Below are 502,348 nucleotides of genomic sequence, written 5' to 3' on the forward strand. Positions count from 1 at the left end.
GGTGGGGGGCTGGGAGCCACAGGGAGAACCCCCCGGGCCGAGGGGGAGACAGACAGCCTGTGTGGTTTTCGTTTGTGCAGAACCAAGGCTTTCTGAGCTGTTTTTGTTCCCACAGCCGTAGGCCGTGGCCCTGAGGCGCTGCGGATCGGGGAACGCAGCGGGACCGCCCGGAAGGCCCGGCACTACAGAAGCCCTGGGTCCTCCGCCGCACCACCTTGGGCCTCCCTTCTCTGCCCCCGCGGCCTCTGAGCGAGGAACCACAGTTCCGACCCCTACAGGCCGCGGGGTCCAGCCCGCGGCAGCCCCTGCACGGTGCGTGGGAATGGACGCGTGACGTCACCCAGGGCGTGCTCAGCCGCACGAGCCAGCAGCTCCATGCGTGTCAGCTCTATACGGGGCCTCGTGCAGCCTGCAGCACGGGCTGGTGCCCTGCCGGCTCCCTTCTCAGCACTGCCCCTTCCAGCCTCCCCCGTGGGGACAGCAGCACCGCCCCTCTGCCCCGCCACTGCTGGCCTCAGCTCTGACCCACTCGGGCAAAGGAAGAAGCTGCCAATTTCGTCCCTCCATCTAATTTCTTTAAAAAAAAAATCATTTGAAAAGCAGAGCGACAGAGAAGCAGACACAGAGAGACAAAGAGAGGTGGGGGGGGGGGGTCTTCCATCTACTGGTTCACTCCCCAGATGGCCGCAATGGCCGGAGCTGCACTGATCCAAAGCCAGGAGCCAGGAGCCTCCACCAGGTCTCCCACACGGGTGCAGGGGCCCAAGGACCTAGGCCATCTTCTACTGCTTCCCCAGGCCATAGCAGAAAGCTGGATGGGAAGTGGAGCAGCCGGGACTAGAACCAGCGCCCATATGGGATGCCGGCACCGCAGGCGTCAGCTCCACCGGCTACACCACAGAGCCGGCCCCTCCACCTAATTCAAGCAAGCAGGACCAACAGAGCAGAAACTGCACCCTGAAAAGAACCTTGGGGTGGATGTGGGGACATGACGGTGTGGATGTCGCGCCTCTAAGGCTGCATCTCCAGCCAGCCCCCAGGGAAAGGACAGGAGAACCCGCACTGGCCCAGGAGGCGCCACAGGCATCCAGCGCCTCCCCACAGCAGTCACTGCCTGACTGCTGCCCTCTCTCTTGGCATCTCCTCCAGGCCCTGAGCCGGCCCAGGCTTAGCACAAGAGCCCCTCCCCCAGGCGGCCCTCCAGGATTCCACCCACCCACAGCCAGCAGCACAGGCAACTCTGCACCCAGCATGGGCTGGACTGCTCTTGGCCTGGCCTTTTGCCAGCTCTGGGTCCCAGGGAAGCCACCTGTCTCTCTTGACCACTGCCTCCAGGGGCTGTCGGAGGAGCCGGGCAGACAACACTTAGGGGGTTGCCCAGTTCAGGGTCTGGCTGGCAGTGAGGGATGACGGTGAGAGACAGCTGGGGACAAGGAGCCTGGATCATCCCAACCACGCCTCCCTGCCCTGATCCTCTGCTTCAACACCAGCCATCCTCTCTGCCCTAGTGAGCACGCAGGAACTCCAAGTCCAAAGGCAGATGGGGGAAGGCTGCCCCTGGCCAAGGCCATGCGTCCCAACCCAGGAGACAAAGGCAGGAGCAGTGCCTGCATACACGGGGATCACTTGGGCCCACAGGACGGAGATGGGTTACCGCCTGCAAGCGGCACAGGGCACTGTCGCCAGACGGACGCCAGACGGCAAAGCTGCCAGAGCACTCATGCCCACGATGGCCTGTGAGTCACCGGGAGCTGGTGACTCAAAGGCTCAGAGCCATGAGCTAATTGCAAAAGTGACTGCAGGCCATCGGCACCCAGGGTCCCCCAAGGCAGGCCACGCAGCGCCTGGACATCAGCCAAGGGGGCCTCTGGGCACAGCCCCTCCCTGCACCACAGCAAGCCAGGGGCTGCGCACGGGAGAGCGGTTGCCGCCCCGGAGGTGAGAGCAGGCTTAGCTGTGAAAGAGACACAGTGCACCCCAAGAGCAAGACAGCTTGCAGGCCGCCCTGGACCTGGTGAGCGCCCCTGTTTCTTTCTTTCTTTTTACGATTTATTTTTATTTGAAAAACAGTACAGAGACAGGAGAAGAGACGCGGCGAGAGAGATTTTCCATGCGCTGGTTCACTCCTCAGATGGCTCAATGACCAGGGCTGGGCCAGGTTGATGCCAGGAGCCTGGAGTTTCTTCTGGGTCTCCCACATGGGTGCAGGGGCCCAAGGGCTTGGCCATCTTTCACTGCTTTCCCAGATGCACTAGCAGGAAGCTGGAGTGCAAGTGGAGCAGCTGAGTTCTGAACTGGCCCATACGGGATTCTGGCATCGCAGGCAGAGGCTTAGCCTGCTGCACCACAGCACTTGCCCCGAAGTTTCCCATTTCAAGTGGCAGGAAAGGCACCAAGCAAAGGATAGGTGCTCTGGTGCTGAGCTTCCGTGTACCACAACAGAGAGTGCACCGGTGCACGGGGGCAAAGGCCCTACTGTCCAAAGTGCGCTCCGGGAGTCCAGCTGCAGCCACGCTGCCCTGGTCTCCCTGGTACCCAGGCTCACCCCAGAACTCCCAGAATTCCAGAGTCTGCATTTCCACCAGACCCCAGGAGAGCCCTGCCCTCAGTGACGTGAGCATCCCTGGGCTAAGGCACGCAGTCACTCGCCTGTCACTCACCATGAAAATCATCACCGAAGAGCACTCAGCTGTCACCGTCTGTCACTGTTCACTAAGGGCCTCGGTCAGAACAGCCTGTGGAGCCCCAGGGACGCAGCTGGGAACAGGAGGACAGACCCCAACTCTCAGAGAACAGACAGGGCTGCGGGCTGCGGCTAGTGGGTGGGACACGGGCAGGACGGCGTGCCAGAGGGCAGAAGCGCTCCGACAAAGCTTCAGTCTTGGATATCACAAAGAATCCAGCTGTGCCAAGATGTGCAGGGAAGGCTGGGGGCGGTGAGTGCAAAGGCCCTGGGGCAGGCACACGCGAGGCAGGTCTGAGGAACAGAAAACCATCGTGTGGCCTGAGCAGGGGACACAAAAAGAGGGTGGTGGGTTCTAGTGCCGGTCAGGGCTCCAGATTCTGTCCCGGCTGCTCCTCTTCCAGTCCAGCTCTCTGCTGTGGCCCAGGAAGGCAGTGGAGGATGGCCCAAGTGCTTGGGCCCTGCACCCACATGGGAGACCAGGAGGAAGCACCTGGCTCCTAGCTTTGGATCGGTGCAGCGCACTGGCCATAGAGGCCATTTGGGGGTGAACCAACGGAAGGAAGACCTTTCTCTCTGTCTCTCTCTCTCACTAACTCTGCCTGTCAAAAAAAAAAAAAAGAGGTGGACTACAGAAGGCCCCTCACCTGGATTTCATTCCCGGCACACAGGAAGTCACTCACGTGGGACAGTGGACAGAGAGGAGGTTGCCCATCTTTCTCAGAGGCCGGTCGTGACTTGGGAGCCTGGGTCCCAGGGGACAGTGTGCTTCTGCTACACAGACTGCCCGGCAGGGACCTACCCCGATGCAGGAGCCAGGCTGGCCTCACTCGCAGGTCTGGGCCTGACCAGCGGTGGGGGAGCGGGACAGCTCGGCCCCCTGTGTGTGCCTCACTGTCACACCCAGGCTGCTCCCAGGGCAGCGGGCTTCCAAATGTCCCTGGCGGCTGGCAGGAAGGGACAGGCCCCGGGGAGGAGGTCCTGAGCCAGCAGTGGCAGTGACCTGACGGGAGAAGTGGAGGCAGGATCGAGGTCCATGTTGGTCCAGCACAACCCTGGGGTGCTTGGTGCACAGCAGGACAGAGAGAAAACAGGGAAGATTTCCACGGCTCCAGCCTGATGGGGACGGTGAGGGTCAGCGCCACAGTGAGCAAGAGGTCTGACTCGGGGCGTGGAGGCAGGACAACGGGCGTCTGCAGAGGCCCGTTAGACACCCAAGGGGAGACAGGTCCTGCAGCCAGCCAGGGGCAACCATCGGGTGCAGGCTAAGACGGTCTGAGCAGAGAGGCGGGCTGAGCCCTGAGCCCCGCCCCCAGGGTCCAGGTGCAGCAGCGAGGTGGGCAGGAAACCAGCAGGGCCCAGCACACACAGCCCAGGAGGGGAGCAGCCAGGGAGGGGCTCCTGTGGGCCCTCAGCAAGGTTCCAGGCACGGATGAATACACGTGGCTTGCTTTTCATTACTTTCCAGGATACCCAAGAGGGTGCCCCTATGGAGGAAAAGGCTTGTTTTGGCTCATGCTTTGCAGGTTCCGTCTGAGACCCCTCCTGGTCAGGCATCCGGTGAGGCTGGAGGATGCTGGGACGATCGCACGGCCAGCCGGGAAGCAGACACACACAGAGCGTCTGGGCTCACAGGCCCTGCCCTGCGTGAGAAGCGACCCTGCGTGTGCGTGCTCCCAGTGCGTCCACAGCCAGATCCGGCCCCCACCACGATCCCTCAACCATGGCTGTTAGTCCAAGATGCTGGCATTTAAACCTCTGCCTGAATGTGGAGAGCCAAACCCCGCTCAAACCATCGCCCAAGGGAGACTGCGAGAGGAGAGCTGGGGAGGAGGGGGCAAGCGCTCCGCTCAGGTGAGCCAGCCCGACAGCAGCAGGGATGGGTGGGCAGGTGCAGGGGGATCCAGGTCAGAAACTGGGCAGTTCCTGCCTGTTTGGCTCCATCTTCTCAATGAAATCTGAGTAAGGCCACCTGCTGACCCCTGGCCAGCATGGAGGAGGCTGCGTCAGGGAGGTCCGAGGGACACTAACAGGAGCAGGGTATGACACAGCGCTCCCCGGGGACGGCGAATCCAGGCGAGCCGCGCGTTCGTGTGCCCCTTCTCTTCTCTTTGAGTAACGAATCCCAGCAAACAGAAGTGCTGGACTGGGCCTGGGCCTGGCAATCCCTCATTTGCATGCAAATTCAGAGGATGAGGACACAGCTGGAGGGTGGCCGGAGCCGGCACATGCAGCAGGGGCTGGCACACGGGGCCAAGCCGACTGTGCCGTCTCTCTGGAACTGCCCACCCTGGGGTCACCTCCTCAGGGCCACGGCCACCCCCAGGGTCAGGCCTTCCCTGGCCCCTGGAGCTGGCCCACTTCCTCCTGGCCCACCGCGGCCCCTGGGGCTCCGCATATCACAGGCAGAGTCCTCCTCTCCACTCCAGCCCTGCCTGAGCCTCTGTCAGCTGCGAGAGTGGGAAATTCAGGGTCACGGCCAAGGCCCCGGATCTAGCGCTCACGTGTGAGACGTGTGATCCTGGGCGAGCTCTTGACCCTCTTCACCTCCATTTCCTCAGCTTTAGACCAGGAGAGGCAGTGGGAACCACGGCAGCAGCGCACAGGAGTTTGTGAAGATGAAATAAATGATCCAATTGTTCAGCACAGCTTGGCCACTAAAACTGTCAGATTTTTTAAAAAGATTTTATTTTATTCATTTGAAAGACAGAGTTACACAGAGAGGGAGAGGGAGAGGGAAGAGGGAGAGAGAGAGAGAGAGAGAGAGAGAGAGAGAGAGAGAGAGAGAGAGGTCTTCGATGCACTGGTTCATTCCCCAGATGGCCGCAACGGCCGGAGCTGTGCAGACCTGAAGCCAGGAGCCAGGAGCTTCTTCCAGGTCTCCCACATGGGTGGAGGGGCCCAAGGACTTGGACCATCTTCCACTGCTTTCCCAGGCCATAGCAGAGAGCTGGATGGGAAGTGGAGCAGCCGGGACTTGAACTGGTGCCCATATGGAATGCCGGCGCTTCAGGCCAGGCCGTTAACCTGCTGTGCCACAGTGCCTGCCCCTAAAATTGTCGAATTTTTAAAATTAAATTTTTAATCAGTTTTTTAAAAAAGGAACTGCATTTGGAAAAGTGGCATCAGTCACTACCACACGAGACCCCCACATCCCCATATGAGTGCCTGATTCGAGTCATGACGACTCTGCTTCCAATCCCGCTTTCAGCCAGTCTGCAGCCCCGGAGGCAGCAGGTGGGGGCTCAGCACGTGCGTCCCTGCCGCCCGCACGAGAGGCCTGGATGCAGCTCTGGCTCCTGGCTTCAGCCCAGTCCACCCCAACTGGTACAGATATCTGGGGAGTGAACCAGCTGATGAGAGATCTCTTTCTACCTGTGTTTACCTGCCTTTCAAATAAATAAAGCAAACTTTTATTAAATGATTTTAAATACATTACTTAAATAAAAAAATAAGTAAGAAAAAGTGCAGGTTTCCCAACACGTGGTTCACAAAGAAGAGACGCAATTAAAATGCCCAACTTGGGGCTGGTGCTGTGGCACTATGGAGTAAGCCACAGCCTGCAGTGCCGGTTTCCCATATGGGCGCTGGTTCAAGTCCCATCTGTTCCACTTCTGATCCAGCTCCCTGCTAATGCACCTGGGAAAGCAGCAGAGGATGGCCCAAGTGCTTGGGCACCTTTCTGGGTAGGAGACCTAGGAGAATCTCCTAGCTCCTGTCTTCAGTCTGGTCCAGCCCCAACCCTTGCAGCCATTTGGGGAGCAAACCAGCAGATGGAAGACATTTCTCTCTCTCTCTCTCTCTCTCTCTCTCTGTGTGTGTGTGTTTGTGTGTGTGTGTGTGTGTGAGAGAGAGAGAGAGAGAGGGAGGGAGTGAAGGAGGGAGAGGGAGCAAGAGGGAGAGAGAGAAAGATTCTGCTTTTCAAATAAATATATAACTTTTTTAAAAAATGCAAAACTCAGGAGGGTGTGGCAGAGGTTCGGCCTCTGACCATAAAAGAAATGTAAAACAGAAACCACTAGCGACCAAAGACGTGACATCCGAAGTCAGGGTCTGTGGCAGGGCCACATAACGTGGCATATACACCAGGAAGGAGATTCAACACACACCTATGACAGCCTTAAAAATATCAGCACTTTTGGGCCAGGAGACACGCAGATGGCAGAACAGGGAGGGAGCTCACTGCTCTAGCACTGGAGAAGACAGTCAACAAAACAAAACAAGCAAAACCATGGAGACAGTGCAGTCTCAGGGACGACTTAGAGCTAAAGCAGCAGAGCAAACTCCATGCAAGTTAGGGGAACACTGTGGACGACGTGGCGAGTGTGGACACGCACAGCTCAGGACCCCAGCAGCCGAGGGCCTCAGCACCAGCTTTGGAGAGGGAGGCGAGACCAGACTGCAGCAGCCCAGGCCACTGGCGATGAAGCTGCTGGAGGAGCCTGCCCGAGTCCAGCTTGGAGCCCTGCAGGGGACAGTGCACTTGCCAACCTAGAGGGGGAAATAGGGGCGCAGTACTCTCTCCCCGACCACCCGGCCCCAGCATCCTATAACTAGCCCAGAGAGGGTGGGCACCATTTTGGACATGCCTAACAGGTGCACCAGCTCATGTCTGCCTGCCCAGCAACCAGTCAAAATGAGAAGCCCGAATCTGGCTGGGAGAACTGACAGGAGCTGGGTGCTCATGACTGTGGGAGCCTTGTGTGCTGAGACTACGAAAACACTGTGGCTGTGTGGGAGGGCACAGGGTGTGGCTGGGGCTCTGGGCAGTCACCACACGCTCGGGGTTCCCTGATTCCCTGCTGAGGGTCACTGCCGCGGGATCCGTGCTCACACGGAGGACTGCGTGGATCCTGCGTGTGGTTCTTGTGCCAGTGCAGACATATATTATACCCACTGGGGCTAGGACCCGGCACTGGCCTCCTTGGAGGAGGTGAGCGTGAGACTGTGCCACCAGAGCAGATTAAACCTCCCCTCTGATTAAAAAAAGAAAGAGAGATTTACCACACCCAACTTGGGTGCCACCTTACACACACCCCTCACCCTAGAGCACTGAACAGGGCTCCCAGGCCACACCCAGCACATGCCCCAGGGTGTCCCTTGAAAGAGCAGACACCCCGCCAATCTGCAAAGTCCAAAGATAAAAGCCATCAGAGGGGGAAAAAAACCAACAAATATCTCCACAATGCCCAAAAATAAACGCAGCAACTCAAGAAACAACAAGAACAAGGAAGACAACATGACGTCTCCAATGGAACACAACACCCAGATACTAGAATGTGAAAATGAAGAGATCAAAGAAATTCCAGAAACGGAATTCAAAAAACTGACTGTGGGATTACTTAGAAGCAAATTCATGAATTAAAGAAATCCATACATGACACAGATGAACATTTTTCCCATAAAATTGAGATTTTAAAAAGAAATCAAAATGAAACATTGGAAATGAAGACTTCAATAGATCAAATAAAATGTGGTGTAAAGTCTTAACAGACTCAACAAGGCAGGAGAAAGAATATCTGAGTTCGGAGACAAATCTCTGGAAATTTTACAGTCAGACAAAATAAAAGAAATTAGAACACTAAAAAACAGTGCTGGAGATTTATGGGGTACTATCAAGCACCCCACCATACGGGTCTTAGGCGTTCCTGAAGGCATGGAAGGAAGAATGGATTAGAGGGCCTTTTTCGTGAAACAGTACCAGAAGCTCTCCCTAACCTGGAGAAAGGAAGGGACATCCGAGTACGGGAAGCGCACAGAACTCCTGACAGACACGACCAGAGAAGATCCTCACCGCGATGCACTGTGGTCAAACTCCACAGTAAAACACAAAGCAAAGATTCTAGAATGTGCACGAGAGAAACATCAGATTACTTTCGGAGCATCTCCAATTAGTCTCGCAGAGGATTTCTCATGAGAAACCCTACAGGCTAGGAGAGAATGGCGAGGCACAGTCCAAGACTTAAGAGAAAAAAACCGTAAACCCAGAATACTGTACCCTGCACAGCTCTCATTTATAATGAAAGTGAAATAAAGACCTTCCACAACAATCAGAAATTGAGAGAACGTGTCAGCACCCGTCCAGCCTTACGAAAGATGCCCGAGGATGTGCTACACACAGAAACGGGGTCATCACTACCAAAGAAGGTGAAGGCAGAACCCCCCAGTGAACGCACACAGGAAATCCAAAGCGAACGACAGGAACATTTACGGGGAAGCGGTAGGGAAACGGAGCTGACTCTGGTTTTTCCTCTGTGGTTTCTCAAATTTCAGAATATCCTGTTACTGGGAATCTAGCCACATATTAAGGCAATCTGTTTTTGAATCTTTTTAAAAAGAAGATATTGATTATATTGAACTCTTTTTTCTCCTCTCAATACATACCATGTGTGTGATTACGGTGTCAAGTGTCAGTTCTTACGTCACTGGGCAGAGCGCGCAGCATTCGTTTTACATGAATTTTCCTGTCTTTGACGCTCGATCCGTGTGTGTGTTGCTGCCACAAAATAAAATACTTGGCTTTGCATTACTTGAATACTTGAAACTCAAAATGACAAGATACATAATGTAATGAATTGGGTTTTTAGCTCTGGGTAAAATCAGACATGACATCAAGATTTGAACTACTTCAAGGAGGAAAATAATGACAGTGCCGGGCAGGATGAAAATAGCAACTACTTAAAGGATGAAAATAATGGTAAGCACTGTGCCCTTCTGAGGCATCCAAAATCCAAGTGTTTCAGGGATTTTTCTCCTGAATGCTGCTCTTCCATTCTGTGATTCGTGTGTTTACTCTGATTACCGACGCTCAAAGACAGCAGGGTGAAAGTGTCATTGTATCTCCTCATTACGAATCCCACGGCGCTTCTAGTTAGGGGAAAATAGTCTCAGAAATACTGTGTCTTTTTCTGGTTAATGTCTTACTCACTAATGGTATTTTAGATACCTTTAATCATTTTAATAAGGTGTCTATAAAAATTTAAAACATTACATGTTGTATTTGAACTAGTGAAGAGTAAGAAAAAAACTAGCTTACTGAGACTGTAGACATGCCATTAGTTAAATTCCAAATTTCCAATAAAGGAACTTTCAGAGAGAGGTTAAGACCCGACGGTATCCATTAAACCAGCCCTTGTGATGTGGAATGGAACACTGGGAAGCCGGCATTTACTCGCCATGGTGTGGCTGTGCTGGCTCCTACTCAAATACTGGTAGGGACACCCTGCCATTTCTGTTGCCCAGCAATCCAGAGTAGTGTCCTGCGTTTATCTATACTAAACTAACTGTAAATTAGTGCAATCTACAAAGAAGAAACTTTTTACATGGACTGTATTTGTGAGGCTTTATACAGCTGCGTAAAGTTTCCATGATACAAAGTATTTGGATTTTAAAATTTACTTTTTTTTTTTTTTTTGACAGGCAGAGTGGACAGTGAGAGAGAGAGACAGAGAGAAAGGTCTTCCTTTTTCCATTGGTTCACCCCCAAATGGCTGCTATGGCCAGTGCGCTGTGCCAATCCAAAGCCAGGAGCCAGGTGCTTCCTCCTGGTCTCTCATGCGGGTGCAGGGGCCCAAGCACTTGGGCCATCCTCCACTGCTTTCCTGGGCCACAGCAGAGAGCTGGTCTGGAAGAGGGGCAACTGGGACAGAATCCGGCACCCCAACCAGGACTAGAACCCGGGGTGCCAGTGCTGCAGGCAGAGGATTAGCCTAGTGAGCCACGGCGCCGGGCAAAATTTACTCTTATAAGCAAGAAGACATAACATTATTCATTGTGCTTAAACGAGAACGTGCTTACTGAGTTGCAGAAGAAAAATATGAAAAGAGCGACTGTCACAGCGCTAGCTACAATGTTATATTAGCAAGTTGCAGCACAAAGCTTGAACCTGTGTTTCTCAGATGTGAACCAAGGTTGTCTAACGCTGCTGTGCACACACAGTGAGTGCTACAGCCCCAGCACTGAGCACGGGCTGAAACCCCTCGAATGAACGCGGCCTTTGATGAAGGTGTTCTGGCACGCCTAGGACGTAGCAGTGTCTGCGAATGTGTCGATCTGTTTGGTAGTGAAGATACTTCCTGCTCTTTTGTTGCTGATGCTCCATACTTTCATGTTTAAATTTCAATGTTTACATTTTTACCATTGTTATTTGAGAAGTTTGTTCAATGGTTAAAACAGGGTTGTCAGTGAACAAACTTAACAGCCTGCTTCATGTAACTGCTTAACTGAAAACGACATTTTGTGTTCTATGTTCATGGACTTTTAATGATCTGTATTTCTGTTTAAACATATGATGATTTTTTTTAAAAAATGAAGCAAATAAAAAATGAAAAAAATTGGCAAAAAAAAATCACTGTAGCCCCAGCAATCCTATTTCTTTGTGGCAACAGCTGGCGAGGCAGATTTGATAATAATGATAGGGCACTGATTTAATGATAACGCAGGGTGCTAGCGCACGGGAGGGCAAGGATGCGGGTGTTTCCTGCAGCATCGTCTACAGCAGGCTAAGGCTGGAAGCAGCCCGCAAACCCCCGAGGAAGGAGGTTACGGCAGCGATGGCTCACCAAGCTCAGGTAACGTCATAAAGCCACGAAAGCCACTGTGAGGGCTTTGACAGGCCGCCGGGGAGGGCCGATTCCACGGGACTGCACCAAACACAGCCGCTCGGGGGCCAAGCACGTGAGGACGAGACCTGGGACGGAAGCGTGCCACTAGAACCCCAGACACAAGCTCCTCTAAACGGCTCTCACGGCTGCCGCACACTTGCAGGCGTCACATGACTTCTTGGCGTTTGCTTTGACTCCTACACTTGTCTTTCAAGGAGTTAAATTAAGAATTTCATGTTCGGGGCCTGCACAGTGGCTCAGCTGGTTAAGCCACCACCTGGAGCACCAGCATCCCATATGGGCACTGGTTCAAGTCCCAGCTGCTCCTCTTCCCATCCAGCTCCCTGCTGATGGCCTCAGAAAGCAGTAGAAGATGGCCCAGTCCCTAGGCCCCTCCACCCACGTGGGAGACCCGGAAGAAGCTCCTGGCTCCCGGCATTGGCCTCACACAGCCCTGGCCATTGCGGCCATTTGGGCAGTGAACCAGTGCATGGAAGACCTTTATCTCTGTCTCTCCTCTCTCTCTCTCTCTCTCTGCAACTCTGCCTTTCAAACAAACAAACAAAATTTCCCATGTTCAAGTTCTCTCACTGCGAGGCTGTCCGCAGCCTCTGGTCAGCTTCTTGGGTTTCAGGCCGGCCTCACCCTCTCAGGAGCACACCAGAAACCCTCCTCTCTGGACAAAAATAGTGCTCTGGGGGCCTCTCCCTGGCAGGTGTCTCCTCTGTGACCCCTGCCTGGTGAGGTGACCGCTCTGCCGCCGGAACCGGGAGCTGCGCTGCCCTCTCTGACCCTGTCTTCCACGCCAGGTGGGGAGCCCAGCCCGGGGCGGGGGTGGGCTCTGGCAGTGTCTTCACGCAGCTGCCCAACTGCGTGCAGGTGTCAGGATGAGGAGGCAGGGCAGAGCAAGGTCGCCCCAGGAATGACAGCAGCGGAGCAGCCAGTAACTGAGCAAGCAGAAGTGGGACCCATGCAGGGAGGGAAGCTCACAGAGACACAGGGAGGAGAAAAGATGTGCGGACAAGTGAGGGGACCAGGAGAAGGAAGACAGACGGTGAGGAAGGAGGAGACAGCAGGGGGGGGGGGGCATCTAGTGGACACAGAGGGAGAGGGGGAAGGAAGGAGGGGGAAGGAAGGGGAGACGGGGCGGGCAGCCACTTCCCAAGGGTCTGCCTCTCTGCAGGGCAGGGCAAGCAAAAGAGGCGGGGCAGGTGCGGGCGCCCCCACACCTGTCAGACTTTTTCCCCCACCCAGAGCTCTGTCCTAGCAACCACTCTGAGAAGCCTCAGGTTGCTCACAGGTTTGGAAACTAGTGCCTTCCTGTAAAAACCCTAAGTGCTGTAGCCTACGGAAGAGACCATGAATTTGTTCAGCACCTTGGGTTCGAGCCTCCTGCTGTGCTACCTGTAGCCTGGGGGACACTGGGGAGTCCTCGATCCTTGCTGGGAGGGGCTTTCTCATCTGTAAGAGGGGACAGAAGCCATTCCTGGGCTCTGATGAGGACCGCCTGGGGAAATGGACAAATACTATTAGGAGCATTTGACTTCTGAAATGATCAAAAACCATCCAAGACCTCGAGACTGCGGCTGGTGAATCACCAGGCCGAGCTGCAGGCGTGGGAACCATGGGAAAACCAGAGACCCGGAGCCAACAACCCCGGCAGGTGCACCACAGCTGGGAAGCCAGCTTCCTGCTTCTCTGATAAGCAGATGGAGGGTCCGTGGGATACATGCACAGTCACCAAGGGGACCCCTTTTTCCTGAAGAACTTTCATCCTACATATTCTAGGAATATAATCATGATTCCGTTTTTCTTGTTTGTATCAGTGAGGCTTGGTATCTTCAAGGATGCAGAAAAGGGTCTTATTCTCAACTGTGTCACCAGTGTCCTCAGTTAGTGACAGTCATGATTCAAACAAAACCCGCGCATGAGATCGGCTGATCTGCGCTTTTCCATCTCTCTTAATCCACGTTCCTCCGTCTTCCATGCTTAGCAATCAGGCCTGCAAGCTGAGACCCCCAAACCCAGCCCAGCCCCTGGCCTGGACGCAGCCACGCCCACTCGTCTGCCTCTCCTCGGTGACCACGTCCTCCTGACCTCACGGAGCACGCACAGCCCCGAGAGCCCAACATGGACCTGAGGCCTGATCAGGCCCAGCAGCGGCTCCTTTCCCCGTGGTGACTGGCGTCTCTTCTCCAACAGCAGCAGCTGCTACCACTCAGGCGGATCCAGTAAGCCACTGGGGCTGCCAGTGTGATTCTCATCGTAACCAACCGTCTACACCAACCAGCCGACCGTCTACACCGACGTGAAGAGCAGCTTTTCCTCACCTGCTGGGTTACCCAGAGCCAGAGCTCTAACAGTAAATATAAAAATTCTTCCCTTCTAGCCAGTGCCGTGGCTCACTAGGCTAACCCTCCACCTGTGGTGCTGGCACACTGGGTTCTGGTCCTGGTTGTGGCGCCGGATTCTGTCCCGGCTGCTCCTCTTCTAGTCCAGCACTCTGCTGTGGCCCGGGAGTGCAGTGGAGGATGGCCCAGGTCCCTGGGCCCTGCACCCACTTGGGGAGACCAGGAGAAGCACCTGGCTCCTGGCTTCGGATGGGCGCAATGCGCCAGCCGTAGTAGCCACTCGGTGGGGTGAACCAACAGAAGGAAGATCTTTCTCTCCGTCTCTAACTATGCCTGTCAAAAAAAAAAAAAAAAATTCTTCCTTCCTTCTACCTCAACACTTGACCCTTTCCTTCTACTTCTGAGTTTTCCAAACAGCGAGTGCCCCAGCATCCACCCTGGGGGATCAGGTCTTTCCTCTGCTTCCTTACGAACGTGTGCTTTTTAACGCGTTTTTTGACTTCTCACCTGCCGCTGCTGTCACTGCGGCTCACGTGGAGCCAACGGGAAGCCCCTCGGCACGGCCTGGGCCCTCTCGGCACCGTCCCTGACAGTTCTGCCGGCCTCCTAGGTCACTGGGATCAGATGCATTGCAGAGCAGCCTTCGCCGGCCTCTAGAGCTGGGTCCTGATTTAGAGCTCCTTGGAGTATTTTGTTTTTGTTTTTCAGCCTCTGACTGGACACTGACTGGAGAGCCTGCAGGCCTCGCCGACACCACTCTCGCCCAGTTGGCTGCCACCCAGGATGACTAACCAGGCTCGGCTTCCTCAGGCACGCTCTGCATTTCGGGTCCCGTGGGTCAGCAGTGGCTGTGCACATCAAAAGCAGCCCTGTGTTTCTTCACAGGCCGCCACATTCGTCTGGGTGCCCCGGTGCCCCATGGGTGTTCCCACAAAGCTCAGTAGTCATGGGTAGATGGCCTCCCTGGGCTCTGTCCCCTGCCATGTGAACAGAGTGCCCTGGGCTACAGCTACGTGCCTCACGCGTTGCAGCTGGTCAGCAGGTGTGCAGGCCCTCTCTGCTCCGCCTGGTGCGTGCTGTCCACCCCTGGGATCCCACCTGAGGGACAATGCCACTTTCTAGCCATTCTTAGCAAGCCTGGACCCTTCTCCCAGGAAGCACTCCTCATGCCATGGGGGGTCCAAGCCACGTGTGCCTGCACATTGGGAAGGGGACAGTCTGCTGCAGTTCGTTTTATCCACCAACGTGACTGCACGACCCAGTGCCCAGGTATTTGGTCGAATACAACTCTGGGTGATTTTGTAGATTCACATTTAAACTGGAGGACTTGGGGAAGCAGATCTCAACTCCTGACAGCAGGTGGGCCTCACCTAGCCAGGTGAAAGCCTGGACAGGACAAAAAGGCCGGCCTCCGCCAGACAGAGAGAGACTTGCTCCTGCCTGCCCAACACCTTCAGACTTGCAACACTGGCTTTAAGACTCAAATCAAAACACTGGCTCCCCTGGGTCTCTGCCCGCCGGCCTGCACTGGGGGTAAGCTATGGTCTGTCTTGAGTGTGAGGCCCTCAGACGTGGGCTAGAACTACAACACAGGCTCTCCCTGGGCCTCAGCCCCCCAGCCTGCACCGGGGACTATGCCACAGTCTGTCTTGAGACCTGGGCTAGAACTACAACACAGGCGCTCTCTGGCCTCCAAAGAGCCAACTCCCCCTGCAGACCTGGGACTTGGTCATCTACAGTCATGAGAGCTGATTTTTTTATAGCCAGTATTGTGTGTGTGTATCTTGGCATCTCAGGAGACGCCGACTAAGTCACCTTCCAGGGGACAGGCCCGGCTGACCTCCTAGCTCCTGCCATGGGAGATGGCAGCCTCAGCCAGTGGAGCCTCCAGGGGATCATCAGACGCAGCAGCCACCGAGGACGGATGAACCACCCGGCTGAGCCTGGTCGCCCCACAGAACTGTGGGAGACGTTGGACAGATGCTGCTGTTCTAAGTCCCTGGGCCTTGGGTGGGGTGTGACACAGCAGGTGAGGAAACATGGGTGCTGCAGGAAAGCAGGCCAGGATGAGCGGGCGGAGAGCGCGAGGGGAGGCAGACGGGGCGACAGAGGGGCTGGAGGAGCCTGCGGGCGCCCGAGCTCTACTCTAGGACGGCAAAGTTGTATTTGCCTCTGTTCTGCTCTTTCTGTTCCTACTTGTCTGTCCTTCGGTATTTATCTTCAGGTTTTTGGGGATGGACCGTTTGGAATCAGCAGCCAGAGTTCACCGGCATCAACATGCAGATAGACATTCTGCATAACGCAAACGCGGATGTCACCATTACCTCTGCAGAAATGGGGTCTTTAATCCTAAGAGCCCGTGAAACTCAGGTGTTTCATAAAACTCCACACTTGTTTCCCAAAAACTCAAAAAGGTCCTAAACCATCATTTCCAGGTGAGAGTGTCTACACCATTTTGGGATCCAAGCGCAGGCTCCTTCCAGATAAGGGCTGTGTTAATGTGGGGTCTCTGCTCCCTCTTGTCCCTGGGGCTGTGCCAAGCTTGGGCCCTGGAGGGGATGCAGTCCTGCCCTCAGTTCTTTCCCTGCTTGAGGTGCTGCTCAGCCCCAGAGGGCTGGGAAGGGGGCTCGACTGTCCAGAGCCCCCAGCACCACTGTCCAAGCTCCTACGGTCAGCTGGCTCTACCCTCCACGGCCTCTCAGAGCTCTGCCATCTTGTCTCCTTCCCCCACACCAAACCATCATCAAGGTCTCTGAGGCCACCTCTGACCACCTCCCCCAGCCACTCCACCCTCAGGCATGAGCTGGCCTGGAAGCTACTCCAGGCACTGCGCCAGCTCTGGGAGAAGCCAGGCACTGGGTCCCTCTGCTGCGAACACTCCCTGGCTCCCTCTCTCAGGCTGCCTCTCAGGGTTTCTGTCGTCCAGTGCCATCCTGGGGCTCACTTGCCTAAGGGCACTCGGAACCTCAAAGTACCCAACTCTTAATCACCTGCCCCTGGTACTTCCTTTCTGGCCAAGCTCTGATTTCGTTCAGGAAACATTACACATTTAAACTCTCCTCTGTCCTCTGAGCCTGCCAGTCCTTGATACTTAAAAGCCAAACTTATGGAACTCAAAGAAAAACAATCCATCCCCTCTCTTTTTCCCAAAAGTCTGGTTGGACCACTGAGAAGTCACAGCCTCCGAGACTCTTCTCTGTGGTCTGGGCTAGCAGGAATGTGGCCCCACTCACCCTGTGCACGCAGAGGCGGGTGTGGAGCCCTGGCTGCTGCTTGGACGGATGAAGAGTGGAGTCACAGCTCAGCACCGCCATCCTGCTGCATTCCTCTCTCCGACTGGTGCGAAGGCCAGGAAGAGCCCAGAGTGGACAGCGCAGTCCACCTCACGCCTGCTGCCCCCTCAGAGCCGCTCTGAGAAGGCCACGCCCAGAGAAGTCCAGGCTGGGTTCGATCCCCTTCTCCCAGCGGCAAGCCATGATCGTCACACGAAGCCCAGGCTGGGTTCGATCCCCTTCTCCCAGCGGCAAGCCATGATCGTCACACGAAGCCCCCTCAGATCGTTTCACCCCAACGTCTTCCTACTCAGCGCATCCTGCTCTGAACGAAGTATGGGCTGACCCCTCTAGAAGCCACCTGACTGTGAGCAGGACCTGAACCTTCTGCTTCCCTCGGAGCAGACCCAAGTGCCCAAATCAAGGGGGAAAAATCTTCAAGGTTAAAACCAGGCTGGCAAATACATTTAACCTTGTGGACCAAATCTAACTGAGCACGTGGTGCATCACGTAGAGAAACTGCGGGCAGACTCCCTGGTCTCAACAAGAACGAACCCCCGTGGACTGACAAAGCTTCCGTGTGACGTACGTGCGTGTGCGCATGCGTGTTAGAGGATGGGGTGTGACGTACAAGCATGCGCGCATGCGTGTTACAGGGTGGGGTGTGATGTACGTGCGCGTGCGCATGTGTGTTAGAGGATGGGGTGTGTGACGTACGTGCATGTGCGCATGCGTGTTAGAGGATGGGTGTGTGACGTACGTGCATGTGCGCATGCGTGTTAGAGGATGGGTGTGTGACGTACGTGCATGTGCACATGCGTGTTAGAGGATGGGGTGTGTGACGTACGTGCGTGTGCGCATGTGTGTTAGAGGATGGGGTGTGTGACGTACGTGTGTGTGCGCATGCGTGTTAGAGGATGGGTGTGTGACATACGTGCGTGTGCGCATGCGTGTTACAGGGTGGAGTGTGTGACGTACGTGCGTGTGCGCATGTGTGTTAGAGGATGGGGTGTGTGACGTACGTGCATGTGCGCATGCGTGTTACAGGGTGGGGAGAACGCCTGCTGAGATGAAGTGCGTGATGTGCAGGGAGAACCACGGCAGGGCCGGGGGCTGGGAACGACCCATCGGACAGCAGTGAGGATGAAATGCAGGTTCCCCCACAGAGAAAACCTTAGCGGCTCCTAGCTGGTTCCGTGAGACACTGAATGAGGCAGGTTCAGAAAGCGAAGGCGCAAGATCACAGCTACTACCCCTCCCCCAACACAGTGCCCATCCCCTGAACTGCCGCTGGGTTTATCTTTAAATGTTTGGTTATCGCGCCTTCTTTGGAAGGCAGAGAGACAGGAGGAAAGAGATGAGGACAGTAAGAATGGGGGAGGGGGAGGGGGGAAGGGGGAGAGGGGTGAGGGAGGGAGAGGGAGGATATCATCAATGTGCTGGTTCACTCCTGAAACTCCTCCAACAGCCACGGCGGCCCCCGGCTGCAGTCAGGAGCCTAGGACCAGTCTGGGTCTCCCACGTGGGTGGCAGGGGCTCAGGTACTTAAGCCGTCACCTGCTGCCCCCCAGGGTGCACAGACCTAAGAAGCTGGAATTGAGGGTGGAGCCCGGACTTGAACCCAGGCACTCCGATACAGGCATCCCAGGCAGTGCTCTAACTGCTAAACCAAATGCCTTCCCCAAAACACCATCATTTAAAAAAAAAAAAAAAAGCTCATGAGACAGCGTAGACACAAAGAAATTAAAGAAACTGAGCCTCTCTAACAGGAGAGAATAAACCCAGAGCTGCTCTGTAGCTGGTGAACTACCGGACAAAGAGTAACCCCGGGAACGGGTAAGCAGAGACCACAGAGCTAAACCTTCACAAACCTGCACGGTGAGGTTGGGACTGGCGCGCCGGGAAGAGCCCACCCCAGAGAGAGTCCCCACTCACTCCACCACCCCTTACCCTGTGAGTCTTCACCAAGCAAGGGGGAAGGCACACCCACAGAAGGGGGTGGGCCAGAGGAGGGCAGAGGGACCCCTGAGAAGTACATGGGGCCGGGACCTTTCTCCAAGCCAAATCCTTCTCAGCAGGCCAAGGACAGGCAGAAGAGCAAGGGCACAGTGTGGAGGATAGATCTGGTCTCTGACCCCGGTTTCACAGCCCCCAAACTCTGGGATTTCCCAAGTGACAGGAGAGCAGCAGCGGTGCCTCCGGTGTGGGTGGCGGCCACCGACCAGAGGGAGGCTGAGCCCCTGGCCCTGGCCCTCTGGACGTCTGCGGGGACCAAAGGGGCTGTGAACCTTTCTTTCTCTTTTAAATTAATTGCTTAAATTTTTTTATTAAAAAAAAAAAAAGCCACAAATGGGGAAAGACATTCAGTGTACCCAGTTGACAAAAGACTTGTATCTATAAAATCTAAATAAATACATAATAAACAATCCAAATTTTAAAATGATCTGAACCAGTTCTTCACAATGAAGAAAAGGCTAACAGGTACGTAAAAGGACTCACAGTCATTGACAAGGAATAAAACCACAATGAGAAACCACTTCACGCTCACCGGAACGCAGAATTTTTTTTTAAAGTAAGAAAAAAAAAAAAAAACAGGCAGCATAAATGTTGGTGAGGACGAGGGACAGCTGGAAGTCTCACCCGCCCTGGAGGGAGCCAGAACCACAGTGGGGAGCTCCCAGGTTTGCCCCATGATCCTGCGATTCCGCTAAGTGTTTGCACAGGAGAAACAAACCCCTGCGTACACCACTCCCGTAAGAAGGCCTGCAGCACGGCCTTGTTCATACACAGTCACTGAGGCAGCCCCTCATGGGTACGGGGCCGGGGGTGGGGCCGCGGAGCAGCAGGCTAAGCCGCTACGCGCCACGCCGGAACCCGTACCCGAGGGCCCGCTGCTGTCCCGGCTGCTCTGCTTCAGATTCAGATTCCTGCCAGTGCACCTGGGACGACGGCAAAATATGGTCCATGAGCCTGGGCCCCTGCCACCCACGTGCGAGACCAGGAGGGGGCTTCTGGTTCCTGGCTTGGGCCTGGCTGGACCCAACTCACACCTGGTTGTTGCAGCCAATTGAGGGGTGAACGAGAACACACAAAGTCTCTCTTTGCCTTTCATGTAAATAAATCTTTAAAAAAAAAAAATAGGCACATAGCGGCGATAAGGCAGAGATCCTTATCCAGGACAGCCCAAAGGAGCAAAGGCGCAAACAACGATCGGCAGACGAACACAAGATGTGATTCAGGCGTCTGACGGAGCTCTGCTCAGCCTGAACACACAGCACGGCACGGAGGCAGCCGAGGGCAGTGGGACAGCCACAAGGAGCCATACCGTACACCAGCCCTCACGTGAAGTCGCTAGCACAAACCATGGAGGCAGGCAGGCGGGCAGAGGTTCCCGGCGCTGGGGGAGGTGATCTCCTGACCCTCGGGGAGGGCACTGGTCCCTCCTAAGGGCCCCACTGAGTTCCACCTGGGCGCCGGTCCGGACACAGCACACCCCCAGCAGAGCGACCCCTTCCCATCCCATCTGAGCAGCTCAGAGGGTTTTGCTTTTCAGAGTACAGAAGCAAAGAAGCTGTTTGTGAACTGGCTACGGGGAGGCAGAAGCCACTCCCTTGGGGAGCAAGGTCCCACGGGGCCACTGGGCGCCCAGGCTGGCCCGTAGCGTTGGCACGGAGACCACAGCAGCACGGGCTTTCCAAGTGACGCACCTGCCACGGTCAACGCCAAGTGCGTCTGAAATATAAGGACAGTCTCGACAGTTTCGTTTGCCCCCTCTCATGAGCACAGCTGCTGGGCGAGGGCCAGTTCCACGGGCTACTGAGGCAGGAGGAAGGGGAGACTCTGGGCAAAGCCGGCCAGGAGGATGCTGGGAAGTTTCAGGAACCGCCTGGAGCCACCCTAACGTCACCACATCGGCTCCCAGGTGCCCTGGGGAGGGCATCAGGTGCTGCTCAGGCTGCAGGGAAGCAAAGACGGGGAGGGGGGAGGTGCGAGGCAGGAGGACAGAGGCTGCACGAGCCCCCCACTGGCTGAGACCCCGCCCCCGCCCCCCCGGGCTCCAGCACTGTGGGTCCTCGGGTGTGGGAATGCACCAGCGGTGACAGGAACAAAGCAGCCTCAGGGCACAGGACTGCCCGGGGGAGCTGGCCGCCACCCCGTGGTGCGCCATGTCCCTCTCTTTGTCAACGAGCCACGCTGGACTGCCCGGCTGGCTTCGCTCAGTGCCCAGCCCTGAGCCTATGGCACTCGTGAGGACGAATGCTTGTCCCGGCTGCTGGGAGAGTGGCGTGGCCTCCGGGAGGTGCGACCCCGCGCGTCCACAGCAAGAGGATGTAAAGGTTCAGGCAGGCCGGTGCGTCATCCGAGCCGTGAGGACATCCGTCTCCCTGAGACGCCCTCGCTGGCAGCCTTCAGGGAGAATGAGTGCCCTGACGTCATGGGCCAGCGCCCAGAGATCACCTGGATGTCAGGGCTGACTCACGGACAGGTGATGGAGGGGAGGAAGGAGATCCAGGGTGACACACAGCAGAGACCTGCGGGGAGGCCGACGACCCTGGGCCCCTCCTCCGAGGCCTGGGGGCGGGGGCTCCTGGCATTCGCAGCATGAGGTCTTCCTGGGGCCCAAGCCACCCCGCTGCGCCGGGCCGCAGGAAGCAGAGGTGGGGCACTGCCTCCCCTCAGGTCCTGTCTCGGCCCCACAGCTCGCACAAACAGCTGAACCGTGAAGTCTCGGTTTTCTTATTGTCAAGGTGGTGACGACAATGAAACCCAACTCCGGAGCTGGGATCTAGGGTAGCCGTGAAGACACCCCCATCCCACCTCGGAGATCCAGCTCCCGACTCCAGCTTCCTGCTAAGGCACACCCTAGCAGGCAGCAGGCGTCAGCTCCAGTCCTGGGGTCCCGACACCTGTGTGGGACACCTGGATTCAGTTGACAGCTCCTGCCTTCAGCCCCAGCCCAGCCCTGGTTGTTGCAAACATCTAGGGAGTGAAGCAGTAGACGGAAGAGGTCTTTCTATGCCTCCCAAGTAAATAAACCGGTAACACAAGGCTCGGCAGGTGGCAGAGCCCCAGAGGAGCGAGCTGTCTACACACAAGGCTTCGGGGAGATAAAGGTGGCGAATCCAGGGACGTTTCCAGAACTTTGAGAAACATTACCGGGGTCCTTGAAGAAATTTGTGGAAAATGAAAGGCTAAGTGTACTTTGGTGCAAAAACCAATGTGAACTCCTCGACAGTTTTTTCACAGTAGGCATTTTTCCATGATCGCTTTAAACATCCCTCTGTCACTGACTCCAAACGCAAGACGCACGTCTGAGAGACGTGGGCGTCACCTCCTTGTACCTTCACACTGTCAGCGTCCCAGAGCATCATGGGAGGGAGCCCCAGGAGGAACCTTCCAGAAAAGCTTGCCCGGCTCACTCAGAGGCGAGCTGCCATCAGGGAGAGGAAGGAGGTTACACAGTCATTGGGTGTTCGACGGGAGCCCTTTCTTTATCAGGTGTCAGGACACCTATAGCTGATGAACCACCACTGAGTTTTGTGAACGAGCCCAGGGCCTGACCTAGCAAGAGAAGGGGCTCGGACTGCGATTCCGTCTCCTTTGACCCCCGGAGAATCGGCCTGCTGCCCTGGATCAAGGTAACCCAGCCGCATCTCGACTCCACCCCGGAGGTGTGGGATCTCGGGCACAAGACCTGTTCGTCTTTCTCCTGGAGAAGTGGGCATCGTGGCTTCCCCAACGGAAAGTGCAACTGCGAGAAATACAATTAGAGAGCGAGCGAGGAGGAGAATCTTCCGTTCTCATTTACTCCCCCAAATGGCTGCTACAGCTAGAGCTGGGCCAGACCCAAGCCAGGAGCCAGGAGCTTCATCCGGGTCTCCCACAGAGGTGCAGGGACCCAATCACCAGGTCCATTTCCCACTGCTTTCCCAGTCACATTAGCAGAGAGCTGGATCCTAAGTGGAGCAGCCGGGACTCGAACCAGCACCCATATGAGATACCGGCACTGCAGGCGGTGGCTTTTACGGACTACACCACAGCATGGGCCCCGTGAGCTGACTTCTAAGTTTGCCGCTACCTCCACCTTGCTGTGGGCAGTGTCCTGGCTGATATCTCTAATGCCTCTCCCAAGGCAGCCCCAGGCTGCCCAGGGTCATGGCCGCCTCCCCGGGGCGATCCACACTACATGGCTAAGAGTGCAGAGCAGGGGAGTCCAAAAATCTCCAGCTGCAGCCCGAGCCTCCGCTGAGAAGTGCCGGTACCAACGCCTTCTGCCCAGGTCCACGTGCCCTGCAAGAGTCGCTGACGCCAAAAGGCAGGGCGCGGACAGTGATACGAGACCATGGAGCTCACAGGGACACTGCCACACGTGGGAAAGGGGGCCCTTTGTGGTTCGCTTGACAAGACAGTCGGCTTACACCTATACCGCCCTTGTCACAGGCGGCCCTGGCGCTGTGTCCCAACAGCAAGCGACACCTGCCCCTCTCCCAGGCTCCATCTGCAGCTCCCCAACACCACCCCGGCTGCTCAGCTTGGTCAGATTTAACTGCCCCCAATACTTCTGCCCAGGGAGATCGCCCTCCCGACACGTCTCTGTACACCTCTGAGCAGCTGTGGGCAGTGTGACAAAGTGATGGCCACACTTAGCCCGGTAGCCTCAAAAAGAAGCCGTAAGCCTTCATGTGTAGGGGAAGCTCTGGTGATGCCAGCACCGGCTCCCTGCCCCCACAGTTCTGGGACTCAAGGATGGAGGTGAGGGTGGGGTCGGCGCTGTGCCGTAGCAGGTGAAGTCACCCCTACAGCACTGGCAGCCCACACAGGTGCCGGTTCATGTCCCAGCTGCTCCTCTTCCGATCCAGCTCCCTGCTAAACGTGCCTGGGAAAGCAGCAGAAGATGGCCCATGTGCTTAGGTCTCTGCCACCCACATGGGAGACCCAGAAGAAACTCCTGGCTCCTGGCTTCGGCCTGGCCAGCCCCCACCATTGTGTCCACTTAGAGAGTTAACCAGCAGATGGAAGTGCTGGCTGCCCCCCTCTGGAACTCCGTCTTTCAAATCAATCAGGGTGGGTAATAAAGGAGCCAGGCTGATGTCAGAACTTTGGAAGGGGCTGCTCAGGCCCGGGGGAGCTCAGAGACTCAGGCACAGGTGATAGGGCGGGCCTCAGGGCCATGGTGACGTCCGTCGTACGCATGAGCCAGCTGACAGCCTAGCAGCTTATTTCTTAGAGTCAGGAAACGTCCTTGGCTGTATCAGAGTGTCAAGCTCCATCAGATGTCCAGAGTCAGTGCACAGCCACGCTGCGAGCCAGGGGCCTCGTGCCCCGTTCCCCAGCTGTTCTCAGTGGCCATGGCATGAGGCTGGGGCACAGGACTGGGAGTCCACGGGGACCCAGCTCCAGTCCTAGGTCTTCCGGTCCGGTGCTCTTCGCCTCCCCGCATGGCTCTGTTGTGGGGCTGCAGGCCCAGCACCCACTCCATGTGGACGGCTCGTGGAGACCCTGGCCCAAGCCTGATTGTGACGCTGACCCCTGGCTGTCACAGCTCTTCACACCTAACAGGTGGAATCAGCAGTGAATGTGGAGAGAACCTCAGGGAATGTCAACTGCTCCGCTGTGGACTGCGCTGAGTGGGCTCGGAGGGGGCTCGTGGCTGCCGCGTCACCCGTTCAGGTCCGCCTCCACCCTCTGTGTGCCGGCTCCCTCGCCCAGGCACAGGCACAGGCGTCCTCACACTTTCCCCGGGGAGGAGGAGAAGGGCAGATGTCAGAGGCGACCCTGCGGCGGGGGGGGTGGGGGGGGCAGTGTCTCAGTGCAGCCCCACAGGATGCCGAGACGGCACAGGTGCCGGCTGCCCGTCTGTCCCCAGGGTTTCCACCGCAGCTCCACTGTGGACACAAACTTTTTTTAGAACTAGCGACAGACACTCCCCCAGGGCGTCTCCCACCCAGAAACCTGGGGTCCTGCTTCCACTGCCCCACCACTCTGCCCTGGAGCCTCCAAGGGGAACTCAGAGCCCGGGGAACTGGGCTCAGACTCGGCCCTCCTGGCAAACCAGAACCAATTCCTGTTCTTTTAGGAAGCCAGAACAGCAGCAACGGACGGCAGCACCCCCATGAAATGGACCCACCAGGTTAGCGCCCCCATGTATCACTCCGCCCCTTACCATGCAAAGCCGAGGTCGCCCACCTGTGCACCTGCCTCCCCAGCACAGTCCCAAGACCCTAGGGCTTGTCAAGCACAGCGCTCGAACGAACCTGACCGGAGAAGCCATGGACGAGTACCTTTACCCAGCAGCGCCCAGCAGAGCTTGGATTCCTTATCACCCTCCTGGGACCCACTCCCCTGCCCTGGACCCCAAACGCCAACCATCTGCTGACTTATGGGGAGACCTCCGCACCCTGCACTGGCCTCCAGGGGACATTTCTAGGGTTCCCCTCTGCAGCTGAACCACAGGGCACGCGGCAGTCACGGGGAAAGCTTGCCACCTGGCGCCAAGGTTCTGATGGGAAACCGCTCCCGGCCACGCGGCTCTTGGCAGAGCGACAGAGGTGTGAGCTCGGAGCCTGGTCAGTCCAAGAGCCGGAGCTGCCTTTGCGGATCTCAACCCCAGGCCCAACTCCCCACGCCCTTCTACTCCGTGGGCCGGGGCTGTGGAGAACTAACTAACCCTAACCCTAACCTCTCATCTGAACCTCAGTGCCGGCCGCTGACCGCCCCAGAGCCACGTCATGAGCGAGTCCACCTGCAGGTCCATGTGCAGGGCCTTGGGCGGTGTCTGAGGCACTGTGGACCCTCAGAGGCCACCGCTTTACTCCACCCACATGGATGCCCGGATCTGTGAGCTCTCCGCTCCCCTGGCACCACTCCGGAAGCTGCGTGGGCCCCCATCAATGCGCACACCTCGGGTTCCCGTTCTGTGTCTGGCCGGCGTGTTTCCAGGAACAGTCTCAGGGGGAGTTCCAAGAAAGATGCTTCTCTCTGCAGGCTCTTCCTGAGAGCAAAATCAGCCTCGGACGGCACTGACATCGGAGAGCAGAGCCACCGGCAGGGCACAACAGGCAGGGGCTGGAGGACACTTTCCCCATGCGGGGACGGTGAGCCCCAAACCTGCCTGCCCCCCAGTTCCTGCAACATCCTCACGTCTGTTCACCTGGGCCGAGGCAGCCACATCCCGGAGTCCAGTGGCCACGGCACACCCATGGTGTGGCCTGAGACAAGACAGGGAGCTGAACCTCACAGAGTTGCTTCAACCACGCGCCCTGGGGTGCAAGCACACCTGTAGCAGACTGGGACACACCTGTGGCGCAAGCACACCTGTAGCTCCTTCCTGCCTCCCACTGCCCAGGCCACGATGCCCATGCGATCCCCTCGGGTCAAGTCCAAGAGAGCACGGAGCAGCAGGAGGCCCTGCCTTTTGGGGGGGAAGGGACATCTAGGGAAGTGACCCACGCCAGAAGGCGGAGCTGTCACCCACTTCAGGGCAGCTCTGGGAAGAACTAGGCTTCAACTTTCCTCTGTGACGTTGGGGAGTGGAGAGGACACTTGAGTGTCACCAGTATGACCTGAGCGGTGGCCGAGCAACACTGTCCCCAGCAGGTCTGGCTGGGTTACCCCGAAGGGTCACCGCAGGGCAGCGGCTCCTGTGCAGGGGGAGCTGACACACACTAGGCACGAGATAAACAATGCTCCCTGCTGCTACCTGTCCCTGCTCTCAGAGAAAGCCTGCTTCCAAAGCCCAGAACACGGCAAGCACGTGCGTGCGCGTGCGCACACACAGAAGCTCCTGCTCGAACCCAGAGCGAGCAGTAACTTTATGGAACAGCACCCAGGCTAGCTTGCCCCCGGCACCGCGGTGGGCCAGCCGTCCGGACTATGGCTACAAAGATGGCCCGGAGCCGGCGCGCAGGGAAGTGAGGCAGGGAGCCTGCACAGCTGGGTAGAGCAGGCGGCACAGCGGCAAACTGGGGCTGTATAACAACCCCCACGCAAGGGGCTGGCCACTCCATGAAGCCTGGGGGTCACACAGGCCCAGCCCCGCAGTTCAGACTCCAGACCTAGGGGCCCAGAGCGGGCCGGGAACTCAGAGAGCCGCACGTGGAGCTGGAGGCACCGCCAGCCGCAGAGCCGAGGGCCCCGGCGCCCCAGCCCGTCGCCCCGGTCCTGCAGGGAATGATGACTAATTGCGCTGAGCCCGCCGCGACAGGTCATATTTCCCCAGATTTATTTGTTTATTCCAACTAAAGCATCTGTTCTGCCATCAGCAAGCAAACTCGTAGGGCAGCCGGCTCGGCCTCGGCCTCCCCGCCCCGTGCGCTTCTCACGTTGCCCCACACCAGGGCTCCCGGCCGCCAGCATCTCGGCCCTGTTTGCCACCGCGTGCATCGCAGTCTGTGGTCCCTTTCTGGCTGTTCACTCACTGTCCGTCTGTCTGCTTCCCCTTGACCCTGAGCTCCCTAATGATGGCGACTTTGCCCAGGACCTCGTCTGGAGCAACAGCGGGCACACAGCAGGTGTTCAGAAAGTGCTGCCCAGCAAGCAGCCCACTCACTCACCCACGCGGAGGGGAGCGTCCGTGTCCCCGGCTGCGGTGCGCAGGGGTGGCCTGGGAGGAAGGAAGCGACATGTGAGCAGAGACTGGGTCCCGTGGGAAAAGCCCTCTCGCTTTCTGGCTTCTGGTCCTAGCCTGTGGGCCCTTCTCTGGCAGCCCTCACTCTCTCCTCCCAGGCAGCTCCCTGGCTGGTTCACGGCAGGCTTCTCCCTGCGCAGGGCGGCCCCTGCTCTCCCGTGAATGTTCCCCCTCCAACTCCTGCTGCGCACCTCCGTGGGGGCAGGACCTCGGCACAGTGACTGGGACACCTGTCCCTGTAACCAAAGTACAGCAGCCTCAAACGGGGATCTGGAAGAGCGGAAGCAGGCGCCCGTGGCTCGGCGCGGCCTCGGGCGATTGGTAGAAGAATGCATCGTCCAGCCGCCATCACCCCTGGCCACCTACCTGAAGGCTGCGACTGCGTGGTCACCAACAATGTGACCAGTTACGTGATGTTAACTGGGTTTTAATATTCTCGATCTGGGGGGAAAACATTTTCTCACCTCCCACGACAGCTGCCCTGGATGCTCTATCTTTATGTACAAAACACCACTGCAAGTTCACAGCCCACAGATGGGAACCCTCGCTCCTGTGTGGCTCATCAGGTTCAAACCGTCCCTGACCTCCCATGGAAACTTATGCACCACTGAAACGGGCGATGTCCCTGTAGCCAACACCAAACCACACCCTTCACTGTGGCAGGTGTGGAGGCCACGTCCGAGGGCTAGGAACATCCAGGAAGGGACGTGGCGAGAAAGGGGCCCTTTGCTCCCCGCCCCCAGAACCTGACCTGGCTAATGCATACTGTAAAGTGAGCGGCCACTGGGTGTGGGGTGTGGGGTGTGCGTGTGTGTGAGTACATGCGAGTTCCCCAAACCAGAATGGCACACACGCGGCAACCTCAAACCTCTCCTTGTTCTGAAGCCACCACAGGGCTCTGGCTACGACAGGAAGCCGGGCAGCATCTCCATTGTCAGAACTTGGAAAGCCCACAGCTTTGCTTTGTAAGGTTGGAACAGCGGCACCATCCACGAAACAAACCAAAAATCTCACTGTGACAAAAATAAATGAGCAAAATATGTCCTGGCTTCACGTGAACGAACCCAAGTGAGCCGACGGGCTGACGGACGTGTGAGACCCTAGGCACCCTCACGTCTCCCGTCGTGAGAGAGCTGCTCCCACGCTGGCTGTGTGTCTCAGGCTTATTCTTGCCTCGTTCTTTCTCGCCCGTGAGTTCTACTGGCTCTGGGTGAAGCTTCGCTCGGCAGGGAGCAGCTGGCCAGCAGGCGTGGTTGGGAGGGTGTGGGACAAAGGGATGGAGGCCACGGTCTCAGTGCTGGCAGCCACCTGGTCTACCTTCTTCTCTTCCCCGTGAAGACACAGAGACCCAGACGGGGCACTCCCTGGCCCAGACGCACGGAGCAAGCTGGCGGCAGGCCAGTGTCTTGAGTCTAGGCCTCCTCACCTCCAGCTGATCCCACCACCCTCGGACGGGGTCCCCAGGATTCCGGCCTCTCTCTGCGGGGTGTATAGGCTCCTGAGCCTTAGACGCCAGCCTCACGTGGACCCCCACCTCCTCACCCGGCCGCTTCCTCGGCTCCCAGTCGGCCTCATCTCTCCCCTGGAGAAAGCTTCCTAACTGCTAATGCTGCTCAGAATGCCACCCCCACCCAGTCAGTCCCGCCCAGCCTCCGAGGCTCAGCTACAGCTCCTCTTCATCTGTCTTCCCCAATCCAGCGTCTCCTCCTAGCCGTTCTCTCCATGCTGACCATCTAGAACTTTCTAACACATAAATCCCCCCCCCCCCCAATGGTTGAACCTGCGGAGACAGCTCCCAGACCTCTTCACTGGGAGTTAAGGACCCTGAGTCTGGTACCCGCCTCCCCTCTGGCCTGCCCCTACCTCCTGTCTCATCCTCCACCCATCCCCACTGCCAGTTAGCCTGCCCCTGAAGTCCCCAAGACTTGGCACGCTTCTTCTACGAACTGGTGATGACCTTCTACACCAAATTCCCGCTCTCTCTTAATCCATTCATTATTGCCAGGACACTCTTGGTATCACTTAGCTTCCCCTGCATTTGAAAACGCACCTTGACTGCCACGTGCCGCCGTCCCAGGGCTGCTCGCGTGACCAGCTGCTGCCACCAGGAGCTGCCCAGGACAGCGAGGGCATCAATGCTCCATCCCTGATTCCACCCCACCCCCACCCCACACCGCTGCCGGTGCCTAGCACCCCCCCCCCCAAGGCGGCGGCTCCCAGACCCAAGTGGATGAATGTGTGGGACAACAGATGCACGAATGAGTAACTAGATGGCCGTGTGTGGCCGCTGCACTCATCCAACGTGAATTTTCAACTCTCAAAGTGAGAAATAGCACCTCAGGGGTCAGGGGTCAGACTAGCCTACCTCCCTTTCTTCCATGATGCCGGGCACAGAGAACGGGCCTGCTGGCACGGTCACCGCCGGCTGACTCCCTGGCATGGGGCCCTGCCCTGCCCCAGCGCTGTTTCTATCAGACGGAAGGAATGCTGTTTACCGCCACCTTCTCCATCCTTGGCTGCTCACGCCCGGACTATTGCTAAATCACAGAAAAATTCACCTCGAAGGAGAGAGCAGATTCCTTGGACTTGGCTGCGAGGCCTGGCCCTGCCTGGCTCCCAGAGGGGCAGCAGTGCAGAGCTCTCCATGTGGGGGGGCCCTGCGGGAGACCGGCAGTTCCCGGAAGTCCAGGTGGACAGTTCCCACGACAGAGCCTGCCCAGGACAGCAGGTAAACCGGGTCCTGGCTTTGGATCAGCGCGATGCGCCGGCCGCAGCGGCCATTGGAGAGTGAACCAACGGCAAAGGAAGACCTTTCTCTCTGTCTGTCTCTCTCTCTCTCACTGTCCACTCTGCCTGTCCCCGGGTGGGGACAAGGAGAACAATCAGACATGGACCTTGCCCTGGGACGCTTCCAGTCCAGAAGGGGTACAGCCCCACTGTGCCGGGCCACAGCCACGACCCGGAGCGGAGCCAGCAGTGTCATGCTGTGTGCCAGCGTGCTGGGCAGTGGGGACCGGAAGGGAAGGATACGGTCTCTGTTCCCTGAGAGACCCATCGCCCAGCAGGGTGGGGGGATTCCTTCTGAGAGGCAGTCGGGAACACTCAGAGAATCTGGGGGAGCCGTGGAAAATGAGCACAATTTAGCAATCAGAAAGGGGCTGGAAGAAAACCCGAGACCTGTTCAACCAGTGTTTTTGTGTTAAAAACGAAGCACTTCAGTGGCACAGAGCAGAAGGAAACTCCCTGAACCTGGTACCAACATGAACATTTATAGCTTAAAACATGATAAAACATCCCTGACAAAGGGGAAAAAGATGGGCGATGAAATCTGCCAGACACCAGTCTCCACTGCTGAGCCCCGGAGTCAGACATGGCGAGACAGGTGCAAGGGCACGTGAGGACACAGGACAGCGAGACCCAGGTACCCGATGCACCCTGGGAGACAAACGGCATCGGGCCCGCTGGCGTCACCTCGCCCCTGCCTCCCAGTGTACACCAAGCTCAACCCACGCGGATCCCCGGCAAAGACAACACGGCCAATGTCGCAGCTGCACCATCTATTCACTGGGCACCGGGCACGTGTCACTCCCAACTTGGAATGAATTCAAACTGAATGAAATGTAACATCTAGCGTCTCAGGCGCGCTCATCACACACGTCAAGTGCACAGTAGCCACATGCAGCCGTGGCAGCCAGAACGGACACGGATTCACTGCCGCACAGTGTTCCTGAGCGGCACCACCCACAAGCAGCAAGGCATGACCCACGGGCCAAACCTGGCCTCATGCGTGTTTTTGTAAATAAAGCTTTATCAGAACACAGACACGGCCACTCGGTTATATACTGTCAACTGCTACCCGCACACCTGGTGTTCACATCTTGTCTCTGGCTACTCTGACATTGCAACAGCTGAGCTATGTTGGGACAAGATCGTGCGACCCACAAAGTCTACAATACTTACGAACCGACCCTCTTCCAAAGAAGCTTGCGAGAAGCCGGCACTGTGGCGCAGCAGGTTAACACCCTGGCCTGCAGCGCCGGAATCCCATATGGGCGCCGGTTCATGACCCAGCTGCTCCACCTCCGATCCAGCTCTGTGCTATGGCCTGGGACAGCAGTAGAAGATGGTCCAAGTCCTTGGGCCCCTGCACCCACGTGGGAGACCTGGAAGAAGCTCCTGGCTGTGGATTGGCGCAGCTCCGGCAGTTGCAGCCAACTATGGAGTGAACCAGTGGACGGAACACCTCTCTCTCTCTCTGTGTAATTCTTTTAAATAAATAAATAAATACATTTTTTAAAAAAAACAAACCTACTCTAACCTCTCTCCTTTCCCCGCCATCTTGGTGAGTGTGCCTGGCTGTCCCTCACCATGTCTCCTCATAAGATTTTCAGAACCAAGAGATTCCTCACCAAAAACAAAAACAAAACCAACACATTCCCCAATGGATTTAAATGAAAACTGGTAATAAAATCAGGCATGGTAGCACAGTGGGCTAAACCTCCACCTGCAGCACTGGCATCCCACATGGACACCAGGTTTGAGCCCTGCCTGCTCCACTTCTCATACAGCTCCCTGCTAATTCACCTGGGAAATCTGCCAAAGATGGCCCAAGAGCCTGGGCCCCTGCACCCACATGGAAGACCCAGCAGGGACTCCTGGCTCCTGGCTTTTGCCCAGCCCAGTGCCGGCCAATGCAGCCATTTGGGGAGTGAACAGGCGGATGGAAGATCTTTCTGTCTCTCCCTCTAACTCTGCTTTCAAATAAACAAAATAAATCTTTAAAAAAAAATACATCAATGCAACTTAATAGGGAGCCCTAAAACAGGATCTCCACAGTGAAGTCAACCCATCTTTGACAAAGAAGCAAAGTGGGAAAAAGATCATTTTTCAACAAAAGCTGCTGGAACGACCGGTCATCCACAGGCAAACAAAAATTAAGTCTATCACAGCTTGAACACCTTTCAAAAAAATGTAACTCAAAATGCATCACAGGGCTGGCGCCGCGGCTCAATAGGCTAATCCTCCATCTTGCGGCACCGGCACACCGGGTTCTAGTCCCGGTCAGGGCGCCGGATTCTGTCCCAGTTGCCCCTCTTCCAGGCCAGCTCTCTGCTGTGGCCCGGGAGTGCAGTGGAGGATGGCCCAAGTGCTTGGGCCCTACACCCGCATGGGAGACCAGGAGAAGCACCTGGCTCCTGGCTTTGGATCAGCGCGATGCGCCGGCCGCAGCGGCCATTGGAGAGTGAACCAACGGCAAAGGAAGACCTTTCTCTCTGTCTCTGTCTCTGTCTCTGTCTCTCTCTCTCTCTCTCTCTCTCTCACTGTCTACTCTGCCTGTCAAAAAAAATGCATCACAGACCTAAATGGAAAATGCAAAACTGTAAAACGTGGAAGGGAGAGAGGATCCTCATATTCCTCGAACTGTATCTACAAACTATATTGGATCTCTTACAAACTAACTAAATTTTTTTTAATTTTTATTTATTTATTTTTTACTACTTTTTGGCAGGCAGAGTGGACAGTGAGAGAGAGAGACAGAAAGGTCTTCCTTTGCCGTTGGTTCACCCTCCAATGGCCGCCACGGCTGGCGCGCTGCGGCCAGCACACCGCGCTGTTCTGAAGGCAGGAGCCAGGTGCTTCTCCTGGTCTCCCATGGGGTGCAGGGCCCAAGCACTTGGGCCATCCTCCACTGCACTCCCTGGCCACAGCAGAGAGCTGGCCTGGAAGAGGGGCAACCGGGACAGAATCCGGCGCCCCGACCGAGACTAGAACCCGGTGTGCCGGTGCCGCAAGGTGGAGGATTAGCCTGTTGAGCCACGGCGCCTGCCAAACTAACTAAATTTTTAAAAATATTTATTTATTTATTCGAAAGGCAGAGTTACAGAGGCAGAGAGAGAAATCTCCATCCACTGGTCCACTCCCCAAATGGCCGCAATGGCCAGATCTGGGTCAGGCTGAAGCCAGGAGCCAGGAGCTTCTTCCAGGTCTCCCACACAGGTGCAGGGGCCCAAGGACTTGGACCATCTTCTGGTGTTTTCCCAGGTGCATTAGCAGGGAGCTGGATGGGAAGTGGAGCAGCAGGGACTCGAATTGGCGCCCATATGGGATGCCAGTACTGCAGGCGGTAGCTTAACCAGCTATGTCACAGCACTGGCCCCTAATTAAAATTTTTAAAAAATTTTAAAAAACACTGTAAAACTTCCGTTTGGTAACAAGAGAGAAAACTTAGGCTTGGGATGGGTTTTTAGACACAACATGCAAAGAATTCACCAACTATGAAGGAAAGAAGCTTGCTAACGTTAAAGCACCTGTTCTCTAAGAGACGCTGCTAGGAGAATGAAGAGGCAAGCCGCAGATGGAAGAAACCGTTTGCAAACGTCGACAGCATCCCAAACCACAAAGACCTGCTCAGCTCAACAGGAAGACAAGCACCGAGTTCTCAACTGGGCAGAGAGCTGAACAAACGGCCCATCAGTGAGGACGTGCGGACGGCAAGCAAGCGTCTGAAGGGGGTCCCCACTGTGTGCGGCACCGGAGAGCCACAGGTTACAGTGCTGAGATCCACTGAAGCCCAGCGCGAGGACACCCAGTGCTAGCGAGGCCCGGGCCCTGCAGGGGCCGCGTTCACTGATCCACTGCTGATGGGAATGCAGTTCGCTACCCGCTACAGGCGCTTTCCAAATATACGACCCGCGTGCTCTCTTAGCATGGGATCCAGCAATCCTGCTCCGCAGGGTTTGCACAAAGGAGAACTTACCGTCCACACGGAGACCTGCAGCGAATGTTTGCCACAGCGCTTGCCAGAGCTGCCAAAATGCCAGAAGGTCAATGGGTAAACAAGCTCTGGACCAAGGATCCGAACACCGGGTCCGTGCTAGGAAGAAAGGCGCCATCAGGTCACAGAGACAGGGAGGAAGTCTGAGCAGACGTCAGCAGGTGGAACCGGACCAAGGCGTCCACTGGCCGTAGGAGGCTCGGGCCACTGCCGACCGCTCCGGCTGCCCGATGCTCCGGCACGGATTACTTCTCCTGGGACCAGCGTCTTTGTGAGAACCCTCGAGATTCGAAGTTCAAGGTGAGGCGATCCGGTTGGCCCAGCATAGGCCACAAAACACACCCAGAGGACCAACGGCCGAGCACAGGGCTCATCTGGCCCCACTGCACACCGAAGAGGGAGAAAGAACCGTTCCATCCACAACAAGGATTCCCCCCCAAAAATCAGCGTTCTGGAAGCCTCGGGTGCTTACTACTTGCTTTTACGATCCGCTGGGTCATCAAACTTGCCAATACAGTCAGAGGACCGTATTTGGCACCCAAGAGCACCCCCGGGGAGCGGCGTGCTAACCCCTGGTTATAATCCTGACCCAAGGTCAGCAACTAGATTCTCTCTCCCAGGATCTAGAACTTGGACCCCAACAGCCAAGATCCAGGGCCTGAGTTCACACTGCAAGCATCACGTGTTTCACACAAAAACTGTGGGCGGCACGGAGCCAGGCCCCCACCAGCCGCAATCTCACAGAATTCCGCTGCACAGTAAAATGCCTGGGGCTTTCTCAACTTGACATGCACACAGTCTGCACGCAGATGTCACAGGGGACAAAGCCACTCTGTACCGCCCCGTGTGTGGACAGGACTCACTGCTCCAGGATAAAGCTCACGCAAAGGAACTCACGGCACGGAAGCCACAGCCCAAAGACACGCAGAGCACAGCTGACGGCAGAGTTTTCCAAGATGGAACTCAAGTCTTCCCATCCCCGTGTGCATCGTCCCCCGAGGCCCCTCGGGCGAGTCCACAGCTCTCCTGTCTCTGCAGCTGGGCGAAGCCACGTGGCACGCGCTGCCCGTCCCAGCTGCTGCTAATGATGAGAACCGCGGCTGGAAACCGGTGTGAGACTCAGGTCGCAGAGGAGGGGGCCCCGCGGGCAAGCGCTGGGCCGGGTCGGCAGGCAGAGGGAGGGGAAAGTGTGGCCGAGAGCCCTTCGTGTCGTTTCCCTGGGGAGCAGCGGGTGCAGCCGGGCAGGCAGGTGCCGCACTGGCCAGCTGAGGTCATTTCACCAGGCTCTGGGCCCTAAGGGCCGTCTTCAGCTGCCTGGATCCGGCCTTGGGTGATGGGCAGGGAAATGCAGGCCTGGCTCTCTCTCTAGGAGCAGCCCTCCAAGGTCGGCCACACCTGGGAGGGCAGAGCTCAGGATCACCGGCAAAGACCGGCGAGGGTAAGGCGCGCTCCCAGTGGGCCTGCTCCAACCACCGCGCCCCTGCCTGACCGGCCTCGCACCCCCGACAAATACCGACTTGCCGGCGGTGGAACCACTCTGCTGGGGAGTTCTTGGGACCCAGAGAACGCCAACAGAGGCAGAGGATCCCCCCGAGCGGCCTCCAAGGAGCCCCGGGCTCACTCCACACGCCCCCTGGGTAAGGCCGACGGCATGGTCTCACCGTCCCAGGCCTGTCCTGCCAGGTGCAGGTGGTGAGCAGGGTCTTGGAGCTCCCCCACGCCAGCCTACCTTTCCGTGGCTGCTCAAGGCCAGGCAGCGGGGTCACGCGGGGGCAGAGTCCCTGAGCCGCAGACCTCGGCCTGCGGGCTGCAAGGTGTCTGAGACACGGCTGTGCAGGAGAACCACAAAGCCGGGGGCCCCAGGGGCGTCGGCTCAGGAGACACCGTGGGCGCAGGCGGCTTCCCGCCTGACCGGCAGGACCCAGGAGCTGGGGGCGGCACAACACGCACCAGGCCCCAGGGGGGCTCCAGCACAATGGAGGCGCTCACAGGCGCGTGTGAGAGCGCATGCGCAGGGTGGAGGCGGCACACCTGGGTTTGGCATCGCAGCTGCACCTGCGGGAGGAACCCGAGGCACCTCCGCCCTAACCTCGCCGAGCCTTGGTGTGCACGGGCGCCCAGTGGCGATGGGAACTCCTCGTCTCAGCCCACGGGGCTGCTGCTTCCACGCGGACGACGGATCCGGGACTCGGCTTGCGGGCAGCTCGCTCGCACAGGGGGCGTCTGAGGGATCCTCACAGCAGTCCAACAGAGCAGTTTCTTATTCTTCCCGTCTTGGAACAGTTCAGGGACTTCCCCAAATCACACAGCTGCTGGGGGTGCGGGATACGTGGTAGGAGCCCACCTGCCTGGTTGCAGACAGAGCTTGAGGTGGGAGGGGCTAGCCCCGCCCAGCACTAGCAGTGAGTAAGGGGCTGCAGGGGTCCCAGCGGCCAGCAAAGCCGGGGAACCCTGGGGAAGGCTGGCCCTGCAGCATCCTGGCTGTTTCCCTAGTGGCTGGTGACACCCAGCATCTTCTCACGTGCGTGTTGGCCACTGGATCTCTTGAGAACTGTTGAGCGTCTTTGCCCATTTCTTAACTAGACTGGCTTGTGTTGTGTTCTGAGCTCCTTATACATTCTGTATAACAATCCTTTGCCAGATGCAGAGCTTTGGGAATCTCTTCTCCCATTCTGTGGGTGTCTCCTCGCTCTGTGGATCATCTCCTTCGCAGTGGAGAAGCTGAGGCTGCTAGGATCCGGTCTGTCCAGGTTTGCTTGTTGCCTGTGCTCCTAGGTCTTATTCAATCATCGCCTCTACTCATGTCTCAAAGTGGTTCTCCTGGGTTTTCTAGGTAGTTTCATAATTTCAGGTCCTGCACTTGGGTCTTTGACCCATTTTGAGTTAATCTGAAATAGAGCTAGGCTCACCAGGGACACCAGGGGCTTCCAAATATTGTGAATTCACAGCGACCCCAACATCTCCAGAGCTTTTCACAGTGCCCACAAGTCAGAAGGAATACCTATTACTTCCATTTATTTAGTTATATACTACCAACTTTTTTAAAAGATTTATTTATTTGAAAGAGTTACAGAGAGAGAGAGAGAGAGATCCTCCATCTGCTGGTTCACTCCTCAAATGGCTGCAACAAGAGCTGTGCTGATCTGAAGCCAGGAGCCAGGAGCTTCTTCCATGCCTCCCACATGGGTGCAGGAGCCCAAGCCCTGGGGCCATCTTCTACTGCTTTCCCAGGCACAGTAGCAGGGAGCTGGATCAGAAGTGGAGCAACCAGGATGCAAACTGGCCCCCACATGGGTTGCTGGCAAAACAGGCAGTAGCTTTACCTGCTATGCCACAGTGCCAACCCCTGTGCTAATAACTTAACAAGTATGTCCTACTAAGAGAACACCATAAAACATAAATTAAAAGACAAAGTGTTCTTTCTATCTCGAAGAACCACATTTACTTCCTAATGAGATGTGCAGCCCTGTTGGCCACTGCGTCACTCCTCGAACCTTGCAGTCGGGTGGCACGCTCCCCTCCACGCTGATGCCCACGCAGGAAGTCCTGGCTGACGTCACCTGCAAGGATGACCCGCTCACAGCCCCCACACGGCCTGCACAGACGTCGAACACTGCTTTGCTCCCCGCCCCCGGCTCAGAGTCACCTTCTGGGCTCCTGCGCGTCCACAGCAGCACTATTGGCAGCTCGGAGCCGTGTGGGGGCTGCAGAGCTGCCCTGGGGCAGGCGCAGGTGGGAAGCTGAGCAGAAGGGGAGATTGTGGGGAAACAGGGGGACAGAAGGAGTGATGTGTCTAGGAGGCTGCAAGAGGCTACGGGCTACTTAACTTCTGTCGGATCCTCGTTCCCCTCCATCGCAGCTGTCCTGCCTACCCACAGACCACCCTGAGCGGAAATGAACAGGCGAGGTTGGAAACGCCCCCTTCATGACAGCCAGGTCTGGTCGCAGCCACCGTGCTTTCTCCTCCCCGGGCAGCAGCAGGAGCCCCTCCTCATGGCGGCTCCACTCCAGCACCCCGCCCACCAGCGGCAGGTGGCAGATTGCAAATGGCGCTCCAACTGCCTTCCTTGGGTAACTCCCTGCTGCTTACGATGGTCTCGTGAGGACTCTCCCAGGCGCGTCTGCTGTCTCCAGGCCACGGGAGGGCAGAGGGCAGTGCCCGGCCCAGTCACCGAGCACGGGCCGGCTCCACAGTCCGGGGCTTCCCGCTCCACCGCCCAGGCTGCCCATCAAAAATGAATGAGCAGGAGGCGCAGCAGATTAATCACGGGGGACGGGAGCTGCCCGAGCCGCTCGCACTGGTAATTGCTTTTGGTCAAGTTTTGCTGAAGGCAATTTCACCTCTGTCCAGGGCTGGAATGAACGTTCCTCCTTTGGTATTTATACGTGCGCACAAAATAGAGTTACACTGGCCACAGGCAGTCAATGTTCTGAAAAGCACTGTTTCTGAAGTCTAATTAGCAGGCTTTTTTTTTTTTGCCTAGTGGAACTCAGGAGAGACGGGGCTCCTTTAAGAGAACAACTCCCCCAACCCCCCTTCCTCTCCACAGGTGACTGCTCAGAGCTGTGAGATCAGCAGAATTTCACGAAAGGCAAATGTGCTACTATTCTATAGTCCCTATTATGAAAAACAAAACAAAACAAAAAAACTATGCATGGGTTTAAAAAGAGTTTGCACCAGAGTATATTTTTTTAAAGATTTATTTGCTTAAAAGGCAAAGACACAGAGAAAAAGAGATTCTTCCATCCACGGGTTCTCTCCCCAAATGGCTTCAAGAGCCAGAGCTGGGCCAATCCAAAGGCAGGAGCGTCTTCCAGGTTGCCCAGGTGGGTGCAGGGGCCCAAGCACTTGGGCCTCCTCCGCTGTTTCTGCGGGCACATTAGCCGAGAGTGGGTCTGAAGTGGGACAGCCGCGCACCCATCTAGGATGCTGGCGCTGCAGGTGGAGGCTTAACCTACCCCACAGCGTTGGACCCCTAACCCCACCTTTTAGTTCCATTCTCCATGGACTTTCTGCACCCTCTTGTTTAATTCTATGTGACGTGAGAAGCCAGGGTCCCAGAAGAGGGAGGGGAGCAGCAGAGGTGGGGTGCATGGAAGCACATGAGCCCAGGATCTCAGGGCATAGAATGGGGGTCCACGCACAGACCCCGGGGGCCACTTCTCAGATCTGAGCAGAGAGCAGAGCTGGGTGCTCCCGGCCCCACAGCTGCTCACTGTGGGGTCTGGGTCCCGAGCTGGGTGCTCCCGGCCCCACAGCTGCTCACTGTGGGGTCTGGGTCCCGAGCTGGGTGCTCCCGGCCCCACAGCTGCTCACTGGGGTGTCTGGGTCCCGAGCTGGGTGCTCCCGGCCCCACGGCTGCTCACTGTGGGGTCTGGGTCCCAAGCTGGGTGCTCCTGGCTCCACAGCTGCTCCCCCTGGAGTCGGGCACCCTGGGGGTCTGAGTCCCGCGTGAGCATGGACGCCTCGCTCCCTGTCTCTGGGCCTGCTCCCTCATCTGTAAAGTGAGGGCAAGGACACCTTGGGGCGTTGAGCTCCAGTGCAGGGCTGGAGGAAGCAGGGCTTCCCCAGAGCAAGGCCCACAAGAGAGCCTCTTCCCTTCTGGCTTGGGCCTCCCTGCCCCGACTCCACTGTGCAGGAGAGAGGGGTGTGGCTTGAATGCCTCACCAGGTCCCCAAGGTGAGCCTGACACCGGGCACAGACAGACAACATCTTGTAAACGCACTCAACAGTGAAGTGGCTTTGGGTGAGGGAAAGGCGCGCCCGCATGCGTCACACAAGTCAGTCCGCGCGTCTTCAGCTCGGCCTCACGCTGGACTCACCTGTGAGCGAGAGCTGAGACCAGCGCCTGCCGGAGCAGGTGCACTGGGCAGCGGACGGCAGCCCACGGCCACGTCTCAGTGAGGTGCTGGGGCCTCTCCGTGCCCCTCCCTCCTCTTCCCTTCCTCTCCGCCCCAGGAGGCCCCTGACTCACCACCCCCTGACCTCAAGGACCCCCAGAGGACAGCACACGGACCAGTGGGCTCTGGCGTGTGGCAGGCAGGCCCTGCCACGTTGTCTGACTCGGGCAGTGCAGGTGCCCCAGCAGCGCATCCTCTGCCCGGCTTCCTCCTCCCAGCGCAGTGCAGGCTCTCACAAGGTGAGGCTGATCCAGTGGTCTGGGTCCTCTATGAGAAGGGCGGCCACTCCCGTCCCAGCAGGTAAGGCAGAGACCCCAAGGCCAGGAGGCCAGGGAGCAGGACGGAGGCCAGGAGTCTGCAGAAGCCAGAGAAGGGGAGGGGAGCGGAGGGGCTCTCCCCAAGCCGGCAGAAGCAGCACAGCCTGGTCTGTGCTGTTCCGAGCCACGGAGCTGGTGGTCACCAGTCACAGAAGAAACAAAAACCAAGACAGCAACCCGTATGCAGCTCGTTAGCTTCCCCCACCCAGGACCAAGCAGGCGGGGACGAGAACAGTGAGGCAGGCACCTGACAGTTGAACAAGGAGCCTTTACGTGAGAGGGAACGCTGCCTCTGGCTGGCAGACCAAGCCGGGACCCTCAGGGCTGGCCCACCTTCCCCAGCAGGGGCCCCCTCAGCTTCCACAGGCCCCTGGGGTGCAGGGAGGCCCTGAGCGCCTCCCACACTAAGCCTGGTGGCTTCTGTCCCCTGACTCTAGTGACGCGTTCGTAACCACCTCAAGCGCCTGCCTCACCCAAGGCTGTGAAGGCGAGGACCAGGCCCAGCGTGTGTGGCTCCTCCATGGACTCCCCATGTGCCAAGAACCCACCTGCAGCCTCCACACACGGCAGTCACCGCCGGACCCCCAGCTCCTCCCAGACAAGGGGGCAGTGTGACAGCCGGGCCAGCCACAGCCTCCCAAACCATGAGACCAGAGCCTCCAGGGAGTCTCCCAGCCCCGGAGTTCTGAGCACCAAGGTGGACAGCCCTTCCAGGGTGCACTCGTTCACCCAGCATGCACTGCGGTTACACCAACTTCACTGACACACAGGGGCCTTTGGATGGGTTTTGTCTCGGCACTCCGAGCGACTGTTAGATGCTGTTCGGGTTCCCTCCTCCCCAAAGTGTGCTTAAAAGACTCAGACTCTCACAGTCTGGGGGGCTGGCTCTCTTGGAGCCCCCTCCTGGCTGCTGCGGCAGCTGTCTGACCTCAATCGAGCTGGCTTTGCTCTCCGTCTTGTCCACGTGTAGATTTCCAAGTGAGACCATCGCCGCTGCTGCTTCACCCACGGGAAACCGATACAGTCAGACAGACGGACGGAACGTTCACGTGCAGGGTACAGATCCTCTCTACAGAAGGGGACTGTGCACCTCCTGTCTGCGAGCCCCTAGGAAGGTCCCCTCCATGCCGGGATGAACCAGCTGCCTCCTGGGACAGCAAACGAGCGGTGGGAAGCCGTCTCGCCTTAAATACATAACGGTCTGAAATGTCAATCAATCAATTACAGGTGTTGTGAGGGCCAGCACCACCCCATGGACACTGGACACCTAACGAGACCCATCTGCTGTAACTGTAACACTCCCCGGGACTTCTCCCCGGAAGTCAGACGGGCAGGAACTGGGCCCGCCCTACAGGGAAGAAACGTCAGCAGACATGAGTGGAGCAGGTTCTTGTCTTCCAGCAAGAAGGAATCCAGATGTGAAACAGAGAGGCGTGGTCAGCAAGGTTTAATGGGGGCAGAAGGGCCGGATGCCTGGGGCCGTCCATTCACAGAGGGAAGCCACGGCAGCCTGGTTTCACCCAGAGAACACACCTGGCAGGCCAGGCAGGCAGCCAGGGAGGAACTGAGAGCTGGGGCGCAGTCTGGATTCGGACTGGGGCTCGGAGAATGGGGTCCAGCCCTCCCCGCCGTCTCTCCTGCCCTTCGTCCTCCTCCAGGACAAAGGGTCTGTGGTGCATGAGTCAGGTCACATGGCCACCTGCTGCCCGGGCACCTTCTGGAGGAGCCTGGCTGTGCAGGTTCTGTTGCCTTTATGATCAGGCTGGGTAACCCATCCGGGCCGAGCAGAGAGGATTCTCGCGGGGGCTTTCCTTGGGGAAGGCTCAGAGCACCTGCAAAGTTCTCAGGGTCTGGGCAGGACGGGGCTGCGTCTCGGTTTTCCCCAGGTCTCCACACACAGAGGCTAATTTCTCACTTCCCACGGAACACAGATGCAACGTCGGCTTCTCTGGCCTTCTGCACCGGAGAGCCACTTCTCCCTGAGTTCCCAGCCCTAAGATGAAGGCGCTGGGCCCGGGAGCTTTCACGTTCATTTCCAGCTTGAATGAGATCAAGGGAGGCAAAACAAGGACCACAGTTCGCCCTAATCCCTCAGACAGCCCCGGGCTGTCCCCTGATGGGAGAGAATCAATACCTCCCAGAGCAAGCTCCCAGCATTTCAATATGGATAAGGATAATCTGCTAAAGGCATTAACAAAGCCCTTGAAGGCACAGGGAAGACACAGGGGGCACTCAGCACTGGGACACCTCCAGACACCCAGACACCTCCAGAGGAGGATGTTTGGGTCTGATATGTGTGCTGACACCAAGGTTCAGGGCAACATTAAGTTCAAGTTCAAAGATCGAAGACTTCAGGTAAAGTATGAAACAAAAACCGAGAAAGCTTTCCACAGCCTGGCCCCTGCTGATGCTCCTCCTAACATCTGCTGGCTGGGGATGGATGCGAGCAGGAGGGGACACATCCGGTTCCCAGAGACAGAAGAGCACGCAGCGCTGTGACCGGTGAGTCTGCAGGTCACCACGCACCTGAGCGAGTGACTGTCACCCGGGCCTCGTGAGCTCACGCCGGGGATGGCAGTCGACCCACGCGTTTCGGGGTCAGCTGAAACGCAGACAGAAATTGAGCAAAGGAGGAAACTGCCCTGAGAACAAGCTGCCCCGAGACAGCCTGCAAAGCACGGAGCAAAAACAGCTCCCCCACCAGGTCGGCCCGACTCTGGGGAGGCGCAGAGGGGCTGGGCCAGCCCTGAGCAGCCCTGAGCTGCGACGGCACACGGCCTCGCTGTTCCCAGAAAGGGCCTCCTTAAAATTCACCCACGGCCTTCTTCACGGCAGACGCATCTCTGAAGCTGTCTGCAGCCAGTCACGCTCCAAACACAGCAGCCAACGCGTGCTCACTGGGTCACGACGGATGACGATTTACCGCCGTGGAACAGTAAGTCCGACTAGAGCTGGACCACTCTGGAACCCTTCCAAGACTCATTAAAAGTCCCTGGGCTTCTGTCTCCCTGGTCCTCTACAATTCTATTAACCTCTTCCCAGAGCCCGTTTATTTCTGTCAGTGGCTCCAGGGCACCCCTGACCTGAGATCTCTGCCTGCTCAGCAGGATTCCATCCACGCACTGAGGGTGCACAGCAGTGGGGACACGGAAGGCAGTGCCACCACTCTGTGAACACCACGGAGGTGTTAGTAAATGGCACGGTCCTGTCTGTGGCGTGACTTATGTCCCAGACACCATCCTAGGATCTAGCCCCCGCCGCCATTGCTATTAACCAGGTGACCAGATGGCCTAACACAGGTGTCAGCTCCACCCCCACTTTAATGGAATTCGCTGTTCCTACTTCCCTGCCCCCACCCCGCCCCCCAGCAAAGGTATCACAGGACCGGCTTCCCACACAGGTGCGCTCTCTGGACCTCTCTCCCTCTCTCCCGATCCCTCTCGCTCGACTCCCCCCCCACTCTCTTTCCTTCTGCCCCAGGCCCATCGGGCTTCCCCCACCCGACAGTAAACCTTTCCTCCAACCCCGCGTCTGGTGTTTTGTGGCGGCCTTACAGAGGGTGCAGCCAGAAGTCTTGGCCATGGGGAGGACGCTATGCTGGGGAGAGACAAGCGATCAAAGAGTCTGAAAGAGCAACCAAACAGCCCAACTTAAAAGCGGGCAAAAGACTCCCTGAGGCATTTCTCCAAGGAACGTATGCAAAATCCCAAAACCTGACACTCTGAGCACAGACCCCATGCCACGAGAGAACGGTTCCACGCTGTCCAATGTCATGCAAACTCATTGTCAGGCTGTGGTACGGGCACAGGTTAAACATGAATGAAGTCTGTGTTTAGGCGTAGGTCCCCCACCCACTTCACTGTCCATATGCCAGTATTACAAAATCTGAAAAAGTCTGCAATCTCAAATACACGTGGCCCTGACCGTCTCAGGCAGGAGATGCTCAAGCCGCAGCACTGGGCAGGACAGAGATGCCCCGGGCCCTGCCTGCTCTCCCCTCTCCCCTCTCCCCGGACGAGCAGGGCAGTGAGGGCAGTCCCCGGGGACGGCACCCTTCTCCATGCCCACTGTGGGAAGCAGACAGCAGCAGCCCCGCCGGGGTAGAGAAAATACCTAACTATAAGCCAAGTTCAAGTGCACAGATGTTTTAACTTTGAATAACATCATTGTTTTTTCTTACTGCACAGTGTTTGCAGGTCACAGAACCACAAAGAATTTTCATCCATGGGTAGGAGACCCACTGAATACATTTTGAAGAGATATGAGATAAAACAGTTACTAATTAAGACCTAAATGTTTACTCAACACATGACTTGGGTTTGGGGCCTCAGCTACCCTGTGAATGAGTGAACCAGGCTGTAATGGGGTGCAGTCAGTGCGAGAGATTGGGGGGAAGCAGGCTTGGGGGGGGGCAGACGACGACACATTAAGTGTGGGACGCCTCCTAGCCACGCGGACAGGTCAGCCGCCGCTCTGAACTCAGGGAAGAACGTGAGAGCACGGGACTCAAAGCCCAGGGAGCAGACCCCGTGAGAGAAGGAGAGCCAGGGCCGGAGGGCTCCAGGCGCTCCACATCCCGGGACAGAAGAGAGCGGAGAATGGGCGGTGACAGAGGGAGGAGGAAGCCAGAACCCGGTCAGTGCAGTGGACAGGAGAGGCGAGGGGACAGTTGGCACTGGCCATGGGATCTAGACAGGACCAGAGAGGAGACAGCACACAGTGGCCAACGAGGGGCAGTGCAAAGTGTGGCATCACAGAAATGAGGATTGGGGGCGGTGCAGGGCGGGAACCCTGGGAGAGAGCGGGGGGCGTGGGGCAGGAGGGCAGAGCTGGATGGGGAGGAACCAGGACAGCAACAGGCGGCCTGGGAGGCAGATGTGGTCTGAACCATGTCAGGGTGCACAGGTGGATAAGGGCTGGGGACCCCATCCTCTCAGTGTCACCGGGGGGCTCAAGGAGTTCAAAGCTGCCTTTGCCCTTAACAACCCCACGCCTGGACCTTAGGGCCACAAATGAGAAAGGAGAGGAGCCACTCGGCCTTAGGTGACCTCACTGCTGGGTCCCCGGCGGCAGCCAGCAGCTCAGTGGGGCGCTGGATTTGCCAGGGGTTACACTCCTGGTGGCATTCAGGCTTCCCTCCTGCGCCCAGGGCAGGGGGAGCAGTCACCAGTGCAGGGCAGGTGAGCAGACTGAGGGCGGCACCCAGCATCTCAGAGCTCACTGCATCTGTTTTCCCACCCACTGAAAGGATGAACACAGTGATGGCTGCAGTTCCCCACCGACATGGCAGGTTCTGGTTCTGGTTCCAGCGCGGTACTGACAGGGCAGCCCCAGGGCAGCCCCAGCCCAGCGCCAGCCTGGCCACCGACGCCCCCGGAGGCTTCTGAACCGAGCTTCAGGACCCTTTAGTGCCCGAACGCCGATGGAGATGGGGGGAATGGCACCAGCGGGGAGGGGCTCTGGGCAACTCAAGGGCGGCCCTTGGCGCACTGCACAAGGGGAGCAAAGAAAGGCAGGAGAAGCAGCAGGGGCCCAAGCCCACTCCTGCCCAGCTGCCCTCGCCCCAGGAAGGAGCGGCCGCGGGGCCACTGTTCCTCCATGGCAGCCGCACGCCCACAAGGTTGCTACACTCAATGAGAGCTTTTCCCAGCCCCCTCCCCCGCTTACTAGGTTGTTCGGCCATCCTGCAGGTGTATGGCTGGCAGGCTTCACTTTTGCCCTACTCTCCTTATCTGTGAAACACAGGGCCCTGTGATCAGTCTGTGGGTCAACACTGACAAGCCCAGAGCCCAGCATGTGCGACACCCTAAATAAATGTTAGCTATGGCTAGGAGCTGAGAGTTATCACCTCCCTGATCCATCTGGGCTTGGCTTATCGGGTACTTTCTATTCTTTCATGCTTTTCATGAGCTGATTTGCTAACCTCTTCTGCCCTACAGTGGCCTCATCAGGTCTCCTTCAATCCCTTTCTCTGGCTTGGGAAATCCTGTCCTGTGTGTGTTCGTTAGCAGTTACCCCTCAAACTGCAGAGTGAACCCCTCACTCCGAGCGTCAGGTAGGTCAGTACCACCAACCCGACACAAGGGCTTCTGAACGTCTTCACTCCACACTGCCTCTCCCACAACCCCTATCACTGTCCAATGTCTCGTTTCCACCTCGTCTTCACCCCCCCCCCCCGCCCCAGCCCCCAGTCTGCAATGTCTCATTTCCACCTGGTCTCCACCTCCCACCCCAGCCCCCAGTCTGCAATGTCTCATTTCCACCTCGTCTCCACCCCCCGCCCCAGCCCCAGTCTGCATTTACCTAAACCTGCCGGCAGTAATGAACTCAACACCACCCTCTGGGCTCACGGATGGCTGCTGTATCTCACTACTTTCTTCGGTGCTTCTGAACAGGCTGCCAGAAGGCCTGGGTCTCTCAACACCCTCTCCTGCGCAGGGAAGCGGAAGAGACCAGCTTAAACCCACCCAACCCGCAGGTCATCAGCACGCTCTCCCTTCACTCTGCTAGACAGACAAAAACAGGAAATGCTCCTGGACAGGATGCAATTTTCAGGAATGTTCCTATGCTGCTGCGACAAGCAAGGTAGGAAGCCTCTAGTCAGATCACAGTCGGCCTTGGGTTCCGCCAGCACAGCTTCAGGCGAAGCCCCACTGCTTTCTGTAAGTTTTCAACCTAAGTAACCCAGTGCCACGTGTTGAAAACAGAAGACAAGTGCCTTCGGTAGATGCCAAGCTTTGGGAAACTTAACATTCATGCTGCCGAAGCAAAAATGTTCTCGGCCGATGTCCTGTAGAATCCGAAGGCCTCCCTCGAGGCTGCCTGGAGGACCGTGGGTAGTTAGGGCTGCGTAGAAGTCAGGCTGCTCGTAGAAGTCAGACCCGCCGGCCGTAAGCACTGCCACGCGGGGTCCCGGGGTCTCAGCTCCGAGTTTACGGAGTCCCAAGGCTGTCACACGGGGATCAAAGATACGCCCAGCCTGCTGCCACCTGGCTCCCACTCAAGTCCAGGCGCTCACACCAGCGTCAGCCTTGCGGCCTACTCGTCAGGCATCCAAGCAGCTGGGCTTCCCGGGGCAGCTCTGGGACCTGGCCCACAAAGCCTGGGCATCAAGCACCAGGAAGTGGGCTCGAGTCACTCCTGCACGGATCTTTGTCTGCTTACAGCTCTGTAGAACAGCCTCTACTTCGTCCCCTTCCACTCTGGGCCCTGCGCTCCGACAGCTAACCCAAGTCCTGTGGGGGCTTTGCATGTGCTGGGAAATACCCACGGTTGAGCTCCAACAAATTCTGTAACGTCTGTAGTTTTGTGGTTTTTTAGAGTTTTTACTTATTTGGGAGGCAGAGAATCAGAGACAAGGCAGGCTCGCGTCTTGTGGGTCGCACCCTAGAAGCGTGTGATGGCAGAGACCGACACCAAGAGCCAGGAACCCACCCAGGTCTCACAGGTGGGCGGCAGGAACCCAGCCACTCGAGCCATCGCTGCTGCCGCCCAGGGCCTGCGCACCGGCAGGCAGGTGCCGTCAGGAGCAGCCAGTGCTGTGCTGAACAGTGTACTCCCCCCTGGGACGCGGCCTCTGAAACCCGAGGCTAGACCACTAGGCCAAATGCCAGCCCCTCGTTCATTACTGCAAACTTACAGACACTCAGTACTTTAGAGTTTAACACTTAAGACTCTACTGTTTCTAAAACCTGGCCATATATTTTATTAAAGGTTAATGTCCCAGTCATTCCGTTTCTGGAATCTAACCTAAGGAAGCGATCATGTATATGGAAAAAACTCTGCGTACCACAATGCTACTTCAAAGTGATTTATAACAGGGAAAGGATTCAACGTCCAAGAGAAAACCATGTCCAACGCGGCACCTGACCCAAGGAGCGCTGACATCGAATGTGCTGTGAAAGGAGTGTAGGCGTGTGCACGTGTGTGCGCAGGGGGGTCCTGAACAAGGCGCAGCAGCGCTGCCTCGTGCTGTCTCACCGACTGCAGTTGCAAAGCTGCAGACACACAGGCCCCGGCTCCCACGAGCCGGCTCCCACGAGTTTTCGAATGCTTGTATTCTGGAACCTACGCTTCGGCAGAACACCAAGGTGGGCATTTAGCCTAGCAGCTGCGACCTGGGTTAAGACACCAGGGTCCCAGTCCCGCCTGGCTCAGTCTCGGGTGGGCATTTGGGAAGTAACTCTGTCTCTCTAACATAAAATGTACAACTCGAAAACAAACAAAACGCCACATACTGGGTAATTTATCAGCAAAACGAACTTCTTTCCCATGGTTCTGGAGGCTCGGTGTCCAAGGTCACACGTGTCACAGCAGGAATTCACCTCATTTTCCAACTGATGTTAGTCTCCCCTTCGGAGGAGGGGCAGGGTCCCCTTTCGTGCACTTCTTGAGACGCCGCCGTTGTAACGTGCAGGCCTCTGTCTTTTAACTAAACTTGTTTCTAACCACCATGATTAACCAGAGGTCAGGAGAAGGGCGGCCTCTCTCCTGGGAATGAACTTGGCTGCCCTCTGCCCGCCTAGGGATGCTGCAGGCACAGCCGGTCTGCTCACAATGTAACCGCTGCAGGTCCCGCCTCCTAGGACAGAGCATCAGTGACGGCAGCCGTGGCAGGACAGGTGAGGCCGAGCATGGTGGAGCAGACATCAGGAACCATGTACACAGGTGCGGTGCTGTAGCAGTCCCTGTGGCCGCCATGAACATCAGAATAGCCCATCAGGAAGTGCATGTACCCACGTAAGGCAGACAAGGAGGCTAAGACCACAGACAAGGAAACACCCCTCCGTTCTGGGCTCCGGCTTTTGGACAACAAATCCCACCTGGGCCTTATGCCGGCATAAATAATAGACTATTTGTCTCTTGTCTCTGCACACGAATCCTGCTACAGTAACGGCTGAGGAAGGAAGGGGAGGCAGGGAGGGAGAAATGGGGAGAGGAGACAGGAAGAGAGAAGAGGCGCGAGGAAGCCTGGGGTCCAGGTGACTCCACACTACCAACCTCCCTCCCGTTCCCGCGTGGAACTCACAAGGACCAGAGATGGACGTGCAGAGGGAGGCGGGGCTGCAGCAGGGTCGGCATCCCGGGCAGGGTTGGCCGGGGCCACAGGACAGGGAGGGGTTGGGGGAGGCCGTGAGGAGCACAGCAAAGCATCCAGGCACAGAACGGCCTGAGGCCCACTGAGAGCTGGCAGCACCTGGGGTAACCCATGAGGTCTAAGTGTAGGAGGCGAAGACAGCAACGTGGGTGCTAACACCGCCTGTGCGTGTCGTCCGCACGGCAAAAGCCGAAGGAAGCAACCGAGCCGCCCCTTCCCGCGGGCGGACGCCGAGCGGGTGCGGTCCAGCTCTCTGCCTTCTCCCAGGCTCTGGGGCAGCGTGGAGACCACTGGGACGGTGTCAGTGCGCTGACCCCTCCTGGACTTCACTCTCCATCCTGCAGGGCTGAGGCCACGCAAGTCTTCCCTGGGTGATCTGCCCCACGTGGCTCCCAGCGTCTCACCTGCACCAGTGGTTCTCAAAGCGGGGTGCAAAGAACAAGGGGGCAGAGACGAGAGTAGAGGGGCCCCTTTCCCACGCCACACAGGGCTCACGGGCACCCCCGCCCGCCACAGCCACAGGAGTGAGCTGACTGCCCTGAGGGGTGGGGAAGGGGTGGAGGCGTGGGGAGAACAGGCAGGAACAGCCACGAGCCAAGGGAGGATTATACGGCCAGCGACAGGGGAATTTCAGAATCCAAAGTTCAACAGGTTCAGCTCGGTTCTGGGTCAGTGTACCTGAAGGAGATGAAGGCCCTTTCCTTCGGCGTGTGTCAAGTGGAGGCTCAGACCAAGGCTCAAGGCCCCCAGGCCGCAGTCCCAGGAGCACTGCCATTTCAGACTGGACGATTCTTTACGGTGTTCAGAGGCTAAATTGTCTCTTGCCCTTTAAAAGAAGGCATGGTGGGAGCCAGCGCCCTGTGTCTCAGGATGTGGCTGCGTTTGGGGGCAGGGTTTGCAGAGGTACTGAGAGCAAAAGGAGCTCAGACGGCCGAGGCTGAGCAGCAGGGCTGGTCCGAGACGGCGCGGCCAGGGCACGGACGCAATGCAGAGTCCTCTTTGGAAAGACGCAGTGGGGAGGGAGAGAGGCCTCGGGCTTCCGGCCCCGGAACTCGGACAAAGGGAACTTCCGCTGTCTGCAAACTAGGACGGGGGGTGGGGGTGGGGGGTGTTTATCGGCATCCTGGCCTGGTGGCAGCGCCGCGCCCCCACCCCCACTTATGACAGCCACACCCTAGCACAGGGCCCCAAGAGGCAACATCTTCCTGCCTGCCTCCAAGAGCCACCTTTAGGTGCCCTTGGGTCACCTGTGCGCGTCCAGGCCAGTGACCGGCAGATAATTAAGTAGACAATAAAATATTTACTGAATGAAGTCATGCGCTTGGGTCCCAGTGCTGGGCCTCCTCCAGCTCTCTGTGCTGCAGCGAACGCTGACGACTTCCGGTTTGATTGATCACGGGCTGCACAAGCTGAATGTCACAAGCAGTCTTCAGTTTGGCGTGACTTCGGGCAGAGTGGCGATAAGAATGTCGCATACTGTTCACTCTGTTCTGTCTGGCCTCGCCAGGGGCCTCAGGTCAGATCTGCCCGGCAGCTCAGACTCCAGGAGCGTCTCCTTAGGGCACAGCTCAGGAGTCTAGCGGGTGACATGATGAAGACGAACTCTCCTACACCCACCTGGCAGCTGGGGAGGGCCGAGCTGTCGCGGTCGCGGTCACCTGCACGGTGGGAAGACGAGGTGGCAGGATTCGCACCCCCAGCACGGTCCTGGATGAGCAGCTGTAGGATCTTTGCATGAGCTCAACCCTTCCCTCCTGGCTCATTCCTCAGCGGGCAAACCAGAGGGGAGGGGGCGGGCCCAGGCCCCTGCGTCCTGCATAGAGCCCGGCTTCCCACACGCAGGAAGGGAAGGGGAGGAACATCACGCTTTCACCAACCCTGCCTCTCCCTACTTCCTGTGACACGCTGTCTCCCATCGCCTGTCCTAGGCTCACGCAGGAAGATGGAACCCCTGACTACCCCAGGGATGGGGAAGGGGGCACCTACCTCACGTGGCTGCTAACAAGGCCTCGCTTCTCACGGACTTCTTGCCTCAGAGGCCGCCTTGGGCGGGGAGGTGGTCTCTGGTGGGCCTATTTCCCACATCGGGAGACCCGTAAAGAAAACAGAAGGAAAACGCTGACCTTCAGCGGCACCGAGACTGCACACATGACCAGAAACCCCACGTACCGGAAAGCCAGTGCCGGCGGAGACGTCCCTGAGAGGGAAGGCTGAAGGCTGCCCCGGAAGCCCGGATCTGCTGTGCTCACGCTGTGCGAGCACCGCCCCAGCTGCCGGCAGCTAAGCTCACGTGTCAGGGCTGTGCAGGCGCGAGGGGACACGGGCTCCGAAACGCCAGACACACACATGACTGACCTGTGCCAGCCGTCTGTAGCGTGGACGTGGCCACTCACAGGACACTGTTTGAAGGACTCTGTCCTCAATGTTAGGTATGTGTGCGTGCGTGTATGTGTGTATGTATGGAGCACAGAAACAGAAAGAGCTCCTCCACGTACCTGCAACAGCCCCCAGCCAGGACCAGGGCACGCGGTCCAGGTCTCGCGCGTGCGTGGCAGGGAGTCAGTTGAGCCATGACTGCCGCCTCCCCGGGCGGCTGGAGTCAGGCCCCACCAGGGACCGAGCTCTGGCGCTGCGATGCGGGCATCTTGTCCCCTGGGTCTACGTCTGCTGCCAGGCACATTACTTCACACTGATAGGAGACCGTGCACTTACGAATTCCATTTATTGTACGCTCTCATTTAGTAGCTGGTAGTCAATACCCGGGGTCTGAAGGACTCGACTGAGCCCAGGGGGAAGGTACCGACAGCAGCCATTAAGTGCCAGAGGACAGACCCAGCATTTCAAAGTTATTGTGACTTTACCACTACTGGGACTTAAACTGTGACAGTAAGTTCCTACTCTGAGCAATGCTGAAGACAAGTGCCTAACGGCGACATCCAACTCGGGCAACGGCCGTCCCGCAAGGGCTGTGACGGGCAGGCTGACCGGCGGCGTGGCCAGCGGCGGGAACGAGCACCTCCTGCCCGACCCCCACGGGCGCTCCCCTCTCCCCGACCGCATCTGTCAAAGAGGGCAGAGTGGCGTAAGAACATCCTCAGAACTGGAAACCAAACCCAGCCCCCAGCACGGTGCCGGCCCTGCACGGCGGCCGGGCCAGGGCTGCCAGTGAGTGCAGGCGAGGCGTCGGGGCAGCAGGCGCCTGGCCCTGTGCAGCCGGTTTGTGGCTTTTGTAGCCAGTTTTCCAGAGAAGCAGAAAAGAATGCACATCAGTCACCTGCAGTATTCAGAACAACATCTCCCCTCGGGCTTTTATAGACACGGGACCTGCTACGGCACCAGCGCCAGCGAGGCCGGGAGGGAGGCCTAATTCCTGTTGCGCTTATTTCTCGGCTCGACCTCTGCGCTGCTGGCTGCTCTTGCGCGGCGACTCTGTCTGGGGCTGATGTCCACGTCCTGAGGATCGTTTCTGAAAACAGAAGAAATGACATCTCAGAGAGTACGCCCCATCCTGCAGCAGTGTCCACCGGTAAGCGCGCCAAGCACGCATGCGCTCACGGAAGCTCTCGCAGCCCCAGTCGCTGGTGGGGTGGTGCTCAGCAGCATCCCCAGGGGACCCCGAGCAAACAGCACAGTCATTCTCCGAGAAGGCTTGCAGAAACCTGGGGCAAGGCAGGGGCGGGGGGCTCCTCCGCGTTAACAAGAAGGAAAAGGCAGAGTCTACCGGAACCATAACCTTGCCGACCCCACCAGAGCTGAGGCTGTCAGGTAACCAGAAAACAAAACCCAGGAGAAACAGGCCTCCAGGGAAACAGGCCACAGGATTCTCCACGTCCGGCACAGCCTTGGGGACACGGTGGCTGTGGCACAACGGGGAAGACCTAACCTCCCAGACAGCCTGAAGCTAGGGCCCGCCCGGAGGACCCTGACACCAGGAGGGGCCGCCGGCACTTGCGAGCTCTTCCCCAAGAGCCTCCACCAGCTGCCCAGGCAGGGCTTGGGCCAGAGGCAGGGGAGTGCCCACTGCTGCGACCACGACCACGGGGCAGGCAGACGGCCACACATGCTTGCCTGCACGCTCCTTCCCCTGGAAGCAAAAGCTTGAAATCTCTGGGGGACGAACAGGAAACTCCCTGGCCCAGGGGGCTCAGCAAAGACCCACAGCTCCAGGAAGCGGAGGTAACACGGGTCTGGCTAAGAGGGGAAGGGGGCACAGGTGAAGACTCAGCCCAAGAAAAGCAGAGGAGAAGTGCTGCCTGGAGAAGGGGCAGATGACCCCACCCCCACACCAGGCGGGGCTCTGGCAGGGGACCCTGAGTGTGTGGGATCATCGGGTCGGGAGAGGAGGAAGAAGGGGATGGAGGGAGGCAGAGCCAGCCCCATCTCTAAGATCTAGGTGCACAGGGTCTCTTCCGACTGCAGCTAGACTGACAATGGAGGAATGCAGCTGCGCACCATGGGCCTTAGACTAGCAATGACTATTTTACTATGCGAAGTCCTCTCCTGGCAAAGCTGGACAACACGACCAAGAGATGGGGAATTCAGCAGACACAGAAATCTGGGGTCAAGTGAAAATGCCGGGAAAATGCACGGTATCAGAGTTGGCAAACGCCTGCAATGGTTTCACCACTACAGCACGCAGAGCTGATGCAAACTGCTGAACACCAAAGACAGGGAGCCTTGGGGGACACGGAGAAGGAGACCGCACTCAGGACGACAGACACAGCAGGCTGCTCATCAGAAACCGCACTAGGTGTGAGTACTGAGGGAATCGCACGCCTCGCAACAATGCCTCTCCAAGGTGAGAACTAGACAGACTTCTCCAACAGACGCTAGCATGGAGGGGGTCTTCAAGAAGTTCATGGAAAGATGCACACTATGCAAAAACCGCACACGGCCAGGCATCTGACCCCACACAATACCGCCCCTTGTTTCTATCCCACACTGGTTTCCAGGAAGCAGAGGTAAATGGTCTGGCTAAGGGAAGGCACAGGGAAAGACTCGGCCCAGGGAAAGCTGGAATTCCCCCAGGTGCACCGCATTCCACTGGCCAGTCTGATTAAATGGCAGACATCCAAGTTTGAAATTAGTACTTGTTTTTGGAGGGAGTGCCTGAGGGCAGCCATGGTACCGTCTCTCCTTTGTCCACACCTGTCCATTGGGGACAGGAAAGGCATCTGGCGGGGATGGCACGTCTTTCCACAGGAGGTTCCTCGGCAAGGGGAAGGGGCAGAGGTCTGATCATGGTCAAAGCCATGTGGCAGAGAGCAGTGGACCCAACCACCCGTAGGCAAACTGGAAGGCACCTGTAACAGGCTGGGAGCGTGCGGTCAGGGCGTTTTCCCTCCCGCAGGCACTGCTCTCATGCCTTTCCATGCCCCCACAACCTACGCGCTTCCCTCCACAGGGTCGGTGTTGCTCTTCCTTCTCCTCCCCTAAGGTCAGCCCCTTTCCACCAGCTGCAGCTTTTTTCAACCAATCCCTGCTCTCATCCTGCCCCTTACTCAGAATGTCAGCTACGGGTCACAGGAGCGTCTCTTCACCAGGCAGCGCTGAAACCACTAGCAAGCCACACCACAGACCTGGATGCAAAAATCTACAACTTCCAGAACTACAGAGAAAACCCTGGTGATACTGAATAAGGCAAAGGACACAAAAAATACAAAACATAAAAAAAAAAAAACTAATATATTACACTTCACCTGAATTATAAATTGCTCTTTGAAATACACTATCAAGAAATGAAAAGGCAAATAAGGCTTTCGTCAGAAAGATCGGAGGGCAGACTGTGGGGAGCTCTGCCCTGAGCACTCGCTGAAGACGGCTCTTCAGGACCGTCAGAAAGCCAGGGACCTTCCCACGTTCTGTCTCCAGGAATCACGCAGCCACCCCCCAGCCCTGCAAGGCCAGGAGAGCAGAGGCGAGTAGGACCACGGTCCACCAAGCCCGCAGGCCCATTCTGCTTGAACCTGCCTGGCTCTCCTTCCGCAAAGATGAACACCATGAGTTCACACCCACGCACCACAACTTTTTTTAAGAGTTATGTATTTATTTGAAAGGCAGAGTTAGAGAGAGAGAGAGAGAGAGAGAGAGAGAGAGAGAGAGAGAGACCACGACTTGGTGGGCTGTGGCTCCCTGCTGCTCCTATGTGCTTTTGCTTCTCATCTTTAATTTTTAAATTGTTTTTCATTATATTTTTGCTTCGTGTGTTGGAGGGCTCTTGTCAGATTTATACATGCTTCAAAGGATTACATCTTCTTGACAGATCAACCTTGTTAGGCATTATAAAGTGTCACTGTCTTCATTAACCATTTATGTCTTAAAGCTGACTTTGATATTGGCATAGCCATGCCACCAGCTCTTCCAGTTACTGTTGGAATGAGATCTCTTTATCCTTATTTGCATCTTTCAGTCTAACTGTGTCTCCTGTTGGCAGAACACAGTCATTCTTTAAGGGAAAAGCCCTGCCCATTTGTGCCTTTTAATGGGATTGTCTAAATGCACTTATCCATGCCGCGGTTCCTGCCAAGGCTCACTATTGTTGTGCCACTTACTGCGGGGTGTCTATGTCGGGCCTTTTTGTTGTAGCTGCTCCTCTCTTCTGCATCACTGAAATGCTGCCTTACAGCCCGGGAGTTCCCTGAGCTTTTTTTTAGTCTATTTTTTTTACTCTGTTTTAAAGTTTCTTAGTGGTTGCCTTGGGGATGACAATTATATCAATCAGTAACAAAATCGAGTAGAAAGCCCATCAACACAGGTTTGCAATGATTGCCTGACTGTCTTTTATGCAGAGAGAAGAAAAAGGGTTACAAACACACACACCAGTCCTGTCTCACATATATTCACCCAGGGAGTCACTTGGTTGTTTCCTGAAGATCCGCTCGCCGTCCAGCGTCCCTCACTTCAGCCTCAGCACTGCCTACAGGACGGCGTCCTGGGGAGCAGTTCTCCCAGTTTTTGTTTCTCTGGAAAGAACTTTTCCTTCATTTCTGAAGGCCAGATCTATGGGATGCAGAATCTGACAGTCTTTCTCTTCAAGCACTTGGAACGAGCCACTTCCTGCCTCTGGCCTCCATCTTGTACTGAGAAACCAGCAGACTTCTTGCAGTAAACCACTTTCCCCTCTAAGACTTGCTCCGGTTCCCTCCTGAAAGCTTGGGCGTGATGTGCCTAGACACAGGCGGCTTCGCATTCAGACCGCGCGGAGCCTGCAGATTCCTGAACGTGCAGCTTAGTCCTTTTCACTAAACAGGAAGCTTTCACTCCCTATGTGTCTACAGCGGCTTTCTGCCCCTTCCCCCACTCCTCTCCGTCCGGATCCCATCCCGTGTATATTGGTGCTCAGGGTGTCCCAGGGGTCCCTGGGCTGTTCTTTATTCTTCATTCTTTCTTCTCTCCGTCTCAGACTGGAGAAGTTCAGCTGACCTAGCCTCGATTCATGGTTCTTTCTTCAGCCGGCTCAGAACTGCTGTCGAGACCCTTAGTGAACTTCTACTTCCAGTTATTTTACCTTTCAAATCCAGGAGTTTTTAAAAAATCACTTCTAATCTTCATTGGTCTTCTGTATTTGGGAAGCTACTGTACTCACACATTCTGTAGTTCTCTGAATGTACACGAAACGGCTGACCTCAGGACCCACCCTGCCCTGGTAGGACCACAGAAAGGACATCCTGATGTGTGGCTCCACTGCCTCACGGTGACCACACAAAGGACGGGGAGAGCAAGGGCCACCGTAGATAGGGCCAAGTTTTCCCATTGTTCTTTCTTCCTTTGTTTTCTTTTCTTTTCTTTTTTTTTTTTTTTTAAGATTTATTTATTTGAAAGGCAGTTACAGAGAGGCAGAGGCAGAGACATAGAGCAAGGTCTTCCATCCGCTAGGTCACTCCCCAGATGGCTGCAATGGCCGGAGCTGGGCCAATCTGAAGCCAGGAGCTTCTCCTGGGTCTCCCACGTGGGTGCAGGGGCCCAAGCCCTTGGACCATTTTCTGCTTTCCAAGGCCACAGCTGAGAGCTGGATTAGAAGTGGGGCAGCCATATGGGATGCTGGCACTGTAGGTGGCAGCTTTACTTGCTACCACAAAAAAACAAGACAAAACACAGCACCCAGGATTAGCCCCCCTACTAGGAGTACTTGAATTATTTATGCCCTGTATGGGGCAAAGGCCCCACCCACAACACCAAAGCATAATCAGTGACAAGCACAGGGCATGAAAGGGAAGCCACAGGCCAATGCTCAGCGCAGTAACAAAAACATCTTCAGCCAAGTATCAGCAGCCAAGCCCGAAACACACGAAGAGATCTAACACCAGGCCAAGTCAGGTTTATCTCGAGAACCCAATCTTGGTTTAACATTTGAAAAATCAATTAACGTAATTTATATTAGCCAAAGGGCATCTCAAATCTTAAAAGCCTTTGATAAAATTCAACACCTATTCATGTTAAAAATTCGGAATTGAAGGTCAAATATTGAATGCCTTCCTGTCAAGACTGGATACAAGAAAGATACAAGAAAGAAAAGGACACCCTTACAAAACACTTCTCAGTAACGTTGAAGTAATGGTCCTTACCAGCAAAGTCAGCAAGACAGGAGATACAGATGCATTTACAGATGCGACATGGCTATACACATAGAAAAGAACATTAAAACTATCAGAATTACCAAGTAAATTTATAAAATGTCTTGAACATAGCTAGGGCAACAAACTAATTTCATTAGTATTATATACAAGCAATAATCAATAAGAAAACACAAAACAAATATAAATTTAAGCATTAAAAAGTCACAAATATACAGAAATAAATATAACACAAGAGCTACATAACCTCTACACAAATACACCAAACATTAATAAGAAACAAACTTCGAGACCCTAAGCAAATGGATTAAAACACCCCATTCAGAGATGAGCAGTATCATTACAAGAGCTTCTTGAAACAACAGTGGAGCACGTCTTCATGACCAAGGAAGACAAACTTCTTATACCAGACGCAAAACACACCAACCACAAAGAAAGCTGAACTGGACATCATAATTAAGAATTTCTGCTCAAAACGGATCATGAAGAGAGTGAAAAACTGGCCATGGAAAGATGTTGCTGCAACAGAGACTCTCTACAGAGGACTCCCCATCCACTCCCACAGGGGGCTCCCCAACCACTCCCACAGGGGGCTCCCCAACCACTCCCACAGACAACAAGAGGTGAGAAAAGACAACGCGATTCATCAGAAGACGGTTCCAAGGTCTGAATAAAACGCTGCCCGAAATGTGAGTAGCCATATGAAAGTGCACTCCCTATAGTCACAAAACAGAGTGCAAATGTAAAGCAAGAGGAGACACCGCTGGATGGCCACTAGACCAAGTGCTAAGAATGTCCCACAGCTGAGACTCCCGCTGTGGACAGAACCTCAGTGCTGGCAGTCACTACGAAGACTGGATGGATGCACAGACTTTACTCAAAAATGCCACTCCTGGGACATACTCAACAGAAACAAATACACACGCATCAAAGGACACTGACAACCCCGTTCCCATCAGCCTTACTCATCCAGGCCCCAACTCAGAGCCACCATGTGTGCATCTATCAAGAGCGGCCTCGGGAAAACAGTGACATACTCACACAACGGAACAGCACAGACCAGGAGCTCTCACACTTTAGCAGGCAACAGCACCCCTGGGGCTTGTCAAAACACTCGGACCACACCTGCAGCAGGTCTGGGGGGTCTCGATGATCTGTCTTTCTGACAGTCTCAGCTGACTCAGAAGCTGCTGACCTGGGGACCGGACTCCGAGAGAAGCTATGAAAGTAACAAACTGCTGTCACACGCAGCGGTGGGAAGTTCTCACCCAGAAAATGTTGCCCAAAGAAGGGTGTCGAAGGACACCTCCCGATTCCAGTTATGGGAGCTCACAACCAGGCAAGATCACCCCCTGGGGATACAGAGTCGAGCTTAAGTCGTGTGCGTTTTCACTGGCCATGCTCCACGTCTAGATGCAGGTGGCTGCTACACAGGTGTCAGAGTCCAGCACACTGGTGGCCCCCAGGGAACCGTAATCCCGTCCTAGAATCTGGGGCTGATCCTGTAACTCACTCTCAGAGAGGCAGCAGCGGTTTCAGAAGTCTGAGAAAAGGGGCCCGACAGCTCTCACATCTGCACTCGGGGGAGCTGACTCAGCCTAGGTCCAATCTGCCTGACAATCCAGGCAGCTTTATATTAGGACTTGCCATCTACGGCAGGGACAGAAGTCACATGGACTGACCGGTAAGAAGGAACGGGAGCCCTATAGAATCAGAGCGAGCAGAGCCATGGTCTGCAGGGGTCAGAGGACGTGCACAAGGAAGCTCCTCCCGCTCCCGCTGTGGCAGAGGATGGCACAGCTGTGGGCGGCAGAGAACAGAGAACTGCCCTGCAGGCCGCAGGACACCGGGCACCAGCGATGCTGTGAGCGCTGCAGGGGCCTGGCAGGTGAGCACATGAGTGCCCTCTACTGATCATACTTAGCTGGACGAGGAAAACTATTTCAAGGGCCCAGTTCAGTGTTCACAGGGTAGGCAAACAGGGGCTGAATTTGGAGCTGAGAGGCAGTCAGCTGATCCCGGGCACAGGAGCCCCGAGCCTCTGCTCAGGAACTGCAGCTGTCCTGCTAAGACCACACGGACCATGCAGCAAGACACACGGAGAAGAACAAGTGAAGACTACAAGGGCAGAGAAGAGGAAGGAGTCCCCACCACCGCTGAGCAAGGCCAGGCCAAGAAGGGCTGTGGGTGAAGCTCCCAAAGGTGCAGGGTGGTCTGGTAAGTAGTAATTAAAAGCCATCCAGGGAGCTGGCATTTAGCACAGCAACCAGGACGCCACTTGGGAGGCCTGCATCCACACTGGTGTCTGAGGTCAGGTCCTAGCTGGTTTCCTGTTCTGGCTTCTTGTTAATGCGCAGGAGATCTGGCTGAGTACTGCACACCTGGCGTCAGCCGGCCCAGCCCCAGCTGTTACGGACATTCGGAGAGTGAATTAGTGGATGAGAGATCTCTGTCAATTAAATAAATAATATTAAAAAAAAAAAAAAAAACCTAGTGGCCGGTGCCGCGGCTCAATAGGCTAATCCTCTGCCTGCGGCGCCGGCACACCAGGTTCTAGTCCCGGTCGGGGCGCCAGATTCTATCCCTGTTGCCCCTCTTCCAGGCCAGCTCTCTGCTGTGGCCCGGGAGCGCAGTGGAGGATGGCCCAGGTGCTTGGGAGACCAGGAGGAAGCACCTGGCTCCTGGCTTTGAATTAGCGCGGTGCGCCGGCCACAGCGGCCATTGGAGGGTGAACCAATGGTAAAGGAAGACCTTTTTCTCTGTCTGTCTCTCTCTCACTGTCCACTCTGCCTGTCAAAAAACAAACAAACACCTAGAAATTGTTTCTTTGTAGTATCTGTTTCAGTTATATCTATTGCTCAAACATTCTCAAAAGGCATAAATTAACACGACCATGTAAGAGACCTGGGGAGGGCTCTGGGCCTAGAGGATCCACTCCTGGGTTGGCCTACTCCACGGCTGGCATTTGGCGCTAGCTGTCAGCAGGGGGCTCATCTGGAGCACTGGCTGGGTCCTCGGCTCCCCTCCAGTGGCCCTCTCTCTGCCCAGGGCTAGGCTGGGCTTCTCAAAGCACAGCCACTGAGCTCCAACAGGAAGCATCCCAAGACTGTGTGCTCTGAGGACGGGCCCTTCTGTGCAACGGCTCATCAAGCTGCTTCTCCCAGCACAAGGCCTACCCGGGATGAATGCAGGCTCAAAGGTGTGAATGCTGGGTGGCATGGCTGATAGGAGCCATCAGAATAACCCCAATAGCAGGTATATTCAGTCACAGAAATGCATCCAGCCCATTACCTAAGATCTGTCCACTTTAATGCATCTATGTTAAACTTCAGTTAACATCAGTTAGCATCTCTGCCAAAAGCAAAAATATTCCTGGATCTCCATTAGAAAATCTGACAGCCTGCAAATGCATGAACGACTTCTCACGGGGCTGAGATGAAATGCAGATATCCAACAGGGAACAGCATTCTCCCTTGTCCAAATCTGTAAGAATACTAAGAGCTATTTTCAGGGCAGGTGCTGAGGCACACCGAGTAAAGCCAATGCCTGCAGTGCCAGCATCCCATATGGGCGCCGGTTCAAGTCCTGTCTGCCCCACTTCCGATCCAGCTCTCTGCTATGACCTGGAACAGCAGTAGAAGATGGCCCAAGTGCTTGGGCCCCTGCACCTGCATGGGAGACCCAGAAGAAGCTGCTGTCTCCTGGCTCCAGATCAGCACAGCTCCTGCCATTGTGGCCATTTGGGGAGTGAACCAGAGGATGGAAGACCTCTCTCTCTGCCTCTGTCTCTCTGTAATTCTGCCTTTACAATAAATAAATAAGTCTTAAAGAAAAAAAAAAGCATGAGAGAAAGCTACTTTCTGCGTAAGATCCTACGAGATAAAGCCTTAGAAAGACTCTCAAGGGCAACCTTTCCCCAGGAGCCCTGTCCCTGATGCACCTGCAGAGCCACACACACGCATCCACTCACACACGGACTGCGTGCCCGCTAGGCGCACCCAGGCACTGTGCTAGGCGCTAGGGATTCAAAGCCTTGCTCTCCAGAGGGGTCGGTGTTCTCCAAGCACAGCTGGGAGAGCTTGCTCCTCGTGGGGTGGGGGGACGCTGGCCAATCCACAAAGGCCCAGCTGGGAATGCCCTCCCATAGGCCCACTAGCCAGGCCAGAGCCATACCTCCTCTGTGTGGGCCTATACCCAGGAGGCCGTGTGAGTCTTACTCATCCCAAGGCCAGCGACCGGAAACCAGGGGTCATCCCTGTAACCTACAGCTGCTGTCCTTGCTCAGGAGAGTCAGTCCGTAAACGGCTCACCCCGTCCTGTCCTGCAATTCCCACTAAAACCCCAAAGGCTCCGGCCTAATGCCTTCCCCTCACTCCTGACCTCTGCCTCCTGGGCATGCGGGTGTCATTCTTCCATGGTCCCGGGAGGGCGTGCCATGCCTGTCTCTACAACAGAAACATCAACTCTGTCTCCTTCACAGCCACAGAGAACGGCCGCCTCACGAGAGAACACAAGCTGTAGCACAGAACACGTAGATGGACCCCCATCCCCCATTTACAGAAGAACCCAAGGCTAGTCTGTGAAACATACATTTTCCTGCCACTTAGGAAAAGACTGCTTTATATGGAGCCACATGTTGCTAATAAAGCTCTAACTCATTCATGGCCTCAGGAGAGTGTGCTGGAACGAAGCAGTAGTTGCTAGGACTTGCATCTCGAACACGCGACTTTGGGTGCCATCAAGCCACCTAATGAGCTTCACGCGGGAATCTGCAGGCGTGCCGGCTCTGCTGAGTAAGGCACGGGCGCTTCCCGATTCGGCCTTGTCCAGAACAGGGATGTGGTTGTCCACAGTGCTCCGCACTCAGCTGAGCCCAGCAGCCAGGACTCTGACCCTGGCAAGTGCCACTGATGCAGTGGACCTGCACCTGTCAGCCTTCCTCTCGGAAGGCCAGCTTCCTTCTCCGTAAGTTCCAGCACCGAGGATCTGCGAGCACTGAGGGAGCGTTTGTCTTCGGAGTGCTGACAGTCAGGTTTTTAACAGGCCGCCGTGGTCAGGAATGCGTGTGGGCTCAGGAATTCTGGGCTTCAGCTCACCACAGACAGAGGTGTCAGGGTTTAGTTCAGCACGAACAGGTACAAGAGGAACTAGTTAGCCAAGGAATGGCCTCCTTTTCCAGAACCCAAAGTTCAACACCTAGGTGAAAAAATAATGCGGCCAAACTGGCAAACTTTCATAAAATGCTACTGCAGGAAACTCCAAGTCTCTCCACAGTAACTCACAGCGCATCCCCTGAAGACACCGCTCCTCCCGCCCCTGGGCAGCCAGCAGCAGGCCGCAGGGTCAAGCACCCAGCAAACAGCTCCTCTTCAGAGACAGGAGAGCTGACCGGCTGCAGCGCCGCCTCGCACACCTCGGGTAGAACCTCGGCTCCACCCATTTCACGGATTACTACGCAGTCTTGGTATGCAGAGCTACCCTTTTTCAGCCCGTCTCCTCACCACAAAACTGGGGTAATAACAGTCCTTCATGGTGTGAAGAAATTTAAGTGTGATTACATATGCAAAGCACTGCTAAGGGTTAGACATGTGTTGACCCTGGGGTTGCAACACTCCACTGAGAGGCCAGGAGACAGGCGGCTCTGTAAGGGCCGACACTTAAGGACGCGCTCTGGTGCAAACAGCTGGGGAAGGCTCCTGAGCCGGGTTCGGAGAGGGCGCAGGTGCACACCAGTGAAGCAGGAGGAGAGCAGCAGGACTGGCGCAGGGGCAGCCTGGTCAGAGGCCGAGCGGGGAGGAAGCTTGGTGCTTAAGAAGGTCTGTGAGATCTGAGAATACAGCGGGAAGGGTGGCCAGGTGGAGCTGAGAGGTGAGGCTGGAGAAGATCTGCCCGTGCAGGCCTTTCAGCACGTTCAACAGTCCCTTCCTATTTCTGGGAGGAACAACAAGCCATAGAAGTTTTTAAATAAAGTTTATTTATTTTGAAAGTCAGAGTTACAGAGAGAGAGAGGGAAGGAGAGAGAGTGACCTTCCACCCACTGGTTCACTCCCCAGGTGGCCGTAGCAGCCAGAGTTGTGCCAGGCTGAAGCCAGGAGCCAGTAGCTTCATCTGGGTCTCCCACGCGGAAGGCGGGGGCTAAAGCACTTGGGCCAGCCTCTGCTGCCCTGCCCAGGCCCTGAGAAGGGAGGTCGATCAGGAGTGGACTGCCATCACATGACCCAGCACTGCAGTGGGCAGCTTCACCTGCCCGCCACGGACAATCAGAACGCGAGGGATGAGGAACACTGACCAGAGGCGCACGCTGAGAAAACCCTCCTAGCGGCAGTGTGGCCATCACCGGGCAAACCCGTGGAAACGAGGACACGGGATTATGAGGCTCTGCCCATGGAGACGTGATGCTGTGGCCCCAGAGGGAACGAGGAGATACACAGACGGATTCCAGAGGTAATTAAGGCAACATCCACCAGCCTGATGAGAGCATACAGGCAACAGAGAAGATTCCAAGAATGATACCTCGTTTTTTTGGTCTTAAGAAACTGTCTGAAAAGGAACACTGAAAAAGAATCATGTTTTTATTTTTCTTTAAAAACTTTTAAGGGTCCAGCAAGTAAAGCCATCACCTGTGACAATGGCATCCCATCCGGGCGCCAACTATGGGGTCCACTTCCCATCCAGCTTCCTGCTAACGGCCTGGGATAAGCAGCAGCGGAGGATCCCCCAAGTGCTTGGGTCCCTGCAACCCATGTGGGAGACCTGGATGAAGCACCTGGCTTCAGCCTGGCCCAGCCCTGGCTACTGCAGCCACCTGGGGAGTGAACCAGCAGATGGAAGACCTCTCTCTGTCTCTTCCTCTTTCTCTGCAACTCTTTCAAATAAATAAATCTTAGGAAAAAAAAAAAAAAAAAACCTTTTGAGGGGTGGTGGGACCAAGTGTTCAAATTTGCACACACTTAGTCTGAGGGGTCTTAAAACATCTAAGAGAAGACATTGAGTTCACAGTGGACACAGGTGTCAGGCCCAGGAGAGGCACGGGCAGCAGCCACAAAATTATTAGGAGAAAAATTTAATCTTGACCAGCACCAACAATTAACGGCCTGGTGGAGGACAAACCAGAAAATCAAACGAAAAAGAAAGAGCTGGAGAATCAAGAGGGAAGTCTGGGCACTGTGCCCTGGAGGCGAAGAGGGCGGCCCCGCAGGCACGGCAGGGACCCTGCACCCGACACTGCTCAGGGGCCAAGGGGGAGATCCTGAGATTCCCACGCGGATTCCGCGAACGAGAGATCTTTGGTGACGTCAGCGACAGTGCGCCGTGAAGAACAGGGGCTGGCTGAGCAGCCAGGGGATCAGACCCACGGGAGACACCATGGGGGGAGAAGGGGCGACACGGTGGGAGCTGCAGACAGATAAGAAACTGAGTAAGACGTTTTCATGTGTCCTATGATGGCAAAGCTCCAAGCACATCCACAGCAAAAGGGAGAGGGATAGCTTCTGAGACGAGGGGGGAGCGAGCAGGAGGAGGGACTGGCCTCAGTCGAAGGAGGGCCGTCCCACGACCGTGAAGAGGGCATGAGGACGAGACGGCCCCAGCGCAGGCAGACGCAGTGTCTGACACGGGAGGTCGAGGGCGCCCATCTCCGTTTGAGGCAGGGAGGTCGAGGGCGCCCATCTCCGTCTCCGTTCTTTACAAAGGAGGGCACTACAAGCGTTCTAAAGACCGTGAACCAGTGCTTCACGCTAACCTAGTCCAGGCCACAGAAACAATCTGCCCTTAGGAATCAGAACAGCCACAACAGGATTCCATTCCTAAGCAGAAATACACAGAGACCAGCGGTGAGTCAGAAATCTTTGCCCTGTATGTGGATGCAGTGTTTGTCATTCTGTCAGAGAGCCCATTCTCTTAATGGAAACCGCCGCCCAGACCACCGTGCCCCGGCTCGGAGCGCGAGAACTCACCTGTGCGCCGCCTCCCAGGCTTCCTCTTCCTCCAGCAGGTCTCTGATGATGTCTGAGCTGGAACTGAAAGCACAGGACGTGAGTATCGCCACCGCAACACAGCACCTTTCTACTCACGTAAACGCGCAGGCAGTGCTGGGCGTCTGTCCGGACACAGGACGGACCGGAGGGCTGGGCTGCTTGCTGGCAGGGGGCAGCAGGGGTACGACAGGAAGGGCCACCTCGGGGCCCAGCACAGCACAGGGCGAGGGACCTGCTCACCAGGACTGGGACATGGTTTCTCAGCTGTGCACACTCATCAGAACTCAGCTGTCAAACAGGCTTAATAAACCAGCAAAGCAATCCTGCAACAGTGCCCGACCCAAACAGTCTTGAGACCTCAATTTCCTGTACCAGTCAAACATCAAATCGTGTTTTACAAACTCTGTTCCACTAATAAGATTCACAGGACATGACAAGCTCCTAGGAGCCTTTATACCCACAGTGAAGTAAATTCAATTTCTTTCAATTGTGCTAATGATGGAATTTGTTGTCATGTAACCCAGACATAATACCAGACATGCATTATTAGTTAAACAGTGTTATGCTTTTAATATCTTGTTCTTACTCAAAGATGTAAATATTTTAGAAAAGACAGGTGGGGGATGGTGTTGTGAAGCAGCAGGTTAAGCCTCTGCCTTTGGTGCTGGTTCATGTCCCAGCTGCTCCATTTCCAATCCAGCTCCCTGCTAATGCACCTGGGAAAGCAGCAGAAGACGGCCCAAGTGCTTGGGCCCCTGCACTCACGTGGGAGATCTGGAAGAATCTCCTGGCTCTTGGCTTCGGCCTGGCCCAGCCCCAGCCACTGTGGCCATCTGGGGAGTGAACCTGTGGCTAGAGGCTCTCTCTCTGTCTCTCCTCCTTCTGTAACACTGCCTTTCAAATAAATCCATCTTTTTTTTTTTTTTTAAAGGACATGTATAGAGCAATATGAAAAGAAGCATGTCCTTATGTGACAGACACAGAACACCACGGGCACTGCTGGACAGCTCGGAAACAGGGGTCACCACCACAGGTGCACCATCATCCCCCTCCAAATGAGAAGGAACAGGCCCAGAAATGTTACTCCAATCACACTTCGACGGAAACTCTGTGAATAAAAGTTTAAAATTCATGAAAATTGTAAGTGCCAATGACTCATTCTCAAGTCACTCTGAAGCAACGCTTGCCTGTGATCGTTAAACACAACTCTCTACCAGATACTCTGGCCAGGGGTTCCCCGGAGACTCCGGTTCTCTGGGGGTGGGGAGGGGGGATACAAGCAGGAATCACTCTGGCTCACACGTGGGCTGGCCTGGTGGGGTGCAGGCTCACTGACAGCGCCCTGCCCACTAACGTGCCCTGCTAGCCGTTTCCAGAGCACGTCACAACAGGAGCCCGCTGCTCCCACTAGATACGTTTAGTGTTTGCCACTTGAGAAAAATACATAGTTACTATAGATGAGAAAAATACAAAGTTACTATAGATGCAAGAGCACTTTCAGTTACTCCAGAGGCACGTGAACTGGGAGACACTTTTTTCCACCTACGGATGCACTGGGATGGCTCCTTCAGGCCCTGGGCTGGAGCCCTTGGTCTACCTGTCAGAGGGGCTAACCCCTGGCCCCTGCTCCTTCGTACACTGGGAGTAGCCCCTGCTCAAACGCAAATGGCCCTGAGAAGAGTAACACACGAATTTAACATCAGTCATTCTCACTTTAAGCTGGCTTCCTCCTGAAGCCGCTTAAATGTCGATTTTAGTAGGAGAGAAGAAGCTAAGGTCCTAAAGGGCACTAGAGTGGATCTCAGCAGACTGGACTGACCCAGGAGACCCCCACTGCCAGCCCGTTCCCACCAACACAGCTCTGACCATCCCATTCACAAGACCCCTCCGCCGGCATTCCCTCCTGTGGAGGTATTCCCCATGTGTGACGACAACAGAAGCAGTTTATCTGAACCTTTGAACCTGTTGCCCTCTAGCCCAAAGCCATCCACTCCTCTCCACCTGGACAGCACCAAGGCAGGCTCTCCACTCGGCTCATTCTCTCCCCTAATCACCTGCATGAACCTGAGCAGCACAGTGTCCACTTACTGCTGTGGAAGCAGCAGCCCCTTCCTCTCCTCCCCACAGGGCTACCATTCTGTTAGGAACCCATGAGCTAGGGGTGTGGAGCTGGGGTGATGTCACTCTGGGTCCAGGTGGGCATCACAGGTGACACAGAGGAAGACCAACTTCTGGCCAACACTGCCCCCAACACACACACACACACACACTTTTTAAAGTTTTCAAACAGGAAGGATACAGAGTGTCCATACTATTCCTGCAAAGTGAGCACAATAGGTCGGCCGATCCTGTCAAGCAACCCAGGAGAGCCTGTGATCAACAGGGGCTTTCACATCCCCGGCACAAATCAAGGGTTTGTTAAAGGAAAATATTTGTGGTGCATTAACGCCACAAACCTGTGCTGTGCTGCCTGAGGAAAACAGATGGCAGAGGAGGTGACCAAAGACACACATCCCAGCCCCTCCCCTGCTCCCTCAGGCACTCGCCAGAATGATAACCACATCACCAAATGGACCGAGGCAGCAAATAGGAGGTTAGCGCTCACTCACAACGAGGTTTCAGAAAACCAGCTACAGCCTTTGCTGCAACCCAGTCACCACTGAAATACTCAGAGCTGGTGCCAACATAAGTAAAATAGCAGACAGGGCTGCTAACTCCCTTTCACAATAATGCACTTATTATGTTCTACTCCAGATCGCATTCCTACAACTAAACATGCAATTTCACATACGGTATTTGCAGAGAGACTATCAGGCACAACAATCGAGAGTTATTAAAATTATCACTCTTAGATCTCTTCCTTGAGGATTTAAGCAATTCATATTTTTGAAGTCTTAGTCATCTAATATGCCTTGAAGATCAGAAATTCCTTTAATAGACTTCTAAGGCATTAAAATAAAATCTTCCAAAGGAGAAAAGTAATTACTCACTGGTGTAACTGGGGTAAGGGCACACACGAGCCAACGCAACTCCACTTCTGATGCCTACAACAAGGCAACTGTTCCGAGTAAAGCTCCAGCTTTCCCACTACCGGGGCTGGAGCACCCTGGAGGACCACGGTGCAGACGCTGGAGGGCATGAGGTGCAGTGCGTGAAGGCTACGCTCCTGGAGGACAGCACTCACTGACTGTGATGTCACCACCCAGGCTGGAGTGAGCGCTACAACGGATTACACAACTGTCTCACCAGCAAGGAACACAAACCTTGAATTCTGTAGAATTCCCCACCTCTGGTCCAGAAGATTCCAGGCTTGTTAAAATGCCACACTGAATTTTTCATACCATTTAAATCTTATTTTCAGCTCTAAGTTTCAGAACTTAGTAATTCAGAAAGTTAATCTAGTGAAAGTGTAGACACAATGTGTTCTGGCCTTCCTGGTTTTCCTATATTGTATGCTTGTCATTCTTGGTCTAAAAGCAACACAGCTTCTCGCCAGGCCAAAGAAAACGTTACCCTGGCATCCTGCTCTGTGGCACAGAATTTCATTGAACCGACAGCGATTTTAAACCTGATCTGAGAAGCAAAGTGGCAAACACAAGAGGATGTCTGGCAGCACCTACAGGGAACACGCTGATCTGAGCTTCAGAAAGCCAAGGCACACTCCCGCTTCTGTCACTTAACCTGGGGCAAGTGAGTGACTTCACCCACCCAAGTCTGGACACCCTCACCTAGCAGTCAGAGAACTCATGTGCTTCTAAACAGCTCTTTCTCAGAGGAACGTATACAGTTGGCCAACAGGCACGTGAAAACATGCGCAGCATCACTAATTACCAGGGAAATGCAAATGAAGGGCACAAGGAGATACCACCTTACTCCAACAAGACTGGCAGAGGACAAAGGCAGCCAGGTACTGGCGAGGACGTGGAGACGGCACCCCATACACGCTACTGGAGCATCAACTAGTGTGGCCACGCTGGCAAGCAGGATGGGCACTGCTCTAGACACTGAACGCAGACGAGCCGGCACTGTGGCACAACCCTGTGGTTAACGCCCTGGCCTGAAGCACTGGCATCCCATATGGGTGCCAGTTCAAGACCAGCTGCTCCTCTTCCGATCCAGCTCTCTGCTGTGGCCTAGGAAAGCAGTGGGAGATGGTCCAAGTCCTTGCACCCCTGCGCCCATGTGGGAGACCCAGAAGAAGCTCCTGGCTCGTGGCTTCACATCAGCGCAGCTCCAGCTGTTGTCGCCAATTGGGGAGTGAACCATCAGATGGAAGACCCTCCCCCCACCCCGTAACTCTTTCAAATAAATAAATAAATCTTTTTTTTTTTTTTTTTTTGACAGGCAGAGTGGATAGTGAGAGAGAGAGACAGAGAGAAAGGTCTTCCTTTGCCGTTGGTTCACCCTCCAATGGCCGCTGCGGCCGGCGTATCGCGCTGATCCGAAGCCAGGAGCCAGGTGCTTCTCCTGGTCTCCCATGGGGTGCAGGGCCCAAGCACTTGGGCCATAGCAGAGAGCTGGACTGGAAGAGGAGCAACCGGGACAGAATCCGGCGCCCCAACCGGGACTAGAACCCAGTGTGCCGGTGCCGCAAGGCAGAGGATTAGCCTGTTAAGCCACAGCGCCGGCCAAATAAATAAATCTTAAAACAAAACAAAACAAAAAAAAACAAATGCTGAATGCAGAACCACCACAGGGCCCGCCGTCCCACCCTGGGTGTGCGTGTGGAGGAGACAATCCACCTGCTGACGAGACGTCCGCCTGCCCTTGTCTACTGCAGCACTGCACACAGCAGCCAGGAAGTGGGAACAGCCCACGCGCCCGGCAGGTGGTGAGCGGACAGCTAGCGCGTCACATGTGTCTCGGCCCAGGAAGGACGGACGCTCGCACTGGTGGCGGTGCGATGGAGCTGAGGTCGCAATGTGAGGTGGAAAGCCAAGCACCACTCGAGCTCACCCACGGGTGCAATCTACAGCAAGAGGTGACCTCACAGAAGCTAAACGCACAATGGTGGAGAGACGGGGGTGGGGAAGGATGGACAGGGCCTTGGTTATAAGCGAGGTGGGAGTATCACACAGTAGGGGAAGATAATGTTCAGCTACTGTTTGTTTTCTATAAAAAATAAAAAGAGAAAAGGGATCTTAGACTAACAACAGCACGTGTGAAATGTCTAGCGTGCGGCCTGACACACTGTAAGCCTTCAGTTAATGCCCATCCCATCGTCATAAACAGACCTGGGTTGGAATCACCCGAACAATTACATCAGCACTATGACTCACTCCTAGGAAACCAATCACACACGCTCTGTCTTAGTCTTTGATTCCTGCTGTCTCCAGGACACCATGGTACAAATCCATCAGAACTCGTGATTTATCCAGCATGGCAGGTACAGTGGGGGCTGTGGGTGGAGAAAATGCAAACATCTGCGATAAAAATCCTGGGGATTAAAGATTCCTTGCTGGGGAAATTTTTCTGTCATCTGGTAGCCATCCGCCCTGTTACCCTCTCTCCTCTCTTGACTGTGCCATCTTTAGCGCATCTGCACTGACGGTGGGCAGGGCCTTGGTGACAGCAGGGGACCTGAATAGACCCGAATGAATCCAGCGACCACAGGTCCCTCCTCACACCCTGACCTGGAGCAGTGCTGAGCAGGAGAACAACAGCTCACACGCCAGGCAAGTCAGCAGGGGCTGACAATGACATTAGAAAAGTAAACACCCCAGGTCCAAAACAACCATCACTGACGACAGTGACACATAGTACCATTCTTCTGAGCTACTACCTCTATCCACCATGGTGATAATCACTTTATACACACTGCCTTTAATTTAGAGATGTGCCCAAGGTTGTCTCCCCATTTGTCAGATAGACAAAGGCACAAAGAAATCAAACAACAGATACAGCAAGGCAAAGCTTGTCGTCTTCCTCATCATTGCTGTAGAAGAATCTAACGCTATTAAATTAAATGCTGCTCATCTACAAGAGGTAAGGTCACTGCCTCCTACCTATTTCTCAAGGAGGGTTTTACCAGATAACCACCAAGGAGGCTGAGAGAAAGCAATGTGAAGACCTTCACTGGTCTCAACTGGATCCAGAAAAAGGTTAAAAAAAAAACCCGGACAAGAAAAAAAGATTAAAAAACGATTTGTCAAGTAATACAAAGCAAAATCCTTAATATGAAATGAAATCAAGCAACAATAACTCAAGTTTATGTTCAACTCACAAAGCAGTCACAACGTATGATCACCTCACTGCTCTGGAAGATCATTCAGGGAGGTGAGCAAAGCTCAGGGAGACAAACAAAAATCCTTTCCTGCAGGCAACTTTCTAGAGGCAGGCGCCAGGCACGCGCAGCTCACAGGGTCCCAGCAGTTTCAAGGAGAGGCTCTCACAGAATCTCGACCAAAGATGCATTCTCCCAAACCAAATGTCCTGTGCATCAAAACCCACCACACACTCTCATCAATTCCTTCAAAAATGCAAAAGATACTAAAGAACTATCCCATGTTTCCATATTCCTCTCTCTCTTTCTCTTTTAAATACTTATTTGAAAGGCAAAGTTACAGAGGCAGAGAGAGAAACAGAGAGAGAGAGAGATCTTCCAGCCACTGGTTTATTCCTCAAATGGCTGCAACCCGGGACGGGGCTGATTTGAAGCCAGGAGCTTCTTCTGAGTCTCCCAGGAAGGTTCAAGAGCCCAAGTACCTGGGCCACCTTCCACTGCCTTCCCAGGACACAGCAGAAAGCTGGATCAGAAGTGGAGCAGCCAGGATGTGAACCGCTGCCCCTATGGGATGCTGGCACTGCAGGAGGCAGCTTCACCAGTTATGCCACAGCGCTGGCCCCTCAACATTTTTTCTAGCAACTTTCAACACAGTTCAAAGATACTTTCAGAAAAAAGAGGACAATGAAACATAAAACAGTAACATATATTAGCAGAAAAGATTTTGTGACACAGACTCACAGAATGACAAATGCCATAAATAGCACTCTGGCCTCAGAATCAGCCCTTAAGGAATTCGAATCTGACTAAAAAGCCCACGAGAGCATTTTCAGGCATGGAAAGACAAGACACTGTGGCAAAAATGACCTAAATGAAAGATCTCTGTGAGTGAGATCCCAGTGGAAAGAAGGGGCCATCAAAGAAGGAGGTACCTTTCTCTGTAGGGAGAAGAGAACTTCCACTTTGATTATGGCCCTGTCTAAATAAGGTTGGAGTCTGTGGACTCAAGAGGCTTCCATAGCCTTGGTAGCTCATGACAAGAGCCTCAGGTGATCACTGATGTCATACATAAGAGTGTCAATTGTTAAATCAACAACAAGAGTCACTGTGCACTCACTCCCCACGTAGGACCTCTGTCCTTAATGTGTTGTACTATGAGAATTAACAGTGAAACTAGTCTTCAAACAGAACTTTATACTCTGTGTGTCTGTGTGGGTGCAAACTATTGAATTCTTCACTTAGTATAGAGTTGATCTTCTGTATATAAAGATAATTAAAAATAAATCTTAATGAAGAATAGGATGAGAGAGGGAGTAGGAGGTGGGACAGTTTGGGGGTGGGAGGACAGGTATGGCGGGGAGAACTGCTATAATCCAAAAGTTGTACTATGAAATTAATATATTTTTTTTAAAACATACTATCAAATCTTCCAATTATGAACGTTTTTGGGTAGGCCCTTGGCCTAGCAATTAAGATGCCCATGTCCCATATATGTTACTGTTTTATGTTTCACTGCGCTCTCTGAGCTGACTGTCCATGTCAGTGGCTCAAGGCTATGTTGGCACAGCACACTGAAGCAAGCTACCATGGGCTGGTGAGACTCTGGGCGCGCAGGGTGGCTCAAGGCCACTGCAGCATTTCTGGGCTCCCCCTTCACCTCCTATTCTAGCATGCACTGAAATACCATCATTCTCTATGTGCACAAGAAAACGCCTAGAAACAACAAATTAAAAAGCATTACTCTGGGCCCAATCACTTCAAATTCTTACAGAAGTGCTGTGTTTTATTTATAAGGAACAGAAATAAAGAACATTAGGTTAGTTACCAAATGCTGGAGTTCTCTTGGCTCTCCACAAAAATTCAAGTTTGAAATCAAATTAAATATTTGTGCTGATGTTAAAGTTACACAGTTAAGAAACAAAAAGAGGGCACCTCTGTGAGGCTAATGAAGGGAACAGATTTTTTTTTTTTTTAAGATTTATTTATTTATTTGAAAGTCAGATTTACACAGAGAGAGGAGAGGGAGAGGGAGAGGGAGGGAGAGAGAGAGAGGTCTTCCATCTGCTGGATCACTCCCCAACTGTCTGCATTGGCCGGATGCTGCGCCGATCCGAACCCAGGGGCCTGGAACTTACTCTGGGTCTCCCAAGCAGGTGCAGGGGCCCAAGGACTTGGGCCATCTTCTACTGCTTTCCCAGGCCATAGCAGGGAGCTGGGTCAGAAGAGGAGCAGCTGGGACTAGAACCGGCACCCATATGGGATGCCAGCACTGCAGGCGGCGGCTTTACGGGCTACGCCACAGAGCTGACCCCAGGGAAGTTTAAAGCTAAGAAAATATTCACTGCTCTAACCAGACACTGGTGCAGACTCTCAAGTTTAATGGGCAGGAACAAAATCATGGGGCTTCGTTTTGTTTTTACTCTGCCACCTATTGGTGGTGCAGATGACTGACAGAAACAGAACCCAAACCCTGAAAGATAGGAGATCGCAGCCACCAGTTACACGACAGCCCCAGGGACACAGGCGAAGGCAAGCGGCAAACCAAAGACGAAGCTTCCTTCTGATACTTCGGAGGACTGGACGTGACTTCCAGTTCCTGGGCTCACAGGAACCCGAGGGTTGAGAATGAAGATGGGGTGAGACCGGCACGTCTCCTGCACAGCAAGGCAGACCTCTGGTCACCTACTCAGCTGCTCACTCGGACAATGCACAGGCAGCTGCCCCCGCGGGATCGGCCAACGCCAACCACCCAATGCAACATCAAAGTTCACGCCGCAAGCTCCCAGTCTGAGGGTCTGCTGAAGGAGGAAGACCATTCCAGACACACCTGGAGTGCTGCACTGCGGGCACGGAACACTCAGCCTCCCTGAGACTCAGCTCTCACACCAGCGTTAGGCTCAGTGATCAAAAGTATATGAGGGGCCGGCACTGTGGCGTAGCAGGTAAAAGCCACAGCCTGTGGTACCAGCATCACATATGGGCACCGGTTCAAGTCCTGGTTGCTCCACTCCGACCCAACTCTCTGCTGTGTCCTGGGAAAGCAGCAGAAGGTGGCCCAAGTCCTTGGGCCCCTACACCCGCATGGGAGACTGGGAGGAAGCTCCAGACTCCTGGGTTCAGATCGACGCAGCTCAGGTTGTTGCTGTCACTGGGGAGTGAACCAGAGGAAGGAAGACTCCTCTCTCTCTCTCTCTGCCTCTGCCTCTCTGTAACTCTGACTTTCAAATAAATAAATAAATCTTTTTTTTTTTAAGAATATGAGAAGAAACATACCTCCAAAACTGTATGCATCTCAAACTTTAAAAACACTTTATCTGAAAGCCAGCGAGGTGGCAGAGAGATAGAAAGAGGGCAGGGGAGACAGGGACAGGGAAGAGGAGATCTGTCGGTTCACTCTCCAAACACCCAACAACTAGGGTTGGGCCTGGCTGAAGCCAGGAGCCAGAACCTCCATCTGGGTCTCCCATGTGGGTGACAGGGACCAAAGCCCTTGAGCCATCATGTGCTGCCTCCCAAGGACTGTGCTGGAGTCAGGACACAAACACAGGCTCCCAGATATGGGACAGTGTCGGCACCAAATGCGCAATCCCACCACAAGCTTCCAACAGTACACGTTTTTAATTTATTTGAGCTTATCCATACCCCAGTAACAGGTTATAAACGGCTCTAATGTGCTTCCTAGTACAAGAGCAGTATACTAAGGCCACGCGACAACGAAATCTTAAAGGCTTTGACACTCGGACTTTGCAGAATTACCTAAAAACAAATTTTAAACAGAAGCCTGTGCCACCAAAGCCTATCACTTCTGAACGCCTGAGTTCCTCTGAGCTACAGGAACAATACGCACCACTTAGTGGCAAAATCAATAAGAGCAGGCCAGATCAGCGATTTAATATGTACCCATGTTCCAGAATGTATTTGTGTGGGAGCAGAGCACCGCGTCCCAGCGCGGCAGAGTGTGCTCTCAATCATGTCATGACGCCCGGAGGACAGGAAGTGGAAACAGCTTACCCCAGGAAGTCAGCGCACACGATCATCCCACGGCTAATTACACTCTGCCTTTGCCTGCATTCCACGCTGAGGCACCTTTCCCCCAGATTCTGTAGGTCTCCTAGGAGACCTTGCAACTTCTGTTCCTCCGACGGAAAAATAAAGGCAGAATCAAACAAAAAGGGAGGGAAAAAAACAACTTTCAATCTTGAACAACTGGCAAAAACACAAAGCTCCAAGAGCACGATGCTCTGAATTACGCTCTACCGCATCAAACTTCAGTCATCAGAACAAGGTCATTCACATGCTGATTCTGATTTTTTTTTCCAACTAGAGAAAGCTCTTAGCTGGCCACCTACGTCTAGGAGTCTGGGAATAACGGACGTAAAATAAGTATTAATGGTGTGTGTAACACTTAGAAGGAAGTGTAGTTCCTACAGGCCTCACGTTTAGTCTTCTCTAAGCGGTGGCACAGGGGCTAAAGCCATGACCTGCAGTGCTGGCTTCCCTTATGAGTGCGGGCGCGAGTTCCGGCTGCTCTGCTTTCAGTCCAGGTACCTTCTAACGTGCATGGGAAAGCAGCGGAGGATGGCCCAAGTGCCTGGGCCCCTGCAATCAAGTGGGGGACCCAGAGGAGTCTCCTGGCTCCTGGCTTCAGCTGGGCCTAGTTCCAGTCACTATGGTCATTTGGGGAATGAACCAGCAGAGAGATTATTTCTGTCTCTCCTTCTCTCTCTCTCTGTAACCCTGTCTTTCAAATAAATCAATCAATAAATTTTAAAAAAAAGTGTACCCTTGACTGTTTCTTTTTCTTATTTTTCTTTTTAAATGAAGAACTGAATTCTGAATTTTGCAGAAGAGTCCATATTCTACCTCAGTTTTAGCATCAAGCCATATATAAGCAAGAAGCACATGGGACAAGGATTCCTATAAAGTTTACATAATATCTGAAAAATAAAAATAAACAGAAACACAATTTTAAAAAGTCAACCCTGGGGCCTGTGGCATAGTGGGTAAAGTTGCCGCCCGCAGTGCCAGCATCCCATATGGGCACCAATTTGAGTCCTGGCTGCTCCACTTCCCATCCAGCTCTCTGTTATGGCCTGGGAAACCAGTGGAACATGGCCCAAGTCCTTGGGCCCCTGCACCTGTGTGGGAGACCTTGAAAGAAGCTACTGGCTCCCACCTTTGGATCGACACATCTATGGCCATTGTGCCCACTGGGAAATGAACCAGTGGATGGAAGACCTCTCTCTCTCTCTCTCTCTCTCTTTCTTTCCCTCTCTGCATCTGCCTCTCTGTAATTCTACATTTCAAATAAATAAATAAATCTTTTTTTTTTTTTTTTAAGTCAACCTCAGGGCTGCCGTTGTAGTGTAGCAGGTAAAGCCATCACCTACAGTGCCAGCATCCCATGTGGGTGCCAGTTTGTGTCCTGGCTGCTCTGCTTCCGATCCAGCTTCCTGCTAGTGCCCTGGGGAAGCAACAGAAGATGGCACAAGTGCTTGGGGTTCCTGCCACCCATGTGGGAGACCCGTAGGAAGCTCCTGGCTCTGGCTTGGCCCAGCTTCAGCTGTTGCAGTCATCTGGGGAATGAACGAGCAAATGGAAGATCGATCTCTCTCTCTCTCTCTCTCTCTCTCTTTCCCCACCTCTGTAATTCTTTCAAATAAATAAATAAATCTTAAAAAGAAAATCAACCTTATGCTAGTATTAACACATCATGTCAGCCAAAACTCTCAACACCATGTTATCACATGTGAGCGACAACCTGGCATTACTACCTGGTAACACACCAAAAGCACCATTTGTTAAGTGTGGAACCAGGAAAGAACTGCCGATTTCTATGAACACTTGAAGATTTATTTATTTATTTGAAAGTCGAAGTTACAGAGAGAGAGATTATCACATCTGCTGGTTCACTCCCCAGATGGCTGCAATGGCCAGGGCTGGGCTGGGCTGAAGCCAGCAGCCAGGAGCCTCATGTGGGTCTTTCACATGGGCAGCAGGGGCCAGAACACTCGGGCCATCTTCTGCTGTTTTTCTCAGGCCATAAGCAGGGAGGTGGATTGGAAGTAGAGCAGCTGGGACAATACAGGATGTCGATGCCACAGGTGGTGGCTTTATCTGCTACACAACGCCAGCCCCTTTTATGAACACTTGAGGTGCACAAGCTACAATGAACTGTGACACCTCAAAACTCTCTCCTGATGGGTTGTTATATCATGGCAGTTTGAGAAATGTGTTAAAAACAAAAAGAACTGCTACCTAGGATGGACTCAGAATGCTGACAAATTAAGAATTATAAAACAGTAACAACAAAAGCTATTATAAAGAAGCCCATCAGATTACCCAATGAAAATGTTAATTAAAAAAAAAAAAACACAAAAGTGCCAGCATGAACTGCCTGAGAACAACAAAAAAAATCTTATTATTTAACCACAACTGTCCTTCAGCAATGAGTCCTTAAGAAAAATATTCTCCCCTGCTCCTGAAGAACCACTGTCCAATTCACTCTCACCACACAGATTCAGCAACAAACACCTGGTAACAGAGGAGAATGAGGGACCGGCGCTGTGGCTCCGTGGGTTAAGTCGCCGCCTGTAGCACCAGCATCCTGTATGGGCACCAGTTTGGGTCCTGGTTGCTGACTTCCAATCCAGCTCTGTGCTAACGTGCCTGGGATAGCAGCAGAGGACGGCCCAGTGCTTGGGCCCATTCAACCACATGGGAGACCAGGAAGAAGCTTCTGGTTCCTGGCCTCAGCCTGCCACGGCCCTGGCCACTTCAGCTATTTGGGGAATGAACCAGCAGATGAAGAGAGATCTCTCTCCCACTCTCCCTCCCTCTCTCCTTCCCTCCCTCCCTCTGCCTCTGCCTCTGCCTCACCCTCTCTGTAACTCTACCTTTCAAAATAAATACACCTTTTTTTTTTCTTTAAATGCAGAGTTATACACAGAAAGGAGAGGCAGACAGAGAGGTGTTCCATCAGCTAGTTCCCTCCCCAACTGGCCACAACGGCCAGAGCTGCGCCCATCCGAAGCCAGGAGCTTCCTCCAGGTCTCCCACATGGGTGCAGGGGCCCAAGGACTTGGGCCATCTTCCACTGCTTTCCCAGGCCATAGCAGAGAGCTGGATTAGAAGTGGAGCAGCCGGGACTCAAACCGGCACCCCTATGGAATACTGGCACTGCAGGCAGCGGCTTTACCCACTATGCCACAGCACAGGCCCAAATAAATACATCTTAAAAAAAAAAAAAGAGGAAGAAGAAGAAGAGGGTGAGAGGGCTTGTCTTCTTCAAGGGCAGGGCCATATCCCCTGGGAGGATACTGTAAAAAGTAAAAAGAGTAGCACAAGAAAAAAGACACATAACAAATGAGGAGGAACATAATAGTTCTTCCCCATGCTGCATTTACATGTTAACTTTTAAAGGCATAACTAAATGCACTTTAGCACACCCACTTTTAGTGTGCCCTATAATGAATTTATGTAACTAAATGTAATGTGTAATATTACATGAAAAGAAGAAAGAATAGTTTTTTAAAAAGAATAGCTTAATAATTAAACTTACTATAATCCAGCAGCTCCCAATTTTCTACTTAAAAACAGTTTTGATGACTTTGGTTTTTACAATATTCAATACATTCTTTGGATATTTTCATACCAATATTCCTCTTTCCCTGTTGTATCTTTTTTATTTTAGAAAAAAATTAATATTTGACTTATATATTTATATATTTGTATTTGAAAAGCAGTGAGAGACAGACACAGACAGAGTGACAGAGATGTCCCAACTGTGGCTCCCTCCCCAGATGCCCACAAGAGCCAGGGTGGGGCCAGCGGAAGCCAGGAGCTGGGGACTCAGGGCAGGTCTCCCAGGTGGGGGCAGGGACTCAAGTACTGGAGCCCAGGGCGTGCACCAGCAGGAGGCTACAATGGACAGCACAGCCAGGACTCCAACGCACGCCCTCTGACATGGGGCGCAATGTCCCCAGCAATGTTTCAACCACAACATGGACGCCCACCCCAAAACTTGTAGTTTAAATCAAGTTTACTTTCACAGAAAAGTTGCAAAGGTAGTGTGAGGAAGTCCAGGTTGGAATGGGGAAGGGGGAAGTCTCTTTCAGAGGGTTCAAAACGCATGTCTCCCCCAGAAGCTGCCTTCAGCAAGATCCCAGCGCCAACAGTACTCAAGCTGCCAGTTTCATCAGAAGAGCAGAGGAGCGCTGACTCCACCCTCTGAGTTCTTCGCTGGTCCCGAGAACAGAAAGGAGAAGCGACCAGCACATCTTCTGGTGGCACCCCTGTTCAGTCGCGAGCAAGCGAGGCAGAACCAGGGTTCCGGCCTTTCAGAGGCTTTATCCCCACCCTCTGATTATTAGCTGCTCTTCTGTTTTTTCTCCCAAAATTGTGCTTAAGACTCAACCTACACAGTTTCTTGGGTCTGCCTCTCTTGGAGCTCACCTCCTGGCTGCCGGGGCAGGAGGTTTCTGACGGACATACATTTTGCTTTGCCCACTGCCCTATCCACAAAAACTGTTCTGTGTGAAATAAGAACTAAGGCCATCGGGGCTGGCACTGTGGTGTAGTGAGCTAAGTGTCCGCCTGTGGCACAGATATCCCATACAGGCGCTGGTTCTGGTCCCAGTTGCTCCTCTTCTGGTCTAGCTCTCTGTTAAGGCCTGGGAAAGCAGAAGATGGCTGGGCCCCTGTACCCACGTGGGAGACCCAGAGGAAGCTTCTGGGTCCTGGCTTTGGATTGGCCCAGCTCTGGCCATTGCGGCCATATGGGAGGTGAACCAGTAGATGAAAGAACTTTCTCTATGGCTTTCTCTCTGTGTGTCTATGACTCTATCTCTCAAATAAATAAATAAAATCTTAAAAAAAAAAAAAGAACTAGGGCCACTTTTTTTCTTTTTTTTTTTTTAAAGATTTATTTGAAAAGCGGAATTATAGAGGGGCAGAAGCAGAGAGAAGTCTTCCACTTGCTGGTTCACTCCCCAAATGGACACAATGGCCAGAGCTGGGCCGATCCAAAGCCAGGAGCCAGGAGCTGCATCAGGGTCTCCTGTGTGGATGCAGAGACCCATAAGTGATGCCAGCACTGCAGGCGGTGGCTTTCCCAGCTAGGCCACACTGCACCCCTCCCCCCGCCCCCGCGCTTTTCTTTATCACCATTTTCCCTGTAACAACTGTAGACAAGGTTGTGGTTTATTCTACACTGGACTTCCTCTATGGTTAACATCCCATGTCACTATGATAGATTAATCACAGCGAATGGAGCAACATAAATACATCACTAATGCAGAGTCCACACCTGGCCCTACGTCGTTCCCTCCCAGCTTCCCACCCAGGGCGCCCGACCACGAGGTCACCAGTTTCCTAGGTTCTCAGAGCTCTCCTTCTCTGAGGAGCGCTGGTTGATGTGTGTGACACAAAGACCCTCAACGGGAGGCTGTCTGATGTGTTCTTCATAATAGGACTGAGAACACGAGCTTTGAGGAGGGAGACCACAGAGGAGCAGGCTCACTCTCGTAACCCTTGTCTAGGGCACACACAATCAGTGTGATGCCGACCCCGGTCACCAGCTGAGGAGCTGTCCAGCTTCTTGGGACGAAGCCATGACAAGCAGGGGATTTACATCTATCCCCTTGAAGGAAAAGAATCAACATCAATTAGTTGCAATTTCTATGTCCAGAAGAATTACCTTTTTTTTTTTTTTTTTTTTTTGGAGACTGAGAGAGAAAGAGAGAAAGAGAGAAAGAGAGAGAGAGAGAGAGAGAGAGATCTTCCATCTACTGGTTCACTTCAAATAGCGACAATGGCCAGGGCTGAGCCTGACCAAAGCCAGGAACCAGGAGCCTCTTCTGGGTTTCCCAGGCACTTGGGCCATCTTCCATTGCTTTCCCAGGAGCATTAGCATAAAGCTGGGGCTTGAACTGGTGCCCGTATGTGCAGCTGGCGCCATCAGTGTAGCAGGAGGAGCTTTTTCGGCAGTGCTACAGTGCCGGCCCCAGAACTGTCTATTCTTCCTCATTACGTTTTTATTAGTACAAACTCATGGAAGTTTTTTTTTACTTTAAGTTAGTCCAATCCAACTTTATTTATGTTACTGCTTAAATTACTCCAGCATTGGGCACGGGAACTCTTTCAGCTGGCTCCTGTGTCCCTCTGATGAGTCCCAGTTAAAGGGGCATCCAGGTAAAGACCCTGTGGCATAGAAAGATAAGCCACAACCTGCAGCTCTGACATCCCACATGGGTGCCAGCTGCAGTCCCCCTGCCCCACTTCCGATCCAGCTCCCTGCTAAATGCCTGGGAAAGCAGCGGAAGATGGCCCAAGTCTTTAGGTACCTGCATCCACGTGGGAAATCTAGAAGCTCCTGGTTCCTGGTTTCGGCCTGGCCCAAATGCCATTGCAGCCATTTGTGGAGTAAACCAACAGATAGAAGATTCTCTCTGCCTCTCTCTCCCTCTCTGCATCTCTGCCTTTCAAATAAATAAATAAACCTTTAAAAAATTAAATCCCAATTATTTCATATATGTGCCCCTTTATTTTTCTCCCTTCCTATTCTCCTTTCCCCCGGACTTCCTTGCTTCCTGGTCCTACAACTTGTTCCCAGACGCCTCGTGTCCTCCAGCCCCAGCTCCAGAACTAAACATTTTCCAACAGGCGTGTTCACACGGCTGTGCGAGCATCCTTGGTGCTCAGGCTAACCGAGCAAGGAAACAGGCACGCACGCTCACTCGCAAAACGCCCAAAGCTATACCTGTTTCTCTGGGTTCCACCCTGCCAAGCCCTATCAAGCAAAAAAGAAGTTCATATTAACATCTCCAATTCAAATGCATTTTCAGCCCTGCTGGTCTGTAACACCCTCCCCAGCCCAGAGAAACCTGGCTCCCAATAATGCCTTCCATTTAGAGACACAGACATTAACAGCAGGAAAAACTTTCACTGAGCTACAAAATGACAAGTGAAGGAAAAAATAAGCATTAGACAAATGTTTAAGGTCCATAAATCCATGCAAATTAAATAGTACATATTTATATCTATACATATATTGCGTATACTTCAAAATATCACATCCACATTGTTAAGCAACGTAATTCTATGTAAAAAATACATATTCAAAATTACCATAAAATCTGCCAAACAGAAGGGTGGCTTTCAAAAAACAATTCTGCCTAAATATCCACAAAGGACTCAAGTCACACAATGCTGTCGCCTGTCTCGGTGTTTACAGAGAAGTGAACAGCAGGGTTTGCAGCCACACTCCACAGAGCCGCTCAGAAGCGGAGCTGCGGACAGCACGCTCTCCGTCAGGCAGAAAGAAAGCAGGAGACGTGGGAAGGTCCCCAGACAGCCTGGAGCTCCTGCTTCTGCACCGGTGATTGTCTGCCCAAGGCCAGATTTCTATTCAGTATGTCAGGGAACTTCGGTTTGGTGACAGATTATTTTGTACTTAAATTCATTATCACATAGGATGAAAACGTAAATCGTTTCTCAGAGCAATCACAATTTCTCCCTTCAGTTTGGGGACCCAACTGGCTGGGAGGGTTTGAGATCACCTACGCCTCTCTCCTCCGACATCTGCTGGTCTCTTCTCTTCCTCTCCTGGCAGCAAAGGGTGTTCCCCCTTCACCCTGGGCCACAGGGACAAGCTGAAGCCCAGAGTGACCCGAGTGCATTCACAAAGCACACGGAAAACCAATCTGCACTTGAAACCATGCCTTGCTCGGGCCCTACCCCAGCCCCCACTCCAGCCCCCACCTCCTATCTATCCCCCAAGTACCTGGCCTGACTTCCAACCTCGGCCGTGGCCTGAGGGGGACAGCCTGCTCTGCCTTCAGCAGGAAGGCGCAGTCCCAGGGGATGACTGACAGAAGCGCCCCGGTCTCCTGCCTGGGGACCCTGCTGAGTGTCACAATGAGCTCCCAGGCTCCGGGGAGGACCACACTTCGGCTGCGCACACAGGCCCTGGCTCGAAAACCTGCCCCTTAATGCAGTCTTCCCTTCATCTTCCAAAAACACCACCTCCATTCCAATGCCTGTCTTGGGGGCGGCTTCTCAGGAACCTAACCGTTTCAAAAAACTGCCCATTTCTCCTCTCACAGCGGTGGAAAGCCTGGCTGCTTGGCCACAGCAGCCTAGCAGTGAGGAGGACACAGGCTCGAGTTCTGCCAGCCTGGGTTCAAATCTTGGTCTTGCCACATACAACCTGATCAGCCCTACGCTAGTCTTCTGACTCCTCCGGCCTTCCGTTGCTGGATCTCCACACTGGGTTTGCCATGGACCGAAGGGTGCCACGCTGCAAGCATTCAGACAGCCCATGGAGAAGCCACACGGCTCATGGCCCCCGTGAGAAGACGCCAGTGCTCCCGTGTGTCTATCGGTACAAAGTGTGCTGCTCCAGGAGCCGCAGGCCCAGGAAGATACAAGCTAGACAACAAATGTCCCGAACGACCCAGAAGCTTCTCGGCACAAAGCATCAAGGAGCTTGGAGACTCACCTCAGAGCCCTCCTCCTGCTGTATTCACCAATCATAAACTGCGGCGGACCCAATCCTGAGCAGACTGCACATTCTTACCCCTACCCTGACTGCGCTCCCAGCCACGAGAGGCTGCTCTGATGACAGGGCCGGCGGCTGCCTGTCCCCTCCCTCTGTGAGGCGGCAGGCTCAGCCCGGTCCATCCACACGTGGACGGTGCCAGTGCTCCAGAGTCCTTCCAGAACGGCACAGCCACTTCCCCTTAGGGTCACCTCCACCACTCGGCAATTTACTCAGGACTTCAGGAAGGCTGGGATCTAGCTATTTATCTTTTCTTAAAAAAACCAGTAATCAAGATTTCTTCAGGGAACGGACATTTGGACTAGAGGTTACACGTCCACATCCCACATCAGAGTTTCTGTGTTCAATTCCTGGCTCCTACTCCTGCCTCCAGCTTCCTATAATGAAGACCCTGGGGGTCGGTGGAGTCAGCTCAAGTACTGAGCTCGGGCTACCACCACACAACAGCCCCAGACTGCACCGGTTCCCGGCTCTGACCCCAGCCAGATCCAGCTGTTGTGGGCACATGGATGGTTAGCCAGCAGACGGGCGCTTGTGCTCTCTCTCTGCCTCCCAAATCAACCTAAAATATTAAAAACAAGAAAGGATCTCTTCACAGGCTTTGTCCTTGCTTCTCTCTCCAAACCTTAGTAATTTTGAGTAGGGCTTTCAAAAATGACAGAAGGTGAAAGAAAGGTGTAGCAAAATCTATCAGACACATGGCCAACGGTTAGCCTGTTTGTCAAATTGCTGGGTGCTCTGTGCCTCACGTCTGTGTGGGATTTCCTCCAGAGAGGTGGCTACTCATTTAGTATCTGAGAAGCAATGACTGCTTTCTCCAGGACTCAGGAGAAGTTACAACGTGCTCCTTCACACCTGAGCGGATCCAGGTGCATTTGTAACCAGTCCTCGTCTATGGGAAAGCCCTCCAGCTAGGACTACAAATCCAGTCACAAAGCACTGACATCAGCGGATTTCACGAGTACAGAAATCACGGTGCCCACGTGTTAGCTCATTTCTCATACCAGGGCTAACCAGAAAGCCATGTTCAGTTGTGAATGAACGGCAACCCCATTCACCATTCACCATGCCATGGAGATCTTCGGTTACTGCTTTTATTTTTTGTCAATAAATGGCAAGTATAAATCTTTCCTTTTAGAAACTCTCTTAATATGCAGGAAGCCAGCTATTCTCTTTCTTACAATACATGCCAACAACTTTCATTATGAATAGCCTTTTCAGAAATTTTTAAAATTTCAACTTCAAAACTACAAAAACAACCAAATGGCCCCATCCCCCAGATTTTGCAACATTTGCAACACCCAGATTTTGCCAACATTCCACGGCATTTGCTTTCTCCTGTCCTCTGTGTGTGTCATAACCTGTATATGAAACACGTCACTTCTTTAACCACCAAGAGGAAGGGGCAGCCATCACATCCCTCTCACCCTCAGCCACAGCCTCTCACATCACCAGGATACGACTCTGAAAACCAGGAAACTGAGCATGTCTCAATATCATCTCATCTAGACAGCATTTTCGTATTCCAGTTGTGCCCAAAGACCCTGCCTCTCTCCAGCGTCCTTTGCCGAGACACAGCGTGCCCGACCTGGAGGCTGTGCCCAGGACCAGCGTGGCCACATCCTTCCCTGCGTGAGGGCAGAGCTTCCCCTCCAGGGCCACAACCGGCAGCACCGTCTCTTCCCACGCAGCCCTCAACAAAAATGCAGCGTCTCCTGCGTGCCAAGACACGGGGAACAAAAGCCCTCTCTGCTTGACTAGAAAGAACAATAAGTTAATTTACAGAAACTTGGCCAAGTCTCTTGAATTCCCGGAAGTCATCCAGCAAGAAGCTGCACAGAAATCCAAAATTCTTATCAACGTGTTTATCATCTGTCTTCAGGCTAGCTTAGATCGATATAAAACTAATACTTCAAATTCTAAAGGGAGTATTAATTAGGAATTAAGTAAGCAACAGAATTCTTCACCAAAATATCTGGATTGGGTAGATCTACTGCATCTCAAGACAAGATTATTCTTAGCGCCTAGTCTGCCATATCATGTAAGTTTGAATACTGTTTTGAGACCCAAAAACAAAAAGCCTTTATCCAATAGCATAATACTAAGATATATATTCTGCATTATGGCATAACTATATGATTTAGAAACAATTCACAATATATATGCACTTACATTAGACCTCAAATACCATGTCTCTTCTCTTACAAAGAGAAGCATTCCGGAGCTGGTATTGTGGCACTGCCTGCGATGCCAGCATCCCAAATGGCTCGAATCGCAGTTGCTCTACTTCTCAACCAGCTCCCTGCTAATGAGCTGGGACAATCACTAGAAACGGCCCATGTACTTGGGTCCCCCTGTCACCCACACGGAAGATCCGGATGAAGCTCCTGGCTCCTGGCTTCAGCCTGGCCCAGCCCTGGCTGTTGTGGCTATGTAGGAAGCAAACCAACAGATGGAAGATTTCTCTGTTTCTCCCTCTGTCTCTCTAACTCTGACTTTCAACTAAATAAATATTTTTTAAAAAGAAAAAAAGAGAAGAAAAGCATTTTATTGTTTTTAAAATGATCTTACTTTTATTTATTTGAAAGGTAGAGTTATAGAGAAGTAGATAGAAAGAGATCTTCCATCCACTGGCCCACTCTCCAAATGGCAGCAACAGCTGGGGCTGGGCCAGGCCAGAGCCAGGAGCTTCCTCTGGGTCTCCCACTTGGGTGCAGGGGCTTGAGCCATCCTCTGCTGCTTCCCAAGGCACATCAGCAGGGAACTGGGTCATAAGTGGAATGGCTGGGACACGAACTGGTACCCATACAGGACGCCAGCATTGAAGACGGCAGCTTTACCTTCTACACCACAGCGCTTGCCCCAGAAAAGTATTTTAAAAATGACAAAAACTGTATGATCAAACTGCTTAAAAGGTGTTCATCTTAATTATCCACACATCCGTCTTTGGAAAGATATATTTATTAAAGTGTTAACACTAAGATACTTTTGGCTGATAAAACTATAGAATTTTATTTTTTTAACCTAAATTTTTTATTTTTCACAAAAAACTGTGCCAGTGTTGTGCAAGAGTTGATTAAGCCTGTGCCTGTGACACTAGCATCTCACATGACTGTCATTTCAAGTCCTGGCAGCTCTACTTCCAATCCAGCTCCCTGCTAATGCTCCTGGGAAAGCAACATACATCTTTAGGCCCCTGCACTCATGTGGGAGATCTGGATGGAATTCCAGGCTTTGGCCTGGCCCAGTCCTGGCCACTTAAACCATTTAGTGAGTGAACCAGCAGACAGAAGTGCTCTCTCTAATTCTGCCTTTCAAATAAACCCCTTTCAAAAACAAAACGAAGGGCCTGTGCTGTGGTATAGCAGGTAAAACTGCCTGCAGTGCCAGCATCCCATGTGGGCCTTGCTTCAGGTCTCGGCTGCTCCACTTCGGACCCAGCTCTCTGCTGTGGCCTGGAAGGGCAGTGGAAGATGGCCCAGGTCCTTGTGCCCCTGCACCCATGTGGGAGACTCAGAGGAGGTTCCTGGCTCCTGGCTCCTGGCTTTGGATTGGTGCAGCTCGGCCACTGTGGCCAATTGGGGAGTGAACCAGCAGATGGAAGACACTCTATCTCTCTCTTTTTTATTTATTTTTCTCTCTCCCTCTTGAGTGACTCATGCTGCCTGACTGTTCCGGAATTCCTTCCCCTGAGTCTGAGACATCTGGCTGCTTCCCCTGCCTTCAGCAGTCACGTAGCAAACGGGCAATCATCGCCCATGGCTCATTACACGGTGCAGCGTCTCTCCATACACTTGTGGAGGTCTTTCTTTCCTGCCTTGGACCGCACCCGGTTGTTTTTCAAGAGAATACAGAGCTGTGGTCACTCATGTCCTGGTGAACATTGCCTTTCTTTCTTTTTAAGATTTATTATTTGAAAGGCAGAGTTAGAGAGAGAGGCAGAGACAGAGAGAAATCTTCCATCCGATGATTTACTCCCCAAATGGCTCCAACAGCTGGAGCTGGGCCGGTCCAAAGTCAGGAGCCAGGAGCTTTATCTGGGTCTCCTTTTTCGGTGCAGGGGCCCAAGGACTTGGGCCATCACCCACTACTTTCCCAGGCCATTAGCAGGAAGCTAGATCGGAAATGGAGCAGCCAGGACCCAAACCAGTGTATATTTGGGATGCCGGTGCAGCAGGCGGTGGCTTTACCCACCATGCCACAGCACCGGCCCCAATACTGCCTTTCTGACAAGTCTGAGCCCTGCTGCTCTGTTTCTGGGTTTTTCTTCACAGAACATGGCTGCTTTGCTTCATTATTTTGTGAACAATAAGTTAAATGACCAACTAACGAAGCACTAATACAAAGGGTCTTGAAAAAGTTCATGAAAAATGCGTATTATGAAAACACAATGCACGAATTTAGAAACTTTCTGCATTAAATAAATTTACATTTTAATTGTTTTCCATAAATTTTTCCCAAGTACCCTTGTACATGCAACACCACTGATGATGGCACCGCAGAGAGCCATGGCGAAGCCCACTGGCAGCACCGGCACAGCCGCAGCTGACCGCAGCAGACGTCACAAGCTCAGGCTCCGCATCGCTTGGATGAGGGCCGAGAAGCCATTACTGCAGAGCTCAGCCAGGAAGTCCACATTTTCCAGAATTACTGAGGAAAATCCAATTGAGCTGCCTTTATGAAAGTAGTAACAAAAATCACATATTTATCAAAACTCTCACATCTATTATCCCATTTAATCTTCCCAGCAGAGCTGAGATGTAATATATTTTTATGTGCTTTTCAAAGATACATGAAAATAGTCTTCAGAAGACTGAATCCAAAACTCATCCAGGAGAACTTATCGGGAAGCCGCTCAACTCAAAGCCCATTAGCCTGCAGCCACCCATGGCTGATCCCGCTGCACACGCACACCTGACAGTCCGTTCCCCGGAAGCTGCAGGCCTGAGCTCACCCCACGCCAAGCCCACAGATCAGTGCTCACCCCCTCCCCACGGCCCTACACCCTCAGTTTCCAGGCATTACCTAACACAAGGAAGAGTCTACCTTTTAAACTGAAAGATTTTAGATTGACAAGGTAACAGAACGTATGAAAAGGGAGCATAAAAAAGAACTCCAGGGGTTGATGTTGTAGCACAGTGGGTTAAGCTGCCACCTACATACTAGCATCCCAGGTGAACTCTGGTTCAAGTCCCAGCTGCTCCACTTCTGATCCAGCTCTGTGGTAATGCGCCTGGGAAAGCAGTGGAAGATGGCCCAACTAGGGGCTGGTGCTGTGGTATAGTGGGTAAAGCCGCCACCTGCAATGCCGGTATCTCCTACAGGTGCCAGTTCAAGTCCCAACTGTTCCACTTCCCATCCAGCTCCCTGTTAATGAATCTGGGAAAGCATTAGAGGATGGCCCACGTGCTTGGGACCCTGCATCCACCTGAGAGACCCAGAAGAAACTCCTGGCTCCGCTGTTGCGGCCATTTAGGAAGTGAACCAGCAACCTCCTCCCTACCCCCGCCTCTGTAACTCTGCCTTTCAAATAAATTAATTAATCTTTAAAAAAAAAAAAGATGGCTCAACTACTTGGGCCCTTATCACCCACGTGGGAGGCCCAGATGGAGTTCCAGGCTCCTGGCTTTGGCCCATCCCTGCCTTTTGTGGCCTTTTGGGAGTGAACCAGCAGATGAAGATTTCTCTCTCCTTCTCTCTGTACCTCTGACTTTCAAGTAAATAAATAAGTCTTTAAAAAATTCCAAAAAAACAAAAAGCCTTAAGATTGCTGTACCGAATATTTACAATGTGTTTAACACTTCCTCCTCACACTTGATACGTTGAGAGTGAGTACTGAGTACCCAAGGAGACACCACTGCCAGCCCCTCCAGGCAAGCCCGGTAAATCCTTACACACCATCACTGTGTAAGCACGGAGGAGCTTCGGAGCAGCCTGCGAGCAAGCGGCAGCAGGAGCAGCACGGGGCTGGGAGTCGGGTGAAAGCACAGTGCGGCCTCGGGGGAGTGACAGGCGGGAACAACCCTTCGCTGAACTGCGCTCGACCCAGGAGCGGTCCCAGGAGCGGTCAGTCCACACGGCCCTCTGCGGTGTCTCCTCTCCCGCTTCTGAAGCCGGAGACCGCACACGATTCATCCCCCTAGTTCCTGGGCCACAGGCGACCTCAAGGCTGCGGCATTTCCCTCATGGAGCCTCCTCGCACGGTCTGCAGCCAGTACACCCTGGTGAGGCCAAGACTCCAAGCAGCTCACCCTGTGTCCTACGCCTTTGTCCCCAGATACACCTGACTGCCACGGTCCCTGACTCCGTGTCCTCCACTCCCACTCTCAGTTCAACACCTCTATGTGTTGCCTGTCTCCCAGTTCAAAAAGCGTCGAGGGTCACCCAATCACCCCACGTGCTCAGGTACCCAGGGACCATGGCTGACCACAGTTCTCCATGCCTCAGCTTCCTCTCCCCTTCTACCCTATACCCTGGGAGATCTGGGTTGAAGAACAAACACTGCCCACTAGCCTCACAGGCTGGCCTCATTTGGAACAACCACTTGGTGACCTGTCAGCTGGAGACAATGTTCTGACCTTGCAAATCTCTGGGTGGGGGTGGACAGACTCCCCTTCCAACACCTGGTTCTCACAAACGGGAACCCGCCTCCCAGGACTCCCAGGACTCCAAGGGCCTCCAGGCAAACTCCACTTGTAAAAGGCTTCTTTCTGATCTAATGACTCAGATTAGAAATAATTTATCATTTGGGAGCACTGCTAGTATTTTTAAGCGAACTACCAGTGAAGACGATATAATTACACTCACGTGCTAGTCTGAGCAGCACTGTAAACCGGCAATGGCACCGACAGATAAGGAGGAGTTCAGGAGAAGCAAAGGAAGAGCTTCCTCCCAGGAGGAAGGAGCCAGGAGGGCATCGGAGCAGGCAGAGGTTAGCAACTCTGGAGGTCTGGTCAACCATGGGGGAACAGACAACAGCGCCACACGGCTGACAGCAGCGGCTGCAGCCTGAGCAGCACCGGTGCAGTAGGAGTGTTTGCGTGTCTGAACAGTTGCATGGACTTCGCTAGTTGAGCAACTCTAACGCAAAAACCCCTTAGACTCCCCAAAGTGTGCCATTTGGAGCATTGGATTAGGCATGCTCAACCTTGGAATATAAAATGAAATGTCAGAAGATAAAATAGCTGTATAAAGTGAATTAGCTCTTTAACATCTTACAAACCATCACTTAAAAAATCTTCTCAAAACAGTTCATCAATAAAACTCCAAACTCCAATTTTTAGATTCCCCAACCCGATCTATTTACTCAGTTACGTTTCTCCACCTTGTTTTACTTTTCTATATACCATCTTTCTGATGACCTCCTTCACCCACCGTCTTGACAGAAGTCCCACTGCCTTTCCCACTTTGCTTTCCGACACTAGGAAAACAGAGACAGAGGCTACAGAGCTGAGCAGCCAGCCCCTGGACCAGCGCTCTGCCTGCTCCCGCCCAGCTGGCTCCTGCCGTGAGGAGGACAGGCCGTGGGGGAGGCTGGAACGAAGACGGACATCGGCGCCAGGCACAGCTTTCCTGATACTGCTGTGTGTCTGTCTAGGCGTACACAGCAAACAGAAATTTTAAAAGAACTGACGGCTGCAGGCGTCTTACCTATTGCAGGACCCAGATTCTGACGAAAGGACAGTCGCTTCCTGAACATCAGAATAACGAGAAGAACCAGCTGGTCTCGCGGGCGCCAGCCTCCCTGGGGAGCCCAGCTTTGCGTGAGTGAGGTGGTTTGTTACCGAGGTCGTCGCTGAGAACTTCATTCCATCGTTTTCCCCGTCTAAAAAGGAAAAAAAAGTCTCTTCAAGTCTCCAGCCTCCATATGCCCACTGTTCCTGCGATCTTTCCATACTGCTGTTTCTACTCAGTAAAATAAAAGTGTGTGCAACACTGATTCCAAAACTCGATGACCGAGAAAAAGATCAGCACTGCCCTGGCGTCATTATGCTGCTCACCCTGTGTTTCCAAGATTATCTCAAAAATAAAGCTCACTTTAAACACAGAAGAGGGAAAAACCCTGTAACTCTAATGAGGCTTTCATTTACAGAATACTAAGGAATTTCATTGGTCAGAGAACACCAACAAACAAGAATTATGACCAAAGGACCAAAGAGTCAACTAAGAGAATCCCATTATTTGTCATTATTACATGAGAGTGAACCTAGCTGAACATTTTTTGAAAGATTTATTTATTTATTTATTTATTTGAAAGGCAGATTGACAGAGAGGTAGAGACACAAAGAGAGAGAGGGAGTCTTCCATCTGCTGCTTTACTCTCCAAATGGCCATAAGAGCAGTGCCTGGGTCAGGCCAAAACCAGAGCCAGGAACGCAATCCTGGTCTCCCACATGGGTGGCAGGGTCCCAAACATTTGGGTCATCCTCCATTGCCTTCCCAGGGGCATCAGTGGGAGGCTAAATTGGAAGTGGAACAGCTGGGACTCGAACTGGCACTCTGATATTGGACGCCAGCATCACATATAAACTTCCATGCCACAATGCAAGCCCCTGAACATCCTTTATCTAAACTACTGAGTAGAACGTAGCCATTTACTACGGAACAGGAAAACTAATTGGACACAACAAATGCTTCCACTGGATCCAACACCTCCATGTGTTGCCTGTCTTACTGTGCTTCTGAGGTAACAAAGGTCCAAGGGAGCTAGAGCAATGCAGTCAGAGTGTTCAGAGAAGTGAGACGCACTCATGGCCAAGGCTTCGCTGGGTTCTCATCTGTGCTGTCTCAGGTCAGGAGCTAAGCAAGTGCTGTGCATGCAGGCTGCACGTACACATTTTCATTTGTTTCCTTGGAGAGAAACAGAGATCACACACCACGCCTATCAGGGCACGGGCCTTTCAAAGAGGACGCCATAAACAATCAGCAAGGTCTTGTTACAGAGAAAATTTATGGAAGAGTGAGACGGCTTCTTCAGAAAGCCTATCCAAGTTCAGACAGTCAAGATTTTTCCAAAAATAGTTCTCCATTTTTTTACAACACGAGAAGAGCCTCCATCACAGTGGTATAATTTCTGGAATAAGTGCATAATGTTGTCTGGTTAGCAACAAGCCATGATTACCAAAACAAAACCCCCTGTCCAATGCACTGCTCTTACGGCCATTTGGAGAGCAAAGCAGCAGACGGAAGACTCCCTCTCTCTGTGTCTCTACCTCTCTGTCAGTCTGCCTTTCAAATAAATAAATAAATAAGTCTTTCAAAAAATGTTCAGCTAGGTTCATTCTCATGTAGTAATGACCAACACACCAGAACCTGTGTGTCTCCTGTGCAGACACCCCATCATGTTTAAGAACCTCTCACCCTGGATCTCAGGGCACCCAGGCCATGATCGCTCTCAACGGGCCAGGAGAAGGCGATGCAGCGGTGCAGCCATCTCTCATTTCTGCACGCTATCCGTATCCCTCTCTCACTGCTTCCTCTCCTTCACATGCTTCTGGAACATAAATCTGCTCTCTGGGACAAACATCTTTCAAGAATTTCAGGCACTGAAAGTAAATTCTTCGTTATGCCTGCCCTTAGATCTCAACCTCAGCCAGCGGGCCTCAAACGCAGCCCCAAATGGGAGACTGAGACACGCAACACAACAGGGCAGGTTTCAGCTGAGAGAACCCAACACCTCACTGTTCATTCTAAGAAGCAGTAGTTCCACTGGCCCATGGTTCTCCACACAACCCACCTTTGCAGTTAGTCTCTGCGTGTCTGTCTGCTTGTCTCGCTCTCTCCTCCCCTGCCACACAAGTACATTCGTGCACAGCAATCTCACAGCAGCAATCAACTTCACCACGCAGACAGGACAACACTCAGTGTCCATACACACAAAATACAGAATCCCTAGGCACAAGCACTCAATTACAGCCAGCAGAGACTCAGCTAATACACACAAACATTTTTGTGATTGGAGATGTTAAACCAAATTTTCTCAAGAGCTAGACACATTTCTAAGAATACTCTTCAATAATTACATGAAAAAAATTCAACTTGTTCAAAAATCATGAGGTATACACCATGGCACCAAACTACCAAAAGGCACCAACAGAATTGAGAATGAAAATAAGGGATGCAACAGCACCTAAAAGAACAAAAGACTTAGCAATGAATCTAAACAATGAGGACAAAGACTTACATACTAAAAACACTGAGATTTATAAAACTGTGGGGCTGGCATTATGCCAGTTCAAGACCCAGGCGCACCACTTTCAATCCAGCTCCCTGCTAATGCACCTGGGAAAGCAGCGGAGGATGCCAGAAGTGCTTGGGCCCTTGTGTCCACTTAGGAGACCCGGAACAATCTCTGGACTCCTGCCTTCAGTCTGGCCCAGCCCTGGCCATTGTGGCTATTTAGGGAGTGAATCAATGGATGGAAGCTCTCTCTCTGTCTTTGCCTCTCTATCTGTAACTCTGACTTCTAAATAAATAAATAAATCTTTCTTAACAATTTATAAAATTGCTAAGAAAAATAAAGACATGATTAAATAGACATACATCCCATGTTCATGGATTGGAAGATATTAAACTACCAATATTATCCAAAGGAACCTACAGATTCGGTATAATACTTAACAAAATCCCAATAATGATTTCGGCAGGAACAGAAAAGTACATCCTAAAATTTATATGGAATCTCAAAGGTCCCCAAATAGCCAAATAATATTAGAAAAGAAAAACAAAGTTGGAGGATGTACATTCCCCAATTACAAAATTTATCACAAAGCTATAGTAATTAAAGCAGTACGGCAAGGCACTGCCATATACACAGACTTATGAGCCAACAGACTAGAGAGTACAGAAATAAATATTCACACATATGGTCAATGTATTCTCAACAAGACTACTGGGCACATTCAATATAGACAGAACAGGCTTCAACAAAGAGTGAAGAAAAACTGGCCATCTATGCGCAAAACCATCAGGTCTGATACTCAGCTGATACAGAATACAAAAATTACCTCAAAATGGACCAAAGACCTAAACAGAAGAACTCAAACTATACTATTCTTAGAAGAAAACACGAAGGAAAAATCTTTCTGGTACTGGATTCGGGAATGGTTTTACAGATAGGCACCAAAAGTACAGGCAACAAAGAAACAACGGACTGGACTTCATCAAAGGAAGCGTTTCTGGGCATGAAAGGACACCAAGAAGCAAAAAGAAACATAAAAAATGCTTGTAATTGTAAACTGTAAGAAGGATCTTCAAAAACTTCATGGAAAATGAGCATGTGCACATGGATTTCAAAAAAGTTTTATACTAAAATAAATTTATCTGCTTTAGGTTACTATTATTTGAGAGAGAGACAGACAGACAGACACAGAGCCCCCATCTGCTGGTTCATGCTCCAAAATCCAGGAAAGTTGTGCTGAAGAACTGAAGCCAGGAGCTGGGAACGCAACCCAGACCTCCCACGTGGGCGCCGGGAGCCCGGTTCCTTGCCCCTCCTGCTGCCTGCCAGGGTCTGCATCAGCCGGAATCTGGCATGAAACCCGACGTCCCAGGGGGAGATGTGAGCGTCTGCAGCGCCACATCCACACTAAGATGTTCTTATTAATTATCTTTCCCCGTGAGCATCCTGAAGCGCCCTCTCAACACGGTGAGGGGCTAATAGCTACAATACACAAAGAATTTTTAAAAACTTTTTTTTTTATTTGAGAGGCATAGAGCCAGAGAGTTCTTATCTGCTGGTTCGCTCCTCAGATGGCCGTAATATCAGGGGCTTAACCCAGGAGTCAGAAACCCAACTGCTGTCTCCCACACGGGTGGCAGGGACCCAAACACTTGAGCCACCGCCTGCCGCCTCCAGGGGTCTACATTAGGAGGAAGCTGGAATCAGGAGTAGCGCTAGAGCTCCATGCAGGCACTCCAACACAGGACATGAGCACCACAACCACCACCTTAATACTGGACTAAACACCACCCAGCAGCAACAACTACAACATAAACAACCCAACCACAAAGCAGGTGGATGATCTGCATATTTATTTCTCCAAAGAAGAAAGACAAGTTGTTTACAACCACATGAAACGATGCTCAGCATCATTAGTCACTAACAAATTGCAAATCATAAACCACAAGTAGGGGCCGGTGCTGTGGCACAGTCTTTTAAAGCCCTGGCCTGCAGCCCCAGCATCCCACATGGGCACCGGTTCAAGTCCTGGCTGCTTCACTTCCGATCCAGCTCTCTGCTATGGCCTGGGAAAGCAGTAGAGGATGGCCCAGGTCCTTGAGCCCCTGCACCCACATGGGAGACCAGGAAGAAGCTCCTGGTTCCTGGCTGCAGTCTTGCCCACCCCTGGCCATTGCAGTCATTTGGGGAGTGAAACTGCAGATGGAAGACCTCTCTCTCTCTCTCTCTCTGTAACTCTTTTCAAATAAATAAAATAAATCTTAAAAAAAAACAAGCCCAAAACAAACAACCAAACAAAACCCCACAAACATCTGTACCTCTGTCTACGATAACAAACGGATAGTAACAATTATGGACGATGACATGGAGAAACCGGAACACTCACACATCGTTTGTGCGAGTGTAAAATACCACAGTCACCACGGAGGACGGTGTGGCGATTTCTCAAAGACCAGACCAAGAATTAGCACGTGAACGGGAACTCTGCTCCTAAGCACAAATCCTCCAGAACGGAAAGCAGGGAACAGAGGGGTGACCCCACGGCTCACAGCAGTGTTACTCACAATAACTAGGGTGGAAATAAACAAGGAGACAACAAAATGTGGTACACGCACACAATGGAATATTACCCAGCCACACAAAGGAAGGAATGTGTGTGCAACACGGCCAGGCCCTGAGAACACTACACCTAAAGGAATACAGCGACAGGAAAGGACAGATGCTCCACGTGGGGGACCCACCACAGGGAAGCAGACTAGAGGATCCCAGGCCGGCCGGGGACACAGGGAAAGGAGGACCACTGTTCTCTAATTACAGAGCCCATGGGGGGAATAAAATACACATCTCTGGGTGTGGATAATGGTGATGGCTACACAATATTGTGAATTTAACGCCAATGAACTGAACACTTAAGAATGGTTAAAAGAATGATGCTGTGCTATATACATTTTACCACAACAAAGAGAAAACCAACTTTCCTGTGAATTTCCCGCTAAAGGATTCTGCCCTGTTCACGCCCCAAGGCCCAGCATTAGGAACATAACACTGGGTGACTAACATTCACAGCACCCTAATAAATGTGCTCTGAAGAGCTGGAAGAGTGGAGCCAGAGGGCTCCAAACATAATGCGATGGGAGGAGATGCAAAAGGGAATGATCGTGCCTAGATCAATACACAGTGTTCAACGTGCCACAAAATATAGACCACGGCCACACATTTTGGGTTTTTTTTTTTAAGATTTATTTATTTATTTATTTGAAAGTAAGAGTCACACAGAGAGAGAAGGAGAGGCAGAGAGAGAGAGAGAAAGAGGTCTTCTATCTGCTGGTTCACTCCCCAGATGGCCGCATCGGCCGGAGCTGCACCGATCTGAAGCCAGGAGCTTCTTCCGGGTCTCCCACATGGGTGCAGGGGCCCAAGGGCTTGGGCCATGTTCCACTGCTTTCCCAGGCCATAGCAGAGAGCTGGATTGGGAGTGAAGCAGACGGGACTGAAACCAACACCCATATGGGATGCTGGCACTGCAGGCGGCCGCTTTACCCGCTAGAGCACAGTGCTAGGCCCTGACCACATGTTAATAAAAAAACCATATGGGGTGGGTGTCTGACACAGTGGGTAGGACACCTCTTGGGATATCTGCATCTCCTATCACAGGGGCTCCGCGTCCCGTTCCAGCTGCCCTCTACTGTAGAGCCTGGGAAGCAGCAGGTCCATGTAAGCCACATGGGAGGCCCAGACAGAACGCCAAGCTCCTGGAGGTGGCAGAGATTTGGGGAGTAAACCAGCAGATGGAAGACCTCTTTCTGTCTGCTTTTCAAATAAATAAAAACAAACAAAAAAGTCCTTCTAAAAAACTTTTAAAATGTATAGAACTCTTGTAGAATATTGTATATATCAGACATATGTGTGTGTTGAGAGAGAGAAACATCAAGCTCCATGTAACAAGCATCAAGATTAAAGCGATGTGCCGTGGACTGGCAACCCGAGTGCAGCTTTTGTTTCTGTCAGAACATTTCTCCCACAGCAAACATCACCATTCTGTAACAACAATAATTCATTCTCTCTGTAGGATATCTTAGGCTCTCCAGCAGCAAACCCAACACTTAGAAAATATCCTCAAGCTTAAGAAACCAAGAAATGCATAACTAATCACTCGCTGAAAGGAACAGGCTTCAGAGACCGCGGCTTCAGGCCGCTCCGGAGTAACAAACTGAATTTACATTCCACAACCTACTTGCTCCCACAGCAAAGACCTCAGAACGCCAAAGTCAATTACTGTGGCTTGTCCTTTTTGTATTAAAAATAATGAAATTCACAGTGTTTCTGGTTTTCTTCCTCTTACCCATGCACACAGACAATGGAATTCCTGTAGCCTCCTCTTCTCTTCTGCTCTCTTGGTTTTTTGCCATTCCAGCAGCTTTCTTGTATCCTTTTTTGGCCTGATCCACCAGAAGCTGAAATTCATTGTGATGTTTCTTACCTGAAATTCAAAAGGCCTTCTCAGTAGAGCCAGCACGAGGACACTTAGAGCGGTGAAGCGGGCAGAGGGGTGCGCGAGCCTGCACAGACAGGTGCCTCAGGTGCACAGGAACACCGGCGGGGGTGTGGAGGGGCTGGGGGTCACGGCAGTTCTGGGGAGCTTTCTCCCTTCCCCCATACAAACACAGAGATGTGATACTCTGGGTTTCCTTGCAAACCCCACAGAGCACGGAGGTGCTTTCCTAAACACAGACACTGCCACTCTAATTTGCAAGGTGCAAGGGCCCTAAGACAGAAAGTAGCACAGTAAGTGAACGCAGCCGCAGAGCCTCGGGAAGGCGGGGTTCTAACAGGGGTGCCCCGGATGCCCACTATAGTCCTCCTGCACTCCGCGTTTCTTGCCGGTTTCCCACAGAACACCCTTGGCCCTCTACGGCCCTCCTTTAGCCCCAGGTCTTTCACTCCTTTACCATCTCTGAACATGTCACCAACACTGACCTCAGGGTGGCTTCAGTTCTGCGACACTAATTAAGAGTATCCATACCCATTAATCAAGAAGACCCAGCCACCGTGTGACTGTGTACTTCAGGAAATGTACCTGTGATTCTGTGTCATGGTTCAGACAGTTTCTTTTTCTTTTTCTTTTTTTTTTTTTTTTAAGATTTATTTATTTGAAAGGCAGAGTTACAGAGAGGCAGAGGCAGAGAGAAGTCTTCCATCCACGATTCGCTCCCCAGATGGCCACAACGGCCAGAGCTGAGCCAATCCAAACCAGGAGCCAGGAGCTCCCTCTGGGTCTCCCACACAGATGCAGGGGCCCAAGGAACTGGGCCAACTTCTACTGCTTTCCCAGGCCATTAGCAGAGAGCTGGCTAGGAAGTGGAACAGCCAGGACTGCACCCATATGGGATGCCAGCACCGTAGGCAATGGCTTTACCCACCATGCCACAGTGCTGGCCCCTCAGTCAGTTTCTGCCATTCTTAGGCCATAGTTCAAAGTAGTATCACAAATCCTGTAAACATTTTTTATAAAGAGTCATATTGGAAACAGCTTTTAAAAAGCTTGAGAATTTTTCTTTCAATAATCAATACTCTTTTTATCAGTTGATTTCTTCCATTTTCCTGGTAGTAAAGTACTAAGGTGTAAGGACTACATTGGATGTAGAGAGAAATCTGTGATGCCTCTGAGCCAAGGCACAGCTCTGTCAAGGTGTGGATAACAAAATGACTGGAACAGAATGGCTTGAAGGTTCCAAACAGACGGACACAGTAACACCTGAGGGGACAGAGATGGTGATCCCTTTGTACATCACACATGGGTACACATTAACATACTGCACCCCATAAACAAGCACAATTCCAAGTCAATTAAAAACTAAAAAAAACAGTGTAGATAAGTGATAGTAATGAAAAATAATTGTCTCTATAAGGATACTTACAAAAATTCACAGAAACCGAGAGAAAAAAAGTTTGTTTTTATGCCAAAAAAAAAAAACAACCCTAAAATTGATGCATTCGTGGGGACTCCAAAACGTTCATGGAAAATTGCATATTATGGAAAAACTACACATGGATTTCAAAAAGATTTTGCAGCAAAATACACTTATCTTTTAAGTTCACCTTCCCATGGATCCCATGGGTTCTGTCGAGGTGCCCTCATGGACGGGTGAGTCTGTGGGATGGAGCTCCCTGACCCCCCCCCCCCCCGACTGCAGGGAGCCAGCTCTGCCCCCATGTGCACACTCGGGTCAACACTGCTGATCTGTAACTGTGGCCGTTCTCAAGTCTTTCGTTCTCCTTTGAACTATCAGACTGATCTTACCAGTCCCCTCCCTAAAAATGGGTTTTTCAAAGCCTTTAATAAAAACACATGCTGGTTTTCTAGCCCTGTGACTGCAATGATTCTGTTTTTGAAAATGATTCACTGTGGAAGCAAGCACTAAATTATGAAGCACCACAGCAGAGAGAGAAAGCGGCTTCCTATTTAGGGATAGGCACAGGCACAGCACAGACTCGGGGAGACCGCTCGTGTGCTCGCTGATCATGCAAACTGCCAAGAAACAAATGGGCTGGGCTGCAAGACGGCTGGTAAATTTTAAATACAAGACTAGCTGAAATTTCAGTTAAAGAAATAGAAGCTGGCCATAAGTATTACTGAAAAACGCAGCTCTGCAGAGCCGGGTGAGAGGAGTCTAGAACACGAGCCAGCTGACCTGTCCCAGCACTGCGTGACTACGCATTTGACGACAACTTCCTGTACTTCCTCCATCCCTGGGACCAGGGGCTCCCACCGCCACCATCACTGGGTGATTTCTGTCAGGCAAGGGAAACACAGCACTACGCGATCTACGTAACTCAGACCACGCCTAAGACGTCCTCCTAGCAAGGCCTCAGGAAATACCTGCTGGCCTGTGGACTCACGACGAGGGAACAGACCTGCAAAAGCCATCACACTAACAGTCAAGGAGGCTTAATAACTTTATTTTCTGAAGCAATAAAATCCCAGATTTGAGAGGGATTTTCCTTTCCTGCTTTTAGTCTAATGGTCCCACAGCCAGCCTGGAAACCGAAAGTACATGGCTGTACTGCTCTGGCTCTGACCCAAGAAGTCCAATGATGCTGCTCAGAAAATGAAGGATGCCAACAGAATCCACCAATGAAATAGTTCCCACTTCCCCACGCACCCTGTTTCAGGTCTGCCATCTGGCAAGGAGCACCCTCGCATCGAAAATATCGGTTCTGTGTCCTGAGTTTACCTCCTGTGAGAGTGGCCCTGCCAGCTGCAGGCTGAGGGAGCTGACGACCAACTCCATAGTCAACCAACTCATATTCCTCAAGATGCTTAACTCCTGCGTCCTACCACCCTTTCTGCCGAAGCTCAAATAGAATCATCTCTAGTCCCAAGCCCTTCACTCCCTGGTCACTTTAACCACTCTTCTCTGAACCAGCACTTAACAGTGTCTCTGAGGCTCTCTGAGGCTTTCTCTGACCCAGCAATGCACAAGACCAAAACCAACGTCTCCCAAGAAGGAGACAAAGTCATACCACCATCTGTGTGGTGCCTGATGAATCTCAAGTGAGCATTCAACACACTACTGCTCAACTTTCCACAGTTCCCTAAGAGTCTGCTTTCCTATTCCCTCAAGTGGCTACGTCACCTGTTCTCCACCACCACACCTTGCCTGTGCACACATGACCTGTCTTCCTTGTCACCACCAGCCTCAGAGACACCATGAAGTGCTGGTTCCGAGAAGAGTGGCGCTTCTGAAATCCAGAGTGTGGTTTGTGAAAACAAGTTCGTAGCCGCAGATCAGACCTTTGTTCTTAATGAAATAAAGAGTAGCACAGAGGCCGGCATTCCATATAGGTGGCCAGTCCACTTCCAATCCAGTTTCTTGTTAATGTGCCTAGGAAAGCAGAGAATGGCCCAGATCCTTCGGCCCCTGTACCCAACGTGACAGACCCAGAAAAAGTTCCTGGCTCCTGGCTTTGATCTGGCCCAGCCCTGACCATTGAGGCCATCTGGGGAGTAAACCAGTGGAAGGAAAATCTCAATCAATCTCTCTCTCTCTCTCTCCCTCTCTCTCTCTATTTCTCTCTCTCTCCCTCTCTCTCTTTGTAACTCTGCTTTTCAAATAAACAAAATAAATCCTTAAAGAGTATCCAAAAAAGAATAGCATAGCAAGTACCAGAGTGCATTAAAGATGTAAAAGGTAAAAGTCATTTTGAGAAATTTTGGCTTCCGTAATCCTTGTGTATATAGTTAGTGGTGATATAACTTGCACTTCTCAGTACAGGTCAAAAGCTCTGAAAGCCAGTGAACTAAGTATCTCCCAATTCGAAAAATTGGGAAAAAAATCTTCTCTCAACACAACATTCAACAAACAACTGTCTGTCTTAACTGTTCTCACCTCTCATTTGGTGCCAATGAACTCCAACTGCTTCTGATGCCACCCCTCTGATAAAACCAAGGTTTGTGGCCTTTGAACTGTGAAAGCTTTTATTTAATAAACATAAATTTCATAGTACAACTTTTGGATTATAGTGGTTCTTCCCCCCATAACTACCCTCCCACCCACAAACCATCCCATCTCCTACTCCCTCTCCCATCCCATTCTTCATTAAGATTCATTTTAAATTATCATTAGATACAGAAGATCAACTCTATACTAAGTAAAGATTTCAACAGTTTGCATCCATAAAGACGCACAAAGTATAAAGTACTGTTTGAGTACTAGTTATTCCATTAATTCACATAGTACAACACATTAAGGACAGAGGTCCTACATGGGAAGCAAGTGTACCGTGATTCCTATTGTTGATTTAACAACTGATACTTTTATGTATGACGTCAGTGATCACCTGAGGCTCTTGTCATGAGCTGCCAAGGCTATGGAAGCCTCTTGAGTCCACAGACTCCAACCTTATTTAGACAGGGCCATAATCAAAGTGGAAGTTCTCTTCTCCCTACAGAGAAAGGTACCTCCTTCTTTGATGGCCCCTTCTTTCCACTGGGATCTCACTCACAGAGATCTTTCATTTAGGTCATTTTTTTGCCACAGTGTCTTGTCTTTCCATGCCTGAGATACTCTCATGGGTTTTTTTAGCCAGATCCAAATGCCTTAAGGGCTGATTCTGAGGCCAGAGTGCTATTTAGGGCATCTGCCATTCTATGAGTCTGCTGTGTATCCTGCTTCCCATGTTGGATCGTTATCTCCTTTTTAATTCTATCAATTATTATTAGCAGACACTAGTCTTGTTTATGTGATCCCTTTGACACTTAATCCTATCTTTATGATCAATTACGAACTTAAACTGATCACTTTAACTAGTAAGGTGGCGTTGGTACCTGCCAATTTTAATGGGATTTGGAGTTCCATGGCAAGTTTTTAGCTTTACCCTTAGGGGTATGTCCAAGGGAGCAAGTGCTGAACTGTACATCTCCTCCCTCTCTTATTCCCACTCTTACTTTTAACAGGGATCAATTTTCAGTTGGATTTAAACACCTAAGAATAATTCTGTGTTAATTAAAGAGCTCAACCAATGGTATTAAGTAAAACAAGAAAATACTAAAAAGAATAAAATAGTAAGTTGTTCCTCGACAATCAGGACAAGGGTTGATCAAGTCATTGCTTTTCATAGTGTCCATTTCACTTCTACAGGTTTCCTTTTAGGTGTTCGGTTAGTTGTCACAGATCAGGGAGAATATATGATATTTGTCCCTTTGGGACTGGCTTATTTCACTCAGCATGATGTTTTCCAGATTCCTCCATTTTGACAACCTATTCTCAATCAATGGAAAATACTCTATTTTCTGAATAAATATGATAGTTCTGTATTTGTATGAGGTTAGCTTTATCAAATTAGGAAAATTCTAGTATTCATATAGTTTTTACAGGTGTTCAATTTTGTCCAATGCTTACTCTCTACTCAGAAGATCATAAGCTGGTCCCTAAACTGATCCAGGAACTATCCTTATGCTGCACTGTATTTTGTCCTGGAGCATACCAAGTGTACTGGAATCTAGTAAATCATTTCAAAGATTGCTGTCAAACTTTATTAAGACAGATTATCAAGACAAAGATAACACAAGCCAAAAGCTGGAAGAAAATATCAACAGTCATAGCTGCTTTAGAAAAGATTATCATCTAAGGTATACAAAAAAATTTTAAACTCAGCAATATGAAAATGATTTAAAAATGAGCCAAAGACCTAGACACCTCATCACGGACGATACAGAGATGACAAGTATATACAAGGACTCTCAGCATTATGTCAGTAGGGAACTGAAGTCAAAGCAGTGAGATACTAGCGCACGCCTACAAAGGTGCTTCACAAAGTTCACAGAAAATGGAACTGCAAGTCTACTTTGGTGCAAGGAATGCTTAAAAACCATGCACACAAGGGGTCTTCAGAAAGTTCATGAAAAAAATGCATGGTATGAAAAAAGTAGGCATGGATTTCAAAATTTTTTGCAAAAAGACAAACTTGTATTTTAGTTCTATTTTCCATGTGTGAGAATGGTGAAAATTCCAACACCAACAGCACCAAATGCTGAGGATGTGGAGCATCAGGAATTCTTGCCTACTGCTGCTAGGAGCGCAAAATGGTGCAGCCACGCTGGAAGATAGTTTAGCAGAAGCTCACAAAAACTAAATACAGCCGGCGCCACAGCTCAATAGGCTAATCCTCCGCCTTGCGGCGCTGGCACACCAGGTTCTAGTCCTGGTCGGGGCACCGGATTCTGTCCCGGTTGCCCCTCTTCCAGGCCAGCTCTCTGCTGTGGCCCGGGAAGGCAGTGGAGGATGGCCCAAGTGCTTGGGCCCTGCACTCCATGGGAGACCAGGAGAGGCACCTGGCTCCTGCCTTCGGATCAGCATGGTGCGCCGACCGTGGCGGCCATTGGAGGGTGAACCAACGGGAAAGGAAGACCTTTCTCTCTGTCTCTCTCTCTCACTGTCCCCTCTGCCTGTCCAAAAAAAAAAAAAAAAACAAAAAGAAAGAAAGAAAGAAAAACTAAATACACTGCTCTTTTTTTTTTTTTAAGATTTATTTCTTTACTTGAAAGCCAGAGCTACACACAGAGAAAGAAGGAGCAGCAGAGAGAGAGGTCTTCCATCTGCTGGTCCACTCCCCAGCTGGCCACCATGGCCGCTGATGCTCACAGATGACAGTACACGGACTGCTCAGGTGCAGAAGACTGAGAGGACCCAAGCTGTCCACGTGTAGGGACAAGGAGAGCACAGGAACCCTGTACTTTGCACTCAATTTTGCTGTGAAGCTAAAATTGCCCTAAAAAAATTAAACACATGAAGTCTACTACATTTTTTAAAAAACTACAGAAGATTAGACAGAGCATCCTATGGTCTGAGCAGAGGTCAGCAAATAATCCATGGAACAAATCCAACCCATGACCTATTCACATGGTTTTTCAGCTTAGAATGGCTTTGGCATTTAAAAATTATTGTTAAAACAAATTAGCAGACAAGATGTGGCCGACAGCCTGCGTGGCCTGCAAACCTAACCCGTGTATCATCAAAGGCGAGTTAGCCCCATTGTTCAGGCAGTGCCCCTCTGAAGACGCAGCCCAAGGCCCCACGTGTCCATTATCAGAGCTTCCTACTTCGGCTGGGGCAATTCGAGCCATGCCTTTCCCTGTGCACACTCCAGACACCGTCCTGCCTGCCCCTGCGCCTCATCCCACCCTTCCCTGCCCTCACGTGCAGACTGCAAGGTAGGCAAAGGCTCGCCCGGGCTCCAGTAAGAGGTCTCCTCTCCCTACGGCCTCCCTGTCGTGCAGCTCCAACATACCCTGGCCTCCAAAACACTCTGATTTCTGTCTCCTCAGCTCAGGGGTTCTGGAATGTTCCACCATATACCTGAACACTACGGCTGGACTGCCCGGCTGACTCCTTGTGCCACCTCGAGCATCACCGAGCTCCAGCCAAGAGGGAGGAAGTGATCCAAAGAGACTTAGGGACGGCTGGAGACGGCCATGTGGCAGGTACTCCAGCACTGGCTTCCAGGAGAGCCCAACAAAGCTCTGGTACTCAGGCTGCACGGCGAAAATCCAGAAGCCCAGAAAACTTACTAGATGGATAAAACACTCGATTTTGACTTACATGGTAAGTTCTAGCATAAACTTAGAGGTTACACAGTAACTCTAGTTTTAACTAGAGTTGCTGGCTTTACCAGCAACCCAGGCCCATAACCCACCGGCTACACAGTGAAAACACAGAAGCCCAAGGATGGCAGAAACACCTGCCACAGCTTCTCTAAGTCAGGCGACGCAGTAAGCACTGGTTAAACACTGGTTAAATCTGAAACCCGGAAGTCAGGTGACGCAGTAAGCACTGGTTAAACACTGGTTAAATCTGAAACCCGGAAGTCAGGCTAAGCAACCAGAGAGGCCCGACTCATTGCCTCACTTCTCCTCTTTTCTCTTCCAGAAGGAAGTTACTACTCTTCCACAGGACTCTCCACTGTGATGTATGGTTTGAACCCCAGACCTTATAAAAGGGGTGACTGACCTTTTTCTGTAATAATGCCTGGCCATAATACAGAGGACAGAATAGCAAAGCTAAAAAATGAGACATTAAACTTTGGAAAAATTTTACAGCTAGATTTGTTTTTCTGCGTGCATGGTAAGTGGGCAGAACTCCCCTCTTAAACCTGAGGGGGAGATAGGAAGTTGTACTGATGACCTCAAAATATACATAGACAGGTCACATTTGATCATACTTGAAAAGTCACAGTTTTCATGGGCACTGTCTTAACTCACAGGAAAAAACTAAGTGAGCTTTCTAGCTCACCCTGATGACATGAAAAGGAATCTCCAAAAATTAGGGACGGGACAGAGCACCCCCCTGACTACATCACAGAGGCTGCCTCTGTGGTCTGCTTTATTAGAGACCAGGGGAAAGAGGAGAGAGCTGAGGAGGAGGAGCAGTCTAAGGACAGTGGCAGGCCATCAATGGCTGCTTTACACGACGATCTGCCATCAAGAGACCCGACAAGGCCAGTGCACCCCAAATGACACCTGAGGAGCCAGGGCACTGGGCAAGCAGCTGTCGTGACAGAAGCCAGCTTCCATCACCCCTGCCAAGAGCAAGGTTACTGAAACAGAACTGCCCTGGGGGCCAGGACTTCTAGGTCAGAACCACAGACCCTGTTGGCCTCAAGCTAAAAAGCCCCTAGCTCTGCCCAGCTTCCAACTCTAACCACTGCTACTGAGGAGATGGCCTAGGGTCAGTGAAAACGTAAACTGCCACTTAGAGACACTTCCTGTTCTGTTCAGACCAGCTCTCCTCCCAGTCCAGCCACATCATGGGAGTCAACAGGGTGCCTTCCTTAAGGAAGTTCACATCTCCCTAGTCTGGGCATCACACATACCTGGCCAGGCCTTAAAGCTTATCCAGATATTATTAAGCCTAAAAAGCCCCTCCTGTGAGTTCCTATTTGCCATTAAATGAGTTAAAGAACAGGACTTAGAGTAATGCTAACTTGGATAGTCCTGCACATATCTGGACCCTCACAGAGGACTTAAAGGACCTATCTCTGGAGGGGCACAGTAAATAATCCGGAATGTAGATGGCAGATCAGTCTGTTTCCCTCCCCAACCTGAGACTCTGGTCTTGTGCATTAACTAACACCCTTAACTTCCTAGCAGAATGTAGCTACCGGGCATCCAGGGGAAAAGCGTAGCTCATCCTCCAGAAAGTTAACTATTTCACCCTTCTCCTAACCCTTGCGGAGGGAAGACCAGCCCCAGAGAAGATACAGACCGTGCAGCAAGTTCCTACCTCTGCAACCTTAGGCAGTCCCTGCATTTCCCTCACAGATCACAAATTCCTAGACACAGGGATGGGGTCAAGTTCAAAATCCGGCTCTCTACAGGGATCAAAGCACAGCCTCCTCCCAGGGAAAACAAACAAGCAGCCTCTGTCCGCTGAAGGCTGCCACGACTAGGGCTCTCCCAACAGGACTGCTAAACCCAGTCCTTCAACACAGGCAGGCTCTGGACCTGCTAACTGCTGCCCACGAAAGCGTCTGCTCCAAAAATGTTTTCACATTTTTAGTGTCTTAAACAAGGCCAGATAACTGCAGAACCAGGTCAGACAAGGCTGAACTATCTGGCCTAGCATCTGGTCCTGAAAATGCTGGTCACTGCCTCTCCTTGGCAACACGGCATCCACATTGTTTCTGCCTCTCTGCAGACTCCTGTCTGACAGACAAGCCGTCCACCCCCAGGTGCTTCTGAGACGGCTTCCAGCCCACCCCACCAGACAGGATGACCAGTCCTCGGGACCAAGCAGGACAGTATTCCCCAAGGCCACCCTCCAACACCGGGGGCAGATACCAACAGAAGAACACCCCATCCAGCTCTCTGCCATGGCAGCTCTGAAGAAACCACAGAAGCTGGGTCGTCACGCATCTTATCCCCAGGGGTTATGGGTGTTCTCTCCATGGGGCAATGCTAGCCAGGAAGCCAGAGATCAGCCTGCGTGGTGCGAGAGGGCCGAGAGGAACGCAGCAGGCACTGCGGGCGCTCGCTGGGAGCAGCCCAGCATCTGTGCTGCAAAGGCCTGCCAGACCCTGACAACTCCCCAGGTGCTCTCAGCCCCACCCCAAGGGAAGCTCCCCAGGACAATCTTCTGTCCTCAGCACCAAATGGGATACCATGGAGCCATAAAACCTTCACAGCCTTCCTCCAAGGCGGGTACCCTAGGGGAAGCAGCTCTGCCCCAGCACCAGGTGGGCCTCCCAGCCTGACAGCACTGAGTGTAACCCTGGGGAGGATTTTTCCTAATTTACACTCAGCAAAGCCTCTATCCTGGAGGAGGAGGAAGAGGAGGAGAAGCAGAAACCTGGACCCCCTTTCCCTTAAAAATCTCAGTCTGGACAAAGACCCTGAGCTCAGCACTCAGCTCTCTGCGCCGATCCGAAGCCAGGAGCCAGGCGCCTCCTCCTGGTCTCCCATGTGGGTGCACGGGTCCAAGCACTTGGGCCATCCTCCACTGCCTTCCAGGGCCACAGCAGAGAGCTGGACTGGAAGAGGAGCAACTGGGACTAGAAACCGGCACCCATATGGAATGCCGGCGCCACAGGCGGAGGATTAACCGAGTGAGCCACAGCGCCAGCTCCGAAAATGAACATTCTTTTTAAGAAGATGTGTTGAGCTCTCACTAAGCACAAGACTTTGCTCGCACCCGGAAGCTGCCTTATCAAGCTGCTAGCGTGACGGAAACACTTCCTCCTCTACGGAAGTTTCAGTTTCACAAGGGAAGAGGATCCTGCTGTGCACTCAGAGGGGATGGCTTTGGTGTCCCCAGAATGTGCAAGGTGCTGTCTTAAGCCCCAGCACCTCGGGCCTCTGCGGTGGCCTCCAGGTGAAACGCTGTCATTAGCGAGCTCTCATGCAATGCGACTGATGGTTCACATCAAGGGAAGCAGGGACACAGAGACACGGAAGACGTCACCTGCAAGCCAGAGAGAGGGTGGGCCGATCCTCGGAAGGAACCAACCTGCTGATGCTGGGGGCGGAGCTTCCGGGCTCAGGTGTGAGAGAGCAGCCGCAGCGATGTCAGCAGCTGGTCCCAGCACACGAGCAGCAGCTGACGTGTAACTAGAAACAAGAGCTCAGCTGCGCACGTGACCACAAGCAGTGCCACGTTATCAAAAGTGCCAGCTTGCTTTACCCTCCCTTGCCTTCTCACCTAGCACTTTCTGATCACCAGGGGGATTTCAGGAGAGTGGGTTTTGTGTGTGTCCGGTCTATCCTGCGTCCCCAGCACCTAACACGGTGTCTGGCCCTTAACTAAGCACTCAAAACCATTGCTCTAAGGGACCAAATGCAACAGTGCACCAAGAAGTACAAGACGTTGACGCAGCCCCCTCTGCAGCTGCTCGTTCCACGTCCGTGGATTCGGCCCAAACACAGAGGGAAATGCTCAGGGGAAACGCTGCACCTGCACTGACCAGGGTGAGCTTCCTCTCCTCAGTGTCCCCACAACGGGCACCAAGCTAGGAGGCAGCACGCCCACCAGATCTCTGCTGCAGGAACCGAGACGACGCACAGGCTACAGAGAACGTGCGCAGGTTCTGCGCACACATCACACCACTGCATCTCACAGACTCGGGTGTCCACAGAGGTCCTGAACGCTGGCAACCCCTGGGGCCCCGAGGAGGGAAACGCAGCCTCGCCGGGAGCTCCCAGGGGAGCCCCAGTGACGCTGATGAAGAGCTGGCAGCAGGTGGGGCCCGGAGGCAGGGCTCTTCCAGACAAAGGACAGGGCGGGAGGGAGCAGCAGAGGGGCTGCCATGCAGGGAGGAAGAGGAGAAGGCCAGCCGGAGAGCCCCGGAAGGGGACTGAGAGCTTCTGATAGGCAGGAAGGCAGGAAGGCGGAGAGGCCTGGGGGACACTGAGCCTGTGCATCTGAGGGTTAGAGGCGAGCGTGACTGGGTCAGACACGGAGAAGCAGCAGCGATGCCTGGCATCAGGAGCTGCCAAGAAGGCAGAGACTCACAGACACTAACGAGGAACTGAACGCAGGGCGCAGGAAAGCAGCAAGGCCAGCACACGAACGGCGGCCACTTAGCACCAACAGTGCGGGAAGGCAGAGCAGCTTCAGAAACACTGCGACCAGCCAAGTATGCCCAGGTACCTACGCAGGGGCCCAAAGCGTGCCCCGTCCTCCTCCCTCCCGGGGGGTCCTGGGAAATGCGGTCCCCCAGCAAGGCAAGGGAAGAAGCAGACTAGGTCTTGGAGAGAAGGAAGCAGGCCGACGGGCAGTGGCGTGGAGGGCCCAGGCACATGTGTCTGGGTACCCAGAGTGCTGCGGGGTTGGGGCAGGGACTGACCCTGCTGGTGGGCACTGCAGACACAGCAGCACCAGGGAAGAGAAAACCACACAGATGAAGGGAGCTTTCCTTCCAAGAGACACAAGCCCTGTCCCTGTCAGGCGCTGTCACCGCGGTGTGTGTTCTGCCTGCCTCGGCTACAGGCAGTAGATGTGAGCGTTGATGGACAGACATGACACAGAGAGGTGACCGGAGGCAGGACGCTCAGGGCGGCTCGATCGCACGTCTCCGCCCAGCAGCACAGCGGTCACTCCAGAAAGCTACAAACGCAGAAAGGAAGCTCGCTTTATAGAGAGAAACTCAGCTACTCGGAAAAGGGCCCAAAGCCTGGCGGCTGTCCCCTGCAGGCAATGGGCTGGTGGGGAGGCAGAATGATGCTGCATCACAAGCCTCGCAGACACACACGCAACACATGAATGAAAATGTTACCGCGGTGTCACACCAAACCTAAACCAAAGACTACAGCTAAGCCGGGAGGCTAACCATCCACACCTCAGAAGCACCTGAAAGGGTTTTCTCCCAGAGGGACACACTGATACTTTAGGGCTCAACAAATAAACTGATCCTGACCCATTCAGTAAGGCCAAACTTTCAGCTATCCAAACGGTGCACAACGGATACTCATATGTTTTCTTTCCTGCATCCAGTCCAAATTTTTTTTCTCACTATGGCATGATTGTTAGATACCATCCTACTAGTTATTTAAATTACTTTTCATCAATGAAAATTCTCTAGTTTCTTTATTTTACAGGCCTCATTTTTGCCAATCCACTGATCATCTGATATTCTCTTTTCTAGCCTGTCCTTACAGGAGTCTGGCATAGCAGCTAAGATGCCACTCACTACAGTAGCATGCCATACTGGAGTGCTGGGGTTTGAGTCCCAGATCCTCTACTTTTTTTTTTTTTTAAGATTTATCTATTTATCTGAAAGTCAGAGTTACAGAGAGAAAGGGAAAGACAGAGAAAGAGATCCCCACCCACTGGTTCATTCCCCAAATGGCCGCAATGGCCAGTGCTGGGCCAGGCAGAAGCCAGGAGCCAGGAGCTCCATCTGGAAGCAGGGGCCCAAACACATGGGCCATCCTCTGCTGCTTTCCCAGGCCATTAGCAGAGAACTGGATAGGAAGTGGAGCAGCCAGGACACACCCCAGTGCCTGTATGGGACGCAGGTGTTGCCGACGGCAGCTCAACCTGCTGCACCACGATGCCAGCTCGCTGAGATCCTCCACTTCTGACCCAGCTTCGGAGCAGCAGAAGACGGCTCTGCTACCTGGATCCCTGCCTGTGGGCGGGAGACCCAGACTGAGTTCCCAGCTCCTGGCTTCAGCCTGCAGACATTTAGGGCGTGAACCAGCAGATGGAAGGTCTAGTCCACGTCTCTCTCTCTACCTGCTTTTCAAATAAAAAATGAAAAAAAGTAATAAAAAAATCTAAGCAAGAAAAGAAAAATCACTCTGGCCTCCCAACAGCTCACCCTCAGCCTTATCTTCCCAGTGACAGTGGCTCGGTCCACAGCCCCGGAATGCACCTGGCTCGTGTCCCTGCCCAGCAAGGCACAGGCCACCGCACCTGCAGCTCATGCACGTGCACTTCACTCCCTCCCCAAAACACACCACCACCAAGCCCACCCTTCAAATATAAACACAGGAAAAAGAAGGCATTCTCTTAGCACAATAAGAACATATCATGAGCGTGAATAGTCACTCAACAACCAGTCTGTCATCCACTTAAATTTAAATTTAAACTACAACCAACCAACCAACCAGGCAAACAAAAAAGGAACAGCTACCTAAGTGACAAAACAGCCCTAAGTTAGCCCTGTGGAAGATGTAGAGGCAGACCATTTAAGGAAAAAGAAACCATCAAGTGGGGAGGTTGGCAACAATTTACAAAGTAGGAACCATTTTTGGCAGAAATTTGCAAGCTCTAGAGGCGCTCAAAGCCCCAGCAGAAGTCCTGTTCCTGAGTGGCCTGAGGAGGGGCAGACGCAGAAATGTTTCCATTTTTACCTTCTCCGCACTGAGAGGCTTTAAGAGCAACTAATTAATATTTGCAAAGTGCTCAGGGATAAGCTCAAAGCAGAGTGTCGGTCATACATCAAAACAGACACATAAAGCAGAAAAAAGTCGCTGAGTAAACACTCAACTAAAACTCAGTCTACTGATAATATTAAAAAATTCAGTATCATATTAATATGAAATATTATTTTTTAAAAATAGCAACTCAAGTTCTTTGCAAAAAATGAAAATATTATATAACTTACGATATTTACTGTGAATTTCATCTATTTCCTCTTGCGTCTGGTCCTTTGTAAAAACCATTACCTAAAGTAATAAAGAAAAATTTTACTAAGAATTTCCCCCAAAATAAACAAAATGGAAATTTATACTACAAGCCTCAAAATCTCAAATGTGGGCATTTATAACAGAGAAAAAGCATTTCTTAACTGTGCTACACAAAGACCTAAAAGGGAACTGCTGCACAATTTACATAATTATCACAAACAGCAGGCATTTTTCTCAACATTCCTTTTTTAGATTTATTTTATTTATCTGTAAGAGAGTTACAGAGAGAGAGAGAGAGAGAGAGAAAATCTTCCATCCACTAGTTCATTCCCTAATCCAAACAACTGGGTTGGTCCAGACTGAAGCCAGGAGGGTGGAACTCGATCCAGGTCTCCCACCTGGGTGGCAGGGGAACAAGGACTTGGGTCATCTTTCACTGTTTTCCCAAGCACAATACAGGGAGCTGGATCAGAAGTGGAACAGTCAGGACTGTTTGGACCAGTGCTACAACGCCGGCCCCACTTCTCTCTTATCAGTAGAAAAGGCCAACACTGACTCTGTAACAACAGATGAACCATTAATAAAAGGACCTGTTAACTCTCCTACTCTCAGGACTCAAAGGGCACAGTGGACATGAGGGGGATGACGACCCCGAGCAGGTCTTCATCGCTCAGGCAGGCCCTGCTTGCCGTCTCTCCTGCCCACGCAGACTTCGCCAGATCACTCTGGAAAAGACACGCAGAGAACATACACTAATACGAGACTAGCTGTACTGAACTAGTCCCACTGCACCTCACACTTCAAAGATCAGAAATGAGCCGGCGCCGCGGCTCACTAGGCTAATCCTCCGCCTTGCGGCGCCGGCACACCGGGTTCTAGTCCCGGTCGGGGCACCGATCCTGTCCCGGTTGCCCCTCTTCCAGGCCAGTTCTCTGCTGTGGCCAGGGAGTGCAGTGGAGGATGGCCCAGGTCCTTGGGCCCTGCACCCCATTGGAGACCAGGATAAGTACCTGGCTCCTGCCATCGGATCAGCACGGTGTGCCGGCCGCAGCTCGCCTACCGCGGCGGCCATTGGAGGGTGAACCAACGGCAAAAGGAAGACCTTTCTCTCTGTCTCTCTCTCACTGTCCACTCTGCCTGTCAAAAATTTAAAAAAAAAAAAAAAAGATCAGAAATGAGCGCTGGCATTGAGCCGCCACTCAGATGCCAGAATCCTGTACTGCTGGGCCAGTTTTGTCCTGGCCCTGGCCCAGCCCCAGCTGTGGCAGCCATTTGGGGAAGGAACCAGTAGATAGAAGATATCTCTGGGCCGGCGCCGCGGCTCAATAGGTTAATCCTCCGCCTGCGGCACTGGCACACCGGGTTCTAGTCCCGGTCGGGGCACCGGATTCTGTCCCAGTTGCCCCTCTTCCAGGCCAGCTCTCTGCTGTGGCCCGGGAGTGCAGTGGAGGATGGCCCAAGTGCTTGGGCCCTGCATCCGCATTGGAGGCCAGGAGAAGCACCTGGCTCCTGCCATCGGATCAGTGCAGTGTGCCGGCCGCGGCGGCCATTGGAGGGTGAACCAACGACAAAGGAAGACCTTTCTCTCTCTCTCTCCCTCTCACTGTCCACTCTGCCTGTCAAAAAAAAAAAAAAGATATCTCTGTCTCTGTCACTCTCTCCATCTGCTTCTTCCTCTCTCTCTGCCATTCATTCAAAAAAATAAATCTTTTTTGGTGGGTTTGTTTGTTTATTTGAAAGTCAGAGTAACAGAGAGGCAGAGGGACAGGGAGAGAGAGAGACAGAGAGAAAGGTTTTCCATCTGCTGGTTCACTCCCCCAAATAGCCACAATGGCCAGAGCTGGGCTGATCGGAAGCCAGGAGCCAGGAGCTTCTTCTGGGTCTCCCACACAGGTACAGGGGCCCAAGGACTTGGGCCATTTTCTACTGATTTCCCAGGCCATAGCAGAGAGCTGGATCGGAAGTGGAGCAGCCAGGACTCAAACCGGCGCCCATATGGGACGCCAGAACTGCAGGCAGTGGCTTAATTTGGTATGCCACAGCGCCAGCCTCATTATATATCTATTTATTTTTTTAACAAACCTTAAAGAAAAAAATACATAATCAAAGGATTCATTACAGTTCCCTTCCAAGGACAATAGTAAAGTCAATGTAAATTTCATTTCTTACTGCTACCTGGTTATAAACTTACTTCCCTAAGATACTGCCTTCCTCACAAACACCAATGGTCTAGGACAAAACAAGTCTAGTTGGGAGAGTCCCAGACACCTCCCCCAGCGCCATGGGACACCATGACGACCCTCGGCTTTGGTATCCTTTCCTAAAGTACTGAGCCATCAAGTTAAAGCAAGCCAACAGTGAAACAGTTTAAGTCTCTGATTCCTTCCAAAGCTCAACGGAATACTCAGTCCTCATAAACTCTTCCAAATATCTCTGTGAATACAACCATGGAAAAGCAGAATGCCAGGGCTAAAGACGATGTCACAGAGCTCAGTCCCTGAGTCTGACAAACGAGCCCTAGGCCACAGAGGTCACTGAGCAGCTTATCAAACGCAGCACCAGGACCCCTCGCAGAACCAGCTGACACACGGCACAGGCGTCTTCTACAGGCCCCTAGCTCGGGAGCAAAGGCCACCATGGGCTGCATTTTGTGCTAGCACACTGCTAAACATGATCAAATGTTGTGCTAAAGATGAGCTGCAAGCAAATCACAATAAACTAAGTGAAAAGGTGTTCCAGTACATTTCCCAGGGAACAGACGTAGTAACAGTTGCTTGCTTTAATTTTACTAGGGTATTCAATTTTTTCCCTTTCATTTCTACCCAGATACTGAAAAAACAGCCACCAACATACACTTTCGTTGAGTTTACTAGCTTCAAAACGCATCCTGGTCTTCTCCACATTTTCAAGTTCTTGAACTATTTCAGCAGCTGTTGAAATAAGAACACAAAATCTGTTAATTGCATGGTTTTGATCACTGTACTATAACCATGTAAGTGTTCACATTAGCAGAAGATGAGTGGTGGTGTATCTGAACTCCCTGTCCTACTGCTTCAGGTTTTCTGAAAATCTAGTATCATTTCAAGATACAAGATTCAAAACAAAACAAAACAAAACAAAAGAACATGCAGTTACAACACTGAGCTCTCACTCGTACATACAGTTCAAAATACAGCCATGGGCTGGCGCTGTGGCACAGTAGGCTAATCATCTGCCTGTGGCACCTGCAACCCTTATGGGCATCGGTTCTCATCCTGGCTGCTCCTCTTCTGATCCAGCTCTCTGCTGTGGCCTGGGAAGGCAGTGGAGGATGGCCCAGGCCCTTGGGCCCCTGCACCCACGTGGGAGACCCAGAAGAAGCTCCTGGCTCCTGGCTTCAGATCAGCCCAGCTTTGATCACTGCAGCTAACTGGAGAGTGAACCAGCGGATGCAAGACCTTTCTCTCTGTCTCTCCCTCTGTCTGCAACTCTACCTCTCAAATAAATAAAAGAAAAAAACCTTAAAAAATACAACCAGAAAAGTCAGATACTTTTGCCTTCTCCTTTGGAGATCTAGGTACAAACAGCCATCTCAACGGAATGTGAAAATTGATTTGCTTCTTTGAGTTCAGCTCTTTGGGATGTCTGCTCAAACTCCAATAAACTCAGTGCAGGACATCCAGCTGTTCCTCAGGGATGGAGTGAGGTCTACAAATACAGAGGCAACACCTCGCCTTCAGAACCTCCATCTGCAGGTACAGGAACCAAGCAACGTCAGGGATTTCTGGAATGTACTGTGTCACGTATTAACTGCCTTCGAATGCAGACACCATGAAGCCTACAGTACATATGGTTAGATACGAATCCATAATCCCTCACACGCATTTGCACACGAGAAGATACTAAGTGTGCAGCGTACTTCGAAATACTCATGGGAGAAGAGGTCTAAGTGGTGAAACAGCATGAGGATGGTTGGAGAGCCAGCACACAGGAGAAATCAGTATATACCCTTTTTACTACTTCTATATATGTCTTAAATGATCCCCATTCTTTTAAAATATCCACAGACCTTAAGAATGCAAATGTCTCAATTTCAAGTTGATGTTTTGCAAGCACAGAGAGCAGCGTCTGCCTCCCGAATACTGTAAAACTAGTGAGGCAGGGCCGACAGTGCGCTGTGAGCATGAACAGCCAGCAGCTCCCGCCCCTCCACACTGACTCAGCCACCCAACAGCAGGAAAGGGACCGCTGGGAGCCTGTGAGAGCCCTAACACGAGCATCATCCGAGGCCATCAGTACCTCTTCTACGGTGTTAAGAACGCCTGGTAAGAGCCCTGGACACAGCATAGGAGCTTCAATCTTCTTCAAGGAGACTTGGTTCTGTTCAGGGAACAGAGAACTGGAAATGCTGTCACTTGGCCTTCACAACAGAAAAACCAAAGCTGGAGAATCTATAAAAACCACAATTTTTCTTGAATCTCTGAGCTAAAAGTGAAAGGGCAACCAACTCACATGAAGCCCAAGGACAGACAAGTGCCTAAGAGTAGAGTGGGGTCAAGAGCATGGGCAGAGCGAAGACCACTAAACTTCTGACGGACAGGGAAAGGCCAAGAGTAAGCTACCAGGGGTATGACGGGCCTGCAGCTTGGAAAGAAGGAGCCTCCCACAACTGGCAGGCTGTTCCCTACAACGTCAAGGGTACTCACAAAAGTCCCCCCTCCCTCTGTGTCTCAGGGGAAGGCAAGAAATCAGGACCATATCACAGCCTGGGCAAGAACAGCCCCCACACCACGAGAGATGTAGGCTCAGGCAGTCTCTAGCCCTGGAGACACAGAAGCACAAGTTTGCTGGGAACCGCCAACAAACTGTTGTCCCCAGGTACAGGTGAGGTGCACAGGGGGGCCAGCAACCCTGCCAGTCAGGGAGGGGTGGGCTCGCCGAGAGCCTCAGCCCAAAGGCCCAGGGTGAGGCTGAGGCGCACTTGGAACTAAACATGGTCCCAACCATAGAGCAAGATGATTGAAGTGACAAGGGACAGCAGGCTACTGCTGGGAAAGAAATGAACCTGACGGAGACTCTGTCCACACAGCTCACAGAAAAACCTTCCGTTATGAGTGACAGGTTCAGCCACCAACCCAAGCACAGAGGGATGCTCTGGACAGTGGCAAGGACAGCGACAACACCAGACCAGGCCTGGAGAGACTCAACCCCAACAAAGACCTCACACGCACACTGCTTAGCTTGGGACCGGATGCCTGTCTGTGGCTTGAGGCCACGACTTGCACTGAAGGAGCGAGGAGACAACAGCAGGATCACGGAGATCCTGGCATCAGGACCAGGGGGTGTGGAGTTGGAAGGAACTCCCCGCAGGATGCTAAGGCGCCTCGTGGGAAAGGAAACGGCTGCGTGGACAGGCATTGCAGCAGGAGAAGCTCCTCCAGAAACAATCAAATACAAATGCTAGGTATTCAAAACCACAGTGACATGGAGCAGGCTTTGGGGCACAGCAGGGTAAGTGGCCACTTGAGATACATCCCACCCTGGAGCCGAGCCTGCTCCCTGCTAATGTGTCTGTCAGGCAGCACGTGAAGACCCAGACTGGGAGAGTTCCGGACTGCAGACTGCAGCCTGGCCTGCCCCGGGACGTTGCTGCACATTCGGGGAATGAATTAGCAGATTCTCCTTCTCTATCACTCTGTCTTTCAAAAAAATAATTTTTTTAAAGCAGTAACAGAGATAACTTGTCTCAGCTACGGAAAGAACTGAAGAGCCTGCAATGGAACTGAAACACAGGAGACCAGGGGCAGTGAGGGAGGGCCATTTCAGAGCTACGAGATAGAATCAAAAGGTACAACAAATGAAGAAATATGCAGGTGAAGAAACAGTGGAAGTTAGTGGCCAGAATTTCTCAAATATAATAAAAAATATTGGGCCGGCACTGTGGCTCAGCGGGTTAACGCCCTGGCCTGAAGCGCTGGCATCCCATATGGGCGCTGGTTAAAGTCCCGGCTGCTCCACTTCCCATCCAGCTCTCTGCTATGGCCTGGGAAAGCAGTAAAAGATGGCCCAAGTGCTTGGGCCCCTGCACCCATGTGGGAGACCCAGGAGAAGCTCCTGGCCCCTGGCTCTGGATAGGCACAGCTCCAGCCATTGTGGCCATTTGGGGAGTTAACCAGTGGATGGAAGACCTCTCTTTCTCTCTCTACCTCTTTCTGTAACTTTGTCTTTCAAATAAATAAATCTTTTAAAAAAAAATCAGTGCTTTAACAGTCACTCTGTTGTCTTCTGGCTGTAGTAGTGTCTGCCTAGAAGTGTGGTATAGTTCTTGATGTTTCTGTACATAATACACCTTTTTTCTCTGTTCAGCTTGATGATGTTGTCTTGTTTGTAGCAGGTTTTTTATTTTTTATATTTTAATTTCTTGTATTGTAGTTTTTAAAGTTTTGTTTATTTATTTGACAGGTAAAGTTATAGACAGAGAGAGCATTTGGACCATCTTCCACTGCTTTCCCAGGCCACGGTAGAGAGCTGGATCAGAAGAGGAGTAGGGCCGGCACCATGGCTCACTAGGCTAATCCTCCGCCTGCGGCGCCGGCACACCAGGTTCTAGTCCCAGTTGGGGCACCAAATTCAGTCCCGGTTGCTCCTCTTCCAGTCCAGCTCTCTGCTGTGGCCCGGGAAGGCAGTGGAGGATGGCCCAAGTGCTTGGTCCCTGCACCCCATGGGAGACCAGGAGGAAGCACCTGGCTCCTGGTTTTGGATCGACGCAACACGCTGGCCACAATGCACCAGCCATAGCAACCACTTGGGGGGGGTGAACCATCGGAAAAAGGAAGACCTTTCTCTGTCTCTCTCTCTAACTCTGCCTGTAAAAAAAAAAGAGGAGCAGCTAGGACACAAACTGGCACCCACATGGGATGCTAGAGCCACAGGTGGAGGCTTAGCCTACTACACCACAGCACGAGGGCCATCCTCTGCTGCTTTCCCAGGCGCAGTGCAGGGAGCTGGATTGGAAGCAGAGCAGCAGGGAGTTGAACCAGCGCCACATGTGATGCTGATGATGCAAGCCGGGACTTTAACCTGCTGTGCCACAGTGCAATCCAGACTTCTACTCCAAAGAAAGTAAACTTTGAAAAGCAGAAGAGAAACACTTGGAGAGACATGAGAACGGCAATCTGAGAGAAGGCCTTATTAGCAGACCTCCACCGAAACACTGACAAGAAGCTCTTCAAGCAGAAACAAACCCCACCGCCAAGAGAAGCAGAGGAGAGACATCCTTTCTTGTTAACACCCCTGGAAGGCAACTCTGATGGGAACAACCACAACCCAGCGTGCCAACAACTAACGTAAATCTGAATTCAGGACAAAGTTTTTTACACTGCAACTGAAATTACAATGTTGCTGAAGGCAGACTTTAACTAAAGGTGCACACTGCAAATCCCAGGGCAACCAATAAAAATTTTTGGAAAAGAAATAAAATACTAAATGAACTGTAGAAATAAATGTAACAATAGAGACACGGGGGCTGGCACTACAGCACAGCAGGCTGTAACATTCCTTGCAACGCTGGATCCCATCCTGGAGTGCTGGTTCAAGTTCCAACTGCTCCACTTCTAATCCAGCTCCTCACTGCTGTGCCTGGGAAAGCAGTGTATGATAGCCCAAGTACTTAGACCTCTGCCATCCACATGGGAGACCCAGCTGAAGTTCTGGACTCCTGGCTTCAGCCTGGACCAGCCCCAGCCATTGCCGTCATTTGGGGAGTGAACCAGTAGATGAATGACCAACTGATCTCTCTCTCTGCCACTGTGCCTTTCAAAAAAAATTTTTTTTAAATGCTCAACTGATCCAAAAGACAGTAATAGGGGCCAGCGCCGTGGCTCACTTGGTTAATCCTCCGCCTGCGGCATTGGCATCCCATATGGGCGCCGGGTTCTAGTCCCGGTTGCTCCTCTTCCAGTCCAGCTCTCTGCTGTGGCCCGGGAAGGCAGTGGAGGATGGCCCAAGTGCTTGGTCCCTGCACCACATGGGAGACCAGGAGGAAGCACCTGGCTTCAGATTGGCGCAGCTCTGGCCATGGCGGCCATTTGGTGGTGGGGTGAACCAATGGAAGGAAGACCTTTCTCTCTGTCTCTCTCTCTCACTAACTGTCAAAAAAAAAATTAGGTATACTCTAGAAAGAAAAGAAAACAAAACTGCTACTATGTGTAGCATGTAAATCACAGCAGTTGTTCCACTATAAAAACGTCTTTTCAGTAGTTCAAATGTTACAGGAGCCTAGTAATTGTTTATAATTACAGAGTAGAAGTAAACAGAAAGAACAAGAACTGGAAACAAAGTAAAACAAGTAAACCCAACTGTATCAACAAGTAACACAGCCCCCTGCAGACAGACACTCAGAACATAGTAGCAGCCTTCACACTGCAGTCCAAGGCACAGGTGAGCGACAGCCAGAGGCTGGGCAGAGAGAAGTGAGACACATCCTGAACTCCTCGGGTCTGCTGTGCAGTGACCCAGCAGTGTGGACGGAACAATCGGAACTCTTCCCGTCAGATTCTAGGATGGAGCAAATCATCACCGCGTTGGTCCTGTCTGGAGGCAGGATTCTTACCATAGGGGAAAGGAAACGCACACAGCAGAGAGACAGGCAAAGAACCCCGGGGTTGGACTGAAAGTAGAGATACTGGTATGTCCTCAGAACCTCTAACCTGCTCAGTGGGAGCAGTCCACATGTGCTCAGAGTATACGTGCAGGCACGCACACGCATACCTGTATCTATGTGCCCACGTATCATGCATACCACATGGCCCCAAGTTCCACCTGCCAAAGCAGTCCAGACACAAAGACATCCAGCAGCCACGAGCATGGTTGGCAGCTCTATCTTGGCTTCACCATCAAAAAGAACGGGAGCTCCTCAGACAAATGGCCGCCTGCCAGGCTGGGACACAGGAGGCCAGGATGAGCCTGCAGTCCTCTGTTAAGCCAGAGAGAAATGGCAGAAACAACGGGGCATGTCACGAGGGCCAGGCACCACACACACAGCCATGAGACGCTCCCACTGGCCAGTCTTCAAAGTACACACACTGTGGTAACGTGTCATAAATCTGTGAACCCACACCACCAACAAACAGACAGGAAAGACGGCACAAAGGGGGCCATCCTTTCAGGATCAAGCCAAGCAGCACCCAGTAAACGAGCCCTGGAGTCCGAAAACCACACTGCACGGGACGGCAGGAAAGATGATTCAGGTAAAACCACCAAACGATGCTCACTAAACAAGTGAGACTCTTTTTTTTTTTTTTTTAAGATTTATTTTATTTATTTGAAAGGCAGAGCTACAGAGAGAGGCAGAGACAGAGAGAGAGGTCTTCCATCCGCTGGTTCACTCCCCAGATGGCCCCAACAGCTAGAGCTGCGCCGATCCAAAGCCAGGAGCTTCTTCCCAGTCTCCCATGTGAGCACAGGGGCCCAAGGACTTGGGCCATCTTCTGCTTTTCCAGGCCATAGCAGAGAGCTGGATCAGAAATGGAGCAGCTTGGACTTGAACCGGCATCCATATGGGATGCTGGCGCTTCAGGCCAGGGCTTTAAACTACTGCGCCACAGGGCCAGCCCCACGGATGAGATTTTAATGGGGGTACAGACTAGCTACAGAGTACTAAAAGGGTCAATCCACAGACCCCTGCACCCACATGGGAGGCCTGCAAGAAGCTCCTGGCTTCTCCTGGCTCAGCCCCAGCCATTGCAGCTATCTGGGGAGTGAACCAGTAGATGGAAGATCTCTCTCTCTCTCTCCCTCTCTGTTACTCTGCCTCTCAGAAAAATAAGTAAGTCTTAAAAAAAAAAAAAGACAGAAAGAAAGAAAAAAAAGAAAGGGGTACACAGAGGCCAACTGCCTGCACGGGGTGCTCTGAGGACAAAATGGCACTGACACTCACACAGCCCTGTCAGAAGGCACCACTGAGCACAGTCAGGAGGAAGCACCATGAGAGGCAGAGTGAGAAACAGTCTACTGGGACCCACACGGACCACACATGCACACTACACACACATGCACACAGACACACATGCACTGACACACACCACACACACACTCCACACACATGCAGAGACGCACATCACACATGCACTGACACACACAACACACACCACACACACACACTCCACACACATGCACACAGAGACACACATCACACATGCACTGACACACACCACAAACACCACACACACACTGCAGAGACACACATCACACATGCACATCACACACAACACATACCACAAACACCACACACACGCACACAGAGCCGCACATCACACATGAACTGACACACACCACACACGCACACTCCACACACATGCACACAGAGACATCACACATGCACTGACATACACTACACGCACACTCCACACACATGCACACAGAGACGCACATCACACCTGCACTGACACACACCACAAACACACACCACACACACTCGTACCTGCAAAGAGAAACACACATCACACATGCACTGATACATAACACAAACACACCACACACATTCACACCTACACATATGCACACACATAAACACATGCATATCACACAGGCACTGATACATACCACAAACACACACCACACACATTCACACCTAAATATATGCACCCACAGAGAAACACACAAACACATATCACATATGCATTGATACATACGGTACACCACAAACGTTCGTACCTACATACATGCACACACAGAGAAACATTGAGACACATATCACACATGCACTGACATACACAAACCACAAAGACACACAAACGCATACATGCAGACACATACATACACCACACACACATACACACACAGATTATGTTTTTTTTTTAAAGATTTATTTATCTATTTGAAAGAGTTACAGAGAGGCAGAGGCACAGAGAAAGAAAGAGAGAGAGGTCTTTCATTTGCTGGTTCACTCCCCAGATGGCCACAAAGGCCGGAGTTGCACCAATCTGAAGCCAGGAGACAGGGAGCTTCAGCCAGCTCTTTCACACAGGTGCAGGGGCCCAAGCAGTTAGGCCATCTTCTACCACTTTCCCAGGCCACAGCAGAGAGCTGGATCGGAAGTGGAGCAGCTGGGACTTGAACCAGCACCCATATGGGAGGCCGGCACCACAGATGGCGGCTTTACCTGCTATGCCACAACACCAGCCCCAAAATATTTTCTTTTTTCTTTTCTTTTTTTTTGTATTTAGTAAATATAAATTTCCAAAGTACAGTTTAGGGATTACAATGCCCCCCCCCCCATAATTTCCCTCCCACTCGTGCCCTTCCCATCTCCTGCTCCCTCTCCCATTCCATTCACATCAAGATTCATTTTCAATTATCTTTATATACAGAAGATCAATTTAGTATATATTAAGTAAAGATTGCATAAGTTTGCACCCACACAGAAACACAAAGTGTAAAATACTGTTTCAGTACTAGTTATAGCATTACTTCACATTGGACAACACATTTAAAAAGTCCAATGTCATAAGACAAAGAAAGGCTGAGGAGTTGTTCCAGATTGAAAAGATCATATAACTAAGCTGCACTGTGATCCAAAACTGGACCATGTACTAAAAGGGAAAAAAAATCCAGAGAGGTCATTACCGGGTACCCTGACAAAACTGGCAGATGACGAAGTACGTGAAAGTGTTCCAACAACGCTGAACGTACAGGAGTGGCCACCTGCCCTGCGCTGACAGAGGTAAGTGATGAGGCCATCACTGTTGTCACACAGCTTCAAAGCTGCATGTGCGTCTGTGGACACAAACCCACTCAGACAAAGAGATGGGGAAAGCAACTCACAAGGCCAAGGGGCAAAAGGCTAGGACACGAACCTGTGGGAAGGGTGCATTTTGCACTCCTTGGGATAGCTCTGCAGCCTTCTTGTAAGCATGAAATTGTTTCCAAACAAATCTTTTAAAAAGAATGCAGAATGAAGACTTTCTAGATAAATAATTTCTCAGCAGCACATCTATCCCACCAGAAATACTGCGTGAAGATTTGCAGGCACAGGAAGGCGGCACGGGAGAGAAAACAGCACCCATACAGAGAAACGAGTACTGGAAACGGACGGTCGCTACAGGGGTCCACAGTGACTTTCCTTCCAATGTTTGATTTTCTTAAAAAGAGAACTGACAGTTTATAGCAGAAACATTACATAAAATTACCTGAGACTACGTGCACAACATATGTATGAAACATAAATTTTGTGTTCAGACTCGGATCCCATGTCTAAGATACCATATAATGTACATGCAAATATTCCTAAATGTGAAAAAAATTCAAAATACAAAACACTTCTGGTCTGAAGCATTTCAGACAAGCGAAACCTAAATAATTTTATGCAGCCCATAAGAAACAAAGAAAGAAACTAAACAAACAAACAAAAAAAATCATTGTTTATGGATGTAGGTAAAACGGTACTTGGGGGAAAATTCATAGTTTTGAATATTTATATTAGGAAAAGAATCTAAAATTAACTATCTCAAATTCCTCCATAAGTTAGAAAAAGAAGACCAAATTAAATCTAGAATAAATAGGAAGAAGAAAACAATAGAAGACTGGAATTCAATAAAACAAAAAATACTTCATCAGTTGTAAAAAAAATTAAAACTATCATGAGATATCACGTCACCCCCCAGAAGAGCTAAAATTACAAAAGACTGAAAATACCAGTGCTGGCAAAAATGTGGGGCAAGTGGACTCTCACACAATACAAACAGAACCATTCTTTGAAAATCAGTTTTACAGTTTCTTAAGAGTTTGAAGCACGTACTTACCTGGGACCTAGCAACCCCACTCCCAGGCATTTCTCTAAGAAAAATGGAAAGTTACAGCTACAGAAAGACCTTTGAATTCATTCCCAAAGTGAATGTGCTGGACCCTGAACCCCCAGCGTAACAGTGTTGGAGGGGGAGGTCTAAGAAGTCACGAGGCCACAAGGGTGTGCCTTCATGGGTCACTGCCACTTTGGCAGGACGGGGTCAATGACCCAGAGTGGCTCTGCTCCGGGAGCTGACTGAGGCCCTCTGTTGCTCGTCAGCCTACTGCGACACGCGGCACAGCACAAAGGCCACGGCCAGCTCCAACACCGTGACCTTGGACTGCCCAGCCTCCAGCATCGTGAGCCAAATACACCTGACTATAAATCACCCAGTCCATGGACTGATGCAGCAACATAAAGCACACTAAGTCACCCACAACAGCTTTAACTACTACAGCCAAAACGAGGCAGAGTGCGGCTGTCCGTCAGCAGGTGAGTGGGGGGCAGAGGAAAAGGGCAGCTGAGTAAGACATTGCGACACCAACGGAACAACTGTCCACACACCAGCCGCCTTCACAGAGCTAAGACGGTCGGTGGCAGACCACGGAGCCTGGCTCCAGCACTCTAAGAACAGACGGGCTGAGGCAGGCAGGCAGGCTGGCTGGTCCCCCCTTCCATGCTGAGCACAGCTCCTAGACCTCCGCCTCAGGGAAGGACAGGGAGAGGAAGCTCAGGCACCTCACATGCACTCCATCCTGGCTTCCTCTCAAACATGTGATGAAGCAGGCAGCACTGTAACTCCCTGGCTGAGAAGAGAGGCACGGATACCAGCACCTTGCCCACAGTCACCGTCCGTAACGGTAACAGCCGGATGTCACCCAGGCTCTCGAGATCCATGCCCACAACCACGCTGTCTCTACAACAATCCCTCAGAAAGTGGTAAGAGCAGTGCCTCTGAGAGGGGAACATGGGTACTGGGAGACAGGCTGAGGAAGGCTGGCTTATAACAAACCCTCCAGGTACCTCGAGAAGGAACACACTGGCATGTCCCACTACCATCAAATTGTGTTAGAACTGCTTTAGTAAGGTTCTATAATCTCTGAGGACACAAAACTGCCTCAGCCAGAGGATAAGCAAAACTCACTGTTCCAGGATTTTACCTGATTTAGGGTGCAAAGCATCACACTGGGCATTGTACATGTGTACAAACTCTTGGTGTCTTTTAATAAGCTGTTGTTTGCTTCCTTGAGTAGACAATCCATGCTGTTTCAGCTTCTTCTTCAAATCACGATCGGAGAGCAGGTTGTACACAGTTTTAGGCAGTGGCTTCCTTTTGTGAACAGAACTGAAAAGGGGAAAAGGACATCTTTGAGTATCACTGAGCAGTATCGAGTGTTTTCATGAACAGTGATCTGCCTTCTGCCTCAACACCTGGTGACTGGAGGAGAAGCCCTGCAAAGAGGAGGGAAGAAGGAGTGTGTATGCAGACGAAGTGGACACGTCTGACGCGACACACGAGAGGCTGGCAGCCGTCCAGACAGAGGGTCCCAGTGCCTGAGCCTGCAGTGTCCAGGCCTAACAATGCGGAAGGGGACAGCTCACGTGGAAGGCCTGCGGCTCAAGGCTAGAGCTCCAGCTAGCAGCACACTACGCAGTCCTACCTCTTCACCTGATTAGAGCCCGCTGTTCCTTCAAGTTGCCTTGGTTCTCAGGCAAAATCCCTGGACGAACCCATCCACTTCCCACAACAGATCACAAACGCTACTGAAAGTGAAGCTATGGATTTAAAGATAGCTCACCTCACAGAGCCTGTGCAGAAAAAGTTCTACCCCACAGGCAGAAACGGCCCCTCAAATTCAAGGTGATACGAAAGCAAAAGCAGGAAGTCAGTGAAGATAAGACTTTTTAGGACGCTCGTGTCATCCAACCCGTCACCAGCAACGAAAAGGATATCAGCGAGGTGACGAGCAGAGAACGGTGGCATCATCTTCAAAGGACACAACCGAAATCAACAGCAAAAAATACAACAGAGTTTTGTTGACTTCAACTGCAATTATTTACAGTGGTAAATGTTTAAGACAGTTCAAGAAGTATATTAGCAAAATCACCACCTGGCTTTCCATTTTATTTACATACTCAATACACAGATAAGCACCAAACTATAATTTTAAACAAAAAGCTGTTATCAAATTTCTTCCATCTATTCTCTCTCTCAAAAAAAAAAAAAATCTTAATAAATACTGTCCTCACAATGGCCTAGAATACAGGCCATCTAAAAGCTTCAGTGCCTTGAGAAAAGTTCATAAAGAGGAGCTCCAGCAGAACTTTGCCGTTTCCTGTGATTACAGCAGGGTGCCCTTGGTGCACACCCTGGCTCCCCTCTGTGGCAATGAGGCACTCGAGAAATAAATATTCACATTGGTCATTACCAGTGCAATAGCTTCAAAACGAGAACATCAAAGTTGCAGGTGAAAATTAACAGAAACTTGGAAGCAACAGGTCTGTCTCAAAATCAAGACTTTACAAAGGATTTGGACAGCACCAGTTCACAGAGGGCTGGGCTTCCCAAACCTTCCCACGCCTCAGGGCCATCCGGAGAATGTGTTTAAAACACAATGTCCAGGCCCTTCTCCATGGCTATCTACCAACTGTGAATCAGGTCCCAAGCAGAGACCGGAAATCAATATTTTCCACAGGGTTCTCAGGGTTAACCTGAGGCCACCGGTCCAAAGGTCCCACCTAGACAAAGACCACAGCTGATCACCAACCGCCCGCCTCTTAACCAGCAGTGCCATTCCCAGACTAACATAGTTCCTTTAACCTAAGAAAGTCTAAAAGCCAGCAACAACTGCTTAACTGTAAAAAGGCCTGTAAAACCTCAACAGATTCTATTTTTCTGAAAATTGTTCTTCTTATAATGAGAGCCCATTGAACTCTACAAGACTAATAAAATCACAAAATAAAATCACAGTAGGCAGCACTGGCTGAATAGCTTGGCAGGTGTTTACATAGCATATGGAAGGACAATTCATTAGTTCTGTATCTGACTCATTTATTTTTACAAAGGACACAAGATTAAACTTACCACCGTGAAATTCTACAGAAGCGAACTATTTCCTGGCATTTACAATGGAAAGCTCCACAGAGCTGAAACATTTCTATCAAGAATTTGAAGATCTGAAGCCTTACAAATGCTTCCCCAGACAGAAAAACGACCGGTCTTCCTTCCACAGTTTGGTCAAACTGTGAAATGCATGCCAGGGGCCTGAGAATCCGAAGGCATCAAAGGGACAGTGCGCCCTCGGCGTCAACCCTGGAAGGGTTTATACAGAATGAAGGCTGTCACCCAGATCTAGGAGACAGCCTGGCAGGGTGTCGTGGCAAAAGGAACACCTGGCAGGTGCTCCTCATGTGAGGGAACCCCAGAACTAGCACATGACCAATGTTCCCTACCGTGCCTCTGAACACTGTTGCTACAAGATTACAGCTAGACATACAAAAAGGTTTCAGGATCGAGTAAATCTAGGGATGCTGGCATTAAACAAACCCAGTGGTTACTTTTATTTTTTTGTTGTTGCTTTTTTTTTTTTTTTTTTTTTTTTTTTTTGACAGGCAGAGTAGACAGTAGAGAGAGACAGAGAGAAAGGTCTTCCTTTTGCCGTTGGTTCACCCTCCAATGGCCGCCGCGGTAGGCGCGCTGCGGCCGGCGCACCGCGCTGTTCCGATGGCAGGAGCCAGGTGCTTCTCCTGGTCTCCCATGGGGTGCAGGGCCCAAGGGCTTGGGCCATCCTCCACTGCACTCCCTGGCCACAGCAGAGAGCTGGCCTGGAAGATGGGCAACTGGGACAGGATCGGTGCCCGGACCAGGACTAGAACCCAGTGTGCCGGCGCCACAAGGCGGAGGATTAGCCTACTGAGCCGCGGTGCCGGCCCCAGTGGTTACTTTTCAAGCAGGACTTCTCTGAGCCTCCTGTGCACTAACAGGGCGATCGGCAGGCTGTGTGTCCAAGTCACACTCAGGAGCAACCGGCAGGGCTGCACTGTTCTTTTTATTTATTATTTCTTTATTTTAATTATTTATTTGAGAGGTAGAGTTACAGACAGTGAGAGGCAGAGACAGAGAGAAAGCTCTTCCAACCGCTGGTTCACTCCCCAAATGGCCACAATGGCCTGCGCTAGGCCAATCCAAAGCCAGGAGCCAGGGGCTACCTCCAGGTCCCCCACACAGGTTCAGTCCACTGCTTCCCCAGGCCATAGCATAGAGCTGGATCAGAAGAGGAGCAGCCAGGACTGGAACCAGTGCCCATATGGGACACTGCCACTGCAGGCAGAGACTTTAGCCCACTACACCACAGCGCCAGCCCCTGGACTAGTGTTCACTCTTGGAAACTGACAAATCATGGACAAGGCTGTCTTTGAGCTGAACATATCTGCAGAAATATGACAGATGTATCCAGAAAAAGCAATTCTTTATTCTTGAGAAAGAAAATACTCAAGCTTCTATACTCCCAACTCATTCTATAGGAACCAACACCCTCAAAGAGAAAGGCAGGCTGGCAGACTTCCTACGATGTATGGGAAATAATCTGTGGGACCATCCAGCTTAACTTATCTCAAGTCTCTCCTAAGCCATCTAAAAACCTTTATTCTCTTCTACACACTGTCCACTAGGTGGGAGCATTGTGCGTACGCAGCTGCCCAGGGTCCATTCTCAAGTATGTCCCCCCCCCAGGAACTAACACAGTAAGCTGTGCTGTAGGTTACCTTCTGGATCACGTGACACCATGTGTTCTTCAGAGCCTGGACTGCCTTAAAACTTACTCAAAAATCAAGCAGCATCTATCTCTAATCACAAAAAGCAGTAGACGTTCATGCCATCTTTACGAGGTACTACTGCTTCATGGCTTTTGGAAATAAGTCTGCTATGTCCTTCAAGACAGACGAAACTAAGGAGCCGATCACTCTAGTCACGCCCACCTCCCGATCCCCATTGACTTCTTCGGCTTCCATCTTCTTTTCAAATCTTCTTTTCCTGGACGCTTAAACCTCACATTCCGCAGCAAGCCCCACTGATCGATGCTCCTGCCCTGGGGATGGGGAAAGCAGAAAACAGCTCTGCTCCACAACACCTGATTTGACAAAGACGAGCCTGGAAAGAACTGAACTGCGATCTCCGACGTTTACAGTTTTATTAGCAGTTCCCACACCCGGCACAGCTAAGTATTCTGACCGAGTGGGAGCTGAGGAAGGAGCAAGCGGGCAGGACCGGGAGCCGTCACAGCTAAAGGAGAAGGGGCTGGAGGGGCTGGGGCAGACAGCAGAGTGAACGCTGCCTTCTTCTCAAGTTCGTAAAGCCTAAGAAACACTACAGAAAGCCGCCGAGTCGAGCTGCGGTGCCAGCGTCGTCATGCCGCAGGTAACGGCACCCCCTGAGCACCGGCATCCCATGTGGGTGACTGTGTGAGTCCTGGCCACTCCACTTCCAGTCCAGCTCCTGGCTAATGCGCCTGGGAAAAGCAGCAGAGGATGGCCCTCGTGTTTGGGTCCCTGCACCCACGGGGGAGACCCAGATGGAGTTCCAGGCTCCTGGCTTTGGCCTGGCCCAGCCCCAGCTTTTTGTGGTTATTGGAGAGTAAACCAACAGATAGAAGATCTCTTTCTGTTTCTCCATCTCTCTGTAACTTTGTCTTTCAAATAAATAAATAAATCTTAGAAGAAATAAAGAGCCGCGCTCAGCTATCTTACCTTCTGAGGCTTTCCTTCTTCTCTTCACGGGACAAACAGCTGTCCAGGTGCTTGTTAATATGACTCTCTGGAATGTTAACCCCACAAACAGGACAATCCACTGTATTTTTTAAAAAGAGAAAAGGGCTTTATTATTTGCAGAAAGATAAAAAATTACATAAGCCAGTACCTTTCAGCAATTAAGATAAAAAACGGAATCCCAACTTAACATGTACTTAGGAAACAGAAGAGAAAAACAATAACCCATCAAGGCAACAGGACTGGGTAATGCTATAAGCGGGGAGTCACACAATTAGAATCTTGGGCCCAGAGGAAAAGAATGCAAATGAGCCTGCAAGTTAATTTATTGGAGAATGCTCTGGTTGACCTTTTCCACCAAGGTACCACCAAACTCTAAAGCTAGTCCTAGGCTTCCCCAAGCATCGCTGCCATCCACATTTAGCACAGATGCAATCACAAGAAGCTGGGGAAGACAGCCCTGGTCTGCAGGCAGGGCAGGGGCAGGAGCAGCTTCACCAATGCATTTACTGGGCTGGCCCAACTACTGCTCACATTTCCAATGGGCACAAATTGATTCATTTCGATGTTATTGGTAATTCCCCATGTAATGTTAAGATTAGTTCGTCACTCCCAAACAGCTTCGTGGAGTTGCAGGGATCTGGGGTGGTCTCTCAGGCCTCCATGGGTAAGAGGCCAGGAGACGACCACTGAGTACGCAATGTCACGTGCGAAAATAACTTCCTACCTTTAGCAACCTGTTTCAAAGTGGATGTAGAGGGGGTCTCGGGACCGCTGGCCTCCACGGAGCCAGGAGTCACCTTTGCTGGGAAACACGTCTCCTTGGGCTCTGCAGAAGGGCCCGCCTCTGTCTGGGGGCTCAATTTGCTTTCCTTTTCGTTTATCAACAACTCTGATGTGGAACTTGCAACTTCCTTGATCAAGAAATTGTCTATCAGTCTGCGCCCATGCTTTGAAGACTGTCTGGCGGCAGCAGGAGTGAGGGCTCTGATGGTGAGCTTCTTCGCAGAGGAGGACACGGGAGAAATGGGAGGCGACTCCAAGGCAGACTGCAACAGACGACTCCTTAAAGCACAGGAACACATCAGGCTTTCCCATCAGTCAAAAATGCAAACGTAAAACACTCAACAGATCACCAGAACACGAAGTTATGCTCAGGGGAATAACACAAACTGTCTTCCCAATTAACACTTTTTTCTCTCAGATACAGAAGTTAGGCCATAATGACAACCAAACCAAAGCGTTGCTGCTGGAATAAAACAAAAGCAATAAACCTGACTCCAAAGATAGTTCATTGGTGTGTATAAGCAAGTGGGAGACTTCTGGCTCTGGTCATGGAACAGCTGATATGAGGCTTCTTCTCTCTCTCTTTTTCTAAAGATTATTTATTTGAGAGTCAGAGTTACACAGAGAGAGAAGGAGAGGCAGAGAGAGAGAGAGAGAGAGAGTGAGAGAGTGGTCTTCCATCTGCTGGTTCACTCCCCAATTGACCACAACAGCTGGAGCTGCACCAATCTGAAGCCAGGAGCTTCTTCTGGGTCTCCCACATGGGTGCAGGGGCCCAAGGACTTGGGCCATCTTCCATTGCTTCCCCAGGCCATAGCAGAGAGCTGGATCAGAAGAGGAGCAGTTGGGACTTGAACTGGCGCCCACACGGGATTCCTGCACTGCAGGCGGCTGCTTTACCTGCTACGCTACAGCGCCAACCCCAAGGCTTATTCTGTAACCAAAAACAACTCAAGTTTCTTCTAACATAAAACAACTGGGCTATAATCAATACAAGGGAGAACAGACACAGGGAGTGATCTAAAACCCTCATGAGGGTCACCCCAGGAGAATTTTCTGCAAGTTGTGCATCCAACTCAATCCAAACAGGGAACAGTGACCTTGCTGGGTGAAGGTAACAGAGATCGGAGTCCTGGGCAAAGGTGGCCAGCACGGGCAGCCAGGGTGTTGACCTGTGGTAGCCACAGAAAGAGAACGCCATCCGTTCATGATCACTCCCAGCATTCCCAGCAAGCACAGCAGACTGAGAGGAAGCAGGAGCTAGGTTGCCGAGAGTTCAGAGGTCAGTACTGGAGCCTTGTTGGTGTCTGGGCCCAGTCAAGGCTGAGACCCTGATGAAGAAGACGACACTGAGGTGAGAAGCCACAGACTGAGCCTCAGGGAGAAAGACCACACTGCAGAAACTGAGCAAATCCGAAATCAACCTAACCTCACCAGAACGGAGCTGAAGAGCTGCTCATTCGACTGCCATCACAACAAAGTTCAACATCTTCCAAATGAGAACAATTCACAGCTTACGTATTTCACCCACAATACTCAGCATGTATTTTTAAGTTACCAGGCATGCAAAGAAGCAAGGAAAAACACAGGCACTAACCAAGAGAAAAAACAGTCAACAGAAGCAAACCCAGAGGTAATCCAAAAGGAGGCATTAGCAGGCATGACTTGCAAAGAACTGTGATAAGCAAGTTACAGAAAAAAGATGACAAATGGATAAAAAAGATGATGCACTTCAAGAGAGGATTAAAATCCTTCAGAAATCATCAAATGAACATTCTACAGCTGCAAAGCTGGATGGGGGTAACAGGAGACAGCAGAGAACGGTCTTAGTAAACATCAAGACAGGACAACAGGAAATATGCAAACCCCAGTAGAGAGAGAAGAAAGAAGAGAAAAGACAATAAAAGAAAAGTACGATATAGAAGGGTAAATCAAAAATTATTTTGCTGAAAAAAGTGAAACCCACCATACGTTTTTCATAACAGACATTTCTGTGAACTTTTGAAGACTTCCTGTAGAGAAAATAACTGGTATCCCAAAAAAGCAGGAAGAGAATGGGAAATATCAGAAAAATCAAGGGTTATGAACTTAAAAATTATAAAAAATCAAAATCTGCCACTCTGGAATTCAGACTAAACTAACAGAAAAATAATTAGCAAATATCCCAATGTTACATAAGCATCACAATTCTAAATAACTATACAGGACAAATCACAATGGAAATGTAAAGATATTCTGAGGTAAATGATAGCATGAGAGTTTAACAAAGTAGTCCCTAAAGGAAAAATTGGATTAATAAGAAACAAACAATATTCCAAGCTTAGAAACATCAAACTAAAATCAGAGATAGAAGCAAATAATAACAGAGAACAAAGAACAGAAAAGAGACACATCCTGTGGCACAGAACCACAATTTGCAACAACGGCCCCACATCCAAGTGCTGGTTCAAGTCCCAGCTGCTCTGCTTCCAATCTAGCTTCCTGCCAATGCCCCTGGGAAGGCAGAAAATGATGACCCCAAGTCCTTGGGCTGGTGCTACCTACATGGGAGACCAGGATAAGCTCCTGGCTCCTGGCCTCAGCCTGGCCCAGTGCTGGCCGTTGTGACCATCTGGGGACTGAATCAGTGAAATCAATCAATCTCTCCCTCTCTCTCTCTCTCTGTAACTTAGACTTTCAAAATAAATAAATCTTGAAAAGGTACAATGATTGCATTTGGAGAGAAACACACAAAAAAGTATTTTTTTATTTGCAGGTGAAATGATTATGCACACAGAAAATCAAATTCAATCTATAAGAAACTGGAATAAGTGAATTTTTACAAGGTCCTGGTTCGCTGTCAATAAACAAGAATTAATGTGTCTCTATATATTAGCAAGCAGAAAATAACATCTTTAAATACCACTTACATAACACCAAAAATATTAAACATCTAGGAATACATCTTTTAATGTGGAAAACCTATATCTTGAAAACATTTTTAAGAGAAATACAAGAAGGCTTAAATAAACAGATATTCCATGTCCTAGTCATCGCCTAGATGACTCAACCGTGTTAAAATGCCTATTTTCTCCAGAATGACTCACAAAGTAAATGCAATCCCAATCAATTGATAAGCCACCGTTTTAGGAGAGGAAATAATAAATCATTCTGAAACTTCCACAGAAATGCAAAGGCCCTAGAATGCTTGCGTCCTGAAGAAGAGCAACGTCTGAGAGAAGGAACTAACAGTGTTCATGGATTTCAGCAAGCCAGCTACCGTGCTGGAGACAGCATCGGCTCGCAGAGACAAACAGAATATGGAGCACACTACGTCCAGAGATAGATCCTCTGATTTACAGCAAGGAGCACTGCAATCTAGTGGGTCTCTTCTCGTAAACAGTGCAGGAGCAACTGATTATCTGTTGAAAAACAAGTGAATCCTGACCCTTACCTACATCATGGCCTAAAATTAACTTGAATGGGCTCTTAGACCTAAATGCAAAAGCCAAAATGGCATTTATAGAAGGAAACATAGCAAAAAATCTTGATAGGAGAAGATTTATTAGGCAAGATTTGAAAAAAGCACGAATCATTAACAAGAGAGAGGCCAGCAAATATTTGTAGTTCCACCTTTTTCCCCCTGTCTACAGCATGCCTTTTTATTTTAAAGGTGTCTTTGATAAGCAGATGTCCTCAAAACTAAAGCATAATATATGAAAACCCCTAAAAATCAGTAAGACAAAACAGTACATTTTTTTTTTTTGAACAGGCAGAGTGGACAGTGAGAGAGAGAGAGAAGGGTTTTCCTTTACCATTGGTTCACCTTCCAAATGGCCACTGCAGCCAGCGCGCTGCGGCCAGAGCACCGCACTGATCTGAAGCCAGGAGCCAGGTGCTTCTCCTGGTCTCCCATGGGGTGCAGGGCCCAAGCACTTGGGCCATCCTCCACTGCACTCCCGGGCCACAGCAGAGAGCTGGACTGGAAGGGGGCAACCGGGACAGAATCTGGCGCCCTCACCGGGACTAGAACCTGGGGTGCCGGCGCCGCAGGTGGAGGATTAGCCTATTGAGCTGTGGCGCCGGCCAAAAACAGTACAATTTTTAAAAACTGAGCAGAAAACTAGAAGACACTTCAAAGGTACAAGAATCGTCAATAAGCACATGCGAAGGTACATCAGGCGGCAGGAAATGCACACACAACCACGATGACCTATCATCTCTCATCTGAGAGAAGGCTTAAAACTGAAAGGACTGGGGCCAGCACTATGGAGCTGTAGCACAGTGAGTAAAGCCACTGCCTGCAGCACTGGCATCCCATTTGGGCGCTGGTTCGAGACCCGGCTGCTCCACTTCCAAAATAGCTCTCTGCTATGGCCTAGGAAAGCAGCAGGAGATGGCCCAATTCCTTGGGCCCCAGCACCCATATGGGAGACCCGAAAGAAGCTCCTGGCTCCTGGCTTCAGATCAGCACAGCTCCAGCCATTGTGGCCAATTGAGGAGTGAACCAGCAGATGGAAGACCTCTCTCTCTCTTTCTGTCTCTCCTCTCTGTGTAACTCTGACTTTCAAATAAATAAATAAATCTTCAGAGGAAAAAAAAAAAACCGGTCTTCAGCTACTCCAGCACATAAATGAATGCCGATCCTATGGCCTGGCAATCACACCTGTAGAAACATGCCAAAAGACATGAATGGGAATGTTCACAGCAGCTCTATTCACAATAGACAAAAACCAGAAAGCATCCACATGTGTATCAACAAGGAAACAGAGACAGAATTACCCATTATCATCATCTGAAATTGAAAGACTCACTGACAAAAATCAAAGGATTGCCACAGAAATGCAGGAAGTGGCTCTCAAAAGTTCATGGAGAATACAATGAAAACTACGCATGAACTTCAAAATGTTGTGCACCAAAGGAAACTTCTCTCTCCTTTTTTAAGATGTATTTATTTATTTGGAAGGCAAAGTTACAGAAGGAAGGAGGGAGACAGGGAGGGAGAGAGGGAGGGAGGAGGGGAGTGAGGGAAGGAGGGGGACAGAGAGAAAGACATCTTCCATTCATCAGCTCACTCCCCAAGTGGCCCTAACAGCAGGCTTTAAAGCCAGGAGCCGGGAACTTCATTCAGGTCTCCCACATGGATGGCAGGGGCCCAAGCACTTGGGCCGTCTTCTGATGCCTTCCTAGGTGTATTAGCAGGGAGCCGGCTCAGAAGTGGAGCAGCTGGGACTCAAACAGGTGGCCATATGAGATGTAGGCATTGCAGGCAGCAGCTTAACCCACTATTCCACAACACCAGCCTCAAAACTTCTCTTTTAATTCCATTTTCCCACGAACATTTTAATGTGCCTTTGTATTAGCTGATCAGATTTCTCCTTCACTATTAGTCTGAAGTCAATAAAATGACTAATAACTCAGACCACCTGGGAGTTAGCTGAGCCACAGGACAGGAAATGGTATAAAAAGAGACAAAGCAGCAATTATTTCGTTCTGCCTAACAGTTTAATAGAAATTCATAAAAATTTTATTTACAATCAAAATGTCCTGTTTCACATCATGTTTAACTGCCAGGCACAATCCAAATGCTGTCAATGATGTCCTGAGACTAACAGGCCCATCTGACATTTTAAAATTAACAATGAGGACCGAGGGAAGGTGAGGAGATGTCAGCAAGGATGACAGTCAAGGATGCCTACAAGGGGCCAGTGTAGTACAGCAGGTTAAGCCTCTGCCTGCAATACCAGCAATACCGGCATCCTGTAAGAGTGCTGGTTCAAGTCCTGGCTGCTCCACTTCCGATCCAGCTCCCTGCTAATGTGCCTGGGACAGCTGTGGAAGATGGCCCAAGTGCTGGGGTCCCTCATACACATGGGAGATCCAGATGGAGTTCCAGTCTCCTGGCTTTGGCCTGTCTCAGCCCCAGATGTTGCTGCCATTTGGGGAGTGAACAAGAGGATGGAAGATATATCTATCTATCTCATCCCTCCCATAACTCTCACTTTGAAATTAAAAAAAAAAAAAAAATTAAGATCGACCATGAGCTGACAAATGCTGGCAGGCATGTGGTGAGGGCAAGGAGCTTGTGTCATTATTTTATTTTCTACACATTTGTCTAAATTTGGATTTTTCCAGAATGGAAAATTTGGAAATAAATAAATAAATAAAAGCTTGGCTGGCGCCGCGGCTCACTAGGCTAATCCTCTGCCTGCTGCGCTGGCACCCCAGGTTCTAGTCCTGGTTAGGGCACTGGATTCTGTCCCAGTTGCTCCTCTTCCAGTCCAGCTCTCTGCTGTGGCCCGGGAGTGCAGTGGAAGATGACCCAGGTCCTTGGGCCCTGCACCTGCATGGGAGACCAGGAAGAAGCACCTGGCTCCTGGCTTCAAATCGGCGCAGCACACCAGCCGCAACGCGCCAGCCCTAGCAGCCACTTGAGGGGTGAACCAACGGAAAAAGGAAGACCTTTCTCTCTGCTCTCTCTCTCTCTCTGTCTAACTCTGCCTGTCAAAAAAATAAATAAATAAAAGCTAGAGGGGAAGAAAGATTAAAGGAAACAAAAACTTAAAAATCTTGGTCTTTGAGATAAAGAAAATACAAACAGGAGCACAATCACGGACGGTGTGTTTCGCTCCAGGACCCAGCTTTGTAGAAAGGTTCTAAACAAAGTGTCCGTCCCATCATCACGATCAAGTAAAGCAGACAGCACACAGTGGAGACCACACCCCCACTAGGGATGATGCCCGCCTCTCTGGCCAGACGTCCACTCAGCCACACCTTGGCTTTTATCCACACTTCAGATAAATTTCCTTTTATTGATTTGCTCTCTTACTTCAACTCAGGCAACAAAGACCATGGCAGATGGAAACTCCATTACCATGATAAAACTATTCTCCACGCTAAAATTAAAATTCTTAAGTTATTCAAGTGTCAGCTATTCTTGGCCGAGAAATCTAACGTAAGCAAAGAGACGCCTCTGTCCTCATGAAGCCGACACTACGGACAGACGCACACGGTGCATGCGAAAGGTGCTAGGAAACAAGGAAACCACCGCGTGGAGCAGACGCCGGATCCTCTCCGCAGCACATCACCAAGACGCCCCAGGAGAACCAGTCCCGAGTCAGGGCTGAGCCAGGGCTGAACAGGGAAACAGGCGTCCCCTGTGAAGTGGCAGCAGGTTCAGAAGTCTTCAGGGTCAGCGTGAGGTCAGCAGACAGAACGGCAGGGAGGCCAGAGGGACTGGAACTGAGTAAACCGGAGCGGCGAGGTGTGGCGTAAGGTCCCAGAGGGAGCAAGACTGCAGGGAACAGGGGCTGCCACGGAGGTGCGGGCTTCTCTCCAAATGACACGGGAAGCGCCCCACCCCGGACTGCAGGGAACAGGGGCTGCCACCGAGACGCGGGCTTCTCTCCAAATGACACGGGAAGCGCCCCACCCCGGAATGCAGGGAACAGGGGCTGCCACCAAGAGGCATGGGCTTCTCTCCAAATGACACGGGAAGCACCTGGCACAGTCTTAAGCGCGATCTGACTTTCTCTTACAGGAATCGCTCTGGTTGCTGTCCTCAGGAAGAACTCTGAGACAGCAAAAGCAGAGTTAAGACCATGAGGAAGTGCTGGCGGAGTGCGGGCTGACGCTGGCCTGGGCAGGGGCAGTACTGGAAGGAGACGAGAGCAGTGAGACCCTGCCAGCATTCTGAAGACACAGCCAACAGGATCCACTAACAGATGATGTAGTGTAACCGAGAGGGCCTCAGGAGGACTCCAGGGCTTGGCGCCCGGTAAGCGAGAGGGCAGTGCTGCCGCGGACTGGGCTGGAGAGCACAGAGCGAGCGGCAAGGCCAGCATTACAGGCAGCACAGGGAACCGGTACCATTTGGTACACATTATTCAAGAGCAAGGTCCAAGCAGAAATGTGAGATGCATGAGTGTGAAGTTCTGGACAAGACCTAGCTGAAGACACAAGTCTGGATGTCACGAGTATAAAAATGGAAGTTAAAGCCACGAGACCACTTACGAACAATAATGACCTGCGTGAGAATATTAAATCCAAAGTTGATGCTTACAGTTAAAATGAGCCAATAATTTTCTCTTAATTCCCATCACACCTAATGTCTTTACATTAAAATGCATCAATGCGGATGGCATTGTAGTGCAGCAGGTTCAGCCACCACCTGCGATAATGGCATCCCATCTTTGAGTCCCTACTGCTGTTTGCAATCCAGCTTCCCATTAAGGTGCTAGGGAAGGTACCACATGATGGCCTAACTGTGTGGGCCCCTGCCACCCAAGTGGGACACCTGACTAGAGTGCACAGCTTCTGGCTTCAGCCTGGCCCAGTCCTGGCTGTTCGGCCATTTAGGAAGTGAACCAGCAGATGGAAGATCTCTGTCTCTCCTTCTCTCTCTGACACCCCACATTTCAAGTAAACAATGTCTCTTCAGAGAGGCAGCACACTCAATGCAAGTGAACAAGTACACAACCCAAAGCTGAGTTCAGAATGTGGAGGGAGTGGTATGGTGGTGCCGACAGCATTTACCACAGGCACTCAGATTCTATTTGGTGAATCACAGACCTGCAGCGGTGGGAAGATGCTTAAAGATAAGGCACATGTGGGGCTGGCGCTGTGGTGCAGTGGGTTAAAGCCCTGGCCTGAGCATCAGCATCCCATATGGGCGCTGGTTCTATTCTAGCCTGCTCCTCTTCCGATCCAGCTCTTTGCTATGGCCTGGGATAGAAGTAGAAGATGGCCCGAGTCCTTGGGCCCCTGCACCCACATGGGAGACCAGGAAGAGGCTCCTGGTTTCGGATCAGCACAGCTCTGGCCATTGCAGCCATCTGGAGAGTGAGCCAGCAGATGGACGACCTCTCTATCTGTCTCTGACTCTCTCTGTAGCTCTGCCTTTCAAATAAATAAAATAAATATTTTTTTTTTAAAAAATAAGGCATATGCTTATCTTTACAAACGGATAAATAAAGTCCCAAAAGCTGACCTACTCAGGGTCACCCAACAGTGAGGAAGCACCCTCCAATCAGAGGCCAAACACGCGGGCATCCAGTCCAATAAACTTCCTTCCCCGAGGTTTCTTGCTGTGACTCAAGAAAGTATGAAAAAATCTTGCCCATTTCTTAACTACAGAATAATCTTATCTTCTAGAAAGCAGATAGGAAACTAAGAGTCAAGATAGGAATTCAGGTAGCTGCAGGTGGTATCCAAGGCCTTGCAATGAACTCTTTGGACGTCAGTAAAGTTTGTTCTGAGCGGAAACATGCAAACAACAGTCCGGAAACATTTGCTCTCACAGGCAAAGGCCCACCCAAGCACAAATTCTTGTTAGCACCTTAGGATAATATCTTTTTGAAACTGGCAAAATACATAGGAAGAAGAATCTTTTTTTTTTTTTTTTTTGGATTCCTGTGTTCTAGGTACTATGCTGGCTCATCTTCTTCCATACATTTCATTTCTAAACCCTGCAACAATCCTTCAAGGTATCGGCAGTATTGTTTCCATTTTCCAGATGAGGAAAGAAGTGAAAGATATAGTATCTTACTCACAATCTGATCAGAACCAGGGCCAGTACTGGAGTCCAGTTCTGACTGAATCCAAAGCCAAGAAGCTTGACAGCACACCACAAGGAAAGAGGAAACCACACCCCACAGCCTCGGTGTGAGGAGCTGTCATCTAACGTGTCTCTGCTCTTGAACATGAGCATTTGCAGAAGAAGTCTGGCCTTGGCAGTAGGGAACAAAAGCACTGAGGCGATGCTCTACACACTCACCTCATAAAAACAATGCCAGAGAAGGGCACACACAGAGCAACAACACCTTTCTGACGCAGGGGAAGGGGAGGGCCACTGTGCACACACAGAGCAACCACATCTTTCTGACGTAGGTCAGAGCGAGGGTCCATGTTAGACAAAAATGTTCTAATTAGATTTTTGTTCAACATAACAGACTCTTATGAACATTATCTTCAATAAAATTGAGCCAGGAGAAAGATGCTTTTGAAAATAAAGGGAAAGGTCAGAAGAAAACACAAGAGCTGTATATCTGAAATTATTCCCAATATCTTACTATTGAATTTAGGAAACTTTGTTTAAAAAAAAAAAAAACATAAAAATCACTTTGGCACACAAAATGGCAGTGGTGGATGGAAAAAAAGAACAAATGAAACCAACCAAAACTCTAAGTAGGTCACAGTCTAGCAGTCTAGTCCCAAGATGAAACTTCTTCCCTCGTCCATCTTAACGCAGAGTTTAAACAAGTAACGAAGCTGATTCGTTTGAACTTCATGCCCACAGACTTGCAGGTGAAGCACCACAGCAAATCTGTCACACACAACAAACGGCCAAGGACGTTCACCGCAGGGCTGAGGCGGGACGAGCAGGGAGGAGGAGAACACCCCGTGAAACACAGCCCAAATCTGCAAGGGCTGCTGGCCACACTCCAACGACCAGCAGCAGCCTCCCCCTCTTGGGCGTGGAGAGCTCAACAGTTCTCTCTGCACTATCAAAAGGTCTACGGCCCCAAGAATACTGACCCCTCTCCCACAGATGTGATCATTCCTGCCACCTCCTTCGCCAAGCAGGAGCTGTCATGCTTTCAGTAACAGCTGGGGCAGGGGAGGAAGACAAGACCGGCTCAGGGGAAATAAAATTTCCTCTCAACACAATAAAGAAATTCCTTTTGAAAGAGATGGCCCCATGCACTTCACAAAGCAATCGGTGGGGGCATGCACGTAGCCTAGTGGTTCAGACGCCAGCCACAGGTTTGCGCCCTCCAGCTCCTGCCTCCAGCTGCCTGCTACCGCAGACCATGGGGATGGCTCAAATAACCGGGTCCCTGCCACCCACATCGGAGAACTGGATTAGATTCCCAGTTGTCGGCCAGCCTGGGCTATTGCCAGCATCAGGGAAGTGAACCAGGGGATGTTCTCTCTCCTTCTCTCCCTCTTCCTTTTTTTTTTTTTTTTTTTTTTTAAGATTTATTTATTTACATTTAAGAAGTGCAGGGTGGGAAGTGGGGTTGGGGCCACGGTGTGGCCTCTGCATTACAAAATAAAGCCCTGGGTATCCTCAAAAAAAAAAAAAAAAAGATTTATTTATGTATTTATTTGAGATGCAGAGTTACAGACAGTGAGAGGGAGAGACAGACAGAGAGGCCTTCCATCCGTTGGTTCACTCCCCAAGTGGCCGCAACGCCTGGAGGTGTGCTAATCTGAAGCCAGGAGCCAGGAGCTTCTTCCGGTGGGTACAGAGGCCCAAGGACTTGGGCCATCTTCTACTGCTTCCCCAGGCCACAGCAGAGAGCTGGATTGGAAGAGGAGCAGCCAGGACTAGAACCAGCACCGCAGGCGGAGGATTAACCTACTGTGCCATGGCACCGGCCCCACCCTCTCCATTCTTCTCATAGAAATATTTAATTTAAAAAACAAACTAACCACTGAAACACTTTAAAAAAAGAAAAGCAGCAACTTTAATTATATGAATCAGAGACTTTCTGAGTTTATTTCTTTTCTTTTACAGTTTCTTAATCTATGAAAGCATACCAGGGCCAGCACAGTGGCACTGCAGGTAAAGCCACCACTGCAGTGTTGGCATCCAATATGGGCTCTGGTTCGAGTCACGGCTGCTCCACTTCTGATCCAGCTCTCTGCCTGGGAAGGCAATAGAAGATGCCCCAAGTCCTTGCGCCCCTGCACCCATGTGGGAGACCCGGAAGAAGCTCCTGGCTCCTGGCTTCAGATCGGCACAGCTTCAGCCGTTGCAGTCAATTGGGGAGTGAACCAGCAGATGGAAGACCTCTCTCTCTCTGCCTCTCCTTCTCTCTCTATGTAACTCTGACTTTCAAATAAATAAATAAATAAATCATATATATATATATATATATATATACATAAACTATCATCTTATGACTCTAATTACAGAAATAACCAATTTTTAGAATGACATATGGAGTTCTAAACATGAGTACTAAACCTGATCATTTTCAGGATGTAAACCAATAACGGTGCAATTCTATTGGAAGAAATCCATTTACAGTTTTAGAAGCAGCATGATTCAAGAATGTTCCAACAAGCTTAACAGTCTGATACTTAAGTGTGTGGACACCCAACCTTTATCTAAACAAAGTATATTCCTAATAAAAATCCTTCCTTGACTTCTATAGGGAATAACGGGTAAAGCCACCACCTGCAGTGCCGACATCCCATATGCGTGCCAGTTCGAGTCCCAGCTGTTCCATTTTTGATCCAGCTCTCTGCTATGGCCTGGGAAAGAAATGGAAGATGGTCCAAGTCCTTGGACCCCTGAACTCACATAGACCCAGGAGAAGCTCCAGGCTCCTGGCTTCAAATTGGCCCAGCTCAGGCCATTGCGGCCATTTGGAAAGTGGCCCAACAGGTGGAATACCACTCATTTGTTTGCTCTCTCTGCCTCTCAAAAAATAAATAAAGCTAAAAAAAAACAAAAACAAAAAACAAAAAACAAAACAACACCTCACTGGGGCCAGTAGGCTAAGCCTTTGCCTGTGGCGCCCGCATCCCATATGGCCTCCAGCTGTGTCCCAGCTGCTCCACTTCCGATCCGGCTCTCTGCTAACGCTCCTGGGAAAGCAGTAAAAGATGGCCCAAGAACGCGGGCCCCTACACCCACATAGGAGACTGAGAAGAAGCTCCTGGTTCCTAGCTTCGGAACAGCCCAGCCCCAGCCATTGCAGCCATTTGGGGAGTGAACCAGCAGATGGAAGCTGTCTCTCTCTGTCTCTGCTTCTCAAACAAATAAATAAATCTTTAAAAAATAAAAATAAAAAAAACTTCAGAAAATTTCAAGGCATTGTTGGGTAAAACACACCTTTTGAAATCACTCTGGGAGATCAAAACCACTTTCACACATTCATGCATGTGACAGTCAGGAAGGAAAGCTACATATGCGAGTTTTAGAAAACACAAACAACTACATAGTTCACAAGGCACATTATTTTTTACATGCTGAGTAAATCAGATTAGGAGTTAATAGATCAACATACAACAGACACAACCAGTTATGGGCGTGTGTCCATCAGGCTGGTCTAAACACGTCCAGCTCCACTGAGAGGCCCAAGCAGCTGTAATGCCCTCGTGGTAACAGGCACCCCAGCACCAGAGCCTGGCTCCCGTGAGAGGAACCAGGGCACCTGAAAAACACAGCTGAATCTAGAAGATACCCCAGAAGAACGTTCACAGAACCAAGAGCGGAGAAGTCCTCGGATCCACACTTTAACTTTTAACTGTTCATCACAGGAGAATTTCTGGTTAGTAACGGAACACATTCTCATCACTACTAGATTTTCCACGTGTGAATAACGACTATCATCATTTCCTTTATTTTACTCCAAAACATGCAGCCCTGCAGACCCCAACTGAGAGGCCCACCACAGAGGCCGGGGGAAACACCATGGGCGGGAGCAGCCAGAGGTTAGTCACAACGCTAAATCATACCGTGCAAAATGCAAGCTTTTTACCAGTTCATCTAGCACACGGTTGTTTTTCAGGTCTGGCTCTGTGACAGTCTAGAAAAGAAAAACAACAAATGGAAAAAGGTCAAAAACAATCATTTATTCGTCACAATCATGTTTTTGAGGATGTCTGACCCATCCTGCTGAGGCTCCCCATCCCACTAAGTCTTCCAGGAAAACCTCAAAACAAAGCTCATTTATCTCAGCCTACATGGAATTTTAAAAAGTGATTCAGGGTCTGCTAACTGGAAGTCCGATAAAAGCTCTCCAAAGCATTCGTTAATAGCATATATTATTTACTCTGTACTCATTGAAACAAAACCTAATATGAGCAAGAATCTTTCTTCAAAACACCAGCACTAAGCTTTCCAAAAATTTTCTCCCAGTAAAAAGAAGAGACACCCTTTTAAGCAATAATAATGGGGAGAGGCTTTAGGTATTCAAGTGAAGTCTGCGGATGAGGTCAGCTTTCAGGAACACGGAGAACGGTACCTGCAGGGCTCATTCAGCACGTGGGGCTCGGCTCCTCTGCCTGGGGAGGCAGCTCTTGGGCTTGGGAGCCACACTGCTGTGCTGCTCACACAGGGACATCGCTCTGAAAGTTCAGGGACCGCCACACGCCACTCCTCCCGCAGAGGCCACACTCGCCCACCCGTCAACAGTCCCACTGCTGTTTCTGCCTAACCTGACTCTCCCCTCCCTACCCCCACGTATGCTCAAGGTCCCTTTAATCTACCTTTCACCTATTGCCACTACTTGAAAAGTCTCTGAGCCTGTAATAATAAAGTTCCTGGTGTTTCCCTGACGATCGGGCCTAGCAGGCGAGGGACCGGTGAGGCTGGTTAAGGCCGACAGCCATACACGTTTGCCTTCAGCACAAACGCTGACACCAGCCCTCGGCAGTACATAAGCCCACCTCAGGGTTTCTAGCTAAGGTGACAAATTACAACAGAATTAGGGCCCATCAGGATGTGTGCCCTGAGAACTGAGGAGCGAGCGTGACATCCTTATCTCACAATCTGTTTTTACTTCCTAAACTATAGATTATCAGAGATCCAGAAGCTTTAATGAAAAACTGAACAGAGTCCGAAGGTTCCTCCTGAAAATGCCTTTTAGAACGTTGAATTCAGCAGCTACACTTCTCCCCTTGGGCTGTTGCATATAAATGGAGCAGAAATATCTGTGCGAATCACTAAGTCTAAAAAAGAGAAAAACTCACCACACAACAAGTTGGACACTGAGTTTTATACGACAGAAATTTTCTTATACATAGAGAACAATCTGCAAAAACACAAAAACCAATTCAGTAAGTTAATTAAGTGATACTAATAACATAAGAGTATGACAACAAAACATTTTCATTATCTTTCTAAGGAACAGAATCTTCAGTCTCTAGTACCTTTAACTGTGCACAGCATTTTCAATGAACACCAAATACAGTGAGTTCCCAGGATACTGCATTCCATAAGCAACATACATACGTATCCTCCATCCACAAAGCAGAAGAGCCATACCTGCAAGACCAGGGCTGGGTGTGGCAAGACAGGATTGCTCTACAACTTGTGAAATAAGCTATTTACACACCGTAAGAAATAATAAGCGCCCACATTATCAAACTGGAAATTTCTATATTCTAGTCTGTAAATGACCGCTGTCACCCACACTCAACACACAGCACTGAGAACAGAACAGTGCACAGGGAAGGTCCCGGCCTCAAGGCGCTGAGCGGCCAGTGAGGCGGCCCAGGGCAAGGCAGTGCCTAAGTCCTCACGCGCTAAGCGGCAGGCGTGGACCACACTCGCCACTCCAAGCAGTGTTTGCCCTCCTGGGGAAAGCAGCAGCAGATGTGACTAACGTGCGGGCAGCTCACTGGGAGCCCAAATCCGTTGAGGTCACGGAACCTCGTTACAGAGAAGACAGTATGGCTCTAGCCGCACAAATATCCAGGAAACAAGCACATCTTGCCAGCCTCGGTAAGCGTGCACGTTACAAGGATTAAACGGGTCAAGTTCTGGGAAGTGAGGAGGGACTGGTGTGTAGGGGGCTTGGAAGTCCCTTGTCCCCCTGACAGGTAAGAAGCTGGGCAAACTGAAACAGTAACAACTCCCCTTGGATCCACCAGAGATGCCAGGTCACAGGGTACACTGCTACCCCCAGGCCTGACCAGACAACACAGAGATCACAAGTGAGCGGAGCTGAAACCTCGGTGGGGCTGAGCCCCAGCAGGGAACCTGGACCTTAAAGGAAACGCTGCAGACTCCCTGTGGACATCTGCAGCTAAAACTCCAGGGCCCTGTCCTGGGGCTGCTGCAAGTTTCAGCTCCAGTTGTTGCACCAAGCTCTCACAGCGAACGCGGGAGAAACATTCCCTGGTCCACGCAGTCAGAGGAGTGAGAAGCCAGCATTTCCAAAGGAGCCACAGCGCTGCTCTGACACGGCCTACCTCAGGGGAAGCCGAGGCGGCGGGGCCTCGTCCGGGGCCTACCTCAGGGGAAGCCGAGGCGGCGGGGCCCCGTCCGGGGCCTACCTCAGGGGAAGCCGAGGCGGCGGGGCCCCGTCCGGGGCCTACCTCAGGGGAAGCCGAGGCGGCGGGGCCCCGTCCGGGGCCTACCTCAGGGGAAGCCGAGGCGGCGGGGCCCCGTCCGGGGCCTACCTCAGGGGAAGCCGAGGCGGCGGGGCCCCGTCCGGGGCCTACCTCAGGGGAAGCCGAGGCGGCGGGGCCCCGTCCGGGGCCTACCTCAGGGGAAGCCGAGGCGGCGGGGCCCCGTCCGGGGCCTACCTCAGGGGAAGCCGAGGCAGAGGAGCCCCGTCCGGGGTCTACCTCAGGAGAAGCCGAGGCAGCGGAGCCCCGTCCGGGGCCTACCTCAGGGGAAGCCGAGGCAGCGGAGCCCCGTCCGGGGCCTACCTCAGGGGAAGCCGAGGCAGCGGAGCCCCGTCCGGGGCCTACCTCAGGGGAAGCCGAGGCAGCGGAGCCCCGTCCGGGGCCTACCTCAGGGGAAGCCAAGGCAGCGGAGCCCCGTCTGGGGTCTACCTCAGGAGAAGCCGAGGCAGCGGAGCCTAGTATGGGGTCTTACCGGGCCCCAGCGGTCTGAGAGCAGGGAGGCAGACAAGTGCAGCCCTCCCAAACCATCCTCTCCCTCTCAGGATGGAAAACTGGGGACTCTGAAATTCACAGCTGAGGGGAAAGGCCCCAGATTGAGACTTGATCACAGCCTGCTAAGTGATCACACACACATTCCTACCTCACACACACACATACCTTATCACACACACCCATCACACACACATCCTATCACACACACACCCATCACAAATACATACTATCACACACATACCCTGTCATGCACACCCATCACACATACATCCTATCACACACACCCACCACATACACACACATCCTATCACACACACACCACCCACCACATACACACACAAACACACACACCCCACTGTGGGGAAATTAGTTCGTGATAGTGCCCAAAGGAAGTAAGGTGGGCGGAATCCAAAGTTGTTTACCACTAAAACTAATTGGCTATGCAACATCAGGGGAGGTGACAAAACTAGTAACAAGTGTATAGACATAGGGCTAGTCCTATAGAAATCCCCCCGTAAAATGACCGTTTAAGTGATTGGTTGGTCCTTAGCCCTGCCCCAATGACTCTGCAGTTTTGTGCTATAAAAGGTTCTGTTTCCCATGAAGTAAATGAGTCCTTGCTAGACTTGGCTCCCCACTGCGTCTGACTGTCTCCGGGATCGGGAGGCTGGGGAACGGGCGAGCGGCGCACTTACCTTTCCTCGGACCCAGTCCATCCTTGTACGGGTGGACTAAGACCCAGCACCCCACAACATACACATACCCTATCACACACACACACTCTACCACATACACACACCCATGACACACACACCACCACATACACATACACACCCTACCACATACACATACCCTGTGACGCACACCCATCACACATACATCCTATCACACACACACACACACATACCCTTCACAAATACATACTATCATACACACATACCCATCACACACACACCACCACATACACATACCCTATTATGCACACCCATCACACACACATCCTATCACACACACATACACATACACCCTTCACAAATACATACTATCACACACACACACACACACACCCATCACACACACACTCTACCACATACACATACCCTATCACACACACCCATCACACACACACATCCTATCACACACACACACACATACACCCATCACAAATACATACTATCACACACACACACCCCCATCACACACACACACTCTACCACATACACATACCCTATCACACACACCCATCACTCACACACACTCTACCACATACACATACCCTATCACATACCCATCACACACACATCCTATCACACACACATACATACACCCTTCACAAATACATACTATCACATACCCTATCACACACACCCATCCTATCTCACACACACACACACACACACACACAGAGCAAGCATCAGAACCAGAGTTGGATATGGCAGGAACACTGGAATTACGAGATTAGGAATTTTAAACCCATGATTAATATGCTAAGAGCCCCAGTGGAGAAAGTAGACAGCACACAAGAATAGACAAATAATGTAAGCGGAGAGCTAGAAATTATTTTCCTCAATGATTTATTTGAAAGGCAGAGTGAAAGAGAGGGACAGACAGAGGGATCTTTCATCCCTGGCTGACTCCCCACACAGGGCCACAACAGCCAGTGATTGGCCAGGCCGAAGCCGGAAGCCAGGAACTCCGCCCAGGTCTCCCACACGGTGGCAGAAGCTCCAGTAACAGGGCCATCTTTAACTGCCTTCCCCTGCCCATCAGCAGGGAGCTGCACAGAAGTGGAGCAGCCGCGACTCAACCCAGCACCCTGTATCAGGCACGGCAAGTGCTGGCTTAACTCAGTGCGCCACAGCGCCAGCTCCAAGGTGGAAATGCCAAACACCAGAAGGAAACGGCAGAAAAGCACTGTAAGAGAAAGGAACGGAGCCTGGATGGGCTCAGCCCCAGCAGCCTGCAGTCAACGAGAAGACTGAGCTTGAGGCCACGTCCAAGGAAGCTTCCTAACTGAAAATCAAAGGGGAAAAGATTGGAACAAGGCGAAACAGAGTATCCAAGACCTGTGGGACAAGTGCAAAAGATGTCACACACACACACACACACAGAATTCTGGGAGAACAAGAGAGACTGAAAGAAACAAGAAATATCTGAAGCAATGATTTAGTTTCCTCCAAAGTGATGTGAGACAAGAAACCATTTATCCAGGAAGACCAGAGGTACATCAAGCAGGATAAGCGCCAAAATTAAAAAACAACAGGCCAGCGCCGTGGCTCAATAGGCTAATCCTCTGCCTTGCGGCGCCGGCACACCAGGTTCTAGTCCCGGTTAGGGTGCCAGATTTTGTCCCGGTTGCCCCTCTTCCAGGCCAGCTCTCTGCTGTGGCCCGGGAAGGCAGTGGAGGATGGCCCAAGTCCTTGGGCCCTGCACCGCATGGGAGACCAGGATAAGCACCTGGCTCCTGGCTTCGGATCAGCGCGATGCGCCAGCCACAGTGGCCATTGGAGGGTGAACCAACGGCAAAAGGAAGACCTTTCTCTCTGTCTCTCTCTCTCACTATCCACTCTGCCTTTCAAAAAAAAAAAAAAAAACAAAACAAAGATTATAGCTCAGCACACAATATTTAAACTAAAAAAAAAAAAAACAAAGACATAGAAAAAGTCTTGAAAAAGGCTATTAGGAAAGTGCCAGGCCGACTACATAGGAAGCCCACAGTTCTGAAGGTTCAAAGTCCAAAGGGCATCTTGTCAGCGCTGGGCACGGGCTGCCCCGGGGCTGCATCACCTCAGGGCAGACAGCAATGTCAGCGCAGGGAAACACCCAAAATGCCAAGGGGTGGCCAGGCTAAGCTGCTGTCTGGGAGGCCCACATCCCACATGGAGGTGCGTCAGACTGAATCCCAACTCTGCCTTCCAACCTAGCTTCCTGCTAATGTGCCCGGAAGGCAGCCAATGAGGGCTCAACTACTTGAGTACCTGTCACCATGTGGGCGTCCTGGATGGAGCTCCTGGCTCCTGGTTTCAGCCTGGCCTAGCCCTGGCTGCTGTGGGCATTTGGGGAGTGAACCCATGGATGGAAGATCTCTCCCTCTCTCACCGTCTGTCTCCCCCTCCACATGTGTGCATGTGTCTGTGTGTGTGTGTGTGTGTGTGACTTTACCTTTCAAATAAATAAATCTTTAAAACAATGAAATAAAACGTTAAAACTTAGACCCACTAACCTAGAACTCCAAATCCTGCAGAACCACCCTTCAAAAGTGAAAGAGAGGGGCGGCACTGTGTTGGAGCAGGTAAAGCCACTGCCAGCAATGCCGGAATTCCACACAAGCACTGGTTCAAGTCCCGGCTGCTCCATTCCCCATTCAGCTCCCTGCCTTCCAATATAGCCCCCTGTTAATGTGCCTGCGGAGGCAAAAGAAGGCCTGAGCCCTTGGGCCCCTGCCACCCCTGTGGGAGACCCAGAGGAAGCTCCTGGCTCCTGGTTTGGGCCTGGCCCAGCACTGGCCACTGTGACCATGTAGAGAGTGAACCAGCAGATTCTCTGTCTCTCCCTCTCTCTGTAACTCTTTCAAATAAATCTTTTTTAAAAAAAGGGGGTGTGGGAGTGGGAAGGGAAACAAAGATTTCCTCAGACAAAATGACAGGCGAGAGACTCTTCTCCAACAGACTGCCCGCAGTGGTCTAGAGCTTTGCCCCATGGTTGCTGTGGTGGAGATGGACCAGGAAAAGGGGAGGCCAAAAGCAAGGTGGCGGGCTCCTGGGTGTTACTCTCGGGAGCCACTAAAGCAGCTCTCGTGTTAGCTCCATCAAGAGGTGGCTACAAGAGAGCAAGAGCACATCTCTGTCTCTCGGGCTTCTGGACCTACCACGAGCCTTGTGGCCGTCTGCCATGCCGTGCCGCAGCCAGGGCAGCTGACCAGAGCAAGGACCAGCACAGGCTGCCTGGACCTCCAGCCTCCAACACTCCGCACCTGAGGAAAGCACCAGCCCTGGGGGCTCCAGAACCCATGGGAGTGGTTTAGGTGAGAAACCCCAGAGACACCGCAGAAGACACTGTGAAAGCAAAGTAAGCATTGAATTGTTCTTATTAACCTAAGAGGCAACTGTCGGTACAAAGCAAGAGCAACAAAGCATCCGAGTGTGTGTGCCGATGTACACAGGCAGCGCCGTGCTCTGGGTACAGTCCCAACGCCGAACGTCCCCCAGAGGCCCATGAGTTGAGGTCTTATTTTAAGGGTGGGAACTTCGTCTTATTATGGTGTTGGGAGGTGGGGCACTGAAAAGCGACTGCATAGGCTGTCAGGGCAGGGCCCCCGTGATGGTCCCTGGCAAGTGCACTCCCAGGCTGGTGCTACGAAAAACATGGGCAAGAATGCCATCCCCAGAGACCAACCAGTGGGACTGCCTGATCATGGACTTGAACCCCCAAAACTGTGACATCAATCTTTCTTCTTAGGAAGTTAGTTGCCTCAGGAATTTCACTTTAGTGATGAAAAGCTGGCCAATACATGTATATACAGGCGTGGGACACACACATACACGTAGGGACACTTCAGCATGCCCCACACAGGCAACACGAGCGAGAACAGCGACTCAGAGCAGCAGGAGAACTGGACATCTCCGTGTGCAGACGCTGCCATCAGACACCACACCCGGGCGGGCACTAAGACAGCAGTGTCCAGTGCAGCAGGGACCGCTGTGGTGGCCTTCCACCCTGGCTCTCTTCCTGGCCTGTAGAAAACCACTCTGCGTCTTCTTGGGGTGGGGCCGAGACTGGAAACTCTGGCACCTCTTCTTACTGTAGGACCCCAATCCCACCCTTGACTCCATCTGAACCCGACCATCTCTCAAAGGCTTCATCTCCAAATACCAGCTCATCAAGGGTCAGGGACGCACCATGGTCTGTGGAGGGACACAGTTCAATCACAGCATTCCACCCCCGCCTCAACCCCTAAATTCACCAAGTTCTCACACGCGAAATACAGTCATCTCATACCAACAGGCCCAAAAGTCTTCATTTGTTTTAGCACCAATTTTAAACTCCAAAGTTTCATCTAAAGAGCACCTCAAACAGAAATGGCTGAGACTTGAGTATGATTCAGCCTGAGGCAAATCCTCTCCAGACTCCTCTTCAGTACCAATGCCGTCCTCTCGCTGTGAGGCCTCCTGAGCGACACTGGCCATCAACAACTGCTGACCCCGGCTGCCCGGCTCAGACGCTAGGGAGGTTATGGCTGTTTTTTTTTTTGTTTGTTTGTTTGTTTTGGACAGGCAGAGTGGACAGTGAGAGAGAGAGAGACAGAGAGAAAGGTCTTCCTTTTTGCCGTTGGTTCACCCCCCAATGGCCGCCGCACTGCGCCGATCCGAAGCCAGGAGCCAGGTGCTTCTCCTGGTCTCCCATGCAGGTACAGGGCCCAAGCACTTGGGCCATCCTCCACTGCATCCTCCCGGGCCACAGCAGAGAGCTGGCCTGGAAGAGAAGCAACCGGGACAGAATCCGGCGCCCTGACTGGGACTAGAACCCGGGGTGCCAGTGCCACAGGTGGAGGATTATCCCAGTGAGCCGCAGTGCCAGCCACGGCTGGTTTTCATTACTTTCCTAGGCCCTAGCCCCAGACATGCTGAGCCACCGGATCTCGGTCAGTACGTCCATCCACACAGGTGATTCTGATCCAACAGTAACAGCGATAGCAGAGCCCAGAGTTTAGGCTGACGGGAGAGTAACACTCCTCCCAGCAGGGACAGCACTCAGCACTAACCAAGGCAGCCCTCTGTGAGTGCTCCTCGCCCTCCTCTGTCCTGGCCCACGGCGCCTTCCCCAGCGTATGAGGAGAGGAGAGCACTGGTCCTGCCCCGTGGAATTCACGCTGCCTCTCACTCAGCAGAGGTCGCTGGGAGAAACAGTTTCACAGCCCTCTTCTTGAAAAAGATGAAATAAAATGGCTTTTTACTCTTACACAACTCTTGGTTGATTTTGTAAATAAAACTCCACACAAGTAAAAAAAAAGAGACTGGCTGTCAACCTTCAAAATAATGGGAATTTAACAGTGTCAATAAGCCACAACTTCATCTAAGAGCAAACATTTTGAGCACATTCCATTATTGTCAGAAAACCTGCACAAAGAAACCTGGCACCTGAGCCTCTCGGTCTAGGAACGAGAGCATGTCTCACAGGGAAGCAGTGCGTCCACCCCTCTCTTCTCCAAAACACTCTTTCCCACCACAAACCAGATCAGCCCACCTGGCCTGTATTCTGTCAAGGCAGCCTACCCAAAGCTTCGGAACTGCACCTCTGCAAAGGGACTTTCATCACTCACGTCCCAAATGCCAACTTGGCAAAACAGATGCAGTGACTTAAATAACTAATCCAGTGTTTACACAGCAGCAGCAAACGGCTTGGTTTCCAGGTCGCCGATTTGGAGCCAATCCAGGACAACAGCAAAAGACAATAGACCTGCTCCTACTGAAACTCCGAGGACTTCTACATCACCAAATCAGCAGTACTCTTAGGCATCAATTCTTTCTAATTCTGGTCAGAATTTAAGACAACAGTGTAAAAAATTATAGAAAACTAAGTTAATGAAATCATGATAGAAAAAGATACAATGTGTGACATTAATAAAATGTAAAAGGAAGAAGTAAAAGACTAGCTTTTTTGAGATTGAAGTTAAGGCATCAACTTAAAAGAGACTGTTGTAAATATGTTTTATAAAAGTCTCATGGCAAGTACAAAAAAAATCTCCAGAAGATACTCAAAAGAAAGTGAGAAGGGCTGGTGTGTGGTGTGACAGGTGAGCTTCCACCTGCAACACCAGCATCCCACATGGGCGCCAGTTCAAGACCCGGCTGCTCCGCTCCCGATCCAGCTCCCTGTAAATGTGCCTGGTAAAGCACTGCCTTATGGCCCAAGTCCTTGGGTTCCTGCATCCAAGTGGGAGACATGGATGAAGCTCTTGGCTCCTGGCTTTGGCCTGGTCCAGCCTCAGCCACCAAGGTCATTTGAGGAGTGAACCAGTGGATGGAAGACCTCTGTCTCTCTCTCCCTCTGTCTGTAACTCTTTCAAATAAACAAAATAAATTTTTTTAAAAAAAGAATACAAGAAAGGAATCAAAGCATGTCCCTATAGAAACATCAACTGAACATAAAGGAAGACAGCTAGAAAGGAAAAAAGACCAAAAAAGCCGCAAGAGAGATGGAAACCAACAAAGCATCAGTAGTACATCCTTAACTCTCAGGAAGTACTCTAAACATAAATTGATTACATTCCCCAGTAAACAGAGTAGCTCCATGAATTAACATACAAGATCGAGGGGCCAGCGCTATGGCTACTTGGTAAAGCTGCCACCTGCAGCAGGGGCATCCCACGTGACTGCTGGCTTGAATCCCAGCTGTTCCACTTCTAATCCAGCTCCCTACTAATGAGCCTGGGAAAGCAGTGGAAGAAGGCCCATGTACTTGGACTGCTGCACCCACACAGGAGATCTGGAAGAAGCTCCTAGGTCCTGGCTTCGGATCAGCCCAACTCTGCCGGTTGCAGCCATTTGGGGAGTGAACCAGCAAATGGAATATCTCTCTCTCTCTCTCTCTCTCTAACTCGCCTTTCAAATAAATAAACAAATTTTAAAAAAGAAATACAAGATCGACCTATATGTTCTCTATGAGAGACTCACTTTAGATTAAGCACACATACAGTCTGCAAGTGAGAGGATGCAAAAACATTCCATGTGGCCAGACCTGTATCACACAAAACAGACTTTAAGTCGAAAAATTGTCATAAGAGACAGAAAAGGACACTGCAGAAGCATAAAAGGGTCAGTTCACCAAGAAGACAGGCCAGACATGAACCAGAGCAGCCACTATGTAAAGCAAACTGACGGGCCTGAAGGGAGAACTACAGAGAACCACAGTAAGATTGGGTGATGGACATGACCGCCGACAGAAGGTCCCTAAGGCCCCACCACCACACACCAAGTGAATCCACAGCAGGGTCAGAGCGCTCCACCAGGAGCAGCAGACCACACCTGTGCCGGAGCACCCAGGGGACGTCCTCGGGGCAGACCACCACCGGTCACAACAACGAGCCTGGACAGCTGTGAAGGACGTAAGTCCTCCACGTGTGCTTTCCAACCACCATGGAATGAAAACAGGAACCAAGAGCAGACGGAGCGCAGTAAAATCACAAGCGCGCAGCAAGCGGACAGTGCCGGGAGGGAGGACGGCAGCACGCACGCCGCAGACGGGATGACGCCCTGCGCGCGGGAGACGCGCATCTGAAGCAGTCCTAAGTCAGCGGTAGAAACACACAATTCTAAACCAAAGTTCAATTTTGTTTCTTAAAAAGTCAAAAAGAGAGGGAAGAACAGATGAACAAACTAAAACAAAAAGCAAGTTGGCAGGGAGCAGGCACGCCTCTGGGTGAGGACACACTTCCCACGTCCAGGGCCTGGGTTCCACGACCAGCTCTGGCTCCTGACTGCACCTCCTGCGAGTGCGGACCCCGGGCGGCAGTGGTGACCCTCACATGGACACACAGACTGCAGCCCTGGCTCCCAGCTCTGGTCCCAGCAGGCAAGTGAATCAGCAATGGGAGCTCTCTACGTATACGTGCGTGTGTGTGTGTGTGTGTAAACTCACCCCTCATCAACAAATACATCCACTTTCCTCAACGGCAGAAATGTTCCTTACCTGCACTTGAAATATGGCTAGCCCAATTAAGGAACTGAAGTTCAATTAACTTTAATAAAATTTAATTAAAATGTAAACAGTCACCACATGTTACTAACAGCTTCTGTATGAAACAGTGCAAGTCTAAATATTCCTGGAAAAAACAGATTTTGCAAAACAGGATAAAAATGACAAGACCCAAACATACTCTGTGTCTATGAAAAACAACACTCTGAATATAGTAAGATAAGTTTAAAAAGTCAAAGGATGGAGAAGGATACACCAAGGAAACACTAATGTAAAGCAGTTACTGTGGCTATATCAAGATTAGAAAAAAGAAACAGACCCAGAACAGGCAACATCCCCAGGCATAAAGCAGCACATTTCACGATAACAAAGCAGTCAATTCACCTCACAGCAGCACTTCCAAATACACAAAGCAAACCCTGACAGAAGCGAAAAGGAAAACCAGCAAGTCCACAACTACAGGAAGAGCTGTCAGCACTCTTATCTCCCTACAGTTAAATTCCAGAGAATCGACAGAGACCATCAGGACTTAAACAGAACCATGAGCCACCCTGCCCTGACAGTCACGCACCACCCTGCCCTGACAGTCACACACCACCCTGCCCTGACAGTCACGCACCACCCTGCCCTGACAGTCACGCACCACCCTGCCCTGACAGTCACGCACCACTCTGCCCTGACAGTCACGCACCACCCTGCCCTGACAGTCACGCACCACTCTGCCCTGACAGTCACACACCAGTCTGCCCTGACAGTCACGCACCACCCTGCCCTGACAGTCACGCACCACCCTGCCCTGACAGTCACACACCACCCTGCACCACAGCAGCCCAGACATGCCTCTCAGGTGTGCAGACCTTAACAAAGAAAGACCACGTGCTGAGCCATAAAATAACCTCACAAACACTGTAAGGACAGAAATCCAACAATTATGTAATCTGATCGGAATAAAATTAAATTAAAAATCAGTTAAAGGAAGGTATTGGGGAAATTCCTAAATATTTAGAAATTAACCAGTAGACTTCTAAGCAACTCATGCATGAAAAATGAAATAACAGAGGAATCTGGCATATACTGTAAACTGAATAAAAGTTAGAACACACATCAACCTCTGCAGGGTGGCAGCTAGGCAGAGCTCAGAGGGACACCCAAGCTTTAATGCTTACATTGGAAAGGATTTACACCAGCTATCTGAGCCAGAGGGGAAAAAAGAGTACATTAAACCCAAGCAAGTAAAAAGAAAGAAATCATAAAAACTGGAGTATAAATTCGTGAAATGGAAAAAAGACAAAACACAGAAAACAGTACACTTGGTCTTTCAAAAGAAAGCATTACAACTGACCAAGCTCCACCTAAGTCAGCCAAGGAATAAGAGAACACATTTCCAGCATCAGGCACAAAAAGCTGTAATACTGGGCTGATGCTGCGGCAGAGCGGGTTAAACCACAGCCTGGGGCACCAGCACCCCATAGGGCACCAGCTCAAGTCCCGACTGCTCCACTTCCAAACCAGCTCCCTGCTAATGTGCCTCGGGAAGCAGCAGAGGACGACCCAAGTCCTTGGGTCCCTGCACCCACATGGGAGACCTGGAAGAAGCTCCTGGCTCCTGGCTTCAGATCAGCCCAGCTCTAGCCATTGCAGCCATTTAGGGAGTGAACCAGTGGATGAAAGTTCTCCCTCTCTCTCCACCTCTCCCTCTCTAACTCTGCTTTCAGTTTACTAAGAACATGAAAAATCTTGGAGCTAACAGCATATTTGATGGTCAAAGATTGAATGCTTCTGTATAATATAGCTGGGACTAAGGACAGGATGTCTACCCCATCACTGCTATTCACCATCGTACTTGAGCTACTAACCTGTGAAATAAGAAAAAGAAATATAAGGAATACAGCTTAGAAAAAAAGAAGGGAGACTGTCTTTATTCATAGCACCACTGTGTATGGAAAATTCTAAGTCAACAAAAAAAAGATGCTAGAATTAAACAGTGAATTTAGTCAAGAAAAAAAATTAAATTTCTACGTGCACAGCCTGAGCAATGTAAGCTGAGCGACGACGCTGAGGCCCAGCACGCGGCACTGCAGCTAAGCCTCCATGAGAGCGCGATTCAAGCCCTGGCCGCTCCACCTGCAATCCACCTCCCTGCTACTGTGCCTGAGGAGAAGCACACGATGGAAGGCACTGGAAGGCGGCCCAAGCGCTTGGGTCCCTGCCTCCTGGCTTCTGGCTTCAGCCTGGCCGAGTTCCGGCTGTTACAGTCATCAGGGGTGTGAACCAGCACACAGAAGATCTCCCTCTCGCTCTCTGCTCTCTCCCTCTCTATGTGTCACTCTGCCCCAAACATAATAAATAAATAAATCTTTTTAAAAGTTGAAAGAAATGAAAGAAAAGCTAACGGATACAGAAATATACCAAGCTCATACATTTAGGGCTCAACAATGCCAATACTTTTTTTTGTGTATTTTCAGTACAAGTGGCTTCTTTTAAAAGAAGATTTTATTTATTTATTTGAGAGGGAAGGACAGAGAGGTGCTCCATCTGCTGGCTCACTCCACCAACTAGCCACAACAGCCAAGATCCTGGAGCTTCTGCCAGGCCTGCAGACACAGGGGCCCAAGGGCTTGGGCCGTCCTCTACTGATTCTCCAAATCATAGCAGAGAGCTGGATCGGAAGAGCAGCTGGGACTAGAACCGGTGCCCATAAGGTATGCCGGCACCGCAGGCAGAGGCTTAGCTCACTATGCCACAGCACTGGCCCCAAAAGTTGCTTTTATAAAAAAAAAGTTATTAATATAAAGAGAACACATTTCATGGCTTTTTTTTTTTTTTAATTTATTTGAGAGGCAGAGTCACAGAAAGAGAAAGGGAGAGAGAGATCTTCCATCTACTGATTCACTCCCCGAATGGCTGCAATGGCTGGGGCTGGGCCAATCCAAACCCAGGAGTCAGGAGCTTCTTCCAGGTGCAGGGGCCCAAGGACTTGGGCCATCTTCCACTGCTTTCCCAGGCCATAAGCAGAGAGCTGGATTGGAAAGGGGCAGTTGGGGCCAGCGCCGCGGCTCACTAAGCTAATCCTCCGCCTTGCGGCGCCGGCACACCGGGTTCTAGTCCTGGTCGGGGCACCAGATTCTATCCCGGTTGCCCCTCTTCCAGGCCAGCTCTCTGCTGTGGCCAGGGAGTGCAGTGGAGGATGGCCCAAGTGCTTGGGCCCTGCACTCCATGGGAGACCAGGAGAAGCACCTGGCTCCTGCCATCGGATCAGCGCGGTGCGCCGGCCGCAGCGTGCCAGCTGCGGCGGCCATTGGAGGGTGAACCAACGGCAAAAGGAAGACCTTTCTCTCTGTCTCTCTCTCTCACTGTCCACTCTGCCTGTCAAAAAAAAAAAAAGGAAAGGGGCAGTTGGGACGTGAACCAGTGCCCATATAGGATGCCAGCACCACGGGTGGAGGCTTAGCTTGCTACGCCACAGTGCTGGCCTGGGTTTCCCATATTTCAAAGGTACAATTCTAAGAACATAACCATAATTCCCTCACTTTCTCTCCCTCCCTCAATCCCCCTCCTTCCTTCATTTTTTTAAGTAATTAATTTATTTACTATTTATTTATTTGACAGGCAGAGCAGACAGAAAGGTCTTCTTTCCTGAATGCTCCATTAGCCATAAGCCAATTCTTACAAACTGATGTCTAAATTCAGTGCAAACCAGTGAACAGCAGGCTTTCCTGTAGAAACTGACAATGTGATTCCAAAATGCAAAGATCTAAAAAGGACTCAAGAAACAGAGCTGAGCACTTAACCGACTTCAAGACGTGCTACAGAGCCACAGTCAGGACCACAGTGGGCACTGGAACAGGGAGACCGGGGCTGAGGATCCGGAAACAGACCAGGCCCTGGGACAGGGCTCAGCCTCCTCACGGTCAGGACCACAGTGGGCACTGGAACGGGGAGACCAGGGCTGAGGATCCGGAAACAGACCAGGCCCTGGGACAGGGCTCAGCCTCCTCACGGTCAGGACCACAGTGGGCACTGGAACGGGGAGACCGGGGCTGAGGATCCGGAAACAGACCAGGCCCTGGGACAGGGCTCAGCCTCCTCACGGTCAGGACCACAGTGGGCACTGGAACGGGGAGACCGGGGCTGAGGATCCAGAAACAGAGCCAGGCACTGGGACAGGGCTCAGCCTCGGCACTGGGACGGTCACATGGTATACACATTTGCCAGCTCACTTCAGTTGCACTTAAAGTAGATGTGTACAAATCACACCTGAAGATGACTGACACCAATTCAGAAACAATCTAGGGGCCGGCGTTGTGGCACAGTGGGTAAAGCTGATGCCTGCAGTGCTGGCATCTCATATGGGTACCAGTTTGAGTCCCGGCTGCTCCAGTTCCGATCCAGCTCTCTGCAATAGCCTGGGAAAGCACTGGACGATGGCCCAAGTCCTTAGGGCCCCACATTCATGTGCAAGACCTGGAAGAAGCTCCAGGTTCCTGGTTTCAGACTGACGCAGTTACAGTCATACAGCCTCCGTAACTCCACCTTTCAAATTAATTAATTAATTAATTAATTATTTTTTTAAAAAGTGGGGGCTGGCGCCATGGCACAGCAGGTTAATCCTCCATCTGAGGCGCTGGTTCTAGTCCCGGCTGCTCTTCTTCCCATCCAGCTCTCTGCTGTGGCCTGGGAAAGCAGTAGAAGATGGCCCAAGTCCTTAGGCCCCTGCACCTACGTAGGAGACCTGGAAGAAGCTCCTAGCTTCAGATTTGCCCAGCTCCGGCTGTAGCAGCCATTTGGGGAGTGAACCAACGGAAGGAGGACCTTTCTCTCTGTCTCTCCCTCTCACTATCTGTAACTCTACCTCTCAAGTAAATTTAAAAAAAATTTAAAAAATTAAAAAAGAGGCCAGCACCGCGGCTCACTAGGCTAATCCTCCGCCTTGCGGCGCCGGCACACGGGGTTCTAGTCCCGGTCGGGGCACCGATCCTGTCCTGGTTGTCCCTCTTTCAGGCCAGCTCTCTGCTGTGGCCCAGGAGTGCAGTGGAGGATGGCCCAGGTGCTTGGGCCCTGCACTCCATGGGAGACCAGGAGAAGCACCTGGCTCCTGGCTTCGGATCAGCACGGTGTGCCGGCCGCAGCGTGCCAGCCGCGGCGGCCATTGGAGGGTGAACCAACGGCAAAAGAAAGACCTTTCTCTCTGTCTCTCTCTCTCACTGTCCATTCTGCCTGTCAAAAATTAAAAAAGAACGAACAAACCTGTTCTGGAAGGAAGCGAACGTTTATTAAGAACCTTTAATGTGCCACACCCCGATTGTACACACTTAATTCTCAGCACCACCTCCTGACGCAGGAATCCCCACTGGAGTTTTACCCTGGAATATCATCCACACAGGACATGGGGAGTGGGAGCTGGACCCAAGTGTATCCATGGAGTTCACACGGCCGCCACTCCCTCCCCGAGAAGCTGGCCCGCCAAACCCACTCCCACCACAAGCACTTCTTTTAAACCTAACATGACTGTTTCTTCAACTTCCTCAGACAAATTAACTGGAAAAAAAGGGACGGGAAAGACCACGGACCTACAGCGCCTAAGCTGGACGGGCTGATCCCCAGGTGCAGAATCCCTACATTATACCAATGCTACCATGCTAGACCCAGACAAGCACGGGAGAGTGCTAACAGACGATTCCTCCAGCGTCACACACTCGGCAGCGGAGTGATAAAGCCATCGGCACCACCCCGCAGCAGCAGGCTCCCACGGGGCAGAGACGGACGGCCCGGCTATCAGGGGCTCAACCGACAACTCCTGACTCCAGGATGCTGAGAGCCACCGAAGCTGGGAGAAACCGGGCTTTGAATCCTGATCTTCGACCTCTGCACAGGACGGGCTCTCCTGGGACGCCGAGCAGCGGCAGCCACACAGTGGGGAGGGCAAACAACGACCCTCTGCGGGGGCCGTGTTGCTGAGCGAGGATGCCTGGGAGACAAAGAGCAGTCCATGCGTTCTCACTGCCGACAGCTGCAACTTCCAGGGGTTCACTGGAACACAGCCCCTCCAAAGAGGCTGTGTATTCTGAGCGCTGCCGATGTCTGCTTCTGAAATTCCATACCACGTCCTCGCGACTGAGCCACCTGCTAACCCCAAAAGAAATGCCCTGGAACTTAACATCTAGAAGTGTTTGGTCACACATTATGACCAACACCTTTATTGCCATAGATGATATAAAACGTATAAAAACAACCAAGGGGAAGGACCCTTCATAAAAATGTCAAAATTCAGGCGATGGGGGCTGAACAGACCGACTGAAAACTTCAAGAGAGAAGAGCAAAGACTGAGAAGTAAACGTGTCCTTATCTTCGGGTAAAAACCACACTTCTCCGAACTCACAGAAGTAAAACGTACTTACAGTTATGTGAGCACTGGGGAATCATCATTGCAATGTTGAAATATTCAAAGCAAATTCCACATCGCAGCAAGTCATCTACTGTCTGAAATGCAAAAAATACAGGCACTTAGAGCAGGACACCAAGAGTGGCAGGCTTACACAGAACCTCTTCACCCCCCAGAAACATCATGCAGTAAAACCCATTTGTCAGACGCATACACTCAGGGTCCTCGACAGAAGAGCCAAGCCGCTCGGACAGAGGGCACCGCACGGCCTCCCGGCCTGGCCGGCAGCCCTGGCAGCAGCTCCCCGTGCCACGGGCCTCCCACTCCTCGGACTCCATTTGCTGGCTCACTGTCACCGTCGGGACAGTGACGAGAAAAGGAAGTGGACAACGTGGAGAGCCGGAGACACGTGTGTCTCCTGGGCGGCGACCTGGGTGGGACGGCATCTGTTCACAACCCTCTCAAACACGTCATCACTCAGTGCATCTGGGGCAAACACATACTCAGAAGGAAATGCTCCTATGTACGGATCTGAAAATAGAACGGAGATCACGGAGAAGAGGGGCCCACAGTGTGGCAAGCACCGAGCTTTTGCTAACAAGGGGAGACTGTGAAAACGTATCCTATTTTCCTCATGCAAGCACTGAAAGAATTCTGTGAAGATCCACAAAGAACCTCTGAGTAACAGCCCCCGGGGGCAGCTGGGGCAAACAGAAACAGGCTGGGAGGGAGGCTGCTACATCTGCTTGTCATGCTGAAACATGACTGTCACCTAACTTATAAAAATATAAACAGAAAAAGGATTCATTTCACTACCAGTCGGCCTGATGAAATATCATGTAGCCATCAGCACCCTGTGTATTCCAAGAATAATTAACGCAGGGGAGGGGGCTGGCACTGTGGCGGAGCAGGTAAAGCCACCACCTGCAGTGCCAGCATCCCATATGGGTGCCGGTTCCAGTCCCGGCTGCTCCACTTCCGACCCAGTTCTCTGCCATGGCCTGGGAAAGCAGTGGAAGATGGCCCAAGTGCTTGGGCCCCTGTACCCACATGGGAGACCCGGAAGAAGCTCCTGGCTTCAGATCAGGGTAGCTCTGGCTGTTGCAGCCATCTGAGGAGTGAACCAGCAGATGGAAGACCCTCCCCCCACCCGCCTCTCCTCTGTGTAACTCTTTCAAGTAAATAAATAAATCTTAAAAAAAAAAAAAAAAAAGCAGGGTACAGCGTTCATGTGCTAACGCACACTTCTTCAAGGTCGGAGGAGAAAGCGACAGCAGCCCGCGACCCCTGAGCCTGAGGGTCAGGACAGTCTCGGGAAGCCCCCGGCACCAGGCCCAACCGCAAAGCCCAGGCCCCGGAGCTGCTGAGGGCGCCGACACCATGGCGACCCACAGCCGCATGCAGAACTGAAGGGGAACAGGAGGGGACACTAACAGCGGCTCTGTCCGACGCGAAGGTCTCCAGCAATGTTCCTTTGCTCCTTCTTTATGGCAGTCTGAATTTTTCTTATTTTTTAACGTGGACACACATTTATAATGTGTCCCAATCAAAAAAAAAAGTTTATTACAGCCAAACCAGGGAAATAAACAGTAACACGCCCAAGTCTCCCGTTACTCCGAGGGACGGCTACCTCAGTCACCGAGAGCACTGGGGGAGGCACCGGGCAGAGGCGGCCTCTCGGACTCTCAGGCTCCCTCACGCACACCCCTAGGCTGCGGGAGGGCAGAGCCCGAGCTACCACGACACTCGCCACACGCATGCCATACGAATGCCACATGAATGCCCCACACACGCCACACGCGTGCCACACGCACTCCACAAACCACACATGTGCCACACGTACGCCACAATACACCACATGCATGCCACAGGTGCACCACACACCACACATGCACCACACGCATGCCACATGCATGCCACACGTGCACCACACGCATGCCACATGCACACCACACGTGCCCCGCGCGCGCCACACGTGCCTCACAACATGAATGCCTGGAGGGGCCAGCGACAGCCAGCAGGCGAACCAGGGGAGCCTGCGTTTGGAGACAGTGACGATGAGCGCAGGACGCGAGCACAACTCAACAACTACAGAAAGTCCTGGGGACAGCAGCGCCCCCTGCAACGTGCATGGACACCGTGGACTTCTCAGAAACACGTGCACGCAGGCACCACGTCTCGCTGCGGGTCCGCATGAGTGCCAGCAGCACGCAGCACTGGAGGAGCCCGAGCCAGGGCGGCTCCTGGGTTCTGTCCCTGGACGCGCGACGACACGGCTGAGACGCTAGAGGGCGCTGGTTTCTGCCTTCAGAACCCGCAGGAGGCCAGAGAGCTCGGCCAACCGGGGCTGAGCTCTGAGAGCGCCGGGGGTCCGACTCCATCCACCGGGGGACACCGAGCCCGGCCCCGGGTCCGACTCCATCCACCGGGGGACACCGAGCCCGGCCCCTGGGTCCCTCTCCATCCACCGGGGGACGCCGAGCCCGGCCCCGGGGTCCGACTCCATCCACCGGGGGACGCGGAGCCCGGCCCTGGGGTCTCTCTCCATCCACCCGGGGACACCGAGCCCGGCCCCGGGGTCCCTCTCCATCCACCGGGGGACACCGAGCCCGGCCCCGGGGTCCGACTCCACCCACCGGGGGACGCGGAGCCCGGTCCCGGGGTCCCACCCCATCCACCGGGGGACACCGAGCCCGGCCCCAGGGTCCCTCCCCATCCACCGGGGGATGCGAAGCCCGGCCCCGGGTCCCACCCCATCCACCGGGGGACACGGAGCCCAGCCCTGGGGTCTCTCTCCACCCACCGGGGGACACCGAGCCCGGCCCCGGGGTCCGACTCCATCCACCGGGGGACGCGGAGCCCGGCCCCGGGGTCCGACTCCATCCACCGGGGGACGCGGAGCCCGGCCCCGGGGTCCCTCTCCATCCACCGGGGGACGCGGAGCCCGGCCCTGGGGTCTCTCTCCATCCACCGGGGGACACCGAGCCCGGCCCCGGGGTCCGACTCCACCCACCGGGGGACACCGAGCCCGCTCTGGACAGCGCACACAGGGGACAGACAGGGCACGTCCGCACGGTCCCGCGCGGGTCCCATCTTTCTCCAGCGCAGCCCTGACAGCAGCACCAAGCACGCCTTAGGTGCTAACAGCGATCATGAAGGTGCTTTAACCCAACGCTTACTGCGCCCGGCACCTCGACCCACCCGTGCAGGAGTTCTGAGCACCTGCTAAGCCTGGGGCGCTACCAACACCCGCCAGCCAACACCCCCCATCCCATGAACCCCTGAGTACACTCAGGCTGAGGGGCCACACTGAACCAGGGCCACTGGACCCCAAACCCACGCCTTCGTCCGCTGCACCTCAGCTGCACGGCCTGGTCCGCCCCTGTGTGTCCCGTCCACCCGGGGCTATCTCAGGCCACCCCGTCAGTCACTGCGGGGCCATCCCAGGTCCCGGCAGCGACGTCAGCACAAAGATCAAGGCCCTGGGGGACCGCAGCCGCCCCCAAGTCCCTCTGAGGCCACGGGGCGGACCCACAGCCCCCCGGGGTACAGACCCGAGGACCAGAGGGAGGCGGCCTCACAAACACGAAGGACGAGAACGGCAGGGCGAGGCCGTCCGGCAAGCTGCACCTGCCCTGGAGCGCACCCTGCAGCAGTCCTGGGCCGTGCACGGACACCGGGGGCCAAGACAAACCTAGCCGAGGTCCACTCAACCCACGGCCGGCGCCGGGCTGAGCCCCGATCTCCGGTTAGCAGAGGCAGGGAGACGGGCCGCTGCTGGGGGCAGGCTTCGGGGCTGCGGCCGGGAGCAGAGGGCGCGCACGAGCCGGAGGGGAGCCGGCTGCTCTCCCGCGCGCGGAGGTCGCCACGCGAGGCCGCGCGCCCGCGCCGCGCACACGGGAGCCCACGGCGAGGCCGGGCCGCCACTGTCGCGCTCACGGCTGCCGCCATGCCGCTGCCGGCACCGCACCGCGCGCCGGCCACCCCCCCGCCGCCCCGCGACACACCAACGCCCGTCCCTGTCACTTCTCAGCGGAGGACGCTCGGGCCAGAGCCGCGCGCCCGGCCGCGGGCAGGGCACAGCCGGGCACCCCGGCCCCGCTCGCCGCTCGCGCCCCGTCCTCGCCCCTCCCCGGGCCCCCAGGGAGCCCTCACCTTCATGACTGCCAGGCCCGGCGGCCACCGAGGCTCGGCCAGGGAGTCCATGGCCACTCCCGAGGATGCTGGGGGTCGGCCGCCCGCTGGCCTCCCGCGCTGCGCTCCCACTCGAAATTCCCCGCGCTATTGAGCTACGTCAGCACAGCGCGCCGCGGCCGGGGCGCGCGCGGGGCCTGCCGGGAGTTGTAGTAGGTGGGCGGAGCGCGGCCGGGCCGTTCGTACTGCGCACGCGCCGGGCGCAGGTGTGAACCCGGAGGCCGGCAGTGTGGCGGCTGTTGCGGGCGAGGCTCGCGCCTGCCCGCCGGGTGTGGTCTGCCCCGCCGACGCCGACGGCTGGCACTAGGCGGTTCCGGGACGGGCCGCCCGGGGCGCTGGCTCTCCGGACGAACAGGCGACGTTGCGGAGTCCACGTGTGCGTGGTGCCGCCCCGGTCCCGCGCCTTGCCGATCCTCCTGGGAAAGCCGCAGGAGGCGGCCCGGTCACCGGGGGGTCGCGGCCCAGCCCCCCGGGGTGACCCGGGACGGAGGCCTCTCTGCTGTCGCTCCTCCCGCTTCACAGGAGGGGACGGGGCCTGGGCCACCCCCAGGACGGGCTGTGCCTCCGGGGATGGCGGCCGTGGCCGGCGCAGGAGCGGCACGTCCAGCCCCGCGGGGCCTGGGGCCGGGCCGGGAGCCACAGCCGCGAGGCCCACGCTGTCCGGCCCAGGCGCACCTGCCGCCCACAGGCAGGACGCAGCGGGGTGAGGGTGGTCGTCCGGGGCCTGCTGCTGCAGGTGGACGCTGGAGGCGGGCGCCGGGCCAGTCCCCCTGCTGTGCTGTCCTGGGCCCCTGGAGCCCCGGGGAGCCCGCGCCCCGACAGTGGAGCTGAATCCAGGCCGCAGCAGGGCGGCCCCCGCGGCCTGAGAGGCGAGGGAGCCGCTGGGCGCACGCAGGCGGGGAGCCGAAGTTCAGGGAGCCGTGACGTCACCCCGGAGCTGTGACGTCGCCCCGAAGCCGTGACGTCACCTTGGAGCCCTGATGTCGCCCCGGAGCCGTGACGTCACCTCGGAGCCGTGACGTCACCCGGGAGCCATGACGTCGCCCCGGACCCATGGCGCCGGGGAAAGACGCTCAGGAGCTGCCACACCCGTCGATGGCCTCATTTGGGCCCCGATTTGAAAAAACAACTTTAAATGACATTTCTGGAACAGTCAAGGCACTGCGGATGCGAGTTGTGCACTTGTCATACTGGGCAGTTATCACTGGTTTGGTCAACGTGGTTTGGGATGGTCCCTGTAGAAATGTCATTTTTAGAGATGGACCGGTTGAGATGTGATGTCATTGGTTTACTTGAGTCTTTAAAAAAGTCAAAGGAAACTTTGGGAACAAAAAGTAATTGTTTAATCAATAACCGTGTCGCTCTTCGAGATTTATCAGCCTGTTCTGTGAGGCTGAAACAATTCGTAATTGAACTTAGGGGTGGCCGGCCCTGCCATCCTGCAAGCGACCGCACGGGGGCGGCAGAGCACCGGCTGGGTGGGGGCTCAGGTTGGAGGAGACCGCAGGCGCCCGTTTTTTGGTAATTTCCTTATTCTTCAGCTTTTCACCACCGCGTGCAGGGCCCTGCGCTGGGCTCCAGGGGACAAAGAGCTGAGTGCACCGCACCCGGCTCTCCTGCAGCCGTGAGTCTGTGTGTGGTGGCCTGGAGGGGACAGTCACCCGGAGCCCCTGTCCTGCTGGGTCCCCACAGGCCCTGGTGTCCCTCGTCTTTGAGTGGAGACCTTGCCCGGGCGTGTGGGAGAGAATTTTTGTAAAGATTTGTTTGAAAGGCAAAGTAGGAGAGAGACAGACAGACAGACAGAGAGGTCTTCCATCCACTCGTTCACTCCCCAAGGGGCCGCACGGACGCAGGCCGTCCGCTGACTGCCGTGCTGGGGGACCTGGGGATGTGGTCTGGGCACAGGGGCCCTGGAACCTGACCTCTCCAACAGGCAGCGACCTTTGCTGTTCTCTCTGTGCCAGGCCCAGTCCCCGGGCGAGCCCACGGGCAGTGTCGTCAGTGTCCCTGCCCTAGAGATGGGGAAACGGAGCCGGTCAGGCACTCCGGAGCTGTCTCAGCTGGAAGGAGGGGGGCCGAGAGTTAGGCCCAGCAGTGTGGTGTCCACCGGGGCGGCTGTCCGGCTCTGGGCAGGTGGGTGTCCTGGAAGGCAGGGTCTGGGGCGCTGGAGACACCCGAGGTCCTGCTGTGACCCTGCTGCTCACTAGCGCCCCCTGGAGGTGGGGCTGTGGGCGCGTTCCCTGGACGCTGCCCAATCTCAACCTTTCCAGTCATTTTGGGGAGCCCCCACACTCTACTCTCCACCATGCAGGCAGGCAGCACAGTGGGGTGGGGGAGAGGCCCAAGACCTGTGGACGCCCCTGGGACACCCGGGCTCCGCCCGCCCGACTCCGGCTGCGCCCTGGACTGCGTTCCAGTGGGGCACATGGAGGGCCTCTCACCCGAGCCACACCAGTTGTCGCTGGCCCAGTGCTACCTACGCTCGGCTCCTTGTGCCCGCCTGGGCTCCCCGGAGGGCACCGGCGGCGGGGGGAAAGAGGAAAGGATCATTCCCGGGATGCCCCCTGCTGACCTCAGCCCCCAGGGAACCCATGCCTGGGGGAGGAGACTCGGCCAGGGGCTCCCGGCTGTGCAGACACCTCCTGTGAGGAGGGCACCCCCCCCCCCAACACGCACAGGCCTGGCCCTGCAGAGTCTCCTGATGCTGCTCCGGCAGGGTCCTGGCGCCAGGCCACTTGGCCCCTCCCAGCCCTCCCCTTCCCTCCCCCGCCTCCACTCTGGGCCGCCACCCCAGGGAGCTTGGTTACCTCGACAGGAAGCAGACCAAGGGGGGCCCCAGGAAGCACAGGCCCCGGGTGGGCACAGGATTGGTTATTTGGATGCTCCTGGGTTTTTTGTTCGTTTGTTTTTGAAAAGATTGATTTATTCATTTCAAAAGACTTACAGAGAGAGAGGGAGAGACAGAGTGAGAGATCTTCCATCTGCTGGTTCACTCCCCAAATGGCTGCAATGGCCACGGCAGGGCTAGGTCAAAGCCAGGAGCTTCTTCCGGGTCTCCCACATGGGCGCAGGGGCCCAGTCACGTGGGCCGTCCTCTGCTGCGTTCCCAGGTGCTTTAACACGGAGCTGGCTGGGAAGTGGAGCAGCCGGGACTTGAACCAGCGCCCATGTGGATGCCGGCGCTGCAGGTGGAGGCTTAGCCCACTGCGCCACCGCGCCGCCCCCTATTCTGCTGCTCTCTGGGGCCTCCCCTGCCTCCCTTTCCCCACGGACTTTCTCACTGTGTCCGGACCTCATGGCCTGGGCCTCCGCGTGGACCAGAGGGCTCCCTGGCTACCTCCCACCCCGTCAGCATTGCAGCCTCCACCCTGGGCTCCCCCTGCCATGCCCTGTTGCTGCCTCCCTGTCCAGCTGCCCAGGAAAAGTCCTCCACAGGCCCACGGCTCAGCCCACCAAGGCCCAGGCTACTCACCGATCCACCGTCAGCCACCTGTGAGGCACCTGTGGCCAGCAGGAGGGGGTCACAACACCAGACATGGGCTCCCACCCCGGGGCAGCGCGGGGACGGCTGGCATCTCCATGGGTTCCTGCAGCCTCCGCCCAGACGCCCAGGGGGTCCTCATGATAGGGCACGGGCAGGCAGCTGGAGGGGCCTGCAAGCCGCAAGTCCCGCCCCCTGTGAGTCTATCCTGCTTGTCAATCAGAACAGCCCCTTTCCCAGGATGCCTGTTTCAACCGGGACCTGGGGAAGAAGGCGCCATGGAAATATGTGCAGTAGGCACCAGGGGAATTTGACAGAGGTACTTTAAATGTCCCAGGCGACTTCACATCCGACACGCAGGCCTCCCCACACGCACACCTCATAAAAGGAGGTGCTTCAGATGCCGTGGCTGCAGGGGCGCGGGCACTCGCTCTGCTCCCCCCTCCCACCCTCCTGGGCCCACCCCTACTCATGTCGGGTGTCCTGTTGGGGGGGGGTGACCCATGCACCCGAGTTCACTTTCTCACCTTCGCAATAAAACACGTGAGTGTCAGCCCAAGAATCCTTCTCTGTGTGCACGGCAAGAACCTGGACTAAAGAGAGCCCCACCCCCGCACATCACAGCACGCACCGATCAGCTGGCCGGTGACCCTGTGAAAGGGAGGTGCCAAGGCCCTGCGCGGACACAAGGTGGACACGAGGAGCCTGGGGTTGGGGGACACGGGTGGGGGTGCCGAGGGAGGGGGAGCACGGGCCGGGGACATGGGGAGCCGGAGGCCTTCTGTCCCCTTCCCGCTGGCCTGGGGTCCGGGGCGAGTCCTGTCTCCTCCCTGCTGTGCGCCTTCCTGGTCTGGACACAAACATGGATTCTGATAGAAACGTGGCAGCGAAATGAGGCCACAGGAGGGGCACCGAGCACAGGGACTCAGCAGCAGCGCCTCTCCGCCAGCTTAGGGTTGAGGGGAGGTCGGGCAGAGCTGAGCTCCCGGAGCGGGAGGCAGGAGATCTACTCTGCAGGTGGCTGTCCCCCGGGGGCCACAGAGTGGTTCCTGCATTGCGTCCCCCTGGAGCCAAGCACCCATGGAATCCTGGACCTGGGAGCCCCCAGGCCTGGGGGCCCTCACTGTCAAGCAGGATGCGAATGGCGCCGGCCTCCCCCGAGTGTGCTGGGGGCCCCTCGCGGTGGGCAGGTGCAGTGCGTGTGCTGGGTGGGACGCACAGCCTGCGCTGGGGAACCAGTGACTCTGCGGCTGTTCCAAAGACCAGGGCGAAATCGCAGTGTTCGCATGAGCTTCTCTCTAGCGCATCAGCTAGCAAAGGCTGCATCACTAAGCCACCCCCAGGGATGGTTTCTCCCGGGTCTGCAGCGTGGACCCAGCCCCAGCCACCTCCCTTGGACCATGGTTGCTTCTGATACAGAGTCTGGCGGGCGATGCTTCGGCCCACCGATCTCTTCCCTGTCGGACCCTCGCCAGCGAGGATCCAACACAGTCACGACACGGTCACTGTTCATCGGTTCTCAAGGAACTTTTACTTGCGGGGGCAGAAGGAAAGCGGGAGATGAGGGGCGGCGGCGGCCACGCCCCCACCCAGATCCCAATGTCCCTTTATGCTGATATCGTCCAATCAGAGGAAAGGGCGCGCACAGCCTGCTTCTTCCTAGTTGTTTACGCAGAGTCCATTCTGCTTCATCTGTTTCACCTGGCTGTTTTCGTAGGCCTTGTGGTCGACCGATTGCTGCAAGCTATGTAGATGAGGAGGTTCTCACAGGTGGCCAGCCTGCGGTTCCCCACAGCTCCCCCTTTTTTGTTATTTATGGCACGAGTTGTGCCCGTCTTAGGTTCCCAGTGATGCACCACCTGCTTCTTAGGTTGCTAGGGGCACTCGCCAGTGGTTACCCGTCTTTGGCTACCACTCCATCATGCCAAGCCATATCTGCCACTGAGGGTCAGAGCGATACATGGCAAGCATAGCTGTCGGACCACTACAGATATTTATGATTTTTGTATGAAAAGTGTAAGGAAATTTGAAATTCAAGTCCTCAGGACAACAAGTGATTAAGCAAGACATCAAGTAACAATGTTAATGCCATTTACAAAGGAAAAAACTGATACAAAAACATTCTTATTTACATTACACAAAGCTTAGGTGTTAGCCTTGAACATAACTTTCAAAATACCTTCAAATATCTCCAACTCAGGTCACTTTGCTGATTTGCTGCAGTACAAATCACGTGCAACACCTTTTCCTTAAGACAAAACAATTCTTCAAACAATACTGCAAGTACATCACTAAACACCATGAACTCAGGAGTTTTGCCACACTTTTTCCTATTCAAAAAACTTGTAGTATATAGAGCTGTAGCCAATGCATCACAATTAGCTACCACATATTCTATTCCCCCTTTTTGTTTATTAGTTTTTAAGTACAGGTGAGTGTTCAATTATTGCCTGCCCTTACACCTGTAACGTGCTTTATGCCTAATTCTTTTAAGAATGTAGCAAAACGGGCCAAAGTGTACGCTAGCCCGTTATCTGTTTTGATAATTTTGGGTACCCCCAAGTGGCAAAGGACTGCCTGGTGCAATTTGTAACCCCGCCGTCTGCAAGCATGAGGTTAGCATGGTACAGGGATAGCACACACGTAAGGTTGTACTTTGCCTGTGGTGCCTTCTTGATCTTTCCAGTCTAGCACTTGCGCGCTTCGAGATGGGGCAACAGCGGTGCCTAATCCTACCAAGGTGTTATCCCCTTCCTGGAGGGGCCATGAAGGAGGCCAGTCTTGTTTGGAGATAATACTAACATCTGCGCCCGTATCTAACAGCCCCTTGATTGCCTTTCCTTTGATAATAAGAGTCCATAGTGGGCGCTCGCCAAGAGTCATAGTGAGGGCTACAAAATGCTTTCCTTGATTACCTCTAGTATCCTTTACAGGACTTGTTATTAGCAGCTGAGCGACGGGCTGCAATGGCAACAGCCGCACTATCCCCTTAGTTGATTGGAACATTACTTTGAGCTGTGAGCAAGGCAACTGAATAAGCCCCGTTATAACCACTAACCCCTTTAATGAATTTGTAGCCCTTCCTATAGTAAGGCCTAAACCGTGGATATCATCCATGGGCTCCCGAGGTTCCACGTCTATTGCCTGGACTCCCATTTGAGGTGTTAATACTAAATAGTTGGTGGCTCGCAGCTCTGTGCAGTAAACGCTTGCCGGTCCTTTTGAGACGGCCCTACTCCTCCCATGGTTTGTCCTCTCACCCATTGAGTTTTTGGCCCCTGGGTGTGGGGGCCCGCCACTTGTTTTTTTGGAATGTACTATTCTGGCCACTTAATCTGGTGGGCGATAGGAGCGGATTGCCCGCCTTACCTTGCTTAGAATAGCACTCATTTGCCCAATGGCTGCCTTTACCGCATCGAGGACACAGTCCTGGTTGGCGTCCCAACTGTCTCTGTTCTGCACATTCCCCTTTCATGTGACCTTCTTTTCCACACTTAAAACATTTTCGTCCTAGCCCGTTCCTTGGAATGGCCTTCCATGCCCTCCAGACTAGTTCTCTCACTTGCATCAAAACCTCATTAGGGCAACTAGCCTGGGCCTGTTCGTCATTGAAAGCTCCTTCCCCATTTAGCATATCCTCGTTCCAGGCTGGCTGACCGTTCCTAGCGTTATCATGGGCCTGAGCCCTCGCGAGCTCTCTGTAAGCCGCGGACCAGAGGAGGAAGTCTCCCCCACCAAGCACTGCCTTAGCTAGGTTCCTCCAGTCCTCTGGGACTAGTCCATTGGTGCCTATGTTATCTAGGACCGCTTTAGTAAAGTTAGCGTGTGGTCCATGTAGTTGTACTGATTGTTCTAATTCCTTCAATTTATGGTCCAGGGGGGTCCATCCCTGGTTGCCCTGCGCATCCACTATCACAGGGAAAGCCTGATTTATGTGGTGACATTCTTCCCACTTAGGGGGAGTGCCTCGTCCTCCTGCCCGTTTTTCTCAAGGAGGTTCCGGGGAGAAGCCCCCGCCTTTTGTCTCTCTCGTGGAGGAGTCCTCCGGAGGGAGAGTCTTGGTTCGAATAGGGGGGTGCAGAAGGAAGGGGTCTCTCATCCTCCCTGTCTCTGTCCCGACCCGTGTTGGTCCTGTCTCTGTCCTCTTTGTCTCCGTCTAGGCTCCCAGATGGAGATTCTCTCTGCGTCTCCTCTAGTAAGTCAGCCCCTTCATCTAAGAGGGCTGCTACTTCCTCCGAGCCATCACGGAGAGCTTGGTCGATCAGTTGCCATAGCCTAAGGACTTCAGACGATTTCTCTGCTGCCCTCAATTGTCTTCCGACCCCAGCCATTGTTCCTGCTCTAACTCACCGCTTTACAGCGGCCGCTTTCACGGGCGTCCAAAGACAACTTGATTGTCGAGGGATCCCTTTTTTCCGCGGTACCAATCCTAGACTTTACCGCCTAGATTCCCGTGTTTTCCATACGTTCTAATTTTTTTCCCGGTACCAACCCTAGACTTTACTGCCTAGATTCCCGTGTTTTCCACAAGTTCTAATTTTTTCCTTCCTGCTTCCAGCAACCGGTCCGACTATCCAAGTCACGGCACCATTTGTTGGACCCTCGCCAGCGAGAGTCCAACATAGTCACGACACGGTCACTGTTCATCGGTTCTCAAGGAACTTTCATTTGTGGGGGCAGAAGGAAAGCGGGGGAGAGGAGGGGGAGAGGAGGGGGAGAGGAGGGGGAGAGGAGGGGGAGAGGAGGGGGAGAGGAGGGGGAGAGGAGGGGGAGAGGAGGGGGAGAGGAGGGGGAGAGGAGGGGGAGAGGAGGGGGAGAGGAGGGGGAGAGGAGGGGGAGAGGAGGGGGAGAGGAGGGGGAGAGGAGGGGGAGAGGAGGGGGAGAGGAGGGGGAGAGGAGGGGGAGAGGAGGGGGAGAGGAGGGGGAGAGGAGGCCATGGCAGCGGGCGGCCGCGTCCCCCGCCCACATCCCAATGTCCCTTTATGCTGATATCGTCCAATCAGAGGAAAGGGCGCGTACAGCCTCAGGTCGAAAGTTCATCTGTTTCACCTGGTTCCTCCTAGTTGTTTATGCAGAGTCCATTCTGTTTCATCTGTCTCACCTGGCTGTTTTCGTAGGCCTTGTGGTCGACCGATTGCTGCAAACTATGTAGAAGAGGAGGTTCTCACAGGTGGCCAGCCTGCGGTTCCCCACATTCCCTCACCTGGGTCTCCTGTACAGAGGATCCCCCGGCTCAGTCCTGGTCGGTGAGAAGCAGACCTAAGACTGACTTCTACAGAAGCTGAGCAGGTGTAGGTGGTGGGAGCGTCTACATCCCACGAGCAACTGTGAGACTCAGATGGGCCGTGTGGGCACAGGGGCAACCCACGCAGCTGAGTGGAGCCAGCCGGCCCCAGGTGCCAAGGCAGCCTGGGGATGATGCTCACATCCTCCCATCCGGATCTACAGCCAGTCCTAGCCTCCGGATTGGACACTCGGTGGTTTGCAAGCCAAAGAGTCCTCCACAGCCACGCACAGGAGGCGGACGATCCAGCCACGGGCTGTGCTTTGCGGCTGGCACAGCTGACAAGTGACCAGGATGTCCCCTTTGTGCCTCCGTCGGGCAGAGACACTGCAGCGTTCGTTGCTGGTCAAAGCTCGTTCCAGCATTCTAGCGTCGTCGTCGTGGGCCACAGACTTGGCGGTAGGAACGGGGTCTCAGCCTCCTGTGCTCCCACAGCTACTGTGGGGCAAGGGTCACACCACGGCGGTTCCAGACACACGCAGAACCGGGGAACGCAAGGCACCCGATTGGGGCTCCCCGGTGACCGCCGCTGTGCAAGCCCGGACGGCTGCCAGGGCGCACACAGGACGCAGCCTCACAGGTGCTGCGCGGCAGCGGCGTCCACAATTCGCAAGACCCCATTTCCCTTGTAAAGTTCCCCCTGGCAGCCTCCCTCCCTGGCTGAATCAAGGGGTCCTGCGCCCCAAGCCTGGTGGCACAGCGCCCAGGAGGAGAGGCCATGCAAGGAGCTCATACAGAGAGCATGGCTCTAGAGTCAGACCAACCAGGGTCAAGTTCTGGCTCCCCCGTTCCTGGCCTGGCCCCGGACAAGTGCTGAGCCGCTCAGAACCCCGGGTCCCTCATCTGGGGGGAGGAGCCAGATTGTGACCTTGACCTCCAGTGTCCTGAGAACTCGGACCTGCATGGACAGGGTTTTTTTGTTGTTTTTTTTTTTTAATTTAATTTTATTTTTTTGACAGGCAGAGTGGATAGTGAGGGAGGGAGACAGAGAGAAAGGTCTTCCTTTTTGCCGTTGGTTCACCCTCCAATGGCCGCCGCGGCCGGTGCATCTCGCTGATCCGAAGCCAGGAGCCAGGTGCTTCTCCTGGTCTCCCATGCGGGTGCAGGGCCCAAGCACTTGGGTCATCCTCCACTGCCTTCCCGGGCCATAGCAGAGAGCTGGTCTGGAAGAGGGGCAACTGGGATAGAATCCGGCGCCCCAACCAGGACTAGAACCCGGTGTGCCGGCGCCGCAAGGTGGAGGATTAGCCTGTTAAGCCACGGCGCCAGCCCATGGACAGGGTTTAATCGAGAGTTGGGGTAGAAATGAGCAGTGGGTGAATAGCGTGCACATACACGCCTAAAGGTCACGTGACACATGTCCAGAAAATGCAAGCTAAAACATCACGCATGCCCTGGCTTTGGAGATGGGCACCCTGTGGCCACCACTGAGTTCCCCTAAGCTGGTGGAGACCTTGCTACGGCTGACAGCTCCAGGCCACCCCCCACCCCGGCTCTGACATGTCCAGTTCCAGTTTTCCCATCAGCCCTCCTGCAGTCACCTTCTTCAGTTAGCTCTGCGGGGAAACACGTGCTCCGGGCAACCTTGACCTTCCCCTCGCTGGATCTGAGCTAAAGGACCTCGCGGAGGGGGTGACTGGGGGTGTGGGGTGGGGGGGAGCAGGCAGAGGGTGTGGGCTGTGTCCCCTTGTGCACCCCCCTCCAAAAAGCACCAGAGTGTGTTTGAGAAAAGTTAAGCTGTTTTATTTCACAGGATAGCTCCATGTCAAACCAGCAGGCACCATCAGAATACACACAGAGGGTCCAGTCAGACACGCTACGGGACGGGCGTCAGGTCTCAGAGAAACAACAGACGGATCGTCACGTGGGGACAGGCAACCGGCCATTTCCTAGGGTGGTCTCGGTTGGGGGAGGAAGGAAACACAGCAGACCAGCCACTCGGGAGCAACCAGAACCAAACCTTGCGCCAGACCATGTAAACAGGCACACTGCCCAGCCCAGGGGCCACTCCCGGCCGAGGCGGGCCAAGGGCTGTCCTGGCTCTTGGAGCAGCTTTGCTAGCCCGCCGGGGGCAGGTCACACAGGAAGAGGTGTGGGCCAGGGGCAGGACGGCCATCGGGCCACTCCCAGAGGCTGGGACGGCCCAGAGAGGCACCAGCCCCCTCGCCGCTCTCCCGGCAGCTCTGGGTCTGTGGGGAATTCTCTGCTTGGGAGAGAGGAGAGCCGGGAGAGCGGGGGGAGTGGACAGGGAGCCTGAGCGTCAGCTCTGCCCAGCAGCAACCCGGCTCGCCCCTTCCCGCCCGCCCGCGGCTCTTCCAGCCCCGCGGGGCCCCGCACAGCGGCTGCCACCCGCCAGAGCTCGACCCGGGGTTCTCCGGAGAGGGAGGCATCCGCTCCAGCGTGGCACCTGCTGGCCGCGTGCGAAGACGGGAGCACGGAGACCGAGGAAGACTCGTGACATCACTCCCCGGGGTCTTCCACCGGCCGTGTCCACGCTGAGCGCCAAGGAGGGCCGAGTCCCGAGGAGGCCCCTGCCGTCACGACCCCCAGAGAGGCCCCCCGGCCACGCCGCTGCCCTCTGCGTACCACAAAGCAGCTGGAAGAGTTTGTAAGGCAGATCTCCGAGCCGCTGGCTCCGTCTCCCGGGCTCTCTTCCTGCTGGGATTTCTCCATCGAGCGGGAGTCCCTCGTCCCGTGGGGATGCCTGTCTGTCCTGGGCCCCGGCCCCATGACTGCAGATGAAGAGGCTCCCACGTCTCCGGCACACACCCGCCGTCCCCGCCGGCTGTGCGGCTGTGCGCTCTGCACGGGTTCAGAAGGCGCTTCAAGGTGAGAAATCGTTAGCACTGAAAACGTGAAAGGTGCGAATCCCACCGCTCAGAGCAGCTCGCTAAGAGAAGGGCTCGAAGGGCGGGCGGGCGTGGAGCCGGGGCCGAAGCGCGGTGTTTGCTCTCGGTTTTATCCAAGACAGCTGCCCCGGGGCCCGGGACACCGGACCAAGAACTCATCGCCTTTGGTCGGCTGTCAATAGACGTCTCGCTGGTCTATTCCTAAGAGGGACTGACCGTCGGCTGTACCTAAAGACGGAAGTTGTGACCTCGGGGTCAAAGGTTAAGGAAAAACAAATCATTCAATGAAACCAAATTAAGAAAAAGGAAAAAATGCCCGTTTTCAGCGAACTGATCAGCACAGCTTTCAGAAATGGTGATGAACAGGCAGGTAACACCACTTCGGCTTTACAACTGCTTATACTGAGGACTACGAACTAGGTTACTACATTCCCCCACACGCACTGTACAGGTAGGTTTCTGGTATTTGTTTTTACACTGATCTATCTACTAGGTGTGAAGATTTGGTGAGTGGCATCGGCTATAATTTCATTGTAGCCTTGGTAAAAATTACAGTTTCACATTGTAACAGTTACTTTCCAGCTTGAAGCAAATACAGCAATATATAGTGGACTAGAACAGGCAGGAGCCGGGAAGAGAGTGCCAGTGCTCGTGAGCCATGAGGGGGGAGGGACGAGGACAGTGGCATGGGGGAGGTGGGGTGGTATTTTCTACTTGGTTTTGCATCGAGGCTCAGATTGGGGGCTGGAAGAGTGGGGACACACCTGCCCTGTGTGTGTGTGTGTGTGTGTGTTCTTCCCTAAAGATCAGCTCATCCGCCACTTCCCAGCCGGGGAAATGAGCACTTAAAGAAATCGGGAGAGGCTCTACTCCAGGGGATTCCGGAAGGGGCAGGCCCAGTTTCAGTAAGGAAGACCCAGCGGTCTGACTGGCGTCGTGGACGCCGGCAACACACAACCCGCCGTCCCGCTCTCGGCAGTGGTGGCGGGCTCCTGGATTTCAGGGCTCGGTGTCTCCCTGGGACAGAAGCGAGAAGTCTCACATCCTGCGTGGCACGGCCCCCACTCCTCGTCCCCTGTCACCTCTTGGGCAGGTACAGCACCGCCCTGGCTGTAACGTGGGGTCATCCTAGGTGCTCACAGCAGAGGGCCTTTTATACCCAGGAGCCAGACGAGAAGGGGTAGCACCTGCAGACAGGACAGCGGGGGTCACCTCCGTCACTGTGCCCCTTCCTGATGCTGCCTTCATACTGTGTGGCCCCCAGGGCAGAGCCGCACACAGGGCGGAGCAGACGACGCTCCTGGCCACCCAGGTGTTCTCACCAGGTGCCTCCCTCATGGAGGACCAGGGCGAGCCAAGGGTGCTGCTGCTAAGGATGGGGAGTTCCGCGCCTCCTCCCTTGCTAATCGGGGGCGGGAATTTCGCCACCCACTTCTCACAAGCCATCAGGAGGTTTCCAAAAGAAAGGGCTGGTGGTTTGGGATGCAAAGGGCTCAGCTCACTGAGGCTGCAGGGCCCGTGCACGTTTCCCAGAGGCTTGGCCCCCTGCAGCCACACGGTGGCGGAGGCTGAGAGGAAGCACACGCGAGAGCGCGGGAGCTTGGAAGGACAGGTCCGGGGTGAGGGGCTCAGTGAAAGCGGTCAGCGGGGCCTGCGTTCTATTACCCCAAACCAGCCCAGCTCCGGGGAGTGAAGAGATGGAGAGAAGGTAACATGGGATTGCGCAGCCTGGTCCCATCGTCCTACTTCCCGCTGCGCTAGGCGCTCCGGGGGCCAGCAGGTGAAGCAGAGGAGGGAGGGAGAGACCGAAGCCATTGTCCCTGCGTACACTCAGCCGGCCTGCAGAGGGCGCTCAGGAGGGCCCCCCGCGCTGAACCAGACCCGCAGGGGCCCACGCAGGGCACCGCCAATGAGAGCCACGTGGCGCAAAGCCTCCTTGCCTCCCGAGCTCCGAATTGGACACGGTATCGTTAGTAGGACGAGGAAAAGGAAAAAAATCAAGTATTTTGAAAGTGGTGTAAGTCCAATCTCTACGGCGAACGCAGGTCTGTTCCTACAGCATCGCCAGGGCCCGAAGGACCCTTTTCCCAGCCACGCGCTACGATGCGGCCTGGGCCCTGCCGTCCCCACCTACAGACAGGGACCTGCGCTCGGGGGTCTCCTCCCTTGCCTTCGCGGGCACCGCCGGCCAGGGGCGGGGTCTCTGGGGTGGGCGGAGGGGCTTCCTGGGAAGGGTCCCCGCCTCTGGGAGCCGTCGGGGGCCCGGCTGCCCTGGAAGGCCACGCTCTGCAGAGCCAGGGAGCCGCGTGGGCGCTCTGCAGCTTAGTGGTGTATTGCTTCGTCCGCAGTTACTGTGGGGTCCCACCCAGTAACTCAGCCGGAGATGTCTGGTGGCGTGGGTCTGAGGTAACTCTAAGTTTATCGTAAAAAGAAAAAGGAGAGACTATATACACTTATAGTATGTGTGTGTCCCGACCTAGGGTTTGTATACAGATGCATAAATATATATATGTACACACACCTGCACGCTTCCATCCGGCCGCACGCGCACGCGCACACACTCACGGATGCCGAACGTCGGGGGAGTGGGTTTCCAGTGACAACACGCACGGAAGCCGGGAGCACCCGCCTCCGTCCTGGCCCCCGCCCCACCCCCGCACTCCTCGGGGTGTCCGCTCGCGGGACAGGGGCGCCCACGGCTGGGCGGAGCCTGCAGGCGCCGCCCGGGGCCTCCACTCCAGGCGGCCCTCCCACGGGCCAGCCTTGCTGCGGAGCGAGTGGGAGCCTCGGGGCCGCGCCCCCGCGGGTCACATGGTGCCGGACTTGTCCGCCGAGCTGTTGGGGAACATCTTCTCGGTGGGCGTCACGGCCGGGCTGCTCACGCCCGAGCTGCTGCTGCTGCTGGAGCGGGGCTGCACCACGGGCCGCACGGGCCGCATGGGCGGCGGGCGCAGCTGGGCGCCGGCCAGGCGCGCGGACAGGGCCGGCTTGAAGGTGGTCATCATCTCGGTGGAGGAGCTGCTGCTGCGGCGCATGGCGGCGTCGGGGTCGCGGATGACGATGGTGTGCAGCGGGCTGGCCGGCTCCGAGCTGATGGGGCCCGGCGGGTTCTTCAGGGGCTCCAGGGTGTCCAGCACCACGTCCGGCGCCTGCTTGACCGTGTTCTGCCGCTCCAGCTCCCGCAGCTCGTGCAGGGCCGTGCTCATGGTCTTCTCGATGTCCTGGGGGCAGAGCGTGCGCTGGTCAGCGGGAGTCCACAGGCCAAGCCTCCCCCAAGGCCATCAGGGCTTGGGTGCACTGCCCAGGGCCTCCTGCACCCAGGTGGGAGCTCAAAGGTGGACACGCTCCATGCATGGGAACCGACTCACAAAGGCAGGTCAGGTGACCTGGCCAATGGGCAGGAGCCAGAGTCAGAGGGCCACAGGTTCAAATCCCGCCTCTGCCTCTTATTTGCTGTGTGACCTTGGGGGGGACACCCTCACCTCTCTGAGCCTCAGACGGCTAGCCTGGCCCTTGTGGGGCTCATGAGCATATGAAGGGGTGTGACCCTGCAAACAGCTTACCTGGCACTCCGACACACGGCAACAGTGACAGCAGCACTGGGCACTGGGCCAAACCCTCTCCACTAACAACTCTCTCAACCTGCTCAGGGGAGAGGCAGGAACCACCCTCACCTCCCTTCACAGGTGAGGACCCTCGGCTCAGACCGGTGAAGTACTTGGCCGGAGGTCACACAGCTCGTTAGCGGCACAGCCGAGCCTGAGCTGGGTCTGGCTCTAATGGTCATTTTTTAAAAAAACCTTTCCCACAGAAAGAGGACCGAGCTCATGCATAGATCAGAACATTCACACTGTCCATCCCAGAATGGCAGAGCTCTGAGAATACTTGAAAACGTTCATGAAAAAAAAAGGCGATTAAAATGAAATGCTGGTGCAAAAAATTTTTTCCCAAATCCACACATAATACGCACTTCTGTGAATTTTCGGAAGAGCTTGCATAGTATCAGCAGCTGCAATTTTTTAAAATGAGGGGTCAGGCACTGGGGCAGCTGCTGAGCTGTTGTGTGAGGTGCCTGGATCTCATACTGGACTGCCTGGGTTCGAGTCCCGGCTACTCCACTTCCTATTCCAGCTTGCTGCTAATGCACACCCCGAGGGGCTCAAGCAGCTGAGACCCTGCCACTGACGTGGGAGACCTGGACTGCGCCCCTGACCCCAGGTTCAGCCAGGCCCACCTGGGGTTCCGCATCCCAGCTGGAGCGGCACTGGGGCTGCAAACACCACCACAGCAGGCCAGGGACAGGGCGAAGGGCCAGACCCCACAGCCACTTGCTGGTCACATGGCCTCCAGCCAGCCGGTCTCAGTCCCCCGCAGCGCACTCTGCCCTCTGTGAACAGCCATCAGGCTGACCATGAAGATGGAATGTGACCATGGACACGATGAAGCCTCGTAAACTGTCAGGTTTCCAAGCTCCGTGGGTCCCACGACGACTCTGGGGCCTCCCACAGACAGGCTGGCAGCTGGTGGGCTGACCCAGGAACTGCCTGAAACCCACCCTGCTCTCCTGCCAACGCTGAGCTAACCACAGTCAGCTGAGGCCGGAGAGGCTGCGGCCTGCACGCGGGGCCGCTCCCTTCCAGACCTCTGCCGTGGGCGTTCTCTCCTCCCTGTCACAGAAGCCTCCGGCCTGCCCACACCTCACCACAGGGCTGCAGTCTGGCCAGGGGCAGGGTCCCAGCCCGTCCTCTCTGGCTTGGTGACTGTCGAGGCCTGGCTAATGGCTGACGCTTCTCCCTTGTCCCAGAACAACGGCGACTTGGAGAAAAGCATTAGCTGTGTGCGAGGGGGTGTTCTGCAGGAAGGCGGAGGTGACAGTGGGGGTCCTGTCCCCATCCCGCTTTCCATGAGTGGCCTGGCACCGCCCTCTCTGCGGGAACACAATCCCCTGTTGCCCCCCGACTCCCTCTGCTCGCCATGGTGCGGCACCACCATCGCCCCTCCACCCTGGCCGAGGAGGAGCTGGAAAGACAGAAAGCTCAGAGGAGGAGGAGCCAAGCTGTTTAGGCTGCAGCCTTGCATTAGTGTGGAAGGTGACCGCCACAAACCGCAGGGGACTCCGGGGGACAGAGGCGGGCGAGCAGGCAACCACTCCCCGCGGTGGGAGGCAGGGTTGCAAGTCCCCACAGAGCCACTGTAACAGGGTTAAAATCTACACCCTAAAGGACATGTGAGGGCCAGAGAATGTCAGGGAACTCCACTACCCCTTGGGATTCTCCAGGCCGCACCCCTCTGCAGCTCGGAGCCCCCTGAGCGGGCCGCAGGCCACCCACCGCCTTCCGGGCACAGACACCTGCTTGCCCCATGCTCCTCTTTGGCCCCCGCGGGGGAAGGGCCTGCTTGTACCACAGCTGCTGAACTAGCGGGTGTGCCGACGCTCTGGCACCGGGCACGCACACGGATGTCCTCCGCGTGTCCCTGGGGCCGCTCTGCAAGTAAAGGTCAGAGGTCGGGGGGTGGCCTGGGCCCTGACCTTTTCCCTGGAGACTCACGACACACGTGGGCACACTTCAAAGCTGGAAAAAGACTGTGGCCCAGCACCCCTACACCTCGCTGCCCAGGAGGCACGTTCCTGCTGACACCCGGGGAGCCAGCCTGCCTTACAAACACAGCTCCAGACTGCATCCGCTCGTTCGGGTCAGCGTCAGGGGCTCTGGGCCAGCTCCCTCCCAGGCAGCCCACCAGTGTGACTGGAAGAACCTCCACAAGACAGTGGATGCCAGGGCCACGTTGCTCTAGGGGATGGCCTCTGAAGATGGGGGACCACCAGGTCGCTTGCCTGCCCTGCAGGACCCACGCCAAGGCAGAACGGGCTCCAACTCCAGAGAGGGGAGAAAAATGGAATCTTCTAGAAATATGAGGGTACATTCAAAAGCTGTTAGAAAAAATGGAATTAAAACATGTTGGAGGGGCCAGCGCCACGGCACAGTAGGTTAATCCTCCACCTATGGCGCCGGCATCCCATCTGGGCGCCGGTTCTAGTCCCGGCTGCTCCTTTTCCAATCCAGCTCTCTGTGTGGCCTGGGAAAGCAGTAGAAGATGGCCCAGGCCGGCTCCACGGGTCACTTGGCTAATCCTCTGCCTGCAGCACCAGCACTCCGGGTTCTAGTCCCGGTTGGGGTGCCAGATTCTGTCCCGGTTGCTCCTCTTCCAGTCCAGCTCTCTGCTGTGGCCAGGGAGGGCAGTAGAGGATGGCCCAAGTGCTTGGGCCCTGCACCCCATGGGAGACCAGGAGAAGCACCTGGCTCCTGGCTTCGGATCGGCGCAGCACACCAGCCGTAGCAGCCATTTGGGGGGTGAACCAAAGGAAAAAGGAAGACCTTTCTCTCTGTCTCTCTCTGTGTCTAACTCTGCCTGTCAAAAAAAAAAAAAGAAAGAAGAAGAAGATGGCCCGAGTCCCTGGGCCCCTGCACCCACATGGGAGACCAGGAAGAAGCACCTGGCTCCTGGCTTCAGATCGCCACAGCTCCGGCTGTGGCGGCCATCTGGGGAGTGAACTCTACCTCTCAAATAAATAAATTTTAAAAAAATAAATAAAAGATGTTGAAGCTGGAGTTATGGCACAGGGGATTAAGCCTCTGCCTACAACACAGACATCCTATGAGTATGGTTCGAGCCCTGGCTGCTCCACTTCTGATCCAGCTCCCTGGTAATATGCCTGGGAAAGCAGTAGGAGATGGCCCAAGTGTTTGGGCCCCTGCACCCGCGAGGGAGACCCAGAAGAAGTTCTGCCTCCTGGCTTTGGCCTGATTCAGCCCTGGCTGTGGCAGCCATTTGGGGAGTGAACCAGTGGGTGGCAAATCAATTTTCTCTCCCTCTTTCTAACTTTGCCTTTCAAATAAATAAAATAGACCTTTAAAAAAAAGTGTCCATATTTGGGTGCCAAAAGAGTTTAGAAATTCACACACCATTTTCCATAACACACATTTCTACACATGACTTAAAATACTCTCATATGATGGGAGATCAGAAACACATGAAATCAGTTATTCCGACTGTTAAATAAGTCATAGTTCAGCAAATGTAAAAATCATAAAGATTTATCATCCAGATTGAAAAAGAAAAAGAAAAAACCCTCTCAGTACTTTCTTTTTTTTGCAGGCAGAGTTAGAGACAGAGAGAAAGGTCTTCCTTCTGTTGGTTCACCCCGGTCTCCCATGTGGGTGCAGGGCCCAAGCACTTGGGCCATCCTCCACTGCCTTCCCAGGCCACAGCAGAGAGCTGGACTGGAAGAGGGGCAACCGGGACAGACTCCGGCGCCCCGACCGGGACCAGGACTAGAACCCAGGGTGCTGGCGCCGCAGGTGGAGGATTAGCCTAGTGAGCCGCGGCGCCAGCCCTCTCTCAGAGCGTTCGAAGCTTCAGCGGTTTGGTCCTGCAGGCCCCACTGGGGCCTCACCCTGCCCAGGAAAGTCTCCTCCTACCCCTTACGTCCTCAGAAACAATGGCCGCCTTGCAGGTACCTGGCCCGCGTGTGCTTGCTGGCTGCCTGCTCTTCCAACCGTGAGCTCTGAGGGCAGGGCCAGAGTCTGTTCTGGGTGCCCACCCTCCTCTCAGTGCCTAGGAGATGCCCAACTAGTAACCGTCACTAAGTGAGCATATGAGTCAATGGGTGACCGAGGGGACAGATGAACACGTGAATGAATGAATGAGGACTCGATCCTGTTACCCTGTGCTGGGACCTGCCTTCACCTGCTCCCCATAACCTGGCCAATCCCTCTCCAGCGCCAGCGGCAGTGCTGGGCCAGGCGGAAACCCCAGCCAGTGGCCGTGCCCTAGCAGCAAGGGGAGGGGAAGGCAGCTCACTCTCCTGCCTTCTGCGGGGACAATGCAGGCGCCACCCCCTCCCCGCTCCCACTCTGCAGGCTCCCACCCCTGCCCCTAGTTGGGGGTCCCTGGCTGGCCCTTACTTCAGCCAGGGCCTCGGCCTCCAGGGACTTGTGGTCCCCTAGGCTGCTGTGCCTGGTAGAGCCGCAGGTCGACCTCATGGAGTGCGCTTCGGACAGCGCCTTCTTGTCGGGGAAGTTGATGCTGCCGGCGCTCCCGAATGTCGCCATCCTCCGCTTCTCGGGGCTCTCGATCCTCCCCCGGGGGAGGGGGATTTTGTGGGGGCTGCTGGGGCAGGCAGCGGCCCGGGGCGGCGTGTCTAGGCTGGGGCCCAGGCCGCGGGGCGGGCTGTGCGTGTCACCCCCGCTTCGGCGTCTGGGGATGGCCGCTCCATCCGATCGCAACCGCACTCTGCAAAGGAGCCAGGGGGTGGGGGGCGTGGGGCAGAGGTCAGCCCTGGCCCGTCTCAGAGGTCCTCCAGCCCCATCTACACACTACACACCGGGCTAGGGGTGGGCTGGAGGAAGTCTCACACAGCCAGGCCACGGTCTGCTCTGGTTCAGTGCAGCCGCAGGGGGCCCGGAGCCCGCAGCCGCCAGGCTGCATAGGGCTGGGCGTGCACTGCAGAGGGATTCTCCTCTACCGAGAGCTCCAGGCCCCTGGGACTCCCTCCTGGGACTGCGTAACTGGGAGTGCGTTCTGAAGCAGACAAGTGCAAGACGTCAGGGGGCTCCTAACAGGCCAGAGGCATTGAGGCAGGACCCCGGACCTCTGCAAACACAGAGAGCCCCCTGCAAACTGGACGCAGTCCAGCGTCGTCACTCCTGCCCAAGCTCCCCAGACAAAGGCTACTTTGAGGGGGCTTTTCCAGATCTTGCCATTCAAGAAAACCTGCGATTCAAGAGCAAACACGGCATCACGGGATTGCCTGTGTCCCAACTCAGGCAGCCCCAAGGGGCTGCAGTGGGGACCGGGAGGGTGAATTCGCACCTGTGTCTGCCACAGGCGTCCCCCCGTTCTCTTTCAGATGCCCTGTGTTAATCTGTTAAAGGGGCACAGTATCTCTCGCCCAGTTTTGACAGCACCTTGAAGGCAACAGGTTGTGCACTCGGGAGATTCTGCTGGGTTGCACACTCTGGCCCTGGTGAGTGGGGAGGCTGGCCGTGGGAGAGGGCCGGCAGAGCACCGGGAAGGGACTGTGTTCCGTGTGTGCAGCAGTGCCGTGAGCCAAGCTAAGCAGGCCTGTGGGGCCCCACAGGCCCAAAGCACAGCGGCAGAGAGGGAGACCAGGAGCAAGCAGGAGAGGCAGGGAGAGGGAGAGGAGGAGAGCAGAAGGCCGGGCGCTCCCGGGAGTCAAGGGACCAGGACGTTTGTGGCGCCTCCCACTTCCCGCCCCTCCCAGTCCTGGGCTGAATAAAAGGTGCCGAGGGGGGCACTGGGACCTGCGCTGGAGCCCACCCATGAGGGCCTTGGGCTCCCGTGCAGACCGCTGCATGGGACGCCCTGAGAGCCCAATGAGACGAGCAGAGGGCAGCTGTCCACTCCTCTCCGCTCCACCCCTGACTCTGCTCGCGCCACGCCGTCGGAGGATCCGCTCCCTGCCTGCGGAAAGCAGGGGTCCACTGGCTGGTCGGCCCTGGCCAGGCAGGCGGAGTCGAGAGTCAGCCTCCCCCACCACGTGCCAGATGGGCCTTCGACTCTTCAATAAAAGCGCTCAGGTCTGCCCCAGAGACCTGAGACAAGTCTGTCTCGCTCGCTCTCCCTCTCTCTCTCACTCCGCCCCACCCTGCCTCGCTCTCTCTCCTGGTTACTACTAGAAATGAACAGCTCTGAGTTCGAGCTGATGTCTTTGCCCCCTTCTCCACCCCACACCTGGTGGCTTTAGTCCCGGCTTTCTCGGGCCATTTTCTGCCCAACACCGGGCAGTAATAGCTTCTTTCCGCCTCCCAGTGTTCCTGCTTCTCCCAAACCTCACAGGGCCAGGCACGGCGCTAGCAGGGGCAGGTGTGCCCGTGTCTCCTACCGGCCCATCACCCCTCCAAAGCCATAGTCCGAGATGTGCTCCGTGGGGGACTGCAGGTCGTTCTTGGAGGAAGCCTTGTCGTCCAGCAGGGGCCCGCTGCTTGCCTCGCTGTCCGCCTTCTGGCTCAGGCTGTCGGAGAAGGCGTCATCCCTGGGGAGAAGACAGATGTGAACCGGAGGTGCCCGCTCCAGAGAAGCCAGGACGCGCTGAGCTCCCTGACACCTGTCTGAGGGGCGGAGTCAGCACTCACCTGAGCTGGGGCGGAGTCCTTCCCCCCACCTTCCCCACAGGGCTCCTTCTGGAGTCAGCTCCTCCAGCAGGTCCCTTTCTCTGCCCCAGGAATGTGCACCCACCTGCTTCTCTTCCCCCCTCTCCCTCTCTCGCCCTCTCTCAGGCAGCTCCGGGGGCTGCTAAATGCCAGAGACTGTGTCTGGAAGGGCACGGAGGAGTCCGCACGCTGGGCAGCTGTGGGACAAGGTGTGGCTGCAGCCCCCTGTGGCTTGGCCCTCACCTTGCTGTGGCTCCATCCCTGCCTCCAGTGGCCTGGAACAGGGAGGGCCTTCCACCAACGCCTCCCTCCCGTGATGATGTGCTCGGTCCCATTAAAATGCAGGCTTTGGGTCCCTTTCCTTGTGAGTGGGTCCCGTGGCTGCTCCCGGGACGGACCAGCTTCCCTGAGCGGCACGGGGTGTCCGAGCACAGGAGCCGGCAGTGGCGCTCAGAGCGGGGACAGTGCACACTTCCCGTGGCAGTGCTGCTGGCACGCGGGGCTTTTCTTAAGCCCCAAGGTTATTTTTAAAATCCCCATTATCCTGAAACATGCTTTCCTCTGTTCTGCCCGTCCTGCGAGCACCACTTCTGCAGCAGAGACTGGCGGCCACCGGGTGGGGGCGCTGGCCCCAGGGACGACGGAGGAGGGTGGAGTGACTGCCCCCGCCCCGGCAGAGGGTCCCGCCCCCACTCACATGTCCTGCACCACGATGTACTGGTGCGGGATGAGGCCGTCCACGCCGTTGTGCCGGCCCTCCCACCAGTCCTCGGACGCGCGGTGGTACAGCAGCAGGGAGGCCCCCTTCTTGAAGGACAGCTCCCGCGGGGACCGGCCCACGTAGTCGAACTTGGCGATGGCCTCGATCTGCTCCACTTCTGCAAGGAGAGCAGGGTGTCGGGGGCAGCCCGGGCGCCTCCTCCAGCACCAGGCTGCCGGGGAGGGCGGGCGGCTCAGGCTCCAGGACTGAGGGCTCAGCCACGCCCCAAACTTGGTGGCCTCGGGAGGGTGGAGGAGACTACTACAGATCCTTATCTCCCGCCACCCTCCTGCTCCCCACTTCTTTATTAAGACAACTTATTAAGACAAACTCTTGAGAACTGTTTTTCTTTTAACCCTTAACACAAGTCCTATTTCTATTTTTCTTCTCTAAAATTATTTTATCCTTCTCAATAAATGGTGCTGCCAAACTTGGTGTGTATATATATGTGTGTGTGTGTGTGTGTGTGTATATATATATATAATATATTATGTATAAAAATGAAGTTAGAGCCCCACCTCCCACCAGATACAAAAATCAAGTCAAGATGGATCCAAGACCTAAATTTAAGACCTGAGATTATGAAATTGCTAGAAGAAAATGTAGGGGAATCACGTCACGACCTTGGCGTAGAGGATGACTCCCTGGATAACAGCCCGGAGCACAGGCAACAAAAGCAAACCGGGACAGATGGGACGACATCACGCTCAGCCCTTCACGACAGCGGAAAGCATCAGACGTCCAGCAGAACGCGGAAGAACATTCATGAACCTCTTATACAAAAGATCAACATCCAGAATTCAGCCGCAACTCAAAACACTAACAAAAAACCCAACCAATCCAACTAAGAAACGGGTAAAGGACATCAATGGTTCCCTGAAGAAGAAATGGTCAGCAAATACATGAAAAAAATGCTCAACATCACTAGCCATCAGGGAGATGGAAATCAGAACCACAGTGAGATAGCACCTCTCCCTGTGAGAATGGCTGTGACCCAAAGGACAGGACACACACACACACTGTTGGTGGGAATGTACATTAGTGCAGCCACTGTAGAAAAACACCATGGAGAGTTCTTTAAAAATAAAAACGGACTTGCCATATGATCCAGCAATCCCACCACGGGTATGTACCCAAAAGACAAGAGCACAGTGTACCAAAGAGATCCCTGCACCACCATGTTTACAGCAGCACTGTGCGCAACAGCCAAACACGGACTCAGCCAAGGAGTACGTGTGTATGTGTGTGAGTATGTAACATACATGCACATATAACAGAATACTATCCACCTATAAAAAAGGAAGTCCCACCCATCCTTCCATCTTCCACCTGCTTATCTATCGCACAGGTCGGGTCTGGACATCTGGCTTCTATCACTTTCCAGCTGTGTGACCTTGGGCAACTTCATTCTCCTGTCTCGGCCTCCGTCTCCCGCCTTGCTAAGTGGACATGACAGTAATAACACCTGCCTTGCCCATGACGGCCACAGGGCGTCTGCCAGCCAGGGCTCAGGTCGTGAGACGCCCTGGCTTCCCGCCTCCCCAAGGCGCCCCCTTGTCTAAGAGCAGACCCCTGGTGCTCAGGATATGCTGAGGCTCGTCCCCCCCCGCCCGCTCCCCGCTCAGTCTGCGGCCCCTCACAAGCCTTCTGCACGTTTTCCTCAGATCCACTCCTGTGGCGTTTAAACACACAAGGTGACAGTGAAAGACGTGGGAGCGCACAGATCCCTGCCCCCTAAGTCCTGCACCGGGGCCTTTGAACTTGCCCCTGGCTCTCCCAGGAAGCTCTTCTCCCCATCTCTACGCTCACTCACGTCTAACAAACGTTGATCAACCATCAGGTCTGCGCTCACATGGCACTGCCCTCACAAAGGCTCCCGTGGCCACACCCACGTGCCAATCATTCTTAATGCCTGCCCTTGCTCTGTCTTCACAGCACTTCTTCCAACCTGAGAGCCTATGTGAACAGGTGCGCATGTGTGTGTCACGTGTGTGAACACATTTATACACACGTCATTTCCAAATCCATTCACTGCCAGGCCTTCTGCTAAAGCATGGAGACCATCGGCACAGGAGTTGCAGGACCACAGCTGGGCCCAGCAGCCGTTCCGTGCACATTCCAGCTTCACCACCTGCTGAGTGCTGCCCCTACGTCAACTCACTGGATGCTGGACATGTGCCCCATGTTAAGATGAGGTGACAAGGCAGAGCTGAGCCGCTGTGTCCAGGGGTGGCCATGGGAGCCGAGCGTGGTGCACTGAGCCCTGAGCCAGGCCACACGCAGCAGGAACTGAGGCTTTTCGGTGTGTGTACAACCTGCTACCTTGAATCCTGTCACAGCCCTTGCATACGGACGGTGTATATCAGACACTCAGACAGACAGACAGACAGACACACACACACACACACTGTGCTACATGTCTGCTATCTAATCAGCCTGCTTGTAAAGAGGCCAGCTGCGTCAGGCAGGGAGAGGTGCACAGGCCACCCCAGAGCTAAAGGTGGGCTGGAGGATGGCCCCACAGGGGCCCTGCTGGAGCCACACTGACAAAGCCCCTCCCTTGGCCTTGGCAGAGCAGGGCAGCATTGGAGGCACAGGGGGCAGCGGCGGCAGCAGCTCAGAGGCTGTCACATGGGCCTGGGCCAGGCTTCTCTGGAGACCAAAGACGTCCTGGAGCCTGGCTTTCAGCACGGAGTCCGACACGTGGCCATCTCACCAGTCTTGGCCCGTCACCCATGGAGCTCCAACTCCTCTCCCCACCTCAGCCAGCCCCAGGGATCTGCCCACGGGAGAAGAGACAGCTCCATTCCTGGGTACCTCCCGGCTCCCCACCCAGGCCCACCGCACTCTGCTCCAGGAGGGCGCCCTCCGTGTCCGTGGGCTGTGTCACCGTGGAAGGCCGGGACATGGCTGCCTCCTCTCCTCTCTCATCCACTCTGTGGGGAAGGCAGCAGGGCCTGTCCACAGGGCTCGCTCTCCTCTCCCCTTCTCACAGTGACCTTGGGTTGGTTTGTTGCCTGGGGCTCTGGCACCAGCAGGTAATGACTTAATGACGGGTGGGGTGGGCACAGCCCCAGGGAACACATGAAGAAAGCAAAAGGGAGCAGTGGGGGAGGAGGAGAAAGAGGAGAAGAGGGAGGGGGAAGAGGAAGAGGAAGAAGGCACTTCAAGCCCCGGGGGTGGTCCTTTGGTCAAAAAGCCAGAAGAGACAGCTCCCCAAGAACAACTGGGCGAGAGAGGCCAGACCGCGAGAAAAGCCCGAACCTCTCAGGAACAGAGTGGAGAGAAACAGGACACCAGACGGTACAACAGCAAAACACAGGGAGGAACAGAGCAATCAAAGCCAACAGGCGGCGGAGACTCAACATGTCAGGTTCACGGATGGCTGTAAGAACCAGACGGAAGCCCACAAAGCAAGCAGCAGGCCCACACGACGTCACCAGCCGGGGAGACCCGACAGACGCTGCAGAACATCCCCTAACAGGCGACAGCGCAACGTTCGCCAGGATGCTCCACCGTAAAACGAGCCCCAAGAGCAGGTGGAAAACAAGGAAACCGAAAAACAGGTGCAAACTGAACTTCGCGTTCCTGAACAGCCCATGAGCAAAAGCAACAATCAAAAGAGAATTCAGAAAATACTGGAGCTGGATGCAGATGAAGGAAGAGCGTAACAGACCCGCCGGGGGCCAGCTACGGCAGTGCTTCCAAGACTCTGTCTTACGGAGGAAAAAAATCCCAGCGCAGTGGTCCAAACTTCCACCTTAAACACAAGGAAAAACACGGCAAGCCATACCAGAAGCAGCTCAAGGAAGGAATTGGTGAAGATCAGAGCATGAATGAATGCCTAGAGACAAAGAGCGACAGACGTCCATGAAGTGGACAGCCCGTTCTTTGCGGAAGTCGATGAAATTGGCACACCTTTAACTACACAATCCAAGGAGAACAGGAAAGACCCCAATAATTAGAATTAAACAATGAAGAGGGACGCTGCTCCCAGCACTTTACGTGATGAAAGGGGTCAGAAAGAAACACGCGCAGCTGTGAGTCAACACATTCTGTAACTCAGACCAAACTACTGCTCTCCCTGGGAGATCAGGAGCAAGGCACGGCTGTACGTTCTATCACTGCTACCCAACACTGCACGGCAGGCCCTAGCGTGGGAGATTAGGCAAGACAAAGAAACGAACATCATCCAGGTTGGAAAGGAAGGAGGAAAACTATCAGGATCTTGTACACAGAAAATCATTAGGAATTTACCAAGAGCTGTCTGAACAAATGAACAAGTTCAGCAAGGTTGCAGGATACAAGAGCAGTGTACTAAAACGAACGGTATTTCCATACACTTGTAATAAATAATCCAAAAATGAAATTAAGAAAATGATTCTATTCACACAGGCATCAAAAGGGATACAGTGTAAGGCTCATGCGCTGAAGAGCACGAATCGGTGTTGGAAGAAATCAAAGGGAACTGAGTCACTGGGGGACGCGCCCTGCTCACGGAACAGAGGACAGTGCTAAGCTAGCGGCCTTCCCGTCCATCCACAAACTCAAGGCCGTCCCCAGCACAGTCCAGCTGGCTCCTGTGTAGGAACTTATTGATAAGCTGATTCTAAACCTCAGTGGAAACTGAGAACTGCAACAAACAGTACTGGAATAAACAAAGCTGGAGGGCCGAACATCTGCCAGTTTCAAAGCTCACGGCCAGGCAACAGCACTGGAGACATGGCAGAGCTGACATGCACACATTTAGATCAGTGCGAAACGTGACTGTCCAAAGTCACGCCCACACGTCCGGGGGCAGCTGACCCAGCCCATGCAGTCGGGCAAAGGATATCGCTTTCAAAGAACAGTTGTGTGATAACTGGACAAGCACACGCAAAGGCAGGAGGCCGAACCCTTACTCTGTCAGATACAAAAATTAACTCAGATAAAAAACCTGAACAGAAAACCTAAAACTATATAACCCTTTAAAGAAAATACAGGCACACGTCTTGATGAACTTAGATTTGGCAAAGCACTCTTAGATACAAAACAAAAATAACAAGCAACAAAAGAAAAAATAGATGAATTGAACTTTATTCATTAAAAAGTTCTTGAGGAAGGGGGGCGGGCTAAGCCTCCACCTGCGGCACCAGCATCCCACATGGGCACTGGTTTGAGTCCTGGCTGCTCCACTTCTGATCCAGCTCTCTGCTATGGCCTGGGAAAGCAGTGGAAGATGGCCCAAGTGCTTGGGCCCCTGGGAGACCCAGATGAAGCTTCTGGCTTTGGCCTGGCCCAGCTCTGGCCATTGCAGCCATTTGGGGAGTGATAGAAGATAAAGATCTCTATCTCTCCTTCTCTCTCTGTCTCTGTCTCTCTCTCTGTAACTCTGCCTTTCAAATAAATCTTTTATTCAAAAAAAACAGTTCTCTGATTAAAAATGCATAATCAAGAAAGTCCAAGGGCAAAGCCACAGAATCAGACAGTGGAGAAGGGATTTATGTTCAGAATCAGAGTACTTCAAAATGGTCACGAAAAAAAAAATTAAAAGATAAATTAATCAATTTTTCTTAAATCCATAGTTTTTTTCTTAATATGCATTTCCATGATCTTTTTGAAGACCCACAATAAAGGTCTGTTACAACTCCACGATAATCAAATGGTCAAAGGATCCGTTTAAGGAGATATTTCTCCAAAAAAGATACGTAAATGACCAATAGGGACATGAAAAGCAGGTTGCTGTCATCAGTCATCAGGGAAACGCAGATCCAAGCCTCCGTGAGCTGCCCCGTCACAGTCACCCAACGCTGGAAGCAGAAAGCCAGACAACAAAAGCTGGTGAGGACGTGCAGACACTGACCCCGGGTTTTGCTAACAGAAACGTAAAATCGAGCCGTCCCTGAAATGACTCGCGGAACTACTACACGAGCCAGCGATGCCACTGCTGGTGTGCACCGAGAGAAACTGCAGCGAACGTCTACACAGACACCTGCACACACGCTCACGGCGGCAGTGTTCCCAACAGCTGCAGCGCAAGCCACCCACACCTCCCTCGGCAGACAAACGGAAAAACCAAGTGTGGTCCGTCCACGCAGCCATGAGGAAGGATTCCGGGTGCACGTCACAGCATGGACAGACCTTAAAAACACGCTAAGTGAAGGCAGCCAGACACGAACGCCTCCCACTGTGCGATCCTTTGGGATGTCCAGACGAGGTAAGTCCACCGAGACGGGCAGGGGAAGAGGGGCTCTCAGGGCTGGGGGCAGACGCAGGGACAGGGCTGTCACGTATAAAGGGAACGAGCTAAAGCATCCGGGGTTTCTTTGTGAGATGACCACGTTCTAAAACCGCAAAGGCTGCCCACCTGTGTGAACATGCTGACAAGCAGCGCACTGCACACTTTCAGGGGGCAAACTGCACGGTTTGTGACGTTGTGTAGCAGCTCTTCAGGGGGCGAACTGCACGGTTTGTGACGTTGTGTAGCAGCTCTCCTTGGGGAGTGGGCTGAGCCAGGGGTGCTGCTGGTTGACCCCCTCTCACGAGGGGTGAGGAGCACATGCCCAGTTCATCATACACTGGCCACTGATCTTCACTCCTACTGGGGGCGGGGGGTGGCCGTGGCTGAAGGGGAACCGAGGCACTCATGCGTCAATGGACGACCACCATTTATCCCACCAACACCTGTCTTTAACACACACAGCACAGACAGATCCCACACGCCACGCAGCGTGAAAGCAGACAGGGCCCCAGACTGCTCCTCCGAGCTATTCCGTTTACAAGTTCTAGAACACACGACAAGGAGAGGGACCAGAATTAACCTCAAGGTCGGTGCGAAAACACCAGCTCAGAGCCGGTGGTGGCTTGGCTTTGAGGGAGAGCCGGCGAGGGTACCCACCTGGAGTGCCCCAACATGGCATGAGTGCTCTCGTCACCTGCTGACCTCACACCTCATTTAGCTTCGTGACAGGCAGCCTAGTACGCTTCATCTGGTTTAGTTCTGACAACCACGGGTCACCGGTCTAACCGCGGTTTCCTTCCAGACCTCAGAGACCAAGGGGCAAGCCCACACTGGATTTCCCAGTCCACCCCCTGAAGTATGGAGGGCTCGAGACAGGACAGCCGGCTGGCGTCAGATCCACGCTCGGAGCCCCCAGAGCCCCCTTCTAAGCCATTTGTGACCCGTGAAGCCCACCACTGCCATTTGTAAGGGAAATTTCCCAACCACAAAGAAGGTGGTGATGATCCTCTCGTGAAAGTCTTAGGGGAAACAGGAAGTAAAATCAGGAGGCTGAGGTTGCCAATGACTGGTTAGGTCATGAAAATTCTCTGTGTGGCCTTGGAGGGACAGGCACCGGCCAGGGATTCACTGCGACCCATCTCCTTGTCCTAGCCACTGAGCTAAGCCCCTGCAGATGCCACCTCGTTTCCACCCAGGATTCCCTCGGTGTTGCCATTCCATTTCACAGGTAAGGAAACGGAGGCCACAGGTGATGCGGCCTGTTGTGGTCACACGGCCACAGACGCCCTCCGTGTGCCGATTCCAGGTCTCTCCCCCTGAGCCCGTGCCCCTCGGCTGCCCCTGTGGCTCACTACTCCCGAGGCTGCTGTGGCCAGGGCTGCCTGAATGTAACATGGAGACAATGTGGTCAGTCCCCCTGCAGAAAACAGCGCTGTTTCTCCACAGGCCGCCGACCCGTGTGGGATGCTCAGAGCCTTCAGGGGCCAGGCAGCCGGTGCCCTGCAGAGCGGCCGCTCATCTTCCGGAGTGGCTCTCCCTGCCTCTGTCATTCTCAGAAGCCGGCAGCCTTACAAAACTGCAAGGAGCGAGCAGGGACAACACAGCCCTCGGACTGCCCGCTTCGGGACACCATGAGCCCCTGTTCCAACTTGGGGGGAGGGCAGTGTTCTGTGCACTGGTCCCCAGGGGGCTGCTTCTTGGTTGACCAACAAGCCCTTTTCTCTCTGGCCCTCCTGGTCCTCAGTGCCCACAGCAGTCTTGCACCTGCCTGACAGAGGAGCCGGGGGCAGCTGCGGGGACCTCAGCACCCCGGGAGGTGAGCAGTGACCAAGGTGCGGTGGGCCCAGGGCCTCAGTGGGCGGCTGCCCCTCCCGTAGCCCCGGCAGCTCTCAGCTCTGGGCTCCTAGCACTAGACGTGTTTTCCCCCAGGGGAAGAAGCGCAGGGCAGAGAGGGAGAGGGAAATGAGAAGAGCAACAGAGGGCAAGAGCAAGGGGAGCTGTTAAAAGACACAGGGAGAGGCGGGGGAGGAGGTGGAAGTCAGAGGTAGGAAGAGAGGAAGAGGAAGGAGTTAAGCCAATGGCTGTGCAGCAGCAGCAGGCAGCACCCGCCCACCCCCACCCCCTCCAATCAAAAGTCTGCTGGGTCCAGGATGGCGGCAGCCTCTCGGACTCTGGGAAAGCTCAAGTTCACATCTGGTTTTGTTTTTCCACATCTGTGACCTAGGCTTGGCCCACAAGCTTCCTCTCCAGCCGCAGAGACTGGGTCACGCCTGGTGCATGACCCAAGGCCGGCCAGTGAGGCCTCATTCCAGGACTTTCCCCAGAGCCATGAGAAGAAGGAGCTGGGGTAAAAGCCTGCACGGCCAGAGATGTCCTTACAGGGAGATCAGCAAGCGAATGGGGCGAGCATGCAGGGGAGCAGAACAAGAAGACAGAGCCTGCTCTCCTGGATCCAGCTGTGCCTGAAGCCAGGACACGGGGGAATCTGCGGGTGTGTGAGCTGATTCCCTTCTGTGCCAGGGTTGATGGGAGCTGGGGGTTCTGACTTTAGCAACTGCGATCAGCCTACTCTCCCCCTGCCTCCCAGCAGCCTCGCCTGAGGCCAGCTCCCCTCATGGTGGCCAACAGGGAAAACAAAAGCTAAGTACGAGCACTGCGAAACCACGGTGGGCAGCAAGAGTAAACGCAACACAGGGAGAGAGCAGCCCAGCGACGTCAGGGCCCCATCCTCCGGGGAAATACGGAAACACGCATTGTGCAACCGCATGGAATTGAAGGCAGACGTGATCCACCTGGGCGTGAGAGGGCTCCTTCCTGCTGCTTTGACAAGGACTGAAAACACACTCCTGCACCCGGCCGTCAGCACTGGCGTGCTGCCTGGTGGAGGTGCTGGCCCTGGGCCCACGGCGGCCAGATGGCTGCTCCACGCAGGCCACCTGCCCCAGAGACTAGAGGGCTCTCCCCGCTGCGTCTAGAGGGCCAGAGGACCCCGGTGGGTCCCTCAGAGCACAGGCAGCCTCCCCTCTCTCGCCTCGTTTCCGGGGCTCCATCATCAGGGAGCGCCTGCCTGGGCCCCACCTGCAGCCTGGCCTGCTCGCCCTGCACCACGGGCAGCTCCACCAGGCCCCACGTCCCCTTCCTCACGTGCCTCAGGACCCAGCACAGGCCTGGTGCCATGCAGAGCCATGCAGAGAGGGGATGGAGGGGCAGCGGTGGCTTCCTCGCTAGGACCATTGCCCTGGGGTCTGCCCCTGGGCCAGGCAGGGTGCACAGGGCGACCACGCGGGCCGCGTGCAGGGTGCACCGTGCACAGTGCTCTGTGCCAGGCCGAGGCTCCTCTGCAGGAGGCTGTGCTCTCGCTGGAGCCCCAGCCCCCGGGTAAGGCTGGCATGGGCCGGCACGAGACGCCCCCCCGGGACACCCCTGGCCCACGATCGCTGCTCACTCACCTTCGTCACTGGTGTGCGGCTCAGTGCCGTTGTCGTGGTCAACTTCGTCGATGGTGCCTGGCTCGCTGTGCGGGCTGTCACTGCAGGGGGACACACGCAGGGGTCTGAGGGTTCCGGACCCTCACCTGGCCCGCACCTTTCCCCGGCTCTCCCACTCGCTCTCGCCCTCCGCCTCCCACCGTGGGCCGATGCAGCACCAAGGCCCCGGCCGGGGTGAGCGCCACGCAAACACGTTTCAGCTCCTTATCAATGCCCAATCTTGGATTCTGGGTCAGCAACAGGAAATGGACGGATGTGGCAAAACCCTGACCTCTATCCCCAGACGGACCACGGGGCAGAACATGGGAATAGCCATGGGTCCCCTAACCCCGCCCGACCCCCTCGTCTTACAGCCGAGGGCCACAGCCGTGAGGTGATGGGACGCTCATGAGGGTGATTGTGTGGGGCCGTATTCAGAGCCCCGGTGAGCCCGGGGCACAGGTGTGGCCTTGCACCCATGCTAGGCACGGCCACCGAGGGACCCAGGTCAGCCACACTGACTTGCTAAGGTGCGGCATGGTTTCCCTGGGCGCCTCCCCTTCCTCCCACCCTGCCCCCAGGCTTCACAAGCTCCCTGAGGCACAGCTCATTCCCACAGGCAGTCAGCCGGGTTTCCTACTGAGCCCCTGAGTGGATCCTGATATAAACCAGGCCTTGTGCTAGGTGCAAGGGATGCTGTGATGGGTGAGGAAGACGAGGTCCCTGCCCACATGCCACAGACATTCTAGCAACAGAGGTGAGAAAAGCAGCCCAAGTCAACAGCCGGAAGGAAAACACCTGCAAGCTGAGATAGTGTTAGTGAGAAAAGAAATGGACAGAGATAAGAACAGTTGAGCTGACCTTCATAGTCTGGGAGGGCTTCTTGGAGGAGGTGACTTTTACAAATGTCTTTAAAGGGACATGGGCTTCAGCATGGAAACCTGGATAAGGTCCAGACCTGGCAGAAAGGCTCCCAAGACATCTCCTAACCCGGCTCATCCTATGGCCTGTGGAGGCTCCGCCCTCACCCTGCCCTGGTCACATGCTGCTCTGTTCAGTTCACCAACCGCTCCAGGCCTAGAACATTCTTTGCCCACCCCTTACTGGGCTGGCTGACGTCTATCCCCAGGATCAACTCGGCCTGGACTTCCTGCAGACCAGTGCAGGGAGCCCTGCTTCTGGAACATTCTACCCCTGCTCCCTCGGAGCTCCCCGCACCTGGCTGATCCTACCAGGGTTACGTCCCTGCCTTCCTGCCCCAACCCGGCACACGCCAGACGCTTGGCGACCATCTGCCAGGGGAATGACGTCCACTGTGCCGAGACCCCTAGTCAGATCTCCCTTTCCAGCTTTGAACCCCTCCTCCCAAACTACCATGGGGAAGCCAACGAGGTTAAGAAAAGTATGGGTGTTCCCAAGTGCACCAGGATCTGGGCCCTGGCCCAGGACTACTTATAAAAGGGTATGTTCAAGGCTCATGGGAAACAGAATTAAAAGATACATCTATTTTGGTGCAAAAAAAAAAAAAAATTTAAATCCACGCACACAAGTGGTTTTCAAAAACTTCCTGAAAAATGCGTATCATGAAAAAAACTATGCATGGATTTCAATTTCTTTTTTTCTACCAAAAATAAGCTTATCTCTGAACTTAATTTGCCACAGACTTGCTGAAGTCCCTTCATGTATACTGCAGCTAAGACCGAGAACTGGCAACGGTGGGAGATGAGGCTCAAAAGGCTTCGCCTTGTCCAGAGTGGTGTTCGCTGGCCGCAGGTGCAGCTGGGACAGACTCCTGCCTGAGGCCTGCAGGGGGTGGGAGCTGTGAGGAGCTGTCACACAGCCAAGCACGGGGACACCCAGGCAGCGGGAGCCCCTCCCTTGCAGGAAGCATGGCCCAGGTACACCTGGAGAGGGCAGGCAAGCCCGCAGCCCGGGGACGCTCTGCCCATACCTGGCCAGCAACACCGCAGTCGCCTACATGGACAGCTGCGTGCTGGCGCGACATCAGGAAAGAAGCGGTCTCCCACGGCGGGCAGGGGCTTCCCATCTTTACCACGTTTCTAATTTTTTCCTGTCTTCACACGGTAAGGTCTTAGTATGGGGAATGCAGTCAGCCCTGATTTTGAAAACGTTCTAGAATATTCTAAGACCTTGGGCAGTTAGCAATACACAGAGGCGCCCCCTAGTGATTGCTGATCTCAAAGAACTGAGCTCGCTTGATGTGGAAAACAGAACTGCTAGGTGGGAAGGGACAAGAGTGGGACACGTCATCCCCCTCCCCTGCCTCCTGAGAAGGGCTGCTCACCCCCCGGCCAGTTCTGGCCTTGTGACCAGTCACCACCGTGCTCGCGACCACAGCCCCAGCCCCAGCAGCCAACCCCAACTCTTGGGCTGTGTTGGGACGCTCAGGAAGGGGCAGCCCCCTTCCAGCGGAGGACATGCAGATACGGGGTCACAGATCTGCAGCTGCTGGGGGCCTCCTGCACCCAGCACGGGAGGGGCTGCCACAGAAGAAAGCAGAGCCAACGCGGGCAGGCAGCAGCACCAGGTCCTGAGGATCGCAGCTGAGTCCCTGGTCCAGCTATACCTGAAGCTGTCTCCACAGACTGCTGAACCAAGCACCCCAGGAAAGCACCACTCGGCTCAAAGCAGCCCCACTAACTCAGCCAGCGGAGGCTGGTGCACCCACGCCTCCCACAAACCCGCTGTGGAGCCCCAGCGAGAAAACGCAAGTGGAAGGGAGACGGAGCGCAGTACGAGCGCACAGGCCTCCTCCTGGGGCCGGGGCGTCTTACCAGTAATCCTCCCCTCCAGCCATGCACTTCTCATACACGGGGCCCTCCAGCTCCCGGGGGCTGGGGAAGATGGCTTCATGATGGATGATGATGGTTTTGATGACCTCGTTGACGTGGGCCTGGCAAGACACGGGGTCCTGCCCATCTGGGATGTGCATGAGGGTAGGCCCGAAGCAGATGGCCAGGTTGTAGGGATCCATCATGTTCTCGTCGCTGTACTGGGAGAGGCTGGGAGAGAAGGCACACACAGGTCATCTGGGAGAGGCAAATCCTCCCTTCGGGTTTCTTTCTTCTGGGGCTCTACTCAGATCCAAGAAGGTTCCAGGTTCTGCTGAAAACATTCGAGTACCTGGGGCCTGCGTGGTGGTGCAGTGGCTTAGGCCGACCACTGCCTGCAATGCCGGCATCCCCATGTCAGAGCACCAGTTCGAGTCCCGGCTGCTCCACTTCCTATCCACTCCCTGCTAATGTGCCTGGGATAGCAGTGGAAGATGGCCTAAGTGCTGGAGCCCCTGCCACCCACAAGGGAGACCAGCATGGAGTTCCAGGCTCCTGGTTTCAGCCTGGCCCAGTCCTGGCCGTTGCGACCATCTGGGGAGTCAACCAGCGGATAGACGACCTCTTTCTCCCTCTGCCTTTCAAATAAACTTTCAAAAAAATTTTTAAAAAAGCATAGTAATAGCAAAAGCCCCAGGACACCCCAGTGGCGCCCGCACCCTGGCACTCACTGGTTGAGGAAGGCGAAGAGGTATCTCATGACCACGATGACGGCGCGGGGCAGGGTGACGAGGATCTGCTGGATCTGATGCACCCTCTCGGCTGGGGTCTCCAGTTCTGGAACAGAGAGGAGCTTTTCAGGGGCCGTCTACCCTCAGAGAGCAAGGAGCTGACGGTTCACCAGCCCTGCCTCCCACACACCTCTGGGACCACCTGGATGGGGGAGCCAGCTCTACTCTCAGCTGGCCTGGTCAATCAGAGCCTCACATCCCTGGGCACAGGGAGGGGCTGGGTGTGGCCTACACAGAACCAATCAGAGTCCATCCTTGGAAGCTGGGGCTGGAGGAACCAGCAGAGAGGCCCCATGGACGTGGTTGGAGGGAAGTAGCTGGGAGGTCGTGCCTGAGAGACTCCAGCACAGAGATGGAGTAGAGACAGGCTCCTACCAAAGCTGTGTGAGAGTCAGACCAGCCAGGCCTAAAAGCACCTGGGTACAGACCCAGCCCTTTGAAGTGGAGTTTCTGTCACCTGTCACCCACAGGTGCGGGCAAGCTCAGCTGGGGACCATGTTTCATTAACCCCCTTTCAACGCGAGCTACAGCACTACCCAGGAAGTGCACGCCCAACACACACCTCTCAAGCCAATGACTGGCCTGAAACCCTGGAGATGCCTCTCAGCTCAGCCCTGGGGTGTTTGCACCAATCAGGCCAGAGGCCCGGGCGGCAAACGGGCAAGCTGGGAAGGTGACGCCAGGGACAGCAGCGTGGAGCTCCGAGCTGACCGCCCACGCCACGGCGACTTCTCTCCCAGACGGGGCTTCCCCCCGCGGCCCCGCTGCCCACCTCCGCGCTCTGTGAGTTTGTCCCTTTGGAACGCAGCCATTCCCCATCTCTCTTCTGCATCCCAGGCCCTCATGAGGAGGCTGCGGCCTCATCTCCCAGCGGCTACCCCTTCCCAGCGTCTCTAAAGACGACCTGGAGCTTCGCATCGCAGACGGGGTGACACGGACAGCCCGCGGACACCTGGAAATCTGCGGGCTTTCTCTGGGGCTGGCACAGGGGCTGCAGGGCGCATCGCCATTTGGTATCCAGGGTCCCAAATGTTTGGGAAACACAAGCCATTGCTCTACCTTCAATTCCAACAGCGCCCCCACTGGGGCACCTGGGGTTTGGAGGCCTTACCCACTGTACCTCCCTGCCATACACAAAGGACTTTCCCTCCAGCTCTCCTTCCAGGCCTGCTCTAGGAAGCCTTGCCCCAGCCGCCCCAGCATCTGAGGCTCCTCCATGCAAACCAGTTCCACCGCCCTCACCTCCAGGCCCCGATCCCAGCTCGGCTGGCACGTACCAGCAGTGTTTTTCTCAAATGCACTCATTGCACACGGAAACTGTGTCTCTCTGCAAACCAGAAACCAGGGTCCTCTGTCAGGGTTACGAGGAGTCAGAAAAACCGGCACAGGGGCAGTGACGCCGGGTGACCAGGGGGTACCTGTCACCTCCAGAGCCGGGCTGACGCCCTGCGAGGGCCTCATTTCAGCAGGCTGGTTCTCGGACGACGCTGAGGGGCATACTCTCACTCCCTCCGAGAAATACTTACTAATGGTAGATATCAAATCTTGAAACCTTTCCTTAGGAAAGAGTGGGTTTTCCAGTCCTCGGAAATACAGTTTTAAAACACCGGCGACCGAGTTGATATCTCGCTCGTTCTGGTCGTCCACGAGGGGGTCTTCACCTGCAGGGAGGCAAACCGAGGGGTCTCAGGGTGGGAAGGAGGCGGAGGGAGTGCGGACCCACCGGGGAAGGCTGAACAGGAGGGAGGGTGCCACGGGCAGCCTCCTTCGTGGGTGAGTACCCCTTGGGTGGGCGGCTGGCCAGGTGGTCAAGGTCCTACACGGAGCGCCTCGGTGTGCCCCCAACTCCAGGTTCCTGCCTATGCACACTCAGGGAGGCAGTGGTGATGGCTCAAGTGACTGGGTTCCTGCCACCCACTGGGAGTCCTGGACTGCATGCCTGCCTCCTGTGGCAGGCATTTGGAGGGAGAGAACCAGTGGATGAGAGCTATCTGCCTCGTTCCTTATGTCTCAAATAAGTATTTTTTAAAAAGTTCTCCTGCAACTTATTAGAAAATGCCCAAAGACATGGAACAGTTGTAAAAATAACCCCGTAGTTACACTCATCTTTCCGAATTGATGTTTTCAAAGCTCAGGAGGCTTTGTAGGCGTAGGCACAGCACTGCTGCTCCCAAGAGCAGAGTTCTCACGTGACGGCGACATGACTGTCCCGAACACCATCAACAACCATCCCCAAACAACCTCTCAGATCCAGCCCACACTCAGATACCCCCAGCTGCCACATGACAGCTTTTCTAGAATTTTCTCGAAAGCTAAGAGTTAGGCAGTGTTCATGCAACTCACTCTGTGCCTGTGAGTGTTTTCGTCCTCTGGCGGTCACACAGACCCCGCTATTTCTGTGTGCTGGTTTGTCGTCTTTAACATGGACTTCCTGGACAGGGAAGGCCACGTGCAGTGTAGATGGCCCCACGTTCTGTGGCCGTCTGACTGCTTCTTCGTGATTACAGTCAGGAGAAACGTCTCTTTGTGGCAGGAATATTACACGTGCAGTGCTGTGGGTACATAACTGTGTCCCACCGGGAGGACAGGAGTTTGGTCCCCGCTTAGGGTGGTGGCCTCCAGGTCTCTACATTTAAAGGTATTTTCTCAGGGTGGGCATTCGGCCCAGCAGTTAAGACACTGGTTGGGACACCCACACCCCATATCACAGTGCCTGCCCTTCAGTCCTGGCTCTGCTCCCAGCTCCAGCTTCCTGCAAACCCACAGCCTGGGAGGTGATGATTCAAAGACCTGGGTCCCTTGCACTCACATGGGAGGCCTGAACTGAATGCCTGGGGCTCCTGGCTTTGGCCTGGCCCTGTCCAGGCTGTTGCAGGTATTTGCAGAGTAAATGAAGAGATGGGAGATCTCTCCGTCTCTCTCCATCTCTCTCCATCTCTCTCCATCTCTCTCCATCTCTCTCCATCTCTCTCCGTCTCTCTCCATCTCTCTCCATCTCTCTCCATCTCTCTCTCTCTCTCTCCCCCTGCCTCTCAAATAAATAAAATAAATTTTTAACATTTTCCCCTTTGTGAGAAGTGAGTGGTCAGACATGATACTCAGAGAACCAAGGTGCTCAGAGATTGTGGGCCCAGAACTGTGTTCCTCGGGGTTCAGCCATGGTTTCAGAATCCAGTAATAACTTCTGCTCAATTTCAAGAACCCTTCCTTCCCCCCTCCCTCCCTAATCTGAATCCTTCAGCACTCCCAATCAGAAAATCTGAAATCCTAAATGCTCCAAAACCTCAAAGTTTTTGAGTTCCAACACGTTACCATAAAAGGAAAATTTCACACCTCACGTGTGGGGTCATAGTCAAAATACAGATGTACTAAAAATACTGCAAAAATGACCTGCAGGCTGTGAATGCAAGGTGTACATGAAACAGACAAATCTCATGCTTTGACTTGGGTTCTGTCTCTGAGATATTTTATGCACACACACAGATATGCATATTCACATACATACACAAATATATACAAATATTCCAGATCCCCAACACTCACTTCCGGGAGTAAGCACTTCAGACCAGGAGTACTCAACGTGCAGGTGAATGGGGGGAGGCGTGGGGTGGGCAGGGCGCTCCTCAGCCCCCTCTCTGTCCTAGCAGGAACCAGAGACGGCGCTGTCGTGAGGCGCTTCCTCTTGCTGCCCCTTTGTCCCTGGGGACTCCACTGCCAGGCATGACTCCCATGTTGTTCACCTACAGGTGAGTGCACCGCCCGGGACGCCCACACCTGCCCATACACACAGCATGAGTCCTTGCCCTTCCTGGCCAAAGACACTCAGTCCACCAACAGAGCTGCTCACACCCAGGCTCTCTGCAAGGCTGGCCAGCTGTGGCTCCAGGAACGAGTGGATCTCCAGAGGCTGAGATGGGCAGGATGGGTGGCGGGTGGGGGAGCTTTCTCCAGGAGAAGAACGGGCGCTGAAACCCCAGGCAGGCCGAGCGAGTGCCACGTTCACCCTGTGTGAGCCGCCATCTGGTGGAGGCGCAAGCCTCACCGGACAGCCCCACCCGCAGCTTACTCTGACCACGTGCCCTGGGCATCACCTGCAAGGCAGGGCTGCCTTAAAGGGCCCAGGAAAACCTGTGGCTGGAGCTGGAGGCACCCGTCAGCTGAGCAGTTCCCTGCGGCCAGAGGTCCAGCCATGTTTCTCACCCCCAGCAACCTGTCCCAGCCAGTCCTGGTCACAGCCCTCCTGCTGAGGCAGCAAACAGACCTCAGACGGCTGGCATCAGGCCCTCCTGGGGCTATCAAACCCAAATCCTGCTGCAGCCGCTCCCCGCCTGCACGAGACACCTTGCACCTCTGCCATCCTGCCTGTAGGGGGCACCGCAGAGTTTGTTGGGGGAAGTGGGGCCTGGGAGGCAAGGGCGGGGCTCTCTAGGGTTTGACCTGACACACTCCTGCCTCTCCAGGACCCTTTCTCCTTCCTGTCTCCAAGCAGCGAGCTGAAGGTGTACAGACAGTGGCAGAGGAGTTCCCCCGCAAAGCCTGGATGGCTCGTGTCGGAAGGAGAAGGCAGCAAATTTAGGAACAGTAAGTGCTGGGCGGATTTCCGACACGGCCTGATCTTTCCGAGGTTTAAGGAGAAGAGAGCCATGCTCCTCTGATAGCACCTGCCTGGGGGTCATGGAGGGCTCCCAGAGCCCCTGAATGAGTGGCGAGGACGGCCACCCTGAGGGGCTCAGACAAGAAGGACTCTGAATGTAAAAGGAACAAAGGATAAACACACACACCATGCAGGCTACACCACAGTGAGTGAAGGGCACGTAGGAGGAGTGATATTGAGCCAGGCCCAGGACCTGGCCACCTGGTCCCAGGGGAACACAGCAGGAGAGCCAGGAAGAGGGGCATGCCAACCCCCCAGGGGTCAGCTGGGGGAGGGAGCCAAACCCCAAACATTCAGCTAAGGCACGTGAAGAACCAGAAAAGAGGACGTGAGAAACGGAGCATGAGCCAGCCTGGGGGCAAGGACAGCGTTTTCCTAACAGAGCCCCACTAGGACCTGCTCTCTGAGAGGATGGCCTCCCGGTGGGCTCAGGTGGAGTAAAATGGGCAGGTGAGGAAAATGATTCAACGCGGAGTGCGGGAGAGACAGCACGGCCAGCTGCGTCCAGGAGGCAGTCTGCCCAGCTGGCTTAGCCTGAGACCATCTAGGGCTTGTGAGGAGCAGAGGACCAGCCCTGCAAAGCAGCCGGGCAGGTGCAGGAGGCACTGATCATACACACAGTCCAGATGGACAGGAAGCAGAGGGGGCTGCCTCCTCCCCCATGGGCACCGACAGACTGTGGAGTGGAGGGGAGTGCGACAGGGGCCGCTGACCGGGCCAGAGGCACCTTGCTGGGACACGTCTCCTTAGAATCCAGGCAGCCGACCCAGGGCTCTGCACACCAGGTGAGCCCAAGAGAAACAGCGAAGGCTGCAGACCATGGTTCCATGCACACACAAAGATCCTGGAGGGCTGGGGTGGGAAGGCGCTGGGGAGATGAGAAAGCAACGCCCTGGACAGGGCTGCCAGTGACGTCACAGGGGCTCCGGGCAGCGCTGGACAACACTTGCGTCCCAGCAGCTGATGGCAGAGATGCACCGCTGGCCCCTGGGCTCGGAAAGCCTCTTCTGCACCCTCCCGTCTCCCCACGGCCCCACCCCACGCCCAGACTCCACGCCGTCCCGGCCTCGCTGCTCCTTCTCCCTCTGGTCCAGCTGGGCTTGCAGCTGCCACGCTGCCCAGGGCTGCCTCCACCGAGGCCCCGCCTGTCTGCACTGTGTGCTGACTGATGGGCTCCCTGAGCAGCAGTGGCTCTAAAGTACCTAGAGGACCCCATGTGTGCTTGTGGAGAGAACGCACAAACACCTGGCCAGACACCGGGGCGGGGAGATCCTGCGCATGGCAGGCTCCGAGCACCCAGGATCCTGGAGCAGAAGCCAGACGCTGCCCCTGGACCCCGCGAGAACACTGAGCACCACATCCTGGCATTTCTCACTCTGAACACCTGCTACCGATAAGTGCACGGGGGCTGCAGGCTGTCTCCTAGGGCTAGACCTCAGCCTGGCACTGAGACAGTGGGTCAGAAGGCAGCTCTTCCAGGCAAAGAGGGAGTGAGTCTACAGAGAGGAGCCGCAGCTCGGCGGAGGGGACAAAGTGTCTGCCTGGCACAGCTGGCAGAGGCCGGCACAGAAGAACACTATGAACAGAACGGCGAGGACCTGGGTGTGTGACTGGGCCTCTCCGACCAAACTCCCAATCAGACACATTCAGCGACTAAGGCAGCGGATCTGAGCTGAGAAAGCTAGACAGGAAAAGCAGAGTGTAGAGGTGTTGTGTGGGTACCTGGGTACAGAGGTGCTGTGTGGGTACCCGGGTGCAGAGGTGCTGTGTGGAGTACCCAGGTACAGAGGTGCTGTGTGAGTACCTGGGTACAGCGGTGCTGTGTGGGTACCTGGGTGCAGAGGTGCTGTGTGGAGTACTCAGGTACAGAGGTACTGTGTGAGTACCTGGGTGCAGAGGTACTGTGTGGGTGCCTGGGTGCAGAGGTGCTATGTGGGTACCCGGGTGCAGAGGTGCTGTGTGGAGTACCCAGGTACAGAGGTGCTGTGTGGAGTACCCGGGTGCAGAGGTGCTGTGTGGAGTACCTGGGTGCAGAGGTGCTGTGTGGAGTACCCAGGTACAGAGGTACTGTGTGAGTACCTGGGTACAGCGGTGCTGTGTGGGTACCTGGGTACAGAGGTGCTGTGTGGGTACCTGGGTGCAGAGGTGTTGTGTGGAGTACTCAGGTACAGAGGTACTGTGTGAGTACCTGGGTGCAGAGGTGCTGTGTGGGTACCTGGGTGCAGAGGTGCTGTGTGGAGTACTCAGGTACAGAGGTGCTGTGTGGGTACCTGGGTGCAGAGGTGCTGTGTGGAGTACCCAGGTACAGAGGTACTGTGTGAGTACTTGGGTACAGAGGTGCTGTGTGGAGTACCCAGGTACAGAGGTGCTGTGTGGAGTACCCAGGTACAGAGGTGCTGTGTGGGTACCTGGGTGCAGAGGTGCTGTGTGGAGTACTCAGGTACAGAGGTACTGTGTGAATACCTGGGTGCAGAGGTACTGTGTGGGTACCTGGATGCAGAGGTTCTGTGTGGAGTACCCAGGTACAGAGGTGCTGTGTGAGTACCTGGGTACAGCGGTGCTGTGTGGGTACCTGGGTGCAGAGGTGCTGTGTGGAGTACTCAGGTACAGAGGTACTGTGTGAGTACCTGGGTGCAGAGGTACTGTGTGGGTGCCTGGGTGCAGAGGTGCTATGTGGGTACCCGGGTGCAGAGGTGCTGTGTGGAGTACCCAGGTACAGAGGTACTGTGTGGAGTACCCGGGTGCAGAGGTGCTGTGTGGAGTACCTGGGTGCAGAGGTGCTGTGTGGAGTACCCAGGTACAGAGGTGCTGTGTGGGTAACCGGGTGCAGAGCTGCTGTGTGGAGTACCCAGGTACAGAGGTACTGTGTGAGTACCTGGGTACAGCGGTGCTGTGTGGGTACCTGGGTGCAGAGGTGCTGTGTGGAGTACCCGGGTACAGAGGTGCTGTGTGGGTACCTGGGTGCAGAGGTGCTGTGTGGAGTACCCAGGTACAGAGGTACTGTGTGAGTACCTGGGTACAGCGGTGCTGTGTGAGTACCTGGGTACAGAGGTGCTGTGTGGGTACCAGGGTGCAGAGGTGCTGTGTGGAGTACCCAAGTACAGCGGTGCTGTGTGGGTACCTGGATGCAGAGGTGCTGTGTGGGTACCTGGGTGCAGAGGTGCCCTTTCAAGATGCCTGAAGACTAACTTTTCCCTCTCCTGGGACAAGGGTGTGGACTTGCGAATTCTGTCCTAGATCCACAGAGTATAAATTTGGTGAAGGTCTCCTTTATGGACTTATGTGGATTTTGAATTCCAAGCCAGCAGGGAGGTAAAAAGTGGGTTGCCTAGCAGAGACCTGGGAAGAACAGAGCCCTTCCTTCCTGGCGAGTCCCTCCTGGGCATGGACACCCCCAGTGGCCTGTGGCCCCTGTCAGGGACAGGGAGACCACACCAAGTGCCGTCAGTGTCCTGCTTTAGGCTGTGTCACTCCTAGTGAGCGTCTACACCCTGGCTCAAGCCAGCTGAGCACTGGAGAACCTCTCCAGGGGTGGGGGTAGGTGTTCTCCCCTCAGTGAGCAGCTTGCCAAAACCCTGCAGAAAAAGGCACACACAGGGGTCCTGAGAGCCATTCAGCGTCTTCTAAGTGCTTTCAATGTTCCTGAAGCGCAGCACCCATTACAGCCTCACATAAAAGTTCCAGAGTTCTTTACTAGGTTCTGCCCCCAGCAGCCCCTGCACTGTCCACTGGAGACAGTCACCCCCCACCAGCTTACACTGGAGGGTAACCAAGTTCACCCAAAGGCTTGGTTCTGGATTTCCAATATTTTGTTTCTGATTCTGGAATATGTGCCTACAGACAATGAGATAACCTTGGGGATGGGACTCTAGGTTAAGCATGAAATTCACTTAAGCTCCATATGCACCTCCTGCACATTGCCTCAGTAGTTGCTTGCGTTTTGATGGTGATGCCTCAGATGACGCCAGGTGTGGGAGTCCCCATTTGGGGCATCACAGCTGTGCTCACAGAGTTGCAGGTTTGGGAGCTTCTTGGATTTCAGATTTGGGGATTAGGGAGGCTCCACCTGGGGGAGTGCATGAACAGTGAACAGGGGGCTCTCTGGAGGGAACCGAAAGGTCACAGCGTGTGCCAACTGTGGTGGAGTGAACACGCGACCCACAGCTGAAGCTCCAGGGGCACAGCCCCAGCACACGAATTCGGGAAGAAAAGCTGCACATCACCTCCAGAGAAGCAGAATGAGCTAGCCCCTGCAGCCCGGCGGCTCCCTGGTGGCTCCCAGACACTGAGAACACCCATCCCGGCTTCCCCAGCCACCAGCCCACGTGGCCCTCTGCACCCACCTCTCTCAAAGGAATTTTTGATATCGTTGACCTCGACCTGAGACCCGGGCACTCTGAAGATGCCCTGCTGCTGCAGCCCTAAAAAAAGAAACAAATAAAGGAACACTGAACACCAGGAGACCAGGGCTCTGCAGGACCCCGGGGGATGCCGAAACTCCGCCCACGGCCTGGCTCCGCCCCACCCCCCAGTCACTGCCATCGAAATCTCTCCTGGCAGAAGCCCAGACGTGATCTTGCAGCAAGCACAACTGTCCATGCACACAGACATGCCTGCTTCCCGTGGCTGAGGTCTCCCATCCAGGCCCATGGAAGGGCCACGGGGAAGGGCGCCGGCACCACACACCCCCTCCCCTGCACTGGCTCAGCCTGGATGGCACGTTCCGGCCCAGAGTACACGAGCACGGGGAGACGGAGCTACCAGCCAGGAACGGCCTCCTGTACATCTCTTCCAAGGCCATAGTCCGGACCCTGAAGCCACAGTGACCACTCAACAGTAACCTACACACAGGACCAGAGTAGTTCAAGGGCCTGCCTAGCCCTAAGTGGGAATTAGTGGGGAGCCTGACCCTTTTCCTGTCTGTATTTGCATAGAAAACAAGTCTCTGCTGTGTAATTTAGGAAGTTCTTACTCTTAAAATGCCAGCTTTACTTGGAGCTTGGCTGGCACACAGGATACACTCAACAAACCCTTGTCCACCTTGCTAGTTGCATTTCTGCCTCCCAAATCCTGGCTCCTGACCCCAGCCATGCTGACTCTCCTGCCAGCGCCAGGCCTCTCCACGCACGGCTAGCTGCGACTGCTCCCTGGGGGCCTCCTCGCTGTCTCGGCCAAAACAGCCACCCCTTTTAATCAGTTCCATGGCGTTACCACTACCTGAAAATCCAGTTTTCTTTCACTTTTTCGCTTGTTGATGTCCTTGGCCTTTTAGCTGGGAACACCAGTGACGCGGGCAGGTGTCACACCTGTATTCCCGTTGTCTACCCCAGTGCCTGCTATGTACCTGATACATACATTTTTAGAGGGATGAGTAAATGGGTAGGTGCAGCTTCCATTCTTCTGACGTTACAGCTAACAAATCCAAGATGCCGTCTCTTGCCTGGAGCTTATGGTGTAGGCGTGGTAACTGACTTACTGACCCACGGCACTGGGGGCACATGGCACAGGGCTCTGGGGCTGGGTGGCAGTGAGAGAGGGGCTGCCATAGTTCTCCTTCCTCACCTTTCCTGACCCCTGGAGCCGCCCATCTGGTCCTGGGTTCTCCGGACACTACTTATGCGCGCACACACACACACACACCAACAAGACTGAGACAACGGCTGTCCCGTGGGTATTTGCCCCCAGAAACAGGGAAAGGGCAGGAGGCCTCCAAGGTGAGGGAGCAGCTCACTCGCCTCCCCCCGACCCAGCAGCCCACAGCGGCTCTGCAGGGAGCTGAGCATAGCAGCCCGAGGCCATGCTTACCGTATAAGTTGATGTATCGGATGCAGCTCTCCACCACGAGCGGTATGGCTTGTCCTGACTCCTTAGGGGGAGAAAACGGTGAGTTGTGTTGGGTTTGGCGGCCACCGTGGGAAAAACACACTGAAACACAGACTAGGAACTCAAGCCAGAGTGTTAGTGCCACCAGATTAGTAGGAAAACAAGCAAGGAACTGCTCATCCTTCCTCAAGTCTCCAGACGGTTACGAGAGAAGGCTGGAGTTCTGTGCAGAGAACGCCATAGCTGTGGTCACTTTAAGGAAATGCTCTGTCTGCTTCCCCAGCAGGCAGGAACAGGCAGCCAGCAGGCTTTGACGGGCACCTCTAGGGTAGGGAACGGGGCTGTGCCCAGCGAGCACAGGGGCTCAACTCCAGCCTCTGCAGGGGTCTCTGCCTCCCACGACTCAGGGACAAGTGGGCAGCATCAAGGCCTCCCCCACTGCTGTGGGCCCTGATACCAGGGTTCAGCAGAACACACTGTGGTGGAAGCAGGGCTGGTCCCCACGGGGACTCTGAGCTCCACCAAGGGAGCGCCAGTTCTACTCACAACGTCACAAGCTAAGCACCCAGATGCTTGCTGTGCTGAACAGCAAGGAAAAGTTCTAGAAGCAGTGACTGCCAGCCACTGGCCATCGAGTGGCCAAGCTTAGAACACAAGGCTGAGTAAGAGGCAATTCTAGACAGGTGCACCAGGGGTGTGGACCGCTGCCCAGGATGGCCCATGGCCACAAACGGCCGGACAAGACATTCCAGAATCCGTGACCTCTCTGTTATTCCAGGTCACTTAAGGAGCATAAAACAGGAAGCGGCTTTCTTAAGAAGGGGCTGTGCTCTGTGACTAGCCTGGGCGGGGGGAGTGGGGGGAGAGGAGGCCACGGGGCAGGGGCGATACACTCCTGCAGAGGCAGCAGGGCTTTGTGTGCGTCTCGGCTCCCGCACGCCCCACCTGTGAATGCTGTCCTCGCTTCACTGTGGCTGGGGCCAGGGCAGGAAGAGGGACCCCTAGGCGGCCGGCAAGCCGAGCTCCGGCCCGTTCTGGCACGCAGAGCTAAAGGCATGGGGCTGGTGGGCCTTTCTAGTAAATACCTGGTTCCTGGTTCGAGCATTTCTTCTTCCTCTGATAACAAAACATAAACAGGCAGCAGAGCGGGAAAAAAAGAAAAGATTACGCAGGAGGAAGATCGGTGAGAGCACACGGGTCCTGCAGAGTCCATGAATGCGCAAATGCAATGGCAACCAGAGGTCGGGGGAGGGCGCCCAGAGCCACCCGCGGGGACCCCCACCCCCAGTCTCAGGCTCCTAGGACTTCCGGGAGCCGCCCCGGCCAGCCGGCCCTACGGCTGCAGCCTCACGCCCAGTGCACCAGCTGATATAGGGGCCTCTTTCAGTCTTCAACAGCGGGAGGAGCTGCGTGGGCTGTGACCCTCGCCATCCCTGCGTCTGGCTTCTTCTGAACCCAAGGGAGTCCACCTAGGGCCCTGCTGGGTGTACGGAGCTGCCCACAGGGACAGGAAACACCCCTGCTTCTCCCAAAACATTGTCCCTGCATTCAGGTCGGCAAACCTCGTCCTCGCGCCAAGGTCAGCTTCATCAAGTTCACGTGTACCACGCGCCCCCTGAGTCCTGAGCAGGGTCCAACAAGACCCCAGCTGGCGGCAAATTCCTTCCCAACACCCTGAGGGTCTGTTCCCAGGGTCACTGGCTCTGCTCTGCTCGGCACCCCTGCCCCTCCCGCTGGCGACGACAAGCAGCATGAGAAGGTCTCTGATCTCAGCAGAACCAGGGCCCGTGCTGTCACTAAAGGCCCCGGGGACAACCTCGTTCAGGAGCATATCTGTCCTTTCCTGCTGTGTGAGTGTGCGTGTACGAGTGTGAGTATGTGACTGTGTATGAGTGTGACGGTGTGTGAGCATGTGTGCATCAGTGTGAGAGTGTGAGCATGTGTGTGTGACTGCAGGAATGTATGTCAGCGTAAGTATGTGAGTGTGTATGAGTGTGTATGAGTGTGTGCCTGCATGTGTTAGAGTGTGTGTGAGTATGAGTATGTATATATGTGACTATATGAGTGTGAGAGTGACTGAGTGTGCAAGTGTGAGCATAAGTGTGTAAGTGTGACTGTGAGAATGTATGCAAGTATGTGAGTATGTATGTATGTGACTGAGTGTATGAGTGTGTGTGTATGAGTGTGTGTGTGCCTGCGTGTGCTAGCCTGAGTGTGTGAGAATGTGAGTGTGTATATGAATGTGACTGTGTATACAGGGTGACTGGGTGTGTGACTGTGACTGTTAGCGTGTGTGTGTATAACTGTGACCGTGTGAGTGCATGTGTGTGTCACTGTGAGTGTATCTGTGTGTCACCATGCGTACGTGTGTGTATATCTGTGTGTATCCATGAGTATGTGAGTGTATTGGTGTGTCACCATGTGTAGTATGTGTATCTGTGTGAATGTGTCACTGTATGTGAGTGTGTATGTATGTATATCTGTGTGCATCACTGTATCTGTTAGCATGGGTATGTCATGGTGCATGTGTGTGTATCTGTGTGTGAGTATGTGTGTCACTGTGTGTATGTGTGTGTGTCATGGTATGTATCTGTGACACTGTGTGTGCATCTATGTCACTATGAGTTGTGTATTTATTTATCTGTGAGTGTGTCTCTGTATGTATATCTGTGTGTCTCACTGTGAGTTATATGTGTGTGTACCTGTGTGTCACCATGAGTATATGTGTTTATCTGTGTATCTGTGTCACTGTGAGTTGTATGTGTGTGTCATTGTGTATATATGTGTATGTGTCTGTGTGTGAATGTATCACTGTGAGTTTTGTATGTGTGTATCTGTGTGTCACTGTGTGTATCTGAGTGTGTCACTGAGTTATATATGTGTACCTGTGTGTGTCACCATGAGTTTATGTGTGTATTTGTGTGTCACTGTGTGTATCTGTGTGTGTTACTGTGAGCTGTGTATATGTATCTGTGTGTCACTGTGTGTATCTGTGTGTGTTACTGTGAGCTGTGTATGTGTATCTGTGTGTGTTACTGTGAGCTGTGTATGTGCATCTGTGTGTCACTGTGTGTATCTCTGTGTTACTGTGAGCTGTGTATGTGTATCTGTGTGTCACTGTGTGTATCTGTGCATGTATCTGTGTATGAGTGTATACTGACTGTCCCAGACTCACATGCGGCTGCTGCCCCATCCCCTGTCACAGACCTAAGTGCAGACCCTCTCCTGGTCTCCGCAGGGGCCTCTGGCTTCAAGTCTGACCCTGACATGAAAGTGGGGCCACATGCTGTTGGAGAGGAGAACTTAAAAAAAAAAACCAAGGATTTTAAAAGGGGCTCACTGGAGCAGAGTCCTAGACATGCATAAATGTAACTACAACATATTTATCTACCATCCTCCCGTTCTTGTGGACGAGAGCTCTCGTCACAGGTGTGGCAGTCATGCACAAAGCCTGCCGCGGGGGACACACCACGGGGTTCCACAGATACCTGGAACTGCGGACAGCTCCTGAGCCTACACACACCTGTGATGAGGTGTGATTTATAAATGAGGCACAGTAAGAGGTGAACCACCACCAACAGTGAAATGGGGCAACCAGACCAATGTCCTGCAATAAAAGTCGTAAGGGGCCGGCGCTGCGGCATAGCAGGTAAAGCTGCCGCCTGCAATGCTGGCATCCCATATGGGTGCCAGTTCAAAACCCAGCTGCTCCACTTCCCATCCAGCTCTCTGCTATGGCCTGGGAAAGCAGTGGAAGATGGCCCAAGTCCTTGGGCCCCTGCACCCACGTGGGAGACCCAGAGGAAGCTCCTGGCTCTGGATTGGCGCAGCTGCAGCCCATTGCAGCCATGTGGGGAGTGAACCAGCAGATGGAAGACCTCTTTCTCTCTTTCTACCTCTACCTCTCTGTGACTCTTTCAAAAAATAAATGAATAAATAAATCTTTTTTAAAAAAAAAGTCATAGAAAACACTTTCTGGAATGCTCTGTCTCACATGTTCAGGCCACGGCTGCCACAGGTAACTGAGGCCACGGGAAGCTAAGGCGTGGATAAGGGACAATGCTATAGACTAGCAGACCAACCTCTGTCCTCGGGAGTGGTGGGGTGCGCTGGGATTACACTGCCCCCTCGCTCTCCGCAAGCCGCTAGCGCTGCAGAGTCAGACTGCGCCGGCCGCAGCCTGCCTGCACCCAGCTCCCAGGACACATCCCCAGCAAGTTTGCTCAGATGCACTGGTTGTGTGCGACCCAAGGCCACTATTCCAGCAACGCAGCCGCTCCCAGCTGCTGGGGGCTGGCACATCCCTCTTGCATTCTGCACCTGCAGGGGTGTGGCAAAGCCGAGATGGAGCTTTTACTCCAAAGACCAGGGTGTCCATTCCCACCCAGAGTTCTGGTGCCACGGATGCAGGCCAGGTTAGGGGCTCCACAGAGGACTGGCCACAAGGCAGCTACCCACACGGGCAAAGAATGAGAATGAGAAGGTGGCTGCCGGGGTGGCCACCTTGGAGTCGGGGCGTGTTAGCCAGACAGAGTAAGGCTAATTCCTTATGGTCACATGCCGTGGGACCTCTGTATGAAGAGAATGCTTCATTTCAGAGCTCCTCGTTCTCAAGTCAGATGGGAGCTGACTGCTCCCAAGTATCCTGACTGCAAATGTGGAAAAGCAGAAGGCGTCCCTGTGCCCAAGACTCCCTCCTGCCGCCTGCCCTCCGGGGGCTCCTCCTGGCCCAGCCCTCCCCGCCTTTCCTTCCCACTGCCCCACGGTGCAGCCCTTGGCACTCTGAGCAGGCACCTGCTTCTGGGGGACGGCCTAGCCAGCACCCATGCCACGCCACCCAGCGCTTTCCACCTCCTGCATGGAAAATGTCCGCAGCTCTGCTCTGAGCTCCTCGTGGGCGGAGCAGCCCCTGTCCCCTCTCAGCCATGGAAGTGGCCACTAGGGCAAAGGGGAAGGATGGCACAGCACAGTCTTGCAGGAGAGGCAGGGAGAGGCAGGTGACAGCTCTGGGCACAGCCCACCCTCCCACGATGGCCCTGGACACTCCACACAGTTCCACACGCACTCAGGCCCCCTGTTCCTGGCCGTCCTGAACGCTTCACGCCCCTTGGATCTTGTGATACAGCCCGTGCTGATCCCTGGCCCTGGGACACCCCAACTTGGGCCCTACTCTCCCACATCCCCTGTCCCCACTCTCTCTCTCCCACAAGTCGGCCAACAGGCAGGAGCAGTCCTGGGACTCAGGTCGGCCATCCCTGCCCACCCCAATGCCTGGGGCCAGCACAAGTCCAGGCCCTCTCTGTCCTGCAAGTCTGTACTGCACCCCGCTGAGGACAGAGGGTAGAGAGCTGGCACAGGGGCAGCTCCCATAACTTCACAACCGCCAGGAAGGCCCAACAGCCTTTCATCCCTGGAGGCAGGCAGGCTCTCAAACACCTGCCTGAGACCACCCCGTGCGATCCCAGTGGCATGTAGAACACATCTCCCCTTCCTCCCCCACCTGTGGCTCTGTGCAGCTCCAGCCTCAACTCTCCTGGCCCTTGGGTCTTGCATCCAGGACAGCTTTGTCCTTGCGACCTCTGCATCGGAGCAAGGAGAGGAGAGAAACTCCCCTGGCTGCAGGGTCAAGGCCTAGCCTAGAACACTACGGGGACAGCCTCGCCTCTTCTCCCTGCTCCCAAACCACCCACCAGGAAGTCGAGCTGGGTGGGAGGAAGTCTCTTGCCCAGCAGCGGGGAGTTTCCTGTGCTGGTGCCCCTTCCACTGCAAACAGCCTCCCTCGTATCCAACACTGGTCCCTACAGGGGTTTGCTTTGCTCCCAGCCACTGCCCTCTCGGGAGCCGTGGGTGAGAAGCAGGGGCCTGTGCGTCTCTGCCTGACCCTCAGGTGTCAGCCCCTGTGGGCGTGACCTCCGCCTGGCAGCTCCAATCCCTCCCTGAGCACCACAGAGGCACTTAAGGCAACTGGTCACAGGCAAAGCAGCTCAGGTTAGGGGTCCTCACGGAAGCTGGCGTGGGCTGCAGCCGGAGACCGGCTCCCCGGGGCGGCCGAGGGGACCATGGTGGAGGGAGGCTGCCATTACATCGGGCGCATTCGCGGACTCCGCGGCTCGCCAGCAAGTACCTTAATGAACGCTTCCATACTGCCGTTAAAGAGCTTATGGCTATACACTGAGAGAGGCCTAGGTCTCCTCGTTTTCTGTGGTTTGGGGGGCAGGCAGGGGGGCCTGGGGGAAAACGGAACAAAGGAATCAAGAAAGCAACCAATATAAACGTGCCACGGGGGAAGGTGCTCTCGCCACCCGCCACAGGGCGCACAGATGCACATGGGAGCCCTGCCCCCACCCGCTGGGTCCCAGGGCTCCACTGAAGGCCTCGGGGGCCGAGAGTCATCCCCCCTCCCCATGTCAAGCAGGAGCAACTCTCGCATCACAAGTCGGGGGTGGGGGGAGCACTCAGAGGCTGTGCATCTGCAAAGCTGACCCGATGGAGGGGGATCAGGGCAGAGACATGGGACTGGGAGCCTGAGAAAGCAAGAGACTTGCCAGCGCAATGGGGAAGGTCGCTCTTCTCAAACTGGTCACCAGTCTCAGGGCACCGGGACACTGCTCTTCCCGACGCCTCCTGGCATTTCCAGCGCACTGGATTACCTTTATTTCCTGGCTTTATGGGTCTGGCAATTGCTATCCTCATTGCAAAGATAAAGAAGCTGATCCCACGAGGGAGGCCGCAGCTTCTCTGGGAGTCCCTGGTGACCCAGGATGGTGGCACTGTCCCTGCTCTCCAGCCAAGTGCTTTCCAACCCACTGCCATGTGTGATGTCCCAACGCTGCATGTGCCGCCCCATTTTACAGGGGCAGAAACTGAAGCCCGAACAGGACAAGTGGCAGAGCCAGGCCTCTCTGGCTCCAAGCCCAGGGTTGTTCTTACCCGGCCATGGAGCCTTAGGCAACTTTGTCTTTTCTGGTCAAGGATTCCTCTTCCCCATGAGCTCATGCCCTGGGGTCAGCCTGGAAGTGTCTTGCTTTGCTCTGAGCTCTCCATTCCCAGGGCTCCAGCCTTGCCCACAAGGAGGGGAGCACACCACACACAGGTCACCATGAGCAGGGAAATGGCCACGAACACGGACCCGTTTCCAGGGCCGCTTACCATGCACACCCCCGGGCTGGCTGCTTTGCTCTCTTCACCCCCCAAGTGGGCATGACTTCTGGGGAAAGGGTCTTTCTGAGGTTCCAGGGAGGACCCCAAACCCAGAAGGGCAGCTCATTGCAACTGGCTTGGTCCAAAATTTGGAAGGCACAAACAATGGCCACACGTGACAAACCAAGACCCGGGCCCCAGGTCCAGACTGATTTCCAGGACGGGCAAGAAATGCCCTGGCTATGCTACAGTAGAGATAAATGAGGTGCGTGGGCCTGCACCTGCTGGCTCACTGGTGCCAGCCTCTCAGGAGCGCTGCTGTCCAGAGAACTCTCACCCGCACCTCCCAGGAGTTTGAGTACCGAGCAAACGCTGCCAACTCTAGGACTTGCATGGATCCAAAGATCATGCTACCCAAACCACAGAACCAAAAGAATAGCACAAACCAAGAGTTTGGGAGGAAACAGCAGGCAAGATTATATCAAGACCATCTTGGCTCCAAGTCAATTTGGTTAGCTAAGTCCGTGTCATTTCAGTTGCAAAATTATTGATTTTGGAGAGATGTGTGTGTGGTGGTGGTGTAGACCTGCTTTTGAATTTCCAAATGCAAACTCCAAGGAGAGTGCCGAAAAGGACACCAGGCCATCGGGTCTCAGTTTGGGAGTTAGGAATCACTCGTGGCTAGCAATAGGGTCGCCTCGTTTTCCTTCTGTTTCAGGTTCTGTTTCTGGATGTTTCCAGATCATTCCCTTGTCTCACACTGTGTTAAATTACTTTATGCACAAGGCAAATGAGTCTATGGAGGTGAAGAAGCGTGCCCAGCGTCACACAGATATAATGTGACCGTGGCTGGAGGCAGAATTCAGCTCTGCCTTCTCAAGGCTCAGGTGTGGCCATGAAATGGAGAAAGTGCTTTTATCACAGAACGCCCAACAGCAGCACTGACTCATCTACTGAACTGCCACGGCCAGCAAGAGTGGAGACGTTTAGAGCTGGTGTTGGACATCCAGAACCAAAAACAATCAGAGGTACCTAACTGGAGAGTTTCCTTGGAAGAAGCACCAAGGTGTTTTTTTGTTGTTCATTCGTTTGTTTGTTTTAAATTTTATAAAGTAGAATCAAGGGAAAATAGGATGTGTTTTCCCATTTTTCCTGCCCAATCCAGAGAGCCAAGAACTGCTGGAATCACTGCCGGGCTTCTGTTTTCGTGGGGTCCCCTGTGCGTGGACCGGACTCTGACAAGGAAACGTAGCTATCCCGAGAGTGCACGATACCAAACGACAGCGACTTACTGAAGAGCTGGGCGGGGCACAAGGTGGGGAGCCGGGGGACAGCTCAGCCACGGGAAGTGGGGCAGCCTAAGCCTTCCATCTCTTCTGCTGCTCAGTTGCAGAGCAAAAAGGAAAGAGAGAGAGAGAGGGAGAGGGAGAGGGAGAGGGAGAGAGGCAGGGGAAACAGGAACAGACAAAGCCACAGAGAGGAAGAAAGAGAAGCCAGAGACCAATGTCCCCTTTCTGCCTTTCAAAAATTAACAGATGGCAACACAGAGGTTGGCCTCAACATCACTCTGTGATGGAAAGGATGTGATTAAAACTGTCCCTTGACGGCCCCATAGCTGTGGATGTCAACATCCCAAGAGGTGGCAGTGTTACACTTCAACGGCAGCCCGAGTCCTGGAGGCTGTGTGTGGGTGTGCACGCCTCACATCTGTTCAGGCAAAGTCTCAACGACTTTATTTCGAACCCAGACCACAGGAGCAAGTCGACCTGGGTTGGGAAAGCCAGTAATCAAACTTCATGTCTAATCTTGCTTTGTCCTGTGCAGTGCACTATGGCGTCCACACAGGCTAACTGATGGGGCAATTCATATCTGTGCTCTTGTAGGGTAAGGATCTCACGTGTGAGAAAAATACCACATACTGCAGCCCATGTGCAAAAGCTGGTCCATCTGTCCAGGGCCAATGAAGCGGCTGGGGGCACCTGCCCAAATGACCGTCCAGAGGGATAGCGCCCACGGGCAGGAGTTTGATCCACAGCCAGGAGGCACCGCCACAGGGCCCTCCAGATTCACTCTGAATCCACCGCCAAGTTGGCAACCAGCTCGCCAGGTTCAACCACGTTTCTGGAGGTCAGCGAACCTACAGCTTATTCACAGTCGCCGGTGACTCTGGCCAGGAGATGGCATGGACCCAGGGAGGTGTGCAGTTTACTGCAGGGACTGTCCGAGTTGGGGTGGGGGTGGGGTGGGGGGATGACCTTGGATTTCCCAGGCCCTGAGTCAAAGAGGTTACAGGCCGCAACACGTCAGAAAAACAACAAGCATCCTTCAACTTCCTCCAAGGGAACGGCCAAGGCCATCTTCCCCCACACAAGCTCTGGGCATCGGTTTGATCCACCCCCGTGTGTCTCGCTGCTCAGAGGCTTTGGTATAAAACGTGGCTTCCGTTGGTCTGGGACTATGACAGCTTCCTCTTGCCAGAAAGATCACAGTAATAACGGGTTTGCTTCTAGAAGGCTCTCTGCGTCGCCCCATGTGCTGGGAGGCCCTCACCTGGTGTGAGTCACCCTCACTTCCCAAGTTGTTGGGCGAAACTTGTGGAGTGCCTTGGCCTCCCTCTGCTGGGCCCCGCAAACTGAAAACCCCAGAGTTCCCGGAGCCTCTGCCCCGCCTACTGCTCCCCCACTCCCACCAGGGCAGCTCTCTGCTCTCGCCAAGGCAGTGGCTTCCCAGGGTTCTGGGCCACCAGCAAGGCCTGCGGTGAATACAACAATGGGTCCAGAAAGTAAGGCCAAAAGCAACTCTTGACTGCCACACGACTGTCGAGAGCAGGTGTCTGGGCTGCACACCACAGATCTGTGGGACCTGACAAGGGGACAGGCTTTTGGGCACCCCTGACAGGGACAGGGCTGCGAAGGGATCTGCGCTCTGGCAGGAAAGGCAGCCGCCAGCCGTCTGCGGCCGAGGGGAAGGAGTTCACTGGCTCTGGTCTGCTCAGGGATAGCGCGAGGGCAGCGTGGAACAGGCTGGAGAGAAAGCACAACTCGCTCGGGTGTGGCTCCCCCCAGGAGCCCACTGAGAGCCCGCCAGGCCAAGCTGGGGAGCAGCAGCAGTGGTCAGGCTTTCTGTGTGCGCATGCGTGGCCCCTTGCTCGAGCGTGGGCAGCAAAGAGCAGCCCACAACCTGCCCGGGGCTGCTGGCTCTCACGCCTGCCCCTGCTGTGGGTCGCTGTCCCACACTGCTAACACAGATGCCTCACTGCCACCCAGCAGCCCCGGAAGCGCCCCAGAGCCAGCACAGAGGGCCGTGGCCCCACCATCCAGTGCTGCGAGCAGCAAAGCTGGCCAAAGAGCGGCTGTGTCTTCCTCAGCACCTCGCACCCCCGCGGGACACTGGTGAGGGGCTGTCCCGGCTTCCCTGGGCTCAGCCCACCCCACCCCACCCCTGACCATGGGCCGCAGGTCGAAGAGAACTCCCGCTCTCACCTGGTGGTGCCACACTCTGCTCTCTCCCCTGCAAAGGAAAGCATATGTGGAGGTTACGCTGGGGTGTTAAAAGTTTTAACCAGAAAAGTTCATCTTTTCCTGAAACAAAGACGACCCCTAGTGCTCACAGATGGCCTCTTCCATCTCCGCCTGTTCCCCACCCCCCAGCAGACAACCGGGAATGCACCCTCTGTCTCCAGAGGGGCCCTCAGGGAGACGTTGCTCATGACTGGGATTACTGGGCACGTGTGCTTGTGCACCTGGCTGCTTTCAGGCGACACGATGCCCTCGAGGGTCATCCACGAGCAGGGCCAGTACTGCACCGCAAGAAGAGGCCAGGTTTGCCTTACCCACTCCACACCAACTGCCCTCTTGGCATCTCAGACCTTCCACACCCTAAGCCCACGCCTGCCAGAGTCTTCAATCTGTCAGTCAACGAGCTGCCACCCACCCACTTGCTCAAGCCGGAGGCCCAAGCATTCTCCTTGGGACCTCTCCTCCTTCACGCGTGTCCCTTCGTTGCCATGCTGTCCCTTAGCCCAGGACACGCGTGCTTTCTCTGTAACTGTTTTCTGGTTCCACGGCAATCATCCTGACTCAGTAGCCCAAGAACTCTGAAGCTGCCACTCACATCATGTCTTCCCCCTTGCTCAGGAGCCTCCTGCTGCACCCGGAATAAAACCCGAACCTCTTCGTCTGCTCTGTGTGCCCTGGGCAGCGGTCCCAGTGAGCCACAGAGACAGCATCCACCGGGCGTGCTGTCGCCACTGCACACCCTGCTCCGGCTCAGACACTTCTGCAAGGTCCTCAAACAGCCCTCAGAGCTTCTGTCTGGGCTGCCTTCTCCTCGCCTTTGGGTCTTAGCTTAGACGTTGAGAAAGGCTTCCTCCATGTAGAGCTGACATCTGTCTCTTTATATCCCATTTCTCTTTACATCCTGTCCATGTATGGCTTAGCAATGCCCTCTTATTCACGGTTCGCTTCATCACAGGGCTGTTGTCAGTGGACCCCCACTGTGTGTGACCAGAGCAGGAACTGCGTCCGTTCCTAAGGCTGCTGTACCACCAACCTCTTAGTGCCTGGCACGAAGCACGCACTCAGCAAACACTTGTTGAAGAAGTAGATGAAAGAACAACCCCAAACCTCCAAGGACCGTGGGGCTGAACGATGATAACAGTCTCTACATGGATCGTGCAATTGTGCAAGAAGTGGTACAGTGCAGGTGCACACAGTGTCAGCCCTGCGGCCACAGATGAGCAGACTCGGAGGGGACTTTGCCCAGTCCCTGCTCAGGGCAGCATTCGGATTCCACCCTAGGCAGTCTGACTCAACTCTGGGCCTTGCCAGGAGAATCCCGTTCCAGCAATACAGACACGGGGTGTCCCTCAGACCCAGCAACTCCCTACAGGTGCCACTTGGCTTCTAACAGCACCACCTCTTTCTGGGCTTTGGGGATGCCACACCCTAAAAGACGGCATGGACTCAACATGTGGCTCTCAAAGGGAAGACATTAAATAGTATCTTTCCTTCCCCTGTCAAAACCGTCCTGCGAATGCAGAGGTCCGGGTCCCAGCGCTAATCCTCACATCAGCTCTGAGCTTCGTCAAGTCACTGCCTTTCTCTGAGCCTCACTGTCCCCGGCTTAAACTCTTCTCGTGCACTGGGTTTCACTCACACACATAAGCAGCATGTGAGCCCTGGTCATCGTGACAGCCACAGAGCACCCTCCCTGCCCCGCTGCCCAGCTGAGAGCCACACCAGCGCTGTCCGGCAGCAATGCATGGCAAGCGGCAATTTCTAGCAGCCCAGATGTGAGACAGAAAGACAAACGGTGCAAAATATAAGGAAAAGGGGTGCAGAGTGGCGCTTCCTCACACAGGGCATGACATGTAAGGAAAAGGGCACAGAGCAGAGAGGAGACGAGGTACGAACCCACAGCCAGACTGAATTTATTTAAAAATAAACCCTGAGAGGTGGGTGCAACTGCCAGCATGCACACAGACCGAACTTGTAGCAGAGGGACCAGACCCAGGGGGCTGGGCTTTTGTACATCCTAGGTGGGCTGGGGTGGGGGTGGGGGGCAGCAGGCAGAGGTGAACGTCTCCATACAGGTTGTTCAAGCTTTTCACACCTGGAGAAAAATACAGGTGGGGTGGGGAACAACACCAGATGTGAGACTGAACGGGTCTCCTCAAAGAAGGCAGGGATAACAAGAACCTACGACGACTGAGGCTTCGGTCCTTGTTCCATCACAAACAGGAGAGGTTGACTTCATTAAAGCAGTTAACCAAATATGCCATAAATACGTACTGTGGCAACATAAAAATTCTTTTCTTGGCCAGCACCATGGCTTAACAGGCTAATCCTCTGCCTTGCGGCGCCGGCACACCGGGTTCTAGTCCCGGTTGGAGCGCCGGATTCTGTCCCAGTTGCCCCTCTTCCAGGCCAGCTCTCTGCTGTGGCCCGGGAAGGCAGTGGAGGATGGCCCAAGTCCTTGGGCCCTGCACCCCATGGGAGACCAGGAAAAAGCACCTGGCTCCTGGCTACGGATCAGCGCGATGAGCCGGCTGCAGCGGCCATTGGAGGATGAACCAACAGCAAAGGAAGACCTTTCTCTCTATATCTCTCTCTCACTATCCACTCTGCCTGTCAAAAAAAGAAAATTCTTTTCTGCGAGTCCTAACTTGGAGGTCTGAAGCACATTCTTTTTTTTTTTTTTTAATTTTATTTATTTATTTGAGAGAGAGAGAGTTACAGACAGTGAGAGGGAGAGACAGAGAGAAAGGTCTTCTGTCCGCTGGTTCACTCCCCAGGTGACCACAACGGCCGGAGCTGTGCTGATCTGAAGCCAGGAGCCAGGTGGTTCCTCCTGGTCTCCCATGGGGTACAGGGCCCAAGGACTTGGGCCATCCTCCACTGCACTCCCGGGCCACAGCAGAGAGCTGGACTGGAAGAGGAGCAACCAGGACTAGAACCGGCGCACCCATATGGGATGCTGGCGCCACAGGCGGAGGATTAACCTACTGCGCCATGTCGCCGGCCCCTGAAGCTCATTCTGCACCTCTCAATCTATACTTCAAGATCAAGGGCAGAGGGGCCTGCATCGTGGCCCCTATGTGCCACAGCCCCTATACTGCTGTGCCCTATGTTGCGGCCATTTGAGGAGTGAACCAACAAAGGGAAGACATTTCTATCTCTCCCTCTCACTGTCTATAACTCTACCTCTCTAATAAATTAATAAAAATCTTAAAAAAAAAAAAAGATCAAGGGCAGGTGTGTGGCTGGTAGCCTGCGTCCCACCCAGCACAGCTCTGGACTCCTGACTCCCACCCAGCGTCGACACTCAGAGACTCCTAAAACAAAGACCAGAGCATGTGTCTTCTTTCCAAGGCCAAAGTGGGTGCTGCAGGGCCCAGCAAAGCACCTGTCTTTGCATAGATGGATAGACGGCAGGCGGGGAGAGCAGGGAGGAATGAAAGACCTGAGGCCATGGAGTGGACGTGAGGACAACTCAACACACACATGCCCCGGGAAAGAACCTCAGTACTGCCCTGCAGCTCGACGCCCACCACCAGTGCCTTCAGGGATACGGCGCCTCAACGTCCAACCAAATCAGAACTCAGAGAGCCCTGTCCTCCCCCTCCGAGGCCTGCTGGACCTTAGGAGCCTATGTTCCAGCTGGTGTCCCAGTCACTTTCTGGAAGGTCAGCCCGTCTTGGTCCTGGCGGCCTCTCTGCCCTGTGACCGGCTGTTAAACTTGTCCTGGAAGGGCTGTGCCCCATCTGCGCCACGGACGGGGCATGCTTGTCCTGGAGGGCCCTCAGTGAACCGGAAGCCCACCCACACTTTGAGTGCGTGCCGTGGGGCTTACAGAATGCCCAGACCCCACAGTAACAGAAAGGGCGTGGACCTAAGGCCCAGAGCTGAGGGCAATCCAAGAATTCTCTGGCCAGGACAATGAAACAGGAGGAGCCTAGGGCAGACGCGAGCATGGGCTCTTGGTCCCAAGATGTGCCAGGGACGTCCTTTGTAACAAGGGCTGCCGATCTGCAAGGCACCTGACTTGTTCTGACTTGTGTCTGGGATCACTCAGAACTCCACTTCTGAGAGAAGGTGGCCTGAAAGGCCTTTTGTCTTCTCAAGGTCGGGTCTCTCTGAGCCACGCTGTTGAGAGAAAACCTTAGAGAAAGGGAGGCACTAGACATTCATTTCACTAAAAAGAACAAAAAATTCCATTGGGCCCACATTTCTCAACTGTTTTCAAAATTTCCTGATCGTTGCCCCCAATATAAAGCAGCCCCAGATGACACAGAAAGGGGTACCCCGCCCTCTCCTGCTCTGAGAACTGTGCTCTGCTGAACCAGAGGGCCAAGCACACGGAGAGACTGACAGTCAGAAGGGCCAATCAGCTTGCATGCTGAGCACCCTTCATCCTTCTCGATTTCTCCACACCCCCTTCACCCAGTGGGAAAGAACTGCATCAACTTAAGTCAGTGAAGAGTCTCCCGCTACAAATTCTGCACAGTCACCCCGTGCCCCAGGAATCCACTTGCCCTTCTCTGGGCACCGGCTGGAGATGTGGCCTCAAGCAAGTCAGCTTCAGTTCTGCTCAACAACTTGAGTTAATAATGATCACTGGGACAATGGAGTGATGTGTTAGTAACGGGAAACTGAGAACCCGGTATCTGGAAACTATCTTTCCAACCTCTCTGCAAATACAAAACATTTCTAAAATTATCAGTTTATTGTAAAAGTGAAAACAAAAGCAACCTCTCTAGAATTGACCAGCCTATCAAGACTGCTCGCAGGTATCCAAGGATGCACCATGGGCAGCTTTTCCATTCACCAGAAACCAGGATTTTGGAGTTGATTCTAGAAGGTTCTCTGTCAGCTGCCCTCACACTTCTGTAGCGGCATCTTCTCATAGTGTTCCTGTTTTGTTGCCAGTCAGCTCCAAGCTTGGCAGAGGGGCTGTGAGTCACGTGTTGGGGCAAGGTGGGGTTAAAGGTTAAATAGCCATGGAGGACCAAACAGCCAGGAGTTCTGCCAACCACCACTCATCGCTCCCATCACTATTTCATTAGAGGCCGCGCAGGCACGGAGAGCTACGGGCAGCTGCACCTCACAGCTGTACCTCTCGGTGCTCACGGAGAAGCAGGGACTAGACCACCTCTTTCCGGCCACGGGACTCTTCCAGGATCTGACCCCACAGGGCCAAGTGACTGCAACCATGCGAGGGCAGAGCCGGCCCAGGCACCCATCCATAAATCCAATCCCCCCTCCCTGTGAACGCGTCCTCTCACTCACTGCCCTGAGCTCCCGAGACCTCTGCCTCTTCCCTCCCCTCCCTGCCACACACACTTCAGCAAGGCCCCTTCCACCCCAGCCCCACACTGGAAAGTCAGCGCAGGTGACACCTGGGGGCTGGGGTGCGGAGGACAATGCACATGCTCACAGCAGCTCATCATCCCTCCTGCCTCCCAATCAACGGGCCCTGGCAGACGGGCACCTCCCAAAGCCGGACACCCCCACAATGGCCCGGCTCACCAGGTGGGAGCAGGCTAACCCTGGAATCACATCATGGATGATGGGGATGGGGATGGGAGGCTGACGGCCAAGGGACGAAGGGAATTCTGGAGGGGAGGGCGAGTTCCATAACCTGATCTGGGTGGTGGTCCAACAGACAGAAGCCAGGGCCCAGGGGCAGGTAAGGGCTTGGCTCCTGAAGGGCAAAGCGGTGCTGGGCATGGCTGGAGCACTGCAGGCAAGGGGAGCGGGTGGCGGCATGGCGGCGTGCAACCAGGGGCAGGCGCCGGCCGGAGAGCAGCTGGGATTTATCCCAACCGTGGCTGGCAGCCTTTGGGCCATTCTAGTCTCCAGGACCCTCGAGGGCCAAACTCTGCCTTGTACGTGGCGATTTTCCTTCTCTGGACCCAGACCCCTGGGCCAGGCCATGCCAATCACATTCCCAGGAAGTAGCACCTGTTGGTAACCTCTAGGCTGGGTCCCTGGATTCCTGCTTCCTACCTGATGGGCACCCCCCTGTCTCTTTGCCTTGGGCTTCTCCTCACCCTGCCCCCAACCCTTGACTGTGGCTGCTTTCTGTTGTCTGCGGCCAGACCCCTCCCCACAGCTGAACCAAGGCGGGGAGCAGGCTCAAGACACTGCCCTTGCCCCAGGAGAACAAGGGCTGCACGGCTGGGGAGTGGCCTCCGGGGTACACACCCCACAGGGTGAGCAGGAGGGGACAGCACCTGTGAGCTGCCTGCTGCTGTGCCTTGAGTCCAGGAGCTGTCATGCAGCTCCAGAGAGCTCACCCGGCCCCTCTGACCACGGATGAAGGAGGTTCATTTCCTGCTTGCACACTGACCAGGCCGTACCCATGACCGGGCCCCTGGGCTGCCACCAGTCACCCTCATGTCTCTCCCAGTCAGACTTCCGGTGGTTTCTTGGGAATTAATGAATGTTATGCATGAACCCTCTTGGACTTGGGGCTTCCGTGGTGTGACATGACACAAGGTGACAATCCAGCCTGCTCTGTCCTGACAGGTGGTCCCAGTACCAGGCCTCCAAGTGCCTGGGCCCCTCAGCAGCTCAAGGGGCCACAGCAGGACGCAGTGAGGAACAGCCCCTCCCCACCTGCCTCACTGCCATGATGTGAACAGGGTTCCACCCCAGTTCATGCCGACGTCTACACCATTACTGCTTATGGCTGAAGGACTCAGCGCAGAAACCTGACACAACTGTGGGGTCCAGGAGCACAGACACTCGAAGTCCCTGGCGGCATGTTTGGAAGGTGTTCCCGTGAGGCAGTGGGTGATGCTGCCCAGCCGCCCCAGCTGCTCTCTCTGCTTCCTGGCTTCTGTGGGGTCCTCCCTCTGCACATGTCCCCCACCCTCATCAGACGCCAGACTAACGGGGCTGCCCGATCTTGGACTGGGAACCTCCCAACCCGTGAGTCGCCCTAAGCCTCCCTCTGCTGGCCAGCCCCCTCAGGGACCACAGAGCGGAGAGCCTTGCGAACACGTGCACACACTCACCCTCGCCCAGCGTCTGCTTGAGTAAGGCGTGCTTGGCCTGAAGCTTGGTGATGAGGTTACTGCCATTCACATATTCTTTAAATTTCTGTAAGACACAAGGCACAGAGGAGTCACAGACTGCAGGGCCCGGGCTGGAATCTCTGACCTCTGGGTCACAGAGGTCATGGGGGTGAGGTCACCATCAAGACACCTGGAGTGGGGAAGGAGAGGCCTCAGGGCCTGCCCAGTGCTGCTGTCCAGCCTCGCAGGGCCCTGGCCTTCAGGTCAGGATTTGGGAGCACAAAGGAAGCCAGGAGGTTGTGAACGAGGCTTTGTCAGGCTATGGCTCGGGCGGAACCAAAGCCAAGGCTTTCTTAGTCATCAGAGCTCCCCTGTGCCTCCCGGCCAAGGGCAACAGAGATGGCAATGTCACAAGGCTGTGCAGGTGAGGCCAGCGTCTTGTGGGACGTGTCAGGAGCCAGAGAAAGTGTGGCTCACGCCAGGCCCTGCTCTGGGGGAAGAGGGTGCTGGTTGTATCTGAATGAAGATCCCAGGCTGTCGGGGAGACAAGGACAGCACAGGAGAGCGGTCTGCCCACCGTCTCGCAGAGGTCAGCCGTGCACCGTGACCACCGTGGGCTGCCCTCCTGGGCCAGGCCTTGCCAAGCTCTGTGCACTTTGGAGCAGAAACATCCAGAACAGAAACCCAGGCCCCTCCCCACAGCCGGTCTGGGCCTCCGCCACACCTGCACGGTCCCAGCTTCCCGCATCTCCCCTGCTGTGGCGGCACCGTGTCACAGGTGCTCTGGGACACGTCCCCGCTGAGCCCCGAGGCGAGAGGCGGTGGGACCCGCAACCATCTCATTTCTGGCACGGGTGAGGTGCTTCGGATTTCACTGGATCCCATCGCTCTGGGGGTGAGGTGGGGAAAGAAACAATAAAGAAAGCTGTGGACGAAAACCAAGCAGGAACAGTGGTCTGGGAGCCCGGGGACACCTCGCTGCAGAGCGGAGCCCTGAGCAGAGGCCCAGGGTGGCCAGCAAGTGGCCGTGCTGTGTGTGAAGGAGCTGTGTGTGCATGGCGACCGCCGAAGCTCTGAGAACAAGGCCAAGGGCACACACAGCTGCCCCACACCCGCTGCTCCCCTGTCAGACAGCTCTGCTCTGCTGCCCCAGCCGGCGCTCTCCGGACGGGCGGGGGAGTGAGCCCGCAGGCTCAGATACCCCTCGTCACGCTACAAGAGGGCTGAAGGCGGCGGTGCTGGAGAGGCAATGCTGGGCAGCCTCACGCGGGCCCATCTTGAGGGCGTGGGGCCAGGAACGACTGGGCTGGAGGGGGCTGGGTGCCCACTTCTCCATGGTCATACTTGACCTTCAGATGTCAGCAGTCACTCCAGTCTGTATCTGCAGAGGACTCCAAGCTTTGCAAACACACAGGCTGGGGTCTCCCCAAGTCTGGGCCGGCAGATGTGGAGACAGCGTCTCTCCTCCTCTACCCAGATGGACATGAGCCCGGGGCTGCAGCACTCACTGTGGGGCCTTGGGTGCGGGCTGCACAAGTCTGTGTCCACCGAGACCCCAGCCTCGTAACCAGCAGGGGGTGCTGTCACAACACAGATGCCATCCTGGGATCCTCATCTCCCTTCTGGGGAGGACCACAGCGACCCAGCAGTACTCAAGGTCCCAGAGCCCCACCTTGGGGAACGTGGCAGCTGAGAGCCTGCGTTTGGAACAACACCCCAGGGGCTGGTGTTGTGGCACAGTGGGTTAAGCCGCCGCCTACAATGCCAGCATTCTATATGGACACTGTTTCATGTCTTGGCTGCTCCACTTCCCATCCAGCTCCCTGCTAAAGTGCCTGGGAAAGCAGTGGAAGGTGACCCAAGTGCTTGGGCCTCTGCACTCACATGGGAGACCTGGAAGAAGCTTCTGGTTTCCTGGCTTTGGCCTGGTTCAGCGCTGGCTGTTGTGGACACTTGGAGAGTGAACCAGTGGATGGAAGATTTCTTTCTTTCTCTCTCCCTTTCCCTCCCTCCCTCCCTCCCTCCCTCTCTCTCCCTCTCTCTCCCTCTCCCTCTGCCTCTGCCTCTCCCTCTCCCTCTCTCTGTCTCCCTCCCTTCCTCCCTCTGTAACTTTTAAATACATTTAAAAAGAGAGAGAGTGAGGTAACATCTTAGGGCCACTGATCCTGGACACTGGAGAGCTGTATTTGATTCTGTGCTTCTGCTACTCAAATCTTTCTGTCTCCATCGCCAAGGTGAACTAAGCCTGCTGCTACCCCTCCCCCACGCTCGGAGCCCCTCAACTCTGTGAACACCGGAGGCCCCCAGGGCTCATGGTGAGTGTCTGGACAGCACAGGATCCTTCACACACATCAGCTTTGCTTTAGTTCTTGACAAGGTCTAAGAGTGCCCTCAGAAGAAACAGTGTGGCTCAACTGTGGGTTTTCTTTTTTTTTTTTTAAATCTATTATCAGAAATTACACATTAGTATTAGATATGGATTTTACTTTTTTTTCATTTAATGGCATGTGATATATTTTTTAAAAAAACATTTAGTTATGGGGCCAGTGCTGTGGTATAGTAGGCTAAGCCTCTGCCTGCAGCACTGGCATCCCATATGGGCACAGGTTCATGTCCCGGCTGCTCCTCTTCTGATCCAGCTCCCTGTTAGGGCCTGGGAAAGCAGCAGAAGATGACCCAACTGCTTGGGCCCCTGCACCCGTGTGGGAGACCCAGAGACATTCCTGACTCCTAGCTTGGGATCGGCTCAGCTTTTGTCATTGCAGCCATTTGGGGAGTGAACCAGTAGATGGAAGACCTTTCTCTCTGTCTCTCTCTTCTCTCTATAACTCTACTTCTCAAATAAAATAAAATCTTGAAAAAAGTTTTAGTTAGTAATTTGTTTGTTTGAAAGCAGAGTAACAAAGAGGAGAGAGAAGAGAGGGAGAAAGGTTGAGGTCTTGCATTTGCGGGTTCACTCAATGGCTGGGGCTGGACCAGGCTGAAGCCAGGAGCCAGGACCTCTATCCAGGTCTCCCATTTGGGTGGCAGGGGTCCAAGCACTGGGTCCATCTTCTGCTGCTTTCTCAGATGCGTTAGCGGGAGCTGCATCGGAAGCAGAGCAGCTGTGTCTCAAACCAGCGTTCCCATCCAGGATGCCGGCATCTGAAGTCGCAGCTTGCCTCGCTGTGCCGTAACGCTGTCCCCAGCAACCGCTGGTTCTCAGTGAGAGTTTTGGCAAGGCTATCACAAGATCAAGTTTGATGTGGGAATGACTGGACTTGTGAAGGGATTAAATGAGCGCCATTCTATCAACGGCACCACAGTTGCTTATTTTCAGCAACTCCGTCTCCAGCCTTGGCCCTGGGACATTACTAGTTTTCTGTGAACTTCAAGTTTGGAAGCCACGCCCTGAGTCATAGAGGCTGCCCAATCACTAAACAGGTGGAAGACTAGGTACCAAGTGTCTGAACCACGCATGGAGCCCAGCACGAGGGAACCTGACTGCTGGAACATGAGCCCAACCCAGGACATCACCACTCAGTCTCCAGTATGGCTGCGCACAGGGAGCGAGGAGCCAATATTGTTATCTTTAAAGTAGTATCCACAAAGGCATCTCAAAGGGTGGTGGGAAATGAATTAAAAGTTAAGTTTAGGGGTGGGTACTGGCCTGGCTCTATTCTCCCCATCCTCCCTCCCACCCTGCCCCATCTCAGAGCGTTTCGGTTCAACCCCTGGCTCTGGCTCCTGACTTTACAGCCTCCTGCCAAGGCAAAGCCTGGGAGGCACAGGGGCCGCCCCAGGGAATGGCTCCAGCCATCCGGGTAGGAGACCCCGGCTGATTCCCAGCCATCAGCTTCAACTCTGCAGGCATCCAGGGACGGGGACAGGACCAGTGGACGCGAGCTCTCTGCTCGTCTGCCTCTCTGTCTCTCAAAACAATGCTGAAGATAAAATCAAAGATACATTTATTTTGGTGCAAAAAAACCTTTGAAGTCCACAGAGCTTTCTCATAATCCTTATTTTCCATGAAGCTTTTGATGATTCCACAGAGGCATGGATTTCAAATTTTTTTTGCACCACAAAAAAAGTTATCTTATAATTACATTTTCCATGAATTTTTAAAAATAACGCTGTTAGGATGTTTACATACGCTCGCAGGATGTGTGATCTTAGGATGTGAAGTGTTAAGCAGAGAAGGGGGTGCAATTCCGCTCTTCTCTGTGATCAGACTACTGCAGGAATCAATCCCTCCCTCCCTCTCTCTGTCTCGGTTCCTCTCTCCCTCTCTGCCTTTCCAATAAAAAAAGAGAAGAAAAGAAAGAAGCATTTGCAAATGGAATGTCTTCACGGAGGTGGTCCTGGGCACTGAGGCCACTCATTCCCAAGCTCCCCAGGCAGCGTAGAGAGCACTGGTGCGTGAAGCCTGGAGAAACCACAACCCGGCCCGGCCCCTCGCAGCCAGGGCACGGCTGTCATGTGGAAGCAGCTTGTCTCTGGGTCACCCGCGAGAACAGAGCCGACGTCAGCAGCCAGAAATCCTGGCGAGGGAGCTGTCGGAAGCCAAAGAGGATAAAGGAAAATGTGGTGCTATCCACGTCAGCCGCAACTCCAAGGGTCTGTTTGGGAGGGAGGGGCCGGGCTCTCAGCCCTGAGTGCCTTCCAAGGGGCCCGCGTGACTGCTGGGCAGGGACACAGCTGAGCAGATGCTGAAGGGCCTGGACAACTCGAGAGCTCAACAGTCACAGATCTGTGCTGATCCAAAGCCCAGGTCCCCTTCGCTTTGTCCCTTCCTGTCCTTGGCCAAATGGAAAGTCACTAACCTGAAGCTTCCACAAAGGGCTGGCAAGCCCTGAGCAATTTTCTTGTGTTGTCAGTGTCACTGTCTCCAAAGCACACACCCCCAAATTTCACAGACTTCAACCCCAAATCCAAAGCATACCTTGAGGCTTGCTACTCATTTTTCCCTCACCTAACTGAATACAACTCTCTGTCTGTCCTGTCTCTGTCTCTCTGTCTCTCTTTCTTTCTCTAGGTTGTTTAGCAGGGAAATTTCTCTAACTGCCAGCCAAGGTCAATGCCATTACTGCTCACTGGTAGCTCACTCTCTGCATTTTGGAAAACCAAGCCACACTGGTCAAAGTGACCCCTGTGGCTGCACTGGCTCCTGTTTCCTGGGCCAGGACTCTGCAGACGGTGGGCTCTGGGTTAGACGCCGCTTACCGTGAAGTAGAACACCTCGGTCTCCTGCTGGTTGGCCCTCCTCTTGGCGATGTTGATCTTGCTCATGTAGGTCTCGGAGGCAGCCGACTTCACGGACTCTGTGGAGCGGCTGTGCTGGAAGGCGTCGGACACGTCGAAGTCCTCCACAGTCAGCATGTCCTGCAGGGTCTGCATGGTGGCATCCAGGGTCTTCCTCACCTGGGGAGATGGCACACGGACACAGCTGTTGCTCTCCGGATGCCTGGGACCCTCCAAAGTCTCTTCCTAACGGTGGCTCGACCTCCGCCTCTCCATGCAGCCTCCAGGAGGCGGGGGGGACACACGCGGTCACGGACGGCCCCATTACACTGATACGTGCCAGGCTGGCTGGGGTAAGAAGCCAGGTGGATAGAATCAAAGCCATTTCATTGTCCTGCTTTGGCCAGAGAGAACCCTGGGCAATGCAGGGATGAACTAGGTGCAGGTTTCCAGGTTTGCTTCTCTTGGCCTGATTCTGCAGCCCCAGACTGGCTCCTCCCCTGCGTAGGGTCGGTACCATGGAAACCCCAAGTTCTCTTCCTTCAGGGGAGGGAGGGGCGGAGCCTGGCTGGAGTGGGCAGCACCCTCCCTCAGTGAACTTCCTGGGTACCATCCCTGGGGAGCTCTGTGAGGCTGGCAGTGGAGGCGCCGGCTGCTCAGGTGGATTCAACCTCTCTCCTGCACCCAGGTGGGACCACCCAAGACCACGCAAGCAGGGCACAGGAGCCCCGACCTCACTACTGCCCTGAGCTGTGCCTACGTGGCAGAACCCACACTTAGAGAGCCACAGGGAAAGCTGTGTCTACCTTTGTGCAAATCCGTGTCTCAAAGTCTCTTTGATGTCAGTCAGACCCCGGCTTAAATGTCCCCTCCTGGTGACATCAACCCCTTCTGATGTCTTAACTTACTGTCTATTACTGTCTAATATGAGGGTACTTTGGAAGTTTTCTGGAAAAAATGGAATTAAAAGATAAGTTGATTTTGGTGCAAAAAATCTTGAAAGCCCTGTATCGTTTTTCCAGAACACTCATTTCTCATAAACTTTCTGAAGACTGCTCATATGCATGAATTCCAGAAATTTGGCGGCAGGCTCTGTGGTGCAGCATGGTAAACTGCCCCTTGGGACACCTGCATCACCTACTGGAATGTTGGTTCAAGTCCCAGCTGCTCCACTTCCAATCTAGCTCCTTCCTAATGCATCTTGGGGGCCAGTGGATGATGATCCAAGAGCTTGGGCCCCTGGCACCCTCATCGGAGACCTGTATGGAGTTCCCGGCTCCTCACTTCAGCCCTATTGGAGTGACTGGGGGAGCAAACCAGTGGATGGAAGACTTTTCTCTCTCTCTCTCTCTCTCCCCCCACCGTGTGTGTGTGTGTGTGTGTGTCCACTTCTTAAAAATTTTTTTTCACACCAAAATAAACTGATCTTTCAATTCCATTTCCACGAACTTTCTGAAGCACCTTTCGTGCACACTCACTCACTCATTGGTTTGCTTCATTTAGTGTCATAGTTTTAATCTGTTTTCTCTCACTGGGATACGAACTCCATGAGAGGGGACACCACACTGTCAGGTTCACCCTGTTTACTCTCCATCCAGAGCAGTGCTCAGCATGAAGACCTGCTCAACGCACACCTGAATAAGTACGACTTGGCAAAACACCTGCGGGGAAAAGACGTCTCCTTTCGAATGCAGACTCACTCAGGTTCAACACCAGGTGATTCACATCCATGAGCAGCCCACCTGGAGAAAATCTGCTCCACTCTTTCCTACAGACCTCATTTCCAGTTTGAATTCCATTCACGTTATGATCCACATGAACAATTTAAAACCCTCTAGGGGAAGACGAAGGGCACACAGGAATAAGGAAGACAATCGCTATCTCCTGTGTCTTGCCAGATTTGAAACACAAACACACAGCGTGGCTCGAGACGGCCACCCCAGCCCTGCTGTGACTGCTGTCATCCTGGGCCACGCTCTGTCCCGTTTGTCCCAGATCTGTCCTTACTGGAGACACAAAGTGCGCTGGCCTCTCTGCCCAGGCCCTCTCCTGAGATCTGAAGGCAGGGCCTCCCCACCTGACGGCACTTCCCAGGATAAAGCTGCTGCCCACGCCATGGGTGGCACCTCCCCCACCCTGGTGTCCTGCCTCCCGGGGACTCTGGTTGGTTGACATCCTCCTTGGAGGGAGGTGCCCAGGCTGTGGTCAGGTGTTTCCCACGTGGTTCCTTCAGTCCACCCTGGAGCGCAGCGGCCACAGCCACTGTTTCCATCTGGGCCCCTGGCTGCACGTGTGTGGGCATGGTAAGACTCGCCCACTCCCTTATTTTTCCATGAATTTTCAAATGCCCACCATCACTTCTGATGAGGAAAGTAGAAACCCCACTGCCAAAAACAGAAACCAGCGCTGAGACAGCCAGAGGAGCCACCTCTGACCTCAGCACCCAGACGAATCCCGCGGAGCCCGCCCTGGGTCTCCCCTGTGCGCCTGCGACGACCTGCTCAGGATCACCGCCGGCACAGACCCTGCCTTCTCGCGTCTTTCCTTCCCCCAGCATCTTGTGAGCACCGCCCCAGGCCGTTGAGGACTCCCGGTGAGAGTGGCTCTCGGGGTTGTGTGACACCCCCTCTTACAGGTAAACCATGGAGCCTATGTGTTCCACAGCAGGAGTGGACTCCCCAGGACAGGATGGGCCAGGCTGCCGCGGTGGGGAGACCCCTTCCCGGGCAGGCAGAGGCCACTCACCTCCTCATTCTCTATCCTGAGCGTGGCCAGTCTGGACTGCAGCTGGTGGTGCCGCATGAGCAGTTCTGTCTGCACGGGCTGCTGGGCGCTGACCTGGCACACCTGCAGAGACACAGCCGCCACCTGTGCTTGCCGAGCCCGCTCACCCGTCCTTCACATCCCTCGGACAGGTGAAGACCCCAGCCTGAGGCACGTGGCTCGCACGCAGGGCCCCATGGAACCCAGCTGTTCCTGCCCAGCGGCCGTTCTCTTGCCTCCCAGTCACACCTTCCGCATCGGTGGAGCACCCAAGGGGTCACTAAGAGCTTGGTCGCGATCTCATCCAGCAGAGCGAAGCCCTGGACTTCAAGGCAGAGAGCTGAGGCAAGAGAGCGAGCGCCCGAGCGAAGCCGAGAGAAGCAAGATGCAGGCGGCTGCAGCCGAGCACTGCCGACCGCACGGAAGTCGCAGGTGGTGGCTCTGTGAGCCCCTCTTCCCCCGTGGGAGAACACAGCCAGCCCTCCAAACCCAGGGGGTTCATGCCCTCAGGTCCAGCCAAGCACGGACCGAAAACACACAGGGAAAACCACTGCGTCTGGACTGAACAGGTGCAGACAGCGTGCGTGAGTGTGTGAGTTATCATTACTCCCTAACCAACAGGGCATAACGACAGCACATTCACACAGCCCGCACGTTGTGTTGGGTGGCATGACTGCCGGGGTACGGGACGATGTGTGCAGGTCCTGTCCAGGTGCCACACAGTGTCACGTAAGGGACTGGAGCGTTTTGCCGTCTGGATGCAGAGTAACAACCGTACCATCCTCCCTAGGCTTTCATCTGTACCTGAGCCCCCACCCCTTCCGGGAACACAGGAAAGACCCGACGGGACAGGATGCCTCTGCAGACCGAGCCGGTGATCCCCCACTACCACACTGGACAGTGCTCAGCAGCGGCCACACAGCGGGGGTGGGGCGCAGGACTGCACGGGGGCAGTGGGGTGAGGCAGGAGCATCAGCACCCCTGGCACATGAAGAAAACAGGCAGAGCTGAGCAGGGTGCAGGGTGCCGTGGTGGCGGCTACGCTCCCTGGAGTCCACGGCAGGCCTGGGTCCCCTGCTCCAAGAGGGAGAAGCAGCCCAGGGGCCATTTGTGTCCAGGATTCTGTGACCTTGGGCTGACCAGTAGCTCTACGCTGGGGTTGGGGACAAGCGTCCGCCCTGCCTCCCTTTTACAAATGTTCAGAATAGAGCCAGGATCTGTGTAGGAGCCCTGCAGGCCCCTCAGGCAGGTGGCAGCTCATGGTGGGGTGGGGGTGGGGCAGGCCACGCTCCCGAACTTCCCAGCCTCGAGAGCCAGCAGCCACCTGCGTACTGTTCTTTGTGAGTTATCCAGACTTGTATTAACAGAAAACGGGCTACGACACGTGTGCCTGAGGAGCGGCTTGAGCCCAGCGGTTACGCCATCGGCACCCTACATTAAAGCGCCTGGGCTCTGTGCTGGCTCCTTCCCGCTGATGCACACCCTGGGGACCAAGGGTGATGGCTCGGGCCGGTGGGTTCCTGCTACCCACGTGGGAGACCTGGACTGAGTTCCCAGCTTCCAGATTTAGCTGTGGACTTTAGGGAGTGAACCAGTGGATGGGAGCAAACTCACTGTTTCTCTCTTTCTCTCTCATTCTCTGCCTTTCAAATTAATAAGTGATTTTTAAAAAAGGAAAACAAGAAAGGACACAGCCTCAAGCGCAGGCTGCTGGGGAGGCCGACCTCGTCCCCCATGTGGGGCTGGAACTCGAACTTGAGTGGCGGGCAGAAGACCTGGTTGCACATGTCCATGACCGTGTGCTTGTCACTCCGGGAATCCAGGCTGTCCACAGCGCTCTCGATGGCGTCCAGTCCCTCGTGGCGCGAGGTCTCCAGGTTGTATTCCGCTGAGAGGTAGGTCCGGAAGGTGCGGGCCAGGCTGGCGTGAAACCCCAAATCGCAGCACTTGGGGAGAGGCAACGACAGGAGGACACCTGTGAGTGCCCAGGCCACAGAGCCATCCACCCGCAGGCCTGGTGCCCTTTGGACACTGCCCCACACCCCAGACCACGCAGTGCTCTCAGAAGGGAGCTGAGAGCTTTCCTCGGCCGCCTTTCTCAATCTTAGGCTTCTGAGAGTGCAACCCTCTGCCTTCTGGATTCAGTTTAGAAGTCACTTCCTCCAGGAAGTCTTCCTTGATGTCCTTCACTGAGAGTTAGGGTCAGGGTCCATGTTTCCTTCACCTCCCTCACGGTGGCACCTGGCACAGGGATTGCCCAAGAATGTGTCCTCTGTGGGGTGAGTCCCATGAGGACTAAGCCACTGGCTCTTGCCCACAGCTGCTTCTCAAGTCATAGACCACAGTAGCAACTCAACAAATACTGAACAAACAATGGGGCTGAAAGAATACAAATCGGAGTCCAGAAGCAGGAGAGAGGAGGGGTCTAGCCTCAGGCCACTGCGGAGGCCAAGCAGCTCCCTCTCTTGCCAAAGGGGAATCTCTGACTCTCCAGCAGGACACCCCAGGGCCGGTGGGCAAGGATCCACCAGGCACTCAGGAACCTGGACTGAGCAGTCAGGGACCAGGACTCCCATCTGTGCAGGAAGGAGAGAGAACACCAGGCCCGTTGTCCCCAGCGTGGTCCTCGGGGACCAGCGTTTCATTCCTCTTGGTTTAAACTGCCTGACTCCACCCCCACGGGAAGCTGATCTGTGCCCTTCTGCTACGTATCAACACCTCCTTTACCACAGTGGAACCCCCAGGGCACGCATTGCACAGGACTCCCGCAGACCCCTCAAACCCAGCAGAGCAGGAGGAGGGCCCATGGGAAGGTGGTGCTGAACATGCGACTGTGCCCGAGAAAACCGTGTAGGCCCACCCGTGGTTCAGCAGCCCCCCGCCCCCTCCAGCAGGCTGCAAAGGCCTCTGGCCACCCCCGCATGGCAGCTAAGGACCCAGGGCAGCCTGGGCGAGGACCTGGGCAGTGCCAGGCTCCCCAGGGGCTCACATCAATCAGGTCGGAGACGTCATGGATGTAGTATTTGCTGATCGCCGCGTTGGTGGCTGCCAGGTTCAGCAGGTAGTCGTTGCGGGCCTTCGTGCACTTGAGCTTGTTCTCGGAGTACTTGGCCTGCCTCTGGAAGAAGAAAGGGCAGGGACTCAGGGCCCAGCCTGCTCTGGGAGGGATCTGTGATCCTCTTCACCTGGGTGAGCCGCTGATGCTGCAGGCCTGAGGCCTGGACGCCTCAAGCTCACCTCGCAGCTCACATGCAGGCCAACGACAGCAGTGGCAGCCTTGTGATGGTCTCCCGCCAGGGTCGGGTATCACCAAGGCCCCTACTTGGCACCCTCCCAACTGCTGGCCACGGCACATGAAGCTCCCCAGGACCGGGCCTGACCACTTCTGGAGCCCCGTCTTCTCCATGCCACCCCTCCTTCGATGAACCTCTTCATCTATCCTTTAAGGGACCAAGCTCAGGACCAGCACTGTGGTATAGTGGGCTAAGTCTCCACCTGCAGTGCCAGCATCCCATACGGGCACCAGTGCTAGTCCCAGCTCCCTCTCTTCAGATCTAGCTCTCAGCTGGTAGCCGAGGAAAGCAGCGGAAGATGACCCAAGTGTTTGGGCCACTGCACCCAAACAATTCTAGGAAGACCTGGAAGAAGCTCCTGGTTCCTGGTTTTGGATTGGCTCATTCTGGCTGTTGCAGCCATTTGGGGAAAGAACCAGCTGATGAGAGACCTTTCTCTTTATCTCTCCCTCTCAGCATCTACAACTCTCTCAAATAAATAAATAAATCTTTAAAAAAATAAAGGAGGTGAAGTTCATTGCCACCTTGACGCCTTCAGACACGTGCTCTACGCCTGGCAGTGCATCCTCCCCCGTGGTCCACTCCTTCCTACACAATGTGGTCATGCCGGCCTCTGGCGACAGTGGTGTCCAAACACCACCACCCCATCTCCACTGCCCCTCCCCAGCCCCTGCACCCGCCCCAGTCTGTCTTCTCCACTCCCTGGGATCACCCACATTTCTGCCTCTGTCTACCGCAGACCGCGAGTGCCCCCACCGGAGATCTCTGCTCACTGCCATACTCAGCATGGCCCCAGCCCAGGGGGGTCTCAGGCGACTCTTGTTGATGGGAGGGCAGGAGGGAGGCAGAGGGCAGCTGTTGGAGACAAGCGGCAGGGAAAGCGGCCAAGGCAGCCCCAAGCCTGAACCTGACTGCCCTGGCCCGGCAGGGGGACAGAAGCAGTGGGGGGCTGGAGAGCTGTGCCCTGCCCTGCCAGACCCATGAGCCCCTGTACGGAGGAGGAAGATGGCACTCCTCAGAGAAAAGGGTCTCGTCTCCCAGTTACCCTAAACCTTCCTCACTGCACATCAAGTTCCAGCTTCCTAGTGAGAGTCCCCGTGGTCATCCTCTTCCTCCTGAGATCTCCTACGACCCCCCACCCCCGGGTCCTCTCACTCTGAGAACAGCCAGGAGCAGATGTCCCATGGCAGTGACCTCCTGTCCAGCTGTGCACCACCCCACAGACAGCACTGACCCTCCTGGCCCATGTCCAGGGCCCGTGGACCACTGTCTGCACTTGGCACCCTCATCACATTCCATGCCTGCAAATAATCATAAAGGTAGCTTAGCTCGCCTCACCTGTTTGACAGGTGAGCAAAAGAGAACTGAAGCGAGGCTAAGGAGCGAACAACTTGAACTGAACATCAGTTTCCTGGCTGCCAGTGAGGGCACACCCTACGGCTCTGTGTTCCCTGAGGCGCAGCCCTGCAACTCTCTGCCTGGTCTTACTTTTATTTATCTTTATTATATTCCTGGAGTGGTACAGCCATCCCTGCTACCTGAATTTAGAATAAAAAGAAACACCACGCCGTGAGCAGCCACCCCGTCTCTGCTTGGCCCCTGCACCCCATCAAGCTCTTCCTCCCTCGGTGATGTCCTCCGTGGATCGGTCTCTGAAGCCCTCACCTATCCACCTGCCATGGCACGATGTCCAGAGCCTTCACACCAGCTTCTCTCACCGTGCACACTGGGTCTAAGTCTCATCAGAAACACATTCCTTTGCATGGCTGAATAATTCTCCACTGCCTGGATGTGTTCCTGGACCAGATACATCTCTCTTTTCCTTTGTATGTTCTGATAGCCAAAACAAACTACTGGGCTGTGACTGACTGAAAAGTGTTAAACGGATAAACAGGGACTAGCGCTGTGGCACTGTAGGCTAAGCCTCTGCCTGCAGTGCCAGCGTCCCATATGGTGCGGTTTCTATACTGGCTGCTCCTCTTCCAATCCAGCTCCCTGCTGTGAATTCCAGAAACAAGGCCTTAAGAAAGCTGGCTTCCGTGGCAAAGTCGTCTGGCCTTGCTTGGTCAGCGCAGGCAACAGCTGGAACTTGCCAGAACAAGAAACAAAGAGATATGAATAACCAAGGGCGCGATAAGCATGGGCTGCAGGCCGAGTGGTCTTCATCCCGGTTAATGAAACACTGCGCTTCGCCTCTTTCCGATCTCAAATACTGCTCTGTAGCTACTCAGCTGTACGGAACGTCCCGCTATGTCCCTCACGACAAAGCAAGGTTCCCAAGGAACGGCACCTGAGATGCCTGTTATCAGACTACAGCTGGCCTCAGCACCTGGCTCAGCAGCCCACCCCACCCCCACAGCCTCCCTGAGAGCCCGAAACCTGCCACAGTGAGCAGTTCCAGAGACACAAGTCTTCCTTGGTCCTCAGCCACTCAGAAGCTGAACTTTGTCCCTTTCCTTTACCCCCAAACCTTCATTCAGCACCAAGGACAGGGACCAAACTCCTGATAACAGATTGGCCACACTTGATTCACGTCAGCAGCTGAACACGTGCACTGTCTCCATCTTGTGGTGACCGTGAATACGTGGCTCGAGATATCCGTGGGGGGGTGGGGGGGGGTTTTTGCCCGGACCTGTGCTTTGCTTTCTCTCGGGAGACACTCAGGACTGGAAATGCCGACTCTCATGGTAACCAAGTCTACGTCGATCACTTTGAGGAACTACCAGATGCCTTCCAAAGCAGCAGACCCGTCTCAAGTTCTCTCCGGCAGTGTGTGAAGGCACCAGCTTCCCCACGCCCTCGCCAGCACTTGCTCCCGTCTGCCTGTCTCACTTCCAGCCATCTGAGTGGGTGTGAGGTGGTGTCTCATCCTGGCTTTCGTCTGATCTTCCCTGTTCACTAATGAGGCTGAGCATTTTTTCAGCTAAGTGTTGGCCACACCATATGTTCTCTGGGGAAATGGCTCCTCAAAGCCTTTGCCTATTTTTTAATTGAGTCTCCGCCTGGTAATTGGATTTTTCTTTGCCTCCAGAAACCACCCTGGAATTCTATTTCATTTGCCTCCTGTTACTTTTCCAGCTTGCCTGGGTCCTGTTGGGTTTTGTTCCCACCCAACCTCCTAGAGTTTCTGGAGATAAAGGACTCACAGGGATCCCAACAAATACCCAGGGCTGTGTTTGGCAAAGGGGACTCAGCAAGTGTTTTGTGACTGTGTGGAATGAATGGATATAGAGAACAACAAAAAATCACAGCCTCGTAAGAAGAAAGGAAACTTAAAAGTTATTAGCTGAGGTTCCCACAAAAGGCAGCACCTGTGCTGTCCCTTGAAGTCCCCTGGCCAGGGCAGACATCATGAGAGGATCTCAGAACTAATGCCAGACAGGGTTTTACCATCTTCCACTCAGTGCTTGGGACAGCCATGACCAGAGCTCACAGCTGGCAGGAAAGGGGAGACTTATTTGCCACCCCCGAAAGAACTGCGAACGGAAGCTTGGAATGGGGTTGTAAATGCAGCCTCTCCAGCCCCTCTGACCCCATCACTAGAACTTGTCCCCCAGCCCTGCTAAAGGACTTCCCAGCGCCAACACACTGCAAGCCTAGGCTTGCTAGTTTTAGAACAGGCTCTTCACCAGGCCCCCAGGTGCAGCTGAGTAGCCCGGAGATGTTCCCTCCCCATGGGACACACTCAGTCCCCATCAAGCGGCCCCTTCCCCATACCAGGCCCCAGCTGATGAACTCTCAAACAGCCCCCACCCCCCAGTGCCTGAGGTCCCTGCCCACCCTCCGGGTGCCTGCTGGGGGTGCCTGCTGGTGGAAGTAGCGGGGTGGAGCTCCTCTTCCTGCCTTTGGGCTCTGGGAGCTTGGCCGGATCTGACCAGTGCTACCAGGGGCCCAGCCAGCCCAGCCTCCTCTGCAACACAGGCCTCCAGGAGAGCTGGGAGTGCAGGGAAAGGCAGGGAAAGGCAGGGGCCCTCCCTCCCGGGCCCTGCTCCCTGTCTCCCCAGCCTGGGCCCCCACTTGCCTTCTCCTTCATCTTCTCGATCTTCTTCACAGAGCTGCGGCGCTGGGGCCGGTCCTCGTGCCGCAGCAGGTTCATGCTGAGCTCTCCTGACTTGTTGAACTGCTTCTCCTCCTGCTTCTCAGCCTCCTTCAGCTTGCTCTCGGCACTGATGCTCTCCGCGTGGTACATGTGGTAGGTCTTCATGACCTGGGGACACATTGTGCCAGGAGTCAGCAGCCTGTCAGGGCCCAGCGCGGTCCACCCCGAGCCCCCGGCCCCTTCCGGGTGCTGCTGCAAGCTGTCCTGCTACCCCATTTCCCTGACACGCGCTGAGCAACCGCATTTCGTTGGCACCAATGCCGAGAGTGGAAATGGTGATCACTGTCAACATCGAGTGCCAGGATGAGTGCCGGCTCCACAGAGGCCCCGAAAGGTCACCACAGCCCCCAGGCACTTGGGGGCTTCAGAAACACAGCAACTGTGAAACAACCCAGATAACCAGCAGCACAATACATCCACAAATTACAGCACAGCCATACACCGGAACTCTACCCAGCCAGCACGAGGAGCGGCGGCAGGCACTGGACACAGCGGTCAAGATGCCCCTTGAGATGCCGGCATCCCCTGACACGGTGCCTGAGTTTCAGTCCCAGCTCCACTTCTGAATCCTGCAGGAGGGGATGGCTCAAGTGCTGAGTCCCTGACACCCACGTGGGAGACCTGGTCATGTTTATGGCTCCTGGACTTGGCTCAGCCAAGCCACGGACATTGTACTCACCTGGGAAGTAAACCAGTGAATGGGAGATCTCTCTCTCATCTTCTCTCTCTCTCTCTCTCTCCCTCCCTCCCTCCCTCCCTCTCTCTCTCATCTTCTCTTTCTCTCCCTCCCTCCCTCCCTCTCTCTCTCTGCCTTTCAAATAAATGAAAAGAGGCACATAATTTTTTAACAGAATATTCGAGACATCCAAGCCTCGTGAGTAATCTCAAAGCATTTTCACTTAGTGAAGTATCTATGACTCTCAAGTCCTCCAGCCCGCCCAGGGTCAGCTGCTGAGTCTCTCCTAACGCAGCCAGGGGACCTCAGTCGGGAACATCCCTCTTACTCACACACAGATCATTTTCTCAGCTAAAATGGGCCTGCAAACAGCTCTGTCCCCAGAAGGAGCATCATGAGATAGGTATTCTGTGCTCCTGGAATAAACTTATGCCTGACTAGAAAATAAAGTCCTCAGACTGCACCTCCTTTATAAAACGTTGGTTATGGAGGACACATTGCGGCATACCAGGTAAAGCCATGGCCTGCAATGCCAGCACTCCATACGGATGCTGGTTCGTATCCTGGCTGCTCCACTTCACATCTACCTCCCTACAAGTGGCTTAGGAAAATCAGCAGAAGATGGTCCAAGTGCTCGGGCCCCTGCCATTCACAGGGGAGATGTGGATGAAGCTCCTGGCTCCTGGCTTTGGCCTGGCTCAGTGCTGGCTGTTGTGGCCATCTGGTGAACAAACGAAAGGACAGAAGATCTCTCCCTCTCTTTCTCTGTAATTCACATTTCTAAACAAAAAGATAAAGCTTTTAAAAATGGATGTGACCATAACAAGAGAAATTTTTGAGCCAGAATAAATCTTAGACATTATCTAATTCAACAACCATCGAGTTTTATAAAAAGGGAAACCAAGGTCCAGAGGGGCCATATATCAGTTCGGAATCTCCAGGCTTCACGTACAGGTAGCCAGCGTGGCATGGCCACCTCCATCACACTGAGACAACCCACCCCATGCCTGTGCAGCCAGTCCCTAACCCCTCCAGCCCCGGGCAATCATGGATGTGCACAGAGTTTCTGTGTTCTAGAATTCCACACACATGCCTCACACTGCATGGAACTCTCCTGGGTCTCCTCTCTTTCACTCAGTAAACAAAAAAATTTTGAGGGTCACTCATGGTATTGCGTGGTCAGAGGTTCCTTGGTTCCTTTTTTTTTTTTTTTTTTTTTTTTTTTTTTTTTTTTTGACAGGCAGAGTGGATAGTGAGAGAGAGAGACAGAGAGAAAGGTCTTCCTTTTTGCCGTTGGTTCACCCTCCAATGGCCGCCGCGACCGGTGCATCTCGCCGATCCGAAGCCAGGAGCCAGGTACTTCTCCTGGTCTCCCATGGGGTGCAAAGCCCAAGCACTTGGGCCATCCTCCACTGCACTCCCGGGCCACAGCAGAGAGCTGGCCTGGAAAAGGGGCAACCGGGACAGAATCCGGCGCCCCGACCAGGACTAGAACCCGGTGTGCCGGCACTACAAGGTGGAGGATTAGCCTGTTAAGCCACAGCGCTGGCCCAGAGGTTCCTTTTTAAAGCTTTGTTTATCTGAAAAGCAAACAGAGAGAGAGAGAGAAAGAGGTCTTCCAACTGCTGGTTCACTCCCCCAAATGGCCACAAGAGCCAGGGCTGGGCCAGGCTGAAGCCGAGAGCCAGGAACTCCATCTGGGTTTCCAACATGAGTAGCAGGAGCTCAGGCACTTGAGCCATCCTCTGCTGCCTCCCAGGCACATTAGCAGGGAGCTGGATTGGAAGAAGAGTATTCCAGACTTAAACTGACATTCTGACAGGGCACGTGGGTATCCTAACTGGTGGCTTAACCCACGGCACCACAGGGCCCACCCCAGAAATTCTCCACCATATGGCTGTAGCACAGCTTGTCTCTTTAGCTGTTGACAGTTCTCTGGGTGGCTTTTGTTTGGGCTGTTAGAATACAGCTGCAGTGAGTGTTCATGCACAGTTCTTTGTGTGGTCACAGTTTTCATTTCTCTTAGATAAGCATGTAGGAGGAGAAGGGAAGGCCATACCACAAGTACAGTTACGTGTCCTTAACAGTGTCCTGGTCACAACAGGGTGCACCACACAGCCAAGGTGTGCGGCAGGCTGTACCATCTCGCTGTATGTAAGTGCACCCTGAGGTTCACTCGGCACTGGAATTGCCTAGCGATGCACCTCTCAGGACACGTTCCCAGCAGTATGCAACGTGTGACCGTGTACATTTAACCGGATCAGGTACCAGGTCTGCCACTCGTAATCACCACTTCTGCCACCATGTGATCCCTCTCCCCTAAATCATTGCTACTTCCTCAGCACGCGTAATCCTTTGGTCAGCCTAAGAACAGGCAGTGCAGCCCCAATACAACAGCATTTTGTCTCCAATCAGCTGTCCCCAACCAGGAGTACACTTTTGCGTTGCAAAATCAAGTTTATGATCTCCACTGAGAAACACAGAAATGTCTGCAACCCACATCCTGAGCCTTGTTCTTTCTCTCCTGCTGACTGGATGACCACAGCTGCTGAGGGGGCAGCCCCTCCTGGGGAAGGAGTGTGCTCCAGCTAACCAGGCCCTTTAAATCAGAGTGCATGACCAGCCAAGCCTATATCCTTATTGCTTCTCACCAAAACCATCATCATCATCACCAACGCTGACACCAATACCAGCACCACCACCATCACATGGCTAACATGGCTGAGGGTTAAGAACCTTGAGCTTCCTTCAGGAAAATGGCCCCAAACTCTAGAGAACATTGGCTACTGTGAAAAGGGCTGCTATGCCAGGCTCAGCCCTCTTGTCCTGTCCTGAAAAGCCAGACAGGAACAAAGAACACAGTCAGCTGTCCTCTGGGGGTCCTGTGCAAACACCTCTGCTCTCATTCCACCCATTTACGCTCACGAGCAGCTGCCCGGAAGCTTCTAGAGTGCCCTTCGCTGATGTCATCCATGCTGCTGCACTGCCCATGTCCACCAGCGCCTCAGTGCACTACGAGAGTGCTCCACCGGTGCGTTTTCAGCATCTCACAGCCGGAGGGACGGCCACAGGCCCGCAGACACCCGAGGCATTTACCAAGTCCCCGTGAGCTGGATAGCACGGTTTGGTTGGGAGCACCTGCTGCCCCAACAGCCCGCACCTCACCCCTCCCCGGGCTTTCCTCCATCCTTCCTCTGCACTCCACCCTACTGCTGGTTCGCTCCTTCCAGACCCCACCCCCACTGTGATTCCAGCTGCACCCGTGTTTTCTATGTCGAATTCTGAGTCCATGTATCTCACCTCCACCCCACTGCCTGTGCTGTGCCTCTCAGAGGAGGGGTGAACATTTCTCTCTGCAGCTGGAGCCTCCTGGGCGGTGTCCCCGGCTGTGGCCCTCTACTCGCTCAGGGAAGCAACCAGCTGGGACTTACCTCCCACGTTTCCCTTGGCCTAGTTTTCGATACCTTTTTATTATTTTCATATTATTAATTATTATTATTATTAATATGAGAAGCAGAGAGAGCCAGAGACTAAATCAGAGAGAGCCCCCGTCTGCTAGTTCAGCCCCAAATGCCTGGAACCACGTGGGCAGAAGCCAAGAGCTGGGGACTCCATCCAGGTCTCCCTGAGGGTGCCAAGAAACCCAGTGACTCAGTCATGAGTGCTGCCTCCCAGGGTCTGCACTGGCGGGAGGCTGAGCCAGGGTGAAACCAGGACTCAGAGCCAGGCCCTCTGCCGGGGGATGCAGGCACCTTCACAGCATCCTAGCCACCCTTTGCAGTGCCCACCCTGCTCTGCACTCTTCCTGAGCCACAGAGCACTCTCCCTGCTCTCCACCAGGCCCCCTTTCTAGCAGAGTCTGCAAGTATTCCCAAAACCCCAGGTTGGAGAGCACAGCCAGGCGCTCCCTGGGCCAAACCCCCTGCGGTGGGATTCAGTCCTGATCGCAGGAACAGTGGTGAACCCATCGCCCGGGGGACGTAGTCAGACAGCTGCCACCAAGGCGTTGGCTGGGGCCTCTCCGTTTGTGCCAGCGTCCTCGGGAGGCGGCCTTTGCTGCAGCACGCTTGTCCCCTGGTGTCTGCAGGGTACACTTCCGGGGCTCTGAGGCTGCTAAAATCCACGGATGCTCAAGTCCCTCTTAGAAATAGTGCGTCTGTATATAACCTGTTCATTTTTACCATTATTTATGCAAAAGGCAGAATAACAGAGAGACAGACACAGAGAGATCGTCCACCTGTGAGTTTAGTCACCACAAGTCTGCAACAGCTGGGTCTGGACCACATCACAGCCAGGAGGCCAGGAGCTCTGCCCAGGTCTCCAGTGTGGGCGGCAGGGACCCAAGGACTTGAGCCATTACCTGCTACCTTCCAGGCTTCATAAGAGCAGGAAGCTGGATCCCAAGTGTGGAACAGCCAGGACTCAAAGCAAGCACTCTGGTGTGGGATGTAGCCAGCGATGCCACAATGCCTGCCCCTCCTGCACACCTGCAGACTTCCCCAGGTGACTCATCAGGCCTGGTGCGACGTGTGTGCTATATGAATAGCCACACTTCATCGTGTGGGGAGCAGTGACAAGGAAAATATCCTGCACATCTTTAGTACAGATGCAAATTTTTTAAAAAGAGGTATTTATTTATTTATTTGAAAGTCAGAGTAAGAGAGAATCACACACTGGTTCACCCCCAAGATGGCCACAACAGCCTGTGCTGCCCCAGACTGAAGCCAGGAGCCAGAAGCTTCTTCCAGGTCTCCCCTGTGGGTGGCAGGGGCCCACTTACTTGGGCTATCCTCTGCTGCTTCTCTCTGGCATTGGCAGGGATCTGGACAAAAAGTGGAGCAGCCAGAACACACACTAGTACCCGTATAGGTACTATAGCTTCACAGGTGGCAGCTTTACCTGCTACACCATAACGCCAACCCCCATGTGCTTAATTTTATCTATTTTCTATCCGTGATTGACTAAACCCATGTGGATCCTGCAGGTACATGCGGCAGAGTTTTCCAGAAACGTGGGCCTCCATGGAGCAGGTCTTAGCTCAACAGCATAGAACTCATCAGTCCAGGATGTGCTAAATAACATCTAAACGGATCTCTCTCCGCAAAGATCGCAAACCTCTTTCCTATCATTCCCTCTGCTGCAGGCGCAGTTCAAGTGATCCTCACCCCTGTCCTAGCAGGCAATGTGCTGACAGTGACAAGGGGGCAGAGGGCATCGGGGTAGCTGTTGAGACGCCACTTGGGCTACCTGCATCCTATGCCAGATTGTCTGGGTTTGAGTTCTGAACCTGCAGATGCACACCCCGGAATGCACCAACAGGAGGCTCAGATGGCGTCCCGGGTTCCTGGCTTTGGCCTGGCCCAGCCCTAGCTATCACAGACACTGGGGACTGACCAGTGCATAGAATATCTGTCTCTCTCTGTATCTCTTTTGTCTACCTTTCAAATGAAAGCAAAGCTATTTTTAAAAAATCACAAATAAATATGGGACTTAAGAAAAGGAGACCAGAAGCTAACATGTACTGAGCATGAGCTGTATGCCAGGCCTTAACTCTAAGTACTGTCCAATATTCACTCATTTATTCTGCACAAGGCTCCCAGGAAACGGGTGCCGCCTGACAGACAAGGAAACCAAGGCCCTCCAAAGCTTGTGTGCAACTCGAGGTCAAAGGTTTGGAGCCGACGTGGCTGACCCAGCTCCCACAGCACCTGTTCTGCCTTCCCAGCACTCCTTCCTCAACCCCAAATCAGGAAAGCAGGCACCCTTCAGCTCCAGGGGCTCAGGAGACCTTCCCACTCCTTTCCGGGTGGCGTTGGGGTGCCTTGGCCTTGCTGTGCCTGCCTGGGGAAGCTCGCGTCGCTAGCGGAAGCTGTGGATGTAAAGTGACTGACAGCAGCTGTCGCCTGGGACTGGGAAGGAACTGAGGCCAAGTCGCGGAACCAGGGATCTCTGAAGGGCCCTCGAGGAGCCCATCTGCCTGACACTCAATGAGGGGCTCCCTCTGCAGCCCTCCAGACCCGACAGGGGGCGCTCCCCGCATAGGCCTAGAGTAGGACGTCGTAGGGTCGTGCAAGTTACGACCGCAATGCTGGAACCCAGGCAGTGTCTGGGTTCTCAAGACGGACAAGCCAGGATCTCCTCCAGCAATCCTGCTAGCTAAGCTGTCGCTGAAGGAAACAGGCCCAGAACCAAGAGCGTAGTGGCCCTGTCTCAGGCAGAGCCAAGGCTGCAGCCGGGGCCTTGTCCGGCCTGACCTTTCCTGCTAACCGTGCCGCCTCGTGCCTCAGAGCTGGGGAAGGAAAGCAGCGTCACTTCTGTGCACAGGAAAGGCACAGAACCCAGAAACTGGCAGTGACCTCGAAGGGACCCGCTGGGGCGGGATGAAGATCAGTTGTCAGAAAACGGCCGCTCGGGATGCGGCCCAGGAGCTGCCCCATGGCAGAGCCACGGGGGCACAGCCAGCCTCTGCCTCCAGTGCCGGGGCGTGGCTAAAACCCAGGGCCAGGCAGGCCAAAGACATCTGGAAGGAAGAGGGAAGTCTCCAGGCGTCAGTCTGACCAACCACGCCCTAGAGGCCCACGTGCGACACAGAGCTCATCTGTCTCCATGTGTTCCTTTCTCACGTGTGCAGACTGGCGTGTCCCAAACTGAAGGCCACAGCTCTGTTCACAGTCACATTCCCTGCATCAGAACAGAGACTGTGTGAATGGGTGAATGCCTGGATGGACGGACAGACCAGCAGTCTATGGATCAATGGATGTGGCTGGTTGGACAGACGGACAGACAGATGGGTGGATGGGTGGATGGATGAAAACGACTAAGGAAAGGAGGGTGACAGGTTAAAATGGGTGGTAGAGGGGCTGGTGCTGTGGCAAAGCAGGTAAAGCCGCCGCCTGCAGTGCCAGCATCCCATAAGGGCACCAGTTTGAGTCCCGGCTGCTCCACTTCCGATCCAGCTCTCTGCTATGGCCTGGGAAAGCAGTGGAGGACGGTCCAAGTCCTTGGGCCCCTGTACCCACGTGGGAGACCTGGAAGAAGCTCCTGGCTCCTGGCTTTGGCTTGGCCCAGCTTCAGCCATTGCAACCATTTGGGAGTGAATCAGCAGATGGAAGAACTCTCTTACTCTGTCTCTGCCTCTCTATAACTCTGCCTTTCAAATAAATAAAGCTTTTTTTAAAAAATGGGGTAGTAGAATTCTGCCTTTTATCTAGTGGGGTTTTTGGGGTTTGGGGATAGCTTTCCCCTCAATCATTAAACATTTTTTTTATTTATTTTATTTGAAAGTTAGAGTTACAGACAGTGAGAGGGAGAGACAGAAAGGTCTTCCTTCCGTTGGTTCACTCCCCAAATGGTCGCAACAGCTAGAGCTGCGCCAATCCGAAGCCAGGCACCAGGTGATTCCTCGTGGTCTCTCACATGGGTGCAGGGGCCCAAGGACTTGGGCCATCCTCTACTGCCTTTCCAGGCCACAGCAGTGAGCTGGACTGGAAAGGGGCAACCAGGAGTAGAACTGGTGCCCATACAGGATGCCAGTGCCGCAGGCGGAAAATTAACCTGCTGAGCACAGCGTCGGACCAATCATTAAACATTTAGTGAGCAATTCATTGTGTCCAGCCCTGTACTGGCTTCCACGCCAGGGGGTGCAAGACCACTCTCATAAAACACACAGACAACAGCATGAGGGATCATCACATGAGGTTGTGTAAGTGGTATGAGTAAGGGGGCAAGGGGCACTGCGGAAGGACTTCCTGGAGGAAGTGACATCTAAAGTGACCTTGAAGGGAAAGCCACTGTCAGCAGGGTCACAGGGCTTGGGGTGGCAGTGGAGAGTCCCAGACAAAGGGAGCAGTGAGAGCACGAATCCCGAGGGAGCTCCGGCAGAGAACAGAGGTATCAGGTGCTTACCCCAGCATGAGCAGCAGAGCCACTTCCTCCTGGGCTCCCCCCCACTTGGGGATATCCGCTCCTTTTACTGCCCAGGATCACCCAGTCCTTCTTTGGGAACTGTTTCCTGAGTTTCTCAAAGGAAATCCCCAAAATTCCCCTCCACTATTTTCAGCCCACGTGGTTCATGGGAAACTGACACCAGCCTCCAGCACTGCAGTGGGCGTGATTCAGGCCTGGCTCATCAACCAGCGCTCTGTCCATCTGAGCCGAGTGACTCGGGCTCCTGATCCCAGCCAGGTGGGTCAAGGACAGTCCTGGGCACGGCTGGAGGTTCTGGGGAGGAGGAGCTTCTCTCCACTTGCAGTGTGTGTGGGGTGCCTATAGGAGGGAACCTGCAGTGCTAAGGGCCATCTGCACCACCACATAGAGAAGCCAGACCACAACACCCACATGGAGGCAGGCAAAGCCAAAAGGAGAGAGGTTGACCCACAAAGATGGATGGATGCCAGGTGGATGGAGCGAGGGAGGAAGGGATGATGGATGAATGGAGGGATGGAAAGAAGCAAGGAAGATAGAGGGAGGGAGGGAGGGAGGGAGAGAGAAACAGGTGAAGGGGACAAGAGGGGAACAGGATAAAATAGGGGTGCAGTTCTGTTGCCTTTGATCTACTGAGTATACCGTGGGGACAGAACAGTAAATTTTTTTCATTTTCATTTTATCAGCAATGCAGAGATAGCTGGAGAGAGCCTGCCCATCCTCCAGTGTATTCCCCAAATGCCCCCAACAGCCAGGCCCGGGCTAGGCTGAAGCCCAGAGCTAGGAACTCCACCCGGATCTCCCATGTGGGTGACAGAGCCATCACCTGCTGCCTCCCACCGTGTGCATCAGCAGCAGAATGGCTGGGACTTGAACCAGGCCCTCTGCTAGCAGGTGTCTCAAGCAGCAGCTTAATAGTCCATCCCTGGTGAGTATTTATTAAGTAGTTTATTATGTGCCAGATGTCACACTAGGGGCACTAGAATTACTATGGTGTGACAGACAGGTAAGGGGCTCTTCCGCTGCGCCGCCTGGCTGGTGTGAAGCAGCGCATCTGCTTGGGCCGTGCGCGGCCGTCACTCAAAGCTGCCCCACCGCAGACTGCAGGGCAGGGCTCAAGTTCCGCTCCTTGATTCGGATCACGGAATTTCAAGTCCCAACTCCTACACGGAGCTCTCGTCCCCATTTCTCTGAGTGGGAGACTGAGGTCCTGAAAAGCAGGTGAGGCCCAGGCCCGCAGGCAAAGCTTTCAGCCCCGAGAGCAGCCCTGCTGGCCCCCGGATGTGACCATAGGCAAGCAGTAGCCCCAAAGAGCCCTCCCCCAGACCGGCGGCTCTCCAACACAGATCCAGTAGCAGCACATACGCTGACACAGACCTCTCCCAGAGGCTTCATGAAGAGCCGAGGTCTCAGCTCTACTCTGTTCTGTCAGGGCCAGGGGCCAGGGGTTCTGCCCGCTGGGTCTAACCCACCCTGCACCCTCCGCTGTCAGGGGCCGCATGCCCTCCAAGGAAGCCAATGGCTGCAGGGCACCCAGGCTGTGGGTCCAGGCATGGGAAGCTGTGTGTCTGTGCTCCCTGAGGCCTGCCTCTTCGGATTCTGACACACAGGGGAATCGCCCCCTAGCCAGGCTGCAAGGTCAGCTCTGGGATCCTGGGAGCAGGACTCCAGCGTGCAAACAGGCTCCCTAGTCCCACCTGAGTCGCAGGCCTGCTATGGTTCACAGTCAGTGAGGAGCGGCCTGGCCTGGGCTGGGGCCACCTGACTCCAAAACCCCATTCTTGCCTCACGCCCACGCTCGCTGTCTTGCCTGGGGACCACACCCCACTGCGGGCAGCTCACAGAATCTCTCGTGAGCTCCTACAGCCCGGGCCCCACCTCGAGGGACAGACTCCGCAGCCGGTTGAGCCGCTCCAGCCCACGGGGCCCACTGGTGGTCACTGTGGTTTAAGGTGCAGCACGGAGGCCCAGGGTCGCCCCAAACCGCGGGTTCTCGGCGTGAGGCCGAGCGGAACGTACCGTGTACAGCTCGTTGGTGACCTTCAGGAGCTCCTCGTGCATCTGCAGCCCAATCTCCTTGCTCTGGAAGACGGAAGAACAAACGTCAGTGGGGAAGAGAAGGGGCGAGGGAGACGGGGCTGGGGTGGGAGGAGGAGCAGCCGCCAGCAGTAACCATGCTGACCCCGAACCTGAGCCCCGCAACCTGAGTCGGTGAGGCAGACCCAGAGACAGGCTCCTGAGCTGGGAAATCCCTGGTCCCACAAATCGGGGAGCCCCCACGTCCCTTCCTCCACCCTCTCACGGTGCCACTCACACGTGAAAGCCTGGGAAGCCCCCTCAGTCCTCCTTTGTGCTCTTAACCTTACTTTCATTTTAGGTGAAAGATGGAGAGACACAGAGAGATCGATCTTTCAGGCGCTGCTTTACTCCCCAGATGTCTGCAAAAGCTAGTGCTAGGACAGGCCAAAGCCAGGAGCAAGGACTTCCATCTGGGTCTCCCACACGGTGGCTGGGACCCGAGTGCCTGAGCCATTACCTGCTGCCTTCCCAGGTGTGCGTTGGCAGGAAGCCGGATTAGAAGCAGAGTGGCTGGGACCTGAACCAGACGCTGGTATGGGATGCAGACGTCCCAAGCAGTGTCTTGGCCACCGTGCCCAGAGCCCACACCAGGATCGATCTGTCTTTAACTCCACGTGCCCTAAGTGGCTGTGACCAGAGTGAGGGCCTTCTACTCAGTGCTCATTAACCTCGCATGACAGTGGCACTCCTGAGAACACAGGTTGAGAAATGACCATCTGGCGTCTCAGTTCCAGCTGAGAGCCCATGGCAAGGACGCACCCTCCGCCCACAGAAAGTGTCCCCTGCCTCCTGCAAGCCCAAATCTTCCTGCCTAAGGCCCAGCAGTCAGCACTGGGCTTGCAGGGCCTGTGACACTGATGCCTCCTCCCTTGCTTTGACCCCTAAGTGCCGTCTGCCGCTCCAGTGCTGGTCCCCTGGCCTGCCTGGGCTCGGCCCTTTCCTGCCTGGGTCCTGACATGGTTGCAGGTGCACACGAGCAGCGTGTCTGTTCCAGTGAGTGAACAGGAGCAGCGCAAGTCAGTAGAAGCCCATGGAGGCATGAGGTGGGGGCTCAGGGTGCCCACCTCTGCCGTGTCACCCCTGGTCATGTGACCTGGGAGAGTCATTCCCTTTGAGCCTTAGATAACTTATCTATAAAATAAAAACTAAAACTGCAAGAACGTTTGTCATGTAATGGTCTGCAGGTCAGAAAGACTTCTGCAGCCACGGGCACCTGGGACAAGCCAGGTGGGCAGAGGCGATGGGTCTCTGGATACAGGACTTATCAGTGCCTTGCATCTCCTGCATGCACGCAGACTTCCCATGAGGGGCTGAGGTGTGTGGTTCGTGACTTACACAACCCTGACGGACACACTCAGTGACTGAGCCAGTTACCTCCAGGACGCACTCAGCCTGGAGGGCCCAGGAGTCCCGGTTCTTCTGTTTGGGCCGATGACGATGATTCTGGAAAATGCTCTCTGCTGTGGTCTGAATGCTTCTGACTCAGGCCAAATTCGCACCCTGAAATCTTCACCCTGGGGTGATGATGTCAGGGGGTGGGGGCCCTTGGGAGGTGACTGGGTCATGAAGGTGGGGCTGGGAACTGGACAAGCGCCTTTTATCTTCCCTCGTATGAGGCCTCGGTGAGAAGGAGCCGCCTGTGAGCCACCCAGACTCATCAGACTCCAGAGCTGCCAGTGCCTTGCTGGGGCTGGCCCAGCACCCCTGTGGCTTAGGAGCCCCAGTGTGTGGTCATCACAGCGGCCTGAACAGACTCGGATCTCTCCACACACAGTGTCAGGGTCCATGGAGAGAGCCCCCTCTGTTCCCAGGGCTGAAGAACATGGGCCAGTCCAACTCGGACGGCCATGGAGCCTGGGCAGGGCTCACTGGGCAGAGCTCATGGAGGCCCCGAACTGCGTCCTGTGACCTATGTGGTGCAGCCTGAGGGACACAGCTCTCCCCACCTCCTCCTCCCCGGGATCCTCTCAAGAGGGCACTCAGTCACTGCCCCAGTTTCCTTGGTGGCCCCTCCCCTGACAATGGCCCCAGTCAAGTACCCACCCTCTGCCTCCTCTCGGTGCTCGGCCTCACCACCATCTCTGACACCCAAAGCTCTGCTGCTCACGCATTTACTTGTCGGATCTTACTTTGGGAACAGGGAACCAGCCAGCGAGAGGGAAACGTCTTCTGGGATGCCCCCCAGGACAACGATGGAATGCATCCTCTGACCCCTCCCAGGAGCAGTCTCTGGAGAGACAGCACAGGTCCCCTGGACACGAATGGAAGCAGGGACTGACGCACAGGTTCCCTGGACACAAATGGAAGCAGGGACTGACGCACATCTGGCTCTTTCCCTCCGCGGGGAGCCGAGACGTCCTTCCCATGGCAGCCCACTTCCGCACGGCTGGGGCCTCTGCATGCCAGGCCCGTCCTCATCGGCAGCTCCCAGGGTGGACATGTCCGCCTCTGTCCCTCGTCATTTCAAACAACAATGCAACGGGCACCCCTGTAGCCACTGTGCACAGGGCAGGGATCCAGGTGGGGTGGGGACCTCCCAGGATGCACTTCTGCTGAGAAGACCCTGACTTCCCGGCCCCGGCCCAGCTCCCACGAGCTCCTGACTTCAGATCCAGCTCCACAGGCTGCTGCAGCGCAGCATCTGGGCCGCCTCTCTGATCACCTCCGACAGCCCAGGTGGGGCGCCCCGGCTTCTGAGCCCCCAGTGGGGCGGCCAAGGTCCCTACTCAGGCTGCCTATGTTGCAGCTCAACCTCATTTCCTCCGCTCGCCGGGGACGACCCCAGGAAGACTCCCTAATCGGCCCCTAAATTCACATGTCTCAGCGTCCACTTCCTGATGTACAACATCTCACTTCCCTCTCCCAGGGTCCTGAAGCACGGCACGGCCTGTCACATGGCGGGTGCCCACTAAATACGCCTGTTGATGGAATCCGCCAACGAACAAAGGGACAATCCTGCTAAGTCCCTGTTTCCTTCTCGGTGAAAGTGGGACTTTCATGGGAACCCTGGGGTTCCCGTGAAGACAGAGAGAGAACACGTGGCAGCACCTGGCACGGCACAGCGCACCCGTGAAGCTCCAGGAAAGCAGTGCGCGGAACAATGCCATACCCACACAATGCCAGGGACCAGCCCAGAAGTGGCGGCCCAGCAAGCGCAACACGAAGTCAAAGCCTATATTAGTCTTGCTTTGGGAAGCCCCTGGGTTGGCAGGCTGGAAGGCCAAGCACATAAATGGTTCTGAGGCAGGAGGCGGCACCTCACCTCCCATGAACAGCCAGAGACAGCAAGGGTACTGCCCAGAGAAGGGCACAGAGCCCAGGGATGGAGGCAGACTGTGAAACCGAGTGAGACCCAGAGGGGAGCTATGGGAGGAGACGGGACCCCCTGGGAGGCTAAGGATCAGTTGCCCAGAGTGCAACTGGGAACCACCAAGGGTACGTGATGCTGAGGGCTATCTGAAGAGGAAGGCATGTGCATGGGGGTGCGAGGGGTCTGCTTCTTGTTTCTTCAATGGGACTGGAAGCCACGGGCTGGGACATGCTGGGCCTTTGCTCACCAAGCTCAGGGCAAAGGCACTGTGGTTTGTGCGTGTGTGGTTGCAGGTGGTGGGAAGGGAAATACACTCTACTGGGCTCGAGGACCTACCAGTGAGGACCCCAAAGCGACTGTCGCACCAGGAGCAGGAGGCCAAACCTCAACTCCCTCCAGAGAGCATCATGCCCAGCCCTTGGGTCTCAGGCAGCCACACCACCACCTTCACTGCCCACATCTCCCGGTTAGTTTCGGGGTTGAGGGGACTCAGCCCTGTGGCTGAGATCTGTACATGGCTGACAGAGGAGGCCAAGCAGCCTGAACGGGCAGCGGCAATGAAGGCAGGTGGCCTGGCCCTGCCTGCTTCCTTCGCCTCAGCCTGCAGGCAACACCAAAGTACCCTCCCTCTGGCCAGGCATGTCCTCGCCAGGAACCTGTGCCAGGCCCTGGGCCATGTTACCTACAGACACTGCGAACACTCCCTGGGGCACCCCCGTGAGAAACACCACCTTTGACCAAGGCCGCCACATGACAGCTTCTCCGGCCCCCAACAGGCCTTGTTTGGCCATGCCAAAAACCAGAACGCTTTCCCTGCACTGTGTAACCCGGATGTTTCCCTTACAAGCCCTTGTCCTTGGAAGCACTGGACAACCCCACAACCCCCAGCCCCTGCAGGAGCACACAGCCCTGTCAGATGGAGCCTGTGCTCTGCTCTCGGCTGCGGTGCCTGGAATCTCCCTCTGCCCAGCCGTCCAGCCTGAGAGGGGTCCCAGATACCAGTGGGGTCTCTCCGGGGGAGAGGGGTCCCATCCTCACCAGCCTTACATGATTCACATCGACACGGAGTGACTACCCAGTGTCCATAAGCCTCAGCCAGTCCCTGCAGGAAGCATGGTCCCTGCTCCCAAGTCATCAACAGCAGGTAGCACCTGCTGCTGCGCGCTGTTGGAAGTCACTTTCGCTCAAGGTGATGGAGGGCTGCAGGCTCAGGCAGCAACTTGCCTAAGTTTGCAGAGCTCGAAAATGACAGAGCCAGGATCCAGCTTGTGGTTGGTCTTTCTGCAAATCCAGTGTTCACAGCAATTTGCTATGATCTGCACTAGCAAGGTGCAGACACACAGATTAAAAAAAAAAAAATGGAGCTGAGTCTGGGTCTCCAGCAAGGTACCCAGGAGGCCACGCCCAACCCCAGACGCCGCCCACCTGTCCAATGCACGTCCCCACCACCTGCACAGGATTCTGCATCCCTGGCCTTTGCCCCTACTGGCAAGCAGGCCTGCTCCTCTCTGTCCCACCTGCCCCTGCTAGGAGTAAGTCAGCCACAGGGACTCTCTCTGGCTTCTCCCTGCTGTGCTCTTCTGCTATGAGAAAACACATGAGAGAACACCCGTGCCCAATCGCCCAGTGCCCTGCCATCCAGCAGGCGTGGAGCAGAGCGCCTCCCTGGTTGCATTCTGCTGACCACACCCTCTCCTGCAGCTCCCCTGGGGCTGCAAGGCGAGGCAGCCAGGGGTCCTGCACTGCCTGCTGTCGCCATCGTGCCCACCTCAGGGGAGAGGCAGAGCCTGGGGGTCCTGGGATCAAGTGATGCTGGACAAGCTTTGCCACTGGGCTTTTCCAGTTCACAGAATCCAGGAAATTTCCACTGTTGCCAGTGTGGAAGAACATGACCATAATCCACGTGCTTCTGCCAGTTAAGATATCTAAAGGACCAGTGAGGAAGACAGCTTGGATGGAAACTGTGTGCCCAGCACCAGCTTTCAAACAGTTCCTGCCGGAGGACTGAGATCTACATAAGCAAGCAGATGCTCCCAAAGGGCAGAGCTCCGCTGTCAGCGTGCTTCCCGGGATGAGGCTGCTCCCAAAGACCAGCTCCAGGCACACGGCAGTGGCAGTTATGGTACACAGGGTCCGGGAAGCGAGGAGAGAAAGGACTAACAGAGAATTCATCCTCAGAAAAGCAACACTGTTTCATGCTAAGAAGGAAGGAGCACACAGACTTTTTCTTGACTTGACTCAGTTCCCAAGGGAAATTAATTCTTCAGCCATGAAAATCTCACCATGTGTGACTTGATTTGGATTTCAAGGCAGGGCTAATCACGCTGTGGAAGGAAAACTCAGAAGCCTCCCGGAGGTGCCAGGGCTTAGAGGGGTTTATTTGACAAGTCCTGCTTTAAAATATATATATATATATTTATATATATTATATATATATATTTGAAAGGCAGAAATAGAGAGAAGGCAGGGAGGGAGGGAGGCAGAGAGGGAGGGAGGAAGGGGAGAGAGAGGGAGGGAGGGAAGGAAGGAGGGGGAGAGAGCAAGAGCGAGAGCGAGAGAATCTTCCATCTACTGGTTCATTCTCCAAATGGCCATATCAGCTAGGGCTGGACCAGGCGGAAGCCAGGAGCCAGGAGCCTCTTCTGGGTCTCCCATGTAGGTGCAGGGGCCCAAACACTTGGGCCATCTTCCACTGCTTTCTCAGGCATACTGGCAGGGAACTGGATCAGAAGTGGAGCAGCCGGGACTTGAACCAGCACCCATATGGGATGCCAGCACTGCAGGCAAAGGCTTAACCTTCTACACCACGCTGCAAGCCTCTAAGTTCCGCTTTTAAAGGCTGTGTCTTCAGCTCCTTCAAACTAACTTGGGGGCAGATCATTTCCAGAGTCAATGTCACCTTCTGTGTCTGCTATGATCTGCAGCTTTGCAGGCCCAAAACTCCCTGAAATTCAATCTCCAGAGTCACATGCTGAGGATGTTTGGAGCTGATGAAGATCAGATGGGACTGGGAGGGTGGGTGCCATGATGGCACTGGCAGCTCTGTGCTGGAGCTGGTGTACCTGCTCCTCACCCATGATGCCCGGCTCAGGGACTCCACAGGGTTCACACCCACGAGAATCCCTTCACCAGATGCAGCCCGTGACCTTGAATTCCCAGTCCCCAGAACTCTGAGCTGAACGATGTTATCAATATCCAAAGGGCCCTTGGGTCGGGGGGGGGGGGGGGGCGGACAGGTTCCCTGCCCCTGAGTTATAGCAACAGAAAACACACAGGAGCGTCTTCCGATGCTGGGTCACTGGTTGGGATGTGTCTTGAGGTTGTCCCTTCAAGGGCACACGTGCTGGAAGCTTAGTCCCCAGGGGGTGATGTTCAGAGGTAGGGGAGCCCTGCAGGGGCGGAGCTTCATGGAGGAGGTGAGGTTACTGGGTTGGAAGTACTAAGTGGTCCTCCTGGGGCACTGAGTTAGCTCTCCCGGGAGGTGCTGTTACTAGGAGCGACCCGGACTCCTGAGTCCCCCTCTGGTCTCCTGCCCCCTGCCACACTGGATCCCTCCCACATGCTCTCCTGCCACTGGGGTGCCATCTGCCAGGGCCACTGTGCCACTGAACCTCCAGACTGTGACCTGAATCAACCTCTTTTCCTGATAAAGTTACACAGCCCCAGGCATTTCACGATGGTCCCGGAACCTGGATTAATTCACTCTCAACAACACTGTGGAGAACTTCCAGGCAGGAAGAGGGCAGATCCGGGGTCAGCTCTCATTGGCCAGGGTGGGGACTGTCCACGGCCCACCCGGCCCTGCCACAGCTGGGCCTGCCTCCCTTTTTCCTGAGTAGAGGCTCTCAGTACTCTTAGGGACATTCTCTGGTGTTCCTAGCTCTGGGGCTCCAGGAAAACAAACAACAGAGCAGCAGCCTGTGGGTCTCAGCCCTGAACCCTGACAACGCCATCACTGCCTTTGCACCCTCCAGCCTGTTGGCTCATCAAATCGCAGGACACAAGACCCAGACAGCTCCTGATTTAGACACAGGCCACCTCGGGGGACCAGGCCCCTCTGGCCGGCCAGAAGGCCAGGGGCTCTCTGACAGCAGTGGCTCTGACAGCCCTGGGGCTGCCTCTTTCCCCCAGTCTGCCTCCCCTCCCCCATGGGGCGCTCGGCTTGCCGATGACTAGGCTGTGGGCCCTGTGGCCCGCCGCCATCCCTGCCTCTGCTCTCTGCCACCCTCCCTCGAGGCTGTGCTGCTCCTGGACACCTCCCCTCTTCCTGTCCTCCCCCTAATCCATGCTTCCTGAGGAAGCCAACCACACAGGCTGTGATCAGACACCGCCCGATCCCGGGGCTGGGGTCTGGGACCGGGAACCACTCGGATGCTCTCGGCAGGGGTGGCTCCACTGCTGCCCTCCCTGGCCGTGAGCCTGCCCTCCCGTGTGTCAGCCTCTCTCTCTGCAGTCACTCCCCAAATCTCTTTGGGGCCCAGTCAATGCTGAAAGCTTCATTTTCAGAACTGATCAAGGCAGCAGGCCCAAGGGAGACTGAGGACACTCGGGACAGCTGTGGACAGGGAAGCGGACACTCTCCCGACAACCCTGACCACTGCCGTGCCAACAGCACGGGTGCTGTGGCTACTAACGACACGCAGCCCGTGCATAACGGCAGTCAGCACAGTTATTTCCTGGTCTCGGAGCCAGAGGTCCGAGCCTCCTCCAAGCCCGAGATGAGCGAAGGCAGGCACTGTCACTGTCCCCACCTTGAAGACTGACACAGAGTCTCAGGACGGGGAGTCGTTTGACAAGGCTCTGCTCCAGGTCACCGTGAACATCAGACAACGCAGTGTCCAGCACCATTCCGTCACTTCTGTCATCGGCGAAGAAATCCGGGTCCACCCCCGCCTCCAGGGAGGGGGCAGAACTCCGGGTGGACCCTGCGTGGACTCACACTCAGGAGTCATCTTGGCCATGACCTGACGCAAGCCTACATTTTTTCTTTTTTTTCCAGGAACCTCTCAGATAAGGAGCTACTGGCTGAGGCCGCAGTGAGAGCATGCCAGCCAGAGCAAGCATCACAAGGCCTCAGAAAACCAGTCTCTGGGGAAACCCAGAGGGCTCAGTCCCGAGCTGCTGCCTCCCTCTCTCGTCTCCACAGCAACGTGGATGTTGTCGGGCATCTTTGATGGATTTAGGACATTACTGATCACTTACTGCTGCTGAGTCACCAGCCATGGCCACCACCTTTCCCCCCTTGTCATGTCATAACCTGGTCTTCCGCTTCACTTGCACGGTTTTGGACAGGAGGGGAACGAGGGCTGCACTAGCATTCCAAAGTGTCTCTTCCCACTTCCCACCTGTCTAGCCCACTCTTCCACCCATCCACTCATCCAGCCAGCAACCTGCCCATCCTCCTGTCCACTTGTCCACCCAACCGTCCATCATCCATCCATCCCTTCATTTCTGTCCATTTCCATATCACGCTCCCCGACCCTGGCCCCTATTACTTTCACCACTAACACACATGAGGGTGCGTGAGAAAACGTAAGCTGTGAAAAAGCTGCATAGATTTTGAAATTTTTTTGCCCCCAAATCATTCAGACTGACTTGTTACAACACGTCTGAGTAAGACTCAGGTACTGAGCAGGATAAGGCATCGGTGTGAAGAGAGACGCAGGAGAGCAACAACAAAAAATTCTGTTGAAATGGAAGCAAGAAGAAACATCCACTTCATGGTGAAGCCTGGGTGGAAAAGTGGCGACATCACAGAAATTTTACGGAAAGCTGAAGAGGACAATTCTTCAAAGAAACCATCAGTCACCCAGTGGGCAACCTGGCTTTAAGAAAGGACGAGGTGGTGCTGAAGATGAAGTCCAGAGTAGCAAGTCATCAGAACCAAATCTGAGGAAGACACTAATCATGTTCACGTGTGAACTGAACAGGACTGATGTCTGACGGTGGAAATAACAGCCAACACACAGACATCTCAACGCGTTTAGCGTGTACGGTTCTAACTGGAAAGGCAGAGCAAACTCTGCTCGATGAGCAACAGAACTGCTGCCCTCAGATCAGCTGCAGACAGCGGAAGAACGTTCGATGGAAACTTCAAACAAAGAGGATCCAGATCCCAAAGCTTTTCTCCCAAGAAGTGTAACAGGGGATTAAACGTGGCTTTGCCATCCTGAAGACAAAGCACAACCAAAGCATGGCTACCACAAGGGAGGCGTGGTCCCTCCAAGCAAAGGAGACCAGTCAAGAGCAAAGGGCACGGCAGGAGTTTTTTGAAGACGCTTAAGACATTCTGCTGGCTGACTTTCTGGATGCCCAAAGAATGAAAACGTCTGCTTGCTGTGAGAATGTTGCTTAAAAGTTAGCAGAAGGGGCCGACAATGTGGCGTGGTGGGTAAAGCCACCACCTGCAGTGCCAGCATCACAGATGGGCACCAGTTCGAATCCTGGCTGCTCCGCTTCTGATCCAGCTCTTTGCTATGGCCTGGGAAAGCAGCAGAAGATGGCCCAAGTCCTTAGGCCCCTGCACCCACATGGGAAGACCTGGAGGAAGCTCCAGTCTCCTGGTTTCAGATCGGCACAGCTCTGGCCATTGCAGCCAGTTGGAGAGTGAACCAGCAGATAGAAGACCTCTCTCTCTCTCTCCCCCTGTCTGTCTGTCTCTCTCTCTCTGCCTCTCCTTCTATCTCTGTGTAACTCTGACTTTCAAATAAATAAATCTTTAAAAAAAAAAAAAAAACCAGCAGAAAAAGGCCTGGGAAAGCTTCGCCAGACAGTCCTTCTCCATGTTAACGCTCCTACTCATTCCTCTTCTCAAACAAGGGCCCGATTTGATTCCTTCTGACTTCTTTTTGTTTCCTATTCTTAAAAATCTATAAAAAGCACCTCTTTGCTTCATTTAATAATGTAAAAAGTGGGGGCCGGTGCTGTGGCACAGCGAGTTAAAGCCTCAGCCTGTAGCACCAGCACGGGTTTGAGTCCCAGCTGCCCCACTTCTGATCCAGCTCCCTGCTAACGCCCTGGGGAAGCAATGGAAGGTGGCCCACGTACTTGGGCCCCTACACCTGCATGGGAGACCCAGAAGTTGCTGGCTACAGGTTCCCAGCTTCGGATTAGCTCAGCTTTGGCTATCGCAGCCATCTGGGGAGTGAATCAGTGGATGAAGACCTCTCTCTGTCTCTACCTCTCTCTTTAACTCTTTCAAATAAAAAAAATTAATCCTTAAAAAAAATGTACAAAGTGATTACTTTGGCATGGTTCAATTCCCAGGGATGGACCACACAGCTGCTATCACCACTTTCAAAAGTGTCTGGAACTCAATGGAGCTTATGCTGATAAAGTTTTTATTTTTTTCATTTCTATCCTTTGCATTCCATTTTCCATGACCATTTTGAAGTCCCCTCAAATATGGATAAGCACACGGAGTTGTTCTCCCTCAGTCCACATCAAATTCATCTTCGTTGACTCTGGCTAACCACCTCCCACCCCAGAACCTTCTCTGCGTCTCCGATGCCTAGAAAACAAAATTCATCATCTCAGCCCCTGGCCCATGGGCCTCCTTGACCTGAGCCAACCTGACTTTCCTTATCTTCACCCGTGATCTACAGCTCCCCAATGTCTAAAACACGCAACAAAACAGAGAACAGCATCGCCTGTGAACACACAAGAAGTAACTATTCAGATTTTGCCATTTTTGCTTTCAATCCATTTTTAGGAAGTAAAATGTTACAGATGCCTCTGGAGCGCTCCTGGTCTCCCTCCTTCCCCCCCACCCTCAGTTGCTATTCCAGAGCTGGTGAGTATATTCTCACATGCTCCACATTTGCATAGCCTCACTTCAACCATCTGTCTAACAACATAAACAATATCCACTATTCATCTGTGTTCTACATCTTATAAAAATATCACGCCCTACCTTGCGTTTTTCTCACGAACATTTTGCCTCCAAGTTTTGTCCATGTTGCTAACTGCAGATCAAGTCCTTCATCTTAACTATTGTATAATACTCCGTCACGTGACCATCCGCAGCTTAGTAAGCCATTCCCTTAATGACTGACATGGCAGCTACTTTTCTGTGTTTCTCCTACACGCACAGATGCAGCACACTTCTTTGTACAAAGGTGCGGGTGCTTGTGTATGTGCAGTGTGTGCACATATCCTGGGGTAGCCACTTCAGAAGTGGAGCTGCTGGGCTGCAGGGTCGGCTCTGCTTCCTTCGCTGTTCTACTTCTGCCTGACTCTTCTGTGGCAGGGCTGGAACGAGGGACGGCTTACCCGGACGCACAGGAGGCCCTGACGCCCCACATTCCTGCAGCACCTAGGACTGCTTCATCAGTCTGCGGGGAGTCGAACTGCATCTCACTCCTTTTTCTCCCTCCCCTGTTACCACTAAGCATGAGCCACTTTTTCTTATACTTTTGGCCAATTAGGCTTCACTTTTTATGATTTTCCCATTGGTATCTCTTATTCATGTTTATAGCGGGCTGTCTTTTTTCTTATTCATTTTGGGGAGCTTATTATATATTCTTGCTATAAACCTTTTATTAATTCTGTGCCTGCCAAATATCTTTTCTTTGTCTCATATATTTCATATCTATTTATCACCCATCCTTGTTGTTATATAAAAGAATTTTAAAATTTGATGGAATGCAAGCTATCACATTTTCCTTTATAGTCTGTGCTTTTTAACTGTTTTCTTTGGCCAGCGCCATGGCTCACTTGGCTAATCCTCTGCCTGCGGTGCTGGCACCCCAGGTTCTAGTCCCACTTGGGGCACCGGGTACTAGTCCCAATGCTGCTCTTCCAGGCCAGCTCTCTGCTGTGGCCTGGGAGTGCAATGGAGGATGGCCCAAGTGCTTGGGTCCCTGCACCCGCATGGGAGACCAGGAGGAAGCACCCGGCTCCTGGCTTCGGATCAGTGCAGCGCCAGCCACAGCGGCCATTAGGGGAGTGAACCAACGGAAGGAAGACCTTTTTCTCTGTCTCTCTCTCACTGTCTATAACTCTACCTGTTAAATAAAAAATTTTTAAAAATATGTTTTCTTTAAGCAGGTTTTCCCTTACCCAATGTTTCAAATACAATATCCTGCATTTTTCTAAATGTTTAAAAGTTCTGGTGTTTATTGTTAGCACTTTAACCGATCCAGAATATTTTTTTAATTAACAGAGGCTTTGGTTTTTCTACTTGAAAAGAGATTCGTGTGTGTGCGTGTGTGTGTGTGTGTGTGTGTGTGGCGGGGGACATGTGTGTAAAATTAACTCTAACAAAGAACAAGAAAAGGACCAACAACCTGCTGGACTGGGCCCAACTTCAGCCAGACAGTCCTTCCTTCCCTTGTGATTAGGAAGCACCACTGCCAGGTACCGAGCGCCCATGTGCGCAGAGCTCTGTCCTGTGCCATGGAGGAGCCTGTCTAGTCTAGCCTGGCCTACACCACCTGGGCATTTTGTTTTGTCTTTTTAAAGGTTTATTTATTTGTTTGAAAAGCAGAGTTAGGGAGAGAGAGAGAGAGTGAGCTTCCATCCACTGGTTCACTCCCCAAATGACTACAACAGCCTGGGTTGGGCCAGGCTGAAGCTAGGTGCCTGGAACTCCATCCAAATCTCCCACATGAGTGGCAGGGGCCCAAGCACTTGAGCCATCTTGACCAGGCACATCGGCAAGGAGCTGGATCGGAAGCGGAGCAGCCGGACTCAACTGATGCACTTATGGGACGCCAGAGGCATCACTGGTGACAGCTTCACCCACGATGCCACAGCGCTGGCCCCTAGCACTCCCTGTTTTCAAGAACTAGCACTCCAGAGAGAGTGGTGACACCCGAAAAGGTCAGTGCGCTAGCAAACATACAACACACGTCATGACTATGATAGGCCTAATTTTCTCATTTTCTCAGTGCAACAAAGTTGGAAATCAAAAAATAAGCAGAGCACTTTTTTTGGCAACTGAGCAAACATAATTCTGAATAATTCATGAGCCAAGAATAAATTATAATGGAAAGCATGAAATATTTACATGTGAACGACAACGACTGAATCACTTATCAAAACTTCTGGGACGCAGTCATCTGCGGCTCCAGCAGCATTAATGTTCAATCCTTCTTGCTTTCTAATGTGAGAATTCAAGTGACATTTTCTAATTGGATGTGGTTGGCACACAGGGCATTACCCACTTTGTCTATTCGTCTTATGAGCAGCCATCCTACTGAGTTCTGTTCAGCAGGAAGATTTGCCATCGGGTTTTGATAATACCCTGTATCAGGCTAAGGGAGTTCCTATGGAGTCCACATTTGCAGAGAATTTTTGTCTGGATATCGTGAACTGTTGAAGCATGTCTTTTAAAAGTTAAGGGTTGGGGCAAGCTCCGTGGCGCAGTAGGTTAATCCTCTGCCTGTGGCACCGGCATCCCATGTGGGTGCCGGTTCTAGTCCTGGCTGTTCCTCTTCTGATCCAGCTCTCTGCTGTGGCCTGGGAAAGCAGTGGAAGATGGCCCAAGTACTTGGGCCCCTGCACCTGTGTGGGAGACCCGGAAGGAGTTCCTGGCTCCTGGCTCCTGGCTTCGGATTGGTGCAGCTCCGGCCATTGTAGCCATCTGGGGAGTGAACCAATGGAAGGAAGACCTTTTTTTCTGTCTCTCCCTCTCACTGTCTATAACTCTATCTCTCAAATAAATAAATAAAATATTTTTTAAAAAGTTAAGGGTGCCACTCCCCTCTTCATGGTACTGCACACTCCTGGCCAATACAATAAGGCAAGAAAAAGAAATGAGAGGTTATCAAAGAAGCTATCAAACAGCCACCACCCAGGGAGTGCTCTTCTGAGCGCATCTTCTTATATCTGAGCACCGACTGCAGTCTCCCTCCATCCCCCCTCCACTCCTAACCTCATGGTCTCCTCGGAAGGTCCCCCATTTGCCCAAGGAGCTCAGACTTCCTGACTGCTTACCGTGGACCACGCAGGCGTCTCACAGCACTTTGTCATCCCCACAACAACCCCGTAAAGGAGGTTATTACCAGCTCCGTTTTGGAAATGGCAAAACTCAGTGGGTTTCAGGGCTTCAACGACACTCACATGGCTAGAATGAGACAAGACAGAGATGGAGCCCAGGTCCACCGCGGCCCTACCACCACACTCCACTGCCAGCCTGCTCGTGACATGAGCTGGGACTCTGCTGTTGCCTGCCCTGGCTTTGGTCTGGATGCCTCCTCTGCCCCTTGCTTTTCCTGAACCCCTGCAGTCGGCTGTGGATGCTCCTGCGGCACTGCAGGAAGTGCTGCCACCAGACAAACCCCCTGGAATGCCTGGCCCACAGCCCATGAGCAATGGGCAGGAGGACGTGAGGGCCCAGCGTGGGTACCACAGCTCCGGGAGGCTCTGAAGGGCAGTCCCTGCTCATCACAGAGTCACAGCCGGGCCTCTCCACTGCCAGCTCCTGCTGCCCCGCCTCCTTATTCCTTTCTCCACAGTGAGGATCCTCAAGTCCTCCCTGGTGCCCACTGTACCGTGGTGGTATCTCAGCTCCCTGGGGGAGCCCAAGCTGGGACAGGCTGAATCTTTTATTTTATTTTATTTTCCTTTATTTGACAGGTACAGTTAGAGAGAGAGAGAGAGAATGAGAGAGACAGAGAGAAAGGTCCTCCCTCCGCTGCTTCACTCCTCAAATGGCCACCATGGCCAGTGCTGCGCCGATCCAAAGCCAGGAGCCAGGTGTTTCCTCCTGGTCTCCCATGCAGGTGCAGGTGCAGGTGCCCAAGCACTTGGGCCATCCTCCACTGCCTTCCCAGGCCACAGCAGAGAGCTGGACTGGAAGAGGAACACTGGGACTAGAACCCGGCACCCATATGGGATGCCAGCGCCACAGGCGGAGGATTAACCAAGTGAGCCACGGCGCCCGCCCCAGAGCTGAATCTTAAAGTCTCACATCAAATGCTGCCACCAACCATAACACCTTCACCCAAATTCCCCACCTGGACTCTGGGTTTTCTCTCTGAACAGACTCGGGAAGTGATGACCATGGCTCTCCAAGGACTCAGTGAGCTCCTGGACAGAGGCGCTTCCATCTGCTCAGACCACTGAGTGTGCATGGGCTCTGCAACTGGACACATCTCTAGTCACACCCTAACATCCCCATCTGTAAAATGGGTCATCTGCCTGTAGGGCTAGAAGAATTGCATGCACAGCGAACACTTAGCCCAGGGCCCAGCACACAGTGGGTGATAATTGTCTGTACTGTTGTCACACAACTCATACACAAGGGGACTTCAAAAATCTTGCAGAGGGGTTGCTGCTGGTGCAGAGGGTTAAGCCACTGCCTGTGATGCAGCAACCCAAGTGGTGGTCAGTTCAAGTTCCTGCTTCTCCATTTCTGATCCAACTCCATGCTAATGTGCCTGGAAAAGTAACAGAAGACGGCCCAATTGCTTCAGCGCCTGCCACCCATGTGGGAAATCCAGATGCAGTTCCAGGATCCTGACTTTGGCCTGACCCAGCCCTGGCCATTACAGCCATTTAGGGAGTCAACCAACAGATGGAAGACCTCTCTCTCCTCTCACTCTTATCTCTCCCTCTCTGTAACTCTGCCTTTCAAAAAAATAAACAAATCTTTAAAAAAAAAAAAAAGCTTACAGAAAATGGAATTAAAAGATAACATTATTTCTGTGCAAAAAATAAATAAATAAATGTGAAATCCATGCTAGTTCTTTCCTAACATCATTACCCATGAACTTTCAAAATGTAACTCATATGCATGGATTTCATAATTCTTTGCACCAAAATAAACTTACCCTCTAATTCCCTTCTCCATGCACATCCTGAAGCCCTTCATGTGCTCACTGGCTAGGCTGGGAGCACCTGCTGAGGCCTGCAAGGCAGGCGTCTCTCCGGGTGGCGTCACTGCACACAGCTGTGTCTCCTGGGGATGCGATGGGCCCAACTGCAGGCTCCTGCTCCTTGGCAGCTTGCCCACCCTGCTCTCTCTCTCTCTCTCTCTCTCTGTCCCCACAGAGGCATCCAAGCTGGACCCTCCAGCATGCAAACCCTCACTCTCCTGCAACCAGAAAATAAACTTGGCTTTGAATTCGAGGCCGAGGCCGAGGGTGCTTTTGATCTCCGTTACAAAGCAAGGCAATTATTGGACACAAAAGCCCTGATTTATTTATGAAATGCGAGGAACATCTTGGAGGCGGGGACGAAGAAGCTCACTCAAGAGCGAGTCCTTGTTGCCACACAGTGAATGGCTGCTTTCAAACACAAGCCCCCAGACGCCCTCTGTCCTCTGCTGAGAGTCCCTCCTCATTAGCGCTTCCTCCAGAACACCCCGACTTCCGACAATCAAATTCACGTCACGGCCTGGCAAGTAATTACATTCTGCAGGCATCGGAGCACAGACTACTGGATGGCTATTGTTAAGGGAGCCCAGAAACCAGAATGAGTCTGGAAGTGGAAGGGGCTTCAGAGCTCAGTCTCAGAAACGTTTAGGGGTGGGAGGGTAGGGCAAATGGAAGCACACAGACAGCCCCCCAAGCCCAGCCGCCAGCTGCTCTACCAAGTGGGGCAGTGGACTCCGTACTGGGCTTGGCCTGGCACATCCGAGACTGTGCTGCTCATCTGTAAGGCAAGGAGTTAGGACCAGGTAAGACGTTCCCCGGGGGAGCTCTCAGGGCAGCCTGAGCAACTCCCAGCCATTTGGTAGAAATGCAACATCTCAGGCCTTGTCTTGAGCCAACCCGAAACCATGGGCTGGGGCCTCGCCAGCCGCCTGTGCTTAACAAAGTCCTGCAGGCCATTCTGGTGAGTCTGGTGCACTTCAGAATTCAAAATCCACTGGGAGGCACTGCTTAAAGATGAGGCACAAACTCCAATGCATAAACGGTCCGGGAGGTAAAACGAAGAAGCCAGGTGGGTCTAATAAGACGACTTCAAAAGTTCACGGCATTAAAAGATAAGTTCATTTTGATGCCCCAAACAATTAAATCCATGCATGTGAGGGGGTCTTCAAAAAGCTCACTGCAAATGTATATAGTGAAAAAAATCTATGCATGGATTTCAAAGACTTTTGCACCAAATAAGCTAATCTTTTCATTCCACTGTCCTGTGAAATTTTTGAACACACACACACACACACTCACATCAGACAACCACAGGGCCGGGGGCAGTGCCTACAGCACTGGCCACTGCTCAGCTCCAGGTAAATCTGGGCCAGTATGAAGCCAGGGGGACCTGGTATTGTCAGAGCTCCTAATTCTGCAGGCAGGGCACGAACTCCAGATTTTAAAGCTCCACACGTTTAAATGTTGACTTTTCTTCAACAGCGAGGCCCAAGCAGACTACACGTGAGAGGGCCAAGTTTGGCGGTGGACGGCCATTGCACAGCTCTGTCCTGAGCTGGCAGTGACCTCTGCCGTGATACACCCCAGCCCTCTGGGCTCCTGCCCCCCTCTATACGCTCAACACCAAACTTCTGCTCCCTCCTTGTTGACTCCTACCCACCCTTCAGCACCCAACACCAGGGGCACCCCATGCCATGGGCTCCTTCTCAGCTCTGCCCCACTCTCCAGCCTCCCACTCAGAAGGCAGAGAAGATGTGACACAGGAAGAGGGTAATGGGGAAAATGAGGGGAAGTTAGAAACCAGGTGTTTCACACACAGGAAGAAACAGGGCCTTCTGGGAAAGGCGCCCTCTAGTTGCTGGGAAAGCTACTTAAATAAGGATCCCACTGGATCGGAATCTAATAACATGAATTTTTTAAAGGATCCAATAAAAAGAAACGCAAATGCACAGTTCGTAGGCTGGACTTGAGAACAGTTGACACAAAGATTCTTGGGAGTGTCAGCTTTCAGCATGAAAGTAAGACAATCACCAGCCAGGTAAACGTCTTCACGCGTCTTGTTCAAAATCCAGTGTCCAGGGCAGGCACTGCGGCACAGTGCTCATGCCTGCATCCCACAGCAGAGTGCCGGGTTCAAGTTCTGCCTCTGTTTCCTACCCAGCCTCCCCACTGAAGCACGCCCTGGTAGGCGGTAGTGACAGCTCAAGTACTTGGGTCCTTGTCACCCACATGGGGGACCCAGATACAGGTCCTGGATCCTGTTCCCTGGTTTGGACCTAATCTTGTCCTGGCTATTGCAGGCATTTGGGGAATAAACCAACAGACTGGAAGATCTCTCTCTCTCTCTCTCTCTGCTTTTCAAATAAATATAAATAGATGAACTTTTTTTTAAAAAAATTAAAAAAAAAAAAAAAAGGAAAGGGACAAGACAGCCTTGCCCATCTGTGACTGCTCAGACCGTGCCGGAGGGTTCTACCTGCTCCTGAATCCTACCCTCTGCCAGACAGGACCTGGGGGCAGGGCCCAGGGGAGCTGCCAGGGTGAGAGAGGGGCAAAGCCGAATCATGAGCGACCAGGCAGGGCCCCGGGACTGATCCAGGTGGCAGAGAGCACCCGGGTGGGTCCTTCTGTCTTCAGCAATGGACTGGTTTCCACGGGCACCGTCTCATCCCACTGGGCCTCAAGGGAAACATCTAAGCCTTGAGTTCAGCACCGTGGAGAACACCCTGCCGGCCACAGCTGTCCCCATGAGCAGTGAGCTCTCTTGAACAGTGATCAGTGCCCTGTGTGGAGGGACCGTGGAGAAAGATTTGAGACCAGAGAGCCCAGTCCACACCTGCGGTTTGGTTTCTCCTTTCTTCTCGTGTGGACTCCCCACCTTTTCTTGGGGAACCACCGCCACCCCTCAGTCTCAGGGATAGGGTGGGACTGCAGAGGCGGGCGCACGTCCCAGGCCTGGTCAGGGAGGGGCTGCGGCTCCCAGGCCACGAGGCACTTTCAGAGCTCATGGGGACTGTGCTGGGCCCATCAGAACGTGGAGAACCCATTCCTGGACGAGGACACGCCCAGGTAGGACGGTGAGCCTGGAGCTGCTGGGGGCCATCCAGTCATCACACAGGGAGAGGCCAACTCACAAGAGCCCCTCTCTTCCTCCCCCAAAAACAGAAAGCAGGAAATGAAAGCGGATCTGCAGAGAAAGCGAGCTCTGGTCACATCCCATGCGTCTCTGAAGTCCCCTCTCCTAAAGCCGGGCCCGTGTCTGAAGAGCTGGCAGGGTAAGGTCCCCGCTCTCCGTGGAGCAGGTACAGCTGCAAGAGTGTCAGAAACCACGAGAGCGCAGACTGCTGCAGGTGGCTCCTGAGGCCACGGTCTCTCCCCCAGATGTGGCTCACGGCCCGGGCTGCCAGCACGGCTTCCCAAGTGTGGGGGGCTGCCTCCAGTCCCCACAGCAGACCCCACTGCAACGGGAAACCGGAGGCTCACAGCCAAGCCCATCTCCTGGGCCACAGCACCTGCACTGGCGTGGAGCTGACAAATGGGGCAGCTGACCTGGGTCTGAGCCAGAGGACAGGCGCGGCAAAGCCACCAGCCTGGAAGCCCCGGCCACCTGCTGCAGCCTCCCTGCAAGAGCTGACATGGGGGTAGGTAACACCCAGGGACGGGGTTCTCTACTTAGGGATCACTAGCCAGCCGCCGTTTAATGAAGGCTTGCTGGGAGGCCAGCCTATGCCAGACACTGGACTGCCCTTGCTATCGTCTCCATTTCCCAGATAAGAACACGGAGGCCCCGAAGGACCTGCTCAGGTGGCTGCGAGGGGCAGCTCCACAGCAGATTCCGCGAGCGCACCCCTGCTCACCCTCCTCTGGAGGTGAGGGTAAGGGGCCTGGCCTGGGTTCTCCTTGGACCCCACTCCCCAGGCTGGCCAGAGACGACCCCTCCCTGCACACACCCCCTCCCCGCCACGCTGGGCTGCGGTCCCCAGCAGGTGATGGGGTGAGGCGGGCAGGCTGCCACTCCCAGATGACTGCCCGCTGGCGCCACAGGAAGCGGCTGCACTGCACAGCCAGCCAGTCTCCGTCCAGCCCTCCTGGGCCCACAGGAGCCGGCTGGCTCCTCTGTCGCACAGCCCTGGCCTGGAATGGGGCCGCGGGGAGCTCAGCTGCCGACTTCGGTTCATCATTTTCCACCCTGTTAACCTCCAGCGCCAGGCAGGCTGCTGGCAGCTGAGAGCGCTGAGGTTTCTCTCGCTCCTCCCGGGGCTCAGGAAGGAAGGAGACCTTCATTCCCCCAAAGCCTGGACAAGCCTTCCTCTGAGTCACGCCCACCCAGGCAGGAAGCGCTGGCGGCAGTGGGGGGGGGGGGGGGGGCTCAGGACCGGGTGCAGACTGGAAACATGCAGCCCCCGAGGCAGCAAGGTGGGCTCTGCACAGCCCACAGCGCTCGCGGATGTTCGTGTTCTGGCCATCGGCCTGCCAGGTCACGTCTGCTGAGACAGAATCTCATCCACACTGCTGTGGGGTGGGCGGGGGGGGGGGGGGAGAGCCACGAATGCCACGGCTGCAGAAGTCATCCTCAGCGTGCACGACCCCAGCCCGGACTGTGGAGGGACAGCTACGCTCACCACCGGCCTGGGCCCTTCTGGCTGTGCCCAGCCACCACGGGCAAAGCCCTAGGACGGGCTCCTGGCGAGAGACAAGAGCCAGGTCACATGGTGGCGACTGTGCCCCACGTGCACACAACCACAGCCAGCTTCGGCAGAGCGCCGACGGAGCGCCAGGAGCAGCCTTCTGTGCGAGTCTGGGGAGAACGAGCCTGCGCATCCTCCCACCTGCCCTGCACAGAGAGTTCAAGTGACAAGCCCGGCGACACACAGCTGACACATGACACAAGCAGGATTACAAACTCCAGAATCTCAGAGTTCTGGATCCAGGAGGTGCCCACTTCTCCACAAACCTCTTCACAGGGATGCTTCTCTCCCTGACTCACTGTTTGTTTAGCCCTCATGTTGGCCCTGGGAAGTGATGACCTTGGCCCCGCCCCCTGGATGAGGAGAGTGAAGCTCACAGGAGCGAGCCCAGTTCTCCACACACTCACGGTACAGGGAGCTTGGGACAGACAGGCCTCAGGGACATCAAAACGGGGCAGCTCCCTCTGCCCGTGACCTCCGGCCAGTACACAGGCCAACGCTTCCAGCAAGAAAGGGCCACCCTGTCAGAGGCCTAAGAACAAGCCACAGTGTTAGGATACTGGCGCAGTTTTAGCCACCACATGGCCCAGCTACCTGAGCCAGGCTCCACCCCCATCCTAACAGGATTCGCTGCTCCTGCTTCCCTGCCCGCCCTCAGGCAAAGTTTTAAAAGGGCCTGTTCCCGAACACGTGCTCTCTTGGCTCTGCTCTCCTCTCTCCTCTTCTCCGCTCTATCTTCTCTCCTTGCTAGCTCCTCTCCTCTCTCTTTTTCCTTCGCCACCCCTTCACTCTGGTCTGTAGGGTGCTCCCCAATAAACCCTTTCCCTCACTCCGGTGTCCGGTGTGTTTTGCGATGGCTAACATTAATATATAACACACAGTTCCTGCTGCCGAAACTGATCCCGCAACAGGACAATGGGTATGACCAAGAGGTTCATGGCAGTGCATCAACGGCAATCCCCTGAGATGTGAATTCAATACATCGGGGTGCATCCAAGTAACGAACCGTGACACAATCATTCAAAATGGTTCATAGATCTGTCTGCTGACGTGGGAAAAACCTGTCATCATAGGACAGTCTGTGGGGTGACGTCAGCAGGAAGTACAACCACGCATGCCGTCTGGCCTCACGTGGGGACGCAGGCCCGAGAAAATGCATCGCACAGATGCGCACAGAGGAACTGCATTTGCATCTGTGCATGGGAGAAATTTCCAGAGCAGCAAGTGATGCTGTCTGAGTGAGAACGCCATGCTCACGTCCACTCCCCTGCATCTCCTCTGGGGCCTGTGTCCCACTTACCCAACCACGCAAAAGGTGTTTATGCAGTGGTGGGTGTGGACGTGGCCGAGAGCGGTGTCTCTGGAGGCACGTGCAGGGTTCGAGCTCCAGGCCCAGCCCTCAGCCCCTGACGACCCTCAGCACGCCTGCCCTCCTGATGCAGGTGCCGCCATGGCCAGCCTAGGGCGCCGGGGGCAGGGGCCCGGCCTGCGCACCCACCTTTTTGAAGAGCCTGATGACATCCTCGCTGATCTGGGACAGGCGGACGATGACGTTGTTCATGAAGATGTCGTTGAGGGTGGCATGGTCCCGGCTCTCCCGCCGGGTCTGGTGCAGGACCAGGTACCAGCAGTTCACGGGCGACAGAAGGTACTGGTCCTTCCTGTGGAAACCAACACAGTGCAGGTGACTCCCCCACAGCTCGCATCCACACCGTTTCGCACTGGGACCCACCAGTCCTTTATAATGTTGAAAAGCTGACTTGTTTGAAAGGCAGACAAAGAGCAGGAAGGGAGGGGGCGCAGAGAAGAGAGAGGTCATTCTCCCATCTGCTGGTTGACTCCCCAAATGGCCACAGCAGCCAGGGTGGAGCCAGGCTGAAGCCAGGAGCCCGGAACTCCATCAGGGTCTCCCACATGAATGGCAGGAACTCACACACTGAGGCCATCACCTGCTGCTTCCCAGAGTGTGTGGGTTAGGAAGCAGGAATTTGGAGCAGAGTTCCCACGTGAACCCAAGCAAACAGATAAAAGGTGCAGGCACGCCCAGCGTCCTAACTACTGTGCCAAACATCACCCCTCCCCCCCGTTCTCCAGACCCTCCTGATGCCCCACCAAGGTGGGCATTATTGTCACACATCCCACAGATGGGCAACAGAGGCCATCCCACCCACCCACCCACGAGGCCTGGGCAGACGGATGGTGGCCACACAAGGCTGGACCAGTGAAGCTCCTCAGCAGAGAGGAGACCGTTGTGAAAATTTCTAGAAACAGGAGCAGGAGGAGGGAGCAGTGGGTGTGATTGCGAGGCCTGGAGCTCAGGCAACTGAGTGGATGCTAATGCTGTGGACTGAGATCACAAAGGAGGTGTAGGCAGAACGTGCTTCTCACGGACTGCTCCACGGTGATGGAAACGGACAGAAGAAAGAGGAGATGGGACAACTGAGCTGCTATCTAACTTACTCCAGGGCTCAGCTTGTCCCTCCCTGCAAGACACGAATGGGCAGAGCAACGTGCAGAGAGTGGCCGCTGAGAAGACCAAGGGCCTGGGAGAGTCCTGGCTGTCGCTCCTCTGCCATCCCCGTGTGCATGCCGGACAGGATGGGGTGCTGTAGGTACAGCCGTGACCAGTGCTGACAAGACCATGCCCCACAAGCCTGCCCAGGGAGGGGAGATACACAAGGAGATGGCCTCACCCACGCACCATGGGAAGGTGGCTCTGAAGCACCCGAGGGCCGCCTTGCCCAGATCTGGCGGTGAGACCCCGGAGGGCTTCCTAGAGGAGGCAGTCTCCACACTGAGAATTAAAGGGTAGGCTGGAGTTTCTCAGGGAAGAGTTTCCTTGATGGAGGTGGAGGAAAAGGACGGCCCAGGGCTCAGAGGACAGCAGGTGGGGGCGCATTGGTGCTGAGTGCAGCAGCTGGCTAGGGAGGGGCGGGGGTCCCTGCTTGGTGTTCTGGGGTGAGGGTCAGGGTGACAAATGGGGTTGGAGACACAGGCAGAGGCCTCGAGTTCACTCCAGAGTCTGAGCTCCATCCTGAGACAGGCAGGGAGCCGGTGGGGGTTTCGGCCGCGGTGAAGGGGTGAGACGCACTCTTCAGGCCCCTGCTCCGGCGGCCGCGCCGAGCACAGGCTGGGGCCCCAGACACAAGGGAGGCTTTCGGGGAACATCAAGGCAGGGAACGACAGACGGGCAGACTGGGGGGAGGCAGTGGCATCTGGGACGCCTCCCCGGGGTTCTCATCTGAGCCCCGGATGGGGGAGGAGAGGGCCAGAGGCAGCCGTCATGGACGTGAACAGGCAGCCCATGGTGGGGCAGGAGGGGACACGCTCAGTCTGACCTGCCTGCTACGTGGAGAACTATGGGCTGAGCAGACAATTGCAGGAGCGGGCGGCATGTGCTTGGGTGAGGTTGACGCCTTAGAAACGAACAAGTGCCATAAACCACATGGTGCAGGCTGGAATCCCTAGGAGGCCGGGCAAGGCTGGGGGGGGGGGGGGGGAGTCACAGTGGCTCCGCCCTCCCGGCATGCTGGAAGTGGCCAGGATCCGCACGGTGTGCAGTTCCACATCCACCATCTCACCAGCAGACCCATCCCTCGGGACGCCCCAGCACGGGAGGCAGCCAGTTTGGCTCCCTGCGTGGGGGAAGCTCGCTGGTAGATAAAAGGCTGAGGTGAACTGTCCATGACCATGGTCCGGAGCAGGGTTAGCCTCAGTGTGCAAAGCTGGCACCTGTGCCTTGGCCACAATGGACCAGGCTCTGGCCATGGAGGGAAGGGCTAGGCTGGGACCTCGCTCAGCAAGACAGGAAGACACTGCACCTGTATCTGCCACACCAGCTCTGGGACTGCAAGCAGGTCACCTGTGCCCTGTGGCCCGGCTCCTCAAAACACAGCTGCAGACAGACACCAGAAGAGAGCGCTGGGTCACTCGAGCCCTGCTCACCCACTCGGCATGCTCCTGTGGAGCATCCTGCAGGGACAGGCTCGGGGACACACGGAGCAGAGAGCCCCCAGGGAGAGCCAGATGGCCCTCAGGCACCCACAAACACGTGGGCAGCTGTTGGGGGGACTCCCAGGAAGGGGGCCTGGCCTGACTCAGCACTGAAGTGTCCCTGGGGAAGGGGTGGTGACGCTGCTCTCTGAAGGTGAGGGAGGGGAGGTAGCTGGGAGGGTGGGCTGCAGGAAGGGCTCCAGGCAGCACGTGCAGGTGAGGCCGGGTCTCGGAGCTCTGCCGAGTGCCCTGATCCCTGTCTGGTGGCCAATCTGCCTGGTACAGGACTGGGGAAGGAGCACCCAGGTCACAACCAAAGGTGGACGCCAGCCTCAGGGCCCTTTATTTTCCAAGGAGTTCCTGGTCCCTTCCCACAGTGGCAACCCTGTGACCTGGGATCCAGCTCTCACAGCAGAAGCATCCTTGCCTGGGCCGCCTTCCACTGCTTTCCCAGGCCATTAGCAGGGAGCTGCATCGTAAGTGGAGCAACCAGGACATAAACCGGTACCCATATAGGATGGTGGCGCTGTTGCAAGTGGTGGCTTCAATCACTGTGTCACAGCACCAACCTCTAGCCTCACTCTTAGAAGGTGACAGAACAAGCCAAGCTGATGATCTCCAGTCCCAGGCACCCTTGGAACAGCCTCTCCGCCTTCCCAGTCTTGCATCCGTGCGTCTCCACAGCAGGCAGAAGCTGCTGAGCTCTGCCTTCCCCTGCGAGTGTGTTTTCTTTCCGGGTGGCCAGAAAATAGCAGTGACTATTTCTGGTGAGTCACAGCTTTCTCTCTTCGGCTTGGCGAGCTGGGGATCAGCGTCCAAACACTGCAGCTCGCAAAGCCAGGCCCTGCCAAGCTGGCGCATCAGGAACAAGAAATCAGCAGTGAGACATCTTCAGCTTCTCGGCTGGGGGCCGGAAAATTCTGCCTAGCAAACAGAACACACTTCCAAGCCTGTAGAGCCCCCCTCGCTGCGGAATCAAGCCAAACCCACAGCCCTGGAATCCTGCTTCCTCTAGGAGGGAGGTGGCTCCTGCAGCTGACACCAAGCCCAGGTGCCAAGTCCCTGCCTCCGGCTTCCTGCTCCCATCCAGAATGTTCTCACACCTTGCATAGGAGACGCTCACCAGCAAAGCTGTCTATGAAAAGTGCAATCTCAATTCATTCCTGGGCCAGAGCAGTGTGGTTAACCTCTTGTTGCCTGAGCTGCCCCGCGCAGGATTTGGCATCCACCACATTCGCTCGTGGCGTCAGTCACCGAACAGCAACTGAGTGCCTGTCTGTGCCTGGTGACAGTGAGAAAAATGAGCCACGCGCCTGCTTCGTGGCCCGTCCCGTGGGGGCCTCAGAGAATACCAAACAGTCTCACACATGAGGAGAGGGGCTGAAGCGCGCTGCCGCTCACGAGTCAGAACGCAGAGCTGGAGTCCACCTGTGGCCACGCTGGCTCTTCTGGCCCGAGACCCTCCCTGGTGGTCCTGCTCCCTGCTCCTCGAGGCCTCCCTGGCCACCTGCAGCACCCCTCCCCTCGTCTCTATCACACCCCCTGATTTGATCATGATTCCAGAACCATCGAGCTGGGCTTTTGTTCAGATCTTTGCTCCCTGTCCAGCTGACACTGCCCGCCGGGGCCCAGGCAGGACGGGGTGCATGGTCGGCTCTCCGCAGGTGAAGGAACCTCTGAACCTGGACCAGAAGGGTGGGGAGCTCACGGCATGGCCCACGGAGGAGGACAAACATGGCCGGCAGCAGCTGTGCAGGCCCCGTGGGCACCGGCATCTTCAGAGGAGGTGAGTGTGGCCGGAGGACAGGGGCACTGGATGAAGGGTCAAGACAAAGCCAGGTGGTAGCACGAGCAAGGGCCACAGGTTTCCTAGGGCGCCCTAATGGAGGACACTCCCCCTGCCCAGAGAAGCTGATGGCCTCCTAGTTCAGAGGCTGGCAGCGTGAGATGCCGGTGGTGGCTCTGAGGCTGGGAGGGGCATCTGTGCCAGCCCCCTCTCCAGCTTTGGGTGGTCTGGGGGCATCTCTGGCATCCTTGGCGGGGAGCAGCATCACCCTGACAACTCTGATCTCTGCTTTCACCCGCTTCGGGGCCCCCGCCATGTCTGTATCCCAAGGCCCTTTGGCGAGGGTGCCAGTCACATTGGCTTAGGCGAAGCCCACGCCTCACCTTTCTGTATCTCCATACAGATGAGACTCCCAGACCAGATCACATCCTGAGGGGTTGGGGACACAGGTCCCCTGAGTAGGCTGCCCCTCTCCAACAGGATTGGGGGCCCAAGGCCAATCCCGGGACACCCCAGGCATTCTTCCTTGGGCCCATGACAGGAGCAAAGGCCACGGGGCAGAGGGGCCGTCTGCCCCCTGTGCTGTCAAAGCAGGGCTCTCCCGCATCCCCTTCTTTGTCCACAGGCACCCCCCCACAAAGCGCTGGAGCCCCAAGCCAGGGATGGTCTCTGCACCTGCCCCTTTCTCATGGATGACCTCGTCTTGGGTGTTCTGAGGAAACTCAAGGCCACCGCACTGGGCGTGGGGCGAGCGGTGCAGGGCTGGTGGGTGCAAGGCCAGAGTGGCTCTGCTGAGCCACACTGGGTGCTGTGCCATCAGAGGCTGGGGCTCAGATGCCAGTGTTGCCCCTCACCGACAAAGCAAACTCGGGAAGTGAGTCCAGACTTTTCTTTCCTAAGCCACATGGTGACCTCACAGCGCTGCTCTGGGGATCAAATAAGGCGATCCCCGAGACGCTCTTACGACGCGACCCCGGGGGCAGGATACAATCAGTTACTGCCGTCACCGCTTCTGCTCCCCACACCTCCCTAGGTTGCCGGGGAAACATGGGGAATGGCAGGTGGAGATGCATGGCCCACAGCAGGGTTTCTACACAACGCTGCAAAAGGCCACCAGAGCCCCCACGCACCCCCACCCCCAGTGAGGATGAAGGAGGGAATGAGTTGGGGGGAGGCTGGACACCCAAGGGTGGCCTCGTGCCTACCTCTGGGCTCCGAGTCCCCCGCCCACTTCAGCGAGCTTATTTAGGAAGGACTGTCCCTAGCCTCAGCTTACAAATGAAATAAAAAGTCCTCGCTCTCTGTGAGCAGACAGCAGAGGGAAACCAACAGTGTCAGTGCATCCCGGGCAGGTGCAGAGGCCTGGGATCTCAATTCTGTTGGTTAGCAGGGGGCTCAAGAGTGTGTGGAAGAGACGGTCAGTGGGCCCGACCCACTGTGAGGGACCCCAGCCATCACGCCACAGCACCGCTCCCGCCGCCGGCCTCTGTGGACAACACCCACACGGCCAGGAGCACACCTCCTCCCCGAGCTGCCCTCACTTCCGGGCACTTCTCAATGTTGACCTGAAATCAGCTTGTCGGCAGATGCTGTCCTGGGACCTCACCAGCCCTGCTCCCCACACGAAAGCCCATTCCCTTAGCAGGTTTAAAGACAGCATTGGGCTGTATCTTACTGTGTTCAGTTATTCACCTAAAATACTTGGGTACAGCACATATTATACATCAGGGAGGTACAGTCAGAGAGAGAGAGAGAGAGAGAAAGAGTTCTTGCCTTTTAGCAGCTGCACACTGAAGGAAGAGACCAGCTGGACCCTTCCCTGATAATCGGTTCCTGGTCCCCAGAGACCGCAGCTCTGCCTGGGAGGCCAGACAAGCAGCTGGTTTCACAGAGGAATAGGGCCTGAGGCTGGCATGTGTGGGGTGAGCAGGAGTGGACCAGCAAGGGGGGGACGGGAGTGAATCCCAGAGCCCCCCTAGAGGAAGTGGCCTGGACGTACGAGTGATGCTCAGGGAACCTCACTGGGCCCCGAGAGATGACGCCCCAAGTCTGGCACCTGAATGCAATCTTGCACTTTGGAATCAGACCATGATTAGAGTCCTAGCCCCACCCTCCCTGTCCCAGCCATGTCCCTCTGGGAAAATCCTTCAATTGTTCAAAATGCCCACCTTGTCACCTAGAAAGGTAAAGCTCGCAGCTGCCTTGCAGATCACAATGTGGCCTTGAAGGTTCAAGGAGACTGTGGGTGTAAAACACCTGGCAGGCCCATTTGGCACCGAGAAATGGGGCCGTGGGCACGAGGGCTCCTAGAGAGGCTACCCCAGCTGCACAGCAGAGGCCCTGGACACGATCATCAAACAAGCAGCTGGCACATCCCTGGGAGAATTTCAGCTCCAGGCCACTGTCAGAGTACCAGGGCACTCTGAAAAGTAAGTGGAAAAATGGAATTAAGAGGTAGGTTTAGGGGCTGGTGTTGTGGTACAGTGGGTTAAGCCATAGTTTGCAATGCTGGCCTCTCATATCAGACCACCAGCTCAAGTCCCAACTACCTCCCTTCCGATCCAGCTCTCTGCTAATGCATCTGGGAAGGCAGCAGATAATGGTCCAAGAACTTGGGCCCCAGCCACTTACGTAGGAGACCCGGATAGAGTTCCTGGATCCAGGCTTCGGCCTGACCCAGCCCTGGCTGTTATAACCATTTTGGGAAGTAAACCAACAGATGCAAATGCTTGTGAGCACTCTCGCTCGCTCGCTCTGTGTGTGTGTGTGTGTGTTGCTCTGCCTTTCAAATAAGTAAACAAATCATTTTTTTTAAAAAGAAAAAAAAGGTAAGTTTATTTTGGTGCAAAATATTTTTGACATCTGTACATAGCTGTTTTTTCTTCGAATTGCGTGTTCTTCATGAACTCTTTGAAGACCCTTTGAATGCATGGATTTTTTTTTTTTTACTTGCCTTTTAGTTACATTTTCTAAGAACTCCGGAAGCTCTGTATTCTCTGGAGCGCCACAAGTGAGATGCCAGCTGCAGCAATAGTGACAGCTATGAACAGAGACCAAGCCCCACCTGCAGGCTTGCTCCGGCTCCCCCCACCCCAAACTCCCCCACCTCCTGAATCCTCTGAGCATTTATCTGTTCCATTTATGTGCTACAGAAATGCTTCTCTGGTTAAGAATAACCTGGAAAGCCGTGTCTAAATTATAGCCTCTTTTTAGAGAAATGCTACATGTGTGAAAAAACTGGGATGTTTCCTCCCCGAGAAGAAGTGTTTCCTTGGAAACCGCGTTCTTCACTGCCTGCTCCCTCCCAACTGTTCTGTGAGGCTGAGATGCTGCAAATCTGCTTTCCACAGACCATTTGCATAGACTGTTATTGGCAAACCAGCCGAACGCCTGCCAGCTCTCTCCAAACTCTGACTTCCCCCAAACACTTGAAGCAGGTTTGAAGATAATCTCCTGTTGCTTTTCTCCCCCAGAGTGGTCCAGATAGCAGCCACCAATGTGTGACCCTGGAGATGAGACAGGTGCCATCAGGGACATCCCCTGGAGAGTGAGAGGCAGGAAAACCCTGGGGAGAGGGGCCAGCGCTTGGTTCAGGGTCAGGATGTGACTCGCGATGCTTGCCTCTCACAAGGCCTGGGTCTGGGTCCCAGCCCGCCTTCCAGTTCCAGCTTCCTGCTGATGCACACCCAGGGAGACACCAGAGACGGCTGAAGTACTCGGGTCTCTGCCACCCACATGGGACATTCAGATGGAGTTCCAGGCTCCTAGCTTTGCCCTGGGCCACTCCAGGCCATTGCAGCAATTTGGGGAGTGAACCAGCAGATGGAAGAGCTGTGTGTGTGTGTGTGTGTTGCCTTTCCCGTAAGTAAAAAATAGTATTTGCTTTGAATACTGAGGGCGTCAGATAGGAGGGGGCGCCATTACCCCCAAACACGGAGCCACTGTGTGCACGCAGTGTTCGCACGGCTGTGGCTGACATGACACTTCTAACAGAGCTTGTTGGGACACAACATCACTGGGGTGGCGCTGTGCATAGCGGGTAGAGCCGCCACCTGCAGTGCCACATCCTATATTAGCACCGGTTCAAGTCCCGGCTGCTCCACTTCCAACCAGCTCTCTGCTATGGCCTGGGAAAGCAGTAGAAGGTGGCCCAAGTCCTTAGGCCCTTGCACCCGCATGGGAGACCCAGAAGAGGCCCCCAGCTCCTGGCTTCAGATTGACACAGCTCCAGCCATTGCGGCCATTTGAGGAGTGAAACAGGAGATGGAAAGCCTCTCTCCCCCCCTCCCCTTCCTTTGAAATAAATAAATAAATCTTAAAAACACAACATGACATTCATATTTTTGTATAAAAATGGTACTTAAAAATAAGTTTAGTGCCAAAAAATTGAAATTCATAATATGCATTTTTCCACAAACTTTTTGAAGACCCCTTGTAAGTAAGGATTTAAAAACTGCTTGTACCAAAATAAATTTATCTTTTAATTCCATCCAGCATGAACAAACGTGAGGCTCCCTTGTATTTTTTTTTTTTAATTTGACAGAGTTAGAGAGATAGACAGAGAGAAAGGTCTTCCTTTCATTGGTTCACCCCCAAATGGCCGCTACAGCTGGAGCTAGGCCGATCCAAAACCAGGAGCCAGGTGCTTCCTCCTGGTCTCCCATGAGGGTGCCAGGGCCCAAGCACCTGGGCCATCCTCCACTGCCTTCCCGGGCCATAGCAGAGAGCTGGACTGGAAGAGGAGCAACTGGGACTAGAACCAGCACCCATATAAGATGCCAGGCCACAGGCAGAGGATTAACCAAGTGAGCCACAGGGCCGGCCCTGCTCCCTGCATTAATGTGTGTCATGGGAGCGGGTTCCACAGTGGAGCAGCTTGCGGGAAGACGCAACAGCCGGTTTATCCCGGATCTTCCCAGAGCCTGCCCGCCTCTCCTCTCTCCCAACCAGACAGCTCCAAGCACTGACGCTCTGGAGGAAGACGAGCCTTGTCCTGGGAATCCCATCTGCATGAACTACCCAGCCCATCTGGACCAGGCCGTGCACCTGCACGAGAGGCAGACCCTCGGGGCCAGGATATGGAGGCTCCCCTCCCCCCTTCCTGCTTAGGGAGGCCCCCCCCCAGCTTCAGGCCTTCTGAAGAGAGGCCTGGCGTGGAAAGGACAGTGGGCTTTGAGTTAGCACTGATAACCAGGAGGAAAAGGAACGCAGCCCAAAAGCGAGCGATCCATCTGAAAGGAGCCACGCTGGACGGCCCTGAAGAGCAAATGGTCCGATGTGACTAAAACTTGCACCCACTGGCCAGCCTACCCTCTCCCTGCCTCCTCCTAGCCTCCCCAGCTCTGCTAACCACACTGTACTCCCCACACTTCACTTCCACACACAAAGGATCCCAAGCTGTTTGCCTCTCCGTGTCTGGCTTATTCCACTGAACATCATCACCTCTGGCTCCTCCACATTGCCACATACGACAGAACTGCATTCCTCTTCAGGGCTGAATAGTACTCCCCTGTGTGGACGCCCAGGTACTGTTCATCCACTCAGGCAGTGATGGGCTCTCGGGGTGCCTCCTCCTCCTGGCCCCAGTGCTCAGCACACAACAAACACGGGAGTGAAGGTGTCCAGGGATTCATTCCCCTGGGACACGTACTCAGTGGCAGGATGGCTGCGTCGCACCCAGCACTGCTTGGGCTTTTTCAGGAACTTCCACCCTGTTTTCTACAAAGGCTGTGCTCACCGACGTGCCCACCGACCAGGCACAAGGAGGGCTCCCGCGCTCCACACCCTGGCCAGCACTTGTTACCTTTCCTCTTTTTCACGACAGCCATGCTGCCAGGGACGAGGGGGTATCTCTGTGGCTCCCCTTCTCGTGTCCATTACACCCTGGGGAGTCCATGCATAGCAACAATATATCACACACTTCAGAAAGCTGGGAGATTTTCATGTTTTCATCACAAAGAAAGGACAAATGTTGGAAGAGACAGGACTACTTCGACATCAACACTGCAGAACATACTGAAGTGTCACATGGCATGACATGAATACGTCAATTTTTAAAAGGATACATCCCCCTAGGTTTTTTCCAAGGCCACGGTCATCAGAACCCTCAGTTTCTGGTGGGGATCTGCAGGGAGGCCCCATCCTCATGGCAGCACAGCACCTGATGCCAAGCACATGACCGGTAACCTTTGCCCAAACAGCCTCTGTGAGCTCTCAGGGTGGCCAGAAGACATCCCATGCCCAACCCCACCCCACCCACCCTAACTGCCACCTGACTGGCTCATTCATTCATTCAACAAACATTTAGGGCCAACCACGGGCAAGCTCTGTGCCACACTAAGGTCCCCAGGGCCAACAGCCACTCTCTGCCAGCTGGGAGCCTGCAGCCCAGGGGTCACCCAAGGGGAACAGACATCAGGCAAACATCAGCTCTACCTCGCTCCCCTCCCCCCAGTCCTCCGCACACCAAGTCCCAGTGGGGGACACCCCTGAGTCCCCTTTCCCCCACCCCACCTGTGCAGGATTCCCCAGTCTGTGCTACTCCAGCCTCTCGACGGGCTGTCACTGCCCCCTGCTCAGGGAACACCCCACCCTCTGGGTCTCCCCGAGCCCTGGGTGGGCTGGGAAACAGCAATCAGGTCTGCTTCCCAGCCTGCCCTCACTTGCCTGTCCTGGCCACCGGACCCCCCCCCCTCCCCACATTCCATCCCAAGACAGCTCCTTGTAGTCTCCCAGGTCTCTACACAAAAAGGAAGCCCCCCTCCCCCCCCCATCTCCAGCACCTGCCAGCAAGAAGAGGCCTTTGCTTCCCCTCCTTGGAGGCCAAGCTGGGCTCGGCCCTTAGAGCTCCAAGGCTGCACCAATTCAGGCCTTGCATGTATGGGGACGGCGCCCGCCACCTGGCTCTCCTGGAGCCCTGAGCTCCCGTGTCTGAGGTGTCTGGGGGTTGAGGGAGAGGTCCTGACACAACACAGACAGGAAGCCGGCCCCGCTCAGCCCAGGCTCCTGTCAACCCCCGCACAGCGCCGGGCACACAGGGAAAGCTGGCCTGCGCCCCCCACGCCAGGCCAGCCACCAGCTGAGCAGCACCGAGCGACCCCAGTCCCTGAACCCTGTGCAAACTGTGACCCAGGAAATCCCAAGCCGTGGGATGTTGTGCTCATTTCCATCAAAGCAACCACCTGATCCCAGCCAGTCTTCCTGTTAGGAGGGGTCTTCCAAAAATCCATGGAAAACGCACACCATGAAAAAAGTGCATGTGGCTGCCCGACTTGTCATGCACCAAAATCAACTTTTCACACTGTGTTCCAGGAACTTTCGGAAGTGCCCTCAGATACGCTCTCTCCTCCACTCGATGGGAAAGTCTAACTTGACGGGAACAAGTCTCTCCTGTTCACTGCAGCAAACCCAGGGTCTGGCACACAGCAGACACTCAATAAATACAGGCTCAGGGGCCACCGTTGGGGTGCACTGGGTTAAGCCACTACCTGCCATGCCAGCATCCCACGTCAAGAGCTCCAGTCTGAGTCCCGGCTGCTCTGTGTCTAACTCAGCTCACTGCCGAAAGCAGCAGGTAGCAACCCAGCACTTGATCTGCCTGCCACCCGCACGGGAGACCCGGATGGGGTTCCAGGCTCCCGGCTTCAGCCTGGCCCAGCCCTGGCTGTTGCATCCATTTGGGGGAGTGAACAGCAGACTGAAGTTTCCTCCCTGCCTCTCTGTGTCTCCCCCTCTGTGTGTGTACGTGTGTAACTCTGTCTTTTAAATAAATACTGATTGAAGAAGCAAACACCTCAGAGCATGAGGATAAAATAGAGACACAGAGCAAGGAGCCAGCCCAGAGCTGAGAGAGGTCTCCAGAGGAAGTGACATGGGAACACCATGGGCTGACGGCTCAATGGACACAGCCAGTGGGACTGGGGCACGTCCTAAGCCACATTCCTCTCCCACAGTATCTGAGAACTGGGCCTGGGTCTCCCTGATCTTGGCGTCTGCCATGCTGTGCACGGGCTGGACAACAAGAGTCCCCTTCTCCACACATTTGAAGCACATGAAGGACCCTGTGGCCTTCTGGATGGCTGGGCTGGAAGGCAGGAACCCTGGATTTTCAAGCTCATCGCATCCTCAGCAAAAGCAGCAGCTCGGCTTTTCCAGTGCCCGGCTCCCTGGCTGTGCCCTGTGTTATCGCCAGGATGCTGGGTGAGCTGGTGAGGATGTTGGAACAGCCAGGACAGAGATCGACAAGGCTAGCAAAGAAGCCTGCCACGAAGCCACAGCACTCCCCATAGTCTGAGTCAGGAGGAACTCGGAGATCCAGGGCCTTCTCTGTAGACTTTGTGATGACCCCTCTCACTGCTCCCGAAGGTGCCACCTGCCCAGGGAGGCCGCCAGAGTCACCAGCCTTTGACTCGTTTGCCCCACGGAACTCTGCCCAGGTAAGTCAGCAGTGCCTGGGCAGCTGGGGCTGCTTCACCTGCCCAGGTGAGAAGTGGACAGCTGGACTGTAGAGGGACAGGGCTGAGGGACAAACACTGGACATGGAGGACAGTGGCTCCAGTGTCTAGCTCAGTTCTGCACCTAATTTGCTGTGACATCCTGGGCAAGTGGCTTCCCTCGCCGACCCAAATCCCTCCTCCAGGGTGGACTTTATATAGAGCAAGTCCTTTCTCTTCCTCTTCCCTCGTGCCCTCTCATTCACAGACAGCCCAGCTCTGGCAGGCATGGGCTCCCGGTAGCGAGCAGACAAGGATAAGAGCTGGCCCTACCCGCAGTTCCCGAGAGCCCATGTGGAGGTGGAGAGAGTCTCAGACGCAGACAGTGGGACAGGGCTTCCCACACAGCCGGGGTGGCAGACCCAGAGCACAGCACAGACCCAGAGGCTGCCCCAGGTCAGTCCATGTCCTGAGCTCAAAGAGCGCATCCAGGCCACCCACAGAGACTCTGCTGCCCTGCGCTCAGGGCCATCACATCAGCATCACACACAGGGCCCGCCCCAGCTGCTCCAGCCTGGGGGACGCTCATTAGACCGGCACAGTGTGATAAGCAGCCTGCATGGCCCTGCTGTGCCACCTGGGCTCCTGTTCCATCTGCCGGGCTCAGCTAATGAAGCCCCGAGCTGGCCACGCTCATTATAGGACACATGAGCAAACAGGGGAGTCCCCACCCTCCCCTCCGCCCCAGCGTCAACACGGACACCAGCCAGGAGGACGGCAGATGCCAGGCAATAAAGCCCTGCCCTGTGCACATCCCTGTCCCCGACACTTCTGGACACAGTTCTGCCAGGGCCCTGGGTCCACATGAAAGTGCCTGTGGCCGTGTCTCAGGGTGCCCGAGCCCCCACAGCGGCTGCCCTCAGGCTGCACCCAGCACCTTTCTCAGCCCAAGCCAGGGCAGAGAAGAGCAGCAGCTTCAGTTCTGTCTTCCCAGTCCCCGGTCCACACACTTGGCCAAGCCTCTTCCTTGGAGCTTTGCCCCCACCTTTACGACGAGGCAGTGACACCTGCCTGGCACAAAGTCAGTGCCCAGTTAACACACTCAACAGATGCTCCCTGCTGTGGCTGTGGCTCAAAGACAGGTAAGGAAAGGGACAAAAGGTAGCCAGGGGTGCTTCCAAGGCGGGGAAGGTAGGGGAGCGGCGAGAAACATGCTTCTGACCTCTCTGTATTTTCTAAACTGGGCACAATGAGCATTTTGCTTTCATTGTTTGAAAAGGCCCAAATTCCCCCCAAACACACATCAGATACAGGAGACGATGCCCGGTGCCCGAGATGGTGCTGCAAGGACAGGCCTCCCCTGCGGCCCAGGTTTGAACCGACGGGACTGCGAGTGTTGCCATTGCAGTAGCAATGTCTTACCCTGAGGGCCAAGGGAGGATGGCACTCTGAGGCAGCGCTCAGTTCCGTGGCCCAGACCACTGAGAGCTTTGGGGGAGTTTAGAGGAGATGAGTTCCCCATCCACAGTGGAATGCAAAACCGCAGAGAGCAACACGAAGGAGAGCACCCCTCAGTAGCTGATGTGGTCCTGCCCTACAGTAGGATACTCAGCCCTAAAATGCAACAGAATTCTGGGGCAGGCATTTAGCCTAGAGGTTAAGATGTCAGGTGGGGCCGATTCTGTGGCGCAGCGGGTTAAAGCCCCAGCCTGCAGTGCCAGCATCCCATACAGGCGCCAGTTTGAGTCCCAGCTGCTCCTCTTCTTCTTTTTTTTTTTTTTTTTTTTGACAGGCAGAGTGGACAGTGAGAGAGAGACAGAGAGAAAGGTCTTCCTTTGCCGTTGGTTCACCCTCCAATGGCTGCTGCGGCCGGCGCATCGTGCTGATCCGAAGCCATGAGCCAGGTGTTTCTCCTGGTCTCCCATGGGGTGCAGGGCCCAAGGACTTGGGCCATCCTCCACTGCCTTCCCGGGCCATAGCAGAGAGCTGGCCTGGAAGAGGGGCAACCGGGATAGAATCCGGCACCCCAACCGGGACTAGAACCCGGTGTGCCGGCGCCGCAAGGTGGAGGATTAGCCTGTTAAGCCACGGCGCCGGCCAGCTCCTCTTCTGATCCAGCTCTGCTATGGCTTAGGAAAACAGTGGAGGATGGCCCAAGTTCTTGAGCCCCTGCACCCATGTGGGAGACCTGGAGGAAGCCGCGTGGGAGACCCAGAGGAAGCCCCTGGCTCCTGGCTTCTGGTCAGCTCAGCTCTGGCCATTGCAGTCATTTGGGGAGTGAACCAGCAGAATGGAAGACCTCTCTCTCTCTGGCTGTACCTCTCTCTGCAACTCTTTCAAATAAATAAAATAAATCTTTTTTTTAAAAATTTTTAAAAAGGTGTCAGTTAGGATGCCTGCATCCCGGGCCTGGCGCTGTGGTGTGGTGTGCTAAGCCTCCTCCTGTGGCACTGGCATCCCATACGGGCGCCAGTCCATATCCTGGTTGCTACTCTTCTGATCCAGCTCTCTGCTATGGCCTGGGAAAGCAGTAGAAGATGGTCCAAGTGCTTGGGTCCCTGAACCTACATGCGAGACCCAGAAGACGCTCCTGGCTCTTGGCTTTGGATCAGTCCAGCTCCAGCCACTGCAGCTATTTAGGGAATGAATCAGCAGATGGAAGACCTTTCTCTGTCTCTCCCTCTCGCTGTCTATAACTCTACCTCTCAAGTAAGTAAATAAATCTTTTTTAAAAAGATGTCCGCATCCCAAAATCAGAATTCCTGCATTCAAAACCTAACTCCTACACCTGACCCCAGCTCCCTGCTAAAACAGGAGGCAGCAGTGACTGAGCCACCGTCTCGAGAGTTCCAGACTGAGCTCCCTCCCAGTGTCTGCCCAGTTCAGTCCAGGCACTATAGGGCTGCGTAACTGCACAACCCCACTTACACGAAGTTCAACCCTGGCCAAGGCCCAGGGATGCAAAGTAGGGTGAATGCCAGGGCCCAGGGAAGGAGGAGGCAGAGTTAGAATTTAAAGGACATGGAGTTTCAATATAAGAACCTGGCGGTTGGAGAAGGTAATAGATGCACACACTTCACAGGTGGTCAGGGTTATGTGCATTTTAAAGAAAGCAGGTACAGAGGGGGAAAGGACTGGACCCGAGGAGAGGGGATAGGAAGAGGAGAGAAGGAACAAGTCCCTGGTCTCAGGGGTGCGGGGGCATTTGCAAGAGAGCGGACGTGAGGAGGCGGGGAGGGCCCAGGGGGCCCCGCTGTGGGACACACAGGCTGGCTGGGGTGAACACAGACACAGGAGCTCTCCTGCCAGCACTGAGCACACAAGCTTCTGCAGCTGAGGCAGCACCTGCCACGTCGATGCTACACACACTGAGCCTCAGAGAACTCGGCACACGCGTGGGGGATGAGAAATCGGGACAGGGAGCTCCTGCCCTGTAAATAATTAATAAAGGGAGGAGGAGCCCAGCCGAGGCCCTCCAGCACACGAGGAAGAGGACGCTCCAGGCTTCGGCTGGGGAGGGACCCCCCAGTGCCCACGCTGCAGGCAGGCCGACGCCCTGGGTCCAGTCAGCACGCAGCAGTGGGCATGACAATACTAAGAGCCACACGACTGACCGCGCACCTCGTGTGTGCCAACAAGCTCTTTTCTGGGGCTACCAGCTCAGTCCCTGCCTGTGTGGGAACCGCTTCTGTGCTCACCGGGAGCCAGGGAGGCTCAGACCCAGGGCCCTGGGCGCAGCTCCTTCCTGCTCGTCCGCCCACGCCCTGCCTCCCGCCGTCCCCACCCCAGCCACTTCTCACTTGAACTGGTGCTCCCGGGAGCTGCGGATCTTGGAGGAGAAGCGCTCAGCCAGCTTCTCCAGGCTGCGGGAGTACTCCAGCTCGATCTCGGCTTTTCTGCGGAAAAACTCCTGGAGGTCCTGCAGCAGCTGCAGCCGCGACTCCGACTGCTGCTCCAGGCATTTGAACTGCTCCACCAGCTGCGTGCGGATCTCTGTGGGCGGAGGCAAAGAGCACGTTAGGCTGCTGGCAGGGACGGCGGTGGGGGCCCCAGCACACTTGGGGCCAACGCTGAGCACTGCAATTCAAGCAGGCCCCCCCATACACACACCAAAGCCTTGCTGGACAGAGCCTTGGCACAAAGACTTGGCACATGCCTGTCTTTGCCACTCAACCACAGGGAGGGGGCAACGTCCAGCCCGCAGGCCATATGGGGCCCACGAGATCTTTCGGTCTGGCTCTGCCAAGGCATCCACAGGCGGGACTAGAAATTCAATAAACCTATACCAGGCTCATTTTTGAGCTGATAATTGTATATGACCCATGAAGGACGTTATAAATATACACATGGCCCTTAGCAGAAATGTTTCCCCAGCCCCAGTCCTAACCACACGTTTCCCAAACTCCAGCCACAGACTGGTGCCACCACGGTCTCCTCCGTGCCCACGCGCCAGCCCCAGTGCTCTCTCTTCCACACGATCGGGTAGACTGATCAGCTTTTCTTACTGCATTGCACCTGTGGAAAGTGAACTCTCCGACACCAGTGCAGCGGGCAGCTAGCACCACCTGCACCCTGGGACAGAGGAAATTCCCTCAACGACCACAGGTAACGTGTAAAATGCTATTTACACACTGCTGCTCACTGCTGTATCTGAGCAAGTGCAAACAGAGGAGTGGCATACATTGATCAAATCTGCCGGTCCTTCATTGCTGGCAGTGGAGAGCGGGCTCCCGCCCTAAAGAACTCCTGACCCCAAAGCTCAAAGCAACAGGGTTTATAAAAGCAGAAACCACAGGACAGGAGCGGGAATACATGGTTGCTAGGATGGGGTGGGGGGAATACATGGTTACTAGGGTCAAGCTGACCTAAGGCCTATGCGAAACTAACACCAATTACACTCTTGACAACACCAACTGCAATCTTAACAATTTCGGTTACAATCTTGACATTAATCCAAGAGCAGCCTCTGTCTTAAGCTTGAGCGATCACACTAGGGGATTTCCACGCCCTGCCAAGTAGGATGAAGTTATTGTTGCCACGTAAGCTTTCTTTCTTTTTTTTTTTTTTTTTTAGGATTTATTTATTTATTTATTTGAGAGGTAGAGTTACAGACAGTGAGAGAGAGAGACGAAGAGAAAGGTCTTCCTTCCGTTGGTTCACTCCCCAAATGGCCGCAATGGTTGGAGCTGTGCCAATCCGAAGCCAGGAGCCAGGTGCCTCTTCCTGGTCTCCCACGTGGGTAGAGGGGTCCAAGGACTTGGGTCATCCTCCACTGCACTCCTGGGCCACAGTAGAGAGCTGGACTGGAAGAGGAGCAGCCGGGACTAGAACCGGTGCCCATATGGGATGCCGGAGCCGCAGGAGGAGGATTAACCTACTGCGCCACGGCACCAGCCCCTACTGTGTAAGCTTCCAATCATAGCTTCAGACCAGGTGTCATGGTAGGGGTTGCTTTCTCAAGATGGACTCTTGAGTGCTCTAAAGTGGAGTCCCTCTTGTCAGGGTGTCACTTCATTAACACAGGCCACAGCCCAAGCTGCTCTGTCAATCAGCAAAGGGCAAATAGCCGGTGGAAGGGGCAGAAGACACACTTCCTCCCACACAGGTGGGGCTGCGAGGCCAAGGGAAGTGGTGAGACCTTAGGCCACATGTGCGTTCTCCCCATAAACAAACGTCGCAGGCGCCACTTCAGGTAACACTGACGACCAAGCCAGGTCTGCACAGCAGGGCACAAGCCCCAGGACTGGGAGCTGGTGTGGAAAACATGGCTGAATCCTGGTCCACACAGCCAGCCTTGCTTTCAAGCCTGTGACACTGTCCCTCTCACCGTCCCCACCCTGACCCCTCCCGACCACCCACAAGCTGCCGCACTCAGCTCCGCCGGCCACCTACACCCTGCAGCCCCTGTGCTCGGGAACACGTCCAACCCCTTAGCCTGGAATTCAGGGCCCTCCCTCACCCAGCCCCAAACTTTCCTTCTCAGGACTGAGCCCACAGTGGCTCTCCAAGCCGCCCTCCCACAGTGGACACCTTGATGTCAGCTCTCACCTGCCCAACCGCGTACCTGTCAGAAAGAGCAGCCAGTGTCCAAGGCGTGCTCTACAAACTGGGGAAGGCTCACCGTGGGTGCACAAGACCCTCTGAGCGGTCTGCAGGCAGAGGGGGCTGTGGAGAGGCAACTTGAGAGCTTGGCTTACACCCCACTGCTGCCCAGAGAGTACCCCTTATCTCCTCACCCTCCTCTGCACCACACCCTGTTCCCTCCATGGGAGGGAAATCAACTTTTCACTGGTCCAGAATAGGACCACAGTGCAGTGCCCCCAAAATGTCAAGATGCCAACCAACATGAAAATTAAAAATGTGGGTATTACCAAAACTGATCTTTCTTAAGGTCTAAACCCAATGCAGCGTCACAGTCCAAGTCCCAGCCCAAGAAAGAAAAGCTTACATCACGTCCGGGGTCTGCTAGCCAGAAGCACCTCTAAAACACATTTCAAGGGGCCGGCCCTGTGGCATAGCGTATAAAGCCACAGTCTGCAGTGCTGGCATCCCATATGGGCGCCAGTTTGAGTCCTGGCTACTCCACTTCCAATCCAGCTCTCTGCTATGGTCTGGGAAAACAGTCAAAGATGGCCCAAGTCCTTGGGCCCCTGTACTGTGTGGAAGACCTGGAAGAAGCTCCTGGCTCCTGGCTTTGGATCGGCGCAGCTCCAGCTTTTGTGACCAGTTGGGGAGTGAACTAGCAGATGTAAGATCAATCAATACCTCTCTCTCTCTCTCTCGCTCTCTCTCTCTGCCTCTCCTTTTCTCTCTGTGTAACTCTGACCTTCAAATAAACAAACAAATCTTTAAAAAAAAAAAAACCCAAATTTCAAAACATGTTATGAGCCTGGCTCAAGGAGGAAAAAGAAAGGATAAAAGCAGCATCTAGACCCAAACCCCAGTCGAGATCACAGTCTGGGTCCAGGCCCAAATCGAGATCAGGGGCTGGGACCAGTCCTAAGTCCGGTGGCCACTGATGGCAGAAAACATGATAATTTTTAGTCATGTATCATTTATTTACTCATCGTTTGGCTTGCATAAATTATCAGGAATACAATGTTGCAATGCTGCTTTAAAAACACTTGTTAGTTTTCCTCGTAGTATGTAGGGAACCAGACCGGAGGAACCGTGCCCCTAAGATGGCGCCGACTCCCTGCTTCCGGGTTCTTCCTCATCTCAGGGAGTTCCCGCTCTTGCTCGCTCCTTCCCGCCTTAGATTTCCCGCTCTAGCTCGCTCCTTCCCGCCTTGCCACGAGATTGTCCTATCCCCGCGCTTCTAGCCTATCACCTGATTTGTGACGTGTATTGTGCATATAAACCCTTGCTACGCGGGTGTAAGGGAAGTTCCTGCCCAGAAGAGATCGAAGCTGGATCTCCTGCTTGCCGAGCAATAAAGGAACCCCGTGCAAAGTGTTCGGTCTCTGTCTCTTGCTGGACGAGGACGGCGCCGAGCAGCTGGTGGCCCGTACGGGGAACTTCCTCTACGTTGCCCGGTAAGTAGAAGGTAAGCGAGGTCAGTCTTACCGTCTGGGCCCCGCGAGTGAGGTATATCTCGTGGTTGGAGGGTGGACGCACCCTAAGATAGCGGACGTGTTTCCCCGCTTTAAACTGAAAGAATAGCAGACTTGTTTCCCCGCTTTAAACTGAAAGAATAGCAGACTTGTTTCCCCGCTTTAAACTGAAAATAAGATAGCGGACGTGTCTTCCCGCTTTAAACTGAAAATGGGAAATTCATCTAGCCATTCAATGTTGCTTAATCCGTTAAAAGCATTATTGCGTAGCAAAGGGATTAAGGTTTCTAAGACCACACTTGTCAGGTTCCTTGGAAGTGTTGATTTCTTTGCGCCGTGGCTCACCCACGAGGGCCAAATAACTCTTGAGTCTTGGGAGAAATTAGGAAAGGATCTCCGGCGCACAGTTAACGATCCCCAGGAACCCGATATCGACCCCGTTGTTCTCCCCTTATGGGAACTACTGCGGGCGTGCCTCCAAGAGGAGAGGTCGGTGGGAGCGGACCGCCCGACTCTTACGGCGGTTCGCGAGGCTCTCGAGAAAGTTCGTTCTCAGAGCTCGGACGGCGCCCGGGACCTCATACAATTTAAGGACACGGGATGCCAGACTTCCTCACTGGCCTCAGGCTCCGAATGTGGCTCCGCCTCCTCTGAGTCTGAGGGGGAAGGGGACGGCGATCCTAAATCCCCGCCTCCTACGTATGCGCAGCTGCGGCAAAAGTTAAAAGATGCCTGTTTACGCCCTCTAGTGCCTACGGCTCCTCCTATCGATGTCGTGCCCGCCCATCAGATTAAAGACGCAGCGCCTCCTACTGGCGGTCATGTAGGCGTGCCTCAGCCCCATCTAACACCCGTGCCGCCATGGCCATTAAACGTCCCAAATGTGCCACCTTTTTCAGGCAGACAGTTTCATCAACAAGCCTGGAAACAGTTGCGAACTGGCGCTCCCGCTGCCCCCGCTCAGGCTTACCCTGTTTTGGCTTTGGGCACGCGAGAGGCCCGGCACGAACCATTGGACATGACAGTATTAAAACAACTTAAGGCTGCGGTCCATGACTATGGACCCACAGCCCCATTCACATTGTCACTCCTTGAATCAGTCGGCCAGTCCATTTTAACACCTAGCGACTGGACCCAATTGGCTCGGGCCTGTTTAAGTCCAGGCGGCTTTCTTTTGTGGCAATCTATGAATACAGAGTGCTGTCATGACCAGGCAGATAAAAATGCTGAGGACGGCCACCCTACGTGGAATGCTGATATGCTTTTAGGGCGTGGACCTTATCAGGCTGACCAGACCCAATTCCCTAGACAAGTATACAGGCAAATTTCCAACTGTGCCCAACGTGCGTGGAGGCAGGCGTCCAATCCAAGTGACTCAGCTAGCCACCTCACCAAGATCGTTCAGGGCACGGCCGAACCCTTCGCTGATTTTGTCGCTCGCATACTTGAGGCTGCGTCGCGTATTTTCCCTTCCGAGGTTGACGTTCAGCCACTGGTCAAACAAATTATTTTTGAGCAGGCTAATAAAGAGTGCAAAAACATTCTTCGACAATATAGACATAAATCTCTGGACTCCTGGTTAAAATATTGCAGAGATACCGGTGGGCCACTTACTAATGCGGGCCTAGCTGCGATGCTGGCAAAAGTCAAAGAAAACAGTCCAAAATCTAAATCGACCCGACCCCCCATATCTTCAGGACTTTGCTTCCAATGTCATCAACCGGGTCACAGAAAACGCGATTGCCCCAATCTCAGCCATGGGTATTCCACGGCACAGCCTTCAGGCATAGAGCCTTGTCGCCGTTGCCGCAAGGGCCCTCATAGGGCAGAGGTATGCCGTTCTGCTTTCGATATCGATGGCAACCCACTTACAGGTAGCGCCCAGGGGCCAAAAAACGGCCAGAGGGGGCTCCCCAACCCAGCGAGGAGCCCCCAAAATCAAATCTACTCTCAGGTTCCACCTCCCGTGTCTGCGCTACACCCAGTGCACCCTCAGCCCGTGCCACTCACGGGTCCGCAGGCCTGGACCTCCGCGCCACCTCCCCTCTCCTCTTAACTCCGGAGATGGGGGTACAATTAGTGGAGAGCGACTGCTCCGGTCCTCTGCCCCCGGATTCGGTTGGATTAGTGTTGGGTCGGTCCTCCGCCGCCCTCCGAGGGCTAGCTGTGATCCCCGGGGTAGTTGACTCTGATTTCACTGGTAAAGTAAAGATCATGGTTCAGGCCCCTCAGGGACCTTTAGTAATCAATCCTGGAGACCGTATCGCACAAATGTTATTACTGCCCAGTCTTCACTCTTTAATCCCAGCTAAAAACCACGTTCGCGGCGCTGGTAACTTTGGGTCCTCTGGCATTAATTTTACCGGCTTACATATGCTTTTAAATAAATGTCCCACTTTAGTGTTGCAGATTAATGGCAAGGACATTAAGGGACTTTTAGACACAGGAGCCGACAAATCCATTATAGCAACAAAGGACTGGCCTAGTACATGGCCTACAAATGTGGCGGAACAAACCTTGCAAGGACTTGGTTTTGCTCATTTCCCAAAAATCGGTGCAGCCTTGTTGTCATGGCAGGATGGGCCTCTCCTCTGGATCCATCCCTCAATGTCATCTACTAGATCTATTAGTTACTATCCCGTGGCAGTGGCGGAGATAACTCTCCTAGCCATTCAGAGGGCTATCCAACATTTTGGACGCGAACCATCCACCATTGTTGTCCCCTATTCCATGGAACAGGTACGTGTGCTAATCGCTTGTACTGATGCTTGGGCGGTTTTAGTCTGCTCCACTTCCGCAACTATTACAAACAGAACACCCTCTGATCCTTTGCTAACCTTTGTTCAGTCTCACCCAGTTATTTTTCCAAAGTCCACATCCCAAAAGCCCTTACAGGGAGCCCCAGTAGTGTATACCAACGGTTCTAAAACAGGAGTCGGTGCATATGTTGTTTCAGGATCTGTGCCAAAAACATTCCAATTCGCTACTAACTCCCCCCAGGTAACTGAACTTCTTATAGTTAACCAAGTCTTCTCTGATTTCCCCGGACCTGTCAATATTGTGTCTGATTCACGCTATGTGGTTAATTCTGTGTCTATCCTTGAGGCCGCAGGACTAGTCAATTCTTCATCCTCCGTAGCGACAGTTTTCCTCACCCTGCAAAAATCTATTTGGAATCGGTCTGCTCCTTTCTTTATTACTCATATTAGAGCTCATTCTTCCTTACCTGGACCCATGACCACAGGCAATGCTATAGCTGATCAAGCCACACGCCCCATTTGGATACTCCAATTTTCTTCCCCAGAAGAGCAGGCTATCCAGTTTCATTCAGAGTTCCATGTAAACGCAAAAACCCTTGCCGCCAAATTCGGTCTTTCTCGTGCTGCCGCTCGCGATATTGTTCGCCATTGTGCCGCATGCCCTACTTTAACCCCTGTGCCTTCGGTGGGGGTTAATCCCCGAGGATTACTACCAGGACATATCTGGCAGATGGATGTCACCCACATATCCGAGTTTGGGACCTTAAAGTATGTTCATGTGTCAGTTGACACCTGTTCCCAAGTAATTTTTGCTTCTCTGGAGACGGGTGAGCGTACCACCCATGTCATTAATCACTGCCTTGCTGCATGGGCAGCCTGGGGCAAACCAAAAACTTTAAAAACAGATAATGGTCCTGCATACACAAGTAAATCATTCCAAGATTTCTGCACCCGTATGCAGGTACAACATAAAACTGGAATCCCTTATAACCCTCAGGGACAGGCCATAATTGAAAGGGCTCATCGAACCCTCAAGGCTTTTCTCTTAAAACAAAAGGAGGGAATTGCCACGGGCAAAACCCCTCGAATGCGCCTCTCCCTTGCACTGTTTACTATAAACTTTTTGAATTTGACAGATCATTCTATGTCCCCCGCTGAGAGACACATGTTAAAGGAGCCATCTTCACGAGGCTATGTCCGTTGGAAAGATGTCCTCACGGGAAAGTGGTACGGCCCGGATCCGGTATTATGCTGGAACCGAGGCGCGGTCTGTGTCTTCCCACAGGAATCTGGAAGAGAACCTCTCTGGATACCGGAAAGATTGGTCAAAAAAACAGCCCCGCCGCCACAAGATACACCTCTATCACCTACGGACGACATCTCCCCCGAGATAACCGAGATTACCACGCTCTCACAGGACGACAAATTGCAACAAAACAACGAGACGTCCCTGTGTACTTCGCTGGGTGAGCTCCTTCATCAACAACAAGTTGGAGAGCGTCAGACATCAGTTCCGCGCGGCAGCGTATGCTGCTCTCCATCACCGTGATCCGGATGCATATGCCATGCTGGCTCGCATGACTTATGACCGGGTCCATACCAGCGATTAAAACCCTCGTCCCCCCATCCCTACTCACGCCTCACATATGGACAATGCCTCCATCAGGCACACACCTTCCTCGAGTTGTCTTGTTCCCCCTCTCATTCATTGGGCTGTATCACCCATCCCTGACGGGGAGCGAAAACTGGGTATGCGAGACCAAAGGTACTGCAGCAGGAGTCCACCCGGGGGTTCCGGGGGTCCTGGGAGAGCATATGCATATGCATGCAGGTTCAATTCCCAGCCTGCCCCAACAAAAGGGAATAAAAACTGATCCCTAACGGAGACATCAGGGGTTGTGGCCAGGCCCTTGAAGTTCCGTAACTAACGGATCACAAGCACGCTGGGTATGCACCTCTACTCTCTGCCTAGTAAATATTCTCCCGGCCCTCATGAGCCAGGGCCGTCGGGGATGTGATTTGTGCAAAAACAAAAGGAGGGAGATGTAGGGAACCAGACCGGAGGAACCGTGCCCCTAAGATGGCGCCGACTCCCTGCTTCCGGGTTCTTCCTCATCTCAGGGAGTTCCCGCTCTTGCTCGCTCCTTCCCGCCTTAGATTTCCCGCTCTAGCTCGCTCCTTCCCGCCTTGCCACGAGATTGTCCTATCCCCGCGCTTCTAGCCTATCACCTGATTTGTGACGTGTATTGTGCATATAAACCCTTGCTACGCGGGTGTAAGGGAAGTTCCTGCCCAGAAGAGATCGAAGCTGGATCTCCTGCTTGCCGAGCAATAAAGGAACCCCGTGCAAAGTGTTCGGTCTCTGTCTCTTGCTGGACGAGGACGGCGCCGAGCAGTAGTAGGCGATGGTTATAAATAAAATGACAAGCAGTCGCCGGCACACTGGGTTCTAGTCCCGGTCGGGGCACAGGATTCTGTCCCAGTTGCCCCTCTTCCAGGCCAGCTCTCTGCTGTGGCCCGGGAGTGCAGTGGAGGATGGCCCAAGTGCTTGGGCCCTGCACCCGCATGGGAGACCAGGAGAAGCACCTGGCTCCTGGCTTCAGATCGGCGCGGTGCGCCGGCCGCAGTGGCCATTGGAGGGTGAACCAACAGCAAAGGAAGACCTTTCTCTCTGTCTCTCTCTCACTGTCCACTCTGCCTGTCAAAAAAATAAAAAATAAATAAATAAAATGACAAGCAGTTGAGGAAAAAAAAAAAATGGATGTGAGCCAACCTTCCTGTAGTAAAGGAACCACCGGCCCCTGCTGCTCAAAGTGCAGTGCAGGGCCCAGAAGGTGATCAGCCTCACAATCGGTATCGTGATTGTAAGAGCCTCACCAGACACCAATGCACACCGCAATCAGCCAGGGGATCACTAGACAGAGAAGGACCCAAGTCATCAAAATACCTGTGCCAACAGTGCAATCCTTCTGTGTTCCAGCCATACACCCCAGTCAGACTAAAGAACCGAAACACAGAATCTCAGGCCTCAGCCCAGGCCTTCAGAACCGGATCTTCTTCCTGACGAGGCTCCTGGCAGGGATCCGGTGTGTGCGGTTTGAGAAGCATCACCATCATCACCCCACCCATCTCGTCGTAAGAAGCGAGTCCCTGTTATTGTTTATGTTCAGATGTGGAAAGCAGCAGGGCTGTTGTGGCAGACTGTGCATTAGTGATGGTCGTAAGCATAGATCAAGGCCAAATAAAGATCCTAGAGGTGCATGGTCAAAGAAGAGCTTTTCCAGCTCACACATACATGCCGGGTAAAAAGTACGAGACTAAGAGACGTGTAGCACGAGTATATTAATGAACATATAATGAATATATAATATTATGAATATATATGAATTATATATAATATGAATATAATATAATGAATATATTAACAGAAAATCCTGTGAAGGATGTAGAAGGGAATTGTGTGTCTGTGTTCGTAAAGGTAAAGGAAGGGCTGGCAGCATGCACAGGGGGTGCTTTTGGACCAAAAGCCGTCCAGCACTCGGTAGAAAGTGTACAGTGAGCTGGGGTTTTTACCTTGTCCAGGCTGGCAGAGTGCAGTCCAACCCTCCCTCAGGACACCAGGCAGCAGCAGCTGCACTCCAGTCACCCCTGTGGTCACCAGGGGATACTACCAAGACTTCCCAGTACTGGTGAGCTGTATGGGTCCCGGCTGAGATGGGCAGAAGGTGCCTCCAGGGGGGCTGGGCACAACCCCCTTGACCTGAGCTGCAGGGACAGTGGTAAAGCCATCACACTGCATACACCCGACACTTGGATCTGGTGTCTTACACGTGATGAACACACCAGACATGTGACATTTGGGTAGGAAGACAAAAATCTAACACTGATTTATTTAGTTTCCATTTGATACATCTTAAGAGAGTGATGGGGGCCGGCATTGTGGTTCAGCGGGTTAAAGTCCTGGCCTGCAGTGCCAGCATTCCATATGGGCGCCAGTTCAAGTTCTGGCTGCTCCTCTTCCAGTCCAGCTCTCTGCTATGGCCTGGGAAAGCAGCAGAAGATGGGCTAAGTCCTTGGACCTCTGCACCCATGTGGGAGACCCAGAGGAAGCTCCTGGCTCCTGGCTTCCAATCAGCTCAGCTCTGGGCGTTGCCGCCATTTGGGGAGTGAACCAGCAAATGAAAGACCTTTCTTTCTCTCTCTCTCTCTGGTTCTACCTCTCTCTATAACTCTTTCAAATACATAAAATAAATCTTTAAAAAAAATAGAAAGAGTGATGTTATTATAAAATGTCAACATTTAAACACGGCAGGAATTAGATCCCTAACCACAGACTTAGAATGAAGCATTTCAGACATCAAATTAAAATATGTTAAGCAGGGATTCTCCCCCCAAAGTTCAGGCAGAGGGAAGACAAGCAAAGGAACTGCTGCAGAGCCCACGTCAAGGGCTATTCCCCAGGGAAGCCTGGCTGCCCCTCCCCCCACAGTTCCCAGGGGACGCACAGTGACCTTGGTGTGTCTGGAACTTTCTATCCATCCTTTCAGGGATGCCGGTCATGTCTAACCCATCCCCTCTGGTGAAACATAAGCTCTGAGGGTGGGTTCTCCCAGAACATAATAGGTCATCAAGGGTACAGGCATTGGGGTAGTGGCTAAGACCCCTCTTGGGACACTAACACCCTAGATCAGAATGCCTGGGTTTCAGTCCCAGTTCCACTTCTAATGCTGGCTGCCTGCTGACGTCCAATTATTTGGTTACCTATGACCCAAGTGGAAGACCAAGAGAGTTCCCAGCTCCTGACTTCAACCTGGCCCAACCCCAGCTTTTAGGGGCATTTGGGGAGTGAATCAGCAAGTAGGAGATATATCTCTCTCTCTCTCCACCCTTCAAATACATGACAATTTCAAAACAAAATAATAGGTCATCAGGATATTATCAATGTCTATGTAGTAAGTTACTGTTACCTTTATCAGGTGTTTTATCCAATTGCATTAAGTATGTGATTCTAAGAGCCTCACCAGACACAAATGCACACAGAAATAAACACGCACACACCCCCACAGCATCCATCTCACATGTATACCAGACACTACACCACACACACACAACACGTACCACATGCCACACATACACACATCACACCACGCATGCTCACCATGGATATTACCATCTTTTTTTAAGATGAGAAAACCAAGGCCTCATGTAAACCAAGGCCAGGCACTCACCCAAGGTCGCCTGTCGCTCTCTGAGCCACAGCAACTGCACAGCCGCACCTGCCAGGCGCCAGCTTACAGCACTGCACGGAGACCCAGCAGCTGCCACAGGCCAGCCCTGCTGCAGCCACGCAGGTGACAGAAATGCCTTCCAGAAGCTTCTCAAGCTCCCTGTAGAGCATCCGCTGCTACAGCCATCTCCAGAATGGCTGCCAGCACTGAACACAGCCCAGCTAGGACCCATGGTCTAAGCGCTCAGCGACTCAGTCCCCAGGCAACGTGAGTGCTGCTACTGTGCACCCACTTTCCCCATGGGTGGGGAAGCAAAGGGTCCAGAAAAGCCGCTGACCTGTGTGACCAGCAGCTGGCACCCAGCAGAGCCAGGAGAGAGACCCAGATCCCTGCTGACAGCACCCTGGACTGGCACCCATAGGACTCTGCCTGGGTTTTGTACATCAGCCTTGTTTTGCACTTTTAAAACAAAAGTCACCTTTAATCCGTCTGTATGCAACCCGCGTCCTTCCCACAGCAAGATGGTGAGCTGGAGTGGTGCTGCCAAGAAACGCTGCCAACCACACTACAGGGCCAGGCCTCCCACCTTAGAGGAAGTGCTGCTACGTCACTCAGCCGTGACGGGGCTGGAGCAGCAGCCTCAGCCTCCCAGGCTGGGTGGGGCATGGACGCCTGCAGCACTTCCCACAGCCCAAGGTCAAGGCTGTAGAAGCCAGGGTGGCCCTGTCCTGGAGCCCGGAGGGCACTGCATCACCCATCTCCTTGTTTCTAACTCCCTTCCAAATTGCTGCTAGGAGTCCCCACAGATTTGCTCTTCCTCCTTGACGATGACGAAGAGGGAGCAGAAAATAAAAAGGAACACAGTTGTTCCAAGGCACAGGCTCCACCCAGCAGGTGCCCCTTCCCAGAATGGTTCCAGCCAGGCCACAGCATTGAGAGGCAGGAAGATAAAAGGCGCTGGAGCCAGGAGGGAAGGGGTTGCAAAGTGGGGAGAGGCTTGGATCTCAGAACCTCAGAGCTGGAGATGACCTCACTGATGGCCTAGTGCAGCCTCCTGGTTGACAGACAGGGGCATGAGGCACAGAGAAGGGCAACGTTAATGCAGTAACCCAGGTCTCCCAAAGCACAAATCTCCCCAGGGCAATCTCCCAATAGGATTCAAAACACAGTGTAGCTCCCCACCACTTGGATCAAGGCCAAACCCCTCCAACCTTCAAAGCCCCCTTCTCCCTGGAGTACCACTGTAGCACCCACAGTGAAACCCAGGCCCAGCCACAGCCCCCACAGCCACAGCCTCTTAAGCAGAAGCAGAGAGAGCCTTCAGACCCAACGGAGCTAGGAATTCTCTTTTACCAAAACTTCGACCAGGAAGTGCAGGGTCCTCTGCCTTGTGTCGGCACGGCACACTGGCCAGAGCCAGCGCTGGCACGCTGCTGTTTAAGAGGCCATCGCCGACTCTCCGTCTCCAGCCTTGGTGCTGCACAGCCCATGGGTTGTGACACCTACGCACCCTTGCCGTGTCACCCAGGTCAGCTTCCCTGCACAAAGCATACCCCCAAATCACCCCTCCCTCCATTGAGGCCTGCCTCCCCCGGCTCCAGGCCCTGGCCACCACTCCCTCATCTTCTGTCTCCCTGGTTTTGCCTCTTCTGGCATGTCATGGAGCAGGGCTCCGCCCACGTGTAGTCTTTGCAGACCAGCTCCTGTCACTCAGCAATATGCACAGAGGGTGCTCCCACATCTTTCCAGGGCCTGAGAGTGCATTTCTTTTTATCTTGATGCAAGCAAGATGCTATTGTTCAGAATAATATCCATAATCTTTATCTTCCTTCATCTATCAAAAGACACACTGGTTGCTTCTAATCATTAGCAACCACGAATAAAGCTGTCATAAACACCTGTGTGCAAACTTTTCTATGGACTTACATTTCAACTCATTAAAAAGGATAAATGTCCTTTTTATAAAATTAATTGCTTTTATTGTTTAGAGCAATTTAGGTTTATAGAAAAGAGGAATCCAATTTCTAAGTAGGATGTATAGGAATTTTTTTTTACTACATACAAAAAACTTGAAAGTTACAAAGGTGTATCGAGAAAAGTCTCTCCCCCCTCTCTCTCTTCCACCACACCTGCCCATCGCCACTTTGTCCCACCCACCAAGGCAGCTGAGGAAGCAGGTTCACGTGCACCCTTCCAGAAGCAAGAGCATCTAGGGATCGTGTGTGCAGACGGCAACCACGTTGTTTCATCTGTTTGCCGGCACAGTGCTGGGTCCCTTACCTTACTCTTTTTAGAACACATTCCGGAGGGCAGGCCATAGCACTGCACAGAGAAATCCCTCACTCTGCTCCACAGCACTATCAAATTCCACCGTGAACTCTGCTAGCCAGGTGTCCCGGCAGGACGTCCAGGTCGTCCATGGTCTTTGACAGTCACCACCCATGCGCAGTGAACAACCGCACGAGCTTCCTCTGGCAGCTGTGCAGGAGCCGCCTGTGTGTGACCACTCGTACTCACAGAACTGCAAGGGCCAGAGCTAGAGGCCTCTGCACCAGGCCCTCACACTGCTAAAAACGAGGCGGAATCCATCTGTGCTCCTGGGAGAGTCCCAGAACTACTGAAAAGGCAGATAGGTTAAACTTTGCTTCTTAAAAACCTTGGGTCCCTGGATGGAGAGCAGACCGTTTAGGGCAGAACAGCTCTGGCCTTGAGTTACTGTTGAGGGTCGACTGTAGTGACAGCAAGGGAAGGGGGCTTCTCATTCTCAGTGTCTGAGATTTTCCCTAATAAAAAAGGAAGGGGAAAAAAAAGCAGACAAAGCCAGAAACTTGATGCCAAGCCTGCAGCCCGGCTGAACAGGTCTGACCAGTTAGGAATGCCAACAACTCACTCCCAGAGACCTCTGCCCCAGCCTGCAGGTGGCCTTCTTGGGTTAGAAAGAGGGGCCCAGAGAATGACCATAAAAGCAATGGTCAATGTTGCTTCACTGCCACAATCAGTTCTAACCCTTGATCCTGCCCTGAGAACTCAGCAACTTGCCCTCCTTCCCTACCCAGGCCCCACATAGAAGTTCTCACCAGTGCTGGGCAGACTCCCCATCCCCGCCCCTTCTCCAGCCTTGCTGAGGCCAACGGGTGCTTTTTCTTGGTGCCCCGTGGCCCCAAGGACTCTGCCACTCTGCTCCCCATGGCTCCAGGAATCCGCCCCAGATAGGGCAGACTCTCAGGTGATCACAGTTTCAGCCCTGATCCGTGAGGTGCCAAGGGCCGGATCTGGGCTCAGACTCAGCGGGCTAGGCGTGTGGCTTTGGGCAAGTCACTTGACCTCTCTGGGACTTGGCTTTTCCCATTGCAAAATCTCAGGAATAAGAGCAGACGTTGCTGAAACTGAGTGCTTCCAGGAATTATCTCCATGGGCCGTGCCACAGTCATAGGAGGGACCTTCCCCCCTCAGAGCAGGTGACTGGGGCACACAGGTGCGATGTGCACGAAACATTAAGGGGCCTTCAGAGCCCTCATCTCTTACCCCTCGCCAGGGAGGCTGCCTGAGCATGTGTCGTGCTCACTGAACCTAATCAGCCAGTTTGTACGCTCTGTCTTCCGCACGTTCACAGTCAATCAAAGGCCTCCAACCCCAGAGGCCTTTCTCTAGGCCAGTCCTATCTGCCTGCAGCTGTGTGGGGGTGGGAGGGCCCCAGGGAAACAAACAGCAGGCGCTCCCCAGGTACTTCCACAGAGCGTGCGGAGGAAGGTGTTGGCAGAGCTAAGTGGTATTTAACCACGGCCAGGGCCATGCTGTCTGCGAGGGAGATCTCTGACCTCACAGGGGAATAGCGGTAGGCACATATCCAGGGCTGTAGGGGTGGGAGACAGGAGACACACACCCCACCACGGCCCAGAAGCAGATTCAGTTCTGCTGCCCCTGCTCAGACTGCTAAGCCACCCCTGCTGGGCAGGCAGCAGCCAGCCAGGCGGTGAGAAGGGTCCCTACCGCATCCGCTGTGTCCCACTCATTGCCGGTCCCTAACACAGAAGCTGCCTCCACACCTTCCAGGTACTCAGAGAGATGCAAGGAGGAGGCCATGCCCCTCCCTCCAGGGGCTCTGCATTGACCAAGGGCTGTGATCAATCTCAGGTTCTGGTCAACACTCCCAGCCTGGTGGCCACACGTCCCTGAAGGGTCAGACATGTTTAAGTGGAGAGATAAGAACTCATTGGGGTTGAACCTCCAGCTGACCGGGGTGCTTCTCTAAAGGTGTTCAGCCCCACCCTCCGCGTGGCCTGGGGAACACCCTCCCCAAGCCCCACAGCCGGCCCCACAGTGCGCCTTCGCTGAAGACTGCCCACCCCACACTCACTTCCTGGGTTTAAATCACCTTGTTTTTTCCCTGTGGAATGCTTTATGGTATCACTGCAAACGGCAACACCGCAATCACTCACCACTAACAGAAGCTAACCATACAAGTTAACACGGCAGACACAAAGTACCATCACTAAAGCCCACCGAGATCCTGCAGCCGGAGACTTAGCTCTTGCTAAGGGGAATTTGCAAACGTTCATGCGAGGTGTCGAGGACAGGCACGCATCTCATGGCAACCTTCTCTCAGAAGGCTGAGGTTGCGTGACCCAAAAGGGAGCAACTCCGTGCCTGTGAGTCAATGCTATTTCCCTCTGGGGGCCGCATAAAATCGCCACCTCTTCCCCCGCACCGACACATGTCTGCAGGAGTGCTTGTCCCTCCCTTCAGCAAACAGGGCAGCTTACAAAGGGGGATGCACGGACAGCGAGCCCCACCCCCATGTGACGCCAGGCCCTGGCTCTCCTGGCACTGGGCTGCATGCTGCTCTTTTGAGTGCAGCCCCTCCCACAGGCACTGGCGTAGCACCCGTGCCTGCTAGAGTGGTGGTTCACAAACTCAAGAGCATGTTGAAAAGTTTACAGGGAAACAGGATTACGAAGGGTTTTTTTTTTTTTAATGCCAGCAACATTTTGACATCCACGCAGTTTTTTCACAATAGACTTTTTCCAAATACTTTTTGGAAGACCCCTACCCTCCCTTATATTTCTAAATGAAGAAATGAAATGTATATGGCACGAACTGAATAATGGCCCTCAGAACATCCCCAGCTCCTAACTCCTAGAACTGGGAGTGACCTTCGTGGCAAGAAGGGGCAAGGCAGCCGTGACCAGAGGTTTTTGAGACAGAGGGATTATCCTGGGTCAGCTGGGCAAATCCTGAATGCAATCCCACAGGGGAGTCGCAGTCCCACAGTCAGCCTCACAGGAGAGGGGAGGAGGAGATTTGGGCCAGACGAGACCAGCAGCAGAGATGTGTGACGAGGCTACAAGCCAAGGATTGTAGGCAGCCTACGAGCGAGCAGAGGCAGGGGGCAGGTTCTCCCCTGGTGCCTCGGGGTGGGGGAGGGGGATCACTGCTATGCCAGCACATGGACTGTAGCCTGGTGAAACCGACCTCAGGCTCTGGGCTTCCAGGACTGGACGAGAATAAATGTGGACTCGGTCAGCAGCTCCAGCAGCCACGGGAAACTAACCCAGTGTCCAGAACCCCACTGAGAAAGCTCTGCAGAACTGGAGACCCTGGTCTCGTAGGTGAGCTGTGCAGGAGGGCTGCCAGCAGGGGAGCTGAGAGGGGAGGGCCATCCTGCCACACCCTCCCCGGCATGGCCTGATCAGCAGCCAGCATGGCTGGGGTGGAGGGGGTCACCCCCTTCACCCCTGGTAGTTCTCAGGGGACCCTGAGTTCCATCTCAGGGGAGGGAGCCTGGCCCCTGCCTGCTCTCTGGCTTCCTGTCTCACTGTGCGATCTCTCCCTCGAGCCACTGCTCCAGGCACTGTGGCTCCACCCACTGTGAGGCCCACGCTGATGTCACCCCCTCAAACTTCCAGAACTCTGCTGAGTTTCCCGGCCTCAGATGCTTTGTCTTAGTGATGGAAAAGGGATGGATATGAGAACACCCCTGTGTCTGCAGGAGAGGCCAGGAGGAGGGTTCCTGCCCTCAAGGGTCCCCAGCGTAGCGGGAGGCCAGGCAGACCTGAGTGACAGAGTAACCCTCAAGGGAAGGCCTGTAGGCATGCACACAGAGGAATCTCTGGGCAGGGAGTTATCATAGCTCCCGAACGTGACAGCTTGCATACTGCACAAGCATCCAGCGGCAGGCGGGTGAGTCAAGATTCTTGGCCCCTCCAGGCCACGAACTCCTGTGCAGCTTCAAGCTCACATCACATGGGAGGAGTCCAAGGCCTTAGAAAATGCCCATCAAGTATTATCAAAGGACAAAGGTAGGTTATGAAAACAGGATGGGTGGCTCGGTCCTCCTAAGACAGGATTACAGCCACCCACGCAAAGGGCAAAGACAGCAAACCACGCCCCATGGGCCCACAGGCCTGCTCCTCGCATCAACCATGGGCCCCAGGTGAAGCCAGGGCTTGGCAAACTCCTCCTGGCAGGGGCCAGACAGACAGCATTTCATGCTTTGCAGGTCACAGGTCTGTGGTACAGCTCCTCAGCTCTGTCCCCACAGACATGCAGGAATGATGCACCTGGCTGTCCCAGGAAACCTCATTCAGATAAAAACAGGCAAAGACCAGATTCAGCCCAGGGCTCTACTGCTGACTTCTATACTAACCACCACGCTTATGTGTATTTTCCAAGCCTTCTACACAGCAGGTAATGTCTCCTGTAACATGGGGAAGCCAGCGCATCTTTTAAACACTCATCAACATAGGGCTCTGAGAAGCCACAGCTGGGTGTGACCCATGGATGGTGACAACCTCAAATGCAAAGGCATTTCAAGTGGCCCATGAAAAAAAAAATAGAGCTAAAAGATAAGGTTACTTTGGTGCAAAAGAAAAAGTCTTGAATACATCAGAGATGACTGTAAAAATGTTCATGGAAAATGCATATGATGAAAAAAACTACTCACAAATGTTTATTTCTTTGCACCAAAAATAAACTTATCATTGCATTCCACCTTTCCATGAATTTTCTGAAGTTGTCCTCATATTTCCTGGGGGAGGCAGATAACAAGACTGTGATTAGAGGCCCAGTGTCTTGAACAAGACAAAGAACACACAGTCTGACAGCATATATTCAAATTCAATTGATGATTACGGCTGGGACTGCCCAGTATACGCCACCTGGGAGCCTCCAGCTCCTGAATCCAAGGAGCCTTTGTAGCGAGTCTCACTTCACCCATGCCAGCCCTGCTGGGTTCACACCCAACAGCCCCACAGCTGTCTCCACCATTAACTTGGCTGAAGAGCCCAGCCCCCACAAGAGCTCTGCTCTTGCCTCTGGCCATGGGCACCTTCCCCTGATGGTGGCAGGAAATGGGATGAGTCCCTTCCGCTTCGAGTGACAGCGCCCCACGGAATCACAGCCGCAGAGAAGTCCATGTATTTTGTGCGCACTGCACAGGGGTACAAAGCCTTGCCACAGGATGGGAAGGCAAAACGCCAGGCTGAGCGACGTGTGTCTCTGAAAGCCACGGCAGTTATCACCCAAGACTTGACCCTGGCAACTTCAAAGACTCCTGCCAAGTGGTTTTTGGAGAGGCTAGAAGGAGAAACATGGATGTAATACCAGGCTTGTGTCTGCGTGTGTGTGTCTCAGCGTGTGTATCTATGCGTCATGTGTGCATGTGTCTATGTGTGTGTCTGAGCATGTATGTCTATAAATGTGTGTGCATGTATCTTTCATGTGTGTGTGCATGTGTACTTAAGTGTGTCTATGTGTCCCTGTGTGCACTGTGCGTGCATGTGTGTACCGCATGTTTTCTTCCTCCTCTGTGTAACTCCACAAAGACCATCAAAAGGAATCTCATTCCACCATACAACAGAGAGTTTCGCTCCTAGAGGAGGCAGCAAATGGGGCCCATCCACTTGGATGAGTCTCCTTCCCACACTGCGCACCAAGCAAGCTCTCACAGTCATCGATACAATTCTTGCTGTCAGTCGGCAAACCACCAAAATAGTCGGGGAGAACCTGTGGGCCTTTAAGGACAGGTGCGCAGCAGAGCCGGAGGAAGGGGACCCAGAGAAGTGCCTTCTCAGACACTGAGCCCAGCGAACCTCAGGAAAGCACAGGATCGTTCCAGCTGCCCAATGGCTCAGGCCCAGCTTCAAGCCCGGGAGCACACAAGGTGGGACACACGCACTCTGTGGACTGCTGTACGCACCTCACACTTGGATGCAGTCTTGCAACAATGAACTCTGGGTAAGGCCCAGCCATGCCGCAACCTGGGACCCCCAAGACCTGCCTCAAATTGGGAGAGAATCGCGTGAGATAATGCAGGCGCCCACACAGGGCTCTGTAACAGGAGACGGGTCTACCTCCTGCGTGACTCCTCGGCCTTGGTAGGAGGACTCCCCTGTGAGCAGCTACTGCTGAGAATCAGCACACATCTCACGCGCACGCTGGCTGGCTGGGATATGGAGGCGAGAGGGGCCAGAGAGGAAAGGCTCCCTTCAGGGACAGATCTCCCGGTGTCGTCACAAACATCAGCAGCCAGGCCACCATCCAGCTGGTCACCCCAGGCTCAGTCTGAGCACTCACTACCCCAGATCTGTTTGTCCTTTCAGAGGTGAGAACATTCAAAATCCTCCTTTTTGGTTACTCTGAAATATACAACATGGTGTTGCAACTGTAGTCACTCCGCCAGGACTCACTCTTCCTATCTCAGCGACCACTCTCTCCGCATCTCCAGGAAGCTCAGAAAGCAGACAAGCTATCTGGAAGTCTCACAGCAAGTTTCCTTTCCCGATCTTAAACACGGTGACTCAGCTCCAGTTACCTGTTTTCTTGTCCGGCCATTCGTCTACACCTGCACCCACACAGACCAGCACATGCCAGTGTCTGTGCTGGGAAAGGGGAGCATGACCACAGGGAGGACCCGGGAGCTGCCGGAGGTGGCCAGCAGAGATTGACGGGGACCACGGAACGCAGCATCACAGTGCCCTAGGACAGCCATGTACCAGGGGAGTGTGAGAAGGACACCAGGGAGACGGGAGGACTCAGAAAGGCACCACTGGGCAGCAAAGCCTGGCCTGAAGTGGGGAGAGGGGCTCCCCAGGTGAGACAGAGCAGAGAAGGCACAGGGACTAAGGTGAGTGGGCAAAGGGCCCAAGGTCAGGAAGTGCCCGGAGTGCTCGGGGGCTGGAAAGGCATCTGGCAGGGCTGGGAGAAGTCCGGCAGATGTGGGAGACACTCAGGCAGAAGGGGCTCTTTGGGGGCAGGCGTGGGATGCAGCAATTCGGATGCCACTTGGGAAATGCATGTCCCGTATCACAGAGCTTGGATTTGAGAGCTACCTTTGAAGACTTTCAATTCCAGTCTCCTGCTGATGCACACCCTGGGAGGCAGCAGGTGATGGCCTGCATACCTGGGTCCCTGCTACCCACATGGCAGACCTGGGTTCTGGCTCCCGGCTTTAACCTGGCCCAGCCCCGACTGCTCCAGGCTGTGGGGAGTGAACCAGCAGACAAAAGATACCTACCTCGTCCTCTCTCTCTCTCTGCCCTGTTCAAATAACTAAATTTAAGAGAAACAGCCCTGAAAGCTACATTCAAGGTACTAAACCCCGCAGAGACACAGGACAACTTGGTGGCACTGTAGGACACTGGCAAACTGTCAGCAGAGACAGGAGATCAGAAGCGCGAGGGAGGGGCCGGTGCCTCCACCAAGAGATTGATCAGGCACCTTCGCCCCAGCAGGTACTCTGCGTGCTGCCTGACAAATCCTCGTCCAGCGACTCACCGGAGCCCACGGTCAACACCGAGGTTCCGGTGACACAGGGGCAGCCTGTGACTGGCAGGGTCCAGTTCTAACTCATGGACCCTGCAGTTGGTGGGGGGAACAGGGCAACGATTCAGTGCTGCTGCTACCAGAACAGCGGGTTCGAACCCAAACTGAGATGAGAGGTACAGCAGGCAAGCCCTGCCTCAGTTTCCAGATTTCACACACAAGGAAAAGGAAGCCAGGAGGAGCGACGAGGTGGCTTCTAAACAAACCGTGTGCTGCCTTCACTCTCACCCGTGCACTCCTGCTCACTCCTCAAGGCCAGGTCAGACGTCTCATGTGGACACCATGTGACTTGGTGATGGAGCCCAGCAAGGGATGGGAAGGGCTCCTTTCACACTCTGGCTCAAAACAGGGGGCACAGCAGCACTTGCTGTGATGTGCGGGCGGTGAGGCCACCCCCGCTAACCACAGAAGTACCGACCCTATGCCAGGCTGCATGAACGTCCAGAAGTTTCCCCGTAATGCACACACAGTACTGTTCCCGTGTGCAAGATAAGGAGGCTGAGGTTCAAAGGGAGTTGGTCATTTGCCCAAGGCTGCACCCCCACTGCCACTGTCCCGCCAGCCATCTGCGTGCAAAGGTAAACACGCACCAAGAGATGTGGGGTTGTGGGTGAGTGAGCAGCAGGCTGGAACGCTGGCATCTGGCTGGGCAGACACAGAGCCAGGTGTGGGGAACACTGACCCTAACTCCACAGGAGGTGGCACATGGGGAAAGCGAGGCCCAGCTAACGAGCTCCCCAAGGCCGCAGAGCAGCAGCCTCAACCTGAGCCCAGACCCGAGGCTGCCACCTCTCAGATTCCCGCCCCTCACCCTGTCACTCATCAGCCTGGCCTCATGCCGGGTTCCGTGGTCCTGGGTGTCAGCCAGATGAAGCCCTCCTGAGAAGATGTCGGCCGAATGACACGCGTGAGAGGGGGCAGGGGAGACTGACAACGTGTCCTTGGCAACGGGCATCTAGCTCTTCTTTTGGTGCTGTGGGAAGTGGACGCCGACGGCATCCTTGGATCAAGAATGAGGACAGAAGCAAGGCCGGGGTACGGTGCTATGGACAAGAGTGACCCCGAGCTAGCCCGAGCCTACGAGGCTCAGACAGACCCCGGCCCTGAGAATCTATGCCGCTGCCCTGGTCTCTCCAAAGCCCTTGTGTGGGTTTGGGAGCGGAATGCCTCAGGGGTCCCACCTCCTACCCTGGCAATATCTCAGAGCAGAGAGGGACTGTGGATTGGCAGGGGGCCTCCCGCTGGCATCCGGGGCAGAAGCCGGCAGTCCCCAGGGTTCCACGCTCTTACGGGAGGTGCCTGCTTGTCCTCCTGCAACACCAGCTTCTGTCTGACAGCCCCACTGTAACTCGGCCCAGCAGGACACGCCCACACCCAGCCTTTCCCACGCTGGGCAGTGCACAGGTCGAGGAGTGTGTGCTGTGGTCACCAGCGGAGCTGCAGGCAGAGCTTCACAGGGTTCCCACAGAGCAAGGACAGCCAGCAAGTCTCGCTGGTTCCTCTCCCTCCTGGACCACAGAAATGTCTTCCCAGAATGCTCTCAACTAGGGTAACGGAGGAAGCACACTGGGCGAAGCCAGGCTTACCAGGAGCTACCGTGAAAAGGCGGTCCCCGCCCCTAATCGTACCACACAGGAACCTGACGCTTGCTGTTCTTCAAAACCCACTTAGACACATTCCTTATGAGACCCCACGGGGCCTGCGACTTACAACAGGGAACTTGAGATGATGGGCCCCTAGGGTGTGGGGTCAGCAGCAAGCGCTGGGTCTCACCCTCTCCACACTGCCCCACACCCCTGCCTTGCTCCCCTGGCAGAGCAACCCAAGGCACAGCTCTTTACAGTTTATAGTCCTTCCCACAAATCCAAGACAGGGCAGGAAACCCCAAGGCTCCAGCTGCCAGCATGCTATGAATTCTGACCCAGGCCTTTGTGTGTGTGCGTGTGTGTGTGTGTGTGTAAAAGCAGAGAGGCAGAGATAAAGAGAGACAGAGAGAGAAGGAGAGATCTTCTATATGCTAATTTACTCCCCACTGGGCCAGGCCAAAGCCAGGAACCAGGAACTCCATGCAGGTCTTCCATATGGGTGGCAGGGACCCAAGTTCTAGTACCATCACCTGCTACCTCCCAGGGTGTACAGGAAGCTGTACCAGAAGTGGAGTTAGATGCAAACCCAGGCACACTGATACAGATGCAGGCATCCTAGCCACCATGCCAAGTGCCTACCCTGAACCCAGGACTTTCGACGCCCAGGGAGGCGAGTCAGCCACATGAATGGCCCTACCTTTTCACTCCTTCTTTCACTAAAGGGGCAAATTCCATCTCTCCACACCAGCGACTTGCGTGGCCCTACCGAAGGTGGTGTGCCAGTTCCAACCTGAGCCCCGAGAGGCTGCGAGTGACTCCACTTGCTTTGCACTCCTTCCGCACCAGGCGCACCTGCCTGGGCTGGGCCGCAGACGGCGCGATGTGCCAGCTGCACTGCCCTTGTCACCTGAGCCAGAAATAGCGACCTAAAATCACATGCCTGAACCTAGCCAACATCAACAGAGCTGCCTCACTGACCCCCAGACACCTCCAGATGCTTGAGCAATAAACACTGGCTACCGAGTGCACGGGGCTCCGTGGGTGGCATGCACGATGCTATGGCAGTGGCCATCAGATACAGAGCGCCAAGCACCCGTCTCACCCCTCCATAAGTCACTCAGCTTGAGTGTGTCCAGGGTCCACCCCGGGCCCAACACTGTGCAAGCCTGGGGAGAAGGTGCAGTGTGAGGCAGACCCCGCCCTTGCTCTCATGGAGGAGCCAGATCAGGAAAGCGGAGAGGCAAGCAAGCAGCAGTCAGGGGAAACCCTGGGGCGGGGCAAGCCCGCGGTGGGGGGAGCCCCTAGGAGGGGCTCTTGAGATCAGTGAACCTCCAAGCTGGCCAGGGAAGGAACTGTGGGAGAGAGTGAGCAGCCAGGGAGAATGTTCCAGAAGGCACAGCCTGGTAGCCGCCTCATGAGGTAAGAGACCATAGGGCTGGAGGCCCAAGAAGTAAGGAGGGATAGGAGAGTGGAGTCAGAGGCAACACCCAGAGGACCTGAACTTCCTCCTGGGCACTTTTTCCTTACCTACGTTCAAGGCCAAATCAAAACTGGAAATAAAAAATAGGAGCTTTTTCCACACACAGTGAAACAGAGGCAAAAGCCACAGGGCATTTTCAGGGGACATGCAAGCAGGCAGCCTCCTGGGTGAGCAGCAGCAGCCCCTGCGCTCGGGTGTGAGTCAGGGGTCCCGCCTGTGAGGGACCCTTCCACCCGCCTGGAGCTGTGGGTGCTCTGCAGTCTCTCCCCCAGGGCCTGGGGCGGCAAACAAAGGCTGGCCCCTGGACTCTCCAGCACGGCGCTAAGGCGGCCGGCACCCTTCACCTCCACGCAGAGGGCGGAGAGCGGGAGCATCTCAATGGAGGCACTCGTGTGCTCACTCACCCAGACAAGAACTACTCCCTAACTGGCCACATTTTCCAAGTCCCTGACCACGTGCCCGAGAGAACTGCAGGACAACTGGGCCTTAATCCTGTCTTCAAAGCCTCTCCCGGCTAGAAGGGCCTGGGGCAATTCTGGACTTTGCACACGGGCAGAGGAGACGCTGGAGGAAGCACTGGAAGCTGGTGAGAACGGTCAGACTGGTTACTCAGATGGTGTATTTATCCGGCGGGGTTTGGAGAGCAGAAGGTAAGGTGGCCTGAAGCCGCCCTTTGGCTTAGCCACCAAGCCAAGCAGGGAAGGTAAAATATGTGTGGAACGGCATGCAGCACAACTAACAAGGATGAAGGGGCAGAGAGAGTCAGGTGGCGCCTTCGGGCTTCAGAGGAGGATAGGATGGGCCATATCTGACCGACGGTGCCAGGTGAGGCTTCTAGAAAGATGGGAGGACTGAGCGCAGTGGAAAGGACATGCAAGACAAGGAAGCCACCCAAAGCATGGAGCTAGGAAGCCTGGCTCCCACCTGCAGGCTCACTCGGGATGCCTGGAGCAGAGGTGCTGATAATATGGAATGGGAGGAAGGGCAGCTTGACAGGAAAGTGGAAATCAGATGAAGGAAGTCCTAAGAGGCCACCGGAGGAGACTGGACTTCAGCCAGAAGGAAATACTGAGGCCAAAAAGTGACGCCAGCATGCCTTTCAGAAAGACTACTCTGGCTGCCCAGTGAGGTGGTCGTAAGGGACAGATCAAAGCCAGCAGGCACTGTGAAGAAAATCCTGCCAGGACTGGTCCAAGAAGAAAAGACAGACGTGAGACACACACTCCACCCCACTGGACACTTGGCTGGAGGGGACGGGCACAGTCCAGGCTCTCCTGAAATCACAGACAAAGCAACCTGTGGAGTTGGCTGAGGCCTTCACGCATATGGTGTCGGCCCTCAGCTCTGCCCGCTGCCCAGTCCTGCTGCCTCTGATTTTCCAGACATTGGTACCAAGTGAACTCTCCGGAAAATGCCCCACGTGCTCACCTGCACCTCCACACCTGCTTCCCAGGAGAGGCAGCCAGCACAGCCCACACAGAGTATACATCCTCGCTATAAACTCCTGGCTGCAGCCAGCGTGAGTGAGTCTTGATTACACTCTCCGTCCCAGCGTTCACCAGACCCATGTGAGTTGTGGTGACTCCTTTGTCATTCCCAAGAGCACTCGCTTTGCTGTCCAGCAAATACAACAGCAATCCCAACAGGCAACATTTACTGAACAAATACTACGTAGCCGGCGTTGTTCTAAGCATGGTACAAGGATCATTTAATCCTCCTCACAGCATCCTTGGGAGGCAAACGCCGTTATTTCCATTTTCAGCTTTAACAACAAACACTGAGACATCCTTTTTCCAGAGTCACGCAATTGCAGAGGGATAAAGTCAAAATGAACACAATTGTCCCAACACAAAACCTGCGTCCTTAACTGCACTCCTCTGATGAGGACACTGAGTTGCAATGTGAGAGAGGCAGAGTGGACAGTTTTGAGCTGAGCGGGACCTACAGAGCATCTAGGTCAGCTGTTTGATTTTACCGAGGCTTCTGATGATCAGGGTCACAACACAGTCACAACCTAGCATAACTCGAGCATAATCGAAATACACAGGTGGCCAAAAAAAGGGGCGTGATCACAGATAATGGAGACAACACCAAGTGCCTACTGCGTTACGGCACAATACTCCAGGTGTCCCACACACACGGCACGCGTCCCTGTAGCGAGGTACATGCACTAATCCCTGTGCACTGTGTTCTGAGGGCGATCGGTACTGGTACCCAGCCTGGCACTCTCACGGAAGGATCTCAGCCTTGTGAGGCGGACCGGCCTCAGAAGAGCAGGGCCGTGACCCAGGCTTCTGACTCATGGTCCAGCTCCCCTCCTCCACTGCCACCCAGAGCCCCTCCACTTGTCGATTTGAAAGGAACCAAGCCAGTTGTGGGCTCTGCCACACTGCCATTTAGAGAAACCCAGAGCCAAGGACCTGTGCTACTGAGCAATCCACAGAAAATACCCCCACCCTACCCCCCCGCCACCACCGCAGCCCTGCGTTCCAGGCCCTGTTTCTAATTAAAGGCCTGGCTGCCACAGCACAAACTCCTCCAAAAGCCCTGGTCCCCCGACCCAATCTCCCAGGTGGCCCCAGGGGCTCCCCTTGTGCTCACCCCAAAACAACGAGACTCAGAAGTGCCAGACGCCAGCTCTTGGGGCCTGGTGCAAGCCCACAAGCGGGGCTCAAACAGCTCCTGCCCCTGTCAGTCTCACCCCCATCAAGGGCACTCCATGGCCATGCCCACTGCGGGCACCCTGCACTGACCTCACTACGTAGGAGCACCCCTTCCTCATGGAAGATTTTCCCAAGCATGTGAAGGAAACCTGGGAGCCGAGGAACAGGAAGTGTCACCAACTGCAGGCTGAGCGGCCGCTGAGTTTCACTGAACCTAGCAAGGAGCTCAGCATGCATGAGATGTTTGCTGCGTGCTTAGCATTCTTGTTGCAGCTCTCAACTGCAGAAATGCTCCCACCAAAGTTCCGGCTTTCTGTATTGCCCAAATATGCAAACACCTAATATGCAAGCAGAGCAAAGAGAGCAAGAACCTGCTGCTCCACTCTTTTTTTTGGATCTGTTTTTACTTCTCAAAGTCAATGGTTATTTAAATGTGCAACCAACTTCACCAGCTTCTAAGCTCAGGGTTTGTTTGTTTGTTTGTTTGTTTTTGCGTCCTGCTTTTAACATCAATATTCATTTTTCTTCTAGTCAAAGTTTGTATCAGGAGACTTCACACAAAATTCATGGAAAACAGCATTAGAAGACTATTTTGTTGCCAAAAAATGTATATTGTGAAAACCTTATGTACTGATTTAATAAAAGCTTTTTGCAGCAAAGGAAACATACATTTTAATTCTATTTTTCCATGAGCATTTTGTAGTTCCTCTTATTAGTCCATTTCCTGCCATTCTAATGAAATACCTTGGCTGAATACTTAGAACAGAGGTTTACTTGGCTCCATTTCGGAGGCTCGAGGTCCCAGACTGGGCACTGTCCTCTATGCGGTCTCAGGGGAGGGCCCCTGGCTGTAGAATGACACCGAGGTTGGCATCACCATGAGAGATGAAGAGAAAGTGAGAAATCCCGGGGAGGGGCAGAAAGCCTGAGAGACTCAGGGGTCAGGCTCACCATTTTATAACAGCTAACTGTTAACGGGAAGCTAACTGATGTCTAAGGAAATCCACAGTTAACCCCACTGAGGGTAGGACCAGCAGTGACCTCACCCCCGTTCACTCGACCCCAACACCCCGATATTGCCACACTGGAGAACAAGCCTGCAGCACATGAACCCTTGCAGGCACTCAGATCAGAGCCAAATCATAGCAAGGTTCATCCTTTAGTATTTTTTTTTTCGGTATTTGTTTAATTTTGTTTATGTGAAAGGCAGAGAGACAGAGAGACATCTTCATCTGCTGATTCACTCCCCCAAATACAACAGCCAGGACTGGGCCAGGCCAAATAGAGGAGCCCAGAAATCAATCCAGGTCTCCATGGATGGGAGTAAGACATAAGCCACTGCCTCCCAGGATGTGAATTAAGAGGAAGCTGGCTAAGAAGCAAAGATGGGAACTGAGCCCAGGCACTGCAACACAGTACTTCTTTCAGCAAGCATCGTGTGTATTCAAATTCCTTCCTGTAGTTCTGAAAATGCCTGAAATCATGGCGAGCACTGGTCCTGCTGAGACGACCTCCGGGCTAGCAGGTGCACCCCCCAGCCTTCCCAGGGTGCTCAGCAGCTGCTGTTACAGGTGGGAAGCTGTTGTCACTGCTGCTGTCCTGGTGTCAGGGCTTTCTCCCCGGATCTTTGGGTGACAACATGTCTATGGGTAAACCTGTTTCTGTCATTCTTGGTGCTTTCTTCATCCTAGAACACATGTTTTCCTTGGTTGTGGGGAAATCCGCATTTGATATATAAATTGTTTCTCATTCATTCTATTTTCTTCTTGAACTCTCACTGACATACACTAGAGCATTTTGCTCTATTTTCCATGTCTCTTCACTGCTCCTTTATAATGTATCACTCTGGATTGGAGCACTGGTGAATTTCTTGGTACTGATTTCCAGTTTACTAATTCTTCCTTCAGTTATGTCCAGTATCAAGTGAGTTCCGTTTATTGACGTTTCATTAATAAGTCCAGTACAACCACCATGGAAGACAGTATGGAGATTCCTCAGAAGTCTAAAAATAGATCTACCATACAACCCAGCTGTCTCACACCTGGAAATATACCCAAAGAAAATGAAATCAGCATTTCACGCTATAAGAGTTTCTCATACCCTCATGCTTCTAGCTGCCCAGTTCACAATAGCTAAGCTGTGGAATCAACCTAAATATTCATCAACAGATGACTGGATGAAAAAAAAGTGGTATATAGACACAATGAAATATTACTGAGCAATAAAAAAGAATGAAATCCTGTCTTTAGCAACAAAATGGATGCAACTGCAGACCAGTATGCTTAGTGAAATAAGACAGATCCAAGATAAATATCATGTTTTCACTGATCTAATACAGAATACAAAAAAAATTTACTATCTATGAGGGAAACGACATCTTGAGATGTGATTATTGTTTATAGCTCTTGTCCACATTCCTGCTGAACAGCGATCTTTTTACCGTTTACCTGTCAAACTATTTAGTGGAACATCAAGCCTGTGACTAAGTAAATTAAAAACACTATCACAGGAATTTTTTAAAAAGTGAAAAAAATCCAAAACTATATTCTCTGCTTCCTCATGTCTGATAGAGTCTCTCTGATACCATGAGCTCTTTGGTTTCTGTCTCCTCCTTGCCTCATTGTTTCTAATTCTTTTTTATTAGATGCTATTCCTCGCTTTAGCCCATTGATGACGATCAGCTGCTGGCTATGTCTTACAGGCTGAAGTAAATTCACCTCCCAGCATTGCCTGTGCTGGGTGCACTCCTTCCCTTCCTCCTCCTCTTCCCAATAATTTCCTCACCGGTTCTTTGGAATTGGGAACGCTGGTCCCCTTGAGCGGGAGGTGTTTTGTTTGTTGCATTCTCTCTGTCTCTGTCTCTGTCTCTTGTATTTCTCCACAACCTTTTCTTGCACCATTGGAGTCCCCAGCACAGAATGACCCCTGAGTCAGCTCAGGTCTTAAAAGATCCCATGGCGTCCAGAAGGCACCATCACTTGGTCTTGTCACCAAAGCATTAAGGCTTCAGTCCAGGAGCAGAGAGGAATTCCGCTGGCCAGCGGAGCAAGATCTGCTTGCTTGTTTCCTAAGGAACTTGGACTCATTCTGAGAAAGTGAGGGCATGTGTTCCCACAGCCAGGACACAGCCAAATAGAGGAAGGCCTGGGAGCTCAAAAGTGCCTCCCTGTACCCATGAGGTTAAAAATGCTCGCTGCATCCTGCTTCCTACCCTATGTGAGCCAGCTGCTTTAATAGTCCAACTAGGGGTCTACTACTATTTGAGTGTGTCCTCCAAGAAGTCGCTTGCTGGGAACTTAATTCCTCAACGTAGCCACAATGAGAATGAGGGGCCTGTGGGAGGAGGGTCTGGCCGGGGTCTTGCATGAGAAGACTCCACGCACACGGCCTGGACCAGCTGCCGTGGATGCACTGGTCACAAAACAAAGCCAGGCTGCCTTCACAGGCTTTCATGCGCACCACGTCCCATCCACTTCCCACCACAGGTGGAAGCAGCACTCCTCAGGGGTGTCAAGGAGGTGCCAGGGCCGTACTCCTGAACCTCCCAAGCTCCACAACGGTGAGCGCATCACCCCGTTTCTGGTGCTCTGCTGTAGCACCAGGAAACAGACCAAGACGGAACCCACAGACTCGTCCAGACCTTTCGAGATATTTCTGTTTGCAGGGGGTATACTTTTCCTTGGTGGAAATGAATATCACATGCGCTACTCGAGAGAGAATAACTGACATCTATAAAGTGTTCACTCAGTCCTGGTGCAACCTCAGCACTCTCCACACACGAGCAACTTTGAGTCTCAAGACGACACCATGGGCCAGAGCCTGCTGTTATCCTTATTGAAGGAAGTGCATCGGAAGCTTGCCCAAGCCCACCTGCTGGCGCAGGCACCATCTGCCTCCAGCACACCCCTTCTTAGTCAGTACACCGTTTTCTCTAAATTATGCTAGGGACCCCAGGAATTCAAGTTTGAGAACCCCCAGAGGGACAGGAACCAGGCCAAGGGGCTGATGTCGATTTATGCCTCTTTACTAGACACATGCAGACACCCACATGTAAAGTCTGGGTCCCACAGGCAGGAGGGACGACCAGCGGTGCAGCACAGGAAGTGGCACAGGAAGTCATCCAAGGGGAGTACTTCTCAGCGGGAAGGAGAATTTTACAAGGGAAACAGACTTAGACGCTGTTCTTGTGCCTCTCAGTGAGCAACAGCTGTTCTTTTGCCCGTATCCTTTTTTGAGGTCTTTCAAAATCCAACCGAAATAACTCTTTGGGGCTCAAAAAGGACAGGGCATGTCTGGACACCTCCACCCCACCCCCAGGCTGAAGCTCCAAGGGCCACTGGGGCTACAAACAAACTGTACAAGAGCAAATGTACTCCAGGCTTGCCTGCCAGGGGAGCTGTGAAGCTGGCCACGGAGTCCTCCGACACCCTTGTCTGCCCACACCTGGGAGGGCCCTGCCTGTGCCTCTCATGGGTGCTGGGGTAGGGAGGGACCACAGCAGAACTGGAGGCCTTGCCGATGAGGTCCTCTTTGCCACTGTTCCTGCAGCAACCCTGGGGACATGACCAGACCCCCAGGTCCTGTGTCAGGAAGGTCGGCCAGCTGTGGGGTGGTCTTCCAGCCCTCAGTGGGTAGAGTGCACCCCACATCCACGCTGCCTGAGGGTCACAGCAGAGGGCAGTGTGTGCCACTGAATGGATCCTCCCCAAAGCTCCAGGAAGTGGGGATGAATTATCTCCATGCCCCAGGTAGGAAACTGTCCCAAGCCCCTACCGATGGTCCCCATAGCAGGAGTGACAAAGCTGGGCTCAGCTCATGAACTTGAACCACCTGCATGAAGAAGCTGAAAGCAGCAGCCTTGTCGTTTGCTTTTCTCAGGAAAAGCACAGAACTCCATGGCCATCGCGCTGCCAGGGCCTCAGTGCACAGCAGTGCCCACCCTCCCACTCTGCCCACAGCTGCTAGCAGGAAGCACAGCACCAGCGACAGAGCCCACGGGGACCCACAAGCGTCTCCCAAGCCACTCTAGTCCCTTTAAGCCCTCTCACATCAGATCTCGCCTACATGAGGCCAAAGTATGATTGAGGCCTTTAGGAAACAAACAACAACAACAACAAAACTTTTTTAAAATTTATTCTGCAAATGGAATGTAGCCATTAGCTACCTGCTAGTAACTGTTTCAGCTTCTGCCCCCAGCACACAGTGATGGTGCTAACCAATGCCAGACAAGGTACAACTCAGTATGTGTGGGGAAGAAATATTAGGTGTATTAAGGGAAGCGAGTTAAACATTATGAGTAACTACATAGCATGCACAGTTTTTTACCAATTCCTGACCACCATACAGCATGAAGATATCCAATCAACAATGTGTGTAACCATATACAGGAGATAATGAAGATAAAAGAGATACTTCAGGAAATGTCCCCCTTTGTTCCGGGCCCAGTCTTCTGAATTAGAATCCAACTGAGGGGCTGGTGTTGTGGCTTAGTGGGTAAAGTTGCTGCCTGCAATGCCGGCATCCCATATGGGTGCCAGTTCGTGTCCTGGCTGCTCCACTTCCAATCCAGCTCCATGCTAATGGACTAGGAAAAGCAGTGGAAGATGCCTCAAGTGTTTGGGCCCCTACTACCTATGTGGGAGACCTGCTAGAAGCTCCTGGCTCTTGGCTTCGGCCTGGCCTAGTCCTGGCTGTTGCGGCCATCAGGAGAGTGAATCAGACATAGAAGACTTCTCGCTCTGTCTCTCCTCTCTCTGTAACTCTACCTTTCATAAAAATAAATAAATAAATCTAAAAAAATGATCCAACTGAGGCTTATGCTGGCATAAAAGACTACTTCCTGTTAAAGGACTTGGTGTCTTGTTTCTGTTCACGAATCCTGTTACAAAATGACACCACGGTCCATGGTCCAGCTCAAGTCCTGAGCTGTCCTGGGGCTGTAACACTGCCTGCCCTCATCCCCTCCCCTGAGACTCCCGTGCAGGCACCTGCCTATCCCAAGACTGCCCCTGACTCCTGGGATCTTCCTGTCCTGGGCCCACTTCGGCGCCCGCCAGTCTGCACAGATCCCTGTGGGTGCGTGCCCCACTGTGAGCATCTGTGAGTCACTCTGCATTGTTCTCTTCCGAGGTCGGACGCCTCACAGCCCTCACCGCCTCCCTGGCCCCGTGGCACAGCTCCTTCTTGTCTCTGTCACTCGTCCACGGGAGGGCATCACCTTTTTCACTTAACAAGTAACCAAGGAGTTTAATAAGTTAGGGGACCCGTGGGCCATATCATTTAGCAGGTCATTGTACACAGCCTGGGACCACAGTAACTTCATGTTCATAGTCCTGCCCTCCAGGTGGACAACATGCCCATCTCATGCTTGTTCCGATTTGGCTCCCATCTCCCTACCCTGACTGCAGGTGCTCTGCTGGGAGAAGCCCCCACTGCCATCCCGCCCACTCCTTAGAATGACGACATGTACTGCCCATCTCTAAGCGTCTTCCAGCAAAATGACTGTGCAGACAGTGGCAGGTGCAAAGACAGGCTCCCTAGGTGCAGAGGGAGAAGGGGGTCTACATGTGAGACCCATCCACGAGACACACTCCTCTCTCTCACATACCCCTCCCTGCTGCAGGCTGGGTGAGGTCAGCCTCCCCTGTGGACACCTTCAGGAAATCCCCATGCCCTTAGCTCAGCTTAGCAAAGTGTCCCAGGCCCTGTAGTATGGGGTTGAGAAGGTGGATTCCAATCCCGGATTTGTCCCCAGCTACCTGTGTGACATGCGCTACTACTACTCAGAGCGATGCCTCTCTCAAGGGGATATGGTGTGCACTACACAGTGCATTAAGAGTTAACACACATCCTGGTGGTCTCACAAGGGCCCTAGGTTCTCTCGCCTTCTCCATCACAGGGGCCCCCAGGGCACCCTCCATCTCCCCCAGGTGTCAAGTGCATGTAGTGGCTTTGCTTCTAATGAGTGGAACACAGCAAGAGGTGGAAGTGGGTGACTTCCAAGGCTAGGTCGTACAAGCACTGTGTGGTCCTCCTCACCCCTTCTCTGTGGGGTCACTCACTCTGGAAGCTGGCAGCTCGGGGGAGAGGTCCCTGTGCTGAGGAGCTGAGGCCCCTGACAGCAGCCATGTCAGTGAGACAACTTCAGAGAGGGTCTGCCTGCCCCAGGTCTGACCCTGACTGTAGCTCCCAGGAGACTGAGCAGATCCTACCCAGGGCAACCACTCCTGAGTCCCAGAAACTGTGTGGGACAGTCTATGTTTCTTGTTTTAAACTGCCACACTTTGAAATAACTTCATAGCAGGCCGGCGCCATGGCTTAACAGGCTAATCCTCCGCCTTGTGGTGCCAGCACACCGGGTTCTAGTCCCGGTTGGGGCGCCGGATTCTATCCCGGATGCCCCTCTTCCAGGCCAGCTCTCTGCTATGGCCCGGGAAGGCAGTGGAGGATGGCCCAAGTCCTTGGGCCCTGCACCCCATGGGAGACCAGGAGAGGCACCTGGCTCCTAGCTTCGGATCAGCGAGATGCGCCGGCCGCAGTGGCCATTGGAGGGTGAACCAACAGCAAAAAGGAAGACCTTTCTCTCTGTCTCTCTCTCTCTCACTATCCACTCTGCATGTCCAAAAAAAAAAAAAAAAAAAAAAAAAGATCCTACCACCCACAGGAATCTTCTCATAAGACCTACACTTAGTTGCCTATCAACCCAGGAAAAAAAAAAAAAGAAATAACTTCATAGCAGTCAATAACCACCACTCGTATGAAGAGTTAACCCACGGCAAAAAGCAGCCTGGTGCCTGTCATACATAATGCAAGCAGTGTTGCTGTATATTCCATCACAACCACGCAAGGGCATGCCCCATTCTCCAAGTATCACCAATTTTATGTTTAGCAGGGCCGCTGTGGCGCCACAGTGAACCAAGCTGCCATCTGCAATGCTGTCATCGCATAATGGAGCACCAGTTCGAGTCTCAGCCGCTCTGCTTCCAATCCAGCTCCCTGCTAATGTGCCTGGATTCTTGGGCCCCTGCCACCCATGTGGGAAACCCAGATAGAGTTCCAGCCTCCTGGATCTGGCCTGGATCAGCCCCAGCTGTTGTAGCCATTTGGGGAAAGAACCAGGAGATAAAAATCTGTATGTGTGTGTATCTGTCAGTCTGTCTCTGTCTCTACCACTCTGCATGTCAAAAAAATAAATCCCAAAAAACAACATCTAGAGACAATTTGAGCATCAAAATAAAGGACTGCTACAGGTTATAACCCATCAAATAAAAGAGAAACCCATGCTGATATTGATGACAAATGAGTGAATGAACAACACATAAAGGAGGTGAGAGCTCTACTTTGCAAAACGCCATTAAGTCATGGAGAAGTAACGACGAAGCTACACAATCACCACGCAACCACACATGACGCTAAAACTAGAGGGGGAGAGTTTGGTGAGGAACAGAGCATTCACTCAGTGGCAAAGGCATTCCCACCAAACGCACATTGAACACTAATTAATTAATGAGTACAAAGTACTCCCACTCATTAACTTTGCAATAGAGAAATCTTGCAGGCACCATTATAATCAAGTGATGAATGCCACTGTCTCCAGTGGGGGGACAAGCTGACACCAGGTACCTGCTGATAGGCAGCACAGAGAATTCCCAGGGGCAGTGTTGGTCTCATGCTTCTCTTAATGCCCAGCGGAGGCTCCTGTCTACTGGGCACTATGAAGGCACACCGCACCAGGAAGACCACCTCATCCCACCTCCACAACCACCCTGTGTGCACACCACACCAGGAAGACCACCTCATCCCACCTCCACAACCACCCTGTGTGCACACCGCACCAGGAAGACCACCTCATCCCACCTCCACAACCACCCTGTGTGCACACCGCACCAGGAAGACCACCTCATCCCACCTCCACAACCACCCTGTGTGCACACCGCACCAGGAAGACCACCTCATCCCACCTCCACAACCACCCTGTGTGCACACCGTACCAGGAAGACCACCTCATCCCACCTCCACAACGAGACCACCTCATCCCACCTCCACAATGACCCTAATGCACACCGCACCAAGAAGACCACCTCATCCCACCTTCACAATGACTTTTGTGCACACAGCATGGGACACACTGCGTAGAATGGGGGCTGCCAGGGGCAGGGGAGGGCAGAAAAAGTCTCGGTGCTCAATGGAAATGGAGGTACAGCTGGGGAGGGGAAACGCTCTGAGGATGGAGGATGAATACATGTCCTCAGGCCATCCCCAGAGGTGACCACAAAGAACCACTGCCCCTGGGGAACCCACAGACCCTCCAGTCCCAGATTAGGGGCTCTGGGGGCGACATCCACTTGTCTGCACCCTGGGCAGCATTTGTCCTTGCTGCTCTTGCAGGCCACGGGACCAACCATAGCAAGGACAACACTTTCAGGGACTAGAGCTCCAGGACAACCCCACAGGCGGGGACACACATGGGGCAGGAGCAGGTGGGCAGAGCTAGAAGCGTGAGCCCCGCAAGCCACAGCACGGGCAGCACTGCTTATCCCAAGACCGCCTGCCCCAACGTAGGCAAGTAGGTTAGGCTCGCGGAGCCCCAGCTGCCACATCTGTCAAAAGGGAAGAGTGACAGGTGTGCCATACAGAACACGCTGAGGACGCAATGAGATAATGCCGATAAGGAGTCCGGGCTCAGTCCCAGGCCCCACTCTGCCACTCAGCAGCCCTGCGATTTCAAGGACATTTCCTCCCCTGTGTGCACTGTACATCCCTTCATCGACACAGAGCGTGCTCCCCGCACCCACTCCTCAGATTCCTGTGCAGATGAAACCAGCGGGGACAGGCAACCCTGTCAGGGTAACCCCAGGACACAGCAAAGCAGTCTCCAAGCAAGAATCCATGAGATTCACGCGCCCGGCTTCTAAAGCAGCCATCCTGGCCAACAGCCACAGGGACGGAAGCCCACAGGACAGGGGCCAGACTGTCGAAGCCAAAACCAGATTGGATGGGGCCAAAGTAAACTCAGGACCTGGGGGTGACACTCCCACCCCGGGGAGAGAACACTTCCCAAGCCCAGCAGTGGCGCCTGGGCCTCCCCAGAGCACTGCAAGGGGGAGGCTGGATGAGAAGCAAGGAGGATTGTTCTCCAGCTTTCCCTACCACAAGCAGCAGGGGTGGCCCCTGCTTTCACGGGCAATGTTTGCTCCACACCTGGTCTTGACCAAGGGCATTTTGAAAATGTGGCCACCAGCTGGCTGTGCCCAGCTCTGTGCCTGCAGCTCACCACTGATGCCAGGGAGTGAAACTTGGGCTGTAGGAAGCGGCTGCTTTCAGAGGGCAGGCGAGGTTGGGGCAGGGAGGGTGCACAGACCCCAGAGGGCTTCTGAATGTTGGGATCCTGGCCTGAGCCACTGAAAGGATCTATGCCCCACGCTGCAGTCCGCCCACAAGCCATAGAAGGCGGCATGAGCACAATCAGGGCTGGGGGGAGACAGGTAGCCCCAGGTCCCACCGTGGGAGGCATCCTCATAGCAAACACTGACCCTCCCAGACACGGCCACCCCCAGGATGGACTCTGAGAGACTCATAGCAGAGGAAGAAGCTGGGGACTGAGGTCACGTTTCCATCTCCCACACACCTTCCATGGCATTCACCACGTGTAGCACCTCAGCTCGGCGTCCTCTTTATGCTACGCTGACTTTGCACCTGGCAGAGTTGGAAACCTGCTCTCCTTCTCCTGGGGCATTTAAACGCTATTGTCTGACACGGAAACTGAGGCAGTCCGAGGCTCAGGGTTCCCCAGCAACCACTGTTGGCAATGAGCCTGGGACCCTAATCCCCTACTCCAGGGGGATTTACACACACACGCACGCACACACACAAAGATATTGCAAAAAGTGGCTCTCGGGGAGGCATCCAATAGGGCAGAAGCTGAGTCTCCCTTGCTGGCGGATCATGCACCATCTTTTCCTGCTAACAGACAGAGGTAACTCCTGCTAAGCACATGGCCTCCAGCACCTCAGGTCACCTACACTAAAAGGATTCACTCTGTACCTGGCTGCTGGGTGATCCTCCTCCCAAAGACAAGGCGCCTGCTCAAGCCTCACACATGCTGAAGAACCATTGCGAGGTTCCCAATGGCCATATGGCCAGTGTCCAGCCTTGCCTGCTTCTCTACCCAGTCTGGGGGCCCTTGGGCCAGGTCCCCTGGTGATTGGAGCCTCAGGATCCCACCAGTTTTGGTGCCGGCACCTGCCCTGTGATTCCTCCAAGGTGATTCGGGTAGAAGCCAGGCCTCTGTCCAGGGCTCCTCCTGGACAGGAAGGAGCCCCCAGTGCCTGGGAGTCCAGAAGTCCCTAGGGCTGTATCAGAGAGAGAGGGGCCACCAGCAGAGGTGGCATCTTCTCCTTCCAGGAAGGCAGGGCCCCAGCCTCTGGGTCTGGGAAGGGGCTGCGCTGATGTGAGGCACCCACCACCACGATGGCCCAACTGGGCAGTTGCACAGCCTACACCCCAGGAGAGGCTCCACCCACGGCTTCACATCTCAACCCTAGCTTTTAAGTCTGGAGTGTCTGAGCCTTGCCCTGCCCTTCTCTGTTCCTCTGACCCCCACTTCCATCAGCCCTGGGGGCCACAAGCCCCACCCAAGACGCAAGGCATCACTTCAACTCCTGGTTCTCTATCTTGAAAATCCCTTTCTTTGTTATTATTTTTAGTTATTTGAAAGGCAGAGAAACAGGAATAAAGAGATCTTCTCACCGCTGCCCCCAGACAGAAACCTCCCAGCCTCCCTTGCAGCGAGGGTGTCCAAGCACCTAGGCGTGGTCCCGTGGAACGTGATGGACGTGATGGTGACCAAGCGGCAACATGTCAGCGAATGCTGGGCGACAAGCCGGAAGGGAGCCAGGTCCCTGAAGGACCTCCCAGAGCAGGGACTGCCTGACAGTTTGGGCCAGCTGCACTGCGATGTGAGAGAGAAGACAGCCGCTATCGGATTCAAGCTCTGTGTACTGGGCGATGTTGGTCTCGGAGAAACGCCTGCAGGCCCCACTCCCGGTGCCCACGCGGGCTGTTGCTGGTGCGCGACTTCCTCGTGCCCTTCACCCTCTCCCCTGTGCAGGGCCATCTCCACAGCGGTGCTGACTTCACATCGCCACCCTCATTCACCTGCTTTCCACTGCACCCCACCCTGACCTTGCTACCTCTAGGCTCTGCCCCTCCTTGGAAATCCTCAACTGGGAAACACCTCTGTCCAGCTGCACCCTCTCACTTCCCTAGCCCCACCTCTACCTGACACCAATGGCCCCCTGCTCCAGCCCATGGAGACCTCAAGTCCTGGGTGCTGCACCCTGTCTGTAGTACAGACGTCCTCACCTACCGTCAGCAGAGGTCTCCCCAGGGGGCGACTCCGTGGTGCCCATCCTCCAGGGCCGCCCTGCCTGACTGCTCATGCTCCCCAGCCCGGATTGCACAAGAGGCCCTGACCGGTCTGGCTGGTTTTCTCCCTTGTGCCTCCTCGCTTGCTCTCGTGGGTTCACTGCCACTTCACTTTTGTCAAACAGCTTCTCTCACTGGAGTCCTCAAGGCCAGAGCCATTTCCTCTTTTCCCTTCACATCTCACCTTCCACTTAGACGACCACACCTGAGCCTGTGCATCCACTTCCCACACAAGTTCACCACGCCCATGTCCCTGCCCCATCTCTGAGCTCCCCCACAAGTGCCAGGGACTGCATCCTGGCTTCGGCACAGTCGCCAGGCGCTCCCCAGCCTCCGCGTCCTCCCCTGCTGCTCCCCAAGCTGAGCTGCCCTCCTATCCCACGTGCAAGCAAGGGTGCTTGGCGCAGGATGTGCACGCATGAAGACGTGAACATGTCTGAAGGATGGGTGTGACTTGGCAGGCGTGGGGAGGACCTGCTGGATGGAGGGAATCTCGGAGGAAGGGTGCAGGCTGTGAGCAGGAAGCAACTACAGCAACGGACATCAGCCTGGAAGGGGCGAGGAGTAGAGTGTTGTGCTCTTTTGCCAATCCCCAGCTTTCAACTGTATCCCGGGGCGACATCCCGGTTTTCAGAATGCCCCCAGACATTGGGATGCAACTTAAGGAAGGAGGCGAATCCGGCTCCCCGACTTGGCTCTGCTGCACTGGCTGCAGACCATGAGCTGTCACCCCATCAGACAGAAAGCAAACGCCATTCCCTCTACTTCTAAGCAAGAGCACAGCCCAAACACGTGCCCGTCAGCAGCTCGCCATGCTGGTTTCTTCCCACCCCACTCCTTCCTCCTCGCCACCTCCTAGTGCTCTCAGTCCATACAGCTGGGCGCAAAACGCACCCAGGGAGCGACAAGGAAAACCAACCAATGACGAAGCACGGCACTGGCAGCCTCTGCCAGGCCCTGTCCAGCTCACCAGGTGCTCCCTTCATCAGCAGAGCTCACAGGCACCCTCCACAAGCCCACGTGGCAGGTGCCATCCGTGCTCTTCTGCTGGGGCATTAAACGGAAGCCAAGCAAAGTCATGGGGTGTGCAATGAGCAGCACGGTGAGGTCAAGAGGCAGTGAGGCAGAGCCAGAAGGGGGTCCAGAACACACTCCCGACTTCTCCAAAGCCTGTCAGAGAGAATGAGGCCCCAGGCCTTCCCCAGCTCTCTCCTTGGATCTGGACAGACAGACAGCTCCACTGTCACCAGCGTCAGGAGCCCAGCCATGCACTCCATGGTTACCGCTGCTCCAAGGATACTAAGTCACCTGTTGAGCAGTGGCAACGCCACCCCACTCGACCAGAACTGCAGCCCCACTGGAGAAATGGTGCCCCCTTACCTGGGCTGGCCAGGCCCCAGCACCCTGTGCACAAGCAGAGCACATATGCAGTTGTTGCAATGGTTTCAAATGAATCCTCTGCTTCGGGCCACCTAGGCTTTTTGGTACTTGCTCAACAATTTTCCAAGGTCCAAAGAGGACAAGATGAATTTGCCTAGAATAAAATACACTGCTGGACACTTAGAGCTCCAAATGGAGACCTCTTTCTGGGCTTCCAGGAGTTTGTCTGTTTCTCTACGAGACAAGCCAACTTGAAGATGTGCTTCTTAAACCAAGCAGCCTTGTTAAGTGACCATCTGGTCCTGCAGAACGGAGTAAAGAGGGGTGGGAGGAAAGGGGACACCTGTTGGCTGATAATCACCCCATCAGTCATTCCTTGAGCCCCTACTCCCCACCAGATGGTGTCAACATGAAAATGCACAGTTCCAGTCACCAGGCCTTGTAGCACTAAAGAGCATGAACCCTGAGTCAGACCACAGGGTGCTGTGGGTCCTTCCTCCCAGCACTCACAGCTGTGTACCCTAGGGTGAGCAAGAACACAGCACGCCCCCTGACCTGTGCACCCTGGTGCTGAGTGCAGCCAGCAAAACTGTGTGTGCCAACACTGATTTCAATCCCGACTCTGCCTCCTACTGTGTAACGGGGGGCAAGCTGCTAAGCCTCTCTGTGATCCTCTCTCTCTGTTCACCTGGAAAATGTTGAACGTAACCATATGTATTTCAAGTGTCGTGGAGGGTGGACTGAGACAGAAATACCTAGCATGGAGCCTGACTACAACAAAGCACTCTGCAAGCAACATCATAGCACTGGGTACAAGCTACAGTTCCTGCCCCCACGGAGGTTACATCTAGGGGACAAGGCAAACTGTAAAAACAGGACATGAATGCCCAGGGCTGGAACTCTGGAGAGCAGGACACAGGTCAGCAAGCTGTTCTTTAAGATTTATTTTATGTATTTGAAAGGCAGAGTGACAGAGAAAGAGAGAGACAGACAGCAAAAGAAAGAGGTCTTCCATCTGCTGGTTCACCCCCCAAATGGCCCCAACAGGTAGGGCTAAGCCAGGCTGAAATCAGGAGCCTAGAATTCCATCTAGGTCTCCCAGATAGGTGGCAGAGGCCCAAACACTTGGGCCATCTTCCACTGCTTTCCCAGGTGCATTAGCAGGGAGCTGGATCAGAAGTGGAGCAGCCGGGTCTTGAACCAGTGCTCCGTCATGAGATGCCAGCATTGCACATGGGAGCTTAGCCCACTGCACCACCGTGCTGGCCACAGCAGAAGATGTGAAGGGTGAGTAGGAGTTCACACAGCAGGCAGCAGGAGGAGGCGGGAACTGGGGCAGGATCAGGGGAGAACCCTTAAGGCTTGGAGAATAGAACACTGGATGCAAAGGCAATGCATGTCATGGCGTGTTCCCAGAGCAGAGAGATACACCCACACTCCAACAACCAGCTATGAACTGCTGCAGAACTCAGGTATACAGCAAGCGAGTAATTCCTTCTGAGAGCCAAACCCACGAGTCCTAACGCTTGACTTTGAAAATCAAAATAGCCACACATTGCAGCAGTGAGGCCAAAGCTGTTCTAAATTCACAGAGCTTAGAACTGACACCATTCAGGACAAGTTTCATGGGGTCCTGGGAGGTAACCACCCAAGCATTTCAGAAGTGAGATAGCGCAGCATGCCCTGGCAACTCCGGGCTCTGGGTCAGTGCTTTCCAAAGGCAAGAAAGTCAGGGCAGGGGGAAGGGGGAGTTCCAGACATCACAACACCTGGAGAACTCTCTTGTCCAGCCCATCTTCTAGCATATCACTGTCTGCCTCCCCAGGGGCTGGGCTAGAGTTCCCTTAAACCAGAAGGCAAATTACTCCAACTGCTCAGAGCCTGGGCATGAAAGTCAGCAGGACCTAGGTTTGACATTTGGATTCTTTTAAAGACTTATTTATTGGTGACGGCATTGTAGTACAGCAGGTAAAGCTGCCACCTACGATGCCAGCATCTCATGTGGGCACCAGTTCATGTCCAGCTACTTCACTTCCAATCCAGCTCCCTGCTAGTGGCCTGGGGAAAGTATCTGAAGATGATCCAAGTGCTTGGGCCCCTGCACCCACAAGGGAGACCTGAATGAAGCTCCTGGTTCCTGCCTTCAGTCTGGCCCAGCTATCTGCGGCCATCTAGGCAGTAAACTTGTAGATGAAAGATCTCTCTCCGTGTGTCTCCCTCTATCTCTGTAACTCTTTCAAATAAATAAATAAATCTTAAAAAAAAGAATTAATTATTTGAAAGCCAAAGTGACAGAGAAGAGAAGAGAGAGCGAGCGAGATTTGCCATCTGCTGATTCATTCCCCAAATACTCGTAACAGCCAGGACTGGGTGAGGCCAAAGCCAAGAGCTAGGAACTTCATCTGGGTCCCTCTTACTAGGGACCCAAGTAATATAGCCATCATCCACCACCACCTCCCAGGATGCTCAGCACCAGGAAGCTAGATGGAAATCCTGGAGAAGCCAGGACTCCATTAGGGGATGTGGGCATCTCAAGCAGTGGTTTAAACTACTGCACCACCTGTGCTAAGAGGACAAAACGCGCCATTAGTGTTGGGAAAGCACCTAACCCTGCGACGCATGGAAGAAACGATAGAGGTTTAGATCACTGCCCTTCAGATGGCGCAGGGGCATGGATGAGTTGGTGGGGTCAGCCCCTCACCTCCCACTCCGCCGAGCCTCCTTGGCTGAGGGCTGCTTGTGAGCCTGCTGGAAGCCAGCGCTGGGGCAGGGCAACCAACTCGGGGAGCCTCAGACACAGTAAGTGCATCTTTTTTTTTCTGTCAGGCTTCAATGATTTTTCCAGATTTTTTTTAACATGGAAAACACGTGACAAACCCCAAGTGGTGGTGGCGGGAAGAGGTGAGCAGGGGTTGAGTGGAAAGAAACTCTGATGACAGAAACCAGAAGAGTTTTCCCAAGGCTCCAAAAGCAGCAAAGGAATGTGGGTCACACCCTGACGCGACAAGAGAGGCACAGCCGTTGTCCCCTCGTGCTTCTCGGGACCTGGGGGCAGTCTCGCCCCTGGGAAGGCGGTTCCCACTGCTACGTCCCGTCCCGCTACCCATGACCCAAAGTTCCACAGGAGAATGCTATGGAAGAGGCTGCAGCCCAGGAGGCACTGAGGCCTTCAGCAGCCTCCACGGAACCTGGAGGGAATGGGTCCTGTTGGGCTGGGGTCCCCTCCCCTTCACTCGAGACAGAATCAGCAGCACCCGTTCTCCACAGGCCCTGGAAAGGGCTTGACATCCCTGGCAGCACGGACCTGCTCCAACGTCAGCGGCAGAGGCCACAGCAAACTCAAATCCAACTCTGCCACTTAAGACAACGGCAGAACATCTGTGGCCCTCAGCCCTCTCTCCCCAAAGTGGGAACACTCAGGGCGCACTCCACAAACCAGATGGTAAATAAGAAAGCCTTTACGGCAGATGGGAAACCCCTAGGGAATTGGATATGGGGGTAACTGGGTTGGTGGCCCCTAACCCAGCACTCCATCAGCTGCAAGGATATCAAAATTTTCTAAGTTTATTAAATATTTATTAGAGTCCAATTAAAAGGTTTTTGTTATTATTAAAATCTTCGCTCAGATGCCCCAAAACAGGCTGTACGTCCCAACTAAATATGATGCAAAGGAGCCTGATAGCTAACATGCACTGCCCGCACACCGACACCCCCCAGGGCAGGGTCTTGGAGGGAACCCAAATGTAGCTGTCACTTCCTGAGGCAGCCTGAACACAGTCATGTGCTGGGGGCTTCCAGAACAGAATCCTGAGGTGAAGGCATGGCTGGTCCTGCTCTCCCGGCTCCAGGGGGACAGTGGACATCTTTGGCATTCTTTGGCTTCTGCCCGTCCCTGCCCTCAGCTTCCCACACCATCTCCCTGTGTGTGAATCTTCCCTCCATCCCAAGTTCCTTTTTCATAAGGACATCAGTCACCCTGGACTCAACCCTGGATCCTAACGACCCTGTTTTAAACCACTGACCAATTTTATAAAGACTTTATTTCCAAAGGTCATGCTCAAAGGCATATTCAGAGGTCAGGCCTGGACAATCTTTGAGGGGGACCCTGTTCTCCCTAAAACGACCATATTCCTCTATTTCTGGGACTTCCAGAGCCTGGATTCCCAGCCCATGTCCACTTTCCCACCTTTGTGCTAAGTTCCGGACAGGTCACCATGGAATACATGTCTCCTGAGTTCAAGGCCAAACCACTTGTGGCCCCAAGGAGCCCACCCTCTCTTGGGCACTCAGTGGAGGAGCCTGGGCTACAGCATCATGAGCTTAAAGCAACAAAGTTCCCAGACCCTCCACGCGCTGCAGAGCGCAGGCTAGGAGGGCTCGCCAGAGACAGGAGGTGCCCTCCAGGGGCCACCAGCAAGGGCCACTGCAGTGTGGCCTGGGGATGCCACCAGCAGGGCAGCCAGCAGAAGTAAACAGAGACAGAAATCACACGACAGGAAGCTGGGGAGCCACCAAGGGAAACAGGGTCAATGGTGGGGCACGGTTCAAAGCCACATACCCCAATCAGGAGCGATGCTGCACTTCTGGGGGCCCAGGCAGACACTGCCAGGCGTCCTGACCACGTCTGGCTGGGCTCTGTCAACACTCCCCCTTTTGGGGCCCCAGAGGCCCAAACAGGCTCAGCACATAGTACAGCAACAAGTGTCATGTGTTGCGGGCATGGCTCAATGGAGGACATCTCAGTTGACCCCACGGTCCCCTTGCCTGTCCCACCTCCAATTTGTGCAGGACCAAAGTGCTGACCTGCCTCAGGAGAAGGTGAGAGTCACTAGCAACTCCCCAGACAGGCAAGCAGGGGCCCCCAAACACAACAGCTACTATGCCCAAGCAGGCCCTGGCCAGGGGGACAAACTGCTGATCAAAGGGTCAATCGAATTACCAGAATAAGAGCCAGGGTGGAGAGATTGAGGGCAGAAGTGATAACCAAGCCCAGGGGTGGCAGGACACTCCCTAGAGGAGGCCCTGTGAGGTGAGGACTGGAGCACCCAGCCTCTTCCCACCCCTCCAAGCCTCACAGGGTTACGCCACATGGGTTTCAGGCTTGCTTCCTGTCACTGCCATCGAGCCTGCCCCAGCCCACCCCAACCCCAGCCTTCAGGCCACTTCCCGAGACCCTTCCTCAGCCCGGCCCCCCACCTCCACCCCAGCCACTCTCCTCTCCCCAGAAGTGGCCCTTCAGCGTCACAGCATGTGCTACAATCTTGTAGGCTGCAGCGAGGGGCTGCTCACTCTCCAACATCACCCGAGCACAGGCACCAAGCTCGGTCCCCACTGAGGGTACAGCACTGTGCCAGGCACCCAGGAACGCCTGCAAAGCATTTCACAGGCCACCAGGTTCACAACAGCCGAGGGGTAGACACAAGCCTCGTGTCCACTGGGAAGTGAGTGGATACACAAAGGCGCCATCTCCATATGTGGACTGCTGTTCACCCTTAAACAGCAAGACACCTCTGGCACACGCTACAGCACAGACGCACCTACTCTTGGCATTCTGTGAAGTGAAGTAGGCCAGCGGCAGAGGACGAACACTGAATGATTCCTCTTATGGGACGCTCCCCAGAGGGATCAAATCATGGAGACAGAAAGTGACATGGAGAAGGATGGGGTGGGGCGGGGCAGGTGGGACAATCACTGTTTACGGGGCATGGTTTCAGTCTTGCAAGATGAAGATGGCAGAAATGAATAGTGGAGATGGCTACACAGTGCTGTGTATGCACTTGATGCCAGTGAAAACTGGCTAAGGGGCAGGTGTTCGGAGTTACCAGCTGGGACACCACTTGGGACTCCTGCACCTTGTATCAGAGTACCTGGGTTCAAGTCCAGGCTCACTTCAGATCCCAGCTTCCTGCTAATGCAAACCCTGGGACACAGCAGGTGATGCCTCAAGTACTGGGGTCCCTGCCTCCCACTGCAGACTTGGATGGAGCTCCTGGCTCCTGGCTTCCACCTGGCCCAGCCTCAGCTATTGCAGGCATGTGGTAAGTAAACCAGAGGATGGGAGCTCTCTGTCTCTCTGCTGTTCAAAAAAATTAAAATTTTAAAAAGTTAAGATGGTAAATGTGATATTAGGTGTATTTTACCACAACTAAAATAATTTTTGCAAAGGTGGGGAGGAAAAGCTTATCACACAAGTAAATGAGGAAGCAGGGGAAGGAGGGAGGTGGGAGGACAGAGAGAAGGAGAGGGTGCGGAAGGATTTCAGGTGGAGAGAATCGGAGAGGAGGAGGCAGCACACAGAGGGAACCTAACGGCCAGCAGGTGCTGCTGCCCTGAGCCAGCATGCCCCTCACGGCAGCCAGGACTTCAGTCCTTGTCATGAGCATCTCGTTTAAACGCCAGTGAAGACGCAGAGTTCACGCGGGCTCTGGGAGCAAGCAGGCGTTCCAGCCTCACCCATGTACCTAGAGCAAGGTGGGGCCTTGGGGACGTAACCCCCGACCTCTGCAGGCCCCCAGCAGGTCCTCACCGACACGTGCCCCTGCCAGGCACGTCCTGTGTACTGGTCAGCCTGGATCATCACAACCACCATGAGAGGGGGACAGAGGAAGACACTGAGGACAGTGACGTCCGAATGCTGGCTTCTCCCTGGGGCTTCTGCGACAGCAGGAAAGCAGCCACGGGCTCGGCAGACCGTGCACCGCACAAGGCGGTGGAGCCCTGTGCATCCGCCTGGTTGTGGTAGCTCAGATCGAGGGAGCCCTGTGAACTGGCACCCCACGCCCCGGGCACCCCCTTAATTCCCCAAGGGTGCTCAGGAATACACGAGGCTCCCTGCCCTGCCAGCCATGTGGCCGGGAGGCTGACAAACAGCCTATCCCTCATTCAGGCACCCTGGCGTCATCAGAACACGAGATTACATCCCAAACCGACGTGAAGTTTGTTCATTTAGAAGGGAAGAAACAGCTCCTCAGAAGCCCCGTGGCGGACTGGTTTGCACCTCTGACGAGCACGACTCAGTCCATCTTGTAGTCTGGTTTGTTATGGGCTCCTACACGCAGATCTGCCTCCCGCACTGGGACAGACGCCCTGGATAAAGAGTATGTCACTGGCCTCCGTACCCCCAATTCCCAGCCCAGAGCTGAGGCCACAGGAAGTCTTTGCACAACACCCACAGAAGGAATACATGGTGTGCTATGCCCTGAAGCGCGAGCCTAACACAGTAGCTGCTGCATGGTCTGAGAAGGACCAGGACAAGGGGCACAACTCTGGTCTGCTTTGGGGACAGGATGGAGCCCTGGAGAGAGATGTGACTTTGTGTCCACTGTCCTGGCACACCTAGCACCTGGCCAAGTCCAGGGTATGCTCAGGAAATATTTGTGCAGTTGAGTGGATGCCAGGCCCACAACCGCCTGTGCTGATCCTGGCCAACTGGAACCAACGCTTCCCCAGCAGGTCCCCAGTGAGGTGTGACCACCAGTGCTTCCGGGTGCTCGGAGACAAGGCATTCCACAATCAACAAAGACGGGACTTCCCCCACCCTCAGTGACGAAAGAGCTGGAATGCACATCACAGGGCCAGCGCTCAAGTGCCAGACCCTCTTCTTAAGAGGTAACTGGGGATTCCGAACTTCTCCAAGCACGTTTCTCCTCAGGAGGGCAGAGTGATGACGGCAGCTGTCACACAAGGCTGAGAGGAGACTACAAGTGATGGACCTGGTAACGCTCTGAGCAACCCTGACACAAGGTAACAATGCTGGCGATCACACATCAAGGCTGCTTTGTACAAGGGATGCTGCGGCTCTCTAAGGAGGGGCTGCATGAGGTTACACAGTATCGCCCAGGTTTATTTGACCACAGATTACAGCCACAACTCATCCACAGTGAGGCAACAGCATTCAGACTTCCCTGAGCCAACACTTCCATTTCTCCATTTGTTCTTGATTCTGAGATTCTTGACCTGAGGCTCAGACACTGACGCTAAGGAGCTGGATGTCACTAAAATTTCAGGGCAATTGTACTTGAGGGCACATATATGTCCATCTACAGCTACCGAGCACTAGCTGCGCACAGGCCCTCTGCTGGGCACGGGGGTGGGGGGCGGGGGAGCCAAACCAGCTCCTTGTGCGGCAGGCTCTCTGTTCTCATGGGAGAAATGGCTTCCAACCAAATCATCATACAAAAAACTTAAAACTGCAGTTGAAAACTGGGATCAAAGAGAGGTTCATGGTGCAATGAGAGCACACAGAGGAGGCATCATCTACAGGAAGAGCAAGTTCAAGGTCGTGTGGAGGGAGGTAGCCGGGTGAATCAGAGCGACTAGCATGGCTGGCCGGGGACCTGGAGGAGGCAAGAGAGACTGAGCCCCAGCTCAGCTGCACGCCAAGGAACTCAGCTTCTATATCTGAGGAGGGAGGCATATTCCCAAAGGGCCCCAAGATCCTCTGGCAGTTCGGAGGAGCCCAGGGCCAGCAAGACAAGCAGAGCAGCCTGGGGTGCTGGGGTAGCCGTCTACACTTTGTGCCTGTCCCACACCGCTTCCCCCCTCTCTAGTCCCACAGGGAGTCACCGCTCCCATCTTACCCCTTGTGGTTTCTACAGAGTCAACAACTCCTCCACCGCCATGAGTGATCACATTACCCCGGTCTGGCCCGCAAGAGGTAGGCAGCCCCGGCCAGAGGAAAAGACCCCGGGATAAGCACACAACCAAGCAGGAACAAGATGTAGCAGCCCCAAACCTCCCACCTCACAGCAGGAACTCCCCTCAGGATGTTCCTTCTGTGGGTCACAAGGTGGGCAGAAGGCAAGTGCGAAGCAGCCGGCCTGGGATGGAAGGCACCATGGAGATACACAGGGCCACAAAGCAGAGACAGGCAGACACCCCCCACACACACAATGCCACTGGAATCTCTGGGAACAGGTGTCCCTGTCACCAGACTGCCCGGACTTCCCAACCATGCCTGTCCTCAGCCTGTGCAAGCTGCGACCTTCTCACTGGCCAACAGGAGTTCTTACTGATACACCTGTCAGTCACAGTTCTGGCGACTCGGGCCTGGAGAGGAACTGACAGTCCCAGATGACACAGGCACAGCACCTGGGTTCCGTAGCTCCCAGGCCAGTGTTCTACTCAGCAGTCTGCTGCGGTGACCTCCTCTCGCCCTGGACGGCTACTCCCCCCCCCCTCCTCCTCCCGGGTCTGCCCCTTCTTTTCTAACCTCAAGGCCCCAGCAAAGACAAACAACAGGCAGTGCATGGTCTCTGCCCCACCCAGAGCCGGAGATGCCTCTGGGTACCCATTTCCTCTGTGGCCGGGACGTGGGCAGCTCGGCTAACCCTCGGGCCACAGCGGCCAAGGCCTAACTGCTGCTCCCATTGTGGTCACAGCCCCCGGAGGCCCTGGCTGCCTGTGCTCCCACAGCTCCTACCGCTCACACCTCTTCCTCTCCCAAGGCCCCATTCAACCAGCCCTGCCCCTGCTCATGGAACAAGACTCTGCCATGCAGTGACTGCATGCCATGGGGCCACCCCTTGTTGCTGCCCCCAACTCCAGCTCCCTGGCCACACCCCTGCAGGGTGGGACCTGGTAACTGCCTGCCTGCCCACCCCTCCTGCTCTCTGGGATAGGCCTGGTCAGATGAGACCTTCAGGGATGAGATTCTCAACCAGTAAGAAGGCAGCCCAGAGGTACTGGCTCTGCCTCTTCCCAGTCACCTCTGGGGTCGGCACAGTGGCCAAGTGGGTTAGGCTGTAGTCAGCAGTGCTAGCATTCTGTATGGGCACTGGTATGAGTCCCAGCTGCTCCACTTCCAACCCAGCTCCCTGCTAAGGCACCTGGGAAAGCAGTAGAAGATGGTCCAAGTACTTGGACCCATGCATCCACATGGGAGCCCCATCTGGGCACTGGCTTCAGCCTGCTCCAGACCTGACCGCTGTGGCCATTTGTGGAGTGAACCAGCCAGCGAACAGAAGATTTCTCTCTTTTCCTCTCAAATAAATAAATTAATCTTCAAAAGAGGTGAGGGGAGTGACTTTAAAGGTTACTCATCCTTGCCAAGACGGTAGAGATCATCAAGGGCATTGAAGGGTTGAACTTGGCACTTGGCACTCAGTAAGCACCTGATAAACGTCAGCTACCAACACCCCTGTGGCTGGAAACCTTGTTGGATCTTATCACCCATGCATTCCTAGGGGCTACAGCCACACAACACATCACAATCAATCTACAAGGAAGACGCTGAACTTTTTAACTTTTTATTTTATTTGAAAGGCAGAGAGACAGAGAGAGATCTTGCACCTGCAGGTTCACTCCCCAAATGCCCATTACAGCCAGGGCTAGGCCAAGCCAAAGCCAGGAGCTGGGAGCTCTATCCTTGTCCCCGACATGAGCAGCAGGGATCTGAGCACACGAGCCATCACCCGCAGCCTCCCAGGGCGCACTCTAGCAGGAAGCAGGAATAAGAAGCAAAGCCGGGACTCAAATCCAGGCACTCATCTGGGATGTGGGTATCGTAGGCGGTGTTTCAACCGCTGCATCACACGCTGGCCCTGGAAGCTGTATATTTAGTTCCCACTGTCTCTTCTCCAAGGCTGTGCTTCCTCACCAGGGTGTAACAATCAGCTGTGCCCATTCGTGACACCACTGAGGGGTCAGACGAGGGGCTACTCACTGACAGCATCACCTCCTCAGAGCCTGCGATTTACAACACGCCTCCACTGCTCCATTTCCATCTTGCTAGTTGGAACTATGAACACACAGGGGCCAAGCAGCCATCCCAGGATCGGTCAGCTGGCTGGCTGCTGTGTTACTGAGCTCTTGTCCAAGGCCAGGTATTCAAGAAACACTCAAGTCCTCTCCATGAAGCCACACCGCCCACCAGGCTGAACCTGCTCTACCGGCACTCCTAGGATACTGCAGCACACGGCTCAGTGTGGGGACAGCCAGTGCCTGGAAAAGAGCTCCCGAAGAGCGCTGTGCAAGGAACAAGACAGAGGAGGGGGACAGCCCAGGGCCAGGAAGGGCAGGTGGAAACTGCCAAGAAACCTTTAAATAGGGGGATGGCTGCCTTCCAGAAACAGACTGGGGAGACAGCATTTGCCTAGCCCTCTGGATGCCACTTGGGACTCCCACCTCCTACGTCACAGTGCCTGGGTTTGAATCCCAGCTCTGCCCCACTTCTCAGTTTCCTGCTCATCTATACCCTGGGTGGTAGCAGGCAATGAGCTTCAGTAGCTGGGTCCCTGCCACCCACATGGGAGACCAGGATGAAGCTCCTGACTCCGGGCTTCAGCCCAGCCCAGCCCTGGCTGTTATAGCCATTTGGGGAGTGAACCAGCAGATGGGAGATACCTCTCCCCCTCCCCCTCTCTTTCTCTGCCTTTCAAATAGTTTTTCTTAAGGACAGTCCATTTGGTTCTCAACACCAGAAATAGAGTTATTGAGAGGTAAGGTGGGGTGAGCAGGAGCCACAGGAACTGGGGCTGGCTAGAGGGTTACTCCTGGCCTGACCATTTGCCTTACCCTCCCCACCCCCAACACTGTGAATGTGGCGGCAGAAGCAGACAGCTACTTGGGCACCCTCAGACCCCATGATGCACTTGGAGGTGGGGCAGGGAGGGCAGCCTGCAGACTGTGGGGTACACAAACTCCAGATCTCAGCCAGTTCCTGCCAGCAAGTTTCCCCCAAGCAATCAGAGCCGGAAGGCATGGGCTACCCTGCGATCATACCAGACTCCCAAACCCAGCCGTCCTCGCTGAGTCCTCCCTCTTCTTCTTTTTTTTTTTTTTTTAAGATGTATTTACTTATTTGAAAGTCAGAGTTACACAGAGAGAGGAGAAGCAGAGAGAGAGAGAGAGAGAGAGGTCTTCCATCCTCTCTCTCTAGTTCACTCCCCAGTTGGCCACAACAGCCAGGGCTGCGCTGATCCAAAGCCAGGAACCAGGAGCTTCTTCCAGGTCTCCCACATGGGTGCAGGGGCCCAAGGACTTGGGCCATCTTCTACTGCTTTCCCAGGCCACAGCAGAGAGCTGGATTGGACGTGGAGCAGCCAGGTCTTGAACCAGAGCCCATATGGGATGCCGGCACTTCAGGCCAGGGCGTTAACCTATTGTGCCACAGCGCCAGCCCCCCTCCCTATTCTTTAAATTCTAGACTCCCCTGTGGGCTGGTCCCTGGCCAGAGCAGTGGGTGGGCTCACTCATCCGCGTGCCACAGCACACGCATCGGGAGGCACTTGCTGACACCTGCCACAGCCGCCCAAGGGAATCGTCCACAATCTCCTGCTGATGGTGTCCCAGTAAGAGGGAGCTCTCAGGCCCCATGGGAGCCCAGCCCTGTGGAGAACCCCAGCTATGTCCAGGCAAGAGGCATGTGGGGACAAGGAGGTGGCAGAAAGCATACAACTGGGAAACAGGAAACCTGGCCTGAACCCCATGTCTGCGAGGCCTTGCACACATCACGTCCTTAGACTGCAGTCTCCTCCCTTGTGAGACGGGGACAACCACCCAGCAGCACCTCCCAAGGTGACTGAGGGCAGCAGAGGAAGTCACAGCAGGATGTGGATCCCAGGAAACCGGCCGTGCCTTTGGCTCAGGCATCTGAAGAGGTTGCTATAAACTCAGTGACTTGGTACAGCAAATTTGTCATCTCACTGTCCTGGTGTCAGTAGTCCGGGCGGGGCTTGCGCTGTGGCTTAGTGCATTAACTGGCACCATACAGGTACCGGTTTGAGTCTCAGCTGCTCAACTTCTGATCTAGCTCCCTGCTAATGGGCCCGGGAAATCAGTGGAAGAAGGCTCAAGTCGTTGGGCCCCTGCACCCACATGGGAGATCCAGAAGAAACTCTTGGCTCCTGGCTTCAGCCTGGCCCAGCCTCAGCTGTTGCAGCCATTTGGGGAATGAACCTGCACATGGAAGATTTCTGTCTCTCCCTTTCTTTCTCTGTAACTTTGTCTTTCAATTAAATAAAATACATTTGTTTATAAAAAGAAATCTGAGCTAACTCAGCTGGTCTTCTGCTTAGGGTCCAACAAGGCTAGAACCTGGGAGTCCGCAGGCTGGGCTCTGAACAGAATAATCTTGGGACAATCCACTACATCACTGATTGCAAGGGTGGCAGAATCGAGTCCCTGGCAGCTGTGCAGCTGCAGGGCTGGGGTCCCTGTTTCCCGGCCAGCTCACAGCTGGGTAAGCCCTTAGCTCCTCAGGCCTCTCCTACTCCTTGCACAGGGACCCCAGCATTCTGGGGACGGAGCACAGTCCTTCACTGCACTGTAGTCCCCTGTCCTGCCTGTCCCAGGCTCTACTTTGCCACAGCCAGCCAAAGTGCTCAGCTTTTCAGGGTTCATATGATTCAACCACAGCCAAAGAACACAGCATCAACTCCACAGAGTAAGAATGTTAGAGACTGAATTATGCCCCTCCCCCCATGCCCTCAAAAACAGGCAGATCAGAGACCTGACCTGAAAAACCCAGAATGTGACCTTCATTATCCAGGTCTTGCAGAGAAATAAACTTAAAAAGAGGCGTAGAGCAGACCACCACTTGGGAAACCCACATGCTCTATCAGAGTGCCTAGGATCGAGTCCTGCCTCTGCTTCCAACCCAGCTCCTGGCTAATGCCTAGCAGGCAGCAGGTGCTAAACCAAGTAAATAGGTTCCTGCCACCCGTGAGGGAGACCTTCACAGAGTTCTTGGCTTCAGCTTGGGCCAGCCTCAGCTGATCTGTGCATCTGGGTCACGAACCAGCAGATGGAAGATCTCTTTCTCGCTCGCTCGCTCTCTCTCTCTCCCCCCTCCCTTTCTGTCAATCTGCTTTTCAAATAAGTTAATTAAAATAAGGCCAATCTCTTCTGTATATAAAGGTAATTAAAAATGAATCTTAATGAAGAATGGGATGGGAGAGGGAGTGGAAGGTGGGAGGGCAGGTATGGGGGGAAGAACCGCTATAATCCAAAAGTTGTACTTATGAAATTTATATTTATTAATAAAAGCTTTCTATAAAAAAAAATAAGGTCGGCCGGCGCCACGGCTCACTAGGCTAATCCTCTGCCTGCGGCACTGGCACCCCGGGTTCTAGTCCCGGTCGGGGCACCGGATTCTGTCCCGGTTGCTCCTCTTCCAGTACAACTCTGCTGTGGCCCCTGGAAGGCAATGGAGGATGGCCCAAGTGCTTGGGCCCTGCACCCACATGGGAGACCAAGAGGAAGCACCTGGCTCCTGGCTTTGGATCGGTGCAGCACCAGCCATAGTGGCCATTTGGGGGGTGAACCAATGGAAAAGAAAGACCTTTCTCTCTGTCTCTCTCTCACTGTCTAACTCTGCCTGTCAATAAATAAATAAATAAATAAGGTCAATCAAGTGGGCCCGGAGCCAGTGGGTCTGGCATCCTTCCATAAAAGGGGAATCTGGACGCAGCCTCGCACGGAGGAAGGACAATGTGAAGACGTGGGGAGAGGATGGCCACATGACAGCGGAGAGGGTGGCCATGTGATGGTGGAGAGGCACTCACAAGCCAAGGAACGCCAAGTGGCCGGCACAGAGCAGAGGCCAGAGACAGCACACCCTGCCCACACCTCGATTTCAAACTTCCAGCCCCAAAACTGTGCAGCAATAAATCTCTGCTGGCTTTAAGCCCCGCCCCCAGGGTTTGGTGCGATATCACATCAGCCCCAGGAGATGAACAGGAAACCCTCAATTGTCATCCCCTTTGCCCGGTTCCCTGGAACTCCGGGGCGGCCATGGTCCTATCTCCCTGCCTCCCACACTCATGGAGCGATGAGCAGACCTCTGTGCCTTGGCCAGCACCACCATGAGATTTAAGGTGCAGACGGAGCCTGCGGGGAAGAGCAACCCTGGGAACTGGGGAGAGGGGGCGGAGGAGCAAACGGCCCAGAGCAGAAGCTGAGTGGCAGGCAAGGGCAGATCTGGCACGCATCCCTGGAAACAGCACAGGCACGGCCAAAGCTCCAGGCAGCCGCAGCACGGCTCCGACCCTACTGCCCGCCCGGCCTCACCCTCTCCCGGCTCACGGTGATGGTCTCTGACTACAGAGGGAGGGAAAAACTCAGTGGAGTCCTGAAAATAAAGAATGGCTGGCAAGCTTAGTACAGAGCCCGGCTTACCCTGAGTATCCAAGACGACCCAGCGCTCATCACACGTGTTTCCCTTTGTGTCAAACGTACACACGCAGAAAGACACCCCACACCATGGAGAGTGACTTCCCACAGCAGTGGCCCAGCGCTTCCAGTTTGTACTTGACACACCTCTAGAGCACTTGGGTTTTTACAGGGTGCACACATTGCTCTTACAACTTAAAACGACACTGAATTAAAGACACCCATCTCCCCCAGGAAACCAGTTGAACACACTAATCCACACCCACACGGCTGTGTTACAACATTAAAATTCAAATTTGCTTCACACACAGCACCCTGCCCCCTGCCCTTAACATTTTCCTAAAGACCTTCTCCCTCACCAACCAGGACCCCCGCCCCAGCTGCACCCCAGAAAAACCCCACTCCTCCACGCCTTGCCTGTTGTGCGCAGCCAGACGCAGCAGCGGCTGTAGCCCGTTCTGGTTCTCAGCTTGCGGGCGCCTCTCCCCTCTGGGGAGCTGCATTCCCAAAGCCTCTTTGTTGCCAAGCACAATGCTTTGGGGACAGCTTGAAAAACACTTTCTGCACACATTTCCATCTGCTCGCAGCGGTCGCCCCTCCAAAGGGGCTTAGGGAATCAGAGGGCACGAAGCCAGGTGCCCCGGGGTTGCCCACACCTGCAACCTCTACCCAATCCAATCAATCAATGGATTCACCTGCAGAGATGACTGAACAAGCTGCAAAAGGAGGCTGTTAAGGCAGGCACTGTGCGGTCAGATGTCTGCTTGGGGAGCTGGGTTGTGGCTGCTCCAGGCTGAGCTAGCGCAGGGATCGCAAGCACAGCCCTGGCATCAGGCTGGGTTCAAATCATCTGCCACAGGGACTGGCCATGAGGGTTTGGGTTCTCTGAGCGTCAGTTTCTTCCTTTGTCAAATGGGGATAAGCACACCTCAGGGTTTTAAGAGGAAGATCGAGTCTCCGTCCATGTAAGTCTTCCAGCACCTGAAGGAAGTGCTTGGTGATGGGTGCTATTGTTGTTTATGTAGCTCTTGCCCTCGAGGTATTTATAACCTAGGAGGAAGTCAGGCAGAACCACTCAAAGTCCCAGAAGGCCTTGACCACCCTTGAAAAGGCCTTTGGGGCTACACTGTGGCATAGAGGGTTAAGCTGCTGCTTGAGACACTGGCTTCCCATATCAGAGTGCCGGTTTAAGTACTTGCTGCTCTGCTTCTGATCCAGCTCCCTGCTGTTGGTCCTGGGAAAACAGTGGGAGATGGCCAAGTTCTCAAACCCCTGACACCCGTGTGGGAGACGTGGATGGAGTTCCTGGCTTTTGCCTTTGGCTTGGCCCAGTAGTGGCTGTTGCAGGCATTTGGAGAGTGAACCAGCCAATGGAAGACCTCTCACTCTCCCTCTATCTGTCATACTCCTTTTCAAATAAATCTTTAAAAAGAAAAGACCTTTGGAGGCTAAGGATCAAACAAAGGACAAAGGGCTCCTGAGTTGCTTTATGGAGTGATCAGAAGAGGGAGGTACTGAGGCCCCTCCTAGCTCCTTGCACGTCTACCCATCCCTCCAGGAGCCTCTTCCCCTGCAGTTTCCACAGGGTGAATCTGAGTGTGACAGCCAGTACCCCACCTGGTTTCCAGGCTCTGATGTGGGATCAGCCACCTGCCTGGGCCCCTTACTCTTCCCATCCTTGCTCCCAACACCAGGATCCCAGGCACCATATTCCCTTAGCAGCAATCCATCCATCTACTGAGCGTCTGTGGCTCCCCCTGTGCCTGCCTGTGCTCCCATCTTCCCTTGCCTGGCTGAGCACCCATAGACACCAGTCTATACCTTTCCCCCCAGGTTAAGCCTCTGCATCTCCTGTATACCTGGCCAAGACAAGATTCCAGTCCCTCTGTTCTCCAAGAGAGACCAGAGGAAGAGGCAGCCGCCTGCAACCCAGGCCAGCTGTAGGAGCAGGCACATGGACAGCACCCGTTTACAAGGAGGCCTGCTGGACAAATGTTGGGGAATCTCAGGGCACATGATTAGGGGGAGCGATTAGCAACAGGCCAGCATGAGCCTTGGGCACCAAGTCTAAACACACCCCAAAGGGCTCCTGCAAGGATCTGATGGAGAAGGAGGGTGGGCACGGTGTTGGGAGGGGGCATTTCCAACCAAACCCAACGAGTCAGACTTCTCCACCTTGGCACCCCTTCAGACTCCTGGGCATACAAATCAATCACCCAGTCTGTCTTCACCTGTGCGGCTGGACGCAGTGACCTCACGGGCACCACGCTATCTCAGACCTGCTGCCTTCACACTCGCAGTCTCCTTGCATGGAGGGCTTTGGTCTTCAAAGTCGCCTCCTCCAGGGATGCCTCCTGCTTTGTATTCCTGCAGCACTTAGAGTGCCCCCCTATTATAATATGTACTATACTGCCTTGTAATTGATTCGTGTTCGGAGGCTCTATTGCCACACTGTCAGCTCCTTAATTACAGGGGCCTCGTTATTGTTCATCCCGTAACAGCACCTGGGACCCCTCATAAACGCTCGCTGGTTGTGTCATTAATACCACCTTTTATCAAGCACTCTACACTTGGTACTGAAGATTTTTAAAAACCCACTTCATCATCAGGTGACTCGCCAGGTGAGTGTTACTCATCCCACAGGGAAGATGAAGAATCTGCCTTCAGAGAACCTCAACTAAACATGAGATCAAAGGACGAACCCACCAGGGCAGGTCAACTCCAGCTGTCCCCAGACCCGAGCGAGTTCATCTCCAGGTCCCGAGATCTGCTCAGCTGGAGCCTGTCTGGCGGCTAATGCCTGGAATACACATGGGCCTCGGGGCACCTTGGTCCTGCACAGCCGCAGCTCCTCATGATGACAGCCCGAGCCAGGGGAACTGGCCTTCTCTGCCACAAACCGGCCTCTCCTCCTGCTCATCTCACTGCCCAGCAGGAAGAGCTGCCACGGTGCTCGCTTTGCAGGGCCGTGTGCCCGCCAGCCTCTGAGTCGCCGAGGAGAGGCCCTATCCGGACTGAATCACTGTTGCCCTGTTACTGAGGGTAGAAGGAGGGGGACCAGCAAAGCTCACCAGCTCGCACACAAGCTCTGAGCTCACTGCCTCCCCTTATACCTCCACACATCACCTCCCCCAAGCAGCGACCTCCCAACAACAAACCCAGTGGCCTCTCGCAACCCTGCTCCTCTTCCTCTAGGAAGCAGCTGGCCATCATCTCACTTCATCCCCACCCCTGGCCCCGGCCCGGCCTTGGCCCGGCCTGTGTGAATCCAGACTGTGCTCCTTCCTTTGTCACCCCCTGTGTGTTGAAGGCAGGACGTGCTCCACACCCCTCCCGTCACCCTCCACGTCACTCTCACTGCACTGCATGCGGGTCCCCTGGGCGATCCTATATGGGCCCAGGTGAGATGTGCAGGTCTCACATTCCCTTCCTGTGGATCACAGAAACAGAGGAAGCAGGTCCAGTGTCTCAGACATGCTCAACAGGCAACCATCCCGCCAGAGGCCAAAAGCAGCAGCCCTCTCCGTGTCCCAGCCCCTCTCCGTGTCCCTTCTCCAAATAAGAAGGCAGAAGGAACACAAGAAAATGGTCACAAAAAGCAAGGACCTGGGCAGCTGTCTGGTGCAGCGGGTAAGACATGGGTTGGGACACCTGAATCCAGCATCAGATTGCCCAGATCAAGTCCCCCTCCACTTCCAATCCAGCTTCCTGCTGATGTGCAGCCTGGGCGGTAGCAGGTGACGACCCAGGCACCTGGGCCCCTACCACCCATGTCGGAGAACCAGACGGAGTTCCTGGCCCCTGGCTCCAGCCTGGCCCAGAGCTGGCTGCTGTGAGCATTAGGAGAGTGAACCAGTGGACAGATGATCTCTCTGTGTTGGCATGTCTCTGCCTTTCAAATAAACAAAAGTATATCATAAAAATTTTATAAAAAGCAAGGACCAAGCAGCACACTTAATCAACATATAGCTTTCTGTATATATAATGTAGACACCAAATCAAGCAAATAGCAAACATCTGGGAAATCCACAGCCCGCTTCATTGCATTGGGGAATCTAAGCGAGACAGAATACTGCTCACTTTGTTGCTCCTGACAGTGGCCAAGGGAAGACGGCGCAAGGAGACCCTCCTGGATGAAGAGCAGGAGCTTCCTGGGGCCACGCTGTGCTGCTGCCCAGTTTTAATTCCTCAAAAAGACTTGGCAGCTCTGCAGACCCAGCCGGAGGGGCGTGAAAGATCACCTGATCCACCGCTCCCTCGCCCAGATGAGGAAGCCACAGCTGAGAGTGGGAAAGAGCCCTCCCTGTCTCTCGCCAGTGATCATCTGTCACCTGGGCTTCCTCTACCTCCTTACCCACTAAGATAAGGACAAAAGCGAGGCGACCAGGCCCCAGCAAGGGCTAGGAGAGCTCGTCTGGGTCTTCCAACATTTGCCGGGCTGGCGGAAGCTAACCTGACCCGCCAGGTACAGCAAAGCACCTGGTGTCTCTTTGGTGCCCGTCTCTTCTCCCTTTGATGTATGATCACTTAATTCCCTCCTTGATTGCTTCTCAAAAGCAATCTAAATTAATGCGGACGCACAAAGGGCAAGGCGCTCTGTGAATAATTAGTGCACATAATGAATGCAGACAGGAAGATGCAAAGTGGGCTGACAGCTGAGGCTCCCTGCTCCGGCCCCACCTCTGCTGGCTGGGAATTCTCTTTGCACCATTACAACAGAGTTGTTTCGGGGAGCCCCGAGGAAGACTGGGGTCCCCTGCAGGATGGGAGACCAGAGAGCCAGGGGCCGAGTCAGACCTTGAGCTGTGGCTCTGTTCCCTTCCATGGAGTTTCTGCAGGAGAAAAAGCGCTTGTTGAGATTTCTGCCACTCAATGGGGGACGTGTCACAGGCCAGAAGGATCCGCCCGGTCCCACCTACCCAGAACCTTCTCCCACAAATGCTTAGCTCCAGTCCACCTCGTCTCCTTTCTGCCCTTCGAGAAGGACTTTTCCAACCCACCCCACGGCACGGCCAGGCCCCATCAGCCTGTCAGAGGCCTTCCCAAAGCCTTTCTGTCTGGCCTCTGCCCTTCGTGGAAGGCTCCCACCATTCCAGGGTGCGTAGACACTGCACATGCCCACCCACGTCGGCCCGTCTTCCCTCTTTCCTGGAGAACACGGCTGGACTACCTTTCTCAGCTTTTCCTGAGTCGTGGCCAATAAAAGATGAATACAGCAGAGGGGGGCCCCTCCCAGGCCTGGAGCCTACAGAATCCTCAGGCACCACTACCGTGTGGCTACAGTTTGGGTGTCCCCCAAGGGCACATGAGTTGAAATTCAACTCCCACTGTGAGGAATTAAGAGGGTGGGAATCTGATCAGACCCTGCAGGTGGTCAGGTGGGGGCTCAGGGTGGTGATAAAGTCATCATGGCTAAGCACTGTGAGGAGAGAGAGAGGGGAGACAGACAGACAGACAGACACACACACACACACACACACGCTCCTGCCTCTTGTCATGCGATACCCTGCAGTAGCATCTGGGGACTCTGCCAGTCAGAGGCTATTACTAGATGCAGGCCCTGGGACCTCCAGAACTGGGAGCTAAACCAACCTTTCTTTAAAGTTACCTGCCCCAGGTATTTGACTACAGCAACGCATATAAGTACCATCTCCTTCCTTCTCTCCCTCATCCCTTCTCTCTCTCTCTCTTCCCTACTTCCCACCAATGGGTCCCTGAATGGTTGTGAGAAGCAAAACCTTGCCTACCAATTTAAAATAAGTTTCACAAAAACTTCTGTGCTGAACCACTGAGATTTTGAGATTCACTTCGGCAGCTGCTGCACATCTTACAAGCAACGCACGATGGCATATGGATTGCATCTCACCTGCCGACTCTGACCTACGGTGGCAACCGCTAGAACTCTATGCTGAGGGTTGTCAGGCGGCATCTGAGTTTCCTAGAAAACACTGTCATGGTTGATTAGTTATGTCTGCCACAGAGAGTGAAACATCAAAAAAATTAAAAAAAAAAAAAAAAGCAGTGGTTTCCTATCTCATGCTCAGCTTTGACTGTACCAGGATTCTAAAGAAAGTTCAGGGAAAATGCACAGGATCTTTTTTTTTTAAAAAAACTGAACTGATTTTTATTTATTTATTTATTTGTTCGAGAAGTAGAGTTACAGACAGTGAGACAGAGAGACAGAAAGGTCTTCCATCTGCTGGTTCACTCCCCAAATGGCTGCAACAGCCAGAGCTGTGCTGATCTGAAGCCAGAAGCCAGGAACTTCTGGGTCTCCTATGTGGATACAAGGACTTGGGCCATCTTCCACTGCTTTCCCAGGCCATAGCAGAGAGCTGGATCGGAAGAGGAGCAGCCGGGACGAGAACCGGTGACCACATAGGATGATGCCGCCACAAGCGGAGGATTAACCCATCACGCCACAGCACTGGCCCCCACAGCGTCTTTAACTTCGCCCTTCCCACAGATTCTGAGGCACCTTGTATGCAGCCTCGGTGTGTTCTCACTGACCATGCCTCAGGCTCGCTGCCCCTGCAAAGGCACAGACTCCTCTAGGGCATACGCCAGCTCCAGCCATGTCTGCCTAAAACAAGGCAGATGAGGACGTGGGTCTGTGGGAAAATGGGAGCAAAAGACACATTTCTTCTGGTGTAAAAAAAAATGTTTTGGGGCCTGCACTGTGGTGTAGCAGGTCAAGCCACCGCCTGTGACACAGCCATCCCGTATGGGTGCCAGTTTGAGACCTGGCTGCTCCATTTCCCATCCAGGTCTCTGATAATGTGCCTGGGCAAGCAGCAGAAGATAGCCCAAGTGCTATCTCCCCACCCACGTGGGAGACCCGGATGAAGCCCTAGCTTCGGCCCGTTATGGCCATTTGGGGAATAAACCAGCAGATGGAAGCTCTGTCTCTCTTTTTCTCCCCCTCTCTCTGTAACTCTTTCAAAGAAAAAATCAATCGTGTAAAAAAACTGTTGAAAGCCATGCGTAAGAGCCGTCTTCAGAAAGTTTGTGGGGAAAAAAATGGGTACAATGCAAAAACTACACATGGATTTTAAAAACTTTTTGCACCAAAACGAAATTCTTTTCGTTCTATTTTCCACAAATGTTTGAAGTGTCCTCGCATGGGAGCACATATTTATTAAACTGAATTTAAAACAGACTCAGAGGTGGAGACAGGTGTTTTCACCTGCAGTGGGACTGTTTGGAACGTCGCACAGAGAAAAGCTGGACAAATGGAGATGTGGGGGATGCTGCGGCCGCCAGGCAAGCCCCTGTTCATCCCAGGGACACGTCCCCCGTGCAAGTCAGCTTTTATCCACTGTCCTGCTGCATGGGCAGGGTTAATGGGAAGGGGATGAGCTATCCATGGAGACTGTAAATTGGCTTCCCTCCCCTTTAGTGAAGATCAGAGGATTTCAGAGCTGCCAGGGTCCCCACACACTGTCTAGATCCCAGTTCAGATGCAGCTCATCAGTTTTCAATGGCTGTCTCCAGGGCTGTGCTCAGAAGACACCGGGAGCGTATCAAGACTGGCAGGAAGTGGGTGAGAAAATCCACAAGTTTGATGCCCTTCGGGTATTTGCCATTTCTGATATAACCCACCCATAATTTTACTCTGAACAAAGGAACATTGGTTAGGTAACTTGCCCAGGATCCCAGGGCCAGTCGGCAGCAAAGTGCACACTGCCCCACAGAAAGGAGGAGAAACAGCAAGATTTAGAAATGTTCTCACCCCAAGAGCCTAGTAACTTAGCCAACACCTGCATAGGGTAGTTTGTTGTTGTTGTTTGTTTTCTAAATATTTATTTATTTATTTATTTGAAAGTCAGAGTTACACAGAGAGAGAGGAGAGGCAGAGAGAGAGGTCTCCCATCCACTGGTTCACTCCCCAATTGGCCACAGTGGCCGGAGCTGTGTCAATCCGAAGCCAGAAGCCAGGAGCTTCCTTTGGGTCTTCCACGTGGGCACAGGGGCCCAACCACTTGGGCCATCTTCTACTGCTTTCCCAGGCCATAGCAGAGAGAGAGCTGGATTGGAAGAGGAGCAGCCAGGACTCAAACTAGCACCCATATGGGATGCCAGCACTGCAGGCAGCAGCCTCACCTGCCACGCCACACCACTGGTCCCATGCATAGGGTAGTTTTTAAAGGCCATGGAAAATGGAATTAAAAGGTGCTTGTTTTGGTGCAAGAAAAAAAAAATGGAAATCCATGCATTGTTCTTCAGTAACACACATTTCCAGGCACTTTTCCAAGACCCCTTGTATACATGGACTTCAAAGCTTTCTTTGCAGCAAAATAAATGTATTCTTGGGGCCAGCACAGTGACTCAGAGGGTTAAAGCCATGGTCTGCAGTGTCAGCATCCCATATGTGCATTGGTTCAAGTCCCAGCTACTCCAATTCTGATCCAGCTCCCTGCTAATGTGCCTGAGAAAGCAGCAGAAGACGGCCCAAGTGCCTGGGGCCCAGCACCCACACAGAGACCCAGAAGAAGCTCCAGGTTCCTGGCTTTGGCCCGTCCCAGCCCTGGGTGTTGTGGCCATTTGGAGAGTAAACCAGACGATGGAAGATTCTCATTCATATTTCTCTCTCTCTCTCTCTCTCTCTCTCTCTCTGCCTTTCAAATAAATAGATATTTAGAAATATATATAAATAGGGGCTGGCACTGTGGCGTAGCGGGTAAAGCCACCGTCTGCAGCACCGGCATCCCATATGGGCGCTGGTTTGAGTCCCGGCTGCTCCACTTCCTGTCCAGCTCTCTGCTGTGGCCTGGGAGAGCAGTCGAAGATGGCCAAAGTCTTTGGGCCCCTGTTCCCACATGGGAAACCTGGAAGAAGCTCCTGGCTCCTGGCTTCGGATCGGCACAGCTCCAGGCATTGCGGCCAACTGGGGAGTGAACCACCAGATGGAAGACCTCTCTCTTCCTGCCTCTCCTTCCCTCTCTGTGTAACTCTGGCTTTCAAATAAATAAATAAATCTTTAAATACATATATAAATGTATTATTTTCATTCCACTTTCCATGAATTCTCGGAAGTATCCTCAAAGGCAGCTCCCACTGGAAAAGCCCCCCCAAGGCCTGGTGATCTCTCCAACCCCCTGAAGGCACAGCACAAGGGGTGAGAAGCACTGACTCCAGCTGCAGGCAGCTGCACTGAGCGACCAACAGGCAGGCGGGGAGAACAGGTGACTGCAGGACTCAGGTGGAATGCCAAGACCTCAGCATGAACCTCGTGATGTCAAGCATGACAGGCTACTCCCCCAAGGTGTCATTTACTCAGACGAACCCCTAAGTCTGCAAGTTTGGGTACAGCACAAGAGCCCTGTCTGGCAGCAGTGCCCCAGACCTGCCACTCCGGGAGAGAGGTGCCTGCTTGTGTTTCTAGGCCTACAGCCAGCCCACGCCGAGGCTACCTGGGGTAGCTCAACATCTGTTTTATCCACATTTCCCCCATTTTCTGGTTGCACTGGCTTCCAACCACCAGCTACTTAAAGTCTGAGTGAGGATTTCACACACATCCAGAGCCAAGTGACAAAAGACACAAGCCAAAAAGCCTCATGAACCAAAGAGAACACGGGCCAACCCTCATGACGGGGGTGGCCCCCTGCGAACAACTCTCCTGGGTATCAGCAGGGATTCGAGTGGTTGTCGCCTCAGCAGGCTGGAACCTGTGGGACAGGGAGCCCATGCATGGGCTTTCTGCCATGACCTTGGCCTTGACAGCTCTGTCTTTCCACCCCGGAGCAAAATGCCAGGTTCCTTCAAGGCCCAGCCCAAATGTTCACTTCTTTGGAAATCTGTTCCCTCGCCCTGCCCCATCACTACTTTGTCACATGATCCTGAAGGACGGGAAGGAGCAGACGTGCAGGTTCACACCTGGGAGTCAGATGACATCAGGAAGCAGCCTGGCGGGAGAGCCAGGCCGGGGCCCTGTGGCCATCGGCTCCTGATGATCAGCTTGTGGGAAGGAATACGCTAGCGAGTACGGCTTTGACCCTCAGAAAGCATAAGCATTGTCCAAGGGTTAACACATTGCCTATGCTAAAGAATCTTGTAAGAGCTGGCATTGAGGCATAGTGGGTAAAGCCACTGACTACAATGCCAGCATCCCATAAGGGGGACAGTTCGAGTCCCAGCTGCTCCACTTCCAATCTACCTCCCTGCTAATGGCCTGGGAAAAGCAGCAGCAGATGGTCCAAGTGCTTAGGCCCCTGTCACCTACATGGGAGACCCACATGATGCTCCTGGCTCTTGGCTTCGACCTGGCCCAGCCCTGGCCGTTGCAGAGATCTAGGGAGTGAACAAGCAGATGAAAGATCATTCTCTCTGTCTCTCCCTCTCCCTCTCTAACTCTGACTTTCAAGTAAACAAATAAATCTTCAAAACAACAACAACAAAAAGAATCTTACAGTGCTCTCCACTGCATGGGAAACAGCCATGCAACCCACTCCCCCATAGGACACAGACTGATCCAGGAGTAACAGAAGGGTGGACACGGTGCTTTGGGGACACAAGTAGGGAGAAGCCTGGTCTGCTTGGAGATGTCACACAGGAGCAAGTGCCTCTCTGGAACCTGAGGACAAGTGAGAGCTCGTCCAGAGGACTGGGGCGGGGTGTGAGGGGCTGGGGGGTGTGAATAGGAATTCCAAGAAGAAGGGATGCAAAGCACATACAAAGCACAGCCGCAGGAGAGTGCTCACTCAAGCAGTGTGGGATGCATCAGAGAGAACAGTGGGTGTGACGCTGGAAGGTGGTGACAAAGGGTTAGCTCTGGGGAGGCATTTTGTGCAGCAGTTAAGACAGAACCTGGGGTGCCTGAGTCCCAGCTGCTTTCAATATAGCTTCCTGCTAATAATGTGCTCCCTCGCAGGTGATAACTCAAGTACTCAAGGACTTGAGTCCATGTCACCTACAAGGGAGACTTTGATGCAGTTCTGGGCCTCGGGCTTCAGCCTGGCCCAGCCCTGGCTGTTGTGGGCATTTGGGACTGAATCAGCAGATGGAAGATCTCTCTCTCTTTCCCTCTCTTTCCCTCTCTCTCTCTTTCAAATAAATTAAATTGTGGATTTTAAGGTTAACTCCACAGGCTCAGGGTCCCCAGACTCTGCATGTTCCAAAGAAAGAACTGGCCCTGGACTGGCTCCTCGGGGATTACCAGAGTACCTGTGCATCATGGGCCACTGGGCCACACCAGATGCTTGTGCCGCCTCTGTGTTCACAGAGAAGCCTGGTGCTTCTGGCCTGGGGACCTGGGCAGGAAGTGTCAGTTTGATCTCGGAGGAAGCTGGGTACCAAGGAGCCAAGGTTTGTCATGAGGTGAGTCACAGATCCACGACTGATCCCCAGTGAAAACCCTGGAGGCCAAGGCTCAAGGGCGCGCGCCTGGCTGGCCACACCTGCTGTGTGGTGCCCACCCCCTCCCATCACTGCGAGGTTCTGAGGCTCATTCCGTGGGGCTCCCTCAGGGGAAGACTACTGAAAGTTGCCTCCCAGAGTCTCCCGGACCCCAGCCTGTGCACCTTCCTCCTCGGCTGACTTGACTCTGTCCTGCAGTCAGAAACCACAGCCATGAGGACAACAGCTTTCCTGAGCTCTGAGTCCTGACAGACGGCCACGTCTTGGGACGCCTCCCCCAGACAGTCAAGCAGGAGCAGGCCACAAGGAGCTTTGCCCAGGGACTGGTGCTGTGGTGCAGTGGGCTAGGCCGCAGCTTGCTACACGAGCATCCCGTATCAGGGAGGCTGGTTCATGTCCTGGCTGCTCCACTTCTGATCCGGCTCCCTGCTAACGTGCCCGGGAAGGCAGGGGAAGATGGCCCAAGTACTTTGGTCCCTGTCGGCCATGTGGGAGACCAGGATGGAGTTCTCAGTTCCTGTCTCAGGGTGACCATTTGTGGAGTGATCCGGAGAAAGCATCTCTGCCTCTCCCTTTCTGTCTTTCAAATGAATAAAGAAATAAACCTACAAAAAAAATAAAATAAAATAAAATAAGAAGAGCTTTGCCCGGAATGAATGGAGTTTGAACTGGACTTACTCGTTATGAAACTGAAGGATCGTGGGGCCGGCACTGTGGCAGAGCAGGTAAAGCTACCGCCTGCAATGCCGGCATCTCATGTGGACGCCTGTTCATGTCCTGGCTGCTCCACTTCCCATCCAGCTCTCTAATGGCCTGCAAATGCAGTAGAAAGTGTCCCAAAATGTTTGGGCTCCTGCTACCCACGTTGGAGAGAAAGATGAAGCTCCTGGCTTCAGCTTAGCCCAGCACTGGCCACTGCAGCCACCTGGAGAGTGAACTAGTGGATGGAGGGCCACTCCCTCTGCTTCTCTGTGTCGCCTTCTGTCTGAGGGATCTTAACACGGGCTGGCACTCCAAGATTGGCCGTCCATTCTGGAAGATACTTCAGATGGCAGGTGGGAACGGAGAAGGACTCAGTCTAGGTAATGACTGGTGAGCTGTGGTGGTGGGCAGTGGCCACGGAGGAGGACTGAATTCAGGAGATATTCAAGAAACACAGGCAGCAAGGGGTGGTGACCACTTAAATCCTGAGTGAGGGAGACAAGAATGACCCGCAGATATCTGACCTGAGCAACGGGCAGAGGACGCACCTGTCACTGAGCAGGGAAGCCGAGGTCAGGCAGTGCCCTGGCTCTGAAGCTCACCCTGGCTTCTTGCGCTGTATTCCTTCTGCAGCCACGGGCACAGCAAGGCCTTCGTGCCTTCTCGCTTCTCCTGGATGCCATGCCGGCAGCCCTCGCTGCAGCGGTCACTAACAGATGGCTCCCTGTCACAAGCCACGGAGGCGGGCTTGGCCAGTCTCCCTGCCCTTCGTTTCTCTCCTGGCAGAGTCACGAGAAAGGCCTTCTGGGAAATGGGGAGCCAGGTGGAGGAAGTGCCCTGCATGGGTGGCAGAGGCCTAAAGAATCCCCGAACAGGTGAGGAGAGGCCAGACCTCAGGAGGTGACTCCAGTCCCCAAGGGAGAATGGAGGTGCAGGGGTGGGCAGGACAGGCAGGAGCAAGGCTCTGGTCTGTGTGGCCCCTCTGGCAGGAGCTCAGTAAGCTGCACGCCTGACTCCAGGTAACAAGGGAGTCAGTGTGCGCTCTGCCCCCTAGACTATGCGGAGTGGCCAGGCCCTCTGGCAGAAGGAGGATCAAGGTGGCAGCACATCCCCAAGCCCCATGTCTGCAGGCTGTGCTGTGATGGCTTCAATGGCCCTGAGGCAGCCCGGCGCCCAGAGCAGCTGCACGGAGGCGGCAGCACTGGGATGTGCGTGTCACCAGCCTTCTCCACGCGTCCCACCTCTGCTCATCCCTGATGGTGCATGGCTAAGCTCACTGCTGGCCTCCTCCTTCCTTTGCTTATGCCACAATGACCAGGGCCTGGGGACAATGGGGTCCTCAGCCCACTGACCCAGAGGGGAGTGGGCAGGAGAGGGATGGGGCCGAGCAGGGCACAGATCCCACATGGGGACGCCCCATGGAGCAAGAGCCTCCTAGAAACTCCTTCCCAAGAGGGTGACAGGAGAAGCTCTGGACTCGAGCAAGCTGGGGATGGAACCCCACCTTCACCACTGCCAAAGGGCAAGGCACTTCCTATCTCTGAGTCTCAGTGTTCTTATCTATATAAAAAAAAAATTTAACCCTACCTTATTAGGTTGATACACAAGGGACCTTCAAAAAGTTCATGGGAAGAGGTAAAATGAAAAGGTTATGCACAACTATGCAAGGATTTCCTTCAGTTTTGCATCAAAATAAATTTACCTTTTCATTCCATTTTTCCACAAACTTTTTAAAGCTTCTTCATACCAGTGTGTGCCTATTTCTTTTTAATGTTTATTTACTTATTTTCAACTACTTGAAAGGCAAAGCAATAGATACACAGATTGATCGATTGATCCCCCATTAACTGGTTCACTCTCTAAATGCCTGTAAGAGCCAGGGTCAGGCCACGCCAAAGTCTGGAGCTTCATCTGGATCTCCCACATGGGTACAGGGCCCCAACCACGTGGGCCATCCTCTGCTGCTTTCCCAGGCTGTTAGCAGGGAGATGGACTGGAAGTGGAGCAGCCAGGACTCGAACCAGTGCCCATATGGGATGCTGGTATGGCAGGTGGCAGCTTTACTCGCTATGCCACAGGGATGGCCCCTCAGGTTCTACTTCTAAGCAGCACACTTGCACAGAGTGACTCAGAGAAGACCGCTGTGGCTTAGGAGAGGACTCTCAGGAGGAACCCAGAGGCAGCCCGGGGTTCAGATTTGGGAAAGAAAGGCAAGAAGCCCCTCCGCGTGGGGGGAGCTGAGTTCAGATTAAGCCAACAACCCCGTGTCTGACAGTGCCATCTCCCAGGCTCAGAGGGTCCTCCCAGACAAGGTATGGGCCCTGGAAGGACCCAGGGCCAGGGCCGGGGTGGGAGAGGCAGGGCTGGTCAACACAAGGAAGCATTCCCATGGCTACAGAAGGGTGCACAGAGTTAAGCCGTTGGTCCATCAATACAGGCACTCTCTGGTCAGGAGCTGAAGGTATCCGTATTCATATGAGAAATGGCATGTTTCCCAGACCTCTGCAGCTGGCACTGACTGCCAGTGATGGGTGACAGCCTTCACGCTGTAACGGGTTAAAGTTTATTAATAGTTGCCTTTGCTTTGCTTTTGTTTATGGTTGGTTTTTACATTTATTTAGTTTCATTTATTTATTTGAAAGGCAGAGAAACAGAAAGAAAAGGGATCTAGAATGAGAGCTAGACAGAGAAAGCAAGCATACATGAGCGCTTGCATCCACTGGTTCATTCCCCAAATGGCCTCAAAGGCCAAGGCTGGACCAGGCCAAAGCCAGGAGCTTGTACTTGGGCCATCTTCCAGTGCTTTCCCAGGTGGAAAGGAAGCAACCCTTATCGAAGTGCCAGGTTGAGTCCCAGCTGCTCTGCTTCTGATCCAGCATCCTGGCTGATTCTCCTTGGAAGGCAACAGAAGATGGCCCAAGTGCTTGGGCCCCTGCCACCCATATGGAAGGCCAGGAGGAAGTTCCTGGCTCCTGGATTCAGCCTGGCCCAGACCTGGCTGTTGCAGGCATTTGTGGAGTGACCCTGCTGATGGAGGATTCTTTATTCTCTTCTCTCCCTCTCTTTAATTTTCAAATAGATACATTTTTTGAAAATAATTTGTCCAGAATAGATCACTTTAAACTTAGGGAAATATGCAGAAAATAATAAAGGTGATATAGATGTGGAAGATTACAATGGTAAGACACAAAAACTAAATTTTACAAACCAGTGCCACACTCTCATTATTAATTTAAAAAAAATTAATTGACAAATGATATTTGTACACATCAGGGTACTTCCTAAGTTCATGGAAAATACAATTAAAAGACAAATTTACTTTAGCACAAAAAAATCTTGCATGGCTGGCGCTGCGGCTCACTTGGCTAATCCTCCGCCTGCGGCACCAGCACCCCAGGTTCTAGTCCCTGTTGGGGCACCAGATTCTGTCCTGGTTGCTCCTCTTCCAGTCCAGCTCTCTGCTGTGGCCCGGGAAGGCAGTGGAGGATGGCCCAGGTGCTTGGGTCCTGCACCCACATGGGAGACCAGGGGGAAGCGCCTGGCTCCTGGCTTTGGATCAGCACAGCGCACCAGCCGTAGCAGCCATTTGGAGGGTGAACCAATGGAAAAGGACGACCTTTCTCTCTGTCTCTCTCTTGCTAACTCTGCCTGTCCAAAAAAAAAAAAAAATTTGCAGCCACACATACTAATAGATCTTCAAAAAGCTCATGGAAAATTCATAGTATGAATAAAAACTATGCATGAATTTTTATTTTTTTTTTTGTACCAAAGCAAACTTACATTTTAATTCCACGTTCCACAAACTTTCTAAAATGCCTCCAGTTTATGGGGCACAATACAACAATGCAATACGTTACATAGTGCATAATGACCAGCAGAGCAATCAGCATTCACCACTTCTGTGTCGGAAACCTGGGGAGTCTGTTCGTGCTTGATGTGACCTAGACAGGAAGTTGCTGTGGACAAAGGGAAGCCTCCTGAGACAAAGAACGTCGGCACTGATTCCAACCGGCTCGTCTTAAGCAGGACAGGGAAGCACCCAAGACAGAACAGCAGGTTAACTGCAGAAGCAGGATCAGAGCCCAGGTCTCCCAATTCCTCACTCTGTTTTCAGCGCTGCAATGCTTCCTCTCCAAAGAAGGAAGAAAAACAGTGTGCTCTTTTCTAGAACATCGAATTTCCCAAATTTTTGCCCCCCCCCCCAAAAGACACAGAACAGAGACAATACTAGATTGCTTTCTGCTCATGGCAAGAAAATGCTACCTTCCCTTTTAAGTCAACCTCAGCAAGGGTTTTCAGGGTGGATGGCAGGGAGTGCTGGCCTGCAGGGGACACAAATCCTGGAGACAGCTGTCACCTTGGAATTCATCACCCTGCTAACATCGGATGTCAACGCTGCAAAGGAAAGCCAAGCTGGCATTTGGATGCCAGGGTCCGCCTCCAGCTGTTGCGTGGGCCGAGCCCGTCAGAGATGGCCTGTTTTCCAAACGACAGCCCACACACGGAGTTGGTTTAAAGTCATCTTTGGCTTTGCCACTAAGTCACTGAGGGACTCCAGCCCCCCATCCTAGCCTCTCCCAGCCTCTGCATACCCACTCTCCACTAGAGACCACCGCTCCCGCCTATGCCACTGAATGTTCCACATGGGGACTTCCCTGTTTACAAGCTGACAGGGTCTCAGTGAATCCACACACCTGCAGGAACTGGGTGTTATTACGTAACCGGTTGGAAGGCTGGCCACGCAACTCATCCATAGTTGTGAGTGGGTCTCAAACTCGCACTCCACATCTGAAGAGTCTAGAAGTCTATCACCTGTACTCCCCAGGGCACCTTCTTCAGAACCCCTGGGAGAGATCAACGGGCAGAGATGGCACCACTTCAAGAAGTCATGGAAAACAAAATCAAAAGATAACTTCATTTTGGTGCAAAAGATTAGGAAACTGAACGTGTGAGGGATCTTCAAAAAGTTCAAGGAAAATGTGGATCAGGAAAAACCTATGTATGTGTTTCAGAACTTTTTTGCATTACAATAAATGTATCCTTTAATTCCATTTTCCTGTGCATTTTTGAAGTACCCTCGTGTGAGTTTCTACTCATATTTGCTTTGTATTACCTGCTTAAAAAAAGCAGCCTATGAAATACCACTCTGTCAAAAGTTGAAAGCACGGGGTGTGTAAGGCTGAGCCTCTGCCTGCAGCGCCACCATCCCATATGGTGCTGGTTCGGGTCCCGGCTGCTCCACTTCTGACCCAGCTTTCTGCTAATGCACCTGGGAAGACAGTAGGTGATGGCCCAAGTGCTTGGGGCCCTGCACCCACATGGGAGACCTGGATGAAGCACTTGGCTCCTGGCTTAGGCCTGGCCCAGCCCAGGCCATTGCAGCCATTCAGGGAGTGAACCAGTGGATGGAACATTCTCTCTCTCTCGCTAACTCTGACTTTCAAATAAATAAATAATTTTTTAAAAGTTGAAAGCGCAGGCCGGCGCCGTGGCTCAACAGGCTAATCCTCCGCCTTGTGGCGCCGGCACACCGGGTTCTAGTCCCGGTCGGGGCACCAATCCTGTCCTGGTTGCCCCTCTTCCAGGCCAGCTCTCTGCTGTGGCCAGGGAGTGCAGTGGAGGATGGCCCAAGTGCTTGGGCCCTGCACCCCATGGGAGACCAGGAGAAGCACCTGGCTCCTGCCATCGGATCAGCGCGGTGCGCCGGCCGCAGCGCGCCTACCACGGCGGCCATTGGAGGGTGAACCAACGGCAAAGGAAGACCTTTCTCTCTGTCTCTCTCTCTCACTGTCCACTCTGCCTGTCAAAAAGTAAAAAAAAAAAAAAAAAGTTGAAAGCGCAGTTTTCTGCTGTGAGACTTGAATATGAACTGAGAACCTCCAAGAGGGAGGAGGACATGCAGTCGTTCCAAAACTGGTTGAGGAAGTTTCCCAGCTTAGGTAGGGTCTCTCTTAAAAGGAAAACTCCAGACAAGCTTCTGGGAAACGTGGCTCTACCCCACTGCGTCACTCTGGGTTTTGCTAGACTTCCACTTAGGTTGCTATGGCTTTAAAGGGACCAGGAAACGCTCCACTCTGTGTCAGGTACAGAGCCGGCCTCTGTGCACCGACCGTCCCTCAGCACCAGGGCGACTGCACTGCCCATGCACCTGCCCCACAGGGCAGAACTTTAAGTGACAAGGCTGTCCGTCGTCATCACCACTGATGATGGCCCAAAGTGTTCAGAAAAGGGGACGCCCATGCGGCCTTGGCCGTTCATCTCGAGCCACCAGGATTTGTTCACCGCTCATCTCACCCTGGAAGTGTGTTCTCCTCTCTCCAGGTACACCCGCTGGGTGCAAGGAAGCACCCTGAGGCTGCCCAAGCCCCACACACAGTGATAAGGAGGATGAGGAAGACACAGGAAGGAAGCACTCCGGCTCTGCGTACACAGTCCCTGGGAGAAACCCGAGGGCCAGCTTCCCAGCCCAGCACCCAGGCTGCTCAGATGCTTGCGTGGGTGCTGTGCTAGCACTCTCTTCAATCAAGTTTTGAACAAGCCACCTCTCCCTCCCCTCCCCAACCCCAGTGTGCATCGTGTCCTGGACCCTGCAGCTTCTGTAAGCCGTCCTGGACAACCAGCACTGAACTCTAAGCCCCAGGAGGGCGAAGATCCTGCCCGCCCACTCCCAGCATCAGTGCGATGTCCACTGCCAGAGGACCCTGCCCGCCCACTCCCAGCATCAGTGCGATGTCCACTGCCAGAGGACCCTGCCCGCCCACTCCCAGCATCAGTGCGATGTCCACTGCCAGAGGACCCTGCCCGCCCACTCCCAGCATCAGTGCGATGTCCACTGCCAGAGGACCCTGCCCGCCCACTCCCAGCATCAGTGCGATGTCCACTGCCAGAGGACCCTGCCCGCCCACTCCCAGCATCAGTGCGATGTCCACTGCCAGAGGACCCTGCCCGCCCACTCCCAGCATCAGTGCGATGTCCACTGCCAGAGGACCCTGCCCGCCCACTCCCAGCATCAGTGCGATGTCCACTGCCAGAGGACCCTGCCCGCCCACTCCCAGCATCAGTGCGATGTCCACTGCCAGAGGACCCTGCCCGCCCACTCCCAGCATCAGTGCGATGTCCACTGCCAGAAGGCTGAGCACAGAACGTGGATGGGATGAACAGGTGTAAGGAGGAGGCAGAGAGAGCACAGAGGCCCGTGCTTGTCTCGTCCCAGCATATGCGGCTGACTGCCACCTCTTCTCCTGAAGGGCACTGACATAAACCGGAGAGCTCGCCAAGCCGGAGGGGAAACTCAGCATAAACTGGAGGAACAGAATTAAGACTCGAGCCTGGGATCAGGCAAACGGGATAGAGTCGAGAAACAGGCAGACACGGTCCCCCTCCCCAGCGCTGCTCGACGCGACAGCCGCCTTCACAAAGCAGCCTCCGGCTGAACGTGGCACACTTTCCTTCTGTCCCCATCCAGCACCTGCCCCCGTCCCTTCCTGTCTAGGCCAGCTATCTCAGTCCCCAGTGCCTCCAAGGTTTCATCTCCAAAAAGGATGTCCTGGACTTGCTTAACCCAGCCCCTACAGTGGGCTTAATCCCCTGCATCAATGGTGCTTCTTGACTCACTCATACATGGGTTCTCGGTGAGCCCAGGGTGCTTCTCACCTCACTAGCCTGCAGGGGCACCCATGGGAGCCAGTGCATACCTGCACGCAGGGGCGGGGGGAAGGCGGGCGTGCAGCGTGGGGGTTCTTGTCTTTCAGGAACACAAATATTCAAGCAGCAGGGATTGCAATTTAGAAAAAGAAAGAAAGGAAGAAATGCCATTTCTCCCCCCACCCCCCCAAGCAGTTCTCAGTGTCACACATTCCCCTCTCTGGTCAACATATTCCACGGCCATGACAAGTCTCCTCTTTCCTGTCAGCTGCCTCCAAGTCCATCAGATGGCTGCGGCCATGCCACCCTGAACCACCCTCCCATGTTGGACATTAGCATGGAAGAGGGCTCTTCCAAAAGCCCACAGAAGGCACATAGTAGTAAAAAAAAAAAAAAAAGCCAACATGCATTATCTCTCAATTCCATTTTTCTACAAGCTCCTTAACATCCTCTCGTAGGTTCTGCATTCATTCATTTTATGTTGTGAGCAATATGGCCACAGTGGTCATCTCTGAGAGCTGGGCACTAGGAGGGAGGGAGAATTGCTTTCAGGGCTCCGCTGTGCCCCTAGCCAGCTGGTGGGAGCCTACCAGGATAATGAGAGCATTCTCCAGCCCCAGGCACGGCGGTGGGACACTGCTTTACTAATAAGCTAGGTGCGCCACCAACATTCACTACTATTCCACGGGCCAAGCCCTGCCCTAAAGGAGTCACGAACACTTGACCCCCGTGGGCTGCAAACCTGGCCTGCAGACAAAGGCCCCTGAGTTGTAAAACAGAGAAACAATGAAAAAGAAGGAATGAGAAACTGTCTCTTTGAATATTTTAAGCATACATGTTTTGGAAAAAAAAGTCTTTGAAAAGCCTTGTGAATTCTGAAATGCAGTACCAGGTTGTAGGCTAGCTGGCAAGCAGGCAAGTGGCATTTAAAAGCAAGAAGGTTAAAGCAGGGGTTAACAGTATGGTGGCCATATATAGGGCATCTCTGTATGAACAGTCAGGACGACGGTAAGCTGAGTTCTAAGGGGATGAGGACTATGAACCACGAAAAGAAAAGGTATTTTTTTAAAAATATTTTTATTTATTTATTTTACAGGTAGAGTTACAGACAGTGAGAGAGAGAGAGAGAGAGAGAGAGAGAAATGTCTTCCTTCCATTGACTCACTCCCCAAATGGCCACAACGGCTGGATCTGCGCCGATCCGAAGCCAGGAGCCAGGTGCCTCTTCCTGGTCTCCCATATGGGTGCAGGGGCCCAAGCACTTGGGCCATCCTCCACTGCTCTCCCAGGCCACAGCAGAGAGCTGGACTGGAAGAGGAGCAACTGGGACTAGAACCCGGTGCCCATATGGGATGCTGGCGCCGCAGGTGGAGGATTAACCTAGTGCGCCACTGCGCCGGCCCAAAAAGGTATTTTTTTTTTTTAAAAGATTTATTTGATTGAAAGGCAGAGTTACACACACACACACACACACACAGAGGGAGAGAGAAAGAAAGTCTTCCAACTACTGGTTCATCCCCCAAATGGCTGCAACAGCCAGAACTGGGCCGATCCAAAGCCAGGAGCCTGGAGCTTCTTCCAGGTCTTCTACGTGAATGCAGTGGACCAAGCACTTGGGCCATCTTCTACTGCTTTTCCAGGCACATTAGCAGGAAGCTGGATTGGAAGTGAAGCTGCCAGGATGCAAACCAGCACCCATATGGGATGCTGGTGTCCCAGGCCTTGGTTTAACCTACTGCACTACAATACCAGCCCAGGCATCTGTCTTTTAAATGTTACAAACATATTTTGTTTTTAAGATAAGCTATACAATTAAAACCTGTTTTGTTTTTAATGTTATCTTAGTTAATGTTAGCTTTTAAGATGAGCTACATCATCAGAAAATGTTCCCATTTGAAGAGTCCATGGAGACCCTAAATACAGTAAGAGTATATAGTTAGGGGCTGCACAAGGATCCCTCCATTTGGACTTCCAAGAAGGCTTTACTGTGCCATGATGCACTCTCTGCTTTCTTCCAGAATCAACAGATAAGACAAAGCTCCCCGCACACAGGGAGCCCACAGAGCCCTGGATAACCCCAGGCCACATCACCCGACAAGGGATGCACAATGTGCTGTGGAAGCTGACAGCAGAAGACAAGCAAACCTTCCCCCAAAGAGGATGCTTGGGAAAGGCCTCCCAGCCGAATCCACCTCTGACCTGGACCTAAGCAGAAACACAGATATGTGCATGAAACTCTGGGACAGGAGCAGAAGAAATTTCCAGATCACAAAAGTCAGAGCTCTGAGCAGATGGGCTCTGAGCATGTGTCAACATGGCCCTGCTTATTCCAAATGCAGGTTCCCAGGCTCTGTCCCAGATCTACTAAGTCACCAGGGTAGGGTCCAGCCACCTGCAGCTTACTAGACATCTTGGGTCAATGCATCACACACTAAAGTTTGAAAACCAGTGGAGGGCTGGCACTGTGGTGCAGCGGGTAAAGCCGCTGCCTGCCTTACCGGCATCCCATATAGATGCTGGTTCGAGTCACAGCTGCTCCACTTCCGATCCAGCTCTATGGCCTGGGAAAGCAGGAAAGGATGGCCCAAATCCTTGGACCCCTGCATCTGCATGGGAGACCAAGAAGAACCTCCTGGCCCCTGGCTTCAGATGGGCACAGCTCCAGCCATTGCAGCCATCTGGGGAGTGCACCAACAGATGGAAGACCTCTATCTCTCTCTCTGCCTCTGCCTCTCTATAACTCTACTTTTCAAATAAATAAATTAAAAAAAAAAAAGTGGCATCCACAGGGCAGACATGAGGCACAGCAGTTAAATGACTGCTTGAGATATGCCCACATTCTACATCCGAGAGCTTGCTTTGAGTCCTGGCTCCTCTATTTCCAATACAGCTTCCTGCTAACGTGCCGGGGGAGCAGGGGATGGCTGCAGTACTTGAATCCTTGCCACCGCCATACCAGACCCGGATGGAGTCCCAGGCTCCTGGCTGCAGCCTGGCTGTTGTAGGCCTTTGGGGAGTGAACCAGCAGATGGAAGATTTCTCTCCATCTGTCTCTGTTTTTCTGTTTCTGCCTTTCAAATAAAAATGGAAAGGGGAAAAAACAACAACAGTGGCACCAAGAACAGAAAGGCACTTTCCAAACACAATCCAAGCCACAACCATCCTGACATCATCGGCCGCGGCGGCCTTGGAAACGCACCGGCAGAGGCCATGGAGTCCCTGTCAACCAGCCAGCCTGCGGCAGTACCACACCAGGCAGACGCCGTTCTGTCTGTGGTAATGCCAGTTTCCCAAGAGAGAAACAGATCAACGGTGCAGGACAGTGACAGAGGCCACCCGCACACCCCTCTTGCCGTCTCCAACCACCACGGCTCACTTTCACACGTCAGACAGGAGTGGTGGCCCTGGACCCTGAGGAGGGAGAGCCAGGGGAGCTCCCCCAAGGCCCACAGGTGACTGACAGGGTGTGGAGGCTCAGGGGACAGAAAAGCCCAGAAGCCGAGGCAGATGTTCAGCCAAATGAAGCGGCTCTTGGGGAGAATAAGACTTGCCTGCCGGGACATCTGGTGTCCGGCAGCCTGCCAGGCGGGGCTGCCCAGGGTCCGGCTGTTGGGACCAGGCACCCCTGCCTGGCCTTGAGCAGAGAGGAGAAGACAACAGCAAATTGCCTTGGAGAGCCTGCCACAGACAGCGTCCAAACCCAGGAGCCTGCGAGAAGGGTCAGGGAGCCCTCACCAGGGTAAGTGCATGGACACGGAGGAGAGCCTGCTGTGTGTCAGGCGTGGGTCCCAGACTGGGGCTGCCTCTGGGTGAGGGCCCACCGACCAGCAGAGAGGAAAGAAGCCAACATTCCCCAGACACCTCATGCGGCCTCCGTACACCAGCTCTGTGCCTTTGGAATTCTTTGCGTTTCACAAATGGCCAGGCTGGGCCTCAAACCCTTGGGTCTTGTAACTTTTGGCAGAAGTGCAGGGACTGCTTCTGCCAGAGGACGCCTTGATTATGCCAGTGTCTTGGGTTTGGAGGACAGGGGTGGGGCGAGGAAGGAGGGCTAGGACAAAAGCCATTTGTGGGTCCCGCACAAAAGATTATGCATGGATGGGGTTTGCTGCCTTTGATGCTTTTGAAGATGACCAGACGGAGGCCTGACTGTATCCATGGAAACAGTCAGGGAGGGAGCAGCAGCCACATTAGCTGGCCCTCCAGGCTCCTCCCTGAAGCAAAGTGTCAGCTCCCATGTCCTCTGCCAGCCGTGGCCTCCCTAGGCTCCAAGCCTGGGCCACAAAGCGGAAGGCACAGTTCATCCGGCCACTCCAGACACCACCCTTGCTTCCTTCATCCTCCTCTGAGCTCCCAACTGCAGGGGACAGAAAACCTCCCAGGGCGGGCCCCAATCTGACCTTTACTACTCCCCTGGGTCCAGCAGAGACCCAGGCCATAACCAGAGATTTCCCTGGCAAGGCTTTGGCCTCTCCAAGCACACTGTCCACTGGTCTCACCACCCAACCTCTCGTAGGTTCCATCCCAGAGCTGTCCACCCCCTATACCCTCAGGAAGCTCCGTGGACACCCTGGAGCTGACCCTAGCCCTGGATCGCCCCTAGGCCTGCAGGCCTCGGACTGTCCACAGTCAGCAGCTTTGTTGTTTTCCCTGCCAGGCCAGGAGGGCAGTGCCATCTGCCCAGCCGCCAGGGCACTGGCAGCTGACAGCTCTCAGCTGAGCACCAGGGCTTGGCTTCTGGGGCTGACTCTGCCAGAGACGTGCTAGAACCCTCTCCAAGCCAGTTCCAGCTGAACCCCAGGCAGGTACCCTGGCAGTGCATGGCAACTCAAAGGATCTTACTCATTCACCAAACATTAATCCAGACAGGATCACACATCCATGCCTCAGATCCCAGCCTATAGGCCACTACCTCCAGGAAGCCCTCCTCAACCTCCAAGGCTGGGAGAGGCAGCCTCCTGTGTGTTCTTGCAGCCCTGACTGCGTAGCTCTTCTTCCCCCAACTGGACTGCAACTGCCAGCCTCTTGCTGTGTGGCTCCGCAGAGGCAAGCAATGCGCTGATTCATCTTCTAAGCCATGCGAAGGGTTAGAACATATCTAGAAACTAACAAATTAAGAAAGGGAGCCTGGTGCTGCAGGTAAACCAAAGATAACACACTGTGTACATGGGGCCTCAGAAACCACTTGCCCTGTCCCGTGATTGAATAATGCAAAGACCAGGATGTGCCCAAGCGGCTGACCCCTGCCAGAACCAGGCCTCCCACTACCTCCCAAGCACGAGGGAGTCTTGACTCCTAGGAACGGGATGTCTCACAGCTCCCCCTCTCCCAGGGCCCTCCTATCACATCCCTCATTTGGAGGCCAGCAGCCCAGCAGGGAATAAATGGAAGTCACGAAACATCAGGACCCATCCTGGTAGTGACTCAGACCCCAAGTCAAAACATCTCATGTGATACAAACCCCAGTGGGGCAGGCCCCTGTGTGAGACTCAGAACAGCTGGGGAAGATGCAGTAAAGCCTGCCAGACAGGCCACAGCGATGGAAGTCAGGTGCCTGGACACTGGGCTCTATGGGAAATTAGGGGCACAGACAGCAAAGAACTGGGGGCTCAGAGGCCAACCAGCCACAGCCCCACGCCTCCATCTCCCACCGCCCAGCTCACACTCGGACCTGCACTACGTGCCTTTGTGCCTGCTGGCCCCAGCCCTTAGTTTATCTCTTCTGTGTTAAGTACTTGCTGTCTCAGCACCCTGTATGTCCTACTGGCTGGGAGACAGGGGGCAGGGGTGCCTCCCCGAATTTCTCTTCTAGCTGCAAAATAGCAAATCTTTTCTCCTTGGCCCATAGTGGGAGGAAGTCTACCCTCAAACGAGTACCAAATGGCTTTACCTGCCCCTCGATCATTGTCCTTTTAAAGTCCTACATGAACACGTGATTCTCCCCTAGAGAAGCTGTGATAATACAATCAGCCATGCACAGAGGCCTAAGCAGGCCCTGCCCACCCCACCCCCACCCCCACCCCCAAGCCTCCTAGGAGTGCGGCTTTGATATGAAGAAGTCCATTGTCACCGGAGTGCCGGCGCTAAATCACAAATCCCAGCAGAGCTGGGCACTGAACACCCGCCTTTGTGGCAGCAGCTGGGGGCTGCAGGCTCGTGGCTGTATGTTACTGGCAGCAATGCGGGGGCCCGCTCTGTTCTTGGCTGTTAAAGCTTGAACCCCACTTCCACCGAAGCGCCTCCGCCCTCTGAATCACTGGTGGGCAGAGAGCCAGGGCCATCTCCTTTCAGAGCCCAGCCAGGAAGGGCACCAGAGATGCCCTTCCTGGGGGCTCCAGACCCTCTCCGTGCAGCTGAAACATACAAGGGCACTGAGCGGCTCCTAAAAAAATGGAGTTAAAAGATACGTTATTTGAGTGCAAAAGTGTTTTGAAATTTCATGCACAGATTTTACATCATACAGATTTTTCTAGGAACTTTTAAAAGACCCCTTGCACAGCAAGCCATATGGATAATTTTAAATGTCCAGCAGTCACATTAAAAAGAGGTGAAATTAAATTTAATGATATATTTTATATAACTCAATGTATCCAAAACTACTACTTTAATACACACACAATATAAAAATATTACTCATGAGATATTTTACATTCATCTTGTTCCTGCATTGAAGTTCTCAAACTCCAGTAAGTACTTTATACCCACAGTGCCCATGTGGGATGGCCCACGTTGCAAACGCTGAGTGGCCAGCAGGCCGTCATGCTGGACGTGTCTGCAGATTCCACCCAGCCTTATCTTCGCGACACAGACCCCCATAAGGAGGTACCAGCATCACCTTCCACAGACGTGGGACATGAGGCTCCGCCAGAACCAAGGAGAAGGCCCCACCCACATCTCAGATCTGCACCCCCCCTCCTGCTGGTCCTGTGTACCTGTCATTCACCCCACACAGCAGAGCAAACCAGGGTACAAATTATGGCTGAGTCACATCCAGAGCAGGCACACTGTCCACTACGGCTGAGAGGTGGCAACAACCCAAATGCCCATGAACAGGCAAACAGGGAAGTCGATCTGTTCTCTCCATACAGTGGAACCTTACTCAGCCTTAAAAAGGAAGGGCATTCTGACACGTGCTGCCTCATGCGTGAACCTCCAGAACATGGTGCTGAGATAACTAAGCCAGTTACAAAAGCCAGATCACAAGCCCCACATGACCCCAGCTCCGTGAGATACCAATATGGGTAAACTCATAGACAGACGCGGAACGCTGGCTGTCGGGGCCTCTGGGGAAGGGCACGGGCCAGCCGCATTGCACAGTGAATCAAAGTAAAAGGAGACCAGGCCCGAGGAAGCCCCGGGCAGACAAAGCCAGGGAGGCCTCACAAGTGACCTAGATCTTGGTTAATCTGCAAACGTAAGCAAAGCCCAACTTGAACTGTCTCTTATAAACGCCCGCGTTAAAGAAAAACAGAACTGAAGCTCAACCAACCAGAAGCAGCCAGCACGCTTACGTAACAGGGGACTTTCCCATAGGCAGAGCAGACAAAGCTAGTGTGGAAGCGCAGCCAATCCAGTGCTTTCTTCACTCACTTCTGCGTCTCTCCTGCAAATGCCCCCTTGCCTGTCCCCAGTGGGACCCAGGAAGCACTTCAGGTTTGAAAGTTGCCTGATTCATGACTTGCTCAAAAAACTCTTAAAAAAAAAAATAGAGTGCCTCAGTGCGCCTTTTTAAAAATTGGGTAAAGAGTCTCAGTTCTGGAAGACAAAAGAAGTGATCATGATGACCATTGCACAACGGTGCAAATATACTTCAGGCCACTGAGCTGAACACTTGAAGATGGTGAAAATCATAGATTTCATGTGATGTGCATCTTATCTCAACAGAATGAAGTAAAATCAGCTGCAGGAAAAAGGACCAGTCCTGTGCTAAACTCTGCGCCCACAATCACAAGCCACTCTCACAGTAATAAGCCTCCTGTCATCTTCCACGTTCCACTGATGCGGACGAGGAAGCCCAGGCTGCCACACGGGAACAGAGTCCAAGGTGGCATGCAGGTGGGAGCCAGGCAGAGCCCAGGTGTGAACTCAGGGAGTCCCAGTGCAGAGCCCACGCTCCACCAGGACCTTCTCCACAAAACCCCTCGGACAGGGGGCAGCCAGCAGAACCAGACACAGCCCAGGGAGCAAGGCCGTGGTCTACCGTTAGCCCCTCAGGTCACTGCCCCTTGAAAACAAAGCTCAAGTGTGTCACCACCCCTCCTCCAAATTAACTTGGAACAAAACCCAGTGCCTTCGTCGCCCCTCCCCCGACCACAGCCCCGACCCAGGCTCTGCCCTCCTCTTCCACTGTTCCCGTGGCTGCCTGCGCTCCGGCCTCACCCGCACCCTTCATCTTGCTTCAGCCTGCCAAGAACACAGAGGGCCCCGGCACAGGTGCTGCTTTCCACCCAAGACCGGCAGAGCTAGCTCCTGCCCGAGGTCAGGCGTCCCTGCATCCTCTCCACAACAGGGCCCACACCCTCCACCTCCGTCCTCCTCATTTTCCTTCCCAGTACCCGCCCTTGTCCGGCGTCGTAAGAAGTCCAGAGTTGTCTACTCCATGTCTGTCCGCCAGGGACTTTCATGGCCGTCCCCCTTGTTGCTAGAATGGCACCTCCCACGTAGTACACGCTCCAGAAACAGCTGTTGAACAAAGGACCCCATCGAGGGCTTTAGCTGATCCTCGCACAGTGGGGCCAGGCATCTTGCTCAGGGTCTGAGCCGGGTTTTTGGAGGAGGCATTCAGGGCAGGACCTGGAGAGCCCCAGGCAAACCAGGACCAGCTAGAGTTCTTTCCTCCCATGGCCCTGTGAGAGGCACCCTTGTCCCCATTTTAGAGCCTGAGACAAAGGGAGAGGAGCTCTAACCAAGTGAACTTTGAGTCCCCTTTTGGGACTCAAAAGGGACGCTGATCCCTTTTGGGAAAAAAAAAATCACTTGTAGTTAATAGAGAATCTCTGGCTCAAAACACCACTGCCCCCGCTAAAACAGAGATCCCAAGCAGGACTGGCCTCCGCCCCTCCCGCGCGCACCATCAGTATTCTGCGTGCTTCCACAGTGGTGCCAGGCACAGGGGTGGCGGCAGTGAGCACACTGCCTCGGCTCCTTCGAGGCTTTCTTTTTTTCTATTAATTTGTGCTGTGTGTACTGGAGGTGGAGGATGTGCTAGGGACACATGTGCAGGGTACATACTCAACTGGCAACTGCACATTGAGTATGCAAATGAACTCAGCTACTTCTGCTGCGAGGAGCCACTAAGATCTCCCTAACAGAAACCCCAACACCATCTGGCCGGCCATTGGAGTCCTCAGGTGGTACCTGAGACCCTAGACTCATCCAGCCTGTAGTTCCACAACCTTTGACCCACAACCTTTGACCTGCAACTCCCCGTTTCCTCTGATCACTGCTTGATTCTCTGCCTCTGTACGTTTTAGCTTGGATGGGGGGTTGTTTTAGACACCACATGGAACTGACATCACCCAGTATTTTTCTGTCCATGCCTGGCAATCAGCCTAACATCGTTTGCCATTCACATTGTGGCAAATATCAGGATTCCTTCTCTGGGTCCTGTATTCCTTCATATGCATGACTGTTCCCCATTACCCACAGGGGCTGCTTCCAGGACTCCCTGCAGATACCAGAATCCAGATACTCAAGCACCTTACAGAAAAGGCAGCATTTGCACAGAACCTATGCCTATTCTCCCAAATACTTACAAACACCTCCGGGGCAGGAGTTTGGTGCACGGCTAAGACACCACTCAGGATGCCCACATCCCATATCAGGACACCTGGGTTCAATCCTGACTCTGACCCTGATTCCAGCTTCATGATAAAGTACACCCTGGGAGAAGCCGACAACGACTCAAGTACTTGGCTCCCTGCCACCCATGTGGGAAACCTGGATTGAGCTCTGGCCCCCCACTGGTTATTATAGATATCTGGAGAATAAATGAGCAGATGGGAGATGGCGCTCTCTCACTTTCTCTCTTTCTCTCTCTCTCTCTCCACCTATGTCTGCCTCTCATTTTCAAATAAATTTTAAATATAAAAACAAATAATCTAGAGATCACTTATAATACCGAACATAATGTCAACACGATGTGAATAGCTGGCATTCTGAATAATGGCGAAAAAAAAAGAGAAGTTTGTGCATGTTCAGAATAAATACAATTTTTAAAAAGCATTTTCAATCCACGGTTGGTTGAATTCACGTGTGTGGACCCCAGGGAGAGTCAGCTGGGTGCACCACATCTTTATCTACTCAGCTATCAACAGACAGTGGTCTCACATCTTGGCTGCTGTGAACAGTGTTGGCAACGAGCATGGGAGTGCAGCCACCTTCAGGCGGCCACTCACCTCCCCTGAGTACAGACTTGGAAGAGGGTGCAGCAGTCTGACTTTACGGCCCACTGGTCTCCACCACTGTACAACGCACACCTGGCAACATAAAAAGGCTGAGCTGGGGCACAGCCAGATCACGGCAAGCCACACTAACTCTCAGTGACTTTCTCTGTGAAAAACAGGGAAGGGCTCCCAACCCTGGGGGCTATCCCCAGGATACTGTCAGAGCACCTGTGTACTGCAGACAGGCTCTCTGGGAAGGAAGGCAGCTCTGGGATGGAGACCACCAGGCAGGAAGCCCATAGGGTGCTCTAGGTCTCAGAGCCTGGGAACGGAGGAGAAGGAAGCAAGGCAGGCCAGAACACACGGCAGTCCTGGCGAAGGCCTCGGAGCATCCACAGGGAAGCCCCGATGCTGGGAAGGCCCCTTATGGCTGATCCAGCTCGGGGTGACAGGGAGGTCTTGGGGAAATAGCACTATCTTGGGCGAGGCTGCCCTCTTCGGTGGAGACAAGTCAGAAGCACAGGCAGCCAAGACGTGCACCTAGTAGTGAACCCCAGGACTGGGACCAAGGCCTCCTCCCTGCGCCACAATACACAGCACACACAGCGAGTGTTGCCAGGGCAGCATGTCTCAGGGCCAGGCCCACCGTGCGCAGGTCCGAGCCCCTGCCACCCTGCCTGCAGCTCTCCATCCACACCCTCTCTCTCTCTCTCACTTCTGCAACCTTGGTCCCAGTGATGTCTGAAAGGATCCCAGCTCCCTTCCCAGACAGTGATCCCTGGAGAGCAGGCCCCACAGTGATTCGTCTCTGTGGTGCCTCCCACAGTGGCCCCCGGCAGTATAGGCTGAGTAGCTAATGAATGAGTGAAATACAAGCACCCTCCCACCTACACCAAGAATTCCAAAGTTTTATAGATTTTGGCCAAATCCTTTCTAGGCCTCCAATACCCCCAGTCCCATTCAGTTCAGTCAACCCACCTGGGTGAAAACTTGCCAAGCAGAGAAATCTTCCCCTAGACAACATTCTGACCTTGGAGCTGGGGCTTCTCCCACTACCCCATGTCTCCCACCACCGGGCTTGGACGCAGGGGCCGACAGCCAGCTCCTGCCTGCCGCACTGGACACAGAAAGCCACAAAAGGTCACAGGGCCTCATCCACTATTCGCACCCGCACGCCAGACTCAGCTGTGTCCACATACCTCTGTGGAAGAGAGAAGAGCTTCAGGGAGAGGGGCTAGAGGGGGCTAGCGCAGACTGTGCCAGCCACGCCCAAGCAGGGGCTGCGTCTCCACAGCATGCCACCCTCCTGAGGATCTCTGTCCTGCCCTGGGGCCCTCCCGAAATGTGCCCTGACCGGCTAGCGTGGGCCAAGTCGCTCAGTGCTCTAGGAAGAGGGGAATGAAGGCGCCCCAATTCAACTCAGGGCTGGGGGAGGCCCAGCTGGGCTGGAATCCGTTCTCCAGCCCTTGCTTGCTCTGAGGTTTTGCATAAGTTACCTCCAAATCCCTGCATGTTTTCCCTTGGGGAAATGACTGTCTCTATCACAGTCAGAACTGGTGCGCACGGCATATAGTGTGCATTCAATTAATGCTAGCTGTCAGAATTATTACTAGCAAGGGACTAAGAGGCAAAATATATCCAGATTTGGTTCTCACACTTTCACAGTAACACATGGGGGCCGTGCTCATGTGACAGGACAACAACTAACAAGAGGTGGGAAAGAGTCTCTTCCCAGGCCGATGTTTGAAGAGAAGACACACAGAACATTCCGCAGCTCTCTTCCCCATCAACGTTTTACCTTCCTCACCTCCTTCTGGGGATATTACAAATAGCTAAGGGATAATGCAAAATGTTCACAGGGCTTTGTTTCCTAATAGCTACAACTGCCCAAAAATTTAAAACAGCTGTACAGCACCACACAGGTTTTTTGGGGGGGAAACAGATAAGCTGGGGAATAAAATATTAACAGTACATTTTACAAGTTAAGAGCCAATTCCCTAGAACAGTTATTTCAAAGCCACGGGAAAAGAGAAATAACCGACAGAGTTGTAAGAAAACAGAGAAGGAAAAGGACATGCAAATGGCCAGTGACTTACCTGATACTGAGGGAAATGATTGAGAGATGTTTCCACTTACAAGATTAGAAAATATTAAAACATTCATTTGGACCTACATCGAGAGGTTTGTAAGGACAGTCACTCTTGTGCACAGCTAGGGGTGGAGGTATACATCGGAGGCGATTTCTCATGAGAGAGAATTTGATACTAGCTACTGGAATTCCAAAGGTTTGTGTCTGATGGGCCGGCGCCGCAGCTCAATAGGCTAATCCTCCGCCTTGCGGCGCTGGCACACTGGGTTCTAGTCCTGGTCAGGGCACCGGATTCTGTCCCGGTTGCCCCTCTTCCAGGCCAGCTCTCTGCTATAGCCCGGGAGTGCAGTGGAGGATGGCCTAGGTCCTTGGGCCCTGCACCCCATGGGAGACCAGGAGAAGCACCTGGCTCCTGCCTTGGGATCAGCGTGCTGCGCTGGCCGCAGCTCTCCGGCCGCAGCAGCCATTGGAGGGTGAACCAACGGCAAAAGGAAGACCTTTCTCTCTGTCTCTCTCTCTCACTGTCCAGTCTGCCTGTCAAAAAATAAAAAATAAAAGGTTTGTGTCTGTTGATTCTGAACTTTCCTTCCTAAACATAACTATTGGTGCAAACACACAAAGATACACAGGGATAGATAGAAAGATAAATGTACAAGGATGTCTGATACAGGATTATTTATATCATCAGAAAAAAACAAAAAAACAAAGAACTGCCCACCATGAGGTTTGGCTTAGTATACTGCAGTATAACCACAAAATGGACATTTATCCAGACTCTGAGAAAGAACAAAACCCATGTTCTCATAGACATGTGTCTGAAATGTTCGCTGCAGCATTACCCTCCATGACCCCAAAGTAGAAACAACCCACTGCCCACCTACTGGTAAACGGACAATGGTGTAGTGTGTATGTCCTAGAGGGAACAGCACGCAGCCAGGAAAGGGAACAGACAACTAGCACGTGTGACGAGGATGAGCCTCGGGAACATTATGCTTGTGTTAAAAAGCTAGACACAGATGAACACAAAGCACAGCTAACCCTTGACATGCACTGCTGCTGAAAGGCAAATCCACAGAGGCGAGCAAGAGCGAGTGGGTGCGTAATGACACGGAGGAGACAGACGGTCGCAGAGGATCTCTGGAGCATGGGAATCACCCCAACTGGTCAGGTACACAGTTCCTAAGATTCGCTAGGAAGTCATCGAACTGTACACTTAAAATGGGTGAGTTTTATAGTATGAATTTATTCACTTATTTTTAAAAATAGGATGAAGTAGATCAAGAAATCCTCCCATGCTATGAAGTCCAAGGTAATTTCTTTTTAAAAAAAAAAAAAGAAGCAAAAGTAACTCAAGTTACTGGTGGCTAAAACACTCCTAACAGCCTATGTTAGAAACACCTCCAGGGAGTGATACACTATCAGGTCCTGGCAACATTCTCTCAGGAAAGGATAATAAACACCTTTCACTTCGTTTGTGCTTTGCTTTCAATATAGCTAACTTTTTAAATTAGGTATTTTCCTATATTGGGCATGACTTCTGTAACATAAGCACCCCACACACACACACTGTAAACAAACTCTGAGGCAAGCAGAAGCAGGAAGGGGTCCTGGACACTGACTGTTTTGTTGACCCCTGTCTCGTCCCTGGCAAAGACCCCATATGTGGTCCCAAGACACACAGACTCTCTGATCCTCCAGCTCCACCACGGCCTGGAACACAGTCCAGAAGGCACCTGGCCCAGCTCTGTCTTCCTTATACTCCAAGCACCAGATTAAACCACAGCTAACTGCACATCCCAACTGCTGTAAAGCTAAGGAGGATGAAGGCCCCGGAGGGGTGGGCTCCCCTGATGTCAACCAACCTGGGGACATCATGGTTTATAAAGCCATGTCTTGCAGACTCCTCAAAGGCTGATTATTCAGCTCAGGTGACGGGGACCCCACCAGGACACAGGGATGCCAGGACACCTGACTGCCACACCCAGCCTGCCTTGCTTCCTCTGAGTTCAGACAAAAAGCAGCATCTTCTTCACTTTGTATTGAAGTGGAGAGCAATTCAGGAGACTGTAACTGTCTTAGCACCTGTACGAACACCCTAAATGCTCAAGGATAAATCTCACTCTTTTCCAATGGAAGCCACAGTGCTACCTTTGCATGCATGTGTAAGCATGTGTGTGCCTGTGTTGTGCGTGCATGTGTGTTTACGTGAACATGTGCATGCATTGTGTTTGAGTACATGTGTGTTGTATGTTGTGTGTGCGTATGTATATGTGTTGTGTGTACATGCATATGCATGTATGTGCTATGAGAGCATATGTGTGCGATGTGTTGTGTGCACATGCTTGTGTGTTATGTGGGCATGTTCATGCACGTGTACTGTATATGTGAATAGGTGTGTTTTTTCTCCTCAAAGCAGAAGTGAAGGAGGTAGCTAAGGTAGTAACATAAGCCATGTTGGCCTCATCTCCCTTAAAATCTGGACCAAAGTGTGTGTGTGTGTGTGTGTGTGTGTGTGGTAGGTGGTGCTCATTGTTTTCCAACCACAAGAGGTGCTCCCAAATCAGGAACAAGATCTCCCATTTCAGAGAACAGGGGTTGACATCAGCCTGGCTTTGCTGGAAAGAAAGCTCTGTCACCCTGAGGAAAGACAGGTGGAAATGGCCTCCTCTAGACCAGGAGGCCAGGAGTGCAGGAAGCATGCCTGTCTGTCTGACCATGCAAACCCAGTGCAGGCTGTAAGCAAGTACTCCATAAACACGTGTTCAAATAAACACTGACTAACTACAATGCAGAGGTGAAACCACTGCCTCCCGGGAAACCAGGGCACAAAACAGAAATCGCCAGGGTTTAGGAAGGGCCAGTGCTAGCCCTGATGGTACCAAGAAGCCAATTAGTAAAGCCATCAGCTGCAGTGCATATCCCATTTAGGCACCAGTTCAAGTCCCGACTGCTCCATTTCCGATCCAGCTTTCTGCTGTGGCCTGGGAAAGCAGTAGAAGATGGCCCAAGTCCTTGGGCCCCTGCACCTGTTGGGGGGGGGGGCCTGGAAGAAGCTCCTGACTCCTAGCTTCAGATCAGCACAGCTCTGGTCATTGTGGCCAGTTGGAGAGTGAACCAGTGGATGGAAGACCGACCTCTCTCTCTCTCTCCTTCTCTCTCTATGTAACTCTGCCTTTCAAATAAATAAATCTTTAAAAAAATTAAAAAGAAAAGAAAAAGAAAAAGACTTGCACCTCTCCCGCCGACGCAGACAGAGCTTGGGCAGAGCTTGGACTGGATGTGGGCCCCACCTTCACCCAGGTACCCTCACAGAGGGGCCGACCTGCAAGGCTGTGGAGGGCCCTGTGTGGCACCACTGCTGCTCAGGGGCCCACTAGAAAATGAACCAGGTAGCCTTCTCCCCATCAGGCGGCTGGGAGATGCCCCGTTTCCCCAGAGGAAGGGCTGGCCCCAGGTGGAAAATCCTCCTGCAGTCAATAACACCTGGTGATTAACTGCGGGAGCGTGTAGTCGCAGTCCCACTCCCTGTGTCATCCAAAACGGAAATGCAGGAGAGAGAGCAAAGCAGATGTACAGAAAGGAGCTGGAGAAGCTGCCTTCAAATAGGACCATCCAGGACCCCAAACTGGGCTCACTGCTGCCCCTTGCCCGTCAACCACCTACAGTCCACATCTAGAAGGAATGATCTGCTTAAAATCTCCAACTGCACACAGAGCAAAATACAGGCTCCCAAGATGGCCACAAGACCCTCAGACCTCTTCCCCCTTCTCATGATGTTCCCTGGCTCATTCTGCCCCCGACGCACTCATGTTCTTGTAGTCCCCACCTCCCCTACAGCCCTTGTCCTTTTTTTAAATTCTCCAAGCTTGTTCCTACCTCAGGGCATTTGCACCTGCCCAATCTCAGACCTGAATTCTCTCATTCATAGACATCTGGTGTCAGCCCAAAGGGGCTTTCCCTGGTGTCTTATCAAAAACCAACCCCCACCCATTCACTCTTGCTTAGTTTCTTCGGAAAGGTCACCATCCTCTGAACTTACCTTGTATATTAGTTAGCCTATCTATTTTTAACTTGTACTCAGCCAGCCATTATCCACTGCCTCCCCTGGCACATTAGCAGGAAGCAGGAATAGAAGCAAGGCAGCCAGGACTCAAACCTGCACTCCAGTACCCATTGCCAACGTCCCAAACGGCAGCCTAGCCCGCTGTTGGCCTATCACTGCCACTCTGCCTACCTCCCATCATCACTACTCCCACACACACACCCCAGAAGATAAGCTCATTTTTCACTTAATCTCTGGTATTCAGACATAATAGATGCTAAATAATATTTTTGAAGGAACCACAATAATTATCACTATAAAATCTTTAGCAGTTTGCAAGGAATACTCATACTCATTGTCTTATCTAACCTTCAAAACAGCCACAAAGAGGTGCAGGTGCTGTGGCATACTGGGTTAAGCCACTGCCTGCAACACCCACATCTCATCCGTACGTCAGTCATGTCCCGGCTGCTCCACTTCCGACTCAGCTCCCTGTTCATGTGCCTAAGAAAGCAGCAGAGAACAGCCCAAGTCCTTGGGCCCCTGGATCCATGTGGGAGACCTAAATGTGTCTCCTGGCTTCAGCCTGGCCCACCCCTGGCCGTTGAAGACACTTGGGGAGGGAACAAGTGCATGGAAGCCTTCTCTCTCTCTCTCTCTCTCTCTCTCTCCCCCTCCCTCCCTCCCTCCCTCCCTCTCTTTTTCTCTCTCTGTTTCTGTGTCTCCCTGTAACTCTGTCTTTCAAATACATAAATGAATATTTTAAAACTTTAAAAAACAAGCAGCTGCATGGGGCAGGTAACTCAAACCTTACTTCAAGGATGAGGAAGCAGAGCCCAGGGAAGTCCAAAAGCAAGGAAGCAGCTTGTTTTGCACTCAGCCCAGGTTTTCTTCCTCTGAGCACCAGGCTCCTCTCTCGCACTGTTAATATCCAACAGAGAGCAGACACTGGAGGAGGAGCAAAGGAGTCCCTTGCAGGATTAAGTTCAGAAACAGAAGAAAACATGAAGCTATGAAGCCAGTGTAGAAATCGTCAAAACAGACAATCATGTGAGAGGAGCCCCTCTGAGAGCCACGGGCGGAGAAGCTGCGAGGCGTCCAGATGTCGTGTACCGACTCTGATCTGTGCTCACAGGACTCCTGATCCGAACGCAGGGACTGTCTGCAGCAGGGGGTGGGGGTGAGGGTGGGGGTGGGGAGGAAGCAAGAGGAAATAGCTCCATCTTCATCCAAAAGCTGCAAACAGAAACTATGACTAATAAGGAAAATGCATTGTAGGAAACCAACCACATGCTGCGAGAGGATCAAATGTCTCACCCTGCAGACCAAAACAGCAAAAGGCACAAAAACCAAGGCAGGTTTAAAACCATCTCCTCCATCCCGGCTCAGAGACATGGAGAGGCAGGCATCTGTGGGAGAGGAGCAGCCAGTGGGGGAGGGGAGCTGCCTATTCCGTCTTCAGGTCTTGAATGTTGCACCACGTGTCCATGAGACACAGTCAGAAAGGGAAGTAAACCTCAGCCAACAAACAGAACGAGGGGTCTAGGGAGCCAGTGCAGGCGGCCTGTTCGCCCAATTCCAGTCTTCCTGCCCGAATTCATTCCCTAGCCCAGACAGACATGTGGTCATCATACATCTGTCTCACCAAGACCCCAGCCCCGGGCCTTCAGGCCCAGCCTTCTACAAACTCCCTGACCCAGGCAGCTCAGAGTACTGAGGGCGTTCCCCAAGGGCCCCCACGGGTTCGTGGGAAAGTCGGAGCTTGAGTGCTGAGAGCTCCCGTGACTGCCCAGCTCTGCCCCTTTCAGCAACATCAGGTGTCAGGCTGACTGGACTCAGGGGTACCCAGACGGCTGGGAAGCATCCCTGCCGGGTGTGTCTGTTTGCAGCAGACTGGCACATCAATCAGTGGAGGCAGATCCACTTCACCCGGAATGAAGATGGAAATTAACACCTTAACAAACGCAAGAAAATATGCCAACACAAGGAGACTGAACACCATGCTTCTGAATGAACAGTGGGTCATAGAAGAAATCAGAAGGGGAAGCCGGCGCCGTGGCTCACTAGGCTAATCTTCTGCCTTGCGGCGCCGGCACACCAGATTCTAGTCCCGGTCGGGGCACCGATCCTGTCCCGGTTGCCCCTCTTCCAGGCCAGCTCTCTGCTGTGGCCCGGGAGTGCAGTGGAGGATGGCCCAAGTCCTTGGGCCCTGCACCCCATGGGAGACCAGGAGAAGCACCTGGCTCCTGCCATCGGATCAGCGCACTGCGCCGGCCGCAGCGCGCCTACCGCGGCGGCCATTGGAGGGTGAACCAACGGCAAAAGGAAGACCTTTCTCTCTGTCTCTCTCTCTCACTGTCCAGTCTGCCTGTCAAAAAATTAAAAAAAAAAAAAAAAAAGAAAGAAAGAAATCAGAAGGGGAATAAAAAAAATTCCTAGAAACAAATGAAAATGACAAAACAACATAACAAAACTTATGGGAAACAGCAAAAGCAGTGTTAAGAGGAAAATTTATGGGGCCAGTGCTGTGGCGCAGGGGGCTAACGCCTTGACCTGAAGCGCCAGCATCCCATACGAGTGCCAGTTCTAGTCCCGGCTGCTCCTCTTCTGATCCAGCTCTCTGCAATGGCTTGGGAAAGCAGAGAACATGGCCCAAGTCCTTGGGCCCCTGCACCCACGTGGGAGACCCAGAAGAAGCTCCTGGCTTCAGATCGGCACAGGTCCAGCCATTGCGGCCATCTGGGGAGTGAACCAGTGGATGGAAGACCTCTCTCTCTCTCTCTCTCTCTTTCTCTCTTTCTCTGCCTCTCCTCTCTCTGTGTAACTCTGACTTTCAAATAAATAAATAGAGGAATAAATAAATAAATAAATAAATAAAAAGAGGGAAATTTATAGCAATTAGTGTCTACATCAAGAAATTGGAAAGGCATCAAATAAAGGATCTAATAATGCATCTCAAAGACCTAGAAAAATAAGAATCAAGCCCAAAATTAGTAGAGGAAAGAAATAATTAAAATTACAGAATAAACAAAATTGAAACCAAAAAAAGTCACAAAAGATCAGTGAAGGGTGGGGCCAGCGCTGTGGCATAGCAGGAAAAGCTGCTGCCTACAGTGCCAGCATCCCATATGGATGCCAGTTTGAGTCCCAGCTGGTCCACTTCCCATCCAGTTCTCTGCCATAGCCTGGGAAAACAGTGGAAGATGACCCAAGTCTTTGGGCCCCTGCAAATGCATGAGAGACCCAGAAGAAGATCCAGGCTCCTGGCTTCAGATCAGCGTAGCTCCAGCCGTTGTAGCCAACTGGGGAGTGAACTGGCAGAAGGAAGACACCTCTCTCTCTCTCTCTCTCTCTCTCTCTCTCTCTCTTTCTCTACCTCTCTTTCTCTCTGTGTGTAACTCTTTCACATAAAAAAAATCTTTAAAAATAAATAAATAAATAAAAAAGATCAGTGAAGGGGCCAGTGCTGTGGTGTACCAGGTAAAGTTGCCACCTATGGCGCTGGTATCCCATATAACCAGTTCAAGTCCCAGTTGCTCCACTTTTGATCGAGCTCCCTGCTAATGTGCTTGGGAAAGCAGCACAGGATGGTCCGAGTACTTGGGCCCCTGCACCTACGTGGGAGACACGGATGGGGTTCCTGGCTCCTGGCTTTGGAAAGGACCAGCTCCAGCCATTGCAGCCATTTGGATAGTGAACAAGCAGATGGAAGATCTCTCTCTCTCTCTCTGTAATTCTGCCTCTCACTTTTTTTAAAATTTTTTTTTTTTTCTTGAGAGGCAGAGTTACAGACAGAGAGAGGGAGAAACAGAGTGAAAGTTCTTCCATCTGCTGGTTCACCCCAAAATGGGCCACAATGGCCAGAGCTGTGCTGTCAGGAGCCTCCTTGGGGGTCTCCCACATGGGTGCAGGGACCCAAACACTTGATCCATCTTCTACTGCTTTCTTAAGCCATAGCAGAGAGCTGGATAAGAAGAGAAGCAGCCAGGACACGAACTGGCACCCATATGGGATGCTGACACCATAGACAGAAGCTTAGCCTACTACACCACTAAGATCTAGAACCAGATAAGGATGCCCACTTTTAACCATTGCTATTCAATATAGTTCTGAAAGTTTTAGCCAGAGCCATTAGGCAAGAAAAAGAAATCAAAAGGATACAAATTGGAAAGGAGGAAGTCAAATCATCCTTATTTTCAGATGCCATGATCCTATATAGATTAGGTGGATGAAGGCAGGCACAGCAACTCCTTTTCCACTGCTGGTGCTGCCTGCTGCCACCTGCTCAAGCCAGTGGCTGGTTTTGTCCCCAGTGCCATGGCTAGCCGACTGGGACTCCTCCTGCACCGTGCAGCCATGATCTCCCTTAAATGTGGAATCTCCAAAAGTTGTTCTTGTGGAACTAGAGAGCAGAACAGAGGGAGCCACAGGCCAGGAGGATAGGGAAGAAGGGGAGAGGGGCAGCCTGACCAACGGGGATGAAGTTAGAGCCGTGCCAGCCATCTGGAGTCTCGGCTGCTCCACTTCCAACCCAGCTCCCTGCTAATGTGTCTGGAAAAGCAGCAGAAGGTGGCCCAAGTGCCTGGGGCCCTGTTGCCCATATGGAAGACCCAGATGGAGTTCCAGGCTCCTGGCTTCAGCCTGGCCCAGCCCTGGCCATTGTGGTATTTGGGGAGTGAACCAGTGGATGAAGGATCACTCTCTCTATATATATACATGTAAGTCTGGCTTTCAAAAAAATCAGTAAATCTTTTTATTAAGACACTCTTTATTAAAATTATGTGTTGAAATGTATCAAGCCCTGTTGTTATATATTGAAAGTTTCATTTTCTTATTTTTTTCTATTAATGTGATGAAATTATATTAATAGAGTTTCTGATGTTAAACTAGCCTTGCCTTTCTGGAAAAAAAAATCACCTTTTTTAAAGACTTTATTTATTTGAGAGGTAGAGTTATACAGTGAGAGGGAGAGACAAAGATAAAGGTTTTCCATCCACTGGTTCACTTCCCAAATGGCTACAACCTCTAGAGCTGGGCCAATCCAAAGCCAGGAGCCAACAGCTTCTTCTGGGACTCCCATATAGGTACAGGGGCCCAAGCACTTGGGTCATCTTCTACTGCTTTTGTAGGCCATAGCAGAGAGCTGGATCAGAAGAAGAGCAGCCGGGACTAGACCTGGCACCCATATGGGATGTCAGCACTGCAGGTGGAGGATTAGCTTACTGTGCCACAATGCTGCCCCTCCCCCAAAAATCACTTTTATAAAGTATCTTTCCATTTTTCTGATGCATACAATTATAGTTTCAAATAATGTATTTCAATATACCTTTGGCTTTTTTAATTACATTATCTTACATTGTCAGTGTTGATTTATAAACCATTAAATTCTACATAATTACCCCAACCAAAAAAAGAGAGAGAGAGATGTTGAAGAATAGGCTCCAGCGTTCTTCCACACAGGATGACCACAGCCACCACCACTGCACCATGCATTTCAAAACGGCTAGAAGGAGCCACGGCAAACGCTGACGGTGATGGCTACGCCAATTACTCTGACTTGAAATCACACACTGTACTTGTGCACTGAAACATCACACCATATCCCAGAAACGTGAACTGCTGTTTGTCAACCAAAAATAAAATAAATGCTAAAAGACAAATGAGACAAAGTCCTTATGGTGATGCCAGCCCACACAGACCTCCCTGGCTCTCTCTCTTCTTGCACTCAATGTCTACACAGCCAATGTATCCACCACCTGATGAACAACTTAGCACATCTGACACTGTCACCAGCAATATGCATGTGTGTTATCTTCCGGTAAGTTTATCAGTGTCAGGGGCTACAAGGACTCTGCTCAGCCTTGTGCCCACGTGGCACCTGCCGAGCCAGGGCAGGACTGCAGTACCCCCTCTTCTCTGGAAACTGCCCATCCCACCAGCACGGGTGGGAGTCTGGCTGATGTGCCGCTGTTGCTGCTCCCAAACTGCAGGCCACAGCACCTGGTTCAGGGGTGACCCTTCCCCAGCAGTGATAAAGAGGAGAAGGAAGGAAAGAAGACAGGGAAGAGGAAGGGGACACAGGGGAGAGAGAGGGACACAAGTCTCTCCATATGTTTACCTACTACTTGGGAGCTATGAGCAACCACTGCCTGCCTATCTTGTAGCCCATGTCTCAGAAACAGCCACTTGCTGAGAATAATGAAGCTGATGTGCAGAGACCAAGCAGAGTTTGATGACTAGAACAAAGCAGGACTCCCTAGCACCCCAGTTCCCGGCCCAGAGCCATCCTGGGGCCACGTGCGTTTCTCCACCTGGGTTCCACGGCCATCCGTCATCTTTACCTTAAATCCTACTCTCACTGCCACCCACTTGGCTGGCTTGTGTTATCTGCAGGCCCAAGCCCCAGTTACAGCAAAGGCATGGACTAGGCGTTCAGCAAGTCCTTGCACACTGGTTGAACCTGCTCCTGATGTGTCAGCACAGACCTCAGTTTCCATTGCACTGGGGCACCCTCCACCCAGCTTCTTCCACTCGTGCCTTGAAATCAAGACCTCTAGCTGAGAAGCTTGCCTATCATCCACGTTCATGCTGAATGACACAAATACCACGCTCACACTGAGGCCACATCGTACACAAACACCCACATCCACCTGCACGCACATCCCTGTGACTGCACACAGCAGGCACTCAGAGCACTCCCTCCCCCACACCCCCTTCCTGGATCATTTGCTCCAAAAGAGCAGAGAACAATGAAAAATAAAGGGAATGTGTAGTCAAGAACCAGGTGACACCTCCGTGACAGCACTCAGCCGTTGTGCGCCCTGAGCAAGGCGCTCTGCCTCCGAGCCACACTCCGTGAGACGCTGCCACTCCTGCCAGCCGCTACGTGGCTGACAGCGCTTGGTCCCTGTTCAAGACGCTCTGGCCAAAGGAGCGTTTCCCAAAGAATGTACTGTAGGAGGCTTGTTCCAGAAGAAGGGGCAGCACACCACAGCCCCCGAGTCAAATCCAGCCCTGTCACTCGGGTGTGTAAACAAAGTGTTACTGGAATCCAGCCTCGTCCATTCATTTCTCTATTGTCCACAGTGGCACTCTGGTGGTTGTGACGGTGACCATCTGGCCCACAAAGCCCAGGATGTTTACCCTGTGGCCCTTTGCAGAAGTCCCCGTGTCCTGAATGGCAATAGCACGCCACAAAGAAGAAATGGTCCCCAGCCCAGGGAGCTCAGAAATGGCAGAATCAATAGAGATTTCTTTTCTATGACTTCTCAGAGCCTTACGTGGGGAGGTGAGCTATGAATCTCCAAGGGGGGAGCAAGCTGGAATGTTTCCTGCACCTATTTGAACATGGAACCTTCTCTCGCAGAGCTTTAAGGAGTGGTATGCCAGAGTCTACAGGAGTTTCTCACCTGCAAAGTGCACCTGACACTGACCCCAACTTCCACCTGCACCCCAGGGCCGCCCAGAAGAACACATGCAGCTGGGGGTGGGAGGAAGTATGCTGTGCACCCCAGAGATGCACGAGAGTCCCCCTGCAGCCCAGCCCCTCATCAGACTTCCCAGAGGTCTTTTCTCGGCATGCCCTCCGCCTCTCTGAGAACGGGCACGAATGGCTTCCAGGAGGGACTGCTTCCCAGAGCCTGCTGTCTGGAGAGCCGTCCCTGCCTTCACTGGACAGCGCTCTCCTTGTGTTTCACGGGAAGGCCTGCTGGAAGCTGCCATCTGTCTCCATTAAAGAACACCAAGTAACCCTGACTCTGGACCGAGACAAGCCCTCCTCCTCTCCAAGGTCCCAGCAGCTCCCCACCATACACAGGAGCGCCAGGGGCTCCAGAGTCCCCTGGTGGAGCGCCACTTCCTCTACAGGGGACAGCCACTCCTGACGCCTCCTCCCCCGCCCTGCTCCTGACCCCTCCAGCCGCTCACACACACACACTTCCTCATCCTGAGTCCTTCTAATAACACCTGTAGCAACTACTGGGCTGTGTCCACCAATGTCATGCCAGCCCAGTTACCCTGACTCACTTCGTGACATAACGGACCCAGCCCTGAGAAGGTGAGCGGGTCAGGAAGAGAAGGTCCAGGCCCCCAAACAGGAAGCAGCAAAGACTTCAGCAATGCTGTGACATTTACAAAAGGGATCTTGCCACTTCCTCTTCCCAGACAACAAGTAGGAGTGCGGGACACAGGGAAGAAAGGAGGAAGCAGGGTGGATCAGACACCATTCACACACACACCTGCAAACTGACCCTTCCAGGCAGGCGAGACGGCACCTCCAACATCTCCCGACTGCCAGCCAGCTGTGGGGTGTCACTGCCATTCCCAGAAGATGGACCTTCCGGAAACTTCCACAAACCAGGTACCTCCAACTCTGGGGAAAAGGGCCCTATGAAGTAACAAGTCTCTTTTATTGAGAGAGAGAGAGAGAGAATGAGTGAATTAGGAAAAAGTAAAAGAGAAATAAAAGTCCAAAGATAACTCAATGACAGAACACGCAATGATAACCACAGTAAAAACAGAATTGCCACCAGAGGGCTATAGGCTGGGAATAAGCTTGCTGAGAAAGGGGTTTCCTGGGTGACAAACAGGCAAACCAATGCAGGGTGATGCCGGCTGTACAAGGAGGTTGGGCAAAAAGCTGTCCTGAAGGCAGGCATCGGAGAGTTTCAGCCTAAGAACTAAGAGCAGACAAATTCCAACAGAGTAGCAGCTCAGCCATGGAGTGGGGAAGCCAACCTACAGGCCTACCGGAAGGCCTGCTCCCCTCCACTCCCAGCAGCCCGGGCAGAGGCCCCTGCCACCGGGGGCCTTCCTGCAATTTCCACCACCCAACACCAATGATTCCTGAGAAAATACAGCTGCTCACCGCCCTCCCAGGCCCCTGGTGGCTGACAGGGAGGTTCTAAGTCTGCAGTGAGGGGCCCGAGGAGAGGCTAAGGCTTCCTGCGAGATGTGGGGCTTCCAGGCACGAGCTCTGAGCTCGGGACACAGCAGACCCCTCCAGTTCCTCTACTCTACAACCCATTGTCTTCTCACGGCCTGGACTGCCGGCTGACCTATCAGAGGGAGAGCTCACCACCTACAGATAGCTGGAGGGCTTCCCTGTGGAGGAAGAAGGCACTGTTCCACACAAAACCACAACAGGTCTAAAGCACGCAAATGACAAGGATGAAGACTTGGATCAATCTAAGGAAAGCCAAGGTGGGGTCTGGAGCCGTGCAGGCGTGGTGGGGGGAGGGGTGGCAGCAGAAATGACAGAGGCGGGGGCTGGCTGCGAGCGAGCCACATCTTAAGAGTGGTGATAAAGGCATTTCTCCTGCCCACTAGATGCCCAGCTGCCCACCCCAGGCTAGGAAGATGAGCTAGGAGAGTCCAGCAGGGCACCCAAAGGACATCCCAGACCGTGCAGCATCCTGCAAAGCACCACAATGCAGGCATCACAAACCCCAGATTCCTCCCAGGTCAGCAGGTGAGGTGAGGGCACTGAGGACGCGGGCCAAGAAAGCGCCTGGGCCCGCCACCACCCCCGGCCACCATGCAGGAGCACACACCCAGCACTGCCAGGCCTTCCGGCTCTTTCCAGACGTGCTGCAAGTCCAGATTGGAGGTGAAAGCTCCTCATTTTTACATGTTGGCATCTAAGTCACATTTTTAAAAGACACAGCACAAGCCAAACAAAGCACATCTGAGGCCTGGGTTTGGCCCGGGTGCTGTCAGTCTGTGTGCTCTGCGTCAAAGTTCAGCTTGGAAAAAAATATCCGCAGTAATGTGCAGAACAGATCCTGTCCAGCTCTGAGAAACGAGGCAGGGGTCAGGGCGGGCAGGCCAGGGACAGAGACAGCGGCTGCCTGAGGCACCAGCCTTGCCGGTGCTCTGTGCTTTCCCCTCTCTGAACGCCAGGGTCCCACGGTGCTGCGGAAGTTGTCTCCTGCCGGGCTACCGAAGGCAGAGAAGCTGGAAATATGCAAGGAAAGTGCTTATCATGCAGAAACTAACCATGGATTTCAAATTTTTTTGCACCAAAATAAACTGGTATTTTTTTTTTCCTCACTTGAAATGTCAAGAGATGAGAGATGGAAAGCAAGCAAGCAAGCTCCTGCGGGTTCACTCCCCAAATGCCCACTGCGGCCATGACCAGGAGCCAGGAGATCAACCTGGGTCTCCCATGTGGGTGGCAGGAACCCAGTTCCTTGAGCTATCGCTTCTGCTGCCCAGGATCCGCACTGGCAAGAAGCTGGAGTCCGGAGATGGAGCCAGAAATCCAACCCAGGTACTTCCATATAGGACGCAGGCAACCACTAGACTGAACGCCCACCCCTAAACTTCTTCTCATTCCATTTTCTACAAACATGTCCCTGCAACAAATTTCCTAAACCCCCTCTCCAACAACCTCAAACCCGTCCTGTGCCAGGGACACTGAGGCTGCCCGGGACTACCCGCCTGCCCCTACAGGACAGTGTGTCATCAGGAAGGTCTCCCAAATGCTCAACTTCTCCAAACGTGGCCCCAAATCAGAGACGGGCTCTCAGCAGCTGCCCCGAAGCAACTCACACCAAACTCATCGTCAGCAAGAACCTCAAGAGCTTTGCCCAAGTGCAGCTGCGAAATCCATCTCTCCCCGGTCTGTACTCTGCCAGCTGGGTTTCCAGGCATTAGCACAAGCCTTTACACTTGCTCATTCAATGGCAGCCCGCAGGTGGCGATGGGATTGCCGGCGGCTCCCGGGTACAGATCTTTGAGGGTGCCCAGATCCTATGAAGAGGACCATAACTTCACCCCCACCTCCCACCCATGGGTTATGGAAGCTGATAGTCTTCATCCCAGATGCACCGTGGGCAATCGGCAGTAACTCACCTTTCCCAAGCCTATGAATGCAGGGTTACCTGAAAATGAGCCATTCCTCCACATCAAAAACCTCTAGGGCCCACAGGCATCAGAGAGGCAACAACAGGTAGTGACGGCAGACCCCCCTGCACTGGGAAGGGAACAGCCAACCTCTGCCTGTGGGAATGCCGGCCCAGTGTTTCCAGATCTTGCTGCGGTGCAAAATGTCAGAAGTCTGCATCTTCATGTGAACTCCCCTCATTTTTTTCTTAACTCTCCTTTTTTTTAAAAAATGTTGGAAATCGCTTTTGTCAATGTTGCAGAGGATGGCAGTGGGTGGGGCATGCTTGCATCACGGGTCATGGTCTTGTGCCACTCGGTCTGGGTGGTCTAGTAGAGACAGAGCAGAGTCTGACTTTTGGCCTAATCAGAAAGCAGCAAACCCAAGGCCTTTGGAAACCACGTTGTCAGGTCACTGAGTGCAGTAGCAGGCATGAGAGAAGAGGGTGGTGGGACCTATCTGCTCCTGAGACACGGAGTGAGGGGCTCATTGCCCATGACTGATGGGTCACCCCTAGGAACAGGCACGCGGGACAGCTAGGTCATCCAATTTGTTTTTAAGGGCCAGAAATGCTTTATCTTTATATGGAGTTGCTCAATTCAGTTGTGAATCTCCACAAAATGTAACACTAGCCTGTAGACCCGCTCTCACCTGAGGCTCAGTGTTGATCTGGGGAAAAAAATAGGAAGCTGTATGTTCCCAATGCTTCAAACACCTAGAGAAAGGGACAGACATCAAGGAGGGACCCTTAGGTCCTTGGGGACTAAGCGACCCAGCTCCTGGCCACATGGTGGGCCGAGCAGGAAGCAGTGCTGGGGCCACAGACCGGACCGCAGTTGATTCTCCATCCTGACTTGCTCACGTGCCTGGCTGTGGAGTTCTTGGGAGGTGCAACAGAAGAAAGAGCAACAAGGTTGGACAGGGAGGGGAGGCTGAAATGTTCCAGGCAAGGTGAAAGCCAGTTGTCCCCTCTCCTCCCCAAATCAGAATATGATCAAGGGCTCAGAAAGCTGCCCATTGGATGTAAGGGTATATTGTGGACTGGTAGGCACTGGTAAACCTCTGTGGATCAAAGTTCCCAGGGGACATGCTTCCAAGGATGTCAAAGACTGTCTGTGGGTCCACGTTTCTGACTCTCCTCCCTCTTCTCCCTTGCATCTGGTTAGGCCTGGCAGCATCTCAGAGAGAAATAAAAGCAGCTGACTCAGCAGGACTCTGCAGGGCAGGGCTCTAATCCTCCAGCTCCCCACAGGGGTTGACATACTCCGGACCAGCTATGGTTACCTGACAGCAACAGCAAAGATTCAGGTGTGATTTGAGGTCCAGGTCTCCATGCCCAGTTGGCCTAGGCCAAAGGAAGTCTCTACACGTCGAAGAGTTCCCCAGAATTCTGCACAGGGCTGTTCAGCCATTGCTCTAGAACAGAAGTTCATCACCAAGCCAATGGCCTCTACCATGCATTTCTCTCTGGCATATCTCGGAGAAGGGCTAAGAGCCACCTGGACAAAGGACCCAAGGGCTCAAGGTCTGAGGCCTGGCATCCCAACCAAATGCCCACTTGTCCTTACACCATTCACATTTCTCTCTACTCACTGGAGGCACTGCTCTCAGGGTTCAAAGTCCTAAAACAGTTGGGCTCCATGCTTCTGGAGTACCCCCTCAAACCATTCCATTCCCTTCTCCCTGCTTCTGTCTGCTTTAGGACTCTCTGTTTCTCTGCATGGGGACAGCTGTTCACAGGACGTCTACTACGTGTCTAAGAGGAATCCAAGGTTTTACAGAGGAGAAGGGGAGGTCAAACAAACTGTCCACAGCTTCCAGGTGGCAGAGCTGGGATCTGAGCCCAGCCCCAACAATCTGCAGGATTACTCTTAGAATTGATTATCAATGACCATTGACAAGATCCAGTGGGTCTTTGTCATGCGTTCTGTGTGGAGCCAAGGACTTTCCATGCATCATTTCACTGAACTCCCCAGACCACTGCTTGAGGTTAGATTATTCACTTCACCTCACCAATGATGACATCACTGAGGCTCAAAGAGATGACAAGACTTGCACCAAACCACACAGCTAGAAAGTTAGGGCTGAGCACAAACCCCGGCCAGTGCAACACCACCAACCACATCTCCACTTACAGACAGCCCCCAGGCCAGATGGTTCAACTTAACATTTTTTTGCTTTATGAGGGTGTGAAAGCAGCACGCACTTGGGAGAAACTGTAGCTGGAATTCTGGATGCTGACCTTTTCTCAAGCTAGCAAGATGTGGTCCAATCCTCTCTACTGGGCTTGGGCAGCGGCAGCAAACACAGCTGGTCAGCCTCATGCTCACAATGGGACACAAGGGACGCTTCACAATGCACCAGGGATGCCCTCCAGGCCACCTGGATCCAGGTGTTCCATAAATCACATGAGATATTCAAGACCGTATCATAAAATCGGCTTTGAGTGAAATGATGTTGCCCACCTTTAGGCTAAGATAAGTGTTCAGATCACATTTCAGGGGGGATAGATTACGCTAGAGTGTCCGTAGGTGGGGTGTGTTAAATGCGTTTTCTACGCACATGCTATTTGCTGCTATGACAGGTTTATCAGGACTCCATGTCAAGGAGTCTGCGCTGAGGCTGCCTCGCTGCTCTCCTGCCGTTCTCCAAGTGGACAGGCTCGCTCATGCCCTCATCCAAATACTCAATTAGAATGCTGCACAGGCAGAGTCGTCTGGCAGGCCACTGGAGACCTCTCCCAGGCTGACAACAGTCCATGAAGGAATTGGCACTTGTTCCAGCAGCTGACCTTGTCAGTGGTGCCGTGGGGCTGGGCTGTGCTCAGGGAGCTGGCTTGGGAAAGGGGGAAGGAATGCAGGTCCGTGGCCACGCATGGAACAGAGTCAGAGGGCCAAGCAGAGACTGATCTCCTCTTTCCTAATGGCAAGTCTAGCTCAGCGCTCTGCTACCAGATTTGGCTTCAATCCCTGTGGCTGACCATTCAGATGGTAATCATCCGGGCCTTGGAGGTACCAGAACCCCCCAGTTGAGCCCCACATCACCCTTCCAGTTTTGTAAGAAACTGGACGTTTTCCCACTTCCAGGGGAAATAAGGGACTTTGTGGTTGACCAGCCAAAGTCTGGGGTAGAGGCCAAAGGGGCCTTTGTGTGAGGAGCTGGGAGGAGGCTCATTCCAGAGCTCTGACAAAAAAGGGAGAATGGTGGTCCGGGAGCATTCCTGCTTCTTGGGAGACTTGCTCCAGCAGAACCAGGTTTTGTCTTTTCCCCATCGCTCTGCATGCATCTCGCCTCCCTTGGAAACCACTGACACTCGCGGGACAGGGCCGCAGGGCAGAGACACAGCTCGGTTTCTTCAGAAACTGGGCAATGAAGCTTCCCTTCATGAAGTTCTTCACCTGCCTCCAAGCAGTAGCATTCTGGTTGAGGACCTTGTTTGTCAACTGTGGGAGATGATGCTTTCTGCGAGGCGATCCCAATATTCCCATCGGCCTCAGCTGAACTGTGTGTGTGCTTTTCTGTCCTGATAGCTATTCCAGGACTTGCTTGGAGCGCCTGCTGTGTGGCAAACACTAAGCGAGAGGACCCAGGAACACATTCAACAGGGCACAACCTGAGCTCGCAGGGAGATAGGCACACAAGCCCACAGCAACCACAGCATGAAACCCAGAAGCAATGACCGCGCCTGCCGTCCTGGGGGCTCGCTCTCCTACATATCACCCTCTTTGATCCTCACAGCAACCACCCTTTAAGGTCAGTAAGCAGAATGCATGCGTGGCTCACTCCAAAAACAGATCCAATGGAAAAGTAGGTCCCATGACTGCAGACCCCAGGCCGTGGCCAAAGCGCCAGCGTGCCTCCAGATTTAAGCCCAGTAAGTAGACAGGGTGAGCTCAGCTTTTCCACCTCTATCCCATCTTTTAGAATCTAAATATATATATATATATATATATATATATATATTTTGTATTTGTATTTCTATTTGTATTTGTATATATATATACACACACACACACACATGGAAGAACAGTTTCCCGGCCACTGGATCTTGTCAATGGTCATTGATAATCAATTCTAAGAGTAATCCTGCAGATTGTTGGGGCTGGGCTCAGATCCCAGCTCTGCCACCTGGAAGCTGTGGACAGTTTGTTTGACCTCCCCTTCTCCTCTGTAAAACCTTGGATTCCTCTTAGCGGAATGATCCAGTGAAACAGGCCATTTCATTGTGGCAATTACTCCCACAGCCCATCGTGACCACCATAGTAGGTTAAGCACAACTCAAGTCTCTCCCACAGGTGTCTGATGTCTGAGCAGCCTCCCCAGAAGGAATGCCACCCATAAATCCCCTCCTCATTTGTCAGATTGGCAAAGTAGTGCATGCTCATCGTGGAGGCCAACCACAAGTGAAGAGTATAGAGACTCCTACGTCTCCTTCCCACTGGCCCGATCACTGCCATCTGTCCCCTACTCCAGTTCCCGGGCCTTGTCCCCAGGATCAAACCTTCACGGCAGGAAGCATCACATTCTTTTTAATGCCCCCCCCACACACAGACCGGGGTGGTCCCCTGTGAAAAGCGTACCTGGAACACACACACATGCATCTTGGGGGCCTGCTTTCTTTGGCCTTCTGCCATAAGTGTACTTAATTGTCAAATGTTCTTCTGCCATCAAAGATGCACAAAATAGGTGAGTTTCTATAGTCCAGGGACAAATATTTTAAGTTCATGAAACCTGGGGCACCCACAAAATACAGATTCCCAGGACCACCCCCCCCCCACCCGCCGAGGCTATGATTCAGTGAGTCTGAGGCATCCCAGAACCTGAGTTAGTTACAGCCTCCTCCCAGGTGACGCTGAGGCTGGTGGTCCAGGAACCCCTGGGAGAAATGTTACAGTAGGCAAAGAAAGCATCGTGCCTGCCTATCACTTACTAGAACGTTCTCTGCCCACTCACCCCTGCTGGCAACTCCAGCCACATGCACCTCAGACAGCCTCACCTGCAGGCTCAGATGCACTGTGCAGGGTCTGAATGCCACACCCCACACGTTGCCTGATGACTGCCACGGGCGCTAAGCATTGTGCTGGACAAAGCCGACCTGTGCTATTCCATGTGCAGTATTATTACCTCCTTTGTTCAAGCGAGGAAAAGCTGACTTGGCATGCAGGGCCACTCAGCTGACTGGCCAAGAGCCATGACTCAGAACCAGGGCTGCGTGGTTCTGGCCGGAGCGAGGGCTCCACAGCACAGCTGCCTCCTTTCACATCCCATTTCCTTGCCATCTACTTCTGTAACTTTAGTTTTTTAGTTTTGGTTTTTTAGTTTTTGGGGTTTTTTTGGTTTTTTGTTTTTTTCATTACTTACTTGAAAGGCAGCAAGACCGGGGCCGGCGCTGTGGCACAGTGGGTTAACGCCCTGGCCTGAAACACCGGCATCCCATATGGGCGCCAGTTCGAGTCCCGGCTGCTCCACTTCCTATCCAGCTCTCTGTTGTGGCCTGGGAAAGGAGTGGAAGATGGCCCAAATCTTTGGGCCACTGCACCGGCTGGGAGACCTGGAAGAAGCTCCTGGCTTCGGATCGGCATACCTCCAGCCACTGTGGCCAACTGGGGAGTGAACCAGTGGATGGAAGACCTCTCTCTCTCTGCCTCTCTTTCTCTTTCTGTGTAACTCTGACTTTCAAATAAATAAATAAATCTTAAAAAAAAAAAAAAAAGCAACTTACCCCACAATTGCATTTACCATCCTGAGTAGAACTACCAGAAAACTCCTTTTCTAGAACCATTTCCATCTTTTACTCTTAGAAGCACTGATCTTCCTGACCTCTTAAATATTTTGATGACGTCTGATCATTCTCTAAATGCAGATGGTGTTGCCTAGGCCCTGAAGAGCTCAGGAAATGATGACAATGAGATAAGCGGTGCCAGTAGGACTCAGCTTTACAGATCAATGTCAAAGTCACCAACAGTATCTTGAACCATTTAGCCCACCTGCAGAAGGCTCCCCGGGCTTCCTGCACCACCCCTTATGAAATACTTGATGCCTTGGTAACTACACGGTATGGTGTGACTTCTCACAGAGTTACAAACTCAGTGAGGGCAGGGAACACGGTAGGAGCTCACCAAACTAAATCTAAGTGAACTGGCCCACCACATTCCTAGCATTTCTTTCACACTACCCCAAGTAACATAATCCCATGTTTCTGGCAAAGAACAGTGAGGCCTCTGCCATTTTTGGAGCAGAATTTCAAAGGCAATATTGTGTCAAAGATGAGATCCAGCAACAAAGAGATGCTCTTGGGAGAGACGGGGGCCTGACCCAGGCAGATGTGGCCAAGGGCAGAGTTCCAGGTCAGCTGAGGGTCAAGGGACAAATAAACCAAAAAGACCACAGCCAGTCAAAAGGTCAGGAGTCCAGGGGGCCAGGGCGAGAGGTCAAGGAGACATCAATTTTCAGAAGTCAGAAGCCAGGGGGTAACTATGGCTCTGTCTCAGTTTCCCCAAGGTGATAAATCCTTAGGAGACCCATGGAGCTGGCGCCATGGCTCACTTGGTTAATCCTCCACCAGCCGCACCGGCATCCCATATGGGCACCTGTTCTAGTCCCGACTGCTCCTCTTCCAGTCCAGCTCTCTGCTGTGGCCCGGGAGTGCAGTGGAGGATGGCCCAAGTGCTTGGGCTTCTGCACCTGCATGGGAGACCAGGAAGAAACACCTGGCTTCTGGCTTCGGATAGGCACAGCACTGGCCATTGCGGCCATTTGGGGAGTGAACCAAAGGAAGGAAGACCTTTCTCTCTGTCTCTCTCTCTCTCACTGTCTAACTCTGGCAAATAAATAAATAAAATAAAATAAATTTTTAAAAATCTTTAGGCGACCCAAAACCTCCTGTATGGATAAGACAGGACATTGTCACTGGCCACGTCTGTAGTGAAAGTTCCATCGAGACAATAGGTGCAGAGCCTGGTTCTCAGCAAGAGGATAGCAAGCTACCGCCTTCAGGAGCAGACCGGCAATCAGGAATCCTACAAGTGCCCCCTGACAACCAGGAAAGTCAGCACAAGGAGAGCAGAGGGGCAGCAGAGGACAGGCACCCACAGGAGCGTAACCTGCTCTGCAGGGGAAAACTCCCCTTGGAACACTTCCTGCTGCCTGCATCTCCGCAGGAACTGAGACTGCCAGGGGCTGGGAGGGGCAAGTCCTGCCGGCGGTGTAGAGCGGATACAGAGGGGAGGAAGTTGCCGTGGGTGCAAGCAGTTTTATACAAATTTTAAACAAATCTACAAAGAGCTGGGTCACAAGTGACCAGCACAAGCCAATCAGCACAGTGGAATGGTTTCCAATAAACCAGCAGCCGTCCAGAGGGTGCCAGTGGAACTGATGGCGGGAGGTCACACCTACTGATGTGCTTACTGGGCAAGCTCTGTCCACGTTGGACCACAAGCCTACAAGCCACTAGTCACTTGCCAGCTTTATTTTTTACAAATTTGCATAAAAGACACAAGATCCTACTTTTGCTATATACAGGTATAAAATCAATACCTGCATACAAGCCTATCTATACCTGAGAGAGCTGTGAAGTCCAGAAGGCAATGCTCTGCATGTTTACAGTAGTTATCTCGGGTAGAGGCGTCTCAATTCTTTTTTTAATATTGTATCTGTGCTTCATTTCTCTATATCTTTAAAACTTTTAAAATAATGACTATGCATTATACCCAAAATCAACAAGAGTTGTAAAAGATTCCTCTATTTCATATTCACAGCCCCACTATTCACAATGGCTGAACAGGGACTCAACCAAGAGTCCATGGACAGCCAAGTGGATGGACAAAATGTGGTCAGTCTGTGCAATGGAATGCGATTTGGCTTTAAACAGGGGGAGGGGAAGAGTGACACACACTGTAACGTGGATGAGCCCTGAGGGATGGTATGAAGTGACGTGAGCCATCACACAAAGTCAGATACCATGTGATCCCACTTAGGTGAGTCAAAGTCGGAGAAGCAGAAGATAGAGTGGTGACTGCAGGGACTGAGGGAGGGAGAATGGCCAGTGGTTTAGATTTCCAAGATCAAGACTTATCAAGTACTTGGATCCCTGCCACCCACGTGGGAGACTCAGACTGAGTTGCAAACTAGTTTTGTTTTTTTTTTAAGATTTTATTTATTTGTTTGAGAAGTAGAGTTACAGACAGTGAGAGGGAGAAACAGAGAAAAAGGTCTTCCATCCGCTGATTCACTCCCCAGATGGTCACTATGGCCAGAGCTGTGCCGATCCGAAGCCTGGAGCCAGGAGCTTCTGCCCAGTCTCCCATGTCGGTACAGAGTCCCAAGCACTTGGGCCATCTTCTACTGCTTTCCCAGGGCGTAGCAGAGAGCTGGGTCAGAAGAGGAACAGCCAGAACTAGAACTGGTGCTGAAATGGGGTGCCAGCATCACAGGTGGAGGATTAAAATATTGTACCACAGCACCGGCCCCAGCAAACCAGCTTTGGCCTGACCCAGCCTTGGCTACTGAAGGCATCTGGGGAATGAACCAGCAGATGGACAATCTCTCCCCCATCGGTGTGTCTATCTGTCTGTCTCTCTCTGCCTCTCAAATACTAAAAATGCAAATGAAATTTTTCAATGCTTAATAAATAGGGGCTGTAACTGTGGCACAGCAGGTAAAGCCACCACCTGCAGTACCAGCATCCCATATGGGCGCTGGTTTGAGTCCTGGCTGTTCCACTTCCGATCCAGCTCTCTGCTGTAGCCTGGGAAAGCAGTAGAAGATGACCCAAACCTTTGGGCCCCTGCACCAGTGTGGGAAACCCAGAGGAAGCTCAAGGCTACTGGCTTTGGATCAGCACAGCTCTGGTCGTTACGGCCATCTAGGGACTGAACCAGCACATGGAAGACCTCTCTCTCTCTCTCTGCCTCTCCTTCTCTCTGTGTGTAACTCTGACTTTCAAATAAATAAAATCAATGTTTAAATAAATAAACAAATAGGGTCCTCATCACACGGACGGGATCTGCTGGTAAGGAGCTCCTCCCCTCTCCAGCATCACCTCCCAGCCCGGCCTCATTTCACCGAAGGAGCGTCAGCCACATCAAACCTCTCAGCATTTCCCAAGCATCCAGGGTCTGTTCGTCAGCCCCCATCTCAGCCATGTTGTGTGTGTGCTGGTCCCTCTTCATGAAACGGCTTCACCATCTGGAGAGCTTCTACTCATCTTTCAAAACCCCACTCGAAAATCCTTTCTTCTCTAAGAATCTCTCCTGCTCTCCCAAGCAGCTGCAGTGCATGGTTCTAGCGCTGTCCTGGTACTCAGTACACTGAATCCTACGTAACTGACCTGCTTGTATAACTTTCTTCCCTAGAAAACCATGGGTTCACCAAGGCCAGGGATGGAGACTGCATTTTGTCCTTCGTTGTGTCCCCATCTCAGGTGCATGCCAGATCGCGCTGGATTCCCAGCAGTGTTCCCACACATGGCCGCAGGTTCTCTCCACTCCCTTCTGAGCCGTCCGTCAGGTGGCTCTGGATGGATGCAAATATCCTCTCTGGATTCCTCATCTTCCTGAGCTGCCCCCAGCCAGGATCAGGGGAAGCGTGGACCCGCCTCCTTCTACACCTGTTCTTACGTGCAAAGTCCATTACAACTTACTAAAACTGTGAGCACCCATCATACCCCAGCCCTGAACTATGAAAACACAAAAGAGCGTGAGAATCCAAAGTCCTGTTCTTACAGAGCTTTCATCCTGGGGCAGAGATGAAAGAAACAAGGGAAGAACAAAGAAGAGCATGCAGCCCGCTGGTCCAACAGAGCGTGGCAGCTCAGCTCCTGAGGTTGAGTGGGCATGGGCAACAAACCGCCTGGGAGCTGAACACCAACGAGGAGCCAGCCAAACAGCAATCTATGGGAAAAGTTAAGTGTAAAGCCCAAAACAGGGACAAGCTTGGAGAACTCAAGGAACCAGCAGGGGCCAGAATGCGAGAAGGTGACAAGGGGAGAGTGGCCAGGGGAGGGGACAAGGCGGAGAGATCCTGGCCCTGTAAGCTCAGTCTAGAGGTTTGGAGTCCACTGTCACGTGATGAGATGTCATTGGGAGGTTTATTTATGTTTTTTAAAGATTTATTTATTTATTTGAAAGGCAGAGTTACAGAGTGAGAGGGAAAGACAGAGAAAGAGACTTTCCATCCCCTGGTTCACTCCCCAAATGGCAGCAACAGCCAGGCCTGGGCCAGATTGAAGCTAGAAACCTGGAACATCATCTACTCTCCTATATTGGGGGAAAGGACTCAAGCACTTGGGCCATCTGCTGCTCTCCCAGGTGCATCAGCAGGATCGGAATCAGGAGCGGAGTAGCCAGGACTCCAAGTGGGGCTCATGTGGAATGCCACCATGCAGGTGATGGCTTACCCCACTTCTCCACAATGCTGACTCCACACTGAAGGGTTTAAACAGGGGAGTGGCACAATCAGACTGAAACTGTGGGGGATTACTGCTGGACACAGTGGGGAGAATGGACTGCAGGGACAAGAGAAGAAGCAGGAAAATGGGTTGGAACTATGGTCCTCAACTGGGGGACTATTTTGCTCCCTGGGGATATTTTTGTATAGGAGTGGGGTTAAGGTAGGGCTCCTATGGGTAGAGGCAGGTATGTAGTTAAACTCTCTGCAGTCCAGTTGTCACTCATGGGTGAGGAACCCTGAGTCAGGAGGACATTGCTCTGGTCAAGCAACTGTGGTCAGGGCTAGGGGGCTGGAGACAGACAAAAGGAAACTGACCACTGCTGACATGCTCAAGGACAGAAGGTCATCTGCCATATTCCCTCAGACTGCCGGGACACTTTGCAACCCACCAGAACATTCTGTGTTCACGGCCTCAGGGACAGTATGGAGAAAGCGTCCATGATTGGTTTTTGACTTTCAAAGAGAAATCACACAGGTGATGGACAGCAACTGTGAGACACGCTGAAGACAGGCTACCACATGCATCCCACACGCTACCCACCCTCCACACACACCTGAGCTTCTGCTCCGTGGAGGAGACTAAGCAAAGCAAACTCACGCCAGTATTACGGATCTGTAAGAGAGAAATCTGCCCCCTGCCTGTGCCCGCGCCCCACAACCCAGCGAGGGAGGGAGCTGAAGAAAGAGCTGACCCACTCACAGGGTCTCAGAATGCACAGGACCTGGGGCCCGCCCAGGCAGGGAGAAGCAATGCTGGGCGTGGCCAGGACAGGCAGAGACAGTGCCCTGAGTCCCCTGCAGCCCAGCAAGGTGTGTGACATCACGATGGCACCAGGGCCTGCAGATCAAGCTGAAGGGGCCAGGCAACAAAGTAGGGCCCCTGACACCAGCTGACCACTAAAGACCTATCAGCAGGAAGGAAGAGAGCCCAGCTGCTGCCCAAGTAACTGATGGGAAACCACACCAGGTGTCCTCCTAATAGCCCTGGCCTGGCCACCTAAGGCCCCCTAGGAGCCTGGGACCCAGCCCTGGGAGAAACCGGAGAGAAACTCCAAGCAGTGAGGTTGACACTGAGTCACAGAAAAACCTGCCTCTTGTGCACCTGGATTTGTGGCTGAGGTATGCTCCTTCTGGGGCCCAAGGGGCATGGGCTTCTGTATCCATCTGCACTAGCACCACAGACCGGACCATACCAGGGCGGAGCCAGAGTCCCCTGCAGCAGCACCCCACCCCCACCCGGCTCCCCATCACACGCCCACGTGAATGAAGGCAGAGCTGTCTCCCAGCTGCCACTGAGATGGACAGCTGAGCTCCCTGGAACTGGCAGTGTGGAAGCTCAATGGCAGCGTCATGCTCGCGTCACTGAGCTGACCCAGGCACGGTGGCTTGGCCCCATCCCCTCCTCAACCTGCCCCCTAGAAAGGGGCAACAAAAAAAATGAGGGCACTGGGCAAGAGGGGGAAGGGAAGGAGGCTGGGTGATCTGCTGATAGCGCAGCCTGATGCGGGCCGAAATGTCGTCCAAGGAGCAGCCTTGGGAGAGAGTCCTTAGAAAGCGTGCATGAGGTGGAATAAGTCTCAGGGAGCCTCGGGGACCCTCCCAGCACCTGCTACTGAAGGCGGTCACGGCTCCCACAAGGCCTGCCTGGGGAATGGAGTCGTCTCACTCAGTTTCTCCTACAGTTCTCAAGACCTATTTGAACGCACGTCTCTTTTTTTTCCCCCAGCACTTCTTAATCTCCAGTCTCACAGAGCACAAACTTCAGCTAACAGCTCCCTAAACCTGGACTGGCCTAAGGGTTATGCGGGTAGACAGAGCAGCACCAAAGGCCCACTCCTGCTGGCCAAAGTGTTTCAAAAACAAGGACAAGCGGTTAGGAACGAAGCATTTCCCAGGGGAAACTGAGCCCAAGACCCTGCTTCCTGGGTCCCAGATGTTCTCCATCTCTGCCCCTTTAAGAAGTCAGCCCTGCTCCCTTCCACGCAAAGCACTCGGTGGGTTTCAAGAACAAGCCTGGTGAGGGGCACCTGGCACAGCTGTGAAGACAACACTTGGGACACCCGCATCCCATAACAGAGTTCCCAGTGGGGTCCCCGCTCCGCTTCCACTTCCAGCTTCCTGATGATGGAGGCCCTGGGAGGCAACAGGGATGACTCAAGTACTTGGGTCCCTGCTACCCCCATGGGAGACTCAGAGTTCCAAAGTTCAGCCTGGCCAGCTCCAGCTGCGCAGCACTGGGGAGTAAAATCACGGATGGAAGATTTCTTCCTCTCTCTCAATCTCTCTCTCTCTCTCTCTCTGCGTTTCAAATTAAATTTTTTCAAGGTTTATTTATTTATTTGAAAGGCAGAGTTACAGAGAGGCAGAGGCAGAGGCAGAGAGAGAGAGAGAGAGAGAGAGAGAGAGAGAGAGAGAGAGGTCTTCCATCTGCTGGTTCATTCCACAAAGGCCGGAGCTGTGCCGATCTGAAGCCAGGAGCTTCCTCCGGGCCTCCCACATGGGTGCAGGGGCCCAAGGACTTGGGCCATCTTATACTGCTTCCCCAGGCCATAGCAGAGAGCTGGATCAGAAATGGTGCAGCCAGGACTTGAACCGGTGCCCATATGGGATGCCAGCCCTGCAGCCAGTAGCTTTACCCACCACACCACAGTGCCAGCCCCTTAAATAAATTTTTTTTTTTTGACAGGCAGAGTGGATAGTGAGAGAGAGAGAGACAGAGAGAAAGGTCTTCCTTTTTGCCGTTGGTTCACCCTCTAATGGCCACCGCGGCCGGCGCATCGTGCTAATCCGAAGCAAGGAGCCAGGTGCTTCTCCTGGTCTCCCATGCGGGTGCAGGGCCCAAGCACTTGGGCCATCATCCACTGCACTCCCGGGCCATAGCAGAGAGCTGGCCTGGAAGAGGGGCAACCGGGATAGAATCCAGCGCCCCAACCGGGACTAGAACCCGGTGTGCCGGCGCCGCAAGGCGGAGGATTAGCCTGTTAAGCCACAGTGCTGGCCTTAAATAAATTTTATAATGTTAAAAGCAGCAGCCTGGCCTCTTCTCCCAACCACGCACAGTCCACCGCCCCGCCAGATGCCATTGCCTCATCTTTTGTTCCAAGGCACCACTCTGCCTCCCAGGCCACCACCGCTAGGCACAGCAATTCCACTCTGTCATGTTTATTGATCACCAACAGGATGGCAGGCTCTGGGCTACAGCAAGACACCAAGCAGAAAATCTCTGCTCTCACAGCACAGGACAGTCTGGAAGGAATCCGAAAGCAGGACCCTTCACCAGCATCAGTGTCCACTCGTGGGGGTGGGGTGGGAGGGGACAAAGGGGATACGGAGTAGGAAACAGCTGAGACTCACAGGTTGGCAGAGGCCTGGGCTGGCTGGCGAGAGGGAGCCTCCAGCAGAGATAAGCAGGGAGACTCACAAAATGAACCCCTGGGTGGCAGTGAAGGGCTCTGACACGCCCAACGACATGTACACTGGAGCGAGAAGGAGGAGTGGCTGGGTCAGCAGGAGGCAGAGGTTTGGGGAAGGGCAGGTACCAAAGGTTAAGGCCTTGTTCCTGGCCCCAGATGAACCCCAGGTCATGGAGCCCCCTTGCCTGGGTGCACAGCTACTTTCTGTACCAGCAAGAGCTGGGGAGACTCCGTGTGACACCTGACTGTGCCTCTGCGCGCTGTGCACCACCACGTCATTTATTTTATTTCTGTGGACATCAGCTTTTAATCTATAGAATGAGAATAATAACAACTATCTCACGGAGTTACAAGGATCGCGAAACGAGATGCTCTGCACACTACTGAGACACGGAAGCAGAAGGAAACTTGAGTTACCTCCCCCTACACGGCCTGAAGCGTGTGTGTAACAGCCCCTGAGTGAATGAAAAATACACGTTTCTGGAAAGGAAAGATTGTCCTAACATTATTTCTGGTGGTTCTTAAAAAAAAAGAAAAAGAAAGAAACCTCCAGAAATAGCCTACATGGACAGGTCTGGGAGGGCGTGGAGGGAAGGCTGCACAGGCACCCCATTGTGAGTAAGGGACCGGGGGCCTCCACCATAACAGTAGCCACCCCATCTCCACCAGCCAGGTTCCCTCCACCAGGGACAGACGAGGAAACTCGAACCATGAAGAACATTTCTTCACATTTCCAGTGGGACAGCAATCACGGATAATGTTGTGGACTGGCTGTGTGCCCCCCAACACTCAGTTACCCTCGATGTGAGGATATTCATGGGGACTGGAATGAGATTAGATCAATAAGGTGAGGCCCTTGGGCTGGAATTCATGCCCAAACTTCAAAAAGTTTGTGGAAAAAATGGAATCAAAAGCTAAGTTTATTTTTGTGCCAAAAAATTCTGAAATCCATACACAGTTTTGTCATGACAATATGCATTTTCCACAAGCTTTTTGAAGACTCCTCCTATATAGGAATTTCAATTTTTTTTTTTGACACCAACATAAATTTGCCTTGTAATTCCATGTTCCATAAAGTTTTCAAGTACACACGTGGCTTAAGAGGAGGGAAGGGGGAGGTGTCTGGGGCAGTGCTCGAGACACCACTTGGGATGCCTGCGTCTCATATGAGAGTACCTGAAACAGACTCCTGGCTCCCTGTCCTGTTCCACCTACGTGCTACTGTGCGCCCTGCGAGGCAGCACCGATGGCTCAGGACCATGAATGCAGGAGCCCCAGACTGGATTGTAGGCTCCTAGCTTCAGCCTGGCCCAGCTCCAGCTGTTGCAGGCATCTTGGGGTGAACCAGTGGACAGAAGATCTGTCTCTGTCTCTTTACCTTTGAACTGACAAGAACAGATACTACTCGATCTCAGCCGAGAAGCAACTGTCTACCTTTCAAATAAATAAAACAAATAAATTTTTAAAAAAGAAGCAGAAGAAGAAGAGAGTTCTTTCTCTCCCATACACACACGCAAGCCAGTCTCGAGGGGAGGCCACGAGAGCACCCAGAGAGAGGCAGCGTCTACAAATCAGCAGCAGCAGCCCTCACCGAGAGCTGAAGCTGCCAGCACCTTCCTCTTGGACTGCCTGGCCTCCCAAATTATGAGACATAAATAAAAGCTGCCCATCTGTGGTGTTTGTTACAGCAGGCCAACCCAACAAAGGCACATGGCAGAGAAAATGAGCGCTTCGCCCACGGAGTTATGAGAGTCAAACTTGTCAATGCCTTGCCAGCCACTCTCTCAACCAATCACACGCTGGGCCCACTGGGGGAAGCGCGAGCACTGGAAGCCTCTCTACCTCCTGTGCGCTCGTGGCCGGAATGCACCGGTGCAGTTAAGGATGACAAGGTGAAGAGAAGCGCAGGGAAGGGGGTCACTGCGCCTGGCGTGGGAGAAGGGCTTGCTGTAGCCAGCTCACAGGTGACCGGGAGTCAGCCAGGCCAAAAGAAAACCCTTCGCTGTACAGGCCCAGATGGGGGAGACTGGGAGGCGGGAAGGGGTACAGAGAGACACATGGTCCAGTGTCACTGTATGGGCACTGGCTCCTGACAGAGGAAAGAACCAACTGGAGGCAGGCACCGGCTGACACCCCATCAAGGAGGCATTTTAGGAACTCTAGTTCACAGTCTCCAAGTTGCAAACTGGTGGCCCAACAGGCTCAAAGTGTCCTACCCTGCAACGTGTTTGTCCGGGCAGCGTAGGGTTTTTTAAAAACCCAGCCACCGTTTAAAAATCAGGAGAGTGTGTTGAGCAGTCCAGGATGCCCTTGAAGCACGTAAGAACTGACCGTTCCAGGCTCACTGCCCACCCTGCGACGACAGGCCAGGGACAAGCAGCTACACCCCTAGGTGAGCTCCCAGGCGGGCCACAGGCCCCACTACACCCCACTGCCTCCCCAACCAGCCTGCTTGCCTGGGAAAATCCTGCTCAAGTCAGTGAGTGTCCCAAGGAGGTCACTGCAGGCCACATATGCTGCAAGTTTTGTGTGTTTTATTCCCTTCTCTTTTTTTCCATCAACATATTCCCAGAAAACTCAAAAAACAAAAAAAGAAAAGTAAAGAAAAAGAAATGTACCCTACACACTCTGCATCTCCCCTAATGCCCAGCACCAAGAACAACGCAGGTCATCAGTGTTTGCTGAATTAATGCATGAATGAATGAGTAAACACCGCTCCTGGGGGACTGCCCTCTGTACCTGCCCTTCCTCCCCTGGTTCAAGGCTTGTGTTATGAAGAAGACAGCCTGGGGACTGGCACTGTGGTGTAGCAGGTAAAGCCGCCACCTGCAGTGCCAGCATCCCACGTGGGCGCCAGTTGGAGTCTTGGTTGCTCCACTTGCAAACCAGCTCTTTGGTGTGGCCTGGGAAAGCAGTGGAAGACGGCCCAAGTCCTCGAGCCCCTACACCTACATGGGAGACCTGGAAGAAGCTCCTGGCTCCTGGCTTCGGATTGGCCCAGCTCTGGCTGTTGTGGCCATTTGGGGAGTGAACCAGAAGATGGAAGACCTCTCTCCCCTCTCTCTCTCTGCCTCTGCCCCTCTGTAGCTCTGCCTTTCAAATGAATAAATAGATCTTTAAAAAAAAAAAAAAAAAAGACAGCCTGAAGTAAATGTGGACATATAATAAAAAATAAAATACTGAGGGACCAGCATTGTGGCTGGCGCACTGAGATGAGCCGCAGTCTACAACATGGGCATCCCATATCAGAGTGCTTGTTCAAGTCCCAGCTGCTCCACTTCCCTTTCAACTCTGTTAAGCACCTGGAAAAGTAGAGAATGATGGCCCAAATGCTTGGGCCCCTGCCATTCACCTGACAGACCTAGATGGAGTCCCAGGCTCCTGGCTTCAACATGGCCCAGCCCTGGCCATTGTAGCCAGCTGGAGATTGAACCAGCAGACAGAAAATCCCTATCTATCTCTCCCTTTCTCTGTGTCTTTCTCCATTTCAAAGAAATAAATCTTTTAAAAAAAGTAAAAATGGAAGCACTGAAGTCCATCTCTGCATTTCTACTGCAATATTCTATTGGACTGAAGTGGAGACAGGAACTCTGCATAAACGCAGACCAGGCCGCCATGGCTGGCGGCGGGAGGAATCAGAGCCCCGGAAGCCGAGAGGGCCTGCGGGCACTATCGATTACCTGCAGGGTGTGCAGAGAGCGGGACGGCTGCCAGAAAGCAGAAGCCATTCTGATTTTCAAAGGGGATGGGAGACAGAGCTGGCCAGTTCCAGGCCGAAGAGAGAGTGATGTCACAGGCAAGGTTCTTGAACAGAGGGGTCGAGGGCCACTTAGGAGCACCTGGAGCAGGATGCTGTGTCCATGAGAAGGCTGCACAGGGGAACCAAGAAGCCGTGTGACATTCAGCTCATTTTCTTCCTTCTCGCAAGGCTCCCAGCCTGGGAGACGGTAACACTACAGCTGACAGAAGGCACACAATGCAAGGAGTGGGTGACCAGCCGAAGAGGCCAATTCACCCCTTGGGCCATGTTAACAGAAGCAGCACAGGCAGCACAGAGGAGGCGATCATCCTTTCCTTTCTCCAGCCACATCCAGAGACGCATACGCAGAGCTCAGCACCACTATCCGGGTGGGGTGATGACAGCGGTCTTTTAGAAGACCCTTGGCAGGACCTCTTCAAAGACACACAGCTCTGATCCAGAATTCTGGCCTCTGCTGGAAAACGGGAGCCAGCTGGCCTTCTGTTCCTAACGACCACAAGCAGCTGAACCTGAGCTGTGGCTGCCGCTTAAGACAGGTCCCTCACGATCAACGGTACCCCTTCCTCTGCCACCCCGCTGAACAGGGCCAGCTGCCGTGAACACCCTCTCCGGGCCGACTTCCCTTGCTCATTTCTCTGCCCGGCCCCCCTGAGACCTGGAGTTTCAAGCCAGGATGTGGTAGATGCGAAGAACACTGGAGACAGGAGGCGCAGCCGTGAACCACCTGACCTAGCCAGCGTGGGTCACCGAAGTCTGGGGCTATCACCAGAGGCTCCAGGCACCCACACAGCGGCCACAGGGGAGAAGCACCCTGGACTATCAAGTCCCAAGAGGTAAGAACTACACAGCTAATAGGGGGATGAGGAAAGAACTCGGTGCGATGTATGAATAAGTGGCTTGTGTGAGGGCCAGAACTGTGCAAAAATGGGATACGTGGGCTTGGCTGGATGAGCTGCCATCGCTGGAACCGTGCAAGTACATGGCTCACATACACAGGTGTATGAGCAAAGGGGTTCACACACCTGGCAGCACAAGAGAAGGCAGGAGAGTAGAAGGGTCTACAACAGCAAAGAAACACTGCCTTTGTTAGGTCAGAAGATTCTTCACAAAGACATAAAAGAAAGTAAGTCAGCAAAGAGTTCACCATTTTTAAAAATCAAAAGTTCCCTTCACAAAATCCATGGCACACAAAAGTCCGTCCAGCTAGGTGGGCCAGAGAAAGATCACCGGCACTGGGCATTATTTCCAGCGCTTGGTCCAACGGGCTTTGGAGGCGAGCCACAAAGGCCACGGTGAAACTCGGAGGGGGAACAATGGCCCTGATCAGGAGGCCGCGGTCCCCACCACAAAACTGCCATCTGCCTCCAACATCAATCCCGCGCAGGCCAACAATGCACGGGGGACAGCAGGCCTGGGAGAAGGCTGGCCTTGTGACCTGCAGCCAGTCACTCAGCACAACTGGGCCTCAGTTTCCCCACCGTGGGGATGAACCCTTCTGTAGGCTGTGGGGGCCGAGAGTGGGACATCTGGGAGGGAGCTCCAGAAAGCACGCAGGCAGCAAGAAGCGCAATCAGCGCTGTTTGGCAAGAAAAGGTCCCAGAGGATCTGGGGCAGCGCAGCCACTGGACCCGCGTCTCGCAGGTGCCAACTCCACAGAAATGAAATTGAATTCCCTTGACCAGAACGCAGAGAAACTTCGAGAATGTTAGAGATGAGATTGCGTAGACAAATTTCCTGATGAAATTCCTTACCTGGTTACGTGCTGATCGGTTGTTTAAAAAGGTGAAAGGTAAAGAGTAAAAGAATCCGCCGGAGGCATTGGTGCTGCGCTGATCCTGAGTAAAGTTCACTGGCCCAACAGCAGCAGCCCTCCAGACACAAGACGCACCCGGCTCCTACCCGGCTTCCAAAACCCAGACTGGCCAGAACCCCACATCTCCGTCCCCAGCTCCTCCTGGAAAACACCATTGGCCAGATGAGCCTGATAAGGCATACGCTCGTGGCCAAGTGTGTGTTCTCAGGCTCTGCTTTTGTAGGGAGAGGCCGAGCGCGTTCACCGGTCAAGGGCTTGCTTCTCGACTGGCAAGAAGGCTGAAACCTGGCAAGCCCCTGTGCTCGCCACTGCGCTGCACGCCCAAGAGGAGGAGACCAGGGAAGGCAGGGCTCTCTGCTCTTCAAGACCAGGGTCTGCCCGGTGGTCATTAGCATGCAGGATTCACCAGAACTAAAAGGCCAAAGACTGAGGGCGAGACCAGGGTGAAAAAAGCAGAGCCCTGCCCTGGTGGCTGCTGCCCTCCCAAAGTTCCCCAGCGTCTGAAGCGTGCAGGGCAACTGAGAAGCCTGGGAAGGCTGCCCCCCTGCCTGGGGCACTGGGAGCAGGTGTGGCCACCTCAGATGGCTCAAGCCCCAGGTAAGCCAAGGTGCTCAGCGGTCAAATGGTAACGGCAGACATGGGCCCCAACGGCCACCAGGGACGACACTGCATGCCCTCTTTCCTTCAGACACCACAGCACACCCTGTGTCGCAGCAAGGAGCGTCACGGTCAGGAAGAAAACGGACACCGAGGGGCAGGGGCCCAGGCTTCCCTTGGGGCACACTCTTGGAGAAAGGGTAAGCAGGGCAGACTGAGCCCAGGCTGAACCAAGGCCGTGGTGGGTGGGCGAAGACCCCCGTCTGCTCCAACGAAGACTCCCCCACCCCAGCTGCCTTCAGCTCTGCGGTCGTGTCCTTCCCTGAAGCTCCCTCCTGGTTCACATGGATCCAGGGAGCGGCTTCCCCAGAAGTCTGTCTCCAGTGGCACCAGAGCTGGAGCTCGCAGCCAGCGGTCATCCCACCCTCTCGGCAGGCTTCCCCAGGAACCAGGAAGCCGGGCAGCGCCTACCAGCCCACACGGCACGCCGAGGTGCTGGCTTTGAACGAAAGCTGCTGACACTAAATGCTGGTGCACACAGCCATTGGGCGGCACACCGAGAGGGAACACATTCTCTGCACTGAGCTTCCTCTGTACGCCTAAATGCCTGCATTAGCCTGGATCAATAAGCCCCATAACCGTTAATCCATGGCCATCCAGGCCAGCGAGACACCGACAAAGAAGTGCCGCCCAAGGATGCCAGCGTCTGCCTGTGCACATGCATGTGAATTCCAGCCAGAGGGAGAGGCAGGCACAAACCACCACCACCACCAAAACCCACAGCAGGGGCGGGGGGGGCAGATCGGGACAACACACGGCAGTCCTAAGGGGCTTCTGCCATGACGGGGAAGACTGTCAAAATGGCCTGAGAGTGACATGTCACTGCCAAGATGATGGAGTGCCCGTGACACTCCCCAAGTCAGGCGTAGGATCCTCCTCGCACACCTGCAATGCAGAGAACGCTGCCCGTGTTCGGATCCACACGCCAGCCCAGAGCTCCCCGCAGCTGAAACCAGCCTGGACTTGTGTGGCCGCGGCCGGGCCGTTCCTCTGCACAATAAGATTATTGATGCACAGCGGCACTGCGTGATGGCAGGGAGGAGCGCGGGGCAGAACCGGAGCCGGGGCCGGGGCCGGGGCCGGGGCCGGGGCCGAGCGAGAGGGGAGGAGGGGAGACTCCCAGCCCACAGCTTACCTTTTATTTGAGCCTCGTATTCAGCGATGATCTCTTTGTCTTTCTTGAACTTAGTTTGAGATGACATCTTCCGACGCAGCCGAAGGCACTAGCAGGCTGTTGGCTTTCTTTCTCCTTTTCTTCCCAAGTCCTCTCTCCGGCTACGGTAATCACACTGCTCTGGTCGATTTCACAGGTTTAGGGGCTAATCTCTTTCACTGAGCTGCAGAGCAGGGGCCCAAATCCTTCTCCTTCAGAGAGGAAAATTCTCTTTTCTTGCAGAGAAATGGCTCCAGCAGCTTGTTCTGGTCAGCTCCTCTTGCAGAAGACCCACCCTAGGAGCATGGTAACCTGCCCCAGATTTTCAAGAATTTTCTTCCAAAAAAAAAATAATAATAACCAAGAGTACTCACACACAAACACACACACACACATACACACTCATGCGTGCATGCGCACACTCACCCAGACACGCTTACACACAGTTGTGGTGTGCACACACACATCCACACTCACACACACACACCCTCACATGCACACAGTACACCCGCCCGCTCACTCACACACACACACACACACACATCCACCGAGAGGCGGGGCCCCTCCTGGGTCGTGCAGTCAGCTCCCGGCTCGCTCTCCAAGGCTAAGGAGATGGTCAGGTTGCCAGAGGGCCGGTCATCTCGCATCCTCCCTCCCTTCAGCGCCTCGGATCTGATGTCCAGCGAGGATCAAAGCCAGCAGAGCAAGCTGGAAGTTTTCGCACTGCAACGCCGAAGCTCCGTGAACCCCTGGGCCGACTGCTCGCCCTGCAGGGCCGGCAGCAGCGAGCTCTCCCCCACCGCCTCGTCACTAGGCTCCGCCTCCCGGATTTTATAACAACTGACACATTGTAGCCTACAGGAGAGCAGAACTCACTGCAAGCAGAAAGGGGAAGAAACACTCACAAAAGGAAAGGCAGCAGGAAAATGAGCAGGGCTGGAGAGGCCTGGGAGGCTCCCGCAGACTCCAACCGCCAGCCACTGGGTCAGGGATTTTTCTTTCTAAAACAAAAGATCCCCCTTTTCTTTGCTGTGTGCAACTACACGCAGCCTCTCCATGGATGGCGTGCGCTCGGCCTGGGGTTGAGGGGAGGGCCTGACCCACGTGGCCAAGGGCATTGCTGTTTGTTGAGCAATTACTTGGTGGCAGGGACAATGCCCAGAGTTCCAGACACACAGCTTCGCAAAGCCTTTGAGACCAGATATGCGAACAGGACCTGGGCCAGTGGCCTGTGGGGTTTTAGACAAATTCCTGACTTGTTGAGCCCCATTCTCCTCAGCAGTAAAATGGGCTCTAGGGGGGGAGGGGCAGGGACTCTTCCACTTAGCTTCCAGCAGTTGTCTCCCAAAAGCTGAGTCTAGGTGCAGCACCACAGTGGGCACAGGAATATGAAAATCAAAATACACACACACACACAATCCTGGAACTCCAGGGCCTGCAAATCACACAGCTCTGGGAGTCACCACCATTCACAGACTACTCGGCAAAAGCAGCCCTGGAGCACGGCACGCTGTGAATGGTGCCCCTGGAGCTGTACCAAGCTAGAGGCCCTGGGAAGGGAAGATGAGAAATCAACATAATGAGTCAATTATATAATAGGGTAGGGAAGGCTAAGTGTTGTGGGGAAAGACTATTGCATGGTGGGGGCCATCCAGGAGGAGGGGAACTCTTGGAAACATCAAGGAAGAATGCAAAGCTGGAGCCTGTGTCCTGGCACAGCAGCGCCGGCACTCCATATCCCAGCACTGGTTTGAATCCTGGCTGTTCTGCTTCCAATCTGGCCCCTTGCTAATGCACCTGGGAAAGCAGCAGCAGATGGCCCCTGGAACACACGTGGGAGACCCAGATGGAGTTCCCAGCTCCTAGTGTTAGCCTGGCCCTGCCCTGGCTGTTGCAGCCATTTGGGAAGTGAACCAACAGATGGAAGATATCTCTATCTCTATTTCAAGTAAATAAAAATAAATGAATGAATCATTTTTTCAAAAGCAAGAATGCAAAGCTAAGTTGCGGCCAGCACGGAGTAAGCACTCAATAAATGACAGCAATTCTGAGTCTCCAGTTATATCCCCCCACCAAACTCCTTGGGGACAAGGAGTTTGTGCCCACCACAGGTGTAAGCACTGGTCTCTTACAGAGGAAGGGATGGAGGAGTAGATACAGGAAGTGATGTGCCTGAGGAAGCAGCATTCCCACCCAGACTGTCAGACACCAGAGCCTGCTCCGAGAAATGCTTAGTCTCCACCTTCCAGGAGAGCAAGCCAACCCACTGCACATGCATCCGGGGAGCAGGAGACTGTGAAGCTGGGACGAAGCACTGGACGGTGGCCGACCAGTGGAATGTCCCACGATCAGTCATTCACACCTGAGTGTCCCCTGCTGGAAGTTTTCACAAATATCTCAAAATAAGAGTAGACTCCCATCAGCACACGACTTGGTATGGGTTCAGAAATGAATCCATTATCCAGGCCAGTCCCTGGAGGCTTCCTAGAGGAGGTGGCGAGCCATGGGGGTCCTCAAACAGGCTAGGTAGGGGTGAGGTAGAGCTACATGCGCCTACAGAGAAAGCAGCCAAGGCCCACAGGTATGAAAGCACAGGGTGTGTTCGGACCAAGCCCAAGGAGAAGTCCAACTGAGTGAGTCATGGGCTTATTACAGCCTTGAGCCGGACACTGGAGGTCACAAAGTTCAGGAGTAGAAGCTGGAGCCCCGCAGACTTGCTGTCACCTCTTGCCTGGCCCTCCTAGTGCATGGTCAGGCCCTGTGCCATTCCCCTCTGAGAAGCCAAAATCAGCTGAGGCCACAAGAGTCAGCGGGGGATTAGCAGCCCTGGTCCAAGCCTGGGGACCCCAAGAAACCTGGGAACGCAGAGAGAACACCCTGGGAAGTGACTGCATGGGTGCCAGCCCCGGCTGTGCCACGAACCCAGAGCTCATGAGAACTTCAGCAAGTGACCTCACACAGAAGCAGTCAGCTCTCTTCACTATGATTAAAATTTAAAATCCACAAACATTCCTGGGAGACCCACACGGAAGGCCTGGAACCACGGAAATGTCAGAGAAGCCTTAGGAACAGAAGCAGAGTCCGGCATGAAGCCACGTGCTGAAGGCCGGGAAGCTGATTGTCGGGTAGGACACACGGCGGTTTATGCTCCGGCTCTGCCACTTAGCACTATTATAGGGGCCTGCTGGAACTGCCACACCCACGCTGGGCCTCAGTTTCCTAATCTGTCAGGTGACTGCCCTCAGTCGCTGCACAAGACCCCATGTGATCATGGATTTACAGTGCTTGGCAGCAAGCAAGAAGGCCCAAGGTTATCTATTCTCCTTTAGGGCCAAAGCAAGTGGGCCAATGGCCAGAGCTCTGGGGTTGGGAGCAGGAAGAGATGAAAACAGTTGCACTCCTGGGGGCTCCATCACCACCACACACAGCGAAACCACATCATCCCTCATCTTCTAGCCCCAAGAAGAGTAGCTGTGACCTAAGCAGGGCCTGGCACACGCCCCCTCCCTCCAGGTCACCCTTGCTTGCCCCAGCCACAAGCAACCCTTCTGTACCCATCGTCACTGTAAGGCCACTTTGTCCTTGCTGTGCTAGAACCAACAGCCACGCCTAACATCGCACTTCGCAGGCAGCAACAGATCCGAGCTGCTCCCGCAGCAGGAAGGGGCTGTACCCAGTGACTTGATCTGTGCCGTCCCCAAGGGTTAGGGTGCAGTCCACCTCCCTGGGGCTCTTGGCCCAAATTCATACAGATATTCTTGAGTGAGACCACGAGCTAGTATTTACTCAGTGCTCCTTCCATATGCTCAGGAGCCACTCACTCTACACAGACTTTTGTCCCTGACTTCTTGTTCCATCGCTCTGGGTCGGGTGCTATGCTCACTCCTGGAGAAAGAGGCCCTGCACAGTGCAGCAGCTGGGCCAGGTCACACAGCGAGCTAGAGACTGACCTGTGTTCAAGCCCAGGCCCAGCCCTCCCCAGGGCCCAGGGACATACCCAGGCTATGACTCTATTCCCAAGGTCGTCAGAGGAGGAGTTCCTGTCCAGGATTAACCTAATTTTTCACCCTCTCTGTATTTGTTTCAAAATAGTGTCCGACTCAAAGTTTTCCATTTAAAACAGAGAATGTGGAGTTAAAAATACCATGAAAACAAGCCGCAAATGACTGTGGGTGAGGCTTCCACTAGAAGCACAGCTAAATAATACAAAACTCACTGAACTGGTTTCTTGCCCGGTACAGAAAAACAAAAGCAAAAACAACAACAACAAGAAAACCTCCACTTGAAGGAAGAGTGACCAGAAGCAGAAACAAAAAAGCTTTCAGTTCAAGGCAATTTTATTTTTCTGGTCAAATGTAAGCATTCCACCCCCCCACCCCACCCCCACCCAATCCAACATGACTAATCCAGCGACATCCTCCACACGGCTACCCATGCCTGTGTCCCTGGCTGGCTCAGGGAGCAGCCCTGTCCTCTTCTCAGCTCTGCACGGCGAAGCAGGACCGGAACTCAGCTGGTGGTGCCACCACACGAGACTTGAACAGCAAGAGTGACGCTTGCTAGGGAGTGCACCGTACCGTGTTTTGTAAAAGCCTTTGAGTTATTTGTCTTGTTTGGTGCCCACAACAACCAAGCAGGGCCATAGTTAATTCCTGTTTACTGATAAGGAAATGAGCTGGCCAGCACAAACGTAGATGGGAGAATATTTTATCACCTAAAGCATAAGGTTGGCCACAAAATCCAAAAGCCGGAAGTGCCTGACAAATTCCACTGTATGACAATCTTTCCACAGTTCTGCCTGGCAAAAAGCATTGTAGGCACAAAGACAACCCAGGACTGCTTCCTCTAATACACTACCTGTACCAAATGTTCTCATCAGCCAGCAAATCAAACAGCCCAGATGCCCATCAATGGATGAATGGATGAAGAAAACGTGGTTTCTGCTCACAGGGGGATATTACTCAGCCATGAAAAGAAGTGATGTGCTGATACACACCACAGCGTGGGTGAGCTGTAAAAACACGCTGCGGTAGGTGTGTGATACAGCAGTCAAATGCCTCCGTGGGGCGGGGGGCGGCATTGTGGTGTAGCAGGTAAAGCCACTGCCTGCAACACCAGCATTTGTCTTGGTTGCTTCATTTCCAATCCAGCTCCCTGCCAAAGGTCTGGGAAAGCAGCGGAAGATTGCCCAAGCGCTTGGGCCCTTGCCACCCACGTGGAAGCCCCAGATGAAGCTCCCGGCTTCAGCGTGGCCCAGTACTGGCCATCATGGCCATCTGGGGAGTAAACCAACAGGTGGAAGATCGATTCATTCTCTCCCCCCCAACCACACCCCTGGTCTGGCTGTAACTCTGACTTTCAAATAAATAAATAAATAAATATTTTTTAAAGGCGGGGGGCTGGCTCTGTGGCTTTAATAGTGGGTTACAGTCCCAGCTTATAGCGCTGGCATCCCATATGGGTGCTAGTTCGAGTCCTGGCTGCTCTGCTTCCAATCCATCTCTCTACTATGGCCTGGGAAAGCAGGGAAGATGACCTAAGTCCTAGGGCCCCTGTACCCACGTGGGAGACCCAGAAGCTCCTGGCTTCAGATCAGTTCAGCTATGGCCATTGCGGTCATTTGAGGAGTAAACCAGCGGATGGAAGACCTCTCTCTCTCTCTCTCTCTCTCTCTGGCTTTACCTCTCTCTGTAACTCTTTCAAATAAACAAAATAAATCTTTAAAAATAAATTTAATTAAAATTTAAAAATTAAAAAACAAGATGCCTCCTGGGATCCCACATCCGAGGGCCTAGGTTTGAGTTCCAGTTCCCAATTTCAGCTCCCTACAAGGTGGCAGCTGATGGCTCTGGTTCTCGGATCCCTGCTACTCGTCTAGGGGACCCAGGCTGAGTTCCAAGGCTCCTGGTTTTGGCCTAGCCTAAACCCAGCTGCTGTGAGCATTTGGGAAGTGAACCAGCAGATGGAAGATCTCTTTCCTTCTCTCTCTCTCTCTCTCTCTACCTTTGAAACAAAAACTGAAGATTTTTAAAAATCACACTAAATTTAAAAAAAAAAAAAAGGCAGCCATAGATCATGAGTCCACCAACAGGAAATCTCCAAAACAGATCAATCACAGAGATGGGAAGCAGATTGGTGTTTTCCCGGGGAATGGGGGTGCCACATGGGAAATGGGGAGCGACTGCCTGACTGCTTCGGGAAGCTCCGTGACAAGGAAATGTTTGCCAAGTGCCTACAGCTGTCCAACAGCGCTCTTTGCAATGCTTCATCTTTGTTACGGGAATCTCACCTCAGTAAGTAAACCAATAAATAGTAACTAGTTCCTTTAAATCTGGGAGGGGCTGGCGCCATGGCTCAATAGGCTAATCCTCCGCCTTGCGGCGCCGGCACACCAGGTTCTAGTCCCGGTCGGAGCACCGGATTCTGTCCCGGTTGCCCCTCTTCCAGGCCAGCTCTCTGCTGTGGCCCGGGAGTGCAGTGGAGGATGGCCCAAGTGCTTGGGCCCTGCACCCGCATGGGAGACCAGGAGAAACACCTGGCTCCTGGCTTCGGATCAGCATGATGCCTTGGCCGCAGCATGCTGGCCGCAGCCATTGGAGGGTGAACCAATGGCAAAAGGAAGACCTTTCTCTCTGTCTCTCTCTCTCACTGTCCACTCTGCCTGTCAAAAAAAAAAAAAAAAATTAAATCTGGGAGGAAGACAGAAGAGTCCAGGAGAAAAATCGGGATGGGGTGTCAGTAACACTTCACAGAACAGCAAACAGAAGAAATGTGAAGCCACCTCACTCCCCATCAACGTTGTTCAGGCACGGCCGGATCCAGGAGCTCTCACAGTCAACAGCCCCACTCCCAGCTCACATTCCGCTAGCTCGGCAATGCCAACCAGGAAGTCAAAGCCTTTCCCAAGAGTTCCAGCAAAAATCCCAGGAGCAGCCCACGGGGCAGTCTAGGGTTGCGTCTGAATCATTTGCTGTAGTCTGCTGGTGAAAGATTCTACTTGGCCAGGCTAGATAATGGGCTTGGGGACCCTGGAGCTGTGGGGTAAGGTCAGCCCCAAAGAATCCACATGGCCCCAAGAGATAGGGAGGGTTCCTGAAGGAGGCCCAGAGCATTCGTCCCAAGGGAAGAGACAGAAGAAATCAGCAGGGATCTGCTATGAAATAATGGGGCGGGGGGGGGGGGGGCATCCACGTCCCATATCACAGTGCCTGGGTTCAAGTCCCAGCTCCACTTTTTTTTTTTTTTAAAGATTTATTTATTTATTTGAAAGTCAGAGTTACACAGAGAGAGGAGAGGCAGAGAGAGAGAGAGAGAGAGAGAGAGGTCTTCCATCTGCTGGTTCACTCCCCAAATGGCTGCAACGGTTGGAGCTGAGCCGATCCGAAGCCAGGAGCCAGGAGCTTCTTCTTGGTCTCTCACGTGGGTGCAGGGACCCAAGGACTTGGGCCATCTTCTACTGCTTTCCCAGGCCATAGCAGAGAGCAGGATCAGAAGTGGAGCAGCTGGGTCTCGAACCGGCACCAATATGGGATGCCGGCGCTTCAGGCCAGGGTGTTAACCCGCTGCGTCACAGCACTGACCCCAGCTCCACTTTCAATTCCACCTTCCTGCTAATATAGACATGAGAGGCAATAGATGATGACTCAAGTACGTAGATCCCTGCCACCCATGTGGGAGACCTCGATTGAGTTCCTGGCTCCTGGTCAGCCCTGGCTATTGCAGGCATTTGGGCAGTGAACCAGAAGATGGAAGATTGATCTCTCATGCACACACATGTAGTTGCTCTCACTCCCTCTCTGCCTTTCAAATAAAAATAAATAGATAGATAGATAGATAGATAGATAGATAAAAGTTCTTTAAATGATGCCAAGATGGGCATTTTGGTGCAGTAGGTTAAATCGCCATTAAGGATGCCTACATTACCTATCAGAGTGCCAGTTTGAGTTCCAGCTCTTTAGCCATCAATCAAGCTCCCTGCTAATGCACATGGGAAGGCAGCAGATGATTGCCCAAGTCCTTGAGCCCCTGCCACCCATGTCTGGGACCCAAACAGAGTTCCTGGCTCCTGGCTTCAGCCTGATACAGCCTCAGCTATGCAACCATTTGGAGAGTGAGCCGGCAGATGGAAGATCTTTGTCACTCTGCCTTTCAAATAAATAATTTTTAAAAAAAATTTAATTATGGGGGATGGCACTGTGGCATAGCAGGTAAAGTCTCTGCCTGTGGTGCAGGCATCCCATATGGGCTCCAGTTCAAGTCCCAGTTGCTCCACTTATGATCCATCTCTCTGCATATGGCCTGGGAAAGCAGGAAAGATGGCCCAAGTGCTTCGGCCCCTCCACCCATGTCGGGGATCTAGAACAAGTGCCTTGCTTCTAGTGTTGGATCAGCACAGCTCCAGTCATTGCAGCCATTTGAGGACTGACCCAGTGGATGGAAGATCTTCTCTCTCTCTCTCTGCCTCTCAGATAAATAAATCTTTAAAAAAAATTTTTTTAATTATGTGGAGAGAAAGGGAAGGCAACCCATGATAAATCAGACAATGGCAACTTGAAATTTTCCAGTTATGAATTTTGCAAAGCACCTTCTCCCCCATTACCTTGATCCTCACCTGCGCAATCAAACAGTGTTATTCCCATTTGACAGGCGAGGAAATGAAGACATATGTATCCTATGGCTAATAAAGGGGAGAGCCAGGCAAGCAACCAGGACATCTGACCCTATGCTGGTGTCATTTCTACCACCCACACAGCCCCAGAGCCTCCTGGAGGCACACACCAGAACCCACTTTCCTGCTTCCTTAAGAATAGGTGAGGATTCCATCCCTTTGTCTCAGGACCTGTCACAAAGCATGGAGAGAGCTGCCAGGAAGAGTGTTTCTTGGCCACCACAGAGTCCTGCTGGCCCCTGGGCCAATCAGGACCAGGCAGTCCCAGCTCCAAAGATGCCCGGTGGGGCCTCAGGTTCCAATTCTGGGAGAACAGAAGCAAAGGCTTTCAGACCCCCGAGCCCTTGAATCCATGGCCTGCAGAAGTTGCTCACCACCCAGACAATGGGACACAGGGCCACGGCATCCACTGAGTTCACACGAACCCTTATTCCAGACCCGAACATGGCGAACCCTTCGGCCCCTGCTTCCCAGACCTCACCCTCCCTCCCCAGGGGACCAAGGAACTGGGCCCACCCCTTCCACCTCTTCTCCCATGCACCTGCCTATGGGAAGGCTGTGCTCTGCCCTGTGGAGGGGCTCATGCTTGCGCAAGTCACCCCATGAGTCCAACTCGGGCTGTTAGATTGGCCTTGTGGACAGGCACGCAAACCACATCCTCCGCTTCAGGCCCCACCCCTGAGAGGCAGACTAACCAGAACAGCTCGGAGCTGAGCACTGAGCCCGGCACGGCCACAGACTGGCGTGTGACCGGGGCAAGCTGCTAACCTGCACCTGTGAGATGTTGGTTACATAAACACGCAACCTCCTTCCACCTGTCTCCTTCTCTCCTTTTCTGCTGTTACTGAACTGAAAATGGGAAGGAAAGGGCAAAGGGCACTGGTATCTTTTCAGCCTATGGAAGCCAATATCAAAGAACTTACTTCACTTTCAGTTATTGTGTACTAATTCTAGGCCATGAGGTACACAGTGGACCGAACCTGTTCTTCCACCAAAATATGCATGCCGAAGCCCTCACCCCAAAGAGAGTTAGAGGCAGGCCCTGATACGAACACAGATCCAACACAGAGCACTCGCGCTCGCTCTCTCTCTCCCTGCCACGTGAGGACACAGTGAGATGGTGGCCATCTGCCAGCCAGGAAGACAGCCCTCACCAGAATCCAATGGTTCCAGCTCCCTGACTCTTGCCACCTCCAGAACTGGGAGAAAACCAGTGTCCTGTGTAAGCCCCCAGGCTATGGTGTTTTGTTAACAGCCAGACCTAGGACACTCCCAGTTAGAAAGCCTGCAGCATAGTGACTTCAACAAACTGATAATAATAATGGGGAGAAGAGAGGTATAGAGACAAAGTAGCCATACCCAAGGGTAAGAACAGAAGCTGTTTATGAACAAAGGCATGGAAACATGAAGTCAGCACCAGGCCTTGAGCTGGACACCATCCAGCACCAGGCACACATACTCCCACCAGAGTGGAGATCTCAGGTCAGAGAAGCAGATGCGGAAACAGGCAATAACCATTCAACAACAGAGGCGCACAGGTTCGAAGAGATGGTGTGGGCACAGCATACAACCCAGATGGGGAGGGCCAGAGGTGACTTAATGGAGGCGCAAGTTTCTAAGCTAAGTCTAGAAAGAACAAGAGCTGAGACATCAGCTGAGCTGCAGGGGACAAGTCCAGGACAGGACCAGCACTGCCGGCCGGGAGCAGCATGGGCAGCAGGTGACCACCAGTATGGCTGGGTCTGCAGCTCCCGATGAGAAGGTGGGGAGGAGGAGGGACAGGGGTGCAGCCTCAGGTCTGAGGGTTCTCCTGAGGTCCACCAGGAGCCCCTGCAGGACAGGACAGGACCTCAGACACAGTGCGAGGCCAGTTACCCCTGAGGCAAGGCATGGAACCTAGACTAGGACTGACAAGACCAGGAGACCTCGGTGAGCAAGGTGGATGAGGCCGTGCACCACCACCTGGAACAGACAAGACCCATCACAAGCACCAGTGACGTCATACACTGGGTGCTGCAGCACCCCACTGTCTCCCATTACCACCACCGCCTCCCTCTTGGTCAGTGGCCACCTCTTTTTCTGTGACCCCAAAGTCCCTCTTCTCTCACCAGGACCTGTCATGGATTCCTACCAGTCCATCTGCCTCTGCTCTCTCCTCCCTGCTGTCCACCATCAAGCCAGGAGCCAGAGCAAGCGCTGAACGTGTGGTCAGGTCAGGAGGCTTCCTGTGGGCCCTCCTACAACTGCATACCCCCACCTGGACTTGAGTGCGCACTCTTCCCCTTGGCCCCATGTGCCTGGGCCCCTGCCAAGCTCCCGACCCCATCTCATACATATTTCTCTCCCTCCTCCAAGCACACCAGCCTTCTTACGTTTCTGGAATGTTCCAGGCACTTGCTGTTCAGATCTTGGGCAGTGTGTCACCTTCTGGGAGAGGGCCTCGCAGAACACCTCTCCCGAGGGCAGCACATTTCCATCTTCTCTTCATGGCGCTCCCCCTTCTGAGGTTGTCTTGTTTACATGTTTGCTCATTCAGTGACTGTTTACAGACCCCGCACACCCCAGCCTATGGGACCACCGTGTCCAGGAGCCTTCAGGTGATGGTGGAGACGCTGGAGACCCACACCGCCATCCACAGCGCCCTCCGAGCGTGTGACAGGTGGCAATCGTGGCTGCAGGACGGAGTCCTGAATTTGACTTTGCTGTAAGGAGTTTGAATCTAAATAGCCACACGTGGCTCAGAAAGAGCCGCTGGAGGGAATGTGCTCTAAGAAGGCAGGAACCACACTGTCAACAGCAGGGCTTGGCAACTGTAGGTGCTCAGTGAGTGTCCCTCCAGTGAATGAACAAAAGAAATCCCTCTGGCCCTCTCCTGTCAGCCCTGCTCCCCACTCTCACTGCCCCCGGCCACACTGACCTCGGCCGTCCGTCAGAAACACCAGGTGCCAGTGCAGAGCAGTCAATTACGCCCTCCATTGCACTCCGCTCGCGGACCCGGCCAGCTGCGAGGAGACGGGGTGGTAATGAGGCCTTAGCAGGCCCCTCACAAAGACTACAGCTGTTTCCTATACGATCATCTGGGCTTTGTGGGATGTGGCAGTGGCTCGGCCTATAAATCCATGTGAATCGCTTCATTTCTCTTCTCCTTCTCCTCCTCCATCTCCTGCCAGGGCACGCGAGGGAGAAGCAAGTCAATGTCGGGCCAAGAGGCTGAGTTCAATCACAGTGTGATTTGGACCCCTTCTCTCTGGGGAAATGAAAGTAGCGTCAGGCTGAATCGTGGTTTTTGTCATTTTGTTTTTTTATTTTTTTTCCTTTTTCTTTTTTGCAAGTCAGGGTCCCTCCTGGGCTGTGTGTAAGTGGATTGGATTGAGTGCAGTCATTCCGTCTGTCTTACTTCTGCCCAGAGAGGATTAAGTATCTGCATTGTCCTGCGGAAAAAGACAACATCGTGCTCCTCGTATGGGCCCGAAAGGATGGCTGAGGAGGGCGGAGCTGCCAGGGCCTCAGGAAGCCTTGTTGACTGGGCCCAGGACTGAATAGGGAAAGGACAGACAAGGAGACCTTGATATTAGCGAGAGTGGGACAGAGGACAGGGGATGGGACCAACTGAGACGGACTGTACCAAAGGGGTTCAAGCTGAGAACTCAGGTCACAGGCCGCGTGCCGTGTGGGTGCTGTATGGTGGGTGACAGCTCAGAGGACTCCTGCTCCAGAGGACTGAGCTGGGGTCTTATCGGGAGCCGCAATGAGTGTGGCCCATGTGCAACTGAGAGCTGCCAGTGACACGGTCTGAGGCACTGCAGGAAGAGTTCTGCCTTTTCTCTGCTGTTTAGAAACCGCCCTTGGCCTGGGGAAGGCTTTGGTTTGCACAGGAGATGGGGCAGTGTCTGGACAACAGCCAGGCTCTTGAGTGTCACTGCCCTAAAAATTATGGTAGCAGACATGATCATCGCCACTTGGTCAGCCTCAACAGTGTGGCATCAGCTATGGAAAACCACTTTCTACACAATCTCTGGGCAGCCCCACGACTGCAAGACAGATGTAAGTCGCCCCTCTCCACAGATGAAAGAAGGAAGGAGGAGCCGGCACTGAGACGCAGCAGGTTAAGCCACTCATGCAAAGCTTGGCATCCCATATCAGAGTGCTGGTCCAAGTCCCAGCTACTCTGGATTCCAATCCAGCTCCCTGCTAATGCACCTGGGAAAGCAGTGGAGGATGGCACAAGTGCTTGGGCCCCTGCTCCCACATGGGAGACCTGAAGGCAGTTCCCGACGCCTGGCTTCAGCCTGGCCAACAACCCAGGAGGAACCGAGTCCTGCCACATCCAAGTATGCCATGGATAGAATTCTGCTCCTCAAAAATCCACACTCAAACTGAAGCCCTAAAGTCCCCGTGGATGGAGCTGAAGTTTCAGGAAGTGATCAGGGTGAGATGAGGTCGTCAGGGTGGGGCCTTGTCATGGGGTTAGTGTCCTGATGAAGAGAGACCAGGGAATGGGAGGTGCGGGGAGCAGTCTGTTAGGACACAGTGCGAGGCCAGTTACACATCAGACAGGAACAAGGAGAACTCTCACCAGAACCCAACGCTGCTGGCACCAGTCTTCAACTCTCAGCCTTCGAAACAGTGAGAAAACACAGGTCTGTGGTTTACAGCCTGTGGTATTTGTTACAGCAACCTGAGGAGGCTAACCACAAGATCCTGCCCCAGCTGAGTCTTCCTACCAGACCTCAGCCCCAGGCCCCACTGACCATGGCTGCTAGTGGCAGCCTCCTGAGAGAGCCTGAAGCAGAGCCCACAGGGGAGCAGGACCTGGACTCCTGACCCACGGAGACTCCACGACAACACACGTGTGGTTTGTGAAAGCCTGAGTTTGGGAGCCGTCGCTACAGCACAGTTAATAACTGACACACCCCCACAGCCCTGTCGGGCCTCAGCTCTGTCAAGCAGTACACCCCATCCCGGGGCCCACTCACCTGTGCTGTGTTCCTGTTTCCTCCCTTCTTCCCCAGGGTTCCAGGACAGGTCTTTGGTCGGCCAGGCCTATCACTCTCTTAGACAGCCTTATGCTGCCCCTTTCTCTGCCACCCTGCCTGCCAGGGATGAGGGCAGGACCATGCACACAACAGGAGGCAGCTATGTGGAGTAGGCGGACGGCGGAATCTGGAGGGGGGCCTTGGACCGAGTCCCGGTACTGCCGGCACACGCAAGTCTCCACTCCGACCACTTGCACATCATCTCCTGAGAGACCCTAGCTTGCAAGATGACTGAAAGGCCTTACCCTCCTCTCTCAGCCTCGCAAACAGCACCTCAAGGCAAGAAGAGGCGCTGGGTATCTTCCAAGGCTGACAAAAGTCGGGCCTGCCAGGCTGGGACCCACCACAGATGCGATGTTCCCCAGTGGCGCTGTTACCACAAGGCAAGAGAGAAGGTTATTGTTCAACCAGAACCGAGGACCCAGCCGGTGTCTCCAGCAGAGTCACCTGGTTCCCTGCCCTTCGAGATGTGTGCTCTGCCACTGGCACACTGCCCGGACTTCCTGGAGACAGAGTCTTCCTTCTGAACCGCCGGTGTCGGTTGTCTGTGTCATCGGCCTGGCTGAAGTGTCACTCACCCTGCCTCCATGAGATGAGGTCTGCCTGCCTGTACATCCTCTGAAACACGTCTCCAGCATCATCACGCTGCGAGAGTATGGTGACAAGAACAAGCAAAGGAAGCCACCCACAAGTGTGGGGCGCTGGAAAACAGCACCCCGAGAGGGGGGAACGTGGAGCCTCCAGACTGCATTCACAGACCACACCCGTTCTCATCCTATCACAACACTGTAACGCTTCTGATAAATTGTTACATGAAAAAGCAGAATGTGGGGCCAGCCCTGGGCGCAGCAGGTAAAGCTGGGGCATAGCAGGTAAAGCCACTGTCTGCAGTGCCAGCATCCCATTTGGGCACCGGTTCTAGTCCTGGTTGCTCCACTTCTGATCCAGCTCTCTGCTCTGGCCTGGGGAAGCAGTAGAAGACAGCCTAGTTTCTCGGGCCCCTGCACCCACATGGGAGACCCAGAAGAAGCTCCTGGCTCCTGGTTTCGAATCAGCACAGCTCCAGCCATTGCGTCCGGAATGAACCAGCAGATGGAAAACCTCTCTCTCTCTCTCTCTCTCTCTCTCTCTGCCTCTGTCTCTCTGTAACTCATCCTTTCAAGTAAATAAATAAATCTTTTTTTAAAAAAAAAAGTAGAATGTTTAAATGCGAGTATACTATGATTTCATCTTTTTTAAAATTTTTATTTTATTTGACAGGTACCAAGAAAGATCTCCTGTCTGCTGATTCACCTCCCACTAATGCCTGTAAATAGCCCAGGGCTGGACCAGATCAAAGCTGGGAGCTGGGAACTGAATCCAGGTCTCCTGCATGAGTGGCAGGAACCCAACTACAGTAGCCACCATCTGCTGCCCACCATGGCATGCTTTAGCGGGAAGCTGGAATCAGGAGCAGAGCTGGGACGTGAACCTAAGCACTCCAAAAGAGGATGCAGGCATCCCAAGCACTGTCCCAAAGGCCAACTTCAATCTGTTTTGTTGTTGTTTGTTTGTTTGTTTTAAGGAAGGAAAAAAGGAAGAGAAGGAGACCAGGGAAGAGTGAGATGGAGAGGGAAGGAGAGAGAAGGAAAGAAAACTTTGCAAGGCGGGGCTAGCATTGTAGCACAGCAGGCTATGTAGCTGCCTGCAACACCAGCATCCCACGGGCACCAGTTCAAGTCCTAGTTGTCGGACTTTGATGCAGCCCCCTGCTAGTGAGCTCGGGAAAGCAGTGGAAGGTGGTCCAAGTGCTTGAGCCCCTGGTGACCCAAGGGGGAGACCCAGATGAAGCTCCTGACTTTGGCTTGACCCAGCCCCAGCCATGTGTCCATTTGGGGAGTGAACCAGTGGATGGAAGATATCTCTCTTACCCCCTCCCCCTTTTCTCTCCTTCTCTTTGTAACTCTGCCTGTCAAATAAATAAAATAAATCTTTAGGGAAAAAAGAAAAAAAAGCTTTGTAAGGAAAAGGATCACAAATACTTCTGTACCATAAGCACCTGGAGGACTTCCTCAAACACATCCCCAGCCTTTGTGACTCGTCAGATCTGAGATGTGGCTGGAAAACGTGCACTTCCAGGTCCTGCTGTGGTTGCTGGAGGGGCGACCAGGCTTTGAGAACCAGTGGCAGAAAACTGGGCAAGACTCAGTGGTTACCTCTGGGAAGTGGGTCCAAGGATGACTCTTTTTAATGCTGCATAATGTTATTCTGTATTACTGACGACTGCTCATGAATGCGTATATATTTGAATACACGACTAGTGTTACAGAAAGAGAAGTGCATCCGGAAACGTGTGTGTCGTGAGTCAGTCCTCTCTGCCCTCTCTCCTATAAAATCCAAAACAGACAAAACTAAGCTGTGGAACAGTGACTGTCCATGGGGGTGGGGGCTACTAGCTGGGGTCACAAAAGAAATATCCAGGGTGACCGAAATGTCTACCTTGACCGGGATAAGCACCCTGAAGCACATTTTTACTGAAGCTAATCTAATTGCATACTGGAGATGGGTACATTTCCTAGTACGAAATACAATTTATTTTTACAAATCCACTGTAATCTTTAAAAATATGACATTTCTATACATATATTTATAGTGTAAATACTACCATCCACACAGCCACAGAATGCCCACCATAATGCTGTCAAATGGGGTGCCCATGAGGCAGGTGACCAAAGTACAACAAAGCGAGACAGTCGTTCAGAAAGGAGGAGGGAGTCCAGTAACATCTGATTTGCATCTTTGCTATCAGAATATTATTTAAGCAAGAGATTAAAAGAAATAAAGACACCCCCCCTCCTGTTTTGTTGATGCTGCAAGTGCTTTGTGCTGCCTTCCCAGGGAGCACCCAACTTCTGGCACCAGCACTTGCTAAGGACAACAGCAGGAGACCCCACGTGTCCCTGCAGGGGGTCTCTGGCTCTGTTGGCCTTCTATCATCTGTGCCTTTGTTGTTGTTTTGTGTGTGTGTGTGTGTGCGTGCTGTTTTATTTTATTTTATTTTTTATTTATTTTTTTGATAGGCAGAGTGGATAGTGAGAGAGAGAGACAGAGAGAAAGGTCTTCCTTTTTGCCGTTGGTTCACCCTCCAATGGCCGCTGCGGCCAGCGCATCTCACTGATCCGAAACCAGGAGCCAGGTGCTTCTCCTGGTCTCCCATGCGGGTGCAGGGCCCAAGCACTTGGGCCATCCTCCACTGCCTTCCCAGGCCATAGCAGAGAGCTGGCCTGGAAGAGGGGCAACCGGGATAGAATCCGGCGCCCCGACCGGGACTAGAACCCGGTGTGCCGGCGCCGCAAGGCGGAAGATTAGCCTGTTAAGCCACGGCGCCGGCCCATCTGTGCCTTTGAACTCCAGCCTCCGCTCCGGCCAATGGCCACAGCTCACCTGCACAGTGGCCCTGAGCAGTGAGCGTGCCTGTAAGACCCACTTCTTAACTCGCTTTGGACAACTGTGAGGACCATCCCAACTTTGGAGCTTCCCATGGCACTGGCTGAGGCCTCTCCCCAGTCCTGGTGTCCCCACACCATCCTACATGTTGTCGCTGAGAGCAGCCCATAAACCTGGTCTGAAGTCCGTTCCCCAGGGAACTCAGGCCAATCAGCTCCCCAGGAGCAAGAGGCACCATTTCTTAGGGCTGGATTCCCCTCCTACCAGCAGAAGACTTCTCCAGTCAAAGCCAGACACCCAGAGCAGAAATCACAGAGCAGCAGGGAAGAACCAGTACTCGACTCACTCCTCTGTCCTGTCTCCTGGAATAAACTAACTCCACAGAAAATGCCTCAAATCGCAGGTTCAAGTCTAGGCTGCTCCACTTCCAATCCAGCTCCCTGCTAATGTTTTTGGGAAAGCAGCTGAAGACTGCCCAAGTGCTTGGCACCCCGCCACCCAAGTGGGAGACCCAGATGGAACTCCTGGCTCTTAACTTTGACCTGGCCCAGCTGCACCCATTGCAGCCATTTGGGGAATAAACCAGCAGACAGAATTTTCTCTCTCTCCTTCTCCCTCCCTTCTTCCCTCCATCCCTTTATAATTCTGCCTTTCAAATGAATAAATCTAAAGAAAACAAAAAAAGAAGAAGAAAAACAATGTCTCAAAAATGAATGAACAAATAGATATACTCCACCCAGCTCTGTCTTCATGGCACTTCTCTCTGCATGATCACAAAAGAAGATCATTTGCATGGAAGGTCTGAGACCTGCTCTATGCTGAATAATAGTTTTGGAGTTCAGATAACTTATTGTCAAAAGACACAATGATCAAACTAAAGTCATTGTGATCTGCCAATACAGATAAATGTCCACCAGTGATCATAATTTCTGTTGCCACAAGTCCATTGCAGCACCCTGGCCACTGGCCACTGCAATTTGCCCTCACTGGGCTGCCACAGCCCAACCACCTGTCATTCACCACTCACCACTCACCAGGTCACATCATCATAACACAAAATGTTGTCCAACATTACCATGGTGTGATTTTTGAGTAAGTGAACACTTTCCAAGTTTTTATAAAAGTTTTTTTTAAATTACAGTAAAATAGCCATAAAATTTACCACCATAATCATTTTTAAGTGTATAGTTGGTGTCATTAAATGCATTCGCAATATTTTGTGCAACCGACACTATCGCCATCCACCCCAGGAGTTATTTCATCATCCCAAACTCAAGCTCTCTACCCATCGTAGGGTGTTCAGTGTTAGTGGTTAAGCCATTAGCTGGTACCTTAGCATCCCAGAGCAGAGTGCCTGGATTCAGTCCCTGGATCTGCCTTGTGATTCCAACTTCTTGCCAATGGGACTCTAGGAAGTAGCAGGTGGTGGCCTAAGTAGTCTGCACCCTGGCACCCATGTGGAAGACCCAGGTTGAATTTCCAGCTCCCAGTTTCAGGCGAGACCAGTTCTGGGCATTTGGAGAGTGAACCAGCAGACAGGAGCACGCTCTCACTCTCCATCTCTCTCTATGTGTCTCTCAATCTCTACAATAATGAAAAAAAAATTTTTTTAACTTCCTAGTCCCCTCATTGCTTGGTATCCTCTACTCTACTTTCTGTCTCTACGAATCTGACAATTCTAGGTGCGTAAGTAGAATCATACAGTATTTGCCCTTTTCTGAACAGCTCATTTCACGTAACACATCTTCACGGTTCATCCAGGGTGCAGCATGGGAGAGCATTTCCACTCCTCTCTAAAGCTGAACAATATTCTGATAGAGAGCTGGACAGACACAGATAAACACAGGCACGCAGACTGGACCTCTCTAACCTGAGGATCCAAAACCTGAAATGCTCCAAACTCCAACTCTTTTTCTGTGTGATTAGAAATCTCTCAAAAACTTCCAGATTTTGGATTCAGAATTTTAGGACTAGGAATTTCCACCAGTAAAGTCTAGGCAAATATTCCAACACTGGGAAAACTGGAATGTGAAATCTGTCGGGATGTGCAGCCTGTGCCCACTGCCTTGGCCAGCCATGGCTCACGGACACTTGAGGGACTTCCACCTCGGGTTCTCATGAAGGAAGGCCGCTGTGAACACTGAGATATAAATATCTGTTGCAGCTTCTGCTTTCAGTTCTTTCCTGTATACACTCAGAAGTGGAATTACTGGATCACACGGTAATGCCAGGCTCAATTTTTTGAGGATCTGCCATACTGTTTTTCCCACACAGTTATTCCATTTTACTTCTCACTAATACACAAGGGTTCCTGTTTGTCCACTTCCCTGCAAATACTTGCTATCTTATGGTTGGCCTGATTTTTTTACAGTAGCCATCCTACTGATAAACTATCCACAAACTTTACCACCTTAATCTTTTTTAAGTATGAATGGTACTCATTTTATTTATTTGAAAGGCAGAGTTACAGAGAGGCAGAGGCAGAGAGAGAAAGAGAAGACTCATCCTCTGCTTCGCTCCCCATATGGTCCAAATGGCTAGAGCTGTGCCCATCCGAAGCCAGGAGCCAAGAGCTTCTTCCAGGACTCCCACGTGGGTGCATGGGCCCAAGGACTTGGACCATCTCCTACTGCTTTCCCAGGCCATAGAGAAGAGCTGGATCAGAAATGGAGCGGCCAGGACACAAACCGGTGCCCACATTGCAAGCTGGCCCTTCAGGCAGCGGCTTTACCCACTATGCCACAGCACCAGCCCCACCTTTTTATTTTAAAGACAGATCTTTGATGCACAGAAGTCTCCAAATTGTATCTAGTCCAATTTATTTTTTCCTCTGTTGCCTGTTCTTTTAGCCTCGTATTCAAAAAATATTGCCATAACAAATGTCACAAAGATCTTCCAGTCTGTTTTTCTGTTGTTGTTTTTTTTTTCCTACAACCTTTACAGTTTTAGGTCTTTGACCCACTTGGAGCTCCTTTTTGTGTATGGTGTGAGGTAGGGGTCCAACTTCAGCCTTTTGCTTGTGGCTCTCTGGTTTCCCCAAAACCATTTGTCAAAAACACTGTCCTTTCCCCACTGAATGTCCTTGGGGCCCACGTTGAAAATCAGATTTAACCATAGGGGCTGGTGCTGTGGCTTAGCAGGTAAAGCCATTGCCTGCAATGCTGACATCCCATGTGAGTGCCGGTTTGAGACCCGGCTGCTCCACTTCCAATCCAGCTCTCTGCTGATGCTCCAGGGAAAGCAGTGGAAGGTGGCCCAAGTCCTTGAGCCCCTGCACCTGTGTGGAAAACACAGAAGAAGCTCCTAGCTTCAGATCAGCACAGCTCTAACCATGAACTAGCAGATGGAATCTCTCTCTCTCTCTCTCTCTCTCTCTTCTCTGCCTCTACTTCTCTGTAATTCTGCCTTTCAAATAAATAAATAAATGTAAAAATTTAACCATAAACATAAGGGGTAGTTTCTGGGCTCTGTATTCCATTCCATTGGCCTGTATATCTGTCTTAATGTAAGTGGCCACTTCTAATATCCTTTGAGCATGACTCTGAAGTTCAGCCCCCAAGCTCACAGGTCTTGTACTCGGATCTGTTCCCACACCTGCTCTGCCAAAAATCTTCTCAGTGCTGAAGACACTGACTGTGTCCTGGTCACCTCTGTAACCACAGTGCTGGGCACAATGCCCACACCATCCAGATGTGGCAAGATGCTGGACGGCAACTTGGTGCTCAGCCCATGGCCACCTCAAAATGAGACTCTGTACTTCAGTGCATCCTCAAAAGAGATCCAACGTTCCACGGACAAGGAATGTCTACTTTACTGAGGAATCCTTGGAAGGCAGGAAAGAAAGTCTACACTGTACAGCGTAGGGCAAAACATTATCAAATTTCCTTCAAATATGTGTCTTCTGTTCCTCCAGAGTCCTTTGCCGACTGACCAACTTATTTTTCCTCCTTGCCTTCCTCTCTGTCTCAGCCTCAGAGTGACAATCACTCAGCCAGATAAGAACCTGGGAGTCATTCTTCAAGCTGAACGAATAGGAGCTCGTTCTCTGCCCTACCTCAAGGAGCTGACCCAACCATTCCTTCATGCTAAGGTGGGAGAGAATCCACTGCCAAGAAAATAAGATCTCCAGTAAGTTCTAAAGACACAGTGAATCGATCAATCAATCAAGATTATCACCATCAAGTTTTAGTCAATGCCAAGATTCATATACTTGCCAGAAGCCACAGCTCCCACTAATCCCACAGAACCTGGGTCAGCCTCTCCCGAACAGGTTCCTGGCTTAAGAGAAACCACAGCAGGGCCACAGACTGAGGTAAAGAGCCTCCGGGTCACTAAGGGGTCCCTTGCTTTGTCTCCCTACCCCTATGAGTCTCTCATTCCTGAGCCTACCTGTCATCCTGGGCCCTCCCTCCCTGGCATCCGGCCCTGCCTGTCGTCCTGGTCACTGTTTTGACCATCATTATCTCCCTGGTCATGGTCTCTAGTGCCAACCCAACGTGGCCCTCACCCCTCTACTTCCACAGCTCCCTTTAATGCCAGAGGCACAGCATTCGTTCCTGAGCGCTTGCTATGCGCTCCGTGCTGTGCGAGGCAGCCTGCAACACTGTGGTTGAGTGCGCTCAGCCAGGAGGCTAGAACAGAATGTCGCTCTGTCATCCACAGGACACGAGACCTCAGACAAGTCTCTGAGCTCTCTGCAGCTCGATCTTCTATCTGGAATGTGTAGAAAACACTAGCACCTGCAACGTAAGACTGTTTTCAGGTCCAAATGAGCGCAAACATTGAAAGCTGGGCCTGTGCCGATCGTTGACATTATTACTGTTGCTACTCAAGTGCCTATCTTCACTTAACCCTCACAAAAATCCTCTGAGGCGAGTCTTCTCCCGACATCAGGTTTTACAGACAAGGAAACCAGGGTTCTGATGAAGGGAATAACTGGCCCATGGTTACTGCCGACTCCGAATGTTGGGGCACCCCCATAAAATCCATATGCTGACTTGTAACTCTCAGGTGGCAGCATTAGGAGGTGGAACCTGTGGGGAGGTGATTCATCCCTAAGGGTGGGATTGCTGTCCTTATAAAACAGAGCCTTTCCACCAGGTGAAGACACAGTGAAAAAGTGCCATCTGTGAGCCAGGGCACAGGCCCTCACCAGACAACTCACCGCCAGCGCCTGGGTGTAAGGCTTCCCGCCCCCAGAACTGCGTCAATGAACGTCTGTTGTTTATCAGCAGCCCATGGTGTGTGACTTCCATGCTGACAGTATTTTGCTACAATAGTCTGAATACACTAAAATACTTATTTGTTTGTTTGAAAGGCAGGGCGACAGAGAGAAAGGAAGAAACAGAGAGGGGTCTCCCAACTGTGGTTCACTCCCTAAATGTCTATAATGGCCAGGTTTGGGCCAGGCCACAGCCAGGAACCAGGAACTCCATCCTGGTTTCCCACATGAGTGGCAGGGACCCAAGCACTTGGGCCATCCTCTGCTGTCTTCCCAGGTGTCTTAGTATGGAGCTAGTGGGGCTCAAACTGGTGCTCCCACACTGGATGCCAGTGTCACAAGCAGAGGCTTAGCCCTCTATGCTACATCCCAGCCACACCCTGCATGGACTAAGACAATTACAGAGCCAGTAAGTGGTGGAAACAAGATCTAAATCTAGGTCTGTGTGACCCCAGGCCCCGAGGGTCAGGCCTCCTCCAAAGGCAATTACCTCCCAGGTATGTGGTGCTCAAACTCCCTTGGGGAAAAGCAATACACAAAGGTCACCAGCTAGCCAACGGCTCCTCATGGCATACCCAGGAAGTAATGTAGGGAAACGGAGAGAATATTAAACCAGACTTGCAAAACACAGTCCACCTTGCTAAGTGTGTAGGCAGTCAATCCACTCGGACACCTGGTGCAGTGGTGGTAGTGCTTCGCGTGATGTGAAGTGCATCACAGATCCAAGATCCCGATTTAAAGTCAGTGTCATGGTTGCTGGAACTAAGAGAAATGGGGTTCAGTAGCAAATGCCAGGTTTTCTGGACAGGTAACCTCATTTTCAGAGCCTGATGTCCCCATGAAAGGGAGATGGATCAGACTCCTCCCATTGCAAGCGAAAGAAAACCTAACTCAAGCAGGCACTTGCATGAAGGGGGAAGCTACTCTGACTTGGATTTCCGGAACGCAGTGGAGGTGCACAGACAAAGCCAGCCCAGGGCCTTCTCTTGGTCTCTTAGCTCTGTTCTCTGTGTAGTGCTATCCAGGATTCCATCCAGCCCCCTCAACAACCACAGAGCCCAAACCTCAGAGGGACAAAACTTTCCAGTGAAAGCCCCAGAATTCATTCTTACCCACCAGGCCTACATCATGTGTCTACCCCTGGATCAGGGAGACCATATTCTGAGTGGCTGGATGGTGGAACAAGAGGACTGGCGTGAAAACCCCCAGAAACTTAAGCTTGGAATGGTGTGAGAGGAGTGGTTCCCCCAAAGACAAAGTGCTATTATCTGAAAGGGAGAGGACAAGGAGGCTGGGCCAGCAGCAGCAGGTGTCCATGACAGAGTGCCAGGGGACAAGACAACCACCCAGGTGCGAGGAGCCCCATGCACAAGCAGCTAAAAATGATGATGACAGAGGAATGGAGAGTCCACAGCGGCAACCCCAAGCGACGGAGCCATCGGAGCCACGGGAAGCAAAACGAGCACAGACTGAGGCAAATGCAGAGGACACAGGATAGGCAGCCAGGGGGAGGACTTGCACCGGACTCACACTGGGGCCAAGTTCAAAGTCAGTCTCTCCAGGGATTCGAACAGGCTGGGAACTCGGTTCGGTTGAGGCTGTGGCTAAAAGGCTGCTGCTGGGAGAGCCAGCGCCTCTGGCTTTGGGTTGAGTGGACAGCTTGTCCCCCTTCAAGGGCCAGACCCCGTAGGCTAAGGAAACCATAGCAACCACAAGTTAAGGAAGACAGATGAAACGCTTGTAAACACAGCTTCCAGCCATGTGGCATAGCTTTGCGCTCCTAGGAGACAGCCACATAAAGACCAGTCTGGTTCATGGCGACCAGGCAAAGGGAACTATTTCTGGCCACCACTAGGCACTGTCTCAGATCTGTGAGCCAGACAAACAGGCAGTACAAACAGATATGATGGCTGCAAGGGTGGGGTTCTTGTGGGCTCCACTTCCAGTGGCTCACAAGCACCAAGCGGCAGCCTGCACCCTCTTTGCTGCTGTGTTGTCGCCCCATTCGGACCCACCTCCCCTTCCCACCCCCTCGCAAACTTCTGCCTCGGCCTTCAGCACGGGAGGAGGGGGAAGACAAGTTACCGCGTGCATGGAATGGCAGCAATTGCAAAACCTGCTGCCCAGCCCCAGCCTGCTCCTGCATAGATAATCAGCTGCCCCGTGCAATCTCCCGAGCTGCACGGTAAGCACTGAGAACCTGTGCTTCCATCCGTCATGGGGCAGTGATTGTGGGTCCTCAGCAGGGCGCTGATAACTCCATTCCTCAAGGCCGAGGCCAGGCCTGCCTTTCACTGCTGGGGCGTTAACTACTACAGCGACTGCTCGAAACAGACATGCGATAGGACAGAAAATCCACGGCTCTCCAATCTGATTCTCCAAAGGCAAAAATAGAAAAATCAGCAAACTCTTTCGGCCTGATAAATGCTTGAAATCTTAGGTGCGCAGAACCCAAACAGTAACCATGGCAACACAAGCCACTCCAATAAGACTAGCACAGATTATTTCCAGCACAATGGCCTGGCTGGTGCTCAGAAAGCAGAGGTAATATCAGCCGAAAGCAAGTCTTGGATTGAGGGGGACAAAAATCTTCCAGCAGGGGAAGCTCAGGGTTAGGTTTCCAGTCCAGAGCTCAAGAATTCAGCAGCAGTGTGGATTAACTCCTGCTGGGCAGCTTCCCTCCCTACACCAGGGGTCCACAGCCTCCTGATTCCTCATGTTCCAACCACAAAGCCACTCAAATCCCAGCACTCACAAGCATAACATCAAGAGTGTGGGGGCAGGCATTGTGGCCCAGCTGGTTAAGCCGCTGCTTGGGACACCCACATCCCATTTTGGAGTGCCTGGTTCGAGTCCCTGCTAGTGCACTTCCCAACCATCTTCCCGCTAGTGAGACTGGCAGGCAGCAGATGATGGCTCAGGAACGTGGGTTCCTGCCACACCCACATGAGAGACCCAGACAGAATTCTGGCCTTGTGGCTTGGCTGTTGCAAGCATTTGGGAATGAACCAACAGATAGAAAATCTGTCTCTATGCCTTTCAAATTAATAAATAAATCTTTAAAAAAAAAAAAAAAAAAAGGAAGAAGATGACGACTGTGAGTTGTGGGCTGGACCTAGCTGTTAAGATGCCAGTGAGGAGGTATCTCACACGGGAGTGCCTGCGTTCAGCTCCCACCTCCATCTCCTGACCCCAATGTCCTGACAGTGCAGGACTTGGGGAACAGTGGTGATGGCTCAAGTAATTGGGTTCCTGTCTCGATTGAGTTCCTGGCTCCACTTCAGCCCAGTACTGGCCACTGTGATCCAGAGGGTGTCTGTCTGTCTCTCCAAATCAAATAAATAAATAAAATGTTTACAAAATAGACTATGGGTCATAAAAGCTACAGAATCTGGCAGCTTGGCCAGACTGCAGGGATCGGCAGACCGGGAGACTCTTGAAGACCAGGGAATCGCTGTCTGCTCTCCTCAGAGCTGAGGACCTGACCCCATCAGAGGGTTTGAAAAAGTTACACAGAGAGAGAAGGAGAGGCAGAGAGAGAGAGAAAGAGAGGTCTTCCATCTGCTGGTTCACTCCCCAAATGGCTGCAACTGCCGGAGCTGTGCCGATCCAAAGCCAGGAGCCAGGAACTTCTTCCGGGTCTCCCACATGGGTGCAGGGGCCCATGGTCTTATAAAAGGGCACCCATCTAAGGCCGTTGTAGGAAGAAATGAAGTAGTAATCCACATAGTATTCAGTACACAACAGGTACCTCCAAAACAGCAGATGGTATTATTATTAATGGCAAAGCAATGCTTCGTGACTCCCTAGAAGACTCCTGCACTATGCAGGATGCAATTCAAGTCCATTTTCAACTACAGTCCTATCTCTTTCCATACCACACTCTCCAGACATAATCATTTGACTAGCTTAATTTTTAAATTTGTATTTATTTATGTTCATTTTATCTGAAAGGCAGAGAGAGACACAGAGAGAGAGAGAGAGAATCTTCCATCCTCTGGTGCACTCCTCAAATGGTCACAACATCCAGGGTGGGCCAAGGACAAAGCCAGGATCTGGAATTCAATCCAGGTCTCCCATGTGGGTGGTAGGGACCCAAGTTTTTAAGCTATCACCTGCTGCCACCCAGGATACACATTAGCAGGAAGCTGGATTTGGAAGTAGCCAGCACTGCTGTGGTACCTTAACCACCACACAAAACACCTGCCCCAACCAGCTCAAATTTAACAATTTTTCTTCTAAGGTAGTGAGTGACTGTCTCTAATATTTTGGTCTCAGGACTCTCCTCGGCACTGAAAATTACTGAGGATTCCCAAAAAGCTTTTGTTTATGAGAGTCATATCTATCAGTAGTTACCAAAGAGAAATTAAAACTAAGACATTTTAAACCATTCTTTCCCATTTTAAGAACACATTTATTTTATTTTATTTTATTTAAAAGGCATAAAAAGAAAGGAGATCTCCCATCCATTGGTTCACTCCCCCAAAATGGCCCAACAGCCAGCACTGAGCTATGTAGAAGCCAGGAGCCAGGAACTCAATCCAAGTCCCCATGTGGGTGGCAGGAACACAAGTGCTTGAGCAGTCATCTGTTGTTTCCCAGGGTCTGCAGTAGCAAGAGGCCAGAATCAGAAGCAGAGCCAGGACACAAACCCAGGCATTCCAATATGGGACATGGGAATCCCAAGCAGTGCCTTTATTATTATTATTATTATTATTATTATTATTATTATTAAGATTTATTTATTTATTTATTTGAAAGTCAGAGTTACAGAGAGAGAGAGAGACAAAGAGAAAGAGAAATCTTCCATCCACTAGTTCACTCCCTCAGTGGCCTCAATGGCATGGCTGGGCTAGACCAGTACCAAGAGGCAGGAGCTTCATCCAGGTCTCCCACATGGGTATCAGGGGCCCGAGCACTTGAGCCCTCTTATGCTGCTTTTCATAGGCCATTAGCAGAGCTGGATTGGAAACGGAGCAGTCAGGATGCAAACTGGTGCCCATATGGGATGCTAGTGACACAGGTGGTACCTTTACCTGCTACACTACAACATCAACTCCTAGGTGGTATCTTAACCATTGCACCAAATGCCTGCCCTCTTTTTATAAAGTATTTGTTTTCAAACAATAATACAACCATTACATGTGAACATCAATTAAACATTTTTATGAAATGTAACTATCTTCCAAAACAAAGAATACATTGTTTAGTGGGAAGAGTGGCACTATTTTACATTGATGCACGTTTTCTTACTGGCTAGTTTCATACAGACAGCTGATTTATATCTGCTTCTGCATTATGCTGTTTTCATTTGTTGTTTGAGTAAAGAATGTGAAGAAAGTTGGCTGGGGCCGTGGCTCACTAGGCTAATCCTCCACCTGCGGCGCCGGCATACCGGGTTCTAGTCCCAGTCGGGGCACCGGATTCTGTCCCAGTTGCCCCTCTTCCAGGCCAGCTCTCTGCTGTGGCCCGGGAGGGCAGTGGAGGATGGCCCAGGTACCTGGGCCCTGCACCCCATGGGAGACCAGAGGAAGCACCTGGCTCCTGGCTTCGGATCAGCGCATGGTGCCGGCCATTGGAGGGTGAACCAACGGCAAAGGAGGACCTTTCTCTCTGTCTCTCTCTCTCAATGTCCACTCTGCCTGTCAAAAAAAAAAAAAAAAAAAAAAAGAATATGAAGAAAGTATGATATCAGACAGATATGCAGTCGGAAAGGGGAGGGAATAATTTAATAATCTTTCAGATAACCATGAATTTTCTTTTTTGGAGCTTTGTCAAAACTCAGCTTGGGACAGTTTCTTAAAGATGAGTTACATGTCGAATCTGAAACTGGATCTATGAATTTTCCATGCTCGATTTCACAAAACTCTTTGACCTATCAAGCACTTTGAATGGATTTTTCACTTGTGTATGGTTTAGTAACACCATGCGTCAGTCACGACAAAACACTAACTTACTAATTTACAAAGAAGACCAAACATTGTTTTTTTTTAATTTTTTTTTTGACAGGCAGAGTGGACAGTGAGAGAGAGAGAGACAGGGAGAAAGGTCCTCCTTTACCGTTGGTTCACCCCGCAATGGCCACTGCGGCCGCATCGCGCTGATCCAAAGCCAGGAGCCAGGTGCTTCTTCCTGGTCTCCCATGCGGGTGCAGGGCCCAAGCACTTGGGCCATCCTCCACTGCACTCCCGGGCCACAGCAGAGAGCTGGCCTGAAAGAGGGGCAACTGGGACAGAATCCGGCGTCCCGACCGAGACTAGAACCTGGTGTGCCGGCGCTGCAGGTGGAGGATTAGCCTAGTGAGTCACAGCACTGGCCAAGGCGACCCAACATTGTCAAAATTTTGTCACCCACTATCTCAGGCCTATCACAGCACTGATTTCAGAAGATAAGCCTGCACATCAGGAGAACCTGTCAAAGTCACTTGAAAGCTTGAATGTGATCTGCAGTAACAAATTTTCTATCAGTTGTTTCCTGCATGAGCTCATTTCAATTTTGTCTGAGAAATTTTCTGACACCCACCCAAGCTACAGGGATGATAATCTTCATTAAAAGATCACTTTTTTTTCAAAGGTAAGAAGATCATGACTCTCATCCTGACATGAAATGGACATGCTGATGTTGTTTGATTTTTTTTTTAATTCATTATGGGCACACTAAGTAAATGTTTTCACCAGTTCAAAAGTGAAGCCAAAGAAGCACACATCTTAAGGATGACAATGCTGAAACCAAAGTGTAAAGGACACGGAACTGGGGGGAAGGGATGTCTCCCCCCTCACCAGGCAATATCATCTGGACACCTGTAGCCAAGATGGTTTCGCTCTGCTATAAGTTACCTACAACTAATAGAACTGTAAAATAGTTCCCAGGAAGCTGGAATCAGCTAAGGGCTCAGCAAACAATGCCAGGGATAAATCCTCCCCTGAAGGTGGGCAGACCACCCCACCCCCTCAGGGTGCAGCCCTGAGATCCTGGAGTTCACTAGCCCCGGGGCAGCAGACCCTGTCCTCCCCTCTACCTGTGTTCACTCAGGGACTAAGCAGGGCTCAGACTGTAGGGCTGTAACCCCTTGGCTTTTGAGAAGTTGGCAGAAGCAGGAAGGTGTCTCTGACCTCCTCCTGCCCTTCCTCCCTGAAACAGGTGGTGGAAGGATTCTCTCACCATCCTCAGAAGAGATCCTCATCAGAGGGGAGCCTTCCCTATGCCCAGGGGAAAGGAATGGCCTTATCCTGGAAGTCACAGGGACACAGAAAAGAAACTGAACAAACAGGACTTCCTAAGGTCTCCCAGGTTATTATTGCTAGATAACGCCTTCTTTTTTTTTTTTTTTTTTTTTTTTTTTAAGACTTATCGATCTATTTGAAAAGCAGAGTTACAGAGAGAGGGAGAGGCACAAAGAGAGATCGATCTTCCATCCACTGGCCCAAGCCCCAAATGGCCACCAGGAGCCAGGAGGGTGACAGGAGCTTCCTCCAATCTTCCACATCGGTGGCAGGGACCCAAGTACTGAGGCCATCCTCCACTGCCCTCCCAAGCAAGGAGCTAGAGTGGAAGTGGAGCAGCCAGGACATGAACTGCCACCCACATGGGATGTGAGCCCCACAGACAGAGGCTTTACCAGGTACAGCACAGCGCCAGCCCCCAGATAACACTTGTTGTCTTCCAATCCTATTTCTCTACCACTATGCTCTTTATATCAAACCTAAGCATGAAAATTGGCAAGTTATCTGTTTCTTGAGTTTTCCTTTTTTTTTTTTTATTTGAAAGGCAGAGGTGTGAGTGCTATGGCACAGAGGGTTAAGCTGCCACTTGGGATGCCAGCATCCCGTATCAGATGGCCAGTATTTGAGTCCCTGCCACAAATGAGGAGATCTAGAGGGAGCTCTGAGCTCCTTGGTTCGATCTGGCCCAGCCTTGGCATTATAGCCATTTAGGGACTGAACCAGTGGCTGAAGTGCGCACTCGCGCGCGCGCTCTCTCTCTCCCTCTCTCTCTCTCTGTCACTCTTTCAAATAAACAAGTAAATCTTAAAATGCAAAATAAAATTAAATAAAAATCTAAGATTCATCAGGACTGTAACTCCTTCACTGTACTTACTTCCTCTCCCAGGAACTACTGTCATTATACATTTTAGTCCTACCTTGTGATATTTTCTTTTTTAAGATTTATTAATTTATTTGAAAGGCAGAGTTACAGAGAGGCAAAGGCAGAGAGAGAGAGAGAGAGAGAGAGAGAGGTCTTCCATCTGCTGGTTCACTCCTCAAATGGCCGCAACAGCTGAAACAGAGCCAATCCAAAGCCAGGAGCTGGCAGCTTCTTCTGGGTCTCCCACATGGGTGCAGGGGCCCAAGGACTTGGGCCTTCTTTGCCAGGCCATAGCAGAGAGCTGGATCAGAAGTGGAGCAGCCAGGACTCAAACCCATGCCCACATGGGACACCTGCACTACAGGCGGCTGCTTTACCCACTACACCACAGTGCTGGCCTCTGGTGTGTTTTTTAACCGAGTCGTTGGCATTGCTTTCCAGAAGTGATGACGGCACTTCCCTGGATCCTTGGTGCTTCCTGAACTTTGGACCCTCCTTCTGTCCAAAGTACAGCTCCGGAATTTCATCTGCCAGCAGTCTATTGCTGGTGAGGAAGTCTCTCGGGTTTCACCTGGAAGTCTCTGTATTTCCTATAACTTTCCAAAGAAATCTCTTTTGCAGTGTATCTGGTCCTAGGCTCACAGTCTCAGCAAATACGAGCTGTGTCAGAGGTTTCTGCTGTTGCCATAGAGAAGACCACTGCCAAGGCAGTTCTCATTCTCAATGGTCACCCATCTCTCACAGATCCTTCTATCAGAGGCCGGCGCTGTGGCGCAACAGGTTAAAGTCCTGGCCTGAAGTGCCAGCATTCCATATGGGCGCCGGTTCTAGTCTTGGTTGCTCCTCTTCTGATCCAGCTCTCTGTAATGGCCTGGGATAGCAGTGGAGGATGGCCCAAGTCTTTGGGCCCCTGCACCCACATGGGAGATCCGGAAGAAGCTCCTGGCTCCTGGCTTCGGATCAGTGCAGCTCCGGCCATTGCAGCTATCTGGGGAGTGAACCAACGGATGGAAGACCTCTCTCTCTATCTCTACCTCTCTCTGTAACTCGGTCTTTCAAATAAATAAAATAAATCTTTAAAAAAAAATAGATCCTTCTGTCTCTGTCTTCCTTCTGTTTACCTTGCCTGCGAGTCAGTGGGGTTCCTGCATGTGGGGACAGCTATCTTTCACCAACACTGAGAGCTCTTCCACCACCACCCATTCAGATATTGTTTCTGTGTCATTCTTTTTTATTTATAGAAAACTTTTATTAAATAAATAGAAATGTTGAAAGTACAACTTTTGGATTATAGCGGTTCTTCCCCCCCATAACCACCTTCCTACCTGCAGACTATCCCATCTCCTACTCCCTCTCCCATCCCATTATTTATTAAGATTTATTTTTAATTATCTTAAATACAGAAGATCAACTTAGTGTATACTAAATAAAGATTTCCACAGTTTGCACCCACACAGACACACAGAGTATAAAGTTCTGTTTGAAGACTAGTTTTACTGTTAATTCTCATAGTACAACTCATTAAGGACAGAGATCCTACATGGGGAGCAAGTGCACAGTGACTCCTGTTGTTGATTTAACAATTGACACTCTTATTTATGAGGTCAGTAGTCATCTGAGGCTTTTGTCATGAGCTGCTAAGGTTATGGAAGCCTCTTGAGTTCACAAACTTTGACCTTATTTAGATAGGGCCACACGAAAAGTGGAAGTTCTCTCCTCCCTTCAGAGAAAGGTACCTCCTTCTGTGATGGCCCGTTCTTTCTGCTGCGATCTCACTCACAGAGATCTTTCATTTAGGTCATTTTATGCACACTGTCCTGGCTTTCCATACCTGAAATACTCTCGTGGGCTTTTTAACCAGATCCAAATGCCTTAAGGGCTGACTCTGAGGCCAGAGTGCAGTTTAGGTCATTTGTCATTCTATGAGTCTGCTGTGTATCTCACTTCCCACGTTGGACAGTTCTCTCCTTTTTAATTCTATCTATTAGAATTATTATTAGCAGACACAGTCTTATTTATGTGATCCCTTTGTGTCATTCTTTCTGTCTTCTCCCAACACACCAATGGCTCGTCTCCCAGACTATTTCACTCTCCAGTTCTCTTAACTTTTCTTTCACATTTTCTCCGTCTCCTTGTGTCATATTATTTCATGATTCTCCCTTAAGTTACTAATTCTCTCCTCAGTTACATCTAATTAACTGATAAATCCATAATTTTTCATTTCTAGAAGTTATTTTTCCACTTTGTCATTCTGTAGTCTGTTTATTCATCATTTATTTCTTTAGACTCACTGAAATACCTCCTTTATCTTCTGTGACCAGTCATTCCACTCTCTGCAGTCTTCTTGGGTCTGATTCTGTCAACTGTTGTTTCTCTTGGCTCAAAACTCCATGCTGCCTTGCTTCCTTACATATTTTATAGTTTTTTTTTTAAAGATTTATTTTATTTATTTGACAGGCAGAGTTACAGAGAGAGGTCTTCCATCCGCTAGTTCACTCCCTAGATGGTCACAATGGCCGAAGGTGCGCCAATCCAAAGCCAGGAGTCAGGAGCCTCCTCCAGGTCTCCCACACGGGTGCAGGGGCCCAAGGACTTGGGCCATCCTCCACTGCTTTCCCAGCACAGAGCTGTATTTCTTCCATAGCAGAGAGCTGTATTGGAAGTGGAGCAACCGGGTCTCGAACTGGTGCCCTTATGGAATGCCGGCGCTTCAGGCCAAAGCGTTAACCCACTGCGCCACAGTGCCAGCCCCATATTTTATTGTTTTAATCATGAGCTGAAATTGCTTAAGGCATGAACATGAAGAATTCCTTGAGACACGGGGGAAGACAAGTTCCTCTAAGAAGATTTGAACTTGGTCCTGCTAGACTCCTTGGAAACATTACCAACTTGGCAGAAGTTTGATTGTGGAATTCATGTTATAAATCCTCATAAAGGCTCACAAATTCTCATAGAGGATTTTTAGGGTCATCCACACAGCTTCAATGTTCCAGACACATGATTGTTTTCATCTTCAAAATGCCATTTTTCTTTTTCTCTTTGCTTTTTTTTTTTTTTAATTTATTTGAACAGCAGAAAGAGACAGAGAGAGAAACAGATCTTTCATCCACTGGTTTTCTTCCAAATTCCAAAAACAGCCAAGGTTAGGCCAAGTCCAAGCCAGGAGACCAAAACTCAATCCCTGTCACCGCCCTGGACAGCAGGGATCCAAGCACTTACACCGTCACCTGCTGCCTCCCAGGGTGAGCATCAGCAGAAGGGTGCACTCGGCGGGGGAGCTGGACCTGCTCTCGGGGCTGCCTTCACCCCTGCAAACCCCCCGCCCACATCAGGCTGATTTCTAGGCCAGCCTTGCACTGCAGTGCGGCTGTTTGAGATCCACCTCTATGGGTGGGGTCCTACTAGACCCTCACCTTAGACAGGTGCTGCGCTTCATCTCCTGTCCCCAGTGACTGAAACCAAGAAAAACTCACTTAGTTCAGCAAGTATCTGTGAGGCAAACACCACTTTCAGGCTTGGCTTATCTTTCTTAAATATTTATTCTGAAAGTCAGAGATACAGAAAGAGAGGAAGATAAAGAGACAGATCTTCCATCTGTTGGTTCACTCCCAAGATGGCCACAATGAACAGTGCTGGGCCAGGCTGAAGACAGGAGCAAGTAGCTTCATCTGGTCTCCCATGTGGGTGAAGGGGCCTAAGCACTTGGGCCATCACCACTGATCTTCCAGGAGCATCAGCAGGGAGCTGGATCAGAAATAGAGCAGCCAGGACTTGAACCTGCACCCATACGGGATGCCAGCATTGCAGGCGGTGGCTTTACCTGCTATGCCACAGTGCCAGCCCCTGGCAGCTAAATTTCAGCAAGTGTGCATGTAAGCTTCATGTACACTAGACTCAGAGCCTGTGACTCAGAGCCAGCGCTTTCCAAATTACTAATGAGCCAGGAGAATATCAGGAAACTAGTTCTCTTAATGAAGTAGAATAAAAACTCAGTGTCTCTCGCTGTACAGATGAGTATTGTTGTCCGAAACCCGCCTTTTGGTGTTAAAGTATGTGTGTGTATATGACGTGTTGTGCTGAGCTATAAATTGTGTTTTATGGCTTGAGGTTGAGAGAGAGAGAGAGAAGCATTTCTTCCAAAGAGAGCCTTCCTATTATTCTTTTTTTTAAGATTCATTTATTTGAAAGGTAGATTGACAGAGAAGGAGAAAGATAGTTCATCCATCTGCTAGTTTACTCTCCAAATGGCCTCAGAGGCCAGGCAGAAGCCAGGAGCTAGGAGGTTCATCCAGGTAGGGGGAGGTTGGGGCCCAAGCACCTGGGCCATCTTCTGCTGCTTTCCCAGGTGCCTTAACAGAGAGCTGCACTGGAAGCAGAACATCTAAGATACATATCAGCACCTGTATGGGATGCCAGTGCTACAGGCAGTCGCTTTACCCGCCGCACCACACCAGCCCCCTTTCTATTATTCCTCATCAGACTGTCCCTATGATTAAAGTGTTGGGAGGAAAAGAAATAGCTGAATCTCCCCGTGAAATCACTCTGCCCATAGCACACAGACACACAACTGTGTGTATGTAAACTAAACCGATTAATCTGGGCCCTTCTTGGCTCAGAAGTATGGTGAAAAAGCATCACGGGGGCCCGTGATGTAGCAGGCAAAGCCACTGCCTGCAGCACCACCATCCCATATGGGTGCCGGTTTGAGTCCCGGCTGCTCCACTTCTGATCCAGCTCCCTTCTAATGTGCCTCTGAAAGCACTGGAAGACGGCTCAATTTCTTGGGCCCCTGCATGCACATGGAAGGCCCAGATGAAGCTCCTGGCTCCAGGCTTCTGCCTGGACCAACCTTGGCCATTGCCACCAATTGGAGAGTGAACCAGTAGATGGTCTCTCTCTCTCTCTCTTCTCTCTGCCTCTCCCTCTCCCTCTCTCTCTCTCTGTAACTCTTTCAAATAAATAAATAAATAAATCTTAAAAGAGAAAAAGCACTGTTGTGCACCTGGTATATGGGTGACAATACACTATTGATTGCCACCCACCTCAGGACTGTTTTCTTAACATTCCTCAAGAGATTTCCAAACCTGTATCCAGCTCTCATTACACCTTGGCAGCTCTGTATTTAAGGGGATGAAGGAGCACAAAATCCTGACAGAACAAACTCAGAGGACCACGCAGGTCCTTGGCTGGGCAGGGTTTTGTGCACTGGCTTTGCTCGCACAGCATAATCACAGGTTGCAGTCTGGAACACCTTTGGCTACTTGGATTCTTTTTTCTTTGCACTTGGACTTGGGGCAATGGGGCATGTATCTGTGGCCTAGTTGCCCAAAAAACAGATAAGCAAGGACAAGTACAAGTGTATCCGTGCAAGTGTCAACACTACAAACACACACATACACACACACACCTGCAGTCTTAAATATACTGCACACATTTCATTCATTCAGCTAGTACCTCTAAGATTCTTTAAACAGTTCATAGAAAATGAATATTATGACAAAAATCCATGCATGTATTTCAAAAATCTTTTTACACCAAAATAAACTTAATTTTTAATTTCATTTTCCACAAACTTTTCAAAATATCCTCATACGTTCTCCATTCTCAGCTATCTGTTATACTATCATTTACCTCTTTGCTTTCAGCTGGGTCACTTTTTATAGACATTAATTTTTCGTAGGGAAGATTCGATAACGCTCTGTAAAGAAGGTAACGGTAGAGACAGAGGGAGGGAGGAGAGCCAAATTATCACGCCAGGGGTAACTTCTGCTGCCTGCTGAGGCTCAGAAACAGGGAAGCCCGTTCTCTCTGTTGGAGGGAGAGAGCGAGCGAGAGAGCGAGCAAGCGACTCGATTATTTCCTTTTAAAGACCTACTGGGGCTGAACCGAATCTTTCTCTGTGACGTTATCGGAGGCACAAGCAATCAGGAAAAGGAATCGCATCCTGGAGAGGGAGTCCACTGCGTGTCCACCCTGTTGCGAGGCTACAGGCGACCTCTGAGAATCCCCAGCCTCCAGCTCTGGGGGAGCACGGCACAGCTTTGTGGGCATCACACGGCACTGTGCCTCGGAACCACCCACAGGGCCTGCTGGAACCCCACAGGGCTGGGCCTCACCCTCAGTTTGAGACCCAGCAGCCCGAGACCAGAGTCTGTATCTCTGGCATGTTCCCAGGAGGTGCTGTTGGTCTACAGTGCACTTTGAGAATCACCGCAGAAATAACAAGGGGGCTTCAAGAAGTTGGTGGGAAATGAAATTAAAGGTAAGTTTATTTAGGTACAAACACATTCTGAAATCCATGCATTGCTCTTCCCCCAGGACGCAGTCTCCAAGAACTTTCCTATGTGTGGGTTTCACAGCCCACTGTGCTCTGTCTTCCACTCTAAATGCCGACCCTGCCAACTTATGTCCATCCCAGGGATTCCCGATCTTGACAACCAAACCGAACACTCTTTTATTCTCCCTTCACAAACCCCAGGATTTGAGATTCATTTTGTCTATCAAACAAAATGTATTTATCAACCAATAATGAATTCACTTTCTCATGTTTTATTAATCTAAGACACGGGTAACTGCCAATCAGAGCTTTCAGTCCGCGTGGGGTAGCTGGTGCTCCTATAGAGAGTTGATATAATTCCAGCCCTGAGCAAAGAAACCTGACGTTTCAGTTTAATTAGGCTGTACATCTAATCTCTGGTAAATACGATCTCTCTGGACTGGTCTTTTTTGAAGAAGTGCAAGCAGCACTTCCCATTATTCCCATCCTTCCCATTATTGCTCTGTAAGATCCCTGGGGGCCTGGAAGGCTCAGGTTGGGACCACCTGGTACACATCACACACTGCTCGCTTTGGGTCATCTCTCCTATCCCATCCCCCCAGAGTGCACAGGCACTGCACGTGACCCTTCTTTGTAGACTACACAGTACCTTGCCCAGGGCTTCAGATCTCGCAAATGCTGGGGGGGGGGGGGGGGGGGACTAAAAAGAGAAAAGCAAGAACCGTACGTTTTTCAATGACATGACTGACTACCACAGTTGTGCCCATGGAAGAGCAGCCCAGTGAAAGGGCACGTGCAGAAAAGCAGCCCTGGACTGCAAGCAGGAGAGGTCAACCCCAAAGCCACCCTCCCCAGGGGACAACTGAATCAGCAAAACGGTGGCCACGCCGAGGCTGGTACGGACTTGACCACGTGCCTGATAAGTTCGCAGAATGTGACGGCACTTGATTCCACGGCCTGGTTCCACTGGAATGCTGGTGAGGGGGAGGAGTTTGAAACGTGTATGACTCGAATGCAAGCAACTTCGTGACTTAGAGCAATAGTAAGAGCTGAAGGAATCAGAGAAGCGTCTGATTAGCTAAGTCTAATATGTCTAATCAAGACATATTCTAAGTCTAATAGCTAATCAAGACTACGGGACTCCTCTTTGTGCCAGAATTCTGTAACGCCTAACCTTCTGGAAGCCACTCTTGGTGTTGATGATTCTGACCACATTTTATCCTAGAATTCCTTAGCAATATGGACACGCCGCACGACGAATTGAAATTCTACTGAATCATTTTCAGGGGTGTGTGTGTGTGTGTGTGTGTAGGCACCCTTCTCCCTTCCAAGAAATAACTCCCCAGCCACTTGTGACCAAGACGTGATTATCACAGGGTAACGTGTTTAGCCGATGTCCTTGCTTACGGCAGGCATCATTTTACAAAAACCAAATGCCAATAAAAGCAAGCTGTATTACCTGTCATGCACCTGCAGGCCCTCCTTCCTGTCCTTCACTGTGAAAGGGACACTCCGATATTACGGTGAGCACTTCCTTGAATAGCTGCAGACTCTGATGACTCTGGAAAAGATGCAAAGAACTAGGTTTGGGTTATTGGCCCAGAGACATACTAGATTTAGCTAATGATACAGCTCATCAAGGTAGAAGACCGGATGGGTGCTGTGTGATGATCCACCCCATCACTCATGCCTAACTGAATAACACGGATAACATCCAAGGAGTTCTTTCTTGCACGAACCTTCTGCTCTGCTCTGTTGCTACAGTAACTTAGGGCTCCAGTCCAAGACGTAGTAAATATTGCTGCAAACCTATTTTCTGCCTTCTAGAATGACCTCAGAGGTAAAACTGTTTTATAGCATACACGTTGAGAGGGAGTGTTGAGCCTCTTGTTTTTGTTTCTCCCTTCAATAGGGAAATTTATTATACTGATGCTCACCAGCATGAGGTCAACCACACAACAGGCATTCAAAAACGTATGTTAGGGGAACTGGCTGTAACTGGTGGATTGACCCCACATATTTTATTTATTCTTCTTCCTGAAACCCCACTGAAATGGTGGCAAAAAAAAAAAAAGGGAGTATGTTCACGGGGACAAAGAAAATGGAAAATAATATCATAGCAGGTAAGAGATTTGCATTCTTTTTAGCTCTTTTGTATTATATAAACATAAAAGTTGCCTCTTTTTTTTTTAAATCACTTTATGGTATATGGTTCTATGGCATTAAATTCAGATGGCTATGCAGCCTTCACAGCTTCCATCTCCAGAACTGAAACTCTGCACACTTCAACACTAACTCCCCATTCTCCTCCACCCCTAGTCAGTGCTCACCACCATTCTACTGTTACTGCGGATTTGCTTCCTCCAGGTGCTTCCCAGAAGCGGAATCACACCGTGTGTGCCCTTTTGTATCTGCTTCACTCCACATAACATCTTTAAGGTTCAAGAATGTTGTACTTCATCTCAGAACTTCATTCCTTTTCAAGGCTGAGTAATACCCCATTGTATGGACATAACACCTGCCGTTTATCCATTCATCTACTGATGGACATCTGGGTTGTTTCCCCTTTTTTGGCTATTGCAATAATGTTGCTATGAACATCAGTGCATAAATATTTGTTCAAGGCACGGGTGTTGTGGTACAACAGGATAAGTCACTGCTTGCAACACTGGCATTTCATATTGCAGTGCTGGTTTGAGTCCCAGCTACTCCACTTCCAATCCAGATCCCAGCTAATGCTCTTGGGAAAGCAGCAGAAGATGGCCCAATTGCTTAGGCCCCCTAACACCCATGTGAGAGATGCAGATGGTGTTCCAGGCTCCTTGCTTTGGCCTGACTCAGATGTGGACATTGCAGCCATTTGAAGAGTAAACCAGCAGATGGAAGATCTCTTTCTTTCTCTTTTTATCTTCTCTGTCACTCTGCCTTTCAAATAAACTGGTTCTGTCCCGGTTGCTCCTCTTCCAGTCCAGCTCTCTGCTGTGGCCTGGGAAGGCAGTGGAGGATTGCCCGGGTGCTTGGGCCCTGCACCTGCGTGGGAGACCAGGAGGAAGCACCTGGCTCCTGGCTTCAGATTGGTGCAGCGTGTCGGCCGCAGCGTGCCAGCCGTAGTGGCCATTTGGGGGGTGAACCAACGGAAAAGGAAAACCTCTCTCTCTCTCTCTCTCTCTCATTGTCTAACTCTGCCTGTCAAAAAAAAGAAAGAAAGAAAGAAAGAAAGAAAGAAATTTGTTTGGGGCTGGTGCTGTGGTGTAGCAGGTAAAGTCGTTGCCTGCAGTGCCAGCATCCCATATGGGTACTGGTTCAAGTACTGTTTGCTCCACTTCTAATCTAGCTTTCAGATATGGCCTGGGAAAGCAGTGGAAGATGGCCCAAGTCCTTAGGCCCCTACACACACGTGGGAGACCCAGAAGAAGCTCCCGCACCTGGCTTCGGATCAGCTCAGCTCTGGTCATTGCAGCCATCTGGGGAGTGAACCAGCGGATGGAAGACCGTTCTCCCTCTGCCTCTGCCTCTGCCTTTCAAGTGAATAGATAAATATTTAAACAGATAACAACAAAAATGTTGAATATTTGTCCAATTCCCTGCCTCAATTCTTTTGTGTATACACCCAGCAGTGAAGATGGTACTTCCATGTTTAATTTTTTTAAGGAGCCACTATATTGTTTCCCATTCCCTCCAGCAATGTACAAGAGTTCCAATGTCTCCACATATGCACCAATATCATTGCTTTGGGGATTTGTTGGATCCTAACCACCCTCATGTGTGCAGTGTGGTACTGCGCTGTGGTTCTGACTGGTATTTCCCTAGTGGTCAGTGGTGCTGACCCCCTTCTCTTGTGCTTACCGAACACTTATTCCACATATTTTTAAAAGATGGAAAGCAGATAGAGGGATGGGAGCCCTCTCAATAGAGCAGGGTGGGTACAGATGAGAAGCAAACTGATGTGTCCCATGAAGACCTTGAAGATCTGAGTCTTGATGGGAAGAAGGGGTGAGGGTTAGGGCCAAGAGCGTCTTCCACACCAACAGCCACGAAATTCCTCCTCACCCAGGCAGGAGAAAGGGAGCCTGTCCCTGGGGAGTCTGAGCCAGTGAGACTCTGTGTTCTAGTACAACGGGCACAGAGGCCAGGAGAAGTGAGCTGGAGGCTGAGAGAGGGGAAAAGTGGGAGGGGCACAGACGGAGCAGGGGGACACCCAGGGCTGCCTTTATTCTGCTCCCAGAATGCTGGTTAGTGTGGATTACTCCCAGGCAGGAGATTTAGGGATTCCCACCATAAGAAACTGAATGGCCCTAGTGGAAGAAAATCACAGATAATAACACTTGGAGTTCCCCTAACAAACCAGAAGGTCCCCCACAAAAACCCCAACAGTGAATATTTGTATTTGCTAAGCTCTACATACGCAAATAAGGTTTCCAGTCAGGATTGACATCTACTCTAAAGTATGAAATGGTGGCGCAAGCATTTGGCACAACAGTTAGGAGATCACTTGGAATACCCACATTCCATATCAGAGCACCTGTGTTCAAGTCTCAGCTCCATTTCTGATGCCAGCTTCCTGTCAATGCACACAGGGAGGAAGCAGGTGACGGCTCAAGTACTTGGGGCCCTGCCACCCATGTAAGATGCCTGAATTGAGTTCCTGGCTCCTGGTTTTGGCCTGGCCCAGCCCTGGCTATTGTGGGATAGTCTCAGTCTTTCTTCCTCTCTCCTCTCCTCTCCTCTCCTCTTTTCTCTCTCTCTCTCTCTCTCAAATAAATTTATTCATTTATTTGAAAGGCAGAATGAGAGAGACAGACAGACAGACAGACTTTCCATCCACTGATTCATTCCCACATGAATGCTGCAACAGCCAGGTCAGGGCAAGACTGAAGCCAGAAGCCTGGAATTCCATTTGTGTCTCTCACATGGGTAGCAGGGACCCAAACACCTGAACCATCTTCCACTGCCTTCCCAGATGCATCAGCAGAGAGCTGCATCAGAAGCACAGTAGCCGGCACTTGAACTAGTGCTACAATATGGAATGCCAGTTTCCCAAGTCGTGGCTTAACCCACTGCACTGCAGATAAAGTTTAAAATAAATACTTTTTAAATGTACAATGAAATACAAAGTGGTAACTAAAATCGTTAAATATCTTTGAGAAAGTCTCCTCATGAAAGAGAACAAAAGCTCGCCGCACACAAGTGACCAGAATTAAATAGGTGATACTAGAGCAGAAGAAACTCCAAACAAAAACTGCAATGAATAACCCAGAGAGTTGAGAAGATACTACATTCATCAGTTAAGAAGTCAAACAAAAATAAGATGCTATGAAAAAGAAGAAGCCTTGAGAATTAAAGAAGTATAGCAGTATTAAAAGTTAGTATGCTGGAGGTAAAAAAAAAAAAAAAAGGGGGGGAGGGGGGTAAAATAATAGAAAATACTAGAGGTAAAATAAAGTTAGAAGACTTCAAAAACCAAGTAAATTACACATCCAACTAAGAAAACAGAGAACATGATCAAGTAATTTAACAAAAATGTCCTATAACTCACTGATGTGAATCTTTGTTTGAAAGTGTAATGAAACCAGGACCAATATTCAGTTCAGCACACCAGGGTTAGAAAAGCCCATAAGTGTCCAGCCAGATAAATCACGTCCGAGGAATGAGATTAAACGTGATTATCAGGCTACTCAAAACTGACCCTGGGAGCTAAAAAGACAACAAAACAATCCCTTTAAGGGAAAATAATCTGCAGCCTGTAATTCTATAATAGGATAGCCAAACTGCAAACCCAGAGGGTGGGGAGAGAAAAATACACGAGTATATAAGCAAATACTCAAAAAACATGTGTCTCCTCCATATACCTTTCCATAGAGAGCCAGAAGAGGATACAAGTCTCCCAAACACTCGCATAAACCAAGACATGGGCTGGGCCCCAGGAAATATGCATTCTAATGTAAAAGCAGAGTAATGGGAACTCCCAGAGTGATGGCAGGGGGGAGGAAAGGAAAACTCAGCCTGTATTGGAGCAGAACTTCAAGGAGAAAATCTCCAGGCAGCATCATGTACAAAACTGAGCGTGGGGCTGGTGCTATGTGGCGCAGTGGGTTAACGCCCTGGCCTGAAGTGCCAGCATCCCACATGGGCGCTGGTTTGAGACCCAGCTGCTCCACTTCTGATCCAGCTCTCTGCTATGGCCTGCGAAAGCAGTAGAAGATGGTCCAAGTCCTTGGGCCCCTGCACCTGAGTGGGAGACCTGGAAGAAGCTCCTGGCTCCTGGCTTCGGATTGGCGCAGCTCCAGCCACTGCAGCCATCTGGGGAGTGAACCAGCAGATGGAAGACCTCTCTCTCTCTCTCTGTCTCTCCTCTCTCTGTATAACTCTGACTTTCAAATAAATAAATAAATCTTAAAAAAAAAAAAAACTGAGCATAAAAAACGAATGAGAAGCCCATGAAACTTCTAACAGGAAAGGAAACAGACAGATACATAGGAAATTATTCAAGTAAAATTACAAAAAGTAAAGGGACAGGCATTGTGGTGCAGCAGGTTAGGTCGCTGCTTGGGATGCCTACATTCAATATCAGAATGCCAATTTGAGTCCTGGCACCTCTACTTCTGATTCCAGCACCCTGGGAAGCATCAGATGGTGGTCCAAGGGCTTGGGCCCCTGCCACACATGTGGGAGATCCAGATGGAGTTGTCGGATCCTGGCTTCAGCCTAGCCCAGCCTTGGATGTCCGTTTAGGGAGTGAACCAGTGGATGGATGATCTCTCTCTCTCCCTATCTATCTCTATCTCTCTCTCTCTCTCTGCAAATTCTGCTTTCCAAATAAATAAATATTTTTTTAAGAAGGAAAACATTATTAACCCCAAGGAAAACAAGAACAGGCTTCTCTGCTGGAAACAGCAGTCACTTGGAACAACCCAAAGAGAAAGAGACAAAATCAGAGAGAGAGAGAGAGAGAGAGAGAGAGAGAGAGAGAACATGTAGGAATACGAAGGTGTCAGACATCCAGCCCCAGCCACCATGTCACCACCATTAGCTGAGAGACCCCAAGCTGGACCAGAGACCAGCCAATTCACTTACCAGGGGGTCTTATTATAAAGTGAGATGCAATAAAATGTTGTTTGGTAAACAGTTAGCTGGGGGCAGTGTGTTATGCAGCAAGGAAGAATGAAACACTGGCCATGCCACTGCTCTGCATAAAACCTGTGCCTTTTTTGTGACCAAATTTCTTAGTTGGCCCAACAAGGAACTTTCACTAGCTGTGTGACTTGGTCAGGTTATCCAATCATTCTGTCTTTTTCCCTATGTGCAAAATGAGATTGAAAGAACCATCCTCAACAGATTGCTGTGAAGAATGAAAGATGATATACATAAACCAGAACAGTGTCTGATACATAGTAAGTGTTCAATACATGTTAACTATAATCACCAAATCATCAGCGTCAGTACCACCACCACCACCACTGTCATCACTGCCACACTACAAGCAGCACTGCCATCGTCGTTGTCACCATCAGCACTGTCATCGTCGTCGTCACCGTCACTGTGCTCATCATCACCGTTACCACTCTGTCACCATCATCATCACCATCAGCACTCTGCCATCGTCATCGTCACCATTAGCACTCTGTCATCGTCGTCGTCACCATCAGCACTTTCATCGTCGTCGTCACCGTCACTGTGCTCATCGTCACCATTACCACTCTGTCACCATCATCATCACCATCAGCACTGTCATCGTCATCGTCACCATCAGCACTGTCATCGTTGTCGTCACCATCACTGTGCTCATCGTCACCATTACCACTCTGTCACCATCATCATCACCATCAGCACTGTCATCGTCATCGTCACCATTAGCACTCTGTCATCGTCGTCGTCACCATCAGCACTCTGTCATCGTCATCGTCACCGTCAGCACCACCCCACCTTCTGTCCATGTCTCCAGCTCCTCCTCAGCCCTCCTCGCATGCACCCTGGGGCCAGCCATTCTGAAGCACATCTTCCCACACCTTTGCTCCCAACTCTTCACCTTTGCATATTCCATCGCGTTACCTGCTTCTTCGCCATTCCTTCTCGAAAGCCTTGTTGGACCTCCCCAGTTAGTGAGTTGCCTGCCACGGTGTTCTTTGAGCACCCCGTTCTTATCTCCGTTGAGGGACTTCAAGTTCTTTGCCACCTCTGTGGCCCTTGTCCCCCAAGCCAGACTCTGAACTCTGGAAGGACACAGCCCGTGCCTAACTCGAGAGCCAACAAAGCTCAGCCCCTCACAGAGCTTGATCCCTGTTTCACGAAGAGGAGGAAGGAGTCTGCTTTCAAACAGTGGTTCTCAACAGGACAAGGAGACCTTGTCTCGGCAAAGTCTGGAGACATTTTTGGTTGCCACACAAGTGGGGAATGTTACTGGCATCCAAAGGTGATGCACAGAGATGTGGCTCCACATCAACAGTGCACAAGACAGTCCCCAGAACAAGCTATTATTCAAGCCCACAGGTTGCCAAGGCTGAAGGTGAGAAGCCTCACTCTGCAGCTGTAGTGAACATTCAGCCCATAACACCCACAAAATCACTTGGTCTGGCCCTGCCAAGGCAGCACAAGTGAGACTCGAAATTCAATAAATCTATACCTGCTTAATTTTTAAGTTAATAATTTTTTTTGGCTCACAAATGATGTTACAAATATCCGAATGGCCCCTGACAGAAAAAAAGTGCCCACCCCTGCTTTAGAAGATCATCATGGAACTGTATGCCTACATGATGTAGGCATAATGGTTTAAGTCACCACCTGTGGCGTTGGCCTCACATACGAGCACCGGTTCATGTCCCAGCTGCTCCGCTTCCAATCCAGCTCACCGCTAACAGCCTGGGAAAAGCAGAGGAAGGTGGCCCAAGTACTTGGGCCTCTGCTACCCATGTGGGATACCTGGATGAAGCTCCTATCTTTGGCCTGGCCCAGGGCTGGCTGTTGCGGCCATCTCTCTATGTCCCTCTTTCTCTTTCTGTAACTCAGAATTTCAAAAAAAGAATAAACAAATATTTTTTAAAAAATAAATAAAGGAAGAAGACGAACACCATAAGGAGCACACCTGTTGGCCAACTGGCTGACTACAAAGGTGCTTGGTAGCCTGGCTGCCCATCCTCACTCCTACTCCAGCTCAGCACCTCTGGGACTGAGGGTATCAGGGTACTAAAGACAAATGAAGGCTGAAATCTGGTCCCCTTCCTCTCACCGGGATCCTAATCAAGACCCTTCCCACATCAGGGTCCCATTTCCACATCCCTGGTCCCTCCAGCCCTGACAGACATTCACTGACTTGGTAGGTTGATGCCTGTCTTGGCTAAAAGATGTCAGCACTGTACAGGCTCTCTCATGTGCCAAGAGGGGAAACAATCCCAGAAAGGGAAGCCTATGTCCCTGTGCACTTGTGTGCCGTCCTGGAAGGCCCAGAATTTATGTGAACTCATATACCTGAGATGCAGGCTCCTTGCTACCCAGGAAGGTGGCCTTGGAGCTGCACAAGACACAGGATGGGAGCTTGGGGAAGGTGGCCTTCGAAAGCTCCATGGTTAACTCAGCTCTAATCAGTCAAAGTACTTTGCAGCGGAGCAGGGGACACCCAGGATGATAGCAGTGAGAACCCTCACCCTGCAGACCGGGACTTCTGCCGGGGGGGTGGTCCTGCAGGGGCACAGTGAGTGCCGCTGATGCCTAAGGCTCCTGAGGGCTCACACCTGCTGTCCGTCATCGGCTCCCAAGCACCAGAGCAGTACAGGAGCAGGAAGAGCAAGCTTGGACATCAGCTGGGCCTGCGTGTGGGCCCTGGGTACATCATTTCATCCGGTCTCAGCCTCCCCTACAGGATGGGACAACAGTGCCCACTTTGTGGGGTCTTAGCTGCAGATTCACTGAGACCTGAAACCACAGGCTGAGCATCCTGTACAGGCTACGCATAGTAGGTGAGGAACAGAGTGAATCACCCTGAAATCCGCACATAAGCAAGTGCATCCAGCAGGATGCTGGCGCACCTCCACTCTGAGACCTCTCACCATGTGCTCACAACTGCTACAATTGCTTGACAGAATTAACTCATCCTCACAGTGGCCCTAGGAGATAGATATTGCACTGTACCCATTTTATAGATGGGAAAATAAGACTCATAGCTTCACCTGTTGCTCAACACATGGGCTAATAAGGGGAGAATGAGAGTTTGAAGGAGGCTGTTTGGCTCCAGGTTCCCTGCACCGAGCAGTGCACACACCACCCATGAATGCGTAAGACAAGGACATGAAATGGGAGCAGCGGGGCTCCCACAGCCTGTCTCAGCTCACACTGCCCCCAAACACCTTCTCTATCCAGATGGCAGAACTTGACAAAGGTCCAGTAAGGGACCACCAGCTCTGCCCAGCTGGCGAGGGCGTGAGGTGGTACTTGCATGGCAGGGTCCAGAGCAGCTAATGGACTGACAAGGACAGGACAGGCATTTGGCCCAGCAGTTAAGATGCTGCTTGGGAGACTGTGCCCCACACTGGAGTACCTGGGTTTGAGTTCCAGCTTCACTCCCAATTCCAGCTTCCTGGAAAGCAGCAGGTAATGAATCTAGTTGTTGGGTCCCTGCTACCCCTGTGGAAGCTCTGGATAAAGTTCTGGGCTCCTGGCTTTGGCCCAGTCCAGCCAGTTCTTGATGGCATTTGCAGAGTGAAACAGTTGTTGGAAAAGCAATCTTATGGGGCTGGCACTATGCATAGTGGGTTAAAGCCTCCACCTGCGGCACTGGCATCCCATGTGGGCACCAGTTCAAGTCCCAGCTGACCCATTTCTGATCCAGCTCCCTGCTAATGGCCTGGGAAAGCAGTAGAAGATGGCCCAAGTCCTTGGGTCCCTGCACTCATGTGGGAGACCTGGAAGAAGCTCCTGGCTCTGGGCTTCAGAGGGGCCCAGCTCCAGCCATTGAGGCCACCTGGAGAGTGAACCAGAGGATGGAAATCTTCTCTCTCTGTCTCTCCCTCTCTCTGTAACTCTACCTCTCAAATAAACAAATCATTAAAAAAAAAAAAAAAAAGAAAGAAAGAAAGGAAGAAAATCAATATTTCTCTCCACTCCTCCTCCCCTGCCTCCTCCTCCTGCTCTCCCCATCCTCATCTTTCATACAAATAAGTAAAAATTAAAAAACAATGCCACAGAGAGTTAGAAAGCAAATGGGATTTGGCACTGGATAAACTTGGACTCCACCCCAGCACCACCTGGTGACCACGGATGACTCTAGCTCAGAGACACACTGGCTCAGAGCTTTACGTCTCTCCCTCTAAGATGACCTGCTCAAAATCCCTGCTACTTCTAGCAGGGTTGGTGCTCAGAGAGGAAAGGCCTGGGTCTGCCACTGGGGCGGGGCCGTCATTAGATCCTATCCCGGGGGAAGAGCGCCACCTGGTGAACCACGCCCAGAACGTTCCCTCTGGCAGTGACGGGAGCAGGGTTCCCACTGGCTGCTCTACCCCTTGGATTTCTAACCAGCAAAACAACACAAGATCACACCAACCACAAAAATACTAATAACAGCAAACACTTTTCCCCCACATTTTCTCAAAAATTTTATTTTGAAATAGTAATGGACTGTAAAGCAATGTAAGTGACATATTTTCAAAGTGATGTAGCCCTTGGTCTGGGCACTCTGATAAATGGCAACAATGCCTCTATTCTTCCTACCTATATATTTGTCTTCACAATCACTTGTTTTCAATTGTGGTAGGAACACTTAATGTAAGACCTACCCACATATAGGATTTTTAAACACAAAATACAAAAGTCTTAACTACAGACAGAATACTGTACTGCAAATAGCTACAACGTATTCATCATACATAAGTGCAATATTACACTGGTTGATTTAGCTCCTATTTTTGAGTGTATATCACATGCAAAGCTTTGTCCTAACTTGTTTTATCCCCAAAATAACCACGTGAGACAGGCAGAGAAAGCCAGCACAGCTGGCTGTCTTGATCTGCGAGTGATGGTGCCAGTTTGGAAGTCCACAGCCACAATCGTGGTAAGGTGCTGACACATCGCAAACATGACCTCATTTAATCCACGAGATCCCAGGGATCTGCACACGGAGAAGGGCCTCGAGGGCCCCAAGTCCTGGAGAGCACTCCCAGGATGAGCCACAACATGGGAAAACCCAGGAGCCACAGGCACTCCCCGGGGCCAGGAGAGGAGAGAGGTCCAACCTGATTCTACCCAGGGCTGTGTGGCCCCCAGGCTGTGGGGTCTGCCTCCTTCAAGGATCTGGGTTCTAGACATGCGGGGGGCATTCAGACTAGCAATTACAAGACTCACATGCAACCTAGAGTCCCCGGGTTCGACTGCCACCTCCAGCTCCCGACTCAAGCTTCCTGCTAATGCCAGCCAGGAGAGCTGAACCAAGCAGCTGGCTCCCTGCCACCCACGCGGGAGACCTGGATAGAGTTCCCAGCTTCCAGCTTTGGCCAGGGTTGTAGGTATTTAGCGATATCACATTCTCCCTCAGCTACATCAATTTTAATATCAAATAATGAATATGTACACATCAGAGACCCAACTCCCCTCCAGTGACCCCATTCCCTCCTGCCTTTCCTTCCAATAATCCACAGAGACTGGGACAGCGGCTCCTGAGCCCAAGCCCCAACCTAGAGAGGTGACTAATATGAGGTACTGAGTCTAACAAAAATGAAAACATTGTGGCGGAACGCAGTGGGACAAGCAGTTTTCAGACACTTGATTTGTGCCAAACATTCTTCTTTTTTTCTTTTTTCTTTTTTCTTTTTTTTTTTTTACCATGAATCTGTAGCAACCCAAAGCAGTATATAGATAATGAACTGGGATTTAAACTCAGACCACCCACCTGCCTCCATACGCTTGTACTCATTTAACCTGTTGCCCCTGGTTCCTCAAAGCAACCAGGACGACCAGTGCTGTGGTCAGCAAGAGACACAGCCCAAAGCTGCCCTGCTCACTAGGCTTTCCTAGGGGCAGCAGATACTTCCAGAAACTACATACTCACCCCCTGAAGGCCTGGGAAGCATCTTGCCATGGTTTCTCACTTCCAGTTTCTAGCCCTCTGTTCCTGGATAAATACCTGAGGGTACAGGTGCAGTCCACTGGGTTCAGCCAGAGAATGAACCTGACACCTGACAGATACCCTCTCCACCTGCTCACCTGGGCAATAACCGTGAGGACAACAAGATAAACAGCAGCCTCTGTGGAGCCCTCCTCTGCCCTATCTCACCCCATTGCTACGACTGCCCGCAGGGCATGCCCCACCCCATCTCCTTCACACTGTGGGCTTCCTGAGACCACAGAAGCCGACTGGGGCCTTCCGTGAAGCTGACGCTGACACAACTAGACACCTGAGAGACTACTGGGAGAAGGACTGAGGAAAGACGACGGGGAGAGGGAGCTGAAGCTGGTCTGACACCGACAAAGAGCAGGAGGAAGAGAAGGTGGGCAGAGCCTTAGGTGGCAGTGCTCTGGGGGCCTTCTGGGCGTGGTCACTGGTGGGGCAGCTGACAAGAACACAGTGTCAGCACAGCAGCAGGTGTGAAGCTAATCACGCCCTTAACAGGAGGCTCACTCTCAAGTCCATCTGAGCAGTGCCATCCCCTGGCTGCCACAAAGGATAATCTGTGTTCCCTGCTGACTCTCCAGCGCCTGTAAGGATGCACAGCCCACAGCACACACTCAAAGTCCAGCTGTATCCATCGGCTGCTGGAATCAATCCCCAAGTAGACTTCAGTGCAGGCAAGTGGGGGGACTTGCCAAGGTCACGCAGTTGGGAGGCAGAGGCCAAGAGTTAAGCCCTGGTTATCCTCCAATGCCCAGGCCCTAAGCCCCCTTCCCCTGTACCTTGGCTCCTCCCCAGCTCCCTCCTGCTTCCTTCCACCGAGCACCCAAGCTTTGTGTGGCTACTACATCAGGATCCTATCTTGCACTTTTTCACTCCCTCACTCATTTATTTATTCATTCATTCTACAAATATTATCTGTGCATTATCATGTCCCAAGTACGCCTGAATGACACAGACCAATCACAAATGGCCCTCCTGGGCTGGCGCCGTGGCTCACTAGGCTAATCTTCTGCCTGCGGCGTCAGCACCTCGGTTTCTAGTCCTGGTTGGGGTGCCGGTTCTGTCCCGGTTGCCCCTCTTCCAGTCCAGCTCTCTGCTGTGGCCCAAGAGTACAGTGGAGGATGGCCCAAGTGCTTGGGCCCTGAACCCGCATGAGAGACCAGGAGGAAGCACCTGGCTCCTGGCTTCGGATCGGCGCAGCGCACCGGCCACAAAGCACCAGTCATAGCAGCCACTTGGGGGGTGAACCAACGGAAAAAGGAAGACCTTTCTCTCTGTCTCTCTCTCACTGTCTAACTCTGCCTGTCAAAAAATAAAAATAAATAATAAATAAATAAATAAAATGAAAAATAAAAAAAAAGAAGAAATGGCCCTCCGAGGGCCAGCAATGAGGCACAGCAAGTTAAGACACCACTGTGGGGGCCGGTGCTGACAGTGGGCTGGTGTTGTGGCATCCCATATAGGCACTGGTTTGAGTCCTGGCTGCTCCTCTCCCCATCCAGCTCTCTGTGATAGCCTGGGAAAGCAGTAGAAGAAGGCCTAAGTCCTTGGGCCCCTGCACCCACATGGAAGACCTGGAAAAATCTCCTGGCTCCTGGCTTCTGATCAGCTCAGCTGTGGCCACTGCGGTCATTTGGGGAGTGAACCAGTGGAATGTAAGACCTCTCCCTCTCTCTGGCTCTACTTTTCTCTGTAACTCTTTCAAATAAATAAAATAATTCTTAAAAAAAAAAAAAAAAGACACCACTGTGACACTAGAATCCCAGGTCGAGGCACCAGTTAGAGTCATTGCTCCTTCACTTCTGATTCAGCTCCCTGCCAACGTGCTTGGGAAGCCAGAGGAAGATGGGCCAAGGACTTAGGCCCCTGCCAACCATGTGGGAGACAGGATGGAGTTCCTGGATTCTGACTTTGGTCTGCCCAGACTTGGCCATTGCACCCATTTGGAGAGTGAATCAGTCAATAAAAGATATTCTCTCTCTCTCTCTCTCTCTTTCTCTTCCTCTCTCTCTCTCTCTGCCTTTCAAATAAATAAATATTAAAAAAAAAAAAAAGAGGGAAGAGAAAAGTCTCTCCCTTTAACAAGCATGCAGTGTGACAGGTGTCACAATGGCCAAGCCTCATCCAGAATTAAAGCCAGGTGCAGGGAGGGCCAAGAGCGAGAAGTGTCGCAGCCCCAGCCATGTCCTGTCATCCTCCTCCTCCCACCTCAGCCAGGTGAATACAAAGGCCCTCCAGGGGCCACAGGGGTTGGAAATGCTGATGGCGCGCACAGACCTCACTATAGGCAGGGAACAGCAGCACACATGGTCACCATGGTTACATACTGCACAGCCCAGAAACCCACCCCACAGCTAGCGCAGTTAAGTCCACCGAATGCAGGCTACACTGAAGGAAAGGATTGACGGAGCCTTTTAAAATCCATCACACAGTACTTACAAATCATTCACAAACTTGTATTGTGTGTGTCTGTGATCACAACAGCCCAAAGAGGGGGGAAGGGGCTGCCACACTGATAACATGTTCAGAAAAACAGAAACAGGTCCCAGAACAGAAAACCTCAAGGAAATATTTGAAATTAGAGAATCAAGAAAATATGTAATCATAGTTGCATATTTAATCATCTGTCAGCATGAGAGTGAACAAATTTGCACATTCACAAAGTGGGAGCGGGCACACAGCCTAGCAGTTAAGATGCCACCTGCCACATTCAACACCTGGGTGTGCCTCCAAGCTCCGGCTCCTGACTCCAGCTTCCCACTAACGTGAACCCTGGGAGGCTGCAGTGATGGCTGCCGTAATTGGGCTCTTGCCAGCTCCTAGCTCCCTGCTGTCCACTACGGACATTTGGGGAATGAGGAAGAGCTTGCTCGATCCCTCTTTCTCTCTCTCTCTGTCTCTCTCTCTCCTTCTCTTTCTGTTTCCCAATCATATTTATTGCATTCATGCACATAAAAAGAATCTCCAAACATTTATGGAAAAAAGGTCATGGAACATGTTTGTTTCAAATTATGCATGGATTTTGTTTTAATTGCACCAAAATAAACTTATCTTTTAATTCTATTTTGCCACAAATATTTTGAAGTCCCTTCGAATATTCACTGAAGGATAGTCCCTAACTTATTAACAAGGGTATCCCTTGGATGGTGGAATTCCAAGAAGTCTTTACACTTGTCTGTGTTGTTTGTATGTTTCAGAACAAGAACTTTCCTTGATTTATAAAATCAAGAAAAAAGTGTATGGGGTGAGCATTTGGCCAGCAGTTTAACCATTGGAATGCCTACATCCCATATCAGAGAACCTGGGTTCAAATCACAGCTGAGCTCCCCATTCCTGCATACTAGGGAGGCACCAAGTAATGGTTCAAGAAATTGCTTTGCTACTGCGTGAGAAACTGTAGTCCTTGCTACTACATGGGAGACTTGGACTGAGTTCCCAGCTGCTGCGTTCTACCTGCCCCAGCCCCAGCCATTGTGGGTATTTACAGAATGATCCAGCAGATGGGAGATCTCTGTCTGTGTGTGTGTGTGTCAAATAAAATAGTTGTTTTCTAATAGTGTATAAAGTTTTTTCTTTTGAAACACAAAATAATCAGAGAACACTAAGGTGACTCCAAAGGCCAAGGGCAAGGAGACCACAGCCCAGAGAAGCCTCAGAGACAGTGTGATGGACATTTAACACAGGAAGCAATTAACACAGCCAATATGTACTCACTACATCTCATCTCCTGTTATTTACAGGATCAGTGGCAACTGCGAAACTTCTGCATATGTGGAGTTTACAGAAGGAGCTAGTTAGGGATTCAGCTTAGGGCCTGGTTTGGGGCTGTGTTTGCCCAGCTCCTTAAATAAGCTTGAGATGGCTCCAATTGTTCACAACAAAGGAAGCAGAGGCTAATGGAAATGGCAGGGAATTAGAGTCTCCTTGAATGACCTCCTGGATCTCCCAAGGACAAATTTGAATACAGAAAGGCAGTCAACACTCTAGATGTGGCCCCACAGACCATTAGTCACATATATTCTTGCACGATTCTTGCAGTGGGGTTAGAACCAGGATCCCTGGGCCTCTACGGGGATCCTCAATGAAACTCACATCCCAGTCTTCACACATGACCTTGTATGCAGCCCCTTCCACACTGGCTCTGGGCTTGCCTGTAAGACTTCACTTAGGCCAATGGAACAGCAGTAGAGGTGATCCAAACAGAGGCAAGATAAGCACTTACACACTGGGGCTAGTCCCCTTGAAATGCTCCCTCTGGGGACCCAACTGCTGTGTGGCAGGGAGAGACATGTAGATAAGGAACTACATGCAGAGAGAGACTCACCCAATCTAGGCCTCAACTGGAGGCCTAGATTTCCATAGAGGGCTCCAGGGAATTGAGCAGAATTGCCTGGCCAAGCCACAGTATGACAGATAACAAATCATTTGAAGCCACTAATTTTTGGAGTGCTACTGACCCCGTAACCCAGTGAGCACTGAGATGGCCTCCAAGCCCTATTTCCCAGTGGCCCCACGTGCTTCTGTCTTTGCTTCACCCACCTCAGGTAACCCTGGGAATAATGCCCCTTCCTGCTCAGCTTGCCTGCCACCACCAGACACCTCCCGAAAGCTACACTGCTCTATAGACGAAGTCTCCAAACCTGTCAGACACAAAACCAGAATTAATGCCATTCTCCTACATTGGAAAAGAGTGAAGATAAAACTACAAGGAATCAGTAGTCTGTCCATATCTGAAGAGAGGATTTCATTTACTCATGCAACAAATATTTGCCAAGCACCTATTATGTGCTGGCACAGGTATTACAGTCATTAAGAACATTCTAGATAGGGCCCTGACATCTACCACCGAGCATCACTTCACAGACCGGTGGAATTAACATTAGCATAGAATTTCTGAGCCCTTTCTTGTTATAAACATAAGAAAACAGAAAAACAGAAAGGTAAATCACTTCTCCAAGCTCATTAAGCTACTTAGCAGCAAAGCCCAATCAAGAGCAAGTTTCCTTTTCATCACAAAGAACAGGCAGAAAGAAACAGGCACTTCTGGGTGAAGACGGGTAAACATCAAAGCTGCCCCCAACCAGGCTGTGAATCGCTTTTGTAAATAAGCAGAGAGGGAGAACGCACAATCTAGTGGACATTTATTGGTTCCTTCTCTAGCATCCACTCCTCCATTCTCCTGCTAAGTGTCCTGAATTCTTGTCTTCAGCCAGGCAGTTTGGGTGGAGTTGACCCGCCCCTAGTTCCAGTGGTGGTTGGCCTAACCTAAACAGCGAGTACCACCTGTCTGCAGTTGACTGGCTGAGAGGTGAACCTGAAACCCCATCAGAGCCAGTGACACTCAAGGATTTGTGCTGGTGCTTCCGGGAAGAGGTGCTTCTGCAGGAGCTAGTCAAGCAGATACCCCTCTCTCCAGCCACGGCGTGATAGATGCCTATATGGTCTGGAACTGCAACCACAAGCTGGTCCTCCAGAAGAGAACCTACAGTCTCCATCGAGAGCCTGAGAGGGAAAATCCACTGGCAGCTAAGCAGAGGAGAGCATCAAACCAGTCCTTGGTGAGACTATTTAAGTGTCTGGCTCAGATCTCTTCTGCAACTAGCCCTAACTCTGGGCTTTTCAGTTAAAAATATAGGGTGGTAAATTTCCTTGACTGTTTGCAATCCATGCTAGGAAGACACTAGTGAAGAGGCAGGAGCATAGAGAAAAAAGGTTGCCAGGCCTGCATTGTCGCGTGGTAGGTAAAGCCACTTCCTGGGATGCCAGTATCCCACATTCAGGTGGGTATAGGTTCAAGTCATAGCTGCTCCATTTCTTTTATTTTTTTTTTAAAGATTTATTTATTTGTTTGAAAAAGTTACACAGAGAGAGAAGGAGAGGCAGAGAGAGAGAGAGAGAGAGAGAGAGAGAGATCTTCCATCTGCTGGTTCACTCCCCAGTTGGCCGCAATGGCTGGAGCTGAGCTGATCTGGAGCCAGGAGCCAGGAGCTTCCTCTCGGTCTCCCACATGGGGGCAGGGGCCCAAGGACTTGTGCCATCTTCCACTGCTTTCCTGGACCATAGCAGAGAGCTGGATCAGAAGTGGAACAGCTGGGACTCAAACAGGCACCCATGTGGGATGCTGGCACTGCAGGCAGCGGCTTTACCCACTACGCCACAGCGCCGCTCCAGCTGCTCCATTTCTAATCCATCTCCCTGCTAATGTGCCTGGGAAAGCAGTGGGGGGTGGTCCAAGTTCTTAGGCCCCAGCATTACACATGGGAGACCTAGAAGAAGCTCCTGGCTCCTAACTTTGGACGGGTCCAGCTCCAACCATTGCAGCTATTTGGGGAGTGAACTAACAGAAGGCAAACCTCACTCTCTGTCTCTCCCTTTCTCTCAATAACTCTGCCTTTCAAATCAATAAATAAAACTTTAAAAAGGGGGGCTGGTGGTGTCAACTTCAACCCATGTAACATACAAGGTAATACACAGAAAAAGTTCACACATAAAAAGTGGGCTGTTAATGACAACTCGGGAAAGAAACCAGGGCATGACTATAAGAGAAGAGGCAGCCAACTTTCCCTGCAAAAGGCCACCTAGTAAATGTTTTGAGCACAAAAGCAGACCTTAACATACTGAAGCAAATTGGCATGACTGTGCCCCAATAGAACTATTCACAGACACAAATCTGAATTCTGTATAACTGTCTCATGTCACAAATTATTCTTCCTTTGACCTTTTTACAGCTATTTAAAAATGGAAAAACCATTCTTAGCTTACAGCCTATACAAAAATAAGCCAGATGCTGGATTTGGCCTACAGGCCTTGGCATCTCCAGGGCTGGGAAGGGTTTCCTAAGGTGAATGATGCTGGGGTCACGGGAGAGGTAGTGGGAGGGGAGAGGAGGAGCACCCAGGCCCTGCCATAGCCCACCCTGCTGAAATACCAGGAACGTGTTCTGTGCATCGACCACCAGGATGGAGCACAGGGTAACTGCAACACTCTGCTGCTTCTAAAGTAATTTACCTGAGTGCTATCAGCTGCCCTTATGCACAGAGCTCAACTGGCCTAGGACTGGAAATCCAGCAAAGTGATGATTGTGTGTCCCCTTGCGCAATCAATGGCCTGTGCATGTGGGTCACAGGAGCCACGGCTTTCCTCCTTCACTCTGAAAACTGACAGCTCCCTGGGACTGCATTTTTAACACATGTCACACAATCACAGTGAGTATCTCTGTGACAAGCCAAGTGTTCAGGTCCTCATTTGTGCATTCCACAAATTTTACAGAGCCAGACAGTGGGCAGGTCAGTGGAAACAGCTGTGAACACCGCAAGGATCCATGAAGAAATGAACAGGGAGTTGGGGGGGAAAGTGGCGCTGTGGCATAGCAGGTAAAGCCAGCGCCTACAGTGCCTGCATCCTATATGGGCGCCAGTTCAAGTCCCGTCTGTTTCATTTCTAATCCAGCTCTCTGCTATGGCCTGGGAAAGCAGTAAAAGATGACCCAAGTCTTTGGGCCCCTGCACCCACATGGGAGACCCAGAAGAAGCCCCTGTCTCCTGGCTGCTGATCGGCCCACCGGAGGATTGGCCCGGCTCCAGTCGTTGAAGCCATTTGGGGAGTGAACCAGCAGAAGGAAGACCGCTCTCTCTCTGCCTCTGCCTCTGCCTCTCTCTAACTCTGCCTTTAAAATAAATAAATAAATATTGAAGCAAAGAAGGAAGGGAGGGAGGGAGGGAGTAAGGGAGGGAGAGAGCGAAGGAGGCAGGGAAGAAGGAACAAGTGGGGTAGCAAGGGAGACACATCCACCGAGCAGTCCACCCTCGGCCCAGTAGCCCAGGTAGCCTTCCAAACAGAAAGCAGACATCATGTCCTGCTCTGGTTTGAACGTCCCCTCCAAAACATGTGTGGAAATGTAACTGCCGTTGTACTGGTGCTTGGAGGTGGCACCTGCACTGGATGATCAGGCTATGAGGGCACCGCCCCATGAGCAGACGCCAGCATCTGGAGTGAGTTACTTACTGTACAAGTGGACCCTTGACAAAGTTAGCTCAGTTCTCCATCTGATGCCCTTTCATATCACCAGGTGATGCCAGGCTTTCACCTCAAGGTGTCAAGAGGGCTGCTGTACCTCCAATCCACCATCCCCCACACTACAGCACAGGGGCAAGAGAGCAGTGGTGAAGGGCACCTGCCTCTCTCCCCAGGAAAGTCAACAAAGTCTCACTGCTTTTCATTGGCTCTGACTGAGTCATGTGCCCATCCCTGAGCCAATCACTGTGGTCTTCCCTCATGCTGGGGGTGGGAAAGAGGAAGTGATCTGTTGATTGGCTAGGGAGAGATCCTATGTAACAGGTACACAGATCAAACAGGCCGAGGGGAGAAGAAAATGTAAATTTGTGCTGGAACTAGAAGGAAGGGGAGTGAGGCCAACGCATCCTCTGGCAGGCAGTGTCTGGTTCCAGAGCCTAGGCCCCAGATTCTCAACACAAAGGATAAATAACCATCCTTGAGCGAAGAATACTCATCTCCAGCCACACTCTACAAAACTTAAAAGCAAGTGGTGACACCCTGTCTTTTTATAGTGAAATGAAACTCAAAGATGTACAAAATATACGAAAGCCACTGAAATCTACAGGAATCTAAGTGTTGATAATTTTTCAATATAATTTGCTTTCAAAGTTAAAAGATAAAAAGTAATGCTATTAATATATGAGATACTTTAAAACACGCATGGAAAAATGGAATTAAAAGAGAATGAGGATGGCACCATGGCTCATTTGGCTAATCCTCCGCCTTGCGGCGCCAGCACTCCAGGTTCTAGTCCTGATCGGGGCGCCGGATTCTGTCTCGGTCGTTCCTCTTCCAGTCCAGCTCTCTGCTGTGGCCCAGTAAGGCAGTGGAGGATGGCCCAAGTGCTTGGGCCCTGCACCTGCATGGGAGACCAGGAGAAGCACCTGGCTCCTGGCTTCAGATCAGTGCAGCACACCAGCCTTAGCGGCCATTTGGGGGGTGAACCAATGGAAAAGGAAGACCTTTCTCTCTGTCTCTCTCTCTCTCTCTCACTGTCTAAATTTGCCTGTCAAAAATAAATAAATAAAATAAAAAAGAGAATGAACTTTCTGAAGGCCCCATGTACACCTTTAAAAACAGAAAAAGCAGGATAAAACTAGGGAAGGAAAAACAGAGCTGATGACTTCAGTTCTGCCTATTGCCAAAAATCCATTTCCACACAGTCCAAAATTTGGATTCCTCTTTGATCATATAGCTTTGCTTGACCCAGTGCTTCCTGAAGTGTGTCACAGGCTAGATTTTTATTATCATTATTATTTTATACAGCAGTTTGTCCTGTATGATTTTTTTGAAAATCTGGACTTTTTTTTTTTTTTTTTGCTCTTCCGAACAAATGCATCAAATATATTTATTTAGAAATTAACTGCCCAAGCAATCTCTAAAATTATTAAAGAAACATTTGGTTCATGGCTCTGCCCCTTAACTACAGGCTACTAAGTGTCTGAAGGCAGAACAGAAAGTTGGAGGAAGGATTCTGGTTTTTGTTTTGTGATTTGTTTTTTTCCTTAAGCCTGAGAAACTGGAACTTGCCTGCTTTTCACAGCACAAAGCCCTATTATTCGAAGCCAGGGGCCAGGGAAGCAGAGTGATTCAGCGTGGTAGGCCACCGTGTACTGCTTCCTTTCTCCTGCCAACTCAGGCTCACACCAATCCCAAGTGGACCTCAACGGGGCGGTCCTCTGTGCCAAAGAGAAAGCAGTCGAGGAACAGAAAAAGGGGCCAGCCAGGAGCCGCGTTCTTCCGAGCGCCTGGGGAGCGCTCATCATGTTTGAATGGAGCCGACTCCATTCACGCTCCCATTGTAAATTCCATCTGTGTGCTATCACTTCCTGACCCAGAAACGGGAATCGCAGTGGCCCACACTTTCCCTAGGAGCACGCCTGGCCGAAGACGCATTCCTCTGAATCTCGCCAGCTCCTTGGAGATTTGGTGAAGTTTGGGATCATGTTTGCCTGTTTTCCTGCCAGAAACTGGACCCTCCATGAAGCAAAATGAAGCTGGGAAAGTTAGGAAGAAAGCTCCGGGGGACATGAGAAGCTCTCCTTTCTGTGCAGCTGGCCCCAGGCGAGAGCAGAACAGGGTCAGCCAGCCACTGAGCTGCCTGTGTCTGAGCTTCAGAAAAGGAGAGTGCAGATAAGAAGGGAAAACAGAGAAGATACACAGCAGTGGCTCTCAGACTCAGGCCTGCTCCAGAGCAATCGAGCAGACTCTCTGGCTCAGTGGTTCTGGGCTGGGGCCTACACGTGTGCCCTGCAAGTAAGTGCCCAGTGACGTTGATGTTGCTGGTCTAGCGACCACACTTTGTAGATGTCTCAGACATCAAGCAAGGCATCAGGTATACTCAAAGAATCAACAACTTCCAGTTTCAGGCTTAGGAAACACTTTGTGGCAGCCATGCAGACAGCTAAGCGCTTTCTATGGGTACCGGTTAGGTTGCTCAGCCTCCCACATAACTGCACAAAACATCCTACTGTTGTAACTCTGCTTCATGTTTAGCCCCCATCTGACCAGGGTGGAAAAACGCAGCCTCAGCTAATCTGAAGTCCTCTTGCGGCTTTCAAAGAATGCCTCTTGGTTATGGGTGTGCGTGGAGAACCCTGGGGTAAAGGCACACATTCTATTCCCCCCACCCCCCACCCCCCATCATCTTTCCTATCTGGTGAAACTGGCCCCTAGGCATCAGTCCTCACTGACATGTCCCTGTCCCCTGCCCCCACCAAGGACGTGGCCCCCTCCTGCCCACTGGGAATCCATCTACTGTCTTCTCACCAAGCCTGTGCTTCCTGCTCCCCAAGGCTCTGCCCAGAAAGCAGGGCGCAGCCTCCCCTTCTCGGGCTTCCCTACTCTCTACTTCCACCTCACCCTGGCTGTCTCCCCTTCTTCCCTCACCCAGAACCTGAGAGACCATCTTTCCCTCTCTTCAACCTTTTGCTCTCACTCACTTGGGCCATTCCAGGGGCTCTTGATGCTCCCCTGAGAGTTTTGATTTTGAAAACCAAAGCCAGAAATTCCCCTGTTTTGCTTTTTCTGCTCTGACATTTCCTTCTTTGAGTCAGTAAGCCCAGCATGGCCTGCGTACACAAACTGGGGAAAACTAAGCAAGAGGATAGGTTCTAGGAAGGACACAAAATACATTTACTTTAAATACACACACATATTAGCATTTTTGAATTATTACCTTGCAATGTTTGTATTTTGTTTAATCTTTAAGGCAATCCCATGAAGTAAATATTTTTCTTTCCATTCTATAGATGAGATATTGGGGCTCAGAGAAATTGGGGCTCAGCTCCTGGCTCCGGGCTTCAGCCTGGCCCAGCCAAGCCATTGCTGCCATTTAAGGAGAGAATCAGCAGATGGAAGATGTCTGTGTGTGTGTGTTTGCATATGTGTGTGTGTTCCTCCATCTCTGTGTAACTCTTTCAAATAAATAAAGAAATCTTTAAAAATATATATATACCACATGAAGGGGCTGATGTAGCACAGCGGGTGGAGTCACCACCTGAAATGCTGGCATCCCATATGGGCACCGGATTGAGTCCCAGCTGCTCTAGTTCTGATCCAGCTCCCTGCTAATGCACCTGGGAAATCAGCTGAAGATGGCCCAAGTACCAAGTGCATGGGCCCCTGCACCCATGGGGGAGACCAGAAGGAGTTCGAGGGTTTCGACCATATGGGGAGTGAACAGCAAGATAGAAGATCTTTCTCTCTGTGTCTGCCTCTCTCTCTGTAAACTTACTTTTCAAATAAATAAATCTTTTTTAAAAAGAAAGTAAGAAAGACCACATGGAGAAAGAAGTCCAGCCATTCCCATTCACCCAAATAAGCCCAGCCCTCAGCCAGCCTTCCAAGTCAATGGAGCCCTAAGAGTAAGCCCAGACAAAACCAGCAGAAAAACCGCCCCCCCAACAGTGACCAGTGATGTAGTATTACTGGTTCAAGTCACTAGGTTGTGGGGCTTGGGGCAGGGTGTTATGTAACCCTAGCTAACCGATACAAAACGATACAGAAAGTCACAGGGGTGCCTCTGCGGGGCCAAGGTTACAAAGTGATACAACAGTCCAACAACGAGGTACAAGCCCTTTCAGTAAAGTTCTCCTACACCTCCTTTCCCAGTCCACAGATCAAGCCCAGATTCCATGCTCAGAGAAGGATTCTAAACCTCAAAACAGCTAGCTGCAACTGAACAGACAGCGGTAAGAAAGCACAGAATGGCCGGCGCCGTGGCTCAACAGGCTAATCCTCCGCCTTGCGGCGCCGGCACACCGGGTTCTAGTCCCGGTCGGGGCACCGATCCTGTCCCGGTTGCCCCTCTTCCAGGCCAGCTCTCTATTGTGGCCCAGGAGTGCAGTGGAGGATGGCCCAAGTCCTTGGGCCCTGCACCCCATGGGAGACCAGGATAAGCACCTGGCTCCTGCCATCGGAACAGCGCGGTGCGCCGGCCGCAGCGCGCTACCGCGGCGGCCATTAGAGGGTGAACCAACGGCAAAGGAAGACCTTTCTCTCTGTCTCTCTCTCTCTCACTGTCCACTCTGCCTGTCAAAAATAAAAAAATAAAAAAAAAATTAAAAAAAAAAGAAAGCACAGAAGATTATGCAAGAAAGAATGTCAAGAAAGCTCTTTCCACAGGAAAACAAGGAATTGTTTGCATATGGAAATGTGTACTGAAACCAATTAAATTTTTTCCTTTGCTTTTATTGCACACTAGGTTTTCTTCCTTCCAAGATTCACTGACTCATGGAACACATTAACTCTGGCAGGCTGGGTTTCAATTAAGACAGATGGCAAGGGTCACTCACCTACAAGTAAATGCTTCTTCAGGAATAACAGACTCATCAACAGGAACTTGCTGCAAGAATGTGACAGATTGTTAACCAGAGCTGTCACTGTCACTCAGACACAAGTGTCTCTAGACCAGATCAGTTCAGCTCAAAACATGACAGGAGGCCCACCACTAAGACGAGGAGATGTATCTTGCATGTGGATAATCCCCTACCAAAATCAGCAACCATGATGGAAGCGGGGAGAAAATGCCCTCACTTCTTCACAGGATGACTTAGCATATTTTGGTTTTACAAAACACCAGTATGGTTGTCATGGGTTCGTCAAATCCTTAAAATTTTTATCTACTTTGTTAAAGGTCTTGTTTTACTGAGGTGTTTTTTTTTTTTTTTCCTGTTTAAAGATTTATTTCTATGTATTGGGGTTTGTTTGTTTGTTTGTTTGTTTTTTGACAGGCAGAGTGGACAGTGAGAGAGACAGAGAGAAAGGTCTTCCTTTGCTGTTGGTTCACCCTCCAATGGCCGCTGTGGCCGGTGCGCTGCAGCCGGCGCACCGCGCTGATCCGAAGGCAGGAGCCAGGTGCTTCTCCTGGTCTCCCATGGGGTGCAGGGCCCAAGCACTTGGGCCATCCTCCACTGCACTCCCAGGCCATAGCAGAGAGCTGGCCTGGAAGAGGGGCAACCGGGACAGAATCCGGCGCCCCGATCGGGACTAGAACCCAGTGTGCCGGCACTATTTCTATGTATTTGAAAGGCAGAATTAGAGAGAGAGAGGGAGACACAGAGAGAGAACCTTCTATCCACTGGTTCATTCTCCAGATAGCCACAACAGCAAGAGTTGCACCAGGCCTAAGCCAGGAGCCAGGAAACTCGAGCCTCATCCGTTCTCTCACACGAATACAGGGGCCCAAGTACTTGAGCCATCTTCTGCTGCTTCCCCAGGCCATTAGCAAGAAGCTGGACTGGAAGTGGAACAGCTGAGTGTCGAACTGGCACCCATGTGGGATGCCAGCAGGCAATGGCTCAACCCATGGCGTCATGGTGCCGGCCCCTGTTTTACTCTTTAAAGGAGGAACACAAGCAACACCGAAGCCATCAGATGCACTGATAAAAAGCCACGTTAGCTCATGAAAATGAGCACCACAAGAACACATGGCCGTGGCATGTGGGGTTGGATGGTGACCACCCCTTAGAGGGAAAGGGTCTCTCGGGGACAAGAACACAGATCAGGCTCCTTCACGGCAGGTCATCTTGCATTGCCCATGCCTTTAAATACTATCTACACAACAGCTCCTCAGTCTTTCCTTCCTCCCAGCTTCTCATATCCCCTGGCCCACTCCTTTTGCTGATTCCAATCACTTGGCCCCTCCTATTGAACCTTCTGTTTTCTGCCTTACCTGACACACAAAGCACCTGGCCGCTCCTCACGTGATGGCTCGACACGTCCCTGGGGGCAGCACAAAGAAAGAATTCTCTCTCTGATGGGCTTAAGTTACCCAGCAATCTCCCATATCCTTTTCTCAAAGATTCCTTTCTCTCCCTCTCTCCAAGTAAGCATCTGACCTCCAATAAAAGAGTGAGGCTACATTTAGTTAACACCAAGAAGAGAGGAAAGCAGAGCTAATCACAGGCAACCTTAAAAAAAAATTATTTATTTATTTATTTATTTGGAAGGCAGTTTCAGAGAGGCAAAGGCAGAGAGAGACAGTGAGAGAAGTCCTCCATCTGCTGCTTCACTCCCCAAATGGTCGCAATGGCCAGAACTGGGCCGATCCAAACCCAGGAGCTAGGAGCTTCCCCTGGACCTCTCACATGGGTGCAGGGGCCCAAGGACTTAGATCGTCCTCCATAGCTTTCCCAGGCCACAGCAGAGAGCTGGATTGGCAGTGGAGCAGTCAGGACTCAAACCTGTGCCCGTATCAGATGCTGGCACCGCAGGTGGCAGCTTTACCTGCTACACCACAGTGCCAGCCCCACACAGGCAACTTTTAAGTGGCATTTTTTGATATTTGCTTAGAGTGGCACCAGACACAGTCCTAACATAGATAAGCAAAAAATAGGTTCAGATCAACCATTAAGGAGTGTTTCCTGCCTGCCGTAACTCTTGCTGAGGAGAGAGCTCAACTGAAGAGTTAGGCTCCACCACTGAGGAAAAGTGTGGCAGAGATAATAAAAGCAAAGAACGGCAATCAGCTGTTGGATGGGAAAGTTGGCAGGCATCACTCAGTGTCAAATGGAAAGAAACTCCCAAGGTATTGAGTCTCCGCTTTTGTAACTTCCTGTGAATCTATAATTATTCCAAACTACAAAGTTCTTTTTTAAAAAAATTGTAATGTGATTAAATGTGTCTTACAACTGTAAAATCGCACTTTTCCTTAAAGCACTGATATACTTTAAGATTTATTTATTTATTTGGAAGGCAGAGTTATATTCAGAGAGGAGAGACAGAGATCTTCCATCTACTGGTTCACTCCACAAATGGAGCCACATCAGGGGCTGGGTCAGGCCAAAGCCAGGAACCAGGAGCTTCATCCAGGTCTCCGATGTGGTGCAGGGGCCCAAGCACTTGGGTCGTCCTCTGCTGCTTTCCAGGCCACTAACCGGGAGCTGGATCGGAAGTGCAGCAGCCAGAACTCAAAGTGTACCCCTATGGGATGCAAGCATTGCAGCTTAACCTATTGTGCCAAGGTTCCCCAGCCTCTGCAGGTGCATTTCTACTTCATTCGATCAGCATTCCTTCAGCCAGATTCTGGCCCAGAGAGATGGCAAACCTGTGATCCCTGGAACTAAAACCCCTGGGGCCCGAGGGCACAGAGAGACGGAGAACATAAGACACTGAAAAGTGCTGTGCTGGATCCACAGAAATGCATCATATCTGAGACAAGAGATGAAATAATCAGCCCGGGAACGAAGTAGGGGCAGGAAAGAAGGAAAGAGGCATCCAGGGACACCTTAGAAACAGAGAGGAGAAAAACAGGAGTCGCTGGGGCCGGCGCCATGGTGCAGTAGGTTAATCCTCCACCTGTGGTGCCGGCATCCCACATGGGTGCCAGTTCTAGTCCCAGCTGCTCCTCTTCCAATCTAGCTCTCTGCTGTGGCCTGGAAAGGCAGTAGAAGATGACCCAAGTGCTTGGGCCCCTGCACCCGCATGGGAGACTGGGAAGAAGCTCCTGGCTTCAGATCGGTGTAGTTCTGGTGGTTACGGCCATCTGGGGAGTGAACAAACAGAAGGAAGACTTTTCTCTCTGTCTCTCTCTCACTGTTCTCTCTGTCTCTCTCTCTCACACACACTGTCTATAACTCTACCTTTCAAATAAATAAATAAATAATCTTTAAAAAAAATAGGAGTTGGCTGGCACCGTGGCTCACTTGGCTAATCCTCCGCCTGCAGCACCAGCACCCCAGGTTCCAGTTCCAGTTGGGGCACCGGATTCTGTCCCGGTTGCTCCTCTTCCAGTCCAGCTCTCTGCTGTGGCCCAGGAGGGCAGCTGAGGATGGCCCAAATGCTTGGGTCCCTGCACCCACATGGGAGACCAGGAGGAAGCACCTGGCTCCTGGCTTCAGATCGGCGCAGCACCGGCTGTAGCGGCCATTAGGGGAGTGAACCAGCGGAAGGAAGACCTTTCTCTGTCTCTCTCTCACTGTCTATAACTCTACCTGTCAAATAAAAATTTAAAAAATTTTTAAAAAAATAGGAGTCACCATGTTTTATGAAGGCACTTCTGTGCACCCATTACTACATGAGGCACTTTACAGGCTGGTCTCCTTGGACCCTGCACAAAGGGCTCCCCTTTTACCAAGTTTGGCCTGGGGACCTGACGGGGCATGGCTGGTGGAGACTAAAAATTGACAAACCAGGACAGAGAAGCAGCAGCTTCTGACCCTGATCTGTGACCACCTGGCTCTAGGGAGGCTCCCAAGGTTTCTGGTCCTGAGATTCATCTTCTGCAAACAGAGCTTTAATACGAGCTGCCCTTGCCAGACTGTTAGAACAACTGGTGTGGAAATGGCTTTGAAGGTTGTCACAGTGTGGCCCAGGCTGGAAATTCACCTTCCCACAGGGGAGGGGGGGCCTAAATGAGCAAGACTGGCGGAGAAAGACTCTACCCATCCTATCAGTTAGCTATTGCAACACAGGAGAAATCACCCCCACTCAGCTTCCATTGATAACAGTGCACTACTTTTCACTGTTTGATGGCTTTTGCAGGAGGTGGGGGGGTCTGCTCATTTTTGCCTGAGGTCACTCACAGGGCTACACTCTTTGCATGAGGCCTGCTGAGGGTTGGGTTCATTTGCAATGCCAGGGCAGCTACTGCTGGGTGATTAATGTTCACTGTTGCCATGCAGGAACCTGGGCCCCTTGCTGCTGAAACTCAAAAAGGCTGCGTGTATGTGTACATGTGTGTGTGTGTGCGCGTGTATGTGTGTAAGAGGGAGAAAGAGAGACTGGTTTCTAAATATTTACCAACTTTAGTGAAAACATGGTGTGACCCTACAAAACAGCTCTGTGGGCTGTATTTGCAGCGCTTGGACCATCCATCAGCAACCTCCGTGTAAAATAATGCTTTCAGCCAGCAGGCACCTCTGTGTCCCTTCTATCAGGCCCCTGGGCTCTGTTCCGAGTTCTGGTCTTCTTAGGCAATGGTTCTCAAACTGGGGTTCTCAGGCCAACAGCATCAGCATCACCTGAGAATTTGTCAGAAACACACATTCTTGGGCCCCACCCCAGATTTTTTTAAGATGTATTTATTTTATTTGAAAGGCAGAGTTACAGACAAGCAGAGGCAGAGAGAGGTCTTCCATCTGTTGGTTCACTCCCCAGATGGCTGCAACAGATGGAGCTCCGCCAATCTGAAGCCAGGAGACAGGAACCTCCACTGGTTCTCCCACGCGGGTGCGGGGGCCCAAGGACTTGGGCCATCCTCCACTGCTTTCCCAGGCCATAGCAAAGAGCTGGATTGGAAGTGGAGCAGCCGGGATCAAACTGGCACCCCTATGGGATGCCGGCACTGCAGCAGGCAGCCTTACTGGCTTTGCCACAGCGCTGCCCCCACCCCCACCCCAGATTTACAAATTCAGACATTCTGGGGGGTGGGGCCCAGGAATCAGGAAAAATTCACAGTGGCTCTCAGCACTAGCAATGCACTGGAAGCACAGATGCCAGGGCCCCACCCCCAGACATTCTCACTGAAACGCTCTGGGAGGCAGCCAGGCCTTTCATGTGCCCTGCAGGTGACTCTAACTTGCAGCAGCAGATGTTCATTTGGGGAATCAGAACACTAGGAGAGTGGTCACCGTCACTGCACAGGAGATTAACCTGCCACCTGAGGTGCCAGGATACTACATGATCACTGGTTCAAGTCCCAGCTGCTCCACTTCTAATCCTGCTTCCTGTTAACATGCTTGGGAAAGCAGCGGATGATGGCTCAAGCACTGCCACTCACAAGCTAGACACAGACGGGAGTTCCCAGGCTTCTGCCTTTGGCCTGGCCATTATGGCTATCTGGGGAGTGAACCAGCAGCTTGAAGATCCCTCTGTCTCCCTCTCTCTTTCTCTGTAACTCTGCCTTTGTTTTAAAAAAGATTTTGTTTATGTGAAAGGCAGAGTTACAGAGAGTGAGGGAGAGGCAGAGAAAGATCTTCCACACACTGGATCACTTCCCAAATGACTGCAATGGCTCAGGCTGGGCCAGGCCGAAGGGAGGAGCCAGGAGCTTCATCCAGGTCTCCCACGTGAGTGCAGGGACCAAAGCACTCGGGCCATCCCCAGTGCTTTCCCAGGCGCATTAGCAGGGAGCTGGATGGGAAGTGGTGCTGCCTGGACTAGAATTTGCACCCATATGGGATGTCAGCTTTGCAGGTGGCAGCTTAATCAGTTAAGCCACAATGGCAGCCCCATAACTCTGCCTTTCAAAAAAACAAACTGGGGGCTAGTGTTGTGTACAGTAGTTAAGTCACTGTCTGCAATGCCAACATTCCAAATAGGTGCTTGTTCAAGTCCCAGGTCCTCCACCTCCAATCCAGCTCCCTGCTAATGGCCTGGGAAAAGCAGAGGAAGATGGCCCAAGCGCCTGGGCCCCTGACACCCATGTGGGGGATACAAATGAAGCTTCTAGCTCTTGGTTTCAGCCTGGGCCAGCCCTGGTCATTGCAGCCATGTGGTGAATGAACCAGAGAGGGGATGATATCTCTGTCTCTGTCTCTGTCTCTCTCTCCCTCCCCCCCCCCCCCCCCGTAACTTTGCTTTTCAAGTAAATAAGTAAATCTTTAAAAAAAAAAAAAAAAAAACCACTAGGAAAAAGACTCACTTTTTTATTGACCAGCATTCACAGGAACTCCCTCCAGGTTCTCAGGCCCTGAAGTCAGGTGGGCTAGCTTTCTCTGCCTCCCACAGACCAAGGAGCATGATGCAACACAACAGTCATAACTCACAAGTTCAGGAGTTGTCTTTGGGGATCTTATTTTCTAATTTAAAAAATATGGGGCCAGCATTGTGTTAAGCACTGTGTTAAGCCATTGCCTGCAATGCTAGCATCCCAAATGGACAATGGTTCGAGTCCTGGCTGCTCTACTTCTGAACCAGCTCCCTGCTAATGTGCCTAGGAAAGTAGTAGAGGATGGCCTGAGTGCCTTGGGTCCCTGCACCCACATGGGAGATGTGAATAAGCTCTTGGTTCCTGACTTCAGCCTGGCCCAGCTCTGGTCAGTGGAGCCATTTGGGAAGTGAACCAGTGGGTAGAAGATTTATCTCTCTTTGTCTCTCCCAATAAAGTAAATTTTTAAAAACCTTTTATTTAAAAAAATTGAGAGAGAGAGAAAAAACAAAGGTAAACACACAGGAAAAGGGAGGGCCGTCTGCCTAGCCTGAGACACAGCTTAGGCCAAGGCTGGAAGACACTGCAGTGGGTGTGAGAGATGACTGAAGACTATCTTACCTGCAGCAGGTGTCTGCTGGCACACGGAAGGACAAAAGCTCACCCAGGTGGAAAAGGAGGCTTAAGCATTCTTGAAGAAGATACAGAGCACAGTAGCCAGGATTCTCCAGAGAATCAGGACCAAGAGGATATGTTCAGATGCTCCTCAACTTAGAAAGGGTCCTGATAAATCCATCATAAGTCAAAAATATCATGAATCAAAAACCCTTTTAATACTTCAACAATCCCATTATAGAGTCGAAAAACCATGTTGAACCATCAAAAGTCCAGGTGCTCCTCAGATTACCAAGGGATTACATCACAAGAGAACCACTGCACAGACTTTGTAAGCTTGGCCAGTGCTGTGGCACAGTGGGTTGAGCCACTGCCTGCAACACCAGTATCATACATCAGAGTACCGATTTGAGTCCTATCTGCTCCACTTCCAATCCAGCTGCCTGCTAATGCACCTGGGAAAGCAGCAGAGGATGGTCCAAGAGCTTGGGTGAATGAAGTCCCTGGCTCCTGGTGTCAGCCTGGCCCACCCCTGTTCATTTAGGAAGTGAACTCCCAGTTCATCCAGGGAGTGAACCAGCAGGTGGAAGATTCTCTCTCTCTCGCTCTCTCTCTCTCTCTCACTCTCTGTCTCTTTCTCTCTCCATCACTCTAACTTCCAAATAAATACAAAAATCTTTAAAAAGGTTTTGTACAAAAAAGAAAATTTGTCAGTTAAACCATCATAAATTAAAAACTTTCTGTGTGTATTCAAGTAAACTTTAAGTTTATAGAAAAAAATGAAATTATAAGAAAAGTTTTTGTAGTGCCATTTTTTGCATTTCTGCCTAGTTTTTCATAATACATGTTTCCATGAACTGTTTTAAATATTTATTCATTTATTCATTTATTTATTTGAAAGGCATAGTTACAAAGAAATAGAGAGAGGGAGAGGGAGAGGGAGAGGGAGAGAGAGAGATCTCTCATCTGTTGTTCACTCCTCAACTGACAGGAGCCACAAAAACTACACGAATCCCTTTCAAAGGCAGTGGCTCCCATCACCTTAACACCTTCTCCAGCTGTCACGTCTTCAAGGTTCCAGCACCTTGGGGTCAGCATTGTAGAGCAGCAGGTTAAGCCTCCACTTGAGCATCCCATATGTGCACTGGTGTGAATACTGGCTGTCCCAGTTCTGCTGCAGGCAGAGCTGGGCTGATCCAAAGCCAGGAGCCAGGAGCTTCTTTTAGGTCCCCCACATGGAAGGCAAGGGCCCAAGTACTTGGGCCATCCTCCGCTGCTTTCTCAGATGCATCATCAGGAAAGTGGAACAGCCGGGACTCAAACCAGCACCCATATGGGATGCCAACACTGCAGACAGCAGCTTTACAGGCTACACTGTAGCACCCACCCCCATGAACTTTTTAAGGACCCCTCACATAAGTGGATTTCAAATATTTTTAACCAAAAATAAATTTACCTTCTAATTCTGTTTTCCACAAATTTTTGAAGTATTCTTGTATATTTCATCAATCTGCCAATTTAAATGTTAATAACATCTAAAAACACCCTTACAGAAACACCCAGAACAATGTTTGGCCCAATATCTTAGCATCCCATGGCTCAGTCAGGTGATACATAAAATTAATCACTGCAAAGAATCCAGACTTGAATCTATATTCAGCATTTCCAAATCTGACTCATGAAGATCCAGGCCAGTGAAATACTCCAGGGAAAAAGGCTCTGTGAAAACACAGGTCCTGGACACCACTGACTGATAAAGCACATGACACATCAAAACTATGGATTATCCTGAACTATCGGCCCTGGCTCGGGATCACAGAACCTGTGTTTCACTTCATATCTCTCAACTTCCCATGGAACTAGCGTATCACAGAGCACACTTGGGGAAAAGCCACTCTGAGAAGACGATGCAGATTTGGAACTGGGAGGACATGTGAAAATGGGGCAGAGCCAAGATGACAGAGCCCCTCCAGGCGGCGGTCTGAAGTGACAGAAGCTGGCCCTTAGCAGGGCACGAGGGAGAAAAGGCAGATGACGAGACACTGTGTGGGAAAGGGCCTGCATATGTGGTTAACACAGGAAACAGTAAGCAGGAGCCCGTCTTCTGCAGCGGGGGCTGGGAAACGGGCAGCAGATCTTGACATTCCAGAGCAATCCTTGTGGCTCTTTCCCCTACATCACAAGGTGGATGGATGATGATGGGACCACACACGAGAGGAAGGATCACAGGATAAGGTGGGAAACCAGGGAGGCTCGGGGGCCAGGTCTGCTCTTTCTGTAACAACTCTGGGGGGGAACTAATCAGGAGCCCCCAAACTACACGAATCCCTTTCAAGGGCAGCGCCTCCCATCACCACGTCACCTTCTCCAGATGCCACATCGTCAAGGCTCCAACACCCTGAGGTCAGTGTTGTGGAGTAGCAGGCTAAGCCTCCACCTGAAATGCCAGCATCCCACATGGGTACCAGTTTGAGTACCGGCTGCCCCCACTTCCAATCCAGCTCCCTGCTAATGGTCTGGGAAAGCAGTGGAGGATGGCCTAAGTGCTTGGACTCCTGTACCCACATGGAAGGCCTGGAAGAAGCTCCTGGCTGCTGACTTCCACCTGGCCCAGCCCTAGTCACTGTGGCCATTTAAAGAATGAATGAATGGATGGAAGATACCTACCTCCTTCCCTCTCCCTCTCTCTAACTCTGCTTTTCAAATAAATATATTAATCTTAAAAAAAAAAAAAAAAAAAGGTTCTAGCTGCTGCACTGGGGACTGACCTTCCAGTACATGAACCCTGGAGCATACACTCAGACCACAGTTAAACCACAGCAGATTGGTAGAAAATTCCAACGTTTGGAGCTTGGTAAGTAGAAGAATAAATAGTCACTTATAAAAAAAAAATCAGAAGAACAGATGGCTCAGGGGCAAAAATTCCATATGTTCAGCTTTCCATACGCTGGGTTTGGAACCACAGTATTCAGAGGTCTGTAAGCGATGTCCAGGTCGGCCATTGTGGCACAGCAGGGTGAGCCACTGCCTGTGATGCCAGCATCCCATAGCAGAGCACTGGTTCAAGTCCTGGTTTCTCTGCTTCCAATCCAGCTCCCCACTGATACACCTGAGAAAGCAGCAAAAGACAGTTCAAGTTCTTGGGACACTGCTGCCTATGTGAGAGGCTCAGATGTGGTTCCAGTCTCCTAATTCTGGCCTGGCTCAGCCTCAGCTGGTGCGGCCATTTGGAATGTGGAACAGTTTATGAAATATATATATATATATATCTATATATATATATCTGCCTCTGTCACTCTGACTTTCAAATAAAATAAAATAAATCTTTTTTGAAGTGTCCAGCAGCTTGTGGAATTCTGTAATTTGTGTGAGAGATATCAATTTCATAGATCACTTTGGTAATCATGGGCACACAGTTGGAAACAAGGCCACTGGGCAAACTCTTCCCCCTGCTCCACTTCCTTCCCTTTGAAAGGGGCTTCCTTTCAGGAGACACTTCCTCAGCCAGCCTCCAGTGCTCTTGATAAGCTGCATAAAGCAGCACTGAATTGCATTTCTTTCTGAGCTCAGTTCTGTGCTCTGTGGTAGGAAGTAAGTACTGGAGGGAGTTCCTTAGACATGCAAGGAGCAATAGTCTTGGAATTTCACATAAGGCTGTGGATGACAACATCATGTTTTCCTTGTTACATGCAAACAGTATCCTCTCCTGCAGAGTCTCAATATTACAGAATCCCAAAGCTCACGGCATCCAGATGCCAGTGGGTTTTAGACAAACTTCATAAGTGAAAAAGCATGCTAGCAATCCTCCAGATGCTTGTACTCATGAAACTGTCAACCAACTCCACGGGGACTCGCCAAGTACTTCTGTGCACTTGGCCCTGACACTAGTTCCCTTCTTCTCCACACTGGATCTCTGAAGTCATCGTGTCATACTTGAATCTCAACTGTAAGCCTTACCAGCTGTACAAGTTACTTAACTCCTCTGAGCCTTGGTTTGTTTAACTACAAAAGCGAGATAGGGCGGATATGAAGCACGGTGGTTACTGACGAGTTGGGATTTCTGTATCCCATATGAGGGTGCCTGCATTTGACTACCAGCTCTACTGCGGAGTCAAGCTTCCTGCTAATGCACACCCTGGGAGGCAGCAGGTAACAGCATCAATGGCCCTGGATGTTGAGGGCATGTAGGGAGTGAACCACAAATGGATGATCTCTCTGTCTGTCCCTTACCTTTCAAATAAACACAACACATGAATAAGAAGAATTTTAATGGGTAAAACAACTGCTTCATTCATTTACTCACACCCACGTTTCTTTAACAAACACCCGTATATTCCTGTCATGTACCCTGGATATGTAAGCGTTGAGCCTTCTCACAGTGCTTACAGAAGCAGGCATGGCTGCAAGGAAAAGAGGCACAGATTGGTGCCACCTCACACATGCGCCAAATGTAAGGAAAAGGATGCAGAACACAGGAGACAGAACACGCACTCGCCGCGCTCTCACTTATGGGGACCAATGCAGACACACATCTGCCCAAACAGCACTCCACCTCTCAACTACACTCCTACCTCTCAACCCGCTGACTGGGTTCATCTAAAACAAAATGAGGCTGCTCTGAAGCCAAAATGGAACAGGCCCTACCTACCAGGTGATATTAACTACCCCCAACGCTGCCACACTCAAAGGCATCCCCCCTCCAGGTACATTTTACTTTACTAAAACTAGTAACATCTCCCCCATATAAGTCTGCTCCCACAGGACCCACCTCTCTGAGGTTGACGCAGCACCCTGTAATACCGGAGGAACCGCCTCACGTCCCTGACAATTCCTGAATTCCACGAGTTCTCCAAACAATTCTGCAGGAAAGCTACCGGCCTTCATCTCCCCAGTCCACCTTCCCAACCTCGGTCTTCATCTCCCCAGTCCACCTTCCCAACCTCGTCTCAGATTGCTGGCTGCAGGGAGACCTCTGACTTCACACCTACACAGATGTGCTTTTTCACCTTCTGTTTATACTCCCTATTGAAGGTTTATCTCTCAGTCTCAGAGAAAATACAAACGACCTAGCACAGCCACTGTCTCCCCTCCAGGGTCAGCAGTTCTCCAGAACCAGCAGGGACTAGACCTCCTCACACCAAGAGAGGAGGACTTCGCCTCTTTTTGGGTGAAGAATGTTGCTTTCACACCAATAAATCAGGTGTGGTAAGAGATGACATCAAATGCATTTTAAAAACACGCTAATCAGAGCTATTCCCAAGACAACACTGCCTCATTTTAACCATCTTTTCTGCAGTGGGCAAGGTCTCTAATATCTCCTTTTATCCTCATAATCATAGTGCTCCTATTTCTACCATGCATAATTAACTTATCCCAAAGGTTCTTGCAGGAACGATTGACTGCTATACCTCAAGCCATCTCACAGGAGCAACACAAGAGTGCTCTCCTTCTTCAATCAATTCAATCCCAAGTATAGATCCTTCCTCAGATCCCACCCCATGTCTACATCCCGTGTCAGCAGGAAGTAGCCAGAAAGAAACCAGTGCCCCATCTCCTTATCCATACTCAGAGACAAGACTGATGGAACAAGGACATAAGCCTCGCGGCGCCACAGCTCACTAGGCTAATCCTCAGCCTGTGGCGCCAGCACCCCGGATTCTAGTCCCGGTTGGGGTGCCAGATTCTGTCCCAGTTGCTCCTCTTCCAGTCCAGCTCTCTGCTGTGGCCCGGTAAGGCAGTGGAGGATGGCCCAAGTGCTTGGGCCCTGCACCTACATGGGAGACCAGGAGGAAGCACCTGGCTCCTGGCTTTGGACCAGCGCAGCACGCCAGCCGTAGCAGCCATTTGGGGGGTGAACCAATGGAAAGGAAGACATTTCTCTGTCTCTGTCTCTCTCACTGTCTAACTCTGCCTATAAAAAAAAAAAAAAAAAAAAGAAAAGAAAAGAAAGGACATAAGCCTCAGCCATTCTAGCTCATTCCCCAAATGGTAGACAAAGTTTATCCCTTGCCCCTGAATCCCAATTCAGTCTTACACCCCACTGTTCCCACCCCACTCCCTGCATTCTTCCCCAGGTTTGGAAGCCTGCCGGCCAAACTTGAAACACCTGTATGGGGAAACTCACCTCGGCCCAATGACCCCCACCTCCACCCCTAGCCCACCTAAAATATAAAAAAGCCCATCTCCTGGGGTCTGGGCCCTCTGCCACCTGCACGGTCTGTGTGCAGGCTTGAAGTTGGTCGACCTCTGCGAGTTTACTTTCTTTGGCTGTGAGTTTGTATTCTGTCTCCACTCTGTTCTGCACCCCGTTTCTCACATTTGGTGCCCCTGCGAGGAGGCACCAATCTGCACCCCTTTTTCTTACAATGGTCCCTCTAGTCATGGAGTTTAAATCTGAGTGCTTCTTAGGAAAATCAAAGGAGATTTTTAAAACATGTAAATTGCAAGGTACAGTGGTTCGGGCATTCAACAAATCCTAGTTTCTAACCTACTGACCAAGGGATACAAACTCAAGCTTGTGCTGCCCAACATGAGTGTGTGTACAGTGGAGACAGCGGCGGGCTCATGTCTGCACTAAAGGGCAGTGACTCACTCACACAGCATCTACCAGTGCTTCCAGGCTGAGACTGGGTCCAGCATTCTTCCAGTTTTTAAACAGAAACAGGCAGGCTGAATAAACGGCAATCTGTAGAAGTGAAATGACACCTGGAGAAGCAATGACTTCAGCAGCCCTTGTCTTGACTGTTGAGGAACAGGGTTTTTGTTTGTTTGTTTGTTTGTTTGAATACTATTTGTCGAACTCTTTGCTTAAGAAAGAGTTAATCATACATGTATAAAGTCAACTGAAAATAGATCTCAATAAAAAAAAAAAAAGTGGTAATAGAGAGGGAGGAGGAAGAGAGGTGGGAGGGTGGGCACTGTGGGAAGAATCACCAGGTTCGTAGAGTTGCAGTTATGAAGTGAATGAAGTTTGTAACTGTAAAGCTGTATAGTTCTGCATATATTCCTATGCATTTAAAAGAGAGAGAGAGAGAGAGAGAGAGGAACAGGCAGGGTGGCATTGTGGCACAACGAGTTAAGCCATCACTAGGTTCACCAGCATCCCATATCGGGGTACCATTTGAGTACCTGCTGCTCTGCTTCCAATCCAGCTTCCTGCTAATGCATCCCTGAAGGCTGCAGATGATGGTGCAAGTATTGGGCTCCTCCACCCATGTGAGAGACCCAGATGGAGTTCCTGGCCTTGGCCTGGCCAAGCCCTCACTGTTGCAACTATTTGGAGGGAGAACCAGCAGATGGGAGATCTTCTCTCTCTTCTTCTCCCTCTTCCTCTTCCTCTTCCTCCTCCTCCTCTTCCTCCTCCTTCTCCTCTCTCTCTCTCTCTCTCTCTCTCTCTCTACCTGCTCTGACGCTGTGCCTTTCAAGTAAATAAATAAATCGTTTTAAAAGAGAGATAGAAAAGGAAATATCCTAATATTTAAACTATGGCAATTAATTGCAAATAAAATGTATCTGAGGTAGGGACTGATAGTTGGCACCCTGTGTTTCAAGCTGACCCCAAGAATGCAGGGCTGTCAGATGCTCCCCAGCTTCGGTCCTCTGGGACAGCAAGATGAATGGGCCCTGGAGTATAATCCTCATCTCGTTCGCCCACTCATCTCCATCAATCAGCCTAAGGCTCTTCACACTGCACTGAAACAGGAACCTGGGGTGACAGGATCATTATCACCAAAGGAAAGCAAAATCTCACCACGGGTCATCAGCTTGCATTCTATAAATGACTACAAGGGCAAGACACACGGACACGAGAGGGGACGGAACGGAGAGCAGCGAGGGAAACGCAGGTCAGGAGCTGAATCGTGCTGGTGGGACTGATAGGCACTCTGAAGACACTCACGATGTCACCGGCGCTTCCCAGAGACTCTCTCCAGTGTCACACTCGCTGCTTCCGCGCTTCTGTCGTCTCTGCCTCATTCTTTCCAACCTATTTCGCTTGTGAATTTACTACCTGGCACTATTTCTCTAAAGAATTCATGATTTCCCTCTGTCTTCTCTTCCCCCTCCTGCTTCGGAGCAGTGCAGATGAAAACCCAATAATAATAAAGTGACAGATGCAAAATGATAGGGATATTCGTATGGCTTCCGTTTGGGGCTGCAAATGAAGTTAGCCTAACAGAGGACAAGAGTGGAGCTGCCTCATTCCTTCCAGGAGAGTCTGAGCTTTGTTCACTCTGACATTCATCTTGTTTTATAAAACCCAGGAACCAAAATTCTGAGCTAGAGACCTACAGCCCTCCCTTTAATGTCTTTTATTTCACTACTTGGGGGTAAGTGAGGATTCCGAGTCACAGGTGACACCTAAGGCTGCAGACAGCCTAGGGGTCCATCCTCTGCTCTGAGCAAACCCACACTCAATGGTTTTCTTAGCCAGGGTGGGGAGGAAGGATTAGAAACAATGGAGGCCGGCGCGTGGCTCAGTAGGCTAATCTTCCACCTTGCGGCGCCGGCACACCGGATTCTGTCCCGGTTGCCCCTCTTCCAGGCCAGCTCTCTGCTGTGGCCCAGAAGTGCAGTGGAGGATGGCCCAAGTGCTTGGGCCCTGCACCCCATGGGAGACCAGCATAAGCACCTGGCTTCTGCCTTCGGATCAGTGCGGTGCGCTGGCTACAGCACACGGGCCGCGGCGGCCATTGGAGGGTGAACCAACAGCAAAGGAAGACCTTTCTCTCTGTCTCTCTCTCTCTCTCTCACTGTCCACTATGCCTGTCAAAAAAAGAAAAAGAAACAATGGAACTGGTACCCAGTCTGTTCCTTGATAAGCAAGGGCCCTGTGGAAGAGATGCCACACTGGGCCCACAGTCAGGTTCCACTACCCTGAGTGGTAGATAGGGGAGTTCCTTAAAAAAAAAAAAAAAAAAGATTGGACTGTTAGAAGAGACAGTGGGCCACTAAAAGAAAATCTCCATGAATCCTGGCTAAGTGGTGTCTTAGGCAGCTTGGGCGTCATAACCAAATGCCCACAGACTGAGCTGCTGAACAAGACATTCACCGGCCCAGAATTCTGGAGGCGGGAAGTGTGAGACCTGGGTGCTCATATTCTTGGGTTCTAGTGAGGGCCCTCTTCTCAGTTTTCAGAAGGCAAGTGTTCTCATAAAGGAAGGGGGGGTAGGGGCCAGCGCTGTGGCACAGCGGGTTAAAGCCGCGGCCTGAAGCACCAGCATCCCATGTGGGCGCTGGTTCAAGTTCCGGCTGTTCCACTTCCAATCCAGCTCTCTGGATTGGCCTGAGAAAGCAGCAGAGGATGGTCCAAGTCCTTGGGCCCCAACACCCGCGTGGGAGACCTGGAAGAAGCTCCAGGCTCCTGGCTTCAGATCAGCTCAGCTCTGGCCATTGTAGTCATTTGGGGAATGAACCAGTTGATGAAATACCTCTCTCTTTCTCTCTCTCTCTCTCTCTCTCACTCTACCTCGCTCTTTAATTCTGTCTTTCAAATAAATAAAATAAATCTTTAAAAAAAAATAAAGGAGGGTGGGGAACTGTCCTCTTATAAGACCAAAGTATTGGGAGGAGGAGGAGGGGTGGGAGGGTGGGTATGGCAGGAAGAATCACTATATTCCTGAAGTTGTAGTTATGAAATGCATGAAGTTTGTGTGGAGGAAACACAGCCACAACCAGAGACAAAGAAAGAAAGGCGGACCCCCCCCACCACCACCACCAACACAAACCTTGAAAAGTGGCTGCTCACGGTTAACCAGTGAAACAGCGGCCACTGTGATCTAGGGAGGGACAACGTTCTAAGCTCTGCTTCTGTAAACTCCAGTCATACATCTGTCCTAAGAATCTGCCCCGCTATCTCTTTCACAAACACACAGACCATTGGCAGTGTGGTCCTACGTCACGTAGGCTGCAATTTAAACCCACCAGTGCTGTAACAGCTAAGGCATGATGCTGATGAACCTGTAAATATTGTCAGAAA

At 53.0% G+C, this 502,348-nt stretch overlaps 2 protein-coding genes across 8 annotated transcripts; both read right to left on the reverse strand.

The window, feature by feature from the left end:
* Positions 1–48,325: 48,325 nt before the first annotated feature.
* On the reverse strand, positions 48,326–169,479 carry RAD18 (RAD18 E3 ubiquitin protein ligase). 5 transcript variants are annotated; one of them, XR_009866743.1, is made up of 14 exons: positions 169,370–169,477; positions 165,231–165,312; positions 148,264–148,325; positions 147,028–147,098; positions 133,517–133,854; positions 132,772–132,871; positions 128,187–128,371; positions 117,117–117,193; positions 114,242–114,302; positions 99,480–99,617; positions 92,608–92,782; positions 66,155–66,217; positions 51,613–53,092; positions 48,326–51,284 (listed from the first exon to the last, which is right to left on the reverse strand). XR_009866743.1 is itself a non-coding variant. In XM_062200359.1 (13 exons), exons 1-13 carry the CDS (start codon positions 169,418–169,420, stop codon positions 52,990–52,992), a joined length of 1,506 nt encoding a protein of 501 aa, XP_062056343.1. In that variant the 5' UTR covers positions 169,421–169,477; the 3' UTR covers positions 48,326–52,989. The 5 variants fall into 5 exon arrangements, 3 of the variants coding, with proteins under 3 accessions (XP_062056343.1, XP_062056344.1, XP_062056345.1); XR_009866744.1 differs by having other exon boundaries at positions 48,326–49,216; positions 50,305–53,092; XM_062200359.1 differs by having other exon boundaries at positions 48,326–53,092.
* A 10,431-nt stretch (positions 169,480–179,910) lies between these two features.
* SRGAP3 (SLIT-ROBO Rho GTPase activating protein 3) lies at positions 179,911–423,571 on the reverse strand. 3 transcript variants are annotated; one of them, XM_062200379.1, is made up of 22 exons: positions 422,787–423,571; positions 298,250–298,442; positions 281,737–281,899; positions 259,360–259,422; positions 248,664–248,849; positions 244,339–244,467; positions 243,074–243,295; positions 241,332–241,433; positions 238,569–238,766; positions 233,367–233,451; positions 226,327–226,354; positions 221,829–221,931; positions 215,687–215,747; positions 214,225–214,302; positions 206,754–206,888; positions 205,168–205,273; positions 204,440–204,667; positions 201,627–201,706; positions 191,895–192,075; positions 190,930–191,079; positions 188,990–189,317; positions 179,911–184,243 (listed from the first exon to the last, which is right to left on the reverse strand). In XM_062200379.1, exons 1-22 carry the CDS (start codon positions 422,851–422,853, stop codon positions 183,830–183,832), a joined length of 3,300 nt encoding a protein of 1,099 aa, XP_062056363.1. In that variant the 5' UTR covers positions 422,854–423,571; the 3' UTR covers positions 179,911–183,829. The 3 variants fall into 3 exon arrangements, with proteins under 3 accessions (XP_062056363.1, XP_062056364.1, XP_062056365.1); XM_062200380.1 differs by lacking the exon at positions 188,990–189,317 and having other exon boundaries at positions 184,127–184,243; XM_062200381.1 differs by lacking the exons at positions 179,911–184,243; positions 188,990–189,317; positions 190,930–191,079; ... (8 more) ...; positions 226,327–226,354; positions 233,367–233,451 and adding an exon at positions 234,214–234,255.
* Between the last annotated feature and the right edge of the window lie 78,777 nt (positions 423,572–502,348).

The sequence above is a fragment of the Lepus europaeus genome, chromosome 9, assembly GCF_033115175.1.
Source record: "Lepus europaeus isolate LE1 chromosome 9, mLepTim1.pri, whole genome shotgun sequence".
Lineage (NCBI taxonomy): Eukaryota > Metazoa > Chordata > Mammalia > Lagomorpha > Leporidae > Lepus > Lepus europaeus.

Coding starts and splice junctions, on each gene's coding strand:
- RAD18 (XM_062200359.1), bottom strand. CDS start 169,420: ATGGACTCCCTGGCCGAGCCTCGGTGGCCGCCGGGCCTGGCAGTCATG. Junction 133,855..147,027: donor AAAAGCTTGCATTTTGCACG/GTATGATTTAGC, acceptor CTGTGCTTTAAG/GAGTCGTCTGTTGCAGTCTG. Junction 53,093..66,154: donor GCCTGGGAGGCGGCGCACAG/GTGAGTTCTCGC, acceptor TTCTGTTTTCAG/AAACGATCCTCAGGACGTGG.
- SRGAP3 (XM_062200379.1), bottom strand. CDS start 422,853: ATGTCATCTCAAACTAAGTTCAAGAAAGACAAAGAGATCATCGCTGAA. Junction 248,850..259,359: donor TCACCAACGAGCTGTACACG/GTACGTTCCGCT, acceptor ATGTGTCCCCAG/GTCATGAAGACCTACCACAT. Junction 206,889..214,224: donor CAAAAATTCCTTTGAGAGAG/GTGGGTGCAGAG, acceptor GCCTCCCTGCAG/GTGAAGACCCCCTCGTGGAC.